The sequence below is a fragment of the Lissotriton helveticus genome, chromosome 1_1, assembly GCF_964261635.1.
Source record: "Lissotriton helveticus chromosome 1_1, aLisHel1.1, whole genome shotgun sequence".
Classification (NCBI taxonomy): Eukaryota; Metazoa; Chordata; class Amphibia; order Caudata; family Salamandridae; genus Lissotriton; species Lissotriton helveticus.
In genome coordinates, this window is record NC_136057.1 from 188,469,744 (window position 1) to 189,046,459 (window position 576,716).

At 47.7% G+C, this 576,716-nt stretch overlaps 2 protein-coding genes and 1 pseudogene across 5 annotated transcripts; all 3 read left to right on the forward strand.

Annotated features, from left to right (window-relative positions):
• Window positions 1–18,102: 18,102 nt before the first annotated feature.
• On the forward strand, window positions 18,103–263,015 carry LOC144783388 (uncharacterized). Of its 4 annotated transcripts, XM_078662407.1 has the most exons (5): window positions 18,103–18,762; window positions 163,086–163,316; window positions 176,720–176,780; window positions 191,123–191,228; window positions 258,712–263,015. In XM_078662407.1, the coding sequence occupies exon 5, from the start codon at window positions 259,357–259,359 to the stop codon at window positions 260,662–260,664; it is 1,308 nt and encodes a 435-aa protein (XP_078518533.1). In that variant the 5' UTR covers window positions 18,103–18,762; window positions 163,086–163,316; window positions 176,720–176,780; window positions 191,123–191,228; window positions 258,712–259,356; the 3' UTR covers window positions 260,665–263,015. The 4 variants fall into 4 exon arrangements, with proteins under 4 accessions (XP_078518533.1, XP_078518568.1, XP_078518569.1 ...); XM_078662442.1 differs by lacking the exon at window positions 191,123–191,228 and having other exon boundaries at window positions 18,121–18,762; XM_078662443.1 differs by lacking the exons at window positions 176,720–176,780; window positions 191,123–191,228 and having other exon boundaries at window positions 18,121–18,762.
• An 89,166-nt stretch (window positions 263,016–352,181) lies between these two features.
• Window positions 352,182–502,093, forward strand: LOC144783793 (uncharacterized). The gene is made up of 3 exons (XM_078662546.1): window positions 352,182–352,351; window positions 441,789–441,862; window positions 495,641–502,093. The coding sequence occupies exon 3, from the start codon at window positions 496,295–496,297 to the stop codon at window positions 498,272–498,274; it is 1,980 nt and encodes a 659-aa protein (XP_078518672.1). The 5' UTR covers window positions 352,182–352,351; window positions 441,789–441,862; window positions 495,641–496,294; the 3' UTR covers window positions 498,275–502,093.
• Window positions 502,094–528,561: 26,468 nt separating this feature from the next.
• On the forward strand, window positions 528,562–530,866 carry LOC144760092 (uncharacterized; annotated as a pseudogene).
• Window positions 530,867–576,716: the final 45,850 nt, after the last annotated feature.

The following is a 576,716-nucleotide window of genomic DNA, read 5'->3' on the forward strand; positions in this document are numbered from 1 at the left end:
CATAACCACTGCAGAACCTGCCCGACCTGTCAAGCCAGCGGGAAGAGCGGGGGGAAAGTCAAAGCCCCGCTCCAGCCGTTCCCCGTGGTGACCACCCCCTTCGAGCGAGTAGGAATAGACATCGTAGGGCCCCTGGACCCTCGCACCTCGCAGGGACACCACTTCATCCTAGTCCTGGTGGACCATGCCACCCGCTATCCTGAGGCCATCCCCCTCCGAACCATCACGGCCCCCGTGGTGGGCCGAGCCCTCATGAGCATCTTCTCCCGAGTCGGCTTCCCCCGTGAGTGATCGGGGCTCCAACTTTATCTCGAAGCATATGCGGTCCCTATGGCAACAGTGCGGGGTCGCCTATAAGTTCACCACCCCGTATCATCCCCAAGGAAATGGACTAGTGGAACGATTTAACAGAACACTGAAGGGGATGATCAAGGGCCTAGAAGAGCCACTCCGGCGCAAATGGGATGTCCTGCGGCCCTGCCTCCTGTTCGCCTACCGAGAGGTACCCCAGAAATCCCTGGGGTTCAGCCCTTTTGAACTCTTGTACGGACACCCGGTTCGAGGCCCCCTCAGCCTGGTCAAGGAAGGCTGGGAGACAGCAGTTCGAGATGCCCCACCGGATGTCTACCGGTACCTCCTGACACTCCGCAATCAGACTCGGAAGTTCCAGGAACTTGCCGAGGCCAACCTGGAGGCTAGTCAAGAGGAGATGAAACGCTGGTATGACTAGAACGCCTCATCCATCGAGTTCGAGCCGGGCCAGCAGGTCTGGGTCATGTCCCCGGTTGAACCGTGTGCCCTCCAGGACAAATGGACGGGGCCCTTCAAAGTGGTGGAGCGCAAGAGCCCTGTCACCTACCTGGTAGACATGGAGTCCCCCAGGAACCCCCTCCGGGTTTTACACGCTAACCGGCTCAAGCCGCACTTTGCACGCACTGAACTGAGTCTGCTGCTGGCGACCGATGACGGAGCTGAAGACGACTCCGAGCCACTACCAGATCTCCTCAGCACCACCGAGAAAGACGGCTCCTTCGAAGGGGTCAGGCTCTCCTCTACCCTTGTGGAAAAGTACATTTTGCCATGTTCTGTTTCCCTACGTGTTCCCCATGTTATGTCATATGTGCATGATCGATATGCATATATTCCCCCATGATCAATTAAAGACGCAATTACAGTTGTGTCCATCTCTAGTATGTCAGTTTCCAGTTTTCGTGAATACAACGAATATCAGGCCTATGTAAAAGCTACGTTGCCACGTTTCACAGTGTGCACGTTAATTCATTGAAATATCCCCGTTTCTAGGCCTCAAAAGGGCCCGGACTCAGATTCAGCTCCTGTTTCCTGAACCCTCTCCGAGGAGCGATACAGCCCCCACCTGTATCCCTGACCCTTAGCTTACTTTCATGCCTCACAGTGCCCGGCTCGGCCTGGCTCTGCCTCCAGTCTGCCAAGAGTATGTTATGTTTCTAGTTATCAGTCCAGCCCTCCTTCTCTGCATTCCTAAGCTACTGAATCGCATCAATAGTTTCCGTCATGGTCTAGCCTTTATGTCTCCATGTAAGAGAAATATTGTATTAATATTCATGGAATATTCCCCGCACACGCACTACATATAGGATTATGTATGCACCAGTCTTAAGGTCTGTTAGCCTTTGCTCTGCTAACTTTTGGATTCTATCAACATGTTCTCTAAACACTAGATACTAGATATGCTTAGGTACGTGTCGCTCTGACACTCCAGACTTTAGTCTCCTCTTCTAGCGCAGAAGTCATAGCCCCCCAGTTCTCCCTGGTAACACGTCATTGTCAGTTTGCGCGCACCATTAGGTTAGAGGTCCCAGCTGCTTAGGTAGCCCCCTCCATGTTTCCGCCCCTTTTATGACATATTCTGTTACGTTTACATCACATGTCTATGTATACGCCCTGAACACGCCTTTTTGTTGCATCAGTCATGCCTTATCTTTCGCGACTGCTACGAGAAACGCCTACTGAAACGCCTACTGTATTGAACTCCATGTATTTTGTTTAACTATATATACTAATGTTCTGTTAATTAAAAGTTGTCCTTGGTCCGTCCTTATCCTTGTTCCTGCCCCCGATGCGCATCATTCCTATTCCCGTACAGGCTGTCCTGTTCTTGTCCTTTATGCTTAATTAAAGCCTGTCAAACTCTAGCTACCTCGTATCTTGACTCTTATTTATTGAGCTAACCGTTTATTGTTTATAGTCAAAAATAGCACAGGTAATTAATTATTTATTTACCACATAATGGCGCCCGAATAGGGACTTGCCCTTTCCCCACGCGCCGGAGAAGCCACGCAGGCCCCCTGATCCTCTGCAGCCGTGACGGAACCATACCGTGCACGTGCAGATATTTCTGCTTCAAGTATCCCTCAGGCCCACGGAGGAGACGGAGGTTGCGGTCCAGCGTCCAGACGAGGCGGTGGAGGAACGCGGCGAGTCCCGACCAGAGCCCAAGCCGAGAGTCCAAGGTCCGAGGTATCCGGAGGCCCACCCGTAACAGAAGTCCGAAGTTCGTCTGTCCGTCGTCGTAGCAGTCCAGTCCAGTCCGAGGCCTTCCGTTCTTGCTGCCCGGTGAGTACCGTTGCTGGGGTAGTATCTAGACAGGGTCAATTGCATTGTCTCTGGTCCGTGGGTTTGGGTACGCAGATCCAACACGAAGTGTCCACTTAGGTGGATGCGGGTCCTGACGTGTCTCTTTAGGAGACCGGTAAGTTTCGTACTGTTTTAGCAGTGCATCTAGTCATTCTAGTTTCTGTTCTAGTCAGTTCTGTTCTCGAGAAATTCATGTATTCTGTTTTCAGTATTCCAGGTAGTATTTTGTCCGAACTGTTATTTTAAATGTTCTTCAATGTGTTTTCAATGTCGTGGTATGAATGTGTTGTTCCTCAGTAATTATCGTGTTCATTGTGTATTGTATTGTGTCTAGACTCCAGTTCAGCCATGCCTCTGTTCTCCAAGTTACGTCAGTTAAAAACTAGAAAAGGTCTGCTCGAAGAAGCAGTTCCTGTCCCGCCTAGGGACAGTCCAGGTCATTTTATGTATCAAAAGCATGGCATAAGTGCCATATTATATCTAGATTTATGGGTGGAGTACACCAAACAGTTAGAAGAAAAGTATAGATGGCCCGTATCAGGTACGTGGGATGCCGAGTGCATCATGCGAGTAGAAGAAGCATTATGGAAAAAGAAAGCCAGACAGTCCCAGAAAGACGCCATCGAGTTATGGCGCAAAGAATCTCACAGGAGAACAGAAAAAGAAATCAGAAAGTCAGAATTAAGTAGAGAATCGTCCGAAAGAGCCCAAGAAAGGGAATTAATCGAAGTAGGTGAACGAGTTAAAGCCGAACAGTCAGACAGACAGAGAAATGCCCTTATTAAGGGTATGTATCCTCTTCTTGCCGGGGGCTTGCCAAAAGCAACCCCGGAAGCACCATGTAATTTTCCGCCGCCATTAGTTCCGATTAAGTTACGTCACAAACCGACCGCAGCTGATATTTTCCTCTCGTCCTATTTGGACGACACAGTCCCAGAATATGCAAATCCTGTTCCGCCAGCTCCTGTAAATAATGTAATCCATGGTCCTCCAGCCACCGGGGCACCTGTTACAGTACCTGTTACGGTACCCCCGGTCTAGCCCATAGTACAGCCCATAGTCCAGGTTCCAACTACATCGGTCACTCTGCCGACACGAAGAGTATCAGTCGACGATTCCAGTTCCGGGGCCGCGGGAGGAGGTCCTCCTGGTACCCCGCCGCCAAATAAACGTTTAGCGTTAGTCGAGTTACATGAACGTGCGTTACAGCGTACGCCCAAACACCAGTCCGTCGCAGAAATCAGGCGATCTCTTACTGAATGCTGTTATGATCCAGTTCCAGGCGAGGATAATATGGTTATATATTCATTGCGTGTAAGACGGGTGACCGAGTATTTGGCCACCCTACCGAATATGAAAGAAGATCTAGACAGAATGTATCGCTTCATCCGTACAGGAGAAGATCCAGAAAGTATCGGTGAAGTCATGTCTCTCAGGAAATCTGAAACCCAGCTTATGTTATTAAAGTTTCTGATCAATTGTTTAATTAGGGAACAAGATTGTCCGACTAAAGATCCGAACGAAATGAAAATTCTGACAAGGTGGAGTGATAATATAGCCGAGGGTAAACACAGGACCATCAGTAGTATAGAGAGTATGTACAAGAAAATTCGCAAAGAAATAATAAGGTTACACGAACAACGGAAAGAAGCACTAGTAAGCGAGAAAGAAAGTAACTCCGATACTGAAGAAGTAGAAGACGAGAATACCGCCAGAATAGCGTATGTAGGAAAATCTAGATATCCAGACCGACATTTATGTCCAGAACACAAGAAAGTCTTTCATCTTCCAGCACCAGAACAAGGTTCTCTAGAACAAGTATTTCAAGCTACCGATCACATTCTGAAATCACGAATCGGTTAAGTACCATGCATGAACAAGAACTAGCCCGATCAGCAGTCCGATGGATTACTGATTCTACCACTTTTCCAGACGAAATAGTGGCACAAATGTTTCTGAAACTGCCCCCAGCCGAGCAGCGACTGGGGGGTATGTATATGATCCAGCACCTCATTACATTGTATGAGGGTCAACATTCTGATCCAGGCCCGTTACATGATATCCTGAACGAGTTACTCCAGTATAAATGGAAAGGTTTAGGTACCGATTTAATTAGTGTCATTCTAGAACAGCGCCACAAATATAGAACGTTTCTGAACCCGCATTTTGTTCACGTCTCACCTCCAGAGAGTAAACCATTTTACATAGATAGACAGCATCCGTTACGAGAAGTGCATCCAGTTAGGACAGCGGGTGGTGAGATGCAACGAGTATTTGTTTACACCCCAGTTACCAAGATGGAACTCTTAGAGATGAAGAAATTAATTCCCTGTCACGACAAAGATCCAGCAGGGTTCCATCGAGAATTAAAAGACATGCTCCGTATGGGAGAATACACGTATCCAGATATTATTAAAATGTTAAAGGTCCTGTTGCCCGCAGGGGTATATGAGAAACTCAAGGAAAAAGAATGGGAGGTGGGAGAGAAAAAGATCGATTGGGCAGTTCTAGAAGCTGAAGATAAGATACGAGTACCAGGTACCGGTCTTGGAGATAAATGTAAAGAATTACCAGAGTTATTGATTCAGGTTTTGCCTAGGTTATTAGCCACGAAAAAGGAAGACTGGGATGCAATCTCAGCATGCAAACAGAAACAGGATGAAGACACTAGTGATTTTTATTCTAGATTCGAGAAATGCTTTACCATCAACAGTGGTTTGAAGACAGGTAGCGAGTCATACCCTCATCTTTTTGTTACTAAACTAGTCGAGAATTCAAGCCCACAAGTTAAGAATCGAGTTTTGAAAGTCGAAAGTACATGGCAAGCTAGTACCCCGTCCCAGATGTTACAGATGCTCCAGTATCACCAGAATAGAATCAGAGAAGAACAAGAACACGAAAGAAGACGTATGAAAGACACGAAAATGAAAGTACTAGTTGCAAAATCTGTTCCACAAGACAGTCAGAAGAGGGGTCCGAATCAAGCCAGTCATCCTGCAACTCCCGTTAAAGGGACATGCAATTATTGTAAACAGCCAGGTCATTTTATAAACGAGTGTGCAGTTCTGAAACACAATATAGCTACTGGTAAGACTAAAGAAAGACCACGTCCGCCTAGACAAGAGCAAGTTTCACAGACTTCTCAGTCACCACAGAATGCACAACAGACAGTTCCAGCACCGCAGCCTATTGCTGCAACACAGCATGTTACACAGCAGATGTATCAGTATGCCCAGTCAGAGTATCCAGAGTATCAAGCATATTCATGAAACAGCCTAGAGAGGGAGGTAGGCTTGCCTCTCATCGAGATACCTGTAGATCAAGAGGGTCCCTATGTACACAGTCAAGTATTAGGGAAAGACAGAAAGTTTCTGATTGATACAGGGGCAAGTAGGACTACTATCAGTCATGACGAGGTTCCAGGGGCTCCGCTCTCAGGCTCTAGAAATGTTTCCATTGGATTTTCAGGAAAGCCTATTGTAAACGAGATATCAAAGCCAGTTACTCTAGAAGTTGGTCCATTGTCTCGAACTACTGATTTATTACTTACGAAATCATGTCCAGAAAATTTGTTAGGTATTAAAACATTGAAAGAATTAGGTGCAGTTATTTGCTGCTCTCCAGAAGGAATACGCTTGTTTTTGAGGGATTTTAAGGGTCACTATGTTTTACGAGATTTTGATCCGAGATTGTCCAATGTACCACAGCATTTATGGGCGCAAGGTCCAACTGATGTAGGTTTCATGCGAATCACACCCCATCGTGTGACCCTTAAGCCAGGTATAGTCCTGCCACGTATCAGACAGTACAGATTGCCACCTGAGGCTGTAGCAGCCTTATCCAAAATTATTGACGAGCTCATAGCTCAAGGAGTGGTTGTAGAAACTGAATCCAATGTATGTAATTCTCCTATCATTCCAGTCATGAAACGTACTGATCCAAATGCACCCCCAGTATATCGATTAGTGATTGACCTTCGAGAACTTAATAAATGTATCATACCTCAGTATCCAGTAGTCCCAGATATTTCATCTCTGTTGACAGCTATTGATTCTGAAGCTGTATTTTTTACAGTAATAGACCTCAAGAATGCATTTTTCAGTGTTCCGATTCATCCAGATAGCCAGTACCTTTTCGGTTTTTGTATAAATGGAAGGAGCTATAAATTTACACGAGCTCCTCAAGGTTTCACAGAAAGTCCTAGCATTTACAGTCAAGCACTTAAAAGACAACTAGACAATATTCACATGCCAGCTGACACTGCCCTGCTCCAGTATGTAGATGATCTACTGATCACAGCCCGTTCTGAACGTGCTTGCGAGCGAGCGTCACTTACAGTTCTGTATTTCCTAGCCGAGATGGGGCACAAGGTGTCCCCTTCGAAGCTCCAGTTCTGTGTCCAGCAAGTGATCTACTTAGGCCACTTACTGTCCAAGTGGGGTAGGCAGTTGACACCAGACCGTATCCAGTTGATAGCGAGTCTTCCACAGCCCAAGACACAGAAGGAGGTACGTGCTTTTATCGGCCTTACTTCTTACTGCAGACAATGGATTCCTCAGTACGCATTTCTAGCAAAGCCACTGATACAGTTAACGACACAGGAGGCAGCCGTATCGACTGTTCTCCCTTGGACATCTGAACATACACTTAGTTTTAATGAATTAAAGAAAGCCTTATGCCAAGCACCTGTTCTAGCTACACCGAACTACAGTAAGCCTTTTACACTTTTTGTCACAGAACGTGATGGTACTGCATTATCTGTTCTTACACAAGATCAAGCCGGACAATACAAGCCTTGTGCTTATTTTTCGAGCACATTAGATCCAGTAGCCCAGGCTTTGCCTGCGTGCCTCAAGTCAGTTGCAGCCACAGCTCTAGCAATCAGACAAAGTGATTCTATAGTATTAGGACACTCCCTGACAGTACAAGTTCCACACTCCGTGGAAGTTCTTTTGAACCGAACACAGACTCAGCACTTGACAATTGCACGTTTAACAGGTTATGAACTGACACTGTTCCAGCCACACATAGAAATCAGACGCTGCAACGTTCTAAATCCCGCTACACTGTTACCGTCAGTTACTTCAAATCTTGTCACACATGATTGTGTGGAAGTTGTTAACACTATGACTAAGCCAAGACAAGATCTGACCGACATTGCCTTACCTGATCCCGACCTGACACTTTATGTGGATGGTTCATGTATGAGAACCAGTACAGGAGAACTAGTTGCCGCGTATGCAGTGACTACTGACACTGAGGTTATTGAAACACACCGTATTGACACCCTGTCTGCTCAAGCAGCAGAGCTAGTTGCTCTGACCCAAGCCTGCATACGTGCCAAGAACCTGAAAGTAAACATATATACAGATTCCCGTTACGCATTCGGAGTTGTACACGACTTCGGAGTGCTCTGGCAGGAGAGAGGTTTCATGACTTCTCATGGAACCAAGATCCAGCATGGTCTCCTTATTCAAGCTCTGTTAGATGCAATACATTTACCAACATCTATCGCTATCATGAAGTGCAAAGCACATACGAAAGTTACTGACATTATTACTCAAGGTAATGATCTAGCAGATCAAACAGCCAAGCTTACAGCTCAGACACCAGACATTCCAGTTAGCAAGACCCAGACATCCACTCCAGATCCGACTACTTGTATGACAGTTAAGGACCCTACACAAGATGTTATAGACATACAGTTACATGCTACTCCTGAAGAAATCAAGAAATGGTCCGAACAAGGAGGGGTCCAGACAGATCAGGGATGGTTGACGAAGGGAAGAGCCACATGGTTTCTCCCCGACTCTATGGTTCAAGTCATTATTAATACCGCACATAGTCCAGCACACCTAGGAGAAAAAGCTATGTTAGACAGTATCCAGAACCTTTGGTTCAACAAGCACTTACGAGCTGCAGCCAAGCAGAAAGTCCGTACTTGTATGATATGTTGTCAATTCAATCCAGGTAAAAGTGTCCCGGTGGAACAAGGTGGATTCCAGCCCCCTGACCACCCTTTTGAAGTCCTCCAGATGGATTATATTCAGATGGAGCGATGTCGAGGTTTCAAGTATGTCCTTGTAGTTGTATGCGCTTTGTCCAGGTGGACAGAAGCATATCCAGTTCCAGATTACACAGCAGCGACCACTGCCAAACAGTTGGTTCGTGAATTCTTCCCCCGTTATGGACTCCCTAGGGTCGTGTATTCTGATAACGGCCAGCCATTCTCATCTGAGTTAATGAAGCATGTTTCCCTTTTGTTAGGGTACCAGTGGAAGTTCCATTGTGTACGCCATCCAGAAGCAGCCGGTCTCGTAGAGAGACATAATCAAACCTTGAAAATCCGTATTGCCAAGATCTGCCAAGAAAAAGGTGTAGACTGGTTAGTTGCCCTGCCAGTTGCTTTGTTTTTTATGCGCATGGTCGCACACTCCAGATCAGGTCTGTCCCCTTATGAGGTCGTATTCGGCCGCCCCCCGAACATGTGGGGTACACCTAGACCCCGCAGCATTACAGATGTTTCAAGTAATATGTTGACAGATTACCTAGCTTCCTTGATGTCTGCCCTACACTCTTGTCGTTCACAGGTTGCCGCTGCATTTCCAGACAATACTGAAGTCAAACCGCATGAGGTCCTTCCCGGAGATTTGGTCTTAATCAGGAATTTTGATCGTTCAAGTCCGCTGGAGCCTCGCTGGAAGGAACCGAAACTCGTCCTTCTGACCACCCGTACGGCCGTGAAGTTGGAGGGCCGTAAGGGTTGGGTCCACCTGTCTCACGTCAAGAAATTTCACGGACTCAGAAACAAGACTTTCAATGACATTTCTACAGACATTTCCAATTCTAAAAACTGCCTGAAACCAGACTCTAAATTAGACATTCATTCAATTCCAGAACTGAAAGTTCCTCTGTTGGAGAAAACTCCGCAGCAGGAATATAGATTGAAACTCCGGTCTAGTAAAATAAGTCAGCCAGTTTAATTGTCTAAGTCCCCCTCGGGTGAAACGGTTAGACAGGTATCTGACATGTATGAGATAGACCCCCATAGTGAGAGAGTTAGTCAAAACTCTATCCGATGTATCGTTTTTCTAAGTTTTCTATTGTTTCTAAGTTTGATGGTTACTTGCACAAGTTATGCATTTCATTTATGTTTTCCAATTTCTCATGTACATAAGTTTTCTAATGCTACAGTAGAGCACACGTTTAGTGATCTGCCTCCTCACGAGTTATCCTATCGTCTTGCTATGCGCAATAACACGTTCATTAGAATGTTGCATTATTCTCACCAGACCAGCAATGCCACCAATTGTTGGGTGTGTGGTCGACTCCCCCCTTTCCAGACACCGAAGGGAGTTCTGCCACTGTTTCCTTATCCGTTTTCACATAATGGTTCGTGTGGAGCATGGTCCATGTTAACGTCATCTTCAAATGATATGTCCCTTCTGAATAGAACATGTTTTCCAGACAAGCAAGGTCTTCCCCACAGAACAGGGTTAGATCTAGAAAATTAAGTTTATAATTTGGGTAATTATTCTTCGAATTTTATGGTCCTGAATGTTCAGTCTGATACTACTCCAGACTTACCTGCTATTTCAGTACTACCAGTCAAAGGTGAATTATGTGTCAGAAATAATGGTTCCGCACATATAGGACATAGTGATTGTACTACTACTGTCGAGTATAGTGACAGTGGGAAATCTATTTTCAAAGCTTCACGTCATTCTTATTTTGTTTGTGGTCAGACCGCATATGTTCGTCTGCCCCTCAATTGGGATGGTACATGTTACATTGCCTTCCTACTGCCACCAGTTTTTCTAGCCCCATCTGATTATCACAGAAACACACATCTAGTACACATCAGACATAGAAGGGAGATCGAGTCCCCAATTGTCGATCAAACTGAAACTGCTCTAGAACAGTATACAGACTTCAATAGAGGTTTCTTTTTCTTTATAGGCCCTGTCCAGAATAGTAAGTCAATCCGTAGATTAACCAGAACCCTTGAAGCGGTAGTGAATGAGACTGCCTCTGCTTTAGGTAACTTAACCGAAGAGCAATCTGCTATGAGGTTTGTCGTGCTCCAGAATCGTCTCGTTCTTGACGTCATACTGGCCGATAGAGGAGGAGCATGTAGAGTCATCGGATCTAGTTGCTGCATTTTCATTCCTAATAACGCGCCGTCTGTTTATTCAGCTATAACCAGACTACATAAAATTGCCCATCAGTTACACCAGAATCCAGGCACCTGGACATGGTCCGGTTGGCTCTGGAGTATCATATCTGCATGGGGATGGAAAGTATTGTCATTTCTAGGTATTGCAGTAGCGATCATATTCAGTTGCTGCCTCTGTATACAATGTGGCCCTGCGATTTGCGGCATTTGTGCTACCTCTTGTATTCCTAGCTCTAAATCCCGTTCCAAGACAATTCGAGACGAGCAAATGATGCTGTATGAAATGATAGATGGTATCATGAATATAGATGTTTCCTGATGGAAACGTAGTGACAAGGAGGGAATGTGGAAAAGTAAATTTTGCCATGTTCTATGTCCCTACGTGTTCCCCATGTTATGTCATATGTGCATGATCGATATGCATATATTCCCCCATGATCAATTAAAGACGCAATTACAGTTGTGTCCATCTCTAGTATGTCAGTTTCCAGTTTTCGTGAATACAACGAATATCAGGCCTATGTAAAAGCTACGTTGCCACGTTTCACAGTGTGCACGTTAATTCATTGAAATATCCCCGTTTCTAGGCCTCAAAAGGGCCCGGACTCAGATTCAGCTCCTGTTTCCTGAACCCTCTCCGAGGAGCGATACAGCCCCCACCTGTATCCCTGACCCTTAGCTTACTTTCATGCCTCACAGTGCCCGGCTCGGCCTGGCTCTGCCTCCAGTCTGCCAAGAGTATGTTATGTTTCTAGTTATCAGTCCAGCCCTCCTTCTCTGCATTCCTAAGCTACTGAATCGCATCAATAGTTTCCGTCATGGTCTAGCCTTTATGTCTCCATGTAAGAGAAATATTGTATTAATATTCATGGAATATTCCCCGCACACGCACTACATATAGGATTATGTATGCACCAGTCTTAAGGTCTGTTAGCCTTTGCTCTGCTAACTTTTGGATTCTATCAACATGTTCTCTAAACACTAGATACTAGATATGCTTAGGTACGTGTCGCTCTGACACTCCAGACTTTAGTCTCCTCTTCTAGCGCAGAAGTCATAGCCCCCCAGTTCTCCCTGGTAACACGTCATTGTCAGTTTGCGCGCACCATTAGGTTAGAGGTCCCAGCTGCTTAGGTAGCCCCCTCCATGTTTCCGCCCCTTTTATGACATATTCTGTTACGTTTACATCACATGTCTATGTATACGCCCTGAACACGCCTTTTTGTTGCATCAGTCATGCCTTATCTTTCGCGACTGCTACGAGAAACGCCTACTGAAACGCCTACTGTATTGAACTCCATGTATTTTGTTTAACTATATATACTAATGTTCTGTTAATTAAAAGTTGTCCTTGGTCCGTCCTTATCCTTGTTCCTGCCCCCGATGCGCATCATTCCTATTCCCGTACAGGCTGTCCTGTTCTTGTCCTTTATGCTTAATTAAAGCCTGTCAAACTCTAGCTACCTCGTATCTTGACTCTTATTTATTGAGCTAACCGTTTATTGTTTATAGTCAAAAATAGCACAGGTAATTAATTATTTATTTACCACACCCTGACCCCAGAGCAGCAACAAGACTGCCGGAAGCTGCTGGGGCAGTTTGCGGATCTGTTTTCCCTCACTCCGGGGGTTACCCGGTGGTGTGTCCACGATGTGGACACCGGAGACAGCCCACCTGTAAAACACCGAGCTTTTCGAGTGCCCGACCGGATTCGGGCCTGCATCCAATCGGAAGTGGCCAAGATGTTGGCCCTGGGGGTAGTCGAACCCTCCAACAGTCCCTGGGCCAGTCCCGTTGTCCTGGTCCCTAAAGCCGCCACCCCCGGAACAGCTCCAGAGCTCGGGTTCTGTGTTGACTACAGGGGACTGAATGCAGTCACCAGGACCGACGCCCATCCCATCCCCAGGGCGGATGAACTGATCGATCGCCTAGGGGCCGCCAAATACCTCAGCACCTTCGATCTCACGGCGGGGTATTGGCAGATCGGCCTTACCCCTGGTGCACAAGAGCGATCGGCCTTCTCGACCCCTAATGGCCACTATCACTTCAAAGTGATGCCCTTCGGCATGAAAAATGTGCCGGCCACCTTCCAGAGACTAGTGAACCAGGTGCTGGCCGGACTAGAGAAATAAAGCGATGTCTATCTAGATGACATTGCGGTGTACATCCTTCATTGGGATGAGCACCTGACCCACCTCTGGAAGGTCCTGACGGCCCTCCGGCGGGCCGGACTAACCATCGAAGCCAGCAAATGCCAGATAGGCCAAGGGTCCGTGACCTATCTGGGACACCAAGTGGGGAGCGGCCAAGTAGCTCCCCTCCAACCAAAGATAGACGCCATCCGGGCCTGGGAGCCCCCGGTCACCCAGACCGCCGTCCGAGCCTTCCTGGGGCTCACCGGATATTATCGGCGATTTATAAAAGACTACGGGAGCATTGTGGGGCCCCTCACAGAGCTGACCTCAAAGAAATTACCTCAGAAGGTGCACTGGACCCCTGCGTGCCAAACAGCCTTTGAGACGTTAAAGACTGCCATGTGCACCGCCCCTGTGCTCCAGGCCCCCGACTACAGCAGAGAGTTTGTAGTCCAAACCGACGCCTCGGAGCACGGCATCGGGGCGGTCCTGTCCCAAGTTAACCCCGAGGGAATCGACCGGCCTGTGGCCTTCATCAGCCGACGCCTCCTGGCAAGAGAACAGCGGTGGAGCACCATCGAGAGGGAAGCCTTTGCCGTGGTGTGAGCACTCGAGAAGCTCTGGCCCTACCTCTTCGGCACCCACTTCCGAGTCCAGACCGACCACCAGCCCCTGCGTTGGTTGATGCAGATGCGGGGAGAAAACCCGAAACTGCTGCGCTGGTCCATTTCCCTGCAGGGGATGGACTTCACTGTGGAGCATCGCCCCGGCAACGACCACGGCAATGCTGACGGCCTGTCCAGATTCTTCCGCCTCGGCGAGGAGAACCCCCAAGAAGATGGGTGACTCTCCCCTGCCTTCAGCTGGGGGGAACGCTTGTTGGACCCGGCCTCGTGGCGTGGTCCTACCCCTCCCGCATGGCGGGCCCAGGACGACATCAGCCCTCCTCCGGACCTCGGGCGGCCCCTTCGGCCCGACCCTGCACGCCCCAACACCACAGGTCCGGCTACCATCCCGGATCCCCATCACCGGCCTGGCTCCAGCCTAGGCCCATCACGACCTAAGCACGAGGCCGTGCCCGACTCCATCTTGGGTCCCCCCACGCCACGACCACGTGGCCTCGGCCCCGGCCCAGGCTTCAGTGAAGCCCTGACATCGAGGCACCAAGATCCACCCAGGTGGCGAGTGGCCACTCGACAGATCCCGGAGGAAGAGAAGTTTCGATGGCCCTCCAGCCGTCCCCGGACGCCTGGTATCGATCACCCTCCGGCCTCCCTGGGCGCTGGCTCCACCCCCCTGCTGGGTGTCTGGACACCATCATCCCGGCCCCTCTGACCCCCAGGCGAGAGGGTCCGGACATCAAAGGACCTCCGTCCTATATCTGGGCCAGCCCCGGAGTAGGACGCCAGTTGTATCCTGGACTGGAAGCCCTGCTGACGCTGTCACGGCCGACACCAGCCGAACTCATCCTTCCTGTAACCCGAAGCCATCTTGAGAGCCTGCTGGCGCTGCCGCGGCCTACCTTGCTGAACCATCTGAGAGCCTGCTGGCGCTGCCGTGGCCTATCCTCGCTGAACCATCTGAGAGCCTGCTGGCGCTGCCGCGGCCTACCTTGCTGAACCATCTGAGAGCCTGCTGGCGCTGCCGCGGCCTACCTTGCTGAACCATCTGAGAGCCTGCTGGCGCTGCCGCGGCCTACCTCACTGAACCCATCTGAGAGCCTGCTGGCGCTGCCGCGGCCTACCTTGCTGAACCATCTGAGAGCCTGCTGGCGCTGCCGCGGCTCGAACCTTTCGGAACCCCCAGCTCGAGGATTGAGAGCTGTGCGTAGGGTATCCCTTCCCCGCCAGAGTGAGACTGTCCCGCTACCTTACCCCCCTTTTCGAGACTCTACAGATCCCTCGATCCGCCTGCATATACTGCCAAGAACCCGCAACCTTTATTACTTATAAAAGCCTGAGAACTTGACCTCCTGTGTGGTGTCCGTTTGTAGTGTTGTGATTACTCTGCTGTACGATCCTAGGAGAGGGCCCTCATTCAGGAGGCCTCTCGGTAACGCTCGGCTACTTCTCGACGGAGAGGTGGACCTAGGGGTGGTCAGTCAGACATCTTCTGCCTCCCCCGGGGACGCCGTTCTAACAGTGAGCAACGGGGTGAGGTGTAAGTGAGAGGAGGCCCACGTGTGAGTAGGCACAGTCATGAGCCAGAGGATGCTGTAAGCAGGTGAGTAGGGATATTGATTGACTGAGTACTGTGATGAGTGATGTGGAGCCCATTACAACTGAGAGGGGGCCACGTGCGTGCAAACTGTGTCAGAAGCAAGAGAGTGACGTGTGATCTAGAGCAGGCCCATTTGTCAAAGTGATTCCTTTCACAAAAGAGTCAGAGTGCTGATTGCACCCTTCAGTAGCTTAGCATAGTGCTGTACGTGAGTGAGTAGAGACCATGTACAGGTGTGTTGCCATAAGGAACTAGATTAGAACTCTGTGCGAGAATCCATGTGCAAGGGTGAACTGGCGGTCCCAGGGCAGCGGCGGCCAGGGGCTCCTCCCTGCACAGCCCGATGCTGTGACTGCTGCTCTCCCCGGGGCAGGGAGTGCGGAGGAGGATCAGGAGGCAGCGAGAGGAGAGGAGCATCCTGGAGCAAGTGCAGGCGAGGGGCTGCGAGGAGGGACAGCACGGAGGTAAGGAGGGACAGCACAGAGGTAAGGAGGGACAGCAGGGAGGTAAGGAGATACAGCACGGAGGTAAGGAGGGGCAGCAGGGAGGTAAGGAGGGACAGCAGGGAGGTAAGGAGGGACGGTAAGGAGGGACAGCAGGGAGGTAAGGAGGGACAGCAAGGAGGTAAGGAGGTACAGCAGGGAGGTAAGGAGGGACAGCAGTGGCTGTGTTTGCTCCCCTGGCTGTGCTTGCTCCCCTGCCCCCTGGCTGTGCTTGCTCCCCTGCTCCCTGGCTGTGCTTGCTCCCCTGCTCCCTGGCTGTGCTTGCTCCCCTGCCCCCTGGCTGTGCTTGCTTCCCTGCACCCTGGCTGTGCTTGCTCCCCTGCCCCCTGGCTGTGCTTGCTCCCCTGCCCCCTGGCTGTGCTTGCTCCCCTGCCCCCTGGCTGTGTTTGCTCCCCTGCCCCCTGGTTCCCCTGCCCCCTGGCTGTGCTTGCTCCCCTGCCCCCTGGCTGTGCTTGCTCCCCTGCCCCCTGGCTGTGCTTGCTCCCCTGCCCCCTTGCTGTGCTTGCTCCCCTGCCCCCTTGCTGTGCTTGCTCCCCTGCCCCCTGGCTGTGCTTGCTCCCCTGCCCCCTGGCTGTGCTTGCTCCCCGGCCCCCTGGCTGTGCTTGCTTCCCTGCGCTCTCGCTGTGCTTGGTCTCCTGTGTGTGTGTGTGGCTCTGGGTGTGTGTGTGGCCCTGGGTGTGTGTGTGTGGCTCTGGGTGTGTGTGTGTGTGGCTCTGGGTGTGTGTGTGTGGCTCTGGGTGTGTGTGTGTGTGTGTGGGGCTCTGTGTGTGTGCGTGTGGGGCTCTGTGTGTGTGCGTGTGGGGCTCTGTGTGTGTGTGTGGGGGGCTCTGTGTGTGTGGCTCTGTGTGTGTGTGTGGGTGGCTTTGTGTGTGTGGCTCTGTGTGCGTGTAAATGCAATCGGTCATGCATTTGCGAGCGATTAAGCTATTGGCATTGTAAATGACAATGCCGTTTATTTAACGATTAAGCTATTGGCAATGGAAATGACTATGCCATTTATTTATGATTTTAAAAAAACAACAAAAAAAAGTCATGAGCAATGCCAATAGCTCTACCTTTAATAATGCCGAGACCATTGCATTGTAAATGCTTGTTTAAAAGGCTCCTCGAAACGGGTCTCTAGCGGGCTCTGTTTTGTGCCCTGGCACAGGTGGTCCGTTTTTTTCCCGGACTGCAGTGACAGCAGGCACATCGATGTGTGCGGCTCACACTGCTCACTTCTCACTAGTGGAGAAGTTACGGCATGACGTCATGCTAGAGGAGCGTGGTAGGGGAAGGGAAATCCTTTAAAGAGTCATTTTCTCTCTGGATTTCACTTCTCTTTTTGAAACTCACCAGGAGCAACATTGTCGTGGTCACATGCAGCTGCCTAACGGCTAAGGCGCTCGACCTCGGACCTGGGGAACTTGGTTCGAGTCTCGGTAACGACGCCAAAAACCCCCTGTGATTCTGGGCAAATCACTTAATCTCCCCGTGCCTAAAATGAAAGTGTGTCCTCATATAACGTAACTGGTGCTATGTAAAGCGCTCTGATAACTGATTCGGTTCGGTTCTAGTTTGCGCTATATAAAACTCTGAAAAAAAAATAAAAAAAAAAAAACAACTATTGACAAAGCCAATAGTCCTGACTTGTTGCAGGTATGATGTTACTCGTTGCATCATATATCTAGATGCAATGACAGAAACTGCAAAATACAAGTCAGGCAGCGCACTATGCTAAGCACAGATCTTTAGCTTACGTGTTTTTAAGTCACCCGTAATTACATTGGCCACGCCCCTTTCAGAGATCCTCAAGTTTTTTCATCCTACTTAAAGCCCTGGGTTTCGGAGCAAAAACTTTGGGCCCCGGCACTTATTGTATTACAAATTAAGCACTGCCTACTATCAGTAAACACAACCCCTGCCCTGCCCTGCCCCTGCTTCACTTATTGGCGCTTTCTCAAAAGAGGAGCAGCATCCCCCCGGAGACGCCGTGTGTCGCGAGGGCGATGTTGCTGGGGGGCTTATTGTGTCTCGGGTAGACTGCCCCTGCTCCCCCCCCCCCCCCCCCATTCCCCCCCCGCTATTCTCCGAGCAGTGGGATACAGAGTAAAGTTGCTCTTTAGTCCCGCTCGTCATCGGCTGGTCTCTGGTCAGAGGTGTTCCATGGTCAGCGTCTGAGTTGGACACTGGGGGTGGCCGGGAAGGGAAAGGAAAGTTCCTCTCCGTGCCCGGGCTCTGTAGCAGCACACTGCCCCTAAACCTCCCTTTGCTGATGTGGGGGGGGGGGGGGGCTCTAAGGAAGGGGGTGTCGTGGACTCGTGAGGGGTCAGATTATTGCTCAGAACCCCCAATCCTTTCCGGGGGTGCATTCGCTCGGACACGGGCTGGTGGGAGGAGCGGGGCGCGAGGCGGAGGCGCGCTGTAGGAGGCCGCGGGAGCGCGCGGGGCGTCGGGGGCGCGCGGCAGAAGCAGAGCCGGAGAGGGAACGAGGACTGGAAGGAGCCGCGGGAGGGACGGCTCCAGAGACTCCCGGGGCAGCCTGATCGTCTAAGGAGAGACCCCAACAGGCAGGGAGAGGCCTCCAGGGAGTAGAGAGACGTCCGGGACGAGAGGGAGACCCCGAAAATCCAAAGTGACCCCCGCTGGAGCACCTGCAAGGAGCGGGGAGAGAGTCCGGATCTGGGAGCGAGAGGCACCGGGCAGGAGAGAGACCGCCCGGGAGTGGGCACAGGGCACTGCCCGCGAGTGGGCACCAGAGATCGAGTTACTGCCGGGAGTGGGCACCAGGGTACTGCCTGGGAGTGGGCACCAGAGACCGAATTTCTGCCCGGGAGTGGGCACCAGAGACCAAGTTACTGCCCCGGAGTGGGCACCAGGGTACTGCCCGGGAGTGGGCACCAGGGTACTGCCCGGGAGTGGGCAAAGACACGCTGCCCGGGAGTGGGCAGTGACGCTCTGGAGAGCGAGTAGAGATTGCCCGGGAGTGGGCACGGAGTGGCTGCCTGGGATTTGGCACGGGAACCAGGGAGAGGCCGCCCGGTAGTGGTGGGCACGGAGCTTTGGGAAGGATCGGAGCTGTGGAGCCGGCGAGAGGGTCGCCGTGAGCCGGAGAGAGGCCGGTGGGCAGCAGGTGAGTGCTGGGGACTGGGAAACAGGAGGGGTGCACTGGTGGGAGACCCCCCGAGATCAGATCATCCGCACCGGGGTACCGCGGGAGGGCTCTAGCTCTGCCAGCCTCGGGCATTGTCAGACAAACACCCGAAACCAAGACCCTTCAGAGCGGTCCAAGAACCGAGCCCACAGCCCCGAAACCAGTTGCACAAACATCCGATGTCCAGTCAAAGCCCTGACTCCCCCCCCCCCCCACACGACATGTTCCGAGACCAAGCCCCCCCTAAACCTCCTGCATCTAACCCGAACGTTCCCAATCGAAGCCCGAACCCCCAAACCAAAGGTTCTCCGTCCAAGGCCCCCCAAGCCGAGTTCAAGACCTCCTCGAACCACGTAGACCCCAAGCCTAATGCTCGGGGTCCAGCACCCCCAAAATCAATGCCACGGGCACCGCAAAGGGAATGTTCACCCAGCCCCCTCTCTTCCAGACCACAGGTTATATGCCTGACAGCAAGCCCCCCTCCCCAGTTACAGCCCCTGACAGACACTGGAGACGAGGCTCTTCAACTTACCACCCCCAGATCAGGAGCACCCCGGAGACCAAGCCCCCTCCCCGCATACACCCCCCCCGGGCGCCCCTGAAGACATCCTGAGACGAAGACCTCTGAAGCCAGAGGCGCCTTACCACATCCAGGAGGAATGCAGCAGGGGGCACCCTCAAACAGCTGGTGTCCCCGAAAAGACTAGACCCATGCTGCGTGAAAAAGACCCACCTCCCCCTAACTAAATTACTTCTGGAACCAAGAGCCCCCACCACACAAACCATGCCAGGCCCCCCTTGCCCACAGACCACCGGGGCTTTTCTGGCCAAAGGGCGAAGAACCCCCAATTACACCATTTTGGGGTCCCGAACCCTCGGGAGCCCAAGAACGATCGCTCCACGGGGACCCCCACACTGAGGCCTCAATGTGTAGGAGCGCCACAGGTAGTCCACGCGCACCAGGCCGACCCCCCAAACTGGGATGTCACACATCATTCACCCCAGCCACCCACCGGGCAGGCGCTTCCTCCGCTGTGTGTCACACTGATGTCTCTAGGGTGGGACGGACGGACCCAAGGGCATCACTGGCGCAGCGGCGTCCCAGAACCATGGCCGACACCGACCCAAACCCACCCGAACCGCCAGTGGCACCTCCGATACCACATGTGCCTCCCACAGACTACCAGAGCCCCCAGATCCCGGCGCCTCCGAAGGCTGGTCAACCAGAGGACAAAGTAGCTGCCAACTTTAAAACAACCATTGGCAATGCAATAGGTCTCTGATTTTTTTGAGTTAGAGGTAATGGCATTGTAAATGGCAATGTGTTTTATCCATGTGTTCACCCTGCACACTCATACACTGCAGTCACTGTCACTCAACAGTCACTATCACTCTGCAGTCACTCTGCATCTGCACTCTGAATCTGCACCCTGCACTCACAATCTGCACTCTGCACTCACAAATGCACTCTTTACTCACACTCTGCACTCACTCTGCACTCACTCTGCACTCACTCTGCACTCACAATCTGCACTCACAATCTGCACTCAAAATCTGCACTCACAATCTGTACTCACAATCTGCACTCTGCAGTCACAATCTGCAGTCACAATCTGCACTCGCAATCTGCACTCTGCACTCACAATCTGCACTCTGCACTCACAATCTGCACTCACAATCTGCACTCACAATCTGCACTCACAATCTGTACTCACAATCTGCACTCACAATCTGCACTCTGCACTCACAAACTGCAGTCACAATCTGCACTCTGCAGTCACAATCTGCACTCTGCAGTCACAATCTGCACTCGCACTCTGCACTCACAATCTGCACTCACAATCTGCACTCTGCACTCACAATCTGCCCTCTGCATCTGCACTCACACTCTGCACTCACACTCTGCACTCACACTCTGCACTCACACTCTGCACTCACTCTGCACTCACAATCTGCACTCTGCACTCACAATCTGCACTCTGCACTCACACTCTACACTCTGAATCTGCACTCACAGTCTGCACTCTGCACTCACACTCTTCCCTCTGAACTCTGAACTCTGCACTCTGAACTCTGCACTCTGAACTCTGCACTCTGAACTCTGCACTCTGAACTCTGCACTCTGAACTCTGAACTCTGCACTCTGCACTCACACTCCACTCTGAATCTGCACTCTGAATCTGCACTCTGAATCTGCACTCTGCACTCTGCACTCTGCACTCGCACTCTGCACTCACACTCCACTCTGAATCTGCACTCTGAATCTGCACTCTGAATCTGCACTCTGAATCTGCACTCTGAATCTGCACTCTGAATCTGCACTCTGAATCTGCACTCTGAATCTGCACTCTGAATCTGCACTCTGCACTCTGCACTCTGCACTCTGCACTCTGCACTCTGCACTCTGCACTCTACACTCTGCACTCTACACTCACACTCACACTCACACTCCACTCTGAATCTGCACTCTGCACTCTGCACTCTGCACTCTGCACTCACACTCTGCACTCACACTCTGCACTCACACTCTGCACTCACACTCTGCACTCACACTCTGCACTCACACTCTGCACTCACACTCTGCACTCACACTCTGCACTCGCACTCTGCACTCGCACTCTGCACTCACACTCTGCACTCACACTCTGCACTCACAATCTGCACTCTGCACTCATAATCTGCACTCACAATCTGCACTCTGCACTCACACTCTACACTCTGAATCTGCACTCTGCAATCTGCACTCTGCAATCTGCACTCTGCAATCTGCACTCTGCAATCTGAACTCTGAACTCTGCACTCTGAACTCTGCACTCTGAACTCTGCACTCTGCACTCTGCACTCTGCACTCTGCACTCTGCACTCTGCACTCACACTCCACTCTGAATCTGCACTCTGCACTCTGAATCTGCACTCTGCACTCACACTCTGCACTCACACTCCACTCTGAATCTGCACTCTGCTCTCTGCACTCACACTCTGCACTCACACTCCACTCTGAATCTGCACTCTGCACTCTGCACTCTGCACTCTGCACTCTGCACTCTGCACTCACACTCTGCACTCTGCACTCACACTCTGCACTCTGCACTCACACTCTGCACTCTGCACTCACACTCTGCACTCACACTCTGCACTCACACTCTGCACTCACACTCTGCACTCACACTCTGCACTCACACTCTGCACTCTGCACTCACACTCTGCACTCTGCACTCACACTCTGCACTCACACTCTGCACTCACACTCTGCACTCTGCACTCTGCACTCACACTCTGCACTCTGCACTCACACTCTGCACTCTGCACTCTGCACTCACACTCTGCACTCTGCACTCTGCACTCACACTCTGCACTCTGCACTCTGCACTCACACTCTGCACTCTGCACTCACACTCTGCACTCTGCACTCTGCACTCTGCACTCTGCACTCTGCACTCTGCACTCTGCACTCACACTCTGCACTCTGCACTCACACTCTGCACTCTGCACTCACACTCTGCACTCTGCACTCACACTCTGCACTCTGCACTCACACTCTGCACTCTGCACTCTGCACTCTGCACTCTGCACTCACACTCTGCACTCTGCACTCACACTCTGCACTCTGCACTCACACTCTGCACTCTGCACTCACACTCTGCACTCTGCACTCACACTCTGCACTCTGCACTCACACTCTGCACTCTGCACTCACACTCTGCACTCTGCACTCACACTCTGCACTCTGCACTCACACTCTGCACTCTGCACTCACACTCTGCACTCTGCACTCACACTCTGCACTCTGCACTCTGCACTCACACTCTGCACTCACACTCTGCACTCACACTCTGCACTCACACTCTGCACTCACACTCTGCACTCACTCACACTCTGCACTCACAATCTGCACTCACAATCTGCACTCTGCACTCACAATCTGCACTCTGCACTCACAATCTGCACTCTGCACTCACAATCTGCACTCTGCACTCTACACTCTGAATCTGCACTCACAGTCTGCACTCACACTCTGCACTCTGAATCTGCACTCTGCACTCACACTCTGCACTCTGAATCTGCACTCTGCACTCTGAATCTGCACTCTGCACTCACAATCTGCACTCTGTACTCACACTCTGCACTCTGAATCTGCACTCTGCACTCACAATCTACACTCTCAATCTACACTCTGCACTCACACTCTGCACTCACACTCTGCACTCACACTCTGCACTCTGCACTCACACTCTGCACTCACACTCTGCACTCTGCACTCACACTCTGCACTCTACACTCTACACTCTACACTCTACACTCTGCACTCTGCACTCTGCACTCACACTCAACACTCTGCACTCTGCACTCTGCACTCTGCACTCACACTCTACACTCACACTCTGCACTCTACACTCTACACTCTACACTCTACACTCTGCACTCTGCACTCTGCACTCTGCACTCTGCACTCACACTCACACTCAACACTCTGCACTCTGCACTCACACTCTGCACTCTGCACTCACACTCTGCACTCACACTCTGCACTCTGCACTCACACTCTGCACTCTACACTCTACACTCTACACTCTACACTCTGCACTCTGCACTCTGCACTCACACTCACACTCAACACTCTGCACTCTGCACTCACACTCTACACTCACACTCTACACTCACACTCTACACTCTGAATCTGCACTCTGAATCTGAATCTGCACTCACACTCTGCACTCTGAATCTGCACTCATCCCTCTGAATCTGCACTCTGCACTCACACTCTGCACTATGAATCTGCACTCTGCACTCACACTCTGCACTCAGAATCTGCACTCTGTACTCACACTCTGAATCTGCACTCTGCACTCTGAATCTGAACTCTGCACTCTGAATCTGAACTCTGCACTCACAATCTGCACTCTGCACTCACAATCTGCACTCTGCACTCTGCACTCACAATCTGCACTCTGCACTCTGCACTCAGAATCTGCACTCTGAACTCTGCACTCACACTCTGCACTCAGAATCTGCACTCTGTACTCACACTCTGCACTCACAATCTGCAATCTGCACTCACACTCTGCACTCTAAATCTGCACTCACACTCTAAATCTGCACTCACACTCTGCACTCAGAATCTGCACTCTGTACTCACACTCTGCACTCACAATCTGCACTCTGTACTCACACTGCACTCTGAATCTGCACTCTGCACTCTGAATCTGCACTCTGCACTCTTTCTTTCAAAACTTTTATTCGTTTATCACATAGAAGAACCATAAAAAGTACAGAAATAAAATATTGCAATACCTGTTAAAATCTCGATATTTTGATACCATTAAAACTGATTAAACATTTAAAAACCTTTACTAAAAATAATTCATTAAGATGCTGTACAAGAGAACAGGAAATCAAGTAAACAGAAGCTCAATCTTTACAGCGAATTTTTAAACATGATTTTAAAAAGCAAGCTACACACTTAGCAGCGTATTGAGAATCTAATGACTGCAGGGCCAGATAAGCGGGCCGGCAGGTTCTCAGGCCCATTTTACGAAGAAGGGGAATGATCCAACGCTTGCGGGGGAGCTCGTAATATCTGCAGAACAAAGTTACATGCATTGTAGACTGGGATGATATTCCGTCACATGGGCATTTCATTAAATCATGCGACCAGTCATGTTCGTTTGGAAAAGTAACAAGGCGAAAAAAAGAATTCAATCGAAACCTAGTCAAAACATATTTTTCATGATTAGTTAGGAAAAATGTTAGGTATGGTTGAATACCAGGAGCTGACTGGACCGATAGGATCTGTACATTTGATGGTTAAATTACTTCTTGGGAAAGACGCAAATCTCTGAGATGGATTAGACAAACAATTTTCAGGTCTTTCCTAGTGATATCTGACATTGTCATGGGCTCAGAGAAGTAAATTATACATTTCAAATCCGTGAGGAAATTGGAGACGCATAGAAGCCAAGGGATTTTGCTCCAATTTGTCAGGGCTAAGCAGTCGGTTATCAATGAACGGGGTAAATGGCATTGCGTTTTGGTCCAAATACGGTGCCACAACAGGATCGGCTGGCATCTGATGTTATCTGTCAGGTAATCGATACCCAGCTCGATGTGGCAGCCGTATGTTGGGGCACTTTGGGGAAGTGCCAATATGTATTTTAAAAACCCGTTTTGAACCTTTTGTAAGTTATCTACAGGAGCATAACCCCAAACCCCTGCGCTGTAAGTTGCTACGCTATGGCATTTAGCGTGGTAGATTTTAAGCAACTCAGTTGGGGCAGGTTTACCCAGTTTCCTCGAAAAGGAAATAAGAGCTGATGTTGCTCTCTGAAAAAGTAAGTTTTTACTTATCATGGCTTGTTTCCAGGATAATCCGTTGTCCATTAAGATTCCTAAATAAGGATATTCCCTGGTGCGTTCCAACCTAACTTGTTCGATGAAGGATGGTTTAGGGTTCTTCGCCTTGGGGCCGATGTGCATAACAAAGGTTTTATTTTTATTCACTTTCAACCCTAAGGAGAGCATAAACTGATAGTATTTATCTAACTGTCTTTGTAACTGGATTAGTGTTCTTGCTAAAATTACAGAGTCGTCCGCATAAAGCAGCGCGGGAATTGGGCGGTGATTAATAGATGGAAGGTCCTGACTCCATTCTAGCATGGCCACTTCCAGCCCGTTGGTGTAAAGATTAAATAAGAAGGGGGCCAGGACACAACCCTGTCTAACTCCTTTATTTACTGGAAAAGATGGAGATAGTTCGCCGCCAATCCCATATCTCACACAAGCAGTAGCATCGGAGTAGAGTTCGCGGAGAAATTGGATAAGAGGAGGGTCTACCCCCAATTCACACAGAATGGACCACAGCCTTGAGTGTATCACGCAATCAAATGCTGCGCTGAGATCAACGTAGACTAGGTACAGGTTACCTCTTTTAGCCCCTACATATTTACCAATCAGAAGGGTTAGGTTCAATGCCTGCTCAACAGTACCAAGTCCCTCCTGAAAGCCGTACTGGAGATCTGTCAGGATGTTGTTCATAGACGCCCAATCCTGGAGACGTTCCAAGATCAGCCGGCCAGCGACTTTCCCCAGGGAGTCCAGGAGAGAGATGGGCCTGTAACAAGCTGGATTATTGCGTTCGCCCTTCTTAAAAATTGGGAGCAGGATAGAAGAAGACCAAGAATCTATTAGGCCTATTTTTGTAACTGCTGCCATTACCTGGGTGACCAGAGGTGACCAGAGTTCCATGTTATTTACAAAGATATCTAGTGGAACCCCATCCGGGCCGGGGGCCTTACCAGTTTTAGAGGATGATAGCGCATTAATGACCTCATTGTGATCAAATTGAAGGTCAATAGGAAATATTTGGTCCCCGGTACGTTCACTTGCCATCTGAACCTCAGTTATAGTATCTGCGGAGGGACCCCCAAATATCTTTGGAAAGTGAGCCACCCACTCGTCAGCCGTCACTGCCACATCTAGGTGTTGGGAAGATGTGGCATCTACCAAAAAGGGTGATTTGACCGTGCGCCAAAACAGAGAGCTGTCTTTGCGTAGGCAGCTCTCATGTAATTGGGCCCATAGATTTTTCTTTATTTCCTTTTTGCAGTTGTGCTGTGCAAATTTCTAAACCTTTCTAAGTTTAACTATCTCGGCAGGATCTCTGTCTTGGTTGTGGAGGGCTCTGTTTAGGTCAGTTAAAGCTTTACGGCAGGTTGAGTTAAACCAACCTTTGGTTTCCGTTTTTCTGGATTTATGATTGCGAAACAATTCTGCCCGTATAATTTTGATAATTTCCAGAAAACTAGATATAATCAACTGGGGTGAGGAATCTATTGCCAAACAATTATTCATCCATGGAAGGGCTCTAGATATCACTTTGCCAGTAATTACTTCTGGGTCGACTTTGGACCATTTTACAGAAAAGCCGTTTACTTTATCCATGGACAATGTTTGTTGGTTTAATAAGCTGACCCTAGTTAGCTGAGGTAAAGCATTGTTAATTGACAGGGTGACACTATTAGGAAAATGATCGCTACTAATATCTGAACCTGTTTTAAAAGTTTTCAGTTGACCCTTTAATATCTGGGAGCATAGAATATAGTCAATGAGACTTGACAGACCACTTCCATGAAATGTTGGAAGGAATTCAGCGGGTGGATCCACCAGGTCATTCGCATATTCCAACTGCAATGAGAAAAGACACTCATTCAGGCAGTTACCTAAGTTCGTATGTGTGAAATGGGTCAGGGAGCAACTGTTTTCGTCTTGGAGGCCACAGATACCATTCTTATGGTTTTTGCACAGAGAAACATTAAACCCCCCCCCAAATCACATAGCAAGTAAGAGAGGTGTACTTGTTCCGTTGTTCTTTTAGAAAGGATGTAATTTCAATTAGAGATTTGACCCATTCGGCGGACTAAAGGTTATTATAGAAGTTAACCAAAAAGTACAGCGTACACTTATTAAATGAGACCATTAGGATTTGAAAGTTCTCGCTGGAAAGAAGAACAGTTAAGTTCATGGGTGGTAAGTTATTTGAGGTGTATACTACTAGACCTCCCTTAGGTCTACCGTAAGTTTTAAGGCTAGCTGGAACATAGTATGTTTTGTAACCCTGAATGTGTATAGGCTCAATGGCCCAGGTTTCCTGTAAGCATACTATTTGATGTGCACTTACTGTGTCTAGCCATGGTTTGTGGTTTATCTTGGAGCGGAGGCCAGCAACGTTCCAAAATAGGACAGAAAGGGTCTGAGTAGAGTTTACCGGGTCATTTATGTTAGGGAGGGCGTTGGGAGCTAAAGTACCTGACTGTGAATATGAATGTGATATTGAAAGAATGGGATGTAATTCAGAGGGGTCGTCAGGGATGATAGAGTTCTCTAGCAATAAATCTGGGTCTGTTGATCTTGGGGGAACTACCTTCCCAGTGTTACCGGATAACTCGATAAATGTTATTGCGACTAAAGACATTGATGAATCAGAGGTTGTTTCTACGGGGGGGGGGGCTATTATTAATTTTAGTTCTGTCGTCATATCAAGGATACAGTTTGTGGAACTTGATCTCGGGTAGCGTGAAGATGATTTTAAGGGTTTAAACTCCGAGAGCGGGGGACCTGTGCCTTCCTGACTATTATACGATGATGGTCAATCTACCATTTCTAGGCAGTCACATCTGTTTGCTAGTGGGATGCCTCTCCAGCCCAAGGGGGGAGCAGCATCTCTACCTCCATATCCGGGCCAGTCAACCCAGTCTATTCTCCTGTCCCAGTTTCCTACTTGGGTCCAGTTCCATTCTGGGCCTTCGTTATAGCGAGGTGTTGGCGGGTAGAAGTAGGAGAGTCTTTTTGTATCTATCCCGTTGTTTGTTGCTGGCATACCCCAGGAGCAAATGTGCTCAACTGTGAGTGGGTCATCAAAGTTGACAATCACGCAGTCTCCCGGGATTCTTTTCGACTCTTTGCCTATCCATGGGACCCTGCGGACCATTGAGACTCTACTAGCAGAGTACGGTGGTAGTGGTCTGTTAATAGACAACCAGTGCAATACTTTGTTTTTTAAAGACCAGCCTGGTTCTTCAGTATTTGTACTCAGCTCAGGAACCCCAGTCATAATCACCACATAGGGACTTGCTTCTGGTGGTAGGTGTATCGGGTGTCCACCCCTCCCCCTGGACCTGGTGTTGGTATTTTGTACCCCTGGAGGCTTAGCTTGGTCGGGCGACTGGGTCGTAGGGGGAGCTGGAATTTTTGTTGTAACAGGGCTCTTCTTCACCACTGTGGCAGGGGGCTTTTGTTGTACAGATGACGCTTCAGTGGCGGGTTTTGTGGCTTGCGCCCCTGCCTTAGTGGTTTTGTTATTTGCTTTTTGCACCACTGTTTGTCCAGGACCCGTCCCCTTTTGGGTTTTTGAAGTTGCAGTCAGGGCTGCTATCTGTTTTTCTAGCTTTAGTAGGGTCTGTTCAATGGGTTGCATATAGGTTTTAAATAATTCCCCTAATCTAGTTAACAGTTGGTTGTTTATACCGCAGATTTTACACCCTCCACCCGTATTACTGTTTACACTGAGGTTTGCTATATTCGTGGAAAGATTAATTATTTCTGTTGGTGGAGAGATTAACTCTCTCTGTATTGGACGAGCTTGTCCTGAAGGCTGAATAATAGGTAAGGCTTTATAATTAGGTTGTTTCTTGGGATGGTTCGCTGTATGCGATTTCTTTGATTTCTTCTGTTTAGGCATCGCTTCCTCCCTTAATCCCCTATTTGGTGCAGTGATGGAATCCTCCCGGTTCGGGCTCGCAAAAAGAACAGGGGTTTTCTCTAACAGCATAGATGACTGCGAGTCTGAAAACTCTAAAGATGCTGACAGGTCGACCATACATGGCACAGTGTGTGTTTCTACGTGCACTTCCAGTAGTGACCCGGGTTCCAATAGGCGTGAAGGTGTCTTAGCAACAGAAAGGGAGCCCAACGAGGACCGTTTGGCCATGGACAAATCCTGCGATACCCTTCGTTCTAGCAGGATTATGCCCTGGTCAATTGCCTCAGTAGCCCTAGTGATAAACTGGTCAATTGGGCAAGTTATCTGTGTAGCACCTTGTGCTGTTTTCCTTCTGCTACCTCTAGTTGTCATGGTGTGATTGGGGGATTATCAAGATTAATACAAAATATATGAAGATTTAGGATAATATTAGTCCGATGAGGATAGGTAGATAGATTTCACGGTGCAAATGTAAATAAGGTGGCCCAGTCCAGTCTTACCCGGTCTTTTACGGGCATAAACGGGCCCGCCCTTGGCCCGGGCTTCGCCCGGCGTCCCGCTCGCGTCCCACGAGGCGGGGCTTACACCATTCTTATGCGCCTCCTGGCGCTTTCGGCTGATGCAACAGCCGCAGAGGATGCCGGTAATGGTAGTCCCCGGCCCGCACTCCGCTCGGCGGTCGCGCTGGTGAGTTGTTCAGACCAGCGGGACGGCGGGAGGCAGGCAGGGGGGTCCAATAACTTTAAGGGAGGAGGAAGAGGCACTGACGACCAGCGTCCGAAGATTGTGTCCGCAACTCAAAAAAAGATGTCCCACTCGTCAGGGGCTTATACCATTCTTATGCGCCTCCTGGCGCTGTCGGCTGATGCAACTGCCGCAGAGGATGCCGGTAATGGTAGTCCCCGGCCCGCACTCCGCTCGGTGGTCGCGCTGGTGAGTTGTTGAGACCAGCGGGACGGCGGGAGGCAGGCAGGGGGGTCCAATAACTTTAAGGGAGGAGGAAGAGGCACTGACGACCAGCGTCCGAAGATTGTGTCCGCAACTCAAAAAAAGATGTCCCACTCGTCAGGGGCTTACACCATTTTTATGCGCCTCCTGGCGCTGTCGGCTGATGCAACTGCCGCAGAGGATGCCGGTAATGGTAGTCCCCGGCCCGCACTCCGCTCGGCGGTCGCGCTGGTGAGTTGTTGAGACCAGCGGGACGGCGGGAGGCAGGCAGGGGGGTCAAATAACTTTAAGGGAGGAGGAAAAGGCACTGACGACAAGCGCTCCAAGATTGTGTCCGCAACTCAAAAAAAGATGTCCTCTCAGCACTCACACTCTGCACTCAGAATCTGCACTCTGAACTCTGCACTCACAATCTGCACTCTGCACTCACACTCTGCACTCTGAATCTGCACTCACACTCTGCACTCACAATCGGCACTCTGCACTCTACACTCTGAATCTGCACTCACACTCTGAATCTGCACTATGCACTCACACTCTGCACTCTGAATCTGCACTCTGCACTCACAATCTGCACTCAGAATCTGCACTCTGCACTCTGAATCTGCACTCTGAATCTGCACTCTGAATCTGCACTCTGAATCTGCACTCTGAATCTGCACTCTGAATCTGCACTCTGAATCTGCACTCTGAATCTGCACTCTGAATCTGCACTGTGAACCTGCACTCCGCACTCACACTCTGCACTCACACTCTGCACTCACACTCTGCACTCACACTCTGCACTCACACTCTGCACTCACACTCTGCACTCACACTCTGCACTCACACTCTGCACTCACACTCTGCACTCACACTCTGCACTCTGAACTCTGCACTCTGAACTCTGCACTCTGAACTCTGAACTCTGCACTCTGCACTCTGAACTCTGCACTCTGAACTCTGCACTCTGAATCTGCACTCTGCACTCACAATCTGCACTCTGAACTCTGCACTCTGAACTCTGCACTCTGCACTCTGCACTCTGCACTCTGCACTCTGCACTCTGCACTCTGCACTCTGCACTCTGCACTCTGCACTCTGCACTCTGAACTCTGCACTCTGAACTCTGCACTCACACTCTGAACTCTGCACTCACACTCTGAACTCTGCACTCACACTCTGCACTCTGCACTCACACTCTGCACTCTGCACTCACACTCTGCACTCACACTCTGCACTCACACTCTGCACTCACACTCTGCACTCTACACTCTGAATCTGCACTCACACTCTGAATCTGCACTATGCACTTACACTCTGCACTCTGAATCTGCACTCTGCACTCTGAATCTGCACTCTGCACTCACAATCTGCACCCTGAATCTGCACTCTGAATCTGCACTCTGTACTCACACTCTGCACTCTGAATCTGCACTCTGCACTCACAATCTGCACTCTGAATCTGCACTCTGAATCTGCACTCTGAATCTGCACTCTGAATCTGCACTCTGAATCTGCACTCTGAACTCTGCACTCTTCACTCTGAACTCTTCACTCTTCACTCTACACTCTACACTCTTCACTCTTCACTCTGTACTCTGCACTCTGCACTCTGCACTCTACACTCTGCACTCTGCACTCTGCACTCTGCACTCTGCACTCTGCACTCTGCACTCTGCACTCTGCACTCTACACTCTGCACTCTACACTCTGCACTCTACACTCTGCACTCTACACTCTGTACTCACAATCTGCACTCTGAATCTGCACTCTGAATCTGCACTCTGAATCTGCACTCTGAATCTGCACTCTGAATCTGCACTCTGAATCTGCACTCTGAATCTGCCCTCTGACTCTGCCGTCTGAATCTGCCCTCTGACTCTGCCATCTGACTCTGCCCTCTGACTCTGCAGTCTGAATCTGCCCTCTGACCTCTGACTCTGCCCTCTGACTCTGCCCTCTGACTCTGCCCTCTGACTCTGCCCTCTGACTCAGCCCTCTGAATCTGCCCTCTGACTCTGCCCTCTGACTCTGCCCTCTGAATCTGCACTCTGACTCTGCACTCTGACTCTGCCCTCTGACTCTGCCCTCTGACTCTGCCCTCTGACTCTGCCCTCTGACTCTGCACTCTGACTCTGCACTCTGACTCTGCACTCTGACTCTGCACTCTGACTCTGCACTCTGACTCTGCACTCTGACTCTGCACTCTGACTCTGCACTCTGACTCTGCACTCTGACTCTGCACTCTGACTCTGCACTCTGACTCTGCACTCTGACTCTGCACTCTGACTCTGCACTCTGACTCTGCACTCTGACTCTGCACTCTGAATCTGCACTCTGAATCTGCACTCTGAATCTGCACTCTGAATCTGCACTCTGAATCTGCACTCTGAATCTGCACTCTGAATCTGCACTCTGAATCTGCACTCTGAATCTGCACTCCGAATCTGCACTCCGAATCTGCACTCTGCACTCTCATTCTCCGGATGATGCCATCATTGTTATCATCAAGGATGTCACTTGATATGTCATTAGTGATGTCATTAAGGATGTCATTGGGGGGGGGGGGGTGCATCTTGTCACTAGGTGCAAGATGGCCACCACCTAGTGAGGCTCTGCTGGCTGGACGGATCATCCACCATAAATCAAACCAATTCCTATACAGTGTTATGATGTATTTGGTATCTACAGTGCAGTATTGCTCGTGATTATATAAGCACTATGGGCACCAATGGCCCAAATATACTGTCGTCTCCAATCGAGGAGTGAAATGGGTCTATTAAGTAAACCTCTTCACAATAATGGTCATTGATGTGTGAGCATATCTATGTATATCAAAGCATGCCTTTAATATGAATTCCAGCGGTGGGGGCTGAAAGGACGAACAGGCTGGGAGAGGCGATGTCAGAGGCTTCTGTGAGCTCCCAGCCTGTCGTTTACAGAGGTGGGGGCTGCAGTGAGGAGCAGGCTGGGAGAGGGATGTCAGAGGCCTCTGCGAGCCGGCATCTGGCTTCAATTACCACGGGCCCACAAGCTTTGGCAGGGAGCCAGCATGCCCCTGACAGCTGGTAATTGATGAATTATAGCCTTCTGCTGGCAAGAATATGCAGGAAGTGGAGCAACTCTACAGACTATGGCCTATTGCGTGCTGCCTTGTAAAAACACAGCCATGCGAGGGCCATAAATAACGAATACAATTCATGTGCTTCTCTGGAATCTGTAGGTTAGATTGTCGAAGTCCCTCTCTACAGGACTCTGGCTACACCCACTTTGTGGGATGTAGGCCGAGCCCTAAACATACATCCGACATACAGACAGCCGGGCAAAGTCCTGGAGTACTGGGGAGGTGGGGGGGGGTTACCTTTCTGGGCTGCGGCACCACAAAACAGTCTTCAAGGACTGGGCCAAGCCTACCCTACCAGCACATCGAAACCACGCAGACTCCAGCAATGGTGCGTCCCAAATCAACTCTACTACACACTACACCAAGACAGCACCGCCCCCCCCCCCAGCAGCACCATGAAAGCAAGGGGAGTCTCCAGCCCGCCAATCCCTCAAACTGCGGCCCACACTAGACCGAGCACAGGAAGCTTGTAGGTGCGCAGACCCCGATTACACCCCAGGCCAATAACCCCCCCTTTACACCGAAGTACTGCCAGGCCAATCAGAAGGCCTCTGGAACCTGCGCCTCCTTCCAGGAACGTCCACCCCTCCCCTCCCCTGTATGGAAGTGCCCCCATGTCAATCCTAAGGCCTCCAGCATCTGCAGGTACCTTGTCCCTCCTTCCAGGAACGTGCACCTCCCTCTCTTAGAGGGGTCTCTTGCCAATCCGCGGGCATCTCGCGCTCTACCCCCTTACCAGCGCTGCCTCTTCTGTGCTTCATCACTCCTGCGATCACCCTGACGTGTCACACCCCCCCCCCTACATGCAGATTGCCCCCAACACACTGTACCGCAACATCTTTACTGCTCCCCTTAACGCCTCTCGCATTACTTTACTCCTGCCTTACTCCTTCACTTGTCCACCACCCGTTCTTACTCCTTTGGTCTTGCCCTCCCCCCGCTCCCCTCAAATGCAGAGATCCAATGAGTTTATTTATAATTGTTTACTTGAGTTTAGTAATCAGGTTTTGATTCCATCCACCACCTTCTTTTCGTGACGTATTTCCAATTGGGTCCCCCGAATTGAGGTTCGCGCAATAAACAGACCACGCAGTGTATCAGCGTAAAAGGCCATTTTATTAGACCAGGCTACGTAATCTATACATAACAATAAACATCAACAGGTAAATAACATCAAACCCCCACTCACACTCTCCTCTCATTCGTTTCACCCGTTCCACCTCATCACAAACCCCTACAAGCCCCATACCATACCTTATTCATGCCCAGCAATCACTTGTCATCCAGCCCGCTCCTTGCGTCCTTCCAGTCTTGCCTCTATCCGCCATTCGAACTCCCCCCCCCCCCCCCCCAAGTGATGGGTGTGCCCGCTCTTGACCCCCCTGTCCCTTCAAAGTACCGCCTAAAGCAGCTCTGGCCTAAACTGGCAACGCCATAGACCGACCCAAAACCACACCGCCAACTGCCGGGTGGGTGGCTTTTCTTTCTACCCTCCCGATGGTGCCAGGCGCAGGAAGAGGAAGTTCCCTTCCTCCCCTCCGCCTATATACCCACCCCCTAAACTCCTCCCCTTCTCCTGCCTGTCCTTTCCTGCACCAAAGACCCCGGGGGAAGACTAGTCTGTGATTGTGCTTCCCCCGGGGCCCGACATTTAAGATAATAGAGGAGTGAATCGCCTTTCAGGGCGCCTGACATGCAGACCATGCCACATTCAGGAGTACCGGGGGGGGAAGAGGAGGGGCTCAAATGGACATTTCCACTTCTAACTTTCAGTCTTTGAGGGTCACCACATCCTGGTTTTGTGTCCAGTGAGATATAAAGTTCTGGATCAAGCATGTGCTGTGGGCTATGGTTTTCTGGATCACACACCTACGGATGTCCTGGCCCTTTTAGATTTCGATGTTCCGTCTTCAGCACCAGCACCTGCTTGCTCACCATCAATGGGAATCTCTTCTAGTTCGAGGTTTTGTTGTTCCAGACTCGATCAGCACTGGTGTTTTCTGGATAGCAGTTCCTTCCTTTTTTTCTTTTTATTTTTTTTATTGACAAATTCATAGTTAATACATAACATTCAAAAAGAAGCAGGAGTAAGTATAGCAGTTGATCGCGTAGCTTAGTTAACAAAACAATTTATACAGTATCAGGTGGCATAATAACACCAAGCTAAAAAAAAAAAAAAAAAGAAATATAATAAATAAATATAGGCAGATTAAGCGATCAAGAATCTGAGAAACAAAAGAAGTGTACATTAATCATTGGCAGAATCTAATTGGCGCACCTCATTTGTGTACCATCTTGTAATCGGATCCCAAATCTGTGCTCCTATTACTTTCATTTTTCTACCCCTAGTAGCATACATTGCAATTTCTTGTTTATAGATTGCAAGAAAACGACTAAGCCACATATGAAAAGTAGGGGGGTCTGGGTCTTTCCAGCGAGCTGCCAAAATGATACGAAGTACGGCATACCCCAGGAAGACTACCGCTTGTTCCTCTTTATTATGACCCAGTGAGTCATCATGGCCTAGTATACAGAGAGTTAGTGAATCTCTTATCTGACGTCCAAAGACCTGGGCCCAAAACTCCAAAATCATGGTCTTTAACCTCATCAGTTCCGAGCATTCTGAGAACATATGTAGTAGATTGGCCAGTGGTTGTTTGCATCTTGGGCAGTTGTCGTCGGCCCGAAGACCCCAAGCAAATAATTTTGCGGGTGTATAGTATAGATTGTATACTATTCTATAATATTGTGCTCGTAAATTGGAGGCTATAAAGTATTTTGCAGATAGCGCAAGTGAAAGATCAATATCGACATTAGGATTTGCCAATTTTACAGCCCAAGATTGTTCTGTTTGTTCGATATCATCAGGAAGATTACCCATTAAAATCTGATACAAAGCCCCTATTCTTGTCGTTTTCTTACCAATAGCTTCCAGAAGTGGGAGTTTGTCTCGTATTATTATTGGTAAAGCATTGCGGATACACGACAGTATTTGAAAATATTTAAGAAAATCCTGCGTAGGGACACGATATTTTTCTTGAAAATATTCAAAAGATATAGGGATATTATGTCCTAGTATGTCACCAACTGTATTGATACCTAGATGTTCCCACCTCTGCGAGGTAGAATCATTAAGGGATGAGGGGATGATCTTACTATGCCAAAGAGGAGTATATCTTGTAAAAGTGGGAATAGATAGGTATTTAGAGATTGCTTTCCAACCCACCCATGCGTCTAAGACTGTCTTCAATTTGATTTTTTTATAATACGAAGGCTCTACCTGTCTTAAAAAAAGCCCTTTACACTTATCACCAAGACTAAGTTCGTAGATCGAAGGAATATATAGATCTGGGGGCGTATAGGTATTAGTTTTTTTATCCGTAAGCAGGGGATCCATAGATTGCATCAGTGTTGCCCAGAGATATAATTTTAGATTAGGGATAGCTAGTCCCCCTCTATCCTGTGGAAGCGACATTAAGCGGAAGGATCTTCTTATCTTTCCGTAGCTCCATATAAATTTAGATATGGCAGACTCAATGGTCTTAATGAAGTTATCTCCCGCTAACAACGGGATCGCTCTAAAAAGGTAGAGAACCCTAGGAAAAATATTCATTTTAATATAGTTAGCCCTCCCAATTATAGATAGATGTAAGTTGTCTATTCTTTTAAGGTCTATTTTGATTTTATCAATGAGGGGAGTGTAGTTCAAATGGATAATTTTCTCCACTTTGGTAGTAAGACGTATGCCTAAGTATGTAGCTTCTTTAACTTTGAGAGCACTTTCATAATGGATATTATCAGTAGCTAACACCATGGTTTTCTCCCTATTTAAAGAGTATCCTGAATATGTACCAAAGGCCTGGGTAATTGATTCGATTTCCAGGATTGCCACCGTAGGATTGTTAGTTACAACGGCAATGTCATCCGCATATGCCATGACTTTGGTGAAATATGGCCCTATTTTAATAGGCTGTATTAAAGGGGTCAAAAGTAGTTTCTGAATAAGGGGATCTATGTATAATGCGAATAGGATCGGGGAGCATGGGCATCCCTGTCTTGTACCTCTGTGCACCTCGATAGGCTCTGACTCATTGCCACATATAGAGATTTTTGCACTAGGATCGATATATAGGGCTTTAATGGCTCTGATGAATTTGTTTCCAAAATTCTTTCGTTCCAAAATATTCCAGAGAAACTGCCATGCTACTCGGTCAAAAGCCTTTTCGGCATCAAGGAGAATCATCGCCATCTCGCCCCCCGTGGTGCCCATGATATCAAAAAGGGTAGTGGCTCTCCGGGTATGATCTGTAGTGCCCTTTCCGGGTATAAAGCCATGTTGCCAGGGGGATACGAGATGTTTGATAACCCCACTCAATCGGTTGGCTAGTATTTTTGAGTAGAGCTTTGAGTCAGAGTTTATCAGGGATATCGGTCTGTAAGATGAGGGAAGCTGAGGTGGTTTACCTTTCTTGTGGAAAATTATAATATTCGTTTGTTTCCAGGAGTCCGGTGGGGCCGAGTGGTACTGCACTCCGAGAAACAAATCTAACAATAGCGGGATTATTTGTTTACCTAGGATTTTATACAGATCTAGGGGGATTTTGTCGGGGCCTGCCGCCTTACCGCTGGAGAGTTCGGATAAGGCAATCTCTACCTCAGTATAGGAGATTTCTCTATCCAGAATTATTTTAATCCTGTCATCTATCCTAGTATTTATGTCTTGATCTGGGAACCAGTTGTTCAAAAATGATGTGATGTCCACATCAGAATTTGTCAAATCGCTGTGATACAGTTTCTTATAATATTTTTGAAATATGTTTAGGATATCCTGCTTGGATGTATATTCCTTGGCTTCATATTCAATCATCTTTATACTACCTTGTGATTGTTTTTGGCGTGTTCGTAATGCTAGGTGCTTACCAACATTCTCCCCTGATTCGTATAGCTTAGTTTTGTTAGCTTGATAGGTCTCGGCTGCTTTTTGGATCAAGATGTTATTAATTTCATTTTTTAATATCAGTATTTTTTTAGGGGTTTCAGATGTTGCAACACCCTGGCCTATCTGAGTGGCATGGAGTGTCTCAAGATCAGAAAGTTCTTGCATGAGCTGTGTATTAATATTGTCCTCCCTCTTCTTTTTATTGGCTACAAATGAGATAGTTTCTCCCCTTATTGCAGCTTTAAAACAGTCCCAAACCATTACTCGTGACGCACTAAAACGATTACAATCGAAAAAGCCCTGTGCCCAATTTTTCATATGTGTTATGAATTCCTGATTGATCAAGAGTCTTCTGTCAAAGGTCCAGTTAAACTTTGGTTTAACCAATTCGGGGAAATCGAAGACAAAGGTAAGCGCATTGTGGTCCGAAATTGTTTTAGGGGACTTAATCATATCAATCATTACCAAGCCCTCTAAGGATGACATGATATAGTCGATTCGAGAATATTTATTGTGAGGGTGAGAAAAGAATGTATAACCGTCTGTCTTTTTGCCTGACAGAACCCACATATCCAGTAAGTTATGGCTTTCCATTAATTGCCTAAGTGCGCTAAATACTTTTGGTTTGCGTCCTTTATAAATCAGAGAAAAACTGTTGTTGATAAGTACTCCTATATCAATGTTGAAATCTCCACAAAAAATTAATGAGCCTGTCCAGGAGGCCAGTTCTATCTCTAACTCTTGGAAAATAGTAGGATCATCCATGTTTGAGCCATAGATTGCACATATTGTAAGACCGCATTTTAGTTGAACTATCGCCCATCTGCCATTTTTATCCGCTGATCTACGAGTCGGGGGACCTATAATAGGTTTAGCTAAAATAGCTATCCCTCTAGTTTTAGAAGATTGGGTTGTGGCTACCAGCAGGTTATATCCCGGTAATTTAAGTAGTTCTCTATCAGCAGTTACAATATGAGTTTCTTGCAGGCAAAGTATGTCTACTGGATTCTGACGTGTTAGTTGGAATAGTTGGGCCCTTTTACTTTTATCGTTTAAGCCTGCCACATTCCATGTACATAGACTCACTCTCCCCATTTCACAAAGAATACGTTCAACCTGGTTTTAATATATCGATCAAATGAGTAGTAACTAGCATCATAATTTATAATGTCTCTTGTTTCTCTGCCATATTTGTTGTAATCCACAAATAATATTTGCATATGCTTTACTTTACGAATTAATTTGTACATTTTTTTGCATTTTTCCCAGCCCCCTTTCCCCCCTCCCTCCCACCCCTTTGCTGCCCTCCCCCATCCCCCCCGCCACCCACCCAATGAGGCATTTAGACTCTAGCTAGAGTCTGTTGTGATGGAGAGACATCCCTACCCAGTGCCACACATATAACCTTATGTCTTATAATGTCCTTTTGAAGGGCTTAAGATAGGAGAAAATACAGGGTGAGAATAGAAGAGAAGAAAAAACAACAGTGAGGAAAATAGAGCCAAAAGAACTAAGAGAGCTAAGAGTGTGACCCATTATAGAACTTTATAAAGAGAACTAAGAGACCCTGTCTGGGAAGAGCAATATACATCAATTCTATATATATATTGGTTATCTTTGGGTTAGGAGAGCTATATAGCCCTAAAGCTGGTACCCTAGGAATATCAAATTGTTAGAGTTTTTTAAGGATATTTAGTAGCTATTTAGTAGCTATCTCCCAAAATCGTTATCTAATTCAGAACCTTAACTAGGTGTGCTGTTTCCCTCTAGTTCCCCCTCTTTTAAAGCAATAGGACCTAACGTCATAGTGAAAAAATACATCTCTAGTTCATGCTGTCAAGGAAGTCTTTTGCTTTAATTTCTGATGTGAAAAACTTAGCGTGGCCCTTATAGATGACTTTCAGGGTTGCCGGGTTATTCAGGTACACCTGGGCCTTTTTCTCCAGGAAAGGCTTAATCAGTTGTCGGAGACGCCACCTCCGCTCCACCGTGGTGTGGCAAAAGTCAGGTCTTACAAAGTAGGAAATTTCACCTCTTGTCCGATGAGCATCTGGTCTTGCTTACTCGGCAATAGCTTGACGGAGGAGGAAATTTCCAAAGTATACTAAGATAGCCCTTGGATATTTAGTCTGCTCCTTTGTGGCCCTTAAAGTAAATGGGGTTCTGTGGGCGCGTTGCACCTCTAGCTCCCAGTTCCAGGTGGAAAGTTCGGGGAGCGTATCCTTGAGGAGCTGGATTACAAACATACGCACATTTTCACCCTCAATTTTTTCCGGAACACCAAGTATTCGGAGGTTGTTGCGTCGCATGCGGTTTTCCATTTCCTCCAGTTTCCACCTGACGTCTTTTAGTTCAGCATCATGAGCATCTACTTGTTCTTTTACGGCAGTGGCTTCAGCTTCATTTACCACTATGCGGTCCTCCATATCGGTCATTCTTGCATTTGATGCAGCTACTGATTTAGAAAGTTTGCGTACTACACCCTGGACTTTGTGAAGTGCTTGTTGAGCCCTGCGCCCATCTTTTGAAGTCTGTTCCCTATGGGAGGCTATTGCCTGAAGCACTGTGTCCATGACAGATGTCAAGGTGGCATTTTGCTGTTCAAAAAAAGGGGAACTATCGCTCTGGGCTCTGGAGGGAGGGTCCTGCGTGCTAGTAGGAGGAGATTGGACCCTAGAGTGACCACTAGCACCATGGTGGCCTTTTTTCTTTTTTAGCACTGTGTGCCTCCTGTGTCTGCCCATAACTGCGTCAGGATCACTTTCTTGTGAGCTCGCATCAGTGTTTGTACGAATATCTGAGTCAGATTGGGGATCAGAAAGAGAGTAGGAGTCTGAATCAATGTCTTGGTCTTGAAGCAATATAGACTCCTCAGCACCTTCAGAGATGGTAAAAAACTCTGATGGTTCCTTGTCTGTGTCTGACGCTAAGCCCGTCCCCAATTTGAAATCTGTTGAACCCTGCTCATCGTTTAGATGCTGCCGAGCGATGGCAATCTCCTTAACCAAGCTGGAAGTAACAGTCTCGAGGGGGGTTATGTATGCCTGGGGATGCACTGGAGCTGATTCAAGAGTGTTGGGTTTGACAGAAGAAACATCACTATGGAGGGTGTGCGTAGCCTGTACTGGTTGAGGTACTGGTGTGGGTGCAGACGCAGGCCTTACCTCCTTTTGGATCGGTGCCAAACCTTGCTGTGGTGATCCCAGCCCCGCCGATGTAGGTGCTGATTGTATTGTAGATTTTGAGGCTATTACCTCTGTGCCAGGTGCCCCAGGTGGCCCCCCATCCATTTGGGCCTGTGTAGCACACTGTTGCTGTGTGGGGGAATCAGCTGCTTCTCTAGCTTCAATCGCTTCAGTAGAGGTCGGATCAGCCGTTTTTCTAGCTTCTGTTGCCTCAGTCGTTTTTGCACATTGTGGAGCCTCAGGGACTTCTATGGGAACCACTGCTCCGGGCTCCAAAGCTGACTCTGCCAAAGGAGAGAGCAGCGAATCAGGGCCGGCGGGGGCTGCGGGAGCGGCAGCAATCACCGCTCCGCTTGTTGCGTGGTGAACGGGGGAGGAAGAGACAGCCGCTCCGACGGGTATTTTCCGCAGTAGATCTACCACAGATGGCCCCGGACCGGGCCCCGGTGTAACAGGAGTCTTTACCAGCTCAGAGTGACCTCACTCTCTCTTGTGTGGTTGCTGGTCAGGGCAGGCTCCTTCCTCCGACACAGATCCGCCAGCGCGCCTTGCCGCAAGCTTTTGTTCTCGAATAGCCTGTTTGGCCGCTCGGGCTTTGGAAGCGGCAGTAACCGATGCAGCATTTTTTGGTGCCATCTTTGCAGGAAGACAGGCGCCGTCCGTCCCCAGTCCGGTGGGAAAGTTCTTCTGTACCCCGCTGCCTTCGCTCAGGGCGCTCGGAGCATTTGGAAGGCGGCGCCAGGAAAGAAGTCTCAGCACTGCATAGCCGAGCACCGAGGCCACCAGGTGCAGAGGTGGACGGGGCCGTTCTGTTATTGATGGAAGACCAGCTGCCGGGTAAGCACCACGCATATTACTTCATATTACTTCATTCCACCCGCGTGTAGGGGTTCTTGATTATAGCTTCCTACCGCCAACACGGATAAATATCATTCTCCCAAAAAGAGATAGCCCTTTGATTTTTCAAGGCACTGGACAGAGGGTGTCTCACAGCGGTCTAGGGAGCCGCCGCCATCTTCCCAAAGCGCATTGTGTGCGCCCGGATAGCAGTTCCTTCCAATGACGATGTTTTGTACCTGGAGCATACTGGATCCAGACTCTATTACACAACTTCACCTCTACATTTTGAGGTTCCTGAATCTTCAGCTGCTAGTTCTGTATCCTTCGAAAAATTGTCCTGGTTTTATCTGGATTCTGCATCTGCTGGTTCTGTTTTCTGATGCATCCTTTTTGGGTCTCGCTGGCAATGCATCCGCAAGGATGCATTTGTCCAGCTGGAGACGTATAGTGATCAGTCTGGGGGGAAGGAGGACAAGAGGGTGTACGAGCTTTTCTTGCTGGATTCGTGTGCGCGAACGCGCACGTTCCGTCCTGCGCCGCCCTCCCATACTCCCAGTGCATGCATGCACACAGACAGACACACACACACGCGCGCACACGCACTTACACTTACACAGACACGCAGGCACCCAGACAGGCAACCCCCGCCTCCTCCCCCACAGTCACACACGCATACACACAGACTCCAAGACACCCGCATGCACGCTCACACACACATACACAGCCCGCTGCCGCGCGTGCGCACACACATGCCCCCCCCCCCCCGCCCTCGCAGGCCAGCCACAAAGCGAAGCCCCACTCACCGGCAGCAGGACTCTTCCTCCCTTCTTCGGCACCGGGGCGCAGGGTAGGCTCCTGCCTGCTCCGGTGCTCCAAACAATCGCGGCTCTTCCGTGGGAGGCGGGGTAGGCTCCCGCCCTCCTACTTCCTGTTTCCGGTTGTCCCGCCCGGCCTGCCTGACTTCCTGGTCGCAGGCCGGCGGCGTTGCGCGGTAACTTGTCTGATCTCACCTCACTCCCTGAACTGCGTCCAATCTCTTCCACATTTTAGTTTCGCTGTAACTTTGACAGTTAATGTTGCCTTGATTCCTAGCAACAGAACTACTAGCAAATGTGTAAAATAAGTTAGTGGCACGTCGATGGAATGTTAACACATTCGCTTTCAAAAAGAATTACAATGAAGTTCGTGAGGATTCCAGATACCGAAACTGCATATTCATTCTTAACCAATTAATTTTCAGAAGAACTACAGATCAATTTGCTTTGCTTTATGATGCTGGAACCAGACAATTGACTGTAGTAGCTGGGGCAGTGTTACAGGGGTGTGCATGCGACATTTTATATAGGTGGGATTTGTGGGACTATATGAGATGGGACTTGTAGGTATAAGGTGTTGGCTGGTTTGCTGATGTACTCGAGGATCCAGGGGGGTGCCACTATAGCTATGCCCAGTATATACAAATAGTTTATTTTTGATGTTTTGGAAACCAATTCTTTTTTTTAAAAAACTGATATACTTTCCAGGGAAAAAATATTAGATAATGGAATTCAATGAGGTTCAGGTGGAATGAAGCAGTTTCTGGAAGGCCCAGTAGTGGTGCACAGGAGATACAGCGTATACTTTCCTGCTCCGTCAAGTGACTCCACTTATAGAATGTGAGTATGTGACCCTAGGATGGTGAGAGAGTGTGTATATTTGAGAGAGGTTAACAATTTGTCTCCCTCCAGTAAAAGTAAAGTGACAAAGGCCGTGGGCTTATCGCTGCACACCACAAAATGAGTTCTGTTTTTGACTATATTCTTTTTTCTATTTTAAAATGTTGTTTAAGTCACTTCACTCCTTCCACATACTCTGTTTTAGCCCACCAATCATTCAATGAACTAGTCCTTTCAACATATGGGCAGTTAAACTGGTGTTTGTAGGAAGAAGGTGATGGCATCCCTGTTTCCATGAGGACAAACGAGAATCAGGAAACATATTGCATTACAAATGCTATAGGTATCACATTTGCGAAAGTTAAAACTATTGGCATTGTAAATGACAAAGCTATTAATTTAGCTATTTAAAAAAAAAACATAAATAAAAACTTTGCCATTTACAATACCAATAGCTCAAACTTTCCTAATGCGAGACCCATTGCATTGCAAATGCTTGTTGCTTCCCCTGTTCAGTATACTGTATTCACCATCTGGATTTGGCACATGCTAGCCGTGTCTCTTAACGCATCTACTTTGACTTACCTGCTACCTGCCACATTCTTGGCCTATACTTTTGCTCCTCTAGTTCACCATTCTGGATGTGGCACTGGTTGCTCTTCGCCCCTAGAATTGGCCGTTTTGGATATGCCCATGGACGGCTTGCATGGAATTTGGAGTTTTTTGATTCAGCGCCTGCTGGTTCCTGGAGTAGGGATTTCACGGCTGCAGTTGACCATTCTGGACTTGGCGTACCTTGGGTGTGCGCTCCGGGATAGTTTTGATAGCTAGATAAGTAATTGTAGATTTAAAACCTTTTGTTACATGCACAGCAATTTTCTTCCACTCACTCACAGTTTTTACTGCTCTGGAGCCAACATATTGTGGTTGTATGCTGGTACCTCTCCGTTTCTTATATTAAAACATTCTGGATTCCAAATGTTCTAGTTCTTCATTGTGGTTTATCATTTTACGGCTATATTTTATATTCCAGAATTGGTAAAGCTCGCTTCGCCTTTTGGATAATGTTTTGACTACATACCGCAACGTTCTAGATACTGGTGCTGCACATTGTGTTCTGGAAATACTATCCTCTGCATTCAACATATGTCTGCTCTGCAAGCCTTGACGTCATTTCAGTCTTAAATGTTGTTGTGGATATTAACATTTGCTGGTCCCATGAACTAGGACTTAGTTATACTACTTTACAACATTATTCATAATCTAAGCGCTAGTTAGTTCCAGACTCTGGTATAATATTTGTCCAAATTTTCTACTTTCCATATTCTACATCCCTTGTACGTACTTCATGGATGTCCTTTCAGTCATGCGGTTTGATTTGATTTTTTTAATGTTTGGTCACTGCCAAAAGTTGATGTTCTGGTTTTTCTCTAGTTTAGGCCTAAAAACTGCCTCTCACTTCTAGATTTCACAGGCTATGTGGTACTATTTACTTTCTGGATTACATGTGTGCTTGTTTGTCCTCCAGAACATCAGGTCATTTCTAGATTTCAGTGTTCCAGATTCAAATGTACAAGTTTAATGCTCTGGCACATGTGTCCCCTCCTAACATTTGATGTTCAAGATATGTATGTGTAGTTCAGTGTTCAGACGTACCGTTGCTACAAGTCCTAGATGCTGTAGATTCACAGTAGGTTCTGTGCGATTCAATATTCCAGATTCAGGATGTGCCAGTTCTGTATTTTTGATTCATCGTGTGCTGTTTCTGTCTTCTCAAACAGCCTTGTATTTCACGACCCTGGTCAGATTAAGCATGTACTAGTTCTTTTTCTCTAGATACGATTTTCTTTCTAGATTTTGATGTATTCATTCAGCATATCTGGAATCCTTTAGTGAGATACCTTTGTTTTTCTAAATGTAATTTTCTGCATTCTGCATGTACTTGTCCCATGGCTAGGTGTCATTTTGTGGTTAGATCTCGTTGGTCCATTCCATCATGTTGCTTTCATATCCAGTATTAGCCTTTGGAGTCTAGATAACAATGTTTCTGATTTACATAGGCTGCTTCTGTGGTCTGTGATTTTTCCTTCATGAGATATCCCTATTCAGTATGTGTTTGTTCTGGATTTTCTTTTGTTTCCAAACTTTTATATTCTTTTTATGCCGGTGCTGGTTTCACCCCCTGGCTTATCTTTTATAGGTTTCAGTATTTGTTCTGGTGATTTTCTCTGCTACAAGATTTTGTTGTTCCATGTTTGGCATGTGGTGATTTAGAGATGCGATCCCTGTTTGCTCCTAGTCAAGTCAAGTCAACATTTGTATAGCGCACTACTCACCCAGAGGGTCTCAAGGCGCTTGAGGGAGGGGGGATCGCTACTTATCAAATAGCCAAGTTTTGAGTTGTTTTCTGAAGGAAAGGTGGTTCTGTGTAAGGCGGAGGTGGGTAGGGAGAGAATTCCAGGTTTTGGCTGCTAAGTAGGAGAATGATCTTCCTCCCATGGTGGTTCTTCGGATGCGTGGAATAGCGGCGAGGGCTTGATTGGACGAACGTAGTTGGCGGGTGGGGGTGTAAAAGGTCAGGCGCGTGTTGAGGTATCTGGGTCCTAGGTCATAGAGGGCCTTGTGTGCGTGGGTGGGAAGGCGGAACGTTATTCTCTTGTTGACGGGGAGCCAGTGAAGGTCTCTCAGGTGACCGGATATGTGATTGTGGCGGGGTATGTCTAGGATGAGTCGGGCGGAGGCGTTCTGAATGCGTTGGAGTTTTTTCTGTAATTTGGCTGTGGTTCCGGCGTAGAGGGTGTTTCCGTAGTCCAGTCGGCTTGTGACAAGTCATGGGTGACCGACTTTCTTGTTTCGGTGGGGATCCATCGGAAGATCTTTCGGAGCATGCGTAAGGTGTTAAAGCATGATGATGAGACGGCGTTGACATGTCTGGTCATCGAGAGGGAGGAGTCTAGAATGAATCCCAGGTTGCGAGCATGGTCCATTGGTTTTGGTGCGCTGCCTAGGGCCGGTGGCCACCATGAGTCGTCCCATACAGAGGGGGATGATCCTAGGATGAGGACTTCCGTCTTGTCAGAATTCAGTTTTAAGCGGCTGTTCTTCATCCACTCGGCTACGTCTTTCATTCCTTCATGTAGGTTGGTTTTGGCGGTGTTTGAATCCCAGGTTGCGAGCATGGTCCATTGGTTTTGGTGCGTTGCCTAGGGCCGGTGGCCACCATGAGTCGTCCCATACAGAGGGGGATGATCCTAGGATGAGGACTTCCGTCTTGTCAGAATTCAGTTTTAAGCGGCTGTTCTTCATCCACTCGGCTACGTCTTTCATTCCTTCATGTAGGTTGGTTTTGGCGGTGTTTGGGTCTTTGGTGAGGGAGAGGATCAGCTGTGTGTCGTCAGCGTAGGAGATGATGTTGAGGTTGTGCTGGCGTGCGATGGATGCGAGGGGGCTCATGTAGACGTTGAAGAGGGTGGGGCTGAGCGATGATCCTTGTGGTACGCCGCAGATGACTTCGGTGGCCTCTGATCTGAAGGGGGGGAGGCGGACTCTCTGGGTTCTTCCGGCAAGGAACGAGATGATCCAATCCAATGCTTTTTCTTGTATCCCGACGTTGCTAAGGCGTTGTACAAGGGTGCTATGACAGACTGTGTCAAACGCTGAGGAGAGGCCCAGGAGGATGAGGGCAGCTGTTTCCCCGTTGTCGAGTAGTGTTCGGATGTCGTCTGTAGCTGCGATGAGGGCGGTCTCGGTGCTGTGTTTGGCTCGGAAGCCGGGCTGTGAGGGGTCGAGGGAGCCGTTAGACTCGAGGAAGGCAGCGAGTTGACTATTGACGGTCTTCTCTATGACTTTGGCAGGGAATGGGAGGAGCGAGATGGGGCGGTAGTTCTTAAGTTTAGTGGGGTCTGCTGTAGGTTTCTTCAGGAGGGCACTGAGTTCGGCATGTTTCCAGCTTTCTGGGAAGGTAGCGGTGTTGAAGGAGCAGTTGATGATATCCCGGAGTTGGGGTGCGATGATGGAGTCGGCCTTCTTGAAGATGTGGTGAGGGCATGGGTCGGTTGGTGATCCGGAGTGGATGGAGTTCATCAAGCGGATGGTGTCTTCAGTGCTGATCGGGTTCCATGCGCAAAGGGTGGTGGTGGGTGTTGGACCCGGCCTCATGGCGTGGTCCTACCCCTCCCGCATGGCGGGCCCAGGACGACATCAGCTCTCCACCGTACCTTGGGCGGCCCCCTCGGCCCAACCCTGCACGCCCCAACACCGTAGGTCCGGCTACCAGCCCGGACCCCCACCACCGGCCTGACCCCAGTGTAGGCCCATCACGTCCTAAGCACGAGGCCGTGCCCGACTCCATCTTGGGCCCACCACGTCACAACCACGTGGCCTCGGCCCCGGCCCAGGCCCCGGCGAAGCCCCGACATCGAGACACCAAGATCCACCCAGGTGGTCGAGTGGCCACTCGACAGATCCCGGAGGAAGGGGAGTTTCGATGGCCCTCCAGCCGTCCCCGGACGCCTGGTATCGATCGCCCTCCGGCCTCCCTGGGCGCTGGCTCCACCCCCTGCTGGGTGTCTGGACACCATCATCCCGGCCCCTCTGACCCCCAGGCGAGAGGGTCCGGACATCAAAGGACCTCCGTCCTATATCTGGGCCAGCCCCGGAGTAGGACGCCAGTTGTATCCTGGACTGGAAGCCCTGCTGACGCTGTCACGGCCGACACCAGACGAACTCATCCTCCCCGTAACCCGACGACCTTCTGAGAGCCTGCTGGCGCTGCCGCGGCCTACCTTGCTGAACCATCTGAGAGCCTGCTGGCGCTGCCGCGGCCTACCTTGCTGAACCATCTGAGAGCCTGCTGGCGCTGCCGCGGCCTACCTTGCTGAACCATCTGAGAGCCTGCTGGCGCTGCCGCGGCCTACCTTGCTGAAACATCTGAGAGCCTGCTGGCGCTGCCGCGGCCTACCTTGCTGAACCATCTGAGAGCCTGCTGGCGCTGCCGCGGCCTGCCTTGCTGAAACATCTGAGAGCCTGCTGGCGCTGCCGACCTTGCTGAACCTTCTGAGAGCCTGCTGGCGCTGCCGCGGCCTACCTCGCTGAACCATCCTGCAAGCCTGCTGGCGCTGCCGCGGCTCGACCTCTCGGAACCCCCCAGCTCGAGGATTGAGAGCTGTGCGTAGGGTATCCCTTTCTCTGACCTGAGTAAGACTGTCCCGCTACCGTACCCCCCTTTACGAGACTTTACAGATCCCTCGATCTGCCTGTACATACTACCAAGAACCAGCAACCTTTTATTATCTATAAAAGCTTAAGAACTTGACCTCTTGTGTGGTGTCCATCTGTAGTGTTGTGATTACTCTGCTGTACGATCCTAGGAGAGGACCCTCATTCAGGAGGCCTCTCGGTAAACGCTCAGCTACTTCTGGACGGAGAGGTGGACCTAGGGGTGGTCAGTCAGACATCTTCTGCCTCCCCCGGGGTCGCCTTTCTAACATTGGTGGCAAGCGCCGGGATCCGAGCCCACGCAGATCATACAGAGAGTAATTCACTCACTACCAAGAAAAACCCACTGCAACCATGAGCACAGAATTCCACAAAGAGAAAATGGAAGACTACAGTCACATGGAGCTAAAGCAATTCTGCAAAGACCTAGGCATCGCTACCACTGGCTTAAGCACCAAAGAAGACTTTAAATCGGCCCTGCAGGCCTGGGTGGACGCCGGCGAGGCGCCACCCCCGAGGGAAGATAACCCGGGCCCGAACGGGGGCCCGGAGGCCGCGACGAACCCAGCGGGAGGGAGACCCGCGAACCAAGTCACGGGCCTCTCCCACGAAGATGCCCGAGAACGAGAGAAGAACCGGCTCCACGAGTTGGAGCTCGCTCGACTCAGACAAGAAGGAGAGATCCAACTGGCAGAAATGAAGTTAGCCCTCGAGCAGCTACGGCTAGAAGGAGACCTGGAAGAAAAACGAAGACAGAGAGACCTCGAGGAGAAAAAACTCATGCTCGAGCACGAGCGCGTCCTCAAAGAAATGGAATTTAAAGCCAAGGCCAACGAGACTAACCTCTCCGGGGGGAAGACCTCACCTCCCCCGGTGGACACAAAGGTACATATACCCAAGGATGTCGTCAAAGAGTACTATAAGAACGACGACATCCAACAGTGGTTCAAAGCCTACGAGGTCGCCATGACCGCCCATCGAGTACCCCTCAAGGACTGGGGCGCTGGCCTGTGGGGGAAGTTTATCAACGAAGGGAGAGACGCCCTGCTGGAGCTCCCTGATACCGAGATGACCTCGTACGAGCACATGAAGACCGCCCTCCTCACTCGCTACGGACTCACCCCCGAGATGTACCGGCAGCGAGTCCGAGACTGCAAAAAAATCCCCGGTACCACGTGGGTGGAGTACGTGAACTATTACAGCAGAGCCTTCGAGGGGTGGACTCGGGGCTGTCAGGTCACCACCTACCAGCAGTTGGTCGACCTCATTCTGTGGGAACATCTGTCCAATAACTGCTTCGTCGAACTCCGGCAACACCTCCTCGACAGCAAACTGACTGAGCCACGAAAACTCGCCGTCGAGGCGGATAGATGGGCGAGCACCCGAGTTCCCCGGGGTCCGATGGAAGACTCCGGCCGGGGATCCCCGGGAAACCACCGACCCCGAGGCGGCAGAGTAGGCCAGAGCCGGGGACAGGACGCCCCCCAGGGGTCATCCCCTGCCTCCACGTCGCCACCCTTGGGCCAGAGAGGGGGCCCCCCAGCCAGACCAGGGCCCCGCCCGAATGTTACGTGCCACAGATGCCAGCGACAGGGTCATTACGCGAATGACCCCCTCTGCCCGATGAACCAGCGACCCGGCACCACCGGTCCCCCAGCCCGCCAGATAATGGCCGTGGCCCTGGGTGAAGAAGGAAGTGAGGAAGAGGACAACGGCCCGAGCAGGCCGAGTGGGAGCCTGCCGCCATGACCTTAGCCTGCCTGGGGACTCACGACCTGATCCCCCGAGACCCGATCCCCGGCAACACCCAGAAATACCGCCAGTGGGTCACCATCAATGGTCGCCGAACCGAAGCCCTCCGTGACACTGGAGCCAGCGTGACAGCAGTCCGCTGCCATTTGGTGACCCCCGAACAGATCCTTCCTAACGTCCTGTGCCCAGTCTGGTCCGCAGATAACTCAGAGACTTTGTGCCAGATGGCCCGCATCTCCTTCGAGTGGGGGGGAGTGTCGGGCGTGCTAAAAGTGACTGTCCGCGATGATGCCCCCGTGGACTGTCTCCTCGGGAACGACCTGGAAAGTTCCCCATGGGCGGTCGTCGAAAGGAGAGAGCACCTGGGGATGCTAGGCCTTCCCGAGTGGGTCTGCGCGACCACCCGTTCCATGTCCGCCCGAGCCTCCACCCCAGCGGGGGAAGCTCCGACCGGAGAGCCGGAGTGGCCCGCACCGCTGCCACCCGTCATCCCCGAGGACCCTGGCCTCGAACACGGCTCCCAAGAGCCCGACCAAGAAGATCTCCCCGAGCTCCAACACCTCCCCGAACTCGCTCAATGGCACCAAGAAGGGGGTCCCACTCGCGAACAGTTCCGGCAGGAACAGAAAACCTGTCCCTCCCTTGAGGGGATTCGACAGCAAGCCGCTACTCAGGCCGCGGGAGACCCCGCGGGGTCCCACTGGGTCTATTGGGACAACGACCTTCTCTACAGTGAGCAGAAGATTGCCGAACTAGGGGCCAGCCGGGTGCTGGTCGTGCCCCTCCGATTCAGAGACTTCCTCCTAAACTTTGCACATGATGTGCCCCTCGCCGGGCACCTGGGGCAGGACAAAACTTACAGCCGCCTGGTGACCCATTTCTACTGGCCGAAAATGCGCAACGATGTGCATAACCACTGTAGGACCTGCCCGACCTGTCAAGCCAGCGGAAAGAGCGTGGGGAAGGTGAAGGCCCCGCTCCAACCTTTTCCCGTGGTCACCACCCCCTTCGAGCGAGTGGGGATCGACATCGTAGGGCCCCTGGATCCTCGCACCTCGCAGGGGCACCGCTTCATCCTCGTCCTGGTGGATCATGCTACCCGCTATCCCGAGGCCATCCCCCAGGCGAGAGGGTCCGGACATCAAAGGACCTCCGTCCTATATCTGGGCCAGCCCCGGAGTAGGACGCCAGTTGTATCCTGGACTGGAAGCCCTGCTGACGCTGTGACGGCCGACACCAGACGAACTCATCCTCCCCGTAACCCGACGACCTTCTGAGAGCCTGCTGGCGCTGCCGCGGCCTACCTTGCTGAACCATCTGAGAGCCTGCTGGCCCTGCCGCGGCCTACCTTGCTGAACCATCTAAGAGCCTGCTGGCGCTGCTGCGGCCTACCTTGCTGAACCATCTGAGAGCCTGCTGGCGCTGTCGCGGCCTACCTTGCTGAAACATCTGAGAGCCTGCTGGCGCTGCCGCGGCCTACCTTGCTGAACCATCTGAGAGCCTGCTGGCGCTGCCGCGGCCTGCCTTGCTGAAATATCTGAGCGCCTGCTGGCGCTGCCGCGGCCTACCTTGCTGAACCTTCTGAGAGCCTGCTGGCGCTGCCGCGGCCTACCTCGCTGAACCATCCTGCAAGCCTGCTGGCGCTGCCGCGGCTCGACCTCTCGGAACCCCCAGCTCGAGGATTGAGAGCTGTGCGTAGGGTATCCCTTTCTCTGACCTGAGTAAGACTGTCCCGCTACCGTACCCCCCTTTACGAGACTTTACAGATCCCTCGATCTGCCTGTACATACTACCAAGAACCAGCAACCTTTTATTATCTATAAAAGCTTAAGAACTTGACCTCTTGTGTGGTGTCCATCTGTAGTGTTGTGATTACTCTGCTGTACGATCCTAGGAGAGGACCCTCATTCAGGAGGCCTCTCGGTAAACGCTCGGCTACTTCTCGACGGAGAGGTGGACCTAGTGGTGGTCAGTCAGACATCTTCTGCCTCCCCCGGGGTCGCCTTTCTAACAGTGGGCTTCAGTTCGATGGTAAAGGGAGTGGGCTGGTCGGCGAAGCTGTTATGTATGTCAGCGATCTTGCTGTGGAAGAACGAGGCTAGAGAGTCGCAGAGGTCTTGAGAGGGAGTGATGTCGTTGGTGTCGGCGCTGGGATTGGTAAGCTCTTTAACGATGCTGAAGATTTCCTTGCTGTTGTGGGCATTGTTGTCGAGTCGATCCTTGAATGCTGATTTCTTGGTGGATCGGATCAGCTGGTGGTGTTTGCGAGTGGCGTTCTTGAGGGTGGTCATGTTGTCTGTGGTTGGGTTTCTTCGCCAGGCTTTCTCCAGGGTGCGGCAGTTCTTTTTGGAGTTCTTGAGGTCGTCATTGAACCAGGAGGCTTTTTTGCTTCCTGGCCTGTTGTGATGTTTTTTCAAGGGTGCCAATTCGTCAACGCAGTGGGTGATCCATTGTGCGACATTGATGGCTGCTTCATTTGGGTCCGATGATCTGGCGGGAGGGTTTTGGTTTAGCGATGTGGGGAGCTGGTCGGTTGTAATTTTGTTCCAGTTTCTGCAGGGGACTTGTTGTGTGTGGTGGTGGGTCGTGGTCTTTCTGAAGTTGAAGTGGACGCAGCTGTGGTCCGTCCAGTGGAGTCCTGATACGTGATTGAAGGAGATGTGCTTGCTGGAGGAGAAGATTGGGTCAAGCGTGTGTCCGGCGTAGTGGGTGGGGTGTTTACCAGTTGTTTGAGTCCGAGATTGGCGAGGTTGTCCAGAAGGGTGGTGGTGTTGCTATCGTTGTTCTTTTCCAAGTGGAAGTTGAGGTCCCCTAGGAGAATGTAGTCCTCGGAGGGGAGGGCGTGTGGGCTGATAAAGTCAGTGATGTCTTCGCAGAATTGTGTGCGGGGACCTGGTGGTCTGTAGATGAGGGTGCCTCCAAGTGTGGTCTTGGGGTTGGTGTGTATCTGGAAGTGAAGGTGTTCGGCAGCTGTGAGGGGGTCGTCGGAGCTGGTTTCTGTAAGAAAGGCGACGTCCGGTGTTGTGGTGTCGAGTAGGTTCCATAGTTCGATGGCGTGTCTGTGGACCGAGCGAGTGTTGAGCAGGATGCACTTCAGGTGGTTGTTGTTTGAGCTCTGTTTGGCGTTTGTGGTTGTAGATTGGTTCTTGATGCAGCAGAACTTGCAAGATTGGCAGGTGAAGGGTCCATGGGTGCGTCCTGGGGCGGCTTGTTGGCAGTTGGGGAGTCGGCCGGTGTTGAGTGCAGAGAGGGTGGCGGCGGCGTATGTTAGGCGGGTGGAGTGGTTTTTGCGGGGGCCGGGGGGTCTGGCGCTGGGCGCAGTCCAGGCGCGGACGGGCGTAGACGGGCTTACCTTTGGCGTGCCTTCGGCGCGCCCGCTGCGCGTATGCGACTCTGTCATAAGTGGAGAGTGAAGGGGGCAGAGCGAGAGAAGAGCAGCTGGGAGGCGGGAGCGGGGTGGCGAGTAGGGAGGGGATCGGCTGTGGATACTGTAGGGAGCGGGGGTGGGGCCGCGGGGGTGCAGCGGCAGGGAGCGGGGAGGAGAGCTGGGCTGGGGCACAAAATGGCACCAAACAACAACAACAACAATGCAGGGCGAGATCGGGGCGCAGTCTAGCACAGTCTAGCACAGATACTGAACAAAGCGACAAATGCGATACCACAGTAATCAAAGCAGAGCGAGGGGCACAGTCTGGCACAGGTACTACTACAATCTGCAAATACGATACCACACGAAGCAAGCAGGGCGAGGGCACAGTCTGGCACAGGTAGAGGATGGCCAGGAGCGGGTGGAGCGACCGGTTCTGACTGGGTCAGGACGGTCACAGCTCTTCACCGCTTCGGACAGTCCTTAAGTTCCAGTGGGAGGGAGGAGCAGCTGGGAGGAGGGAGCGGGGTGGCGAGTGGGGAGGGGATCGGCTGTGGATACTGTAGGGAGCGGGGGTGGGGCCGCGGGGGAGCAGCGGCAGCTAACAACAACAACAACAATGCAGGGCGAGATCGGGTAAAAGTAATTATTTCTAATGCAGGTATACCTGTTGTGTGATTTCAGTTATTTTCTAGATGTGCGTGTTCTGGATTAAACATGAATTGGTTCAGTTTTCTGAGAAATGTTTTCACTAATATCTGTTTGGGATTCATATAACTCTTTCTAGCATTTCTTGTCCTCGTTTTTCTGCATCGGCTGGTCCTATTTTCTCATACTTTTTTTTGCTTCTACTGTTCAGTGTTCTGGATTCACACCCGCGCGCGGGCTCTGTGGTCTTCTGGACTCAGCCACAACTGGTTCTGTTTTGTGGTATATTTCTGCTTCTAAATGTCAATATTTTGGGCTCGCGTCTGCTGGTTCTGGGGACGGGGTCCTTCCTTTTCTCGATTCGGGGAGGGGGGTGGTGGCTCTAGGTTCGGTGTCACCCTTTCTCTCTAGATGTCATTGTCTCAGGGGCAGCGGCCTCTTCCTCTGTTCCAGTTCCGGGGACTGGCCCCCGCGCAGCTGTCCTCTGGACGAGTCTGTAAAATTAGCCGGATGTGCGACAGCCCGTTCTTAATCCCATTTTCTCGCCCGCTCGGCGTTTCATCATCCTTGTGGGAAAACCCTCGGGTAGAGAGGGAGGGGGGCTGGGATGCGCAGAGCATTTATCGTCGGTGCTCGGCTCCTCTGGGCGCTTGTGTCCTGGAATATGCACACTCCCCGCACCTTGAAGCCACGCTCCCCCTGGTTGTCAAATGCTATCGAAGATCGTGGTTTCCGTATAGCGCCTATTGCTACGGCATTTTGGTTTCGAGGGCCTGCCTGTCAATGCGCATGCACATTCAGCTTGCGAGACTATAGGAGCTTAAACAGAGTTTAACTAAACTGGCGATTTGATGCAGTGCATGTGCGCTTTTAGCTCAAAGCGCAATGAGTTAAAATTCGCGTGCACAGCATCAAATCGCCAGCCATCTGTTGCCCAGCTTGGTGCCGCCAGCAGCTCTTCCCGCTCCACCCCCTGCTGCATCAAAGGCTTTTCAAAAAAATACCCTGAAAACCTAGACCTGTTCCGCCGAGTGTGTATCAACATTTGCCGTACGTGCTTAAAGTGAACACCTAGTGTATTTAGTAGCACAGCTTATACCTATAGCATCACCGTGGCATCTTGGAAGGTTAACGTGCCTGCTGTAGCTGAGCTTCATGTCCTTCCAAGGACATGCCTGACTGACTCAACCTTTCATTTGTCAGGGGTCGACGGAAAGAGTGCGATTTAATTCGAAGTGTGTTCTCATTGACGTTCACGGGTATGATGGCACAGAGATTTTCACGTACAGCTCTTTTAAGTGTTTTTGTTGCGTCCATGACCGTTGTCCTCATTTAATATCCACAGACATTTCGCTTCATACAATTAGACTTGCCCTACACAGTAATTCTCAGTCCCTTAAAGTGCACCCAAAGGGGGCCTGGCGTGCTAATGCACTTTTACACATTCCTCCCAAAACGGGCACTTTGGCCAGAAACCCTTGTTGCGCCTAAATCAGTATCATAGGTCATGCACAGAATTTCCAATGGCGAGTCTTTCTCGGCATACCATATGACAGGTAAATCAATCGCAAGTTTATACCTGCACCATATATGCGAATGAGAACCTGCTTGCTTCTGAGGTTTGAAGCTCGGAACTGAGGCAACCATCCAGTATTACCACTCTGCCCCCCTTTTGACCTGCAGAACTCGCGTAATTGAGGGTACACTGGGATAAATAACACCGCTTCCCCAGCGCGCGCTCACTTCTCCTCACACCCCATATGCTCATTCCCTCCACCGACTTCAAAGGAACGCCGCTCCCCTGTTCCCCGCCCCCCTAATTCACCCCTGCCGTCGCGTGGAAGTGCATTTAAATAATGTGTTTACCGGATTGTCATTTTCTTTCGTTTCTTATGTATAGGTTATGTTTTTGTGTTGCAAATTGGTGCCGATAACATCATGGCGCAGTTAAGGGTACGTTGAGGTTGTGCTTTTTTGTTGCAAATATGCGCTTATGTTTCTAGGCTTTTTGAGCGGCCCAGAACGCTAGCACAGCACTGGAGGTATGAGAACGAAAGGTAGGCTTTCTTTTGGCGAATTAGCTTTATTTATTAGGGTATTATAGGTAGCTGGGTGTTGGGCATATTTCCTTATATGTTTGTGGGGGCGTACACGTGTTTCTTTGTTGACAATAGGCGCCTTTGTTACACGTAGAGGTTGCGCTTTTCTGTAGTGAATCTGGGCTTGCTGTTGTGGACTTTTTTTAGACGGCCAAAACGCTAGCAACGCACCAGAGGTATGGGAATAAAAGGTAGGCTTTTTTTGTATCGGTTAATTTGCTGTATTCATTATGGTATTACATGTGGCTGTGCGTTGGGCGTATTTTGTTATATGTTTGTGTGGACATATATGTTGTGTTTGGCCATGGAAAGATAGCTACACACTGAAGCTCAAAACACATACAGGTAAGCATTTATATGTTTGTGGGGATGTACATGTTGGGTTTCTTTGTTACTAATAGGTGCCTTTGTTGCGGTCAGCCACGACATTATAGGTTCGTCTTAAAACTGGCAGTGTGTATTTTAATGTAAAACAATCCACTACAGTAACACCGGCCACAACGTTCAAAAGGAAACCTCTACACTCAGGACGATACAGTGGGCCTTTGACTGAGTTAAAGAAGGAGCAGGTGACATTATTAATGTAATCTGGCCGTGTGTTTAAAATGTGGCTGGAGTCCCGTGTGCATCCTTTCTGGCCGGCTACAAGATAGCCCGCATCAGTTTGAAAGATATATCCGTCAATGTTAGAAAGGCGACCCCGGGGAAGGCAGAAGATGTCTGACTGACCACCCCTAGGTCCACCTCTCCGTCGAGAAGTAGCCGAGCGTTTACCGAGAGGCCTCCTGAATGAGGGTCCTCTCCTAGGATCGTACAGCAGAGTAATCACAACACTACAGATGGACACCACACAAGAGGTCAAGTTCTTAAGCTTTTATAGATAATAAAAGGTTGCTGGTTCTTGGTAGTATGTACAGGCAGATCGAGGGATCTGTAAAGTCTCGTAAATGGGGGTACGGTAGCGGGACAGTCTTACTCAGGTCAGAGAAAGGGATACCCTACGCACAGCTCTCAATCCTCGAGCTGGGGGGTTCCGAGAGGTCGAGCCGCGGCAGCGCCAGCAGGCTTGCAGGATGGTTCAGCGAGGTAGGCCGCGGCAGCGCCAGCAGGCTCTCAGAAGGTTCAGCAAGGTAGGCCGCGGCAGCGCCAGCAGGCTCTCAGATGTTTCAGCAAGGCAGGCCGCGGCAGCGCCAGCAGGCTCTCAGATGGTTCAGCAAGGTAGGCCGCGGCAGCACCAGCAGGCTCTCAGATGTTTCAGCAAGGTAGGCCGCGGCAGCGCCAGCAGGCTCTCAGATGGTTCAGCAAGGTAGGCCGCGGCAGCGCCAGCAGGCTCTCAGATGGTTCAGCAAGGTAGGCCGCGGCAGCGCCAGCAGGCTCTCAGATGGTTCAGCAAGGTAGGCCGCGGAAGCGCCAGCAGGCTCTCAGAAGGTCGTCGGGTTACAGGGAGGATGAGTTTGTCTGGTGTCGGCCGTGACAGCGTCAGCAGGGCTTCCAGTCCAGGATACAACTGGCGTCCTACTCCGGGGCTGGCCCAGATATAGGACGGAGGTCCTTTGATGTCCGGACCCTCTCGCCTGGGGGTCAGAGGGGCCGGGATGATGGTGTCCAGACACCCAGCAGGGGGGTGGAGCCAGCGCCCAGGCGGCTGGAGGGCCATCGAAACTCCCCTTCCTCAGGGATCTGTCGAGTGGCCACTCGACCACCTGGGGGGATCTTGGTGCCTCGATGTCGGGGCTTCGCCGGGGCCTGGGCCCGGGCCGAGGCCACGTGGTTGTGACGTGGTGGGCCCAAGATGGAGTCGGGCACGGCCTCGTGCTTAGGACGTGATGGGCCTGCACTGGGGTCAGGCCGGTGGTGGGGGTCCGGGCTGGTAGCCGGACCTACAGTGTTGGGGCGTGCAGGGTTGGGCCGAGCGGGCCGCCTGAGGTACGGTGGAGAGCTGATGTCGTCCTGGGCCCGCCATGCGGGAGGGGTAGGACCACGCCATGAGGCCGGGTCCAACACGCGTCCCCCCCAGCTGAAGGCAGGGGAGAGTCACCCATCTTCTTGGGGGTTCTCCTCGCCGAGGCGGAAGAAACTGGACAGGCCGTCAGCGTTGGCGTGGTCGTTGCCGGGGCGATGCTCCACAGTGAAGTCCATACCTTGCAGTGAAATGGACCAGCGCAGCAGTTTCGGGTTCTCTCCCCGCATCTGCATCAACCAACGCAGGGGCTGGTGGTCGGTCTGGACTCGGAAGTGGGTGCCGAAGAGGTAGGGCCGGAGTTTCTTGAGGGCCCACACCACGGCGAAGGCCTCCCTCTCGATGGTGCTCCATCGTTGTTCTCTCGCCAGCAGCCGCCGGCTGATGATGGCCACGGGAAGGTCGACCCCGTCGGAGTTAACTTGTGACAGGACCGCCCCAATGCCATGCTCCGAGGCGTCCGTTTGGACCACAAACTCCCTGTTGTAGTCGGGGGCCTGGAACACAGGGGCGGTGCACATGGCAGTTTTGAGAGTCTCAAAGGCTGTTTGGCACGCAGGGGTCCAGTGCACCTTCTTTGGTAGCTTCTTGGAGGTCAGTTCTGTAAGGGGCCCCACAATGCTCCCGTAGTTCTTTATAAATCGCCGATAATATCCAGTGAGCCCCAGGAAGGCTCGGACGGCGGTCTGGGGGACCGGGGGCTCCCAGGCTTGGATGGCGTCTATCTTTGGTTGGAGGGGAGCCACTTGGCCGCTCCCCACTTGGTGTCCCAGATAGGTCATGGACCCTTGGCCTATCTGGCATTTGCTGGCTTTAATGGTGAGTCCGGCCCGCCGAAGGGCAGTCAGGACCGTCCGGAGGTGGGTCAGATGCTCATCCCAGTGGAGGCTGTACACGGCAATGTCATCGAGGTAGGCGGTGCTGTACTCCTCCAGTCCGGCCAGCACCTGGTTTACGAGTCTCTGGAAGGTTGAGGGTGCGTTCTTCATGCCGAAGGGCATCACTTTGAAGTGATAGTGGCCGTCTGGGGTCGAGAAGGCTGATCGCTCTTGTGCCCCGGGAGTAAGGCCGATCTGCCAATACCCCGCCGTGAGGTCGAATGTGCTGAGATACTTTGCGGCCCCCAGGCGATCGATCAGTTCATCCGCCCTGGGGATGGGATGGGCGTCGGTCCTGGTGACTGCATTCAATCCCCTGTAGTCGACACAGAACCGGAGTTCCGGAGCTGCCCCGGGAGTGGCGGCCTTAGGGACCAGGACAACGGGACTGGCCCAGGGACTGTTGGAGGGTTCCACTACCCCCAGAGCTAACATCTTGGTCACTTCTGATTGGATGCAGGCCCGAACCCGGTCGGGCACTCGAAAAGCTTGGTGTTTTATAGGCGGGCTGTCTCCGGTGTCCACATCGTGGACACACCACCGGGTGACCCCCGGCGTGAGGGAAAACAGATCCGCAAACGTCCCCAGCAGCGTCCGGCAGTTTTGTTGCTGCTCTGGGGTCAGGGTGGAGGAGAGCCGGACCCCTTCGAAGGAGCCGTCTTTCTCGGTGGTGCGGAGGAGAGTCGTCTTCAGCTCCGTCATCGGTCGCTAGCAGCAGGCTCAGTTCAGTGCGTGCGAAGTGTGGTTTGAGCCGGTTAGCGTGTAGAACCCGGAGGGGGTTCCTGGGGGACTCCATGTCCACCAGATAGGTGACGGGGCTCTTGCGCTCCACCACCTTGAAGGGCCCCGTCCATTTGTCCTGGAGGGCACAAGGTTCGACCGGGGACATGACCCAGACCTGCTGGCCCGGCTCGAATTCGATGGACGAGGCGTTCTGGTCATACCAGCGTTTCATCTCCTCCTGATTAGCCTCCAGGTTGGCCTCGGCAAGTTCCCGGAACTTCCGAGTCTGATTGCGTAGGGTCAGGAGGTACCGGTAGACATCAGATGGGGCATCTCGGACTGCCGTCTCCCAGCCTTCCTTGACCAGGCTGAGGGGGCCTCGGACCGGGTGCCCGTACAAGAGTTCGAAAGGGCTGAACCCCAGGGACTTCTGGGGTACCTCTCGGTAGGCGAACAGGAGGCAAGGCAGCAGGACATCCCATTTGCGACGGAGGGGCTCTTCTAGGCCCTTGATCATCCCCTTCAGTGTTCTGTTAAATCGTTCTACTAGTCCATTTCCTTGGGGATGATACGGGGTGGTGAACTTATAGGCGACCCCGCACTGCTGCCAGAGGGACCGCATATGCTTCGAGATAAAGTTGGAGCCCCGATCACTCACGACTTCCCGGGGGAAGCCGACTCGGGAGAAGATACTCATGAGGGCTCGGCCCACCACGGGGGCCGTGATGGTTCGGAGGGGGATGGCCTCGTGATAGCGGGTAGCATGATCCACCAGGACGAGGATGAAGCGGTGCCCCTGCGAGGTGCGAGGATCCAGGGGCCCTACGATGTCGATCCCCACTCGCTCGAAGGGGGTGGTGACCACGGGAAAATGTTGGAGCGGGGCCTTCACCTTCCCCCCGCTCTTTCCGCTGGCTTGACAGGTCGGGCAGGTCCTGCAATGGTTATGCACATCGTTGCGCATTTTCGGCCAGTAGAAATGGGTCACCAGGCGGCTGTAAGTTTTGTCCTGCCCCAGGTGCCCGGCGAGGGGCACACAATGTGCTAAGTTTAGGAGGAAGTCTCTGAATCGGAGGGGCACGACCAACACCCGGCTGGCCCCTAGTTCGGCAATCTTCTGCTCACTGTAGAGAAGGTCGTTGTCCCAATAGACCCAGTGGGACCCCGCGGGGTCTCCCGCGGCCTGAGTAGCGGCTTGCTGTCGAATCCCCTCAAGGGAGGGGCAGGTTTTCTGTTCCTGCCGGAACTGTTCGCAAGTGGGACCCCCTTCTTGGCGCCATTGAGCGAGTTCGGGGAGGTGTTGGAGCTCGGGGAGATCTTCTTGGTCGGGCTCTTGGGAGCCGTGTTCGAGGCCAGGGTCCTCGGGGATGACGGGTGGCGGCGGTGCGGGCCACTCCGGCTCTTCGGTCGGAGCTTCCCCCGCTGGGGTGGAGGCTCGGGCGGACATGGAACGGGTGGTCGCGCAGACCCACTCGGGAAGGCCTAGCATCCCCAGGTGCTCTCTCCTTTCGACGCCCGCCCATGGGGAACTTTCCAGGTCGTTCCCGAGGAGACAGTCCACGGGGGCATCGTCGCGGACAGTCACTTTTAGCACGCCCGACACTCCCCCCCCCCCACTCGAAGGGGATGCGGGCCATCTGGCACAATGTCTCTGAGTTATCTGCGGACCGGACTGGACACAGGACGTTAGGAAGGATCTGTTCGGGGGTCACCAAATGGCAGTGGACTGCTGTCACGCTGGCTCCAGTGTCACGGAGGGCTTCGGTTCGGCGACCATTGATGGTGACCCACTGGCGGTATTTCTGGGTGTTGCCGGGGATCGGGCCTCGGGGGATCAGGTCGTGAGTCCCCAGGCAGGCTAAGGTCATGGCGGCGGGCTCCGACTCGGCCTGCTCGGGGCCGTTGTCCTCTTCCTCACTTCCTTCTTCACCCAGGGCCGCGGCCATTATCTGGCGGGCTGGGGGACCGGTGGTGCCGGGTCGCTGGTTCATCGGGCAGAGGGGGTCATTCGCGTAATGACCCTGTCGCTGGCATCTGTGGCACGTAACATTCGGGCGGGGCCCTGGTCTGGCTGGGGGGCCCCCTCTCTGGCCCAAGGGTGGCGACGTGGAGGCAGGGGATGACCCCTGGGGGGCGTCCCGTCCCCGGCTCTGGCCTACTCTGCCGCCTCGGGGTCGGTGGTTTCCCGGGGATCCCCGGCCGGAGTCTTCCATCGGACCCCGGGGAACTCGCGTGCTCGCCCATCTATCCGCCTCGACAGCGAGTTTTCGTGGCTCAGTCAGTTTGCTGTCGAGGAGGTGTTGCCAGAGTTCGACGAAGCAGTTATTGGACAGATGTTCCCACAGAATGAGGTCGACCAACTGCTGGTAGGTGGTGACCTGACAGCCCCGAGTCCACCCCTCGAAGGCTCTGCTGTAATAGTTCACGTACTCCACCCACGTGGTACCGGGGATTTTTTTGCAGTCTCGGAATCGCTGCCGGTACATCTCGGGGGTGAGTCCGTAGCGAGTGAGGAGGGCGGTCTTCATGTGCTCGTACGAGGTCATCTCGGTATCAGGGAGCTCCAGCAGGGCGTCTCTCCCTTCGTTGATAAACTTCCCCCACAGGCCAGCGCCCCAGTCCTTGAGGGGTACTCGATCGGCGGTCATGGCGACCTCGTAGGCTTTGAACCACTGTTGGATGTCGTCGTTCTTATAGTACTCTTTGACGACATCCTTGGGTATATGTACCTTTGTGTCCACCGGGGGAGGTGAGTTCTTCCCCCCGGAGAGGTTAGTCTCGTTGGCCTTGGCTTTAAATTCCATTTCTTTGAGGACGCGCTCGTGCTCGAGCATGAGTTTTTTCTCCTCGAGGTCTCTCTGTCTTCGTTTTTCTTCCAGGTCTCCTTCTAGCCGTAGCTGCTCGAGGGCTAACTTCCTTTCTGCCAGTTGGATCTCTCCTTCTTGTCTGAGTCGAGCGAGCTCCAACTCGTGGAGCCGGTTCTTCTCTCGTTCTCGGGCATCTTCGTGGGAGAGGCCCGTGACTGGGTTCGCGGGTCTCCCTCCCACTGGGTTCGTCTCGGCCTCCGGGCCCCTGTTCGGGCCCGGGTTATCTTCCCTCGGGGGTGGCGCCTCGCCGGCGTCCACCCAGGCCTGCAGGGCCGATTTAAAGTCTTCCTTGGTGCTTAAGCCAGTGGTAGCGATGCCTAGGTCTTTGCAGAATTGCTTTAGCTCCTTGTGACTGTAGTCTTCCATTTTCTCTTTCTGGAATTCTGTGCTCATGGTTGCAGTGGGTTTTTCTTGGTAGTGAGTGAATTACTCTCTGTATGATCTGTGTGGGCTCGGATCCCGGCGCTTGCCACCAATGTTAGAAAGGCGACCCCGGGGGAGGCAGAAGATGTCTGACTGACCACCCCTAGGTCCACCTCTCCGTCGAGAAGTAGCCGAGCGTTTACCGAGAGGCCTCCTGAATGAGTGTCCTCTCCTAGGATCGTACAGCAGAGTAATCACAACACTACAGATGGACACCACACAAGAGGTCAAGTTCTTAAGCTTTTATAGATAATTGCTGGTTCTTGGTAGTATGTACAGGCAGATCGAGGGATCTGTAAAGTCTCGTAAAGGGGGGTACGGTAGCGGGACAGTCTTACTCAGGTCAGAGAAAGGGATACCCTACGCACAGCTCTCAATCCTCGAGCTGGGGGTTCCGAGAGGTCGAGCCGCGGCAGCGCCAGCAGGCTTGCAAGATGGTTCAGCGAGGTAGGCCGCGGCAGCGCCAGCAGGCTCTCAGATGTTTCAGCAAGGAAGCCGCGGCAGCGCCAGCAGGCTCTCAGATGGTTCAGCAAGGTAGGCCGCGGCAGCGCCAGCAGGCTCTCAGATGGTTCAGCAAGGTAGGCCGCGGCAGCGCCAGCAGGCTCTCAGATGGTTCAGCAAGGTAGGCCACGGCAGCGCCAGCAGGCTCTCAGAAGGTCGTCGGGTTACGGGGAGGATGAGTTCGTCTGGTGTCGGCCGTGACAGCGTCAGCAGGGCTTCCAGTCCAGGATACAACTGGCGTCCTACTCCGGGGCTGGCCCAGATATAGGACGGAGGTCCTTTGATGTCCGGACCCTCTCGCCTGGGGGTCAGAGGGGCCGGGATGATGGTGTCCAGACACCCAGCAGGGGGGTGGAGCCAGCGCCCAGGGAGGCCGGAGGGCGATCGATACCAGGCGTCCGGGGACGGCTGGAGGGCCATCGAAACTCCCCTTCCTCCGGGATCTGTTGAGTGGCCACTCGACCACCTGGGTGGATCTTGGTGCCTCGATGCCGGGGCTTCGCCGGGGCCTGGGCCGGGGCGAGGCCACGTGGTTGTGACGTGGTGGGCCCAAGATGGAGTCGGGCACGGCCTCGTGCTTAGGACGTGATGGGCCTACACTGGGGTCAGGCCGGTGGTGGGGGTCCGGGCTGGTAGCCGGACCTATGGTATTGGGGCGTGCAGGGTTGGGCCGAGGGGGCCGCCCGAGGTACGGTGGAGAGCTGATGTCGTCCTGGGCCCGCCATGCGGGAGGGGTAGGACCACGCCATGAGGCCGGGTCCAACAGTCAATTACATAAGCTGCACTTTCCGCAGAAGACGATGTGGTTTCCAGACCAGTTGCAGTTGAGGTCCGCTGTCACTGGGATTAAACGTGTCAAGCCAAAAAATGTACCTGTGTTCCAGTATACACACAGGTCTGCGTCGTTCTAAAGGGATGCTATGCAAAACCACATAGAAGCTTTATATTTATATCACAGTCCACCTTCCTCTCATCCACTTTGTAATGAATTCTTCAAATGCAAGTGTGCCTTGCAGTCTGGTGCCAGAAACTTCTCTTTAATTTTACCACTGCTTAATTTGCCCCGGTGTCCGTTGCCGGTAGTCGGTGTTTCTTTTAGTGAGATCACAGCTTCTCCCCAGCCCCCACTACCCAAGTCTACAAAACTCCTAACTGCGCACACTAACCTACTAGCGTGACACCAAATTCTCCCACGAGTTTACTACAGTTCTATCAACTTATTTTTTTCTTCCAGCTAATGAAACCAGACAGGCAGTTACGTCACTGCCTTAGGTTTCATCAGAAAGTGTACCAGTTACCTAGACACCGAATTGTTTTATGTTTTTTTTCCAACATATCTGTGTATAAATCTATGCCAACACGCAGTTTCCTTTAACAGTATATGTTGTTACAGACATTTGCATAACACTGTATTGCCATTAGTATGGCCTCGCAGCAATCCCATAGTTCTAGACTAACAACTGCTTGGTAAGATGCACTTTATATCTGGATTGTGCTGACCAAAACATAATTCTGCACGACTTCACATGTCTCTGCCAATATCCACTACATGGTGAGTGAATTGTTAATGTCTGTTGAGTGGCTCATTCCTTCCCCCATGCAAGCCTGATTTCTTTGCCCCTCCCACCCCCCCACCTGCGCGCCCTGATTTACAAAACCACAGGAACGATAGCTACACACTGAAGCTCAAAACACATACAGGAAAACATTTATATGTTTGTGGGGACGTGTTTCGCTTTCTTTTAAATATTTTTCATTTCACCATCGAAGCTCCTCTGTTACTGCCACCAACTGATCCCGTTGTTCATTACATCCATTCCACTGTTGCTCTTTCGCTGTCTCATTTTTTGAAAACTTTTTTTGGACCCAGCAGTTTTTGGGTGGGCTGCACCGTTCTAGCAAAATGCTTTTTTCATGTTTCACACTGCCCCAAACCAATGTCCTTCACTGCCCCGTGCCTTCTCCTCTCAGTGCTCCGTGCTTGTGTCCAATGCCTCTCCCTCACACCTTCACCCTCACACCTCCTCACCCTCACCCCTCCTCACCCTCACACACCCCCTCACCCTCACACACCCCCTCACCCTCACACACCCCCTCACCCTCACACACCCCCTCACCCTCACACACCCCCTCACCCACCCCCTCACCCTCACACACCCTCTCACCAACCCTCACACACCCTCACACACCCTCACACACCCCCTCACCCTCACACCCTCTCACCAACCCTCACACCCCCTCGCCCACCCCCTCACCCTCACACACCCTCTCACCTTCACACACACCCTCACAACCCTTTCTATCTCATTCACCCTCACACCCCCTCACCCTCACACCCCCTCACCCTCACACACCCTCACCCTCACACACCCTCACTCGCCCTCACTCGCCCTCACTCGCCCTCACTCGCCCTCGCTCGCTCGCCCTCACTCGCCCTCCCTCACTCACCCACCCTCACTCACCCACCCTCACTCACCCACCCTCACTCACCCACCCTCACTCACCCACTCTCACTCACCCTCACTCACTCTCCCTCACACACTCTCCCTCACACACTCTCACGCACTCTCTCACCCACCCTCACCAGCATAGAATAACAAAACATAGCATAACATAACAAAACCTAGCATATCATTACAAAACATAGCATAGAATCACAAAGCATAGCATAGTATAACAAAACATAGCATAGTATAACAAAACATAACATAGCATAACAAAACACAGTATAGCATACCAAATCAAAGTATAGGATAGCAAAACATAGCATAGCATAACAAAACAAAACATAGGATAGCAAAACAAAACTTAGCATAGCATACAGCATCACCACCACAGCATCACTCAGGGGCACCACAACATCACAATGCGCTACCACAGCATAACTGAATGCCACAGCATCACTCGTTCCCCCTAACAGCATCACTAAGCGCCACCACAGCATCATTCTGTGCAACCATTCAACAACAACTGGTTCAAATATGTTCTCTCAATGTGTCTAGCTTTATTACAAATGTAACAAAAAGATGTTAATATTTCACTTCTGTTCTTGAATTTTCGTCACAATAAAATACACTGAACATAATCTTCACAAAAGTTATTTACAAAAGTTTAAGCTATTGCCATTATAAATTACAAAAACTTTTATTTAGGTATTCATTATTAGAAAATATTAAAAGTCATTGTTATTTGTAATATCAATACATGCAAGTCACGTAAATACAACACAAATTGGATTACAAATGCTATAGGTGTCACATTTGTGAAAGTTATAACTATTGGCATTGTAAATGATGAAGCTATTCATTTCGCAATTTTCAAAAACAAAACATAAATACAAAATTTGTCATTTACAATACCAATAGCTCAAACTTTCCTAATGCGAGACCTATTGCATTGCAAATGCTTGTTTTAGATGAATGGCTGAGTCGTCCCCAACAGGACTCTCGCATCTGCCGTGCAGGTGCATTAACCCACTCGGCTATCTTCTGATCAGAGATGAGCCCGCTCACCTACTTTACCCACTCGGCACTCATGCATGAGCATTAACCCACCAGCCTATTGCCCCCGTTCATTACCTCCGCTTAGCAACTGTGCAAGTGGGTACATTAACTAGCTCCTTGTTAGAAAGGCGATCCCGGGGGAGGCAGAAGATGTCTGACTGACCACCCCTAGGTCCACCCCTCCTTCTGGAAGTGGCTGAGCGTTGTCGAGAGGCCTCCTGGGTGAGGGTCCTCTCCTATAATCGTACAGTAGAGCAATCACACCACTACAATGGACACCACACAAGGATAAGTTCTTAGGCTTTATCAATAATAAACGTTGGTTATATTCGGCAATATGTACAAGCGGATCGAGGGATCCGTAAAGTCTCGTAAACAGGGAACAGGGTAGCGGGACAGTCTCAGTACTGGTTGGGCGTAGGGATACCCTTCGCACAGCTTTCAATCCTCGAGCCGGGGGGTTCCGAGAGGTCGAGCCGCGGCAGCGCCAGCAGGGCTCGGAAGGTGGTCGTAACGAAGAGGGGCCACGGCAGCGCCAGCAGGCTGTGGTAAATAAATAAATAATACCTCTCTTTTTGACTAGACATATATCATAACAGATAGCTCAATAAATAAGAGTCAAGATTCGAGGTAGTAGGAGTTTTGCAGGTTTAATACAGCATAAGGACAGGAACAGGACAACCTGCATAGGAATAGGATGACAGGGCCCAGCAGCTGCTGGGGCTGGGTCTGGGATGAGCGCGCTGACTTTTAATAACAATACATGAGCATATATACATAACGCAAACACATAGCATTACATTGCAGTAGGCGTAGCAGTGGGTGGAGCAGAAGGCGTGACGCGTAGCAGTCGCGAAAGATAAGGAAGAAAAGAGGTGTAACTGGGCGTATACATGGACATGTGATGCAAACATAACAGAATATGTCATGAATGGGGCGGAAACCATGGAGGGGGCTACCTAAGGAGCCGGGACCTCTAACCTGATGGTGCGCGCAAACTAGCAGTGACGTGTTACTAGGAGAAGCTGGGGGCTATGAACTCTGTGCTAGGAGCAGAGACTGAAGTCTGGAGAGTCAGGGCGACATGTACCTAAACAGTATCTAGTATCTGATGTTTAGAGAACATGTTGATATAAACTAGAAGTTAGGAGGGGAAAGGCTAACTTGATTCTAAGACTGGACCATGCATTATTCTACATGTAGTGCGTGATGAAGAATATTAAATGACCATTAAATGCAGTATTTCTCTAACGTGGAGACGTGAAGGCTAGACAATGACGGAAACTATTGATGCAGTTCAGTAGCTTAGGAATGCAGAGAAGGAGGACTGAACTGATAACTGGAACTATAACATACTTTTGGCAGACTCAGAGACTGAGCCAGGCTGGGCCGGGCAGGAAGTAAGTGAAGGGTCGAGGATACAGGTGGGGGCTGTATCGCTCCTCAGCGAAGTGTCAGGAGACAGGAGCTGAATCTGGTGTCCAGGCCCTTTTGAGGCCTAGAAACGGGGACTTTATAATAGAATAACGTGCACACTGAGAAACGTGGCAACGTAGCTTTACATAGGCCTGATATTCGTAGTATTCACGAGGACTGGAAACTGGCATACTAGAGGTGGACACAACTGTAATTGCGTCATTAATCGAACATGGGGAATGCATATGCATATTTAATCATGTATACATAACATATGATGGATGACACGTAGGGACACAGAACATGGCAAAATTTACTTTTCCACATTCCCTCCTTGTCACTACGTTTTCATCAGGAAACATCAATATTCATGATACCATCTATCATTTCATACAGTATCATTTGCTCGTCTCGAATTATCCTGGAACGGGATTTAGAACGGGGCTTGGGACTAGGAATACAAGAGGTAGCACAAATGCCGCAAATCGCAGGGCCACATTGTATACAGAGGCAGCAGCTGAATATGATCGCTACTGAAATACCTAGAAAGGACAATATTTTCCATCCCCATGCGGAAATTATATTCCAGAACCAACCGGACCATGTCCAGGTGCCTGGATCTTGGTGTATCAGATGGGCAATTTTATGGAGTCTGGTTATAGCTGAATAAACAGACGGCGCGTTATTTGGAATGAAAATGCAGCAACTAGATCCGATGACTCTACAGGCCCCGCCCCTATCGGCCAGTATGACGTCAAGGACGAGACGATTCTGTAAAACGACAAATCTCATAGCAGATTGCTCTTCGGTTAGGTTACCTAGAGCAGAGGCAGTCTCATTTACTACAGCTTCGAGGGTTCTGGTTAACCTACGGATCAGTTTACTATTCTGGATAGGTCCTATAAAGAAAAAGAAACCTCTGTTGAAATCTGTATACTGTTCTAGAGCAGTTTCAGTATAATCGACAATTGGGGACTCCCTTTTATGTCTAATGTGTACTAGATGTGTATTTCTATGATAATCAGGTGGGGCTAGGAAAACAGGTGGCAGTAGGAAGGCAATGTAACAGGTTCCCTCCCAATCGAGGGGCAGACGAACATATGCGGTTTGACCACAAATAAAATAAGAATGACGTGAAGCTTTGAAGATAGATTTCCCACTGTCACTATACTTGACAATAGTAGTACAATCACTATGTCCTACATGTACGGAACCCTTATTTCGGACACATAATTCGCCTTTGACTGGTAGTACTGAAATAGCAGGTAAGTCTGGAGTAGTATCAGACTGAACATTCAGGACCATGAAATTCGAAGAATAGTTTCCTAGATTATATACTTCATTTTCTAGATCTAAACCTGTTCTGTGGGGAAGACCTTGCTTGTCTGGAAAACATGTACTGTTAAGAAAAGATATATCTGTTGAGGATGACGTTAACGTGGACCATGCTCCACACGAACCATTATGTGAAAATGGATAAGGAAAAAGTGGCAGGACTCCCTTCGGTGTCTGGAAAGGGGGGAGTCGACCACACACCCAGCAATTAGTGGTATTGCTGGACTGGTGTGAGTAATGTAACATGCGGATAAATGAGTTATTTCGCATAGCGAGGCGGTAAGAGAGTTCATGAGGAGGCAGGTCACTAAACGTGTGCTCTACTGTAGCATTAGCAGACTTATTTACATGTGAAACTGGGAAACATAGGTAAAATGCATAACTGGTGCAGGAAATCATAAGGCTGGAAAACAATATGAAACATAGAAAAACGATACATCGGATTGAGTTTTGACTAACTCTCTCACTATGGGGGTCTATTTTATACATGTCAGAAACAGTCTAACCGTTTCACCTAGGGGAGGACTTAGACAATCAAACTGACTGACTTATTTTACTAGACCGGAGTTTTAGCTTGTACTCCTGTTGCGGAGTTTTCTCTAACAGGGGAGGGGTTGTAGCAATGTCTTTTGCGGGACAGTCCTTGAGAACAATATTTTGGCAATCCTTCAAATCCTGGGAAATGTTCTTTAAGACGGGTTTCAGTCCATTAAAAAGTTTGACATGAGAAAGGTGTACCCAGCCTTTGCGTCCTTCCAACTTCACGGCTGTACGGGTGGTGAGGAGGACCTGTCGGGGCTCTTTCCAACGAGGCTCCAGCGGACTTGATCTGTCAAAGTTGCGGACCATCACCATGGATCCTGGAACGATTTCATGCGGTGCCACCTCGGTATTGTCTGGAAATGCGGCGGCAACCTGTGAACGACATGAGTTGAGGGCAGACATCAAGGAAGCTAGGTAATCTGTCAGCATATTACTTGAAACATCGGTAATACTTCGGGGTCTAGGAGTACCCCACATGTTAGGGGGGCGGCCGAAAACGACCTCATACGGGGACAGACCTGATCTGGAATGTGCGACCATGCGCATATAAAATAAAGCGACTGGCAGAGCTACTAGCCAGTCCACACCTTTTTCTTTACACACTTTTGCAATACGGATTTTCAGGGTCTGGTTATGTCTCTCTACAAGACCGGCTGCTTCAGGATGGCGTACACAATGGAACTTCCACTGGTACCCTAATAACAGGGAAACATGCTTCATGAGTTCAGATGAGAATGGCTGGCCGTTGTCAGAATATACGACTCTAGGGAGTCCATAACGAGGGAAGAACTCACGAACCAACTGCTTGGCAGTGGTCGCGGCTGTGTAATCTGGGACTGGATATGCTTCTGTCCACCTGGACAAAGCGCATACAACTACAAGGACATACTTGAAACCTCGACATCGCTCCATCTGAATATAATCCATCTGGAGGACTTCAAAAGGGTGGTCAGGGGGCTGGAATCCACCTTGTTCCACCGGGACACTTTTACCTGGATTAAACTGACAACATATCATACAGGTACGGACTTTCTGCTTGGCTGCAGCTCGTAAATGCTTGTTAAACCAAATGTTCTGGATACTGTCTAACATAGCTTTTTCTCCTAAATGTGCTGGACTATGTGCGGTATTAATAATGACTTGAACCATAGAGTCGGGGAGAAACCATGTGGCTCTACCCTTCGTTAACCATCCTTGATCTGTCTGGACCCCTCCTTGTTCGGACCATTTCTTGATTTCTTCGGGAGTAGCATGTAACTGTATGTCTATGACATCTTGTGTAGGGTCCTTAACTGTCATACATGTGGTCGGATCTGGAGTATGTGTCTGTGTCGGATTAACTTGAATGTCTGGAGTCTGTGCTGTAAGCTTGGCTGTGCGATCTGCTAGATCATTACCTTGGGAAATAATGTCAGTAACTTTCGTATGTGCTTTGCACTTCATGATAGCGATAGATGTCGGTAAGTGTATGGCATCTAACAGAGCTTGAATAAGGAGACCATGCTGAATCTTGGTTCCATGAGAAGTCATGAAACCTCTCTCCTGCCAGAGCACTCCGAAGTCGTGTACAACTCCAAATGCGTAACGTGAATCTGTGTAAACATTAACTTTCAAGTTCTTGGCGTGTATGCAGGCTTGTGTCAGAGCAACTAGCTCTGCTGCTTGAGCGGACAGGGTGTCAATACGGTGTGTTTCAATAACTTCGGTGTCAGTAGTCACTGCATACGCAGCGACTAGTTCTCCTGTACTTGTTCTCATACATGAACCATCCACATAAAGTGTCAGGTCGGGATCTGGTAACGGAATATCTGTCAGATCTTGTCTTGGCTTTGTCGTAATGTTAACTACTTCCACGCAGTCATGTGGGTCAGGATTCGAAGTAACTGATGGTAACAGTGTAGCAGGATTTAAAATGTTGCAGCGTCTGATTTCTATGTGAGGCTGGAACAGTGTCAATTCATAACCTGTTAAACGTGCAATTGTCAAGTGCTGAGTTTGTGTTCGGTTTAAAAGAACTTCCACAGAATGTGGAACTTGTACTGTCAAGGAGTGTCCTAAGACTATGGAATCACTTTGTCTGATAGCTAGGGCTGTGGCTGCAACTGACTTGAGGCACGCAGGCAGAGCCTGGGCTACAGGATCTAATGTGCTCGAAAAATAAGCACAGGGCTTGTATTGTCCTGCTTGATCTTGTGTGAGAACAGATAATGCTGTACCTTCACGTTCAGTAACGAAAAGTGTAAAAGGCTTACTGTAGTTCGGTGTTGCTAGAACTGGAGCTTGGCATAGGGCTTTCTTTAACTCATTGAAACTAAGTGTATGTTCAGATGTCCAAGGGAGGACAGTCGATACGGCTGCCTCCTGTGTCGTTAACTGTATCAGTGGTTTGGCTAGAAATGCATACTGGGGAATCCATTGTCTGCAGTAAGAAGTAAGGCCGATAAAAGCACGTACCTCCTTCTGGGTCTTGGGCTGAGGAAGACTCGCTATTAACTGGATACGGTCTGGTGTCAACTGCCTACCCCTCTTGGACAGTAAGTGTCCTAAGTAGACCACTTGCTGGACACAGAATTGAAGCTTAGAAGGGGATACCTTGTGCCCCATCTCGGCTAGGAAATACAAGACTGTAAGTGATGCTCGCTCGCAAGCACGTTCAGAACGGGCTGTGATCAATAGATCATCGACATACTGGAGCAGGGCAGTGTCAGTTGGCATGTGAATGTTGTCTAGTTGTCTCTTGAGTGCTTGACTGTAAATACTAGGACTTTCTGTGAAACCTTGAGGAGCGCGTGTGAACATATAGCTCCTTCCATTTAAACAAAATCCGAAAAGGAACTGGCTGTCTGGATGAATAGGAACACTGAAAAATGCGTTCTTGAGGTCTATGACAGTGAAGAACGTGGCTTCGGAATCAATGGCCGTTAATAGGGAAGAGATATCTGGGACAACTGGGTACTGCGGAATAATACATTTATTAAGCTCTCGTAGGTCAATCACTAATCGATATACTGGGGGTGCATTTGGATCAGTACGTTTCATGACTGGAATGATCGGAGAATTACATACATTGGAGTCAGTTTCTACAACCACTCCTTGAGCAATAAGCTCGTCAATAATTTTGGATAAGGCTGCTACAGCCTCAGGTGGCAATCTGTACTGTCTGATTCGTGGTAACACTACACCTGGCTTGAGAGTCACACGATAGGGTGTGATTTGCATGTACCCTACATCAGTTGGACCTTGCGCCCATAAGTGCTGCGGAACATTAGACAGTCTTGAATCAAAATCTCGTAATACATAGTGACCCTTAAAGTCACGTAGGAACAATCGTATTCCCTCTGGGGAACAGCATATAACTGCACCTAACTCTTTCAGTGTCTTAATGCCTAATAGGTTTTCTGGACATGACTTAGTAAGTAACAGATCAGTAGTGCGGGACAATGGACCTACTTCTAGAGAAACTGGTTTTGAAATCTCATTTACGATAGGTTTTCCTGAAAATCCAAGGGAAACATTTCTTGAGCCTGAGAGCGGAGCCCCTGGAACTTCGGCATGACTAATTGTGGTCCTACTTGCCCCTGTATCAATCAAAAACTTTCTGTCTTTCCCTAATACTTGACTGTGAACATAGGGACCTTCTTGATCTACAGGTATCTCGATGAGAGGCAAGCCTACCTCCCTCTCTAGGCTGTTTCATGAATACTGCTGGTACTCTGGATACTCAGACTGTGCATACTGGTACATCTGCGATGTAACATGCTGTGTTGCAGCAATAGGCTGCGGTGCGGTAACTGTCTGTGGTGCATTCTGTGACTGAGGAATCTGGGAAACTTGTTCTTGTCTAGGCGGACGTGGTCTTTCTTTAGTCTTACCAGTAGCTATGTTGTGTTTCAGAACTGCACACTCATTTATAAAATGACCTGGCTGTTTACAATAATTGCAGTTCCCTTTAACGGGAGCTGCAGGATGACTGGCTTGATTCGGACCCCTCTTCTGACTGTCTTGAGGAACAGATTGTGCAACTAGTACTTTCATTTTCGTGTCTTTCATACGTTTTCTTTCGTGTTCTTGCTCTTCTCTGATTCTATTCTGGTGGTATTGAAGCATCTGCAACATCTGGGACGGGGTATTAGCTTGCCAGGTACTTTCGACTTTCAGAACTCGATTTTTAATTTGTGGGCTTGAATTCTCGACTAATTTAGTAACAAAAAGGTGAGGGTATGACTCACTACTTGTCTTGAGGCCACTGTTGATGCTGAAACATTTTTCAAATCTAGAATAAAAATCACTAATATCCTCATCTTGCTTTTGTTTACAGGCTGAGATTGCATCCCAGTCTTCTTTTCTAGTTGTCAATAATCGGGGTAAAACTTGTATTAATAATTCTGGTAATTATTTACATTTATCTCCAAGACCGGTACCTGGTACTCGTGCCTTATCTTCAGCTTCTAGGACTGCCCAATCGATCTTTTTCTCTCCCACCTCCCATTCTTTTTCCTTGAGCTTTTCATACACCCCTGCGGGCAGCAGAACCTTTAACATTTTAATTATATCTGGGTATGTGTATTCTCCCATACGGAGCATGTCTTTTAATTCTCTATGGAACCCTGCTGGATCTTTGTCATGACAGGGAATTAATTTCTTCATCTCGAGGAGTTCCATCTTTGTAATTGGAGTGTAAACAAACACTCGCTGCATTTCGCCACCCGTTCCTTTAACTGGGTGGACTTCTCGTAACGGATTCTGTCTTTCTATGTAAAAGGGTTTACTTTCTGGGGGTGAGACATGAACAAAATGCGGGTTCAAAAACGTCCTATATTTGTGGCGCTGTTCTAGAATGACACTAATTAAATCGGTACCTAGACCTTTCCATCTATACTGGAGTAACTCGTTCAGGACATCATGTAACGGACCTGGATCAGAGTGTTGACCCTCATACAAAGTAATGAGGTGCTGAATCATATACATACCCGCCAGTCGTTGCTCGGCTGGGGACATTTTCAGAAACATTTGTGCCACTATTTCGTCTGGAAAAGTGGTAGAATCAGTAATCCATCGGACTGCTGATCGGGCTAGTTCTTGTTCATGCATGGTACTTAACTCACTGTAACCGATTCGTGATTTCAGAATGTGATCGGTAGCTTGAAACACTTGTTCTAGAGAACCTTGTTCTGGTGCTGGATGATGGAAAGTAGACTTGTGTTCTAGGCGTAAATGGCGATCTGGAAATCTAGATTTTCCTACATACGCTATTCTGGCGGGATTCTCGTCCTCTACCTCTTCAGTATCAGAGTTACTTTCTTTCTCGCTTACTTGTGCTGCTTTACGTTGTTCGTGTATCTTTATTATTTCTCTATGGATTTTCTTGTACATACTCTCCATAGCACCGACGGTCTTGTGCTTACCCTCGGCTATATTATCACTCCACCTTGTCAGGGTTTTCATTTCGGCTGGATCTTTAGACGGGTAATCTTGTTCTCTTATTAGACAATTGATCAGAAACTTTAATATCATGAGCTGGATCTCGGCTTTCCTTTGAGACATGGCCTCACTAATACTTTCTGGATCATCCCCTGTACGGATGAAACGATACATTCTGTCTAGATCTTCTTTCATATTCGGTAAGGTGACTAGATACTCGGCCACCTTTCTTACGCGGAATGAATATAAAACCATATTATCCTCGCCTGGGACTGGATCATAGCCGCATTCGGCAAGGGATTTTCTTATTTCTGCTACAGTCTGATGTCTAGGCGTACGCTGTGACGCTTGTGCATGTAATTCGGATAACGTTAAACGCTTGTGTGGCGGCGGGGTTTGAGGAGTACCTCCCCCTGCGGCCCCTAAACTGGAGTCGTCTACTGAGGCTCTTCGTCCCGGCAGAGTGGGAAATGGAAATGCAGGCTGGACTTGTATGGCAGGCTGGACCGGGGGTACCGTGACAGGTACTCCGGTGTCTGGAGGAGCGGGAAGTGCCTGATTTACAGGGACTGGCGGGGCGCGAACAGGATTTGCATATTCTGGGACTGTGTCGTCCAAATAGGACGAAATAAAAATATCAGCTGCGGTCTGTTTGTGACGTAGCTTGATCGGAACTAATGGTGGCGGGAAATTACTGGATGCCTCTGGGGTCGCTTTTGGCAAGCCCTCGGCAAGGAGAGGATACATACCCCTAATAAGGGCATGCCTCTGTCTGTCTGACTGTTCGGCTTTGACTTGTTCACCAATCTCGATTAGTTCTTTTTCTTGTGCTCGTTCTAAGGATTCTCTGCTTAATTCTGACTTTCTGATTTCTTTTTCAGTTCTTTTATGAGCTTCTTTACGCCATAACTCGATGGCATCTTTCTGTGACTGTCTGGCTTTCTTTTTCCATAATGCTTCTTCTACTCGCATGATGCACTCGGCATCCCATGTACCCGATACGGGCCATCTATACTTTTCTTCTAACTGTTTGGTATACTCTACCCATAAATCTAGATACAATATGGCGCTTATGCCATGCTTCTGATACATAAAATGACCTGGACTGTCCCTCGGCGGAACAGGAACTGCTTCTTCTAACAAACCCTTTCTAGTTTTTAGCTGACGTAATCTCGAAAAGAGAGACATTGTAAACTTGAATCGGAACACAATACAATACACGAGAAACAATAACAACTGGGAAAACAATTCAGGCATACCACGACATTGGAAATACATTGAACAACATCATAACATAACAGTTCGGACAGAATATTACCTGGAATACTGAGAACAGAAACACAAGAATTTCTCGAGAACGGAACAGACTAGAGTTACTGGATGCACTGCTGAAACAGTACGGAACATACCGGTCCCATAAAGGGACGCATCAAGACCCGTATCCACCTAGGTGAACACTTCGTTTGTGAGTCTGTGTACCACCAACCCACGGACCAGAGTCAATTTAGATTGACCCTGTCTAGATACTACCCCAGTAATGGTACTCACCGGGCAGCAAGAACGGAAAGCCTCGGACTGGACTGGACTGCTACGACGACGGACGACGAACTTCGGACTTCAGTTACGGGTGGGCCTCCGGATACCTCGGACCTTGGACTCTTGGCTTGGGCTCTGGTCGGGACTCGCCGCGTTCCTCCACCGTCTCGTTTGGATGCTGGACCGCCTCCTCCGTCTCCTCCGCGGGCCTGAGGGATACTTGAAGCAGAAATATCTGCCGGTGCGCAGAAGAGTTCCGTCACGACTGCAGAGGGTCAGGGGGTCGGCGTGGCTTCACCGACGCGTGGGGAAAGGGCAAGTCCCTGTTCGGGCGCCATTATGTGGTAAATAAATAAATAATACCTCTCTTTTTGACTAGACATATATCATAACAGATAGCTCAATAAATAAGAGTCAAGATTCGAGGTAGTAGGAGTTTTGCAGGTTTAATACAGCATAAGGACAGGAACAGGACAACCTGCATAGGAATAGGATGACAGGGCCCAGCAGCTGCTGGGGCTGGGTCTGGGATGAGCGCGCTGACTTTTAATAACAATACATGAGCATATATACATAACGCAAACACATAGCATTACATTGCAGTAGGCGTAGCAGTGGGTGGAGCAGAAGGCGTGACGCGTAGCAGTCGCGAAAGATAAGGAAGAAAAGAGGTGTAACTGGGCGTATACATGGACATGTGATGCAAACATAACAGAATATGTCATGAATGGGGCGGAAACCATGGAGGGGGCTACCTAAGGAGCCGGGACCTCTAACCTGATGGTGCGCGCAAACTAGCAGTGACGTGTTACTAGGAGAAGCTGGGGGCTATGAACTCTGTGCTAGGAGCAGAGACTGAAGTCTGGAGAGTCAGGGCGACATGTACCTAAACAGTATCTAGTATCTGATGTTTAGAGAACATGTTGATATAAACTAGAAGTTAGGAGGGGAAAGGCTAACTTGATTCTAAGACTGGACCATGCATTATTCTACATGTAGTGCGTGATGAAGAATATTAAATGACCATTAAATGCAGTATTTCTCTAACGTGGAGACGTGAAGGCTAGACAATGACGGAAACTATTGATGCAGTTCAGTAGCTTAGGAATGCAGAGAAGGAGGACTGAACTGATAACTGGAACTATAACATACTTTTGGCAGACTCAGAGACTGAGCCAGGCTGGGCCGGGCAGGAAGTAAGTGAAGGGTCGAGGATACAGGTGGGGGCTGTATCGCTCCTCAGCGAAGTGTCAGGAGACAGGAGCTGAATCTGGTGTCCAGGCCCTTTTGAGGCCTAGAAACGGGGACTTTATAATAGAATAACGTGCACACTGAGAAACGTGGCAACGTAGCTTTACATAGGCCTGATATTCGTAGTATTCACGAGGACTGGAAACTGGCATACTAGAGGTGGACACAACTGTAATTGCGTCATTAATCGAACATGGGGAATGCATATGCATATTTAATCATGTATACATAACATATGATGGATGACACGTAGGGACACAGAACATGGCAAAATTTACTTTTCCACAAGGCTTCGAGGTGGTTTCGGCGAGGATGGGCCGCGGCAGCGCCAGCAGGCTCCAGAGATGGTTCATTGAAGATGGACCGCTCCAGCAGGCTCCAGAGATGGTTCAGGGAAGATGGACCGCGGCAGCGCCAGCAGGCTCCAAAGATGGTTCAGCGAATATGGACTGCGGCAGCGCCAGCAGGCTCCAAACATGGTTCAGCGAATATGGACCGCGGCAGCGCCAGCAGGCTCCAAAGGATGGTTTCAGGATTCAGGGTAACGAGTTCTTCTGAGGGTCAGCCGCGTCAGCGTCAGCAGGGCTCTCGACTCCAGGATACAACTGGCGTCCTACTCCAGGGCTAGCCCAGATATAGGACTGGAGTCCTTTGATGTCCGGGCCCTCTCGCCTGGGGGTCAGAGGGGCCGGGATGATGGTGTCCAGACACCCAGCAGGGGGGTGGAGCCAGCACCCAGGGAGGCCGGAGGGCGATCGATACCAGGCGTCCTCCTCTTGGATCCGCTGAGTGGCCACTCTACCACCTGGGGGGATCTTGGTGCTTCGATGTCGGGGCTTCGCTGGGGCCTTGGTCGGGGTCAGGCCGAGGCCACGTGCTTGGGACGTGATGGGCCCAAGATGGAGTCGGGCCTGAAATGGTGGTCCGGAGCAGTAGCCGGACCTGCAGCGTTGGGGCGTGCAGGGTTCGCCGTGTTCCAGGGGGGGGGGGAGCCGTGGTTTGCTAGGGTGGCGGCTCTCGTCGGGAGTTCGTGTAGGGTAGCTCCAAGGGGGCGACCGCGGATCGATGGAGGGCCGATGTCGTCCTGGGCCCGCCATGCGGGAGGGTAGGACCACGCCATGAGGCCGGGTCCAACACTCCTTATTGACGTGTAACCCACGGAACAGTCTAACCGGATCTCAGCCCAGGATACAGGGCCACCTGCTCAAACACCCTGAGGGTGTACCCGGGGAGGGGGCTGCATCCCCGGGCGCATTCCACCGGTGTTTGCACAGAATACAATGCATTCTCCGCACTTGTTGACTCTGAACACCTGGGAGCCGAGAAAGCCGTCTGTGTGTTTATTTCACCGCCTTTTCTCCGCTACATGATTTCCACGAATGACGCAGTGTGAACCCCCGCACGAGCCTCGCTATACTGCCTGCTGCTGCAACGCCCGGGATGGGGTGAACGCAGTCTTAGCGCCTCTCTTTTGACGCAGTGAGCAGTCACTAGGAGGACAGGTTATTCTGACATAGAGCCCAATACTGCGCTTCAGGCGTTTCTAGGCACTGCCATTTCATTCACTGACCTTGGGGGAGGGGGATGCAGAACACTAGGGGGTCCAAGGTAGAAAGTTTTAATGGGGCGGATTTGAGTTTGTAATTTGGCTGGGTGAGAGAGGTGAGATGGGTGAAGTAAGTGTACGAGTGGGGAGTTGCGTATTGCAATGGAGTGTTTAATGGAGGTGGGGGAATGGGGGGGTGCGGTTGGCAGTAGATATGAGATGGGGGGATGGTGTACAGAAAAAGGGGGGGGTGTTTGCTGCTTAAGCAATACGAATGTAGGCAACTTGGAATATTAGGAACATTTTCAGAACTAAGTATTTGACCAGAATGGACAATCTGTTATGCGTCTGATAAATAATGGTCCTAATGTCCTATAACAATAGTTACATTATTTGGTTGCAGTCTAGTTTTTAGGTCGAGCTGGTGTAGCAATGCGAAGCATTGCGTCCAGCGAAGCATCTATTGTCACCTACTTCTGGGAATGTGAGACAGTGGATGTGCACGCGCGGCGATTGGGGTCTGTGAACGTGCAAGTCCAGGCCGGCACCGTGCACATCTCCTGTCTCACATTCCCAGAAGTGCGCACACACACACACACACACACGCACACACACATGCACACACACGCATGCACACGCGCGCACACACACACACACACTGCATACACACGCGTACACGCACGCACACATACACACACACACACCCCTACAACTAAGCACCACCCCCCAAACTCACCAGGCTACAGGATCCGTCACGCGGGGCTTCCCTGACTTACATCGGCTGCCTCTGCTCCTCCTACGTGCTGGGTAACATGCCTACAGCATTTCACAGCCTCCCCTAGGGCGGAACTTCTGCCTTCTGCCCTTCTCCTCCAGTCAGTCACTTTGTGGGCTCGGGCTTCTCGCAGAAGGCGGAAGTCCCGCCCCATAAGAGGCTGAGATGCTGGTAGGCGTGTGAGGCGAGGCGGAAGCAGTACAATCCATTTAAGCATGGTTACTGGTGCCATGCGACACTCACACAACTCTCCCTTGAAGGAATATGTTAAAAAATGTTGTGCACAGAAGATCGAGTCCGCGCTATCGTAACAAGTCTTACAGACATGAGACTGTCGAGCAGTGCTCATGCATACATTAAAAATACACTCAACCTCAAAAGCATCTGACTGGAATAATTTTAATTAATATTTTACAGTAACGGACGCTAGCGCAGATCTCATGAGGGATCCATTTGAAGTCTTTTCACGTACGGTACTTTTCAATGTTGGTTGACAACTAAAGGGGGCAAAACTGGCTTACGAAGGGAGCAATCGTGCGTCATTGATATATCATGGCACGTCACGTGCATGTATCTGCAGGGCTGCAGCAGGCTATCAGATAATCACATGTTTGTTGTGCACGAGTCCCATCACGGACCTGAGTGATCCAGGTAGACGGAGACCGTGTGGTGTTGAGAGATTACAGAACATTCTTTGCACTGACACGATAAGACTGGCAGCGAGTTGTCCTGACATGCTTTAATGTACACTTTAATGTATGTGATCAATCCATGTCATTGAAAAAGGTTTCTCGTCTACATGTGACCTGAATATATTATTACAAGTTTCGTAAAGCAATATTTCAGTTGTCAAAGTGCCTTTGTGCATCAATACTCCCTCACACAGGCCCCGGGGACTCCTTTTCTTTGCCCCAGGCCTGCAGATGCCTTTAACAGGATTAAGTCAGGATTTTAAGAGCAGCGGAGAAGCCTGCTGCTAAAGCTTTAAAATAAATCACCCTGACAGCCAGGCTCCCCAACACAAACTTTCCAAAACAACTGGAGAGAGGTTAAACGCAGTTCACAGACATATTTTTACAGACAACGCCACAAACACTTACAATGCTCTCTTCGTTCACACGAGGTGACAATTTAAGCTTCTTCAGCACTATTTACAGTGTTGTCACGTGCGCAGATGAGTGTTTTTGCCCCATTTCTGGTGGTAGTTATGTCTTCGCTATACCTAGTAGCTGCATTACCGATTCATATTTGTTGGGGGCAGTCGTCACAAAAAACGATGACGATGTTGCGCAGTATGTTACAGACTTAAGACAGAGTTAAGACAGACTTAAGACAAAATCCTAACTTAAGTCTGTCTTAAGTTCGTCTTGAGACAAACTTAAGACAAAATCCTAACTTCTGTGAATACCAAAAGTAGTAAGTGCATTCTGTAAAAACCAAAAGTAGTAAGTGCATTCGGTGAATACCAAAATAGTAGTAAGTTTAGGATTGAGTCTTAAGTTCATTCTGTGAATCGAGCCCTTACATTTTAGCGAACGCTGTAATAAGGTGTTTGTTACTTTTTTCTTACTCCTCTGGTAACAGAATAACAAACAATCAAAAACCTTTACATTTAAATATATATCCTTGTGTGCCACAACAGAGCTCTGTGACTTTACTCCCTGACACCTCAACAATGCAGTACGTGTCTTAAATAAATTGTCTTTATATCGTACTTACCACAAGTATGATGTCGTCGATAATATGATACTTGTAAACAGGAGACTCGCTGTAGTATTGTGTGCTGCAAAATCTTCACACCTGCATTTTACGGAGACAAAGTATTAGTTAAGTAATACAGATATAAGCAAAGTTAGCAATGCTTTTATTAATGCATTGTTATAAAACTTGTACTTTGAATTTGTTTGATTGTTTAAAAAGGTGAAAAAAGTACATTGTTCAATATATTGCATTTATAGCGTAAGGATATTTGTAGATCCATTTAATAAATCGTTAAAAGTGTGCTATAAAATAAAAATGTACTTACCAAAAATGCACGCCGATGAGCAAGCCAACTGCAAGGAGATGTCTGTAGGATGAACTGAAAGTAGCGTTTACGGCATTTGTGTTGGAAGAAGGTTAAATATGCTGAAAAGCAATACATTTCTAGTAATTCGAAATGATTAGTGTCAAGAGGTCAAGCTGAGCCACAAATGGAAGTGAAAGAGAAGGTTTAGGACAGAACGTGAATTGCACTACTTTTGGTTTCGTTTCTCCATTTTAGTAGGTCCAGTAACGAAAGTTAAGAGAATGTATGTAGGTTTGCATATACGTTTTAGTACATTTGTTTCTATTGTATTAGTATGTGTAGGAAGGTAGATCCCTGACTATGGTTGCCCCCAACTTTTTGCCTGGTGTTTTGCTGGTTTTCTGACTTAGTTGACCTGGGGCCCTGCTAATCAGGACCCCAGGCCCACTGCTCTCGCTGTAAAATGGACTCCATGTACCCTAGGTACATATTCAATTGGATACTGAGTCACCTTATCAGCCCCTGTACAGTGTACCTTAGGTACCCAGGGCATAGGTGCACACAGGGCCTACCAGGGGCTGCAGCATGTATTATGCCACCCCTGGATGGCCATCCAAATCTGACACAACTGGCTGCACGACAGCTGGGGCAAGGTGGTGTAATCACCCTTTGCTTTAGATATAGTATACCTATATCTAACCCTAAAATGGACACACAGATCTCCTATCAGTCACTCCTATGGCAGGCCTTAACAATCCTGAAGGCAGAGTGCTTGGAATCGTGTGAGATGGTGCTCTGGCATGAGCTGAGCCTGTCTGCGGCTTTCGGGATCTATCCCTTAGCCGTTTCCATGATATCGCATACCATATACTCTTAAGTGCATTATAATCCTCGCGGTTATATGCCAACTCTGGTATCGCTTTATCAAAACATGTCGAATAAGGTGTCATACGAATTGGAATACTAACCCCTCGCCAATTCTGGCGACGGGGTTAGCATTCCACCCTTCTAGAGGGACACGACATGTATGTAACCCCGGTTAAAGTCAGACAGAGCCTTAGCATCCACAAAATGGATGCTGCCACCGAGACACAAGTCTGCCCTCCTGCTGCTGGGAGTCCTCCCAGAGCAGGAGGCAAGGACAAAGGGTTTCCTGCCAGGGGCGGTGCCACCACCGTCCCAGACAGGGTTTTGTGTATTCTAGGTAGGCAGGGCTACAGAGGAAGGTGACTGCAAGTGGCACCCCGGTGCTCACTGTGCATAGGCCGGCCTGAACCAGTTCCAGGGGCACACCAGCCCCTGAGCTGGGGAAAGCCCGCCAAAGGAGAGGGGTGTAACCACCCCCCTCCTGGTCCCACCCATAGGGCAGGACTTAGTCGCGTGCCAGCCCCCTTTTGCAGAATAAAGGTAGGAGCAGGCCCCCTTCCAAATCAGATCATCTTTGGAATCAAGACACGACTTTCTGCGAAAGGACTTCAAGATTTCTTCATCAAGATTCTCCCTTGTGACTTAGGAGTAGTCACCCTGCATCCGCAGGCACCATCTTAAGAACACTGCGGTCTGCTGCAAGTCCTTCCTCCGGAATCCGACTGCCCAGCTCGACAAGACCCGGCTTCCCTGGCACCTCCGACCTCTACTCACCTCTACAGCCAAGCTGAGAACCGTGAGTGCGACGAGACCTCAAGGGACCGGCTATTGCCAAGACTGCACGACTTCTTCCCAGCACGCCCGCCGAGTAATCTACTGGTGAGTGCTTTGGGGTCCGAGAAGCCCCAACCCTGAGCAGCTCCAGCACCGAAGATCAGCCCCCCAGCATCTCCACGATCGGCGTGGGGCCCTTCTGCTTTTTGCTGCTCACCGCGTTGTTTGGCTACTAGCCCGCTGGCTTGTGGTCTTCTGAACGACGCCCGACGACATCACTGTTGCTGGTCTGGTTGCTCCAGACTGGCCCTTGCTTCCCTTCTTCAGAGAAGCACCCCGGACCCTCCTGGTCCACTCCAGACGCCATTTTGAGTCCACCGCGTGGGCTTGAATTAGCCAAGGCTTTGTTGCCCAATCCTGGGTTCTTCGACCCCGACAGCTTCATCCATCGTGGGACAGCTCGCTCCTCCATCCTGGTCGCCGACAACGCCTCCTGGTCCGTGAGATCTGCAGAGCCCAGCGTCGCCCACTCACCTAGTCGAGGTGACTACCATCCGGTGCCCTCCTGGTGCCACCTGACTACTGGCTAGTAGTCACGAACTTGGTCCCCTCTGCTTTCAGGTGTCATCCATCTTCAAGATCCAGGCTTGGATCACTTCGAACTCTCTTCACTGGTCGCCTGCCAGCATCTTTTCTTCCAGGCTCCTGGTTCGTCAACGAGGATTCCCGACGTCTTTTGAGACCTATGCAGCTGCAGCCCCTGGGCTAGGTAACTTTGGCATTACGGTGCCCCAGCATAGCCTCACTATCCAAGGGTCAGGATCCACTTTCGTTTTCTCCCTACCAGGTCGGGTTCGCCCGTGAACACTAACTTTGCCTTTACTAGCTATCATAGACTTTGTCCCGCATCCCGCGTGAGAGTGCACACTCTGCACCCGAGTCCCCTGGGCCTCCTAGAAGTAATCTAACGATTCTATAGTCAAGTCCTAGCGATTCCAAAGCCTATTAGTACTGTACTTACCTGCTAGTAATTTCGCATTCCACTTTCAGAGTATATGGTTTTCCGTGCCCCTCGGGCATTTGTATATACTGTGCTAACTTAAGTATTTTCGTGAGAGTTTTGTTGTGTGCTTAGTACCCTGTCCTCATAAAGAGTACAGGGCTGTTGTGATTCTAATAAATACATTGTTTATTTTCATAACACTTGTGTGGTGTCCTTTCACTGGGTGTTCAAGGGGTAATGTGATGGTAAAACAGCTGGCTTAACACGCCCTCTAGAGTCTTAGCCTTAGACTGCTCGTATCCATGCTACTAGGATAGCTGGTCTATAAGGTTGACTTACAACCAATCATCAATAAGGGTTGTTTGGACTGATATATAGTGATCACTAGAATAGTGAGCACTGCACATCAGGCCAACTTCTCACATTGGTGAGCAGCGGTTGGGATTTGAGCTTGCTGTTGTTTTACCACACATATCCTAAGAATATCTTGTGAAAGATCACATAAGTACTAAAGGTACATATAACTTAGCTTAGAATACTCTGAGTTCTACTGAACCAGCTGTTGTAGCTCCTAGGGCATAGCACACCCTAAACTACAACTCTAGCAAGGGATGAGTAGGCAAACATATAGTGTAGGTAAGTGCACCACTTACACCTCACTAGAAAAGCATGTCTATCCATGGAGAGTCCACTGTGACTCCCCTGGTAAGCATTGACCCTCCACAGGTCACTTCAAGATATGCAGCTCTCAGTTTCCAGGAGATGAGACAAGTGTGTACCTCCAGGAAACTGAAACAGGGGTCTAACCCCACCATTCCCTTTCTGATAGGTCTCTTAGAGACATATGATGCCAGAAAGATTTCTCAGTTACATGAGAATATGCCAGCCTTAGAGGGTACCTCTGGGGATCCAGACCTCCCCAACACTCCCAATGCAGTTGAGGAGGAGGATCAAGAGGAACTCTCTGGGGATGAGGCAGACAAAGGTCTTGAGGTAGTCAGAAGGCTAACTAGGGCCAACTTAGACTTACTTGGGCTAGGATCTGGGGAACCCCCAGTACTGACCCGAAGTGGGCCTAACCTTGGAGTTAGGAGAGATAGATCTCTTTCTAGGGACTCCAATAGATCTCTGCACTCTAATGCCTCTTCCCAGAGGAGAAGGAACTCTCCCCAGTGGAGATGGACTTCCCCTCAGAGAAGAGAGCATGAAGCTAAGATGAAACAGGCTACTCTGAGGATTGAAAGGGAAGAACTTGCCCTGGCCAAAGAGAAGCTTGCCTTTGCTAGAGAGCAGCAGATGAGTGGGATAGTTCCCACTGGTGGCAGCAATCTCCCAAGAGATAGAGAGAAGGGTTTAGATACTAAACACCTGACAAAAATAGTGCCCCCCTTTAAGCAAGGGGATGACATCCAGAAATGGATGGCTGCTCTGGAGAGGGCCTGCACTGTGCAGGGCATTCCCCAGAGTCAGTGGGCAGCTATACTGTGGCTCTCCTTTGATGGCAAAGGTAGAGATAAGCTCCTCACTACAAGAGTGGAGGATTCTAACAATTACCAGGTCCTGAAAAATGCACTGGTTGATGGGTTTGGCTTAACCACTGAGCAGTACAGGTTGCTGTTCAGAGACACCCAGAAAACTCAGTCTCAGGACTGGTCTGACTTTGTTGATTGTGCCACTAAGGCTTTGGAAGGCTGGCTACTGGGTAGCAAGGTTACTGACTTCACAGGATTGTATAATCTTATTATGAGAGAGCAAGTCTTAAATAATTGTCAGAACCAGTTATTACACCAGCACCTGGTTGACTCTGATCTGACCTCTCCACAAGAATTGGGTAAGAGGGCAGACAAATGGGTCAGAACCAGGATTCGGCCCAAGAACCAAGGTGGTGACCAGAAAAAGGAATCAACCAAGCCTCAAGAGAAGGGTGGGAATAAATCTACAGATCAAACCACATCAGGGCCCCAAAAATCCTCTGAGGGGGGTGGGTCCCAGAATCCTTCCAACAACCAGAAGAAACCTTATTGTTATCCCTGTAAACAGGTGGGTCATTTAAAAACTGACAGCAATTGCCCAAAGAATAACAATAAGGAGAACATACCCCCAGGTAACATTCCCAAACCTCCTGTTACTACTAGTAGTAATCCCCCAGGTGGTAGGAGTGCCCCCAAGAATTTGGGTGCATTTACTTTGGGAGCTCCTGGAGACTCTGGCCTAACCAGGTCCCCAAACTTAGATACTCTTGTCTGTGAGACTGGCATGGGGTTTGCCAACTTCACAACTTGTCCCAACACTTTGGGCAAGTACAGACAGGAGCCCCTCATCAATGGAATGAAAGTTGAGGCCTACAGAGACACAGGGGCTAGCATCACCATGGTGACTGAGAGTCTAGTCCCCTCAAGGCAACTTTTACCTGGTGCCACATACCAGGTGGTAAACATTGATGGAGTGAAGAAAACTCATCCCATGGCAGTAGTAAATCTCAGCTGGGGAAGTGTCACTGGCCCCAAGAGAGTGGCAGTGTCATCCAACTTGCCTGTAGATTGCCTACTGGGGAATGATTTAGAGACCTCAGCCTGGGCTGAGATAGAGCAAGAAACCCATTCTAGAATGGTAAACCCCCATGGTAAGGTTAGTGGGGCAGTGTTAGCCACAGCCCCAGTCCAAGATGTCCTCCCTGAACAGGTCAGGAGGGTTGTGCCAGTCACAACCCAATCTCAGACAACTTCCTTCCCAGAACAGGTTGTCAAGGCTGTAATGGTAACAGCCCACACCCAAACTGAGACCCCTCCTGAAAAGGTTGGGAGAGTTGTGATGGCCACAGCTCAAACTCAGACAGATGATAGTGTTGTGAAGCCTGAAACTATGGATCACTCCACTCAGACAGAGAGTATTGAGGAGGAAGAGAAATCTCCCTCCCACCAGACTTTAGGAAAGGATCAGCCTCCTCAGGGAACTGACCTGACCCCTTGTGAAGAGACTGCCACAGAGGTAGTCAGGCCTAGCCTGGCAGAACCCCTGATGTCAGTGGACCCTTCCAAGGTGGGACCCAGTCTGGAGCAGGTAACCTGCCCCTCTCTACCCTGCCTCAGTCAGCCCAGGGCTGTAGAGGTCAGGGAGGCCAGTGTTGGACCCCAAAGGGCCCCCTGTCCAAAAGAATTCCCCAATCAGCAGATTCAGGGCACTGAAGCTAGTAGTCCTAGCCAAGTGAAAATAAAACACACTCCTGAGGGATCCCCCTTAAAATTAGTTAGGGACCTCCCACAGAGGGACACTGTTGGGCACAGCCAAACTTGGGACCTGAGGGCCCCAGACCTGACCTGTCCCTCCAGTAAGCCAAACAGAGGGACCCAACCTCCAGCTGTAGGTAGCCAGAGGTTGACCCTGAGAGCTCAAAGCAACTCAGTCTTGGAAAGAAAGGCCTCTATGGTGGATAATGATTGGAGGAAGTTGAGCCCAAAATTAGTGGAGCCTCACTTCAGTACTCCATCACAGCACCAGCCTTTTACCTTGACAAAACACACCACAGGTAGAGATTCCCTATGGTGGAGACCCTCAGATACCCTTAGGGCGAGGGATTGCTTAGTGGACCATGAGATAGGGGGTAACCATGCCAGTGCTGGTACTTCCTTAAATGGCCACTTAGGCAATATAGGCTTACCTGGTCAAGGATAGCCTTATCTCCTTTCGTTTGGGGGGGGGTTATGTAGGAAGGTAGATCCCTGACTATGGTTGCCCCCAACTTTTTGCCTGGTGTTTTGCTGGTTTTCTGACTTAGTTGACCTGGGGCCCTGCTAATCAGGACCCCAGGCCCACTGCTCTCTCTGTAAAATGGACTCCATGTACCCTAGGTACATACTCAATTGGATACCGAGTCACCTTATCAGCCCATGTACAGTGTACCTTAGGTACCCAGGGCATAGGTGCACACAGGGCCTACCAGGGGCTGCAGCATGTATTATGCCACCCCTGGATGGCCATCCAAATCTGACACAACTGGCTGCACGACAGCTGGGGCAAGGTGGTGTAATCACCCTTTGCTTTAGATATAGTATACCTATATCTAACCCTAAAATGGACACACAGATCTCCTATCAGTCACTCCTATGGCAGGCCTTAACAATCCTGAAGGCAGAGTGCTTGGAATCGTGTGAGATGGTGCTCTGGCATGAGCTGAGCCTGTCTGCGGCTTTCGGGATCTATCCCTTAGCCGTTTCCATGATATCGCATACCATATACTCTTAAGTGCATTATAATCCTCGCGGTTATATGCCAACTCTGGTATCGCTTTATCAAAACATGTTGAGTAAGGTGTCATACGAATTGGAATACTAACCCCTGGCAAATTCTGGTGACGGGGTTAGCATTCCACCCTTCTAGAGGGACACAACATGTATGTAACCCCTAAGCCCGCCAAAGGAGAGGGGTGTAACCACCCCCCTCCTGGTCCCACCCATAGGGCAGGACTTAGTCGCGTGCCAGCCCCCTTTTGCAGAATAAAGGTAGGAGCAGGCCCCCTTCCAAATCAGATCATCTTTGGAATCAATACACGACTTTCTGCGAAAGGACTTCAAGATTTCTTCATCAAGATTCTCCCTTGTGACTAAGGAGTAGTCACCCTGCATCTGCAGGCACCATCTTAAGAACACTGCGGTCTGCTGCAAGTCCTTCCTCCGGAATCCGACTGCCCAGCTCGACAAGACCCGGCTTCCCTGGCACCTCCGACCTCTACTCACCTCTACAGCCAAGCTGAGAACCGTGAGTGCGACGAGACCTCAAGGGACCGGCTATTGCCAAGACTGCACGACTTCTTCCCAGCACGCCCGCCGAGTAATCTACTGGTGAGTGCTTTGGGGTCCGAGAAGCCCCAACCCTGAGCAGCTCCAGCACCGAAGATCAGCCCCCCAGCATCTCCACGATCGGCGTGGGGCCCTTCTGCTTTTTGCTGCTCACCGCGTTGTTTGGCTACTAGCCTGCTGGCTTGTGGCCTTCTGAACGACGCCCGACGACATCACTGTTGCTGGTCTGGTTGCTCCAGACTGGCCCTTGCTTCCCTTCTTCAGAGAAGCACCCCGGACCCTCCTGGTCCACTCCAGACGCCATTTTGAGTCCACCGCGTGGGCTTGAATTAGCCAAGGCTTTGTTGCCCAATCCTGGGTTCTTCGACGCCGACAGCTTCATCCATCGTGGGACAGCTCGCTCCTCCATCCTGGTCGCCGACAACGCCTCCTGGTCCGTGAGATCTGCAGAGCCCAGCGTCGCCCACTCATCTAGTCGAGGTGACTACCATCCGGTGCCCTCCTGGTGCCACCTGACTACTGGCTAGTAGTCACGAACTTGGTCCCCTCTGCTTTCAGGTGTCATCCATCTTCAAGATCCAGGCTTGGATCACTTCGAACTCTCTTCACTGGTCGCCTGCCAGCATCTTTTCTTCCAGGCTCCTGGTTCGTCAACGAGGATTCCCGACGTCTTTTGAGACCTATGCAGCTGCAGCCCCTGGGCTAGGTAACTTCGGCATTACGGTGCCCCAGCATAGCCTCACTATCCAAGGGTCAGGATCCACTTTCGTTTTCTCCCTACCAGGTCGGGTTCGCCCGTGAACACTAACTTTGCCTTTACTAGCTATCATAGACTTTGTCCCGCATCCCGCGTGAGAGTGCACACTCTGCACCCGAGTCCCCTGGGCCTCCTAGAAGTAATCTAACGATTCTATAGTCAAGTCCTAGCGATTCCAAAGCCTATTAGTACTGTACTTACCTGCTAGTAATTTCGCATTCCACTTTCAGAGTATATGGTTTTCCGTGCCCCTCTGGCATTTGTATATACTGTGCTAACTCAAGTATTTTCGTAAGAGTTTTGTTGTGTGCTTAGTACCCTGTCCTCATAAAGAGCACAGGGCTGTTGTGATTCTAATAAATACATTGTTTATTTTCATAACACTTGTGTGGTGTCCTTTCACTGGGTGTTCAAGGGGTAATGTGATGGTAAAACAGCTGGCTTAACACGCCCTCTAGAGTCTTAGCCTTAGACTGCTCGTATCCATGCTACTAGGATAGCTGGTCTATAAGGTTGACTTACTACCAATCATCAATAAGGGTTGTTTGGACTGATATATAGTGATCACTAGAATAGTGAGCACTGCACATCAGGCCAACTTCTCACAGTATGTACCTATTTGTTGTGTTATGTATTAATATTTATGTGTTGCCGTGTGCATGTGTCACATATTTGTAATTGAAAATAGTATCATATGTTTGCAAATGTATGTAGTACTTTATATATCTGTTAGTTTTTCGTTGTCTGATGCTTGATAATTGATTGCCCTTGTTTGATGTTTAATGTCAGATACTTATGAATATCTGATGTCTAGTATTTGTAGATATCTGATCCCTAATGTGTGAGGCATCATATGTGTGGAGAGTGATATTTGATTATGGTAGTGGGTGTTTGATGTCTTGTGTTTGTAGATGTCTGAGTTTTATACTTGTAAATAAGTTTTTTGATACATGATGCTTATTTGGTAGTTGTGTAATATTGTTTTCTATTTTGCTGTATGTATTCGTTTATGGCCTATTAATATAATAATCATTTCACAGTATGTGTGTTTCTCTCTCTATTTCCACCTGTATCTATCTGTATGGATAACTCATACCTAGTACTGCTCATCCTGCATACTCACACTCTGCTCACCCTACTGGTTCTAGACACCCACATAGTAATTACCCTGCATACTCGCACTCTGCTTACCCTGCATGCCTAAAAGCAGACTGACCTTGCCCCAGCCAGACGCCCCTCTGTGGCACAAGAACCATGCCCTGCACTCTAAATGTCCACTCTGCACTCTGATTCTGCAGTGTGTGCCCTGACTCTGCGCCCTGACTCTGCACCCTGGCTCTGCGCCCTGGCTCTGCGCCCTGGCTCTGCGCCCTGACTCTGCGCCCTGGCTCTGCGCCCTGGCTCTGCACTCTGGCTCTGCACTCTGGCTCTGCACCCAATCGATCTGCACTCGCTTTTCATTCACTGTCATTCTGCACTGCAGTGTGTGGCCTGCAGCAGTGTGTCATGTGGTAGTCTGTAGCATGCACCTTTGTGAGTAATGCATCAGTGTGTAGCGTGCAGCAGTGTGTGACGTGCAGCAGTGTGTGACGTGCAGCAGTGTGTGACGTGCAGCAGTGTGTGGCGTGCAGCAGTGTGTGGCGTGCAGCAGTGTGTGGTGTGCAGCAGTGTGTGGCATGCAGCAGTGTGTGGCATGCAGGAGTGTGTGTCTGGTAAAAGCGTACACAGACAGCTGGAAGTGTGTGTGCCTGGTGAAAGCGTGCACTGATGTGTGGTATTGTGTGGCTGGTAAAAGAGTGCACAGACAGCTGGAAATGTGTGTGCCTGGTGAAAGCGTTCACTGATGTGTGGTATTGTGTGGCTGGTAAAAGCGTGCACAGACTGCTGGAAATGTGTGTGCCTGGTGAAAGCGTGCACTGATGTGTAGTATTGTGTGCCTAGTGGAAGCCAGCACTAGTGGCTGATAGTATTTGTGCCCGTTAAAGGGTGCACTGACAGCTTGTGGTTTTTGTGCCTAGTGAAATTGTGCAATGACGGCTGGTGGTGGTGGTGTGTGTGTGTGTGTAAATCTATCTTCACAGGGCATTAATTCTATTGCTGTGTATTTGAAATGATGCTAGTTTTTTATTACTATCGTGCTTGTTGTCTAAGCAGCATCCTCGTTGTTAACAGCATAACTTGTAGAGTTACAATTACAAAACAGAAGCAAGGTATTCAGGCATCAGTGATATGACGTTGCAATGCACCAAATAGCTCCAGTCTATTTGCACTCAATACTAAACGTAGTAAAGTCAGATAATCCGTGGATGGAGAAGTGACAGGTGCCCACACAATGCCACCCAGTCCGCTGGCCGCCGGAGGCAGGGGGTGGGGAGAGTACCAGCCTGCGTCGCACTTCCTGTAGTGCAGCCTTGCAGACACACAACCCTGAACCTTGGCACCTCAGTTCGCCCGGCCAGCTGAGAAAACTGATTGAGCCACGTTTAAAAACATTTACTTATAAATACAATGCCATCAGAAATGCTGAACGCCGACCAGGTGGGGGGCCTGGGGCGAGTGCAACGGGTGTGGCAGAGCAGTCATCGTGCACACCGTTCCACTACACACACAAGCTTTGGCAGGGAGCCAGCATTCGGGCACACACAGCTGAAAAAAAACTAACTGGAAAGAGGTGAATGCACGCCGAGCATCTGGCTTTAATTACCACGGACCCTGACAGCTGGTAACTGATGAAATATAGCCTTCTGCTGCGCGTCTCCGCACGGAATATGCAGGAAGCAGAGCAACTCTGGCCTATTGCGTGCTGGCTTGTAAAAACGCAGCCATGCGAGGGCCAATTGCCATGCAGCTGCCATAAATAACGAGCAAAAATCACGCGCTTCTCTGGACTCTGTAGGTTAGATTGTCGAAGTCCTCTCTACAGGACTCTGGCCACACCCACTTCGTGGGATGTAGGCTGAGCCCTAAAAATGTGTTTGGAAGCTAATGTACTTGTAGTGTGTATAGTTACTTTTGTAGGACACAGTATTGAAAGTGAGGGTAGGAGATGATGTGTTAGAGTGTTGAAGTCTAGAAAGACACCTCTGCCACAGTAATCTCCTCTAGGTACTGACTAATCTTGGCCGCCGTGCAAATGTCTGCGCTATCTGAGCGTCCGTTCTACTAGGCCGGCCATCTGCACCCATCACCTGGTCTACCGATCTCGCCTCTTGCTCCCTAGGACTCAGCCAGGCCAACAGTTTCCCCGATTTATCTCCTACGTCGTATACTCTATGCAGGGTCGCCTGTGCCTGCGTCTCAGCCTCGTTGCTCGTCAGGGCTTTGAACTGTTGTTGGGCGTCTAGCACCTGTCGGAGCGCCGGTACTCCCCCGCCCATAACATGTTTCTGCTCCAGTTCCAGAATACGTGCTTCAAGGTCCCTAATGTCCCCCTGCCGTCTCCTCCTGTCCTCAGCTATCCTGTTTTGTATTCTATCACAGAGGACCGTCTTCATAGCCTCCCAGATCGTCACCCTCGAGTCCACGGAGCCCAAGTTGTCTGCCAGATAGACCTTCACGTCCGCCCTGAATCCCCGTAAGATGTCCTTGTTCTGCAGATCCCATGCCGCCAATCTCCACCTCCCGGCCTTCGCCCCTAATCTCAGTCCCAACGTCACCAGCATTGGCGAGTGGTCTGAGATGCCACGAGCTAGAAATTCTGCTCGGCTCCTCACATCCAACACTTGGCGGGGTAGGAAGACGTAATCTAATCTGGAGTACACCTGGTGCACTCCTGAAACATAAGAGTACATCCTAGTCTCTGGATGGAGCCATCTCCAGGCGTCCGTCAGCCCCGCCACGTCGGCAAATCGTGCAAAGGGTGAGTGCACCGAGGGGGCCATTCGTTCCCCAGACTTGTCTAGTGAGGCGTTCCTCACGTCGTTAAAATCTCCACCCACCACGTGCTGCGAGTCCGGCGTACTCAGAATGATATCAGTCACCCGTGCAAGGGTTCTAGCTTGTAACCTAGGGGGCGCATACACTGACACCACCGTCATTTTCTGGCGTCTCCATGTCCCCGTCACTCCTACATATGTACCTTGTGGGTCCGACCAGGTGTTTGTAACTATGTAAGGGGGGGGATTTCCTCACAAGAATGACCACCCCTCTGGAACCCGTCGTGTATCCTGCATGAGCTAGTACCTTGTACGCCCCTCTAGCCAGGAATCTGCACCGTGTCCCCTGTAGATGTGTTTCCTGCAATAGTACTATATCAGGGGCCCTCTTTTTAACTAAGGCCATGACCAGTCCCCTCTTTATCTTTGTACCCAATCCATTTACATTCCAGGTGAGGATTTTGATCGATCTATCATCTCGTTCCCCTGTCCCAGGGTCACCCCCCTTTCAGAAGACATCAAACTGGGTCAGGACATGTCCCTGCGGGTCCCCTGTGTAGGGCCTATAGTTGAGGTGAACCTTCCCATCTGCGACATGCTTGAACTCAAAAACCAGAACCTCAAACCCCCCCACCTGCCACCCTCTGAGCCCTCCCGCCCTTCCCCAACTCCCCAACCAATGCACCCCAAGAATAACCCCCACGCCCCTCTCCGGTCCAGACCCATCGCCATCCTAACGACAGAGATACAGCTGTTCAGGTGAAGGGGGTCTGTCGTCCACCCTCCAGTAACCTCGCAACAAACTTTCCCCTTTCACCCCTCTGCAGGAATGTTATACCCCAGGATAAACCTCAAACTTGAAAATTGAAAAGAAAACAGTAGAACAATATGAATTAACCCAAATACCTTTAAAATAAACAGTGAGAAAAAGAGGAACAAAGAAAAACAAGCATTGGAAATGCAATAGGGCTCGCATTAGGAAAGTTTGAGCTATTGGTCTTATAAATGATTTTTTTTTTATTTATGTGTTATTTTTTTAAATAGTTAAATTAATAGCTTTGTCATTTACAATGCAAATAGTTATAACTTTCGCAAATGTGACACCTATAGCATTTGTAATGCAACATGTTTTGTATTTACGTGACTTATATATTTATATTACAAATAACTGCTTTTAATTTTTTTAAATAATTAATACTTAAATAATGTATTTAATTTGTAATGGCAATACCTTCAATTTTTGTAAATAACTTTTGTGAAGATTATGTTCAGTGTTTTTTTATTGTGACGAAAATCCAAGAACAGAAGTGAAATATTAACATCTTTTTGTGATTTGTAATAAAGCGTGAAAGCTTGAAAACAGCTTGAAACATTGAAGGAACATATTTGAACCAGTGATGCTGTGGTGGTGCTGAGTGATGCTGTTGTTGCGCTGAGTGATGCTGTTGTTGCGCTAAGTGATGCTGTTGTTGCGCTGAGTGATGCTGTTGTTGCGCTGAGTGATGCTGTTGTTGCGCTGAGTGATGCTGTTGTTGCGCTGAGTGATGCTGTGGTTGCGCTGAGTGATGCTGTGGTTGCGCTGAGTGATGCTGTGGTTGCGCTGAGTGATGCTGTGGTTGCGCTTAGTGATGCTGTGGTTGCGCTGAGTGATGCTGTGGTTGCGCTGAGTGATGCTGTGGTTGCGCTGAGTGATGCTGTGGTTGCGCTGAGTGATGCTGTGGTTGCGCTGAGTGTTGCTGTGGTTGCGCTGAGTGTTGCTGTGGTTGCGCTGAGTGTTGCTGTGGTTGCGCTGAGTGTTGCTGTGGTTGCGCTGAGTGTTGCTGTGGTTGCGCTGAGTGTTGCTGTGGTTGCGCTGAGTGATGCTGTGGTTGCGCTGAGTGATGCTGTGGTTGCGCTGAGTGATGCTGTGGTTGCGCTGAGTGATGCTGTGGTTGCGCTGAGTGATGCTGTGGTTGCGCTGAGTGATGCTGTGGTGGTGCTGAGTGATGCGGCGCTGAGTGATGCTGGGGTGGCGCTGAGTGATGCTGTGGTGGCGCTGAGGGATGCTGTGGTGGCGCTGAGTGATGCTGTGGTGGTGCTGAGTGATGCTGGGGTGGTGCTGAGTGATGCTGGGGTAGCGCTGAGTGATGCTGGGGTAGCGCTGAGTGATGCTGGGGTAGCGCTGAGTGATGCTGGGGTAGCGCTGAGTGATGCTGGGGTAGCGCTGAGTGATGCTGGGGTAGCGCTGAGTGATGCTGGGGTGGCGCTGAGTGATGCTGGGGTGGCGCTGAGTGATGCTGGGGTGGCGCTGAGTGATGCTGGGGTGGCGCTGAGTGATGCTGGGGTGGCGCTGAGTGATGCTGGGGTGGCGCTGAGTGATGCTGGGGTGGCGCTGAGTGATGCTGGGGTGGCGCTGAGTGATGCTGGGGTGGCGCTGAGTGATGCTGGGGTGGCGCTGAGTGATGCTGGGGTGGCGCTGAGTGATGCTGGGGTGGCGCTGAGTGATGCTGGGGTGGCGCTGAGTGATGCTGGGGTGGCGCTGAGTGATGCTGGGGTGGCGCTGAGTGATGCTGGGGTGGCGCTGAGTGATGCTGTGGTGGCGCTGAGTGGTGCTGTGGTGCTGCTGAGTGATGTGGTGGTTCCCCTGGGTGGTGCCCCTGAGTGATGTGGTGGTTCCCCTGGGTGGTGCCCCTGAGTGATGTGGTGGTGTCCCTGAGTTATGTGGTGGTGTCCCTGAGTGATGTGGTGGTGTCCCTGAGTCCCTGAGTGATGTGGTGGTGTCCCTGAGTGATGTGGTGGTGCCCCTGAGTGATGTGGTGGTGCCCCTGAGTGATGTGGTGGTGCCCCTGATTGATGTGGTGGTGTTCCTGAGTGATGTGGTGGTGTCCCTGAGTGATGTGGTGGTGTCCCTGAGTGATGTGGTGGTGTCCCTGAGTGATGTGGTGGTGTCCCTGAGTGATGTGGTGGTGTCCCTGAGTGATGTGGTGGTGTTCCTGAGTGATGTGCTAGTGTCCCTGAGTGATGTGGCGGTGTTCCTGAGTGATGTGGTGGTGTCACATATTTCCAATATTTGCACACACGAAACAACTCTGAAGCAATGTGTAGGAAGTATACTAAAGATGTATGCTATAGCCATGACTCCAAATTAAAACAAGCATTGGAAATGCAATAGGTCTCGCATTAGGAAAGTTTGAGCGATTGGTATTGTAAATGACACTTTATTTATGTGTTGGTTTTGAAAGTAGCAAAATTAATAGCTTTGTCAGTTACAATGTCAATAGTTTTAACTTTCGCAAATGTGACACCTATAGCATTTGTAATGCAATGTGTGTTGTATTTACGTGACTTAGATGTATTGATATTACAAATAACAATGGCTTTTAATTTTGTAAATAATGTGGTGGTGGATGCGGTGGTGGTGGATGTGGTGGTGGATGTGGCGGTGGATGTCATGGTGGATGTAGAGGTGATGGTGGATGTGGTGGTGGATGTAGAGGTGATGGTGGATGTGGTGGTGATGGTGGATGCGGTGGAGGTGGTGGATGCGGTGGATGTGGTGATGGTGGATGCAGTGGTGGTGGTGGATGGGGTGGTGGTGGATGTGGCGGTGGATGTGGCGGTGGATGTGGCGGTGGATGTGGCGGTGGATGTGGCGGTGGATGTGGCGGTGGATGTGGCGGTGGATGTGGCGGTGGATGTGGCGGTGGATGTGGCGGTGGATGTGGCAGTGGATGTGGATGTGGCGGTGGTGGATGTGGCAGTGGCGGTGGTGGATGTGGCGGTGGTGGATGTGGCGGTGGATGTGGATGTGGCGGTGGATGTGGCGGTGGATGTGGCAGTGGATGTGGCAGTGGATGTGGCAGTGGATGTGGCAGTGGATGTGGCGGTGGATGTGGCGGTGGATGTGGCGGTGGATGTGGCGGTGGATGTGGCGGTGGCAGTGGATGTGGCGGTGGATGTGGCGGTGGATGTGGCGGTGGATGTGGCGGTGGATGTGGCGGTGGATGTGGCGGTGGATGTGGCGGTGGTGGGTGTGGTGGATGTGGTGGTGGTGGATGTGGCGGTGGTGGATGTGGCGGTGGTGGATGTGGCGGTGGATGTGGCGGTGGATGTGGCGGTGGATGTGGCGGTGGATGTGGCAGTGGATGTGGCAGTGGATGTGGCGGTGGGTGTGGTGGATGTGGTGGTGGTGGATGTGGTGGTGGATGTGGTGGTGGTGGATGTGGCGGTGGATGTGGCGGTGGATGTGGTGGTGGTGGATGTGGTGGTGGTGGATGTGGTGATGGTGGATGCGGTGATGGTGGATGCGGTGATGGTGGTGGATGGGGTGGTGGTGGTGGATGGGGTGGTGGTGGTGGATGGGGTGGTGGTGGTGGATGGGGTGGTGGATGTGGTGGCGGTGGGTGTGGTGGATGTGGTGGCGGTGGATGTGGCGGTGGATGTGGCGGCGGTGGATGTGGCGGTGGATGTGGCGGTGGATGTGGCGGTGGATGTGGCAGTGGATGCGGCGGTGGATGCGGCGGTGGATGCGGCGGTGGATGTGGCGGTGGATGCGGCGGTGGATGCGGTGGTGGATGTGGAGGTGATGGTGTATTTGGTGGTGGATGTGGTGGTGGATGTGGTGGTGATGGTAGATGTGGTGGTGGATGTGGTGGATGTGGTGGTGGTGGATGCGGTGGTGGTAGTGGATGCGGTGGTTGTGGTGGATGGGATTGTGGTGGATGTAGTGGTGGTGGGTGTGGTGGATGTGGTGGTGGATGTGGCAGTGGATGTGGCAGTGGATGTGGCAGTGGATGTGATGGTGGATGTGGTGGTGATGGTGGATGTGGTGGTGGATGTGGTGGTGGTGGATGCGGTGGTGGATGGGGTGGAGGTGGTGGTGGTGGATGGGGTGGTGGATGTAGTGGCGGTGGATGTGGCGGTGGATGTGGCGGTGGATGTGGCGGTGGATGTGGCAGTGGATGTGGCGGTGGATGTGGCTGTGGATGTGGCGGTGGCGGTGGATGTGGCGGTGGTGGATGTGGCGGTGGATGTGGCGGTGGTGGATGTGGCGGTGGTGGATGCGGCGGTGGTGGATGCGGCGGTGGATGTGGCGGTGGATGTGGCGGTGGATGTGGCGGTGGATGTGGCGGTGGATGTGGCAGTGGATGTGGCAGTGGGTGTGGCAGTGGATGTGGCAGTGGATGTGGCGGTGGATGTGGCGGTGGATGTGGCGGTGGTGGGTGTGGTGGATGTGGCGGTGGTGGATGTGGCGGTGGTGGATGTGGCGGTGGTGGATGTGGCGGTGGTGGATGTGGCGGTGGTGGATGTGGCGGTGGATGTGGTGGTGGATGTGGTGGTGGATGTGGCGGTGGATGTGGCGGTGGATGTGGCGGTGGATGTGGCGGTGGATGTGGCGGTGGATGTGGCAGTGGATGTGGTGGTGGTGGATGTGGCGGTGGATGTGGCGGTGGATGTGGCGGTGGATGTGGTGGTGGTGGATGTGGTGGTGGTGGATGTGGTGGTGGATGTGGTGGTGGTGGATGTGGTGATGGTGGATGCGGTGATGGTGGATGCGGTGGTGGTGGTGGATGGGGTGGTGGTGGTGGATGGGGTGGTGGTGGTGGATGTGGATGTGGTGGCGGTGGGTGGCGGTGGATGTGGCGGTGGATGTGGCGGTGGATGTGGCGGTGGATGTGGCGGTGGATGTGGTGGTGGATGTGGAGGTGATGGTGGATTTGGTGGTGGATGTGGTGGTGATGGTAGATATGGTGGTGGATGTGGTGGTGGTGGATGCGGTGGTGGTAGTGGATGCGGTGGTTGTGGTGGATGGGATTGTGGTGGATGTAGTGGTGGTGGGTGTGGTGGATGTGGTGGTGGATGTGGTGGTGGATGTGGCGGTGGATGTGGCAGTGGATGTGGCGGTGGATGTGATGGTGGATGTGGTGGTGATGGTGGATGTGGTGGTGGATGTGGTGGTGGTGGATGCGGTGGTGGATGGGGTGGAGGTGGTGGTGGTGGATGGGGTGGTGGATGTAGTGGTGGTGGATGTGGCGGTGGATGTGGCGGTGGATGTGGCGGTGGATGTGGCGGTGGATGTGGCGGTGGATGTGGCGGTGGATGTGATGGTGGATGTGGCGGTGGATGTGATGGTGGATGTGGTGATGGATGCTGTGGTGGTGGATGTGGATGCGGTGGATGTGGCGGTGGATGTGGAGGTGATGGTGGATGTGGTGGTGGTGGATGCGGTGGATGTGGTGGTGGAAGTGGTGGTGGATGTGGTGGTGGATGTGGTGGTGGATGCGGTGGTGGATGCGGTGGTGGATGCGGTGGTGGTGGATGTGGATGCGGTGGATGTGGTGGTGGATGTGGTGGTGGTGGGTGTGGTGGATGTGGTGGTGGTGCATGTGGTGGATGCGGTGGTGGTGCATGTGGTGGATGCGGTGGTGGTTGATGTGGTGGTGGATGTGGCGGTGGATGTCATGGTGGATGTGGGGGTGATGGATACGGTGGTGGTGGATGTGGTGGATGTGGATGTGGTGGTGGATGTGGTGGTGGATGCGGTGGTGGTGCATGTGGTGGATGCGGTGGTGCATGTGGTGGATGTGGTGGTGGATGTGGCGTGGATGTCATGGTGGATGTGGGGGTGATGGATGTGGTGGTGGATGCGGTGGATGTGGTGGTGGATGCGGTGGATGTGGTGGTGGTGGTGGATGTGGTGGTGGTGGATGCGGTGGATGTGGTGGTGGATGTGGTGGTGGTGGATGTGGTGGTGGATGCGGTGGTGGTGCATGCGGTGGTGGTGCATGCGGTGGTGGTGCATGTGGTGGTGGTGGATGTGGTGGATGTGGATGTCATGGTGGATGCGGAGGTGATGGTGGATGTGGTGGTGGATGTGGTGGTGATGGTGGATGTGGTGGTGGATGCGGTGGATGTGGTGGTGGTGGATGCGGTGGTGGTGGTGGATGGGGGGGTGGTGGTGGTGGATGGGGGGGTGGTGGTGGTGGATGGGGGGGGTGGTGGTGGTGGTGGATGGGGGGTGGATGTAGTGGTGGTGGATGGGGGGTGGATGTAGTGGTGGTGGGTGTGGTGGATGTAGTGGTGGTGGGTGTGGTGGATGTAGTGGTGGTGGGTGTGGTGGATGTGGTGATGGTGGTGGATGCGGTGGATGTGGTGATGGTGGTGGAAGTGGCGGTGGATGTGGATGTGGTGGTGGATGTGGATATAGCGCATACTTATGGCATGACTAAAAAAACAAGGGGGAACCCAACACTACCAAATACTAGTGAAACAATTTAGTTTCGAGGAAAAACATACCCTCTAATCATTCACTGCATGGTGTACCTCTCAGGTCATAGGGCAGGTCTTCAACCTTGCATTGTCAGACCGGAATAGGCTTCTGCGCACATGCTAGATTAGTGAGACACCAGGGCCAAAACAAAAGTCACGATACCACATACACGTCAGGCAGGCATGCAAGCCCGAAAATCATGCAGAGGACGTATTGTCAGAACAAATCAATCCTAGGGGTGGACAGACTATGATTCTAGTGGCTATTAAAATACCTATAGTTGCTTCACAGTTTTACATTCTCGAATTACATGCTACACCAAAAGGTTTCCTAAAATCACACCTGTAATTCTGACCGTAATTAAAACTCGATTATTCCCTCTTATCCTTTTGAATTACCCTGCCTCTCCATACAAATGTCAACCAAATTCCTTCCCTCGAAGTACAGACTATTACAAGTTCCATGCCTCATTCCTTTATTATGCTTTTTCTGAAAATCGTCTTCAACTCATTTCATACACAACCACCCCTTCTTTCACGCCATATCCATGCAACCCAACAACAACGAACCTCATTTTACCAAAATATATTGGGCATCTATTTGTCTCACCAACAGTTTGCAATTGGTATGCTGAGATTACGGTAAATGTTGTTCTGGTGTCAACACTGATCAGCAGCAGACAAAGCACGATAATGTTGGCTCGGTGCCAACGGCAACACCTGAATTAGGGCTACTTTTAGAAGCCTAATAGCATGCCTAGAAAGATATAACTTCTAAGTGAACTACACAAACATTGATACTTATAAAAGTGCTGTTTATTTAGTACACTTACTCGAGCATACAACTTTGTAGTAAATAACTACAAAGAGTAGGCAGTGTTACTTCCCGAATACATTGCTAATATGTGTGTTGCCACGTTAACCACCAAGTGCATTTTCACCCACAACTGGAAGCAAAAACATTCCTAGTTTAAGACAAGTAAGCAACGTTCCCTACAAACCAGTGTTCTTAGTCCATGATGATTCCAAAGGGACTCTCTGTGAAGGCGACTGACAGCCGTAACTTAAGAGCAGATGCCAGAGAAAACTTACATCTAGCAGAGAACAAGTATATAACCCACAACTCATATCCATTTTAATACTTAAAAAGCTAGTGTTTTACAACATAATTGTGAGAAGTTGGCCTGATACATGATGTTTCCAATTCTGGAACCACCTTGTATCAGTCCAAACAATCCCTTATGGTGTCTGGTTGTAAGTCAACCTTATTAGACAAGCTATCCTAGGGGTAGCATGGACTAAGCAGCCTAAAGGCTTAACTTAAGAGGTCGTGTTAAGCGAGCTGTTTTACCACATACAATCCTGTAATATCAAATGAAAGGACACCACACAAGTATATATTATAAAAATATATGTGTGTATTACTAAAAACAATCCCCAGTACTCTTTATGAATAAAGGGGCACAAGCGTTAAATCAAAAGCACAGTTTAAACATACGAAGTTGCACAATTATGGATGAGGGCGGGGGGCCACTCAAACCATATACTAAACAAGTGGTATAAGAGATACCAATCGAACAGTGGTTAGGCCTAGGGCCTAGAGAATCGCTGGGAGCAGTCAGGACAAGCAGTGCTGAAGTCGGGAAAAGCCCGCGGGATTCGGGTGCAGTGCGGGAAGCGCACGCATGCACCAATGTTAACCAATGGTGCGTAAAAGTTGTAAAGTTAGAGTTTAAGGACACTTCCGCTGAACCTAGAGGAACGAAACTTAAGACACAGACCCTAGAGATGTGCACCAGTGTGGGAACACCGGCGGAGCAAAGTTACCTCACCCACAGGAAGCGGGTGCATAGGGTCGAAGTCGAGTCGGGTTTCGTCACGCAGGCTCTTGGTGCTTGAAGCTGAAAGGGCTGCAGGCGGTGTGAAGGAGAAGTGTCCGGTGGAGTCCAAGGGTGGACTCAAGTCGAAAAGTACCTGAAAGCAGAGGGGACAGAGTCTGGGTCACTCAGCAGTGACCAGGGTGGAACCAGGACGGAACCAGGCAATGTCGGGCGCAATCAGGTGGTCGTCGAGTAGCTTCTCTCCGCTGTCACGTGGGCTCTGGGACATCTGCGACGTCCAGGAGCAGGTCACGATCTGTCCCACGCAGGCTCTCGCCGTCGGCGCTGTCGGCTTCAAGATTGGAGCAAACACCACTTGGCAAAAGCAATCCACGCGGAACCGGGAGATTGCTTCTCACTCGAACCAGGAGGGTCAGAGTGGGGGCTCCTTTTCAGGGGAGCTGGTGCAAATCTGGGGCAACCAGAATTGCAGGTCGAATTTCAAGTTTCGTCGGCACAGGGGCCACAAGCCAGCTGGCAAGTGACCGGGCCAACGCGTTGAGCCAAATGGAGCAGAAGGGCCCCACGCAGCACTCGTCGAGTGTGGAGGGCTGGTCTTCGGTGCAAGAGTGGCTCAGGGTTGGGGCTTCTCAAACCCCGGTGTACAGCTTCGAGGGTCACTCGTGGGCTGCACGGTCAGTGTCTCGTGGTCTTTCCAAGATGGCGTGCCCCACGCGTCCGGTCGCCTCCATGGGTCTCAGCTCTGCAGGGACTGTGGATCGGGCTGTTGAAAGGCGGGCAAGCTTGATCTCGTCGATCTCTGTCGCTCGAGTTCCGGCGGGAACTGCAACAAAGCAGACGTCGAGGGCTGGATGGTGCCTGTTTACACAGGGTGGTCACTCCTTGACCACAAGGGAGATTCTTCGGGCTTCTACGTCGAGTAGGATGTCGAAGGGTCCAGAGTTTCGTTTCTTAAGTTTCATCAGGATAATCTAAAGTGTCTTGGCACTGCTCCCGCTCTTATTCTAATCTGTGGGGCTGGATTACCTGCTAGGTCCCCTCCTATGGGTGGGACCCAGGAAGGGGGTGGATACACCCCTTTCCTTTGATCCAGGCCGCCCTGGCACGAGGGCTGGAGTGCCCCAGAACCGGTTTGGCCGGATTCTGCAAGGGGCAGCCTTGTGCGCCCCCAGCAGTGTCTGGTTTCTTTCAGACCTCCCTGCTACAATCCACTATCTCCGGTCTGGAGGGTGATAACACCCCTTTACGACAGGAAACCCTTTGTCCCGGCCCCGTTTGGCTGAGTTTCGGTCAGCTGCAGGGGGTCAGACTCTTGTCTGTGGCAGAGGCATCCATTTTGTGGATCTAAGGTCCTTTTAGAAATTAACCGCATTTAAGTAAAGTAACATGTCTTACCCCTCTAGAGGGGTGGAATGCTATCCCCGTCGCCAGAACTGGCGAGGGGATAGTATTCCAAATCGTATGACACCTTACACGACATGTTTTGATAAAGCCAAACCAAAGTTGCTATATAACCGCGAGGATTATAAGGCGCTTAAGAGTATATGGTATGGCATTATCCTGAAACAGCTTAGGGAGTTGTTCCCGACGGCTGCAGACAGGCTCAGCTCATGCTAGAGCCCCATCTCACATAAAACCACGCACTCTGCCTCCAGGATTGATGAGGCCTTCCATAGGAGTGGCTGACAGGTTTATATGTGTCCAGATATAGGTTTAGATATAGGTATACTATATCTAAGCAAGGGGTGATTACACCACCTTACCCCAGCTGAGTGATCAGCCAGTTGTGTCAATTTAAGAACCAGCCAGGGGTGGCAAAAGATATGCTGCAGCCCCTGGTAGGCCTTGGTGGCCCCTATGCCCTGGGCACCTATAGTGCATTATACAGGGGCTGACAAGGAGTCCATTTCCAATTGTGGTATGTGCCTATAGCACATGTATTATTAATTTAGTGAGAGAACAGCAGGCTGGGGGTCTGATCAGCAGGCCCACAGCCTCAGTAGTCGAAAACCAGTGAAGCAAAAAGCAAAAATTTGGGGTGACCATAGGATAGCAGACCCTACTCTCCTACAATAATGAAAATATATTTTTACTCTAAAAGGGGGTACTGAGCAAACTTGGCACCAAGTATCAAGAGAGTACCATCTGATGTCATCCACTAATTTATGGGTTGTTGAAGTCACTTCTGACACTGCCATTTTGGTGAACTGACAATTTCTTAATTATTCTTTTATACCACTAAAGCATTAGGCCTGGTCACATGACAGCACAGTTACCACTGAATCATAATCTATTTGAAATACGAACCGCTTTCTGGAAGCGTTCACAGCGGACTTAAATTGTACAGACTGTCCAGAGCAGATTGCCGGAGCATACATACCTTTCAACTACGAATGGGTTTGATTCTTGTCAAATTAACGAGGACAAACTTTATCAAATCGAGAAAGCAAGAATTGTAGTTTGTTCCCACCCCCAGTACTTCACTGGCTGCTGTAAATGAAAATCGTTATGTCCCACCATCTACTTCAATACGCCAAGAGCCATGTAAAAAGAATAGCACCGCTACTGTGCCACAAGTAATGTGTACTTATTCTAGGGTGACCAGATTCTCAAAACAAAAAACGGGGACAGGTCATAGACATAGAAGTAGGACTACGGTGGCGCTGTGCTGATGACGGAGCGGTTCCGTCATGGCCCGGCCGCCGCGCCTGCGCGGCGCGGATTCCGCGCCTGCGCTGGGCATTCTATTGAGCGGGCGGGGCCATGACGGAACCGCTCCGTCATGAGCACAGCCCAACCGCGGCTGATGACGGAGCGGTTCCGTCACCAGCATGCGGCCGCCGCGCAGCCGCCCCGCCCCCTTAGCGCTGCGGCGGAATAGCCGCCGCAGCGATGGTGTTAAGTAACTAGAACTGAACACTTGTCTTTGCACAATAATCTAATGTTTTCACACAAGTGCAGTCCTGTGTGAAAAACGGCTGCCTGTTGTGCTAAAAGCTGCCAGGAAGCCTAGGAGGGTGCACATTTATCAATAAAGAAGCATGGAAATATTCTAGTTGAAACGGCTCTCTGCCACACATCACACATCATGTCAGTGGGGAGCTGTCATTAGAGGCCACGCCTGCCCGCCGTTTCCCCATCTCTAAGCAGCGCCTATTTGGTGGGGGTTACTGCCTTGCCATGCAGCTTTTTGAACCGGGCCAGGAGTAATGAAGAGTACCGCTAAGTAATTGGACATGTGTTGTCCACCGTCACTTTATAGCCCTGCACAGATAGCTACTGATTTCCTGAATCCTTGTGTAGCCACAATAGTCATACATTTTGAAACCATATCAAGTTTTATACTTCTCATGTCTGTACCTATGCATTTATTGATCCGCCCATCCTTGCGTTTATTTACCTCGCCAATCTATACCTCCACTCAATGACATTCACACATTTGTGTAACTACAGATGTCACACCCAGCAGCCACCTCATTCTGCTCACTTTTAATTGCTTTTTTTATCTGTGCAGCGTCTGCGTTCATGCTGTACAGTGTGAAGACACCGGCAGACTCAATAGGCCTTGAAGACGAGATCTTTTATATCTTTGCCCATGCTTGTTACACAGGTTAACACAGTTCAACATCCAACATAAAGCAATAAATAACTGAAAGGTGACCAGTTAACCCTTGCGAAGGACCTTCCACTGTGGAGAAACATATGTTGCTGTGGTTTAGTAACTTTTGATCATTTTTTTTAAACTGCAGATTATGCGGCAGGTGGAGAATTATGTGGCAAATGCAGTAAATCTATAAATATACAGAAAACGCTGGGACCCAGAATCAAATAATTCCAGTTGCTCTTGCAATAATGTTTCTTTTATCGATGCACATGGTCCAATGAGGCAGATTTGTCAGGACACAGGAGGCGGGAAAAGTGCCGGATTAAAAGTTATTACTTTTTACAGATGCCAGGCAGTGACGTAGATTAATGTGCTAAGGTGAAATATGTGCCGTCAAGAAATAATGTTTTTAATCAGAAACGGTCTTTGTCAGGTGTTTACAGGACGTTTATTGGACGATTCACATGGCAATCTTTCCCTATCTGGCCTCTGGCTTCATCTCTTTAAACAAAGTCGGGCAAGGTAGTTTGCTGCGGGGAAGGGGATTACAATACTCATGTTGCAGGCTGGCAGGGCAAGTCTCGTTGTGTGGTTTAAGATGATCCTGGCTCCAGGCTGAGGCAGGTCTGATGTGGAGGTAGCGGGTCCCGACGACGGTGCAGGTTCGACTGGGCTGGGGGAAGAGTCACAAAGCTGCTGCTGGATTAGAATGTCTGACCCTCGCTCGCTTTAAGGCACAGCAGGGCCACACTGACTGAAGGTAAAATCAGGGTCATGCTGTGCGATGGTGCAACGCAACAATGACGTAGGTGGCGCTGCGACGTGGACAAAGAAGGGAAATCCCGAGAGAAAATGTCTCTTCAAAGGATTTCCCCTGCTACGGTGCTCACCTCAGTGACGTCACAGTCACACGCAGTGCGAACAGAGCATGCGTGCAACCAGAACAGTAAAAAACCGGGACATTTCTCTGTTTGCCCCGGACACTGTTCTAAAACGGGGACATTTGACTAACTTTGGTAAAAGGGTCGGGACACGGGGACACTTTGCCAAAAACGGGGACCGTCCGGGGAAAACCGGGACGTCTGGTCCCCTAACTTATTCAGATGCAAAAGAAAACTAAACCACTTGAAAAAGAAGCAAAACAGCACTACTCTGATACAACGAAATGCTCAGACCGTTATGCACGCGTACATAAAGTTTGGGAATCTCTCATTATACACACACACTAAAGAAACATCACCGCTACATACAAAGAAAATTATATTTTAGTACAGAAGACGTGACAGACGCGTAGGCCACGTACAGTGCAGTTTGGAAATCTTGGTTCTAGCCGATAAAAATAAAAAACCTTCGCGTACAGAAATGGATGTTTACGTTCTGCAGTTCAAACATCGTTTTCAGCAGATAAACTTTGTAAGATGTTCCAGCACTACTCCCCCATTCCCCCCCCCCCCACCACACAAAAAAACACAAACGGGCGTAATGTTTCGACGGTTCTGGGCTCTTACCTTCCTTAGTCTGCGCGTTGGTGATCTGGAGGTCACAGTCAGCAGCCTTCAGCTTCTCCCGGCCCATGATCTGCTTCTTCAGGTCGCACAGGGAGATGTGCATCCCGTCGAAGGTCACCGTGTCATAGTTCAGTTTGGAGGGAAACTTATAATGCACACACGACATGTTAAAGGCTTTTTGATCCCCCCCACCCCAAAGATACGGGACCCCAACTCCTCCCCTTCAACAATCACACTCCACCTCCCACCAACCACACACATACAGGGACCCGGGCCCGCCTAGCGGGGCGCAGACTCCCCCCGAAGGACACTACGGAATACCAACATACTGACTGCACAGAGTGTATTAGAGGAGGAGCCCGGCACAAGGCAATGAGAGAAGAACAGAGACACAAGCCGAGCACCAGAGGGGCTGAGAAGTCCGCGGTCAGAGTCCGGTGTCAGCCGCCCTTACGGCAGCCGGTTAGCCACTTGGGGGCCTCGCTCCCTAGCGAAGCACCTCAGTCCTTACTGGAAACGGAACCTGGGTGTCGCTCGGTATATTAGTTCTTGCGGAATGCGATGATCCCTTCCTGGTCTCAACCCCCCTTCCGGGTCGTGCCGGTACCGAGTCTTTACGAGAGGCCGGGCTCAGACCCTCAGTCCTTCTGGGGAGCCGGACGTCCGTATTATGCGGGTCGAGTGCTGTCAGTCCTACAGGGGTTGCGGGAACAAACAAGTGAGTCCTTCCGGTATCCGAGTAATGGGGTCAGTACTTTCCCCCTGCGGAGTTCCGCGAATATCCAAGCACGGTTCCTCTTCTTCCCTCTCGTACTCCTGCGGGCAATGGCTGCGGCTCCTTCCTGAACGTCACCTTGGGCGGCTGCTCCTAAACAAGCAAACAAATCCCCCCCGCCCTCACTTACCTAACGCTGGAACAGCACACCGCAAGTCGGCCTCGAGCGCGCCTCAGAAGAGACGCGGGAGGACAGGAGCGTGACGCGCGTGAACGTGCACGTTGACGTTCCCGCACGTTCACGGACCTGAGTCGGCTCGTTCACAGGTCTAGAGCTGCTCGTTCACAGCTATCACTCCCTTGGCAGGGAGCAAGGTGACTATAGTCGAGCTGGCGGGAGCGCTTCGCACTCCAACGCCAGCTCGACCTAAAAATACACAAAGGGATTAATTTTCTCTTGCTGGAGGAGGAAACGCCACAACCCGTTCTTTGCTACACAGAAAATGATCTTGAGAAGTTTTGTGTGCCTTGCAATATATGGGGGTAAAACATAATAAAATTACAAAGATATTGCAGATTTACTCAGGCTTGTACTTAACATCCAGCAGTAATCTTATTTCCTCACATACGTTCACAGCGGGAAAGCAAAACTAAATGAATGTATTTAATAACCGGGCAGAACTATGACGTTATTGGATAGAAACTAAATAATGTAACCAGCTGCAGCGCCTGAAGGATCATTTCCCAAACACTTACAAATAACGAATGCAATCTTTTGAGTGAAAATGTGCTCATCCGGCCACCGAAGTCAGTTTAGCCTGGCCGGCTTGGCTGCCCTGCACTACTTCCGGGTCTGGAATTAGGTAGTGCTGACCTGGTCAGGCCAATCAATATCTGTACTGCCAAAAAGATTGCAAACGCAGCAGCACAGAAAACAAAGGTCAGTCATCTTAGGTCAAGATGCTCCTGAGATCTCAGTCAGCCAGCATCGTCGGAGAAAGTGAACTTTGGTAGGGTGAGAAATTGTAGTTGCATTTATATAGCGCTTACTACCGCTGACGAGGCGTCAAAGCGTTTTACCACAAGCGGCACCGGAACCCAGCTCCGGAACCCAATGCAGAAATCACAACATTCCGGGAAACCCTGTTTGTCTCTGAATTCGGACAATAAAATGCTGGAAAGGTGACCATAAAATGCTGGAGCGGTGACAGCAGGGGGTGGGGGTGGGGGGGGGGGGGGCTTTTCTATTCTCACTAGAACTTCAAGTGAGTTGGGTCCCACAACCTGCCCTACAACAGATGTGCCTAATCAGGGTGCTGAGTTGCTCCGTGATCCGAGGGCTCAGATGTCAGAAAGCCGAGCTGATCGCACCCTTGTTACACATCTAGCGTCTCTGAGAAGCGCTGCGCCGTTTGCCGTAAAAACGTCCTCTCGGGACACACATCACGATATGCCCAAGGAGGGGTGAGGGGGGCACCTCAAGCAGGCACTGTAAAACACGAGAGGGCTGCTGGAGGTGCATGGAGCAAAGAGGAGGGTGGGAAGGGAGGCGGGGAGGGAAGAAGGAAGGCGCGAGGCAAGAATGGAAATACCACGAAACCAGGCGCCCTATGTGAGTGACAAAATTCTTTCAAATGGAGCGCCATAATTAGCAGAGGACTGCTAATGCACGTTTAATCTAAGCCAGCAATTTCATTTGGAGCTGAAGGCAAATGCAGGCTTACGTTGAAATAGTGGCGCGTGGTATGGTAAGGACCTTCAAGTTACTTAAAGTTTGCGGAGCGCAAACCGTGATTAATGGAGTAACATGAATAGTGAGGAATGAGGCAATGCGCTCACGGATAACGTGAAGACTGGCTTGAATAATTCAAGTGCAAGCCAAATGCAGGCTTACATAACAAGCATTTGCAATGCAATAGGTCTCGTATTAGGAAAGTTTGAGCTATTGGTATTGTAAATGCCAAATCTTTTATTTATGTGTTGGTTTTGAAAATAGCGAAATTAATAGCTTTGTCATTTACAATGCCAATGGTTTTAACTTTCGCAAATGTGACACCTATAGTATTTATAATGCAATATGTGTTGTATTTACGTGACTTAGATGTATTGATATTACAAATAATAATGGCCTTTAATTTAAAAAAAAGAATTAATACTTACATAAAAGTTATTGTAATTCATAATGGCAATAGCTTTAACTTTTGTAAATAACTTTTGTGAAGATTATGTTCAGTGTATTTTATTGTAACGAAAATCCAAGAACAGAAGTGAAATATTAACATCTTTTTGTGACATTTGTAATAAAGCTTGAAACATTGAGAGAACATATTTAAATCAGTTGTTGTTGAATGGTTGCACAGATTGATGCTGTGGTGGCGCTTAGTGATGTTGTGGTGGTGACGAGTGATGCTGTGGCGTTCAGTGATGCTGTGGTAGCGCATAGTGATGTTGTGGTGCCCCTGAGTGATGTTGTGGTGCCCCTGAGTGATTCTGTGGTGATGCGATAGAGTGAGGGCGATAGATAGAGTGAGGGCAATAAATAGATAGAGTGAGGGCGATAGATAGAGTGAGGGCGATAGATAGAGGGAGGGCGATAGATAGAGTGAGGGCGATAGATAGAGTGAGGGCGATAGATAGAGGGAGGGCGATAGATAGAGGGAGGGCGATAGATAGAGGGAGGGCGATAGATAGAGGGAGGGCGATAGATAGAGGGAGGGCGATAGATAGAGGGAGGGCGATAGATAGAGTGAGGGCGATAGATAGATAGAGTGAGGGCGATAGATAGATAGAGTGAGGGCGATAGATAGATAGAGTGAGGGCGATAGATAGTGTGAGGGCAAAAGATAGATAGATAGATAGAGTGAGGGCGATAGATAGATAGATAGATAGAGTGAGGGCGATAGATAGAGTGAGGGCGATAGATAGATAGATAGATAGATAGATAGATAGATAGAGTGAGAGTGATGGAGTGATAGAGTGATAGAGTGAGGGCGATAGACAGAGTGAGGGCGATAGACAGAGTGAGGGCGATAGACAGAGTGAGGGCGATAGATAGAGGGAGGGCGATAGATAGAGTGAGGGCGACAGAGTGAGGGCGACAGAGTGAGGGCGACAGAGTGAGGGCGACAGAGTGAGGGCGACAGAGTGAGGGCAAAAGATGGATAGGGTGAGGGCAAAAGATGGATAGGGTGATAGAGTGAGGGCAAAAGATGGATAGGGTGAGGGCAAAAGATGGATAGGGTGAGGGCAAAAGATGGATAGGGTGAGGGCAAAAGATGGATAGACAGATAGATAGAGTGAGGGCGATAGATGGAGTGAGGGCGATAGATGGAGTGAGGGTGATAGATAGATAGATATACAGGAGGGCGATAGATAGGTAGATAGAGGGCGATAGATAGAGTGAGGGCGATAGATAGATAGATAGATAGAGGGTGATAGATAGATAGATATACAGGAGGGCGATAGATAGGTAGATAGAGGGCGATAGATAGAGTGAGGGCGATAGATAGATAGATAGATAGAGGGTGATAGATAGATAGATAGATAGATAGATAGATAGATAGATAGAGGGTGATAGCTAGATAGATAGATAGATAGAGGGTGATAGATAGATAGATAGATAGATAGATAGATAGATAGATAGAGGGTGATAGATAGATAGATAGAGGGTGATAGATAGATAGATAGATAGATAGATAGATAGATAGATAGATAGATAGATAGATAGATAGATAGATGGATAGAGGGCGATAGATAGATAGATGGATAGAGGGCGATAGATAGATAGATGGATAGAGGGCGATAGATAGATAGATGGATAGAGGGCGATAGATAGATAGATAGAGGGCGATAGATAGATAGATGGATAGAGGGCGATAGATAGATAGATGGATAGAGGGCAATAGATAGATAGATGGATAGAGGGCAATAGATAGATAGATGGATAGAGGGCGATAGATAGATAGAGGGCAATAGATAGATAGATAGATAGCGATAGATAGATAATGGATAGAGGGCGATAGATAGATAGATGGATAGAGGGCGATAGATAGATAGATGGATAGAGGGCGATAGATAGATAGATGGATAGAGGGCGATAGATAGATAGATGGATAGAGGGCGATAGATAGATAGATGGATAGAGGGCGATAGATAGATAGATAGATAGAGGGCGATAGGTAGATAGAGGGCGATAGGTAGATAGAGGGCGATAGATAGAGTGAGGGCGATAGATAGATAGATAGATAGATAGATAGATAGATAGAGGGCGATAGATAGAGGGTGATAGATAGATAGATAGATAGATAGATAGATAGATAGATAGATAGATAGATAGATAGAGGGTGATAGATAGATAGATAGGTAGATAGATAGATAGATAGATAGAGGGTGATAGATAGATAGATAGATAGATAGATAGATAGATAGATAGATAGATAGATGGATAGAGGGCGATAGATAGATAGATGGATAGAGGGCGATAGATAGATAGATGGATAGAGGGCGATAGATAGATAGATGGATAGAGGGCGATAGATAGATAGATAGAGGGCGATAGATAGATAGATAGAGGGCGATAGATAAATAGATAGATAGATAGATAGATAGATAGATAGAGGGCGATAGATAGATAGATAGAGGGCGATAGATAGATAGATAGATATTTGGCGATAGATAGATAGATAGATATTTGGCGATAGATAGATAGAGGGCGATAGATGGATAGATAGATAGATAGATAGATAGATAGATAGATAGATAGATAGATAGAGGCGATAGATAGATAGATAGAGGGCGATAGATAGATAGATAGATAGAGGGCAATAGATAGAGGGCGATAGATAGATAGATAGAGGGCGATAGATAGATAGATAGAGGGCGATAGATAGATAGATAGAGGGCGATAGATAGATAGAGGGCGATAGATAGACAGAGGGCGATAGATAGATAGATAGAGGATAGATAGATAGAGGGCGATAGATAGATAGATAGATAGATAGATAGATAGATAGAGGGCGATAGATAGATAGAGGGCGATAGATAGATAGATAGAGGGCGATAGATAGATAGATAGAGGGCGATAGATAGATAGATAGATATTTGGCGATAGATAGATAGAGGGCGATAGATGGATAGATAGATAGATAGATAGATAGATAGATAGATAGAGGGCGATAGATAGATAGATAGAGGGCGATAGATAGATAGATAGAGGGCAATAGATAGAGGGCGATAGATAGATAGATAGAGGGCGATAGATAGATAGATAGAGGGCGATAGATAGATAGATAGATAGAGGGCGATAGATAGATAGATAGATAGAGGGCAATAGATAGAGGGCGATAGATAGATAGATAGAGGGCGATAGATAGATAGATAGAGGGCGATAGATAGACAGAGGGCGATAGATAGATAGATAGAGGGCGATAGATAGATAGATAGAGGGCGATAGATAGATAGATAGAGGGCGATAGATAGACAGAGGGCGATAGATAGATAGATAGAGGGCGATAGATAGATAGAGGGCGATAGATAGACAGAGGGCGATAGATAGATAGATAGAGGGCGATAGATAGATAGATAGAGGGCGATAGATAGATAGATAGAGGGCGATAGATAGACAGAGGGCGATAGATAGATAGATAGATAGAGGATAGATAGATAGATAGATAGAGTGAGGGCGATAGATAGATAGATAGATAGATAGATAGAGGGCGATAGATAGATAGATAGAGGGCGATAGATAGATAGATAGATAGATTTCTTTTACTCGCTAATATTAAGATGCCACACTGATGTAATATTGCTGGAGATTAAATCCCACTAAGGGGGGCGGGGGAGGGGGGGCGAGACAAGGTTCAACTAGAAAGTTTAAGAACAAAGTGGAGAGTTATAGGGTATTTTTTCTAAATCCTCTCACCACTTCTCTCTCTTGAAATACTAGTTTACTCTTGTCAGTGGCAGCATAAATCCCTTTCGCGATGGGATTACCTGCGACTGGCGTATTTTGCACGGTACATCTGTGTCATAGCACTTATGTATGTATTTCATTGCAGTTGAAAACTGAGGACACCTAACATGCACCCATCGAGTAGATCTATATCTGGGGAGAGCTTGCGCAGAAACCCTCTCTCTCTGTCATGGCAGGAGCGTTTGCAGCGGGAAGGTTCGGCATGAAGTGTTTTCGGCGCAGATGTGCTCCCTTTATGGCGCCGAAACTTCACTTAATGGCGCGAGAGGCAGGGGGAGGCCAAAGCTATTAAGCTGTTCTTCGGCAGTTTTACAAAGGCAGGAAGCGCCCCAGTTAATTGGAAAGCTGACTGGGGGGGTTAAGAAGACTCATGAACATATCAAGAAGACGTGACCCTCCTTTCTGATTTATTTTTAAAGACGTTTCATGTGAAGGTGATAATTCTACCAAAAGGCGTGCATTTTCAACCTGTCCACGATTAGTGTTTCCATATGCACATCAGTCAGGTTCTAAGGAACGTTTGAATGTGTTGACAACAGGAGGTTACGTTTCAATTTTGCAAGAAGTGAGAACTCTCCGGAGAGTTCGACATCGTACTCATTCGGAGCCCCGCCCCTCCCAAAAAACTTCAAAGATCTTTCATTTTCTGCAGATATTACTTCAGATGTGAAAAGGTGAGTGAAGGTATGGCGTAACAGCCAGAAGAGTTGAATTTTGAACTGTGAAAACAGATCAGAGTATCGGCATGGGGTCCAACATCCTGTGATTCTGTGCAAATCACTTAATCTCCCCTTATCTACCAAAATGAAGGTGTCCTTGCATAATGTGACTGGCGCTTATGTAAAGCGCTACAGTACCTTCGGGATGAGTTCCTGCCATATAACAAGGAAAACGCAATTGCTTAAAGCGACGCAATATGAATTATGCTTTAGACTAGATCCGCCGTACCTTAATGTTTGTACTCGTAGCATTTGTGTCTGGTCTTTTTTAGGTCTCGTCCTTTACCATTCCGAAGGAATGGGAAATGGGGAGAATTCAAGTGCTCGAACTGATTGTCAAACCACCGCTTTTTTCGTGGCGTTTTCTTCGAGTGCACGTACAGGCACGCGCTTCTGGCCCATACACTTTCATGGCCATCTGTTCCTGTTCCTCAATGTCCCTCCCACCCTTCGTTTGATCTTGCCGCTAGTTCAGGCTAATGGCCCTCAGCCAGCACAGAGCGTGCATCGCGGCCGCACAGCACATCAAAGGGCTTCTCCCAGCGTGTGCTGTGCGGCTTCTCCTCCCCTAATTATGTGGCCGGCCGTACTTGTGTTTCCTGGCCGCTTCCCGGCCGCTCTTGTATTTAATTAGCAGCAGCAGCATTTCTCCTGCGCCAGGCCACATCAAAGGCTCTGTGCCACTTTCACCCACACAGCAACACTTACAGACACGCAACGCCACTCACACCCACGCAAGCCCACTATCATCCACGCAACACCACTCATCTAAGCAACCCCACTCATCCACGCAACGCCACTCATCCACGCAACGCCACTCATCCACGCAACGCCACTCATCCATGCAACGCCACTCACACATGCAACGCCACTCACCCACGCAACACCACTCACCCACGCAACACCACTCACCCACGCAACCCCACTCATCCACGCAACCCCACTCATCCACGCAACGCCACTCACACACGCAACGCCACTCACACACACAACGCCACTCACACATGCAACGCCACTCACCCACGCAACACCACTCACCCACGCAACCCCACTCATCCACGCAACGCCACTCACGCACACAACGCCACTCACGCACGCAACGCCACTCACGCACGCAACGCCTCTCACACTTCCAACGCGACTCACACGCGCAACGCCACTCACACGCACAACGCCACTCACACGCGCAACGCCACTCACACGCGCAACGCCACTCACACGCGCAACACCACTCACACGCGCAACGCCACTCACACGTGCAACGCCACTCACACACGCAACGCCACTCACGCACGCAACGCCACTCACGCGCGCAACGCCACTCACGCGCGCAACGCCACTCACGCGCGCAACGCCACTCACGCGCGCAACGCCACTCACACGCGCAACGCCACTCACACGCGCAACGCCACTCACACGCGCAACGCCACTCACACGCGCAACGCGACTCACACGCGCAACGCGACTCACACGCGCAACGCGACTCACACGCGCAACTCGACTCACACGCGCAACGCGACTCACACGCGCAACGCGACTCACACGCGCAACGCGACTCACACGCGCAACGCCACTCACACGCGCAACGCCACTCACACGCGCAACGCACACGCGCAACGGCACTCACACGCGCAACGGCACTCACACGCGCAACGGCACTCACACGCGTAACGCCACTCACACGCGCAACGCCACTCACACGCGCAACGCCACTCACACGCGCAACGCGACTCACACGCGCAACGCGACTCACACGCGCAACGCCACTCACACGCGCAACGCCACTCACACGCGCAACGCCACTCACACGCGCAACGCCACTCACACGCGCAACGCCACTCACACACGCAACTCACACGCGAAACGGCACTCACACGCGCAACGGCACTCACACGCGCAACGGCACTCACACGCGCAACGCCACTCACACGCGCAACGCCACTCACACGCGCAACGCCACTCACACGCGCAACGCCACTCACACGCGCAACGCCACTCACGCGCGCAACGCCACTCACGCGCGCAACGCCACTCACGCGCGCTACGCCACTCACGCGTGCAACGCCACTCACACGCGCAACGCCACTCACACGCGCAACGCCACTCACACGCGCAACGCCACTCACACGCGCATCGCCACTCACACGCGCATCGCCACTCACACGCGCATCGCCACTCACAGGCGCAACGCCACTCACACGCGCAACGCCACTCACACGCGCAACGCGACTCACACGCGCAACGCGACTCACACGCGCAACGCCACTCACACGCGCAACGCCACTCACGCGCGCAACGCCACTCACGCGCGCAACGCCACTCACGCGCGCAACGCCACTCACGCGCGCAACGCCACTCACGCGCGCAACGCCACTCACGCGCGCAACGCCACTCACACGCGCAACGCCACTCACACGCGCAACGCCACTCACACGCGCATCGACACTCACACGCGCAACGCCACTCACAACGCCACACACACACGCAACGCCACTCGCACACGCAACGCCACTCGCACACGCAACGCCACTCGCACACGCAACGCCACTCGCACACGCAACGCCACTCGCACACGCAACGCCACTCGCACTCGCAACGCCACTCGCACACGCAACGCCACTCGCACAGGCAACGCCACTCACACACGCAACGCCACTCGCACACGCAACGCCACTCGCACACGCAACGCCACTCGCACACGCAACGCCACTCGCACACGCAACGCCACTCGCACACGCAACGCCACTCGCACTCGCAACGCCACTCGCACTCGCAACGCCACTCGCACAGGCAACGCCACTCACACAGGCAACGCCACTCACACAGGCAACGCCACTCACACACGCAACGCCACTCACACATTGTGGATGCAGATTGTGGGTGCAGATTGTGGGTGCAGATTGTGGGTGCAGATTCAGAGAAAACTCAGCAGCAGCACCACCATTGCAATGCAATAGGTCTCGTTTTAACGCAAATTTAAGCTATAGGCCTTGTAAATGGCAAAGCCTTTTATTTATGTTCCAAAAACCAGAACGCAAAAATAAAGGGCATAATCATTTACAATGCTAATAGTTCAGACTCGCGTTATTGCGAGACCTATTGCATTTTCAATGCTTGTTTTAAGTTTATACTGCAGCCACCTACATTAAACACTCGCTGCTCACCTGTAATATGTTTCTGCTTAGGCTGCCTTTGTGCCGGAGGGTGGTGGGTGCGTGGAAGCAACAACGGGAGCAAAGCAACACATTTATTTTAAACAAGTTTTCCCAAACGTGTTGCTCTTTGATAAGTGCGTGTGGGGATGATTAGTTGTTAAGGATAATGTTTTGTGGGTCTGTCCCTCCGTACGAGCTGGTGTTGTGTGTTTGTATCAGACCAATTTAAGAGAGCACGAAGCCCTGGGAAATAACAGACGTGGCATGTAGCGCTGACTGAACTGGTACCACTTAAGGCGCTGGCATGTCCCCCACCCACGCGAATGACCCGGTGTCTGGCAGTTGGGGGGTTCCTTGGCGGGGGAGTGGGAGGGTCATGTTCATCAACTTAGTCCAGTGGGGGCAAGGGGCACAATGTTCGTGACAGCTGCAACAAGAGACTGCCCGCTGGTAAAACAAGTCTAGCAGCTGAAAGATTCAGTAATGTGAGACCTATTGCAATTGCATTCGCGGTTGCACTGGTAATGCCATTAGTAGTAGCGATCTGTAATGTCTGTAACTAAAGCACTGAAAGTTATAACTGAAATCATGACTCACCTGCCCTTTCATTGATGGTGATTTGAAGTAATGACACAGTGACGTGCGCCACAGCAGCATGCTTTCCATTCCCTGCGCTGCGGCCATAGTCAATCCCAATAACGCTTCATTAAAGTGATTATGTGAGGAGTCCCCAAGCTTAAGTTTTAAGTGCAAGTTTTACTACGTGCGTGGTGCCCAATTCTTAAATACATCCCGAGTTGCACTGATGTGATCAAATATAATTTACACGCATTATCACTTTACTGAATCAGAGGCCATACATTTACAAATTGATTTAATCTCGATGACAGACTTTTTAGTGTGAACAGATCTGTGCACTGGGACAGACCAGAGGTGTACCTCTTTAAAACAAGCAGCAATATCGAGAGGTGGTGGGGGCAGGGTGAAGGGTTAAGGGTAGGGAGAGAAGGCACAGGCTGGACAGGCTGTGATCTGGACGCTTTGATGTGGTGTGCGAGGCGGGCAGAAAGGACGGCCGTGGTAGGAGAAGTATGGAGAGTGGTGCAGGCTGGGGGCGTGGAGCAAACCCTTTGAAGAGCGTTTGGCTGCAGGGGGGCAGAGAAGCAGATTGCCTTCAAGGCAGGAGGCAGGCAGAAGGCTCGGGCAAGCTCGTGCACGAGAGCACATGCACTCGTCAAAATCCGGATCGTAAAAAGTCAGCTTTATGGATGGACTCCATTAGGTCTCTCTACGAGATCTAAAAATAGTGGCGCGTGGTATGCTAAGAACATCCTAGTTACTTAGTGCGATTAATGGAGTACCACGTATCAGCGCAGTTGAGGATTACGTGGTGAAAACAGCTAATGTGAAACCTACACTTATAATAGAAAGGGGCGCAAGGTCCGATAGAAAACTAACAAGAAGGGAAGAATAGAGGAGAGTAAGGGTGTAAAACATGAGAGGGCTGCTGGAGGTGCATGGAGCGAAGAGGAGGGTGGGAAGGAAGGCGGGGAGGGAAGAAGGAAGGCGCGAGGCAAGAATGGAAATACTGCGAAACCAGGCGCCCTAAGTGAGTGACAAAATTCTTTCAAACGGAGCGCCATGATTAGCAGCGGACTGCTAATGCACATTTAATCTAAGCCAGCAATTACATTTGGAGCTGAATGTAAATGCAGGCTTATATTGAAATAGTGGCGAGTGGTATGGTAAGGACCTTCAAGTTACTTAATGTTTGCGGAGCGCAAACCGTGATTAATGGAGTAACATGAATAGTGAGGAATGAGGCAATGCGCTCACGGATAACGTGAAGACTGGCTTGAATAATTCAAGTGCAAGCCCAAATGCAGGCTTACATAAAAAAAAATGGCGCATGGTGTGCTAAGAACATCCTAGTTAATTAGTGTTTGAAGGAGCGCTAACTGCGATAAATGGAGTACCACGTATCAGCGCCGTCGATGATTACGTGGTGAAAACAGCTAATGTGAAACCTACACTTATAATAGAAAGGGGCGCAAGGTCCGATAGAAAACTAACAAGAAGGGAAGAATAGAGGAGAGTAAGGGTGACGAGACGCACGGGGAGGAGAGACGCGAGACACAGAGACAAAGTGAAAGCACGCCGGCCGGCCGTGAATAATTAGGGGAGGAGCGGATACCTTTCAAGAGCTGCTGGAGGCACCACGCTGGGGAGCAGATGGCTGGCTTTCATGTGCACGCGCTTTTAAGGTGATTGCTCTTGCGCATTGACATTGGTTTTCACGGGCACAGCATCAAATCGCCCGTTTGGTAAACTCTGGTTAAGCCCCTCTATGTCTCGACCTCTGAATGCGCAAGCGCATTACAGAGGTCAAGCCCTAAAAAAGGGGGGGGGTCAACAACTTGCGTGCTCTCAGCTACAGTGTCCGCGGCTGGCTGACCAGTTATGTCCCTTCATCACGAGTTAGAGTGCTACGGTTCCCTCTGCAAGGTCTCTGTGTCTTGCGTTTGTCCCTGCTCCATGTCTTTTATGGCGGCCACCAGGGGATGCATCGATCGCCCTTCCAGGTCCTCCCCTTCCGAGGCGGTATCACCAGGTTCGTCTTCCCCCTCTGAACGTGTCTTCTCTGCCAGGCAGCGAAAGCGTGATCCCTTCAGCCGGACCGAGCCGTCTCCTTCTCCGAGTTCCAGAGGCCCCATACGGGGCCGCCGCCAAGTCCCGACCGACCCGCTGCTGTCTCACTCACTGCAGCTTCGGTGATCCTAGAGAGAGACACCCCCCCGGCGTTCCCTCTCCGGCGGCCCCGGGGCTCTCGTTGGCGGCCGTCCCACAGGTGGGCGTTCCTCCAGCCACTGCCAGGCCTCCTCTGGGGATTGAAAGAAATAGGCCTTTTCCTTGTAGAGCACCTTCAGTTTTGCAGGGAATAACAGCATTTATTTTATGGGAAGTGTTCTCAGCTTTGCCTTAACTGAATCAAAGGAACGTCGCTGCTTTTGTACCTCCTTGCTGTAGTCTGGGAAAATCATGATGTGCGCATTCTCATGTCGGATTACCCCAAGTTTCCGTGCCTCTCGTAGGATCATGTCCCGATCCAGAAAGTTTAAGAATCGAGCAATGACTGGTCGCGGTCGCGCCTCAACCGGAGGTCTCGCCATCCGTGCTCTATGTGCCCTCTCAATTACGAAGCAAGTGGAAAATGTATCTTTCGGGAAGGTGCGCAATAACCATGAGTGAAGAAACTCCGCCATATTTGATCCCTCAAGTCCTTCCCTAAAGCCTACAAAGCGGAGGTTGTTACGTCTTGCCCTATTTTCGGCATCGTCCACCTTCCAGAGGAGTTGCTTATGAGAGGCTTTGAGCTCCACTAGGTCTTTCTTCTAGTCCTGCACGGTGTCTTCCACCTCCCCTATCCTGGTCTCTGTGATCATGACTCTTTCAGTCAAATTGAGGAGGTCTTGTCGGACGAGCGTCACCTCCGTCCCCACTTCCCCGATTTTGTTTTCAAGGGCCTCCGGGAACGCTTGTATGGCATTCATTAAGAGGGCCGTGTCCGATGTTGTCCCAGTCGGCTCCGACTCCGCCACCTGAGGGGGGACGGTATACCTGTCCAGTGTGCCCTGTTTGGGGGGCCTGGGGTCCAGAGTTCTCCTGCCCATTTTGGGCTGCGTTGCTGTTATTCTCCCACTGAACTTTCTGTATTCTGGGCCGCCGTTGCGCAGAGTTCTCAGTACCCTCGCCGTCAGTCACCTCCCGCCTCGTCACCAGGCTCCGTCCGAGTCTCACGTCTGCTCACACCCCGCAAGCGGGACCGCAGCGCACCTCACCTGCACGCCCCCCAGGTCGCAGACTCCAGGCCAGAGGTCGTTGTGGTTCGCCCCCGCCCCCGTCAAGTGCAGGCGGTCAGGTGTCCTTCTACAATACTTCGCTACCCACCTATATGCAGGGTGGGAGGGAGAGGGGGGGGGGTTTGGCCCGTGCTGTCGTCCGTTAGTCCAGCCTCCACACACGCCAGCCCTCACCGATTTTCCACTGCCCTCCACTGGGCACTCCAGCCGCCCTTCCAAGAGTCTGGGTGTCGGAGTTCCCTATGGGGAGGAGGGGGGGGGGGGATCCTTGTCAGCCCTCAGCCCCAGTAGATAGCCCTCTGTGATGCTGCCACACATTCTCCGTCCCGGGATAGTTCCTATGGTGACCCCTGCCTCCCGGCCCTCAGGCCTCCTGTCTCATGCCACTGCTGGACTGTTCTGGTGGCGGGTCTCCGCCCGTAGCAGTCTGCGGAGGGGGTTGGGGGGCTCTCCCCAAAGGCCACAACCAAATCGCCCCAAGTCCAACGGGCAGGTGGTGGGGCAGTCCCTTGGGCTCACCTTGAATCAGGCAGGTGAACAGTGCCCTGGGTTCCAGCGTCTGGCCTCCGCCGTCAGTGCTCTCAGGAGGCGCTATCTTCCCCAAGGCCACAATCCATGCGGGCCGCACCACACAGCACCCGGGCCTGACCTTCCCGGCACTCCTCTCAGGCCGTGCCACACAGCGGGAGCAGCCCGACCTCCTCCAGGGCGCCCGCGTGTGTCAGGGGCCCGCTCGATCCCTTGGGACCTCGGTGCTGACGTTGCCCCTTCCGACTTCTCCTTCGTCTGCTCTCCGGAGCCCAGGGGGAGGGACCGCTACCTCCGTCGGGCCCCGCTGAGGCCGCAGTCCGCCCCAGACACCCGCACCGGTCAGCACGTACAGAGCGGGCCGCCGCGTCCCTGGCGCCGCGGCAGGACGGCCAGCCGAGCTCGGCCAGACAGCGCCGATTTCAGGGACGAGGAGCCGGCGACATCTTGGGTCGCGCGCCCGGCCTCCGTCTCTGCCGCACTTCTCCCCAGATAGCGGGACTTCTGCGACCCGGGTGGGCACCGGACCGCTACTAGGGGGTGCCGGAGCTTTCAAAAGGCAGCAAAGTGCTGCCGTCGGGACTCAGGGTTGTCGGTAAGTAAGTCGGATCATTGCCGGTAGCCGGAGCAGAAAGGCTCACGTCCTACACTGCCATGCTGCTAGCCACGCCCCTCTTCTAAGTCTAATTTATTAATTTTCTGCTACAATGGGATCTTAGTAGCAGACAACCTGTTGTTAGAGGACATTTTTCTCCTGAAGAAGGAGTTTGAAGAAGATAGCCCTGTGATCGGTCCAGGTTAACAGCAGTACTTTTTCCATAACGATGTTGGAGTTATTAGTGAAAAGCCCATCTAATGTGTGAAAGGCCTTGTGGTTGGGCTCTGTAATGATCTGAGTCAGTCCAAAACAGGCTATGCTATCTACCAGAGGGGATGTGTCCACATTGTTTATGCATTCGAGATGAAAATTTAAATCTAGTTGCATAAAAGTTGGGAAATCAAGGCATGAGTTTATAAAAGTTTGGAGGGTTTCCGTAAAAGGTATTACTGAATTTGAAGTTGAACATCAGCACTTCTACTCCTAAGTGCACCATGGGGTCAAATGTGGCCTTAAAATTGATGTGGTAGGTAATCGCTATACCGCCTCCCTTTTTCCCTTCCCTATCTACGCTTGCTAATTCGTATCTGGCTGGTAACGCTGCAATCCAGTCAGGCTCAGATGGATGGACAGGAAGAAATCAAGGAATGTATCATTGCCAAAGATGAAGATTTGGTCATTTGTTCTGATATGATGGTATCGTGTGATCAGTTGAGGGAAGATACTGTATTGAACAAGGTCGTGAATTTTGAGAAATTTGGGTGGCCAATAGAAAAAAAACTTTGGATACGTCTTTGTAATCTTATGGCAAGGTGGTAGATGAGTTATATTTGGAAGGAGGATTGTTGGTAAGAGGCGTTAAGTAGATTCCACAAGGATGTTTCCGCCAAATAATTTTGGGGACAGCTCATGTAGGCCATCTGGGTATGAGTGGCACTAAGTGTATGGGAAGAAATGATTTCTGAAGACCTGGAGTGGATGTGGAAGTAGAAGGATTAGTGAGAAATTGTGCACAATGCTGTTTGAGTGATAAATATTTGATTACCACTGTGCCTAATGATGTGCCTGCTTTATGTCCTAGTAGCGTGTGGCAGATACTTGTTGTTGATGTGTTTCTTATTTTTGGGACCTTTTCATGTATTACCTTCCAATACGAGACACTTTAATGTTATGTTGGATCATCTTTCCAGGTGGGTAGAAGTATGTGGTACAGCCGAACCCAACACAAACTCTGTGTTTCGTTTTTGTGTGTTTTTGCTAGAGAAGGGACTTCTGATGAGTTGCATTCAATTCACTTCTTCCATCATGACAGAGTTTTTAGACAAGTGTGGGGTGAAACATTTACACACGCCATTGTATCTCCCTAAGACCAACGGAAAAGTGGAGACATTCAACAGGCTTCTAGTGGAGTGTAACCAGAACATGGTGAAATCCAGAGTAGACTGTAAAGTAGCTATCTGAGATTTGGTGTGGGCTCAAAAATCGACACCTCATTCGGTCACAGGTAAAACACCTTTTAAACTCACGAGAGGGTGAAAAGTGGTGTCTTCATTGTGTCCTTTTTAGGTCGAAGCCTGCATTGCAGGGCATGCCCTGCTGCAGGCAAAGAGTTATTGTGAGCAGGGGATTTCAGTATGGCGTGAAGCCACGCCCCTTTTTTTCCATTGGCTGGCCTCTGGAAACGGAGGCCTGCCATTGGAAAAAGCTCCTGTTTAGCAGATTTGTCTGCTCTGGATCCCGCCTCTCGAGGACTCCTTGACCTGCCTAACGGTAGCACGACAATATTTTTAGAAATATTGCCTTGGCAACCATGAGGCAGGTCAGGGAGTCCTGGATTCAGTATCCTGTTTCCTCGGCGGTGGACAGGTAGGGGAGAGGCGGTGCTTGTTTATGAAAGCAAGCTGTCTGGTTCTTGAATTTTTTTACCGCACCATTTATGTCTGAAGACTCCGCTTTATTAGGTTTTGCCTAGCAAATGCGTACGAAGTGCGCATGCGCTAGGAAAAATCTTATGTTTTTCTCTGTGGGGTCGGGTATCCGCCCCCTCCTCCCATTGGCTAGCTCCATAAATGGAGGCTAGCCATTGGGAGACGGCTCTGTCCGTCAATCCCGGACCAGATTCGGGGGCGTTCCCGCGATTTTTTTCCCTCTCCACCCACTTCGGATCGTCATCGCGGCGGTGGGTGTGTGTTATTTTTTTTTTTTTAGTCGGCCTGTTTTCGTCTTTTTACAAGTGTTTGTTGTTGGAGTTGGCTGCAAGATTCGAGTTCCCACGAGGCGATCAGGTAAGGAGCATTTTGTTCATAAATATGTTTTCACTTTGTATATTTCCCGTCTTATGTTGCCTGCCCGACCCCCCCACCCCCCCTTGTCCGTGAGCCCTCACACACCTGCGGCCGGCGGGGCGGCTTCTCTTTCCGGCCAGGCCTGCCGTGGGATCGCCTATTGCCGAGAGCTGCTCTGGGTGCACGAATGGGGACTTGTCATGCGAGCGCCATATTTAATGAAGACGGGGACCCGATTAGAACGTATGCAGCCTTCGAAAAGGCACCATTCCTTGACTGTTAGAAAGGCGACCCGGGGGAGGCAGAAGAAGTCTGACTGACCACCCCTAGGTCCACCCCTCCGTCGAGAAGTAGCCGAGCGTTACCGAGAGGCCTCCTGAATGAGGGTCCTCTCCTAGGATCGTACAGCAGAGTAATCACAACACTACAGACGGACACCACACAGGAGGTCAAGTTCTCAAGCTTTTATAAGAAATAACGGTTGCAGGTTCTTGGCAATATATACAGCTGGATCGAGGGATCCGTAAAGTCTCGGATAAGGGGGGTAAGGTAGCGGGACAGTCTTACTCTGGGCGGAGGAAGGGACACCCTACGCACAGCTCTCAATCCTCGAGCTGGGGGGTTCCGAGAGGTTCGAGCCGCGGCGGCGCCAGCAGGCTAGCAAGATGGTTCAGCAAGGTAGGCCGCGGCAGCGCCAGCAGGCTCTCAGATGGTTCAGCAAGGTAGGCCGCGGCAGCGCCAGCAGGCTCTCAGATGGTTCAGCAAGGTAGGCCGCGGCAGCGCCAGCAGGCTCTCAGATGGTTCAGCAAGGTAGGCCGCGGCAGCGCCAGCAGGCTCTCAGATGGTTCAGCAAGGTAGGCCGCGGCAGCGCCAGCAGGCTCTCAGATGGTTCAGCAAGGTAGGCCGCGGCAGCGCCAGCAGGCTCTCAGATGGTTTCCGCAAGGTAGGCCGCGGCAGCGCCAGCAGGCTCTCCGATGGTCGTCAGGTTACAGGAAGGATGAGTTCGTCTGGTGTCGGCCGTGACAGCGTCAGCAGGGCTTCCAGTCCAGGATACAACTGAAGACCTGATCCAGGGCTGGCCCAGATATAGGTCTGTCGGTCTTTGAAGTCCGGACCCGCGCGCCTGGGGGTCAGAGGGGCCGGGATGAAGGTGTCCAGACACCCAGCAGGGGGGTGGAGCCAGCGCGCAGGGTGGCCGGAGGGCGATCGATACCAGGCGTCCGGGGACGGCTGGAGGGCCATCGAAACTCCTCTCCCTCCGGGATCTGTCGAGTGGCCACTCGACCACCTGGGTGGATCTTGGTGCCTCGATGTCTGGGCTTCGCTGGGGCCGAGGCTGGGGCCGAGGCCACGCGGTCGTGACGTGGTGGGCCCAAGATGGAGTCGGGCACGGCCTCGTGCTTAGGTCATGATGGGCCTACGCTGGGGCCAGGCCGATGATGGGGATCCGGGATGGTAGCCGGATCTGTGGTGTTGGGGTGTGCAGGGTCGGGCGGAAGGGGCCGCCTGAGGTCCGGAGGCGGGCTGATGTCGTCCTGGGCCCGCCAGGCGGGAGGGGTAGGACCACGCCATGAGGCCGGGTCCAACACGCGTCCCCCCCAGCTGAAGGCAGGGGAGAGTCACCCACTTTCTTGGGGATTCTCCTCGCCGAGGCGGAAGAATCTGGACAGGCCGTCGGCATTGGCGTGGTCGTTGCCAGGGCGATGCTCCACAGTGAAATCCATCCCCTGTAGAGAAATGGACCAGCGCAGCAGTTTCGGGTTTTCTCCCCGCATCTGCATCAACCAACGCAGGGGCTGGTGGTCGGTCTGGACCCGGAAGTGGGTGCCGAAGAGGTAGGGCCGGAGCTTCTTGAGGGCCCATACCACGGCGAAGGCTTCCCTCTCGATGGTGCTCCACCGTTGTTCTCTTGCCAGGAGGCGGCGGCTGATGAAGGCCACCGGCCGGTCGATTCCTTCGGGGTTAACTTGTGACAGGACCGCCCCGATGCCGTGCTCCGAGGCGTCTGTTTGGACTACAAATTCTCTGCTGTAGTCGGGGGCCTGGAGCACAGGGGCGGTGCACATGGCAGTCTTTAAAGTCTCAAAGGCTGTTTGGCATGCAGGGGTCCAGTGCACCTTCTGGGGTAATTTCTTTGAGGTCAGTTCGGTGAGGGGCCCCACAATGCTCCCGTAGTCTTTTATAAACCGCCGATAGTATCCGGTGAGCCCCAGGAAGGCTCGGACGGCGGTCTGGGTGACCGGGGGCTCCCAGGCCCCGATGGCGTCTACCTTTGGTTGGAGGGGAGCTACTCGACCGCTCCCTACTTGGTGTCCTAGATAGGTCACGGACCCTTGGCCTATCTGGCATTTGCTGGCTTTGATTGTTAGTCCGGCCCGCCGGAGGGCCGTCGGGACCTCCCAGAGGTGGGACAGGTGCGCCTTCCAGTGAAGGCTGTAAACCGCAATGTCATCGAGATAGGCGGCGCTGTATTCTTCTAGTCCGGCCAGCACCTGATTTACTAGCCTCTGGAAGGTGGCCGGCGCATTTTTCATGCCGAAGGGCATCACTTTGAAGTGGTAGTGGCCATCTGGCGTCGAGAAGGCCGATCGCTCTTGTGCGCCAGGGGTGAGGCCGATCTGCCAATACCCCGCCGTGAGATCAAAGGTGCTGAGGTATCTGGCGGCCCCTAGGCGATCGATCAGTTCATCCGCCCTGGGGAGGGGATGTGCGTCGGTCTTGGTGACGGCATTCAGTCCCCGGTAATCAACACAGAACCGGAGCTCGGGCGCTGTTCCGGGGGCGGCGGCTTTCGGGACCAGGACAACGGGACTGGCCCAGGGACTGTTGGAGGGCTCGACTACCCCCAGGGCCAACATCTTGGCCACCTCGGATTGGATGCAGGCCCGAACCCGGTCGGGCACTCGAAAAGCTCGTTGTTTCACAGGGGGGCTGTCTCCGGTGTCGACATCGTGGACACACCACCGGGTGACCCCCGGCGTGAGGGAGAACAGATCCGCAAACTGCCCCAGCAGCTTCCGGCAGTCTTGTTGCTGCTCTGGGGTCAGGGTAGAGGAGAGCCGGACCCCTTCGAAGGAGCCGTCTTTCTCGGTGGTGCTGAGGAGATCGGGTAGGGGCTCGGAGTCGTCTTCCGCTCCGTCATCGGTCGCCAGCAGCAGACTCAGTTCAGTGCGTGCAAAGTGCGGCTTGAGCCGGTTAGCGTGTAGAACCCGGAGGGGGTTCCTGGGGGTTTCCATGTCTACCAGGTAGGTGACGGGGCTCTTGCGCTCCACCACCTTGAAGGGCCCCGTCCATTTGTCCTGGAGGGCACACGGCTCAACCGGGGACATGACCCAGACTTGCTGGCCCGGCTCGAACTCGATGGACGAGGCGTTCTGGTCATACCAGCGTTTCATGTCCTCTTGGCTGGCCTCCAGGTTGGCCTCGGCAAGTTCCCTGAACTTCCGGGTCTGATTGCGGAGTGTCAGGAGGTACCGGTAGACATCCGTTGGGGCATCTCGAGCTGCTGTCTCCCAGCCTTCCTTGACCAGGCTAAGAGGGCCTCGAACCGGGTGTCCGTACAAGAGTTCGAACGGGTTGAACCCCAGGGATTTCTGGGGTACCTCGCGGTAGGCGAACAGGAGGCAGGGCAGCAGGACATCCCATTTGCGCCGGAGTGGCTCTTCTAGGCCCTTGATCATCCCCTTCAGGGTTCTGTTAAATCGTTCCACTAGTCCATTTCTTTGGGGATGATACGGGTGGTGAACTTATATGCGACCCGCACTGTTGCCACAGGGACCGCATATGCTTCGAGATGAAGTTGGACCCCCGATCACTCACGACTTCTCGGGGGAAGCCGACTCGGGAGAAGATGCTCATGAGGGCTCGGCCCACCACGGGGGCCGTGATGGTTCGGAGAGGGATGGCCTCAGGATAGCGGGTGGCGTGGTCCACCAGGACGAGGATGAAGCGGTGCCCCTGCGAGGTGCGAGGGTCCAGGGGCCCTACGATGTCTATTCCCACTCGCTCGAAGGGGGTGGTTACCACAGGGAACGGCTGGAGCGGGGCTTTGACTTTCCCCCCGCTCTTCCCGCTGGCTTGGCAGGTCGGGCAGGTCCTGCAGTGGTTCTGGATATCAGTGCGCATTCTTGGCCAGTAGAAATGGGTCACCAGGCGGCTGTAAGTTTTGTCCTGCCCCAGGTGCCCGGCGAGGGGCACATCATGTGCTAAGTTCAGGAGGAAGTCTCTGAACCGGAGGGGTACAACCAGCACCCGGCCGGCCCCCAGCTCGGCAATCTTCTGTTCACTGTAAAGGAGGTCGTTGTCCCAGTAGACCCAGTGGGACCCCGCGGGGTCTCCAGCGGCTTGCGTAGCGGCTTGCTGTTGCATCCCCTCGAGGGAGGGGCAGGCTTTCTGTTCCTGCCGGAACTGTTCGCGGGTGGGGCCACCTTCTTGGCTCCATTGAGCGAGTTCTGGGAGGTGGTTGAGCTCGGTGAGATCTTCTTGGTCGGGCCCTTGGGGGCCGGGCTCGGTGTCGGCGTCCTCGGGGACGACGGATGGCGGAGGTGCGGGCCATTCTGGCTCCTCCGTTCGAGCTTCCCCTGCTGGGGCGGAGGCTCGGGCGGACATGGAGCGGGTGGTCGCACAGACCCACTCGGGAAGGCCTAGCATCCCCAGATGCTCTCTCCTCTCGATGCCAGCCCATGGGGAACTTTCCAGGTCGTTCCCAAGGAGGCAGTCCACGGGGGCATCGTCGCGGACAGTCACTTTCAGCACGCCCGACACCCCCCCCCCACTCGAAGGGGATGCGGGCCATCCGACACAAAGTTTCGGAGTTATCTGCGGATCGGACTGGGCACAGGACGCTGGGAAGGATCTGCTCCGGGGTCACCAGATGGCAGCGGACCGCTGTCACGCTGGCCCCAGTGTCACGGAGGGCTTCGGTCCGGCGACCATTGATGGTGACCCACTGGCGGTACTTCTGGGTGTTGCCGGGGATCGGCCCTCGGGGGATCATGTCTTGAGCACCCAGGCAGGCTAAGGTCATGGCGGCGGGCTCCCACTCGGCCTGCTCGTGGTCGTCATCTTCTTCCTCACTTCTTTCTTCACCTAGGGCAGCTGCCGCTATCTGGCGGGCTGGGGGCCCGGTGGTGCCGGGTCGCTGGTTCATCGGGCAGAGGGGGTCATTCGCGTAATGCCCCTGTCGCTGGCATCTGTGGCACGTAACGTTTGGGCGGGGCCCCGGCCTGGCTGGGGGGCCCCCTCTCCGGCCCAGGGGTGGCGACGTGGAGGTAGGGGATGACCCCTGGGGGGTGTCTCGACCCCGGCTCTGGCCTGCTCCGCCACCTCGGGGTCGGTGGTTTCCCGGGGACCCCCGGCCGTAATCTCCCATCGTGCTCCGGGGAACTCGGGTGCTGGCCCATCGGTCTGCCTCGACAGCGAGTTTTCGTGGCTCAGTCAATTTGCTGTCGAGGAGGTGCTGCCGGAGTTCGACGAAACAGTTATTGGACAGATGCTCCCATAGAATGAGGTCGACCAACTGCTGGTAGGTGGTGACCTGGCAGCCCCGAGTCCACCCCTCGAAGGCTCTACTGTAATAGTTCACGTATTCCACCCACGTGGTACCGGGGATTTTTTTACAGTCTCGGAATCGCTGCCGGTACATCTCGGGGGTGAGTCCATAGCGAGTGAGGAGGGCGGTCTTCATGTGCTCGTACGAGGTCCTCTCGGTATCAGGGAGCTCCAGCAGGGCGTCTCTCCCTTCGTTGATAAACTTCCCCCACAGGCCGGCGCCCCAGTCCTTGAGGGGTACTCGATGGGCGGCCATGGCGACCTCGTAAGCTTTGAACCACTGCTGGATGTCGTCGTTCTTGTAGTACTCTTTGACGACATTCTTGGTTATGTGCACCTTGGTGTCCCCCGGGGGGGTTGAGGTCTTCCCCCCGGAGCGGTCATTCTCGTTTGTCTTAGCTTTAAATTCCATTTCTTTGAGGACGCGCTCGTGCTCGAGCAGGAGTTTCTTCTCCTCGAGGTCTCTTTGTCTTCGCTTTTCTTCTAGGTCTCCTTCTAGCTGTAGCTGCTCGAGGGCTAGCTTCCTTTCTGCCAGTTGGATCTCTCCTTCTTGTCTGAGTCGAGCAAGCTCCAACTCGTGGAGCCGGTTTCTTTCCCGTTCCCGGGCGTCTTCATGGGAGAGGCCCGTGTTTGGGTTTGCGGGCCTTTCTCCCGCTGGGTGCGGCTGGGCCTCCGGGCCTCCGTTCGGGCTCGGGTTATCTTCCCTCGGAGGTGGCGCCTCACCGGCGTCCACCCAGGCCTGCAGGGCCGATTTGAAGTCTTCTTTGGTGCTTAAGCCAGTGGTGGCGATGCCTAAATCTTTGCAGAATTGCTTTAGCTCCTTGTGACTGTAGTCTTCCATTTTCTCCTTCTGGAATTCTGTGCTCATGGTCGCAGTGGGTTTTTCTGGGTAGCGAGTGAATCACTCTCTGTACGATCTGCGTGGCTCGGATCCCAGCGCTTGCCACCAATGTTAGAAAGGCGACCCGGGGGAGGCAGAAGATGTCTGACTGACCACCCCTAGGTTCACCCCTCCGTCGAGAAGTAGCCGAGCGTTACCGAGAGGCCTCCTGAATGAGGGTCCTCTCCTAGGATCGTACAGCAGAGTAATCACAACACTACAGACGGACACCACACAGGAGGTCAAGTTCTCAAGCTTTTATAAGAAATAACGGTTGCAGGTTCTTGGCCATATATACAGCTGGATCGAGGGATCCGTAAAGTCTCGGATAAGGGGGGTAAGGTAGCGGGACAGTCTTACTCTGGGCGGAGGAAGGGACACCCTACGCACAGCTCTCAATCCTCGAGCTGGGGGGTTCCGAGAGGTTCGAGCCGCGGCGGCGCCAGCAGGCTAGCAAGATGGTTCAGCAAGGTAGGCTGCGGCAGCGCCAGCAGGCTCTCAGATGGTTCAGCAAGGTAGGCCGCGGCAGCGCCAGCAGGCTCTCAGATGGTTCAGCAAGGTAGGCCGCGGCAGCGCCAGCAGGCTCTCAGATGGTTCAGCAAGGTAGGCCGCGGCAGCGCCAGCAGGCTCTCAGATGGTTCAGCAAGGTAGGCCGCGGCAGCGCCAGCAGGCTCTCAGATGGTTTCCGCAAGGTAGGCCGCGGCAGCGCCAGCAGGCTCTCAGATGGTTTCCGCAAGGTAGGCCGCGGCAGCGCCAGCAGGCTCTCCGATGGTCGTCAGGTTACAGGAAGGATGAGTTCGTCTGGTGTCGGCCGTGACAGCGTCAGCAGGGCTTCCAGTCCAGGATACAACTGAAGACCTGATCCAGGGCTGGCCCAGATATAGGTCTGGCGGTCTTTGAAGTCCGGACCCGCGCGCCTGGGGGTCAGAGGGGCCGGGATGAAGGTGTCCAGACACCCAGCAGGGGGGTGGAGCCAGCGCCCAGGGCGGCCGGAGGGCGATCGATACCAGGCGTCCGGGGACGGCTGGAGGGCCATCGAAACTCCTCTCCCTCCGGGATCTGTCGAGTGGCCACTGGACCACCTGGGTGGATCTTGGTGCCTCGATGTCTGGGCTTCGCTGGGGCCGAGGCTGGGGCCGAGGCCACGCGGTCGTGACGTGGTGGGCCCAAGATGGAGTCGGGCACGGCCTCGTGCTTAGGTCATGATGGGCCTACGCTGGGGCCAGGCCGATGATGGGGATCCGGGATGGTAGCCGGATCTGTGGTGTTGGGGTGTGCAGGGTCGGGCGGAAGGGGCCGCCCGAGGTCCGGAGGCGGGCTGATGTCGTCCTGGGCCCGCCAGGCGGGAGGGGTAGGACCACGCCATGAGGCCGGGTCCAACATTGACAAAGAGGGCAATTTTCACCAGGGATTTGCATACGAAGCCCCAATTACGTCTGCAAATTCGAGTGTACAAAGTGCCTGCACGTGACCTTTGAAAGATTTTTATGCACCGCTGTCTAATCTAGCGCCGAAAGGATCTTCCTCTCAACGTGTCACACACAGTATGCCTGCTACACTGTGCAGTTTGCACTCCTGGCATTCATTTTCTACACATCTGCAAAACTGACTGCGCATTTGGCTTCAATTTGTACAGAGCTTTTAGTGAAACAAAACGCAGGCGAAGCAGCGATCCGAGGCGTACCTAGGAGATTGGCGTGATTCACTTTTAGAGACTAGAACGCGACCAGGGCGGGTTTCCATTTAGCGTCATTTCCTAAGCTTTCTCCGTGCAGCGCGGGGAAGAGACCTAACACCGCGATACCGGGGCCCTGCCAGAGATGCGATGACCTGACATGGTCTCTCGCAAGCATTACAAACTGCACGTGGTGTTAATGGGCTGGCAACGCGGACACACTGGCGAGCATGTGCCTACCTCTCTCCTGTCTGAGATACTTTCACGAGGCCAGGCTGAAACTGTAATCCTATTAGCGCCCGAAGTATGTGCCTAATGGGAATTCAGTCTCATTTAACAAACGTGCTGATCCCACGCAGGCACCTTCAACAAGCTGTCAATCATCAGCAGGCTTGCCTGCAGGCGTTTGAGTCCTGGGGGGACGCTTGTTCACGTGAGCATCTCTTACTTACAAGATCGGAGAAGTATGCTGGTGGCCAGAGGAGAATGCAGGCTTTGGGACCCCCCTCAGCATTTTATGTCGTACTACATGTTTGACATTTTAAATTAATGTCAGGATGGTTATGCATCGCTGGGCAAGAGGTTTGTTAAAAACGTGGGTATTCATTCGGTCCTTACAACAACTTTACATCTTCTGGATTTTATGAAGATTAGGTAGATTGCACTTTTAAAAAGCGTTAAGATGTGCAGTCTGCCTACATTTCAAAACAATGTTTCTTCTTGCTACATACGTCTACCACGGCTAAGGCAGACTCTGTACATACCAGTCAATCAAAAAAGAATTAAACAGGCTAAACGAAACTCAGAAACGACGCCACTGCGCATTTACCTGCTAGAACTTCCAGTCTCTAAATGTGTATTTTATGCACCATGTCAATACATTTTTTGTCACAGTCAAGGTCATTTATTGCGGATATTCCCTCGTCAATATCTACTTGCACACTGAGGATTTAAAGGGAAAATTAGGATTAGTTACAATTGTAAAATACATTGCTGGTCTCTCAAAGACCAAACAAACTTGGAACGCTAATGAGAGAAATTGAAAAATGTCCTGAGGGCAGTACATCGATCAATGCAGAGGGTTGTCTTTCCCAGTGCTGAAGTAATATTTGGCAAGAGCAGAATAATAGGCAATTATAGATCTCAATAGTGCTCGGGTGGCAATGTGTGTCAAATAGCTCCAGGACCATTCATAAATCTCAATATAGTTCTTACACAACTTTTGGACCATCTTAGTGCATTACAACATTCCTCTCCCCCAACTCACCTTCCTAATACAGCTCGAAATAAAAATTAATTTTTATATATTTTTTGTATGTATGTCTGCATGTCGTATATGTATCTCATGCAGCTAACACCCCTTGACAAAGCCAGTAGGCCCGGCTTGTTGTAGCTGTCATGTGACTTGTATTATACATCTGGAGGCGATGACTGAAGCATCGACATACCAGCCGGCGGCACAATATGCTGAGCACAGATCTTTGTTTTGCATAAATGTTTTAAGCCACGTCCTCGACCAAGTCCCTTTCAGAGACCCCCAGTTTTTCATCCCACTAAAAGCCTGGTTGAAATCATCTAAAAAGGTGCGCCTAACCTTCAGCACAGTGTGTCTCCCCAGCCAGCGCTCACTGATGCCCTCTGCCCTCCCACCCACCAGCCCTGCACCACCAGCCGCTGCCATGTACCACCTGTCACAGGTGATGAAGGGGGAGATAGTCTACACCTTATAGGGAATTACGTGTGCCACTTGAACTGAGAGAATCCAGTGCCCTCGGTTATTGCTCATTCAGCAGGCTCAACAAAGCATACATAACAAAGGAGCAGGGAGGGGGCTCATTGCGCTCTGGCAGGATGGGTGAGTTAACATTACATTTTGAATCAACAAGTATTTGTATGTTTTTGATATGTGTGTTTGGACATCGGCATGTTTTGAAGCAACGCCGTGTTGCACTCTGGGATTTAGAGTCCAGTAGCAATATGACAAAACTACAAACCTTATTTGTGGTGAATGACTGTATGGAGTAAATACAGAACATTTGTGGAATAATTGTGAAAAACTCGGACCACTCTTTGCTGCACTTACTTAGTGACCCAGGTCCACGAGTTTTCAGGGCCCACCCCGTTAAAACTCAATACTCTGGAAGAAACTAAGCACAGAGTTTTTTTATTTAGTGCATTTTTATATAGCGCTGACATTACCCACTCTGTGTGGGTGTGTGTGGGGGGCTCTGTGTGGGTGTGTGTGTGTGGCATTTGCGAGAGATTAAGCTATTGACATTGTAAATGACAATGCCATTTATTTATCTGTTTTCAAAACCAACACATAAATAAAAAATTTGTCATTTACAATGCCAATAGCTCTAACTTTTGCAAAGGCGAAACCGTTGCATTGTAAATGCTTGTTATGATTGGAAGGCCGCTAATGAGATGTGCACAGCTGGGATCAATTTTGTACGCAATGCACAAGGCCTGCTTCCCCCCCCTTCCAGGACCCCCAACAGGCGGCTGCCAGCCACAACTGAACTCATCTCTGCGACGGGAACTTACAGAGGGCCGCGCGGAACAACAATACAAATTGCAGCGCTCAGGACGTCACGTCCATAACACTCCAGCAGCAACAATTAATCTCGCGCTGAGTGTGCCTGCTGCAGTGCGCATGAACAGTAAAAGAAGGCCGAATTGCATTTCAAGAAGGCGCGGGGACGGCATTAAATCACCACAGAAGGCCCCGCTCCGCCCGGAGGCTTCCTCATTGGTGGGTTCGGAATCCCCACGCGTAATCTCAGCTCTGATGTTATTTAAAGATTCCCCCAGGGATTTTGAGAGGCGGCTGAATTAAGTTGCCAGCTGGTTGCGATTTATGTTTTGTTTATATTCCTGTCAGTCGGCTAGACTGGGCCCCATGCACGCACTCCTACAGTATGGTATTGTGTTTGGTGCCCTTTTGTTACATGCACACACCACTTTGCCCTGGTAACACACGGTTTGCTACCTCTCACATGTTCCTGTGTTTGTTACCTGCACAAGTGCCACCTTTGCCTACGTAACGCTTTTTGTGCATGAGTGTCTAGCACCTTTTGCAGTATTATACCTCAAATGATACTTTGTTTTCTCTTGTAACCGCACACTTGTCACTTTTTCCTCTTGTGCACTTTTTACTACCTCATGTATTTTTGGTTGCTCACAATTTTTACTACCTCATGTATTTTGTTTGCTCACAATTGTCACTATTACCTTATGTAACGTAACGTATGCTTTTGTAATCTGTTAATGTGTAATGTTTCTCATTATGTTTCATTTCTGTTCCTAATGTGAAGCGCTCTGACGCCTTCGGGTAAAGTCCGCGCTATATAAAAATGCATAAATAAATAAATAAATAAATAAAATATGGTAAAAGATTTCGGAAGAACAGTGACCGAGTGTGGGGGTTTAGGAAGCAGGGAAGCTCCGCCTGCTAAGGGGAGGAATTAGTGCCGCAAATGAACTTCTGACGCGCACTGAGAGGCCCAGGATCCGCTGGGAAACGTGATGCGTTTGTGGGGCTGAGACAGGAAGAGACATGGCGACATGCAGGCAGAAAATACAAACCCGAATGTTTTGAAGAGCCACGTCTCACGTATGTGCTCTTTCATTGACAATTGTGTCTCTTGAACCACTGACTGACTGCTCTGTTTGCCTTTGATGTATCAAAAACATGTACCGAGTATATAAACAAAAAAAAAATCAAGACAATTTAAAAAAGAGCTGGCAAGCAGGTTTGACGTCAGTATCGGTATAAATCCAAGAGGTCATACATTTTCCCCTTTGCATACCGTTCTTAAACATGTGTTTCTGGAGTACAGCCCCCCCTCCCCCAGCCCCCCCCCCCGCTCTCCCACAAATATAAAATAAATTGATTATTTTTAATATCTCCGTGTGGCTTTACAGAAAAATGTGTCCCTGGCCTGTGATACTGTGCCGAGTTAAGTATATTTTGTTTTAATTTAGAGACGCTTAGTTTTGTTGTGTCTGTCAATAAAGACACCGTGACCCGGGCGACAATCAAGACTACAGACTTTGCTTTACTGCCTCTGTTTCATTTTACCATACAAAATGAATCAAGTCACAGTGAAGAACTTCAAAATGATATACTTTTGAAAAAATAATTGATGCTATACTCTCCTAAACACATACTTTAATTTAAAGGTGCATGACACTGGGAAATAGCACGTATATAATTTTAAGCAATAACAAGTTTACTTAGCAAATTATAACCTCTGTAGGAAGAGGGAGCCACTCGCTGGATCAGAAATCTATAGCAAAACAAAATATAGGTTCATAGGTCCAGCAATCAAAAAAGTCAGCCACCCTGAAACTGTTGTTTGCGGCGCATGTTTTTTAGGTCGAGCCTGTCCCATTCCGCAGGAATGGATAGGATCGAATTCAAGTCCTTGATCCGACTCGTGAAACCACTGGCGTTTCTTCACAGTGCATGTGAGGTCACGTGGCCACAAAAGCGGGTCACGTGACCACACAAGCACGCGCATCTCCCTAATCCGCCTCCCACGGCCGTCCTTTCTGCCCACCAGCACTTCAGTTCCGTCCCTCCTCCCCCGAGCAGAGGCACCATCTGGCTTTCCTCTCTCGTCATGGTGCACGCACATCGCTCGCGATCACTTTCACTTTTGCCGCGGGCACCACTCGCAGACTCACTTCCTGCTCCCCCTCTCAGTTAACAGCCCCTCCCCCGCCACAGAGCACGTCTCCCCGCACATCGCTCGCGATCACTTTCACTTTTGCTGCGCGCACCACTCGCAGACTCACTTCCTGCTCCCCCTCTCAGTTAACAGCCCCTCCCCCGCCCGCCCCTCCTACAGACGCTTCCATCGCATCCTCCTGTTTGCACCCTCCAGAGTGCATTTGCAGAGCGCGCTGCCATGCCGTATCGTGTTCACGCGCTCACTTACAGGCATTGTATTACCTCTCTCACCCGACTCGGGGCTTGTTATTAAACCTTCTGGCTGCCAAAGATTGGAACATACTCTCTTCACCCATGTGCTCTGAAAATGTTACCTCGATATCTGCAAAAAAACTCAAGATATGGCTGATAGTCCTATGTGAGCTCCCTCTAAGCTATCCCCCCCCGAATGTCTCAACACCAGGCCACCCTATTTAGTATAATTTATCTCCTTATAAACTCCCATTCACTCATTCCCTCCAGTGCCGGCGGTCATTCCCTCCAGTGCCGGCGGTCGTTCCCTCCAGTGCCGGCGGTCGTTCCCTCCAGTGCCGGCGGTCGCGCCCTCCAGTGCAGGCGCTCGTGCCCTCCAGTGCCAGCGCTCGCGCCCTCCAGCGCCTGCTGTCCCTCCTGTCCGTGGTGTTCACATTTACATAGCGTGCATTCAGAGGGCTGCAAGGCTTCCAGTTATGGAGACTTTTTATGTAAAGTGAAGGAACGAAAGGCTCTCAAAACAAAATGCTCGTGGGCCAAGTTTATACTGCTGAATATCTACATACGTGGCCTCGTGGCTCCGCCCCCACACCCTTACATTACCTATTAGCACCTCTACCAGGAGTCCCATCCCACATCAGTCACCGGACAGCCGCAATTTCACAGCCCTGGCAGGATGGGGCTGCACTGTATCTGTTGCTCTGCTGAACATCTTTGCTCCAGTGTCGGAGCTCTTCTTTATAACCTTGCCTGTGAACAAGACTCTGCACCCCATGTCTGCTTCCTCCCACCTCTCCCCAACCCATGGGAACACACGACTCCATCCTGCACCCCATGTCTGCTTCCTCCCACCCCATGTGAACACAAGACCCACACGGCACCCCATGTCTGCTTCCTCCCACCTCTTCTCGCCCCATTTGAACACAAGACTCCACCCTGCAACACATGTCTGCTTCCTCCCACCTCTCCCCAACCCATGGGAACACAAGACTCCACCCTGCACCCCATGTCGACTTCCTCCCACCTCTCCCCACCCCATGGGAACACAAGACTCCACCTTGCACCCTATGTCTGCTTCCTCCCACCTCTCCCCAACCCATGGGAACACAAGACTCCACCCTGCAACACATGTCTGCTTCCTCCCACCTCTCCCCAACCCATGGGAACACAAGACTCCACCCTGCAACACATGTCGACTTCCTCCCACCTCTCCCCACCCCATGGGAACACAAGACTCAACCTTGCACCCTATGTCTGCTTCCTCCCACCTCATGTGGACACAAAACCAGGGCATTGGCATAGCCATTAGGGACCTTATAACTGTTTAGCCATGCAACAGTTAATGCATAACTAAATATTTATAAGGTCCCAAAAGCGAGACCTATTGGCTATGCCAATGCTTGTTGCCCTTTTTTTTGGTTTAGCATAAAATACGTCAAGGGTACATTTCACTCTAAATTATAGCACCAAATACCAGTTTTGTATTTCACATAATTACGAGTAATTTTCAGAAATTTCACATATTTTCATAATTCTTCTTTTGAGTTATGCAAAAGCAAATTTCACATATTACGCACACTCCTGCTTTCAGCCAATAAAGCACTGAAACAGGACGTTGCACTTTTAACCTCGTTTGCAATTGGCCAACTAGTCTATGATGCATTCGGCTGTTGACTACTGGCAGGCGTTACATAATACACGAGGCCTAGTAAACTATGTTTATGAAAGGATAAACATGCACTTGATTCATTTGTTGCCATGTTTATCATTTTGTTGATTTAAAAACGTGTTAATACGTTTTTTAAAGCTCATGCAGCTTCCTTCTATGATTTGTCCTCTCTATGTGAAGAAACCCACGAACATACTAAGATTACAAACTACTCCTGCATAGGCCACTTGTGCGGTTTGCTACAAAGGAGATAAGCCGAAATACGTCAATCGTTACAGCATTCTATAGAGGACAGAACCGATTGACTCACCATAGTTCACATCAACTTAAAATACCCAGCTACAGAAACAACAGGATGCATTTGATTTTTCAACACAATGAAGCATCGATTTAACATTTAGTACTCCGTGTATCTTATTGCAATGTGTCACTAGGGACCAAATACTGCTTTTCATGATGTCAACTGCAGCAGGGGACACACAATCAGAAAAGAGGGTGGCCCTATAATCGACTGTCAAGGAGGACATAAAAAAAAATATTATCACTCGTCTTCCCTCAACGTTAACACCTAATTCACTGCAGTGAATGCATGGAATGGTTTACTCATGTATAGCGCTCTGCTGCTTATTGACCTGCTTCACGCTATGGAAATACAATATGCATGCATACATGGTTTGATTGAGAGGACAAGGCTAATCTAAAAAACAAACAATCATTGGATAACCTTCGGTTGCCTCTTCAGGTGTAGTACGCAACATGTAAACACAATTTCAATATAATACAAATGTAATATACAAAGGCATATTTTGGGCCAAAACGGATCTGAAACCGCACTTGCGATTAGGTTACTTTGAATAAGAACTGCTACTGAAGGTACGTAATACCATGATGAAATATTTTTAACAATCATGGTGTTATGTTATTATAGTCACAAGGCCATACGGCCTCCTGATTAGCCTCGTGGCCCAGGAACTGCAGGTTAAGTACAATTGGCATGTGCAATAATGTATCCCGAAATCGAAGGATTCAGGTATTGGTACACAGAGACAAAAAGGTAAATGTGTGCCCATTTAAGATAGCACACTGTTCTACAGAATGAAGAAGGCATAACTGATTACCAAACCGAAAACTTTACTAGACCTGTCCCCCCAAAAAATACAAAGAGTAGCGGGACATAGGCCATCTAAAAACAGAACATATGAGAGAAATTGTGAAGAGAGTATCCCCCTCCTAAAGGGAAGCCTTGCAAAAATGCACTCAGACTCTGCCCTTGGAGCCCACCATAACAACATTTCGAGCCAAATTGAACCTTGCCGGTGATGTGAAAGAGTGGTTGCTTTGGTGATGGAAGGGCACAAAACTTGTCAATGTTCATCTTCCATTTCCATGGCTTAGTGTGATCTACATGGGGATGCCGGTGGAAAGGGGTCTGTGAGACAAGTCACTTCTAAATTTTTTTATTTTTAATTGAGTAAACTGAGGGGTCATTACTTAAAGCTCTATTTTGTCAACATGGGCATTGCTTGACACCTACTATTATTTTAATTGAGTAAACTGAGGGGTCATTACTTAAAGCTCTATTTTGACAATGTGGGCATTGCTTGACACCTACTATTAACAACGGCACATTTCCCACCTACTCAACGGTTCGTTTTTTTTCCAACTCCATCCCACTCCTAAGGGGAGGGAATGTGGCCTAACGACTAGAGCGTCGACATCGGAGCGACGGAACCGGGTTCGAGCCTCGGCAGTGCTGCTCATGGGCAAATCACTTTATCCCCCCCTGCCTAACACAATCGATAAATGTGTGTCCTCATGTAGCGCAACTGGTGCTCATGTAAAGCGCTTTGATCCTTCGGGTCTAGTACGCGCTATATAAAACGTAAAAAAAAATAAAAGCTAGGGTGGAATAGGAGCTGAAACAAATTTATTTTTTATTTTTCCGCAAAGGATGATGGACGTTTCCCCGACAACCACAATGCCACTTCTCCCATGCAACTTCTATTAAGACGGGTGTCTTGGGGAGGCTGCCGTAAAACTGTCTCGACTCTCTCCGCCTGTGGCCTGCTGAGCCCAGCCCAACCCAGAGCTGCCGCTTCCACTAGTGCAGCAAGTACTGTGGCACAGGGCTCTTGCACGAGCAGGGCTCGAGTCGGGGTACCATGCGGGTGGACGGCGTCCCCCTACTTATTTTACTGGGAGCTCGATAACTGGAACAAATGGAGCCACACACTCACTCTTTGGCCTTTCTGGGGCGAGATCTCGCCCCAGAGAGGCCAAAGAGTGAATGTGTGGCTCCATTTGCTAAGGGGTGAGCAAGGGGAGGCAATGAGTCTGATGGTGCAAGCCACCTTTCGTGACGTAACTTCCTGTCATGACGTCAGCGTCCCCCCACTGCTTTTTTTAGGACTTGTGCCCTGTGCACGAGGCTACGCTGCTGCCTGTCATTCGTCCTGAGTGGCAGGGAGAAATAAATGTAAGACCAAGCCATGCTCAAATCGCCGGAAGTCCAGCTCTGAGAAGCAGCAGAACATCGGGGCGCAGGGAACCAGACTGTGCATCTTCAGTGAGAACAGTAGTGCGCTTACTCGTGCAATGGAGATGGGTGGGGACAAACTACCCTTACAAACTGTGCGGCCCCCTCGCCCCCCCACAAAGGCAAACACTCAGTCCAGCTCCCGCAGCACATCAGGGGACATAGTGGGGGTCATTGGGGTGGGGGGGGTCGCCCACTTTTAAAGGGCTCTACTCTGCTCTACCACACTGCTTTCAAGAACAGCATACTCTTGCACACACTCACTGCTCACCAATTCAAAGTTTGCTAAAAATTTAATGCAACGCATTATTATACACAATGCCAATAACTCAAACTTTAATGCTGCGAGACCTATTGCATTGTAAATGCTTGTTGGAAGATGGAGGCGATGGGTCATGAGGTGCAAGGAAAAATATGTTCAGTGGTCATATCAAGATGGGTGATTTGGTATGTGTCAAAAACGCTATTTTGTTAATGTGGAGTAGGGGTGCGGGCGGACCGGAATAACAGGCGGGAAGGCCGGATATAGTGAGCTATGATCAGCAAATAATTTGTAACTCCAGGACAAATGTCTTTCCGGATCGGAGTATGATGATGAATAGCAGTTGGGTGTGCAGGGCTGGGTAACAGGGATGATGCCCTGGCGCGGCGGGGTCGTCTGATGGGGCTCTTCTGCTGGGCTGATGTCGTCTTTCAGTAGTAAGGCACTGGTACACCACGGAGGTAGAGAAGGGAGCGAAGAGTACAGGGCAGTTATTCCTGGGCAAACGGACCTCAGAGTACTTCCACCCACACCGGGAAGTGAGGGAATCGAAAACTGACGGTGAGGAGGGGGGAGGTTGGAAAAAGGCTAGCAAGAGGGAATGGGAAGAGGGTGCTGCGTGAGTAGGGGTAACGGTGCTCGGGTTCTATCTACAGTGCAGGTGATAGACTACAATATACAGTGGTGTTCGTGCTCGTGAGGCTATCTTTACAATAATTACAGTGAACTACAGGGGAACATGGAGAAAGGATAAAGTGTACTCACGTGCCCCGCCGCAACTCTCATCCGAGCTGCGGCCGCTCTCCAGCCACCTCCAGAGGACGCCACCAGTCTTCAGTCCAGACGTCCTCCTCGTCTCGGTTCTTCTGCTCCGCTCCGCTCTCCGTCAAAGGTTCCTCGCTTGCCGCTACCTCCTGCCACGAGTCCGCTGCTTGGAACGCCTTTCCTTCCTCACTGACTGCTTTTCTGTGATCCGGGCAGGTTTCCAGGAGAGCACTTCCGGGGTCATGGGAGTTCGCTTCCGGTCTTCCGTGTTTGGCCGATGCTGCCGGGTCCTGGAGGGGACGAGAGAGAGGAGGAGCCCTGGGTGTTAGGGACGCTGCATGACCGGTCCCGGAGGTCAGGGGCCCCATGCTCTGACGCCGCCCCGGGGAGGTAAGGGCTGCTTCGTCTTCACAGTTAAGAATGAGATCTTCGAAATTTAGAGATCCCATTAGAGCCATTGAAGTTAGAGGCAATGCTGTTGATCTTTTATATGGGCGATGGTGGAATATGGCAAGAGTTGCTAGAATTGGTAAAAGGTGATAATGAAAGGGAAAAAAATGCCTAAGTGATAAGCAAGTGCCTGTTTCAGGGAATGGTCCGAGTTCTGGTTTAAGGAGTACCTGTGATATCAAAGTACCTAAAGTATACACTCCTCTTATATATTGAGTGGCATCTAGTTAGTTGTTCATATTTACTTTAGGTATTGTTTTTCTCTGGTTATGTGTTGATCTCTTGTCCTGTTTTGTATGCTTTTGTGTGTGGTAGTGTCTCTGTGGTTCTGTATGTGTGTGTGGTGTTAAAAAAAAGAAAAAAGGGGGGGAAGATATTCAGCATCTTAAGATAGGATGTCTTTACTGTTTATTGTTCTATGATATAATAAGACATTGGTTAGGTTAGTCTTCTGTTATGGAATTTCTTATGTGATGGTTTGAATAGTATTACAGTTGCAAGGATCTGTCGGGCTCTTCTACACCCATGTTACTGGCACAGCAATTAAACTTCTCAAAAGTCTACCCCACCTTGTGGATTGATGTTATTTCCACATGGTTTCTAGGCCTCTGTGTTCCAGGGCTTCTTGCCTTTCCTCCCACAGGCCGTCCGCATGTTTGCTGCCACCGCCCCATACAGTAAAAACGTGTTTGCAGTAGAGCATATTCGTTTATGAGATCTACAAAGTCCCTTATTTTTCCACCTGCATACCAGTTCCCTAGCACTTTCATACCCCTTCTCTCTCACAACCCATACCAATATCCCTCATGCTGGACTAGTAATGATGCCGACAGGGGTAGGTCCTTTGCATCCGGAACCCTCGTGTGTTCTCTACAAGGACTAGGCCCATACCAATTCAAGGGTATTCAACAGGAGACCAGAATATTCAGCACCTGTACGAGCATTCCGGCTAATCAGTGTGGCCAATATCATGGTACAGGTGGAGAGAAAGCATACACCAGTCGCTGTTCCCCCCTCACCTCACCCCCTCACAGTGTCTCCAGTAAGCTACCCATTTCAGTTTTTCTTCCAGGAAATAAAGCCCTAGGTCAGGCACCACCAACCCACCTCCATTAGTGGGGAGCTGCATTTTGGTTAATGTCAGTCTACGACCTCCCATGCCTTATGTGAGGTATATCAATAGGCTTTTCACCGCCTGAAAGATGGATTTTGAGAGTCAGATTGGGCATGCTGAAAAGTAATACTAGAGATTGGGAAGGAAAACCATCTTTGTAGGCATGACCCTGCCCGCGACTTATAGAGGAAGTGTTAGCCTGAAATGTATGGACATCTCAGGGAACTCCACGCTAGTTGGAAATTGCTCTCAAGGAAATTGGCTAAGTTGTGGTAAATACGAACACCCAGGTAGCAAAATGTAACTGGATTCCAGCAAAGGTTCTGCCCTATTTCTGGCAGAATTTCACCCATTGTCTGCGCATGTATTGGGAATGCATTTGATTAGTGGTTCAACAACCATGGCAAAGAGCACTGGTGACAGCGGACAATCCTGTCTGGTCTGGTCCGGTCTCGGTCTTACAGTGTGCTAATAAGACACCCTGGTTCAGACCCTGAGACATCAGGGACGGGGACGAATATAGCAGAAGTGTCCAGGTGAGGAAGCTATTCCCTAGTTCCATGCTGGCCAGTGTAGTGTAAAGAAAGTCCCAGCGCAGAGAGTCAAAAGCTTTCTCTGTCAGTGCTGATCGCTACTGCTTTAGGATAGTCCACTAATTGGGTATGGAGTATTTGGTGAAAGTTAGGATCATACTACATTTAGGTAAAAAACCTGGATGATCAGTGTGAATAAGATCACCTAGATGGGGGCCCAGTAACCAAAGTTTTACTAAGTATTTTAGAATCCACATTTAAAATGGAGAGGGGCCTGTAGGATGTTATTATATAACTCTTCCCTATTTGTGGAGGGGGACAGACGGGTACTCTCCATCATTGAAGGGAGCTCTCCCAATGTTCTTGCTGCCTTATACAATGTAGTCCAGATTGGAATAAGCGTGTCTACATAACATGCATAAAATTCAAGGAGCAAGCCTTCTGAGCCTGGTACGTTGCCCAGGGCTTTAATCTCCCCCTCACTTCCTGTACTGTGATATCACCTCCTTGGGATGCAGACACTGCCAATGGCATTTGCGTCATACTTGCTGGCAGAACATAATCCTGCATGACACCTCATCAGAGCACCCATAGATGTTAGACTAATAGACACCAAAGGCCATATTAATTTCGGCCTACCTGTAAACCAGGTTCAGTTCAGTTCATAAACTTTATTCGATTCGCATAAGAATCATAAAAGTCAAATGGTACATTTCAGAACATACATTAAAATTCATTTAGAAGCAGTTTTTTAAATTTGTACAGTAAATTAATAACATACATTGATTAATAGAAAAAGTTATGGCCCATTGCTTATTCAATCAGGTTCAAATAAACCCGAAAGATAAAACATCAATATACCTGAGCAACAAAACTGGTTCTAGGAGCCATAATTAGCTATACCGTTTTCTGATCATAAGTGACACACGTATAAAATTTAACATTGCACAACAGACATCAGGTGTTGACAAAGCTAACAAATGGTCATAGCCCTCTTTATAATGACAAAGTTGTTTTTCCTTAAGGATCGGCTTAATGAACCTCATTCTCGGATCCTTATATAAAGAACAGAAAAGAACAACATGCAACGTGCTTTGGGAATCTTTGTTGTTACAGGAACAGGGGGGCAGTCTCTCACACCAGCTCCCCTGTTTAGGGAACGCAAAAAGAAAATGCAAAATGTGTAACCTAAACCTTGTCAAATAGAATCGCCATTGCACATGATTTATAAAGGTTAAATAAAACTGATGATATAAAGTAACCTTAAATTCTTGAGGGCTAGCCGAAGGGTGCACAAGTGAGGATTTCAAATAACTTTTTTTGATAACAGATTTGATATCCCCCTGGATGTTTTCAGGACTATCAAAAATATCACCCAGACCTATTTTATGAAATGTTTCATTTACATAAGACAACCATGGGATCTTATTCATGTGTGTCAATTTTAGACAATCCAAAAGGATGTCTCTTGACAATTGTAGGTCCTCTGACAGCCATATTTTGCCCCATAATAGAAGAGGGGAGAGACGGATTGTGTCACTCACATAACTCAAACCTACCTCATCATGGGCAAATCTATTTGAGGAACTTAGTGGAATAGCCAATACACGTTTTAAAAATTTATTCTCCATAATTTGAATTGCATCAGGACTTTCGGTTCCCCAGACCCCTGCCCCATAAGTAGCTACTGACAAGCATTTTGCTTTATACAGGGTTTTTAAATGCTTGACGGGTTTTTGGCCTAACTTCCCACAGAAACGAAACAGTCCTTCAATAGAGCGACTAGCACTCTGGACTCGAGTCTTAATTACCGGGGCCCAACTTAGTTTGTTGTTAAAAAGGTTTCCCAGATAGTTAAAGTTTTCCACTTTTTCAATGGTGCAGTTGTTTACTACAAACTTTCTGGTTTTGGTGCCCTTTGGGCCACAGACCATTACAAAGGATTTGGTGAAATTTACCTTCAGGTCTAGGTCCAACATAAAAGTATGAAAGGCATCAAGACAATGCTGCAAACTATTCCCTGTGAGAGTCATTAATACCGTATCATCGGCGTAAGAGAGCATCGGTACACTCCTGCCATTAACCCTTGGAAAATCATGGCAGTGGTCCAACAGGTATTTTTCCAGCCCATTAGTGTAAACTAAGAACAGGAAGGGGGCTAAAATACATCCTTGACGGACGCCCTCTGTCGAGGGGATAGACTTTGTTTTCTCTCCCCCTGGCCCGAACCTTATGGCTACGGTGGTTGCTTCATGGAGTCTACGGAGCAGAAGAACCAAAGGTTCCTCGAAACCCATATCCTCCATCATCTTCCACAGCTTGTTTCGGCAGACAGTGTCGAATGCACTTGAGAGATCCATGAAGGCAAGATGAATGGAGGAATTCTTTGCCTTCATGTATTTCCCTATAATCAATGCCAGGTTTAGGCACTGTTCGACAGTGCCTTTGCCTTTCCTGAACCCATATTGTGAATTTACAATAAGGCCCACCGAATCTGCCCATGTTTCCAATCTGGCCAAAATAACCCTACCCAATATCTTACATGATGCATCAATTAGTGAGATTGGGCGATAGCATCGGGGGTCAGATCTATCGCCTTTCTTAAAAATTGGCACCACTACTGCCTCCTTCCATGACGATGGAATACGACTAATAACAACTGCTCTAAATACATTTAATAAAAGAGGGGCCCAAATCTTAACATTGTGTTTGAAAAAATCCAATGGCACTAGATCAGGGCCGGGAGCTTTTAATGACATACCTTTCAACAGAGCATCTTCTGCTTCCTGCACGGTAAGTGATAAGCTCAAAGACAAAGTTGATTGCGAAGCCACCACTTCACTAGCATCTCCCAATAACAATTCATTAGGTGGAATTCCATGTGGATTAAAAATAGCCCCAAAATGTGATTCCCATATTTCGCAAGGAATCTGCATCACAATATTATCCTTACCATTACTTATAAAAAGAGGGCGATTAATTACTTCCCAAAATAGCCTACTGTCCTTCAAATCAGAGGCTTTTTCTAAATCTTCCCAAGCCAGATTTTTTAGGTCCAGCTTCCTTGTTCCCATTGCTTCTTTATAGGCCTTTCTAGATGCCCTAACTAATTCTATATCCCTAGGTTTCTGATTTAGTGCCACTTTCAGGGATCTATGTGTGGCCGAGCATGCAGCATCAAACCATCTGGGCCCTGAACTTTTGTTTTTCCCAATTGGTTTTGTAAGGCGTTTAGCTACATGCCCACATAATAGTTCAAAATTCTCTATAACCTTTTCGGGATTAGATGTCGGTGATAGGCATACATCATATTCTGAGCTATGTTCAGTTATGATCTCTGCCTCAAGACCTACTGCATCTATTTTACCCCATTTAAGAGTAATGCCTTGATTCCTGTTACATTTTATGGGCTGATCCCAAACAGAATGTTTGAGTTTAACAGGACAAAAAAGGGATAGGATTAAGGGATTGTGGTCACTGGCAGCATTAGCAACTACTTCCAATTTATCAACATAATGGAAATACCCATTGGAAATAATTACAAAATCAATAAAACTCATCGTGCCTCTACTTCCCTGAAATGTCGGTATCGGGGCCAAGTCTGGACCAACCCAGGGTTCCACTATAGCCAGGTCATTCAAAATGATGATATTATTTAAAGCGTCCCCCTGGGGTGTATGTTTGAAATGTGTCAAAGGAAGGTCGTGGGAATCTCTCAATCCACACGCCTTCGAGTCCCCATGGGTACACAAAGAGCAGTTAAAATCCCCCACCCAGATGACAAAAAGTAGGGGATGCTCGTGGCGTGCCCTGGTCATGGCCTCCTCCAACTTCAACATTACAGTTGTCTCGTTAATATCAAAGATGTTATAGTACCAATTAATCAATAACAACGGTTCGGGAAACAGGTTAACCAACATAAGCACTTGGAACCATGCTGTGTCAACTATCTTGGTAATTACAAGTTTACACAGTTTTAATGAGGTTGCTGTCATTAGACCACCTTTTGCCCTACCAGCCTGCGAGGCTACCGCAAGGGTATTAAGGGCTTGAAAGCCATCAATATCCCTTGTACAACAGCTCCATGTTTCCTGGAGGCACAAAATATCACAAACACCCACAAAATCTAACCATGCCTCATCCTCCAGTCTTAGAGCAAGCCCAGCAATATTCCATGAGATTAAGCAGATCCTTTGTTCACTTTCGGTTTTTGTAACTGGCTTAAGTGATACTTCCGGAACGTGCCATTCAGTAATTGCACTTGACACACTTTCTGTATTGATACCGGCCACAGGAACTCGGGGTTTAGAAGCACAACCGTCACCGATGGTAACTTTCACCCATGGGTTGTTGTTGCAACTTTCACCCTTCGCCCTCTGGCTGGCATCTTCTATTATCAGAGCATTACCAAGAGAATATTGTGGTGGTCAATCTTGCTCATCCATACCCATAAGTGGATCAAAACGATTTCTTAACGGGATATTATTTGGGAACCATCCCGCCACCTCCTGCAAAGGACCAAAAGTGTTGGTGGTTGGTGCCCCTTGCCACCAATTTTGCTGGCTATGTCCATTGAACCTATTTGGTGGCCGTCCAGCATTCTGGACAATAGTCCAGGAACCTTCTTTCGCATAGTGAGTTCTTGGAGGATAAAAGAAGGTAAGGGGTCTCAAAACTATTGTAGGGTTAACTTCATACGATGGCCGCACACAAATATTCTGTGCTGTGTAAGGATCAGCAAAAGAAACAATAATACAGTCGCCTACCAAAGACTTAGGTGTGGGGCCTATCCATGGCACTCTACGGACCATTAATATGCTGGTTCTATGATGAGCAGGGAGCTGCGTGTTAGAATTAAGCCAATAAATGACTTTATTTTTCAGGGATTGAGGATTCTCCTGAGAATTCTGATCCAGCTCTGGAACTCCGGCAAGTATGGTCACATAGGGCCCCGCTTCTGGTGGAAGATCAATAAAACCACCACGAAAATTGGGGCGACTGATCGGCCGCTGGAAATTATTCAGAGAATTTTGCATTTTCCTATGCTGTGGGGCCACTCGTGGATTAGAATTCTGCCTGTGGGGTGGATTGGGCAAGGGACGTAAATTTGGTGCAACAACGATTGGAGTTGATGCAGTCTGGTTTGCAGCAATGGTGCGTGGCTTCGGTATAGGTTTTATTAACGGTAAGGGCATAGGGATACTTTGAGGTAATTGTATGGGTAATGGTACGGATACTGGTTGTTTTACTTTGGGAGCTAAATCAATCTCACTAGCACGTTTAGCTTCCATTTCCTTTAGACTCAGGCTGGCCAAGGTAACTATGGTCTTATCCATTTCCAACAGATTATTCTCTATGCGAGACAGCCTTAATTCTAAGGGAGTAAGTAGCTGTTTTAACGTACCCCAAACTAAATTAAGAAATTCTTCATCACCCCCTCTATCATTTGGTGATCCACCCACTTGAACCATCGAATCATCAGTTCTAGTTATCTCTGGGGAGGCAACCGGGATGCTATCATCCGCGGAGCTGTTTAAATCCGAAACGGCTACCACACCCAGAGTTCCCGGATTAATTTTTAAACTACCATCCTTTATCCCAAGGGATCCTAGTGCCCTTCTGCTATCGAAAAATTTTGATCTGGCGATTTTTGCCTTTTTTCGAGCATGGATGGCCCTGGCAATACATTTCTTTTTACGTATTGCCGCTTTCCTAGCCCTAGCTGTATTCATAAGTGAATTAGTTTTAGGGGGAAGCATGGTACCTAACATGGAGGTTAATGGGACGGGATCCTTAGTTATTACCAGTGGAGTAGGTGAGTGGATCGAAGGGGATATTGGGGAGGAAACAAAAGGTACTGGATGGATGACAGCCGCTGTCAATAATGGCTGCGGACCTACTGTATGCTCGGGTGTACGGGCAGAGGCGATATTCCCCATTGAAGACTTTCTAGTAGTGGCTAAGTGCTCGGATAATCTCCGTGCAGCTTCAAGATCTAAAGAGACCCTGTGCTGCATTTTACTGATTTCCTCGTCAATAGCCAAGTTGGTTTTGACTAGGAAATCATCCAGTGTCCGATTAGAGTTTGATTTACTTGCAGCCATAAGGGTTTTACTCCTACTACCCCGCGAGCACATTATACAGATTTAAGAAATAAATAACAATAAATAAGTGTTAAAATTTTGCACCAATAAAACTGTATAATGCACCAACCAACCAATGGGCATGGCCCAGCCCAGTCCTCTTTAGTCCTCGAACGGCCTCAAACGGCCCAGTCTTTGCCCTGTCTTCGCCCGGGCTGCGTCCCGCGCTGCGGGAGGCGGAAGCTATAATATAGGGGGAGTGGGGGGCGGGCCAGCAGGGAGAGCGGACCGGAAGCTCTCCGTCGGTCTAGCAGGGACTTCTGGGAAATGAAGTCCCTGCACGCTCGCAGCCCCGCTGACTCCTCGCGCCCTCAGCCGCCTTACCGCCACAGAAAGATGCCCAGTTAATCCGGAGTCCGCAGCCTGTGAAGCGGCACCCGCGAAGCGGGTGCGGCGAAGAGTAGGCTGAAAACGCTGGTCAGGAGATGAGGTGAGCTAAACTCCGCTGTGCTCTGCCTTGGAAAATAAACGCTGCTGCCGCAGGTTCAGGAATAATGTCCCATCTGTTGCCGGGTGGAGATTCCTCTTAAGCACCTCAAGGGCGGGGGGCGGGGGGCGGGCCAGCAGGGAGAGCGGACCGGAAGCTCTCCGTCGGTCTAGCAGGGACTTCTGGGAAATGAAGTCCCTGGACGCTCGCAGCCCCGCTGACTCCTCGCGCCCTCAGCCGCCTTACCGCCACAGAAAGATGCCCAGTTAATCCGGAGTCCGCAGCCTGTGAAGCGGCACCCGCGAAGCGGGTGCGGCGAAGAGTAGGCTGAAAACGCTGGTCAGGAGATGAGGTGAGCTAAACTCCGCTGTGCTCTGCCTTGGAAAATAAACGCTGCTGCCGCAGGTTCAGGAATAATGTCCCATCTGTTGCCGGGTGGAGATTCCTCTTAAGCACCTCAAGGGCGGGGGGCGGGGGGCGGGCCAGCAGGGAGAGCGGACCGGAAGCTCTCCGTCGGTCTAGCAGGGACTTCTGGGAAATGAAGTCCCTGCACGCTCGCAGCCCCGCTGACTCCTCGCGCCCTCAGCCGCCTTACCGCCACAGAAAGATGCCCAGTTAATCCGGAGTCCGCAGCCTGTGAAGCGGCACCCGCGAAGCGGGTGCGGCGAAGAGTAGGCTGAAAACGCTGGTCAGGAGATGAGGTGAGCTAAACTCCGCTGTGCTCTGCCTTGGAAAATAAACGCTGCTGCCGCAGGTTCAGGAATAATGTCACCTACCCTTTCTTCACATCTGCAGTATTTGGAAACCCTGCCTGTCAAGATTGTCCAGCTCCCCTAGTAATCTGCTGATTTTATCACAATCTGTGTGTGCCCTAATAATATATGCTCAATCATCGTAATCCTCGAGTCGCTCCACTAGTTTGAGGAGGTTCTTTTCCTTTCTACTCTGTCTGTCATGAGGCCCTGTTCACTCTCAGTTGCTAGTTCCTGTTTCATTAGGAGGTACTTGTAATATAGTTGACAGTCTAGTAGCTGGGGTGGGAGGAGCTAGGTGGGCTGAGGGGAAGAGGAGGGGTCAGTACTGGATGAGGGCAGTTAGAGTAGGGACAGGGTAGGAGCAAGATGTGTGTAATAAAGCTCCAGTTAAGTTAACCCCACGTGTCTGTAGTTCTTGTAGCTGGATGCTACAGCTGGCGACGAGGGTGGGATCGGCATAATCAGAGCCTGCAGAACCCACCCGGAGTGCCCTGTCCCCTGCAGCATTGAGCAAAGAATCTGCTGCCTGGTGGTGCTGCTGCCGGAAGAAAAGGTCAGCAGCAGGTGACCCTGCTTTCCCCCAGCGTCTGTGGAAGCCCAGAGGGAACCAGTCGATCGAGCGCTGAAACGCTCGGGAAGTGAGAACTGTTTCGCGCTGGAAACGCGCGTCACGCTGGATGCGTGCAACTTAGAGCCCAGACATACAGGAGTCGGGAGCCCACTCCGACCCTGTCTGGCACCTCGGAGTGAGCCCAGGATCCCCCGACGTCGTGGACGCCGTCCTCGAGAGCCCAGTAACGAGCGCAGCTGAAGGCGCTGAAAACGGAGCCCCGGACGTCGGAAAACCTCACGCCCGATGCGTGAGGTTTGGCATGCTGTCGGAATAAGAGAGCGGGAATTCAGGAATCGAGTCGGGAGCTCACCCCAACCCGATCTGGTGACTGTGGTGGCCAAGAGACGAGTAAACTCTGGGGTAGATCGCCCCACGAAGGCCTGCTGTCGCGCGCTGCTGAGCGCGCCATAATTGGAGCCTGGACTCCGGTGTCGGAGAATCTCACGCTGGATGCGTGAGCAGTGGCCTGTCGCCGCCGAGGACTCTGCAAGGGACGGCGGGAGCCCACCCCAACCTCACCTGACTGCAGTGGCGACCTGGGGGAGCCGAATTAGGAAGATACTGCTCCTAGAGACAATGGCCGGTGAGTCCCGAGTGAAGAAAGGAGCTGAATGCTGAGAGAGAAAGTAGTGCCTGTAGACATCCACGGCGGCCATCTTTGGGTCAGGCGACTTCTGGGACATCCTCCCTGTGCAAACTATAGGCGGCCATTTTGAAGTCAGGCATTAAGCAAAGTGAATCAGCACTGGCAGCAGAAGGAAACAAGCATTGGTAACAAAACAAGCATTGGCGATAGAAATAAAACAAGCATTGGCGATAGAAATAAAACAAGCATTGGCGATAGAAGTGCAGCAGAAGGAAACGAGCATTGGTAACAAACAAGCATTGGCGATAGAAATAAAACAAGCACTGGCAAACAAACAAGCATTGACACCGGAAGACCAAACGAGCATTGGCGAAGAACAATCAAGCCTTGATAAGAACCAACAAACAAGCAGTGGCGAGTAGAAACCAACAAGCACTGGAGAAGCGAATAAACACACATTAGCGAGAAACAGCGAACCGGCACGAGCATCTCCAAAGGTGATGGTGCACACATACCGAAGAGCGTAAAGGGGAGGAGCTGCTGGACAGAACCGCACGAGGTTCAGAGGAAGGCAAGACTGCGAAGGAAGGTCCCGGAAACAAGCACAGCATACACGGAGGTGACCAAAGGACTTGCACTAGCCTCACCGCGGAGAAGGAGCCCTGCGACCGGCACAGCGCGGCTGGGTAGTGGACATCTCGGAACGCAGGAAATCCAAGTTCTAGTCACTGGCGCATACGGTGGTGGTTGCAAGGATTAGTAACGCCCCAGCAGATGACCAGACCCGAGGCCTTGACCAAAGAGGATTAACTCAAAAACAACCACGAGAAGCCGAGTGAGCAACCCGCCTGGATACAACCAATCAGAACCCTCTTCTCATGGCGAAGGAAGAAGTAGCACACCGACGCAACCCTTGCTTCAGAGCACCACCCCCAGGAATGCAGTATGATACCTGGAGTCTGTGTCTTGAACAGAACCGATGGCTGGCGACATTGGGTGACTTCCTGGATGCCAATGGTGAACAAAGAGAGAGGAAATGTCTAATGTTGCTCCTCCATTTGGTGGGTCCAGAGGGCCGATGCCCAATCGAAACATTTTCCAAAGAGGACACAGAAATCTATAAAAGACTCCAAGAAAAGCTATGTGCCCGTCTCTCCGCACAAGCGGAAGTGGATCAAGAGCGCATCGCTTTCAACACAGCTCGGCAGGAACCAAGTGAACCATTGCCAACCTTCATCTCTCGATTGCAAAACCTGGTGCAAGGCTGCCACTTCAACACCTTTACGAACGAGGACGCAGTTCGACTCCGGATAATTGAAGGCTGCGCAAACCCCGACACAAAGCTCAAGATCTTGCAAGGAAAGTGGTCGCTAGAAGAAATCATCAGGAAGGCTGAAATTGGAATGCACGTCAAGGCAAGAGACAGATCAAAGGACCCGAATCTGAAGGCAAATTATCAAGCTACCTGGACAGATGACACTCGGAAAACAGACAAAACAAAAAAGAGAGAAAGGGAAGGCAGACCAATGAAAAGACAACGGGAGAGACACAGTGACAAGGAGTACTCTGAGTCAATCAGTCAAAGGACAACCTCAAGGAGTTCTTCACCTTCAAGATGTCATCCAAAGTCTGACCAACGGGAGAGACATAGTGACAAGGAATACTCCGAGTCAATCAGTCAAAGGACAACCTCAAGGAGTTCGTCACCCTCAAGATGTCATTCAAAGTCTGACAAGGAGGGAGCGTCAAGTGGGACAGGTAGCACCCCTGGACAAGATGGCAACTTACACAACAAGAGAGTAAGAAAGACAAACTATAGAAGGAGAGCTCAAAATGGTCACAACTGGAAGTTGGCGCAGGAACACTCTTCGTCAAGTTGTGAAGATGAGTCTGAAGGAACATCATCCAGCAGAAGAACACATCACACCCACATCATGGGTATCCGAGCACCAAACAAGTGGGAAGAAGAAATAGGCCGCATAAGACGAACTGACCCTCCCCAACAACGAACAGGAAAAGACCAATGTATCAATGACACCAGGGACAACGAAGAAACTGAGAAGACATCGTTGACATGTGAGAAAGGCAAAGATGGGAAATCTCAAGAGCAAACACAAAGAACAAGCACGTGGTTGTTGAGCAACTTCTCAGATGAAACAATGCCAAAGACAAGTCGACGAAGGCGCCCGGAGAATCGTTTTAAAGACAACCCTGAGTCAACGAACAACGTGTCACGGCCCACTTATGTCAGACATCCAGTACCTGATACACCATCAAAGGAACGTTTCAAAAGGAGCATGGCCAGAAACTCCTCTGATTCAGAGAGCGCGTCCGTTCGATCCTGGAAGTCGACAAAAGACTTCTCTGACCTAGAAGGCACGTTTATGGCCAGGAACTCCTCTGATTCAGAGAGCACGTCTGTCCGATCCTGGAAGTCGACCAAAGACTTCTCTGACCCAGAGGGCTCGTCTGTTCAATCCCGTGAGTTGACCGAGTCATGGTCCCGACAACAGTCATGGCGTCAACCACCCAAACGCACCATGGAACTAAAGGACATCCTTCACGTCAAGAGCAACACGCCACGCACTAAGGACTCTGAATATCCAGTCATGTCACAAGACAACCTGTCAGGTCAGCCACAAGCATATCTGGACATAGATCAGACACCGTCACCCCTGAAGGGGTCCGCGAGGTTGACCCAAAGGACCTACAAAAAGAAAACAGAGACACTGGACCTTAATCACCTGATGGGAAGGGACCAGCCATCCACTCCGCAAGGAAACCCGGACATGTCAGCAGAGAGAGATCATCAGAGGAGAGAGACACCTGCCTATGCACAGATAGCCCACGAGCTCGCCAGACAACCCGAGACCGTGAACGAGTTATCAAGCCACACCGTACTGTCTGGTATGCATGACCCTGAATTGGAGAGCAGTGTTGCCCTCGACTGGACAAGACTAAAGGAAGTAAAAGTAGATGCTGGTACTCAGAAGAGGACCCAAACATTATTCACTCATGAAAGGGATCGAGCATCTGAACCAACCGTTACACCGCAGGAAGGAAACATGATGACTGCGGAGTGTGAGAGTAAACAGGTCAAACGCAACGTGGTCAGGAATACCCTGATCCAGACAACAGAAAGACTGACCAAAGCCAAGCCCACCACTGATTCGACACTACTGAGGTTTGAAGAACAGACTGTCCGCCGACCAGCGTGGTGGATTGAAGAATTGCGAACACTGAAGACATTAAGCTCATTTTGTTAAGAAAGGGGGAGATGTAATATAGTTGACAGTCTAGTAGCTGGGGTGGGAGGAGCTAGGTGGGCTGAGGGGAAGAGGAGGGGTCAGTACTGGATGAGGGCAGTTAGAGTAGGGACAGGGTAGGAGCAAGATGTGTGTAATAAAGCTCCAGTTAAGTTAACCCCACGTGTCTGTAGTTCTTGTAGCTGGATGCTACAGTACTCTTCGTGTTTGATCTCAGGATGAATCGGGCCTGGGCCCCTACTACTGCTGAGATGCTATGACCGCATACGACTAGTTAGAAAGCCTCACACTCCACTTATTGGGAGGAAGTCATACCTGTATTCTCCATAAAGTATTTACTGATCGTGTTCCTGAGGGTAGATCTGAAGACTTGGTCATCCAGCATCGCAGTATTGAACTTCCATATCGGAATGCAGGGTCTGGACAATGGCCAGTCCGGGAATCAGTAAAAACAGCTTGTGGTCGCAGTATTATTTTTTGCCAGCTCTCGCATGTACGCTAGCAGAGCATCAGAAAGTATGTAAGCAAACTGATAGCTTGTGCATACCTGAGTAATACAAAAAGAATCTGCATCCGGAATTAAGGTTCTCCGGGTATCGACAAATCATCAATTGTTGATCCAATATCAAAACGCGTGTGCAGTTTTATGTAGTGGTGATGTGCACTATGTTGTTTAACTGCGTGGCTGATGTGACTTTAGTTAGATCAACTAAAGTCACATCAGACACGCAGTTAAAATCTCCTCCAAGTAACTCAGTGTAATGATGTATTCCGGTGAGGAGAGGCGTTTGGGAGGATAGGAATGATCGATTGGTCCACATTGGGTACATAAATGTTAACAAAGGCTATATCCTTGCCATCCAATTTGCCTACTAATATCACAGTGACCTTCTTGTTCTATGATCTCTATCAGCTAGAGAAACGGGGTCTCACGAAGAATCCAAACCAGCACCCCCTGCCCATAGCAAATGCTGAGTACGTGTTGGCGTAGATTTTCACCCTGCATTGCTTCTGCAGTGCTAGGCCCTCTTCTTTTGTTAAGTGAGTCTCACAAAGCAGTTCTATTTAAGGTATCTGTGCGGGATGATACAGATATATCATTTGCGGTTCTCGTGGCCCACCCATAGTTGTTGTACCAGGAGTACCCATTTGGTGCATTCCAGATCTGTGGCAAAACGATATGCTTGCTGGAAGTGCCATGATATAGTTCCATCTTTGGGAGTCTGAGTCTGCCAGAAGTAGGGGCTTGAAGTTTGGACATGGCCAGTCCTCATGTCTCACCTTGTCAAAAGTATGTTTAAATGGCTGTGTCTATTAGGCATAGTTCTGATGCTGGTCGGGACCAGTACAGGCAGCTTGCCGAAAATGGAGTAAACCGGTGACTCTACCCCATGTTCTTAGTTTGGACTTCTTCATAGTGACAATTGTGACATGCTCCATTTAGTGAGCTCCCTGTGCATTTGATTAGTCAGTACAGTCATATGCGATAGTCGTTAGTAATCCATCATCTGTGATATTTCAACATGGCGGGTATTTACTGAAACAGATGTTCATGGAGGGCTTCCCTCGTGGTATAGATCATATTGTGTAAGACGTCACTTTTGGTTCAGTTCATTTTGTACCTGGAAAACGCTGTAAAAACTGATATGTAGAACATCATTGCTGGCATTGAAAAATCTGGAGAGACTAAAGTAAGGAGGTAGTAGTCCGCTTACAGCATAATTTGCAGGTTTCCAGCTATGGTTTCAGTACCCCAAATGTCTTCTGAGGAGAATATGGTAAATGTAAGGGACTCTAGGGCAATCGGGGAGAGTATGGGTGAAAGAGGACATCCCTGCCTCATGCCATGTCCAATGGGTTTCTTTCCCTCCCTTTCTGCTTCTTTTCTGGCATCTGTTTGTTCTCATTATCTGTTGTATAAATGTTCAGAATTTTGATTTTCCTAAGTTAAACCTAGTTTAAAAAAGACTGCACTTCCCAGAACCGATTGGAATGCATGACTACAGAAATCTGAACCGGATGCACACTAGGTCTCATAGTTATTTTAAAATATATATATTTTTTTGTTATGGGTCCTTCGCAGATTTAGTCTGGTCGCCCGTCCAGGCAGAAAACCGGTCTGGTCCTGATGCACCAGAGCAGTTATTACCTGCGAGAGCCTCAAGGCAAGGATGATTGCCAGTATTTTCACCTCTATATTTAAGAGGGATATAGGGTGGTATGAAGCGCAGTCAGTGGGGGGTTTCCCCTGTTTATGGATGGAAATAATCGTGGCTGTGCGCAAGTCTAGGAGCAGAATTCCTTCCTGGGACGCTTCTTGGAAGAGCTTCAGCAAATGGGGCCTAAAAGATCTGTGTATTTCTTATAAAATTCTGCAGGGAGGCCGTTGGGGCCCAGGGCCTTCCAGGGCCTAATCTAGATATAGCCAGCACTAGGTCTCATAGTTAACCCGTTCGGTGTAGAGGACGGAACGGTTCTTTCCTCTGCACACGACCACCAAATCCCTCCGCTGTAAACAGCAGAGGTATTTCCTTTGTAGCTCGAGCTAGACAGTGTAGCTGTCTCTTCGAAACCTGCTGTAATCAGTTTGTGCGCTTGAAGTCCATTCCCTTTCGTGCCATTGCTTTTCATTTATCTCTCTGTGTCCTTTAAAAATCCTTGCTTGCTAGTAGTCAGTCCTGCCTCTTTATCCCTCCTTTCTCTCTTCTGTTCTTCCCACAGAGCAAGGACTTAGTACTGTCTCATTCCTCTATGGTTCTTTAGCTGTTGCTCTGGGGACTACTTTCCTCTGTCTTTGCCTGCTGTGTTTAGCACCATTCAGTTACTCTCCCTGTGCTGCCCCACCCACCCCCTCAGTATCCCACAAAACGTCTTAGTGTGTTTAGCAGCTGATTTGAACATTAAACCAACAACTTTGGCTGTACCATCTCTAAAGATCAGCCTGGCACTGGACCGCAGCCCTCATTATGGTCCGTAAGTGCCCCATAGTCCTCTTTCTATTTCTTTGCCTGTGCTGGCCACAAACACAATCATGGCTGCCTTTGGACGTTTCTTCTCCTGTGTATAATGCCGCCAGTCCCTTGCTGTTTTCCGTATTACTATCTGCAGTGATAACATTCACACAGCTCACCTACGTTTGGGACTTATCGTCAGTTTGTAAAATAATGTGTAGATCGAATATGTAATTAAGGTGCATGTACTTGGGGGTGAGTTCCTGTCTGGCAGAGCGTTTATCACAGTACATTTTATAAACACTACTGTCAAGTTTGTAGCATGGTACTAGCATTGTTCTGGCCACGCCTCCCTCAGTGGACTCCTCATGATATTGTTTTTTATTTTTGTTTCAGTTTCCTGAACTCCATCCAGTAACTTCCGGTGAAAGTCCCACCCTGAAACACTGCTAATACGTGACTGACAAGTTCTGTATTCGCCTGCATGGCTGCGATTCTCTATTATTTGGATGTCCGCTAGGTGCACCTGAGTAGGGTGTGTGTGTGTCACTGGTTGAAGGAGCCGACGCTCAAGCCCGCCGATAACTGGTGCTTCCAAGTTGAAGCAAGGATTCTGCAGTTAAGCTGGTAAGTCGGATGATGTGTGTTGTGCCTGCTTCACATTCTTTTATATTTCTCACAGCAGTCAGGACTATATGTGTACTCAACACATTGTTTCTCCTCCAGCCAGGGTCATCCATGTTTAAATGACATGCAAGTCCATGCTATATGCAACATGATCAGACAGTGCTGGCTTTTTAAAAACAATACACTGCGTTCTGGGACTTGTAGGATTGCTTTTAATATTGTTATAAAAAGACTAAAATCACAACAATGTTTTTTAGCTCTGGTTGGTTAGATTTCCTACTTTGGGTTCATTTATTTATTTATTTGGAATGTTTTAAAAACTGCCAACAAGACTCTTACGGGTATCAGAGCGCTGTACAGATGTGGTGAAACCATGAATAAAACCAAAACACAATGGTATAAAAGGTGTAGCTAAGTCATACACTGTCAAACAAAGGGGGGGAACAAACCCGGTCAGAGGTTGGGGAGTAGGCCCAACCCGAACTGTATCAGAAGGGCCCTAGAGCGAGATAACAATTTAACAGACAAGCATACAATAATTCCCAACACCATTGTACAATAAAAATAAAATTTGTAGACAAAGCATGAGAACAAGTTGATGCTGTTAATGTTCACTCCTGAATAGCCGTTTGACATGTTTCTTGAAAGTTGCAGTGGAAGTATTGAATCTGAACTCGGGAGGCAGGGCCTCCCAAATTCATGGAGCAAGACCGGTGAAAGCACGATTGTAGAATCTTTTCTTTTTAGGTCTCCCCTACGCAGCGCGCATGCGCTGCATAGGAAATAGACCTTTTGGAATGGATTCCCTTTTCGCCCTAAAAACGTGCACGTGTTGCATTCCTTTCAATGGCAACACATGCACCTTTAGCAATTCCCTTCCGGGAGTGAGCTTTTACACCATATGTTTGTAATTAATTTGTGAACATATGGTGCCCCTGCTCGCACCCGCAAGGGAAATGCTCTGCGAGTCTTTTTTAAAAATCTTTTTTTTTTTTTACTTATCCAACCCTCGGACTCCCTGAAGAAACCAAGAGACTATGTGCCTGTGTAACGTGTCTGAGTTGTGAACGTTTAAGTTACATGCACCTATTCTACAATATTTAGATCAAAGTGTTTTGGGAAGGGGCGTGGTTTATGTTTGTTAATTTGTTTCTTACGGTTTTCTTATTTCAATTGTTAAGGCAATGTGAGGTCTCCGCACCTTGGCCACGCGGTGCCCACGGGCAGGCACAGGCGTTACTGCGCGCACCCCTCGGCCACCCCAAGGCGTGCGCCGGTTCACGGAAGCAAGCGCCGCGAGACTGAGCGCACGAGAGAGGAGTGAACGAGCATTGAACCGATGGGAGGGGCAGTCTGGGCAGCTGATGTGAGGTCTGGAAGTCAGGCACTCCTGGTCGGCCAGGGAAGGACCAGGGAGCCCTCGGTGGACAGCGTAGCAGCAGGCTGGGGGCGGATGCAGCAGGAAGGAGTAGCCGGAGTGTCCGCTTCTCACCTGTGCCACGGTGACAGCTGGGATCTGCCTCCCCTGGACGGCCCACCCTGTGGCGCTGGCCGAGCTCTACACACGGGTAAAAAACTTGCGAACAAAGTGGTGCATGCATGGGGTACTAGACAGAGGGTCTTTACAGTAACATTCCTAAAGGCCGGGGGTGCACTGTCTCCCAGCTGCTTTCTTAGTAATGTTTACATTACCCGTAGCGCCCCCTCCTTCCAAACTGCACCTACCGCCTCTCGCAAAGCGTGAGCCCAACTATTGTTTCTACCCTATGTTTCTGCTTTTTCTCTCACAAACAACGCAATATTTGCTGCACGAAGTAGCAAGTGGGCAGTGCAGTTGAAACTTTGTGATGTTTCCATCTGTGCATTGGAACGTGACTTTGCCAACTACAGAGGCTGTGTGCACCGAGTGTGTTGTGGTAATGCTGAACTCCTCTCCATGGAGACAGGCACAACCCAGCCTGAAGGGACAATTTTATCCGATGCATCGGATCACAGCTCCCTCCCGCATTCCGTGGGTTTTTTCAAATGTCTCTTGCGCGTGATCGCTAGACCGTGTATTTTACAGGAGATTGGACTGACGTGTTGGTCATGAGATGCAGGCACTGGCAGCCTTTGCGGGGCCGCTCTTGCAGCAAGGGCAGCACTTGTTTTTATAGGGCCCTGTTTAGAGGCTGGTTCAACTAGTAGTAGGACAGGCACAAATGCACAAGCTCACTTCAACCTTCCATAAGCAAACACAAGTGGTCATACTCGCACCTATCATTCACAAGTATACGTGTGCAAATAAACCCATTTCTTCACAAGCGTGCCCTTACATCCACCCAATCATTCACAGGCTTTAACACGTGCACATACAGCTACCCATTCAGAAGCACATGCATGTCCACACTTGCACCTATTCATTCACAAGCATGTGTGCCCACATATACACGCCCATTCACATGCACGTCTTCAAATGCACACACATTCATACATTGCTCATCCCACGACATTCTATGGCGAATTGGGTTCGGGTGTGTGAGACGTCTTTGATAAACAGTCAGTCCTAGGCTCTTCATGGGTTTAACCTATAGCGCCTAAAGCTGATGCTCTCTGTGATGCTCCTTTTTGTCATCAGGGTGAGTTTTCTTTTACAGTGCTCAAAGGGCTTTCCTGGGCTGCTGATATCACTGCCTTCAGGGCTGTAAAACCTTTGGCAGGAGAAACCTTGGCTCAGGCTGCCAGCCACCTGAGCATTAGTTCATTTAATGCGCCTTGCTGCCTGACCCTGACAGAAGTTCTGTCAGGATGACCTTTCCTCAGCTTGACAGACAAGCACCATGAGTTGGAAAAGACAGTAGAGTGTCTGACTCCTGCACTGACAAGTCACCTTTGACCCTATTCGTGACGTTGAACCATCCATCCTGTTGCTGGCATAGCTATAGACGTTTGATAGCAAGGATTAGAACCATTTTAAGTGGTATTTGAAGCTTTCTGTCCGAAGTTGCGAGTTTCAGAGATTCCAGGGAAAAGAGGAAACAAGTGTCTGAAAGAGGGATGGGCAGGGCTTTAAGTGGGACGGTCTTGCCAGTGCTCAGCACCAGTAGTTATAAGAAGCATTTTCATAGCCAATAGGTCTCGCCTTTGGAACCTTATAAGTGTTTAGCCATGCAACAGTTGATGTTGTTGCACCAAAGATATTGTGCTGGATAACTAACCACTTATAAGGTCCCAAAGGCGAGACCTATTAGCTATGCCAATGCTTGTTGAATTTGGGAGCTTTCAGAAGTAGGGTGGAGGTACTTCTTAAGTTCTGGCCTGAGCCTGAAAGTTCAAGCTTATTTGCCAAGTAAACCGGGGTGTTGTAATGTTTGGCTTTATGCGTCAAGCAGGCTATCTTGAAATGTATCCTATCTTCGATAGATAGCCAATTTAGTTGCAAAAAGTCAGGGGAGATGTGGTCATGCTTTCTAGAGCCAGTGGTGAGCCTGGCCGATGCGTTTGGAGTAGCTCTGAACTTGGCCATGCTAGCTTTGGTAAGCCCAGCTAGGGTCACCAAACCATATTCCAGTATAGAGATAACCAGTGATTGTACAGCCGGCCTGATAACTTGAGGGGGGGGGGCTGATTTTCTTAAGGGTGTTGAGTTGAAAGTTGGCTCCCCTAATAGTTGCACTGATGTGCGCTTGCATATTTAGGTGTTTGTCCTAGATGATGCCTAACTATTTAGCATTTAGCAGTCTACCACAGGAGGGATGCAGTTAAGAGCAGTGAGTTGTTGGGGGGGGGGAGGGGGCAATCAGAAAGAATTCAGTTCTGAGAGTATTTAACAAAAGATGGTTCTGGGATAAACATTTTGAGTTTGTGAAAGTGCAACATTTAGTGTTTTTATATCCTCTTGAGAGGAGATCTTCAAGTACAGTTGCATGTCATCCGCATACATGTGGTACTGAATGTTAGAATGGTTCACAATGACAGTAAGAGGTTCCCTAAAGAGGTTTAAAAGAGTGGGCGAGAGTGCGGATCCTTGCGGAACTCTGATCGTAACCGGGGTACTGGTTGCAAAGGAGTGGTTAACTTTGATTCTTTGTGTGCAGTTATGTAAGAAAGAGGCAAACCAATTTAGGGCCGGTCCAGTGAGACCCATAATTTGTTGAAGAAGAGCAATCAGGTTTTTATGTTTGATGGTATCAAATGCTGAGAACAGGTCAAGAAGGATCAGGAGACCAGGGACATTTTGATCAAGGGATCTCAAGGAATCATCCACAATGTCCGGGAGTCAAGGAGTTGATCTTTCTCTATGTGGTTGCATAGCTGTGAGTGGACACATTTTTCAAGCAATTTAGCTACAGTCATGATGCTGGTGATAGGTCGGAAGTTGTTGGGATCAGATAAATCCGATTTGGGCTTCTTAGGAATGCGAGTAACTTGCCCTGCCTTGAGGCAATAAGGGATCCTTCCCTTTATGAGAGATTCTTGAATGATCTGGGACCACAGAGGGATAATGGCCGAATGGAGATCTTTAAAAAACCTAGCAGGTAGAGAGGATCGCTGAAATGGTTGGAAGGTTTAAGGGACATCATGTTGTGTAGAAGCTCCTGAGTGATGATGTGGTGGTGCTGAGTGATGATGTGGTGGTGCTGAGTGATGCTGTGGTGGTGCTGAGTGATGCTGTGGTGGTGCTGACTGATGCTGTGGTGGTGCTGACTGATGCTGTGGTGGTGCTGGCTGATGCTGTGGTGGTTCTGACTGATGCTGATGCTGTGGTGGTGCTGACTGATGCTAATGCTGTGGTGGTGCTGACTGATGCTGTGGTGGTGCTGACTGATGCTGTGGTGGAGCTGACTGATGCTGTGGTGGAGCTGACTGATGCTGTGGTGGAGCTGACTGATGCTGTGGTGGAGCTGACTGATGCTGTGGTGGTGCTGAGTGATCATGTGGTGGTGCTGAGTGATGATGTGGTGCTGAGTGATGATGTGGTGGTGCTGAGTGATGATGTGGTGGTGCTGAGTGATGATGTGGTGGTGCTGAGTGATGTGGTGGTGCTGAGTGATGTGGTGGTGCTGAGTGATGCTGTTGTGGTGCTGAGTGATGCTGTGGTGGTGCTGACTGATGCTGTGGTGGTGCTGACTGATGCTGTGGTGGTGCTGACTGATGCTGTGGTGGTGCTGACTGATGCTGTGGTGGTGCTGACTGATGCTGATGCTGTGGTGGTGCTGACTGATGCTGTGGTGGTGCTGACTGATGCTGTGGTGGTGCTGACTGATGCTGTGGTGGTGCTGACTGATGCTGTGGTGGTGCTGACTGATGCTGTGGTGAAGCTGACTGATGCTGTGGTGAAGCTGACTGATGCTGTGGTGAAGCTGACTGATGCTGTGGTGGTGCTGACTGATGCTGTGTTGGTGCTGGGTGATGCTGTGTTGGTGCTGAGTGATTCTGTGGTGGTGCTGAGTGATGCTGTGGTGATGCTGAGTGATGCAGTGGTGGTGCTGAGTGATGCTGTGGTGGTGCTGAGTGATGCATTCTTGGCCCTGATGATGATGTGGTGATGCTGTGGTGGTGGTGAGTGTTGTTGTGGTTGCGTAGAGTGATACTGTGATGGCGCTGAGTGATGCTGTGCTGGCTCAGAATGATGCTTCAGCATCACATAAAAAATAAAATAAATGATAATTACGTATTTGTATAGCGCACGACTACCCGGAGGCATTTCGGCGATTTGTACGAATACTGCTAAGGAACCCTTCCTGGCCGTTCCCTGTGAAGTGCCCACTCCTGGGCACCCCCAAGGTGAGGCCAGGCATCCTAGCGTTGTTGGGGCCGTTGTGGAGATTAAGCAAGCTATTGCCCAGAGTTGCAGAGTGAGGCTCATGATTAGAATAGGCACAGAGGCGAGAATTATCAGGTCCGAGGAAATTGAACCAAGACCCACCGAGGCAGGAATTGAACCCTGGTCCCGGGCCAGACTTCTGCATCAGGGTCTTCCCCTCTAACCGTTGAGCCACACTTCTCCACCAGGACACAACTGGTGCACATTCACATGCAGAATGTTCTACTCTGTAAAGAAGCTGTGCTGAAGGCACCTTTGGGATGCTTTAAAGCTGTATTAAAAGTACTATCATAATCATGGACTGTAAATAAAAGCAGGTTACTAAAATGAAGTTCACTTGGTGGCTTCCATCAAGAAAGATGTGCCATTCTGTTAGCCAAAACTTTTGAGTAAATAATTGCACAACGTTTACTACAGTGGTCCGTAGATCAAACCCTCCTCTTGCCCTTCCTGAGTTTATGTATTAGAATGAGCTCAGCTTCTCTCATTGTGGGGAGAGAACCTGTCTGCAGCTCCAATGAGTAATAGATGGTCGGCCTAGGTTTCCCTGTGGCAAAAAACTTGCTTTAAAAACCTAGTATGCCCTAATTTTACTGACAATGGACTACCGGCCCAGTCATGGATTTAGTATGAATTTTCTTGTCATTTCTCTTCATTAGTTTCTTATCTCATTCTTGTCTGTTGTTCTCCTGCTGCTTTTCATGCCAAAATAAACTTTGCGAAATACCCCCCACAAAATTTTTTTTATAGGGTGTCAGCAAACCTATACAGGGCCTTATAATAAATATTCGGATATCAAAATAGCTCTGGTGGTGCGTACTAATGGTTGCCCAACTGCAGGCGTGGAGCACCATATCGTAATTTACACAAATGCAAAAGTTCAATGCGCGATGAGAAGGTAGCAGCAAGCAAGCAAGGCAGTCAGCCCCCAGGCTGTCCACCTATTGCTCTTCTGAACAATAATGGTGTTGAGGACTGGTCGAGTGGGCAGCGCCAAGACACAAAGTAACTGACCCTTTCAGACCCGGTCTCCCTAGAGGACTACTTTGACTATCATGATGACAATTTCTGCCAATCCCTCTCCTAAATTGTCCTTACCCTCTTCCTTCTGCCCACCTCCCCACACCCCCCCCCCCCAAGAACAGGGGGTGGATACAAGTAACCTTTTCTGTGAGTAGGAGGAGTTCCTGAGGAGGAAGCTGCCTCTGAGGTAGGGATCACACTTTTTATTGAGTCTCAGTGTTTTGAGTAGTGCTTCATCAGGACAAAGATACCCTAATGAATTCATAATGTTCTGTTGAGATCATTACAATTCAAGCCAGTTTGGCAAAGGTGCGGAGGAAAGATAAAAATCCAACTCCATATGAGGAACGGTCCACAGCCCTCTCGTCCGCCTCGCACTAGTCAAACAGTTTCACCGCAGATGAGGCTTGTACCAGACCCTTTTGCTTGAGTTTTTTTTTGCCCAATGAAGTGACAACATTGAATCATGAAATACGTTTTGGCAAATTCTTATGAATGCCAAAAAATATCAATTTTGCCAACTACCTGGTTAATTGGAAGGAAACAAAAATGGTTTAAAAGTAAACTACATTGTTAAATTATAGAATAGTCAGGGTATCACTCGTACACTTGAGCGCTGTCCTTATGACTTAGCAAAACATAGGGCGACTGAGTCTTGTTTCTACTTGAGTGAGACTTGCTAAGCAAAGAGGGGAGAGGCTCTTAGAAGCACGAAGCTTTAGGCACCAGGATGCTGCTGCAAAGGCATTTGCCATTTTTAATATCCATTTATAACCCTCTTTTTGTATTTGCTCTTTTAGGTAACGTTTCAATGTTTTGCTCATCTGTCTCATTTTCCATTGATCTCTTTCAAACAGTCATGTGCTGGATAGAGGTATATTTGCATCTTATTAATATTTAATTGCAGCAGGCGAAATGTTACCCCCTTCCCTGCTGCAGTTGGCCGTCGCGAGCACTCCCTCTCCACTGCTGCGCACGACCAACGCAGCCGACGCAGCCCCACCCACCCTTTAGAACGCCCGCACCGCGGCGGAAAAACCGCCGCGGTTAAGGCGTTTTATGGTTGGCATTTAACACCCCATCCTGTTCCACTATTCTTCAGACAAACAGTAAAGATTGGCTGAAATGGGGTGCTCAGTGTGTGTTATTGTAAGTCCGCTTCATATTACCCAGTTCTGTACCTCACAACACTGCTGGGCTGTAAATGTATTATTCCTGCGTGATCTTGGCTTGCACCAGCTCCGCCTGGTCATAGAAGAGAAGCTGCTCAGAAATTAACACACATACAGCCTGATTCATCATCGGCGTGTTTTGCGAGTCTTTAATAGCGATTCACAAGGAATCGCCATACAGACTCGCAAAACGGTATTCATGTAGGAATCGCTAAATAATTTGCGATTCCTACACATTCCTAATCGCAAATAAGGAATAACTAAAGGCCCATAGGAATGAATGGGGAGTATTCCTTATTTGCGATTACCAATTTGCTAATCGCAAATAAGATAGCGATTTCAAGGGTGCTAGGGGTGTCCAAAGGACACCCTGTATCACCCCTGAAATGTAATTTACAGTGGTGTTGCGCACAAACACATTTACCACGAGGTTTGACCTCGCGGTAAATAGCGGGCCGAAATTGCGAATTCGCAATTTAAAAATGCTTAATGAATTGCATTTAAGGAATCTCAAATAGAGATTCCTTAAATGTAATTCCTCGCAATTTAGCGAATTAGCAATTACCGATTTTTGCATTTGGGATGATGAATCCCAAATGCAAAAATTGCGCTCGCAAAGGGTCAGATTCTCAGAATCTGGCCCTTTGCAAGCGCAATTCGGCTTCATGAATCAGGCTGATAGTGTTAGTTACAGGCTCTTCAGTCACAATGCAGTAACAAACCTTTATCCTGCTGCCTCACCTATCTCTCGTTGACTCTGTGCCTGCCTTTGACCTGATAGGGAGCAGCGCTGTTTTTCTGGCTAGGTTTGTGCTGTTCAAATACCACATGCATAGCACCTTTGTAAAAGAAGAACACTTTAGTGGCAGCAAACTGTGTTGCTGTATGACGCAGTAGAGATAGTAGAGAAACTTGGTGGCCTGCAGCAAGCTTTGGATAATTTTCCGGTGCTTTTCACACTGTGAATCAATCCTATTTGACATTGTTGAGGTGTGCCTATGGATTTTTTTTGTGTATTATAAAAGCAGTGCTAAGCATGTGGGCATTTGTTTATTCAAAAGCTGTATAGGGACTGTGAACTTGCCTAACGTGTTAGAGTCGCAGAAGGCACTTTATCTCTGTATTATGTGCAGGGAGCACTGTTGTGGTGCATTTTCCATCTTGTGGAAAGAATGAGCACACCTCTGTATCTTTCCATTAAATGTAGCCACATTGGTTTGGACAGGTGATATTGCAAAGCGTTAGAAGGAGAGTCCTATGAAAGTCATGGGAATTACGTGTTTGGAAAATCTTGTTCACAGGCTTGGTCTGGAAAAAAGATGTTGACTACAGGACATTGCAAGTGAGGTGCAAGTGAAGTAATATAAGAACCGGTCCTACCTTGATGGTTGAAAGCTTGGAGAGCCGTAAAGGTGTAGGAAATATGGACACAGCCATTTGACTTAACAGATGTTTTTAAGAGAGGGTTTCAGGTGCTGAGCATGGTTCAGGATTGAAAGGGTCCTAACAGGCTTGGGTTTGGTGCACCATTGGTGCACTCGCTAATCAGGTGCACCACAGCTTTCAATTATTAGGCCACAAGGCTAGTGTGCTATCTCAACAAGCACTAAAACTAGTGGTGGGACCCAAACAGTCTGTAACCCAACTCAGACTCTTGGTCTAGCCGGGAAGCTTTCATCCGGGTGTATAATACTGGCAAACTAAAAATAGGTAAAACATAGTTGAGAAAAGTATAACGACAAAGAAGGTATAATCCATAAACCTCTGCTCTGCAGAATATGTTGGGAGTAGTCCATGAAGCCAGGCATCTCGGTGAACAATAATATTTAATGTATGGCACAACATTCTAATGTACACCCTGTTGTCTTAAGTCATCCTGATTCATCTCTTTCTCCAAGACTAATTGTTGTTTTGTCAAAATCTTGACCATATGCTTCTACCTAAAGCTGTAACTAGTATAAGAGCGCCATTTTTTTACCAAGTTGCTGTATGAACACTAGTAAATTACCACCTTCGCTGAAATAAATAAGATATGACGTGTTCAACAGAACTGTTATTTAAATATCTGTGTATGGATTTATGAACAAGAAATGAATTTCTCCAGACCCACCTCTAGCAAGAGAAAAACATGATAAACCTCATAATCTCTACGCTGTCAACCAACCTTGATTGTTGTTTGTAGTCTCTACTTCGCATACAATATAGATTAGTATACCTTGCAATCGTTGTTTATATCCTGATTGAAATCCACCATTCATAGCAGCTATTCCGTTCAAGGTGGTAACCAACACCCCATTAAGGTTGATACCAATGTCCATGTACGTGGTTTACTCATTACTTTACTGCCACTGTACTCACTGCTCTATTATCAACATAACAGTCTCATTGAGACACCTAGACTTTTCTTGCTGACGCGTGTCACCATGGTTCCGATGTATTTACAGTACGTCGCCACATGGCGATAAGATCTGCTCGTGACGGTGAAAAGTGAGTCTAACACTAGCGTCAACGCGATAAAAATGTTGCCACTAGTGAGAGAAAAGTGATGAAAGGCCAATTTAGAAGCAAAAAACCTCACATTAGTCAGCCCAATGTCACTTTTTGCCTCTAGAGGAAAAAATAGCCTATAATTCCACCACCAATGATAAAAAGAGTATAAAAACATGGAATGCATATCGAGCAGCTAGGGCAAATTCGGTACACGTAAACAAACCCCCCACGCCCCCCAACAGCCAGAATGACCAACCAGTGTCCGAGGGGAAGACGAAATGCAGAATCAGGGCTCCATATATGTAAAGAGGCGCACATCTGGGGGAAACCAGTGATGCATCACTTTTCATAGTGCTTCTCTTGTGATCCAGCAGAAGGGTGCAAACATTTGGTTATCAATATAACACATAAGAAATCACTTACCAAAACCAAGAGTTTGGGCCCATATTAAACTCTCTAACCTCTCAGATTTCCATGAGGTCGTCCGATAGAGCTTTATGTTGAGCTAATAAGGACGGAAAACATTTCCCCAGGAGGACCTATAGTGAAAGTAATGTCTGTCTAACATAAAATGTCAAACAAATGTCATGTCAATAATTCCTTCATATAAAGAAAAATAAACTCAGTATATTTATATGGGCACTTTTATCTAAACTTCATATGAATGATCAATGCACAAAAATAAAATACATTAGAACTTTCAAACTTATTTCTTCTAGTACAGGTAAATCACAATACAAGACACAAATCAAGGCAGTAATGCATCTTAATCAATAACTGGTGTGAGGGGAAAGTGAGAAAGATACACATTGAAGTATCAAATTTTAATACGAACCTAGATTGCAATGACTGAAGTACAGCGTGCAATAGTCAGGTGATTAGCTAACCCCCCCCCCCTTCGCCCCCCCCCCCCCCAAAGGGTAAATCAGGAAAGTTGTTTCATGGAAAGTCAGAATTTTGGACGGACAGCATGCACACCCAAAGGAAATAGCCAGTCGCCTGCTTTTCTGCATGCACACACACGCTCTTCAGAACTCGTACAAAACCACATCAGCGTGCGCTCTGTCATTTTCCCACGTAGTTATATCTCAAAATGTTCATTACGGCAACCCACAAAAGTAATTTCTTCAAAATGTGTACACTTTCATTGGTTAGAGTCCATGGAGTGATTTTTGTATGATCATTCTCCAGTCCAAAAACTGTCGGGAAAACTTTTGTTCTCCGTCTAAAATTCTCTTGATGAATACAGTATCTCATTTGCCTCGGAAATAGGAAATCTTTCAGTTTTTTTATACATCCAAGCACTCACTTCCAAGTTAGTTTGCAACAAAGTCAGTACAAACTTTAATTGAAAGAAACACGTTAGGCGTGGAAGGGTAATTTCTAGTGATAACATAAAGCAAATAGATCAGCCTTTTGGAAATAATGATGGACAAAATACATTCTTTTAGGCCTACAATAGGAAAATTCACTAACAGGTTTTGGGCCTACATGAAGAAACCATAGTGTCATTTCTTCTAAAGAATAAACTCAGAATTATTCATTTAATTTTGAAAATAGAAAGTACATAAGAAACGATATAAAGAAAACATTATTTTCATTGTTTCATAAGCCTAGTGTGGATATGTTTTCATAAAATATATGCAATAATTTTTCATTTAACTTTTCTTATTGCATATACTACAAGCAAAAATCCTTTTACTTTAATCAAGTTCATAATCATGTTCCTTGTTTTTCATTCACGTATATTTTTGGAAAGACAATACCCACATAACAACAACCATACCAATATTGAGGTAATTTATAATAAGTATTTTTACCACACACATAATATACTCCCGGATAAATTGGATCAGTACAACCTCTTAATTCCCAACCCCCCCATAATGAGGAAGGTGGGTTCCCATTCACTGGAAACAATGAACTAATTATTATCTTCTACAATATTTGTAAACTCTATTTCTACAATATGTAGACAACAGGTTCAGTTATTTTTATGTGCATGTACAGTATCCATAGACTTAGTAGTCTGAAAGAAATCTCCCATATACTCTACATTCATTGTACTGCTCACTCTTTTCATATTCTTCTTAATAGGAACTTCTGAAAAGACTAAATCATAATTGGAGTAAATATATTGAAACTGCTCCCTGCCATAGAACAAACTTGTTAGTACATTACATACATGTAATTCCATATGTTAAAGGAATCTGGTGATTAGTCACCCCTTCTGACACATACAAGGGAATTGCATGCACACATAATCTCTTGCATACTCAGTATCCACGTACTCCTAAAGAAATTTAGTGAAAACATTTAACGAAAAAGTCATTAATAGATTTATCTTGGTGGAAATCATTCCCTGTTCTTTAATTTTTATTTCTGCATCCTGTTTAAGGACTCTTGATGATTCTGATAGTGTTTTCACATAATCATTAGTAGGACTGATAGGAAACATAAAATAAAGCACAATTAGTATTAACACCAACCAAACAAACAGTATTCTAATAATACACGCAAAGCAAGCGTTTAAACATTTCCGCCTTTATGAGCTTCGACTTTGATTACCAGTCTCAGTTTCATCCATTTTAAAGGGAAAACATCTATTCTATTCTTAGATTAGCAAGGTTTGTGTATCCCACACTTTACAAGCTTCAGATGAAGGAACTTTAGATCACTGCATCACAGCCTTACTTTTCAATTCTCCTCTCTTTTTTTCCCTCACCCCTTCGTCTCATGCACAGTTTATTTAGGATTGCTCATATATAGAAGATTTCTTTGGAACAGAACTCAATGAATTATTTTTCCCAATCGTTTGTAGCAGCCACGTACGTCCGTTCAGGTAATTTGTATTTTCTATTTGGTATTCATGCTCTTTTTGTTCTGTTTACTGTGTTTTCTTCTTCATCTAGGTCGCTTTGCTCAGATTGACTAGAGACTTCATTCACAGTCGCTGGAACCTTTTTATTCAAGGTATATTTCAATTGCTTAGCTCCTCTTGGCCATTCATCACCTAGGTTATGATTTGCAATTTACCACTTTTCACCAATGTTTCTTAGTACATCAATAAGTATCTTTCTCTCCAAAAGTATATCTTTTTATTTCACGTCGTGTCACTCCTACATGCTTTTACAATGCAGCTTTAATATCTTTCATGTTTCGTGTCATGTAGTCTCATATGTACCACAAGATCACACTGTTAGTATTGCTTGTTAAACATGTATTAGTTCACACTAGATGAGCTGAATTGATCAAGCAGATTTGTTTCTGAATAATCATGCTCCATCTCTTGCGACACCATGGCTGCCGAAGGCTAGAAGCGTGGACAGTAACGGGGGCCTGGGGGCCTCGCTGGGCCTGCGTCTGAGACCCTGAGTGGGAGGCGGAGGTGCTGTGGAGTTGCTGCGGCCTGAAGCTGGATGCGGGCCACGTCAGGACCAAGCCTTTGGGTTGTGGCGGTAGACATTGAGGCATCAGCGATTGCCCCATACCTGATGGTGAAGTCCGGCAGGTCGCATGGAGACAGGTTGCAGACCTGTGTGAGAAGACCTTGTAGTGCCCCTTGGAGCTGTAATCGGTAAAGGCCCTCCTGCGCACCAACGTAGGGAGGTCTGCATCGCAGAACACGTGCCACCACTACACCGGGGTGCACAGAGGAGATTGCCAATGGTGGGGTGCGCCTCTCTGCACCACAGACCAGAGGATGTGATGCTGCCCGGACGCTTTGGAGGGTGAGGCCCCTGAGCTGCGCCAAACTTGTGTGGCGAGAGCGCTGTGACCTCACGATTAAGGGGGCCGTGTTGCATTACCTGCATTGGGAGGTTCCCCAGCGGACTTGGTGGAAACTGCTGTACCCAGGCTTGTGAAATTCCACCTGGCTGAGACTCCTGCTGATGGAGTCACAGATATGAAGAGAGCGCAGCAGATTGAGCTCTAGTGTCGTTGTCCAGGTGAGGAGAAGGTGTGACGGGAAGCGTAGGAGGCTTGGGGGTCGTGTCGGGCCCAGGCCTAGCACAGGTGGGTGGCGCACACTGTGCCCTGAGCAATCCGAATGCTGCGAAGGACACAGCACAAGACTGGTGGGGGACACAACTAACTGGCTCAAGTCACTGAGCTCGGCATTAGTGGCAGCGTGTGCCCGGGGACCAGTTTGGGCCCAGGCCCTTGGGTATGCAGCTTGATCCACTGTTACTCGCAAGGAAACTGGGGACCACGGAATCTGGTAGCCACTGATCGGTAGAGGCAAATGGGTGGTGCTGCCTTTCCTCGCCCCCTGGTAGTGAGCTCTTGGGTGTACAGGGGACTATCCCTTAATGGACTTGCTCAGATGGCGCTGCTTTGTGGGACGGTAGCTGCTGCTGCTGTCCATATCTGCTGCTACTGATTCCTCTGACCCGAGGGTCATGTGTTCGAGGCCCTCCTCCCCCGCAGGCTTCGGCCTGTGCCTCATCGTTATTGGTCCAGTGGTAGAGCATCACTGCTCTGCTGCTTGACTGCCCTTCTGTCCCTCTTAACTGCTGCTCCTGTCCCTCGTTCTGCTCTTCTCCGTTGCTTTCTACCAGTGGCTCTGTATTTTTTTTTCTTTGCTTTGTTTGGCTTTTTTTTCTTGTGCTTCTGTATGGTTCCTTTTCCTGGTCCATTACCTCATTAGCTCTGCGATCGACCGTAGCCCTGCCCTCTCCAGTGGCCTTTCCTTCGTTTCCCGCTTCTCAGGTGTCCAACCCCCATAGCACTACTTAATGGCAGTTGCAGTGCAGTCATGCACAGCGGTTGTGCCACTGGTGCGCCAAAGGCAAGCCTGTCTCCGCTGTCCGCGCATAGACCGTTTCCAGTGCAAGGGACCCTGCTTCCCGAACACCGCTATGACGCCAGCACCATCTTCGCCCACAACCCTGGACGCCACTCCGCCTGCCATTTAGCATCACTGAAGAATACCCTTGCATCCTTCGCCTGCTGAAACTGTAAACGCGCACCTTCTGCACATCAACAAACCAACGCCTCTCACCGTCCAGCCGACCAACAGTGCACCCGACCGTCTCAACTGCATCGTCCTCAATGTGTGGTCCCTCCACAAACACGCCACAGAAATCTGGGTCCTCCTCGTTTCCAACTCTTCAGACATCGCCTCCTTCACTTAAACCTTGACCGACCTTTGCTCCGGACATCGCCATCACCATCTCCGACGGGTACAACATCACCCGCAAGGCCCACCCCGACCGCCCAGGAGGTGGCATTACCTTTGTCTACGAAAGCACACTCCGACTGACCACACACACTCTAATGACCCAATGTAGACCATAGAACACCTCCACCTCAAGATCCGGACCAAGCCCAACACCACCCTCGACAGGCACTGTCTACAGGCCCCCCGGGGCATGACCCCCCATTCACCGATGCCATGGTACACTTCATCGCACTCCAGGTTCTCCCATACACCGAGTACATCCCACTCGGAGACCTCAACTTCCACCTGGACAACCCCAGTGATCAGAACACCCCCACCCTCCTGGAGAAACTCACCAACATTGTCTCAAGCAGCTTGTCACCGCACCAACCCACATAGCCAGACACGCACTCCTCCCCGTCTTCTCCGCCCGCGGAAACATTCAACTGCAGCCACGGGAAACAGCTTTTACAACGCTGTCATTACATCGCAATAATATTACAACGCGGTCGTTATTGATAGGGCGCATCCCTGACCTTTTGTTTTGGCTCAGGGCGGTGCAGCAATGTTCCTTGCAGCGCTGTCCGGTATCTAAACATCATATATGTGGACACAACTGTTTTCACCAATTTTAAGACCAGCTATTTTCTGGTCTTAAAACTGTCTCTAAGTGGGCTCAGCAGTAGTTTTGGGGGTTATCACTGTACACAAATGTCATTGTAAATATCACGAAGTGGGGTTAGCAGCCGTTTTGGCATAGAAACTCCAACATGCATCTCATTTTCGTTAAGTCCCGCTAACAGAACCGCTAGGGCCACCAGAAACCGCCCAAGGTAGTGACACAGGGGACCCACGGGGGACGCGTGCAGTGTCTAAACACAGCCGCGAATCACCATTAACTTCTATGGGGAAAGTCACGGTTGGAAAATTACAGATTAAGAACACTTAGAAGAGGACTTGGAGCAAACCCCTTTAGAACTAGGAGGTTTTTAGAGGCAACACCCACGGGAGCACCGGAGTACTCTAGTTACCTCACCCAGGGAAGCCGGGTGCAAAGGTGTCTTTTCGTATCGTGTTTCGTCGTCTATTTCAGTGGCGAGCTGCTGAAAAGTGTTGCAGGCAACCAAGTGGAAAGTGTCCGGGTGGATCGGAGATCTGAAGAACCTGAAAGCAGAGGGGACAGAGTCTGGGTCACTAGCCAGTGACCAGGAAGGCGAGGAGAAGATGTGAACCGATGTCGGGTGATTTCAGGTGAAGAAGGCGAAGCTTGACTCTTCAGCCACGAGGCCCGAGGATGACCAGGAGCTTGATTCGAGCTGTCCCACGAAGGATGTCGAGTGCTGCGGTGTTGGTTTCCGGATTGGACCCAACACGCCTTGGCAACAGCAACCCACGCAGAAAGCAAAGATTGGCTTCGGAGGGTAGTCAGGGCACCTCTGGAGCATCCAGGAAAGCCCAAGAACCAGAAGAGTTACCTTTGTGCGGACCCACCAGTCGACGGACCAGGGATCAGGAAGGGGCCTCGAGCGGAAATGCTAGAAGCGGGCCCACGGAACACTCGTAGAGTGTAGGCCCACAAACTTCGGTGCAAATGGTGCTCTGGGCTTGGACTTCAAGTAGCCCAATGCACAACTTCGGGAAAGCTTGATGCACTTGCAAATGTGCACAGTGTCCAGGAGTTCCGGTCCCACGTCACTCGTGTGAGCAACGGGTCTCAGCTTTGCTGGGATCTCGTGTTGGCCTCTGAAAAGTCTGGAAGTCCGTGTCCTGATTTGCAAATCCGTCGGGATCCGGCAGGAGCCTTGGAAATGCAGTCAGGCAAGATGCTTCTTTGGTGCCTGTTTCAACAGGGGAGTCACTCCTTGGCACCAAGGGAGATTCTTCCGTCTTCTAGTTGATGTAGAAAGTCCAAGTTCCAGGATATATGTTGCATAGTTTCGTCCACGTGTAATCTGAAATCCTAAGGATTGGGTTCCTATACTTATACTAAGATATGGGGTTGGACATACTCTGGGGACCCACCTATGAGAGGATCCAGGGAGGGGGTGGCTACACCCCTTTCCCTTTGTCCAGTTTCACGCCAGAGCAGAGGCTGAGTGCCCCTGCAACCGGTTTGAACCTAGATATACACAGTGACACCAAGCGTTCCCCCAGCACTGTCTGAAAAGCATTCTCTGAATGTACTCACCCAGCCCCAATACACTAAAGCCTGTCTGGGAGGTGGTTACACCTCCCTGTGACAGGAAACCTATTGTCCAGGCCTCCCCTGCCGGAGTTTCGTCCAGCAGCAGGAGGTCAGACTCCTGTCTGTGGCTGCAGAATCCATTTTGTGATGCTGAGGCTCTTATAAACTATTAACGGTTAGGTCAGTGTGTACATATCTCTCCCTCTAGAAGGGTGAAATTCTACCCCCGCTGCCAGTACTGGCTGGGGGGTCGGATTCCAAAGTGTTTGACACCAAACACAACATGTTTCCATGTAGCCATTCCAAAGTTAGCATTAACTGCGAGGTTATAATGGATTTAAGAGTATATGGTCTGGCTGCATCACAGAACAGCTACAGAGAATAGATTCCAAAAGCTGCAGCAAGCACTCTGCCTTCAGGATTGATGAGGCCTGCCATAGGAGTGACTTATAGGTTTATTTGTGTCAGTGATTAAAGGTAAATATAGGTAACCTATACCTTAGTAAGGGGTGCATGCACCACCTTACCCATTTTGCAAGGCTTCCCAGGGGTGGCATAATACATGCCGAAACCCCTGGTAGGCCTCTGGGTTACACATGCCCTTAGTACCTAAGGTACCACATACTAGGGACTCGCAAGGGTAACCCAGTAACCAATCTGGAGTGTACCTAATGTACATGCAATCAATTTAGGGAGGAAGCAGCTAGGCTGGGGTCCTGGTTAGCAGGGCCCCAGCCAGACTAAAGTCGGAAAACAGTGAAACACCAGCATAAAGTGGGGGTAACCCTAGTAAGCAGATCCTACTCTCCTACACAAGTATCTTCTAGTGTACTGGGAAACGCAGTTATCCATGCTCAAACATACACCCCATTGAATCTAGCTAGAGGGTGGCATTTAATAATGTATTTGGATATATGAATACTATTATAATACAACCCACCTAACTACATATCTAAAAGCACTAGAGACCAACGCACTCCTGCAAATAGTCTATGAACAGTAAGATACACAATTTTTTTTATGTAGTCGTTATGAACCGAAGAAATGTTCCACACTGCAGACTCCAATGTTGATCAGATGATGTTTATATATTTTTTCAGATGATACAAGCAACAGCCGACACGTGTTTTGGCACAAAGGTGACTTTTTCAGGGCTGCAATGTATATATGTCAACTTATCAGAGAACAATTCATGATATTATCAGATAAGTGATTAATTCCGTTTTTAGGTTGAGCCTAGAGCAGCGCATGCGCTGCTTGCTCGACTTTAGTAAGGGGCTTTTCAAAGTGCTACCCGTAGGCCACCAGCGTGCACAAACACTTGCACCGCCTCTCCAATTATTGCTGCACGCGCATCCCTCGCGTGCTTAGCACGTCTTCGCAATCGCTATCACTTTTCTTTTCATCACGATGACATGCTGAGCACGTGAGGGATGAGCACAGCAATGTCCCCTGAAAAGTACCGTCCCTCGTAGCTTATTTCCAGTGTCATTGTTCTGTGTTACTGCAGGGGAAGCAGCTCATAAACTTGCGGAGCATTAGAGTGAGGTCATGGGACACAAACCTCCCCGATCATTATGTAAACTGTGTGTTTGTCTCTCTGGCTGGCGATCTGGCTGAAACAGGTCGTTGTCACTCAAGTTATGATGTAGAGACTGGGGCAGTGTTTAATTTATTAAAATAAAAAATAAATGAAAAAAAGGCCTGTGGCTTCAGGTACTGTTGAGAAGCCAGTTTTCACGTTATGGAAGGCCAGGGTGCCGAAAATAAACGCTGTGTGTGTAGTCTTGCTTCTACCTCATGCCTCTTTAATACACTGGCTGCCTCTTTATCCCATTCTTAGGGACACAACCGGTGTTTAAGGTAGCGGGGGCATTTACCATGTATTGTCCGAAATGCCAGAGTTAAAGTCTTAAACTCAATCCTTCTTGCTACTGGCAGGCAGTGGAACTGTTTGATATGCGGAGAGATATGATGACGAAACGGAAAACTTCTAATCAATCTCGCAGCCGCATTCTGAACCATCTGCAGTCTTCTGATTAGGTATGCAGGTAGAGGCAATTGGCATAGTCCAGCCTAGATGTCAATGTGGCATGGACAATGACTCTGAGACAGTCCTCCGGCAGTAGATGTACACATTATCTAAGGTTTCTTAATTTATTGAAGCATTAGGCAGTCACCTGCCGAATTGGGGCTGTGAAAGAGAGATCTACATCCCCTTTCACTCCCAAGTTTTTACCGTAGTTGCAGGAGTAGGTGACCGGCCCATTTCAGCCCGCCACCAAATACCCGCTGCAGGTGACCGAGTCTTGCTGAAGAACAACACTTCAGTTTTCTCTGCATTAAGTTTCAGTTTTTTGTTGTTCATCCACTGGGCGATGTCTCTCAGGCATCCCTTAAATCTCTTAAAGGAGTCCACCAACTGGTCTATAAAGGAAAACACCAGCTGGGTGTCGTCGGCGTATGATATTGCCTTCACTTCCCAATTAGCTATGAGTAAGAACAGAATGGCCAGATATATATTAAAAAGAAGCGGGCTCAGAGCGACCCCTGTGGTACCCCACACCATAAATCTTTGGGTTCCAACTGGTTGGGTGGCAGAGCCACCTTCTGCGTTAGATTTTTAAAAAAAGACTTCAGCCAGGTGAGTACCTCTCTCCCAATACCAGTTGCTTGGAGCCGGTGAACTAAAATGTGATGGTCCACCGTGTCAAACGCTGCGGATAGGTCCAGGAGCACCAGCAAAGCTGAAGAACCGATGTCTACAGCCATTCTAGTCGACTCTACGACCTCCAGCAATGCCGTCTCTGTACTGAAACCCGTCCGAAAACCAGACTGAGTATCATGCAAAATATCATGGCTCTCAATAACGATGGATTTAACCCAGATCTCTCGACTGGGGGAGAATGTTTACATTGTCAGCATTCTGTCCATCATTTGTTTGCTGTAACACTTTTCTCCCTAAGTGGGATGGGTATGCCCAGACATGGATCCCTTGCTCACTGTACCACTGTATTCAAGCTAGCCTGGCTGAAGAAGGGTGACATACCCTGAAACGGGTTCCATGATACTTGTTTCCGGTCCAGGGAGGACCTGGCCTGGCAGTTTCGGTCTGGACTGTTCCCATGGGGCACAGGTTCAAGACTGATTTGCATATGGCTGGGTCCAAACTGGGGTGGCGTAGTGGGCAAAAGAACGATGGATTTAACCCAGATCTTTTGACTGGGGGAGAATGTTTGCATTGTCAGTATTCTGTCCATCATTTGTTTGCTGTAACACTTTTCGCCCTAAGTGGGATGGGTATGCCCAGACATGGGTCCCTTGCTCACTGTGTGTTGTGAATCTGCTTTTCACTAAAAGGACAGATCCTAACCACAATCCTCCCCTGGACCAAGGCAAAACACAGCACTTCCCCAAAGCGAGGTAAGGTAATAATACCAATCCAAACGTAGGTAATATAACTCATATACGTTTATTAATACACTACTTCAACAATGGCAGGCCGAATGCATTAGTCACGGCAGACTCCCAAGTAACAAATGGATAATTGGAATAAACTATCAAAAATAGGATGCAATATAAATACATGTAGCAATGAATGGAAAAGGAATAAGAAATTAGTGGCAAGAATAGAAAGAAATAAGAAAAGGTTTGGCTTAGGAACACCTCACCGACTGTTTCAGCACCATCCTGCCAGCCCAAGCTGAGGGAAGTCCGGTTCTGCAGCCTCAACAGGGGTTCAGTCAGGACACAAATTCCTTCGCCTTCTGAGGTTACGGTGTTGGGGTCGGTGGGTCGGAGGTGGGCTCTGGGTGAGGGTGGTAGTTAGCTGGTCTACGGTGACTTTGCTCCAGCAGCGGCGGGGGATCTGTTGGGTGCGGTGGTGCATGGTGGGTTTCCTGAAGGTGAAGTGGATGCAGCGATGGTCGGTCCAGTGGAGCTCGGTGGTGTGGGTAAAGGAGACGTGGGAGCTTGCGGAGAAGATGAGGTCAAGCGTGTGGCCGGCGAAGTGGGTGGGTGTTGTGACGAGTTGGCTGAGTCTGTGGTTGGCGATCAGAGTGGTGGAGTTGGTGTCGTCATTGTTCTCGAGGTGGAAGTTCAGGTTCCCGAGGAGGATGTAGTCTGTGGAGGCAGGGCATGTGTGCTGACTAAGTCGGCGATGGAGTCGCTGAACTGTGGTCTGGATCCGGGGGGGTCTGTAGACAAGGGTTCCTCTGAGGGTGGTGTTGGGATCGGTGTTGATCTGGAAGTGCAGATGTTCGACGGTGCTGAGGGTGTCGTCGGTGTAGGTCGAGACTTTGAGAGTGTTCCTGTGGACGATGGCGATTCCTACTCTGTTGGTGTAGTCCATGCGTCTGATTTTGTAGCCGTCCGTGATGGCTATGGCGATGTCGGGTACTATGGTGGGGTTCAGCCAGGTCTCAATCAGGAAGGCGCCGTCTGGGGAGGTTGTGTCGAGTAGGTCCCAGAGTTCTACAGCGTGTTTGCTGGCGGAGCGGGTGTTAAGAAGAATGCAGCTGAGGTGGTTGAGTTCTTTCACAGTGGGTGGGTTTGTGGGCCGGATGCTGGTGAAGCTGCAGTACTGGCAAGTGAAGGGTCCTTGGGTTCCCATCGGGCGGCCCGAAAGTAGGTGTGCGATCATCCGGTGTTGAGTGCGTGGAGTCGTTGGCATCGTAGTCGAGACGGTCGTTATCGCGTTCGCGGGGGCCAGGGTTTCTCGCGCTGCGCACGGTCCGGGTGCGGACAGGCGCAGACAGGCTTGTCTTAGGCTCGCCTTCGGCATGCCCGCTGCACACGGCCGCCATAAGAAGGGGAGGTGGGAGGGAGGAGCCGCTGGGACCACAGATGTTACTTTTCGAAGTGTACCATGTACAGATACGCATATGAAGGTGAAAATGTAGATCCCTTTAGACTTCTTGTGCTTGTTTGTACCAGTTTTTACCATGTAGGATTTTTTTTCTCCAGAATCAGACTAGTCAGTTCCAGGATCACCATGGTATGTTCAAAGAGTGTAGTGTCTCTTGTTGAGAGTGTCCGTCAATAAACCTTTATCTAGTGGGATGCTAGTATATAAAGAGTTTACATCAAGCGTTTCAAAATGAAAGGTTTCTGACCATTCAATATCCTCCAATTGGTTCAGTAAATCACCTGTGAGCCAATCCCAGAAATTATAGGCCTACCTGGAGGGTTCTTTATCGTCTTTGTGGATTTTGGGTAAAGTATAAATACTTCAAGGCGCACATGGTTGTAAATTGTGCATGTATTTATACTCACAATCGTTGATTAGACACCGGTCCCGCCAATAGTTCAGTTTTAGCTCAATCTTTCCCATGGTGTCCTTTCTTGGATTACTAGTCAATTTTATGTAGGTCGTGGTGTCAGCGAGCTACCTGTCTATTTTTGCCCAGTAATCGATGTTATTCATAACTACCACATTGTCCCCTTTGTCCGCCTCCCTTACCACAATTGTGGATGTGTTCTTGACCCTGTTAAGTGTGTGACGTTCCGTTGTCCAGATTCCCTTAACCGGTCTGAAATTAGTGTGTATCCTGTCCTCTAATTTATGCAGGTCATGGATAACTGCCTTATGAAATGTATCTATGAGATTTTCTGGAGATCTTGTTGATAGAAGGGTCGGTTTTGGTTTGAGCCCACTATCCACATTGAGAGTAGAGGATATCTCCAGATCAGACAGAATATCCAACTTTGTGGTAGGACTATGATCCGTGTCATCCAGTGGGATGATCCGATGGGCATCTTGAATATCCCTAATAGTCATGTTACATTCCGATAAACTAGTAATCATTGGAGGAACATAGTCCAACTGCTCTTCAAAATGCTTCTTTAATTTCAAACGTTTCACAAATGTATACAGATACACATGTACTCCTTCAAAATTGATATGTGATGTGGGGCAAAAATTCAGAACTTTACTTAGTATGTTCGTTTGTTCCTGTGTCAGTTCATAATCTGATAGTGCAACTGTTCTCTCACCCTCGCGGCTCCGTCATGAAGTGAAACTCCCTCGAGCCCCTGCACTCTCGAGTGTTGGTGTTCGAGGCCCTCCTCCACCCGCTGGTTTACTTGCGCCTCATCCCTGGTGGTCAGGTGGACCTCTGTCTCCTTTCTCTCGCTCCGCTTTCCTCTACGTTTTCACTAGTTTTTACCCTCACTTTGATCTATTTTCTGCACTCCTGCTTTTCTGCGCTTTTATGCCTTTCTGCTTTATTCCACTTTCATTTCCTTTTATTCATCCTTATTCCTCCTTCCCTCCCGTTTTCCCAGCCGCTGCTGCCCCCGCGGCCTCTCCCCCCAGCACGACCGGCCCAATCCAGCTCCCCTCCCAGGTCCCGCCTCCCAGATGTGCATCCCTCCTGGACTCTGCTGGTGCGCCGAAGGCAAGCCCGTCTGCGCCTGACCGCGACCAGCGCCAGGAACCCTGGACCTCCGCCCCGCCAACGCTACGACCCAGCAGCACTCCACGCACTCAACCCAGGCCACAAAAACAACTGCAAACTAACATCACCAGCCAACACCCACGGACACTTCAGCTGTCACCGCTACCGGCACACCTACAGCACCTCCAAGAACACGGACCCAGCACAACACGACCACAAGAACACACCCAAACCGAAGACCCTGCAGTGCATCCTCCTCAACATCAGATCACTCTACGAACACACCACCGAAATCTGGGACCTCCTCGACAGCACCACCCCGGACATAGCATTCGTCACAGAAACCTGGACCAACACCACCTCTGGACCGAACATCGCCATCGCCATTCCACAAGGATACAAGAACTCCAGGAAAGACCGCCCCAACCGCCCTGGAGGAGGAATCTCCATAATCCACAAATCCACCCACCACCTGAGCACACTCCCCGACGAGCCCACAGACCTGATGGATCACCTGCACTTCAAGATATAGGCCAGCCCTACCTCCACCCTCCGGGGAACCCTCATCTATCGACCCCCGGACCACGCGATCCTTTCACCTACTCTATCACGGACAACATCACCCCTCATGCCATTGCATCCACCAACTACACCCTGCTGGGAGACCTCAACTTCCACCTCGTCAACCAACTAAACCCCAATACAGCATCCATCCTAGACAACCTCCACAACATTGGACTTCGCCAGATCATGACCGAACCTGCGCACTCAGCGGACACCCCCTAGACCCTCTTCACAACAGGAACCTCCATCACGATCAGCCACACCACCGAACTCCCATGGACAGACCATTGATGCATCCACTTGACGTTCAGAACACCCACCCTCCACAGACACCAGCTCCCACAAAGAAACTGGGCCAAAATCACTGATGCCCAGCTCACCTCCTCACTCAGCAACTCCACCTCAACCACCGCGGAATACGACGCCCCCAACAACGCCGTCCGAACTCTAAACAGATGGTTCACTGTTAGCGTCAACACCATAGCCCCTCTCAAGAAGAACAACAACGCACAAGCCAAGAAGGCCAGATGGTTCACCCCCGAACTCCGAGAGTCCAGGCGTACCTGTCGCCACCTCGAAGACCTGGAGGAACTCCAAATCCACAGAAACCCACAGCAACTTCAAAGCCGCCACCACCGCTCACCACCAGCTCATCAGAAACACGAGGAAAGCTGCAATTGTTAATTTGTGAATTTGGATTTGTAACCCGCCCAATCACCTACAGATCTCTAAGCGCTCGGAAATCGATGTTATTACAATAACTTGGCACAACACGTCAGAGAGACACAGCTACCAGTTTACATTACAATTGAAGACAGAATCTCCACACACTCACTCAACAGCAAAGAACTCTTCAACATCATCAAGGAATTTGCCCAACCCGCCAGCGAGTCCACTGACATTCCCCCGTCATAAGACCTATGCACCTTCTTCCACCGCAAAATTAAGAACATCTACGACAACTCCGACAAAGTCAACCAACACACAAAACCCCATGCCAACGATTGACAGCTGGACAACCCTCACCTGCGAAAAAACACTGAAGACTATCAATTCAATCCCCTCCGGGGCCCCCACGGACCACTGCCCCACCACATCTTCAACAGAGCCGCCTACACCGTCACACCCATGCTTTGCCACACCATCAACCGCTCAGTGGCGAACACCTCCTTCCCCGACAACGGGAAACACGCCGAGATCAACCCCCTCCTAAAGAAGCCCTTGGTGGACTTCACCGACCTCAAAAACTACAGACCCATCTCCCTGCACCCGTTCCCAGCAAAAGTAATTGAGAAAGCCATCACCAGCCAACTTTCCACCTTCTTCAAAGAACACAACATCCTCCACCCATCACAATCTGGCTTCAGAAAAAAACTACAGCACAGAAACCGGCCTCCTTGGTGCAACAGACGGCATCCTCTCCGTACTGGACAAAGGAGAAACAGTAGCCCTCATCCTCCTCGACGTCTCAACGGCCTTCGACACGGTATCCCACCGCACCCTAACACGCAGACTCCATGACGCAGGTGTCTGGGACAAGGTCCTTGACTGGATCTACTACTTCCTCTCTGGCAGAAAGCAGCTGGTCAGACTCCCCCCTTTCCTCTCGGACCCTACACCAACCACCTGCAGAGTCCCCCAGGGGTCCTCCCTCAGCCCTACGCTCTTTAACGTCTACATGGCTCCCCTCGCTACCATCGGTAGAACCTATGGACTCAACATTGTTTCATACGCAGACGACACCCAACTCATCCTCCTCCTGTCCAACAAAGCCAATGCAACCAAACACAACTTCCAAGAAGGCATGGAAGCTGTCGCCAAATGGATGAAAAGCAGCTGCTTACAACTCAACACTGACAAAACAGAAGTACTCATAATGGAGCCACACCCCGACACCTGGAATGATACCTGGTGGCCTACTGCCCTCGGCAGCCGACCCGCCCCACAGACCACGCACCTAACCTTGGAATCATCCTAGACTCTGAGCTTAAAATGGATCCTCAGATCAACCCCATCATATCCTCCGGCCTCCACATCCTCAGCCTCCTACGTAATACCTTCAAATGGATCCTCGAGCACAGAAAAACCGTCACCCAAACAGTTGTCACCAGCAGACTCGACTACGGCAACGCACTCTATGCCGGAATAAACAAAAAACTCTCCCGCAAGCTACAAAACAGCCAGAACGCTGCCGCTAGACTGCTATTCAACTTACCGCTACACTACCACATCTCCCAACACCTATGCACACTCCACTGGCTCCCAATCGAGGCAAGAATCGCCTTCAAGATCCTCACCCACACACACACACAGCCCTCCACAACAACGGACCAACATACCTCAACAGCCGAATCAACTTCCACGTACCCCAAAGAACCCTACGATCAGTACAGCTCTCCTACACCATGGTTCCCCGCGCCAGAAAGACCAGATTAGGAAGCCGCTCCTTCTCCTTCCTCGTGGCCAGTGCATGGAACTCCCTACCGCTCCACCTCAGGCAGACCACATCACTCCTCATCTTCACAAGAAACCTCAAAACCTGGCTTTTTGACAGACCCCCCTCCTTGATGGACTGGAACGTGCAACACCCCAGTGCCATGAGACCCTCACTGGTGAGTAGTCGCACTTAACAAACCCATGATTGATTGATAGATCAGTTAATAAGTGGTACACTGTTATCACCTGTTATTTGTTGTAACCGAGCAAGTGGGGCATTCTGTAATGGTGTCAGTTCTTTTGTTTGTGGGACACAGACCTTGCTGTTATCCTTTCTCTTATGTTTGCTGCGCCCCCCTCTTCTTGTTTTTTGTACCAGTTTGTTTCGTGAAATTTAGCCTTGTCCCCTCTCTGAACCTCTCCAGTTCTGCTAAAAAAGTTGAGGTAGATGCACATAACCAGCGGGTCTAAAATTTGGCATGTGAGAGAGTTCACCGGTTTCACTTGTTATGCTTGAGATGTCTGACTCACTTGCTGACACTTTTCCACAAGTCCTTTTTCTATTTAGATTTTTTGACATCACACAAGTATTCAGAACGCGATCCCCATGGCCACCGGGGATCGACTCTTCTGACTTGTTGGACGGGTGAAGGACGCCTTTACAACTAACAGAGGTAAATGTTTTGACCCTTCATGTCTGCTTTTTCTGAGCATTTGGATATGGCGGGCTTTGGCGTTATCATGCCACTTACGAATATTATCCGGCTTCTTGTACATCGGCTGCCTAAAGGACTGTTTTCTCTTCTTTTACATTTGTGTTGCTGATTGAGATACGTATCCCGAGTAACGTAGGGTTTTTATCTACTTACAATCGGACCCCCTATGTGATAATAAATACTGTATGATATTCTATTTATGTATAGAGATTGATTTATTTGCACCCTGACTGCAATCTGAGGAGCACATTTTTGATTCAAGTTGTTTATTATGATATAATATCAGACCGGAGCGGCTATGAGTTCTGGCATTAATCCCCGCCAGCCACATTATTTTTTAAAACGCTCTACCGGTTTTTAACTTTTAACATTTCTGTGTTGTGAAATTAACTGAGAATTTTGCACACTTTTATCTTATTTGTTGTATGTGTTGTTAAATTGACTGCTAATTTGCACACCCTCATTTCACTCTACCTCAAACTTCCTGCCGTGTCTTGCCGCCTGCACCTTGGTCCACCACGGGTTTACCCGATTGCTGTGGAGGGTGCAGGCTCACACAGGCAGCAGTAACTCTTCCGTCGTAGTTGGGGGCGGAGTCCCGCGACTAGGGCGGGCTCGCTACCTATAACTGCAGAATCATTCCCCCTCCTCGCACTAGGACGCATAATATCAGACCGGAGCGCTGTGAGTTCTGGCATTAATCCCCGCCAGCCACATTATTTTTAAAAACGCTCTAACTGTTTTTAACTTTTAACATTTCTGTGTTGTGAAATTGACTGCGAATTTTGCACACTTTTATCTTATTTGTTGTATGTGTTGTTGAATTGACTGCTAATTTGCACACCCTCATTTCACTCTACCTCAAACTTCCTGCCGTGTCTTGCCGCCTGCACCTCGGTCCACCACGGGTTTACCTGATTGCTGTGGAGGGTGCAGGCTCACACAGGCAGCAGTAACTCTTCCGTCGTAGTTGGGGGCGGAGTCCCGCGACTAGGGCGGGCTCGCTGCCTATAACTCTCTATGTGCTACCCGTCGCGCAGCGGGCGCGCCGCAGGCGCGCCAAATGCAAGCCCGTCTGCGCCCGTCCGCGGCTGACCGGGACCAGGGGCCATGCATTCTGTTCAATCCCCCCGGCACTATTCCCGAGTTAAAATGCTAGCCTTACAGACACACCAGGCTATTTCTCCACTCACCAGTAACATCCTTAAGGAAAAAGGACTATTAGTTTCTAAAGACACGACTAGACCAGCTCTTACCCCCTTATCTGATCCCTCCTACGAACTAATCCCCACAGGGATCCTTCCCCAATGTCCTCCCTTCCTCAGTCGAGTCAGCCACATAACAAATTGGATATCTGGGGCCCGATGTAGGTAGCCCTTTACCGATCGGAATCGGCCGAAAATACCGATTTTCGGCCGTTTCCGATCGGTAAAGGGCTATCGAGATGTAGGGGCACATTTTCGGTAATTTTACCGATTCGTTATCATTACCGAATCGGTAAATTTACCGATTCGGTAATATTTACCGATTCGGTAATGATAACGATTCGGTAAAATTACCGAAAATGCAATGTAGGTAGCCTATGTTCTATCAGCACATGGCTTACAGAATCGGTATTTTACCATGGAATACAAATCCATGGTAAAAAACCGATTCCTGTGTACATGCACATCTGTGCATGTACACATGTGCCATGTGACAGACAGACGTGCCCTTAGGGCATGTCTGTGTGCCACATTGCACACATGCCCGTTTTGGGGGTGCTAGAGGGTGTCAAAGTGACACCCCCTGCACCCTTGTGAATTCTTTAATTACCGATTCGGTAAATACCGAATCGGTAATGCCTAATCATTCCTATGGGCTTCAAAGGCCATAGGAATGAATGGGCATTACCGATTCGGTATTTACCGAATCGGTAATTAAAGAATTGTAAAGGATTCGGTAACGAATCCAGATGTTGGGACCTACATCCCATTTACCGATTTTGAAATACCGAATCGGTATGATTCGGTATTTCAAAATCGGTAAATGGGATTTACCTACATCGGGCCTCTGGTATCTTAACACTCGATCCATGGTTAAACACCAACTTGAAATCTTCATTTTATTAGACTCCCATAAACCAGATATATTATTTCTCACCTAAACGTGGCTACACGACGAATCCTCCCCAGATTTGTTGGCGGCCATCCCCAATGACTACTATGCGCTCTACGCCAACAGAGCAGAGGCAAAAGTGGGGGGCGGAGTGGCAGCCATAATCCGGAAAAACCATAAATTTAGCTCCCTCTCCTCACCTGGTATTCCCTTGGTGGACTTCCTTGTGTTCAAACTCCACTCCCTAACCTCTCCTATTGTTTGTGCGGTAATTTATAGACCCCCCAGCTATATGCCCCCCTTTCCTCAAGCTTTAGGAAACATTGTTGCCGAACTTGCCATCAACCACGCTAGACTTCTTGTTATTGCGATTTTAATTTCTGGCCTGGTGACCCGCGTAAGTGTCCAACGTCGGTAGCTCTTACAGAGCTACTAAGCGGGATGAATCTCACACAACATATGAAGCTTCCCACTCATATAAAAGGTCACATACTTGACCAGGTCTGGTCTTACAACGCAGAGATCTCTGATCTACAGATCAGTCCATGTTCCTGGTCAGATCATTACCTTATTTCCTTTTCCCTTCCTGTTCCCCCTTATGTTAAATCCCCTCACCCAGGGCCCAGTAAAGTTAGAAACTGGAGCCGGGTCGACATTGCTGAACTTTGCTCCTTTCTAGCCACTTCTAAACCCTCTAGTTCCCCCCTCCCCGATTCCCATCTATCTCTTCATGCCCAAGCCGAGAACCTTAATACCTGGCTGACCTCTGGCAGAGATAACATTGCCCCACTTAGGAATGTGATTCAGAAAAGACCTCATGACGCACAACGCTGGTTCACTCCCCACCTGAAACAAATTAAACTGTCCCTGCGTCAAGCAGAGCAAAAGTGGAGACAGAACTACTGTCCTATATTGAAATCCTTATTCGTAACGGTTCTATACCAATATAAGGCCGCCATCCTGAAAGCAAAATCGGAATATTTCTCGCTAAAGGTTCTCAGTTCTGATAACAAAGCGAAAGAAATATTCTCTATTGTGGATGAGTTGGCTAAACCTGATAGGATTACCCCCAAACTAGCCCCGTCCCAACAGCTCTGCGACTCCCTTAACACTTATTTCTTTGATAAAATCGTCACGATTAAAGCTAGTATTCCCAAGGCTACAACTCCCCCGATACCTGCTGAGATATATCATAACCCATCTTCATTTGACTCATTCCCCCCTATTACACAAGACATTTTCTTCTCCCTCCTTAATAAAGTTCGTTCTGGCTCCCACACTGATAGCTGCCCTCCTCACATTGCTCGTGATATCTTTCATCAATTTCCTGAAATCCCCTTGTCTCTCCTTAATAACTCGCTGTCGTCAGGCATTGTTCCCGACTGCTTCAAGATGGCAGAAGTACGACCCATTCTGAAAAAACCAGGAGCAGATCCCTCCGTGCCCAGTAATTTTCGTCCGATTTCACTTTTACCGTTCCTTGCTAAGATCCTGGAGGCTTATGTCACAAGCTGCCTTAGCTCCTTCGTGGAAAACTCACACTACCTGGATCCTCACCAGGCAGGTTTTAGATCTGAGCATTCCACAGAATCCATCTTATTAGCCGTCCATGACGAGCTAAGATTAGGCGCGGACCATAACATCTCGCAGGCTCTTGTCCTCCTGGATCTGTCGGCTGCTTTCGACACTGTCGACCACGATCTTTTGGTCGAACGTGTCGAAAGCACCGGCATTCAGGGTACCCCCCTCAAATGGATATCCTCTTTTCTTTATAATCGTCACCAAGCTGTTCGCCTATCTGACTTCACGTCCAAAGGGAAAGAACTCACCTGTGGGGTCCCTCAGGGCTCCTCCCTCTCTCCGCTTTTATTCAATCTTTACATCCGTCCACTAATATCAGACCTGCGGAACTACGCTGATGACATCCAGCTTGTTTTTACCATCGACACCTCTCCCCCCCCGCAATCGAATCTTTTCAGTCCACTCTAACCTTCATTCAATCATGGATGAATACAAATCAACTAAAATTAAACCCAGACAAGACGGAGCTAGTTCTCACCAGGCCCACATCTAATCCCTGGAACCCCAACTTTTGGCCACTCACCCTTGGTCCTTCACCTACTCCTGCCGGAGCAGTCAAAAGACTTGGTGTTTACATCAGTAGCGACCTTACCCTTAAGACTCAAATTAACTCCGTGGTCTCCTCCTGCTTCTTTCACTTGCGCAGGATTCGAGGAGCGCGGAGAGTTTGGAGGCTGCTAGCCGAAGCGCCAGGCGGCCACGAAGACCGCATCAAAGAGATGGAGCAGCGCATATCCGATAACGACGACACCACTGCTATCCACACAACACAAATCACATGAATGGATAAACTCTTAAAGATATTTGCAGCCAAGAATGAAGACTTGGAAGCCCACAGTAGGCGCAACAACATCCGCATGATGGGGATTCCAGAATTGTCCAACACTGGCAGGATGGAAGAATATATTGAAAAAATGCTGTTGGCAGCTATCGGTATGGAGGCATTCTCTGCGCAGTTCATAGTCGAGCGAGCTCACATAACCCTTGAACCGAGACAGACGCCTGGGAACCCCCCGCGGCCCATCATCGCGAGACTGCTGAATTATAGGGATCGGGACGTGGCTCTTCGTGCTGCACGAAATAAGCAGACACTGACATATGATGGCAACACTTTCTCGATATACCCAGACTTTACCCCTATAGTACAGGAGGAGAGGCGAAAGTTTATAGACGTCAAGAAGAAACTGCGAGCAGCACAAATAGGTTATGCTCTATTGTACCCTGCGAGACTCGGGGTTACGCATCAGGGGAAACAACGTTTCTTTACTAACCCGCAACAAGCAAAGGACTTTCTTTGGTCGGTGAAGCGTGCGCATCGGAGCGGAGGAAGCCAGGGCTCCTCACAACAATCCAACTTTGCTGGAGATGATGATGACTCGCAATGAATCTTTCCTAAAAGCGTTATTCCACACTATATGGTGATGGTAATTGGACTGAAGCGTGATAGCGAACATTATGGCTGAACAGAGGTGAGACATTGCCAGTCGACTCATTTGAACTAGTAATACTGCGTTCCAGGCTCCACCCCCTTCCCCCCCTCGCAAAGCTCAGGCATACCAACAAAGGAGGGCTCGAGGGGAGCAGAGTATTTGCGTTACCGTCTAGACATGTTCACTCCACAACTGAAGACCTTAAAACTCGAAGTCCGTCAAAAAGAGAGGAAGTGGAGGACCAGGTATCTACCACAAGATAAAGTAAATTACTGTACTGCTCGTAAATTGTACCAAAAGTCTATTCTGAAACAGAAAACTGATTATTTCTCTGAGAAAATCTTAAACTCGCAGAATAAGACAAAAGGTCTGTTTAATATTGTTAATGATCTTAGTAACAGTGACAGAACTAGCCTTCAGGTTACTCCCACTCAAGAGCTCTGTAATTCTTTGAACACTTTTTTTCTAAATAAAATCACCACTATAAAGCAGAGTATGTTAAATTCACTGCCTCCTCCCCCTTTGGATGATGTTTACTATAATTCTTCTAATTTAGAAACCTTTCCTCCCATTGATGCGAAAACTCTGTCTGACCTCCTTACACGTGTTAAATCTGGCTCGCCTGATGACACTTGTCCCCCACATATTTTTAGGGAGGTAGGATTGGCAATCCCACAGGGCGTCCTTCCGTTGCTAAACGGATCATTGTCGCTGGGCAAAGTGCCTTGCCGCCTCAAGAAAGCTTTGCTTATTCCACTGATTAAAAAAGCAGAAGCAAACCCACATGACCCGATAAATTACAGGCCAATATCTTTATTACCATATGCATCGAAAATCTTGGAAGCCCATATCTCTACTTGTGTGTCCAAATTCATAGAAAATTCTGAATACCTTGAATCTAATCAGGCCGGCTTCCGTCCTTGTCACTCGACAGAAGCCGTGATCCTTGCTGTCCAAAACACTCTAAGACGCAACGCAGACAGAGGCATCCACCAGGCCCTTGTGCTTTTAGATCTGTCGGCAGCGTTCGACACGGTTGATTACACCATTCTTATCAACCGTGTCGAACAAGCCGGCCTCAGGGGTCCTGCTTTAAGTTGGATTACCTCTTTTATCACAGGAATCACGCAATCAGTTAGACTGGGCGCTTTCACAGCTCCTCCAACTCCCACTACATGTGGGGTGCCGCAAGGATCATCACTGTCACCCTTATTATTTAATTTGTATCTCCGTCCATTACTTTACTCCCTAAAGAATGCTAAAGTTACCATTTACAACTACGCGGATGATCTCCAACTTGTTTTCCCCCTTAACACTCCAGACTCTGTGTTGGAATTTCAGAACACCATGATTCACATACAGAGGTGGATGAGTCTTAACCATCTAAAGCTTGACCCAGGCAAGACTGAACTCGTCTTGCCTGGGAAAAGCAAACTAAGCTGGAGTCCATGTTTCTGGCCATCCAGCATGGGGATTCCACCTTCGAGATCTTCCTCGGTTAAAAGTCTGGGAGTCACACTTAGTGCGGATCTCTCCCTGAAAGGACAAGTTAGCGCAGTAGTTTCTGCCAGCTTCTTCCAACTTAAGAAAATAAAAAATATAGCCCAGTTTCTTACTCAAGCCGCACTCATTCAGGTTGGCATCGCCCTTGTCTTGTCCCGACTGGATTTATTTGGGAATCCCAGCGGGCCTGCAAAAAAGACTCAAATTTGTCCAGAATCAAGCCGCTAGGCTTATTCTCAAACAGGCAAAATGGCAGTCTATCAGACCTGGCTTGAAATAATTACATTGGCTGCCTGTTGCACAGCGAATTGCGTTCAAAACGGGATGTCTTATTTTCAAAACTTTACAGGACACAGGTCCAAAATTTATAAAAAAACCTTGTTTCCAGATATAATCCCTCATTAAATCTTCGTTCTGCTTCTAAAGCTTTACTGGCTGTCCCACCTTTTAAGAACAAACGCCTTGGCGGTTGCTGTTTTGACTACCTTGCAGCCACTTTTTGGAATTCGCTACAGATCTCTTTAAAAATCAGCCCAGATCTTCTCACTTTCAGACATTCCTTAAAAACCTGGCTTTTTAATCAGGCTTACTGCTGAGACTTACAATTGTTATGTTTGCTGAGTTTTGCAATATGTTTTGTTCTTTACGATAGCGCCATGAAGCCCTTGGGCGTACGAGCGCTTAATAAATACATTTTTAACATAACATAACATGTCCCACACTGGGCATTCCCCTATGGATGAACATGGCACACTATGTGCAGGGGGTATGGACAAGTGTTTGATTCAGTTGGGAGGTGGGGGGTGGGGTACGGATTCTGGCAAAGTTGGGTTGCTTCAGTGGGCGGGGGAGGAAGAGTTGGGATGTTTGTTATGGAAGACCGGTTGTACACAAGTTTTCCCCTGTAGGGAGGTACACTAAACATTATCACTTGGAACGTAAGAGGACTAGGAGATCCCAGGAAGAGGAGGCATATACTGTCATACCTAGATAGGCATAACATGCATATCGCTATGCTGCAGGAGACTCATTTTGCTAGTGATAGAGGGAGATTTATTACAGGGCAGAAGGGCAAGGGGCTGGGCGTATGGCTCAGAAAGCCTGCGCTGGGAAGATCGTGAGAGTGAGCTAGGGACAAAAGGGGCACCTTAATTTGTACCGGGTTGTCCTGGAACGCTTGCTCTAAAAATAGAAAAAAACAATATGTGAGCCGTGGAAACCGAGGCCGAAAGTTTAACAGTTTTATTAAGAAGATGCAACTTCAAGAAACTTCAATATAAAGGCATACAAATCACATTAGTTCTGGATCCAGTGCTCCACATTCTCAGATAGCCACTTGGATCAGATTTCATTACTGCATGACAGTTTTAAACAGTTAGAGAAAGTCTAAAACTTAAAGACACATTTATAAATTGAGGCAAAATGTAGTCAAAAAGCAAAAAGCATTTTATCTGGGAATACTCACATCTGCCTATAAGTGAGAAATCCTGTAATTACAATTTGAACACTTTTAGATGTAATAAAGGGATAAAGCTGGGTTAAAAGAGAACATGGCAAATGCAATATTTCATATGGCAGAATATAAAATAGAGAAGCACATTTAAAGTACATGTAGCAAGGGCTCGCAAGTAACCCTTGGGAAAGACTCACGAGGAGTAATTCAAAGATGTCTCTGTGAATCTCCTTTTCATATGCTTTAAGGCGGTGAGAAGTATATGGTAACGTCATCTCATGGCACCCCATGCCACTTTTCCTACCTATGTCACTTACGGCCTGGTCTGTACTTTTCCCATCCATACATTCAAATGCAGCCCTTCTTGTAACTGCTAGACTAGACTAAAGGTCATGCCTCGTAGACTGTAAGTTTGTCATAAATTTGCTTTTGGCAGCAGAAAAATGTTTTATTGTGCAAACGGATTTTATTTATATGTGTATGTACCAGTCTGTACGTCCTGTTGCCACATCCATCACTCAAGCTTGGCGTAGCTGCGGTGGGAAGTTCCCTTTTTATCATGTACAGCCTTAGGATGTGGTCCATTATGTTGAAATAACAGGGGGGGATGTTCAACTTTATCGTTTGTGAACTTAGCACACAAGTAGGGTAGGGGGCTCAAACTGGAGCGGGAAGCCTCGCAGTCGGTGGAGCTGAATAAAATTGATCAGACGTGCCTTCTGTGCTTGCTTAACAGAAAATGGCAGCACTCTGGCCAATCTAACCAAGGCCTATAATTTTGAACAGAAGGGCCTACGCAGGGGTTCATGCTGGCTAAGTGATAAGAATGACCCAGGATATTTATTCGGTAAAATCAGTCCCTCTCTTATTTCCCCCTTTTTGTTCATTTATTGAACACCATTCGAACCGCAAATTTAGCTGGCGGCGGGGGTAGTGGCCATGGTGAGTCATGAAGAACCGGCTCTTCGGGGCTTTTGTTCAGGGCAGCTCCTAAGTCCTCATGTGGCCCCCCTAACTTGTCAGACATTGACTCATAATGATGTACCAAATCTCTCCTCGGCAGAAGTGGTGGGCTACTATGCACATGGGCCTGGTAGTTACTATCCAGAGGAACCTGTAATGTGCGAGAGTCAGGGATGGTAAGCTCTACTATATTTAACATTGCTACTTCTTCCTCGTTCCCTTGTTCCCTGTCTGCATAATTCATCCCAACTACTTTAGAGCTGAATCTCTTAACACAGTGCATCAATATCTGTGTCCCGAAACATAACAGCAACAACACACAAAAAATAGGCATTACAAATGTTAGTACTGCAGACAGCCATGAAGGCATCCAGTCCAAATTAAACCAATTAGGTAAAAGGTCTGATTGTGCACCTCCCTCCTCATACATCTGTCTTCCCAAATTGTCCAAGTCCTTAATGGCCTTTGTAAGTGTTCCATTGTCTGCATCATTGGCCAATATGAAAGTACAGCAGGACCTCCTCCCCACTTTGGGGCATACACCACCATTCATCGCTGTTAACTGGTCTAGAACGTATCTGTGCTCCAGAACCATAAGTCGCAGAGGTCGTAGTTCTTCTTTCACGGCGTTGAACCCATCACGGGTGTTGTTGACTAGCTGCATTAGTTCATATCTTGTGACTTGCAGCCAGCGGGCATTGGCTTTGGTCTGGAACAGGGGAATAACGCCCCCAAAGAAAAGTTCAGCATCGTTGAAAAGGCGGAAATCTTGTGGAATCTCGTGAAATGGGCCATCTGAGAAATTCTTCTTGACTTCCCTTTTTCGATGGTGGAGCAGGGTGACATCACCTGTCATCGGGTGGGTATGAATGTGGGAAATGTTCGCTGCTGGAACAACCAGATGCAGTTAATTGCTTGTGACGATAGAACATAGTCCTTGTCAGTGGGGAGGCAGCTGCAGGTAGATGTGCTCTCCGCAGGCCCAATAGATGTCCATGAGGCTGGAGGTGCCGTACTGAAGGTCCGAATTAAAAAGTGTGTTGCTGCAATTAGTATTTCGACCCACAGGAACTGTTCCGTTACCTAGGAAGCAAAGGAGAGGAGACTAGCTTGTATGCTCTTTTTTTGTTTGTATGTTGTACCCTCATTGAAAGTGTATCTTCTAGTTTCCTGTGCCGATATCTCAGCACACTCCCTCCCAATATCCTGATTGATATAGTGTTTGTGCTCTTGTCCTACAATTGGGCTACCTAAGGAGGCTGCCTTACATATCAAGTCATGTGGGCCATTCCACTTGCTGTTGAAATAAATATTGGCCTTCAGGCGTAGAGTTGGTCTCCACTGACAAGGGCATGTGTCACTGGTATGGTTGGCTTGTTGATGTTTGGGTGAGTGGCATTTTGATGGTGAAGTATCCTAGTACCTTAAAGTGATATTCCCAAACCTGCATTATGTTGGCGGGCACTTTCATATCACGGTAAACCTCCATTCTTCAAACTCCAATGGGCTAGTGACAACTGTAAATGTAACATACTGGTCATCCCACTCTGTAGAGTTAACAAATGCATCATCTATTTTGGCTGACTGGAGCTGTATCTGACCATGTATGCGGAAAAGAAACAGGTGTAGGAGACATTTGGCGGTGGGCGGTGGGACTTCTTTGGGAAAGAGCCATTTATCTGCGCCTACAGCGTGAGGAATGTGTGAACACACAAAGCAGGACTCATTTGTGACCTTTCTTCCAACCTCCCTCATGTCTCGGTACCACATGTTGTCTAATAGTGCATTGTGAATCCCATTATCCTCTGATGGCTTACTAGGGTGCTGGGAGTGGAAATCATGACACAACAAAATCACTGCCTGTACTGCTACGCTATTCTCAAAATCTTTTTTTAGGGAAACCTATTGATGTGAAACAATAAGTACCATGGATTTTTTTTTCAATCTGAAATCAATCTATTTCTTTTATTTAATTTTTCATATCAAATTTTTTTTTTCATTTTCATATATTTAACACATATTTTGACTTTTGCACCTTATTATACCTAGAAAACAAGCTAAATAAATTGCATTTACTCTCTTTCTCACGTTTCTGTTACATACATACATCCATGCACACAACAACCTGTCTCAAGAAAATAACGATAATTTTTCAAAAATACTATATACATTTGACATCTATTTTATCACAACAAAGCCATGGACAATTTTTTGCAAGTCTATATAGATTATAACATTATGAGTGTGGTTCCTATGGCTAAAAGAAAAGATGGTCTACGCGTTTCGAACTCCCTCAGTTGAGGGGAGTTCTCTTCAGGACCACGTAGCTTGAACTTAATTAGCTGTTCCTGTTTTGCAGTTTGATCGAACTGCAAACGAGGAAGTAGACCGTGAGGAGCGGACGTAACGGAACTGGCAGCTGAAAAGCGGCTACGTCCAAGATTTAAATATAAACAATAGAACCACCGCGACAGCACCTTTAAAAGCTATCAAGCTTTACCATCTGAACCCAAAAAGGATAAGAAGAGAAAACGAAATATCAAACCTAGAAGACACCTCATTTCTCATAAGTGAGAACAGCTAATTAAGTTCAAGCTACGTGGTCCTGAAGAGAACTCCCCTCAACTGAGGGAGTTCGAAACGCATAGACCATCTTTTCTTTTAGCCATAGGAACACGCTCATAATGTTATAATCTATATCGACTTGCAAAAAATTGTCCATGGCTTTGTTATGATAAAATAGATGTCAAATGTATATAGTATTTTTGTAAAATTATCGTTTTTTTCTTGAGACAGGTTGTTGTGTGTATGGATGGATATATGTAACAGAAACGTGAGAAAGAGAGAGAGTAAATGCAATTTATCTTGTTTTCTAGGTATATTAAGGTGCAAATGTCAAAATATGTGTTAAATATATGAAAATGAAAAAATGTTTTTGATATGAAAAATTAAATAAAAGAAATAGATTGATTTCAGATTGAAAAAGAAATCCATGGTACTTATTGTTTCAGGGCGGCGGACAGAAGTAGGTTAACGGCTTCATACCTCTCATCGAAACTAATACGTTTCATAGTGAGGATAACCTTTCCCTGCCCTATGATGTCTATCAATACCCCACTGAGAGTATTTTGATCATTTTTTACGCGTACCCATTGTGGTATAAGCTGACACCACAGGCACAGTTTTGCCCTTTTGTGGTTCCAGAGAGTAGGATCGGGTGCGTCTTTTAGGGGACGCAGACTATCCACTCCCTTGGTTGTTTTGGTCCTGAAGAAAACCTGGTTAAATTATACCTTTACGGTTGAAACATGTAGACCAGACACACATAGAGATACACGGGCTCATAATCACCCTCACCTTATCTCGCCATTGTTTTTAACATTGTCCAGTTGCTTGAAAATAAAGTTTTATTTTTCCCAAGTTAAACCAGGACAATTTTTAACACACTTATTATTTTTGTTCATGCACCTTCACTCACAACCTGCTCCACTGTAAACAGGTGTTGTAGCACACCCTGATGGCGCTAGGTCATTAGGGTGGACCCCGATGATGAAGCATGTCACCACTAGGTGGTGAGTGAGGGGTTTTTTAACAAAAGGAGAATTTCTCACTTTTGTACAACCACACACCCCATTAGGAATCTGTGATTCCACGTTGGTGGTACTCCTTTTTCTGTTTCTACTTATTGTTTCACATCAATAGGTTTCCCTAAAAAAAGATTTTGAGAATAGCTTAGCAGTACTGGCAGTGATTTTGTTGTGTCATGATATGAGGCTTGGCCTTACTGCTCTGAGTCCGAACCCAGTTTTGGTTTCAGGGAGTGGAAATCAGGCATAGAGTGCTGGTCGAAGGTGTAAACAACTGTGTTTTGGAGATTACTGACCCAGTCTGAAATTTGCATAGCCTGTTCTTCCTTACGTTGGGTACGCAAAGTATATCTGACTGGCACTTTCTTGTGACCCATTTTATACCTGATACTTCGTTTATTTTGGCGGGAACGTTTAGGGGTACCTAGCACAGGGGGATTCAAGGTGATATCAAGTACCAAGTTCCATTCTGTGGAGTCTACAGGGGGAGTAGGAGGTGTCAAGGGTGGCACAGGGGTGTCATAAAGTAAAAAAGTAAAAAGTCCGCATTTGTAAAGCGCACAATCACCCGTAAGGGTCTCTAGGCGCTGGGGGCCGTCGGGAAGATTAAGCAAGCTATTGCCCAGAGTCACATGGTGCTGGGCTAACCTGCCGCCGGAGCCGGGGATCGAACCGTGGTCCCCAGATTCCAGCGTCAGTCGCCCTGGCCGCGGCGCCACACCTCTTCCCCAAGCTACTGCTGGCACTTATCCCAGTTTTCTTGTTACCAGGAAGTGTCTTGGACATGGGGTCTCCTGTGGTGGTGCCAATAGGTCTAATATTGCTAGTAGCACCTCTCTCTGAACGCACTGTAAACCAGTGGAGTACAGCTATTAAAGCAACTGTCATATAGATATACTTTGCCTATATGCTGTGATAAGTTAGCATGAGCTTGTTAGGAGTTTAAACGCCATTTTACCTTTCTGCTGATTCTGCACACGACACATAGCTGTTGCTTTAGCTTTGAGCCTAGTAGAATGTTTTGATTCATGCAAGAATACTATGTTGTTACTCTGATATCAGCCTTGCTTGGTGGGCTGTGTCTGTATAGTGAGTGCAGAAACCTTCAAGGATATCTCAACACAGTGGTTGTTATGAGGTCTGATCTTAGGACGTTCCTAGACATAACATACATGCAGCTGCGGCCAAATTCTGGCTTTAGGCGCGTTTTATATTGCTTTGCACAAGAGCATACAAACACACTTGATGGTGCTTCGCATGCGGAGAGCTGGTGGAAGATGATGTGATCCCTTACCACTAAGATCTTGAGGTATGGGGCCGCCCTGCTAAAAACCCAAAGAGACCTTCTTAGATATAATATAATATACTAGATAGGGAGGGTGAGAATTAGGTGTTACTGAACCCTATTTGTTTTAGCATTTTTACCATGCTTTCACCTTTTGTGTTCTATGGACTAGTGACTATGCTGATTACTTTGTTTCTTCTAATATGTTTGCTTGTATTAGCTAAGATACTGCGTTTGAGAACACTACATTAGTAAATAAGCATTTCAAATATGCACGCGTCCTCATTTACTCCTTGTTCTGGATTGAAATGATTGTATAACGAAAGAGTGTTCATGTGTTCCACGTTACCTGAGGTGTACTAAGTCCATGTTCTGGTTTGTCTAAGCAATGGGGGTTTGTGATCACAAATGAGACTGTTAGGTCTTCTAGAAGGGGATCGCAGGCTGCACCACAAGTACCATAATGCTTTACACTGGGAGGAGTGGTGTGTTGTCCCATACTGCCCTGAGACTGGTCAGCTGACTGAGAAGGGAGGATCTTAAGCACCTAGCGCGGTTATGGCGGCGCTTGGCTTTCCTTCCGAGTCCCGCACTCCTAGAGGATTCCTCGTCGTGTCAAGCTTCCCCTTTGGTGATCCCGGCAACCCCCCTTGGATTCAGAAGAGCCCCTCTCTCCACACCCGCCTTTATTGATTCCTCGTTGGATTTCCTTGTTCGTGTTTCTTCTGGACTGCCCGCAGAAGCGCCCTGCAAGTCGGGGTCGGATTTCCGCTTACCTTTGGATCCGCTTGGCTTGACTGGTCGGGTGTTATTGAAGTGTCGTTTACGCATCAAATCTCTGGTGGTTCAGAGGTGTGTCCCCGTGAAGGCAACGGGACGACGCATTCCTATTTTGGTTTCCATTATTTTTGCACCGCGTTTGGAAGAACTTTATTGACTCAGCTGTGCCATACACGAACAGCGTGTGAGAGACGCTGCTCTTCTTCTCCCCTTGCCAGACGCTTGCTCGGAAAACATAGGACATTGTGCTCTATGCCGTAATATCCAGTCCTCGTGGTATTTTTGGTATTGGCCACAATAATTGGACATCCTATTTTGTTATTTCGCCCAAAACCACAGGATATTGAGTGGTATCTGTTTCATTCTTTGTTGGAACTATTTTTGAACCTGTTTTCTTTTAAGAGACCAAGTCACTACAATTGGGTCACCGTTACTAAAGACTTGCTGCATTTATATTACGGGTAAGTGTGGGACATCACACACACCTTCTTGTTACAAGTGAGAACAGTTCTGGGTACATGTACATTAATAGATTAACATTGTGCTGTTCTTTTTCCACTGCAATTATAGCCGCCCTTCCTACCTGACAATCCCTTTAGCGGATAGACCACTGACTTGGTCTCTTCCTTTTCTGGGGTTGCCTGTTCTCCCTGCATAGTCCTTCGGACACAGTGGTGGAGGTAATCCTAGAGAAGGTTGAGGCCTCAGCTTCGCTCCGGAGGTATTGGACTTCTGTCTGGATACATCCTGAACCCGACAGAAAGCCAAGCCCACGATATAAAGCCTCCTGAGCGAAGTATAGAATGGATGAAATAATGCAGGGGGAATCGGCTGATAGCACCATGAGAGAGCTAGCAGCCGCAGTAGTAAACCTTCAGACAGAATTAAAACTAGTAAAAGTGGAAAATCAACGCCTAGTGTCAGAAAATGCAGTACTAAAAACACAGCGAGATATTTCTAGTAAGATATCTGACGCTACACCTAAATTTAAACGTAGTTATATACAACCTGCACACTTCCAGGTCCCTCCAGTAAACACTACGTCTACTGTCCCCGAGGCAGGGTCCTCTCCTGTTAATGTCACAGTGGAGAAGTGTGGCTCAATGATTAGAGCGTCAGACCCTGATGCAGAGGTCTAGCCCGGGACCAGGGTTCAATTCCCCGCCTCGGCCGGTCTTGGGCTCAAAATTCCACGGACCTGATAATTCTCGCCTCGGTGCCTATTCCAATCATGGAGTCCCACTCTGCTACTCTGGGCAATAGCTTGCTTTATCTCCACAACGGCCCCCACAACGCTAAGGATGCCTGGCCTCCACCTTGGGGGTGCCCAGAAGTGGACGCCTCACAGGGAAAGCCAGGATGGGTTCCACAGCGGTATTCGTACAAGCGCCTTGAGACCCTTGCGGGTGAGCAGTGCGCTATACAAGTATCAATTTACATTTACAGTGGTTACACCCCCACAAACCCCTTTAGCTATGCCTGAACGATTCTGTGGAGATAGTTCTAAATACGGAGTATTTATGAACCAATGCCATTTGCAATTTCTTTGTAGAGCCACTTCTTTTCCGGATGATGCTGCTAAAGTTGCATTCATTATTTCGTATTTAAGTGGGAACGCTGCCTTATGGGCAGTAACATTGGTTGAAAAAGACGACCCTATCTTGTACAATCTTGCTTTATTTAAGGATAGAATGAGAAGTCTGTTCGCACAGCATTCATATATGCAGGCCAGTGACAATGAGCTACTCAACCTTAAGCAAGGATCAAAAGACTTATTGACTTATATCACAACCTTTAATAGGCTTGTGACCGAAACCCAATGGCCAGAGGAAAAAAGAACATCCCTGTTCTATAGAGGCCTCAGAGACGAGCTTATAGATATACTATCCCAAATAGTAGATCCACCTGAAGAATGCTCTGCCTTCATGGATTTAGTGATAAAACTAGAACACCGTTTAGCTGAGCGAAAAGGTGAAAAAACCAAGGGAGAATATACCTGCATCTTTCTGAATCGAAATGAAAAGAAACAGCCCAAAGACACTTCTGAACCTATGCAAATAGGAAACATTAGAGGACCGCTGTCTTCTGAAGAAAAGGAGAAGCGGAAGAAGCTGAACCTCTGTTTATATTGTGGAAAAGGGGTACATTTTGCGAGAGAGTGCCCTGCAAAACCAAAGACCAATACAAGAGACACTACTGTTAAAAATGGTCGAGTCTCTGTCGGAAACTGATTGACTTGGAGTGAAGTGAGGTCGCTCCTCCAAGTCCTGTGTTACTCAAGACCTCCCAACATTTAGGCCACACATGGACCTCAGTCCCAAAACCCTTTTCTATAAATGTGATCTTTGTACTACCTTCGCAGAAAAGACATACGATGGCGATACTATTGGATTCGGGAGCTACAGGAAATTTCTTAGATATAGCAGTGGCAAAAAACTTGGGATTGGAATTCATCCCCCAAAAACATCCTGAGAAGGTCAGAGCTGTGGACGGAACTGAACTGTCCTCTGGTTTGATATCTTTTCACATGGCAGAAATCGTCCTTTTGTGTGATAACGGACACTACTGTATCTTTTGATCTTATCGACACCCCAACCTTTGGAGCCATACTAGGGGTTCCTTGGCTACAACTACATAACCCTCTTATTGATTGGGTAGCCAGAACAGTAACACTAAGATAATCATATTGCCTCACCCATTGTTACCAGGACAGGACTCATTGGCACACTCCTGTATATTGTGCGCTTTCTACAATAGATGGTGCCTCCCTTCCTGAAGTATAGCAACCATATGCAGAAGTGTTCGATGAAGTAAAAGCAACAGTTTTGCCCCCTCATAGATCCTATGATTGTAGGATAGATTTGGTCCCAGGGGCTGACCTACCTGTTAGTCGTGTATATGCCCTTACAGAACCTGAGACAAGCTATCTTTATGAATATCTCCAAGACATGTTGAAGAAGGGATTCATACGTCATTCAACCTCCCCAGTTTCTTCCCCTTTTTTTATTCCAAAAAGAGAGGGGGGCCTTAGAGCCTGCCTAGACTATCGTGCTTTAAACAAGGTGACAGTAAAGAATAAGTACCCTCTTCCGCTCATCTCCAATCTGTTGGATCAGGTGCGTAAGGCCACAGTGTTCACGAAACTCGATTTAAGAGGGGCTTACCACCTGATCCGCATAAAGGAAGGAGATGAGTGGAAGACGTTTTTTCGTACCAAGTTTGGGCTGTACGAATATTGTGTAATGCCTTTTGGCTTATGCAATGCACCTGCAGCGTTTCAATTTTTTATTAATGAAATCCTAAGGGATTACTTGGATATGTTTGTGATCGTCTATATACATGATATTCTTACATACTCACAGAACATGGATGAACACGTGAAGCATGTACAGCTGATATTACAAAGACTGCAAGAAAATCATCTTTTTGCCAAATTAGACAATAGTATTTTTCATACACAGAAAGTGGCATTCCTGGGATTTATCATATCTCCTGAGGGAATACACATGGACCCAGCAAAAATCTCTGCCATAGTCGAGTGGTCTAGTCCCACCTCTGTCAAAGAAGTACAATCCTTCCTAGGGTTCTCTAATTTCTATAGGAGGTTCATTTGTCATTTTTCAGACCTCATCACGCCCATCACAAGACTTCTAAAGAAGGGTGTGGAATTCAAATGGGATGCAGAAGCAGAGAAGGCTTTTCAGGCTCTAAAAAACCAGTTTATCACAGCTCCCATAGTCTAACATGCTGATGAAACACAACCCTACTTTGTGGAAACTGATGCTTCACAATATGCGGTTGGGGGGGTTTTATCTCCGCGAAATCAAAATACAGGCGTCTTACACCCTGTGGCTTATTTCTCCAAGACCTTATCCCAAGCAGAACAGAATTACACCATAGGGGAAAGAGAATTGTTAGCCATTAAGCTTGCTTTCCAAGAGTGGCGTCATTACTTGTTAGGATCCCCTCATGTTATCACAATCTACTCTGACCATCGCAATCTGCAATACTTCCGAACGGCTAAGGCCCTAACTCCGCGACAAATGAGATGGGTTTCCTTTTTTGGAGAATATGACTTTCAGATACACTTTAGGCCTGGAGTAAAACAGGGCAAGGCTGAAGCCCTATCTCGTTTGGGCAAAGAACATAAGTGGTCGAGCGAATTCCCTGTTCCCATTATTCCAGAAGATCGAATAGTGGCTATTGGGGAAAAGGACATTGATTCCTATACCTTTATGACACATCTTGAACAGGTATACTCCTCCATTGATCGAGAAGAATGGGTAGGAAACCCTTCCAACACCATTGCAGATGATCTCTTCTTTCATAAAGGCAAGCTATTTCTACCTAATAAAGAAGTGCAAAACTTGATCATTCAATGGTGTCATGCCCTTCCTCTGGCAGGACATTCTGGTGAAGAAAAGAGAAGGTTAATATGTCAGAGGTGGTTTTGGTGGAAGGGTATGACAAAAGACATTGCCTGTCCCACATGTGCCCGACAAAAATCCTTACATTGTGCCCCTGCAGGTCTTCTACAACCCCTACCAGTGCCCAATAGTCCTTGGTCTTCCATTAGCATGGACTTTATCACTGATCTCCCCTTGACTCGAGGCTTCACTACTGTATTGGTAGTGGTGGATTTATTGTCCAAGGTGGCACATTTTATCCCTTTGAAGAAAATCCCCACAACTTTAGAACTCACTGAAGTTTTCATACAGAATGTAATAAGGTTACATGGGTTGCCATCCATGATCATATCAGATAGGGGACCTCAATTCATTTCCAAATTTTGGCAACATTTGTGTCTTGCCCTTCACATAGACCATCGATTATCATCCTCCTATCCTCCCCAAACAGACGGGCAAACAGAGAGAACCAATCAAACCCTGGAACAATTTTTGAGATGTCTGATTACTACCATCACTGGAGATTGGGTTCAAGCCTTACCACTAGCGGAGTTCAGATATAATAACTCCACACACTCTGCATCCAAAACCTCCCCTTTTTATTTCACCACAGGATATCCTCCTAGATTTCTTCCACTAGACCTTCCCACTTCATTGTCACACACACCAGCAGTAGTAGACCACCATAAACATCTAGTGAAGATTTGGGAACAAGCGAGAGAAAACTTAATTGAAGCCAAAGAAAACATGAAAATACAAGCTAAACACACATCGTCGTGCTGCCCCTGAATATGCTATAGGGGATCTGGTTTGGTTAGCTTCAAAGAATCTCAGGTTAGACGGGCCACGCAAACTTCAACCCAGGTATTTAGGTCCTTTTCCTATGTCTAAAGTCATAAATCCTGTAGCCTTTAGACTTGAGCTCCCTCCAGAAATGCAAATGCACCCTGTTTTTCATACATCCTTGTTGAAACCTTATCTACCTCCTTCTTGTCCAGAACCCTCTCCACCGCCCATAACTGTGAATAACGAACTGGAATATGAAGTAAGACGAGTGATTGATTCCAGGAGGGTAAGAGGCAGACTCCAGTATCTAATAGATTGGGTCGGGTACTCCCCAGAAGATAGAACGTGGGAACCTGCTGAACATGTACATGCTCCCTTACTGGTTAGAAGATTCCACGCCTTACATCCGACAAAACACCGACCCATAAGGAGGCCTTTAGGGGGGAGAACTGTTAGGTCTTCTAGAAGGGGATCGCAGGCTGCACCACAAGTACCATAATGCTTTACACTGGGAGGAGTGGTGTGTTGTCCCATACTGCCCTGAGACTGGTCAGCTGACCGAGAAGGGAGGATCTTAAGCACCTAGCGCGATGATGGCGCCGCTTGTCTTTCCTTCCGAGTCCCGCACTCCTAGAGGATTCCTCGTCATGTCAAGCTTCCCCTTTGGTTATCCCGGCAACCCCCCTTGGATTCAGAAGAGCCCCTCTCTCCACACCTGCCTTTATTGATTCCTCGTTGGATTTCCTTGTTGTTCGTGTTTCTTCCGGACTGCCTGCAGAAGCGCCCTGCGAGTCGGGGTCGGATTTCCGCTTACCTTTGGATCCGCTCGGCTTGACTGGTCGGGTGTTATTGAAGTGTCGTTTACGCATCAAATCTCTGGTGGTTCAGAGGTGTGTCTCCGTGAAGGCAACGGGACGACGCATTCCTATTTTGGTTTCCATTATTTTTGCACCGCGTTTGGAAGAACTTTATTGACTCAGCCGTGCCATACACGAACAGCGTATGAGCGACGCTGCTCTTTTTCTCCCCTTGCCAGACGCTTGCTCGGAAAACATAGGACATGCCGTAATATCCAGTCCTCGTGGTATTTTTGGTATTGGCCTCAATAATTGGACATCCTATTTTGTTATTTCGCCCAAAACCACACGATATTGAGTGGTATCTGTTTCATTCGTTGTTGGAACTATTTTTGAACCTGTTTTCTTTTAAGAGACCAAGTCACTACAATTGGGTCACCGTTACTAAAGGCTTGCTGCATTTATATTACGGGTAAGTGTGGGACATCGTTCACACCTTCTTGTTACTAGTGAGAACAGTTCTGGGTACATGTACATTAATAGATTAACATTGTGCTGTTCTTTTTCTCTTGTTTTCCACTGCAGTTATAGCTGCCCTTCCTACCTGACAATCCCTTCAGCGGATAGACCACTGACTTGGTCTCTTCTTTTTCTGGGGTTGCCTGTTCTCCCTGTATAGTCCTTCGGACACAGTGGTGGAGGTAATCCTAGAGAAGGTTGAGGCCTCAGCTTCGCTCCTGAGGTATTAGACTTCTATCTAGATACATCCTGAACCCGACCGAGACACTGTAGATAGTCTGGTAGGGGATTTTGGGTACTAAGGTGAGTTTTGGCACACCCTAATTCACTGAGGTTCCAAGTCTGTATGCACAGTTCTGTATGAGAACGGAATCCCTGCGACACAACAAACATAACAAAGAAAATAATGGCGACTGTACATATCTTTTTCAGTGAAAACTTGACATGGGGGGTGGGTCTGTTGCGGCGTCTCAGTCCATAGACCACCATATGATCTCCATACTCTTGTTCTTGGATAGTGAGTGGAAACACAATGCCCTCCTCTCGGTCAATGTTCATATTTCGGATGGTGCCGGGTGGATCCTCACATGGCTTCGATGAATCCATTTCTTTTAGGCTATTCAGACAGCTTGTAGTGTAGTTCCTATCTTCCCAATAGGCTCTGCGCATTGGAATAGTACCTACAGCAGTAAAGGCCTAGACCAGACGTTAACTAGGTCTACTACTGTCGATACTAGACTTAATTTTTGGGTTTGCCAGCTAAGCTCAGAGTTCGCTAGAAACTTTCTCGAATGTTCAAGGAAGGATTAACTCCCCTGATTAGACAAGAAGGGATTTAGTTTCTGACAACCATAGAACATGACAACTTTGCTCTCCCCTAATCAAGAGTCAATCTCAAGAGTCGTGTGAGCACAAGGCAATTATTTTACTCAGTCAGTACGTGCATTCTTAGTCTCATCAGAATGTAGAGAAAAGGAAGAGACGGGCGTGTTCAATAAAAGGTGTTATTTATTGATCAGTCTCTTTTCTCGTACAAGAGAAATGGATCGATATTATTGCGATACTTATAGTTAAGTAAAGTGCATACATTAAAAGCAATAGTATAAAATAATACTGTAAAAACATTGATATGGTTTCTGAGCCATATGATGTTTAAAATGATTAAAATATATTTACATACACATATACATTTGACTAAACGTGCTCAACTGGTGTTTCTAAATACGCCTACCCCGTGTACCTGACCTAAGTCTAATGCGTGGGCGGGAATAGAAAGTTACAGTTTAAGTTAAGTTTGTTTTTGCCAAGTGAATAACTAAAGAATTCTCTGTGAGGGGTTATTCAGTTCTGTACCTGGAATTTAGGATGGATGAGGAATGGTATCTCTTTCTCTGCTCTCGATATTCCAGGCTGCCTGCGAGGGCTACCCGGAAACGCCGGTGCTGGGTCTCTCGGCTTGAGATAGCAGCGCGTCTCTCAGCGTGTCAGGAAGGCGGGGCTGCTGCCTGCGGGGTCTGCTTCTGCTCTCGGCTTCGGCAAGTATGGCTGCTCCGTCTTGTCACCACGCGTGTGTTTTGCATAGGGCAAGATCGGCAATATTTATACCTTAAAGGTGCCGGGATTGACGTAAGGATGGACATAGGTACGTCAATAAAGATGTCATACGACTTGCTCGTTAGCACATTCTTTACTAAAGTTCTCTGTGAAATCAAAACAATGGCCGCACGGATTATCCAGGTTGTCATAGGTTTGATTTGTTATGAGAACGTCGTATGCCTTATCAGGGGCTGGAGGAATATCGCTTGTCTAATTAGATCTCAAGCGTTATGACCTAATCAGATAACACGTTCCTGTGCCGTAGTGTGACTGCGTCAGATAACGGTATCTGCATCATGGGGAATTTCTTGCCTCATGGGCTGACTGTTAGTTAACTAGCTAGGTAGTTTAACCAGAATAGGGTCAGGAATAGGGGGATCGATTCAGAACCTATAGAAATACACGACACCCACTCCACGCTAACTATGGTCATATCTACTAATCTATGCATAGTATAACATAGTACAACATACTATAGAGTATAGTGTATACCTTACCACCCCAAAATACATAAATGCATTTTGAAATTTTCAAATATACTGAAAAATTGCAGTCATATATATTGTATGCACTTAAGCTATGAATTAAATGCAAAAGTAAACACGCATTGTTATGCATTATTGCTTGTTGGTATCTGAGAAATACACATGAAATGGCTCTTAATATGGCTATACAGAAAAAAAGTCGAAACCATTTCATCACATAAAATATATTGTGAACATACCAGCGGGCAGCTAAAGTCTATATAAAGTCTATAAAGTATCTAAAAAAATAGAAATCTTAGTTCTCTAGGAATAGTTTCTTACTTTAAGCAGAAGATCAGTGTCCCGGGAAAAAATATATAGAAAAATATTTTAGGGGCTTGCTGAAAAAAGTTGCTGTCCGTGAACTGGATCGTAATTGTTCATGTGACTTTACTTTTAAAGTTGAAGGCCGAATTCAGGGAACGCCGTGTGCGAGTTTACTCAAAAGTCTCTATTTCTGTTCCGGAGAGAACATCATATCATTCAGGCTTTCGAAAAAACTGTCAACAGCTTCATGGGAAAGTTCCTCTAAGTCGGAAATAGGGGTAACCATGCATTCGTGTGCATGATTGTCTCCATTGACATTCTGATTTGCATTGCTGACAGAAGGTCGTACCTGTTCGATGCTGCTTTCATCTTGAACTTCACTACTCTTCAATCGCAGTGGTGAAGATTCCAGGAATGCCGTCATCAGAATTGGCAGCCTTTGAGGGCAGCACAGTGCGTGAACCTTGGTAGGAACCAACAGTGTATCTGCATCCACTGGCGCATCCGATTGTAGCGTCAGACAGGTGTCTAACACGCATTCTTCTCCGCATAGCAGACACCTTAGTACAGGTAAAACACACCTTTGCCACATTGGTCGAAATGATAGAAACCAAGTCATGTTTAGGTCTCTAAGCCGGGAGAGTCCCAGGATTTTTGATATCCGGTCCCGGTATCCAATGGCTAGGATCGTATCTTCCATTGTCGCGAGATTTTGTTCTGTGACATGGGTTGCCATAACGAAAAATAAGGACTAGGAATAGGATTCCTGCAATTAGTCCTAGGATCAGGGGAAGTCCGCCAAAAATCGAATGGACGAAGTCTGGAAAAATACCCAGTATGGCTTTGAATGGTGTTAATGCCATCGAAAATACTGTCTTAAATACCTTTGAGACCCCTGTGGTATCAGAAATATTTAAGATTTCGCTCAGGATTTCCGCGAAATGTACGGGGGAATTAGTTGATAATAATGTATGTATCTCTGCAGTCGTCCTTGCGACTTGTAGATCATACGTTTCTTTAGATGACGTGAGCCTTGTAGGCGTCTGAAGAAGCACTGTTTTCATTCTGCTTAAAGTGTCTATTCGAATAGAAGTAATTTTCAGACCGGGCCATGCCCTTGCCTCCCTGTCTGGAAAGGAGCTGGGGAACAAAGAACGTCCACAGCACTTGACCTTCGCCGTCGTAGTGACGAGATAAGGAGTCCCGGGCATAAGACTACAGCATCTGCGGTCTACAATAAGAATATAACTCCCATTATAGAGTCTTTGAAAGAATGGTTCTATTTCAGTTGCAGGTGCGCCTTGCTGGTGACATGAAAGGTTGTATGAATTCCCTTCACAGGCTCCGTGCAAACTAATACCGTTACACAGAAGCGTGCCGCTCAGTGACATAGCACAATTGTTGCCACTAAGAAACACTTTCTGTCCTTTGTTACTGACACATGCATGTGAATAGGGCAGGTTCCAAGTTGTTTTAAGGTACCCTTTTCCCAATTTCTCGTACATGCCAGCCTGTATATATTTTTGGCAGTATTGAAACCTGAAGGTTGAGATTGGAATATTTATGATTCCGTGGATTATCCATTCACTGACAGGTCGTTCTGACATTGTCATTGGTAATCTTTCTAGTTTTTCAATGCTCAAGATTGTATAATCAGCACCCTTCTGCGCCATACCGATTTGTCTATCAGTAAGGTTAAGGATTTGGAATAGTGACGTAGTGTTGATTAAACGCCAAGGCACATAGCCTGAACGCAGATTTTGTAACGTCCAGCCAAGCTGTACGATAGAACGCAATTGTGACTGACCATGTTGTAATAACAGTAAGTCTTGCGACAATATATCGATTGCTGAAGACACAATGCTGTCCAATGAAAATATTCTGGAGGACAGAGTCATTAACCCATTGTCCACTACAGAAAGTGATTTTTCCAAATTAATACGATCAATTTCACGTATTCTCTCTGCTGTTTCAATTTGAGTAACCTTCCAGGCCTCATTGTATGCTGCATATACAGAGGCTGCTATGAAACGCTTATGACGCTGTTTGCGTGGTCCCAGTATGAAATCACGCAAGTCAGCACCATCAGTAAGTAAAGTTAGGTGTTGCTTAATTTCAGGCAGTGTGGAAGTTTGTAGCCATTGAAGGCATAATTTGCCCACACTGTAGGTTGTTATTATCCCTCGGTGATGTCTTTGGGGATATCTAGGGTCTGGCCTGGTCATTTTGAAACCCTGTGTTTTATTCAGGAATCTATCTTGACAGTTATTTGTATCTGTGGGCCAGATCAACCATTGTTTCCAATCAGGATGTGTTCTGTTTTGGTTAAGTATATGGTTTATGTCTATTCCTTCATCTGTATCAGAGTTATTGCTAAACATTGTTGGCTTTGGAATAGATAGGTTATTTAAATCTTTGATTTTTGCTAGGCCAAGACAGGTGGTTTGTTGAACAGTGTCATTTAAAAATATCATTTGTTCTGGGATCATGCAGGCTCTAAACAAAGCTTCTATACCCTGTACTTGCCATTCTTTTGTACCCCAAACACTTTTCAAATCAACATTTTTGTCCCAATAATCAAATCCAAAAGTATTCATTTTTTCAAAGAAAGAATCTGAATATATCAATTTCGTGTTGGTTATCATGGTTTTCATCCCTGTCTTGTTTGACAATTTGTAATAAAATGTTTCAGCATTAGTTATGTTAAAACCTGAAAAATATGAATATTTGTCATATACGGTTCTAGAGCTCCCTTTTGGAGGTGTAGCACAATGTTCCCATTGATTATAATTTAAAACATTTCTAGGTTGTGCAGATTTATGCAAGAAATGGTTACCATAATGGTTATAGCAATACATACTATCATAATTTGTAGAACCCTGCAAATAATCATGTTTTGTAAATTTAGCAGACATTACTAAGTCAGACATCATATTGTTAATACTTTCAAAGTCCCAATCATCAGCAAATGAGTTTGGTTTTGCAAAGTCACTCAAAGAGATCTTGATTTGGTGTGGATATTTCAGGATCTCGACCGGACCATAAATTTCATAGTCAGTGTTGTCCCAGGCTACCCCACCAGGTATTGGAATTGCTGTGAAGTTGGCTGAAGAAAGTTCTGAAGAAAGTTCTCTTTTCTCGACGTGTGAAGATGTGTGTGGTTTGAGGACCAAGTTGATGTTCTGACTTGCTGTGTCCATTTTAGCATATTTTCCCTCAATGAAGCGTCCCAAGGTAAATACCATGATGAGCCAAAGTATGAGGATAAATGCACCAAAACCCACCCAAAATTCAATCCATGGAGAAATCAGATATGTTTCTTTTAGTTGTTTCAAAAGTTCCTTCGCTTTGTCTTTAAAGGATTTTGATGATGTCTGTGTCTTTTGTTCGCTGAAACCGTCAGAGGAATCATCGAAGTTGATGAAGTAACCGGATGCAGTTCTGTCAATTGTTCCAATTGGTTCAGGATTTTTGTTTCTTGCATTTTCACTTGGTACTTCTGTATAGATTGGTGTGTCTCTACTAAATGTCTTTATTTGGGTTTTCAGAGGTCTAAGTTCTATTGCCTTGTTGCATAGTCCTTGTTGTTCTTCTGTAGGCGTTTCGAATGTGATGAGCCTCTTTGATAGGACCTCTGTACTGGTAGCAAACCTTGGTGTTCTGCTACTTATTGGGAGTCCACTTGGCCTACTGTTTGTTATCGGCCACATGTTGTGGTTTTACCAGGTCGATGGATACAACTCGGTTCTCCTTTTTTCCAGCAAGTGGCGGTAGTACAACTGATCTTGTCCCGTTGACAGACAAGACAGGAACTGCTTTTCTGTAAGAAGGCCCAAATTCCTTCTTTACCGCGATCTTTTCCCTGACTAGATCCCCGACTTTTGGAATCCAGACAGGTCTTGCTGGGACAGGTGGTGATTCTTCAGTGGTTGTTGGCTGTTGTTTCAACTGTATGTTGCTCAGGTCTTTTCTTGTTTTGTTTAAGTCCTGCAAAATAGCCAAATGGTCTTTGACATCAAAGGTTTTTTCTATTACCACTGAAGTCTGACTATCAAGGTCAGAGATCAACATCCTAGTTCCGAATAATAATTCGTACGGACTGAATCCCTTCAGAGAATTTCTTGGCAAGTTATTTAGACTACGTTGGACACTTATTAGATGTTTGACCCACCCAGCTCCCGAACCTAATATCCTTTCTATTATAGATTGCTTTCTGTCTTGGTTTTTTCTTTACACCATCCCATACCCTCAGGAAGGAAGTGAGAAGATTCCCGCTGGGCTGTGCTCATTTGGCCATTCTTTCCCCCCCCAGGCTGGATTGCCTGAGAAAAAGAAAAAAATGGTCGAACGTAGCATGCTCTTAGCGTATATGCCATTTAGACTCGCAAATCTTGTATAACAGTCCGGACGTCAGCCGAGTGCTGTGGATCTACATTATAAGTGGGAACTAGCCTGTATATGTTAATCGCAAGCCATTCTTTTTAGTGGAGATGTTATCTGCTTTGATACGACGAGGTATTAAACTGCTTCTCTCCCCACTGCGATCTCTGTTGCAGTTTGGGCAGTTTTTTACAAACATGGTGTAGTGCAGGCTCATGCCTGGCCACCAGTACCGTGATTGTAATTCTTCCAGAGAATCTTTTAATTTAAGGTGTCTGTGACCCTCGCCCATGTGTGCGTCTGCGATTAACAAGTTTCTCCTATCCATGTTTGGAATCACTCTATCCCCCACTCCAGGGATTCGAGCAAAAGGGACGGAGTTTGCATCGATTATGTATGTATAATTGAGTGGATAGTTGATCGGTAACGCTGAGCAGTCGCCTTTTGATGACGTTTTCACCGCCAGCAATGTTTCACCGTCAATGTATTTTAATGTACGCTTTTTTCGATCTACGGGAGCCGATTTAGTGGCTGCCGCTGCGGCTGTCTCAGCCAATGAATTCCCCACAACGTGAACGCCATCACGTTGATGACTCAGTGAGTGAGTCACGTGAGTCTTTGGTAGTTCTTTTTTCAAAAGAGCTATTTGTTCCCAGAGGAGTCTCTGCTTTATTGGTGCATCTGTGTCATCTTTGTAACCGTTCTGAATCCATGTCTGCAAATCCTTGTTATATGCTTTGACGCAGAAATATGAATCTGACACTATAAGCGTCGGGAATTCGCGATCCGCATTATCTAGCGCCATTTTCAAAGCTAATATTTCAGTTTGCAGTTCTGAATTAGTTTCTACTGAGTGTGATTTTGTTAATAGAGGTCTTAGTTTACCTCCGTGCCACACTTCTTTTGTAATCTCACATGTGGGATTGTATGCATGTTCTCCCCAAACGGAGGGTTGAGCATGTCCGTCTGTATAGATTACACAGGCGTAATGTCTTAGAGGCAGAATGTCGATTGGCAGAGGATACGTTTTTTCATATTTAAGATTTTTCAATTCTTCTAGTTCTTAAAAGACCGTCAACCAGGCAATACTTGATAATTCATATCCTCCGTACTGGATTTTCAGATGGGCAATTCTGGATTTTTTGAAGTTGAATTTGTAACCCTCTGCAGCGAAACCAAGTATTATGGTGTTCACTCTTTTCAAGTGGGTTTCCAAGTCATCATCTGTTAAGTAAATGTCATCGACATAAGATAATGCTTCATCATCATATTGTTGTAGTAGTTCTGTTACTCTCGCTGAGAATACCCCCGGGCTATTCTTGTACCCCTGGGCTAACCGACAGAATTGTTTTTGAGTGCCATTTACTGAGAATGCAGTTAAATATCTGCTCTCTGGTGCTATGTTTTGACAAAAGAATCCGTTGGAGATGTCCAAGGTTGTTTTGTATTTTTTGCGCACTATGTTATTCATTAGTGCAGCACTGTGTGAGTTTTGCACTGCAAAAGTTTTGCAACATGTGTTAAGGTGTCGGTAATCCAAAACTAGACGGTACGAATTGTCTGGTTTGGAGACCGGAAACAAAGGATTGTTCATTTGTGAGGTGCAAGTTTCAATCACCCCTTGGTATTCTAGCTGATCTAGTATTTCATTTACTTGTTTTTTAGCTTCTTGCTTAATTGGGTACTGCCTTTGTGCAGTTGGTTGTGATTTTAACTGGATTTTGTGAGGAGGAGAATCCTCATCCCATCCTACATGATTTTTATATAAAGCAGGTGCTAAGGCCACTGCCCACTTTCTAGCAAGTGTGTATTTTTTATGAATCGGGATTTGATTCGAGAAGGCAGGCATAATTACTTCTTCGCCATGAGGGCATTCCCTGACAAACTCTGGTGGCCAGTCTTTTTCAGCTAGAAGGATGTCATAGCCCTTGGATAGGTTATCCCAAAATAGTCCCCTTATTTTCCTAGTCTTATCTCCCTCTATACGTAATGTTATCTCGTATATTTTGTGGGGCTTGCTAACTCTGGTATCTGCAGTTTCCACTTGAAGGTATTCATTCGTGTCCACTGTCTCCAGATGATTCATAAGGACTTTGCGAGCTATGCTCACCTCTGCTGCGCTGTCTAGCATTGTCTGAGCCCACTCTCCGTTTTTCAATTGTGTCCTCAGTATTCTCGGCATTGTTAACTACCTTGATACTGGCTACCTTCTTTTTTGGAAATTGTGATTTCTTTTTCAGTTGAGCAGGTTCCTTGTCTTTGGACTTGGCGTGCTCTTCTGATCGTCCTCTTCTTTCCGATTTCTGCAAGGAATTCTGAAAAGATTGAGAGGGACGTGTATCAATGTCTTGATATCTATCAGGTTTTTTAATATTATCCCTATTTCTAAGGTTATATCTATTCCCAGAGGGTTCACTCTGAGGTGACCTTTGTCTCGGGTTTGGAGATTTCTCTCTTCGCCTAGGAGACCTTCCTCTGGACTGGAATTTCTTTTCTTTAGGATTGGATTGTTTGTTTCCATCCCAGTTCTTTTTTGGTGAACTATTATTATTGTTAAAAAACATTTTTTCTGGACTTGTAGTCAGTTGCGGTTTTACTGGTATTCCACCTAGACTATCTCTGCCTAGTTCTTCATAGGATTTTTCTATGATTCTGGCAATTTCAGCTGGTTGGTCTGCTATATCTGTCTCTTTTAACCTCTGGCGGATCGCCACGTTTGCTGCTTCACCCTTTATGTTGGCTAGTAATATAGCCGAGACCTGCTTGAAGTCTTTCAGTAATTTCATACCAAGAGTTAAAGCAGGTTCTGGACCATATTCATCTTGAATTTGTTTTAGTACATCTGGTATCACCGAAATGGATGGGACACCGTGCGTTTTTGTGTAGATGGAAGCAAAGACTGTACCCCAAGTGTCACAGTCCTCAATGTGTGGTGCGATTCCCATTGGGAGACATATAGTCAGAATCCTGTGCTTTTCTAGCGGGGTGGTGTCAGGAAACACCGCCTCTATTTGGGTAATTTTCTGTGCCAACCAGAATGGTATTTGTTCCCGTTTAGCTGGAACTTTACCTAGGCAGGATTGGATGTTCTGTGGTGTAATTTTATTTGTGTTCCCCTGGTGAGGGGTCAGCTGTGGAAGTTTAATCGCTGGCTGAATTGTTGAAGTCCGCATTACATACTGAACTAATTGTCTGTGAATTTTTAGTAGTTGTTTTAGCTGTATTAATAGCTCTGGTGCAGTCATCTCGTCGATGTCTGGATGTGGTGTGTATCCGGCTAAGACCGGCCACGTTGCTCCTGGTCTTCCTAAAGGACCGAGCCTTGTAATGTGATTATTATGTTTTAGGGCGCCATCAAATAAGAGCAAATGCTCTTGGAATTTGAGTGGTACTTCCACCTCCTCGAAAGGAGTGTACGTTTCAGGAGGTTCCTCTACTTTGTAATAGTGGAAGTACTTTGTTACAGCATTTGCTGCTGGAAAATGTATCCATGTATAGTATACCTCTGTCTGCCGATATTCGTGTGCCTCAATTACGAATATGACTGTGCCACCTCTAGGTGTCAGTCCATTTTCTATAAGTTTTAAGGTTATAGATCTCCTTTTGGCGACCTGGATGAGTATTATATCCGGGTCTGCTGTTTGCATGGTAGCATCAGCATCTGCTATTTCAGTAGCTAATCTAATTGCCTCTCTTTCTCCATCACTGTCTCCCATTTTACTGACAGGATGGTATTATTTTTATTTGCAGATCAGGTTTCTTTATGGAAACAGAGATTAGATGCACAATATTCTGGAACTGTTTTATCCTTCAACGTTGACTAGACCAAGAACCATACATAGGAGTTCCCTCCTGCGAGGTTTTGGAGGATATAATAACCTTTCACCCACTCCAGACGTCTTTGGAGTATTTTGGAAAAAGGGGTCTGAGTGAGAAAGCACGACTGAGTTACTCTAAATGTCTTACGTTAGTTTTATCGCCCTTTCCAAACGCGTTGGGCGCCATGTAGTGTAGTTCCTATCTTCCCAATAGGCTCTGCGCATTGGAATAGTACCTACAGCAGTAAAGGCCTAGACCAGACGTTAACTAGGTCTACTACTGTCGATACTAGACTTAATTTTTGGGTTTGCCAGCTAAGCTCAGAGTTCGCTAGAAACTTTCTCGAATGTTCAAGGAAGGATTAACTCCCCTGATTAGACAAGAAGGGATTTAGTTTCTGACAACCATAGAACATGACAACTTTGCTCTCCCCTAATCAAGAGTCAATCTCAAGAGTCGTGTGAGCACAAGGCAATTATTTTACTCAGTCAGTACGTGCATTCTTAGTCTCATCAGAATGTAGAGAAAAGGAAGAGACGGGCGTGTTCAATAAAAGGTGTTATTTATTGATCAGTCTCTTTTCTCGTACAAGAGAAATGGATCGATATTATTGCGATACTTATAGTTAAGTAAAGTGCATACATTAAAAGCAATAGTATAAAATAATACTGTAAAAACATTGATATGGTTTCTGAGCCATATGATGTTTAAAATGATTAAAATATATTTACATACACATATACATTTGACTAAACGTGCTCAACTGGTGTTTCTAAATACGCCTACCCCGTGTACCTGACCTAAGTCTAATGCGTGGGCGGGAATAGAAAGTTACAGTTTAAGTTAAGTTTGTTTTTGCCAAGTGAATAACTAAAGAATTCTCTGTGAGGGGTTATTCAGTTCTGTACCTGGAATTTAGGATGGATGAGGAATGGTATCTCTTTCTCTGCTCTCGATATTCCAGGCTGCCTGCGAGGGCTACCCGGAAACGCCGGTGCTCGGTCTCTCGGCTTGAGATAGCAGCGCGTCTCTCAGCGCGTCAGGAAGGCGGGGCTGCTGCCTGCGGGGTCTGCTTCTGCTCTCGGCTTCGGCAAGTATGGCTGCTCCGTCTTGTCACCACGCGTGTGTTTTGCATAGGGCAAGATCGGCAATATTTATACCTTAAAGGTGCCGGGATTGACGTAAGGATGGACATAGGTACGTCAATAAAGATGTCATACGACTTGCTCGTTAGCACATTCTTTACTAAAGTTCTCTGTGAAATCAAAACAATGGCCGCACGGATTATCCAGGTTGTCATAGGTTTGATTTGTTATGAGAACGTCGTATGCCTTATCAGGGGCTGGAGGAATATCGCTTGTCTAATTAGATCTCAAGCGTTATGACCTAATCAGATAACACGTTCCTGTGCCGTAGTGTGACTGCGTCAGATAACGGTATCTGCATCATGGGGAATTTCTTGCCTCATGGGCTGACTGTTAGTTAACTAGCTAGGTAGTTTAACCAGAATAGGGTCAGGAATAGGGGGATCGATTCAGAACCTATAGAAATACACGACAAGCTGTGGGTGAAGAGTCCATTTGCAAGTGTCCGTTGAATTTGAGGTCTCTCCACTTCCGCACTGCTTCCTTTACAAAGATGTGCGTCCCAAAGCAGATAGGCAGATAGGCGGAAGTTCATCAGAAGTAGGACCCTTGTTCTTTGTCTTTGATATCTGAATGGAAAGGAACTTTGAAGCACGCATTAGGGCACATAAATGAACAAACAATTCAGCTTTTACAACCTCAGAAGAAAGTTCAGCGTCTTGTTTAGGTCTGGTGGAGAGAACAACCACATTCATTGATCTGTCAGTGACAAGCTGGTGAGGTGTGAGATGATCAGAACTGGGAGTGTTTCTAATTGTAAACAGAGCAATGGTAAGGTAATATCACCATTTCTTTCCAATTGGGCACTTATCTTACTGATCTTGGCTTTGAGCTGGCCGTTGAGGCGCACACAAATACCATTTCCTTGGGGGTGATAGGTTGAAGTCAACTTATGTTTTACTCCTAACATTGTGGCAATGATGTCAAGAATGGCGTTTGAAAAATGGCTGCCACTGCGAGTCACTGCGACTGGCATCCAGTAATCCCCAGCGACATATGACCTCACGAAGCAGGAAGGTAGCTGCAGCCTTTGCGTCACAGTGGACACATGGTCCAGCTTCAATCCACCGTGAGAAGAGGCACACTACTACAATGAGGTATCGGTAGTTTTGGCACCTGTCAATCACGTCTACATAGTCAATGTGGAGCTCTCTAAAAGGAGCCTTGGGCCTTGGTATTGTTGAGGCAACTGTTTTCATAGCTGGATTAGGAGAATACTGTTGACAAATGAGGCATTGATGAACAAAGAGTTGTATATGCTCATATGCATTGGGGATGAACCACTCTGTCTGTTGTGGACATGATATCACGAGGGACATGTGTAGGAAGGTGCAACTGAGTGAGTGCTATTTGCAAAAGAGCCTGGCATGACAGGCTTTCCTGTCATTGCCTGTCTGTAAATAAAATCTGAAACATCCTGTTGTACTCCCCTCTTCTTCCACAACTCTTTTTCTTCAGGTGGGGCACTTTCCTGTATCTCTCGGAGGTGCAGATGTGCAATGAGATCATACTGCTGTGTATCATCGATGGTGTATGGAAGAGTTGGGTCAAGGGTATCTGAGAGTTGTGACTCACTTGTGTTGGCAGTGTCAATGAATCTATTAGTTCTTCGAATAACTGTTTGTGCATCACAGGCGTGCCATCTGTTTTGAGAAATCCACGCCTTTTCCATCTCAAAATGCTGGAATGAGTTGTTGAGGTGACATATGCAGAATCAGAGTATACAGTAATTCTTTCATCAGCTCCATGTTTGAGGGCTGCAATCAGTGCCACTTATTCTGCTGCTTGTGCTGAGTAATGTGATGGTAATGCTATCTGCTGTACAATGTCTAGAGAGTCTGAGGAGTTATTCTGTTGTGCTCTGACTACTGCAGCTCCTGTATATCTTATCCCTGTCTCTTGATCAATGGTAGAAGAACCATCAACAAAGTAGACTGTACTGTCTGGTAATGGGTCCTCTTTTGCTGTTCCTGACTCATCTGGACAGTATTTGGCACAATCATGAGTGTCATCATCAGTGGTGGCAACGGGATGGGCAAAGAATGTGGCTGGATTCAGTGTGACATTTAACAACCTTCAAGGATGGCAGTGACAGTATGACTTCGTATCCTGACACTCTTTGTGTGGTAAGGGTCGTTTTAGCTTTTTGTATTATTGCAAAGACAGCATGCTCAGTGTCAGAGGGGAGCCCATAACTATGGGGGTGCTTTTTTCAACAGCAAATGCTACGGTTGATAAAAGCCTGTTCACAGGGATAATGGCCCCTCATTACTGAGTCTAGCATGCCACTGAAGTATGCAATTGGTTTGCGGCCCATGGGGTACTTTTGGGTGAGGACTGCTGTCATGACCTGTCCATTGCAGTGAGTGAACAGATAGAATTCCTTTGTGTAGTCAGGAGAGCCTAACACTGGGGCATTTGTAATCTCATCTTTCAATTTTACAAAGGCTGATGTCATTTCAGGTGTCCAGTCAACCTTGTTATGCCTATCTTTAGCCATTTTGACAGCTTTCAGGAGTGGTGCAGTGACAGTAGAATAGTCAAAGACCCACTGTCTGACGTAGTTCACTAGTCCTGGGAACTTCTGCATTTCTTTGACTGTCTGAGGTTCTGGAGTGTTCCTTATTACTTCTACTCTTCCTGGTGTAACTCTTCTTCCTGATGCTGAAATCATCTGACCCAGATACTGCACTTCTTCCTGACAGTATTGCAGTTTTTGTTTGTCTACTTTGTATCCTCTCTGCGCTAGTGTTGTAAGCAGAGCAATTGTATCCTGTCGGCACTCTTGCTCTGTGGTGCTACAGAGAAGTATGTCCTCGACATATTGTAGCAGAGTGCTGTCACATTGGAAGTTTGACAACTCATTTTTATTAGACAGAGAAGGCACGGTATTCTTGTGTGCTCGAGTGCGAGAGTTGAACTGCTGATGTGCTCGGACCGGCAAAGCAAGCAAATACATTGTAAAAATCGCGCTGTGAATAGCACAGGGCTGCGATTATAGAATTTTAATTAAGCTTGTTGGTAGGGAATTGTTTTTAAACTTGAAAACGCCACTTACTTGCACCTAAAATTGGAAAAGCACACGCTGTTTAGCGGACCCTCACCTTGACCTCGGGGATATAGAGTGGACATTTGGGGGCAGCCATCTTGGTCGACAGTCTAGTTGCTGACCAGCTGCACTAGACTGCCTATTTAACACAGCAAATGCAGACGCGCAGCGGACACGCGCATCGGGCGCGCCGATGGCGCGCCAGAGGCAAGCCCGTCTGCGCCCGTCCGTGCGTGGTCCGGTGCGTGGTCCGGTCGTGGTCCGGTCGTGCCTAGGGCCGGTCATGCTGTCCAAAATGCACAAAACTGTAATATCCAAGGCGCCTCATCTCCCCAACAGCGGCTCTTCTACTCTCGGGAGGAGTTGCCGGCTGTAGAGAATCGGAAGTTCACACCGATGAACACGACTATAGGTAAAGGCAGGCATCTAAACTGCGGATTAATTAATTGTAGATCACTCATTAAACATCACTTCGAGATTTCTTGTGTGGTTGAAGACTCGGATCTCGATATGTTGTTTTTAACAGAGACCTGGACTAACAATAACTCGGCAGTTGAATTAGGTTTAGCATGCCCACTTGGTTATAAGTCCTGGCATAACCCAAGATTGACGGGCAGAGGGGGAGGCGTGGGGGTAATTTACAAGGAGGAATGGAATTGTGTTCCCCTAGCGCTGGATGAAATTAGTGGAATTGAGTAGTTGGGATTCACTTTACAAGGAACTAAGGGGAACTTACTCTCAGGCATAGTATGTTATAGGCCCCCGGGACAATGCACAAATTAGCAGTGCCTATATGAGAGCATTACGAACTTTGCTCTGTCTCATACAAGAGTAATTATATTGGGGGATTTTAATCTCTGGGAAACTGGAAATCTGGAGAAGCATCTGAGAGATTTACAACTGACGTGTGCGAACTTGAATTTGCAACAGTTAATACATCAGAGCACTCATCAAGGGGGGGAACATTAGATTTAGTATTTGCTAGTGAGGATGAAACACTGGTAAAAGATATCCTACCCCAAACGTGGACTGATCACCATCTGGTCCTTTTTACAACTAAGGTAGGGGCTCAACAGGAAGGAGTAAGGACCGTAAGCACATACAGACTGGATAGGAGGTGGGCTAAATTGGACAGTGATATGGCGTTAGCCCTGATCGAAGAAAATTATTATCCGACCCCCACTGATTCGGTGGAGAAGAGCTACCAAGAGTACTGCAGCATCATGGTTAGGAATTTAGATCGCCTACTTCCAAGGTGCAAAATTAAAAATAAGGATAATAATTCAGCTCCCTGGTATAATGCGGAGTTAAAAGAACTCCGCCGTTTGAACAGAAAGGCAGAAAGGAGCTGGCGGAGACAGTACAAAGATACAGATAGAAATCTTTTTAAGCTAGCCCAACTCCAATATAAAACAGCAATTGCTAAAACAAAAGCCAATTTCTATGCCACCACAATCCTGAACTCCACGAATAGCACTAAAACTCTTTTTAAAATCTATAAGGACATCACCCTGCCCCCCAGCCAATGCAACAAGACAGTTGCCTCACAACAGCTCGGTGATGACATCTCAGGCTATTTTCAGGAGAAAATGTTTAATATTGTCGGGAACTTAGTCCCCCATAATATCCAGCCTCTAGACACTGAACAGAAGGAGCCAAGTATGGAGTTGAATGCTAACTCCTTATTAACCTCGTTCCAACTATTTACAGAGGATTCCTTTGCTAATATAGCTCTTAGTGTTACTTCAGGATCCCCGGCTGATCCTATTCCCCACAGATACTGGAAACAATTTGGTAAAATATTATTTCCTCACCTTCTTAATGTTTGCAATCAGTCCCTGGAAGAAGGTACAGTGCCAGGGGCATGGAAGCTAGCGATGGTCTCTCCGTTGCTAAAGAAGCCGTCGCTGGATCCTGCACTACCCGCCAGCTTTAGGCCGATTTCCCTCCTCCCGTTCCCAATAAAGATCCTGGAAAAGACAGTCAGTAGAACCCTTTCTAAGCATCTAGAGGATAATTGTCTGCTGGACGCTTTCCAATTTGGGTTCCAACCTGCACACTGGACGGAAACGGCATTGACCACAGTGATGGACAATCTTCGACTGCGCGCCGACAGAGGGGACGCGTCGATTCTTGTCCTTCTAGATATGTCGGCGGCTTTCGACACTGTGAGTCATGCAGTACTGCTGCAAAGATTGTGGAACAATGGAGTGAGAGGAAGAGCCTTTGAGTGGCTACAGTCGTACCTCCAAGACCGCCAACAGACGGTGACCCTAGGCCAGTTTGCATCAGAAGCTTCTCCCGTCCCGCATGGGGTCCCACAGGGGTCTTCAGTTAGTCCCATTCTATTTAATGTGTACCTGAAACCCCTTTTGTCCGTCATTAAATCCTTTGGTATCAGCGTTATAAATTACGCGGACGATACTCAATTGATTTTTTCCCTGGAGGGCAAGCAAGAGACCTCAGTAGAGACCTTCCAGGAGTGTATGCGGAAAACGGCGGGCTGGCTCAAGGCCAATTCGCTCCAACTAAATGGAGGGAAAACGGAGGTGATGTACTGTTCAGTTGGAAAAATCTTAAAGCACCCCATGCCCAGAATTTAGGCTCACCCCGGAAGAAGACTCTCTGAATCTGACCAACACCGTGCGTAATTTAGGAGTGCAAATGGATGCCAACCTTCAAATGGTGTCACAGGCCAACAAAACCATCCAAGTTGGCTTTAAACTTATTCAAATGCTGAGAAAGATCCTCCCGCTATTACCAATCGCCTCACGAGCCTTGGTAGTGAGGAGCTTAGTGCTGAGCAGGCTGGATTATTGCAACGCCCTGTACCTGGGTGCCCCCAAGTACATCTTTCAGGAGCTCCAAAGGGTGCTGTCGGCGGCAGCCAAGGTGGCTCTTAATAGACCATGGAGCTCCTCAACATCCTTGGCACTGAGAGACCTTCCCTGGTTACCAATCAAAGAACCGGTCAGTTTTAAATCGCTATGCATCGTCTTTAGGGCGGTTCATGGACAGGGTCCTCTAACATTGCAGGATAAATTTAATTGGTACGAGCCCCCTAGACAATTACGGTCTGCTAATACTGGCCTAATCCTATTCCCTAGATTTAAACGGTCTAGAATGGGAGGCAGGGCTTTCAGTGTGGCAGCTGCACAATTATGGAATGGGCTGCCACAGGGCCTCAGGGTGGCGAGCTGTCTGCTGGAATTTAGGAAGGAACTGAAGACCTTACTATTCCCCAGGGGCTAGTTCATTTTCTCTAATCTGGAACTATAGGATAACTATAGGATAACCGTTGATTCTTGTCTGAGCGCCAAGATACCCGTAGGGTGATAGTAGCGCTATATAAGAACACAATACAATACAATACAATTTTTGACAACTCTGTTGAACACACTGGGGGACTCACAGTAGTCTTGATGTAACCTTTGATATGTGAACTGCCTATTTCTGAATGCAAATAAAAACTGACTGTCAGCATGCAATGGGACACTGAAGAGGGCATTTTTTCAGGTCAATGACGGAGAAGTACTTGGTATTGGGCGGGATGTTAGTAAGGATCACTGAAGAGTCAGGGACAATGGGAAATTCTGGGACCACTATACTGTTAATCGAGCGAAGATCATGAACTAGCCTCCATTGGTTTGTTTTTTGCTTGCGTACAGGAAAAAGACACGTGTTACAAGGTGAGATACAGGGGTATATCACACCTTGATCTAGTAATGCTTGTATGGTAGGGACAATTCCTTCTTCTGCTTCTTTAGACAAGGGGTACTGGTATTGAATGAGCCCCACATCATTGGGACCTGTGGTCCAATGGATGCTGGGTACCTGAGCTAAGGCTGAGTCACGTACAGTATCAATTACTATGGGTGGAGTTGGTGATCTAATTTCAACTGTCACCGACAGGGGGACTGGATTTTGATACAGAATTTCTGCTTTCAAATGTTCCTCAGAATCACCGAATAGTTCATGATCTGAAATGTTCCATACCAGATGTCCAGGTTCAATGAAAATGACACAGGCCCATGTGTGGGCAAAGTCATCTATGGCTAAAAAGGCTCCATATGTGGGTGTTATTTCAAGACAGTGTATTCCTAGGATCATATTTTTGTCAGGTACTGGGATATTCTGTGATTGAGGGCGGAAGAGAAATTCTTTGGGAAGCAGGACAGTGCGCCCATTCATCTCTGGTGTGTTGGCAATGACAATGTGCACTGCTGTGGAAAATGCTTGCTCATCCACTGGGCGAGCTCTTATCTGATCCCTCAGGGAAGAATCCACAGTGACAGCCATCATTCTGGTCAGTGGTGTACCAGGGATGGAGCAAGTCATTGTGCCGTTTTCATTGAAGTGTATTGTCATATTTAACTTGGCCATGAGATCACGTCCCAAGAGATTTACTGGGGACTGCGTTTAGTAAAGTAGACGCTGCTGAATACTTTTACCTCCTATTTCTATTGGTACTGGTTTGGTGAAAGGGACCCTTGTTATTGCCCCAGAGAAACCCAGTGTGTTTGTGCTCTCATTGGAGATGGGCAGTGCTCCCTCCCTGATACAGGAAAATGTAGCACCTGTGTCAATCAAGAAACTATACGTGTTGTTGTTAATTATGACATGCACAACTGGGTCCTCTCTAATGTTTGTGAGACATGACAACACGGGAAATACTAGAGTTATATGTGGGCTGTCCTAACTTGAATATCCTCCAGCCTGGTACTGCTGGATGGTGCCCTGTGAAACCGAATTGATGGGGGCAGTGCAGTAGCTCCCTGTGGTCCAAGGGCTTGAGTCTGGGGCACCATTTGGTACACAGGCATGTGCTGCTGAGGTAGCTGTGGTTGTATGTGTTGTGCTGTTACCTGTGTGGTACCGCCTAGTACATTCAAGGCACTTTGTGGAAAATTAGTGACAGCAGTCATTTGACTCACTGGTGTGGCTACCATAACTGCGTCAAGAGCCTCTCTTTCCTTTCATTTTTGCTGTACTAATTTAGCACCTGTGTTTTCAATTGCTAATTACCTTGTTTGTGACATTAGAGATCCGATGTCTGGGACATTGGGATAACTTCCGGCGCAGTTCATTCCATAGCACTGATCTTATTTTATTGAAAGGATCACCATCTAATTTTGTATTAGTGGTGGAAAGTCTTGTGTCGATGCGTGTAAACATATCCTCCGCATCCTCTCCAATCAGGGAGGTGACCAGACTTTTCACATCCCAAATAGCCAATGACACACCTGCAGTGTGCTTTTCAAAGGCTTGTATCCACTTTCCTGCACCCTCTGTGAGGGGTGGTAATTCATTTTTCAGATTTCTTTGTCCATTAGGGACCAAGAGACAGAGATGGGGGGGTCATTGACATTTTTAAACAGCAGGGGCAGCTGGTGTGTTACCCCTGTAGGTCATGTGTGACCGTACCTGCATGCGTATTTCTGCCAAACCCTTAGGCCTTGGCGCATGTACTCATAGTCCCAATCCTTGTCTCCTGCCCCCTGCAAGATAATCTTCAGCAGTGGCCATTTCCTCTGTTTTAAAAGATCCTTCTCGGGGCCACACCTTCATTTGAGGTGCATTAGCTTCTGTCCAGCCTGCCAAGTTATCTGAGAATGGATTGACATAGTAGTCAGACCCTTCTCCAAGTACTACTATCTCACTTGGCATTAGACCATTGGTCAGTGGTGGTCTTGGCCTTTTAAGGGTCATGCGGTGCAGTGCTCTAGATCTGGTGGTGCGCAGACGTGCTGTACCTGATACATCATATTCCTGTGAAATGTCCTCAGGTCGCCCATCGTTACCCAACACTGCAATATTTTCCATCTCTGTTCTTCTCTGTCTTCTCCTGTTTTCTACCCGTTGGAGCACATTTGACAGATCCAAATTATCTTGGTCTAGCTGTGGCGTTACTGGCCTACGTGGTGTAACTACTGGAGGTGATGCCTGGGGTTGTAGTTAATGACTGATGGTGGAGCCTGGGGTATAGTTAAGAAGTGGGCTGTAAGAGAAGCTGCTGTGTTGCTCTGTGATGGGGCTGCACTTTGGGTTTCCTGATGTAAGTCTATCCATGGCATGATAGTTGGGACCCCACCACTGTGTGACCCTGCTAGGTTTGCAGCACCCACTAATTCATTGAGTGTTCGTTGTTGCTTCTTACTAAATTGGCCCAAGCCACCCATCAGTTCAGTCATTCTATCCTCTACACTGCCTACGTGTAATGGCATTCGCTGGATTATTTCTGTATCGCCAGGAGGACTTCTTGAGTACTGTTCATGTGACATGTCCCCTGCTTCTATACCCGTTCTTTGGCATAGGTCGTTTTCTGTCCTCCACCTGCCACTACCTCAGAGGGATACTGTTTGCGGTCTCTGTTTTCTTCATTGAACTGTAGCAGGTGTTCTTCCTTTCACTTGGGACCAGTGTTAAGGGTGTGCCACCCATTATAGTGTGTCTGTGTATTGTAATGCTGCTGGCTAGGGGATCGGAATGGGCCATAATGTCTCGTTCATGTCCCTGATGTATTGTGATCCCTAGTGATGTGCTGGGCTGTTAGGTCTGGGGAGGGGCATCTCGGAGCTGTGCTGTGAACTGCCAGAGGCCCCATCGCTCTCTTGGTCCTCTTCCAGCTGGTGGCCTGCAGAGTTAGATGCAGCAGTCATCTTTATTGTAAATAGCACGCCAATCTGACCTGGCATTCCTGATGTGGCACCCTGCATCACCGGGCTTTGGGATCTTAGGGATAGCTGGCCTTGTGTACTCTCTGGTCTATTGTCTCGTGAACCATCTGAGATGTCTGGGGCAGAGATATCGTCATGGCCTATGGCTGCCCGGTCATTCAATGAGGGTTCTAGGTCAGTTTTGATGACCCGTCCTGGATACATGCCACCTTCGTCATAGGCTGGTGGAGGTGCGGTGGGTGTTGGGGCAGGTGTGTCATTGTCCTTAAAGACGCTCCACATAGCCTGGGTGTCTTTACATTTTTTGAGCTTGCTACCAGAGTATTTACCCTCCAGGAATGTTCTAGCATGATCTAGTATCGTCCTATCGAATGTACCTTCTCTGGGCCATGGGTGTAGCATATTTTGTGTGAGTTTGTGCAGCTTGCTACAATGTTTCATGATACGCTTTTCCTGAGCTGTAAAGTTTTTTATCACGTGTTGCAGAGGGGTTGTCATTATTCCTCAGCGTTGTGTGCAGAAAGGGATAAAGGTGTAACTTCACTGGGTGCTATAGTCAGTCTCACCTGCTCCAAGTTTGTTGTGTCGATTCCCAGGACTGAGATTAGTGTAAAAATGACTGTACCCGTCAGTGGTGAAACCTGAACAAAGGATGACGTTAGATCCTCAGAAAGGGTAGTAACACAGCAGTTTTCCAAGTGTACCGTGATCTGTAGTCTTGGGTTTTGCGTGGGCTGCCTGCTCATCTCCTAGAGTTATCTTGGGGATGGGCAATTGGTGGCAGCGAATTTTGACAATCTTACTCTCCTTTTACCTGGCGGTTTTGTAAATATGCCCACAATAATGGTAATGCGTTGTGGAAGGATGTCTTTGTAATTGCTCTATGATACTTGAGGAGGGCTGTTGCTCCAGCTGCTCATGCAGCTCCTGGGCCTTATGCTCACAAACCAGGGGCAAGTTGGGGTCGTGCAGTGCCTGCAGAAATAAGGCGTGATGTTCACAGCCTAGTGGTGCGTGAGTATCTTGTGAATCTCCCTGCTTTTCCAGGCAGTTGTTGCTTGGAGGGGATGATGTCAATGAGTGCTGGTGGGTGAGATCAGTGTTCTCGCTGCTGACTATGCTTCCTACTGACTGAATTGATTCTGTGGAGGACTCTTCAGTAGTATATGATGTTGATGAGGACACCAGTGGTAGTTACAAAGGTATGTCTTGAGGGTCCCCCACAGAGGGGGAGCTCTGTGAGTACTGTGGTCCCTCAAGTGTAAGGTGTGGGCTATGGGTAGGGGATCTATAGGTTTGTGCTGGGAGGCACAGTTTCACTTGATGAAGTGTAGATACTCTTATATCAGTACCCTGTGTGAGTGGGAATCCCAACACGTTCCACACTTTAGATATCAAGGCAATTTGGCGTCTGTCAAATTTTGTCAGTGTTCTGTACTGCTATTTTGTTATCTAGTATGTGCAGAACTACCTCAACTGGTTGCTGCCCACTATAGCTCATCTGTATCTTCTAGTGAAATGTGTGTGTGTGTGTGTATATATATATATATATTCACTGAAAAAACCATAGGTTATAGACCATATATAGTTAGGAATTAGCATTTAAAAAACCTTATTTTACTCACACAAAACCATTGAAATTCCATATATAGTTAGTTGCACTAACTATATATCGCGCACCCGCAATCCACTGCTGATCATGTCACATATTACATCATTCATGACATGGTCAGTGACATCACTGATGACATCACTGATGACATCTCAAATGACATCACTGATGACATCACTGATGACAACATCCAGTGACTGTATGTTTCTGTAAAGTTAAAATATGTCTTACATATTGAAGAATGAGTGGATGTATAAGTGTCTGGATGAAGGATTTAGTAGGTGCGTGACTGACTGTATAAGTGAGTGATTAAATGTGTCTCACTGAATGCATGGGTTAGTGACTAAACTGTCTTAATTTGTGCATCATTATGTCTGTTGTGATGTAAACTGCTGCATGTGTTGATCATTAGCTATACGAGAGGCTATATGTGTTATTAATTGGTTGCCCAAGTATTTCTATGGGAGATTGAGTTTGTGTGGGGGTGGCTGGAAGGTGTGTGACTCTGTGCATAGATGTGTGAGCAGTTTATTCACTAGGTGTATGAGTTCAAGAGTGCATGTGGAAACAGCTACATGGGCAGTTGACTGTGTGCATGAGTGTATTGATGAGTGAATGGATATCTCAATGCTACATGTCATAGTAAGTACATATGTAAAACACAGTACATGTGAGAGTTGGCATATATAAATAACTGTGCATGAGAGCCACTGAATGAGTGAGTGGTTGTATCGATCATTGTGAACTTGTATCAGGGATTGTATAAGAGAGTAAATATGTGTTAGTATATGTTTCAATAAGTAAGGTGTGTTTAACTGTATAGTTGAAGAAATGGAGGTGAGATTGTTTCTTTGCATGACTGACTGGGTGTGTGAGTAACTCCATGGATGAGTGGCAGTGTGTGAGTGTCTGTATACACTGAGTGTATCTAAGGTTATATTAGAGTCTGAAGAGATTTATCGTATTAGCACAAGAATGATGTCAAATGAGATGTCATCAGTGATGTCATCAGTGATGTCATTTGAGATGTCATCAGTGATGTCATCAGTGATGTCACTGACCATGTCATGAATGATGTAATATGTGACATGATCAGCAGTGGATTGCGGGTGCGCGATATATAGTTAGTGCAACTAACTATATATGGAATTTCAATGGTTTTGTGTGAGTAAAATAAGGTTTTTTAAATGCTAATTCCTAACTATATATGGTCTATAACCTATGGTTTTTTCAGTGAATTTCAATGATTTTTAATAGCAAATATCATAAGCTGTCGAATGTCAAGTACGTGGTAAGTAAAAACATTTTCGTGTTTATGCACACTGATCTGCTTTGAATGCTGCCCCCCACCCCTCATTTCTATTAGGAGTACTCTCTCTTTGCAGATAGTGAAGGGTAGTTAACGCAGGCCTTTGCCCCCGTTGCCCCCGTTGTAATCCGTCGTGCCTGCTTCTCTCTCCATTTGATTGATTGTTCTCTTTGGTTCATTCTCTATTTACAAACAAGCACAGAGTCGCAATACTCTGTTTAGTCTTTGCAGATAGCGAAAAATCGTGTAAAAAAACAAAAGGAATCGAGCAAAATCAGTAGGCCACTAATGGGATCTCTTTTTGACCTCCCTAAAATAGAAACATTAGGAACAACCTGTTGATAATACCAATGTGTATGTACATAAGCGGCGTTCATTTGTGTTCACAGTACCCCTTGTTGATTGTTTGAATCGAGCATTGAATTGTTCGAAGTTGATTCTCTTAAGAATCTTCTCTGCCTGCAAACGAGGAAGAATAGGAATATTCTCTCTCCCTTTGCAGATAGTGAAGGGTAGGTAACGCAAACCTTTAACACGTCGTGCCTATTTCGTTCCTCATTGATTGATTGTTTCCCCAAACATTGACTGTTTGGGAATTGGTTCTTTTTGGAGGTATTCCCTGTTTGCAAATATACGTAGGAAAATCTTTGCAAATAGTGAAAGGGTACGTAATGCGGACCTTTCTCCCCCGTTGTAATCTGTCATGCCTATCTACTCCCCACTGATTGATGCACCCGTTTCACCCGGACCATTTACTAGAGATACGTCATCTGGCCCGACCAGAGAGCACCCCTAGTGAAAAGGACATATGCAATAATAACGAAGTGATCACTGTATCCTGTTAACAGAAACTTTAGCATGAAACAACCTGGAAAGAAAAGAATAGGAAAACGAAAATCAGTAGGCCACTGATGAACATGAACTTTTATTAAACAACGAACAAAGAAACGATAACATAACGTAATGATAAAACCTATTAATGTCCTAGAAACAAGAAAACGTTAAAATATGCCAGTGGTGAGAGACCAGAAAAACAGTAAGAGAAACCAAATCACCCCTCGCTGTCCCACCGCCTGCCACGCCAAAAAAATCGATAGACTAGGGAAAATGCAAGTCAGTAGAACATCCGCCCCCACTCTGGAAACTTCCAAGGTGGGGCAGGGTTGCGGCTACGCCCAGCCGGGAGCAGCCCATATAAGGCGGGTCCTGCTGCCACGCCTCGGCCAGGAGATCCTAACATAGGGTGTAGCCGGAGGAGAGGCCGAGGCCAGCGGGACCCGGCCAGGGGATTGCCTTTACAACGCTGATCAGTTGCAGGGGGGGGGAATGTCTCCTCGACCCTCCCCTCTCTCTCCCAGTCCGGCCGCGGTGGCCCTTGAGAGTTGCAGGTAGTCCCGCCACATGCTTTTCCGGTCCGGCCACCAACGGTCGGGGGGCCGAGGCCGACGGGATCCGGCTGCAGCCGATAAACCAAGAAACCCGTTCATGGGGCCAGAGCCAGGGGCGTCCGGCCGACATCTACCGGAAGCCCGGCCCGAAGACGGACGGGACACTTCTTCTTTCATGAATAATGGCTGCGACAACACTGGGGGGGGATGTCTTGCACATGCCTCCGACCCCCCCCCCCTCGTCCTCATCGCCTGGTCCGGCCATAACAAATCTCAAGCGAGACGCCGTGGGGTGCACTGGGAGGGAGAGACGGTGCGAACAGGCCTCTCCCGCCTCCCCAGGTGGAGGCTTCCCAGCTGCACCCTCAGCGCTCCAGGCGCCCGGAAAAGGGTTCTTCCACTGTGGCCATGCTGCAACGTCTCGCCCGGCAGGGTGGAGCCCGTCCGCTCATTTGACCCCGCGATCGCCAGTAGCTACCGAACTCTCAAAATGGCGGTCGACCTGGCAAGAGCGGGCCCAGCATAAAGAAATGGCCCGGTCACTGGTTGACTCCACCACCGTAGTCCTCCACGACCTTGAAGATTCTAGAGGAGCCGCGGGAGTCTCCGACCCCCGATGGGGAATGACTGCCATGATCGCCCGTGGAGTGACGAAACTGTATCCGCGGGACGTCTGCGCTCCCATGCTGGCGCCAGCCTCACTTTGAATTACTAGAATCCTGCAGACCTCAGTTCCGGTGAAAGCACAGTGTGACCCGGTAGGAAAAATTGTTGCACCCCCTCCCCTTTTTGACTGATAGTTCAAACCACCGATCCTTTCCTTTGCCCTTTTAACGGAACTTTGGACTGCCTCCCCCTCTTTTACATTTTCTAGAGAAAACAAAACATTAACCACTACATTAGCATAGCAATTGACACCAGAACTGTTTTCAAATTGAAAACCAACAACATCTTCAACAGAATCCTTTTTGTTTCTGCTGTGACCCTGCTACAGCACAGGCATTGTCCCCAGCAGTAATTCTGCAATGCCGGTAAGAATAGCTGTGGTGCCTACTGGACTCACTCACCCCCGCGGCGCCCCACGCCGTTATTTGCTGGGCGGCAACTTACTAGACATCACTTTCGTGCCATCTAGATTTCAGCGCGTTCTGCTGCCTTGGAACTATTCGCACAACAGACTGCTACTGACGACCCACCCCCAGGCAACATCTTCTGAATTTTCATAATTTGAAAGAACTAGTAACATGTCCTCATCAGGAATTCAAAAGAAATTGCCACGGTCTCTTCGTTGTTTAAATGTTTTTACTGTTTTTGTTTTGTTGTATATATTTATATGTTATTAAAGTTTTATATTCCTACTACTTTGTTGGAGTGCTATATATTTTTAATGTGACACATAATTGTAAAAACTTTGATGTACAAAGAGTCATTCCTGGAATCTTCCGCTTCAGGCTCGGTCCCCTCCCCAATCACAATACAGGATGGTTTTCAGATAGTAGGAACACGTGTGGTGTGACGGATCTCATCGGGTGTGGGCCTTGATCTACTATAACTCCTTTGAAGAGGGGTGATTCTTTACAGCTGGGGCCATAAACTACATCTGCAGGGCTAGGTGATAGCCTGGACAATCGGACACAGAGGAAGAGGAGTGTCAGAGGGTGCGGTAGTGAATAGGGCGAAAGGGAGGTGTCGGGCGGGCACAGAGTGTGATTTTCAGGGAAGAGCAGCGCAGATGGGGGGAGGTTTATTGCCGATGCATAAGACAGAGAGCGGGGGTGACCAGTGCCTGGGGAAGATGCTTGCGAGGGTGAGGAGCCATGCTACGAATCGACAGCGTGCAGAGAGTGGGTCTGGTCAAGGCATCTAAAATGGCTGCCGTGCACGACAAAAGTGTGGCATTTCAAAAAAGGCAAGATGGCGCAGACAATGTTTTTCAACACTTCCTCATTTCCTTCGAATCGAACGTTAACAGACGTTGGTGCATATTACCAAAGTTAAGCGATATTTATCGCTAACGATGCTTACCAACCAATTTTTTACCGCTAAGCATCGTCAGAAATTATCGAAGATAAACCTTGCTATTATCAAGGTTTATCGCAAATGCGATAATAAACGGCCGCAATGCATGAATATCGCTAAAAACTCAGCGATATTCATGCATTACCGAGCTAATGCTCTTAGCCATGTTATCCACCTCCCATTGGATAACATGGCTAAGAACTGCTCAGGGCAGGTGTCTTTTTGGAGATATTCGCGCTTAGCGCGAATATCTCCAAAAGTTGGTAATAGGAGATAGATATCTTGCATGTTGTAATGCAAATTATTGTGGTATATGGAACTCATACCATAATCTCTCAGGAAAGCAGAAACTGATCCTTTTGGGACCGCCTAAAAAGGCCTAGGGGGTGAGGAGTACTCTACTTTGCCCCCTTTTCACGTTCCGAACAATTTTATTTTACTCTCTTCTGTAATTACACAAAATAGCAGCGATAAGATGCATCGGAGACACACAGTGAGAGAAAGGAGGCCGGAGATGAAGAAGAGATGTCAAATACACATTGGAGATAATATAGTGGCAGAAGGGAAGTAAATATGAGTAAACTTACCATGTAACATAAAAATGTTGCACTCTATACTATAAGTCTCATTTTATACTACAATCACTTCGCTACAACCTCATAAATTAAAAATAAAAATGAATAACGTCTCAAACAATTTTTGATTTCTAAATATAAATTTATTCTTCAGAATTTTCTAAATTTGAAAGAACTAGTAACATGTCCTCATCAGCAATTTCCTCATGAAAAGTCTGCAATGATGATTCTTGTAACTCTATGGTCTCCAAACATTCGATAAATTCGCCATCAACAGATTGATCAAAAAAATCATTCAAGTCATCTCCTCCTTGTGACAATATTTCATTATTGGTGCTGTCCATTTCAATCAATCTAATGGAATCATACAAGTCATCTCCTCCTTGTGACAATATTTCATTATTGGTGCTCTCAATTTCAATCAATGTAGTGGAATCATTCAAGTCATCTCCTCCTTGTGACAATATTTCATTATTGGTGCTGTCCATTTCAATCAATCTAATGGAATCATACAAGTCATCTCCTCCATGTGACGATATTTCATTATTGGTGCTCTCAATTTCAATCAATGTAGTGGACAATTCAAAAGAAATTGCCACGGTCTCTTCATTGTGAGCCATTTTATTTTGAAATTGCTTGCTGTAAATTGCAGAAAAAAATAATCACTTTCATTTATCGTTTTTAGTAATACATAATATAAAACTAACTTTATCAAGTATTTAGTATAACAGAAGGACTGCAAATAAATAACAGAAAACATTTTTCAAATTATCTTCAAGTGTACAACATAGTTCCCCTTACAAATTAACAACTCACCTTTTTAAAAGTAGGAGAAGTGTTAGTACTGTGTAAATCAAACACCAGAAATTCACCACCAAAAATTCCTCACAAATGTACCTCAGACAGTAGTATCACAAAATGGCTGTGGTTTCCTCTCATTTGACATATATACATAACCAATTAACTTTCATCACACACAAATACAAAACCAAAGTAACATTTTAATTGGTTCTAAATTTCAACACTTTCAAATGTGTTTTCCCCATGCAATTTTCCATAGGACATTTACATACGTCTACAGCCTGAATGGCTGAACGGAATTACACCAAACTTGGCAAAATGGTACATCAAACCTAAGAGGTCAGGAAGGATCTACTATGCCCCCTTATGGTCATTTCCCCCTTCGCTTTGGCCTCCTCTTGTCTCTCAATCCTACCGAGAGACAAGATGGCGGCCGCTACGGACTGTTTGGAATGTTGACAGACGCCGGAGAACCAATCAGCTTTGCAAAGCTCCGTAACGCGAAAAGTACGCGAAGCGGAGCGCTGTTACAGATATATATCTTTTTTTGAACGTTAATTTCTCAAAATCCACTGGAGCACATATATTGAGACCTAGCAAAGGCACATCGGGCTACCAGTCCCTAATATTTTGCCAAGTTTCGTGCAAATCCATTCAGCCGTTCGATTATTATTATTATTTATTTTTTTTGCCCCGCGGGGCCCTTTTAAAACCTCCACATCAAACCTAGGGGGTCAGCGAGGATCTACTATGCCCCCTTATGGTCATTTGCCCCTTCGCTTTGGCCTCCTCTTGTCTCTCGATCCTACCGAGAGACAAGATGGCGGCCGCTACGGACTGTTTGGAATGTTTACAGACGCCGGAGAACCAATCAGCTTCGCTTCACAAAGCTCCGTTGCGCGAAAAGTACGCGTACTGGAGCGCTGCCCGGTCCGCTGTTACAGATATATATCTTTTTTTAAACGTTAATTTCTCAAAATCCACTGTAGCACATATATTGAGACCTACAAAAGGCACATCGGGCTACCAGTCCCTACAATTTTGCCAAGTTTCGTGCAAATCCATTCAGCCGTTCGGGCTAAAAGTGAGGCCAACCGCCCTATGGAAAACTCAAAGTTAAAAACACGTTTTGGGACCCCCCTTTTTTCTCGGCCCCCCCTTGACGAACCCCCCCCAAATTTTCAAGGGCTGCTCAGAAACAAAATGTGCCATTTTCCTGAAAATTTCAGCCAATTCCGTCCACAAACGCCAAAGTTATTAGACATAGAATTTTCAAAAATCCCATAGAGAAAAAATCCTAACTATATATACCTACTGGCGACCGCCAGTAGGTAATATATATATATATATATATATATATATATATATATATATATATATATATATATATATATATATATATATATATATATATATATACTATCGCTGTCCTATGTGTCAGTGTTTAAGACTGTGGGGTAGTCTAGTACAAGTTTGTCCCCTAAGGCCTCTTTAATGACTAAATAAAATGCCTTTTTAATCTCTTCTTTATCTGGGCCGTTATAAATACCTTCTGGAGAGAGGTCAGGGAATTGTAGGGCACTAGGGTGTTCGCCCAAGCAAGCAACGAGGACCTTCCTTCGCAAGGGGTTGCGGGGCCACGAGGTGATCACTACAGTGGGTATCTATAATCCTGGCGTTATCATAGAAACATCTACGTGTATTGTGTGTGCAGTCTTGTATGTTCTGTAACCATATATCCTATTCATTGGTGTGAAAATGTAGTTTAAAAGAAAAACATTTTCTGCAGACCTAAGTGACACCCAGTTATTTTAAAAGGCATAGGGAATTTCTCTAGCTTTTTCCTAGCGAGGTCTGTTGTGCTGATGAGGGGGGCAATCCTGAATGACAATTATGCACACAGGAAAGTAGCAGCATTAAAATAGTATATCTGTGACAATTGTGGCGCTCAAGATGCTTTGGCTTACAGAATCTCTTCAGTTAATCAGTGGCAGATCAACACACATGGGGATAATGCATTTACAATCTCACTAGTTATTGAATCTCACTAACGAACCAGTCTTCTGCATTTGGCAGTGCCCTTCAATAATGTTCACAAAATATTTTTCAGCAGCATCCTACAAGCGGGCCCTTACCCTTAAATGATAGTATTGGTATGGGGCCAGTCACAAAAATATTCTTCTACAATCAATATACATGTGCGGATAATCGAACAAAGAATCATAAAAAAAAATCCATGTGTACCTAGATATTATGGTCTCACTAAAATCAGCCTCTGTAGCAGCCAGTGACTTCCAATACAATGATCATGAAAAACAATAATTGCAAAAAAGTTACGCTTTTGAACCTAATAAAAACTTCTATATATACCACTAGACACTAAGCAATAACATACAGTCTTAAAAGTACCTAATAATTAGCAAGCATTTTGTACATGTGTTTCAAAAAAGAAAGCAATGCAAACGGCGCACACAAAAAGAAGTGAAACTGGAGAAGGTACTTTTAACTGGCGAAAATACAATATTTACTCTAAAAAAAAAAACACTTAATCATCCCGGGGAACCACTTAAATTGTCTACACATGCGCCATCCAAAATACTGTTAGCTACTCGGATCTCAGATTTAGCCTCTTCTCTATTGACTATTTAAAAAGAGGGTTACCTTCCCTGTCACTCTATTCTGAACAGGGGATCCCTTTTTGATAAATATTGAAAAGAGGCCAGGCGCAGCCTTTTCTTTCCTGTCTCTCTAGGTCTATGTTGGACAGAGGATCCCTTTAAAAAAAAAAAGGAAAAAATGAGCGCTGAAAGATGCCAGACGCAGTACTTCCCTCCCTGTATCTACAAGAGGCACAGTAATAACATGTGTCTATTCCTAGAAAGATAAACGGGTAAATCACATTAATGTCCTAACTTCATTCTCAGGCTCAGAATTCCACTTCGCACACAACTTTCCCTCAGTTTGAAAAAATGTATAGCGAGACCAACAGATATTAACAACCCGATAACCTGGCAGGGATACAGCTGCGTCACAAACATACACACCTCTCCACCGTAACCAAGAAAAGACAATCGCACCAGGCAGTCCAGTTATAAGCTTACCCGTGCGTTGTGTTCCTCTTATGGCTCAGTCAGAAAGGGGGGCACGATCATTTAGCAGCCTGCATTTCCTCCCGGTCCAGATGTTTCCTGCCTGTTGGTGCTGCCACCTGAGTCCTCGGCACCAAATGTTAGAGGGAGATTTATTACAGGGCAGAAGGGCAAGGGGCTGGGCGCATGGCTCAGAAAGCCTGCGCTGGGAAGATCGTGAGAGTGAGCTAGGGACAAAAGGGGCACCTTAATTTGTACCGGGGACGTCCTGAAACGCTTGCTCTAAAAATAGAAACAAGCATTTGCAATGCAATAGGTCTCGGATTTACGCGAGTTTAAGCTATTGGCATTGTAAACTGCAATGCCTTTTATTTATGTTTTAAAATGCAAAACAAAAATAAAAGGCATTGTGTTTTGCAATGTCAATAGCTCAAACTGGCGTATGAGAAGAATGGTCCTGTGCTAAGTTATCCAGGATGGTATGGGGAAATGATTGAGAAGAAGTTTGTGAGTCCCAAGGAGACTAGATGCCAATCTAGTATTAGATATTACGTGGCCTGAAAGACTATGATGCTATTAAAATAAAACAAGAACAGAGAAGCAGCACAACTTTAATTGTCCTCCGTAATAATATGCAACTAACAGCCATTGACAAAGCCAATAGTCCTGGCTTGTTGTAGGTGTAATGTTACTTGTTGTATCATATATGTGGATGCTATAACAGAAGCAACAAAATAGCAGTAGTGTGGCACACTATGCTAAGTAAAGATGTTTAGCCCTTTATTAGATTGGCTATGGCCATTTGAGAGACCTCCCCCCAGTTTCTTCATCTTACTAGTTAGAAGTGGGCAGAACATCCGAGTAGGAGGGAACAGTGCCGAACACAAAAACGCAGCACAGAAGTGGCCAGAACAGGGCAGCGCAAAACTGGATAGAACAGAACAGCGCCCAAAAGAAAAAGCCAGCAGAGATGTGGGCAGAACAGGGCAGCACAGAACAATGCAAAATAGAGCAGGGCAGCACAGAACAGTGCATAATAGAACAGGGCAGCATATAACTAAACAGAACATTGGAAAATAGAACAGGGCAGAACAGAATAGTGCACAACAGAGCACGGCAGAAGGGAGCAGAGCAGAACAGGAAAGCACAGTGAAGACCAGCAGAGAGCAGAGCGGAATAGAACAACGAACAAACGGGAGAGCTAGCATTGGGAACAGAAAGGAGGAGACACGGTTTGTGAAGAAAGAAATGAAAAGCGAAATGGGGAAAGTGAAGGACAGAGACGGGACAATAAAGAAGTGAGAGGAAGTGAGTCAGTGCGTTGAACTGCGAAAACAAAAGAAAATAGTGAATAAAAGAACCTCGTTAGACGGCAAATCTATTTTGGAAAGACAATGCGCATATTATGGACAGGGGATGCGATTATAAACAGAAGCTGCTGCATCTTTGACGAACCAAAACACAGTAATTCTTGGTAATAAACAGTGAAAGAACAGAGCCAAGTCAGAGTGAAGGCCTCTTATGAAGCCGATACCACAAAGTGCTCCGAGATTGTGCACATAATAACAGATGTTATTATACACGAATCAACGGATTCACCTGAACAAACGCAAACACACTCAGGAGGCCCCAGCAGACTCAACGTGTGACCTGAGGGTACACTGAAATCTCTGCAGCAGGATCATTAATCCGATGAGTTTTTTTTTTTTTGCAGAGTTTTATATAGTGCGAACTAGACCCGAACCGAATCAGGTATCAGAGCGCTTTACATGGTCTCCTTTTTAGGTGTTTTAAGAACCTGATGTGTAACCCTTAAATGTCCCGCACTCTGAGGGGAGGTATAGCGCGGGTTACAGTGGGGAGGCATTTTGTGGGATTACCGAGAGAAAGAGCCCTTCATCCGTTCCTAGAGTTCCTTCTTCTTCACCGGTAAAATGAAAGGAGGAGCCTGAGGTAAATGAAGCTAGACCGGAATATGTAAGATTGTTTATGTAGAGCCGAGGAGGGCTGCTCTGTAGCATACCGAGAGTCTTTGGAGAGAGGATGTGTTCACACGAGGAGATCGCTCTTGCTGCTGACTATTGAAATATGTTATTAATCCCCAAAATCAGACACTTATTTCATCAACATTTAAAGGATGAAAGGCAGAGCGACCCTGTCAGTATTTGAATCCATTGTGAACAGGGGTTATCAGATGTGTATGGTCTGCAAGACCATTGGGAGACTATTACACAAAGTGCCTCAAAAAGGCAGCAGAGTCTAAGACAAGTCAGTCACGTGTCAAGCACAATATTAGCTAACATTTGAGCCCATCATTAGCAACCAAAAGTCCTCACACACGCATTTTGGGGCAAATTGTAAGTTTTTCCTTTCTTGAATTCTTGCCCCTTCACTTTAATGCCCTTTTTTCACAGTGAAATCTATCGTTCATCTAAAGTTCTCTCCCTCCAGACCCACAAGCTTTCTGTTACATTCTGCTGGTCTATTTTAGGGACTCAGATTATCATTTAAAGTTCACACTAAGGTGCGAGTTGACCAAATGCAAATAAATATTGAAAAAATATATAAATTGACTACACTCGAGCAGCAAGGTACAGTGCTGCGCGAAAGTGAAAGGATTGCTCACAAAGTGTGCTCAGTCCACAGAAGAGGCATCCCACTGTGGCATTTCTTTGCTCGGATGCGTTGCTGACGGGAGCTTCCTCCCAAGCAGTGTAAAAATCCTGGAGGCTAGCGGTCACTAGTGTGCAGGTTCCCACAACACCATGTGAAAGGAAGGCCAGCACAAAAGTAAGGTCCATTACATTAGTAACATTTAAAATACACACTGCACACAGGGCAAAGTAGGCTTGCATCCGGGTTCTTTCATTACAGGGCCAAATGGTACTTACGTCATTAGCATAAAAGGACGCTGCGACCAGGCGGATGTCTAAGCACCCAGGACCCTTACCGGTGGTAAACTCCAAGCTTCTTTTGCAGATCACAGATATATGCAAATTTCTCACGAGCTTATGTCGAATATCTGCAAGAGATAGGCTCTCCTGGATCTATGTTGGGCACCCTCTACCACAGCTTCAGTGTTTGCTCGTACAGATAGTACCAGGCTTTGAAGCGCCCTAATGATGGGTTCCTGCTCCTTACAATAAAAGATATTGAACGCAGCCCTGGGCATTAAATGTGTCCGTGGACATAGTGAAATAACAGCAGTGACTGGGCCACTATAAAAAAAATTATATAATAAGACACAAAGGGCAGCAAGGTTTGCCGTTTAACCCCTCGTGGGCAATGTTTGATCCAGACGATCTCGACGCCAGGCCATCTGGCAAAGTTTACAAGACATTACAGGTGCCTCTCCCAATTCTTGGTACATGTTTGCAATACTTTCACAGTTAGAATAAATACTAACAAATCCATAATGTAGGTTTCAAGATTGCAGCCTTGTTATCGCCAGAGACTGAGGCATAGCATATATAGACAGCTGTTTGTATGTCACAGTTGCATGCTGCATGGAATGGTTTGTTTCCATCTGTGCTCATGGCATGTTTATTCTAATTGAGGTGACGCTGAAAATGTCTGGAGCTCGTGAAACAGCACTGCCAATGTGAGCGACTAATATTTGTGATGGTGGGGTAATGGAGGGTTCATTTCCAGTGCATGGAAAACACGTGTGGTGAGACTCAGTGTTACTACTAGGCATGGGCGCCGGTAAACTCCACTCCACTGCAGTTGGCAGAGTTCTTGCTGAATTGCGGAGTGGAAAAACTCTGCGCCTGTTCTCCGGGTTATGAAACCTTCTAAAGTTTGCAGAAAGTTTCCCCCAGAGTCTGGCGCGGGGGGGGCAGCACTCCGGGGGATGGTGATTCTCATGTCCCAGGACTGACTGCTGTTCTGTCCCGGGGACTCGGCTCTGCTGTGAGATTCCGGGACGGTGCTGCTCTGCCCTCCCCGCGGCTCTTTCTCTTTCCATTAAGGAAGGCCGTCACTTCCTCCAGCCCTGTCAGCCAGCTCCCAGCTGTTACAGCCCCACCCCTCGCTGTTAATCTGCTGTAACTGCTGCTGACTGATCGCTGGACAATAAATCAGGCACTTTGTACATGAAAAACAAATAAATTACCCTACAAATCCAATAGACTCTGGGAAATGTGGCACAAATCTGTGTCGGATTTATGAAATGCTAGAAAAGGGAGTTAAATGCTGGGAGCTGAGCACTGAATCCAGCAGGCCACTCAACTCCTTGTCCGTCCCGATAACAGCCATCCGCTGCTGCTGGGAATTCATGTCAGCCGCTCCGAGAGGACCCTGCACACAGCAAGACGGGGGACACTTAGGGTGCTCTCGGGCACCGCCTACACACTGTAGCTAAACACAGCCAGAGCCGAGGGATGGACTGAGGCACCGACGCCCTCGTTCCCGTCCCCAGCCCCAGAGGCCTCTGCACGCAGTGACAGAGTGGGGCATTTACAGGTACTGCCATCCTGCGCCTCTCGTTCCGTCGTCCTAAGGCCACACCAGACACTTCAAGGCACCCGCGGACCCCAGGTGCAACCGAACGCACGAGTGGGGGTGCGGGGAGGGGGTTCAGCAGGGTCGCAAGCACGCAATGCACCCCTCATTCCTGCCACTCACTACATAGCCACAGGCAGAGGGGGGGTCGGCTTTTCCTGTATTGTTATGCACCCACGAACGGCACCAAACAATAGGGGTGCAGGGAGAGGCAGTCGCAGACCACAGGAGAGACCTGGAGAGCGCCGGGGGGGGGGAAGGAGAGAGAAAGAGAGGGGGGGGAACAATACACCGCGGCTCGGACTCCGCAGAATGAGAGAGGAATAAGGGAGCGTAACTGGCAGTCTCCGCGCACAGGCCCCCACTCAAACCTGAACGTATATTGTTCTTCGAGCATTTGCTCACACACAGCTTGGAAAGCGCTGGGAAGGCTGCCCGGCGCCATCTCTCCATGCGCGGGCGAGTGAGGCCTCTCTGAGGTCATTACAGTCCCCATACATGGAAAGAAAATAAACACAGACAACGGGAGGGGGGGGGAATTAAACAACAAGGGTCAGGGGCCTGGCAGGGTTCAACAGTCAAAGAGCCGAGTCACAAAAACATAACATGTAAAGGAGAGGCTTTAGAGTGGACCAGGACCGGGACCGAGCTGGCACAGACTGACGAAAAAACATCCGTGTAAAAAAAAAAAAAAAGGAAACACCCACAATGGCCCAGCTTTGAATGACGAAACAAAGGGGCGGGGCTTTAAAAAAAACACAGAAACGCCCACGAATCGCTCCCAGAATGATTGCCACATCTCTCTTCCAATGGCTAGCCTCCATTTACGGAGCTAGCCAATGAAAGAGAGAAGTGGGTTAAAGCCCCACTGTAGAAGACATAAAATCTCGGACTCCGCCCACTTTGTGGGACGCTAGTCCGAGACCTAAAAACAGATATGTGAGCCGTGGAAACCAAGGCCGACAGTTTTATTAAGAAGATGCAACTTCAAGAATCTTCAATATAAAGGCATAAAAATCACATTAGTTCTGGATCCAGTGCTCCGCATCCTCAGATAGCCACTTGGATCCGATTTCATTACTGGATGACCGTTTTAAACAGTTAGAGAGAGTCTAAACCTTAAAGACACGTTTATAATTTGAGGCAAAATGTAGTCAAAAAGCAAAGCACATTTTATCTGGGAATACTCACATCTGCCTATACGTTAGAAATCCTGTAATTACAATTTGAACACTTTTAGAAGTAATAAAGTGAAAAAGCAGGGTTAAAAGAGAACATGGCAAATGCAATATTTCAAATGGCAGAATATAAAATAGAGCAGCACATTTAAAGTGCATGTAGCAAGGGCTCTCAAGTAACCCTTGGGAAAGACATCCATGTATCCCTTCCTGTAACTGCGGCACGTATGGTAGACTAGACTAAAGGTCATGCCTCGTAGACTGGAAGTTTGTCATAAATTTGCTTTGGCAGCAGAAAAATGTTTTATTGCGCCAAGGGATTTCATTTATATGTGTATGTACCAGTTGTACGTCCTGTTACCACATCATCACTCTAGCTTGGTGTAGCTGCAGTGGGAAGTTCCCTTTTTCTCATGCACAGCCTTAGGATGTGGTCCATTATGTTGAAATAACAGGGGGGGGGGATGTTCAACTTTAACGTTCGTGAACTTAGCACACAAGTAGGGTGGGGGCTCAAACTAGAGCGAGAAGCCTCGCAGTCGGTGGAGCTGAATAAAATCTTGATCAGACATGCCTTCTGTTCTTGCGTAACAGAAAATGGCAGCACTCTGGCCAATCTAACCAAGGCCTATAATTTTGAACAGAAGGGCCTACACAGGGGTTCATGCTGGCTAAGTGATAAGAATGACCCAGGATATTTATACGGTAAAATTAGTCCGTCTCTCAAAAAACCATGGCTGAGGCAACCGGGGGTACACTAAACATTATCACATGGAGCGTAAGAAGACTAGGAGATCCCAGGAAGAGGAGGCATATACTGTCATACCTAGATAGGCATCATGTGCATATCGCTATGCTGCAGGAGACTCATTTTGCTAGTCATAAGCTGCACACGTTCGCCACTAGATGGGCAGAGCACAGAATCTTTTCCTCTTATTCCACATATGCACGGGGCACAGCGATACTGATAAAGAAACCAGTGCCCTTCCGGCTGGAGGGAACCTTGTGGGACTCCGAGGGCAGGTACTGTCTCGCATGGGTACTAAATCTGTCACACTGACATGCTGTTATGGGCCGAACACAGATGAACCGGGGTTTTTGATACGCTGTGGGCTAAGTTCTTTGAGGTGGACTCTACCCATGTTATTTAGGGGGCGACTTTAACCTTACTTATTGTCCCAGTTTGGACAGATCGCACACCACACCACAACACTAGAGCGCAAGCAGTGCTGAGGGGCATCATCTCTGCCTACCAGTTGACTGATGCCTGGCGACATATAAATCTGAATGCACAGGAGGGCACACACTTTACGGCGCAGGCAAAGACATGGGCTAGACTAGACTACTACTTAATATCAAGAGGGATGACCCCCACGATAGCGGCAGCGAAGCATTTAGCTAGAACCTACTCGGACCACGCACCAGTGGTATTGGTGCTCTCGTCTGCAGACTTCGATACACCGCGCAGCCCCGGCGACTCCATGCCCCTATCTTACTTGACATAGTATTTCAGGCAGAGTTACGGGAGGAGATAAGTGACTTCTTTAAGCGAAATAAAGACTCTGTAAATAGTGTTGAAATTATTTGGGAGGCATTTAAAGTGACAATAAGGGTCCGGAGTTCTTAGGGATATACAAAACACCCTGCGGTCGTTAGAAACAGGTCTTAAAGCACTGTAAGCGGAACTTGCGAGAGACCCGAAGGGATCCACACAAGTAACATTTAGAGATAAGCTCACAGAGTACATGGAGGAAGCACGCAGAGAGGCGAAATTTTGGGGTAAATATTGGATAGCCCGGCAATATGGAGAAGGAGATAGGCCTGGGAAGGCATTGGCGCAAAAAGTGAAGCAGCCTCACGGCAACAACTATGTGATGAAAGTGGTAGATCTGGAAGGGGGGGCATGTTGTGATACAACTAACATACTTAACGCCTTCTTGAGTCATTACAAAAAACTCTATTCAACTACTGGACCTAGTAACCTCGATCTAGATGGCTTTCTGGGAGATGTCGCTGGGCTGGCTCAGTGACGTACAGAGGACCTTTTTATGTGCGCCATTTGAACTGGAAGAAGTGCGGGAAGCTATAATGGGCCTGCAGTCTGGGAAAGCCACAGGGACAGATGGCATCCCAGCGGAATTCTGCAAAACATATGTGGATCTGATGGCCCCTATACTTAAAGAAGGGTATGAGGATGCGCTGGAGGTGGGCTGTCTGCCGGCCTCTTTGCGGGAAGCGCTTATATTGTCGCTGTTGAAGCCGGGGAAGGCGCCGGAGCAATGCGACTCATATAGACCGCTATCGCTCCTGAAATGTGATGCCAAAATTCTGGCCAAAATAATTGCGACGCGCCTGAGCTTGCTAATGGAAAACTTGATTTTGCCCGACCAATCAGGCTTTGTGCCCGGCAGGGCTACCTCCCATAATTTGAGGACGCGTTTTGCTGTCCTCAATAACATCTCCCCTGATCTCCCGATGGTGGCTATTTTTTTTAGATGCTACCAAAGCTTTCGACTCCATAGAATGGGACTATATCTTTGGGGTAATGCTACGCATGGGCTTCCCCCCGCTGTTCTTATCGTGGATTAAGCTGTTATACTGCTTACCAGTAGCCAAGGTCCTTGTAAATGTACATATATCAGTCATTTAGCATTACAAGGCGGACCCGGCAGGGGTGTCCCCTCTCCCCATTGCTTTTTGCAATAGCGATAGTCGCTTGTGGCGATACTACACCAACGCCACAATAAGGCCTTCCGCTGTAACCTACGCCAAATACTTGTGTCGTTCTATGCAGATGACATCGCCCTTTAAGTTCGCGACCCGCAGCAAAACCTAAATCCGATACTTAGGGAATTCATAGTTTTTGGGCAGCTTTTGGGAATCCAGATCAACTGGGGAAAGTAAAGTATCTTTCCGTTGACAGCAGCCACGACATGCTTCTCGCTGGATTGTCCACTGGAGTGGTGTGAGGAGGAACTGAAGTATTTAGGGATAAGAGTCACCAGAGATAAGAAGGAACTTATGAGAATGAATTATTGAACGGCCATAACTCAAATAGCAGACTGTGTCAAGCGTTGGGTGGCACTACCCCTCTCCATGGCGGGTCGAGCATCCTTAATTAAAATGGTGGTACTCCCCCAATTGTTATATCTTTTCTTAAACATCCCGTTTTATCCGGGAGAGCAATTTTTTTAAATTGCTTAAGTCATAGCTGATACGACTTGTCTGGGGAGGTTAAGCAACCCAGATTGCAGTGGGATGTGATGAGAAGGTCCTACTCGCATGGAGGTTTTGGTATACCGAACTTTGAGCTCTATTTTACATATGCGCAAGCTCACTACGCCTGGTTCTGGGTGAAGCAGCCGAGGTATAAGCCCCAAATCGCAGCGGAACATTGGCTGTCCCATCCCACGCCAATAGAAGGAGCACTATATGTATCTGTAACAAACTGGGACACAACACCCAATGCCCTCACGTTTACGATAGCAGCATGGCAGCGCCTTTCATATGCTGGATGTCCCCATGTTATATGTGCCCTTGATGCCTCTTGCGTTCCATTTTGCTATGCCTTTGCTGTAAAAGGGGGTCTTTAGAAACTTTCAACAGCGGACCCTCGTCCGCACTTGGGGAGACCTATATCATGAAGGCCAAATCTGCGATAGTGACCATATGTTCCAAACTACTCAGAAGACGCCATTAGATATCTTTGTGTATATTAGGCTGTGACATGGGATAAGATCACTTACCCTCGAGTACCCAGCGGAATCGCAAGCGCTAGCCCTATTACAACTCATGTTAGAGAAGGATACGGCTAAAAGGCTGGTTTCACTACTATATAAAATGGTACACACACAAAAGGCATCATCACCCACAGTGTCGCGAAGGAAATGGGATGTGGAACTAGGACAAGCCCTGACAGACGAGCAATGGGAGGGGTGCTGTCTGCAGACTGAGCAAGTCTCGGCCAGCAGCAGATTTCAGGCAATTCATTATAAATTCTTTCACAGGATGTATTATACACCGGCCAAGATGTACAGATTCAAGTTGAGAGATGATGATAGGTGTGATAATGTTGCACAGTGGGGGCGGATTTTCTACACCTATCATGGGGATGCCCTGAGGTAAAAGAATACTGGGATCAAGTGTTTCATGCATTGTGGGAAATTATAGATACACCTGTAGAAGCTACGCCACTGATGGTATTATTGGGATATGTCAAGCCGCTACGAGCTGAACACTGTAAATTTACTGCACTGGTGCTCCTAATGGCCAAAAGGAGGGTGGCCTGCAGATGGGGTAGGGGGGCGGGCACCCAAGTTCAAGGAATGGATTGCTGACCTGATAATGTGCCAGGAGCGACTCACGACCTATGCAGAATTACTACCCATAGTCTCCAGGCCCAGGGATGTATGGGCACCATTGAAGTGCTACTTGATTGCTCATCCGAGAGGCGAGGACTAATAGGATAAAGACAATTGTGGTGAGGAGTGAGATGGGATTGTGCTCCTAGAAATAGAGTGGGATGATGGAGGAAGATAGTCTTAATAAGAATGTATATTAATGACAAATGTGATGAAAAATGACATCTGCTTCAGATAAATAGGTAAATAAAAATTCAGATATATATTGTTGTATGAGAAATACTAAGAGAAAATATTAAATAGATGCAATGGCGGGATGTCCAGGTACCTCGATATGTGTGCAGCTATCCCTATAATGATGCACCACCGATGTAATTTGACAGAGAAAACGAGTAATGTATGTCTTATTGCAATGAACCTGACCTGTATATCAAATGGATGAACGATGCTGATATAGGAACTGTTAACTTGAAAACCAATAAACAGATGTTATAACAAGATTAGTCATGTACCCTCCAATGAAATTGTGGGTGGTGACTTCAGTCTCCCACTAGACACGACTCTTGATCGCCAATCCACCTGTAATTACCATCCACCTAAATCCCACAAAATCCTAAAAGAAATGTGCTCCAAATATGATTTTGAAAGATACCTGGCGGTTACAACATTCTGACTCCAGATATTAGACTTTCTTTTCTGCTCCGCACAACTCTTAAACTAGAATTAAATACATTTGCATTTCCGGGTCGCACACCCATCTGGTAAACCAAACAAATATATTATCAAGACTAATCTCTGACCATTCTTGCATTAATACACTTTTAGCCGGAATGAACCCTAAAACCCCAACTAGGATATGGCATGTCAATAACGATAATATAGCAAATCCAGACAACATTAAGAAATTTGAAGCAACTGTATCAAATTTCATTGTTAATAACACCTCAACCTATATAAACATACAAACTTTATTGCATGCTCTCAAAGCTACACTAAGAACCTGCCTCATCGATCGATAGGAAAGCAAAAATCAACAAAACAAAGAACCCCGCACAACAAATCAAGCAGCTTGAATTAACTAACATTAAAAATCTAAGTAAAACTACTCTCTCCCTACTCACACACGAAAAATACGATTATAACAAAGCTCTTGCTGTGGATTAATAAATGTAAAGCCCTCCAACTTTGTGAAGCCAATAAAGCAGGCAAAATGTTGGCCTCATACATTAAACACAAACAGAACCATAGGAAGACAATGGTATCAAACAGAGATCTGAAGAAAATCTTAGACACCTTTTAGAAAACTTAATGAAAAGTTATATTCTAAAGAACAAGTAACTACACAGGAGTAATGTAGGAGATTCCTAAAGAAGCGACATATACCTCTTTTATCTGAATAAAATAACATGACCCTATCAAAACCAATCTCTCTGACTGAAATCGCTAAAGTAATTGGTGTACTAAAAGAAAACCAGGCTCCTGGCCTTGAAGACCCAGTCACTTCAAACTACTAGGTTATATCTATTTAACCACTTTGCAAACTCTGGAACTGTGTCGGGTACCACGGGGGAAGCCAACATAATAATGATACCCAAAGAAGTTAAGGCACTTACACTTCCCGAAAATTACAGATCCATTTTCCTGATAAACCCAGATTGCAAAATATAAGCAAAAATAGTAGCCAGACACCTAAACCTTTATCTACTACAGTTAATAAGTAATAGCAAAGTTGAAATATATATATATTTTAAATGTCCAACGATAACACCACCCTCCTATGCTATGTTCTAGACTTGGCAAAATCATCCACATCGCCCTCTATAGACATTGCAGTTGGTGCTGAAAAATCGTTTGATAGAGTATCCTGAATCTTTCCTGAGGAAATCCCTTTAAGCCTTCAACTTAGGAGAAGGATTTATAACAATGATTATGGCTTTATATAGCAACCCAAGTGCCCGTATCTGCGCTAACAGTTCCTGTCACACCCACTTAAATTAGAAAAAGGTACCAGACAAGGCAGTCTATTTTTACCTTCTTTATTCCTGTTGGCACTTGAACTTCTCCTCTTTGACGTACAAGGCAACCTGAATATAACATGAATCAAATTCCACAGAAAAGTTGTGAAACACTATAAAACATAATGAAAAACTCACTCTTCAGAAAAAAAACAAAAGACTTACTTGATAGTTGGTCACCTGCATTCATCACTGGGTGGGGCCAAATAAAAACAATAAAAATGATAACGCAAATAATTAATTATTTAATCAACATGCTTGCTTTACTACTCTCAGATGATTTCCATAAATAAGAGAAATTAATTACACAATTTATTTGGCAAGGTAAAAAAAGCTAGAATATCCCTGAAAAAACTAAGCCTTCCCAAAATTCTGGGTGATGTCAACTTAGACAATTTTAGAGATTGCCAGACAGCTGCTAAACTAGGTGCCTCCTGCTTCCAAGTACCTGATAACTACACCCCGATGTGGCTAGAGGTTGAAAGAAACCAATTGCATAAACTAGACCCTGTTATTCTACTTACAAACAACTGCAAGCATATCTCCAGTTATACATTCTAAAAAAATACTAGAAATGCTCTATTCACCTTTGATTAAAAAAAACTACCTTCCCTTAGGAAATTCTCCTCTTTAGCCTCTCTCTGGCACAACCTGAACATTACATATGATGTCTGGACTTTACACTTGGAATCATGGATCACCAGAGGCATCTTCTTGCCTCAACAACTAGGTTCCAGAAACTCTTCTCTAACTAACAAACCCAATATCAGATAGATCAAGAATTCTATAATTTTGTGAAACTAAAGACGGCTTATACCAAATCTACACATCATTATAGAGAACCGTACCTGCCAACACTCCTTCATAAATTTAACATACTAGGCCATCAGGTGTCCAAATTATATCACTTAATGCAACCCAAGGAGTTGAGAATGAATACGAGAAAAACAGAATACTGGGATACTCATTTTTCCACACCCTCATCTGAGACCGACTAGTCAACATATGGAAATCTGTCACCTCACATAGGATCTCATCAGTACTATCTCAAACTAAATTTTGGCTAATTGCCAAAGTTTTTGGGACACCTTCTCCCCTGCACACACTAAACCTTTTGAGAACCCTGTCTGTTGGAACTGCAATAAAAGAAGAGAGATCTTGCTCACCTCATTTTCAGCTGCAAATCAGTAGGCCCCTTTTTGGGATTAGGGTTTCTCCTTTATCTCAAACCTATTTAATATAGCTCCTAAGAAAAACATTCATATCTCATTAAAGGCTTCCTCGACCCGAACATCAGATGCCCTGCCGACCGCCTTCTACTGACATCGGCAGTTAAGACGATCACCTCTAACTGGAAGACTACATAGAAGGCTTCCTTTCAAGCCAGGCTTAGTTGGGTATCACATATCTTGGTAGATGATAGCATTGCTTTGCGACACTCCCCGTGGAAACCACAACACAGAGCTATATGGGAATCCTTTTTTAACTACTTCACCACCAACAAACCCCCATAAACTGAACTTCCTATTTCTATACCTTTTCATTTGCTACTTCAATATATACCCATCAATATAGACAAATGATGTAGGCTGATGTAGTGTATCAATGACATGATATTGCTGTTGTCATATGTTATTTGTAACACTTAAATGTGATACATTATACATTTAAGTCTATGACATTATCAACATGTTCGATGTAAGTGTATAATGTTGACATTATCAATGATAGCTGTGATGTTTACATTAAATGATGTTGTGAATTAGCCATGATCCTTATACTTTTAGTTCCTTTCCACCCATTTATTTCCTCCGTCTACTCAGTTTGATTCTGCTTTTGCTGTGTATTAAAATTAAATAATAATTATTTTTAATTAAAAAAAAATGTTGTATGCATATTCCATAATGTTTCCATGTAAGTAATTTTTAATCTCTTTATATCCGACAGAAAACAATCCTTGAATGTACAAAATGTTTAAGAATAATGAAGATGATCCTGTAATTCTGCAAAAACGCTGTGTGAAATATTGAGCTCCAGTATTCAGGAAAACATAAGCGCAGTCGGAGACAGACAAACCAGAACATAAACTGACAGATCCTGTAAAAAGCATCAAGGGCAAATCAATGATTCTACGAGTCTAAAGCTCTGCACCTCCACGCCACAAAACTAAGAAATGACCTTTAAAAAATGACAACAACATTGATAATCCACTTCCTTGGTAAACATGTCCAATTCCAGATTTAATCACGCGATTGGTATTCCTTTCAAAAGTGATATCAGACCACCATTCAGTGCTAGATGTGTATTGTAAACTCTTTCAGGCCATTCCACAGCAACCAGAGAAAAGCACAATGTAGTGAAGCCAAACAACTGAAGGGTAAAGGAAAGAGGCATTCTGCTATCTGAAATTCAGAGTACTGTCCCACTTTGCACCGACCAGAAGGAGGATGGATCTTTACCCACAAGCATGCCATATCTTTATCCACTTTAGAGACATATTCATCCACAAAGAAGTCTTACACACATTATGAGTGTGGCAAGTATTTAGTGACCTTTTCACTTTATTGTTAAATCGGAAAGCAAATATCCAAAATGCCACACACATACATGGAATGTGAGAATAATACAAGTGCTTTATCAGTGATTTTGGCTCATCAAGAAACACAGTCATGGGATGTAGACAAATGCATACCTGACTCAGAGACACTAATCAAGAAAGAAGTATCAGACACATGCAGCAAGACCTTTATTTTGTCTTCAATATTAAAACGCCATCAGCAGATACACATAGGAGAAAAACTGTTCAAATGCACAGAGTGTGAAAAGAGCTTTAGTCAATCTGCACTCCTTAAAGAGCATCAGCGAAAACACACACAGGAAAAGCCATTCAAATGCAGTGAAGCTGTGAAGAGTGTTTGTCAGTTATCAGACATAAAACACCATCAGAGAACACATACTGAGGAAAAACGATTTTATTGTAGTGAATGTGTGAAGAGCTTTAGTCGATCATCAGACCTACTATTACATCAGCGAACACACACAGGGGAATACCTATATCATTGCAGTGAATGTATGAAGAGCTTTACTCGATCAGGAGACCTACAAAAACATCAGCGAATACACACAGGGGAAAGGCCATATCATTGCAGTGAATGTGTGAAGAGGTTTAAAATTTTATCACACCTAAAAGACCATCAGCGAACACACACAGGGGAAAAGCCACATCACTGCAGTAAATGTGTGAAGAGCTTTAGTCGATTATCAGATCTACGAAGACATCAGCGAACACACAGGGGAAAGCTATATAATTATAGTGAATGTGTGAATAGTTTCAGTCAATCATCAGACCTACAAGGACATCAGCGAACACACACAGGGGATAGGCCATATCATTGCAGTGAATGTATGAAGAGGTTTAGTCATTTATCACAACTAAAAGTCCATCAAAGTACACATACAGGGGAAAAGCCATATGACTGTAGTGAATGTGTGAAGAGCTTTCGTCTATTATCCAGCCTAAAACAGCATCAGCGAACACACACAGGGGAAAAGCCATATCACTGCAGTCAATGTGTGATGAGGTTTAGTCAATCAGCCGGCCTAAAAATGCATCAGCGAACACACACAGGGGAAAAGCCATATCACTGCTGTGAATGTGTGAAAAGCTTTAGTCACTCAGGACATCTACAAAGACATCAACGAACACACACAGGGGAAAAGCCATATCATTGCAGTGAATGTGTGAAGAGCTTTAGTTACTTATCAAACCTAAAAAAACATCAGCACACACACACAGGGGAATACCCATATCACTGCAGTGAATGTGTGAAGGGCTTTAGTCGATTATCAAACCTACAAAGACATCAACGAACACACACGGGAAAAGCCATATCATTGTAGTGAATGTGTGAAGAGCTTTTGTCAATTTTTAACCTTAAACAAACACACACCATCACTGAACACACATAGAAATAAACCTAGGCATGCATTCTTTGGTAAGAATTTAAGTACATCAACAATAATACTGACCCATCTGGACATATGTGGCTCACTGGTTAGAGGCGGCAGACCCGGAAGCAGGAGTCGGCCCGGGACCAGGGTTCAATTCCTGATGCGGCAGGGTTGTGGACCAGGGTTAGCGGACTTGATAATTCTCGCCTCAGTGCCTACTCTAACCAGGGGTTCCACTCGGCAACTCTGGGCATTAGCTTGTCTAATCTCCACAACGGCCCCATCAACGTCGGGGATGCCTGGCTTCACCTTGGGGACTCCCAGTAGGGACCATCCCACAGGGAAAGCCAGGACGGGTTCCCCAGCGGTATACCATGCCAGGATACTCCGGTAGTAATTGAGCGCGTTACAAAACAGTTTATAACATATCATACCATACACCCAAGCAAAAAAGTGCAGTTATTGTTGGATTAAGGAATTATAAAACATGATAACATTGAAATTATGTAGTACGTTCAAATACCAGCTGTTAGTGCAGTGTTTTACCATCTGCTTTCTAATAGGAGGTAATTATAAAAGTGTCTATTCCCTACATCTATGAAAAAATATGAAATACCAGGAAACTTGGAGACTAGCACAATGGTTTTTATTCAGTGAGAGAGTTCTAATGAAGAAAATCCAAGGACACCCGCTCATGCTACCTGGAAAAGCAACACTATTGACAATGCTTGGACTAACACAGGAATTTTCAGCCAATTTGTGAGATTAGTGATAAAGCAACCGATTCAAACCGATTGAACAAGCTCTCACTGGAGAACATTCGTAGCTGGTTGTGGTGGTTGGTCATTTTATGCAAGCTCGATGATTCTGTGACAGCAGCCAGAAGTACATGTAGAATAGCTAGAGAAGTGAAAGTAGAAAAATGTGGGCTATAGCACTCTGCGTTAATCCTTGCAGTGCGTGCATGACATTTACCTCTGGAGCCTTGATGTGGAAGAAATGATGATCATTGCCATCATCATTCAATCAAATCCTAGGAGAGACAGGAGTTGAATCATCTAGCGCAATATATACGTATTCCAGGATTTGCAATTACCTAATAGCGAAATATAGTGATTCGCTATTGGGTAATTGCAGACAGAGATGTACAAATGTGAGTTCAACACATTTAACAATTCCCAGTAGGTCGCGAATAGACGAACCTCAATAATATTAATGAGGTAAGTTTCGGGTTGCGACCCATTGTGAATGACAAAAATCACAGGAAGAGTGGTCTGCTGGGGGCAACAGACCACCATGTCTGTGATTGCTTTTAAATAAAGTAATTTTTTTAAATGCAGCCCATTTTCCTTAAGGGAAAATGGGATATGCTTCAAAATGTAAAATGAAGAGTTTTCTTTTCATTATTTAGGAGTCCCACAGACCAGTGCCTGTTCTTAAAAGATATTTTCCCCAACATTCACAAAGGGGCAATGGTCCTTTGGGGCCCCGTTGCAATCATGTAAATGGGTAACCACCATACTGGAGTTGGCAGTAAAATGCAAGTGTTTTGCAACCGTTATTCGGTCACAAACATTCACACATGCCACTTGCTATTAAGCAGGGATGCCTTAAACACGCCGCTTTCTAATACCGATTCGCAAATCCAATTTGCTATTTGGTAATGAATGACCGAATTGCAAATTGGGCATTTGTACTTCAAAAAAGACCTTGAGCCAACTATGTTATTTGTAACACTGCTGTACACCACTCTACTCTACAACACTCTTCTCTACTCAACGCAATGCCTTCTATCTCCCTCCACCCTGCACCACTCCACAATACTCTATACCTCTCTACTCTTCGCCACTCTATTCTACTCTGACATTGTACTCCACTCTACGCCGCTAAACTCTACACCGTTCAACTCTGACACCCTACTCCACCCACAATACTGAACACTACTCCATGACACTCCTCTTCAATTCTCTCCATGCCACTCGACTCTGTTAGGTTATGTTATGCTAAAAGATTATGATGGGCTTGAATACCCATGGGTGTCTTGGCGCTGGGTGATTGGCAGTCAGGTCAGGGTACTGGGTATCTAGAGGTTAAAAAGCCAGCTTTTTGGTAGCTTCCTTAAACTCAGCAGTGTGGGAGCTGCTTTAATGCTCATTGGTAGACTATTCATTAAGGCCAGGGCTGCAGTGGCAAAACATCTGCCTCCCCATTTAACACCTTGATTGCTACAGCAATTCCCGCTTCGTGCTGAACTTTTCAGATTTCCATGGTTCATGACGAGCTCAGCTCGTCATAAGCCCACGACCAGTGTACTGCATGACGAGCTGAGCTCGTCATGAGCATGGAAGGGGTTAAGTCTAATAAACCTGGGACAGGACGCTGTCAGGGTGTTTTTAGATCGAAGATCTCTATTTGGTATGTACCATGAGCAATTTTTCAAGATAGCTGAGACCTAGATCATGCAAGGCTTTTTAGGTAAGGCATAATGCCTTGAATGTATTGCGGTTATTTACCGTCAGCCAATGCAGTTCCTTAATGGAGGATGAAACTGAATGGAATTTAGGCAGGTCGAAGACGAGCCTGGCTGCCGCATTCTGTACACTCTGAAGTTTCCTCATATGTTGTTTTTGAAGCTTGGTGAAAAGACCAATACAGTAATCCAGTTTTGCTAGGATTAATAAAGAAACAGCAGGTTTTTTTGGTGGTCAACAGGATAAAAGGAAGGATCTTTCTAATCATTCTCAGTGTTAAAACTGTCAGAGACAACTGAGCTAATGTGTTTATTAAAGCTCAGCTTTTCGTCTATCATTATACCTAAGTTGTTTACTTTTTGAGCAGGTATAGGGAGGGCTTCCATCTCTGCTGGCCAGTATGCCCGGCTCCAGAATAATGGATTATTACCAAAGAATATCACCACAGTTTTTTCTGCATTTAATTTGAGACAATGCTTTCCCATCCAGCCACTAACTGCTCTCATGCAGTTGTGAAATTGAGAGATGGTTACTTCAATGTTGTTAGCGGCGGACACCATTATTTAGGTGTCGTCTTCATAAGGAGTAGGGGAAAATCCAAAAGATCTGATCAAAGAGGACAACTCTGAAACATAAACATTAAAGAGCAAAGGTACTCTACTGTACCCTACTACACACCGCTCCATTACACTCCACTATACACCACTTTATGACACTCCACACTACTCTCCTTTACCTTACTGACTTTTTCCCATGCTAAAAAGCAGCCACTCTAGTGTACAACATTGCTGAAACATTTTGGCAAAACCAATAGCTCCTGTACAGGTGAGGCCTACTGGGTTTTCCAATTCTTGTTTAAGGTTCATATTTATTGCTACTTTATTTACTGGGTGTTAGATCGCGTCTCATCTACACCAACGGTGTCTCTGATGTATGTGGAATGAAGGAGACGAGTACAATGAGTTTCTCAGAAAGCTATGAGTACCATGTAAGGGGGAGCAGTTATTAAGCTAAGGTTATCAAAGGGCTGGATTTTTGTCGAAGTGTTTATGGAAAGATCATTTTCAGAATTGCATAGAATCGAAGGCATTTCCTAAAAAGCCTCTGTAAGAAGATACAGTCTATGGAACCACTCCACTGGTGTACGGGGTAGGACAATATTGCGCTATAAAAGAGAATTCCTTGAGTTCTTTTGGGGAATAATAATTCTATAGTTCTATGAGAGCTTAACTTTAAATGTATAATTGACTGTAATGGAACTTAAAGCACTCCTATACTAGGTCAGGATATGAGTAAGTAAGTAGTCTGTGCTGATGTATGTGTTTGTTACATGATCAACTCAGCTGAGATTCTGAGTATAATGTTCACTGAATTATTTTAAGAATGTTTGTTGTCATTGAGTGTACATGATTGGCACAAGGATCGTGATGATCCCTCAGTTTATTCTGCTCAAATAGGTGTATGTAATTGTGTTAAAATGCCCTCATTTTGGGTGCATATTCATTCCAATATGTCTACATTCAGGGCACCATATCTAAAAGTTGGCCTGCAGTAACACATTTGTTTGTGTACAGAACACAAATCTTACTGCACGCAGGTATGTTTACAGAATTGTGAGGGTAAGGGAATTGCAAACGCGTGCCCACAGATACACAGACACACTTGACCAAGCGCCTAGTGGTGATTCATTTCGCAGCATGTGCGCTAAGTAGACTTCCTCACGCAGGAGCCCGGGGTTCTTCCCTAGGGGTTTGTTTTGGTGCATATTCCGTCTCTACCTGCCTCTCGTGCCTTCGACCAGGTAAAGAGTTCAGTGCTATGTTTTGGTACCTGGACAGCGCAAACACAAAGCCAGCCATTACCTGGCAATTCTGCCCACCTGACGCCTGGCCTCGCTTTCGTGTCTGTGCGCCAGCTGCCCTACGTGACAGAGCGTGTCTACCGTCCAGACCAATCCATTCGGGAACCACCAGGCCCATTCAGGCTCATCCCAGATCCACAGAGCTGTAACTGGAACCAGCCGCGGTGTGTGGGATCTGCCTTTTCCCACCTCGATCTGCTGAGCCCTCCTGGAGCTTACAGCTCCGTCCAGGACCCGGGGCCTGCACTGTTCATCCTGGATTCATTCATCTCATCCTCAATCCATGAGGCACGTGTTGGAGCCCCCACTGGGTCCACATTGGAGCCACTTAGCCAATCACGGACATGTCGGGCTGCTCCTGGACCTCTAGGTCCGTTCTGGAACCACCCGGCACACCCTGCATAACGAGACCCATCCTGGGCTCGTCATAGGACCCATCCTGGGCTCACCTGTGCAAAGCTAGGACGGCTCCCCAACAAGACATGGGGGCAACCGTGCGGGAGAGAGGGGCGAGTCCATTGAGGCGCTAGAGCGACTCTTTAACAATACCCTGCTCTGCACCCACAAGGTCACCCACTTGGACATACTGGGTGAGTTTACTCTTTTGTACCATATTACCACCACGCAGTGCTTAATTTGTAAAATAAAATATATATATACATTGTGTTAAAATCAACAGAAATTAATTGTACCCGGTGTAACTGTCCATTGTTGTGGTAGATTCAGGAATTCCCAACTAACACAATACAGTGCAATGTTTATTAGTTTTGGGAATGTTCTTCAATGAAAGTAAAAACCATAAAATATATACACATTTATTTACCATCTATTTTAAGAAAGACCCATTAAACATTTTACTAATGGATTAACATGTATTTAAAAATAAAAAAAAGGCAGAGACCTCATTGATGCTCCGCTCACAGTGGACGAAGTCGCTGTGGCTATTCGTTCCCTCCGTTCCGGTAAGGCGATGGGCCCCAATGGTTTGCCGATTGAATTGTACAAGCTGCGACCCGACAAAATGGCGCCCTTTCTAAGGGACATGTTCCTTCAGGCTTTGGAGTCTGGTTCCCTCCCCTCGGACCAACGACTCGCTACTATCGTAGTCATTTATAAGGAGGGTAAGCCGCGGGATTGTTGTACTTCGTACAGACCCGTTTCTCTGCTCAATGCCGAACCCAAACTTTTGGCTAAATTGTTGGCTAATCGCTTAATAACTGTGATCGGGGACTTGATCCATCCAGATCAATCCGGTTTTATCCCGCACCGCAATACTGCTCTGAATCTTCGCAGACTCCATGGAGTTCTTGCGAGGGCCGGGACGCTCACTGAACCGGCCATTTTGGCTTCCCTTGACGCTACCATGGCCTTCGACACTATCGAGTGGCCCTATCTTTGGGCGGCCCTCTCGAAGTTTGGGTTTGGGCCTGGATTCATCGCCTGGGTGAAACTTCTTTATGAGATGCCCCTGGCTCAGGTGGTAGTTAATGGGAAAGTGTCTTGCGTTTTTACGCTTGGGCGTGGTACCCGGCAGGGCTGTCCGCTGTCTCCATTGCTTTTCGCCCTCGCTCTGGAACCTCTGGCGGAGTGGCTCCGTTGGGAGCCTTCTATGCGGGGTATCCGATGGACTCCCGAATTTGAGGATCGAGTCTCGCTATATGCGGATGACATCCTCCTCTATCTGACCTCCCCTCGGAAGTCCCTGAATGTACTTTTTGATGTTCTGACCTCCTTTGGAAAGAACTCGGGTCTCATTATTAATTGGGCTAAATCCTGCGTCTACGTTTTGGCGGGAGATCTCCCTCCACTGCCTCGTAGATTTCCGATTCAAGTAACTGAGACCGGTTTTAAGTACCTGGGGATTTACGTTTCTTTGGACCCCTCTAGGCGATATGAGCGTAATCTGTTACCCCCCCCTTCAGCAGCTCAAACTGGATGTTGCTCGCTGGCGTAGGTTGCCGCTATTGCCCCTCGGTAGAGCGGCGCTTTTTAAAATGATGTCTCTGCCTCGATTTTTATACGCACTTCAGAATTCCTTTGATCCGATTGCCTCTGGCTATTTTCGTGAAGTGGAGAGCCTGCAGAGACAACTGGTCTGGGATGGGCGTGCCCGTATCGCTCTTTTTAAACTCACGCTTCCGTGGTATGATGGTGGTATTGCCTTCCCGGACATCAGTCGTTATTACTGGGCATCTCAGCAGAGTGCGATTAACCATGCGACCTACGCACCGGGCCTTACCCCGGCTTTCTCCATGGATAAATTTATTTTGCCAGGGGGGACCTTTAACAGAGCGTTGTACTCCAGAGGACTCCATGGAACACTGACTGGTCCCACTAAAATTGCTGTGAGGGTGTGGCGGGATGCGAATGCGGCCTAGGGTTGGTGTGGCAGATTTACTCGGGCCACCCCTTTGTATGATTCTGAATGTTTGGGACATCTGTGGAGAACGAAAGGCTTCGATAAATGGGATATGATTGGTATAAGTAAGGTGGGTGATCTGTGGTCGAAAGGTACCGTCAAGTCCTTCGACGTGTTGAAAGTGGAGTACGAGCTTGGTGACATGGAATTCTTCAGGTATGCTCAGGTCCGTCATGCTCCATTATCTGTGTTTGCTGCGGGTGATGATATTCCTGAATCCTCCCCCCTGGAGGACCGTATTTTGGATGGCCATGTGCCCGACAGCACGATTTCATTGATTTACAAAAAACGTATCAATAATAGGGCTGACTTACTGTTGCACCTCAGGGCCTCGTGGAGCGCTGACGGACTAGAACTAGATGACGAGGACTGGCAATCCGCTTTGTCCTCGCCCAAGGAAGTTGCTATTCCTGCTCTCCTGAGGTTCGTCCACCTTAAGATACTTCATCGAGTGTATGCTACCGGGCCGTGTCTGGTTCGAATGGGCTATTCCTTGGATGGGTTGTGTAAGCGTGGCTGTGGAATGTCTGACACCTTCTTTCACATATTGTGGGAATGCTCGGAGGTGGTTGAGTTTTGGTCCCGAATACATGTTGTGATGGAGAATGTTACAGGTGTGCCGCCCGAGGCCAGGCGCTGTCTGTTGAATGTTTGGGAGCCCAATGACTACAGCTCCGCACAGATTGTGTGGGCGACCCTTGGAAATATGGTCGCAAAAAGAGACATTGCTCAGCTCTGGGGTTCTCACAGACCGCCCACCATATCCAGGTGGAAGGAGAACATGGACTGGTGCATGTTCCGGGAGAAGACTGTGTACCTTTCCCGGGGCCGACCCAAGAAATGGGGTAGGATCTGGTCCCAATGGAATGCTTATCGTGGTAATATATGTACTCCCCCACAGGAGGTAAACCCTGATGTTTCTGCATCCCCCTAATTGGCATCCAGTTTTCATTTATCGACAATATTTTTGTTTGTTTCCTTGTCCGCCCCTACTACCCCACGCTAACTGATTGCAATGCGTTTATCGAACTCTGGAGCTCTGCCCGCATGGACTCATGATTATGTAACATTGTACTTTTGCCTTGTGAGTTTTGTTTTATTTCTTTTGTATGTTTGTTTGTTTTAATAAAAAAAAATGTTAAAAAAAAAAGGCTGTGAAACATTAAAACATTTAAAAACCTCTACAGCAGTGTGGCAGTGTGACCTGGACAAAACTCAATGATTATTTTGCTGTGGTCAGTTTCTTATCAATTAATATCCTTATAAAAATGTTCATCTTCTATGTTCGGAACCCCATCATTACACAGGGGGCACAAACTGTCTTGATAAAACATCCTTGTCCAACGATCAGTGTTTGTTCTTTGGGTGGTCAATTAACTATAGAAGATAGTGCCAAGCTTTTCAGGTCTAGTCTGGGCTGCGCATGCACTGCTCTGCAAGGCAGGCTGTATTCAGGTAGGGACTTGAATCTCCGCCTATATTTGTTTATTGGCTTGTGTCATTGTCCACTGTAAACTGTGACTGTTCATTGGTGAATAGGCATAGTAGTCCCTCCTTAGTATGGCCTTGTCTTATTTTGTAACCTCCCATGGCAACACCCCCTGTTATGTGTGTTGTTACTCGGTAGACTTTAATTACAGCCTCCAAGCACTATTTGCTCAAATAGCTTTGTCCTGCCTGCTGTTGCGGGCAGGTCACACTCTTTCCTAGCACTCTTTTAAACAATTGTTATAGCACGGGCGCCGAGCGCATTTGCAATGCAATAGATCTCACATTTGCGAGGGTTTCAACTATTGGCATTGTAAATGACAATGCCTTATATTTATCTGTTTTAAAAACAACACATAAATTAAAGACATTCTCATTTACATTGCCAATAGCTCAAACTCTCATAAATGCGAGACCTATTGCATTGCAAATGCTTGTGCCTATTGTCGCCTCGTCGGGAGAGAGTCTGAGTGGAGATAAATCCCTCCCTAGTTTGCACTATGCGCCCCCATGTAACTCTGCCTCCTTATCTATAGGACACTTTACGCACACTCCCTGGCCCCATATCTATTCTGGGAGACTTTAAGTTGATATTTCTGAATGTGCAGGGTCTGACCTCCCCAAACAAAAGTAAACGTGGCTTTATGTACTACAACACAACCCAGATGTCACCCTGCTGGGAAACAGCCTGAACAAAGATTTTTTAACAACGACTGACCTGAACAACGACTCATAAACAACGACCTGAGACTAAACAACGGCCACCTCAACAACTACTACATTAAACAACGACTTTTAAACACGAGCAAAAATGTAATAAGTTTTAATTTACCTTGTGCAGCCATTAGATGGCACTGGCGGATTGTTGTCAGATGTTTTTATGCTGAAGTGTTTTTTAAAAATCACTTTAAATAGTGCATTTGGTTTAAATTTTACGTTTCATATGCCGCAAATTAAGTTAGCATTCTAGTTGTGATCACTTTGAAATCCCAGATTCACAGTGTCAATCTACGTGAACTCTGTCATTTTGCACTTTTTTATTCAGATTCTATTGCTCAGTGATCAAAAATAAAGTAGGCTGGGCTGGCTTGCTGAATCAAGCAAAAACTGGAATATATATAATCATGTGAAGAACAGACCACCCTGCACTTCCACTTTCTTTACCCGATTCTAGCAGATTTTTTTCTCATCACTACGATCCCCTTTTCTTGAGGTTTAATTAATTTCTTTCCCTCCATTCTTCTCAGTTTTCTGCAATTATTTGTGTAGCTCTAGGAATGGCTCCGCTACGAGTATTTTCATGTTTGATGAAAACATCCTTAAACAGCGTGAGCCAGTTCGAAAAACAAAAATAGAATTTTCCTTAATCAGACGTCAATACCAGAAATATTTTTATTTAATTCAAGGCTGGAGATAAACAGTTAGTAGCAAAGTAGAAAATGTCACTAAAAAATAGGTAAGCGTCTACGTCTAAAAATTAGTATTGTTAAAAAAGAAAAACACTGTAAGAATGGCATTTTTCAAACATAGCAGATTTTCATTTGCACCATTTTAAAAATATGGGTAGATTTGGTTTGTATGTCAAAAGAATTTTTTTCGTGCTTCAGTTAAGTCGTGGTTCAATACTTAGTGGTTAGCATTTGATCGTTCTTTAGCCTTCGTGGTTTAGGCAATCCTGATTGCAGGCGGAGTTGTTTAATAATACAACCCATCCAGCTACAGGAGACCCACCTGATAGGGGCTGGTGGCCACTGTATGGCACATCCGAAATACTCTTGGCATCACTGGGCATACACGAATCTCAAAACGCTTGGGGTGGGTATCCTTTGCAAGGTGAGTTTCTGCACATCCGTTACTAGCGAGGTCCAAAAAAGAGGGACGTTTTTTGGCGTTACACTTTCTTCAGTGGTAGCGTAAACTCACGATACTCAACCCCTATGCTCGGAACACTTCAGAAGATGTTTATATCAGACGTATCCTGCAGGAACAATTAGAGGGGGTAGACCTCGACATTATAGTGTGTGGGGATTTTAATCTGGTATGGGACCCCACTCTAGACCGAAGCGGGGCTACTTTCCAGAATACGGGGGCCATGTCCTCATGCCACTCCACCCTCCTACACTCTACTGTACGGTATTCCAAAGTGTGTTACTCCACGGTACCCACTCCTTGCTACTGCACTCTACGCCACTCCACTGTACAACAATCCACTCTGTTATTCCACTTTACGTCACTATAATCTACGCCACTGCAATGTACACTATTGTACTTTAGGCTGCTATGGTGTACTTCACTCCACTGTACACTGCTCCACTCAACACCACTGCACCCTACGCTACTTCACTGTACGCTATTCCACTCTACGGCACTCCACTCCTCGCCATTCTACTGTACGCTATTCTACTGTATGCCATTCCACCCTACGCCAATCCACTCTACAGCACCCCACTCTATGCTATGCCAATCTACACCACTCCACTGTAATTTACTCTACGGTACACCATGCCACAGTACCATATTCCACTCTGCGCCAATTCCACTATACGCTATTTCCCTGTACACAACTACACTCTACAGCACTGAACTCTGTGCTAATCGTCTCTATGTCACTCCACTATACGCTACTCCACTCTATGCTAGTCCAATTTACGCCACTCAACTCTACAGCACTCCAGTGTATGTCCCTCCTCTCTAGGCTACACCACTACGCTATTTCAGTGAATGCTTCTTTACCGTATGCAATTTCAGTGTATGCTACTCCACAGTAGGGTAATCCACTCTTTGCCACTCCACTTTATGCTGCGCCACTGCACAACACTCCTCCACTCTATATGGCTCCACTATAAAAAAAGACTATCACATTTTATGACACTCTACTACACGCTATCCCCATACACTCCCATGTCCAACTCTTTGCTCCAGTCTATGCCTTTATTCTCCATTGTACAACACTCTGTTTCACTATACAACCCTTTTCTATACTCCATGACGCAGCACTCCACTTTACTGTACGAGGGCCCAATCCAATTTATAACACTTTACTACCTACGATATTCCACTCCACAGCAATCTGCTCTACAACACACCAATACACTCTTTACTCCACACTGTTACGCCACTACACTTGACTCTACTGTATAAGTCTTTACCTCACTCGACGCTACTGTTCAGCAATCCACTCTTCACTGTCTGACACGCTACTGTAGTCTATGCAAATCCAATCAACAACATTCTACTACACGGTTTGTCACTCTTCGACACTTTACTCTAATCTATAACCCTAGACTCCACTGTACTATACTGTATGTCACTGTACAATACTCTACTCCACTTTATGCCGCTCTATGATACTCTAGTCCACAATGTGACACTGTATGCATCTCTTTGTATGCCTCCTCCCCCACTTTACTCCACTCTACGACACAGTACTCCACTCCAACTCTCCACTGTATGCCACTCTACTCTTTGCCATTCTGTGCCATTGTACTCTACAACACTGAATAATATAAAGTCCACATTTGTAAAGCGCACAATCACCCGTAACGGTCTCTAGGCGCTGGGGGCCGTCGGGGAGATTAAGCGAGCTATTGCCCAGAGTCACATGGTGCTGGGCTAACCTGCCGCCGGAGCCGGGGATCGAACCGTGGTCCCCAGATTCCAGCGTCAGTCGCCCTGGCCGCGGCGCCACACCTCTCCCTCCAACACTGCCAATCCACTCTACCCGCACTCTACAACACACCACTGTACGCCACTCCACAAAATTCTATTAGACTGTATGTCACTCTACTCTACTGTTGTCTACAACAGTTTCCTTTTTTGTAATACATTTATTTTATTGGGGTGTCAGAACACAAAAGAAGACAAGCATAGTTCATAAATAACAGACAAAAAAGCAACAACTGTGACTGATACCCCAAATGTTTTTCCCAGTATTTTTCTCCTCCCCCCCCCCCCACCCCAGGTGGATATATCCTCAAGCTAAGCCCAAAAAAACACAAGTACACGAGAGAAAGAAATTAAAAAACACAACAAAATATTTCATACCAAGCTATTGAGCCAATTGGTCAGAGGCAGCCAGAGCTTCTCTCCTCTCTCTCTGGCCCGTCTCCCCTTCCTCCTCACCACCGCAATCCACCACCGCAATCTCCCAATTATATATAGATAAAAATGTATTAAACAAAATATGCTGTAGCCAAGCATAAACTAAAAACAGCCATAGCGATAAACGCTGATTTCCTATGATTTTCATCCATCGGTTGGTTAGAAATTCCCAACATTATTGTCTGCGGGGTAAGTGTCAGTATGTGACCTAGCATAGCCCCGAGCCTTTGTTCAATTTTGTGTAGTATTAGGGAGAGTCCCGGACAGGTAGCGAACATGTGTGTGCTGTTGGCGGCCACCACCCCACAGCGAGGGCAGTGTATCCCAGTAGTACCCCCCCCCATCTGTATATACGAGCTGGAGTGACATACAGAATACGCCAGGTCTTGAAGCACTGCACTTGCAAATTTGCAGATATACAAGATGTTTGACTGAGGAGCAGAGAATCCTCACATTTTCCCTGTCCAGCCTGTAACACTGTTTGCCATCTATCGAAATGCTTAATAAGATCATCCCCCATCTTTTCCGTAATGGCTTTGTAGATGGCAGCGGTTTGCGGAGGATTACTTTTAAGCAGATCAAAAAATGGGATTCGATTCCGGTTCCAGCAATTTTTCTCAAGGAAATCCCGTATTTGTAAGTATTTAAAAAAATCCTTGTTCCCTATACCAAATCTATCTTTAAGAGCCTCAAAAGAAAGTAAATTATTACCAGAAAGAAGATCCCAGATCCTGTAAATCCCTCTATCCTCCCATCTACTAAAATAAGCATCATTAAAGATTTCTGTGCATATCGCATTATTATCAGCAGGAGGGGAATACCTATGCAGGCGGCCAATTCCAAACTTTTTCCTTACAGCAGTCCAAACTTTATAAACTATCAGAACCTTAAACTTAACCCTCTTATAATAAACAAAACCAATTTGTCGTAATAAAAGATCCCTGGCTTCTCCCCCGCAAATAAGTTGAAAAATAGAAATTTACGAGTTGTCCGGGTTGTTCCCATTTATCAGCTCGCCGCAATACTTCAAGGTAGTGGTCTAGTAATAAGTCTGGAAGTTAGGAACGAACCCGCCCCCCCCCGATCTCTGTGTAGTGTCATATACCGTAATGCCTGTCTTGGGCGTGGCCCCACCCATAGAAACCATGAGAGAATCTGATCAAATTTTCGAAACCATACTTTAATAAATTCAAGGGGGATGTCTCTAAAATAATAAAGTATCTTGGGTAAAAAAATCATTTTGATAACGTTGCTTCGACCCATGAGCGTCAGATATAGATTGCTCATCCTTTTGGTATCAGATTTCATTTTGACTACTAAGGGTGCAAGATTTAGCTCTACTATAGCAGTAGGGGTAGCACTTATCTCGACCCCTAAATACCTTGCATTTGCTACAATCCGTTGATCAGCTAAATTGACTTTTTCATTGATGACTATTTGGGTTTTACTTTCGTTCATATGATAGCCGGAGACCTTACCAAAGTGAGATGTTAATACATCTAACTCCTCCAGAGTCTGCTGTGGAGCCGACGTGACTATCACTAAATCATCCGCATAGCCTAGAATTTTTACCTCTCCTCCACAAGCAGCAACTGGTGATATAACCTGGCACTCTTGTATTAGTATAATTAGCGGGTCAATATAAATTGCAAATAACAAGGGGGAGCAGGGGCACCCTTGTCTAGTCCCCCCCCTACATTAATCTCCCCCGAGTGTGTTCTTATCAGTGCTAACTTGGCAATTGGATCTTGGTGCATACTTTTAATGGCCGAATAAAGCCTTCCCCGATTCCATAATGCTTCATAACCGCACATAAAAAGGGCCAGGAGACCCTATTGAAATCCTTTTCGGCGTCCAATAAGATTAAAGCCATAGGGTCTCCTGTCACCTTGGTGTAATCAAATAAATGTATTACTCTGTGAATATGGTCTATGGGTTCCCGCCCCTGGACAAAGCCGTGTTGGCTGTGGGACACCATTTTTTTTAATTACAGACGCCAATCTATTCGCCAAGATTTTTTAATAAATGTTGCCGTTGTTGTTGATCAAGGTGATTGGCCGATAAGCTCCTAAGTCCGTTGCTCACCTTCATTTTAAAAAAAATATATATAACAATTTTAGCAAATCTCCACAAGTCCGGCGGGGGCTCCCCCCTGAATCGAGCTGAAAAAAAAAAAATCTCCTGGAAGAAAATCATGCCCTGCCGCTTTACCGGATGGGATCGCACTGCTGTGTGTACAACAGTTTCCAATACTGTATGGGACGTCACTACACTCTACTGTACAACATGGTACTGCGCATTTTGAGGCTTTACTTAATTGTATGCTACACAACTCCGCTCCACACTATAATCTTCAACACGCCACTCCACTCAGACACTTCACTCTTCGCTTTCCCACTCCAGTGTACTCTTATCCACTATACTCCACTCTGACACACTTTATCCCTCTCCACGTAACTGTACCATACTCCACTCTACGTCACTACACTATTCCACTGTATGCAACTCCACTATATGCTATCCTACTCTATGCCGCTCCACTGTACAATACTCCACTCTGTGCTATTTTACTGTATGCCATTACAGTTTACCTCACTTCCATGTACACTGCTCCACTCTACGCATTGCACACTGTGCTACACCACTGTACACTATTACACTCTACCACACTACATTGTGCTTCACTGTTCGCCACTCTACTGTATGTCACTCAACTCTACGCCAATCCACTCCAACACTCCACGCTATTCCACTCTACACCACTGCACTGAATGACACTTCACTGTACCTTATTCCACTATACGCTATTCCCCTGTACGCAGCTACATTCTACACGTCTGAACTATACACTATTCGACCCTATGCCACACCACTCTACCACATACCACTGTACGCCACTCCACTGTACACTACTCCACTATATCCCACTTAACTCTACGGCACTCCACTATATGCCACTCCACTCTATGCTATTCAAATTTACGCGTCTCATCGCTACAGCACCCCAGTTTACACCACTCCACTGTAAGCCCCTTCACTCTAGGCCTCTCCACTGTATGCTATTTTAGTGAATACTCTATACTGTACGTAATTTCATTGTATACTACTCCAGGCTACTCCACTTTACTCTACACCACTCTCCTCTACTCAACTACAGTCTATGCTATTCCTCTGTATGCCACTCTACTTTTCCCCACTTCACCCCTCTCCACTCTATGTAACTCCAATCTACTCCACTCCCTTTTTCGCCACTTTACAAAACTACATTCTACACCCCCTCAACTCTACCCTATTCAACTTTATCCCACTCCATCACATTTCACTGTACGTCACTCTACTGAATACATCCAGTATATGATACTCCATTATACGGCACTCCACTTCACTCTGTGGCACTCCTCTCTATGCCAGTCCACTATACGCCACTCCACTATACGCAACTCCACTATATGCCACTCCACAATACACCTCCCCACTATACACCACTCCACTATACCCCACTTCACTCTATGCCACTCCATTCTACAGCACTCTATTATATGATGTTCCACTGTATGCAACTTAACTCTACGCCACTACAGTCAAAGTCACTCCACTGTGTGCCTCTCCACTGTACTCCACTTTACACAACTCCTCTGTATGCTATTCCACTGCGCAATACAAGAAATATACCCCATCTTACCTTAAAGTATATTGGTAGCAATCGGTCTTCAAAAATTATATATATGCATACTTTATCTCGAAATAAGAAAGGCACAGTAAAAAAATAGTCAAAAAGGAGGGGGCATCGCGCTTATGGACACAGACCATTATGTGCAGAAGATGAAGTTAATGCTGAGCAACAGAGAATGCTACATGAGTATCACCACTGACCCCTGAAGCAGAGAACCAGAGAAGATACATTTAACCACAAGCCCTTAATGAGGGAGTCATGTTTACAAAAGAATATGAATCTCTTAATGCTGACAACTCCTGCAAGGCAAGCATCTATTGGATGCCTAAATTCCTAAACATCAACAGGATCTCCCTTTAAGGCACATTGTCACCACAATAGGGTCTCTGACTGAACCCTTTTCGAAATATGTGGACCAATTTCTACAGCCCATAGTACCTTGTGTTCAATTCTACATCAAAGACACCAGATATATGATCTCATTTGTTGAGGGCTTGGCTTACAACTGTCACCCTAGATATTGAGGAATTATATTGTAACATTCCCCTAGAGGCGGCCATCATTGCAGTAGACAAATTCTTACAGCGTCACCAGAGAGAAGCTCCTAGAATATTCCTAGTGGAATGTGTGAAGATTGTCTTACAAGAAATCACCTTTGAATTTGGTGAAGATTTATTTCTTCAGGAAAAAAGAGTCAGTATGAGAGCATCCTGTATCACCCAGCGTAGCCAACTTCTTCATGAGTGATTTTGAGGCCGATATATTCACAAGGTAGCCCCGGTTTTTGAGTCAGTGAAATTTTGGTCACTTAATTGATGACATTTCTTTTTCATTTGGGAGGGAGTACAAGAAACCCTTTATGAGTTTATATAATGGATTAATTTATGGAAACAAAATTAAAGGTTCACTGCAAATATAAGACGGCAGAAAGTAGAATGTTTGGATATATGGATCCAACAGAGATGGCAAACTGGAAGTAGATCAGTGTGGGAATTCTACAGCAAATAAAACACTTTAACATTTCAACAGTTACCACCCGTGGAACAAGAAACAAGGAATACATTGTAGCCAGCTCCTCAGACTGAGACGCATTTGCATTAATTTAGTAGACTATGATGACAAGGCAACAATCATGAGAGAGTAGTTCTGTGCACAAGGTTACCGTAGAAGACAAGTTTCTTGACCGAGACCATCATTTGTGGCAAGAGAAGGAAAAAAAGGATCCTAAACTAGTATGCATCACAAGACATTAATAGAAAGTAACATCGCCGCAAGGTAACTTGGTGAGATCCAAGCATAAGACTATAAGGCAAGAGCTTTTTCAGGACCACTGCAGTGCTCTGGAACAGCTTACCAATGTCACTAAAAGGAGCTCCCTCCCTACTCGCTTTGAGAAAGGCTTTAAAGACGTGGCTTTTCTCGCAAGGCTAGCAGACAGCAAGGCCCAGCAAATAGCCTTTTCCAACTGATCTGCACCCTTACCGGCCTCTGATACCACCAAAACGCCCTTTGGACATGAGTTTGCGCTTTACAGATCTCATTTACATTCTTTTCCCTCCTTCCTAAATTGTGTTATGACGCTGAGCTCGTGCTTTTGCTTATCTCATGGTCCTATAGAACCCTTATACCATTACTGGTTCCAAAGTATGTTGCTTACTTACTTATTTTCCATATAACTGGCTACTCCAGCTTCTTGATGTCGCCTCTTTTTGGTCTTATAATGTAACATATCTCAACAAATTCTTGGAATTTAAAAAAATAACTGACATTATCATCTAACCATAACTTTAACCTTTGGTTTTTGGCACAGTGATCATTCGAGCACTCAAAGTCTACATTAGTTTGATGTACAAAACTCCGGTCACTGGTTTTTTTTTTGTTTTTTTTTTAAAAACCTTTATTTGAGCAAGCATAGAAAAGTACAGGAATGGGCCTACAACCTCACGGGCTGGCCGCTAATAATAAGGCACAAAGCATGGATCAGAAGTGTACACCCGTGGTCAGGCACAAATCAGCACCCAGCAGTACTCCCAACATGTCACAGAGCATAGTGAATTTTTTATTTTATACAAAAAGAAAAACAAACACTAGAAGGCGAATGTACGGTAATCAAGGTCAGCCCAAAGAACGGAGGTGATGGTCTACAAGCAGGAGAACCTACCAAGAGCCCTGAGGCTCCAACAAGGTCGGGGGGGGGTGGGGGGGGGGAGCAGCGGGGAGAATCGGAAATTCAAAAAACAGTATGAAAGGGTTCCGGGAACGCTCGCCTAGGGAGATAGGACAACATCAGTAGAGCCTACAAGGGGAGGTGTACAGATATCCCCACGATAGTCATTCCACTGGCCCCAAATCTTCGTCCACGCCCTGGGTCTGCCCCTGGCCACATAAACATGGACCAGTCCATGTTGTCCTCCCATTTCGAGACCTCAGGGGGCCTGGACGCGCCCCAGAGTTGCGCAATATCCCGTTTCGCAATCATGTAACCCAAGGTAGCCCATCTGGTCTGGGCCACAGAATAGTCAGTGGGCTCCCACACATTCAACAAACATCGCCGAGGCTCCGGCCGCAGGGCAACACCAGTCACCGCAGTCATCACCTCAAGCACAGCAGTCCAGTAAGCAACCACAACCGGGCATTCCCAAAGAATGTGTAAAAAAGTGGCACTCGACCCACAACCACGCTTACATAACCCATCCAAGGAAAAGCCCATCGTTACCAGACGCGGACCAGTGACATATACTCGATGAAGAATTTTGAGTTGAACCAAACGGAGACGGGCAGGAATGGCAACCTCCTTGGGAGAAGAGAGCGCTGATTGCCAATCCTCGTCGTCCAGCTCCAACCCATCGCCGACCCAAGCCTCCCGAAGTCGGACCAATAAGTCCGCCCGATTATTGATCAGCTTCTTATAGATCAGGGAAATGGTACTATCAGGCAGGTGCCCATCAAGGACACGATCTTCGAGGGGGGAAGACTCGGGCAGGGCCTCATCAGGAGTCAAGACTGAGGCGAGGGTGTGACGGACCTGCAGATAGCGAAAAAATTCCCTACCATTCAAACCATACTCCTCTTGAAGGGCCTGGAACGACTTCACTCTACCGTTCGAACATACATCACCCACCTTACATATACCAATCATATCCCAGCGGTCGAAGCCCTTAGTGGACCAGAGACACCCCAAACGCTCCGAGGCATAAAGCGGCGTAGCCAGCGTCATACGATCCTCCCATCCCAAACTCACATTCGCGGCTCGCCACACAGTGACTGCAATCCTGGACGGGCCCACAAGATGGCGCCCAGCTGTTCGAGAATAAAGCGCTCTATTAAAGTCCCCACCCGGCAGCTGAAGTCTATCCATCTCGAATGCAGGATTTCGTCCCGGTGAAAACATCACGTGATTAATAGCAGACAGCTGGGAAGCCCAATAATATCGCTTAATATCGGGGAGCGCCATGCCCCCGTCGTACCAAGGGATGGTGAGTTTAGCCAGGGCAATACGTGGACGCCCGTCCCAAATCAATTGCCTTTGAAGACTCTCGATCTCTCGGAAATAGGTCTTGGGGATAGCGTCATAGGAGTTCTGGAGCGCGTAAAGGAACCGCGGCAGGGACATCATTTTAAACAGGGCCGCCCTGCCCAGAGGAGACAAAGGAAGCTTACGCCAACGGGCCACGTCCAGTCGCAATCGAAGCAACGGGGGGAGGAGATTACGCTCAAATCGGAGCGAGGAGTCCAACGTAATAAAAATCCCCAAATATTTAAAGCCAGACTGGACCACCTGGATAGGAAGTCTGCTCGGCAACGGGGGTAAATTACCCGAAAGAACATAGACGCAGGACTTGGCCCAGTTAATAACGAGGCCCGAGTTGGCACCAAATGAAGTGAGAACATCAAACAAAACTGTCAGAGATTTACGCGGGGAGGTGAGATATAAAAGAATGTCGTCCGCGTAAAGCGAAACGCGGTCCTCAAATTCCGGAGACCAGCGAATCCCCTTAAGCGAAGGCTCCCACCGAAGCCAAGCAGCCAAAGGTTCCAAGGCGAGTGCAAAAAGCAATGGAGACAAGGGGCATCCCTGACGGGTACCCCTACCGAGGGTGAAAGGGGCCGAAACTCTACCATTTACCACTACTTGTGCCAGAGGTTCCGCATATAATAACTTGATCCACCCAATAAACTCGGGCCCGAAACCAAATTTCTCAAGAGTCGCCCAAAGATAAGGCCACTCCACCGTATCAAAAGCCATTGAGGCATCCAATGACGCCAAAATGGCCGGCTCCGTCAGAAGCCCCGCCCTCGCAATCGCGCCATGGAGACGACGTAGGTTCAGAGCCGTGTTGCGATGCGGGATAAATCCGGATTGATCTGGATGGACCAAGCCACTAATGACCGTCAGGAGGCGGGACGCCAGGAGTTTCGCCAATACCTTGGGTTCAACATTTAGGAGGGATATGGGCCTATAGGATGAACAAAGGTCCCGCGGTTTACCATCCTTGGGGATGACAACTATCGTGGCCAGTCGCTGATCATAAGGGAGAATACCCCGTTCCCGAGACTCCAGAAACATTGCGCGAAGATATGGCGCCACTCTGTCGGGACGCAACTTGTACAGTTCAATCGGCAACCCGTTCGGGCCCAATGCCTTGCCCGAACGGAGTGAACGGATGGCAGTAGCTATCTCATCAACAGTAAAGGGGGAATCCAACGCTACACGATCCAAATCAGAGACACTGGGCAGAGCAATATCACGCAATAGAAGGCGAGAGTCAGCCACATCTCTCACAGACACAGGGGTATACACCACACGGAAGTACTCAGCAAAACGGTCAACTATTCCAATCGGGTCAGTCACACTCTCACCACTCGAAGACTGAATCACGGGTACCACACGATTGGCCCTCTCCTTTTTATCCAGCCATGCCAGCAATTTACCCGCTTTGTCACCCACGTCATACAAACGACCCTGTTGCTCCCGAAACATCACTTTAGCAGCATCCGTGACCATGGATTTATAGGCATATTGTTTCAGACCCAGGGCGTGGAGTTTCGCAGACGTGACACCAGAATCCAAAGTACCCTCCAATGCAGAAATCTCTCCCTCAAGGTCCACCACCTCCCTATTCCTCGCCCTCTTAGCTTCAACAATAAGGGAGAGGTCCTGCCCCCGAATCACCGTTTTAAAGGCCTCCCATAAGGACACAGCTGAGGAAACCGACCCCTCATTATCCAGGAAATACGCGTCCAAAGACTTAAGCAAACGGCTGCGGGTCTCGGGGGAGGTAAGGTACCACGGATTGATGGGAGCTACCCGGCCCACTGCCTCCACCCCAACCTCAAAACGAAGCCAGAGCGGAGAGTGGTCTGAAATACCCCTGGGCAGATGCACAATCTCACGCACCGCTGGTGACTGAGCCGCAGGCATCAGGAAATAATCCAGCCTAGACAGACTCCCATGGGCCCCAGAATGAAAGGTGTATTGAAGCTGAGTAGGATGCAAAAGCCTCCAGCAATCCACCAAGCCAAAGGTATCCAAAAATCCACCCAACCACTGTTGGGCCACAGGAGTGTCTCTAGGGGGGTGGCGATCGTGGAGACCGGAGAACACCGAATTAAAATCACCAGCCAAAAAGAGAGTACTATCAGGGAGGTCCAACAAGACACGGCCCAAATCTGAAAAGGTAGAAGTCTGCAAGCCGGGGGGCACATAAACAGTAAATTAGGAGAGGGCACGACCCTCATAGCGACCCACAAGGACAGCATATCGCCCCCGATCATCCTGAATCACATCATCAATAGCCAGGGGGAGGGAAGCCCGAACAAGGATACCCACACCCCGAGAACCAGAGGTAAACCCCGAATGTGCTACGAGGCGATAGCCCCACCTATTCATTGCATGACAAACATTGCCTACCAAATGAGTCTCCTGCAGAAAAACAATATCAGGAGATAAACGTCGTATACATTTCAACACCACACTTCATTTGATACGATCTCCCAGACCGTTAACGTTCCACGAAACAAATCTCAACCCGCTACCCCCCATCCCACCCCACAAAGCCAAAACCCCCCACCAATGAGCATGACACCGGAAACATCTTCAAATACAGGATAAAGTCGCCTTGAAAACAGAACACACAAACAACGAACTTCCCAACCACCCATCCCCCAAAGAACAAAAAAACACCCCCCACCCTGCACCCCTGCAAAAAGCTAAAAAGCCACCCCAACCTGCAGTGTGCCTGTCGCCCAAGAACCCCTATTCTACACAAAGACCCCGGAGGAGGAAAGGCCCCGTCCCACCCGCCACCCCGATCAAAACCAGTGACGAGAAAGGAACATACATCACATCACATAAGCGGTAGAGGAACAAAGGCACATACTCCTGGAAGAGTTATACAAAACAAGGCACCAGGCATAGACGAAATGTTCAGCTCTCCACACCACCTTCAGCACCGCCCGGGTGGGCATCGAACTCGGTCTCAGGAGGTCGGTTAGGCAAGGAGTCCAGCCAGTCATTCACAGCATCCGGCCGATCAAAAAAGAAAGTTCGGTCATTATACTCAACCCGCAGCCTGGTCGGAAAGAGCATAGCGTAGCGCATCCCCAAGTCCCTAAGACGCTTCTTGGCACCACGAAATCCCATCCGCTGCTTCTGGACCTGTTGGGAAAAGTCCGGATAAAAGTTCACCGTGGCATTCTCAAAGGCCACCGGGCCCTTCACCCGCGATGCCTGCAGGATAGCGTCCCGATCTCTATAGTGGAAAAGCTTGGCAACAATAGGTCTCGGCGGGACGCCCGGCTTACCCTGGCCCCCCGGAACACGATGTGCACGTTCCACTGTGAATAATTTACTAAGGCCAGACGGAGAAAGGTGGTTCTGGATCAGATCTTCAACCAGGAGATCAACCGAGTGGGGTTCTGGGTTCTCCGGTACTCCAACCACGCGAACATTACAACGACGTGCCCTGTTCTCAAAGTCATCCAAGCGTCGGGTCATGAAATCGTTCACCCTACGGAGATTGCCCATCTCCGTCTGTATCTCAGAGACGTCCGCCGTGAGGCTGGATGATTTGATATCCAACGATTTCACCTTTTCGTTCGTTTTGGAGAGATCGGCTCGAATCAGAGTCACATCGATCGCCACGGTGTCAATTTTGTGGGTCAAGGTTTCGTATTGTTGGCCTATTGACTCCCTCATGCCGGAAATGGCGCCCATGATGTCCTGCAAGGAAGGCTCCGTCGACGCATCCACGACGTGGTCAGATGCACTGGGACCGGGCAGGGCAGCTCCGGGGGACCCCTTAGAATGGGTATAACGGTCCATAACGTTGGATTGGACCGGACCCCCGCGCAGAGGTGTCTTCGTCTTGCGCGTCTCCCGGTCCCCTCTGCCCGCCATTTTGGAGATGCGGCACAAGGAGATTCACCAGGGTCAACGGACCGGGCACCAGAAATGGAGGCCTCGGGACCAAAGGACCGTAACAAGGGTATAACCAGGATAGGGCCAGCCAAATAGGAGAATAGTCCGGCCAAAGGCCCGACAGCCGACGCGTGTCTTGAAGCAAGCTCTGGCCCGACCATCTCGCCAATGTCCCAGGCAGGGGCAGAATCGAAACCGAAACTTAAGAAGGGGACCCACAAGTCCAATCCCCCTGCCGTTGTTGTTCAACTCCAAGACGGCCACCGAACCTCACCCAGTCCCGAGCGCACCTCAAGGGCGGAGCCCAAAAGTTCAATACACCATAACTCGGGTACCCGGTGTCAAAATAAATTCCTGAAAGGTCCAGGTAGATCAGCCCGGCGTCCTCTATACAAATCCTCGCGAAAAATCAGGATTCATGCAGGATATTATGCCGGAAGCGGCGGGGGTCCGGGGAGCGCTGTGCTCACGCGGCCATCTCGGATGCCCGCTAAGCTCCTCCTCAACTCCGGTCACTGTTGATGTTCAAATTCCACTTATTTACACCTCCACTCTCGCCAACATGTGTTTTTTTCTTTTCTTCATTGGGGCTAGAAAACCATGCAACATGTACAAAAGTTACTAACAAAATCTACCAAAAAATAGCAGGGTAACCTTAACCAAAGTCAGTCACCGGTATATCCTTGCCACAAGACCATCTCCAGGAGTATTTATCAGTTAATTCATGGTAATTAAGTTCTAAAGCTCCTACTAAGTGTAGCTATGTGTTCACTAGTCGGGTAACAGAAACATAAGTATAAATTAAGAAGACCAGAAATATGTCGCAAAAAACAGGCTCTTTCTCATCAAGAACTCTGTTGCATCAAGAACAAAAAAGACCCCCCCAAACGTGGACAACACTTAGAGCCCAAGAGTATGGAGAACACCACAAGACATCCAGCATACCTGTGGAAAATGACCTCCTTATAAAACATCCACGTGGCTCAATCCTAATCCATTCTATCTAAACTCCATCCTAAAAATCTGTTTACCATTCAGAAATCTTCAATCTTATAAAACAAATATTTTATGCTGTGAAACACCAATCACACTTAAAACTCCACTCCAGAATGAATGTAAGCACTCTTGAAATCTCTCTCTCTCTCTCTATATTGATAGAGCGCAGGTTCACCTACCCGTTTTACCATACTCACCTGGGCCCAGAAAACTTATATACGCAAAATGAACAGGTAAAACCTACACTCATATCAAATTGTTTATTAACCATTCAGACCCTATACCATTTGACTTACCAAACCTAGTCACCGGTACCTGAAATTCTAAAGGATCAAGGAATTAGCATAATAGGTAGAAAATATGTAATTTACACTTTTTGAATAACCACATACTCTGGAACGGTTTAAACTCTTTATCTATGTAAATCTCCTAAAAATCAATGTCCATACTACATTAATTGAAACTTGATCAATCAACATGAATATGATTAAGATAAGATGAAATGAGAAACTTTCATTAAGCATTGAAACATAGGAAGGGTAGAAAAGGGAAAACAATACAATGTTCGAACCCACATCAATTATATTTACCTAGAATGGTGTGAAGGCCAACCCTGGCCACGGGCTGGGACAAAGGACAGAACCCCAAAGTGCAGGTGCCCGCAGGAAAGAACAAATGCAGACCAGAATTGTACATACCAAATTGGATCAGGACAGGACCACCTCAGGCTAAGACCGGCACCCACAGCTAGCGTGCTACGCCTGCGTTGCACCTTTTCTGCAGCCAAAAGCCAAACCCCGATTGGGTCTTCAATTTTCCCTTCTCAGTAACCGCAATTGGGTTATCGATTCTTCTGACAGAGTGCTCCGCCAGCACCTCGCTCTCGATCACCTATTGAGTGCGTTGGGTCAATGACAGGTCAGCTATTCGGACAAGTCGGACAAATTATCTAACTAAGCCTACTCTAGTTATACTATTTTCCAGGGCAGTGTACCACCGGCCAATGTTGCAAGTGTAAGGGTTCCCAATTTTGAATGGACAAAAAGACGGGGAGAGGTCATCACACCATACCGAAACGAAACTTTTTTTCTGAATATTAAAATTAGCGTTCCCGCCCTTCAATTTATTTTTCCCATGCATTTTTATTCTACCCAACAGTGAATGTTCTTATAGAAATACAATGTTAACAGTTTGTCTTCCGCTTGGGGTCATCAAGTCAGGTTCCCAGGCGCATCTTCTAGTGTGATGAAAGCTTGGCTTCAATTCAATGACAAATGACTTGTGCTCTTTCTTGGAGTTTGACACGCACAGTGTGGGTTCTCAAAATGGAGTCACAGTATATCCCAGGCCCAAAAATTACGATACATGAAAAGTAGAAAAGAAACAGTTTTAGAACACAGAATAAATAAATGCACTGTATACCTCTACTCTAATCCCATCAATTTAATTTAACTTTTGCTTTTAGTGTTTAGGCAAGACAAACAGCTTAGCAAAAGCAGAGGTGCAAGCTTCATTCATGCTGTAACACAAAGCAGCCATCTTAGTTCTAGTGCGCAGAAGCAAAAGTTTCCCTCCAAGCAAGATAATATGTCATGTCACGTGAGTATGACAGACGCATGCGCAGTAGAATATCCCGCGTAGCAGCAGCCATTTTAATGCAAGCGGATTACAGTTAATAAAAGCACATGGACAAGCTTCCCATAATGTTGTGTGGTGCAATTATTAGTACACAAAACATGTTTATTATTACTATAATAGTTATTTCAAGAGGGCTGAGTACAAGCAAGTTGCTCTAAGTGCGAATCTTTGCTCCATCAATATATATATATATATATATATATATATATATATATATATATATATATATATATATATATATATATATATATATATATATATATTCACTGAAAAAACCATAGGTTATAGACCATATATAGTTAGGAATTAGCATTTACAAAACCTTGAAAATTCACTGAAAAAACCATAGGTTATAGACCATATATAGTTAGGAATTAGCATTTAAAAAACCTTATTTTACTCACACAAAACCATTGAAATTCCATATATAGTTAGTTGCACTAACTATATATCGCGCACCCGCAATCCACTGCTGATCATGTCACATATTACATCATTCATGACATGGTCAGTGACATCACTGATGACATCACTGATGACATCTCAAATGACATCACTGATGACATCACTGATGACAACATCCAGTGATTGTATGTTTCTGTAAAGTTAAAATATGTCTTACATATTGAAGAATGAGTGGATGTATAAGTGTCTGGATGAAGGATTTAGTAGGTGCGTGACTGACTGTATGAGTGAGTGATTAAATGTGTCTCACTGAATGCATGGGTTAGTGACTAAACTGTCTTAATTTGTGCATCATTATGTCTGTTGTTCTGTAAACTGCTGCATGTGTTGATCATTAGCTATACGAGAGGCTATATGTGTTATTAATTGGTTGCCCAAGTATTTCTATGGGAGATTGAGTTTGTGTGGGGGTGGCTGGAAGGTGTGTGACTCTATGCATAGATGTGTGAGCAGTTTATTCACTAGGTGTATGAGTTCAAGAGTGCATGTGGAAACAGCTACATGGGCAGTTGACTGTGTGCATGAGTGTATTGATGAGTGAATGGATATCTCAATGCTACATGTCATAGTAAGTACATATGTAAAACACAGTACATGTGAGAGTTGGCATATATAAATAACTGTGCATGAGAGCCACTGAATGAGTGAGTGGTTGTATCGATCATTGTGAACTTGTATCAGGGATTGTATAAGAGAGTAAATATGTGTTAGTATATGTTTCAATAAGTAAGGTGTGTTTAACTGTATAGTTGAAGAAATGGAGGTGAGATTGTTTCTTTGCATGACTGACTGGGTGTGTGAGTAACTCCATGGATGAGTGGCAGTGTGTGAGTGTCTGTATACACTGAGTGTATCTAAGGTTATATTAGAGTCTGAAGAGGTTTATCGTATTAGCACAAGAATGATGTCAAATGAGATGTCATCAGTGTCATCAGTGATGTCATTTGAGATGTCATCAGTGATGTCATCAGTGATGTCACTGACCATGTCATGAATGATGTAATATGTGACATGATCAGCAGTGGATTGCGGGTGCGCGATATATAGTTAGTGCAACTAACTATATATGGAATTTCAATGGTTTTGTGTGAGTAAAATAAGGTTTTTTAAATGCTAATTCCTAACTATATATGGTCTATAACCTATGGTTTTTTCAGTGAATTTTCAAGGTTTTGTAAATGCTAATTCCTAACTATATATGGTCTATAACCTATGGTTTTTTCAGTGAATTTCAATGGTTTTTTAATAGCAAATATCATAAGCTGTCGAATGTCAAGTACGTGGTAAGTGAAAACATTTTCGTGTTTATGCACACTGATCTGCTTTGAATGGTGCCCCCCCCCCTCATTTCTATTAGGAGTACTCTCTCTTTGCAGATAGTGAAAGGTAGTTAACGCAGGCCTTTGCCCCCGTTGTAATCCGTCGTGCCTGCTTCTCTCTCCATTTGATTGATTGTTATCCAAGTATTTACTGTTTTAGAATTAGTTCTCTTTGGTTCATTCTCTATTTACAAACAAACACAGAGTCGCAATACTCTGTTTAGTCTTTGCAGAGAACGAAAAATCGTGTAAAAAAAAAGAAAAGGAATCGAGCAAAATCAGTAGGCCACTAATGGGATCTCTTTTTGACCTCGCTAAAATAGAAACATTAGGAACAACCCCTCATGACAAATACAAAACTAGTGAGATGAACTGAACTCCACACAATGATGGCTGCAAAACAGCTCGGCTCCGCCACCCACCCCGCCCAAAATAACGATAAAGAACGGCTGCCATGATTGGTTGCGGAATGACCACGACGGAGCTACGAAATGGTGCTGCTCTCATGCTAACCCCAGCTTCAGTCTGAAACAACCAGAAACACTGTAGACTACCAATTCGATCAGTTCCGGTAGCGCCCCAATGTAACCCGGTAGAGAAGAACTAGCCCTCCCCTCTTTGACTGATGGTTCTTGTTGCCTGTCCCTTCTGTTGTCATTTAACAGAACTATTTAGCCTGCTGAAAGGGGTTGTGTTCCGACCGCTGGTTGGTGGAGACATTTTGACTATATTCTGTACCTGCGTTGTCGCGTAATGCGTCATATGACGCGCCGCGTTAGCGCATCCGGAAGTCATCCGGGGCGCGCAGCGCGTAACGTACGCATAACAAGTCATGTGACTTGTTAATAAAACTTTTCATTGGTTCATTTTACTTTTCTTATTGTAATGATGAAAGGCTTGGTCATATGACCTAAAAATTACGCTTTTCATTACTTCCGAACATTATTTTTTCTTAAATATATGTTATAATGTTCCAGGCTAATGTACTTTCCCGGAAATTTTACAACTGTCCTGCAAGTAAAATATATTTTTTTTTCGAGAAAAAGAGCGTTTCTTCGTCCCATGACGGAGCCGTTGAGCAAAAGAGGGTCGACCTGCTGTCTTAGTCGCCGATACGCCTGAATATGAGATTCTTATCGATCACTTTATGTTGCAGGAATAGAAAACACAACAGCCCTTGACCATTTATCTTTACTGCGTTCCTTCGTATTATACCTTTTACCCTTCATGTAATTGGTCTGCTTTATTTCACTTGCCTTTTAATGATTCTAAAACAGTCACTATTATTAAAAACTTTACCAATGTATATACTACTACCATGTTTTCTTTTAAAAACCTTTATTGTGAAAATTTCATTATACAAATACGAGCCTATAACCACGTGGGCCTGCCACAGAGCAAACTGTAATCGTATATGATGAATAGACATTTACACTGTAGAGGAACGTAACGGGCGGGCCATTAGGTTGCAAGAACTAAGGTGTCTAACAGTTACGGAATCGGTGGACGTACATTTTATAATTAAAACACGACAGGGCCAGTTACAATAAAATTATCTAGATATACATTTGCGGGCAAGTACCATGGGTGACGTTAATTCGAACTTTCAACAGTACAGTAATCAATAACACATCAGAACTTAATATCAATAGGGATGTCGAAATATTCAATCAATTCTCGTCCCCGCCCGCCATGTGCTTCAAAACTGCATACGTATCTCGTGATTTCAAGGTTCTGCAACCAGTACACAACAAGGAGTTACGAGTCCCATTTATTCCGGCGCCATTTTGGGCGAGGACGGGCAGGTCCAGGATATAGTCAAAATGTCTCTACCAACCATCGACTATGATGATGTTCATATGCTGTATTTATTAGAGTAACACTCATCTGTCCACATGAAATTAATTTGCCACAATCTAAACATGTCATTTTAATCTTTCCAAAGTTCTTCTAAATATTTGGGACCGTTTCCCTTGCCTCTGAAGCTCTCAGTGCCACTTCTTTGATGAATGTACTAGCAGGTCAGGGGTTCTCCTCCAAATCTCTCTTTTATGCAGCACTATAATTAATTGGTGCCACCTCTCCATATGACGATGCATGGTATAGTTACCACAACTATATATTTTTTCGGTTCCTCTGGAGAGTTCATCGTGACAGATGAAGCGTGTAACGTACCGGGCATTTACCTTTTTTTGCATGTACAGGAAAGGAAAAAAAAATCGAGCGTCCGAGTTCTAAGGTGTCCCAGGGCCATTTTAGTGGACGAGGCCCAAATCCAAAGAACAGCCATCTCACAGGCTAATGGGGCGACCCACGCCGAGTTTCAGCATTGTAGGATGACCACACCAGTACAGCAACTTGCTAGACATCACCTCGGTGCCATCCGGATCTCGGCGCCCCACTGCAGATGAAGTGCCTCTCAACTATGAAACCACCACGGTGACATCCGGATCTTGGCGCGTTGTGCTGCCTTCGGCCTATTCGCACATCGGTCCGCTACTGACGCCATCTCACAGGCTAATGGGGCGACCCACGCCGAGTTTCAGCATTGTAGGATGACCACACCAGTACAGCAACCTGCTAGACATCACCTCGGTGCCATCCGAATCTTGGCATCTCAACGCCTACTGGTATCTTCCATACAGAAAATATTGTTACGCTGCCTTTGGCCCCATTCGCACATCAGTCCGCAACTTAGACATCACCTCGGTGCCATCCGGATCTTGGCATCTCAGCGCCTTGTGGTGTCAGTCAGAAAATATTGTTGCGCTGCCTTTGGCCCCATTCGCACATCGGTTCGCTACTGACGCCATCTCACAGGCCAACGGGACGCCCCACGCCGACTTTCAACATTGTAGGATGGCCACAGAAGTGCGACAACTTACTAGACACCACCTCGGTGCCATCCGGATCTTGGCGCGTTGTGCTGCCTTCGGCCTATTCGCACATCGGTCCGCTACTGACGCCATCTCACAGGCCAACGGGGCGCCCCACGCCGACTTTCAGCATTGTTGGATGGCCACACCAGTGCGGCAACTTACTAGACACCACCTCGGTGCCATCCGGATCTTGGCGCGTTGTGCTGCCTTCGGCCTATTCGCACATCGGTCCGCTACTGACGCCATCTCACAGGCCAACGGGGCGCCCCACGCCGACTTTCAGCATTGTTGGATGGCCACACCAGTGCGGCAACTTACTAGACACCACCTCGGTGCCATCCGGATCTTGGCGCGTTGTGCTGCCTTCGGCCTATTCGCACATCGGTCCGCTACTGACGCAAACTCACAGGCCAACGGGGCGCCCCACGCCGACTTTCAGCATTGTAGGATGGCCACACCAGTGCGGCAACTTGCTACACACCACCTCGGTGCCATCCGGATCTTGGCATCTCAGCGCCTAGTGGTGTCTTCTATTCCGAAAATATTGTTGCGCTGCCTTCGGCCACATTCACACATCGGTCCGCTACTGACGCCATCTCACAGGCCAACGGGGCGCCCCACGCCGACTTTCAGCATTGTAGGATGGCCACACCAGTGCGGCAACTTACTAGACACCACCTCGGTGCCATCCGGATCTTGGCGCGTTGTGCTGCCTTCGGCCTATTCGCACATCGGTCCGCTACTGACGCAAACTCACAGGCCAACGGGGCGCCCCACGCCGACTTTCAGCATTGTAGGATGGCCACACCAGTGCTGCAACTTGCTGGACACCACCTCGGTGCCATCCGGATCTTGGCGCGTTGTATTGCCTTCGGCCTATTCGCACATCGGTCCGCTACTGACGCCGCCTCACGTGCCAACGTATTTTCTCCGCATTTTATACCCTATGCCGCATAACAGGTCATGTGACTTGTTTATAAAACTTTTCATTGGTTCATTTTACTTTTGGTTTCCTAATGATGGAAGGCTTGATCATATGACCTAAAAACAACACTTTTCATTGGATGAAAACTTTTTTTTTTCCCAAACGATGAAAGCCCCACCTTGTTTCTGGATGTTTCAGACTAAACTGGCGTCAGCATGAGAGCACCACCATCTCGTAGCTCCGTCGTGGTCATTCCGCGAGCAATCATGGCAGCCGCTCCCTACCAGAAGCCTGCAGGAGTCGGGGCCCCCAAATCTTTTGATGAATTCTCAAGGCGGAGGGGACGCTTTCGAGAATGGGGTCCAAGACCTAGCAGACAAGCGTCCGATTTCCAAGGTGTCCCAGGGCCATTTCAGTGGACCAGGCCCAAAAAGGAAAGAGCCTGCCGCCATTTTGAGAGTCCTGTGACAGCCGCCTATCGCTGCACCGCAAGAGTGGGCGCAACTCAGCTGAATTGCGGCTTTTGACACAGTGGACCAAAAACGGACGGAATGGCAACTGAAACGGTAAAGGGGCGCCCCACTACAACAGATGACACTCCACCTGGAGAGGCCCGTTCACGCCGCCTCCCCCGGGGCGCCCCATGCCGTTATTCGGAGCAGCATTGTAGGATACCAAAACCAGTGCGGCAACTTACTGGACATCACCTTGGTGCCATCGTTCTGCTGCCTTGGAACTATTCGCACAACAGTTTGCTACTGATGACCCACCCCCCCGCGACGCCCCACGCCGTTATTTGCTGGGTGGCAACTTACTAGACATCACTTTTGTGTCATCTAGATTTCGGCGCGTTCTGCTGCCTTGGAACTATTCGCACAACAGTTTGCTACTGATGACCCACCCCCCGCGACGCCCCACGCCGTTATTTGCTGGGTGGCAACTTACTAGACATCACTTTCGTGTCATCTAGATTTCGGCGCGTTCTGCTGCCTTGGAACTATTCGCACAACAGTTTGCTACTGATGACCCACCCCCCGCGACGCCCCACGCCGGAAATCTGGACGTTGTGCTGCGTTGGGACTATTCGCACAGCCGACCGCTACTTCGTTGTTTTTCCCTAAAAATGTTTATATGTTATTACTATTTTTGTTTTCTTGTATATATTTATAAATTATTAAAGTTTTATAATCTTACTACTTTGTCGGAGTGCTATATATTTGTAATGTGACACATAATTGTAAAAACTTTGATGTACAAAGAGTCATCCCTGGAATCTTCCGCTTCACGCTCGGTCCCCTCCCCAATCACAATACAGGATGGTTTTCAGATAATAGCAACGCTTCTGCTGTGACGGATCTCATCGAGTGTGGGCCTTGATCTACTATAACTCCTTTGAAGAGGGGTGATTCTTTACAGCTGTGGCCATAAACTACATCTGCAGGGCTAGCTGATAGCCTAGGACCGGCCTGGACAATCGGACACAGAGGAAAAGGAGTGTCAGAGGGTTCGGTAGTGAATAGGGCGAAAGGGAGGTGTCGGGCGGGCACAGGGTGTGATTCTTAGGGAAGAGCAGCGCAGATGGGGGTAGGTTTATTACCCATGCATAAGACAGAGAGCGGGGGTGACCACTGCCTGGGTGAGATGCTTGCGAGGGTGGGGAGCCATGCTAAGGATCGACAGCGTGCACAGAGTGGGTCTGGTCAAGGCATCTAAAATGGCTGCCGTGCACGACAAAAGTGTGGCATTTGAAAAAAGACAAGATGGCGCAGACAATGTTTTTCAACACTTCCTGATTTCCTTCGAATCGAACGTTAACAGACGTTGGGGCATATTACCAAAGTTAAGCGATATTTATCCCTAACGATGCATTGCAAAGATTTTTTTACCGTCAGAAATTATCGCAGATAAACCTTGCTATTATCAAGGTTTATCGCAAATACGATAAAAAACGACCGCAATGCATTAATATCGCTGAAAACTCAGCGATATTCATGCATTACCGAGCTAATGCTCTTAGCCATGTTATCCACCTCCCATTATTGGATAACATGGCTAAGAACTGCTCAGGGCAGCTGTTACTTTTTGGAGATATTCGCGCTTATCTCGAATATTTCCAAAAGTTGATAATAGGAGATAGCGATGTTAGCGACTGTTTCCAGTCGCTAACATCTTGGCATGCCCACTTTGCATGTCATTAGTGATAAATATCACTCACATGCAAAGTGGGGCCCAAGATGGTCGCTATCTCCTACTAGCCGTCGCTAACTGGTGTTAGCAACAGCTAGGTAATACAGATATAATTTTATCTCCGCGAAGTGGAGCGCTGTTACAGATATATATCTTGTTTTTGAACGTTAATTTCTCAAAATGCACTGAAGCACATATATTGAGACCTAGCAAAGGCACATCGGGCTACCAGTCCCTAATATTTTACCAAGTTTCGTGCAAATCCATTCAGCCGTTCGATTATTATTATTATTTTTTTTTTTTTTGCCCCGCGGGGCCCTTTTAAAACCTCCACATCAAACCTAGGGGGTCAGCGAGGATCTACTATGCCCCCTTATGGTCATTTGCCCCTTCGCTTTCGCCTCCTCTTGTCTCTCGATCCTACCGAGAGACAAGATGGCGGCCGCTACGTACTGTTTGGAATGTTTACAGACACCGGAGAGCCAATCAGCTTCGCTTCGCAAAGCTTCGTAACGCGAAAAGTACGCGAAGCGGTGCGCTGTTACAGATATATATCTTTTTTTGAACGTTAATTTCTCAAAATCCACTGAAGCACATATATTGAGACCTAGCAAAGGCACATCGGGCTACCAGTCCCTACAATTTTGCCAAGTTTCGTGCAAATCCATTCAGCCGTTCGATTATTATTATTATTTTTTTTTTTTGCCCCGCGGGGCCCTTTTAAAACCTCCACATCAAACCTAGGGGGTCAGCGAGGATCTACTATTCCCCCTTATGGTCATTTGCCCCTTCACTTTGGCCTCCTCTTGTCTCTCGATCCTACCAAGAGACAAGATGGCGGCCGCTACGGACTGTTTGGAATGTTGACAGACGCCGGAGAACCAATCAGCTTCGCTTCACAAAGCTCCGTTGCGCGAAAAGTACGCGTCCTGGAGCGCTGCCCGGTCCGCTGTTACAGATATATATCTTTTTTTAAACGTTAATTTCTCAAAATCGACTGTAGCACATATATTGAGACCTACAAAAGGCACATCGGGCTACCAGTCCCTACAATTTTGCCAAGTTTCGTGCAAATCCATTCAGCCGTTCGGGCTAAAAGTGAGGCCAACCGCCCTATGGAAAACTCAATGTTAAAAACACGTTTTGGGACCCCCCTTTTTTCTCGACCCCCCCTGGACGAACCCCCCCCCCCCAATTTTCAGGGGCTGCTCAGAAACAAAATGTGCCATTTTCCTGAAAATTTCAGCCAATTCCGTCCACAAACGCCAAAGTTATTAGACATAGAATTTTCAAAAAACCCATAGAGAAAAAATCCTAACTATATATACCTACTGGCGACCGCCAGTAGGTAATATATATATATATATATATATATATATATATATATATATATAATAAATACAATCTAGGCTCCTCAACCAAATCAAATATTATGTAACCCCGTGTTTAAATATTAGCTTGTATATGTGTAACGCTACCCCTCAAAACCGGTCTGAAACAGAACAAACCAACCCAATTATAAAAATACATTATCACAACTGAGATTCCTTAATATGAATAAGTCTGTAAAATAAAACAAACTGCATTTCCATCATACTGATGAACCACCTTCCTAGTAATACCGCATTTGTGAGGCGTCCTTGATTAGATATGCCATTTTTAGGGTCAAGCTTCGATCGACCTGTGGTGTCTCTTCTGTGGGGTTTTGCAAAGCCACTATTGCCATTGGTTACTATCTGTGGCACTCAGAAATGCTGGCTTCTTATTGGTGCATTTTTTGTAAAAGTCCCTCTTTCCTGTGATTTCACTCGGAGACCATTTTGGTCGGCCATCAGACAGTACAGTGTGTGATGGCCTCTCTTCCCTCCTCCCAGCTAGGTATTTGAGGTTAGGCGCTTTTATTTATTTTTTGTACTTTATATAGCGCTAACCGGACCCGAAGGTCACCAGTTACGTTACACAAGGACACATTCATTATCTGGTAGGTATGGTGAGATCAAGTGTTTTACCCGGAATCATCAGACAATCACTTGTGTTGTGGGGCTCGGTCAACACGGCTCTACAGTGCAGTGCTGTTTGCACACAAGGCTGGTTTCTCATGTTCGTTCTGTGCTAAAAACATATCTGTAATACGGATCAGACCAAGATCTTGCTTTTAATTGCTGCTGTTAGCAAGGCTGTTCGGAACGTATTCATGTTTGCCCTCTTCAGAAGTGGATGCACTGTACAACTCAGCACAGCCCACCAGAGCTTTTGTAAAGCCGGTTTGACTTCTGTTCTGTTTACAGTTTGCAAATTCTTTGCGTATTCAGAACCACTCCCACTGTAGGTATTAATGCACCAAATATGTCACCTACTATTTCTGCGAAATTAGCTTTTTTACTACGTATTAATCCCTTAGTTTCTTTATTGCTTCCAGTGATTTTATTTACATGATATATCTTTGGCAATACTATTCCAACATAACCGCTCCCATACCAGTGGTCTGGCAATTTGTAATAGGCCCTGTTTCCACATATTAAATAAATTCCTGGAAATACAGGTTCAGTTCCATCTTTGAAACCCCAACCCCCAATTATCTTATAATTGTGTTCACACTCACTGGAACCAATGAATATATTGTTATAATAACTTGTTCTTTCTCTATAGAGACAGAGTTTCCCTTTCTTTTAAAAATCCAGCAACATAGCAGCGTGAGTCTTGCCATTTGGTGTGAACCCTATATTTTCAGCCCATTTAGGGATTTTATGGTTCTTGTCTTTTGCTTTTCTTTGGAAATTCTCTCTCCTTTTCTCAACCATATTTAAAAATATTTTCTCTTTTTCACGTAATGTTAGATTATTCTTGTGTGCTTCAGCTATATCTATTGTACCCATGGTTAGAAAATATTCACCCATATAACGTGTTACATCACTTAGTATGTACAGGGTTCAGATTACTACGTATAGGAAGTTCCTAAAATAGAACGTCTGAGTTAGAATAGTAATACTGTAAGGGTCCTTTCTTATAAAATAAACTAGCTAATATACCACATGAAATGCCATACGTCAGGGGTAAATGGTGGTAAGTGACACCTTCAGCTACTGATGTAGGTAATTTCATACACACATAACAGCCATTAATCTCCATAGCTTCTACATAATGTACTAATAGGTTAGCAAACACATTTAAATGAGTTCCATTCTTAATTCTATTATAATGTAATTTCGTCTTCATCTGATGCTTCTAAATCTACCTTCTGTTGTTTAATGGTAAGTGCCTTTTCTTGTGTATCTATTTTTCTAGGAGCATCTATTGTTTCAGGTACTGAGGAAAATTGAATTTTGCCTTGTCATGTGTCCCTACGTGTTCCCCACCATAGGTTATATGTGCATGATCGATATGCATATTTACCCCCTTGCCCGAATAAAGACGCAATTATGGTTGTGTCCAACGTTAGTATGCCAAGTTATCCAGTCCTCCTGAAAGCAACAAGTATTAGGCCTATGTTGCCAACGTTTTTACATTGTACACGTTAATTTGTCGAGTTGTCCCCGTTTTCTAGGCCTCAAAGGGCCCGGACACCAAATTCAAGCTCCAGTCTCCTGAAACTGCTCCGAGGAGTGATGCAGCCCCTCCCGCATCCCTGACCCTTCGCTTACTTTCTGCCAAGCAGCGCGGTGCCCGGCCTGGCCTGCCTGCCTGTCTGCCAAGAATATGTTATGCCTCTAGTTATCAGTTCGGCTCCCCGGCTTCACATTCCTAGCTAACGAACTGCATAAACATCTTCAGCTACAAGTCTAGTCTTCCTGTCTCCATGCAAGAGAATTACTGAATTAATGTCCATAGAAGATTCATAGCACACGTAATACATCAAGAAATATCTGCATGCACCAGCCTTAGTGTCAAGTAGCCTTTCCCCTGATGACTTTTAGATTCTATCAACATGTTCTCCAAACACGAGATATCAGATATGCTATAGGTACATGTCGTCCTGACATCCCAGACTTTAGTCTCCTCTTCTAGTGCAAGAGTCAGAGCCCCCAGCTCTCCCTGGTTACACGTCATGGCCCGTTTGCGCGCACCACTAGGTTAAAGGTTCCAGCTGCCCAGGTAGCCCCCTCCATGTCTCCACCCATTTATGACACTTCTGTGACGTCTACATCACATGTCTTCGTGCACGCCCTGTGCACGCCTTCTTTTCACGCCCATATGTTCTTATCTTTCGTTTGTCACTTGTTACGCCTACTGTATTCAATGCAATTGTACTGTTTTACTATATATATTGTACAATGTTAATGAGATATTAGCTGTCCCGTTCCTGTTGCTGCAGCTGCCATTCCATTCTATTCCAGTCCATGTCATTCTTTCCTTGAGGCTCGAGCCATCTGATTAAATCCCGTTTGACTCAGACTCCTCGGATTTTGCCTCTTATTTATTGAGCTATCCTTTTTATTTAATGTATAGAAAAATAGTACCGGTAATTATTTATTTATTTACCACAAAAATGGCGCCCGAATAGGGACGAGCCCCTTCCCCACGCGCCGGCGATGTAACGCAGGCCCCCTGACCCTTCTACAGCCGTGACGGAACCCCTATGTGCACGTGCAGATATTTCTGCTTCAAGTCTCCCTCAGGCCCACGGAGGAGACGGAGACTGCAGTCCGGCATCCAGACGAGGCGGTGAGGAAGGCGGGTCGTCCCGACCAGAGCCCAAGCCGAGAGTGCAAGGTCCGAGGTATCCGGAGGCCCACCTGTAACCGAAGCCCGAAGCCCGAAGCGCATGCGTAGTGTGTAGCAGTAACCAGACGTCGTAGCAGTCCAGTAGCAGTCCAGTCCGAGGCCTTCAGTTTGCTTCCCGGTGAGTACCGTTGCTGGGGGAGTATCTAGACGGGGTCATTAGTTTGTCTCCGGTCCGATGGGTTTGGGTACGCAGATCCAGTCCGACGTGTCCATCTAGGTGGATACGGTATGACGTGTCTCTTTAAGAGACCGGTATGTTCCGTACTGTTTTAGCAGTGCATCCAGTATTTCTAGTAAGTCTGTTCTCGAGAAATTCAAGTATTATGTTTTCAATGTATCAGGTAGTATCTGTTCGAACTGTTATTAATGTGTTTTTTATGTCGTGGTATGAGTGATTGTTTTGCTATTCATTACTGTGTTCATTGTGTATTGTGTTCAAGTTCAAGTACAAGTTCAAGATGCCGCTGTTTTCGAAGTTACGTCAGATAAAAACCAGAAAAGGGTTACTCGAAGAATCAGTTCCTGTCCCTCCCAGGGACAGTCCTGGACATTTTATGTATCACAAGCATGGCTTAGATGCCATACTGTATCTAGATTTATGGGTGGATTACACCAAGCATCTCGAAGAGAAATATAGATGGCCTGTTTCAGGAACGTGGGATGCCGAGTGCATCATGAGAGTAGAAGAAGCATTATGGAAAAAGAAAGCCAGACAGTCCCAGAAAGATGCCATAGAATTATGGCGTAAAGAATCCCATAAGAGAACTGAAAAAGAATTCAGAAAAGCAGAATTAAGTAGAGAATCCTCAGAAAAAGCCCAAGAAAGGGATTTACTAGAAGAAGGTGAACGAGTTAGAGCAGAACAATCAGACAGACAGAGAAATGCCCTTATTAAAGGTATGTATCCTCTTCTCGCCGAGGGATTGCCTAAAGCGACCCCGGAAGCACCCTGTAATTTACCGCCACCATTGGTCCCGACTAAGCTGCGTCATAAACCGACCGCAGCTGAAATTTTTCTTTCTTCCTATTTAGACGACACTGTCCCAGAATATGCTAACACGAATCCTGTTCCGCCTGTTTAACCTCAGCATCCTGGAAATAATGTAGTTACTGTTCCTCCAGCCGTGGGTCCCGGGAATCCTGTCCATGTGCCAGTACCCCCGGACCAACCCACATTACGTACACCTACTTTGCCAGTTCCGTTACCAGCAACAGCACACTCAGTATTAATTGACGATTCTAGTCCCGAAGGAGCAGGGGGAGGTATTACTCCTATCACCCCGCCTCAAACAAAGCGCCTGACACTGAGAGACGCAGCATTACAGCGTACGCCAAAAGTGGCTACGTACGAATCCCTCAAGAAGTTCCTTAATGATTGTAGATATGATCCGGTGCCAGGCGAAGATCACATGATATTGTATTCCGTACGTTTACGACGAGTTGCAAACTTCTTGGTCACCACATCAGATATGAAAGAACATTTAGACAGAATGTATCATTTTATCCGAACAGGGGAGAAACCAGAAAGTATTCACGAAGCTATGGCACACAGGAAAGTCGAGATTCAAGGCATGATTTTGCAATTTCTAATAAATTGTCTAATAAGAGAACAGGATAGTCCTGATAAAAATCCAGAAGAGATGAAAGTCTTGACAAGATGGAGTGACAATATAGCAGATGGAAAACACAAGACACAGAATAGTATAGAAACCATGTAAAGAAAGATCCGGAAAGAAATTATAAGCATACACGGGAGGGAGAAAGCAAGAGTAGTATCAGAGAAAGAGAATGACTCTTCAGACGAAGATATAGACGACGAGAATCCCACCAGAATAGCGTATGTAGGTAGGACAAGACCTTCCGATAGACATACACGCCTAGATTACAAGAAAGTTTTTCCTCCTCCCGTGCCAGAACAGTGTTCTCTCGAACAAGTATTCCAGGCTACAGATAAAGTTCTGAAATTACGAATAGGTTACAGTGAACTTAGTACCATGCATGAACAGGAACTAGCCCGATCAGCAGTCCGATGGACTAGCGATTCCGCCACATTTCCAGACGAAGTAGTGGCTCAAATGTTTCTGAAACTGCCCCCAGTCGAGCAACGACTGGTGGGTATGTACATGATCCAGCACCTCATTACACAGTACGAGAGTCAGCATTCTGATCCAGGTCCGTTATATAATGTATTGAACGAGTTACTCCTAAACCGATGGAAAGGTCTAGGTACCGATTTAATTAGTGTCATTTTAGAACAACGCCACAAATACAGAACATTCCTGACTCCGCATTTTGTTCCTGTCTCACCCCCATTCTACATAGACAGACAGAATCCGTTGCGAGAAGTGCATCCTGTTAAGGGAGCGGGGGGGTGATCTCGAGCGAGTATTTGTTTACACTCCTATCACGAAAATAGAATTACTAGAAATGAAAAAGTTAGTACCCTGTCACGATAAAGATCCAGCAGGGTTCCACCGTGAATTAAAAGACATGCTCCGTATGGGAGAATACACGTATCCTGATATCATTAAAATGTTAAAGGTCCTGTTGCCTGTGGGCATATATGAAAAACTTAAAGAAAAAGAATGGGAGGTGGGAGAGAAAAAGATTGATTGGACCGCATTAGAGAACGAAGATAATGCACGAGTCCCAGGTACTGGTCTTGGGGCTAAAGCCAAAGAATTGCCCAAACTGTTAATACAAGTCTTGCCAAGATTACTAGCCACGAAAAAGGAAGATTGGGATGCCATCTCAGCCTGTAAACAGAAACAAGACGAAGATACTAGTGATTTTTATTCCAGATTTGAGAAATGTTTCATTATTAATAGTGGTCTGAAAACAAGTAGTGAGTCGTATCCACATCTTTTTGTTACCAAACTAGTTGAGAATTCTTTGCCACAAGTTAAAAATCGAGTATTAAAAGTCGAGAGTACATGGCAAGCCAATACCCCGTCACAGATGCTCCAGATGCTACAGTACCACCAGAACCGAATCAGGGAAGAGCAAGAACACGAAAGGAGACGTATGAAAGATACGAAAATGAAAGTTCTAGTTGCACAGTCTGTTCCAGTAGATAGTCAGAAGAGGGGTACGAATCAAACTAGTCATTCTGCAGCTCCCGTTAAAGGGACATGCAATTACTGTAAACAGCCAGGTCATTACATAAACGAATGTGCAGTTCTGAAACACAACATAGCTACAGGTAAGACGAAAGAGAGACCGCGTCCTCCTAGACAAGAACATGTTCCGCAGAATTCCCAACCACCGCAGAACGCACAACAGACAGTTACAGTACCGCAGCCTATAGCTGCCACACAACACGTTACACAACAGATGTACCAGTACGCACAGTCAGATTATCCAGAATATCAGCAGTATTCATGAAACAGCCTAGAGAGGGAGGTTGGCTTGCCTCTCATCGAGGTTCCTGTAGATCAAGAAGGTCCCTATGTACACAGTCAAGTATTAGGGAAAGACAGAAAGTTTCTGATTGATACAGGGGCAAGTAGGACTACCATCAGTCATGACGAGGTTCCAGGGGCTCCGCTCTCAGGCTCTAGAAATGTTTCCCTGGGATTTTCAGGCAAGCCTATTGTTAATGAAATATCGAAACCAGTTTCCCTAGAAGTTGGTCCATTGTCCCGAACTACAGACTTGTTACTTACGAAATCATGTCCAGAAAACTTATTAGGTATTAAGACATTGAAAGAATTAGGTGCAATTATTTGCTACTCTCCGGAAGGAGTGAGATTGTTTTTACGTGATTTTAAAGGTCATTATGTGTTACGTGATTTTGATCCGAGATTACTGAATGTACCACAGCATTTATGGGCGCAAGGTCCAACTGATGTAGGTTGTATGCATATTACACCATATCGTGTTACTCTGAAACAAGGTGTTGTATTGCCACGAATCCGACAGTATAAATTGCCACCTGAGGCTGTAGCAGCCTTATCGAAAATTATTGACGAGCTTATTGCTCAAGGAGTAGTTGTAGAAACTGACTCCAATGTATGTAATTCTCCTATCATTCCGATTCTTAAACGTACTGATCCAAATGCACCTCCAGTTTATCGATTAGTGATTGACCTTCGAGAACTTAATAAATGTATCATACCCCAGTACCCAGTGGTTCCAGATATCTCTTCCCTATTGACTGCCATTGATTCCGAAGCAGAGTTCTTTACTGTTATTGATCTCAAGAACGCATTCTTCAGTGTCCCCATTCATCCAGACAGCCAGTTCCTTTTCGGATTCTGTTTAAATGGAAGAAGCTATAAATTCACACGAGCACCTCAAGGTTTCACAGAAAGTCCTAGTATTTACAGTCAAGCACTTAAGAGACAACTAGACAGTATTCACATGCCAACTGACACTGCCCTGCTCCAGTATGTCGATGATCTATTGATCACAGCCCGTACAGAACGTGACTGCGAACGTGCGTCACTGACAGTCCTGTATTTTCTGGCAGACATGGGGCACAAGGTGTCCCCTTCGAAACTGCAATTCTGTGTCCAACAAGTGGTATACCTTGGACACTTGTTGTCCAAGAGGGGTAGACAGTTGACACCTGACCGTATCCAGTTAATAGCACATCTTCCACAGCCCAAGACACAGAAGGAGGTACGAGCTTTCATCTGCCTCACTTCTTACTGCAGACAATGGATTCCTCAGTACGCATATCTAGCCAAACCACTGATACAGTTAACGACACAGGAGGCAGCGACATCGACTGTCCTCCCTTGGACCCAGGAACATACACTTGTTTTTAATGAGTTAAAGAAAGCTTTATGCCAAGCACCTGTGCTCGCGACACCGAACTACAGTAAGCCTTTTACACTTTTTGTTCCTGAACGTGATGGTACAGCATTATCTGTTCTCACACAAGATCAAGCAGGACAACACAAGCCTTGTGCTTACTTTTCTAGCACATTAGATCCAGTAGCCCAGGCTCTGCCTGCGTGCCTCAAGTCAGTTGCAGCCACAGCTCTAGCTATCAGACAAAGTGATTCCATAGTGTTAGGACATTCCCTGACAGTACAAGTTCCACACTCCGTGGAAGTTCTTTTAAACCGAACACAGACTCAACACTTGACAATTGCACGTTTAACAGGTTATGAACTGACACTGTTTCAACCACACATAGAAATCAGACGCTGCAACATTTTAAATCCTGCTACACTGTTACCCTCGACTGTTCCAAATCCTGCCACACATGACTGTGTGGAAGTTATTAACACCATGACGAAGCCTAGACAAGACTTGACTGACATTGCATTACCTGATCCAGACCTGACACTTTACGTGGATGGTTCATGTATGAGAACGAGTACAGGAGAACTAGTAGCCGCGTATGCAGTGACTACTGAAACTGAGGTTATAGAAACACATCGTATTGACACCCTGTCTGCTCAAGCAGCAGAGCTCATCGCTCTGACCCAAGCCTGCATACGAGCCAAGAACCTGAAAGTAAACATATATACAGATTCACGTTATGCATTCGGAGTCGTACACGACTTCGGAGTACTCTGGCAAGAAAGAGGTTTCATGACCTCTCATGGAGCCAAGATTCAGCATGGCCCCCTCATTCAAGCTCTGTTAGAAGCAATACATTTACCGACAGCCATTGCCATTATGAAGTGCAAAGCACATACGAAAGCCACTGATGTTATTTCCCAAGGTAACGATCTAGCAGATCGAACAGCCAAGCTTACAGCTCAGACTCCAGACATTCCAGTTAACACGACAAAGACAGACGTTCCAGTCCCGACAACTTGTATGACAGTTAAGGACCCTACACAAGATGTACTAGACATCCAGTCACATGCTACCCCAGATGAAATCAAGAAATGGTCTGAACAAGGAGGGGTCCAGACAGATCAAGGATGGTTGACGAAGGGAAAAGCCACATGGTTTCTCCCCGACTCTATGGTTCAAGTTAATATTAACACCGCACATAGTCGTGCACATTTAGGAGAAAAAGCCATGTTAGACAGTATCCAGAACCTCTGGTTTAACAAGCATTTACGAGCTGCAGCCAAGCAGAAAGTACGTACCTGCATGATCTGTTGTCCGTTTAATCCAGGTAAAGGTGTTCCGGTGGAACAAGGCGGATTCCATCCTCCTGACCACCCTTTTGAAGTCCTCCAGATGGATTATATTCAGATGGAGAGATGTCGAGGTTGCAAGTATGTCCTCGTAGTTGTATGCGCTTTGTCCAGATGGACAGAAGCATATCCAGTCCCAGATTACACTGCCGCGACCACTGCCAGGCAGTTGGTTCGTGAGTATTTCCCCCGCTATGGATTGCCCAGGGTCGTGTATTCAGACAACGGCCAGCCATTCTCATCCGAACTCATGAAACAAGTATCCCTTCTGTTAGGGTACCAGTGGAAGTTCCACTGCGTACGACACCCCGAGGCAGCTGGCCTCGTAGAGAGACATAATCAGACTCTGAAAATCCGCATAGCCAAAGTCTGTGCCGAGAAAGGCGTAGATTGGATAGTAGCACTGCCAGTCGCCCTTTTTTACATGAGAATGGTCGCTCACTCCCGTTCAGGTCTGTCACCCTTCGAAGTCATTTTCGGTCGTCCCCCAAACATGTGGGGTACACCTATGCCCCGTAAACTTACAGATGTTGACAGTAATATGCTGACAGATTACCTAGCTTCCTTGATGTCTGCACTACTCTCTTGTCGTTCACAGGTCGCGGCTGCCTTTCCAGACAACACCCAGGTGAAACTGCACGAGGTCATTCCAGGCGACCTCGTTTTGATCAGGAACTTTGATCGTTCAAGTCCGCTGGAGCCCCGCTGGAAGGAGCCAAAGCTTGTTCTGATGACCACAAGGACCGCCGTCAAAGTCGAGGGCCGCAAGGGGTGGTTACATTCCAGCCATGTGAAACGTTTTCATGGACTCCGTCCAAAGACTTTTTTCAAAGACTGCCCCGTTCTCAAGGACTGCCCCGATACTGACTCTAAACTCCCCCTGTTAGAGAAAACTCCGCAGCAGGAGTATAAATCAAAGTTGAGGTCTAGCAAGTCAGACAGTTTAATTGTTTAAGTCCCTCTCGGGTGAAGCGGTTAGACAGGTTCCTGACATGTATAAGATAGACCCACATAGTGAGAGAGTTAGTCGAAACTCTAAGAGAATACGTTATTGTAAAAATATGCGAAGCCGATGTGTTATTACCCTATTGTTTATGTTATTTCTGAGTCTTACGATCACCTGCATAAGTTATGTTTTACATGTATTTTTTCCTCCTCTTGATTCACATGTACATCTTTCTTCTAATGATACAGTAGAGCACACGTTTAGTGAACTACCTCCTCACGAGTTATCCTACCGACTTGCCATGCGCAACAATTCTTTCATCCGTATGTTACACTATTCACACCAGACCAGCAATGCCACTAATTGTTGGGTGTGTGGTCGACTCCCCCCTTCCCAGACACCGAAGGGAGTTCTGCCACTCTTTCCCTATCCGTTTTCACACAATGGTTCGTGTGGAGCATGGTTTACGTTAACGTCATCCTCGAACGATAAGTCCCTTTTGAATAGAACATGTTTCCCAGACAAGGAGGGTCTTTCCCATAGAACAGGGTTAGATCTAGAAAATGAAGTATATGATCTAGGTAATTACTCCTCGAATTTCATGGTTTTGAATGTTCAGTCCGAGACTACTCCAGATTTGCCTGCTATTACAGTTCTACCAGTGAAAGGTGAATTATGTGTCAGAAAGAATGGTTCAGTACACCTAGGACACAGTGATTGTACTACTGTGGTCAAGTATAGTGACAGTGGGAAATCTAATTTCTGCTTCCGGACGGTCGCTCCACCACGCTCCTCCTGTGCCTCAGCTGCTATCGTTTTCTGTGCTTCCCTGGTATCGTTTTCAGCGCGCTGATCACTGAACTGCCGCTGCCTATTATTCTAGCGCCTCACTCGCATAGCGCTTCTTTTAATTACCTGCCTTTCGCAGCGCGACCTCGCTCAGGCTATTGGGCTCACTATTGGCTTGTCTGCGCATGTATTATCCAGACTACTGCTCAATTTATCATCAGCAATTGTGTTTATTTCACCAGCGCTTGTGCTCAGATTGCGCTTACTGTTAACTCGCTGCATTTGTATTGTTTGTGATACCCCTGCCTGCCTTCCCTCGGACCCTCCATTTTGTTGTTGTTGTTCTCCCCTGACCCGCCCCTCAGCCACACTACCGCCTCCCTGCTGCCCCTCCCACCCACGGTCATCGAGCCTTCCTCTCTCCCAGCCTAACTGTGACCACCTGGACCTGCTTCCGGACGGGCGCTCCACCACGCTCCTCCTGTGCCTCAGCTGCTATCGTTTTCTGTGCTTCCCTGGTATCGTTTTCAGCGCGCTGATCACTGAACTGCCGCTGCCTATTATTCCAGCGCCTCACTCGCATAGCGCTTCTTTTAATTACCTGCCTTTCGCAGCGCGACCTCGCTCAGGCTATTGGGCTCACTATTGGCTTGTCTGCGCATGTATTATCCAGACTACTGCTCAATTTATCATCAGCAATTGTGTTTATTTCACCAGCGCTTGTGCTCAGATTGCACTTACTGTTAACTCGCTGCATTTGTATTGTTTGTGATACCCCTGCCTGCCTTCCCTCGGACCCTCCATTTTGTTGTTGTTGTTCTCCCCTGACCCGCCCCTCAGCCACACTACCGCCTCCCTGCTGCCCCTCCCACCCACGGTCATCGAGCCTTCCTCTCTCCCAGCCTAACTGTGACCACCTGGACCTGCTTCCGGACGGGCGCTCCACCACGCTCCTCCTGTGCCTCAGCTGCTATCGTTTTCTGTGCTTCCCTGGTATCGTTTTCAGCACGCTGATCACTGAACTGCCGCTGCCTATTATTCTAGCGCCTCACTCGCATAGCGCTTCTTTTAATTACCTGCCTTTCGCAGCGCGACCTCGCTCAGGCTATTGGGCTCACTATTGGCTTGTCTGCGCATGTATTATCCAGACTACTGCTCAATTTATCATCAGCAATTGTGTTTTTTCACCAGCGCTTGTGCTCAGATTGCGCTTACTGTTAACTCGCTGCATTTGTATTGTTTGTGATACCCCTGCCTGCCTTCCCTCGGACCCTCCATTTTGTTGTTGTTGTTCTCCCCTGACCCGCCCCTCAGCCACACTACCGCCTCCCTGCTGCCCCTCCCACGCTCCACCCCCTCCACTGTCCATTAATGTCAGATGGTCCCACGCGCAGCGTCCACGCGCTACGTACACGCCGAAGGTGCGCCAAAGGTAAGCCCGTCTACGCCCGTCCGCGCCTGGACCGCGCCCAGCGCCAGTCCCCCTGATCCTCGCATTGCCCAGCCCTCCCGCATTACCTACGATGCCACCGACCTCCTTGCCCTTAACCCCGCCGCTCCTGGACACACCCATGGTCCTTTCTCATGCTACTCCTGCAAATTCATCGGCACCGACAACAACTCCGCTACGTTCACACCACAGATTCCCGACCCTAACCACCTACAATGCATCTTGCTCAACACCCGATCGGTCCACAGGCACGCCACTGACCTATGGATTCTACTAGACACCATCTCTCCGGACGTCGCCTTCCTAACAGAAACATGGATGAACGCCTCTTCCGCCCCAGACATCACCATTGCCATCCCAAAAGATTATAAGATCATACGCAAGGACCGTACCGGCCACACAGGAGGAGGAATCGCTATCGTCCATAAAAAATCCATCCACATCTCAACCAGCTCTGACGTCAATCTCACCAACTCTGAACACCTTCACTTCCAGATCCACATCGACCCCAAGACCACACTCAGAGGCACACTCCTTTACAGACCTCCAGGACCCCGCGCACAATTTAGTGAGGACATCACGGACTTCATCACTCCACACGCGCTCCCCTCCAAAGATTACATCCTTCTGGGAGACCTCAATTTTCACCTTGAAAAGAACAACGACCACAACTCCACCACCCTTTTGGACAACCTCGCCAACCTCGGACTTAAACAACTGGTCACTTCCCCCACCCACATCGCAGGTCACACTCTCGACCCTATCTTCACCTCCAGCAATCATGTCTCCTTCAGCCACACTACGGCTCTCCTCTGGACTGACCACAGCTGTGTTCACTTTACCTACAACAAGCCCAAACCCAACAACCACCCCCAACCAACTCTGCGAAGAAACTGGAACAAAATCACCATCGACCAGATCTCCTCATCGCTTCTTCTAAACCCCCCAGCCCACTCCTCAAACCCCGACCAAGCCGCCACCAACCTCACCCTATGGTTATCCAACAGCGCCGACATCCTAGCACCACTGAAAAAACGACAAAGCAAACTTGGCAGCAAGAAGGCCTCCTGGTTCAACGATGATCTTAAGAAATCCAAGAAACTCTGCCGCTCCCTTGAGAAGGCCTGGAAAAAAGACCCAACCACCAGCACCAAGGACGCCTTCAAAAACGCCACCCGCATACACCACCAACTGATCCGAAAGGCCAAGAAAACTGCCTTCAAGGACCGACTAGATAACAACGCCCACAACAGCAAGGAACTTTTCAACATCGTCAAGGAATTTACCAATCCCTCGGCCAACTCTAACGACATCACCCCCTCTCAAGCCCTCTGTGACTCCCTAGCCTCATTCTTCCACAACAAAATTGCAGACATCCACAACAGCTTCGACAACCAACCCGGAGACCAACCCACCCAACCATCTGCTGGACCTTCACCCCCCTCGAACATCCTTAATGACTGGAACCCAATCTCCATTGAGGACACCATCCGCCTGATGAACTCCATCCACTCAGGATCCCCCACAGACCCATGCCCTCACCACATCTTCAACAAAGCAGACTCCATCATAGCACCGCACCTCCGAGACGTCATCAACTGCTCCTTCAACTCCGCCACCTTCCCGGAAAGCTGGAAACACGCTGAACTCAGCGCCCTTCTGAAAAAACCCACAGCGGACCCCACCGAACTCAAAAACTACAGCCCCATCTCGCTCCTTCCCTTCCCGGCCAAAGTCATCGAGAAAGCTGTCAACAACCAGCTCGCCGCCTTCCTCGAAGCCAACAAATCCCTCGACTCCTCACAGTCCGGCTTCCGAGCAAAACACAGCACTGAGACCGCCCTCATCGCAGCAACAGACGACATTCGAACTCTACTGGACAATGGAGACACAGTCGCCCTCATCCTCCTCGACCTCTCCGCAGCCTTCGACACAGTCTGCCATAGCACCCTTCTACAGCGCCTCAGAAACATCGTAATCCAAGGAAAAGCACTAGAATGGATCACCTCGTTCCTCACCGGAAGAACCCAGAGAGTCCGCCTTCCACCATTCAAGTCAGAGGCCACTGAAGTCATCTGCGGCGTACCACAAGGATCTTCACTCAGCCCCACCCTTTTCAACGTATACATGAGCCCCCTCGCGGCCATCGCCCGCCAACACAACCTCAACATCATCTCCTACGCGGATGACACTCAACTGATCCTATCACTCACCAATGACCCTAGCACCGCCAAAACTAACCTACACGAAGGAATGAAAGAAGTAGCCGAATGGATGAAACACAGCCGTCTGAAACTGAACTCAGATAAAACAGAAGTCCTCATTTTAGGTACCTCCCCCTCTGCATGGGACGACTCTTGGTGGCCAGAAGCCCTTGGAAAAGCACCCATCCCGACAGACCACGCACGGAACCTGGGCGTCATCCTGGATTCCTCCCTTTCGATGAACAGACAAGTCAACGCCGTTTCTTCTTCTTGCTTCAACATTCTTCGCATGCTCAAAAAAACATTTCGTTGGATCCCCACCGAAACTAGGAAAACGGTCACCCACGCTCTGGTCACGAGCCGACTGGACTATGGAAACACCCTCTACGCCGGTACTACCGCTAATCTCCAGAAAAAACTCCAACGAATCCAAAACGCCTCAGCCAGGCTCATATTAGACATCCCGCGTAAAGAACATATCTCTGGTCACCTGAAAAACCTCCACTGGCTTCCCGTCAATAAGAGGATCACTTTCCGGCTCCTAACCCACGCACACAAAGCACGCTACGAAATCGGACCAGAATGCCTCAACACACGACTGTCCTTCTACACCCCCTCCCGCCAGCTACGATCATCCAACCAAGCCCTTGCCACTGTACCTCGCATCAACAAAACCACCATGGGAGGTAGATCCTTCTCCTACCTGGCAGCTAAAACCTGGAACTCACTTCCCACTTACCTTCGCCTTACCCAGAACCACCTAGCATTCAGAAAGCAACTTAAAACGTGGATATTTGACAAGTAATTCCCCACCCCTCCTCAAGCGCCTTGAGACCCTCTGGGTATGTAGCGCGCTATATAAATTCTCTGACTTGACTTGACTTGACTAATTTCAAAGCCTCACGTCATTCATATTTTGTATGTGGTCAGACCGCATATGTACGTCTGCCCCTAGATTGGGATGGAACCTGTTACATTGCCTTCCTACTGCCACCAGTTTTCCTAGCCCCATCCGATTATCACAGAAATACACATCTAGTACACATCAGACATAGAAGGGAGATTGAGTCCCCAATTGTCGATCAGACTGAAACTGCCTTAGAACAGTACACAGATTTCAATAAAGGTTTCTTTTTCTTCATAGGTCCTGTCCAGAATAGTAAGCTAATACGTAGGTTAATTAGAACCCTTGAAGCAGTAGTGAATGAGACTACTTCCGCTCTAGGTAACTTAACCGAAGAGCAATCTGCTATGAGATTTGTCGTGCTTCAGAACCGCCTTGTTCTTGACGTCATACTGGCCGATAGGGGCGGAGCTTGTAGAGTCATCGGATCTAGTTGTTGCATTTTCATTCCTAATAACGCACCGTCTGTATATTCAGCTATAACCAGACTTCATAAAATTGCCCATCAGTTACACCAGAATCCAGGCACCTGGACATGGTCCAGTTGGCTCTGGAGTATAATATCTGCCTGGGGATGGAAAGTACTGTCATTCCTAGGAATAGTAGTAATGATCATATTCAGTTGTTGTCTCTGTTTACAATGTGGCCCAGCGATTTGTGGTTTGTGCGCTACCTCTTGTATTCCGAGTCCAAAGTCCCGTTCCCAGAAGATAAGAGACGAGCAAATGATGCTATATGAACAGATAGATGGTATCATGAATATTGATGTTTCCTGATGGAAACGTAGGGCACAAGGAGGGAATGAGGAAAATTGAATTTTGCCTTGTCATGTGTTCCTACGTGTTCCCCACCATAGGTTATATGTGCATGATCGATATGCATATTTACGCCCTTGCCCGAATAAAGACGCAATTATGGTTGTGTCCAACGTTAGTATGCCAAGTTATCCAGTCCTCCTGAAAGCAACAAGTATTAGGCCTATGTTGCCAACGTTTTTACATTGTACACGTTAATTTGTCGAGTTGTCCCCGTTTTCTAGGCCTCAAAGGGCCCGGACACCAGATTCAAGCTCCAGTCTCCTGAAACTGCTCCGAGGAGCGATGCAGCCCCTCCCGCATCCCTGACCCTTCGCTTACTTTCTGCCAAGCAGCGCGGTGCCCGGCCTGGCCTGCCTGCCTGTCTGCCAAGAATATGTTATGCCTCTAGTTATCAGTTCAGCTCCCCGGCTTCACATTCCTAGCTAACGAACTGCATACACATCTTCAGCTACAAGTCTAGTCTTCCTGTCTCCATGCAAGAGAATTACTGAATTAATGTCCATAGAAGATTCATAGCACACGTAATACATCAAGAAATATCTGCATGCACCAGCCTTAGTGTCAAGTAGCCTTTCCCCTGATGACTTTTAGATTCTATCAACATGTTCTCCAAACACGAGATATCAGATATGCTATAGGTACATGTCGTCCTGACATCCCAGACTTTAGTCTCCTCTTCTAGTGCAAGAGTCAGAGCCCCCAGCTCTCCCTGGTTACACGTCATGGCCCGTTTGCGTGCACCACTAGGTTAAAGGTTCCAGCTGCCCAGGTAGCCCCCTCCATGTCTCCACCCATTTATGACACTTCTGTGACGTCTACATCACATGTCTTCGTGCACGCCCTGTGCACGCCTTCTTTTCACGCCCATATGTTCTTATCTTTCGTTTGTCACTTGTTACGCCTACTGTATTCAATGCAATTGTACTGTTTTACTATATATATTGTACAATGTTAATGAGATATTAGCTGTCCCGTTCCTGTTGCTGCAGCTGCCATTCCATTCTATTCCAGTCCATGTCATTCTTTCCTTGAGGCTCGAGCCATCTGATTAAATCCCGTTTGACTCAGACTCCTCGGATTTTGCCTCTTATTTATTGAGCTATCCTTTTTATTTAATGTATAGAAAAATAGTACCGGTAATTATTTATTTATTTACCACAGTACACTAATGTTATTCTTTACGTCTCTACTCATTATATAAGGAATAGCTACTGTCAGTACTAACCATACTATGAGTACTACCACTCTGCTACATGTGCATATTCTATAGCATGTTTTTAAATGGTTTCTTTTCGGTTTACCGTTAACTTTATGATCAGCCATTTTCTGACTAAGGAGACTTAGCCCCTCTTTGAGACTTTTCACAGAATTTTAGCTTGTGAATTTTTCAAGTAGGTCTCACTTCTTCATCTGTTAGATCATTAATCAATACGTCATCACTTTCATCACTTATTTCTAAGTTTTCAAAATCTTCAAGGAAGACGTAAGTCCATTCAGGGCCTCTGAACTTTTTATTCAATCCTTTCAGACGTGGACTCTTCCTTCTTGGTTGCTCTGTAGAATGCCCAGCTTGACTTGATATTTCATTTAATTGTTCTGGCTCTTCATTTATTGTTTTAAGGCGAAATTTCAAAAGTTTGACAAAACTATGCCACTTATCTCCCTTTCTGAGGCTTTTATCTGGCACTGTGCTCTGTCCTTCTTCGAGTGTTCTCTTATTTCCATTCAGTTGTGGCACATCTATTTCAATGTTGTCCTCTGTATTCCTCTCTATCTGTCTTGGTCCAGGACTTGTTTCTGTTTCTTCTGCCTGGATGCTAATCTGACCTTGTTCAGGAGTGTGCTGAATTTTATTTTGACTTTGTTCGCCTTCTTCTTCCTGAACACGTTTTTCTACACCTATCTGGTCCTGCTCCGGTAACTCGATCTCTTGTTCTTCTTCTCCCTGAGCCTCCGCCCTAGTACCTATCTGTCCCTCCTCAGACTCTGGAGCTGTAACAGGTATCTGGAATGTCTGAGTATATTGATCTTTCCTTATCTGGTCCACCTCAAATTTACCATTGGCTTGGATTTCTGTAATCTGATAATATTCTTCTAGACCTATCTCATCCTCAATATCACTCTGTCTGTCTAGATAAGTTTGACTTCTGGTTCTTATGATCTTTGCAGGTATGTCGACTACTGGAATCCAATCATCCTGACTGGTGCTCGGTCGTTCGACAGCTACTTCAGGATCGATTTCTTGATACCCTTCAGCTGTACAACCTTCGGCTTCAGTTTCATCAGGTTCAGTTACCCTTTTTGTGTGACTGGCATGGATCCAATTCGGAATTCCTTAACATTATACAGCTGTGGTGGTGACCAGTATAATTTGACGTGGCTTCCCCACCTTGGTGCTAGGCAAGATACTCGAGTATGTTATTTTATCACTACCCAGTCACCTAGAATCAGATCATGTACTGGAGTTGATTGTCTGGCGGCAGCGTCTTCTCCAACCTGGTGAGAGATAGAACGCACTTGGTCAGCCAGTTCTCTAGCACTAAGTCATCAGATATATTTATCAATTTGTGTCCTGGCACCCATGCCTGCCTCATTGCTCTTCCCATGAGGATTTCATGAGGACCCAAGCCTGTTTTCTTATCTGGAATACTTCTGAGTCCCATCAGAATAAGAGGCAAAGCATCAGGCCATTCTAATTTTGTGGATACATATATCTTTCCCAATCTTTTTTTTTAAAACAGATTTTATTAGTCTGCACACATAGAAATGCAAAGCCCCGAGCTCCGGAGTCTAATGCACCCATCAACAAAACAAATATAGCATAGCCAGACAGTTTTTAAGAAAATAAACAAAACACCCCCCACCCCAACCCTCCCCCCAGGTTGCGCTGCTGCCATGCTCTAGACCACTTTTATACAGTAATATATACATTGAATACACACCAGTTCCATCAGGGTGCTATCGACATACTCCAACCACCCCCTACAGTGAAAGTGCCAGAGGGAGATCGCTCTCCGGAGTAGGGTCCAAGTCCAGCCCCCTATAGTCAGCCCACCTTTTCCAAATTCGAAAGGGCTTACGAGGGCACCCCCTGGCCAGGAATATGGGCTGTTCCAACCTCATACAAAAGTCCATGCCATTCTTCCAAGCAGCCAGGGGCAGAGCCAAAGGTGCCTTCCAGGCTCGAGCAATATCACGTTTAGCCAGGGTGAGACCAAGCAAGAGCAAGTGACGTTTGTAGCAATTTCCCCCCCCCAACCCCCTCCATAACATGCAGTAGTGCCAATTTCTGATTCCTAGGCAGCTCCCATGCCAATACCTCTGAGTGTCCCAAGTGCAGAACATATGCAACCCCGAACATCCCCATGTGGTGTGTAAAAGTGTGCCAACCTCTGACCCGCAGCGCAGGCAGTCCGGAGAACTTATCATACCTGCCTTCCATAGGCGCTCCCTAGTGAAGTATGTGCGGTGGAGATATTTGAATTGTATGAGTGTCAGGCGTGTGGAAATTGCCTCCCCCCTAGGACTCACCAGGGCCTTCATCCAGTCTTCCTCCTCCAACTCTCCTACATCCCCCACCCACGCCGCCGGCGGCTTCTGTAGGTCAGGGAAGCAATGTCCCACCAAGGACTGGTATATACGTGACAGTTTTTTGTCGGCCCCCATGAACAGTTGGGCCTCGAGTGGGCTAAAGTCTGGGAGCGTGTCAATGCCCGTCAGATAAGGTGTCAAAGCATGTTGGATTTGGAGGAATCGAAAGAATTGAGAACAGGGCATCCCGAACTCAGTCTGCAGGTCCAGGAAAGACTTCAATGTAGCACCCGACATGACATCTCCCAGAGAGGAGATACCTATGGCATCCCACCCACCAAAACCCCTAAGGGTCTCCAAGTGGGGAAGGCGGCCGTTGCTCCAAAGAGGGGTCTCCCGAGTGAGGACATTCCACCATTTCATCCTGCGTAGCGCCTGGCACCAGATAGAGAAGACCACTTGCGTGGCGGAAGGAAGACCCCGCCGGAGGGGCGCAGAGTACAGTAGCGTATGGACAGAGGACGATCCCATCAGGTGACGCTCCACCGCATATGCTGGATCGCCCCTGTCACCGTACCACCAGTCATTAAGGACCAGGAGATGCACTGCCTGGTAGTATGAGAGGATATCGGATGTGGCAAGGCCACCTGCATAAGTGGACAGGAAGCATGTCTCGAGTGCCACCCTTACGGTCCCCCCTTCCCACAGGAAACCACCCAGCGCCGAGTTGACCTGCTGAAATCAGCGGGGTGGAATAGGATATGGATGGTTCTGCAGTTGGTATACCAGCCGTGGGAGTGCCACCATTTTGAATATGGCCGACCTCCCATAGATAGACAATGGCATACGAGACCACACCTTCAGATCTGCCCGTGTGCGATCCCAGACCGGAGTGAGGTTGCGAGCTCGGGAGACTCCCGCACTTTCGGACAAATAGACTCCCAGGTACTTCATCCCCCCAGCAGCCAACTGTAAGTCTGCCGCCCATTCACCCACCATCTGTCCGTCGCCCAGCACCCACAAGGTGGACTTACCCGGGTTCACATACAGGCCAGAAGATTCCCCAAAAATCTGCAGGATGCGCAACAGCCGTGGCCCAGACCGATCCAGGTCCCTGAGGAAGAACAGCACATCATCTGCGTATATCGCTATCTTGTCAATAAGGCCAGGGGACCACCGAAAACCTTTGAGCTGTGCGTCAATACGCACCCACGTGGCTAAGGGCTCCATAGCCAGCGCACGAACAGATACGGGGAGAGGGGACACCCCTGTCGCGTACCCCTCTGAACCGGAAAGGGCCAGGAAACCGCCCCCCCCCAACACACACAGACGCAGTAAGATCAGTGTATTTATTTTAAGTGTATTTTCTATAGCGCGCAGCTACCCCAACGGGGTGTCCCGGCGCTTCAGCCTCTGTGCATGATCATACTCAGATGAGGGGAAATTAACAGAAGAGGAGAGTTTTTAGAGCTCTGCGAAAGGGTAGTTCTTCATTAATTATACGAATAGAAACAGGCAGTTTGTTCCATAGTTTAGTTATGGTGAGTTGTGGCTCACCTAATCATGCACTGTTCACTTAGTGCTCCGCACTTTAAATAATTTCAAATGTTTCACCACTTAATACTTTGTTTGCTCATGTATTTTCACATTTATTCAACTTTTTTCAATACTATTTATCAACTTTTTAGGTATTTGTTATTGCATTCTTCTTAACAATTCCCATATATACACAAATAAATCAATGGTACATTGACATTATACATATAATTTGCTTCTTTTCATTTTTCAAGCGTTTGGCGATTGGCCCAATGCATTTCGGCACGCAAACGGTGCCTTCATCAGGGGCAATTCTAAAAGAAATGAGAAAGTATTGTGTATGAGTATCAGATGTTAAGTGGGTCATGGGGGTGTTTATATGTTAAATCAATGGCATACCTGAGGTTCACTGTAGATGTTCTGATGTGAAAGATAAATCAATTCTATAAACAGAAAAATATTTAATTGGTGGCTGTTTGGTGATATACAGATTGTGGTTCAAGGTACCTGTATTATTTAGGGAACATACCTGCTTGTCGTGTTCGTTTTAGCTGTAATGACAAGCATATCTCAATGTCAGGTTGCCGGTATAAAAAAGATTCAAGGTTGCAATGTATTGAAAATAGAATGGGATACCCTACCTTGTCTTCGTGGTGTTACTTGATCTAAGGGTTTAGAAAAATGGAAACGCTGTGTCATTAACGCGTGTTAAAATAGTCTTTCCCAATGTGAGAGAAACTGTCCGTAGTGAATTTTACCTCTTTTGTTGAAAATTTCATCCGTCACGAAAAATCGCAGCTGCCCTGTGGGAACTCGTTCAATGAACTGAGGCAGTGAACTCCATTAAATTGTGGCGTTACCCGCGCTATTGCTTAACGATCGACATTAAAAACGGACTATCTGAGCAAAACGCTGAGGAAGTTGATCGCTATAGGCGCCATGTTGGAATGGGGTAGTTTTCAATAATACTACTCGTGTAAGGTGTAACACATCGAAATAGATGTAAATATTATAGAGTGGTTAATGACCTATGCCAAAGGCAAATAGTCAAAGAATATGACCGTCCGTATAGCTGTGTAAACGCGATGTTTATTAGGTGTTGGGTTGAGAAAAAAGCGTAATAGTTAGTGACCTTGCCGGAGGCGGATAGTCAATGAAAATGACCATCTGTATCGCTGTGTAAACGCGATGTTTATAGGATGTTGGGTTAAGAATAGAGCATGATGGCATCAGTGTTTGCATTTTCCCGACTATTCAATGTATTTAGAGTATATGTAATGTGTTGCTGTTTGACATGAAGATAAATGTTCATATGATTCACTAAACAAGAATGTGAAGGTACCACAGGATATCAAGCTCTATATACATTCGTAAGCAACACAATGATATGTTTACAATCATCTAAGTTGTACACAAAGTTATAAGTTGTTACTCTAGTAGCCAATCCATATCACTTTTTAAGGATTTAAAAACATGACGATGAATCATAAAGTAAACATTGTTTATCCCTCAAGAACCAATGTTAGCAAAGCCTATAAATACATATGTTATCTGTGATAAGTAAACATTAGAAGCTTGTAATTAGTTCTACTGATTTACTCATTAATTTCACATGCTAATTTCAGGTTACGATGAATTCAGATTGTTCGTAGCTCAGAATATTAACCTACAGGTAGCATGCTAGATCATATTTATCATTGAGGCCCGCTGGGCCTCAATTGCAATAACGTGATCACAGGGAATACGTGTACACATCCCACCTCTGGGAAACTTATACACCTGAAACATTCAAGCGACTGCAACACAAAGAATGTCGTGTATGCGATAAAATGTCCATGCGGAAAAATGTATATAGGCAAAACGGAGCGTAAAGCTAGAGTCCGTATAACAGAACATAAAAGTCGCATCCGCAACGAGAACTTAACCTCACCATAGTGCTACACTGGAAGGAACAAAGACATACCATCTCACAACTAAGGTTTCTTATTCTTGAACAAGTACAAGTCAAACAAGGCCTGGATAACCACCAGAGATTACTCCAAAGAGAACTGTTTTGGATTAAGTTTTTAGGGACCTTGGTCCCAGCGGGCCTCAATGATAAATATGATCTAGCATGCTACCTGTAGGTTAATATTCTGAGCTACGAACAATCTGAATTCATCGTAACCTGAAATTAGCATGTGAAATTAATGAGTAAATCAGTAGAACTAATTACAAGCTTCTAATGTTTACTTATCACAGATAGCAACCATAGAGTTCAATGTGAAAGTCGAAGTCTTCACTTCACTCCACTCTGCAGCCCCTGTTCCGGACCGGGCTTCGGAGGCACGGATCCCGCACGAGAGACATGGCCACATTCGGATCTTCTACGACGCCTCCGTTGACTTCTCAATCCTTCACGGACCACTCCACTCGACAAGGAGTCATAGTCGCCTCCCAAGGGCACGTTGACCCTGATCTTGACTGTCTCCTCTGTCCATTGGAACACATCCTCCGGGGAATCAAAAAACAGCATGTGGGACTTGTAGATGACACGCAGCCTCGCAGGATAGAGCAAAGCATATTGAAGTTTGAGGCCGCGAAGACGGGCCTTGGCTGCTAGAAACGATTGCCTCTGCTGCTGAACCATCCTCGTATAGTCCTGGAAGATGGGGATAGTAGCGTTGCCAAGCATGAGCGGGGCCTTTACTCTCGCCTGTTTCAGGATAGCGTCCCGGTCAGAGTAATTTAAGAACTTGGCGATGATTGGCCTCGGACGCGAAACCATAGGGGGCTTCTGCATGAGGGCTCGATGAGCCTGCTCCATAACGGGAAAGATTGTCCAGGAGGAGCCATCCCTCCAGCCATTGGGCCAAGAGGCGTTCCACGTTGTCCCCCTCGCATCCCTCGGGAAATCCAACAAAGCGCAGGTTGTTCCGCCGTTTCTGCCCTTCTGCGTCCTCCACCTGCATGGCCAGGCCCTTCTGGAGCTTCTCCATCGCCACCATCTTTTTCTTTAGAACAGAGGCGTCGTCCACCACTTCAGAGATGCGGGTCTCCGCATTGGTGATTCTCTCAACCGTGTTCCGTAAGTCTTGGCGGAGCAGCATGACATCCGCCCCAACCGCCCCAATCTTAGCATCCAACATGTCTCTGGACTGCGTGATTGCAGCCAGTAGCATCGCATTATCCGGGGCCGGAGCCTGCGACCCGGCAGCGCCGGACGGCGAGCCGGCTTCAGTGAACTTGTCCAGCGTCCCCTGTTTAGAGTGGCCACCACGCGCGTGGCTCCGCGTCATGGCGGAAGCAGCTGCTAGCCCAGGAACCGGCCCCCCCAGTACTAATGTCGGTCACTGTCCGGGGTCCGCAGAAGTCCAAGTGGGCCGACCGATCCACCACAACTGCCCACTGGCCCACGCGGCGCGGCTCTTCAGAGAACAGAGGCGGGAGAGGAGCTGCTGGGCGATGCGCCAAGTCGCCCCCGCGCCAGTCCAGGAGAGTTAGTCCCCGGGCCCCCCTTGAGCCAATGCACGGGACACCACTAACCACCGACCACCTCCAAGCCCCGACCTGACCCCCGCATCCACAGTCCAATAGCACACGAATAGCCGAGGTGGTGGGTCACAGGCAGGTCTGCCAGCGAGCGGCGCCCACACGATCAAGCCACAGGGCCCCCCAGTCCAAGCCACAGGCCGGTAACGCTGCCGCCGGCCACGATGTATCTCCACGAGGGTGAGGGGGCCCCCCCAACACAGACACCTCACCACTGGCCTCAGGAACCAGCCCACGCCTCACACCGGGGCCCGATCTAGCCCCTGAGCTCCCAAACCCCAGGGGGTCTCAGTCCAGCAGGACCTCACCAACCACAGCGGACACGGGGGCCACCCAGGTGCCTGCAACCTCCTCCAAGCGGGTTCCACTCACCGCAGTGCACACAGTGCCCGCAACCTCCTCCAGGCAGGCCCCATTCACCGCAGTGCACACGGCGCAGGCAGGCTCTCCAGACCGCCCGCCCTGCTGGGCCACACGCAATGGGGCCCCCGACACCCTCCTCGTCCACAGGGCAATCCAGCAGGGCCCCCAATCTGTCACCGCAGCAATCTTCTCCGGGGAGTGTGGATGTTGCAAAATGGCGGCTGCTCCCGCCGACCGCCTCGGAGCCGGCCACTCCGCTGCCCCACCGGGTGCCTCGGCACCGTTCCCCGCTCCTCAGGGGGCGATCACAGGCCCACCGGCCGCAGGACATGAGCGTGCTCAGCTCCACTGGTCCCGGAGCGAGCCACGTCCCGGTCACCACCGCTACTCCAGCTACCAGCCGCCTCAGACAAAGGGCGCCTGGCCCAGGGAGCGCCAAAATCGAGGCCCCGGCCTCAGGCCCAGCCGGACCCGACAGGCCCCTCTGCCTCGCCGGGCTGCCGCTCGCCCTACGGGGCCGCCACAGGACCGCAAACACCACCGGATGATGCCCCGGGAATGGGGCAGTGCGCCACAGCGCCGGGTGCCCTCAGGAGTGCTCAGGGCCAGGATGTGTAGGCAGGATAATAGCCGGCTGGTCGGAGCTCGCGCTCTACACAACCGCCATGCTCGCTGGCTAAGCCACGCCCCCCCATATCTTTCCCAATCTTGATTTGATTGTGCCATTCAGTTGTTCAACTACTCCAGAAGCCTCTGGACGGTATGCACAGTGCAGCTTTTGCTCAGTTTTGAATGCTTCACAGATTAAACCAATTATTTCATTATTAAAATGAGAGCCTCAGTCTGATTCTATCGTTACTGGAAAACCGAAACGTGGTATCAACTCTCTAAGTAGGAGTCTAGCTACTGTGATGCTATCATTTCGTTTTGTGGGGTATGCTTCTACCCATTTTGATAATATGCAGACAATAACAAGGATATATTTCATTCCTCGACAGGGTGGTAACTGGATAAAATCAATTTGTAGTCTTACGAATGGGCCTTCTGCTGTCCCTATTTTCCCAGGGCAAACTACAGTTCTTTTACCAGGATTCATTTGCTGACAGATCAAACATCTTTGGCAAAGACCCTCTGCTATGTTCCTGAATTTTGCATTAAACCAAGATTGTCTGAACAATCGTATCATAGCATCTCGCCCTAGGTGGGAATCTCCATGGTACATCCTAGCCATAGGAGCAAGCACACAGTCTGGTAACACAGGTCTGCCATCAAGGTAAACAATAACACCATCTTCAGCCCTTCTCTGACATCCTATCTTTCTCCATTCTTCCTTTTCCTCAATATCTGCCTCATTCTGCAAATCTCTCACTTCTTCCCAAGTTTTCACACCGTGCAGAAAAAAAGAAGTTGGCAGCTGTTTTCACATGTATCTATTTTATTGTTTATTGCCATTTTATGTTTGGCACAATGTTGGGCTAATCGGGCAGCATATCGGTTATCACTTTGTCATTTCCAGATTGGTGAGCAGCACACATGACCACAGCCACTGTTTCTGGTAATTGGATTGCCTTTAGCAAATCTTTTACAAAATTTCCATTTTTAATAGGAGTACCTGATGAAGTCAGAAACTCTCTTTGCATCCAGAGTTGGCCAAAATCATGCGCAACCCCGTAGCCATATTGGCTGTCAGTGTAAATGGTTACTTTCTAATTTTTTCCAATTTTGCAAGCCTTTGTCAATGCAATTAATTCAGCTACTTGTGCAGACGACTCCAGGTAAACAGGATGCTTTAACTGGACCCCATAATGTACATACTGCATATTCAGCACTCAAGCCTCCTTCCTCCTGTCGCATACATGAGCCATCTATAAATAACTCATGTTCTGAATCTATTTATGGTTCTTCTCTTATCTCTGGTCGAGGTTTGGTACAATATTCTGTCAGGTCGATACAATCATGTTCGACTTAATTTCTAACTTCTGCAAAATGTGATTCAGGCAACAGCGTTGCTGGATTCAAAATGTTACACCTAGCGATGGTCACATTTGCTGCACCTACAAGAATTCTTTCACACTTAGTCAGCCGACTTGGAGTTAGGTATTGAGTTTTACGTCTGGCCAACAAAATCACAACTGCATGTGGGACATACACGGTTACTGGATGCCCCATAATAATGGACTCACTTTGTTCAAGACTCATGCAAGTTGCAGCTACTGCTTTCAGACATCCTGGCAATGCAGATGCTACTGGATCCATTGTGGAAGAAAAGTATGCCACAGGACGTCTCATTTGGCCATGGGTCTGGGCCAGAACTGAGAGTGCACAATTGTCTTGTTTATCACAAAACAATGCAAAATCTTTGGAATAGTCAGGCATTCCTAGTGCTGGAGCAGTGCACAGACAATCGCGTAATTTTAAGAACGCTGTCATGCTTTCATCATCCCATTCTACTGGGTCTTTTGCTCTTTTCTTCGTCATTTGTATCAATGGTTTTGCTAAGACTGCAAATCCCACAATCCACTGTCTGAAATATCCTACAACTCCCAGAAACATTCTGATCTCTTTCTGTGTTTGAGGTAAATTCATGTTTCAAGAGGGCTGAGTACAAGCAAGTCGCTCTACGTGCGGATCCTTGCTCCATCAATATATATATATATATATATATATATATATATATATATATATATATATATATATGCATATTGCTTCGATTCCTCTGGTTTCCACATGTGTCAACAGAAGTCACGGCACCACAGCAGCAGTTGAGTTCAAATTATTTATTATTTAAAACACCATGTGCAATTGCAACAGGACGGCTTACGCGTTTTGACTATACTTAGTCTTCAACTGGACCATAGAGTCCTCCATGTCTAGACAATTTATATTGTGCTCTGTGCTAGTACCCTCATCAGTTTCCATACCAATTAAAAACAGCTAGACTACCAACCTTGAGCCTTATTACACAACACATTGTAGTCGCCATTAACACCTCATTCTTGATTACAATATCATTTCTCGTAAAGTACTGCTTTTAAAATGTACTGAAAAAGTGCAAGGTGCATAGTGCAAGGAATTCATTCATGGATTTGTAATTAGTCACATTAAAGTGCAAAGTGCCTAGTGCAAAAATTATTTCAATGTTTGTAAACTTTTTACAATAAAATTCATGTAAAGTACTTTTTTTAATGTAATACTAAAACAGCAAGAATTAAGATAAATTGATTCATTCAATACTATGGTCTAGAATAGCTGAAGTCTATTTGATCATACTGTGCAAACACGCTAGTTTAAAGTTCTTTTTTCTTTTTTCTAAAGTAGAAATTATTGTCCAGAATAATTTTTATTATTGGGTGTTCTCCATTAAGGTTCATTTCCTCATTTGAAGAATAGTCCTTTCTCTTTTGGTTACTTCCACAGAGATGAACTCATTTTCACTTCCTTCTTTCTTAGTCTGAACAATAATTTGAAACATCTATCATGTTGCAGTACGACTTCTTTTTTTCTTTTTTTCTCTTCATTGCCAACTCTTATCCATTTTTCTACAATATTCTTGTTGTTTTCTGCAGGTCATACATTATCTCCATTTTCTATGCACTTTTATAGGTCTTTATTGCTGTTGAGATCTTTGTGTTATTCTTTTCTGTTTTCGAGCGGGGATGAGTCCATTTGTATATATTGCTTTCTGGGGAGTTGGACTTCCAGTGCTGAGGGTAAGTTTATGCGAGTTGTTCATTTCTCCAGGTGTACATGTAATTCTGCATCTAAGTTGTGTCCATGTGGGAATTCGGTTCCCATCCCAAGAATCATTCTGCTTTCCATCTTTCTTAATTTCAGAGTGTGATCTCCTCCTCTTTCAGATATTTTGGCGAGTTTCAACCCTGAGTATATTAATTTGGTACAATCTCCTTGATGTTGTTCGTTGAAGTGCTTCGCCATAGGGTAATTCGGATCGTTGTTTTTATCGCACGCAGATGCTGGAGGATCCGCAGTTTCAGTTTGTTGATGATGCTCCCGATAAAGTATTTTCCGCATGGGCATTTGAGTCTATAAATCACATACTTTGATTCACAGGTAATGTGATCTAGGATCTTCTCAGTTTTCCCATTTTGCAGTACGTACTCGTTGATGTTCTCACCATGCTCGCAGGCTTTGCACTTTGCACACTTCCAAAAGCCTGGTGTATTCAGCCAGGAGGTTTTTTCCTGTGGTTTGATCTCCAAATGACTCTGCGTCAGAATGTCTCTTAGGGACGATGTCTCCCTCTAGGTTATGCTCGGATAAGGTGTTAGGTGTTCCTTGATGGTTTCATCTAATAGGAGGATTTCCCAATTCCTTTTTTTAACCTTTTTGAGATTTTGACTCTGATTGTTAAAGTCCATAATGAGACGTGTTTTATTTACTGACTCTTCCATCTTTCTTTCTTCAAAGGCCTCTTGGACTCCCATTGTTTGATCTTGCTCTTTCCGGGAGACCAAGAGGTCCGATCTTTTCTTCAGGTGCATCCGGGATTTTGCTGTTGTGAGGTCTTCCAGTGGGTATCCTCTTTATAGGAACCGGCCAAACATTCTCTCGATTTCCACATCCAGATCCGCTTGTTCTGAGCAATTTCTTTTCACTCTTAGCATCTCTCCGTACGGTATGCTCCACTTTAGGTTTGAGGGATGACCGCTGTTGGCATGGAGGATGCTATTACAAGATGTTGGTTTGCGGTACATTTTGGTACATAGTTTGTTATTACGTATGTTTACTTCTACATCCAAATAGATCACACTGGTGTTACTGATAGTTGATGTGAAGTGTAAGTTGTACCGGTTGTTTTCCAGAGAGTCTATGAAGGCCTGTAGTTCTATTTGGTTCCCGTCCCATGCTAAAAAGAGGTCGTCGATATACCAACACCAACTTCTTATTTTATGATGTTTCTTATTCTCTTCCAACAGGACCTCTTTTTCCCAGATGGCCATCAGTAGGTTTGCGTACGTAGGGGCAAAAGATGTCCCCATCGCCGTCCCTTGTGGTTGTCGGTACAGTTTACCTTGAAAGAGGAAGATGTTGTGTGTCAAGCAGTAGGTTAACATCTTGATTAACATGGCAGAATGTTCCAGAAAATTCACTGATCTTTCTTTTAAGAACGTCTGAACCGCTTCTATACCGTCCTGATGTCATATGGACGTATAGAGCGAAGAGACGTCTATTGTTGCCATTAGGTAACCAGTGTCCTATTTCATGTCATTCAGTTTGTTCACGAAATCCATGGTGCCTCGTAGATACGAGGGTAGTTTCATCACATAATTCATCAGGAATATATCTATGAGCCTTGAAGTTGTTTCTAATAGGGAACCAATTGAGCTGTCTATAGGTCTACCGGGTGGTTTGTTAACTGATTTATAGACTTTCGGCAGAAAGTAAATTGTCGCCGTGATGGGATTATCTGTTTTCAAGTACATATATTCATCGAAGTCAATTAGTTCCATATCTTTCCATTCTAATAGGAGGGTATGGTATTCTTCCATCCATTTTTCACTTGGATTCTCTTCCAGGAGTTCATAATGCTCTCCAATTCCCAATTGTCGATTGGCTTCTTCCACATAATCTGCAATATTTTGAATCACAATATTACCCCCTTGTCCGAGGCTTTGATTATTATTGTGGAATCATTTTTGAGTTCTGTCATAGCTTTGTATTCATTAGGTGTGAGGTTCCAGTCCTTTTTTTCTCTGGTTTTGCTCTTATTTTGATATTGACTATTGGCTGATCTCACCGCCATTTGTGTAATTTCCTCCACCATAATCTCTTGAAACAAATCAATTTTATTGCCAGTTTGCAGATGTGGACAGTATCTGGACTGTTTTTTAAGTCCACTCTCCCCTCCTCTGTTGGTGGCTATTCCTATTCTGCTGCAAAATTCTATGTCTGAGGCCATTGAATCTTGAGTGTCTTCAATGTTGGATGACCCTCCTGTACTCAGCAGAGTTAGTAAATGTATGTGTCTTAGTGTTTTAAGGACTGGAAGTTCCTTTTGCAAGATTGGCGATGGTTCTATTTTTTCTTTTTGACGGTTCCCGGGTGAGGTTTTTTTTCCAGAAAGTATTTTTTAAGTTTGACTTTTCTGCAGAATTTGTATAGGTCTATCCGTGCGTTCGGGTAGTCCATTTCCTTATTCGGGCAATAGGATATTCCCCTATTCAGTAATCTAAGTTGGGGCTCTGTTAGGATTTTATTTGAAATGTTAATAATCAAGTTGTTGTTCAAATTTGCCTCCATCTTCTGGAGAGCTACTTTTGTTTTCCTATTCCTCTCTTTGGTTTTGCTTCTTCTCCTGCCCCTTCTGGTATTTTTGGCTGTCCTCTCCCCCACGTGTTGATTCTGCCTCTTCCTCTTTGCCGCATTATCATTTGGGCTAGTTGCATCCCCCCCGAAAATCCAATGGCATCGTGCCTGAGCCTTCATCCGCAGAGCTCACCTCTGAGCTATCCACATTATCTATGGTTGTTGCAGAGGTTCCTGCGCATTTGTCCATCACCACTCTGCTTCTCAGTGTATCGTATTTTCGGGCAAAAGTATAGATACGCCCGTTAGCATAATCCAGTCTGTCTCTCGTGAATTTATGCGCCTTCCTTTTTTCAACTTCTGTTTCGTGTTTGTTTATTTTCTTCTCCATGTTTTCAATTAATTCTTTGTTTTCCTTTAGATGTTGGAAATTTCGCGAATTCTGAATCCAATGCTTGGATAATGGCAGTTATCTTGTCCAATTTCCTCTCTGCATGTATGATTAATGTTCTCATCAATTTGAAAGATCATTCATTTGTGTCCTGTTGCCACTGTTTGATCAGGTCTGGATCCAAGTTGTTTAATGTGGGCATGGTCAATATCCGGAGCCCCCTTAGGATTCTCTTAAATTCGATATATTTCTCCAAGGTTGTCTTTTCCCACCATTTATTCACTTCCAGGATCCTGTTCTGTTGGAGTTCTCTTAGGACATTTAGAATAGTTCTTTTTTCTTTTTCCCCTGCAGTGCCTCTCATATTTGATCCCGTGTTCGTACTTGTCGAGGGGACTGCCTCATCATTCAGCAACTCACTTGCCCTTTGTTGGCAATTTCTAAATTTGTCAGCCATGTTATTATGCTCAGGTGGTATGTTTCAACAATTTAGCTTTTTTGCACTTGGTGTTATTTATTTTTTTTTTTTTGTGTTTTTACTCATCAAAGGAATATCTGCCTACTGCTCCCAGGCAGGATCCGATAGCTGCTGCTGCTGCTGTCCTTGCTGTTTGCAAGGATACAGATTCGCGATATACTCGTCAGTGTCAGTATCTCGATTGTTCTCCGTTATTAGTGCTTCCTATGTCATATCGAGAAAACACCGCTTATTGCATTGGGCCATAGAAGGACGCTGTGTATTTAGTGTGGTCAAGTGTTATCTCTTTGGCTGTTAGCTCTTGATTTGATGCTCAGAGCTCCGTTCGCCGTATATATATATATATATATATATATATATATATATATATTAGGAAAACGCCATTCTTTTCTCCACAGTTTAGTCCAAAGAATAACGAGAGTGAGCCCAGATTTTGTGCCAATTTTCTCGGTGATTTATTTGTTAATCACACCAGCCATCCGCCATAACGCGTTTCACCTCCCAAACGAGGCTTGATCATATGACAAAAGTGAAATTAGCTTCCAGCAAGCAGTGAGAGAGGTGATGATTTTGAGATCAAGCCTCTGCAAAGCATTATGGGATGAGATTAGCAGTTTGAAGTGAATATTATAGTATCCAAATAATTCTACAAAGAGCTGCAGTTCACCTCGGCGTCCCCAGTTGTCCCCATGAGGCAAATGCAATAGCATTTATAATATTACACATCAAGCTGCAGTTCACCTCGTCGTCCCTAGATGTCCCTGATGAGGCAAATGCAATAGCATTTAAAATATTATACATCAAGCTGCAGTTCACCTCGCCGTCCCTAGATGTCCCTGATGAGTTAAATTTAAAAACATTGAAACCCTTTCATGAATGCTAATAATGATGCTAATCTTATCCCATAATGCTTTGCAGGGCCTTTTAGTTGTATTATTGCCCATAACTATGCTTGGGGTGGTTCTAAGAGAATGGGACCTCCACTGAATTACTATTTAAAGGGAGCAGGAATGTATAGAACCTGGGAAGAAAAAACAACACTCGTGACGGAATGCCCCCAGAGATTGTCACACCCCCAGCACACACCCACAGCACAATGCAGACACGCCCACAAGGGACTACTTTGCTGGCACGGTTCTTTTACCTTTTAAATGTATATGGTGGGCGTCTGCATAGCCCATGTCCTTCTGCTGCAACTGCCCTTTCCAACGCTGTATTGGGTGTTGTGATTGGTGCTGTGGTTCCTGAGATTACCCGCCTCAAAGGTTTGGGCTCTCTCTTTATTATATTAGTATAGATATAGAATCCCTGAATCTGATTAGTCTTAGCCTTATCTTTAATTAAGGCAGTACTTATTGTATCCTTCAGTGACCTTGCTTTTCTGAAGGTCACCGAGGGATTTTCACAGACTGCTTCAGTTAGATCTTTATCCAGTGTCAAAATGTTCCAGTATTTCTTTAAACTCCTCCTGACCTTCCAAGATTGACAGCTGTAGTCTGTGATAAACCTGATCTGTTCTTTGTGTTCCCTTTGTTTGGGGATTAAGAGGTCATTCCTAATCAACTGATCTACTTTCAACTCTGCTTTTTTAATCACCTTTTGATTGTATCCCCTCTCAATAAAACTTTGTGTCATTACTCTTTTTCTGCTTCATAACCTGATTGTGAACTACAGTTTAGTTTGGCTCTAATAAATTCACCCAGAGGGATACTGCGGATTAAATTAGGAGGATGGCAACTCCCTGCATGTAGCAGGCTATTGCCTGCTGTTTCCTTGCGGAACAATGCACTTGTCAACTTGTTCTCTACTATAGTCAATTTGAGATCAAGGAAGTCCAGACTTGTCTTGTCCATGTGACTAGTAAACTGTAAGTTCAATGAAATATTATTTAAGATCATTTCAAATTCCCTCGTCTGCTCTTCTGCACCGCTCCAGATGCAGAATATGTCGTCAATGTAGCGGACCCAGAGGAAGACATGGTCACAAAAATGGGAGATGTTATTCACCACCTGCTTCTCCCACCAGCCCATTGGGGGCAAAGCATGTTCCCATCGCCGTCCCCTGGGTCTGCCTGTACAGTTGTTTATTAAAGATGAAAAAACTATTTCTAAGACAGATTAAGATCATGTCAAGGATCATGTTTGTGTGTCTTTTCTGATGTGTGCATCAGAAAAGAAAGAGATCTGCCATTGTATTCGACAGAAGATGTTTGCCCATTTGGGCAGAATCCTGTATAATGTGCATTGTGTGTAGCAGGAAAGAGCACTTTATTGCTAATTTATGACATGTTGGAGTTAAAACGCCCACTGGGGCTATATCCATATTTAAGTTGGCAGTGAGAAAGCTGTAGTATGATATTGTTTTTTGCCCACTTGGGCACTATGGGCCCGATTCACAGAATGAATTTAAGACTCAATCTTAAACTTACTACTATTTTGGTATTCACAGAATGAACTTACAACTTTTGGTATTCACAGAAGTTAGGATTTTGTCTTAAGTTTGTCTTAAGACAGACTTAAGACAGACTTAAGACAAAATCCTAACTTCTGTGAATACCAAAAGTAGTAAGTGCATTCTGTGAATACCAAAATAGTAGTAAGTTTAGGATTAAGTCTTAAATTCATTCTGTGAATCGGGCCCAATAACTATATTTTAAAACTATGCAGATGCATATTTAATTATATTTTCTTCTCAAATTAAATACAATGTTTTTTTCATTGGCGATTTTTAAATGTATAATTTGCACAACATGTCGTTTAATAATCTGACTGTGACTGCACCTTTATAAATATGCACTATTTCAAATCTTTATTGACAAAACAAACACGAACGGAGTTTGCAACATTGTAACTTTTTTATGCTTATGTATCACGTGCACTTGATGAAGTCTGTATACATTTAAAAAGAATGGCCGCAAAACAAACCTCACCCGTGACAAAGAAGTGAGGTAACTTCGAAACGAGTTGGGTGTTTCCTTTTTGTGCCAATAAATCACACTGAGCACTTTGAGGCCTCGGCTCTGGTTTGTTCCTGGATGCAAGGATCGTTTACCAGGATTTGTTTGTATATATATATATATATATATGTATATAATACATAAATACAATCAAGTTCAAGTTCAAAAAGCTTTATTCGACAGCATGTCATAAAAGCATTAAAACACCCTATCTTCACAGAAATAAATACTAAACTTAAAATCATTCAATTATTAAAACTCACATTAAACTAGTTATGCTGTCATTTCATGATTCACAGTAAAAACATTACTACAAAAAAGAAGAACTGTACATCCATTGTTCATGATTAATTAATATGGCACACTGGAATCATTTCACATTGTCTACATCTCCACCAACTAATGTGCGAATGCGTATGATCCACGCCCATCCTAAGAATTTTGCTACTGCAATTGCTAAGTGAGGAGTGCAGTCTGTTTCCAATATTCTAAGTGCCTTAAGGCACCTGCGTGTCCCTAAGTTCTGGCACGCTGGTTTTAACCATCTTTTTCTTGGGCGGGCATAAAGAGGGCAAACAAACAAAAAATGCGAAACATCCTCTACTATGTCTTTACAATGGTTGCATTTATTGTCCTTATTCGGCAACCATTTTTTTGCAAAGGTATTAAGGGGCAGAGTTCCAATTCTAAGTTGGAAATACAGTTTTCTGTCCATAGGTCTAGTGATGAGGTCCCAGTATGTTTCACATAATGGAGCAGTTTTAAAATCCAAAAAACGGCTGGTTAACTTAGTAGTTAGTTTAAAACAAAAAACAGAATGCCAAATCATATCCCAATACAGTTTTTTTAAAGTCTCCTTAGATGGAAAAGCAGTTGTATCCGTGTTGATCCAAAGGTGATCAAGGTGGAGTTTTGCCAACATGCTCCGAATTTCTTTGAGCCATATGATAGTATGAAATCGGTCCGACTTGATGATATCCATAAGTGCGGCAGCATAGTGGCCTAACTCCGGTGTAGACATAATCCGTCTCCAAAATAGTAATGGGCGCAGCCGAGCCAGGTCCTTAATCTTTTTCCTTCCCAGTTCGAACAATAGGGGAACAATTGGTGTACTCTGTGGGGCACCTACCAATCGCCGTAGAAACTTATTCTCGGCTAAGGTCAGATCCCTCAGATTGGCAAAACCCCACAATTCTGAGCCATATAGACAAGCACTCAGCACCTTCATACTGTAAATCTCTAGAGCTGGAGATACAGGTTTGGTTAATGAAGTTTTATATTTGAGTACTACAACACCTGCTAGTTGATGATACTTTAAGACTGCGGTGTCAATGTGGGTCTTCCATTTCATGTCGCTTAGAAATACGTCGGCCGGAATTCCGTCCATACCTGGCGCTCTCCCCCTGGTCACCCCTTCTAATGCAATATTCACATCACCCAGGGTAAACAATTCACCTTTTGAGAAGATCATAGGGGGTGGTGCATAATGGCCAAGATCTAATTTACATGCATACTGTGGCTTAAAAAAGTCTACCCATAAGTACTTCGCAACGTTATTTTGGGGACGCTCTGCTATCCCCCCTCTGTCCCATTTAACGATTGCCCGAAATTCTTTTTGGTTCTTGGCAGCACATGCAAGTTTTAGGTCAAGCCAATGATTTTCGTCCCATTCTCTTTTCGCTTTAATTTGGGCCTTTCTATATGCATCCCTTGCCTTCCTCACCCCTTCAATGTTTCTATTCCTGAGTTCACAAGTAAGTTTCAAACGTGCACTCCTGCAAGATTGGTCATACCACCCCTATCTAGGAGGTGATTTTACCACCTTCCTTTGGCCTGCTGGTTTTAAGAAGAACCCTTGCAGTTTGGCAAAGAACTCGGCATGAGCTTCTTCCATAAATGTAGTGAAATTAGGTTTGGAACAATGTTCTTTTATCGTGGCTACCTCAGTGACTACTACTTTCTTTAGGTCCTCTAATATCTCTGGCCTTTCTACCAATCTGCTCCACCTTACGTGCCGCTGATCATTAGTCGAAACTATATCCAGGGACACTAAGCCCCTCCCCAGGCTTGGAGCTCGCGGACCTTTGTTAGGTAGTAAATCCATACAAAGTGGATTGTGATCACTTTCCAATCTAGGTTTAATGCTCATGTCTAGGAGCCTATGCCAATCCCTCACATCCACCAGGATATAATCTATGCGGCTCTTAGCCCTTCCATTATCAAAAGTACAGGGTTCAATGCCCAAGATTCCTGGAACAAAATTATATCGTAGTGTTCGATAAAGTCACACCACTCTGGGGAGGCCTGTTTATTTGCTATTCCAGCAAAGTTCCATGAAAGGAGGGTTAAACTTCCATTATCTAAGTCTGGATTAGGTAGATCCTGGATTGACATTAAGTCAGAGCTAGAAAGCTCCAACCCTGTATTTAGTGGTAACCTATATGTCCTACTACCACTAGATTTGCAAGGATAGGCCTTGGATATCCCTCCCGAATCCCCAGCCAAAATGTTCGCAGTCCTATTTGCCAAGGCATCCTGTTCAATCCCTTGCTCATTTGCATAGCGTTCTACTCTGCTGCCGAACAAGACTGCATTATCTGGCCTTCTCTCGTGGCTACTTGAGATATTGCTACCAATACTTATTTTTGGACTTTCGGCAACTTCAGCCCCATAAAGTCAGTCGCATTCATTTAGATTTGATAGAGCCGAGAACCTATTTTCAAGAGTCACACCCCAGCTACTATTCAAACAACTCCTGTTCCCCTTGTTAGCCACCGTATTCCATTTAGTTCTTAGAATGGTTGGATTGAAGATATTACCTCGTCTAGTGTAGAAGAAGTCCAAGGTTAATGGAATGATCTCAGCTGTTCTACATTGGGGGGTATATATTAGCCAAGATGTTAGAAGGGGCGATCTCAGAGGGCCAGGTTGTACTCACCCAACCACCCCGGGACCCACCTCTCCCACAGATCTTGCCGAGTCTTATCGTGAGGTCCTCACCGGGGAGGACTTCGAGTCTAGGATCGTACACACTGAGCTCACACCACACTTACGACAGACACCACAACGTTGAATTTCAATGACAAGTTCTTTATATGCAGTAAAAAGAAGGAAGCCCTTTTATGTACAGAAAGGATCGAGGGATCACAGAGTCTCTGAGGATTCGGGGAGAGGGAAGCGGAACAGTCTTTAGCCTTTGGGCCAGTACGAGGCGTACCCAACGCACAGCTCTCATTCCTCGAGCCGGGGGATACGGGATGACGGTGGTACTGGCTGCTTCACTCACGTCGAGTCGGCACCCGCTCCACCGGAAGAGCGCGCAATTTAAAGTGCCTCCGGTGTCGGGCGTTTACGTGGGGCACCGCTATGCCCCCTGGGAAATGAAGTTTTCCTCCACTCGGCGGCCAGGTGTTTTTACCGGCGGCGGGAGTCTCAATCAGGGCAGAAAAGCAATGACGCTGAGGTAAGGCACTCTGCTCCCCACACAGGCGCTAGCAAGAATCCGGTTACAGCAGCAAGACACCCGCTCCACCGGAAGAGCGCGCAATTTAAAGTGACTCCGGTGTCAGGCGATCACGTGGGGCACCGCTATGCCCCCTGGGAAATGAAGTTTTCCTCCACTCGGCGGCCAGGTGTTTTTACCGGCGGCGGGAGTCTCAATCAGGGCAGAAAAGCAATGACGCTGAGGTAAGGCACTCTGCTCCCCACACAGGCGCTGGCAAGAATCCGGTTACAGCAGCAAGACACCCGCTCCACCGGAAGAGCGCGCAATTTAAAGTGCCTCCGGTGTCGGGCGTTTACGTGGGGCACCGCTATGCCCCCTGGGAAATGAAGTTTTCCTCCACTCGGCGGCCAGGTGTTTTTACCGGCGGCGGGAGTCTCAATCAGGGCAGAAAAGCAATGACGCTGAGGTAAGGCACTCTGCTCCCCACACAGGCGCTAGCAAGAATCCGGTTACAGCAGCAAGACACCCGCTCCACCGGAAGAGCGCGCAATTTAAAGTGACTCCGGTGTCAGGCGATCACGTGGGGCACCGCTATGCCCCCTGGGAAATGAAGTTTTCCTCCACTCGGCGGCCAGGTGTTTTTACCGGCGGCGGGAGTCTCAATCAGGGCAGAAAAGCAATGACGCTGAGGTAAGGCACTCTGCTCCCCACACAGGCGCTGGCAAGAATCCGGTTACAGCAGCAAGACACCCGCTCCACCGGAAGAGCGCGCAATTTAAAGTGCCTCCGGTGTCGGGCGATCACGTGGGGCACCGCTATGCCCCCTGGGAAATGAAGTTTTCCTCCACTCGGCGGCCAGGTGTTTTTACCGGCGGCGGGAGTCTCAATCAGGGCAGAAAAGCAATGACGCTGAGGTAAGGCACTCTGCTCCCCACACAGGCGCTGGAAAGAATCTGGTTACAGCAGCAAGACACCCGCTCCACCGGAAGAGCGCGCAATTTAAAGTGCCTCCGGTGTCGGGCGTTTACGTGGGGCACCGCTATGCCCCCTGGGAAATGAAGTTTTCCTCCACTCGGCGGCCAGGTGTTTTTACCGGCGGCGGGAGTCTCAATCAGGGCAGAAAAGCAATGACGCTGAGGTAAGGCACTCTGCTCCCCACACAGGCGCTAGCAAGAATCCGGTTACAGCAGCAAGACACCCGCTCCACCGGAAGAGCGCGCAATTTAAAGTGACTCCGGTGTCAGGCGATCACGTGGGGCACCGCTATGCCCCCTGGGAAATGAAGTTTTCCTCCACTCGGCGGCCAGGTGTTTTTACCGGCGGCGGGAGTCTCAATCAGGGCAGAAAAGCAATGACGCTGAGGTAAGGCACTCTGCTCCCCACACAGGCGCTGGCAAGAATCCGGTTACAGCAGCAAGACACCCGCTCCACCGGAAGAGCGCGCAATTTAAAGTGCCTCCGGTGTCGGGCGATCACGTGGGGCACCGCTATGCCCCCTGGGAAATGAAGTTTTCCTCCACTCGGCGGCCAGGTGTTTTTACCGGCGGCGGGAGTCTCAATCAGGGCAGAAAAGCAATGACGCTGAGGTAAGGCACTCTGCTCCCCACACAGGCGCTGGCAAGAATCCGGTTACAGCAGCAAGACACCCGCTCCACCGGAAGAGCGCGCAATTTAAAGTGCCTCCGGTGTCGGGCGATCCCGTGGGGCACCACTATGCCCCCTGGGAAATGAAGTTTTCCTCCACTCGGCGGCCAGGTGTTTTTACCGGCGGCGGGAGTCTCAATCAGGGCAGAAAAGCAATGACGCTGAGGTAAGGCACTCTGCTCCCCACACAGGCGCTGGCAAGAATCCGGTTACAGCAGCAAGACACCCGCTCCACCGGAAGAGCGCCCAATTTAAAGTGCCTCCAGTGTCGGGCGATCACGTGGGGCACCGCTATGCCCCCTGGGAATTGAAGTTTTCCTCCACTTGGCGGCCAGGTGTTTTTACCGGCGGCGGGAGTCTCAATCAGGGCAGAAAAGCAATGACGCTGAGGTAAGGCACTCTGCTCCCCACACAGGCGCTGGCAAGAATCCGGTTACAGCAGCAAGACACATAAATACAATCTAGGCTCCCCAACCAAATCAAATATTATGTAACCCCGTGTTTAAATATTAGCTTGCATATGTGTAAGGCTACCCCTCAAAACCTTTCTGAAACAGAACAAACCAACCCAATAATAAAAATACATTAACACAACTGAGATTCCTTAAAATGAATAAGTTTGTAAATTAAAACAAACTGCATATCCATCATACTTATGAACCACCCTCCTAGTAATACCGCATTTGTGAGGCGTCCTTGATTAGATATGCCATTTTTAGGGTCAAGCTTTGATCGACCTGTGGTGTCTCTTCTGTGGGGTTTTGCAAAGCTACAGATTGCCATTGGTTACTATCTGTGGCACTCAGAAATGCTGGCTTCTTATTGGTGCATTTTTTGTAAAAATCCCTCTTTTGTGTATGTAGCTCTCTTTCCTGTGATTTCACTCAGAGACCATTTTGGTTGGCCATCACACAGTACAGCGTGTGATGGCCTCTCTTCCCTCCTCCCAGCTAGGTATTTGAGGTCAGGCGCTTTTATTTATTTTTTGTACTTTTAATATAGCGCGAACTGACCCGAAGGTCACCAGTTACGTTACACAAGGACAGATTCATTACCTCCTCGTCAGCCCTCCCCGTCCCAGTCCTAACTACATGAGCATACCTCCTCCCACCAGAAACTCCCAAGCAACTTGAAACCCATCCCTTCCCTCCAGGCCACACCCATACCCTGAGGCATATAATCCAGTGACCTGCCAATCTACAACCTGTTTGTTTTTTCTGCGGAATCACTTCCGAGCAGACTTCGTCGAGGGGGGCACTGGAATTGGCCTCCTATCTGGTAAGTGTGAAACGGGATGTTAAGCGCCCGTTTTTAACCCCTATTGTGCCTGTTTTTGTTTTACCTTGTGGGCATTTACTTTGAGTCCCTGCTGTAGCGGGACCATGGGGTTGGGGGTCCGGACTGCCTGGTGGTGGTGTCTCCCTGCTGCAGCCTCCCCTCTTCCGGGTTCGTTCCCTGCTCTAGCGGGTGCTCCCGGGGAGGGAGGGGGGGTGTGTGGCTGGCTTTTTCAGCACGCCGAGGGCGTGCCGGTTTGGCTTCTCTGTCTCTATCCATACTCTTGGTGCTCGTTTCTTTCGTGCCCGTGTTTTCCCCCTTTTTATTGCTTCCTGCAATCCTTGGTGGTGTCTGGGGTTGCGGGGAGGGGGGGGGGGACTGCCTTTGTTTGGTCCATGGGGGCCCGATGTTAGGGTTCAGTCCGACTTTGATCTTACCTAGCTTAGGTTCTCTTCCCCGCGTTTTTGTAGTTGGAGCTCCCTCTACTGGCGGTCCTGATTGCCGTTTTTGTGTTGCTGGAGGGATTTGCATGGGGCTTGATTTCGAGTCTTGGCCTCTTCCTGCTCTGCTGTGGTGGGGCCCCATGGTGTTTTTCCCCTGTCCTTGGCCTGTCTCTGCTGTCTGTGGGGGTCATGTGGGGTTTGGAGGCTCTGCTCTCCTGCAGTTCTGCTGGGGCGGTGGGGAGTTCTTACCTCTGGTTTCACTGGTTCCTGGGGCGGGGTCTTCTGGGTTTCTTCGTGTCCTTACAGTTGGGCCCTGTTCAATCATTTCCTTTTGTAGGTTGGTGGTCTTCACTGATAGGGCGGTTTGAAGCCCAGCCTTCGGTCCTGTGTAGGGATTGGCTCCCGGTCCAGGTGGCATTCCCTGGTTGGCCCTTGGGGATTTTTGCTTGATTGGTCTGGGTATATCTTGGGGTCTGGGTTTCTGTTCTCCTGTTTACAACATGGAGGGTAGAGGTGCAGACGTGCGTGAGCTCGGCTGTGAGGATGGAGAGGTGGTCGCTGGTTCTTCCTCTGCTCCTTCCATGGCGGATATTCAGAAAATGATTGAGGCTGCTGTGGCGGCGGCCTTTGTGGCTCATGTTCCCAAGGGGCCTAAGAGACAGAAATTGGATGCCTCGGCTGAGGTAGATCCGGATGTTGACTCTGATGAGGAGGTGAAGGGTCGTTTTGTCCAAGGGGCTGACCTTCGCTGTGTTTTGCAGCATGTTCGGGACAATCTGGGATTCCCTGATCCTGTGGTGGGTGGAGAGTCTGAAGACTTCTTCGCCAATTACCTGAAGAAAGATCCGGAAAGCCTCCCCATTCATACGTCTGTGAGGAAGGTGCTGGAGGGGGAGTGGAAGGATGTTGACAGGCATGCCTTTCCCCGGTTTCTGGCTATGAGGTATCCTTTGCAGGGATTCACGGAGGAGTTTCCGGCTGTGGTGAAAGTGGATTCTCTGCTGGCTGGTATGGCGTCTCAGAGCCTGGTGGTGTCTGAGGATGCGGTACCTTCTGATCCTGGGGACAAGCGGGTTGAGGGGGCCTTGAAGCGGTCCTTTGCGGCCTCCAATCTGGCTGTTCGGTCTGCTGCTTACACCAGCTATCTTGTTCAGTCGCTTCTTAAGGACTGTCAGGGTATTTCTGCGCAGCTCATGCAGGATGAGGATCCCTCTGAGTCTTTGTCCATGTTGGAACAACAATTGCGTTTCATGGCTGACTTGTCCTTCGACTCCCTTAGTGCTGCGGCGGCGGCTGCTGGTGCATCGGTTGCTGCTAGGAGGCAGTTGTGGCTTAAGTCTTGGAAGGCGGAAGCTGCTCAGAAGGCAGCCGTGATGAAGATTCCCTTCACGGGCTCTAAGCTGTTTGGGGAGCCGTTGGAAGCTTTGATTAAAAAGACAGCTGAGGACAAGAAGTTGTTGGCTCCGGTCCGCTCTTCTCAGAAAGGGAAGTTTGCGGGTTATAAGCGGGCTTTTGGGCAAGCGTTTCAATCTAAGATGGCTGCTCAGCCCTTTCGTGGTAGGGGACGTGGCCGGGGTGTCCCTTCCTTCCACAAGTCCCGGGGTCAACAAGGTGCTTCCTCTTCTGCAGGTCCCTCCAAGTCGTGACTATGTGTGTGATGGATTCCTTGAAGGTGCCGGTTGGGGGTCGCCTCACCTCTTTTTTGCCAGTCTGGGAGGAGTTCGTTCGGGATCTGTGGGTTCTGCAGGTGGTAAGACTGGGCTACAGAATAGAATTTGGGACTCCTCCGGTGGATGTGTTCAAAGCTACCCCTGTTCCCAGGTCTCTGGCAAGATGTCGTGCTCTATTGGACGGAGTTCGGGACTTGGTGTCGAAGGGTGCTGTGGTGAGGGTGCCTGTGAGTCAACAGGGTCGGGGGGTGTACTCAATCCTGTTTTTGATCCAAAAGCCAAATGGGGACTTCCGTCCGGTCCTGGATCTAAAGGCGGTGAACTTGTGTGTCCCTCATCGGTCCTTCAAAATGGTGACTCTACAGTTGATTCTTCCCTTCCTGTCGGTGGGGGATTTCCTGACTTCTCTCGATCTACGGGATGCCTATTTTCATGTGCCAGTGCACGCGGATTCGCAGAGGTTCCTGCGTTTCTGTGTGGGGGTGGATCACTACCAGTTCCAGGTATTGCCGTTTGGCCTGTCTGCCTCTCCGAGGGTGTTTACTAAGGTGTTGGCGCCCTTGGTGGGTTTGTTGCATGCTAAGGGTATACAGGTTTTCCCTTACTTGGACGATTGGTTGATTTCTTCCTCTTCTTTCCTTCAGGCTCAGTCACAATCCCGGGATGTTTGCTGTCTCCTTCAACGGTTCGGGTGGATTCTGAAGTTGGAGAAATCCCATCTTCACCCCACTCAGGAACTGTTGTTCATTGGGGGGGTGTTCAACACCAGGTTGGGGAAGGTCTTCCTGTCGGAGCCCCGCAGTCTGACTCTTGTGCACGAACTGAAGAAGGTGTTGGGGGCTCGGTCTTCCACGGCTCGCCAGTGGTTGCGTGTTCAGGGGCTGATGTCAGCAACTGTGATGATTGTTCCTTGGGCCCGTTTACACTTATACCCCCTTGTGAATCATCTTCTGGAGCATTGGGATCCGGCCTCTCTGGATTACGTGCTGTTGGTTCCGGGGGGTGTGTCCATCGCCCGGGAGTTGTCCTGGTGGCTGGTGGATCTGAACCTCTTGCAGGGCTCGCCCTTTGTGTCCCAGGTGAGGTTGGTCCTGACGACTGACGCCAGCGCACTGGGTTGGGGTGCGGTCTTGGGTCAGGAGTCTGTGCAGGGTCTTTGGTCTGTGCCGGAGGCGGAAATGTCCTCGAATTGGCGAGAATTGAAGGCGGTTCAGTTGGCGTTGTCTCATTTTCTGCCTTGGGTCCTCCAGAGGGATGTGATGGTGCGGTCCGACAACACGGTGGTGGTGTGTTATATCAACCGCCAGGGGAGCGCGAGGGTGGCTTCCCTCAATTTGTTGGCTCAAAGTATAGGCCTGTGGCCGGAGTCTCACTTGTTGTCTCTGAGGGCTTTACATCTGCCTGGGATTTTGAACTCGGAGGTGGATCGCCTGAGCAGGGTGTTTCTTTCCCTGTCGGACATGTGCCTGTCTCAGGATGTGTTTCGCTGCCTGATGGCCCGGTTCGGGGTCCCAGTGGTGGACCTGTTTGCGGCCCCGGGGAACGCCTTGAGGGAGACGTTTTGTTCTCTGGTTCGCTCTGCCGAGGTTTGGAGGGTGGATGCCCTGTCCTTCCGGTGGGAGGGGGGCCTGATGTATGCCTTTCCCCCTATTGCCCTGCTGCCGCGTGTTCTGCTGAAGGTCAAGTTGGATCGGGCTTCGGTGATCCTGGTGGCTCCGGATTGGTCCAGGCGGCCTTGGTTCCCTCTGTTATTGAAGTTGGCAGTGGGGCCTTGCTGGAGGTTGCCAGTGGTCCCTTGTCCCTTGTCGTTTCCCCCTCTGTCTCTGGAGTGTCTGGTCCGCCTGAGGCTGGCGGGTTGGCTGTTGAGAGGATGAACCTTGTGGCGTTGGGGTGTTCTCCTTCTGTGGCGGAATTTATTCAGAGGTCCAGGCGCCCTTCGACTCTCAAATCCTATGCCCGGCATTGGGTTTCTTTTCAGTCTTGGTGTACGGCGCGTGGGTGGTCTGCGTTGGCAGTGGATCCGGTATTGGTCTTGGACTTTTTGAAGGACGGCTTTGACTTGGGTCTGGCTGTGTCCTCCCTGAGGGCTCAGTGGGCTGCTGTTCGGGCCTTTCGGGGTTCGGTCTGTGACCCGGTGGTTCCCCTGGTGTCCCGTTTGTTGCGGAGTTGCTTCCTTCAGAAGCCTGTCATTCGGTCCTTTGCTCCTAGTTGGGATCTGCCTCTGGTTTTGGGGGCTTTGCAGGGGGCTCCCTTTGAACCTCTGCTGGAGGTGTCTTTGAGGTTTCTGACGATCAAGGTGCTGTTCCTGGTGGCTATTACGTCGGCTAGGCGGATTGGGGAATTGGGCTCCTTGCTTTGTTCGGCCCCTTTTTTACGTTTCTTTCCTGATCGGGTGGTACTGCGGCCTGATCCTTCCTTTGTTCCCAAGGTCCCTTCCTCTTTTCACTGCTCTGCGGATCTGGTTTTGCCTGTTTTTTGTCCTGATCCTCTTTCGGAGGTTGAGGTGCGGCTGCACTGTTTGGACGTTCGGAGGGCTCTGGAGATCTATTTGTTGCGTACTGGGCCGTTTCGTAAGGTGGAATCCCTTTTTGTGACCTTTGGCCTGGCTGGTCAGGGTCTTAAGCCTTCTGGGGCTACCCTCAGTCGTTGGCTGCGTTGGGCTGTGGGTGCTGCATATGAGGCCTGTGGTGTGTTGGCTCCTGGGTCTGTTCAGGGGAGGTCGACTCGGGGGGTGGCGGCTTCCTGGGCTTGTTTTCAGGGGGCTTCCATGGCTGAAATCTGCAGGGCCGCTACCTGGAGTTCTCCGCACACCTTTATGTCCCATTATCGTTTGGTGGTTGGGGGGACTGATTCTGCTGGGTTTGGGGACGCTGTGTTGCGTTCTACTCCGGTGGTGTGACTTTCTGTGCTTTAATAAAGTCTGGGGTTTTTTTTGCTACTGAGTGAAGCCGATTATTGCTTTGGTATCTGCTCATGTAGTTAGGACTGGGACGGGGAGGGCTGACGAGGAGGTAATGACCGGTTACTCACCGGTAATATTCATTACTCCGAGTCGTAGCCCTCCCCGTCCCAGTCCAGGTTCCCATCCCTCCCTCCCTGTTTCGGCTTCTTGTGCTTGTTGGGTACAGGTTGTTGATTGGCAGGTCACTGGATTATATGCCTCAGGGTATGGGTGTGGCCTGGAGGGAAGGGATGGGTTTCAAGTTGCTTGGGAGTTTCTGGTGGGAGGAGCTATGCTCATGTAGTTAGGACTGGGACGGGGAGGGCTACGACTCGGAGTAATGAATATTACCGGTGAGTAACCGGTCATTATCTGGTAGGCACAGTGAGATTACGTGTTTTGCCCGGAATCACCAGACAATCACTTGTGTTATGGGGATCGGTCACTGCAGCCCTGCTGTGCAGTGCTGCTCCCATGCACGGCTGATTTCTCATGTTCGTACTGTGCTAAAAACATATCTGTATTACGGCTCAGAGCAAGATATTGCTTTTAATTGCTGCTGTTAGCACGGCTGTTCGGAACCGTATTCATGATCTCCCTCTTAAGAAGTGTGTTCACTGTACAACTCATCACAGCCCACCAGAGCTTTTGTAATGCCGGTTTGACTTCTGTTCTGGCTGGAGACAGTCCTGCGGAGTCGGTTGTTCCCAGGACCCTGGCAGCACTCTTTATAGCACACACCTACTTTGACACTGGTATGGACGGCTTTTCAGAAAGGGTCCAAGAAGCTGCGCAAGCCAGGCACACTGAGGGGAAGGTCGAACCCCGCCCCCTACCTATCCCCAACCTGCGAGGCACTGGGACTGCAGAAATGAACAGTGTGCAATAAAATACAACAACATGCACATATTCTAGGCTTTTGGGGAATCCAGGAGCTGTCTTTGGGGACTGTTCTTCAGGCTGCAACCAGGAAAAGCTGAACTGTTGTTCAAACAACTCAGCCGGATGGACACGCGGCAGTCTGAACACTGAGCTGGTCACAGTTCTCCAGATACCAGAATAATTCTGCATGTAGAGGGATGCGAGCTCGACGCACTTTCATCACATGCACCTGCTGCTGGCTTTCGTGGTCGTCAGCAATTCAAATGGAATTTCCGCTGTGGAGTGACGGCAGGCACCAACAAGCATCATTTCTCCTTCGGAACAGTAAGGAGTGTTGCTAACAGAGCATGTGTGGGGGTGACTTATGGGTGTTAACATCAGAGAAATTGTACGAGCTCTTAGTGAATGCTAACAGTGTGTGTATTGTTATTGTCTTTCCCTGAACACGGGCTGTGTTCTTAGGGGTCCTCCTTGCCCCCCGCCAGTTCGGTCTTACCATTGTGTTAAACTCGGTGAGTGCTGGACGTGTTTTCTTTGTGCCTTTTGTTTGGGGGGTGGGACTTACAGGTACGCCCGTAGAGGAGGGGAATGCCTGTTCTGAATTACGGTTACGGCTGAGAGTGGATAGACCTGTTTTTATTTTCTGACAGCAAACATGAAAGTATTTGGGAATCCCAGGGTCTCATTATGAGTTGATTCCTGAGGAGGGTTGAAGAGAATTTCAAACCGAAATGGGCAGCAAGAATTATACCGCCTATTACACATGATGAACAAGACATTTTACTCTGCATGACAAGCCTTTGTGTGTTTTGTTTTGTCATTCTAGTCCTTGTATCCAGTGTTGGTGGGAATTACCTCCACATGTGTTGGATCAATTTTGGTCCCGTTGCCCCCTTAAATTACCCAGAGTAAGGTAAGGTGGGGATTAGACTGGGACGGATAGAATTCCTGAGGAAGACCGATGTGACCAGTTTTGGGGCACAATTAAACGGTCGAAACATGTTGACACGAACAGTTTAGGGAGGGGTGTTTTTGGGAACCTTAAATTCTCTATAAACTCTCCCATCCTGAACCACTTTTTAATCCTGGCCTTGGGGCCCATGAAATAAAAGGGTATGGATAGGGCACCCATGAGTCCGTTTTAACCCCTTCGGCGCTCATGACGAGTTCAGCTCGTCATGGGCGTAACCTGCGCTACGCGGATGACGAACTGAGCTCGTCACGTAACGCGGGTTTTTTTAAATCGCAGCGCGCAGCGGGAAAACCGATCTATCACAGCACCCAGTCACCAGGGGATAGACACCCTGACATTGTTTGTTTTTTTATGTTATTTTGCCTCCCCCCTCCCTACGCTCCATCTTGTGCGTGGCTACGCCAGGATGTTTTGTAAGCAGACCTGATGATGAAGCATGTCACACACATTTGTGTGTGAGTGAGGGCAGTTTTCTAATACACAATTTGTGCCATTATATGTCTGTCACTCTATCATTTTCTTTCCCTTCTCTCTACCCCTCTTGGTGTTCTCATGGTGTATTAGGGGGTTCGGGCTAGGGGAGCTTTAATGACCCTCTCCCCTTTTTTCTGATTAATAGTTTTCACAGCCACGCCTTCTTTGCATCTCATTAGCGATGCAAGGCGAGGCTGTGAAAAAGTGGGCTCTACATCAGGGAAACTTGAGCTAGCATGTCCTTGATGATATTGCGATATAATTATCGCCGCTTTTCACCCAAAATCGGACACTAAAGCGGCGATAATTATATCGCCAGCCCTTGCTAATATGCCCCATTCTTTCTCGGTCCGGCGAAAGAAGTACATATGCCCAGCAACACTGCTCAGGCACCAGTAAATAATTACAATCAGGGCAGGCTTTTTTAATGGGCATGCTGGGGAAGGGCCCAGGGCGCCAACCTTTAGAGTGGCCCAGAGATCTGTCTGCACGAATGGTGTCCATGCAGCAGTCTTCTTCTGACTGGGCTCCAATTATTCTTCATTTACTGCTTTTCTCTTTATTTTTTTTTCATTTCAATATGCTACAGGCACCATGTTTAGCACCTAATAACTCCAGCAATAACCTGTGCAGTCGGCCACCCAGTCAACCTTTACCTCCCTCCCAACATGAAGTACTCGAGCCGCTTGTTTGGAGTATTAAGAGTAACGAGCTGTAGAGCACAGCACAGAGGGCACACCACTTTTATACCTCAATGAACTTTTTTGCATTTTTTATTTAGCACAATCTAACTCAGGTACATTATGTGATTTGCCCAGAATCAGAAGGCTTTGAGCTGAAGCCGGGCCTTGTTTTTAAATGTCCTGTTAACTAACACTCAGCCTCCCTTCCGCCCACCCTGTTTTCACTGCCTGTGATTGTTTGTAACAGCCTATGTGGAGGTCTGTGATGTAAACATTTGTTTACCACAAACTTAAATGTCTTTAATGGCTAATGTAATGATAATGTGCTGCATGGCTAAACAATTTTAAGGTCCCAAAAGCGAGACCTATTAGTTATGCCAATTCCAGTCCTGCCAAGTATCATGCATTAGGCGTGATACTAACACATTTTTGTGCAGTGGTCCACATCACTGCACTGAAATGTAGGGTCACACATTTGTAGCACCTCCTTGAACCACTGCCGGTGCAAGGAAGTCGACGCCCTGGCCAAACATGCATCGTGGATTGCATGCTTCTCTGCTAGCAGACTTTGCGATTGAAGTAGTATGCAAAGTCTATTGCTGAATGGCAGGTCAGGAGTATGCGCCGACCTTGTGGCTCATTGCTGCAGCATTCATTATTAGCACAACTGCTGCGTGCCAGCTGGGGGTACTGCAGTCACGTGACCTGGTGAGGCCACGTGATTGCAACAAGCAGTGTATCTTTAACTGTCTCTGGGCGTACAGCAGGGCAAGCAGTAGTTAGGTTTTATTAGTGTGCCGCTGCCCGCCACGCCACAATAATTCTTTTAGTGCCTCCTCGATCATGCATGCAAACACCGCCTTTCACTGGATGGGACGTGCAGTCATGGCAGAGGCAGAACTTGAAGCAGTATTGGGAGAATATTATAAAAGATCCGGCTCAGCTGAGGTGAGGAGTACCCCGCTGCTCGGAGCACCGCAGGCATGGCTCGGCCTCTGTGAAGCTCACCCGGCCCTACCGGCGTTAGTGTCTGCTGACTCGCCGTCCTGACCCTGCTGCTCGCCACTTTCGGCCCGCTAGGTGCTCTGTGCATAGAGGTATAATCGTGGTCCCGCAGCCTAGGGGTTAACCGACTCAGGTCGGGCTGCTGCCTGTAGCCGTGACAGTGTGTACCAGCCCCGGGCGAAGGCACCTGTTGCCGCCGGACCGTCTCCGCTCGTCGCCTGCCTCAAATAGAAGTAAGTGTAAAATTAAACATCACTTGTAACCTCTGATATCATTAAACAATAGGTGCTCTTAATAAAAGTGATGTCCCTTTGCTCTTTAGATTTATAGCAGCAGAGTATCAAGAAATGTAATGCTTTATTTTACATTTGTCAGAGCGGGAGAAATTAAAGCAGAACACCTGCTCAAAATGTCTGTAGTAGGGTCTACATTCAGTGCTCCAGCGAACGATGATGGGTGCTTTCAAGTGGGGACATCAAATCTTTAAAACAGTTCTTATCCGCCTCCTTCTCTCCCCACTTCACTATAACAGTCATTATGTTATTTCCTTTGCTGGAGGTGAGAAAGTGGCAGGCACACTGCGCCGGTTTTGCAACAGATAATCTGACCCTGCTACAATAACTGAATTTGCTGAAATCTACTGAAACGTTCTTTTGTTTGCAGTGGCGCGGTGCACACTCTCAATGAGAGTGGTGCAGATCCAAGTCCTCGTTTTGTTTAACAATCAGCTTAGAAGGGCACTTGGTGCTTCAGTTTCTGGTGCTTTCAGCAGGTGTAACATCTTCTTAGAGTGCCTTGTTGCTCAAATGGGTGCAATTATTTATTTATATATATATATATATATATATATATATATTGTTACAGCAAATGCGCACCTGCGCTTTTCAACAGGCACACGCAGCGCTACCTTAGCTGTCCAGCCTGCATGCCTCTCACACCTCGCAGCTCACCTCCTCTCCTTAATTGTACACATGTGCCCGACGCGTTTCGAGGCTGGCCGCCTCTTCTTCATGGGGCATAATTCAAAAAGACAGGCAAGGCTCTCATGCTCGTTTGGCACTAGCTTTATTTCACTAGTAGGGGAACGCCCTGAGTGGGCGTGGCTACATCGTCTTGTCACCACCAGGAGTGATGGTAGTTGTAGTCCAGAATGAGAGTCCATGTAAAAAACCTTAGTTCGGTGGCCTGAAGTGTTGAATAATGATTAGCCAATGTTTATAAACCCTTGAGTAGGGGGAGAAATGGCGAACTGCAAGGCAATTTTTGTCCATGGGAACGCTGCACCAGGAACCTTGCTTCGTGCGAGGACCGGCCTCTCCGTGCTGTGTGGCAGTAGGAAACTGCAGCCGGTGATGGTGCTCTGTTGCACGGCCAGGGGCAGCCGTGAGGAAATTTTGTTACAGCAAATGCGCACCTGCGCTTTTCAACAGGCACACGCAGCGCTACTTAGCTGTCCAGCCTGCATGCCTCTCACACCTCGCAGCTCACCTCCTCTCCTTAATTGTACACATGTGCCCGACGCGTTTCGAGGCTGGCCGCCTCTTCTTCATGGGGCATAATTCAAAAAGACAGGCAAGGCTCTCATGCTCGTTTGGCACTAGCTTTATTTCACTAGTAGGGGAACGCCCTGAGTGGGCGTGGCTACATCGTCTTGTCACCACCAGGAGTGATGGTAGTTGTAGTCCAGAATGAGAGTCCATGTAAAAAACCTTAGTTCGGTGGCCTGAAGTGTTGAATAATGATTAGCCAATGTTTATAAACCCTTGAGTAGGGGGAGAAATGGCGAACTGCAAGGCAATTTTTGTCCATGGGAACGCTGCACCAGGAACCTTGCTTCGTGCGAGGACCGGCCTCTCCGTGCTGTGTGGCAGTAGGAAACTGCAGCCGGTGATGGTGCTCTGTTGCACGGCCAGGGGCAGCCGTGAGGAAATTTTGTTACAGCAAATGCGCACCTGCGCTTTTCAACAGGCACACGCAGCGCTCCTTAGCTGTCCAGCCTGCATGCCTCTCACACCTCGCAGCTCACCTCCTCTCCTTAATTGTACACATGTGCCCGACGCGTTTCGAGGCTGGCCGCCTCTTCTTCATGGGGCATAATTCAAAAAGACAGGCAAGGCTCTCATGCTCGTTTGGCACTAGCTTTATTTCACTAGTAGGGGAACGCCCTGAGTGGGCGTGGCTACATCGTCTTGTCACCACCAGGAGTGATGGTAGTTGTAGTCCAGAATGAGAGTCCATGTAAAAAACCTTAGTTCGGTGGCCTGAAGTGTTGAATAATGATTAGCCAATGTTTATAAACCCTTGAGTAGGGGGAGAAATGGCGAACTGCAAGGCAATTTTTGTCCATGGGAACGCTGCACCAGGAACCTTGCTTCGTGCGAGGACCGGCCTCTCCGTGCTGTGTGGCAGTAGGAAACTGCAGCCGGTGATGGTGCTCTGTTGCACGGCCAGGGGCAGCCGTGAGGAAATTTTGTTACAGCAAATGCGCACCTGCGCTTTTCAACAGGCACACGCAGCGCTGCTTAGCTGTCCAGCCTGCATGCCTCTCACACCTCGCAGCTCACCTCCTCTCCTTAATTGTACACATGTGCCCGACGCGTTTCGAGGCTGGCCGCCTCTTCTTCATGGGGCATAATTCAAAAAGACAGGCAAGGCTCTCATGCTCGTTTGGCACTAGCTTTATTTCACTAGTAGGGGAACGCCCTGAGTGGGCGTGGCTACATCGTCTTGTCACCACCAGGAGTGATGGTAGTTGTAGTCCAGAATGAGAGTCCATGTAAAAAACCTTAGTTCGGTGGCCTGAAGTGTTGAATAATGATTAGCCAATGTTTATAAACCCTTGAGTAGTGAAATAAAGCTAGTGCCAAACGAGCATGAGAGCCTTGCCTGTCTTTTTGAATTATGCCCCATGAAGAAGAGGCGGCCAGCCTCGAAACGCGTCGGGCACATGTGTACAATTAAGGAGAGGAGGTGAGCTGCGAGGTGTGAGAGGCATGCAGGCTGGACAGCTAAGGAGCGCTGCGTGTGCCTGTTGAAAAGCGCAGGTGCGCATTTGCTGTAACAAAATTTCCTCACGGCTGCCCCTGGCCGTGCAACAGAGCACCATCACCGGCTGCAGTTTCCTACTGCCACACAGCACGGAGAGGCCGGTCCTCGCACGAAGCAAGGTTCCTGGTGCAGCGTTCCCATGGACAAAAATTGCCTTGCAGTTCGCCATTTCTCCCCCTACTCAAGGGTTTATAAACATTGGCTAATCATTATTCAACACTTCAGGCCACCGAACTAAGGTTTTTTACATGGACTCTCATTCTGGACTACAACTACCATCACTCCTGGTGGTGACAAGACGATGTAGCCACGCCCACTCAGGGCGTTCCCCTACTAGTGAAATAAAGCTAGTGCCAAACGAGCATGAGAGCCTTGCCTGTCTTTTTGAATTATGCCCCATGAAGAAGAGGCGGCCAGCCTCGAAACGCGTCGGGCACATGTGTACAATTAAGGAGAGGAGGTGAGCTGCGAGGTGTGAGAGGCATGCAGGCTGGACAGCTAAGGAGCGCTGCGTGTGCCTGTTGAAAAGCGCAGGTGCGCATTTGCTGTAACAAAATTTCCTCACGGCTGCCCCTGGCCGTGCAACAGAGCACCATCACCGGCTGCAGTTTCCTACTGCCACACAGCACGGAGAGGCCGGTCCTCGCACGAAGCAAGGTTCCTGGTGCAGCGTTCCCATGGACAAAAATTGCCTTGCAGTTCGCCATTTCTCCCCCTACTCAAGGGTTTATAAACATTGGCTAATCATTATTCAACACTTCAGGCCACCGAACTAAGGTTTTTTACATGGACTCTCATTCTGGACTACAACTACCATCACTCCTGGTGGTGACAAGACGATGTAGCCACGCCCACTCAGGGCGTTCCCCTACTAGTGAAATAAAGCTAGTGCCAAACGAGCATGAGAGCCTTGCCTGTCTTTTTGAATTATGCCCCATGAAGAAGAGGCGGCCAGCCTCGAAACGCGTCGGGCACATGTGTACAATTAAGGAGAGGAGGTGAGCTGCGAGGTGTGAGAGGCATGCAGGCTGGACAGCTAAGGAGCGCTGCGTGTGCCTGTTGAAAAGCGCAGGTGCGCATTTGCTGTAACAAAATTTCCTCACGGCTGCCCCTGGCCGTGCAACAGAGCACCATCACCGGCTGCAGTTTCCTACTGCCACACAGCACGGAGAGGCCGGTCCTCGCACGAAGCAAGGTTCCTGGTGCAGCGTTCCCATGGACAAAAATTGCCTTGCAGTTCGCCATTTCTCCCCCTACTCAAGGGTTTATAAACATTGGCTAATCATTATTCAACACTTCAGGCCACCGAACTAAGGTTTTTTACATGGACTCTCATTCTGGACTACAACTACCATCACTCCTGGTGGTGACAAGACGATGTAGCCACGCCCACTCAGGGCGTTCCCCTACTAGTGAAATAAAGCTAGTGCCAAACGAGCATGAGAGCCTTGCCTGTCTTTTTGAATTATGCCCCATGAAGAAGAGGCGGCCAGCCTCGAAACGCGTCGGGCACATGTGTACAATTAAGGAGAGGAGGTGAGCTGCGAGGTGTGAGAGGCATGCAGGCTGGACAGCTAAGGAGCGCTGCGTGTGCCTGTTGAAAAGCGCAGGTGCGCATTTGCTGTAACAAAAAATATATATATATATATATATATATATATATATATATATATATTTATTTATATTTATATGTATTTTCCTCGTCTACATTGCTTGATCTGGCTTGCGAGAAATTGTCACTCATAGTCATTGAAATGTCACATATAATTAAACTGAAATTATGAAAATGTCACACATTGCATTCCGAAACCTTGGCAGCTATGCAATGCTTGTTGTAATATGCGTTTGAAGACCATCCAAGTCTGCGACTAGTGCTCTGTTGCCATCTCAGCTGGTTTTAGATGGCAACCCCATCTGTCGCATCTTTAAACCCAGGCCTTTCCTGCACACATGCGTGTTTGAGTGAAATCAATGTATTCACTCCTGGAGACTTGAGGGAGATGTTCTGTTAGTGGCCAGCAGAGGGCGCTCCTCGCCTACTAATGAAATCTGCTGAGCACATGGTATCAAATGGAGTAGGGCTTCCTCTTCCTGGTCAGCAGCGGCAGAGACAGCACCAGTGGTATTGTTGTTGACATCATTTCCGTCCTCTCTTTCTGTGTCCAGCCTCCTTTAAAGGAAGAACCCCTGCCTGTCTGTGCCGTTATCTTCAATTTCAGTCCCTCACAGGTGCCCCTGAGGCCCAGATCTTCACCTGCCTCACTCCAGCCCCAGTAGGAGGAGAGAGCCTATGAATATCTGCACAGGTTTCTGCTCAGGTAGGAGTTTGTCAGCACCTTCTGCTTTGTTTGCACAAATAGACTGAATAATCCTGGAGGAAATCTCTGCCAGGAGCCGGCTGAGCTGGGCTCTTTTATCCGGAGACCTCTGTGGGGGCAGTCCAACCGGCCCTAGGGGTGTTTGTGTTCATCATTTGTGTTAAAAATGGCATCTCTACACACTGCAATGCATCTTTTTTGCACTGTGAGAAATATATACACATGGCACTGCATCTTACTGCACTCTTTCTGATCTGTGCACACAGCACTGCGTTATACAGCACTGTGAGGAATCTATGCATGCTGCTCTGCATATTACTGCACTGTAAAAAATCTGCACACCACTGATTTTTACGGCACTAGCCACGCACACTTCTCTGCATCGTACTGCACTATGAGAAATCTTTGCACACTGCACTGCTTTTTTCTGCACTATTAGCAATCTGTGCACACTGCACTGCATCATTACCATATGAGGGTTTTGTGCACACTGCACTGCTTTATACAGCACTTTGAGGAATCTGTGCATGCTGCTCTGCATATTACTACACTGTGAAGAATCTGTGCACGCTGCACTGATTTTTACTGAACTGTGAGGAATCGGTGCACACTGCTTCTTTCTGCAAAATGAGGGGTCTTTGCACACTGCACTGCTGTTTATTACACTGTAAGAAATCTGTGCATACTGTACTGCATCATATTACAATATGAGGGCCTTGTGCACACTGCACTGAATCTTACTGTACAGAGAAATCTGTAGACTCTGCACTGCTTTATACGACACTATGGAAACTCTGTACACACTGCATCTTATTACACTTGGTAATCCGTTCACACTAAGCTTTGTTTCTGTGTGATGGCAATATATGGGCTGCACTGCTTTTTGCTTGACTGACAAATCTGTGCACACTTCACTGCTTTTTACTGCGCTCTGTTTACACACTCCATTACGTTTACTAGACTATGATAAAGCATTGCATACTGCTGTTTGGTGCCCTATGAGAAACATGTGCATACTGCTCTACTGGTTACCACAGATTGAGAAAGAAGGGCACGCTGCACTGTAATTTACGACACTAGGAGAAATCAATGTACACTTCAGTGCTGTTTACTGCACTCTGAGGAATCTATACACACTACGCTGCTGTTTAGTATGAGAAATATGTGCACAATTGATTGTGCATTCTTAATTGCTGTTTAATACACTCTGATAAATCTTTTAACACCACTGTGTTTTTTTCTGCGCAATAAAAAATGTATGCATACCTCATTGCCTTTCTGCTACAGTTAGAACACTATTAGTGCCCTGCACTGCTTTTTACTGTACTACGAGAAATCATCACACACTGTACTTTTCACTATAAATTGAGAAATATGTGCACTGCAGTGCTTTTTACTGCACTGAGAGGTATTTACAGCGTAACCAGTAAATCTGTACACACTGCACTGCTTTTTACCACACTAAGAAATCTGTGCGCTCTGTGCTGCTTTTTAATACAATACAAGGGACCTACACAAAGTAAACTTGTTGACTGCACTGCTTTTTACCATATTATGATGAATCTGTGCACATTGCACTGCTTTATACTGCACTGTGAGACATCTGTTGATGCTGACTGCTTTTACCTGTACCATAAGGGTATTTACAGTGCACTGATTTCTTATAATCCAATAAGGGAGGACTTTCAAAAGACGAAATGTTTACATGCTGCATTCATTTGTACTACACTATGAGAGATTTTTAAAGAAAAGGGAATCTGTACCCAGTGCACTGCTTTATACTCACTTTATGTGTAGCTTGCAAAAGAGGAAGTTTGTGCTGTAGGTCAGTCCAAATGAATCTTAAAGCGGCGTGTCAACAGGTGCACTCATCACTCCAGTTTGGGCTGGCCTCAGCTGCATCTGTATTTTAGAAGGTCATGACGAAAATGTTCAAGAACATCTCAAATGTAGCAATATTTCAGGATGACATGTTGATATTTGTGGATCCGAAAGACGCGCATGACAAATATGTTGAAAGAGGGCTGTCCACCTTGGAATCCAGTGCAGTAAATTAAGTTGGATACCTAGGCCATGTGTTGACATCTGATGGGGTTAAACCCAAACTCAGCTTTCTTGATGTCAATCTAAATGCACCACATCTGGCTGATAAGGATAAATCTTTGTGAATTCTATTCAAAGTTTATTTTTAAAAAATTGGCGACCTGACTGAAAGCTTTAAGGCAACAGTTAAAAACAAATCTAGAAATGTAATGGTCTGCAATATATCAATAAAGTATTGCTCTCATCAAACAACGTATTATCTCTGCTCCCACACTACAGTTGTGTGTGGAAGGATGCAAAAATGTTGTGACTGTGGATGTTTGTGCATATGGCATGGGCCCCTGTTTTGCCACAAATGGAGAATGACAAGAAAGTCACTATAGTGTTTGCTGCCAGAAGGACGAAGGAATTTAAATCAAGATTCTGTAATAGAAAAAGAAATGTTGATATGTTTGGGTTGTTGACAAGTTTAAATATGGCTGGGAAGAAAATTTTGTTTAAGGGCAGATCACAGACCACTTTGTCTGGAACAAAATTAAGATCGTCATGGCCAGATTATCTATCAAATTATCGGAGTTATGTGTAAGTGTGATACACATTGCAGGAAGAAAGGACGTTAGAGCAGACTTTCTGTCTCAGTTAGCATTTGATAGAAATTTGTGTGAAGTGGATGTACAGGAAGAAATTGAGGAATGTATCATTGCCAAAGCTCAAAATTTTGTCATTTGCTCCGATATGATGGGATGGTGTGATTTGTTGAGGTAAGGTGCTGAATTGATCAAGGTCCTGAATTTTGTGAAATTTGGGTGGCCAAGGGAAAAAACTTTGGATACATCTTTGCAATCTTATTGGAAAGTGGCAGATGAGTTCACTTTGGAAGGAGGATTGTTGGTTAGAGGCGATAAATTGATTCTACAAGGAAGTTTCCCCCAAAGGATTTTGGAGACAGCTCATGTAGGCCATCTGTGTATAAGTGCCACAAAGCAGAGGATAAGAAATGATTTCTGGTGGCCCGGAGTGGATGTAGCGGTAGAAGGATTAGATGGGAAATTTTGCACAGTGCTACTTGTTTATTTGTTTAGAGTTTTATTTAGCGCTACCTAGACCTATAGGTAACAGAGCGCTTTACAAGTAGTGCGTATAGGATAATTCGAGATGCATTTGAGGTTACTTGTAGGTCAAATGCAATCAACTGGAGGTATATACAAAACATTGTTAAAATAGTGAGAACCCACAAGTACATAACAATACAGCAAAAAAAGGTAATGATAAACAGTACAGCAAAAAGGTAATGATTTTAATACCAAAGTAGAGACTGACTTGGTCAGGAGACTACAAACAGAGAGAGTCTATAGAGTTGGGCAAGGTCTGTAAGAAATGTAGATTACTTGAATGCAAGTTGAAGCAATTGTTAAGTAGTAAAGAATTAAGGTCTCATTTAAAGAAAGAAAAGGAGGGTTGCATCAGAGATCTTTGGGGACTCAGTTCCATATCCTGGGGGCACGCACCTGGGTGGATTTCTTATTCAGCTTAGGGGGTATGAGAAGAAGTGAGTTGGAACTTCTCAGTGCCTGTCGTCTACCTGCTCTGGAAAGTTTGGTTTCATTGGTTGAAGAGCTTTGTGGGTGATGCAGGCGGTCTTGAAGATGCATCTTCCTTCATTGGGAAGCTAGTTGAGACTCTTAAGGGCAGGTGAGATATGATCAGACTGCTTTATTCCTCTGTGGAGTCTGGCCACCTCATTGAGAGTGGCTTTCAGGGGTGCAAGGTAGAGTTGTATGTCATCAGCATATAGGTGATATTTGACCTATGCTTGTTTCAGAAGAATTATGAGAGATAAAATAGAGCAGGAGAAAGGTTTGAACCTTGAGTAACCCCTTGTGGTGCTGGAACAGGCTTTGAGTAACAACTGTTGATTTTTATTGGTAGAGAACAATGTTGCAGGTAGGATGGGTACCAGTGCAACTCTTGAGGGCCTTGAGTAAAGCTGGATGGTTTACCATATCAAAAACAGCTGATAGGTCGATTAGGATAAGGAGGCATGAGTCACTTTCATCTAAGGATTTGTGAATGTCATTAGAAATATTGAGCATAGCAGTTTCAGTGCTGCAGCCTCTCCTGAAGCACGATAGAATGTGTCATGAAGGTTGAATTCATCTATATGCTGGTTGAGTTATATCAGGATACATTTATGTTCGTTTTTGCTAGGAATGGAAGGATGGTGATCAGACTATGGTTATTGAATTCTGTTTTTTTAAGGATGGGTGTGACTTTTCCAATTGGAGGGAATCGGGAACACTACCAGAAGAGAGGCATTGATGATTTTGGTCAAAAAAGGAGAGATGATATTGTTGAGGTTCTGTACTAAGGTGGAAGGGAGAGGGTCAGTAGAGTGGGATATGGGCTTCCAGTTTGCGTTTTTTTTAATCTTCTGTCATCAGTTTGAAATCTGTCCTTTTAGCATTGTTTTTTAGTTGGAGGAGATCGATGTAGGATGAGTGATAGTCTTGAGTCTGGGATAAGCAATTGTTTGACTATTTCTACACAGTGTTTATTGTTTATTGTTTCGTGTTGGGGGTAAGGATGATTTATTGTTTAATTATATTGATTGATTGATTGATAGATTGAAAGGCTTTATTTCGGTATACAAATACCATAAAAGCAATACAAAAATACAATTTGTAAAAATGTCATATACAATTTTATACACAATTAATAAAAGCAGGTAAAAAATGTACTGGACATATTAAAACAAAGATTAAATTGACACGGAAAGCCCTCTATTGCGTATCAACCAAGCCCATTTCAGGAATTTTGACACAGCACATACAATCACGGGGGATGTGTCAGTCATTAAAATGCCCATTGCCACTATACACTGACGAATGCCCAGCAATCTACAGAGTGGTTTGAGCCAGCGAATCCGCGGGACGCGGTAGTCCGGGCATTCAAAAAAGATGTGGACAACTGACTCTACACGAGTGGGACAGGATGCACAAAAAGGAGAAAGTTGATTAGGGCCCTTCCAGCGGGCGACTACCTCCCCTACTGGTAAAGTCCCCACACGAAACTTGAAATACAGAGTGCGGTCAAGCGGGATGGTGATAATGTCTAGATAGGGTTCATATGCCACCACCTCCTTAATTCTCACAAAAGCTACTGTTGTGTTGCAATGGCGTGAGTCTAGATGTAATTTCGCAGAGACCCAGTTCCAGTACAACTTTTTAATAGTAGCCTTAGGTGGGGCAGATTTTGTGGACCAAGCATCAGGTAACCCTATCTCCATTAGTAGTCTTTTGATGTCCCTCAACCATTTGATCCTAGACCACCCTGCCATATCCATGACCTCAGACAGAGCCTCCGCATAAGAGGCCAGTTCGGGCACACGCCACAACCTTGCCCAAAGAAGCAGTGGGCGAAGTTGCGCTTGGTCCCCAATAGGTCTACAGCCTAAGTCCAATAGCACTGGCACAGTTGGAGTGCTTTGTGGCAAAGCCATCAGGTCTTTCAGGAACTTATTCTCTGATTTGACTATTGGGTCCAGATTGCAGGTACCCCACAGCTCTGCCCCATATAAAGCAGCACTGACCCCTCTCTCTTTGTATATATCCACTACTGGGGCAATGGGTTTGCAAGATGAGGAGCGTTGTTTCTTGAGTAGCGCTCCTCCTACCCTTTTGTGGCCCAGTAGCATTTTATAGATGTGTGGATTCCAGGAAAGGGAGTCGTTGAGGCGGATGCCCAAATAGTCAAATTCAGAAACTCTCTTTAATGGCTCAGAGTTCAAGGTCGGAAGTCTGCCAAGTTTCCTGGGGGGGTTCATGACCAGAAACTTGTTTTTTTTTGTCAGTGTTAATTACTAGGCCTCTCGATAGACAAAACTCTTGAAAACTATTTAAAAGACTCTGCAGGCCCATGGCGGACTTTGAAATGAGCAAAAAGCAGTGTAGGGATCCGTTTGACCGCCAAGGAGGGAGCATCCGAGGGAGTGCCAAGCAGATGTTCGACCACTCCGTTTACATAAAGCGAAAACAGAGTGGGCACTAGGACGCATCCTTGTCGGACGCCCCTTCCCACGGGAATTCTTTCTGTTTTTTCACCCTTCGTGCCCCAGCGCACCTGTGCAAAGTTGCCATCGTGAAGTTTTAACAGTAGGGAGAGAATGTAAGGCGGCAACCCTAAGTCTAACAGGACCTTCCATAATTTCTCCCTAGGAACCAGGTCGAAGGCGGTTTTTAAGTCTATAAAAGCCAGGTATAGACTGCCCCCTCCCAACACCACCACCTTCCAGTGGAGAAGAGTTAATCTGAAGGCTTGCTCGATGGTCCCGGTCCCAGAACGGAACCCAGCTTGGAGGTCCGACAGAATGTTGTTGTCGTCCATCCATTCGAGCATCCTTCGCAAGATCACCTTCCCCGCCAGTTTTTGGGTGGAGTCAATAAGACTTATTGGCCTGTAGTTGGCAGGGCTGTCCCGACACCCCTTCTTAAATATCTGGACAACCTCTGCCCCCTTCCAGGATTCAGGAATGGGCGCACCCTCATTGATGGCATTTAGCAGTGAGAATACGAGAATCCCCCACTCCTTGGGGCTTGCCCGTAATATGTCACCAGGTAACCCATCGGGCCCTGCTGCTTTCAACTATACCAGGGTTTTAATTGCGTCCATCACCTCTCTAACGGTAAAAGGAACAATCTGTAGGCCTGTTATGCAAAATCCTGCAGGGGGAGCGTTATTGGTAGATGGATTGCTTGCAACATAGAGGGATGAGAAGTGATTGAACCAGCTCTGGGGGGGGATATTGCATGTCATTAATGTACTGTCTGGCCTGTCCCTAGATCTTATAAGGGTCCAGAAACCTCTAGCATCCATATCCAAACTTGCTTTCTTCAGATCCTCCCAGAAGCAGTCCTCCCATTCCCTCTTTGCTGCAATCACAGTCAGTGTGTAGTTTTTCCTTGCCAAACGTATGTCGGTTAAGGACTTGCTCTTCACAGCGCAAATCAAGGAACTTTTCATCTCCCTGCATTTTTTTGTATACCAAGCATAGGGATTCTGCCTAGGCTTGGGCTTTCCAACACGAGAAGCCATGTTGGGAAGATAAAAAAGTTCACTCAGAGCCTTAGTGGTAGCACAAAAGAGTGATGTTACTTCCTCTGGATGTAGCGAGGATTTAGCTATCCTGGCCTGGGTAGAAGTCAAGTGTTGAGATGGATAGGACTTTCTCTTTGTCCATAATATTATTACCCCATTTTAAACGCCTGCCACAATTAGAAGGGTGGAGCTCCTGGTGAGCTAGCGCTAAGGAGGACGCATCTACTCCCGAATGCTCCGTCCAGAAGGGGCGAAGAGCAAGGGAGAGCAGATTATGGTCGCTCTCTACTGAAGGAAATACCTCCATGTCCAGCAAGTGGTCCCAGGAGTTAGCATCAAGAAGGATATAATCTATTCTAGACGTGTGATCCACCCTATTGTAGGTATGCGCTCCGGAAGGATCCAGAGACGTCCTACCATTCACTGCCCTAAGATCGAATTCCAAGGTTAAGGAGTAGATTTGGACTGCCACTTGGGACCACCTTCTGATAGGAGGTAAGGTCAGAGCTGGTATACCTCTTCTGTTATCGTCCTCAACAGTCCCCAGAGAGTCCTCCAGCCCAAGAGGCTCGAACGTGCAGTTGAAGTCACCTGCAACTAGGACGTGGGAACTATCGGGGCCCCCTCTTAACCGGGCCTCTAACTCAGCAACAATGAGTGACAGTAGACCTCCCTTTGTTCCCCTAACATAGATGTTAAAAATGTCTAGGGCTGGCCCTCTCTTGGGTCCTGAGAGCGATATTTTTACCAGATCAAGAGAGTCAGTCACGCGCTGGGTAACCTCACAACCAAGCGAAATAGCAACCCATATAAGAAGACCTCCAGAGGGGCGGCCCTTCCCAGAAGGGGAAGGGACTGCTGGCAGGAAGAAGGATGAATATCCTACCTTGTGGCATGGTTCCATACTCCAAGTTTCTTGGAAAATACAGATGGAGAATCCCTCCACTAAGGAGTTTCAGTCCGGAACAGCCAACTTCCTCGCTATCCCAGCAACATTCCAGCTAAGAATCTTTATGACAGAATCGGCTGTAGTTGGCTCAACATAGGGGGCACAATTAGTATCCTGCCCTTCCTCAGGAAGTGAACAAAGGGCTCTGCTTCCCCCCTCAGACCCACTACCAGGACTGTCGCCCTGAGGCTGGGGACCACTCTCAGTGGAGATGGATATCCTACTGATGATGGTAGTCTCCGAGGAGCATGGATCCAACCGTGGGCTCATGCCCGGGGGAGCGAGAGCTGACCCAGGGAGAATGTCGTTTCAATAGCCTGCGGTTCTTCCATAGGTCCCCAGCCATGGGATTTGATGATAAGGCACATAGAAGGGGTCGAGTCCGGGAATGGGAAGATTGTGGTAACAACTTGCTTCTAGGGAGATACCAAAATGAATGCCAGCTGGTTTCGGGTAGAAGAAAGTCAAATCGACTACTCCAATACCAGCACTGCTAGTTCGTACATTCTGGTTAGAAATTAGCTGAGCTACCCTGGGATCCTTGAAGTTAACTACCACACAGTCCCCCTCAAAGCGCTTATGGCTACTACCTACCAATCCTACCCTTCTGACACCAAGAATCAGCCCATCAACTTCCCTGGGCAGTGGTCTTTTAATCCTTAACCAGTGCGTGGTTTTATTTTTTAGCGTCTGGAAGGATTCTTGCTGCCCAACCAACAATGGTGGTACGTTGGTAAGGATGGCACAAAGGGATGGCAGTCTGGGGGCAGATTTCATAGGAGGTATTCTGCGGGGCACCTTGGGAGGAATTGTGTCGGGTAGGCTAGAGGGGAGAGGAACGGGGCAATTCAGTGAAGTTTGGACTAAGGCATTGGAACTATTGGGTTCAGGGTTCCCAGTTTTGGATCTATCCATAGTGCCCATGGCCTCAATGGCTAAGCGCTTCTTGGGTTGGGATGTGTTTGCCCGTGAAAGGTCTGGAGGGTGGGGAGTGATCTTATGGATTTGACCTGAAAGACGAGGCCCCCCTTTAGAAGTACCAACAACAGGAGGAGGGGGCTCTGGAACAGGTACCCCACTTGCCAACCCACTTATGTTAGAGGAATCATGTGGAGTGTTAGATGTTATCGTAGCCACTTGGGCCCCCCTTTATTATTGACCCCGGTCCTAAAGTGTGTTTTAATTAAGGATTTAGTTAAGAAAAAGTTGTCTAAGGTAGCTTGTTCAAACCTGTCCAAACGGTCCGCTAACCTTTTGACTCGTTCTACAATAGGGGTCAGTAGAGACTTCATCAATTTCTCTATCTGCGTGAGTAAGGGTAAATCTGGGGATAAAATCGACGGGAGCTTTCGCCAGAGAGTCACTCCGGATACATGATGAATCACCCGAGGACACCCCAACCTTGACAGCTTGAGCCCTACCTGAACCAGCCCCTTTAGACTTACTGGAAGCTCCCGCTCCTATACCAAGTTTCCTGATTTTCTTAGGGTGTTTAGGGTGATGACCTTTCCGGGGACTAGTGTTGCTTTTTCTTTTCATATGAGGCTCTTTGGGGGCTACGTGGGGTAACACACCTAATAAGGCAGGATTTTCCTCGTCTGTAGAAGTAATATTTGGAGTAATAAACATGGCAGGAGTCAGGTTGGAAGAAACAGCGACCGATGGCTCGTTTCCGGTCTGGGAGTCGAAACCTGACGTACCTTTCACCCTGACCAGACTGGGCGGCAGTGAAGAAGCATGGGGCATTTCCACTAGGTCTGGCATGGTTAGAGGTGGTGAAGAAGGGACCGATGTCAGAGAACCCAGGAGTGCCCGCTTCTCTAGAGGAAGTTTAAGCAGTTCGATAGATTGCGAGTGCTCAGCGCGTCTCTCAGCTAGGGCAATCTATCTATCAATATCACGAGTGGCCCTAGTGAAATACTTGTCTAAGGGACCCAAGATTGCAACCCCTACCGTAGGCGGGAGGGAATTCAATAGGGGAGTAGTTGGAGGTGAAGACATGCTTAGTGGTCTTTACAGCACGAGGGGTAAGCAGGAACGCTGTAAACCGCAACAGGACCACTCAAAAGACAGAAGGAAACTTAAACTACGGTCGGTCTACGAAGCTACACAAAATAACCGTTCGCGTCACCTTACGCAGTAAATTCCAATAGATGGCACTGGATGTCAAAGGGAGGGCCCAGCCCAGCCTCCTGCAGCCCCTGACGGCCACAGACGGCCCGCCCTTGTCCCGGGCTTCTCCCGGCGCGCTCCCGCGCAGCGGGGGTAGGTCCACTTCTTATTGGGTATGGACCGCACAGGGGGCGGGGCTGTCAGGGAGAGCGGGCCAGGTGTTTCAGGTTGGCCAAGCAGGGACTCCTGGGAGATGTAGTCCCCGCACTCACGCTCGCAGCCCTGTCCTGCCCCTAGGCTCCCCGGTGACAGCAGCAATTACTTCCCTCGCAGACCTCCTCCACGAAGCGGGACTCGCGAAGCGGGTTCCACGAGCAGTTGGCAGGAAACACAGAAGGCAGCAACAGCAGGATCGACCAAGTGGCACAGCAACCTTCCAAGGACACAAACACGGTGCAAGAGTTGAAGAGCTCCTTTGGTCTGTTCTCCGCACAGTCATGTTAGTTGTAAAAGAAATGTGGCTTTTTCCTTAAAGATTTGTTTTTTGTAGGAGAGACGTTCAGGCCCTGAGGAGTGCGAGGTGTGCCAGAGGGGTTCTGTTTCCATAATCTATCAATCAGTCTTGGGTGTCTTCACTCATTGTTAAGATCTGAGTTAAATCAGGATCTGGATTTGACTTCTCTAGAACTATTTAGTTTGAGAGGGGCCACCTGGTCAAGAACATCAGTCGTCCCTGAGCTATAGAGGGTGGTGAGGTCATTATCTTGAGTGATGGTGAGGTTGAGAGTGTAGATGAGCCCTGATCCTGAATTCTAGATCTGTTAGTGGGATTTGCTTGAAGTTCCTTGTTCAGTGCATGAGTTTATTGGCTGATGCTCGGCCTGGACATGGGTTTGCCTTGAGATAGAACATTATTAGGTGGTCGTTTGACCAGTCGATGAGTATGATACGGTTAAGGGAGACAAGATCGTATCTGGTAATTATTGCATCTAGCATAGGCCTTTTATTGTGGGTCTGTTCATTGCAGAGTTGTTTCAGGCCGTTTCATTCAAGAAGGTTTATGAGATTACAGACAGTGATGTCTTCTGTGTCATCCCAGTGCCGATTGAACTCACCTAGGAGCACATCTTTGATGTTAATAAGGAAGAGCTTTGTAATTATGCCAGTTAGTTCTTCAGTGAGGAATAAGCGATCACCATGGGGGTGATAGATAGATAGTGTGAAGTATGATATGGGTTGTGCCTTTTATCGCGAGTTCAACTCCAAGATATTAGAAGGTTTAGCAGTCCATGAAGTCTAGTGTGTTTAGTCTAATCTCATTTTGTTGTTGATCGCTGGCCCACCCCCTATTCATTTAGGTCTGTCTCGCCTAATGATAGATTAGCCAGCGAGAGAAAGCAAGTCCAGCATGGGGTTGAGTGTTCGTTAAGCCAGGTTTCCGGAAAGAAAGCGTGCCATCGGCGGCAATAGTTTCAGATATTTCTGTAGCATGTTTAACTGCGGATCTACATTTGAGAAGCATGCAGGAAAGCGAGTTTCGGTTGTTAAGTGTAGTGTGCAGTGTCTGAATCGTGGTCTGTTGAGCAGGTGGTCTAGGCGGTATATTAACTCGAGGAATTCTGTTTGTGCTCATGCTTACTGAGATTGAGGATGGAGATTTGTGATCCACTTGTTGAGTGTTTGTGTTGTATGATTTGCAGAGAGATTCCACTTCAAGTGGGGATCGGGGATTGAGAGTTTGGTAGGGACTGTGAGACAGGCGGTTCAGGGGCATGGAGGTCATGCAGAAGTGGCGGCTGACATAAGAAGATATTTTAAGTGGAGTTCATTTCTCTATCTTCGGATTGGGGTTGCATATTAATTTGGCCTGGTTCGCAAGATCGCTTTTTACCTGAGAGAGGTCTGTAGCTAATCAAATGTTTTTTCTATTTGGTTGACAAATTGGGTAAGTATGTCGGGAAGGGATCCTGTTCTGTATGGGGGAGGACACTCAGTAGGTCTCATGTCTAGAGAGGGCAGGTGGAGTTTAGTTGAGGGGAAGCCAGTGTCATTGAAGCAGGAACTGGAGAGGAAAGGTTTGGGTTGGGAGGGTTCCATATTGGGAGTAGGGGCTCTGACTATGGTGGGGTCAGTGGTGAGAGAGCTAGGCTTGGGATTGGTGCTATTGTGATCAGTTAGTGCATAAAAGAGCTCTGTGTTGTTGTGGCTGTGTCTTAGTGTTGGCATAGCGAATGGCATACAGGTGCTGTCTTGCATAGGGAGTGTGACCGGTGGTGCATCATTGGAGTTCTGGGGATCAAACAATTTTGATATAGTGAAATATATAGATGATGATCGGTTACTTGAAATAAAGTGTTAACAGTCCTGAAGATGGATATGTAGATCTCCCCTCTGAAACTCTGGGATGGAACAGTGGTGAGTTTAGTGCCAAAGGGAATTTTTACTGTTTTTGTAACTTGTAGGTGGAGGAGGAAGATGTTTTTCCATTTTGCAGCGGGGTTTGAGTAAAAAATGAAGTCTGTCTTTTTATGGCTGTTGATTGTGCTATAGTAGGTATCACCAATTCGTTGTTCTGGATGTTGTTAAGGAGGTTGTGTTTTAACATTTTTCCAGCAGTACTTGAGAGTTTTATCGGATATTTTATGCTCCAGAAGGTGGGGCCGTATCTCTGAAGTGTGGTGACGTGGGATCTAGGGTGTGGGTTAGTCATCACTGCTGTAACCGGACCTCTGGGGAGATTCTGTAGAAAAGTCTGATTGGGCAGCATAAGAGCAGTCAGAGGTTGGTTCACTAGACAGTATATTCTGACCAGGAATTCATACACGCTTCCATTAACCTGTTGGATTAATTATGGAAGGGATCAGCAGTCTCTATATGAATGCTTTCCACATAGGTGTAATCCGTTTAGGGAAAGGGGTGGATAGTAGGTTGTAATGAGTTAGATATTATCTTTGGGAATTATACTGATTGCCCCTTGATTTGCCCTAATTTGGTAATACCCCTCTTCGTGTAGAGGAGAATGTTGGATGGTTGGAGGGAAAATGCCTTCGGGGCATTTTTGGTTCCCATGACAGGATGTGGCACTTTCCATGATGGAGAGGGGATCCCCGAGTCAGCAGGCTTTTTCAAGATTTAGAGCTCTGCTCACTGGTAGGAGAAGGGGTGGTGCAGCTTCGGTGGACTCCAACATCAATCAAGTATCAGCATGCAGCCCATGGAAAATAACTGATTGTGGAAGAGGGGTAGAAGTGTCAAAAGTGTAGTTCAGTACTGAGAACTGATGTGAGGCACATTCCTGATTGGTAGTAGAAGAAGCTGCAATGTTAGTGTAGGCGTAATTAGATTTTTTTTAGAGAATGGATTAGAGCGATACCATTCAAAGATTGCCTCTCCTCTGTGGAGTCTTATGGTTAAGGATAGAGTCCTATTATTTTTTTAGATTTGTAAAGCGCATTATACCCAAGGGTGTCAAAGTGCTAGCTGAAGAAAAGCCACTACCGGTGAGAGGACCTTCACTAGCATAATGGAAGGGAGAAAAGCCAGGTCTTCTGTTACTTGCGGAAGGTGGTGTGGAAGGAAAGACTAGTAATATGGGTGGGAAGAGTAGTCCATAGCTTGGCAGCAGCTACCCAAAAGAATCGCCCACCCCACCTGGCTTTACAAAATCCAATCTTATTGCAAAATACCCACGAATACCAATTTTAGTCTTTACCAAATATTCACAAAAAGGGAAATCTTCCGCCAGGAAGACTGATAGTCTCTGGTATCGGTTCCATTTTGGAAGCGTTATCACAATTCACAGATTGGTTCAAACCACAGATAGTCAATAATTGAGAAACTGACCCGGGCCACAACACTGCCAAACGACTCATGATCTTGGCAGACGTAATGCACTACCAATGTTACAATACTTGTTTTAAAAAAAAAAAAAGTATCCTCCATAAAACAGATGAAATGGGGGCTAAAATTAGGCTGGCAGCGCACATATATGGTGTATATTTTCCTGCTTTATTATAAATGATCTAGCATGCCTCTTGTGACAAATACATTTGAAACTACTTCCAAAACGTCCTCCCATTACATTACACCAAGTTTAAAACCTACCTCTGAAACGTCTATGTATCATATGGCGCTAAAAACAGAGAGTTAGGAGTGTTTCTCCAATCTAGTGCATAGTGTAGGACTCCATATCCCATAATGCTCGGCCATGACTGATTGACAACACATTTATTTATTTATTTAGTTATTTTATTTAACACGTTTTCTATAGCGCTGACCAGACCCGAAGATATTGAAGCGCTTTACAGCAGGATGGAGAGAAGTCAAATACAGGATAATAGAACAAAACAGATGTATTCTTAAGTGTTCAAAAAGTTACAATTGTGCTGAGCGTCTGAGGTGCGTCGATGAGGTGGAGAGGTCTAGGGGTCTGAGGTGCGCCATTGAGGTTGAGAGGTCTAGAGGTAATATTGCTGCATAGACAAAGTTTTAGGCTGAAATTTTCGCCGAGCTGCGATGAACCAAGGCGATGGGTTGGGGAGAGGGGATGAGGTAGGCAGTGTGTGCGCAATGTCAGGTGACTGCCAGATGGAGGTATGTGAGTCAAGGAATTGAGTCCGGGAAGGCACAGTTGAGGTAAAGGACTTTTAGGAGGCTTTTGAATTTTGGAAAGGAGGGGGTAGTTCTAATGTCAACAGGGATGAAGTTCCAGATTTTAGGAGCGTTACCTGCCAAGGAGCGGACTAGGTTTATTGTTTGCGCCTTTTCAGGGGGATAAGTAGGAGGGAGTTGGAACTTCTGAGACTTCTAGACTGGCCGGCTTTCTTAAGTTTAGAAGCTACGTATTCCGGTTTCCCTGTGTGCAGGGCTTTGTTTGTGAGGCAGGAAGTTCTGAAGCTGGCACGCATTTCCACTGGGAGCCATTTTAGATCTCTGAGTGCAGGAGATATATGGTAAAAAATGTTGACTCTGGTGACCATTCTGGCAGCTGCATTGAGGGTAGTTTTGAGTGGCGCTAGGTGGGAGAGAGCTGTACTGGAGAGGACTGCGTTCCCATAGTCCAGTCTAGACAACACCAGTGATTGGGTGGCTTGTTTGAGGTCCATAGGTGGAATGTGGGGTTTGATTTTATTAGGAAACTTCAGATTGAGGAAGGCGCTCTTAGCGGAGTTCTTGATGTGGTTGGTCATGGATAGTTTGTGGTCAAGGGTGATTCCAAGTGATTTTACCGAGTTTTCCAGGGTGTGATTCCCGTTGAGGGCTTCGATTACTTTCAGCCATTCAGCGATTTGCGGGTTTTCTTCCTTGTTAGAGATGAGGAGAATTTCGTTTTTTTCCTGATTGAGTTTAAGGTGGTTAGTTGATAGCCATTCTCGGACTTCTCTGAGAGTATTGTTGAGTCTTAGAATGTCATTAAAGGAGGTGGTTTCCAAGTAGACCTGGGTGTCATCTGCATATAGATGGAAAGGGATGTTGACTTTTTTCAGAATGGTGGTGAGGGGATCCATATATATGTTGAACAATTGAGGGGAGAGAACGGATCCTTGGGGGACACCTATGTTCACGGAGAGAAGGTCAGATGTAAAGGATTTGATTTTTACTCTTTGGGAGTGATTTTGAAAGAAGGAGGAGAACCATGGAAGGACCACTTCATCTGCACCTACCCGGTCTTTGAGAGCCTTGATGAGAAGACTGTGATCCACGGTGTCAAAGGCTCCTGACAAGTCTAGGAGGATGAGTAGGCAGCAATGATCTGAGTCACGGGAGTTGAGGATGTCATCCACGATGTTGAGGATTGCAGTTTCGGTTCTACAGCCTTTTCTAAAGCCTGATTGGTGATGGTCTAGCAAATTAATATTGTTGATATGTTTGTTCAGTTGACAGAGAACACATTTTTCGAGGATTTTGGCTAGGAAGGGGAGATTGGAGACAGGTTTGAAATTATTCAGGTCGTTAGTATCTAGGCCTGGTTTCTTCAGAAGAGGTGTGACTTGTCCGACTTTGAGGCAATCTGGTATGATCCCAGTTTTTATGGAGCTGTTTATGATTTCGCACCAAAGTGGTGCGAGGGAGAGTTTCAGCTCTTTGTCCATTTGGGAGGGTATAGGGTCAAGGTTGTGGGATGAAGGCTTGGAGGAAGAGATTAAATTGAGGATCTCAGCTTCAGGGATGGGGTCAAAGGAATTCCAGGTACTTGTGGGTCGCCCTCTAGGGGTAGTTTTGATTGCTGGGGTGCTGTTTATGCCGGCAGGATGGAGAATGATGTCAAGTGATAGTTCGATCTTGGGGATTTGTTCGTTAAAGAAGTTGGCTTGTGCGTTTGTTTTTTGATGATGTCAAAGAGTTCTTTTGGTCTGTTTTTAGCCTTGTCCAGAGCGGTACAGAAAAAGTTGGTTTTCCATTCTTTTTTTTTGTTGTAACTCTTTTTATTGCAATGAAAACATAGAAAAACAAACAAACAAGGCAATAAAACAATAATACAGTGATCAGGCGTGCGTTCAGAGAGGACGGGAGATGTACAGTAATACAATGCAGGAGTTGTGTTACACAGATGGGGGGGGGGGGCCGGAAGCAAGGAACACAGAGTCAAAAGTAAAAACATTACAATACGCCAGGAATGTCGGGTCAGGGGGACTGGGGAGGATGGGAAATCTCCGTGAGGGGGGTGTACATATGTCTCCTCGGTACGAGTTCCACTGGCCCCAAATGTTCCCCCATTTTCTGGGTCTGCCTCGCGCCACATACACAGTCTTCTCCCTAAACATGCACCAGTCCATGTTCTCCTTCCAGACCGCAAGCATGGGGGGCCTCTGGGAACCCCACAGCTGTGCAATGTCTCTCTTTGCGATCATATTACCAAGGGTCGCCCATCGTACCTGCGACACATTATAGTCATTCGGCTCCCACACATTCAGCAGACAACGCCGAGCCTCCGGCAAGATCACAACCCCCGTCACTTCATTCATCACTCCATGTACGCGGTTCCAGAAAAGCACCATCTCAGGACATTCCCAAATTATATGGAGAAAGGTACTAAGTTGACCACAACCGCGCTTACATAAGCCATCTATCGAATAACCCATACGAATTAAGCGGGGGCCAGTAACATAGATCCGATGCAAGATCTTAAGCTGGACCTTGGGTGAGGATATCGCTGATTGCCAGTCCTCGTCATCGAAATTCTATACCATCTGCAATTCAGATCGCCCTGAGGTGCTCGAGCAAGCTCGAGCGATCATTGATTATTTTCTTGTAGATCAGAGAAATGGTGCTATCCGGCACATGACCATCTAATATACGGTCTGCAAGGGGGGAAGATTCCGGAATGTTGCTACCCACGGGAAAGACCGAGCTCAGCGCGTGGTGGACTTGGGCGTAGCGGAAGAATTCCCTATCACTTAAGTTATATTCCGTCTGCAGTTCTGCGAAAGTCTTTATCCACCCCTTAACCCAGAGATCACCCACTTTACTGATACCAATCATATCCCATTTCTCAAAGCCTTTCGTACTCCACAGGCAACCCAGCCTCTCAGACGCATAAAGCGGAGTCGCGCGAGTCCGTCGATCTTTCTAGCCCATGGTCGCAGTTGCACAATGCCACACTCGTACTGCTATCTTGGTGGGTCCCGAAAGCTGTGAGCGAGAAGATCTGGAATAGAGCGCACTATTATAATCGCCCCCCGGAAGCAGCCATCTATCCATTACGAAAGCTGGATTCAACGCCGGACTATACATCCCATGGTTAATTCCTGCAAGTTGGGAAGCCCAATAATATCGCCTGATATCCGGAAGTGCTATACCGCCGTCATACCAGGGAAGCGTTAACTTTGGAAGAGCGATACGAGAGCGCCCGTCCCATATCAATCGCCTCTGTAAGGTCTCCACCTCTCGAAAGTATCCTGCCGGGATTGCGTCAAACGTATTCTGGAGTGCGTATAAAAACCGCGGCAAGGACATCCTTTTAAAAAGAGCTGCTCGCCCTAAAGGAGATAACGGCAATCTACGCCAACTCACCACGTCTGAGCGTAGACGTTGAAGCGGAGGAAGCAGATTGCGTTCGTAGCGGACCGGGGGGTCTAGCTTTTTAAAGACACCCAGATACTTGAAACCCGTCTGTGTCACCTGGATAGGACATCCACGTGGTAGGAGGGGGACGCCACCGGAGAGCATGTAGATGTGAGATTTGGTCCAATTGATAACGAGGCCGGAGTTTTTCCCGAACGACTGAAGCACATCAAATAATACATTCAACGATTTTTGAGGCGACGTGAAGTACAACAAAATATCATCCGCATAGAGCGATATGCGGTCCTCAAAGTCCGGGGTCCAATATATGCCCCTCATCGAGGGCTCCCACCGTATCCAAGCAGCGAGAGGTTCCAATGCGAGGGCAAAGAGAAGTGGAGACAGAGGGCAACCCTGCCGCGTACCCCTCCCAAGAACAAAGGGCCCAGAGACACAGCCGTTTACCACAACCTGTGCCAATGGTGTCTCATACAGAAGTTTTACCCAACTAATGAATCCAGAGCCAAAACCAAATTTTGCGAGAGCAGCCCCGAGATACGGCCATTTGATTGTATCAAAGGCCATCGAGGCATCCAAGGACGCCAAGATGACCGGCTAAAGCAGCGTCGTCGCCCTCGCGAGAACACCATGCAAGCGCCGCAAATTCAATGCTGTGTTGCGATTCGGAATGAAACCAAACTGATCCGGATGGATCAGGTCACTGACCACCGTTATCAGGCGGTTTGCAAGCAGCTTAGCTAGGATCTTAGGTTCGGCGTTAAGGAGCGAGATAGGCCTGTAAGACGCACAGCGGTCCCGTGGCTTCCCTTCCTTATGGATCACCACAATGGTCGCAAGACGCTGATCACGGGGAAGGGAGCCAGTCTCTCGCGACGCTAAAAACATATCCCGGAGATATGGCGCTAGTGTGTCAGGACGCAACTTATAAAGTTCGATTGGAAGACCATTAGGGCCCATAGCCTTCCCGGAGCGAAGAGAGCGTATAGCGAGAGCCACTTTGTCAACCGTGGGCGCAGCGTCCAATAAGTCCCTGTCCGACTCCGATAAACGAGGCAATGCAATGTCCCGTAATAACAAATGAGAGTCCTCCTCGGGCCTGTTAGAGATTGGGGAATATACATCTCGAAAATATTCGGCAAAACATTCAACGATGTCAACAGGGTCAGTCAACCGCGTACCATCAGGCCTCTCCATCACTGGAATCACACGACTCGCCCTCTCCTTTCTATCCAGCCAAGCAATCAGTTCCCCAGCCTTATCGCCCACATCATACAGTCGTCCCTGTTGCTCCCTACTCATCATCCTAGCTGCATCGGTAACTAAAGTCTTATATTCAAGCTGCTTGAGACTGAGAACATGGAGCGCATCCCGGGTAACATTCCGCTCCAAAGCACTTTCCAATTCAGCAATTTCAGTCTCAAGGCGGACCACTGCCTCATTTCTGCTCTTTTTAGCGTACCCAATCAACAACAGCGCCTGTCCCCGAATGACCGTCTTAAATGCTTCCCACAGTGAGACAGGAGAGGACACAGATCCCACATTCTCAGCAAAGTACAGATCCAAAGATTTAATCAATTCAGTACGGGTTTTGGGGTTATAGAGATCCCATGGATTAATCGGAGCCACCCTCCCCTCAGCACCCGCATTCATATTAATCTGAAACCACAAAGGGGAGTGGTCCGATATACCTCTAGCCAGATTTCTAACCTCTCCAATTGAAGAGGACTGAGCAGCCGGTATCAGAACATAGTCCAATCGAGAAAGACTACAGTGCGCACCAGAGTGAAAGGTGTACTGTGATTTTCCTGGGTGCATCAATCTCCAACAGTCCACGAGTCCCAGCGCTTCCAAAAACCCACCCAACCAAGACTGTGCTCTCGTGAGGTCCCTGGGGGGATAACGATCCTCCCTCTCGGAGACAACGGAATTGAAATCACCACCCAGTATTAGGATACCATTCGGGAGTCCCAAAACTACTCGTCCCAAATCCGCAAAAGTAGTGGTCTGTAAAGCAGGGGGGACGTACACCGAGAGCAATGAAATAGTCTTGCCCTCCCACCTACCAGTGAGTGCAACATAACGACCCCTAGCATCCAGAATTATGTCATCAATTTCAAGGGGAAGGGAGTACCTGACCAAGATGCCCACCCCTCTAGAACCACTGGTGAACCCGGAATGTGCAGCGAGACGATATCCCCGCCTGTTCAGAGCATAGCAAGCGTTTTCAATCAAATGCGTCTCTTGTAGCAATACTACATCAGGGGCAGGCGTCGCAACATTTGCAAGACTACTCCCCGCTTTATCCGGTCTCCCAACCCATTTACATTCCAGCTTAATATCCTCAGCCCCCTACCCCCCATCCGGACCCACAATGGTCTCCCACCTCATGACGAACACAGCACCCAAGTCCGAAGTTTAAACAGTCAGTTGCCTTGAAAAAAGGGAAAAAAGAAATAAAACACTCCCAACACACTTCCCCCGTCCCCCCAACAATACCCCAGTATAACTCCCCCCACCCTGCACCCCTGCGTAGACTCAAAAGCCACCCCAACTTGCAGTGTGCCTGTCGCCCTATCAAAAACAAATCTACACAAAGAAACCCAGAGGAGGAAAGAGTCCCTTTCTCCCTAGCCACCTCCGGGTATGTACCATAACGCAAACGAACACAAAAGTCAGCAAGCCAAAGTCCATTGTATTCATTGTTCGGAGCCCGGGTTCCATCGCTCATTCTTGTTCCAGCAGGCCCCCTTCAGCTCCACCTGAATGTTCCGTACAGTTGCTCTGGGAATGCAACGTATCCAGCCAGTCACTCACCCCCTCGGGGCGATCAAAAAAGAGTGTCCGTTCTTCATATTCCACCCGCAAACGGGCCGGGAAAAGCATCGCATACTTCAAGTCCATGTCTCTAAGTCGCCTCTTCACCCCCTGAAATCCCATCCTTTGCTTCTGAACAGACTGGGAAAAGTCCGGGTAGAAGTTCACCGCGGTATTTTCAAACTGCGTAGGGCCGTCCAGCCGCAAAATGGGTCTCGGTCCCTAAAATGAAAAATCCTGGCGATGATCGGTCGCGGGGGGAACCCCGGCTTCGCCTTGCCTCCCGGCACTCTGTGCGCTCAGTCCACAGCGAAGAATTTACTCAGTCCCTTGGGGTTAAGGTGATTGAGGATGAGGTCTTCGACAAGGAGATCAGTGGTCAGCGTTCCAGAGTTTGCAGGGACCCCAATAATGCACACGTTATTTCGTCTTGCACAGCCCTCAAAATCCTCCAGCCGACGAGCAAAGAAATCGTTGGCAGTTCTCAGATTGCGAATTTCTGTCGTGAGGCTTGAGGTCTTCAGGTCCAGAGATTTGACCTTCTCATTGGTTTTTGCCAAATCTGTCCTAATTAAATTAACATCAATGGCCACTGTGTCAAGTTTCAGAGCCAGGGCCTCGTACTACTGGCCGATGGATGTCTTGATGCCAGCAATGGCGCCCATGATGTCTTGCAGTGTTAAATCCACCGACACAGTAGGTTCAGCAGCTGCCTCCTCCCGGACTCTGGGTGTATCACCGGGGGACCCTTTGGGCTGAGTGTAACGGTCCATAACGTTTGTTTGAGTTGCCCCCCCCGGAAGATGGTTTTGACTTTCCGCTTCTCACTCTCGGGCCTGTATGTCATGGTGGGCTGCGTGTCCCCGGGGGGCGCCTAAGATCTGGTCCAAATGGCTCCTCAGAATTCACCCACAGAGTCACCAAAGACTAAATCAAGCCAATATATTGGTCCGCAGCCACGCTCCCGTTGTTCCCTGGTCTCTGTGAGAGTCACGGGATCCAGTGCGCCCAGAGTTGGTTCGGGCGAGGGACAGCGCCAGTGAGCAAAAACGAAACCAAAAGCCAACTCCGGGTATAGCCCGGACCCCAGTAGCCGATGTTGTTGAATTACTACCTGGGCACAGCAGCAACTCAAGGCCCGGATGTCTCCACGGGGTAGGCCGCAAAATTGTAGGAGGTCGTAGCTTAGGAACCCGAAGTCCGAATCAATTTCGGAAAAGCAACTATAATATCAGCTGGGCCGCGTCATCAATAACCCGTCGTCGTATTCAGGATATAATTCAGGATAGATGCGGGAGGCGGCGAAGGGCTCGGGAGCCCTGTGCTCACGTGGCCATCTCGGATGCGCGCCAAGCTCCTTCTCCGGTTTTTCCATTATTGATATGCTTTTTGTACTTTCTTCTTGCTGATTGGAGTTCTTCGCAGCGGCTGGAGGAGGAATTCTTTTTCCAGAGACGTTCTGTGGCTCTGAGTTGCCTCCTTTCTTCGTTGATGTCCTTGTTGAACCAGGATCTGGAGGGGATGTTCCTGGGTTTTTTCAGTTTCATGGGAGCTAGTTGGTCTAAGTTGGAGGACATGGTTATGTTGTAGTGGGATGTGAGTTCTGTAGTTGAGAGGCCGTCCGGGGAGATGGGCAGGAGGGAGGATATTTTTTCTTCTAAGTCAGCTGTGTTGATCTGCGTTAGGTTTCTAGACCATCTCGGGGGGTCTGTGATGGAGGGTTGACACATGATCGGTTGGGAGATGTGGCATAGGATTAGGTGGTCGTCTGACCAGTCGACCGGAAGGATGTGGTCTATAGTAATTGCGTTGTGTTGAGCGATGATGGCATCCAGGATTGCCCCTTTGTTATGAGTTTCTTTTGAGCAGTGCTAGATAAGGTTGTTGGAATGTAATAGCTCATTCAGGTTTGGTACTGGAGCGCTGTTCTTATCATTCCAGTGGAGGTTGAGGTCTCCTAGAATGTGGTTGTTGCTATCTCGGAGGGAGCAGTGGGCGATCAGGTCTGACAGGTATTCCGAGAACGTGACTGTGTTGCCTGGGGATGGTACAGAAGGTGGCAGTGTAGTAGATAGTTGTTGGTGGTTTTGATGTTGGCGGTTAGGCATTCGAAGGAGTTGTAATTGAAGGTATCAATTTCGGACACTGAGAGGTTGTTGTTGTGAATGATTGCCAAGCCTCCGCCTTTTTAATCTTTTCTATCTTTGTTGATGATAGAAAAGCCTAGGGGTACGAGCATATCGAAGATAGGAGGAGAGGAGGCATTGAGCCAGGTATCGGTGATGAAGGCTATATTTATGTCATGGTTAAGAATGGATTCTGCAAGCTCTGTAGCATGTGGCACGCCCAAGAATGCTAGGTACACAGTCATGACACTAACTACAGGGTGAAGCACAGCAACATTAACTAATCCAAGCTGTGCTCAATATCCTTAAAATGGGTCACTCCCACATACTCTTTCATTGATTCAGTAAGTCATAAATGCAAGCGTTATAATGCCACGTGGGTCACATGACTGGAAATTGAGCGTGAGTATGCGAGCACCGGGCAGATATAATGAGTCCCGCACACAAAGCACACAACCAGCCAAGGGGAGTGGTCAGGTCAGACAGGTTTGCCGTGGGTGGGAACCCTTGATGCAGTAAGTCTACCGGCTATCGACTGAAATGAAGACTGAAACGAACGCTGTCTCAAATGACAGATTATCCGTTCTGGTGCTCTTATCTTTATGCGCTTTGTCTCTTCTTCCCCTCGTTTTTACCTTCACCACATAGTTTGGCCACAGGGCCTAACCCCACCGCCTCCTGATAAGTATATTTTATTTAGAGCTGGGGTAAGTCAACAATTGAATACATTTATATGTGTGTGATAAAGTCTCCACATATGTGTTTGTCATTTTGCATGTCACGGCTATTCAGCCTCCAACGGTTGCTGTCCCTCTGTGTTTCTGTGTCTTTTTAGCGGTTACATTGAAAATCTCATGTTATTTCTCGCTGCTTTTTATTGCATCTACTGAGGCCTATTTATGAGATTAATCTGAAGCGTGGACACACAAAAAGTACAATATAAAATATGAAATGCTTAGCCTGTAGAGAAATTGTCAATCAGGCAGAACATATGACAAAAATATAGATGACTTTTGTCTGCCACTGTGTCATGATTAAGGAGTCTCGAGCAACCTGAAAATGTAATCATGCTTCTGTTCTTTTTGTGCTTTCTGTTCACAGGTAAATCCTTTACACAGCAAGTAAATTTTTCTTGTTTGCATACTGAAGTTGACCTTTAGCATAACACTCATCCACCTGTATAATTTACAAGGTGACGTTACTGGGAGATCTCTTCTCTAGTATTGCCCCGAAGTATGCCCAGGACCAATATAGGCCAATAGAGTAGGGTAGAAACATGTCAGCGCTTTTACCTTAAGGTCATAGGACCACAATATCCTGGTTGCCCCTTCCTATAGCTTTTAATCTTCCTCACTCCCCCACTATTAAAGGGATACCTTGGGGTGAGTTAGGGATTTTTATTAAATGTAAAACTCCCATACGAAAAAATCAAGACTTGTCCAAAGGAAAATGGTTGAACCCACCCTCACCTTTAGGATTCAGGGTGAATGCGATGATGAAGCATGCCACTACTAGAGTGGGTGAGGGTTATATATAAAAAGAGGTTTTCTCCTCTTCCCACCTCTAAGTGCAGTGGAGTAGAGGTTTTCTTTCTTTCTCTCCTTAATCATAGCTACTTGGAAGTGAGGATACCTTTTTGAGTTGAGACTGTGCAGTAGACATCCGAGATTTGGTGTGGGCTTATAGATCTGCACCTCGGGGGCGCTAGGTGGCGCCAGACTGGAATGGCTGCCCTGGTGTAGAGCTCCCGCCGGGCTGGGCGAATTTTAATCCATAACCCCCATCCTGCCATCCAATATCCTCACGAGTCAGCACCAAAAACTCCGGGAGGGCCTCCGTCTGAAAATCCGGAGCCAGGGGCGGCAGCGCGCTGGTAAAAGCTGCCGCAGGAGAAGCGAGTGGAGCGCATTGAAGTACGGCGGCGGTTGAGGAGGGCATGCAAGGCCGAGGCTGCGGAGGCCTCTGTGCGGCCCTGCTGACGTTGCCGCGCTGGGTCTGCAGTTAGCGTGCTTTGCCCCAGGGGCGGCCTCATCTCGGGAGCGGGCGCGGAGGCATCGCTGGGGACTCCCTCCGAGGCTGGAATGACGCATCTGCGAGGGGGCAGGAGCCTGTGCCGGGCGAGGAGTGGTGGAACGGAGGAGGTGAGAGTGGCTGGAAGCGGGATACAAGGGAGACGGCCGCCATTTTACGTCTGCCCGCAAACCCGCGCTGAGGATCCTGAAGCTGGCGCACTGGTGCTGAGCGCTGGCAGACTCAACACGACTATGCCCTGGGGGTGCCCATATATAACGACTTTGACCCTGCGGGGGGCACATCACCCCCAATTCAGTGTACCGGGGCCGGGACATAGCATAGGGTCTCTGTAGGAACCAAAGACAGCCGCCATTTGAGCAACGGAAGGCCTGCGAACTCTAACAGTGTGAGAGGTCGGTGCCCAGGGGCAGAGAAGGAGGGCAAATACTGCGATTAAAAGCTGGAGGAACCCTGGGGCCAGGAATTATTACCAATAATCTGTTGTCACCTGCGAGTGGGCTCAACAGGGGATATTGGAGCTGGTGACATGCAGTTAACGAGGGTAGGTCTTGGGCTTGTGGGACAGTAGATTGGGCGCCTACCCCTCCGACTTACAGTCGAGATCAGACTGTGGACACTTTGCTGGCATGGGTAGAACGGAGCCACGACAATCCAAGCTGGCGTTCGACGCTCCACATCTAAGGATCAGCTTGACGATGACCCTCCGGAGACGAGAGAGGAGGGGTGGAAGGCCTTGCTGGTGGGTATGGAGCAGAGTCTCACCTCCATAGACTCGAAAATTGACTCGATGAGCCACAGGCTGGATAACGTCGTTGCTAAGCTGGACAAGCACGAAGAGCGGCTGAACGAAGCGGAACATAGGGTGTCGGACCTGGAGGATGGAGCGGGGGCGAGTAAACCGCATATGTCGCAAACGGATAAGCTTTTGAAAGTTATAGCTGATAAGAACGAGGAGTTGGAAGCTCGCTCCATGAGAAACAACGTCCGCATGCTAGGCCTGGCCGAAACCACCAATACAGGCAGGCTGGAAGACTTCATGGAGCCCTTCATCACGGACCTATTCGGGAAAGATGCATTCTCTGCCCAGCTGGTCATTGAAAGGGCCCACAGATCATTTGCGACGAAGCCTCCCCTGGGCGTTTTTTAAATTATCGCGATAGAGACACATTGCTGCGGCTAGCGAGAGAAAAAGGGGAAGTGAAGTATGAGAACACAACTTTATCCTTCTACCCCAACTTCACCAAACAGCGCAGGAGGCCCGACGCAAATTTCTTGCTGTGAAGAAAAAGCTGCAGTCCCAAGGCATTCAGTATGTGATGTTATACCCTGCTAGGCTGGGGATACACCACCGAGGACGCCAACACATCTTTAATAATCCACAGTAGGCGGAAGACTACCTCAAGCACGACAGGCGATCGGCTTACAGGGACAAGGCTGCAAAACGCCGATCGAGATCCCCCTCGCCGCTGGCGGAATCCTCCTGAAGACTGCTGAACACGGAGGGCTGACATCTCTATGGCTGGACATGGAATCGCTAAAAGGACGCTCTGCTGACTGGTGATGTATATTGATGACAGGACTCAGATAGCCCTCCAGCTGCTCGCCTCAGACCCGTCAGAACGATCCCTGAATTCGGGAGGTCATAGATGGGTGAGATAGTGAGGCTGAGTGGTAATGGCAGGAGCCCCTAGCGGCCCCCATGTTGAGGGTATTCCCCTTGAGGGTGTTGGGGTTCCTTAAATGGTTCATGGGCTAATAGCTCAGCAGCTATGTTTACGGGAAGGTAATGTTTTTTCCTGGTGAGTTGGGGTAGCCGGTGTGGAAGATGGGGGGGCGAAATATTGGGAGGGGATTCTACCGTGAGTATGCGAGTGGAGTAAGCGACCAAGATCTTACACAGCAGGTACATCCTGACAGTCATGACTGATGTGAGTAGGGTCAGTACAGATCTCAACATCATTTCCTGGAACGTGAGGGAGCTGAATGACCCCAGGAAGCGGCGACAGATACTAGGGTACCTTGATAGGCACCATGTCCACATTGCCCTCCTACAGGAGACGCATCTGGCAAAGGGGAGCGCACCCCTATTCGCAGCCCGATGGGCAGCACATAGCTGCTTTGCATCATACTCCTCATACTCCAGGGGGGTAGCTATACTAATTAAACGTGGAGTCAGATTTGTGGAGGGAGGGACAGACTTAGACCCCGATGGGAGGTATTGTCTGATGTGGGTTAGGCTTCACACACATGACATAGTGCTTGCGAGTTACTATGCACCGAACATCGACGACACGCACCATATGCTTACATTAAAGGGCAAGCTGCATACACTTAACTATAGGTACACTGTATGGGGGGACTTAAACACCGTAGTTAACCCCAGCCTGGATAGGTCCCTGGCCACTTCTGCGCACCATACCACAGCGCAATGTACCCTGCATGACATAGTAGCCACTGACGGATTTGTTGATACTTGGCACCACATTTACCCGTCCAGTAAGGAGGGGACACACCATTTAGCCATGCACGGCACCTGGGCCACATTGGATTATGTATTTGTCATGAAGGGCATGGTGCACTGGGTGGTAAAGGCTAATCACTTGGCACAAACGTTCTGAGACCACTCCCCTGTGATAGTAAGCGTGAAACCTCCTGTGGAAGTGGCACCACATGGCAATTGGACACTTAATCCTTTACATTTGCAGGATGCTGTGTTCAAGGCAGAAATAGAGCAGGAGATACTGGAATTGCCAAGGGGGAGGCATTCTGAAAGACCTGCGTCGGACCTTGTGCACAATGGAGAAAGAGAGGAAAGAGCTTGAGAGGGAGATCCACAGCCGGGCGAGTCAGGGATCCTTAAGGCTAAATTGAGGGAGAAAATGACGGAGTATAAAGAGACAGCATAAAGAGACAGCCGAGAGGAAATGTAAGCTCCGAGGGAAACAATGCGCTGCTATGGTATATGGAAAATGCCCACCCCTCTAGACCCTGAAGTAAAACCGGCATGTGCCGCTAATGTGTACCCCCACCTGTTTAGTGCCTGACATGTGTTTCCTCGCCGGTGTGTTTCCTGCAATAAGACTACGTCTGGTAAATGTTTCTTCACAAACTGTAGCACGATACACCGTTTAAGTTTATCCCCCAGTCCGTTGACGTTCCAGCTAATTAGTTTAAGACTTTTATCCCACTTTGTAGCCATGGACTCTGTAGCAAGCCTGTTCCTTCCTGTGATTGCTGTTGCGCTGCTCCAGTATATGTGCTCTGCCGTGGTGTACTCCTAACAACCCCGCCCTTTGCCCTCCTCTGTGTAAACTCCCCAGTCTCCTCCCCCTCCCTTCCTGTCCCTCCCCCCCTCCCTGCTTCCCTGCTCCGTAGGCTTCGAACTACCCACATCCCCAAATAGCAGAGCACCTTTCACCCGATACCCAACCTGGAATTGAGAGAAAACAAAACAGAAAAAATATCCCTCTTTTCCCTTCCAAAGAAAACCTTTTTCAAGAGGGGCGTGCGCCGGCTCTAGCTCCAGCCGCCACCCATGGCCACCCCATAAACAGTAACATTATACCATGAAAACCTACACTCCGTATAACTTGAAGAGTCTTCCATTTGTAGTCTGCGTCACACCCAATCAGGCAATAAAGCAGCCCCTCGCGGGACTATATAAGTCACGGAGTCAAAGAAGGGAGGGGGGACCATCAGCAAGGCCGCAAGTGATAACATAACCCTCTTCCCCACAGCAAACAACCTGCCCCCTCCCCCCCATCCAACAGTCCTTAGATAAACCATGGCCCACACCCAAACAATACATCCCAGTTTACATTACAGTTAGTAGATGTCCGCAGTGATCTGTCCAGCGCCCTCAATGTTCAGCCGCCTCTCCGGGCGTCCCCCAACCAGGACTCGCAGACCTTGACCTCCACGAGCATTGACTCTGTCCATCAACATCTGACCCTTCGGCCGTACATGCCGGTGACGCAGCCTGATTAGCTCTCCAGTTCCCACCGCCGGCCTGGTCCCGAGCTGTTGACAACTTCCGGTCCCGAGTCAATCCACTCCTGCACGTCCGAAGGTGAAGTAAAGAACAATGATTTGCCCCCGGCAAGAACTTTGAGCTTGGCAAGAAAAAACGTCATATATTTGATGCCTCTCTCCCTCAGCGCTGCCTTCACGCCCACAAAGGAACGCCTCTCTCGCTGCACCTGAAGGGTAAAGTCTGGAAAAAAACGATTGTGGCGTTGTCGTAGGGTAAATCCCCTGCTTGCCTGGCTGCCTGCAAAATGGCGTCCCTATCCCTGTAGTTCAGGATTTTTGCAATGATGGTCCTGGGCGGCGCTCCTGGTTTGGGTTTGGGGATAGGTGCACGTTGCGCCCTTTCTACGGTGGATATGTTGGCCAGGCGTTTAGGCTTTAAGTGGTTGAGGATCAAGTCTTCCAGGAAGAGTTCCACACTAGACCCTGCAAATCCTCCGGTACGCCCACTACGCGGATATTGCTTCTGCAGGCCCTTCCTTCTGGGTCCTCCAGCCGCAACGCCACCTGGCGATGCTGGTGTACAAGGTCGTTGACACGTTGTTCCAGAGCCTTTGTTTGACGTCTGTAGCACCTTGATGTCGGCCTCGTGGCTTTAGTTTTCTCCGAAGTTTTCCCGAGGTCGGCTCGGAGGAGATTGATCTCGATGGAGACCTTGTCAATTTTCGTCTCCAAGTTGGCGCCAAGTGATTGTATGGCCGCCATGATGGAGGCCAGTGATGGTTATTTTGCGCTGGTTTGGTCACCTGAGGTGCTCTCCGCTTGCGGCGTCCCCACCTGGACCGTGTACTTGTCCAATTTGTTCGATTGCGTCGTAGTATTTTGCTTGGGCCTCATGGTGGCTATAGTCCCACGCAGTCAGCCTATGGCACGTAACTCGCACCAGTCCGTTCAGGAGTGTCGTCTATGGCCACTGTTAGAACCTGGCACCCCACCAAGGTCTCAACAGCCCCTTCGCATTCTTATTAATGCCCGCTGAACGGTCCTCTACTCCACAGGTCCGGGCCCACGGCTGTGGGGTTTCCCTCTGCTATATTTTCCGTCGCGTCCCAGCAAGTGGTGTGTTCCGCTGTCTCACCTGGCACCGCTTCACAGGCCGCAACTCCATCGAGTATATGCACTCCGCTAGCGTCCCTTCTTTCAAGCCAGCTTCCTACTTTGCTGGGGGGGTTTCTCAAGATGTCTGCCCCTCCGTGCTTGACAGCCACCACTATTTCCAGGAGGAGAGTCACTCACGTGTCCAGAGCCGGCGTCGCGGTCTCTCTGACCAGCCTTCCCTGCTCTCACATTCAAGCCCCTCAGTCCCTCCACCTTTCTGCCGAAAGGGCCCCAGCGTTGATATGGACCCCTCGCTGTGCTTGTATTTGCCGTCCCCAACTGAGCCCGACCAGCCGCCCTCTGCTTCGACCCGGCCTGGGGTCGGCGCCTTGCTTACTGTCTCTCAGGCAGGGCACACTCCGTCTGGGCCACACTCCTTAGGTGTCCTCAGGCCAGCCTCCACTCTGGGTTCCACCGTTGGTGTTGATGGCCCGCCGTGATACAGGGCACCACGGAGAAGTCCCACACTGGTGGCGCTTCACGGTGGGGCCCTCCTGATAACTGCCGGATGCAGCACCTCGGGCCGAGTCGGGCTCTGCCCCGTACCGACTAGGCCGCGAAGCCGGGTACTCGCCTGCAACACCAAGCCGCCCGTACTGCCTCAGCACCTCCTGCCGGCAGCCGGTCCCGGATGACAGGGACGCAGCGCGGCCCCCGCGGCAGGCAGCTGGCCGGAGCTGGATCGATCAGTTCCTCTTCCTCGCGCCAAGTCAGCGTCGCTCAGAGAGTGTAGGAATCTCCGGATTCTGGACGGATTTTTGTAGGGTGAAGGCTCGGCTCCGCGGAGCTCCCGAGTCAGGCGGCCATCTTCGCCGGCGCCTGGCCACGACCCCCCCCCAATCGCTTTTTAAAATGTAATCTTGAGTGATTTCCAACTTGTATATTTGTAACTCTAACCACTAGTATCCGTAGTAGACATATGTACTTACTACCATTCTTATTTTAATTTAGTTTTTCTGTTTATCCATGTCTCTAAGTCGCCTCTTCACCCCCTGAAATCCCATCCTTTGCTTCTGAACAGACTGGGAAAAGTCCGGGTAGAAGTTCACCGCGGTATTTTCAAACTGCGTAGGGCCGTCCAGCCGCAAAATGGGTCTCGGTCCCTAAAATGAAAAATCCTGGCGATGATCGGTCGCGGGGGGAACCCCGGCTTCGCCTTGCCTCCCGGCACTCTGTGCGCTCAGTCCACAGCGAAGAATTTACTCAGTCCCTTGGGGTTAAGGTGATTGAGGATGAGGTCTTCGACAAGGAGATCAGTGGTCAGCGTTCCAGAGTTTGCAGGGACCCCAATAATGCGCACGTTATTTCGTCTTGCACAGCCCTCAAAATCCTCCAGCCGACGAGCAAAGAAATCGTTGGCAGTTCTCAGATTGCGAATTTCTGTCGTGAGGCTTGAGGTCTTCAGGTCCAGAGATTTGACCTTCTCATTGGTTTTTGCCAAATCTGTCCTAATTAAATTAACATCAATGGCCACTGTGTCAAGTTTCAGAGCCAGGGCCTCGTACTACTGGCCGATGGATGTCTTGATGCCAGCAATGGCGCCCATGATGTCTTGCAGTGTTAAATCCACCGACACAGTAGGGTCAGCAGCTGCCTCCTCCCGGACTCTGGGTGTATCACCGGGGGACCCTTTGGGCTGAGTGTAACGGTCCATAACGTTTGTTTGAGTTGCCCCCCCCGGAAGATGGTTTTGACTTTCCGCTTCTCACTCTCGGGCCTGTATGTCATGGTGGGCTGCGTGTCCCCGGGGGGCGCCTAAGATCTGGTCCAAATGGCTCCTCAGAATTCACCCACAGAGTCACCAAAGACTAAATCAAGCCAATATATTGGTCCGCAGCCACGCTCCCGTTGTTCCCTGGTCTCTGTGAGAGTCACGGGATCCAGTGCGCCCAGAGTTGGTTCGGGCGAGGGACAGCGCCAGTGAGCAAAAACGAAACCAAAAGCCAACTCCGGGTATAGCCCGGACCCCAGTAGCCGATGTTGTTGAATTACTACCTGGGCACAGCAGCAACTCAAGGCCCGGGTGTCTCCACGGGGTAGGCCGCAAAATTGTAGGAGGTCGTAGCTTAGGAACCCGAAGTCCGAATCAATTTCGGAAAAGCAGCTATAATATCAGCTGGGCCGCGTCATCAATAACCCGTCGTCGTATTCAGGATATAATTCAGGATAGATGCGGGAGGCGGCGAAGGGCTCGGGAGCCCTGTGCTCACGTGGCCATCTCGGATGCGCGCCAAGCTCCTTCTCCGGTTTTTCCATTATTGATATGCTTTTTGTACTTTCTTCTTGCTGATTGGAGTTCTTCGCAGCGGCTGGAGGAGGAATTCTTTTTCCAGAGACGTTCTGTGGCTCTGAGTTGCCTCCTTTCTTCGTTGATGTCCTTGTTGAACCAGGATCTGGAGGGGATGTTCCTGGGTTTTTTCAGTTTCATGGGAGCTAGTTGGTCTAAGTTGGAGGACATGGTTATGTTGTAGTGGGATGTGAGTTCTGTAGTTGAGAGGCCCTCCGGGGAGATGGGCAGGAGGGAGGATATTTTTTCTTCTAAGTCAGCTGTGTTGATCTGCGTTAGGTTTCTAGACCATCTCGGGGGGTCTGTGATGGAGGGTTGACACATGATCGGTTGGGAGATGTGGCATAGGATTAGGTGGTCGTCTGACCAGTCGACAGGAAGGATGTGGTCTATAGTAATTGCGTTGTGTTGAGCGATGATGGCATCCAGGATTGCCCCTTTGTTATGAGTTTCTTTTGAGCAGTGCTAGATAAGGTTGTTGGAATGTAATAGCTCATTCAGGTTTGGTACTGGAGCGCTGTTCTTATCATTCCAGTGGAGGTTGAGGTCTCCTAGAATGTGGTTGTTGCTATCTCGGAGGGAGCAGTGGGCGATCAGGTCTGACAGGTATTCCGAGAACGTGACTGTGTTGCCTGGGGATGGTACAGAAGGTGGCAGTGTAGTAGATAGTTGTTGGTGGTTTTGATGTTGGCGGTTAGGCATTCGAAGGAGTTGTAATTGAAGGTAACAATTTCGTACACTGAGAGGTTGTTGTTGTGAATGATTGCCAAGCCTCCGCCTTTTTAATCTTTTCTATCTTTGTTGATGATAGAAAAGCCTAGGGGTACGAGCATATCGAAGATAGGAGGCATTGAGCCAGGTATCGGTGATGAAGGCTATATTTATGTCATGGTTAAGAATGGATTCTGCAAGCTCTGTATGTGCCACGCCCAAGAATGCTAGGTACACAGTCATGACACTAACTACAGGGTGAAGCACAGCAACATTAACTAATCCAAGCTGTGCTCAATATCCTTAAAATGGGTCACTCCCACATACTCTTTCATTGATTCAGTAAGTCATAAATGCAAGCGTTATCATGCCACGTGGGTCACATGACTGGAAATTGAGCGTGAGTATGCGAGCACCGGGCAGATATAATGAGTCCCGCACACAAAGCACACAACCAGCCAAGGGGAGTGGTCAGGTCAGACAGGTTTGCCGTGGGTGGGAACCCTTGATGCAGTAAGTCTACCGGCTATCGACTGAAATGAAGACTGAAACGAACGCTGTCACAAATGACAGATTATCCGTTCTGGTGCTCTTATCTTTATGCGCTTTGTCTCTTCTTCCCCTCGTTTTTACCTTCACCACATAGTTTGGCCACAGGGCCTAACCCCACCGCCTCCTGATAAGTATATTTTATTTAGAGCTGGGGTAAGTCAACAATTGAATACATTTATACGTGTGTGATAAAGTCTCCACATATGTGTTTGTCATTTTGCATGTCACGGCTATTCAGCCTCCAACGGTTGCTGTCCCTCTGTGTTTCTGTGTCTTTTTAGCGGTTACATTGAAAATCTCATGTTATTTCTCGCTGCTTTTTATTGCATCTACTGAGGCCTATTTATGAGATTAATCCGAAGCGTGGACACACAAAAAGTACAATATAAAATATGAAATGCTTAGCCTGTAGAGAAATTGTCAATCAGGCAGAACATATGACAAAAATATAGATGACTTTTGTCTGCCACTGTGTCAAGATTAAGGAGTCTCGAGCAACCTGAAAATGTAATCATGATTCTGTTCTTTTTGTGCTTTCTGTTCACAGGTAAATCCTTTACACAGCAAGTAAATTTTTCTTGTTTGCATACTGAAGTTGACCTTTAGCATAACACTCATCCACCTGTATAATTTACAAGGTGACGTTACTGGGAGATCTCTTCTCTAGTATTGCCCCGAAGTATGCCCAGGACCAATATAGGCCAATAGAGTAGGGTAGAAACATGTCAGCGCTTTTACCTTAAGGTCATAGGACCACAATATCCTGGTTGCCCCTTCCTATAGCTTTTAATCTTCCTCACTCCCCCACTATTAAAGGGATACCTTGGGGTGAGTTAGGGATTGTTATTAAATGTAAAACTCCCATACGAAATCAAGACTTGTCCAAAGGAACATGGTTGAACCCACCCTGACCTTTAGGATTCAGGGTGAATGCGATGATGAAGCATGCCACTACTAGAGTGGGTGAGGGTTATATATAAAAAGAGGTTTTCTCCTCTTCCCACCTCTAAGTGCAGTTGAGTAGAGGTTTTCTTTCTTTCTCTCCTTAATCATAGCTACTTTGAAGTGAGGATACCTTTTTGAGTTGAGACTGTGCAGTAGACATCCGAGATTTGGTGTGGGCTTATAGATCTGCACCTCGGGGGCGCTAGGTGGCGCCAGACTGGAATCGCTGCCCTGGTGTAGAGCTCCCGCCGGGCTGGGCGAATTTTAATCCATAACCCCCATCCTGCCATCCAATATCCTCACGAGTCAGCACCAAAAACTCTGGGAGGGCCTCCGTCTGAAAATCCGGAGCCAGGGGCGGCAGCGCGCTGGTAAAAGCTGCCGCAGGAGAAGCGAGTGGAGCGCATTGAAGTACGGCGGCGGCTGAGGAGGGCATGCAAGGCCGAGGCTGCGGAGGCCTCTGTGCGGCCCTGCTGACGTTGCCGCGCTGGGTCTGCAGTTAGCGTGCTTTGCCCCAGGGGCGGCCTCATCTCGGGAGCGGGCGCGGAGGCATCGCTGGGGACTCCCTCCGAGGCTGGAATGACGCATCTGCGAGGGGGCGGGAGCCTGTGCCGGGCGAGGAGTGGCGGAACGGAGGAGGTGAGAGTGGCTGGAAGCGGGATACAAGGGAGACGGCCGCCATTTTACGTCTGCCCGCAAACCCGCGCTGAGTATCCTGAAGCTGGCGCACTGGTGCTGGGCGCTGGAGACTCAACACGACTATGCCCTGGGGGTGCCCATATATAACGACTTTGACCCTGCGGGGGGCACATCACCCCCAATTCAGTGTACCGGGGCCGGGACATAGCATAGGGTCTCTGTAGGAACCAAAGACAGCCGCCATTTGAGCAACGGAAGGCCTGCGAACGCTAACAGTGTGAGAGGTCGGTGCCCAGGGGCAGAGAAGGAGGGCAATATACTGCGATTAAAAGCTGCAGGAACCCTGGGGCCAGGAATTATTACCAATAAGCTGTTGTCACCTGCGAGTGGGCTCAACAGGGGATATTGGAGCTGGTGACATGCAGTTAACGAGGGTAGGTCTTGGGCTTGTGGGACAGTAGATTGGGCGCCTACCCCTCCGACTTACAGTCGAGATCAGACTGTGGACACTTTGCTGGCATGGGTAGAACGGAGCCACGACAATCCAAGCTGGCGTTCGACGCTCCACATCTAAGGATCAGCTTGACGATGACCCTCCGGAGACGAGAGAGGAGGGTGGAAGGCCTTGCTGGTGGGTATGGAGCAGAGTCTCACCTCCATAGACTCGAAAATTGACTCGATGAGCCACAGGCTGGATAACGTCGTTGCTAAGCTGGACAAGCACGAAGAGCGGCTGAACGAACATAGGGTGTCGGACCTGGAGGATGGAGCGGGGCGAGTAAACCGCATATGTCGCAAACGGATAAGCTTTTGAAAGTTATAGCTGATAAGAACGAGGAGTTGGAAGCTCGCTCCAGGAGAAACAACGTCCGCATGCTAGGCCTGGCCGAAACCACCAATACAGGCAGGCTGGAAGACTCCATGGAGCCCTTCATCACGGACCTATTCGGGAAAGACGCATTCTCTGCCCAGCTGGTCATTGAAAGGGCCCACAGATCATTTGCGACGAAGCCTCCCCTGGGCGTTTTTTAAATTATCGCGATAGAGACACATTGCTGCGGCTAGCGAGAGAAAAAGGGGAAGTGAAGTATGAGAACACAACTTTATCCTTCTACCCCAACTTCACCAAACAGCGCAGGAGGCCCGACGCAAATTTCTTGCTGTGAAGAAAAAGCTGCAGTCCCAAGGCATTCAGTATGTGATGTTATACCCTGCTAGGCTGGGGATACACCACCGAGGACGCCAACACATCTTTAATAATCCACAGTAGGCGGAAGACTACCTCAAGCACGACAGGCGATCGGCTTACAGGGACAAGGCTGCAAAATGCCGATCGAGATCCCCCTCGCCGCTGGCGGAATCCTCCTGAAGACTGCTGAACACGGAGGGCTGACATCTCTATGGCTGGACATGGAATCGCTAAAAGGACGCTCTGCTGACTGGTGATGTATATTGATGACAGGACTCAGATAGCCCTCCAGCTGCTCGCCTCAGACCCGTCAGAACGATCCCTGAATTCGGGAGGTCATAGATGGGTGAGATAGTGAGGCTGAGTGGTAATGGCAGGAGCCCCTAGCTGCCCCCATGTTGAGGGTATTCCCCTTGAGGGTGTTGGGGTTCCTTAAATGGTTCATGGGCTAATAGCTCAGCAGCTATGTTTACGGGAAGGTAATGTTTTTTCCTGGCGAGTTGGGGTAGCCGGTGTGGAAGATGGGGGGGGGGGGCGAAATATTGGGAGGGGATTCTACCGTGAGTATGCGAGTGGAGTAAGCGACCAAGATCTTACACAGCAGGTACATCCTGACAGTCATGACTGATGTGAGTAGGGTCAGTACAGATCTCAACATCATTTCCTGGAACGTGAAGGGGCTGAATGCCCCCAGGAAGCGGCGACAGATACTAGGGTACCTTGATAGGCACCATGTCCACATTGCCCTCCTACAGGAGACGCATCTGGCAAAGGGGAGCGCACCCCTATTCGCAGCCCGATGGGCAGCACATAGCTGCTTTGCATCATACTCCTCATACTACAGGGGGGTAGCTATACTAATTAAACTTGGAGTCAGATTTGTGGAGGGAGGGACAGACTTAGACCCCGATGGGAGGTATAGTCTGATGTGGGGTAGGCTTCACACACATGACATAGTGCTTGCGAGTTACTATGCACCAAACATCGACGACACGCACCATATGCTTACATTAAAGGGCAAGCTGCATACACTTAACTATAGGTACACTGTATGGGGGGGGACTTAAACACCGTAGTTAACCCCAGCCTGGATAGGTCCCTGGCCACTTCTGCGCACCATACCACAGCGCAATGTACCCTGCATGACATAGTAGCCACTGACGGATTTGTTGATACTTGGCACCACATTTACCCGTCCAGTAAGGAGGGGACACACCATTTAGCCATGCACGGCACCTGGGCCACATTGGATTATGTATTTGTCATGAAGGGCATGGTGCACTGGGTGGTAAAGGCTAATCACTTGGCACAAACGTTCTGAGACCACTCCCCTGTGATAGTAAGCGTGAAACCTCCTGTGGAAGTGGCACCACATGGCAATTGGACACTTAATCCTTTACATTTGCAGGATGCTGTGTTCAAGGCAGAAATAGAGCAGGAGATACTGGAATTGCCAAGGGGGAGGCATTCTGAAAGACCTGCGTCGGACCTTGTGCACAATGGAGAAAGAGATGAAAGAGCTTGAGAGGGAGATCCACAGCCGGGCGAGTCAGGGATCCTTAAGGCTAAATTGAGGGAGAAAATGACGGAGTATAAAGAGACAGCATAAAGAGACAGCCGAGAGGAAATGTAAGCTCCGAGGGAAACAATGCGCTGCTATGGTATATGGAAAATGCCCACCCCTCTAGACCCTGAAGTAAAACCGGCATGTGCCGCTAATGTGTACCCCCACCTGTTTAGTGCCTGACATGTGTTTCCTCGCAGGTGTGTTTCCTGCAATAAGACTACGTCTGGTAAATGTTTCTTCACAAACTGTAGCACGATACACGTTTAAGTTTATCCCCCAGTCCGTTGACGTTCCAGCTAATTAGTTTAAGACTTTTATCCCACTTTGTAGCCATGGACTCTGTAGCAAGCCTGTTCCTTCCTGTGATTGCTGTTGCGCTGCTCCAGTATATGTGCTCTGCCGTGGTGTACTCCTAACAACCCCGCCCTTTGCCCTCCTCTGTGTAAACTCCCCAGTCTCCTCCCCCTCCCTTCCTGTCCCTCCCCCCCTCCCTGCTTCCCTGCTCCGTAGGCTTCGAACTACCCACATCCCCAAATAGCAGAGCACCTTTCACCCGATACCCAACCTGGAATTGAGAGAAAACAAAACAGAAAAAATATCCCTCTTTTCCCTTCCAAAGAAAACCTTTTTCAAGAGGGGCGTGCGCCGGCTCTAGCTCCAGCCGCCACCCATGGCCACCCCATAAACAGTAACATTATACCATGAAAACCTACACTCCGTATAACTTGAAGAGTCTTCCATTTGTAGTCTGCGTCACACCCAATCAGGCAATAAAGCAGCCCCTCGCGGGACTAAATAAGTCACGGAGTCAAAGAAGGGAGGGGGGACCATCAGCAAGGCCGCAAGTGATAACATAACCCTCTTCCCCACAGCAAACAACCTGCCCCCTCACCCCCATCCAACAGTCCTTAGATAAACCATGGCCCACACCCAAACAATAAATCCCAGTTTACATTACAGTTAGTAGATGTCCGCAGTGATCTGTCCAGCGCCCTCAATGTTCAGCCGCCTCTCCGGGCGTCCCCCAACCAGGACTCGAGATCCTTGACCTCCACGAGCATTGACTCTGTCCATCAACATCTGACCCTTCGGCCGTACATGCCGGTGACGCAGCCTGATTAGCTCTCCAGCTCCCACCGCCGGCCTGGTCCCAAGCTGTTGACAACTTCCGGTCCCGAGTCAATCCACTCCTGCACGTCCGAAGGTGAAGTAAAGAACAATGATTTGCCCCCGGCAAGAACTTTGAGCTTGGCAAGAAAAAACGTCATATATTTGATGCCTCTCTCCCTCAGCGCTGCCTTGACGCCCACAAAGGAACGCCTCTCTCGCTGCACCTGAAGGGTAAAGTCTGGGAAAAAACGATTGTGGCGTTGTCGTAGGGTAAATCCCCTGCTTGCCTGGCTGCCTGCAAAATGGCGTCCCTATCCCTGTGGTTCAGGATTTTTGCAATGATGGTCCTGGGCGGCGCTCCTGGTTTGGGTTTGGGGATAGGTGCACGTTGCGCCCTTTCTACGGTGGATATGTTGGCCAGGCGTTTAGGCTTCAAGTGGTTGAGGATCAAGTCTTCCAGGAAGAGTTCCACACTAGACCCTGCAAATCCTCCGGTACGCCCACTACGCGGATATTGCTTCTGCAGGCCCTTCCTTCTGGGTCCTCCAGCCGCAACGCCACCTGGCGATGCTGGTGTACAAGGTCGTTGACACGTTGTTCCAGAGCCTTTGTTTGACGTCTGTAGCACCTTGATGTCGGCCTCGTGGCTTTAGTTTTCTCCGAAGTTTTCCCGAGGTCGGCTCGGAGGAGATTGATCTCGATGGAGACCTTGTCAATTTTCGTCTCCAAGTTGGCGCCAAGTGATTGTATGGCCGCCATGATGGAGGCCAGTGATGGTTATTTTGCGCTGGTTTGGTCACCTGAGGTGCTCTCCGCTTGCGGCGTCCCCACCTGGACCGTGTACTTGTCCAATTTGTTCGATTGCGTCGTAGTATTTTGCTTGGGCCTCATGGTGGCTATAGTCCCACGCAGTCAGCCTATGGCACGTAACTCGCACCAGTCCGTTCAGGAGTGTCGTCTATGGCCACTGTTAGAACCTGGCACCCCACCAAGGTCTCAACAGCCCCTTCGCGTTCTCATTAATGCCCTAAGGCCGCTGAACGGTCCTCTACTCCACAAGTCCGGGCCCACGGCTGGGGGGTTTTCTTCTGCTATATTTTCCGTCGCGTCCCAGCAAGTGGTGTGTTCCGCTGTCTCACCTGGCACCGCTTCACAGGCCGCAACTCCATCGAGTATATGCACTCCACTAGCGTCCCTTCTTTCAAGCCAGCTTCCTACTTTGCTGGGGGGGTTTCTCAAGATGTCTGCCCCTCCGTGCTTGACAGCCACCACTATTTCCAGGAGGAGAGTCACTCACGTGGCCAGAGCCGGCGTCGCGGTCTCTCTGACCAGCCTTCCCTGCTCTCACATTCGAGCCCCTCAGTCCGTCCACCTTTCTGCCGAAAGGGCCCCAGCGTTGATATGGACCCCTCGCTGTGCTTGTATTTGCCGTCCCCAACTGAGCCCGACCAGCCGCCCTCTGCTTCGCCCCGGCCTGGGGTCGGCGCCTTGCTTACTGTCTCTCAGGCAGGGCACACTCCGTCTGGGCCACACTCCTTAGGTGTCCTCAGGCCAGCCTCCACTCTGGGTTCCACCGTTGGTGTTGATGGCCCGCCGTGATACAGGGCAGCACGGAAAAGTCCCACACTAGTGGCGCTTCACGGTGGGGCCCTCCTGATAACTGCCGGATGCAGCACCTCGGGCCGAGTCGGGCTCTGCCCCGTCCCGACTAGGCCGCGAAGCCAGGTACTCGCCTGCGACACCAAGCCGCCCGTACTGCCTCAGCACCTCCTGCCGGCAGCCGGTCCCGGATGACAGGGACGCAGCGCGGCCCCCACGGCAGGCAGCTGGCCGGAGCTGGATCGATCAGTTCCTCTTCCTCGCGCCAAGTCAGCGTCGCTCAGAGAGTGTAGGAATCTCCGGATTCTGGACGGATTTTTGTAGGGTGAAGGCTCGGCTCCGCGGAGCTCCCGAGTCAGGCGGCCATCTTCGCCGGCGCCTGGCCAACGACCCCCCCCAATCGCTTTTTAAAATGTAATCTTGAGTGATTTCCAACTTGTATATTTGTAACTCTAACCACTAGTATCCGTAGTAGACATATGTACTCACTACCATTCTTATTTTAATTTAGTTTTTCTGTTTATCTTTTCCTTGAGTGGATTTTTAACTTTTATATATGCAACTGTAACCAATATTATCTGTAGCAGACATATGTACTTACTTCCATTCTTAAGTGAATTTAGAGTTTTTCTGTTTAAATATTTTCCATGAGTGAATTTTCAACTTGTATATATGCAACTCTAACCACTAGTATCTGTAGTAGACTTATGTACTTTACTATCATTTAGAGTTTTTGTGTTTGTATCTTTTTTGTAGCTCATGTACGCCGAAGTCCTTATGTAATGTAACTGGTCTTTTTGTAAAGCGTTTTGACTCCTTTGGGTAAAGTTTGTGCTTTATAAAATCGCATTAAATATATATATAAATTAATAAAAAAACTTCAAGTTAGTTTTTAGGTCTCGCCTAGGCAGCGCTTACTCTGTCTCTTTGAGACATGCTGTATTGAGGTATGAACTAGAAGCTCTGCCCATGCTCCGCCCATATTTTTCATTAGCCTGTATCATTGTCCTTTGTAAATGTTGGCTCCTGATCTGCTAATAAGCTTGTTAGTATCTCCTTAGTACCTCCCTGTCTTCTGTTGTTACCTACCATGAGGACTGGCCCTTTTACATGTGTCTTAACTCTGGATCTTTCATTAGCAGTTCTGAGAACTATTTAGTTAATTAATGCACACAGCATGCACCGGACACCAGCTTCAGTAATGGCGGCTGCTTCTTCGCAATTGTATTTCTTTTAAATACGCTCCCTGCGCGTAAATCTGCTTGAATGTTTCCTCCTTTGTTCCCCCTCCCTCCCCCATCGTGTGCCTTTTTTTTGTTTTTTTAACCGGAGCGCCGCGCTATAAATTTTAAATACACTCTGTGGCCTCCCTCCACCGCTGCACCAATGCGGGCACTGTCTTAATTAAAAAAAATCTGGTCTTATATTTACATACATAAATGGTGGACCCGGGAATGGCTGCGGTTGTCTAATCGAACTCTTATTTTCTCACTTACCTGCTGCCGCTCTCTTTTTAGATATCTATGATTTGCTCCGAGAGCTACCAGCTGTCCATGTTGCCTTTGCTCCCACCTCCTCCCATTGTCCTTGTACCCTTTGTGGTAGTGCACTTTTTTTGCACTGGTTTTCTTTGCTCAGTACATTCCGCTCTTCTACCTGTGCACTGTGTTAATTAAAACAAAAGCTTTGCTGCTACTTACCCACACGCATCATTGTTTACCTCTCCCCCACATCCATACCCTTCGTGTTGCGTGCCCACATTATTTTGCTTATTTATTTTCATTAAGTGCCTTCCCACGTTCGCTCTCCTCTCCGTGTGCAAGAAATAAAGCCATGCGCCGCTTACTCGTGCATGCCCACTGTTCTACACTGAATAACCTTTGTGCTGCTTGACCACGTTAATTTATTAATTTACTTTTTTTAAAAATAATTTATTGAAATATTAACAGTAAAAAGAACAAACTACACAAGGCATAAATACGGAAGATACACGGTCATGGGTCCATGCAGTCAGTGCTCCAGCACTGCGATATATACAATACATTCGATATCCGTAGTGGGGGGTGGGGGGTAGCGAGGAAATCATCAGCAATACAGTAAAAGTAATACTTGGAATGTCAATTAGGGGGACAGGGTAACATCGGGAAGCAAATCATGTGGGGGGGTGAATATATTTCCACGATATGAGTTCCATTGTGACCAAATTCTACTCCATTTCTTGGGCCTGCCCCGTGACAGATACACAGTTTTCTCCCTAAACATGCACCAGTCCATGTTCTCCTTCCATAATGATACAGTGGGCGGCCTATGCGAACCCCAGAGCTGTGCAATATCCCTTTTTGCGATCATATTACCAAGGGTCGCCCAGTTGATCTGCGCCGTATTATAATCATTGGGTTCCCAGACATTCAGGAGACAGCGCCTGGCTTCGGGCAATAGTGCCACACCAGTGACCCTTTCCATTACGACATGCACACGGGACCAAAACTCAACCACATCCGGGCATTCCCATAGAAGGTGCCAGTCACGCCGCAGCCACGCTTACACAAATCATCCAAAGAGTAACCCATGCGAACCAGACTCGGACCAGTGACATACACACGATGGAGGATCTTAAGTTGAACAAATCTAAGGCGAGCGGGTATGGCAACCTCCTTGGGTGAGGACAGGGCAGATTGCCAGTCCTCATCATCCAATTCTAGGCCGTCGGCGGTCCACGAAGCCCTTAGGCATACAAGCAGATCAGCCCAATTGTTTATCAGCTTCTTGTAAATCAATGAAATTGTGCTATCGGGTACATGTCCATCCAGGATACGATCCTCAAGAGGTGAGGACTCAGGAATATCTGTACCCACAGCAAAAACCGACAATAGGGCATGACAGACCTGGGCGTACCTGAAGAATTCTCTGCCCCCGAGTTCGTATTCCGCCTTCAGCACCTCAAAGGTCTTAACGTCGCCTTTAGACCAGAGATCCCCCACCTTGCTGATACCAATCCTATCCCATTCATCAAAACCTTTCATTCGCCACAAATTACCCAAACCTTCAGATTCATACAAAGGGGTCGCGCGGGTAAGTCTATCACTCCATCCAAGAGCCGCATTCGCGTCATGCCACACACGCACAGCAATTTTGGTGGGTCCAGCCAGTGTTTTACAGAGCCTCTTGGAATACAGCGCCCTGTTGAAGGTTCCCCCCCCCGGCAGAAGGTGTTTATCCATTGCAAAGGCCGAGGCAGGACCGGGAGCATATGTTGCGTGATTAGTCATCAATGGTTCGCCCACCGCTAGCCCCTCCTCCGGATCGCCCCTCGGGACTCTGGTACTTGTAGTGCTTTAGTAGATCACCAGGTGGGTGCAAGTCGGTACTTGTTGGACTGATGAATCTCTAGACCCGATAAATGTCCCGGGTTTTAGGATATCGCCCGAGACATGTCTCGGGTTTCGGGATAACTTCCCTCATCAGTAGAGAAAGATCGTTAGGGGTGGAAGAGAAGGCCGCCACACAACCGTCAAAGGCCTCGATGCCAGAACCGGCACGCGGGTGCGTCGTCCAAGAGCCCGTCGGCCTTAAGCTCAAGGGAGCCGTATTGTGTTTAGTCATCAATGGTTCGCACACCGCTAGCCCCTCCTCTGGATCGCCCCTCGGGACTCTGGTACTTGTAGTACTTTAGTAGATCACCCAGGTGGGTGCAAGTCGGTACTTGTTGGACTGATGAATCTCTAGACCCGATACATGTCCCGGGTTTAAGGATATCGCCCGAGACATGTCTCGGGTTTCGGGATAACTTCCCTCATCAGTAGAGAAAGATCGTTAGGGGTGGAAGAGAAGGCCGCCACACAACCGTCAAAGGCCTCGATGCCAGAACCGGCACGCAGGTGCGTCGTCCAAGAGCCCGTCGGCCCAAAGTTCAAGGCAGCCGTATTGTGTTTAGTCATCAATGGTTCGCACACCGCTAGCCCCTCCTCCGGATCGCCCCTCGGGACTCTGGTACTTGTAGTGCTTTAGTAGATCACCCAGGTGGGTGCAAGTCGGTACTTGTTGGACTGATGAATCTCTAGACCCGATACATGTCCCGGGTTTTAGGATATCGCCCGAGACATGTCTCGGGTTTCGGGATAACTTCCCTCATCAGTAGAGAAAGATCGTTAGGGGTGGAAGAGAAGGCCGCCACACAACCGTCAAAGGCCTCGATGCCAGAACCGGCACGCAGGTGCGTCGTCCAAGAGCCCGTCGGCCCAAAGCTCAAGGGAGCCGTATTGTGTGTAGTCATCAATGGTTCGCACACCGCTAGCCCCTCCTCCGGATCGCCCCTCGGGACTCTGGTACTTGTAGTGCTTTAGTAGATCACCCAGGTGGGTGCAAGTCGGTACTTGTTGGACTGATGAATCTCTAGACCCGATACATGTCCCGGGTTTTAGGATATCGCCCGAGACATGTCTCGGGTTTCGGGATAACTTCCCGCATCAGTAGAGAAAGATCGTTAGGGGTGGAAGAGAAGGCCGCCACACAACCGTCAAAGGCCTCGATGCCAGAACCGGCACGCAGGTGCGTCGTTCAAGAGCCCGTCGGCCCAAAGCTCAAGGGAGCCGTATTGTGTTTAGTCATCAATGGTTCGCACACCGCTAGCCCCTCCTCCGGATCGCCCCTCGGGACTCTGGTACTTGTAGTGCTTTAGTAGATCACCCAGGTGGGTGCAAGTCGGTACTTGTTGGACTGATGAATCTCTAGACCCGATACATGTCCCGGGTTTTAGGATATCGCCCGAGACATGTCTCGGGTTTCGGGATAACTTCCCTCATCAGTAGAGAAAGATCATTAGGGGTGGAAGAGAAGGCCGCCACACAACCGTCAAAGGCCTCGATGCCAGAAACGGCACGCAGGTGCGTCGTCCAAGAGTCCGTCGGCCCAAAGCTCAAGTGTTAGAAAGGCGTCCCCGGGGGCGGCAGAAGATGTCTGACTGACCACCCCTAGGTCCACCTCTCCGTCGAGAAGTAGCCGAGCGGTTACTGAGAGGCCTCCTGAATGAGGGTCCTCTCCTAGGATCGTATAGCAGAGTAATCACAACACTACAGATGGACACCACACAAGAAGTTAAGTTCTCAAGCTTTTATAGGTAATTAACGGTTGCGAGTTCTTTGGCAGTATGTACAAGCAGATCGAGGGATCTGGAAAGTCTCGTAAAGGGGGGTAAGGTAGCGGGACAGTCTTACTCTGGGCGGAGGAAGGGATACCCTGCGCACAGCTCTCAATCCTTGAGCTGGGGGGTTCCGAGGTGTTCGAGCCGCGGCAGCGCCAGCAGGCTTGCAAGGTGGTTCAGCGAAGTAGGCCGCGGCAGCGCCAGCAGGCTCTCAGATGTTTCAGCGAAGTAGGCCGCGGCAGCGCCAGCAGGCTCTCAGATGGTTCAGCAAGATAGGCCGCGGCAGCGCCAGCAGGCTCTCAGATGTTTCAGCAAGGTAGGCCGTGGCAGCGCCAGCAGGCTCTCGGAAGGTTCAGCAAGGTAGGCCGCGGCAGCGCCAGCAGGCTCTCGGAAGGTTCAGCAAGGTAGGCCGCGGCAGCACCAGCAGGCTCTCAGATGGTTCAGCAAGGTAGGCCGCGGCAGCGCCAGCAGGCTCTCGGATGGTTGTCGGGTTACGGATGAGTTCGTCTGGTGTCGGCCGTGACAGCGTCAGCAGGGCTTCCAGTCCAGGATACAACTGAAGTCTTAATCCGGGGCTGGCCCAGATATAGGTCTGGAGGTCTTTGAAGTCCGGACCCTCGCGCCTGGGGGTCAGAGGGGCCGGGATGATGGTGTCCAGACACCCAGCAGGCGGGTGGAGCCAGCGCCGAGGGAGGCCGGAGGGCGATCGATACCAGGCGTCCGGGGACGGCTGGAGGCCCATCGAAACTCCCCTTCCTCCGGGATCTGTCGAGTGGCCACTCGACCACCTGGGTGGATCTTGGTGCCTCGATGTCGGGGCTTCGCTGGGGCCGGGGCTGGAGCCGAGGCCACGTGGTTATGACGTGGCGGGTCCAAGATGGAGTCGGGCACGGCCTCGTGCTGAGGTCGTCATGGGCCTACGCTGGGGTCAGGCCTGCGCTGGTGGACCGGGATGGTAGCCGGCCCTGTGGGGTTGGGGCGTGCAGGATCGGGCCGAAGGGGCCGCCCGAGGTCTGGTGGAGGGCGGATATCGTCCTGGGCCCGCCATGCGGGAGGGGTAGGACCACGCCATGAGGCCGGGTCCAACACGCGTCCCCCCCAGCTGAAGGCAGGGGAGAGTCACCCATCTTCTTGGGGATTCTCCTCGCCAAGGCGGAAGAATCTGGACAGGCCGTCAGCATTGGCGTGGTCGTTGCCGGGGCGGTGCTCCACGGTGAAAACCATTCCCTGCAGCGAGATGGACCAGCGCAGCAGCTTCGGGTTTTCTCCCCGCATCTGCATCAACCAACGCAGGGGCTGGTGGTCGGTCTGGACCCGGAAGTGGGTGCCGAAGAGGTAGGGCCGGAGCTTCTTGAGGGCCCACACCACGGCGAAGGCTTCCCTCTCGATGGTGCTCCAGCGTTGCTCTCTCGCCAGCAGGCGTCGGCTGTTGAAGGCCACAGGCTGGTCGATTCCTTCGGGGTTGACTTGGGACAGGACCGCCCCGATGCCGTGCTCCGAGGCGTCGGTCTGGACTACAAACTCTCTGCTGTAGTCGGGGGCCTGGAGCACAGGGGCGGTGCACATGGCAGTCTTTAGAGTCTCAAAGGCCGTTTGGCACGCAGGGGTCCGGTGCACCCTCTTTGGTAGCTTCTTGGAGGTCAGTTCGGTCAGGGTCCCCACAATGCTCCCGTAGTCTTTTATAAACCGCCGATAATATCCCGTGAGCCCCAGGAAGGCTCGGACGGCGGTCTGGGTGACTGGAGGCTCCCAGTCCCGGATGGCGTCTATCTTTGGTTGGAGGGGAGCTACGTGGCCGCTCCCCACTTGGTGTCCCAGATAGGTCACGGTCCCTTGGCCTATCTGGCACTTACTGGCTTTGATGGTGAGTCCGGCCCGCCGAAGGGCCGTCAGGACCGTCCAGAGGTGGGTCAGGTGCTCACCCCAGTGACGGCTGTACACAGCAATGTCATCGAGATAGGCGGCGCTGTACCCCCCCCGAGTCCGGCCAGCACCTGGTTCACGAGTCTCTGGAAGGTTGCTGGTGCGTTCTTCATGCCGAAGGGCATCACCTTGAAGTGATAGTGGCCATCGGGGGTCGAGAAGGCTGACCGTTCTTGTGCACCCGGGGTGAGGCCGATCTGCCAATACCCCGCCGTGAGATCGAAGGTGCTGAGGAATTTGGCAGCCCCTAAGCGATCGATTAGTTCATCTGCCCTGGGGATAGGATGGGCGTCGGTTCTGGTGACTGCATTCAGTTCCCGGTAATCAACACAAAACCGGAGCTCCGGAGCTGTCCCGGGGGCGCCGGCTTTAGGGACTAGGACAACGGGACTGGCCCAGGGACTGTTGGAGGGTTCGACTACCCCCAGAGCTAACATCTTGGCCACTTCTGATTGGATGCAGGCCCGAACCCGGTCGGGTACTCGAAAAGCTCGGTGTTTTACAGGCGGGCTGTCTCCGGTGTCCACATCGTGGACACACCACTGGGTGACCCCCGGAGTGAGGTAAAACAGATCCGCAAACTGCCCCAGCAGCTTCCGGCAGTCTTGTTGCTGCTCTGGGGTCAGGGTAGAGGAGAGCCGGACCCCTTCGAAGGAGCCGTCTTTCTCGGAGGTGCTGAGGAGGTCTGGTAGTGGGTCGGAGTCGTCTTCCGCTCCGTCATCGGTCGCCAGCAGCAGACTTAGTTCAGTGCGTGCAAAGTGCGGCTTGAGTCGGTTAGCGTGGAGAACCCGGAGGGGGTTCCTGGGGGATTCCATGTCCACTAAGTAGGTGACGGGGCTCTTGCGCTCCACCACCTTGAAGGGCCCCGTCCACTTGTCCTGAAGGGCACAAGGTTCGACCGGGGACATGACCCAGACCTGCTGGCCCGGCTCGAATTCGATGGACGAGGTGTTCTGGTCATACCAGCGTTTCATCTCCTCCTGACTAGCTTCCAGGTTGGCCTTGGCAAGTTCCCGGAACTTTCGAGTCTGATTGCTTAGGGTTAGGAGGTACCGGTAGACATCAGGTGGGGCATCTCGAACTGCCGTCTCCCAGCCTTCCTTGACCAGGCTGAGGGGGCCTCGGACCGGGTGGCCGTACAAGAGTTCGAAAGGTCTGAACCCCAGGGACTTCTGGGGTACCTCTCGGTAGGCGAACAGGAGGCAAGGCAGTAGGACATCCCATTTGCGCCGGAGGGGCTCCTCTAGGCCCTTGATCATCCCCTTCAGTGTCCTGTTGAATCGTTCGACTAGTCCATTTCCTTGGGGATGATACGGAGTGGTGAACTTATAGGCGACCCCGCACTGCTGCCAGAGGGACCGCATATGCTTCGAGATAAAGTTGGAGCCCCGATCACTCACGACTTCCCGGGGGAAGCCGACTCGGGAGAAGATGCTCATGAGGGCTCGGCCCACCACGGGGCCGTGATGGTTCGGAGGGGGATGGCCTCGGGATAGCGGGTAGCATGATCCACCAGGACGAGGATGAAACGGTGCCCCTGCGAGGTGCGAGGATCCAGGGGCCCTACGATGTCGATCCCCACTCGCTCGAAGGGGGTGGTGACCACGGGAAAAGGTTAGAGCGGGGCCTTCACCTTCCCCCCGCTCTTTCCGCTGGCTTGACAGGTCGGGCAGGTCCTGCAGTGGTTATGCACATCGTTCCGCATTTTCGGCCAGTAGAAATGGGTCACCAGGCGGCTGTAAGTTTTGTCCGGCCCCAGGTGCCCGGCGAGGGGCACATCATGTGCTAAGTTCAGGAGGAAGTCTCTGAATCGGAGGGGCACGACCAGCACCCGGCTGGCCCCTAGTTCGGCAATCTTCTGCTCACTGTAGAGAAGGTCGTTGTCCCAATAGACCCAGTGGGACCCCGCGGGGTCTCCCGCGGCTTGAGTAGCGGCTTGCTGTCGGACCCCCTCAAGGGAGGGGCAGGTTTTCTGCTCCTGCCGGAACTGGTCCCGAGTGGGGCCCCCTTCTTGGCGCCATTGAGCGAGTTCGGGGAGGTGTTGGAGCTCGGGGAGATTTTCTTGGTCGGGCTCTTGGGAGCCGTGTTCCAGGCCAGGGTCCTCGGGGATGACGGGTGGCGGCGGTGCGGGCCACTCCGGCTCTTCCGTCGAAGCTTCCCCCGCTGGGGTGGAGGTTCGGGCGGACATGGACCGGGTGGTCGCGCAGACCCACTCGGGAAGGCCTAGCATCCCTAGGTGCTCTCTTCTTTCGACGCGTGCCCAGGGGGAACTTTCTAGGTCGTTCCCAAGGAGGCAGTCCACGGGGGCATCGTCGCGGACAGTCACTTTTAGCATGCCCGACACTCCCCCCCACTCGAAGGGGATGCGGGCCATCTGGCACAAAGTCTCTGAGTTATCTGCGGACCGGACTGGGCACAGGACGTTAGGAAGGATCTGTTCGGGGGTCACCAAATGGCAGTGGACTGCTGTTACGCTGGCTCCAGTGTCACGGAGGGCTTCGGTTCGGCGACCATTAATGGTGACCCACTGGCGGTACTTCTGGGTGTTGCCGGGGATCGGGCCTCGGGGGATTAGGTCGTGAGTCCCCAGGCAGGCTAAGGTCATGGCGGCGGGCTCCCACTCGGCCTGCTCGGGGCCGTTGTCCTCTTCCTCACTACCTTCTTCACTCAGGGCCGCGGCCATCATCTGGCGGGCCGGGGGACCGGTGGTGCCGGGTCGCTGGTTCATCGGGCAGAGGGGGTCATTCGCGTAATGACCCTGTCGCTGGCATCTGTGGCACGTAACATTCGGGAGGGGCCCTGGTCTGGCTGGGGGGCCCCCCCTCTGGCCCAAGGGTGGCGACGTGGAGGCAGGGGACGACCCCTGGGGGGCGTCCCGTCCCCGGTTCTGGCCTACTCTTCCACCTCGGGGTCGGTGGTTTCCCGGGGATCCCCGGCCGGAGTCTTCCGTCGGGCCCCGGGCGACTCGGGTGCTCGCCTATCTATCCGCCGCGACAGCGAGTTTTCGTGGCTCAGTCAGTTTGCTGTCGAGGAGGTGTTGCCGGTGTTCGATGAAGCAGTTATTGGATAGATGTTCCCACAGAATGAGGTCGACCAACTGCTGGTAGGTGGCGACCTGACAGCCCCGAGTCCACCCCTCGAAGGCTCTGCTGTAATAGTTCACGTACTCCACCCACAAGGTACCGGTGATTTTTTTGCAGTCTCGGAATCGCTGCCGGTACATCTCGGGGGTGAGTCCGTAGCGAGTGAGGAGGGCGGTCTTCATGTGCTCGTACGAGGTCATCTCGGTATCAGGGAGCTCCAGCAGGGTGTCTCTCCCTTCGTTGATAAACTTCCCCCACAGGCCGGCGCCCCAGTCCTTGAGGGGTACTCGATGGGCGGTCATGGCGACCTCGTTGGCTTTGAACCACTGTTGGATGTTGTCGTTCTTATAGTACTCTTTGACGACATCCTTGGGTATGTGCACCTTTGTGTCCCCCGGGGGAGGTGAGGCCTTCCCCCCGGAGCGGTCAGTCTCATTTGCCTCGGCTTTAAATTCCATTTCTTTGAGGACGCGCTCGTGCTCGAGCAGGAGTTTCTTCTCCTCGAGGTCTCTTTGTCTTCGCCTTTCTTCTAGGTCTCCTTCTAACTTCCTTTCTGCCAGTTGGATCTCTCCTTCTTGTCTGAGTCGAACGAGCTCCAATTTGTGGAGCCGGTTCTTCTCTCGTTCTCTGGCATCTTCGTGGGAGAGGCCCGTGTCTGGGTTCGCGGGTCTCTCTCCCGCTGGGTTCGTCGCAGTCTCCGGGCCTCCGTTCGGGCCTGGGTTATCTTCCCTCTGGGGTGGCGCCTCGCCGGCGTCCACCCAGGCCTGCAGGGCCGATTTAAAGTCTTCTTTAGTACTTAAGCCAGTGGTAGCGATGCCTAAGTCCTTGCAAAATTGCTTTAGCTCCTTGTGACTGTAGTCTTCCATTTTCTCTTTCTGGAATTTTGTGCTCATGGTTGCAGTGTTTTTTTTTCTTGGTAGTGAGCGAAGTACTCTCTGTACGATCTGCGTGGGCTCGGATCCCAGCGCTTACCACCAATGTTAGAAAGGCGTCCCGGGGGCGGCAGAAGATGTCTGACTGACCACCCCTAGGTCCACCTCTCCGTCGAGAAGTAGCCGAGCGGTTACTGAGAGGCCTCCTGAATGAGGGTCCTCTCCTAGGATCGTACAGCAGAGTAATCACAACACTACAGATGGACACCACACAAGAAGTTAAGTTCTCAAGCTTTTATAGGTAATTAACGGTTGCGAGTTCTTTGGCAGTATGTACAAGCAGATCGAGGGATCTGGAAAGTCTCGTAAAGGGGGGTAAGGTAGCGGGACAGTCTTACTCTGGGCGGAGGAAGGGATACCCTGCGCACAGCTCTCAATCCTTGAGCTGGGGGGTTCCGAGGTGTTCGAGCCGCGGCAGCGCCAGCAGGCTTGCAAGGTGGTTCAGTGAAGTAGGCCGCGGCAGCGCCAGCAGGCTCTCAGATGTTTCAGCAAGGTAGGCCGCGGCAGCGCCAGCAGGCTCTCAGATGGTTCAGCAAGATAGGCCGCGGCAGCGCCAGCAGGCTCTCAGATGTTTCAGCAAGGTAGGCCGCGGCAGCGCCAGCAGGCTCTCGGAAGGTTCAGCAAGGTAGGCCGCGGCAGCGCCAGCAGGCTCTCGGAAGGTTCAGCAAGGTAGGCCGCGGCACCGCCAGCAGGCTCTCAGATGGTTCAGCAAGGTAGGCCGTGGCAGCGCCAGCAGGCTCTCGGATGGTCGTTGGGTTACGGATGAGTTCGTCTGGTGTCGGCAGTGACAGCGTCAGCAGGGCTTCCAGTCCAGGATACAACTGAAGTCTTAATCCGGGGCTGTCCCAGATATAGGTCTGGAGGTCTTTGAAGTCCGGACCCTCGCGCCTGGGGGTCAGAGGGGCCGGGATGATGGTGTCCAGACACCCAGCAGGGGGGTGGAGCCAGCACCCAGGGAGGCCGGAGGGCAATCGATACCAGGCGTCCGGGGACGGCTGGAGGCCCATCGAAACTCCCCTTCCTCCGGGATCTGTCGAGTGGCCACTCGACCACCTGGGTGGATCTTGGTGCCTCGATGTCGGGGCTTCGCTGGGGCCGGGGCTGGAGCCGAGGCCACGTGGTTGTGACGTGGCGGGTCCAAGATGGAGTCGGGCACGGCCTCGTGCTGAGGTCGTGATGGGCCTACGCTGGGGTCAGGCCTGCGCTGGTGGACCGGGATGGTAGCCGGCCCTGTGGGGTTGGGGCGTGCAGGATCGGGCCGAAGGGGCCGCCCGAGGTCTGGTGGAGGGCGGATATCGTCCTGGGCCCGCCATGCGGGAGGGGTAGGACCACGCCATGAGGCCGGGTCCAACATCAATGGAGCCGTATTGTGTTTAGTCATCAATGGTTCGCACACCGCTAGCCCCTCCTCCGGATCGCCCCTCGGGACTCTGGTACTTGTAGTGCTTTAGTAGATCACCCAGGTGGGTGCAAGTCGGTACTTGTCGGTACTTGTTGGACTGATGAATCTCTAGACCCGATACATGTCCCGGGTTTTAGGATATCGCCCGAGACACCCCTAACGATCTTTCTCTACTGATGAGGGAAGTTATCCAGAAACCTGAGACATGTCTCGGGCGATATCATAAAACCCGGGACATGTATCGGGTCTAGAGATTCATCAGTCCAACAAGTACCGACTTGTGATCCACTAAAGAACTACAAGTACCAGAATCCCGAGGGGCGATCCGGAGGACGGGCTAGCGGTGTGCGCTCCATTGATGACTAAACACAATATGGCTCCCTTGAGCTTTGGGCCGACGGGCTCTTGGACGACGCACCTGCGTGCCGGGTCTGGCATCGAGGCCTTTGACTGTTGTGTGGCGGCCTTCTCTTCCACCCCTAACGATCTTTCTCTACTGATGAGGGAAGTTATCCCGAACCCCGAGACATGTCTCGGGCGATATCCTAAAACCCGGGACATGTATCGGGTCTAGAGATTCATCAGTCCAACAAGTACCGTCTTGCACCCACCTGGGTGATCCACTAAAGAACTACAAGTACCAGAATCCCGAGGGGCGATCCGGAGGAGGGGCTAGCGGTGTGCGCTCCATTGATGACTAAACACAATATGGCTCCCTTGAGCTTTGGGCCGACGGGCTCTTGGACGACGCACCTGCGTGCCGGTTCTGGCATCGAGGCCTTTGACTGTTGTGTGGCGGCCTTCTCTTCCACCCCTAACGATCTTTCTCTACTGATGAGGGAAGTTATCCCGAAACCCGAGACATGTCTCGGGCGATATCCTAAAACCTGGGACATGTATCGGGTCTAGAGATTCATCAGTCCAACAAGTACCGACTTACACCCACCTGGGTGATCCACTAAAGAACTACAAGTACCAGAATCCCGAGGGGCGATCCGGAGGAGGGGCTAGCGGTGTGCGCTCCATTGATGACTAAACACAATATGGCTCCCTTGAGCTTTGGGCCGACGGGCTCTTGGAAGACGCACCTGCGTGCCGGTTCTGGCATCGAGGCCTTTGACTGTTGTGTGGCGGCCTTCTCTTCCACCCCTAACGATCTTTCTCTACTGATGAGGGAAGTTATCCCGAAACCCGAGACATGTCTCGGGCGATATCCTAAAACCCAGGACATGTATCGGGTCTAGAGATTCATCAGTCCAACAAGTACCGACTTGCACCCACCTGGGTGATCCACTAAAGAACTACAAGTACCAGAATCCCGAGGGGCGATCCGGAGGAGGGGCTAGCGGTGTGCGCTCCATTGATGACTAAACACAATATGGCTCCCTTGAGCTTTGGGCCGACGGGCTCTTGGACGACGCACCTGCGTGCCGGTTCTGGCATCGAGGCCTTTGACTGTTGTGTGGCGGCCTTCTCTTCCACCCCTAACGATCTTTCTCTACTGATGAGGGAAGTTATCCCGAAACCCGAGACATGTCTCGGGCGATATCCTAAAACCCGGGACATATATCGGGTCTAGAGATTCATCAGTCCAACAAGTACCGACTTGCACCCACCTGGGTGATCCACTAAAGAACTACAAGTACCAGAATCCCGAGGGGCGATCCGGAGGAGGGTCTAGCGGTGTGCGCTCCATTGATGACTAAACACAATATGGCTCCCTTGAGATTTGGGCCGACGGGCTCTTGGACGACGCACCTGCGTGCCGGTTCTGGCATCGAGGCCTTTGACTGTTGTGTGGCGGCCTTCTCTTCCACCCCTAACGATCTTTCTCTACTGATGAGGGAAGTTATCCCGAAACCCGAGACATGTCTCGGGCGATATCCTAAAACCCAGGACATGTATCGGGTCTAGAGATTCATCAGTCCAACAAGTACCGACTTGCACCCACCTGGGTGATCCACTAAAGAACTACAAGTACCAGAATCCCGAGGGGCGATCCGGAGGAGGGGCTAGCGGTGTGCGCTCCATTGATGACTAAACACAATATGTTGCGTGATTATCCGCACTTAATTGAGAAGCCCAGTAGTAGCGCCTGATGTCAGGGAGGGCAATGCCTCCATCATACCACGGAAGCGTGAGTTTAGACAGGGCGATGCGCGCACGTCCATCCCAGACTAGTTCCCTTTGTAGACTCTCCACCTCTCGAAAGTAACCCGAAGGAACGGGGTCAAATGAGTCCTGGAGAGCGTACAAAAATCTAGGCAGCGACATCATTTTAAAAAGAGCCGCACGACCGAGCGGTGACAGTGGCAACTGACGCCAGCGTGTAACATCAAGCTTCAGCCTTTGGAGAGGGGGTAGCAAATTACGCTCGTACCGAACGGTGGAATCCAAGGAGACATAGATCCCCAGGTATTTAAAACCAGTCTCAGTTACTTGAATTGGAAATCTACGGGGCAATGGGGGGAGAGCTCCAGCCAAAACGTAGACACAGAATTTAGTCCAATTAATAATGAGACCCGAGTTCTTTCCGAAGGAAATCAGAACATCGAAGAGCACATTAAGGGATTTCTGAGAGGAGGTGAGATATAGAAGGATGTCATCTGCGTATAGCGAGATACGATCCTCGAAATCGGAAGCCCACCGAATGCCCTTCATAGAAGGCTCCCAACGGAGCCATTCAGCCAACGGTTCTAAAGCGAGGGCAAAGAGCATTGGAGACAGCGGGCAGCCCTGTTGAGTGCCTCACCCGAGTGTAAAAACACCGGACACCTTCCCGTTAACCACCACCTGAGCCAGGGGCTTCTCATAAAGAAGTTTCACCCAAGCGATGAACACCGGGCCGAATCCACACTTTGAGAGGGCCGCCCAAAGGTAAGGCCATTCAATGGTGTCGAAAGCCATGGTAGCGTCAAGGGAAGCTAAAATGGCCGACTCAGTGAGAGTCTCAGCCCTCACGAGAACTCCGTGGAGTCTCCGAAGATTAAGGGCGGTGTTTCGATGTGGGATGAAACCTGACTGATCCGGATGGACCAAGTCCCCGATCACCTTAATCAAGCGATTAGCTAACAATTTAGCCAGAATTTTGGGTGAAATAGGTCTGTACGAGGCACAGCGGTCACGTGGCTTACTCTCCTTATGGATGACCACAATGGTGGCGAGTCGCTGATCAGCGGGAAGGGAACCAGAGTCCAAAGCCTCCAGGAACATCCCCTTTAAGTAGGGCGCGATTTTGTCGGGTCGCAGTTTATACAGTTCAATGGGTAAGCCATTGGGGCCCATTGCTTTGCCAGAGCGGAGGGAACGTATGGCCACCGCGACTTTGTCCACCGAAAGGGGTGCCTCCATGAGGTCTCTGTCATCGTCGGAAAGGCAGGGTAACGCAATGTCCCGGAGCAACAACCGGGAGTCATCCTCGTCTCTATCACAGACCGAGGCATACACGGTTTTAAAGTGGGCAACAAAGCACTCAACAATCCCGACTGGGTCAGTAACACACTCACCATCAGGCCTCTCAATCACAGGGACAACACGATTAACTCTTTCTCTCTTATCCAGCCACGCAATCAGTTTACCGGCCTTGTCCCCCACGTCATACAACCTGCCCTGTTGCTCTCTGTTCATCACCATCGCCGCGTCAGTGACGAGGGCTCTGTAATCGGCCTGTTTCAAACTGTGGGAATGCAATTTTAAACGTGTTACTCCAGAATCAAGATCATTCTCAAGTGCAGTTATGTCGGTTTCAAGGCGCACAAGTTCCTCATTTTTAGCCTTCTTGGCAGCAGCAATCATTGACAGAGAATGCCCACGAATAACCGTCTTGAAAGCTTCCCACAGTGAAACAGAAGAAGAAAAAGACCCCACATTGTCATTGAAGTAGTGGTCCATAGCTTTCACAAGTTCAGAACGGGTTTTAGGATTACGGAAATACCAGGGGTTAATGGGAGCCACTCTACCCGCATTGCCAACCCCCAACCTCAAACCGAAGCCACAAGGGGGAATGATCAGAAATACCCCTGTGCCCCAGAATGGAAGGTGTATTGAAGCTGTGTAGGGTGCATCAACCTCCAGCTATCTTATCAGCCCAAAAGTTTCCAGTAAGTCGCTCAGCCACATATGAGATCTAGCCAGATCTCTGGGGGGAAAACGGTCAGCAGTGCCAGAAACAACGGAGTTAAAGTCCCCACCAAGGATAAGGAGACCCTCAGGCAGCCCTAGTATAACCCTACCCAGATCAGCATAAGTGGAGGCCTGTAGGCCCGGAGGGATATATATCGTGAGTATGGACAGTGTCTTCCCCTCCCATCTACCCGTGAGCGCAGCATAGCGCCCTCTGTCGTCAAGTATTACTTCATCAATTTCAAAGGGGAGAGAAGACCGGATGAGAATGCCCACCCGCCTGCAACCAGAAGTGAAACCAGAGTGAGCGACTAATCGGTATCCACGCCTGTTCATGGCTTGACATGTGTTACCTATTAGATGCGTCTCCTGCAGAAGAACAATATCGGGGGAATGCCGTCTGAGGAACTGCAACACTACCCCTCGCTTTATCCTGTCTCCCAACCCATTAACATTCCAGGATAGCAGTCTCAACTCCCCACCCCACATCCCCGAGAAGGAAGCAGAGCACCCCACACACGAAACCCAGTGACCTGAGCAGTTAGAAAGAACAATACGATGCCTTGTGAAAAGAAACAGTCTCACACACACACACACCCCCACCACCCCCCAACTTAAACCCGTTACAACGCCCCCCACCCTGCACCCCTGCGTATGACTCAGAAGCCACCCCAACTTGCAGTGTGCCTGTCGCCCCGTCATAAAACTACTCTACACAAAGAACCCAGGAGGAGGAAGAGTCCCCATTCACCCCCGCCACCCTCAGGCCAATCTAAAATAAGAACAAGAGAACCATTGTCCAGACTCAGCTGAAATAGTTGGAAAGTTCAGACGTCAGGATCCACAATGTCACTCCTGCTCCGGCGAGCCGCCGTCGGCGCCGCCAGGGTGCTCAGTTCGATCATCCCTTTTTGGCAAAGAATCAAGCCAGTCACTGACACTGTCCGGGCGATCAAAGAAAAACGTTTGTTCCTCATACGAAGTCTGGTCGGAAACAACATGGCGTACTTGAGGCCAAGGTCCCGCGGCTGTCTCTTGACTCCCTGAAACCCCATTCTCTGCCTTTGAACAAGCGGGGTAAAGTCAGGGTAAAAGTTCACGGTGGTATTTTCAAACTTCACAGGGCCCTTGTCCCGAGAGGCTTGCAGGATAGCGTCCCTATCCCTAAAGTGGAATAGTCTAGCAATAATGGGTCTCGGGGGGGGGGGCACCCGTCTTAACCTTCCCACCTGGAACTCGATGTGCCCGCTCAACCGCGAAGAATTTAGTAAGTCCGGCAGGAGCAAGATAGTTTGAGACCAGATCTTCCACAAGGAGGTTGGTTGCAGAGGTCTCGGGGTTTTCAGGGACCCCGATAATGCGCACGTTGTTACGACGGGCCCTATTTTCATAATCCTCCAGACGACGGGCCATCATGTCATAAGAAGAACGCAAGTTCCCGATCTCGATCTGGACGTCCGTAACATCTGTAGTCAGGCTGGAAGTCTTCAGATCTAACGCCTTGACCCTCTCGTTGGTCTTTGCCAGGTCCGCTCTAATCAGCGTAACATCAACGGTCACCGTGTCGATCTTGGAGGCAAGTGCCTCATATTGCTGTCCCATGGAGGCCTTCATACGTGTGATGGCACTCATGACATCTTGCAACGATACTTCCGAGGTCGCAGTAGAAGCAGCCTTAGGGTCGTCAGGCGTACGGCCAGCACCGCTGGGGGATCCCTTTAATTGGGAGTAGTGATCCATAATATTCGTCTGGGTTTGTCCCCCACGGAGAGGTGTCTTAGTCTTGCGTCTCTCCGTATCGGGTTTGGTGGCCATATTGGAAAAAGGACCCCGGAGGGGCCCGCGCGACCTGGTGAAAATGGCCAAGAACAACGAAACTGGACCAAATTAGTGCAAATGCCAATAATGCTGAGAACAAGGCGATCCGCTGGGATGGCACACAGCAGTGTGGTAACACCAAGCAGGATCAAGGGTAGATCCGAGCAGCGTTTCAGTCGATCCGAGCCAGGAGTAGGAAAGCGAAACTGAAAGTTAGGCAGAGGCCGTCTGGGGAGAAACCCCTCCAGCCGTTGTTGTTCAACTACTCCTCGGCCTGCAGAGCAACCGAGCCCCCGGTCTCGTCCCGGGGCGGGCCGCAAAAGTTTAAGACGATGTAAAAGTGGATCCCGACGTCCGAATTCGATTTTTCAAAGAATGTTGGGATCAGGCAGAGTTTGTCTTCAAAAGCCCATCTTCAAAATCAGGATGTAGTAAGGATATGTGCGAAGGGCGGCGCGGGTCCTGGGAGCTCCTTGCTCACGCGAACATCTTGGATGCCCGCGAAGCTCCTCCCTCAATTTACTTTATTTAAAGTGGTTTTTATCTGCTGTTATCAGTATGGCACGAACGCTTCATTCTTCCTTTTATATTGCTCTTAACACACATTTCTTGCTGTTTCAATTTTTTAGGGTGGCACCACTTCACAGACGCCACGCTCCACCTATAAGCAAGCTTCAGGAGTGTAGCGTCCTGCCAGGACAAAGTCTAGTTGTTCTCCAGTGTAACCATACACTGTGCACCCACCCACCACAGACTTCACTGGGTCAGGTGACGCTGCTAATAAAAGAACCCGAGCGCACGTGCTCATGGCCAGAATTACCATCCCCAACTGGTGTCCCGTGACGCAGTTATTTACATCATGCGGGCCTAGGGCCCCATCTTTACAAGGAGTACACGCTCTTTAATAATTTATGCAGGGCATGGCCACCGTAGCTCAGGCACCAACTATGCACCGCTTTGTACAGCACCCTTTCCAAATGGCAACTAGTTCTGTATAGCAGATATAACGCCCACATTCTTCATTAAATCACCCTCTGCAGGCTTCCTTCCTGCCCAAAACGGCTGGGGAACACAACACTACCCCTTTTGCCCCCACCAAACTAATAATTGTCCTTCGATATTGATGAATACCCAGTGGGCAGTGCCGGTTTTAGAGTGGTGCGACCGGTGCCATTGCACCTGGTGCCAAGGGGAGGGGGCGCCAAAACCTCGCCTCTTTGATTTCCACAACGTTGGTCCTCGAGGAAATAGAAGGACACAAATGTGCACGCCATCTCGGATGATGTAGCCTCAGTGTCGGCCCACGGGCCACAATTGCTGTGCTCCTACAAGATCACAGAGCACCTGCTTATTTCAAGCAGTGTCCCTTTCCATGATAATATTAGCAGTGGCACGCAAAGGTAGCTCTGCTCACGAAACTGCATAAAGGTCAGTTTGGTCCCATGAATTATCCCTACTTCCATCAGAATGTTTATGTGACATCCAACACCTTCTTGTTTGAATTTCATTGCAATAATTCGCAAATGGAAGTTCCATAAAGGTTTTCTTGAAAGTTAAGGTTTTGTTGGTGCAGTGTTCAGATGTTATGCAAGCTGTGCCATAAAGCTACACAAAAGTCAAATTGCAATTACATAACTGTACAAAAAGTATTTTGTATTAATGACGTGTATCAGTGACATCAAGTTTTGGCCTCCCTTGCTTTAGAAAGTATTTAATAAAATGTGACCTCCCAGAGTGCCTATAAAGTAGGCTTCCTGGGGATTATTTTTCTTCTCCCTTCAAGGTCTCCCTTGCACAGAACATGGATAAACTACTGGAGAAGTAGATGGACCACTGGATGAATTCTCCTCAACACATTTCAAAGGACACTTAACAATTCTGTTGAGGGTCCATACCCTGTGATCTTGGGTTCTTACAGCACTCCCAAGAAGTTTGATGACATTTATAGGTTGTCCAAACTTTGACTTACCAACCCGTCTTTCAGGGAGTCTCATCCCAGGGGTGTGGAATTTATTAAATAAAATATCTACTTGTCCATGGGGCAAGTTGCTTCATAAATCTACTTGTCCTTCAACAAAATCCACTTGTCCCTTTGGTGACATGTGGTTCGGCGACAAATTATGGCAGCAATCTCATTATATAGTAGCTTATATAGCCTCTCTGATTATGCCAGTGCTTATACCATAGTGGTTCTTGAATGCTGGCAATCCCTTTATGTAGCCACGTTTCTGCAGATCTACATACTGGGACTGAAGGTAGTGGTAAGCAATGGTTCGAGGGTTAGAATGCCCTTGAAGCCTGTGCAAATCTACTAACTTGCATGTTTTAAGGGTTTTCAACAACTCTTCTCTAATCTTTTCCAATACTGAGAAATGTTGGAAATTTACTCCTGACAATGGCAACCGTAAACCTTCTTCCAGAGTCGGGAAAAAAGTGGTTGATGGGAAAACGAACTTGCAAACACTCGGGTTTTCGCATGAGCAAATCTACTTTACCCTCTATTAGGAGCTTTCTGGCGGATCTTGAGGCTCTACAGCTCTCGCAGATGATTACTTTCCCCTCACATAGAGGTGGTCATACTCTTGTCCCATTCTTCACAAATCTAGAAGGATTCAGAGTTCTTGGTTCCTCCCAGTTGGTCTGGACAGACCACATGCTGGTGAAAACGGCATGCTCTTTGTCTGACTCTCCTTTTCTATCTCAGGACAGACTTGTTCTTAAACGACACTGGAACAAATTAAGACTGGAGGATTTTTACCATCTGCTCGAGGAGGTTCCTTTAGGTCCGCTCACCGAGGTTGATTGTGGATACGACTCCTTCTGTGAGTGGATATCTGGTGCCCTCGATTCTCTGATTCCTATGTGTTGGTCCAAGTGTCATCGGAAGGAGCCGAGTCCTTGGTATGACACTTCCTTGGCATCTCTTAAGAGAGCCTGTAGACAGGCCGAAAGATTATGGAGGAAGTCGTACGACCCAGATCTGAAGATATGTTATCTGGCCAAGGTCAAGATCTACCACAGGGCACTGTGTCAAACTCGCGCTTCCTTTTATGCTCAACAGTTTCAGAATTCTGCCAATCCATCGAAACTTATTTTCAAAGTATTAAAGGACCTGATGGCGAAGAGAGCAACTGCAGTGGAAATATGCTCGGACTCACATTGTGAGGGTTTGGCCTCTTTCTTCCATGAAAAAGTGCAAGCCATCTATCGCACTTTTCCAACGGGTTCCCTGATACTAGAGCAGGTTGGTCGCACCTTAGGTGAGGGGGAATGTCTTTCTATCTTACCCCCCTTATCTCTGGAGGTGTTTGACTCTCTCAGCGCCAAAATTAAGTCTGGATCTCCGGCAGACCCACTGAAACTTGCCCAACTCAAGACCCTGGCGCCGGTTTGCCGTACCCCGGTTCTGTCCTTGATCAACCTGTCCCTCTCTTCTGGAGTGGTTCCCGTCAGATGGAAGCAGGCAGTAGTCACGCCAATTCTGAAGAAGCGACCCTTGACCCCCTTAAACCTGAAAGCTACCGCCCTATCTCCCTTCTCCCTTGGGCCACGAAACTAGCGGAGGCCCATGTGAATGCCACTCTTACAGACCATCTTGATAGGCTTAACATTCTCGACCCTACCCAGAACGGGTTCCGTGCGGGTCACAGCACGGAGACGGCCCTTCTCTCGATGGTCGAGCATCTGCGTTCCGTGCTGGATTCCGGTCGGACGGCGGCACTATTGTTATTAGATCTCAGTGCCGCCTTCGACACGGTCTCGCACGGGATTCTGATTCGGCGTCTTGAGGAGGTGGGCGTTTCTGGCTCCGCCTTGCACTGGTTTCGATCCTTCCTTACGGATAGGTCATTCCAGGTGGCGATCCCGCCCGGTAAGTCGTCATCCTACCCGTTAGACCAGTGAGTCCCACAGGGGTCATCACTGAGTCCCACCCTTTTCAATCTGTATGTGAGACCGTTGGCTGCGGTCGTCAAGCGGTGGGGCCTGACCATGGTCTCTTACGCAGATGACACGCAGCTGGCGGTCACACTGAGTGGGGACTCAGACCTGGAGGCTCCCAGGTTCTGTGATGGTCTGCGGGAAGTGGCTAACTGGATGAATTCCAACTGTCTCCAGTTAAACACCAAGAAGACGGAGATTATGGTGGTTGGTAAACAGGTGGCTTTGTGGGGTGACAAATGGTGGTCTTCGGAGTTGGGTGTGACTCCCCTCCCAGCGGCAGAGAAAAAAAAACCTGGGGGTGTGGCTTGATCCTTCTCTGAGTTTCATCTGTCATACCAAGAAGGTGGCGGCTTCTTGCTATGGCATCATCAGAGGACTTCGACCCATCCTCAAATTCTTTGATGCACCCACAAGACAGCTGGTGGTCCAAGCATCAGTGCTGTCCAGGCTGGACTATGCCAGCTCCCTACTGGCGGGGGTTAACCAGTCAGAATTTCTGCGGCTCCAGCGGGTTCAAAACGCTGCGGCCCGACTGGTGACAGGTCTGCCTAGGCGGTGCTCGGTGTCCAATGCCCTGCGCTCTCTCCACTGGCTCCCTGTGCAGCAGAGGATTAGATTCAAGGTTCTCTGCCTTGCATTTAAAATACTCAAGGGTACTTCCCCACAAATCTTGGAGAAACTGCTGATCCCTTATGTCCCCTCTCGCACTCTTAGATCGCTAGGCCAGAACTTAGCAGTGGTCCCGTGTTTTAAGTTGAGCAGAATTGGTGGCCGCTCCTTTCGAGTCCTGGCAGCGAGCTGGTGGAATTCTCTTCCTCCACAAATCCGGGCCATCGATGAGCTCCTTCAGTTTAGACGGGCTATCAAGACCTTTTTATTTGTTTAGCTCATCTGTTGTGTCTCTTCTCCTTTCTGCCCGCTTTTAATGCTGTGTTGTGTTTACCTTCTCAAAGCGCCAGGACGCCCCTTTGTTGGGGCAGCTGTGCGCGGTACAAATAAAAATAACCTAACATAACATAACATAACATGTATATTTGCTCATGATAAACTGCAGTTCACAAATATTTTCCAGGAGTACATTTCTTGCCCTACTTTTATAAATTCTTGTACATTCACGAAAGCCATATAGCTGCACTTAATGCAAGGACATATACCAAGGGTGCACTTTGAGACTTTCTTTAATAATAGGGCCCCTAATTTGGTCTGGCGTTAACCCCAACATTTTGTGTTTATTAAAATTCTCTCTCCCTCTCTCTGTATCGGCTGGCTTCACTGTGAGTGACGGCATTAAGCTCTTTCACACGGAGGATATTGGCACACAAAGTAGTTTTGTTCAGTGGCAATAACTAATGTGGCAGTGTGTGCTTTTTTAGACCAATTTTTTTTTGCTTTTGCCAATGTTTGTTATAATGGTGAGGGCCCGGCAGCTCTCACATCAAGAAGGCTTTACAAAAACCATTCCAAAACAAGTCACGTATTGGCAAAATTAAAAGGCTGACACTAATTTCAGACCTACTGGCTTTGCCAATGCTTGTTTATTTTTATGTTTCTCATAATCCTATTGAAACTGGTTACACTGATTTTCCAATATGAATATAAAGGCAAAGGGCAAAGGGAGCATTTCATTTCCGGGATTCCCGCACCATCGAGAAGGTCAGCGGACTAGTTCTCTGCCCAATTGGTATTTAGGCAGGCATCCATGCGCATGTGCCGTGGACGCATGCAGTGGGCGCGCCAGCGGCGCACCAAAGGCAAGCACGTCTGCGACCGTCCGCGCCTGGCTCGGGCCGAGGGCCAGAACCCCATGTCTATTAAACTCAGCAAGCATCACATATTCCAGAGAGGATTTAATTAACTTGAGTCTTATATCAGCTCCCTACTGCCACTCCAAACTTGACCTTATGCTGGAACCAAAACAATAAAAACTTTTAACCAGGATGGTTATTTTGTTTATGACACCCCTGCGCAGGAAGCCAAACGGGGACACGCAAAGGGAGGGATAGCTATCCTATTAAGGGATGAGTATCTCTGGGCCCAAGAGATTCTTGACACCAATTCTAAGCAATTCCAGTGTATAAAGATCAGGACGGAGACTCATTCCTCAGACCCTCAAAAAGGTCTATTACTTTTCAATGTATATGTCCCCCCCGGATCAAAGAACGAAACCCAATTTGAGGAAACCCTTGATGCCATTCAGCAAATAATCGAAGCTCAATCTTATCTGCCATACCTGATCATGGGTGATCTCAACGGCAAAATATCAAACATCGAAATTTCCAACTGGGCGAACTGGTATAAAGATGAAGCTCTAGAAATACCGGTGCCGACATTCCCGATCAGAAGCAGGGCTGATAAAAGGGGGAAAATGCTATTAGCGTCACTTCCAATATTAAATGGAATTATATTGATCGGGAACGTGGAAGGAGACATCCCTGCATCCCACACAAGACGGGGAAATGGCACCCTTTCAATCCTAGATTATATGATCTGCAGCATGGAGTTGTTTGAGTCCGCTTCACATCTTCGCACCTACTTCTCTGAAGAGAGTGACCACGCAATCCTGCTATTACACACGCAATGGAAAATAAGCACCTGCTCACCCAGTCAAATCATGTATAAACATAGCACAGTAGAGACAAAAATAAACCAAAGGCGGATCTACTGGAACTCAACTATGTTAGACAAAATAACAACCTTAATTGACACAAACCATCTTCTATCCATGGAATACTCCACTGACCTAATAACGAACTTTGAATCCATTATCGAGAATCTAAAGCAAGTCTTCCAAAACAAATTGCAACAAGCTGCACCAGTAAAGAATAAAAACAAAAATAAAACCTTGAATTCTGCAACTGCAAAAAGACTAAACAAACTAATTAGAGCTCAATACGTTGACCGCTCAATCCCAAGGCAGGTAGAAATTAATAAACTGAAAAATCAACTCAAGCGAGAAAGGCGTCGTCTAAAAAGAACACGCAGGACAAAAACTGGGTCGACTTACAAATTGCGGCAAAAAAGCGCAACCAACGATCATCCTGGTCATTAATTGCAAAGGAAACCGGAACAAAAAAGGCCCTGCACTCCATCCCAGTCCCACCCCAAGAATGGGAAATCTACCTGACAGCTTTGTACAAAGAAAACACGAGTAACGAAGCAGCCGAAAACACAGGGAACGATAGTGAAGGAAACAACGTTCCGATTGGACATGCCTCTCCGTTCTCAATAGAAATGCATATTCGAAAGGCGAGATCCACAGGAGCCTCCGGCCCAGACCAAATACCAATCAAGGTCCTACAGGCAGACCCTAAGGGTTGGAGTAAGATGCTCTCTCCCCTTTTTAACTACATCTTCAAAACAGGAATAGTGCCAAAATCCTGGAAGGGGAGTATTATAATACCGATCTTTAAAAAAGGATCAAGACATCAGGCTGGAAACTATCGCCAAATAGCATTACTAGATGCCACGGGGAAAATCTTCGCCGCTGAAGTGTTGGACCAACTCAAAAACTGGGCATTTTCACAGGTTTTAATTCCCTTATATCAGGCCGGTTTCAGGCCAAAGCACTCGGTTATTGATAACATCGCGATATTACAAACAATCCTCGACAAATACGTTGTAGAAAAATCCCAACCGGTATACGCAGCATTTATCGATTTTTCTACCGCATTTGATCGAGTAGACAGACCATTTCTCTGGAAAAAACTGAGGAAGCTAAAAATCCCAGAACAATTATTACAAATCATAATTACGCTACATTCGCACATGTGTTGCCAAGTGCAAATGGGGTGTGACAAGGGCCTGACCAACATAATTCCAACAGCAAATGGACTAAAGCAAGGGTGTCTCCTAGCCCCCTTGTTATTCTCACTATACCTTAGTGTTTTGCCTCAGCATCTGCAACAAGTGCCTAGTCTGCCTCCAAAGATCGCTGCCCAAAACGTTCACGTCCTCTTATACGCAGACGATATTGTAGTGTTAGATCTTACGCCCTTTGGTCTGCAAAGACTTTTAGACACTTTGAACAAATACACTCAGGAAAACTTCTTAATTCCAAATCAAACAAAAACAAAAATAGTTTCCTTCTCAGGAAGAAAAAGAAGTACCAAATACCGTTGGAGACTCGGCGCTGGAATAATAGAAGAGACTGACGAATACACCTACTTGGGCAGGATTTTTACTAAGACATTAAAAAACAATTCACATGTTAACAACCTGACTAAGAAATCTGAGGTGCATGCTGGAGCCCTTCAAAGACTATATACGGCTTCAGGTAACAGACATTTTTCATCCCTTCTCAAAGTATATAGTACAAAATTACCTCCAGTTCTATCATTTGCTTTGGAATACATTTGGTACTTGGTAAGAGTATTCTGCATCATTCAGAAACTCTGTCCATCACCACCCCCTGTTTCCAAAATCGCTTTTATCCACACTATGTGTGGGAGGGTATGCTCAGACGTGAGTCCCTTGCTCATTGCACCATCAGGATTCAAGCAAGCCGGGCCGACGAAGGCTGTGATGCCAGAAACCCGTCCCCGGAAGCTTGTTTCCTTCCCAGTATAAGAATTGGCTTGGTAGTTTGGTTTGCCCTGTTCCCATCATGCACTGGGACAGGAGCGGACTAATTTGCATATAGCCAGGTTCTGAGTTGGGATGGTGCATTGAGCTAAAAAACGGTGATGGATTAAAACCATGATCTCTTGACTTGGTAAGAGTATTCTGCATCATTCAGAAACTCTGTCCATCACCACCCCCTGTTTCCAAAATCGCTTTTATCCACACTATGTGTGGGCGGGTATGCTCAGACGTGAGTCCCTTGCTCATTGCACCATCAGGATTCAAGCAAGCCGGGCCGACGAAGGCTGTGATGCCAGAAACCGGTCCCCGGAAGCTTGTTTCCTTCCCAGTATAAGAATTGGCTTGGTAGTTTGGTTTGCCCTGTTCCCATCATGCACTGGGACAGGAGCGGACTAATTTGCGTATAGCCAGGTTCTGAGTTGGGATGGTGCATTGAGCTAAAAAACGGTGATGGATTAAAACCATGATCTCTTGACTTGGTAAGAGTATTCTGCATCATTCAGAAACTCTGTCCATCACCACCCCCTGTTTCCAAAATCCCAAATACCGTTGGAGACTCGGCGCTGGAATAATAGAAGAGACTGACGAATACACCTACTTGGGCAGGATTTTTACTAAGACATTAAAAAACAATTCACATGTTAACAATCTGACTAAGAAATCTGAGGTGCATGCTGGAGCCCTTCAAAGACTATATACGGCTTCAGGTAACAGACATTTTTCATCCCTTCTCAAAGTATATAGTACAAAAATACCTCCAGTTCTATCATCTGCTTTGGAATACATTCCAATAAAACAGTGGTCATTCCTGGACCAAAAAGAAGAGAAGATATTGAGGTAAATGCTGAAGGTATCCCAATCCATTCCGGTGCAAGCTCTCCGCCTCGAATTCTCAATCACAAGTTCATTTTCAAGAGCTATTGCAAACGTCATCAGGTGGGCATATAACCTGCTGCACGCAAAGGATGGAACCCTCCGTTCACTACTCAAAGCCGAGACCTTCGACTGTGATGCTTCGAAACAAGTATTCTTCAGCAACATGTCCACTGCATTTAAACTAGCTGAGATCAACGTTAACCTGTTGCTTACGTGGACACCATCACAACTGAAACTTTTAAAAAAATGTTTAACCCCCAGACTCAGTTATGATCTTGACTTTTCACACTGTGCCAAATTGACTCTGTATAAAAACTTTGCGGAAACAATTGCACCTAAGCAAGTGCAACAATACATAGACTTTAATCTTTCGCACGGCGCTAGGAGAACAATCATCCTGTTACGGCTTGGCATTCTACCAGTGCTAACAATAACATCAAGATGGCACCTAAATGGATCCTCACTATGTAACCTCTGCTGCGGAGGGGAGCAGGATGTAGAACATCTTTTATTTACATGCCCTAATCCAAAACTAGTGGCAGCGAGGACAAAACATCTGAATCCTATATACATTAACTGTCGTATCACTACTGTAAAGGACTTGATCACAGTATGTAAATTTCCCCCCAATGAATTATTTTGTTATAACTTTTATAAATTGTTAAAACCTTTTTTAGCTTTGTATTAATATGAAATTCTAAAAGTATTTGTAATTGAATTTTATCGTACAAAATTTGTGGTCCTCAGTAGAGTACCAAAACAAATAAAATAAAACTTGAACTTGAACTTGTAAACAATGCGAATCGCAGTTCAGCTTTACCCAGATTTTCCCTTTGACGAAAATGACACAGTCAAGATCTATTATAGAACTAAAAGTCGTGCTAATTATTGCTCGCTCTTTAATTAAACATAATTTAGAAATGGCTGAGATGATAGATAATTATTGCCTGGACGTAGTCTTTGTAACAGAGACCTGGGCCAATGATGCATCTGACCCAGACCTACTACATGCACTCCCCACTGGCTATCAAATCCACAGAGCAGACAGAAAGAATAAAAGAGGAGGAGGATTAGCCATCATTGTTAAAGATGGCTTATCTATAACAACTTCCTCCCTTGGCTCCACACAGCACTGTGAACTGCTGTTCTTTCAGATACAACTTAGCCCCAATGACTCTTGGAATGGCATATTAGTCTACTATCCACCCAGAGCCCAAGCATCCCTGGTGGATATACTCTCTCCCTATCTGGAAAAAAGCATTAATTACCCAAATTTTACAATTCTAGGTGATTTTAACCATCATTTAGAGAATATACATGACTCAAAGAATGCTTATTAACACCTTGTCCAGCCTAGGGTTGGAACAAATAATCAAAAAGAGAGTACTCACGCCGCTGGACACATACTGGATGGCCTATTTACCTCCAATCCTTACATTAAAATCAAGGAAGTTCTACCAGTAGTATGGTCAGATCATAAAGCCATCATATTTACTATCAAGGCCACACGTCAACCGAAAATAAATGGCTATCCAGCTGCGACACATACCTATCGTGTATGGGCAAATATTGACGCGGAGTACCTGCAGGCATTATTATCAACAAATAAACCAATTCTGAAAAGCTAAAACTGACCTGGCAGTACAAAATTTAACAACCTGGATTACTAACGCAGCTAATATCACAGCCCTCCCAAAAGACCCTTGTCTCTTTTTTTGTTTTTTTCTTTTTTTTGTCCTCATATCCACCATGGTAGAAGAAAGCCATCTAGAAACAAGCCCAAGAACTGCTGTCTCAGTATACTACTGGATGGGATCATACCAAGAAGGGGAATGGCCGAAATCCCACAGCTGTTGATGGCTGAGTCTCGTGTTTGGCTGCCACTAGGGAAACCCTCAGCTCGTCCTATACCGGACTTGACCAGTTATCTACAGGATCAAAGGCTGAATCATGGGCACCATAGTAGTGTAATCATTGGACCCGGGAAAAAAAAAAAAAAAACCCGGATCTTTATTGTGCCCAAACCAGCATATGCCAGAAAGCTCTTTTATTCTTATTTCCCAATCTAGCTAGATCCATTCTGGCCGTCTGTAGAAAAGATGTCAGCCAGTCCCCATGTGAAGGGGGTAGAGGGTCCTTCCACCTTCTGCAAATCTCTCTCCTTGCCAAGAGAATAGTGTAGAAGGCAAGGCTTCTTGCTGCTCCCTGTGCACCTGTCAGGATTCCAAAAATTACTGAAGACAAATCGATGGTAACTGGGAAACCCAATGATGTTGTACCGGTCTTCCCTATTGCTTCCCAAAATGTAGCGAGACGAGGGCATTCAAAAAACATGTGAGTGTCCGGTGCTGCCTGAAAACCACACCTAGGGCATGCCACTGGGTTGCCTAAAGAAAACTTAGATAATCTCTGGGGAGAGAAATATGCTCTATGCAGGGTAAATAAGTGATTCCTACGGAGCCATGAGGGTTTTACTAAATTTTTTAGGAGGTCAAAAGAGGATGACCAAAGGTTTAGTGGATCCTGTCCCACAATCAAGGTTCCCCACAGATGAACTGGTAATTTAAATTCGCCGTCTGATTCCTCAAGCAGGAAATTAAACCATTTTGAGACCTCCTTTTTTATGGGACCATTATTCACCAAATTCGTTATTATTTGACTGTACCCTCCAAGAGAGAATCTATTTCTTTTTAAGGGTTTAGAGTTGTAGGCCTGTGTCCAACTAGTCATTTGTAGATATTTGAACCTCGATATTGTTGATCCTGTCGTGTTCTGGAGATACTCCCACGAGAGTAGATCTCCCTCATGGAAGAGATCTCCCCAAACTTTAAGGCCAGCCTCTTTCAAAGGTATGGCTAGCGTGTCTTCTAACCAGGCCGGACTTTCAGGTAGCCCCCAGAGCGGTGTCTTTTCACAAAAATACCCTTGTTATATGAAGTTAGTTAACTCATTCCACATCTTCGCTAATCCAAATAAGATCTTCAGTTTAATCTTTTTGAAAAATTTTTGATTTCCAAATTTAAATAGGTACCCCGACTGACTAAGGCCTTCCCCCTCCAACATAGCTGAAAACATCAGGCCCACCCCAAGGTCTATTGGTTCTCTTAATAGCATTCGGGTGTGCGACAGCTGAAATGCCCAAGCATATAGTTTTAAGTCTGGGGCAGCCAATCCCCCCTTATCCCATCGCCTTCTAAGTTTTTTCCATGCAATTCTTAGAAGTTTTTTGTTCCAGATAAAAGAGATAATTTCTGATTGTAATTTAGATATGTGTGTCTGTTCGAAATAAAGAGGAATGGTTTTAAACAGAAATTATATTTTGGGCAAGATGGACATTTTAATCAAATTAACTCTGCCAATTAGGGATAATTGCAGATGGGACCACGATTGCATCAATTTTTTACAATCTTTGGCAACTGCTGTAAAGTTTACCATAGTGAGTTTATTAAGGTCTTTTACAATGTTTAAACCCAGATAGCGCATTGACTGGCCCGGTTGCACTTCCAAAGCCCTGACATCATCGTTCCAAACCAACATCTCAGTCTTGGCAGTGTTGATCTGGTACCCCGATATCTGACCAAAATGGTGAGCAATTTCGAATATTACCGGGAGGGCTGTAGTGACATCTGGTGTAAAGATAAGCAAGTCATCGGCATATAGAGCCACCTTTCTCTCCCACCCATTATAACAAAAGGATCTGATGGTATTCTCTCTCCTAAGTTGTTGTGCGAGAGGCTCAATATAAAAGTCAAACAAGAGTGGGGAGAGCAGGCAGCCCTGCCGTGTCCCTCTAGTTATATCAAAGGGATCCGACAGCTCTCCATTGATCAAAAGGCTTGCCCTCGGACTTCGATACAGCAGACCAACTGTCCGACAAAAAGCCTCACCCACGCCGAATTTAGTCAAGGCCCCCGACAGGTAAACCCAATTAACCCTGTCAAAGGCCTTGGTCGCGTCCAGCGCGAGGACAGACAGGGGCAGGTTCTGTGAAACCGCTGTATCAATTACCCCTATTAGCTCGTACGTCAGTTCATACAGATGACGGCCTTTTACAAATCCCTTTTGATCTGAGTGTAATACTGATGGAGCTACCTTGGCCAGTCTAGAGGCCAATACTGTGGTAAAGATCTTGTAGTCCACGTTTAAAATTGATATTGGCCTGTGTGATTCGCAAGCGTCTTTAGGTTTTCCGGGTTTCAAGATAAGCGTGATTGATGCATTGTCCCATGATGCCGGCGGGGAGTAACCTTCCAGGAGGATTTGATTAAACATCTTGGTAAGAAAGGGAACTGTCTCACCTTCTAAGAATTTATATATTTCGGCAGGAAGGCCGTCAGGCCCTGCGGCTTTACCTTTCTTACTTCTGTTTATAGCGATCCTTACTTCTCCTTCAGTTATAGCGCTATCCAGAAAAAGAGATTGTTCGTTCGTTAATCTAGGTAGATCTATTTGCGATAACCAATCCGTGACCTCCTCGGGGCGAGTTGCAATTTCTTCCCTATAGATGGTTTCAAAGAAATCTTTAAAGGCCTTCCTTATTTCTACATCTGATGTTAGAGATTTGTTCCCCACATTAATGTTAGCTACATTGTTCCGGGTCTGATCAGTTTTGGTTTTCCAGGCAAGCATTTTGCCTGCCCCTTCACTGTATTCAAAATGAGCCAGTTTACTTGCCTGCCATCTCTTCTGCAGTCTAAGATCTAATACTGTTCTAAGATTAGTCTTCAGAGATGCCATTTCCTTTCTTTGTGTATCAATGATGGATTCATCTGCCCCTCTACTAGTATCCAGGAGATTTTGAAGGGTAACTATGCTTTCTTCAATTGAAGTGATTTGTTCTCTGTACTGCTTCCTTTTATATGAGACCGTTTTTGTTATAACCCCCCTCAAAAAAGCTTTAAATGAGTCCCAGATGATCCTAGTGGATGCAGAGGTATTGTTATCCCCCAAAAAATTATGTGCTTCAAAATTGAGATGTACAGACCCTTGTCTCGAAAAGGAATAAACCATCGGAACCATGGTTCTCTGACAAACTACGGAAGCAAAAACAGCTCTGTAGGAGAACAGAAAAACAATGGAGACAAAATAATAGTAAAGAGTCGAAGGGGGCGGGGCTTGGCGGCGAAGAAAATGCCCGCATAAGCCCCAAGCTCCGCTCGGTGATATCTATAATCCTGCACTAATCCTACATTAGCAGTAAATATAGCGTGCAAATTCTGACCTCCTGTCCGGCGGAGAGCTGTGCTGTGCCGAGTGGGAATCCCGACTCTGCGCCGACCCTGGATCCCTGCGAACGAGAAGGAGGCGGGGCTGAGCTGCGGTGGGCTGAGAAGCAGCGGCCTTGAGTGCTGAGGCGATCCGCACGCTGTAGCAGTGCATGCGGCCGAGGAGTGACGTCCACCCGGGAGCGTTGTGGACCCTAACCAACTCTCCGAAACGGGTGCTGAGGGACAACGGCTGAGACTGCCTTGTGACGGCGAAGCCAGAGGACTTGAATTGAGCTTTCTCACCCCCCCCCCCTCCTCCCACCGTGAGATAGACCGCGTGTGGCGGCTGTGGCGATTCAAGAACAAAGGAGGCCTGGGGAAAGGGGGAGCGTAGCACGGCGCTTGCTGCTGTCTGGTTTGGGTGCCACATTGAGGGGTTTGACTGCGGGGCCCCGAGTCAACTAAGGCGGTCGGCGCTGGCAGTGTGCACCCTCGAAAGTGCCCAGGGGTAGTAACCCATAACTTGGAGGTTGCTGGGCACCTACTAAGACAGGACGGCGGATGCCAGCGGGTGAGCCCAAATTGACAGCCTTACTGTGCTTCGGGACCGAACTCCTGGAGCTTCTACATAATAAATTGGGCATAATTTGGCTGGAGGTGAAAGTCGGCACTAAGGACGGATCTAGCGGGTGCGTGCTCTGGAATGCGCATGGGGTGCCTGACCCGAGCCTTCCACTCCACGATAGCCGAAACAACCGAGGTGTGGGGCCCTGCTGGACAGTTGCCAAGCTCTAGGGCAGCAGTTGCGACCTAATCCCACTGATAGCCCGATACTAGGCTGTAACGAACCCGGACCGCTATCCGGAAGACGGAGCCGCCCGGCGGCGACAGAGTTGGGGCCAACATTAAGGCGAGGGCACGACAGCACCAGATAAACACTGCCCTAGCCCAGAGTGCTGCACGGCTGTTGTGCGCTCATCCCAGGTACACATTTTGCATCGCGGGGAGGGCTACCCCTGCAGGTGCCATACATGATGGGTCGAGGAGACAAGTCTCAGACTAAACTTTCCTTTGATCAACGGCGGTCTAAGTCACAGTACGCGGTTCACGCGAAGAATGGCGCTTCACAGGAGGGCGAAGGCGCAGACGGAGATGCTGACATAAAATCTATGCTGCTAGCGATGGACAAGGGCCTTCAAAATAGCATGGCGGCATTGGGGTCTAAAATTGACGCCCTTACATACCGAATGGACCAGATGGCTGAAAGAATAGACAAGCATGCAGAAAGACTTGATATGTCGGAGCGGAGGCTAATTGAAGTGGAGGAAGCGCACATGGAGCTGAACACCGGGCATAAAAAAATTGAATCATTGATGAAGGCGCCCTGCAGGACAAGACCGAGGACTTGGAGGCGCGGTCTCGACGCTGTAACCTACGGATCACGGGTCTTCCGGAAACAAAACAGACGGGAAACATGGAGAGATTTGTGGAAAAACTACTCATCACTCTGCTTGGAGAGGAAACTTTTTCTCCGCTGTTTGTGATCGAGCGCGCCCACCGTTCCTTGAGACCGTGTCCGAAGCCGGGGGCCCCCCCACGTCCGATCATTGCTAAAGTGCTGAATTACAGGGACAGGGACGCGGCTCTACGACAAACCAGAGACAAGAAAACGCTCCAATATGAGAGATCGGAGATCTCGTTGTACCCGGATTACACCGCCAGAGTACAGGAAGCTCGCAAACATTTTGCTCCGTATAAGAAACAGCTGCGAGACTTAGGCTTGAACTACGCGATGTTGTACCCGGCGAAGCTAAGGGTAAATAGACAAGGGCACTCTCACCTGTTTACGGACCCACGCGCCCTGCAGCAGGCTCTAAAAGGTTGGTCGAGGGAAAATCGCAAGGCTGCTGACATACCTAGCAGCGAGGCTGGAGGGAACTGTCAACTGGACGAGCAGGAGTGATTCGCCGCCTACAACTGTTCCTGTGTTACGGTGAGGTATAGGGGTAGTGCCTCATGGAGGAGCAATTCCAGACTGCCGGGGATTGAGGGGAGGGGGGATTTCGCCTGAAGGACTGCGCAGACTTCAAAGCTGCTGTGGAGAGACTAACGTTACAAGTGAATTTACAGCAGCAGTCACAAGAGATTAAGGGCCCGGGAAGTGCTCTATGCGCACAGGCGACGCACTGTTGATATGGGGTCTGAAATGCAATATTATGGTGTAGTTTTGCTATGATTACTCACAAGGATGGGGGTTGTTGCACTATGCTTGCAGATTTTCCTTTGCACTCACCTACTCTGAGTGTGCGTGACCAGTTCCCCCCTAGAACTGCTGATGTGTGATTAACACTGTTGCGGGCAGTGGGTTTCATGTCTCCGGCGTAGTGCGACTTAGCACTGTTTGCTGACAACATGGCAACCTCGGCCCCAGCGCTTAATGCTCTTATTTGACTCTCAGGAGTTGCAACCGGTTGGGGAGGGAAAGAGAGGGAGGGGGAATGGTATAGGGTTCGGCAAGATCAGGTTTTGGGAGGTCTGCTGTGGGAGGGGGGAGGTTACTGTTGGTTATTGTTATTTTGAGGGGAGAATTTATTGTTTGCGCACACTGCCTGCCCTGGGCTTAAGCATCTCTCTGCCACCTATGTTACACGCGCTCCTGACAGATAGCGAATTCATTGTTGGGGTCTCACGACACTGTCTGCCACTCAACTCACATCTCAAACGACCTGATGTTGGGTGCACCTAACTCAAACACACACACTCCCCTACTAAGCTTCGGGCTCTTACGTGGAACGTACGTGGCCTCAATGAACATCGGAAGATTAGGAGGGTAGTGAGCTACTTGCAGCGACAGAGGATAGACTTAGCACTCTTGCAAGAGACACACCTACCACTCACAAGCAAGATGTTACAGAGCAGAGGTCTGGTGGGCTGTATAGCGGCGGCAGGATTCACGTCGCACTCCAGGGGAGTGTTAACCTGGGTCGAAGCTGACACTGAAGCCACTACAAGCAGACAGGCAGGGCTGGTATGCGATCACACGGTGTACAGGGATGGGACTGGATTTACTAATCATTCATGTATATGGCCCTAACTACGACTCCCCGGAGTGCTATCGTAGCTTGGCCGGTGTGGCTCGCACCTTTCCCACGTCGCAGTCGCTGTGGGGGGGAGATTTAAACTTAATACCAGACCCGGCTCTGGATAGATCAGCTGGCCCATCACGTAGACCTTCCGCTGCAGTGCGGGCGCTGCAAGCTGAAATGATTAGCCATGACGTGGAAGATGTATGGAGGTATAAACACAAAGCACAGGGTGGATTTACACACTACTCTGCCTACCATGACATTCACACGCGAATAGACTACTGGCTGGCAAGTTCCTGTTTGCTGCGGCGCGTCAGTGCTTGCACTGTTCTGGCGCGCACTCTCTCAGATCACTCTCCGCTTCTACTGGAGTTGGAGTCCCCTAAAAAGGCGATTCCCCGTTCACATGGCGCTTCCCCCCATTTTCGCTTCTAGACCCACAGTTCTGAGGTGAGCTTGCGGAAGAGATCGATGTCTTTTTTTAAGCTAACATAGGGTCTGTAGACAATTTCCAATCTGGGAGCCCTTTAAACCATACATTAGGGGCATAGCTATGTCCAGCACTCGAGTGTCCTTAAATCCATCCGGCAAAGACTGTCATTGTTAGAAAAGAAACTAGCTATATTGGAGGAACGACAAAGGAACACCACGGACTTAGCGATAGTTGAGGAAATTAAAGCACTTAGGTACAACACATGGGCAAATATGCCACTGCACGAACATATGGAGAGGGAGACTGACCTAGCTCACTCCTAGCCAGAATACTGAAGGGCAACAGGGGGAGGTCTCAGATTTCGGAGTTGAAGACGACAGATGGTAAAGTAATTACAGACGAGAGATAGATAGCTACTGAGTTTAGGAACTATTATACAGACCTGTACTCCTCCAGAGGCGGAGACCTATCGGATGAAATCTTAGACTATCTTGAACACATATTGTTGCCCATGCTTACTAACGAGCACCGGGAGTTCCTCATGCAGCCCATAGAGAAAGATGAAATAGTTGAGGCCCTGTCGGGTATGCCCTCTGGCAGTGCTCCCGGAGCGGATGGACTCCCAGTGGGATTTTATAAAGCATTCCAGGAGAAACTAATCCTGCACTTGTCCACACTGTTTGACGACATCTGCGTGGAGGAGAGCATGCCACGATCAATGAGAGAAGCACTAATAGTCACAATTCTTAAACCCGGAAAAGCTCTCAGTGAGTGCAGCTCCTATAGGCCACTTTCGTTATTAAATGTTGACGCTAAGCTATATGCGAAGGTACAGGCGGGGTCCATTCCGGAGAGAAATTTGACCTATAATATTCTAACGGTGCTAGGTACTATGCAACACATCAGGCAGGACACTAAGGCCATCGCGGTCTTTCTCGACATGGAGAAGGCCTTCGACTCCGTCGAGTGGCCATTCTTAAGTAGAATACTGCGACGAATGGGACTGGGCGAGCCGTTTCTCCAATATCTAGGCGCTCTATATCACAAACCAATGGCCAGGCTCCGACTGGGGGATCTGGTGACAGACTCGCTCCCTATTAGCAGGGGTACTAGGCAGGGCCGCCCATTGTCTCCCCTGTTATACGCGCTGTTGGCAGAGCCTCTTGCCTGTGCGCTCAGGGAATACCATGGGAATGAAGGAGTCAGCTTTCCAACATATCAGATAGTTGTGTCGACATACGCAGACGACACACTGCTGTATGTTCGTGTCCCAGGAAATAATTTGTCATCAATGTTGAGAGAAGTGGTACGTTTTGGAGCTCTATTGGGTCTTAGAGTCAATTGGACGAAATCAGTAGCATTTCCCCTCACCCCAGTGACCTATAGGTTTGACATGGAATATCCATTGCAGTGGTCCACAGACCCGGTTCGATACTTAGGAGTCAAGCTGCACACGGATTTGGAAATATTACTACGAGAAAACTACGGGGTGGCATATGGTAGGCTGGAGGACGATGTGGAAGCGTGGTGCAAGCTCCCGCTCTCCCTCCTAGGACGTATAGCCATCATGAAAATGGTGGTCCTCCCCAGATTCCTCTTCTTGTTTAGCGCCATTCCAATGGTACTCTCTAAAACCTTCTTCCAGACCATGACACAACTCATGATTAAGCTAGCGTGGGGAGGCAAACAACCCAGAGCGAAGTGGACTCTGCTTTCGCTGCCGTGCGACATGGGCGGACTGGGTGCCCCTGATCTAGAGCTATATTACAGAGTGGCACAGGCATCCCACCTTCACATGTGGATCCATGGAGATGCAAGGATCCCCCACCTCCGCATGGAAAGGCTCTTTGCGGACCCTCTGCCACTCCCAGCCACGGTCTTCAGACCAGTAGATCGAAGAACGGGTGTCTTGGACTCCATTGCAGCTACCAATCATGCATGGTACTCTCTTTTGCAGGTTCGGAGGGGCGCGCTTTTATATTCTCCTAGTATGCCCATTGAATGGGCCTTGTGGATAGAGCCGGTGAGAGAAAAAGGCGTGGTGCAAGCGTTAAGCAAACTGCACATCAAGACGGCGGGAGACTTATTCGCGGATGGGACAGTGAAAACAAGCGAGCAAATAACAATGGAGGGAGGTGAAGTACCCCTGCTATACCGCTTCCAATACAATAGGGTGCGTAGTGCATTAACGGACCTGTTAGGCCCTGACATGGAGTAACCGCCTGAGGTCCCGGAACTGACATGTGTGATCAGAGCGGAGACCCCCAGGAAGTTGATCACTAAGCTGTACAAACTTGCTCTGGAGCACAAAGGGTCTCAATTCACGAAAGCGAGAACGGCATGGCAGACTGACCTGCAAGTCGAAATCAATGATGACATGTGTAGGTACTGCTGTGCGAACACTAAGAAGGTGTCGCTGAATGGTAGGCATAGGTTGGTGCATTTCAAGTTTCTCCAGAGGGTTTATTACACCCCGGAGCGTCTACACAGATATGGCCTGAGACAATCTGCTGAATGTGAAAGATGCCATGAGTCGGTTGCAGATTTTATGCACCTAGCGTGATATTGCCCAGGAGTACTGCAATATTGGGACAATATATTCACAGCCATAAACACGATCCTGGACCTTCAGCTGACCCCAGACTTGGCACTTGCGCTGCTAGGATATTCCAAAGGCTTGCCAGTAGCAGTCAGACGACTCACAGATATGGGTATGTTAATAGCCAGGAGAGTTGTGGCGATGTGCTGGATGTGGGGGCCACTACCAACAGCCAAATGAGGGGCTAATGACATGCTGTATTGCTGTACACAATCTTAGCTTTATAGCGACCTACTCCCCCCCACGTCCCGACCCAAGAACTTCTGGGGCCTGTATCTGACGCACTTTAAGGCTGGGCATACGAGCGATGATGCGGGTATAGCCCAGAACGGGAAGGGACAGAGTCCTGATGCACTTACACACACAGGGGATGCACAACACACCAACGCTACGGGGTAACATACTTGAGGCGACACATGGGAGCAATTCGCAGATAGGGGGTGGCGGTTTTCAGCAACTCGGAGAGGCAGACGGAGACCAACAGGTCATGATCACATTTAAGAGAAATGAATTGGCTCGTGCTACACTGTGCGGCACTGTCGGGATGCAGACATAAGTGAGAATGCTACTTGATTACCCAGCCAACACAGGGATGTCTGGGGCACTTGGACTCCAATCCTAGATGGAAAGTCCACAGGGAGGGGGTAGGTTAGCGCAGGGCAGTTGGGGGGGGGGGCTAGTTAATACATGCTACATGGTTTGCTCTAGACGGAAACATGACATGAATGCAATGGCACCTAGTGGGGATAGATACATACGCACTGGGGGATAAGTTCAGTGTGACACAAGATTAACAGAGGGGTAGGGATGCCCCATTACTTTTGCAATGGCAGCAGAGACTTGATTTCTGAATGAACAGTTTGCCACCGGACCCCAGGGTTGTCGGCTAAATGGCTGTGTCATGCTACTGTAAAGTTTCTTGTTTCGGATCCGAGATACTCTGCCGCCGGCCCCCCTGGGTTGTAGGCTACAGGCTGTGTACATCCATTTAAAGAAAGCAATAAAGGTTGTTTGAAAATAAAAAATCCAAAAAAAATAGTAAAGAGTCGAAAACGCTCTATGCACAGACACTGGCCACCTATAAAAAACTGATTATTGAGGAAAAAAGTATCTACTTTACCTCAAAGACTCTAGCCTCAAAGAACTCTAGCAAAGAGCTATTTGCCACCTTCAGAAATCTAGCAAAACTCCCGCTCAAACCCAAAATGGATAATACGCCAGAGTTCTGCAACATCCTTGGCCAAAATTTTGTGGACAAAGTGGAGCTGGTTTACAGAACGTTTTCCAATCTTGCCAACGACTCATCTCTTGATAGGAGTAATCCTGCCCCTAAGCTAACTGGCTTTTCTTTCACGCCCCCAACTAGAGACCAGATCACGGAAACTTTATTAGGCATTACATCCGGGGCACCATCCGATCCTTGTCCCCCCAAAAATCTTTCATCTCTTCTCTGATATTCTCAGCGAGCAGTTAACTCTACTGTTCTCTGAGATTATACTCCAGGAGCAATTTCCTGCAGCATGGAAAATAGCGTTGGTGCTCCCATTACTGAAAAAGCCTCATCTGGATTCTGCCGAATCTAGCAATTATCGACCAATTTCCAGAATTCCTTTTTGCTCTAAGGTCCTGGAAAAATTGATGAATACCCAGCTTTCAGCGTATATCTCCACTAACAACATACTTGACCACTCACAATTTGGTTTTAGAGAAGCCATGGAACTGAGACTGCCCTAATTACAGCTAGCGAGGAGCTTAGGAAGTCACTGGATGAAGGCGGGAAGGCCGCCTTGATACTATTAGATCAATCGGCGGCCTTCGATACCGTCAATCATAACATCTTAATTTCCAGACTGTCTGAAGTTGGTATTCAAGACTCTGCTACGACTCTACTAAAATCCTATCTCACTGAGAGATCTTTTAGGGTCGAACTTAATGAATCCAGTTCCCAAAGCTACAATCTGAAATGTGGAGTGCCCCTGGGCTCTTCACTTAGCCCTACTCTATTTAACATTTTTGTAACTCCATTGGCAGCACTAATAAGGCAATATGGGTTCTCTGTAATATCCTATGTGGACGACACTCAGGTAGTCGTCGCCGCAACTAATATTTTGGACGAAACTGCAGATCTTTTTAATAACTGTATGCGCCACGTTAATGCCTGGATGCAATCCAACTGTCTTAAGCTGAATGGCAATAAGACAGAGATACTGCTGTTGGGCACCGACCCCTTGGCTTGGTCACCGAAGTGGTGGCCGTCAGAGCTGGGTGAATGACCCACACCCATCTTCAAGGCAAAAAATTTGGGGTTTATTTTCGACCAGTAGCTGACTTTTGATAGCCAAATTACCTGCCTTTCTTCTAGCTTCTGGGCCATCCTTAAAATGATTAGGAAGATCCGTGCCTTTATTCCGCCCGAGGCTCTAAAAACAGTTGTAACGGCACTTGCCATCTCCAGGCGGGATTATGGCAACGCTCTGTACTTGGGGATTCAAGCTCAATTTATGAACAAGTTTTAAGAGGAGACGCGGCCGTGAAACTGAAAGTACGGCCGACCGGCCGTGAATAATTAGGGGGTGAGAAATGCGCTGGGAGGGCTGCCTTTGATGTGGTAATGCGAGGCAGGCAGGCAGGCGGCTGGTGGCATTGTGCACACGCTTTTTAGGGCTTGCGCAATGACCGAAAAAGCACATGCACTGCAAGAAATCGCCAGTGGAATCGCCAGTTAGGTAAACTCTCGATAAGCACCTTTATATCTCGCTCCCGCTCAATGCGCATGCGCATTGAGATAGGTCGCTCGACCTAAAAAGCTGCAGCGACTGCAGAACGCTGCAGCTAGATTGATTTTGTATATACCTAAATAAGAGTCTGTGTCCCGGGCAACTGGATACATTGCCCTGGCTTTCAGTCAGGAAAAGAATAGTATTCAAAGCCTTGTGTATCATCTTTAAGGCACTTCAGGGGAATGGCCCCTCATACCTGAGAGCGCATATACAATTTTGCGCTCCATCCAGGAATCTCAGATCTGCACAACAAAAATTGCTGCAAATCCCCAGGTTCAAACAAGTACGCTGGGGAGGCAGTGCAGATCTAAAACCTTTAGGAAGGCGGTAAAAACGTGGTTGTTTCAGTCTGACCTCTAGGCTCACACACACGCCAGTTCTATATATGTCTAGTCCTCAGCGCCAAGACGCCTCAGGGCATTTGCTGCGCTATATAAATTTAATTCAAATCAAATTCAAATCAATATTTTTGCGAAATACTAGCATGCATCAACACATTTTACTAAATGATGGTGCAAAGAAACGGTACCTCAAATTTCACAGTAGTTTAGCAAAATGTATTTTTTTACTACTTTCATTTTTTTAGGAACATTTTATATTGAAAGCAAAGAGTACAGATTGCTGGACCAAGCCCCCGGGAGACAATCCAATAGTCTAACCGTGCCCAGGTGGCTGCATATGCCGTAAAATGTGTCCCCTCTCGTTGTAAGGGATGTATGTGCCTCCATGCATCTAGCAGGTGATTATTCGAAATAATATCTTTGAATAAACTGCTCGCTTTAGTGTAATGGTGCGGAGCGGGATGTGATCTGTCCAGGGCCGGGGCATAAGTAACGTTAAAATCTCCACCCCAGATAATGTGATTTGATCCAATGTTCCTCACTGCTTCCCATAAGGAGAAGAAAAAAATCTGGGGTATCTACATTGGGCCCATAACAACACACTTATGTGACCGATTCCAAACCCAAACGCCCCCGGCCATGCAGTACCTTCCCTGATAAACACTGGACGACCCTACCAAATGGAAGGGCACCTGTTTCTTGATTAATATGGCTGTACCCCTAGCATAGCTGGAGTAAGAGGAGAAAATACTGTGCATGGCCCATCTTGATGCAAAAGTGTTGACATTCTGAGGTGAGAAGTGAGTTTCCTGTAACTTTGCTATATGCGTGTGGTGCCTGTCTAAATACGCTAACACCTGCCGCTTCTATCCAGGGTCTCCCAGCCCCCGGACGTTCGACGTGATAGTATTCAATTGTGTTCCCATGTCTGTAGCCATAAAAGTATAATACAAAAAATTGTCAAGCTATGTTTGTAATGCCGTATCCTCTCGTACAATGCGCAGCACAACTTCAAGCGTGGCATGCTCATTTCTCCAATGATTCTCAAATGAAATATGCATTCTCTTATTGTTACGTCATTTGTTCCAATAGTGCACAAAACATCAAACTTCCATTCGTCCTCCCAGCCCACCCCCCTCCCACTGTAGCAACCCCAACATGCCAGCATTACATTCCCACCCCACCCACCCTGAACTTGTACCCAAACAAGAAAAAGATGCAGCTCCCACCACAAGTATGTGGCCAGATAGCCTTGGGTGATTCCCTCCGGGGGTCATATTAAGGTGGCTACACAACAACCCCTTGCCATTAAGGCACTCATAACCAAGGCTTATCTTATCTTATCAAGAATTTATAGAGCGCACGTTCACCCTAGGGGTTCATGGCGCTTACTGATATACTCTGGGAAATTACTGCTCAGAGACTGAGAGAGATTAAGCCGATGCATGGGCAAACAGCCACGTCTTGAGGAGTCGCCTGAACTGGAGAATAGTGACACAGGAACGGATTTCACAGGTGAGAGAGTTCCACAATTTAGTGGCAAGAGTTGCGAACCTGCGTCCTCCTTTGCGTTGAAATTTATAACGGGGGACAATCAAAAGAGTTTGTGATGAAGATCGTAAGTTGCGCGAAGGAGTATACTTGGGCAGGAGTTCTTGAATGAATTTAGGGCTGCGTGCATGGAGGGACTTAAATGTCATACAAGCAGCTTTAAAAAGTACGCGCTGAGTGATAGGAAGCCAATGAAGTTGCTTCAACAATGGTCTTGCAGATTGCCAGCGCGGGAGACGGTAGATAAGTCTGGCTGCCTGATTTTGAGCTATTTGGAGGCGTTTGCTGAGACCCAGGTAGATGGCATTGGCGTAGTCTAAATGCGACAGCACCAGGGTCATCACCACCTGGGTCAAAGCAGATTGAGTGAGCATCCGGCTAATCTTCCTTATTTTCCGAAGTTGGAAGAAACACGAAGATACCACTGAGTTAACTTGAGGTCTCAGTGATAGTTCTTCATCAATAAGGACCCCCAAGCTTTTGACAGAGCTGGAAGGGGTGGGGGGAAGGCCCAGATTTGAAGGCCAATAATGTGGACCCCAAAAGATCTTACTTTTGCCAAAAAGAACCAGCTCTGTCTTCTCAGGGTTCAACTTCAGTTGGTTACCGTCCATCCACTGGCGTATAAAGAGCATAGTGGACTGAAATTGGTGGACAGAGTCTGGGGAGTCATCGATAGTAAAAATGAGTTGCAGATCATCTGCATAATTAAATGTAGTGACTTTAAAAGTTTTTAGGGAGTGAAGCAAGGGAAGCATATAAATGTTGAACAAGATGGGTGATGGGGGGGAGCCCTGAGGCACCCCACAGGTGGTAAGAAGTTTGGAGGATGAAAAAGGCGGTAGGGCAACGGCTTGAGAGTGGTCACAAAGAAAGGATCTGATACAGTCATGTGCGAGGCTGCATATGCCGGCTAGTCTGACACGGTCGAGCAGAATATCATGGTCGACCGTGTCAAACGCAGCCGACAGATCAAGCAGGACCAGGGCCTGAGAGTGCCCAAGTCTGCATTGTGGCGTAGAGAATCTAGGACTGCAGTAATGACCGCCTCGGTTGAATGCGCCAGGCGGAAACCGGCTTGTGCAGGGTCCAAAATGTCAGACTGTTCAATGAAGCTAGACAAATGAGATGTAACGTGGGCTTCAAGTACTTTAGCTAAATATGGCAACAAAGATATTGGCCTGTAGTTAGATAGGGTAGTCTGTTCCATGCCTGATTTTTTTGCAAAGGCATTACCACTGCCTCCTTAAAAGAAATGGGTGCTACACCTTGATTTATCGAAGAGTTGAGGAGAGCCAGTATAGGAAGAGGAAAGTCAGTAATTACATTTTTTAGGACATGAGGGGGGCAGCAGTCTCGTGGGGATCCCGACTTAATCCTTGCCGTAAGAGAGCACAAGGACGGGACGTCCAACAAAGGAAAACGATCAAGGGAGAATTTATTGGGGGTATGAGTAAAGTCAGGGGATACCTGGCAGGTGGGTAGGATACTGGACTTTATAAGTGTAATTTTATCCAGAAAATACTGATTGAGGGTGTTACAAAAATCTTGAGTGATTATAGGTTTAGGCTGAGTTCTGGCAGGATTCGATAGTTTATCAACGATCGAGAAAATGTCTTTGGATTTATTATTGGACATTTCAATTGCATTGGAAAAGAATTCTGTTTTTGCTAGGAAGATGGCTTTCATATAGGCGGAGCGGGCAACTGCATAATCAGTCTTTCTGAGCGGGTCATAATTCCTTCTCCACTCACGTTCTTTTTGGCGAACGATTAGTTTTTTTGCCCTAAGATCTGGAGAGAACCATTTGTGCGCGTCAGATTGACGCAGAGTCCTCGGTTTTTTCAAAGGGGCGTGTGTATCACTATCTTTAGTGAGCCATTCAGAAATGTTGGCTACGGAATGGTTAAGATCAGTATTACAGGCCGGAACTGAGCTCTTCAGGCTCTTCAGAAAGGCTGGCAAGTCAAGAAAACCCCACTTCCTAATGAAACCTTCTCTGGAGTCTTGATTTACCAGGGGATTAGGAACAGAGATGTGAAATTTGACCAGAAAATGATCAGACCATATGCATGGAGAGATAGTGGGAGGCGAAATACTAAGATTGACACTCCAGATCTGATCTAACGTGTGCCCCTTGATGTGGGTCGCAGAATTAATATGGTGGCAGAAATTTAGCCCTGCAAGAAGATCCATAAGCTTACTTGCCTGCAGTGCCATCAAGCATAAAGGGGGGCCCAGCGAGCCAGCATTTAGCACCCCGGGCTACATCAATTAGTGGCAACATATACTCTACTGGTTTGGCTCCCCAACATGCATGTTACTACTCACGGTTACCACAACCAGTGTCAAGACACCAACAGGCTGATAAACATTTAATGATCTTCTGCGTCCACTTCTGCCAGCGGCGATCGCTGAGAGTCTTCTTCGTCATTGCCAGTTCTGTTTGAGTGGCGAAGGTGTTACAGGAGGGCATAGTCAATTTGTGCCTTAGGTAGCTTCGCATTGACATCAAGAAACTTTCGTTGCTCCTCCTAGACTATAGGTGTAAAGTCAGGAGATATAGAAAAGGAGTTACCATCATACGATAGGGATTGTTTGCTACGTGCCGCTTTCAGTGCTAGATCTCGGTCCCTGTGGTTTAGGAGTCTAGCAATGATAGGTCTCGGAGTGGCTCCTGGTTTGGGCCTAGGGCCCAGCGATCTGTGCGCCCGTTCGACAATAAATTGGTTAGAAAAGGCGTCCGACCCAATCACCTCTAGTAACATCTTCTCAATATAGTCCTCCATTCGGCCTGTATTGGTCGTCTCCGGAATGCCTAAAATGCGTACATTGTTGAGCCTACTTCTCGCTTCCAAATCCTCATTTTTGGTTGCGATAATTCTCAGCAAGTTATCCATTTGAGAGAGCTGTGAGGTGTGTCTGGCAGTCACATCTTCCGAATCCGAGATACGTTGTTCGGTTTCTTTAATCCTCTCCTCATGCACATCCATTTTGTGGACCATGGCATCCATCCGCGATGACATCCTGTCCACTTTGTCCGCTATCGTGGCAAATCCCTGATGAACTTCAGTATGTCCTGTATGTCTGTGGGTTGTTCGGATGTTTCTCCTTGTGGCCCATTGCTGCCCGCTTGGTCTTGTGGATCTTGTCCTGTGCAAGTCTGCCTCCTATTGGCTTCGAAGTTGAGTTTCGGCTGCCTCGTGTCTGTCTTGCCCATGCTTGCTCTGGGATTATCGGCGCAACCGCACCCTGGGTCGTTAACTGAACACGGAGGCCGGAATGTCTCCTCCCGCAGGATTAAGGGGACAACGGTGCGTTTGACAATGGAGGTAAGTGGGCGGATTTCAGTTATTCCGTGAGGCTGCCTCTCTCCAATAATCCAATGGAGCCACTGCTTGCCGCGCCTCTGTGTGCGTGTCTGTGAGGTATTGTGGCCTCTCACTCGCAAGGCGCCGACCACACTACCCTCTTGGGCTGCTGAGCCTTGCACAAGTCTCAAGGTTGATGTTGGGGTTTCAGGGTCTAGGCCATGCCGGGTAATGATGCCCCTCTCTATTGCTCCCTAGGTTGAATGAAACCTGCAGTGGCACCTGTAATGGAACGTGCCCTCCCGCTGACCAGGCAAGCGGGCCAGTTCTCAGCAGTTACGCCGACCCGCAAGGTGTTTTTCAGGCCAGCTGTTAAGGTAGGTTTTAGTCCAGGGCGGGGCCCACAGTGTCCCACTGCCAGCCAGACAGAGTATTTATTGCTGCTGTTTGATGCTGTCCACCCCCAGGGCCGGGCAGCGCTGCAGACCACAGTGAGGAGAGGTTGGGAAAAGGGCGGGGGGGAGAGATGCGCAAGAGCCCGGGGCCCGCCTAGGCCCCGCGCATACCACTCAAGCAAGGCTCTGTTGCGGCGCAGTTGGGCCCCCCGCTTACCGCCAGCCCGATGTCCTCTGTCAGTCGTCTCGCCCCCCGCACACGGGGGGCGCTGGTGCTGTGTCGGACGTCGCAGCCGTCCAGGCAAAGCTCTCGCGGTCAGTGATGGTTCCGGGCCTAGATTCACTCCTCCACCGTGGCCTGCAGCCTCGCGGGAAGCCGCGGACCGGCGTAGGTCACACAGCCGGCGTCCGCGCAATGCAGCCTCTGCAGGTCTCTCCCGGCAATAGTTCCCGGCATCGTGTAGGCTCAGTATCCAGCCGATCGAGCGGATATTCGGCCAGCAGTTGTCGGAGGGGCATACCAATCCCCCAGGGGTGCCAATATTGAGGATAATTTGAGGATTAAAGCCGCCGGGCGGCGAGAGCCTCACACAGGCGGCCATCCGCAAGTGCGCCACCTAGCTCCCCCGCCTGCTGCTATAATTTGTTGCCGCATTACATGGCACAAAAGATACAAGTGGCTATTGTTACAGGCCAAGTAGATTTATAAACCAACCTGCCCCGTGGACAAGTAGATATTTTATTAAATTTCACACCCCTGACATAGGCTTTTCTGTTTTCAGTTTCTATGGGTTCTAAATAGTTTTTTTCTTTCATTGTGATACAAAAAATGTAAAAACATTTTTGACTTTTTTTTTATCTCTGTAAACAATCCAGAGGCTGGTGTTTATCTAAAGAATGTTTTGTTTATTTCCTTCTCTTGTTTGTCTCCATTGCCATTTCGGATTTCCATTTATCTTCTCCTAACTCTCTTTTTGAATTTGTTCTTTCAGGTAACGTTTCATTGTTTTGCTCACCTGTCTCATTGCCCATCGATCTCTTTGCAACAGTCACATGGAGAATTGAGGTATGTTTGCATCTCTTTATCTCATTAATATTTAATTGCTGCAGGTGAAGGGTTAATGGTTGGCTTTTAACACCCCTTCCTGTTCCTCTATTTTTCAGACAAACAGTAAAGATTGCCTGAAATGGGGTGCTCTGTGTGTGTTATTGTAGTCAGCTTCATATTACCCAGTTCTGTACCTCACAATACTGCTGGGCTGTAGATGTATTATTCCTGTCTGATCTTGGCTTGCACCAGCTCCACCTGGTCATAACAGAGAAGCTGCTAAGGAATTAACACACATACTGTTAGTTACAGACTCTTCAGTCACAATGCAGTAACAAACCTTTATCCTGCTGCCTCACCTATCTCTCGTTGGCTCTGTGCCTGCGTTTGACCTGATAGTTCGAAAAAGAAAACAAGGGTACCTCCTCACGACTGAACTAGGGTGATTTAAGTATTATAAGAAAAACAGTGGTTCCTGTGGGAAAGATACTTTTTTTTTTTTTTTACTTTATTTGTCATTTTCGGAAGCATCGCACATAAACCATCAACAATGGAAAAAATACACCCCATCTTACAGTACAAGACACCCAGATTGACAGCCCCTGGCTTAAGAACAAATGTGAAGTCCAAAGGGAATGGGGGCATCCTCAGCAGTTGATCACAGCCATTGAAGAGCCCCGGAGTAAATAACATTCCCACCCGGCAAATGCAAACAGTGTTCAGTAGCAGCACATAAGATGTAACATCAGCACAAGCTAGCCCACTCCTTCTGGGTACAGTTGAGTGTCCAATTGCGCCTGGTGTTCTGCTGCGAGTTTAGCAATGTACGTGTGGTACGGCCCCCATATGTCTAAGGGTCTAGATGATGTAGGGATGGTGGAGGAGTATTCAACACAGTTAACATTGCAGGAGGCCAAGCTCTTTAACCAGGATTTCACCGTCGGGCTTCTCGCGGAGCACCAAAGTAAGGCCACCTCTCGCTTAGCTAACAAGAAGCCCAGCGTTGCAAGTCTGCGAACTGCTAGTGGGAAGTTCGTCACAAAGCCTAACAAAGCAATTTCGGGGGTCGGAGTCAGGGGGACGCCTAGTATTTTACCAAATGTGTTGTGTACCTGTAGCCAGTAGTCTTGCAGTCGGGGCAGGTCCAAGATAGATGAGCAAAATCAGCCTCTGTAGTTTTACACTTTGGGCAATTAGGGGAGCGGGAGGGGTCTATTCTGTGGGCCAGAGCAGGGGTGTGGTACAAACGCCTCAGGAATTTAAAATGAATGAGCTTGTGCCGGGTGTTTAATGACACTTTTTTGGTTACAGCGCAGCACTGTGCCCATTCTACATCTGAGATCTGCTTCCCCAGATCCTTTTCCCATGCCAGGCGGACCTTCGCATCTGCTGCAGGAGTGGCTGCGACGCTAAGTCTGTAAATTTTAGTAACCATGTGTGCCCCTGATGGATGTTGAATGACAGTAGTCAGAGGTTGCGCCTCCTCTGGAGCCAGTGGGAAGGTGGGAAATGTGGCTCGCAACAAGGATCGCAGTCGGGACAGTACAAAGGAGTCCATAAAATTGCGGTCCCGGAAACGGGGGTCCTCCGTCAGACTAAAGGCATGTCCGTCTGGGAATAGGTCACCCACTGTGTTTAAGCCGAACTTGGAGAGTGTAGTGCGCACCACCTTTTCGCCAGTGATCGGAAGCCAGTGCGCATTAGGGAGGGGGAGGAGTGGGGAGTAGAGTATATCAAGTTTAAGTAGCCTCCGGATTTTCTCCCACGCCCAGCATGTGGACGATACCGTTTGAATATCCTGGGGGTCGCGTGGGATTCCCCTCGGGAGCAGTGTAGCCTAGGAGTGGGGTAACACCAGGTCCGCCTCTGGTTTCAAGAATAGTATGCGCGCATCTGGGTGGAACCATGGATATGCGAAGGAACATTGTGCTGCCAAAAAATACAGATAAAAATCGGGTACTCCCAGGCCACCCCTCTCGTAGGGCAGGGTCAAAACATGCCACGCAACTCGAGGGGTTTTGTTGCCCCATATCAACCGTAGCAGTAATGTTCGCAGCTGCGTGAAAAAGATTTTAGTCAGAGGTATTGGAATGTTATTAAATAAATACAAAAACCGGGGCAGTACCACCATTTTCACTATGGCAATGCGTCCCATCATAGAAAGCGGCAGCCGGAGCCATTTGTCAATGTTATCCTCCAAAAAATCTAGTGCCCTGCCATAGTTGAGTCGAATAATGTCCACCGTGTTAAGATGGACGTGTATACCCAAGTATTTCACCGATTCATCACACCACTCCAATGGGTACTCGCAGTCCCAGGGCGTAGTGGTGGCGGTCAGCGGGAAAATGAGGGATTTGCGCCAGTTCATGCGCAGCCCGGAGTAGGTGCCAAATCGCGTGATTTCCGCTAAAAGCGGTGCCAAGTTTTCGGCTGGTGCACGGACATAGAGTATTAGATCATCCGCATACAACGATGCCAACAGAGGACCAGTGCGAAATTGTAGGCCCCGGAAGCTGTGGTTTTCCTGGAAGTGACGAACCAAGGGGTCCATCGCCAATATGAATAACAAGGGGGACAATGGACACCCCTGTCTCGTGCCTCTGGACAGGGAGGACAAAATATTTAACAACAAGGGGTGGTGATGGACAGAGTTTCTGAATTAAGCAGAATACTCTCACCCAGTCAAGAGTTCAGGGCTAGATCCAACACCGTTTTTTAGCTCACTGCACCATCCCAGTTCAGAACCTGGCTATATGCAAATTAGTCTGTTCCTGTCCCAGTGCATGATGGGAACAGGGCAAACCAAACTACCAAGCCAATTCTTACACTGGGAAGGAAACAAGCTTCCGGGGACCGGTTTCTGGCATTTCAGCCGTCGTCGGCCCGGCTTGCTTGAATCTGGATGGTGCAATGAGCAAGGGACTCACATCTGAGTATACCCTTCCACGCTTAGGGTGGACAAAATATTTAACAACAAGGGGTGGTGATGGACAGAGTTTCTGAATTAAGCAGAATACTCTCACCCAGTCAAGAGATCAGGGCTGGATCCAACACCGTTTTTTAGCTCACTGCACCATCCCAGTTCAGAACCTGGCTATATGCAAATTAGTCTGTTCCTGTCCCAGTGCATGATGGGAACAGGGCAAACCAAACTACCAAGCCAATTCTTACACTGGGAAGGAAACAAGCTTCCGGGGACCGGTTTCTGGCATTTCAGCCGTCGTCGGCCCGGCTTGCTTGAATCCTGATGGTGCAATGAGCAAGGGACTCACATCTGAGTATACCCTTCCACGCTTAGGGTGGACAAAATATTTAACAACAAGGGGTGGTGATGGACAGAGTTTCTGAATTAAGCAGAATACTCTCACCCAGTCAAGAGATCAGAGCTAAATAACGGTGATGGATCAAGCCCTGATCTTTGGACTGGGTAAGAGTGGTCTGCTTAATTCAGACACTCTGTTCATCCCCACCCCCTTTTCTGAATCGTTTTTGGCCACTATAGGTGTGGCAGGGTATACTCAGACATGAGTCCCTTGCTCACTGCTCCATCAGGATTCAAGCAAGCCGGGCCGACGAGGCTGAAATGCCAGAAACCGGTCCCCGGTAGCTTGTCTCCTTTCTGGTGAAGAATTGGCTTGGTAGTTTGGTCTGCCCTGTTCCCATGATGCACTGGGCCAGGGACAGACTAATTTGCATATAGCCAGGTTCTGAGCTGGGATGGGGCAGTGAGCTAAATAACGGTGATGGATCAAGCCCTGATCTTTGGACTGGGTAAGAGTGGTCTGCTTAATTCAGACACTCTGTTCATCACCACCCCCTTTTCTGAATCGTTTTTGGCCACTATAGGTGTGGCAGGGTATACTCAGACATGAGTCCCTTGCTCACTGCTCCATCAGGATTCAAGCAAGCCGGGCCGACGAGGCTGAAATGCCAGAAACCGGTCCCCGGTAGCTTGTCTCCTTTCTGGTGAAGAATTGGCTTGGCAGTTTGGTCTGCCATGTTCCCATGATGCACTGGGCCAGGGACAGACTAATTTGCATATAGCCAGGTTCTGAGCTGGGATGGGGCAGTGAGCTAAAAAACGGTGATGGATCAAGCCCTGATCTTTGGACTTGGTAAGAGTGGTCTGCTTAATTCAGACACTCTGCTCATCACCACCCCCTTTTCTGAATCTGGACAGGGAGAACGCCTCTGTGATGGTGCCATTCAGGCGTATACGAGCCGTAGGCTTAGTATATAGCAACGCCACTGTGGAGACAAAACACTCCGGCATGCCCATTCGTCTCATAATTGATAGGAAAAAGGGCCATTATAGGGAGTCGAACGCCTTCTCAGCGTCCAAAAGCACTGCGGCTGCCGGGGTGTTGGGGTCTACCCGGTGAATCACTGCGAATAAGGTACGCAGATTTAACGAGGTGGACCGATGTGGCACGAACACCGATTGGGCGGGGGATATGATGAATTCCATTAAGAGGGGCAGCCGCGTGGCCACTATTTTCGCCAAGATTTTATAGTCAGTGTTCAATAGTGAAAGGGGCCTATAGGAGCCACAGAGGGCCGGGTCTTTTCCGGGTTTCGGGAGCAATACGATTACCGCTTCCCTAAACGTGGGGGGTAAGACACCCATCTCCAGAGCCTCAGCATAGACCTCTATTAACTCCGGCACCAGTTCCTCCTTGTAGGCCTTGTAAAAATCGGCCGAGGAGCCATCGAGCCCTGGAGCAGCTGAGCCTCGTAGGGCGTCTATGGCTTCCACTACCGAGTCGGTTGTTATCGGGTGTGCAAGGAACTCTTGCATGTGCCTTTCCAGAAAGACCAGTGCAATTTCGTCAAGGTAAGAGCCTTGGGCACGTAGGTCGGTGGCAATGGACGAGGAGTAGAGGGTAGTGTAGTAGGCTAAGAAGGCGTGAGATATTTCGGGGGTGGTGCGTAGTAGTGTTCCGTCTGGGGTCGTTATTTCTGTTATGTAGTGCGCCTGTCTCGGCGGGCGGAGTAGGTGCGCCAGCAGCCTCCCGGGTCTGTCTCCCTCCCCATACTGCCGTGCCGAGTGTTGTGTGGCTAGGAAATGTAGCTCTCTATCGGCCGCTTCCCGAAACTCCAGCAGCAGGGAAAGGCGGCACGTTTCAAGTGTCTCAGAGGGGTTTCGGAGCTGGTCATCTTCCACAGGTCGGATGTCGTTCTCAAGGCGTGTAAGTGTGGATCTAATAGAGCGCAGAACTCCCACATGTGTAGCAATGCAAACCCCCCTGATGGTGGCCTTAAACCCCTCCCACAAGGTTGCATGCGTTTCCACTGACCCCGTGTTTAGTTCAAAATAGTCAACGATAGCAGTTCGGATTGTTTCGGTGAACACCGTGTCAGCAAGGGCCTTACCGGGGAAGCGCCATTGCCGTTCAAAGCCGCCAGGTCGTGGGATACCTAGTTGTACCGCCACTGGGGAGTGGTCCGACAATGTACGCGGCAGCGTAGTGTGTGATGTCACCCATTCAGCCACCCCGGGGGAGAGCAGCCAATAATCTAGTCTCGTCCAAGTGTTATGGAAGCTGGAATGGTGTGTATACTCCGGGGAATTCCCATGTAGTCTAGCTTCGATGTCTATGAGGGAGTAGTCATCACATATGTCAACTAGGACTGGTCTGGAGTGTTTCCTAGTGTCTGCCGCAGCCGAAGTCCCGTCACGTGTGGGGTTAAGGAGTAAATTAAAGTCCCCCCGACAAGTATTTGACCAGTGGCTATCATGTTTAGTTTCGTCTGTAGGTCTTGAAAGAAGGCAGGGGTGTCGGTATTGGGGCCATATACATTTACCAGGGTAACTGTCTGATGAAACAGTGCGCCCGTCACCAACAAGTAACGGCCCTCCGGGTCTCCTAACGTGGAGTGCAGTATGAAGGGTATTCGTTTATGTACCAAGATGGCCACCCCCCTGGAGTATCTGCTAAAGTCCGAGAAAAAGCGGTGCAAACCCCAGCTCCTAGCCAGGAGCCGGGACCCTGTAGGACTCAGGTGTGTTTCCTGAAGAAACGCAATGTCGACTGTATGCCTGCCTAGATAGTTGAAGACTTGCCTGCACTTCCTCGTGTCATTCAGACCCCTGACATTCCATGACATCAGGGTAATTCGGGACGAGTCATCCCGCCTGGGCTGTCTAGCCATGACGGTTGTGTCTATATGTCTAATCCAGGGTGTGACAGGGTCTACTGAGACGTGCGATGGAATGTGGTGTGTGCTTGCGATCTGAGTGCAGAATGATTTCAAACTAACCAATAAACTTTCCCCACCCCCTCCCCCCACCCAGCCTCCAAACAACCCAGGGAGGCATACCTCCATGAACCATGCAGCGAGCCAAACAAAACACAGGGTTGCAAAGTACATCGGCAAAGTATAGCTCAGCTGCATTAAGAAAAAGAGTAGTGAGACAACAGTGGCATCCGCCATGGGGTGTGGCAACGCCACGCCGGTCGGGGAGTGAACAATATTGGAGAGTCTGAGCATGTGTAACCAAACCAGTCTGTGCGCCCGAAAGGCAACAAGAGTAGAATTTCAGCCCGAAATGTCTAGATATAATGTTCAGCCATTGCCCGTCTCGGCAAATAAATCATCGCTGGCCTGGGAGGCATTTCTGATCGGGGAGGCAGGCGGGTGCGACCCAGACCGAGATGGGCCCTCGTCTCGTCGCTTGTAATGTTGGCAAAATTCCTGGGCCTCCGTCGGTGTTTCAAAGATGCGGGGCCTGCCATCAATGTCCACTTTAAGTCTAGCTGGGTAGAGCATTCCGTAGCGCAGGCCAAGATTCCGTAGTGTGGCTTTAACTCCATTAAACTTTTTGCGCGCCTCCTGGACCGTGAAGGTGAAATCAGGAAAGAAGGAAAGCGTGTTGCCCTGCCATGTCACCACACCACGATCTCGTGCCGCCCGGAGGACCGTGTCGCGGTCTCTGAAGTTCATGAGGCGAGCTATGATTGGGCGCGGCGGGAGACCTGTTCTGGGCCGGGGCCCTAGTGATCTGTGGGCAAGTTCTACCACAAATCCCTGAGTGAAGGAGTCACGGCCAAAGAGATCAATAAGCAACTGTTCGACAAACGTGTCCATTTGGCCAGTTTGCGTCGTCTCCGCCATGCCAGTGATGCGCACGTTGTTTCTTCGTCCCCGGGCCTCGAGATCCTCATTTTTGATGGCCACTTTCTTGAGGATCCTCTCCACCCTCTCCAATCTTTTCAGGGATTTCGTCGCGCCATCTTCCACATCGGAAATCCTGGATTCTGCCAGGTCCAGTCGTCGATCGTGTGCCTAGATCTTGGAGCCCATGTCTGCCATGCGGCGCTCCAGATTGTCAAATCGCCCGTCCAGTGCTTTGAAACCAGCCCTCATCTCCGTCATCATAGCTGGCATGAGGGAAGTGGCATCCTCTCGTTCTGCACCCCCCCTTTGCTTCATTTCGGGCCTCTGGTGGGGGGTCAGCGATGGGAAGGGAGGCCCCAGCAAAGTTCAGTTTACGCTGATTTAGGTCGCGTTTTCCCATTGCGGCCGTGCTGCAGGGCCACCCGGCCAAGGCCTTCGTGCATTCACTCGTTCCCTCGTACCAGCGCTTTCCAAAATGGCCGTGTGACTGTGCAGGGCAATGGATCGGTCACCCTCAATGGAGGCTGGTTAGGGCTCAGCCTGGTCCGAGTCCCAGGTAGCAATGCGTGGCGTACTGTGTGCTGCGGGTCAGGCGAACAAGGAGCAGTTCTCTCAGGCGCCCTCGCGGTCCGTCAGGCTAGGCGGCGTGTCGTTTGTCCCCTCACAAGCGTTCCGGGGGGGTGGAGGGGGGCCAGCAGCGCCGCAGATACGAGGCCGGGCAGCGCTGGCGCCAGCAGCACCCAGAGCGGCCCCACAGGCCAACCGCCAAGCAATCCGCCCCCAGCGCCGGGCCTACGTCCCCGCCGCGGGCCCTAATGGAGCACCCGGCTTAAGCCCGCCCCCAAGGCCGCAAAGGCCCGAATGCGGAACCGGGGCACAGCGCCGCCCAAGGGGAGCCGGGTAGCACCAGGCCCGCCGCGGAGTCGAGCCCCCAGCCCTCAGAGCGCGGACACCACCGCGGTCGGACCCCCGCCGGCCACCTAGGCGCCCCTCGCGCAGCCCGCCCTACCTCCGCTCCGCGCCGCCGCTGCCTCCCGCGTTCCGCCCGGCCGTTGGTCGGGTCGCCGTATCTTCGGATCCGCTGCCGCCACCTTAACAAAATTTGCATCCGTCGCGCTGTAGAGTATGTTGTGCAGGATCGTGGGTTTGGATGCACTTCAGGATCGGGGGTTACCGCATTTTTCGAGCGTTAAATCCCCGGACCGGCGGAGCTTCAGCAAGAGGCGGCCATCTTGGTCTCCTCCTCGGCCACGCCCCTGTGGGAAAGATACTTAATATTGATTGATAAGACAAAGGCCGAAATTGCACTTATAGACCGGGATTAGGTGGGATGTTAGATAGAAAGAGACTCAAACGCACTGATTAGGTTGTACAATAATTGTATTGAAAAACAGACTTGTTTGTGAAAAGTTCTACAACATACATTTACAGTCGTGTATTGTGTCCCAAGTGAAATTATGAACCAAAGCATAAAAATAACATTTGTGAAATAATATGTGCAAGGTTTCAAATAAACTTGGTATATAAAAAAGCGACCAATTTCTTTTTTTCAAATACATAAATCAATAAGATAATAGAGTGCTAGTTATATTTGGTTCGCTTTTCTCAATTGTCAACGGCGTTTCGACCCTGACATGGATGTAGGGTCTCTTCAGGACCTATGATGTGGGGGACATCTGGGAAAACCGAGATATGTGTTTAGAATCTAAGACCAATTTGTAGTTTAAGACGTTGTCTTAGAAAAAACAAGGGCTGGAAAATTACCTGGTATTGCAATTGTTCAATGTTAGTGAAGTACGTCCACCTTAGATAAGTCTACTGTAGCCTTCCTGGACTTGAACATCAGACACAAGGAGGGCCAAATTTACACTACTTTACATAGGAAACCAACTGAAGGTAACACGTTGTTATCCTACAAAAGCCAGAACCCCAGAGCGCTCAGAGATGGATTACCTTTCGTAGAAACTGTTCACTAAAGGAGGACTATATGCATGAAGCAGAAATCCTGAACACCAAGCTACTGTCTAGAGAGTATTCAAATAGAGTAGTTTTTTTCCAGTTTTTTTCTCCAAACAATCTTTATTTCATGGATCTCAGTTGACACAGCTTTTCTTATGCCTACAACCCTGAGGCCGGCAGCATCAAAATACATGGCCATCCATTGCAACCTGTACACAGCTCTTACGCCTACAACCCATTGGGCTGGCAGCGTGGAATAGCTTGATTGCCATCTAGACCATTATGTCAATCATCAATCCAATTAAAACTGTTACTTAAGCAGTTATACTCTATATATCATAACGGAAAAACTCACCCCCCTGCCATTCTTACATTACTTTGAGTCCGTTTAACATGTTGCTCAGTTCTTGCTATTTCCGTGGTCTTATCACCAACCAAATCCTCCCCTTCCCACAACCAAGAGGGTTTTTTTTTTTTTAAATATCTGATCCCACCAGGAATCAATAGAAGCCACTATTCTACATATCCATCAAACCTGTCACGTGTCTTGGTCCCCTTGAAGGTCGTAGCCGCCAGATCCCAACCAGCTCACAAATGGTTCCCAAATGTCCACAGGTCTAGACCTACTGGGCATTAGTTTCCAATAATTAGATAGCTGGTCTGTGCAATACACAACAGTAGTCAACCACGCTGCCACCATAGGAGGCTGTCGCTTTTTCCAGTGCATTGCCACTTGTCGCTTAGCCAGTAGTAACAACATGGCTGTCAATTTCCCAGATCCCTTTGGCACTTCCAATACAAAACCCAAGAGCGCAATTTGTGGGGTGGTCTGTAACTGATTATTAGTGATTTGTCCAATAGTGTTAAGCACCTTCTTCCAAAATTCCCCTATCGGTCCACAGTTCCATGACAGGTGTATGAACGAGGCGTTCTGCGCCCCGCATCTCCAACATTTAATGTCTGGATGTATGCCCATTTGGAGTGTAGTAGCGAGCCTCAGCCAGGCCTACCAATGCAAGGGATTCACCCTTCTCTGCACAGAGTCCTTAGATCAATAGAAAGAAGTTGGCACAGAAACTGGAATAGAAAAGACAGAGTTTATTAAACCTCATGAGGTGGAACTACATTCGCACAACACCCTTCGGTAGAGTATGAGGTAGCATCCTGACTGGAAGGAGCTTGGTCCTTTTATACCCACACAGGGGCTCAAATGAAGGCGGTACAAGGTACAGAATGCTGGTTTCAAATACATATAAGGTCATGCAGAGAGTGTGCTAGCAACAAGTGGGAGAGACTGACAGTTAGCTAATTCTGGTGCACACAACTTGACAGTTACAAGTTGGGGACAGCCGTAAGCTCAACTGGGCATGTGCAAAGAAGAAGAGGATAAATATATCTTGTCTCTAGGCAGATTTCAAGAGCAGTTAACAGGAAAGTAGGACAGAGCACATGGCAAAAAAAATTGGCTACAGAAATACAAAAGGGATTCCGTAAAACGAACAAGATAGTCTCTAAATACAAGATGTATTCTGCTAATGCTTAACATAATCATTGCTAAATTACAACAGATGTAACTGAGCAGGTGTGCGGTATGTTCTGTGTAAAAAGTTAAAATGAATCAACCTTAATCTATAATTTGGTGAGAGATTTTCTAGTTGTGTGCAACAGTACTGCCATTGCTTGTCCGTTATGTTGATGGCAATATCCCTCTCCCCCTCGTCCTTAGCAGTGGGAACGATGACCGGCGAGTCAGCTTGCGTTATACTATAAATGCGCATTATTAATTTGCTGGGGGAAGGGTTGGACTGGACGTTCTCTAACGCTATCAGCACGGGAGGTTCCAGAGGAAAAGTCTCGTACCTAGCTCGGCATGTGGCTCTAATCTGATAGTATAAAAGCAGGTCTGACGCTGTAGGCAACTGTGTGCTGCACATCTGCTGCAGTGTAATACATTTTCCATCCGGGTATAGGTCTTTGCCTTTCTCTAATGCATACACCTTAGCTCGCTTCGCAGCCACTTTGTCTGTTAACCGAATTACCTCCATTAAGCATGGAAGGAGCGTATAGTTCTGTCTGCTGAGCCCTCCTTGCAATCCCCTTCCATGCCAACCGTGTGGCTTCTACCATGTCAATTTCTAATTGCGGACGTTTATAAGGCTGGTATACCGCCGTGTTAAGCGGAATGGGGGCTACTCTATCAAGTTCTATCGCTACATGTGGTTGATAGGGTGTCGGGTGGTGCCAAAAATGAATATATTTTGCCTGAGCGCTGTATGCATATAGCTCGAAATCAGGCTCTCCCAAACCTCCCTGGGTGGAGGGCAGTGTTAACAGTTTCCATGACACTCTGGGTTGTTTGCCCGCCCATACCAAGTCTAGAATATGCGAATGAAGTTTCCTGAAAAAATGAGCATTCAATGGCATTGGAATATTTACGAATAGGTATAACAGTTTGGGCAGAATCACCATTTTTAGGTCTCGCCCGAGCCAATGCGCTTGTGCATTGCTCCGGCGAGATTATAGTAAGCAGAAAAGAACAGTCTACCAAAACGGCTGCGGATCGCACACAGCTCATGTGATCTATGCGCATGCACACATAATGCCAGCCACATAACACACCACCATTTGTCTGTGCTTCGGCATCAGACTTCAAAGGCTGCCGCTCCCTCACCCCCCGCGTGCACATCGGTCACCACCATTTGTCTGTGCCTCAGCATCAGACTTCAAAGGCTGCCACTCCCCCGCCCACCCCCCGCCACAGCAATGCCGAGAGCTTGTTCCAGGACAAAAGTGAAAGCCTTCCATGCTTGTTTACAGTAGCCTTGCTCCTCAAATGCTGTTGCTGTGTTGCCATCTCTCTAGGGACACTCAGCTTGAAAACACTCGACTTGCTAGCTGCAATGCTGCATCCGCTATGCTTTGCCTCTAGACACGTTGATCCCTCACAGACTGTGCTGATTCTGAAACTGACCAACGCAGTCACCATGCAGTCTCTTCTCTCTGTCTTATGATGTCTGCCCTGCCACCATTTACTTCGGACTCTCACCCTCACACCTCCTCACCCTCACCCTCACACTCCCTCACCCTCACACACCCTCACACTCACCCCATCACCCTCACCCCTGTCACCCTCACCCTCGCACCCCCTCAGCCTCACACACCCTCACTCACCCTCACACCCTCACACCCTCACCCCCTCACACACCCTCACCCTCACACACCACATCACTCAGGAACACCACCACATCACTCAGGGACACCACCACATCACTCAGGGGCACCACTCAGGGGCACCACCACATCACTCAGGAACACCACCACATCACTCAGGAACACCACCACCTCACTCGGGGACACCACCACATCACTCGGGGACACCACCACATCACTCAGTAACACCACCACATCACTCGGGGACACGACCTCATCACTTGGGGACACCACCACATCACTCAGGGACACCACCACATCACTCAGGGGCACCACTCAGGAACACCACCACATCACTCAGGGACACCACCACATCACTCAGGGACACCACCACATCACTCAGGGACACCACCACATTACTCAGGGACACCACCACATTACTCAGGGACACCACCACATCACTCAGGAACACCACCACATCACTCAGGAACACCACCACATCACTCAGGAACACCACCACATCACTCGGGGACACCACCACATCACTCGGGGACACCACCTCATCACTTGGGGACACCACCACATCACTCAGGGACACCACCACATCACTCAGGGGCACCACTCAGGAACACCACCACATCACTCAGGGACACCACCACATCACTCAGGGACACCACCACATCACTCAGGGACAACACCACATTACTCAGGGACACCACCACATTACTCAGGGACACCACCACATTACTCAGGGACACCACCACATCACTCAGGGACACCACCACATCACTTAGGGGCACCACCACATCACTTTGGGGCACCCCCACATCACTCAGGGGCACCACTACATCACTCAGGGGCACCACTACATCCCTCAGGGGCACCACCACATCACTCTGGGACACAACCACATCACTCTGGGACACCACCACATCACTCTGGGACACCACCACATCACTCAGGAACACCACCACATCACTCAGGAACACCACCACATCACTCAGGGACACCACCACATCACTCAGGAACACCACCACATCACTCGGGGACACCACCACATCACTCGGGGACACCACCACATCACTCGGGGACACCACCACATCACTCGGGGACACCACCACATCAGTCGGGGACACCACCACATCACTCAGGGACACCACAACATCACTCAGGGACACCACCACATCACTCAGGAACACCACCACATCACTCGGGAACACCACCACATCACTCGGGGACACCACCACATCACTCGGGGACACCACCACATCACTCGGGGACACCACCACATCAGTCGGGGACACCACCACATCACTCAGGGACACCACAACATCACTCAGGGACACCACCACATTACTCAGGGACACCACCACATTACTCAGGGACACCACCACATCACTCTGGGACACCACCACATCACTCTGGGACACCACCACATCACTCAGGGGCACCACCACATCACTCAGGGGCACCACCACATCACTCAGGGGCACCACCACATCACTCTGGGACACCACCACATCACTGTGGAACACCACCACATCATTCTGGGACACCACCACATCACTCTGGGACACCACCACATCACTCAGGAACACCACCACATCACTCTGGGACACCACCACATCACTCGGGGACACCACCACATCACTCTGGGACACCACCACATCACTCTGGGACACCACCACATCACTCTGGGACACCACCACATCACTCAGGGGCACCACCACATCACTCAGGGGCACCACCACATCACTCAGGGGCACCACCACATCACTCTGGGACACCACCACCTCACTCTGGGACACCACCACCTCACTCTGGGACACCACCACATCACTGTGGAACACCACCCCATCACTCTGGGACACCACCACATCACTCTGGGACACCACCACATCACTCAGGAACACCACCACATCACTCTGGGACACCACCACATCACTCGGGGACACCACCACATCACTCGGGGACATCACCACATCACTCGGGGACACCACCACATCACTCGGGGACACCACCACATCACTCGGGGACACCACCACATCACTCGGGAACACCACCACATCACTCTGGGGCACCACCACATCACTCAGGGATACCACCACATCACTCAGGGGCACCACCACATCACTCGGGGACACCACCACATCACTCAGGGACACTACCACATCACTCAGGGACACCACCACATCACTCGGGGACACCACCACATCACTCAGGGACACCACCACATCACTCTGGTGTTGGGGATACCACCACATCACTCTGGGACACCACCACATCACTCTGGGACACCACCACATTACTCTGGGACACCACCAAATCACTCGGGGACACCACCACATCACTCGGGGACACCACCACATCAATCTGGAACACCACCACATCACTCTGGAACACCACCACATCACTCTGGAACACCACCACATCACTCTGGAACACCACCACATCACTCGGGGACACCACCACATCACTCGGGGACACCACCACATCACTCGGGAACACCACCACATCACTCGGGAACACCACCACATCACTCGGGAACACCACCACATCACTCTGAGACACCACAACATCACTCGGGGACACCACCACATCACTCGGTGACACCACCACATCACTCAGGGGCACAACTCAGGTGCACCACCACATCACTTAGGGACACCACCACATCACTCAGGGACACCACTGTTGAAACCTGAGTCGGGTCGGGGACAATCGATATTTGCCCGGCGGTATTGCCTCTGTGACCCTCTAGTTATTTAATCAATGAAGAGGCAGGCGCTGGAGACTGGAAAGCAGGAAACAAGGTTTTTATTCTCTCCGGAGGAGAACACAACGAAACGGACAGAAGGTATCGTTCTGAGGTGCTCTAGATACATTTCTGAGGCCTGGCCTCTTATACACTGTTTTATGACTTTATTGTAGATTACACATTCATGTTAAAGCTTTGATGTATGGAAAAGACATTCCCGGAAATCCCCTTTGGGCCCGTTCCCACACACATTTACAGTTGAAGTCCCCACCCTAGTCACAACAGGTGATGAGTATCACGCAGCTGGATATTCCGCCGATTCACGGAATGTGGGGGGTTTGATCGGATCTCATGGAGTGGGGGCTTTGATCAACCCGGGGATCCTTTGATGGGGGAAGCTTTCTATTGTACGGGGAGGGGCAAGGAATGGTATCGGCAGAGCTGGGTGTCGGCCTGGGAACGGGGAAGACAAAACGGGCACACGGGGAAAAAGGGGGGTTTGCATCTAAGGGCCGGAGATCATGAAAGGGAAGCAGGGAGGTGTCGCGCTGGGAACAGGATGAGGGCCTGGGGCAGAGCAGCGCCGAAGAGGGGTTTATGACTCAAGGCAGGTGCAAGCAGGGGGTGGTCAGCGTGCAGGCTTAGTGAAGGCGAAGGGCTATGCCAGGGGCCAGCGGCATGCAAAAGGGTTCGTTCTGATCGGGGCATCTTAAAAAAAATGGCGGGCGCGCACGACAAAAGTGTGGCATCAGGGGAAGAGGCAAGATGGCGCAGATAATGTTCACCAAAACGTACTAATTTTCAACAGTCCTCCCTTTAACATATTCAAGACATCTTGCTGGTTCATTTTCTACTCGGTTCTATTGTGGTGGGCATGAGAAAGAAAACGGTAGGAACCCTAGATGAAAAGAGTTGTAAACAATACATTTTAACATTTCTAGTTTTTAGGAGGTGGACCTATTTGATAAACTTTGATCAATTTGTTTAGCAGGAAAGTCATAGGAATGCAATACAAAAACGATTCTGTAGCGAGAGCAGCAAGTACATTTCATACTGGCAGGTGATTACATATATATCAGGTTCGGATTGGAGCATGATCAATACAATGGCGGCTGGGAGAGAAATGAGGTCTAGCAGAAACGGCGATTGGGGATGTCAAATGTTCGAAGTTTAACGAGTTCTCATCATTCTTTGTTGCCTTTCGTTGGCGCTGTTGAGCACCGGCGGTGGAGCTACAAGTCCAGCTCTGTTCTAAGTTCTGTGTTGCAGGGCACGACCCTTTCCTCGCGTTTCTGGTCGGAAAGGTCCTTTTCGCCCTGTGTCCTTTGAGGTGATTGTCAGAAAGTTCAGATGGAAGAAGAGCGTACAAAACAGTCCATAGGGTAGGTCAGAGGAAAAGGGGGATGGAGCAAGGCCAAATTAGGAACAAACTAGGGGAACGAGAGACTTCAAATAGGCGGGCGTGTGACCGAATTCAGAGAGCGGGGACTTGTCGACAAACACTGGACATCGAGCAGGGGCATCAGGTCGACCCTTTCTTCTCATGTTGTCGAAAACAGTGCCTCGTCCTGCAGCTCTTTTCTGTCGTGGTCTCGCCTTGGCTAATGTCGCAGGTGTTCCTTAGTCTGTAGTCAGGCCTCGTGCTCCCACATCTGGTCCTTCTCTCCTCCAACAGCAGTACCCTTAAACAAGTTTGAAAAGACAGTCTTTAGAGAATTTGCAGATGAAGATAATCAAAAAGTCTATTTCTCTCCCAGCTCCAGGCAAAGAATGAAAAATGCCCGTTATATTAGTGTTCACAACTGGCATATGAATGACCGGTGACGGGCCTGTTGGATTTACTACGATTTTCCTTTACAATTATTTATTACAGTCACGACAGTTCATCTGATAGTGACCCACCTTCGTGAGACGAACCTGGCAAAGATTTGCCGTTCTCTAGAGTTTTACATTTACAAAGGGTACTGTGAGTCGTCAACATGGTACTACACAGGTATTTTGCTGAGAGACGAACATGGCTAAACATTGTCTTTCTATCGATGCATCCTGCTTTTCAACTACTACGGGGTTCATTTCGATGATTTCTTTACCTTGGACTAGTCTGTTAACCTTGTAAAACATCATTCTGGATCCTACGTAACCTTTTACAGCCCGATTACTTAATTAGGAAGGACAGGGGTTTTATGGGGAACAACCAGGGACATAGGAAACTTGTGGTAAGGGCATAAATCGACCCATCTCTCACAACCGGAAATGAGGGGTAGTTTCATAATTCCAGTTTTTGGGCGGCTGATACAGGGGAGGTAACAGGGGTGATCATTTTTCCGGTTTGGGTATTGTGACAATTCGAGGCGGGGAGGGTCGCGTATTCTGAGGTCCTTGTTTTATACCATAGGAGCCGTTGACAGGTAGTTCCCTTATTTCGGGTCAGATTAGGGAACCTCTGTCGTCTTACCTGTCCTTTCCCTTACGGCCCAACCTCGGTTCATTGACTTCTAGCGGAAAAGGAGAGGTAATGACGCGGCCTCAGGGTGATTGTATTAAAGACAAGTTTTTGTGCAAATACTGACGGTATTTGAAGCCAATTAGGTGGTGTGCTAGGGGTGGCAATCTGCCAATTTCGGGGCTAATCACTCGGAAGAGTGGGAGTGCAAAAATAGAGGGAGTGAGAGAGAGAGAGAGAGAGAGAGAGAGAGAGAGAGAGAGAGAGAGAGAGAGAGAGAGAGAGAGAGAGAGAGAGAGAGAGAGAGAGAGAGAGAGAGAGAGAGAGAGAGAGAGAGAGAGAGAGAGAGTGCAACGGCAGGCTAAATAGTACACGTGCAACAGAGAGGGTGGCGGTGTATTCAAGAAAGGCTATTTAGTGCATTACACAGTAAAGGGCATTCACGGGTCTGCGTTAGAATCTTGTAATCATGCAGTTTGAGCATTAGACAGGGTAGAGGGGACGTGCCTTGAGAAAAAGGAAAGAAGAAAGGAGGTACCATTTTGTCGCACTTCTCGCATTCTCGGTCCTTCGACCAGTTGGGTCGACGCCTCAGTCACACACACACATTCTCTCATAGTTTCGCATCATACGTGACATGGGTTCATTCGTCCGGTCTGGTTTAAGGGTGATCACTTTTTATCAGGTTGTGCTAATTTTTCGGGTTTGTTCGATACGTGAGTAGTTTGCAGGCGTGCTTAGACACCACCTTGCGGCGCTAGTCCGCTTCGTGTATTAGACATGGCAAGACTTCAGATCTTCGCCACACCTCGGCTGTAATCTCTGATGTAACCTGCAGAGGGAGGAAAAAAAGGGGGGTGGGGGAGACAGCATTCGCGCATATTCAAATACATGGTTTCATAAGTCCTTTACTTACCTCTTACTCGTCTTTCCTCCTCGGGGCAGGGTCCCCGGGGATATGGTTTCTGGAGTCGAGGGGGGTAGTGTGTCCATATAGGTCGTGTGCGGGGAAACGTAAAAAGGAAACCAGAGGTGCTTAGTGCGAGGTATCTAGTCAAAGGATGTATCTCACTATCGGGATCCTTAAACCTCTTTCAACGCTGTGGCGTTCTAAGGTTCTTCGGTTCTTGGGTCAGCTCCGTTCCCTGATACTTTGGAACGTTGTATTTTATAACATTTACATTATTTCATTTCACCCTCCTTTTACATTCCCTCATTTACACCGTTCGTTTTACCCATCCTTGGAAGTCAAGGTCTTCCTCTACGCGAGAGTTCATGGGTCAGTCGCGTACGTTGAAGGCGGGGTGTCGTGTTGTCGATCCGATCCGTCCTCCAGGGCTGGGCAACCATCTTCTTTTAACCTTAAAGAGAGAGCAGAGTAGGGTGCACAGAAAAGAACTTTCCCACCGATCCCACATTCTTAAAATAAAGCATGCAATACCCGTCCATAGTTTCAAAAAACTTTATTTTGCAAAATCATTTCAGCATGTGGATTATGAGGGTGCGGTCGTATTTGGCCGGTCGTGGTAATGGCTAAAGTGCGTACAGTGGGGGGTGTCGTTTGCAGCAATAAAAACATCGAAAAGTTTTACTCATTCATTTGTAAGAAACTAAAACGTCTATTAATTGGCTGGGGGGTTCGGGGGCATTTTTAGAAGCATAATCATAATAGTTGTAATCAGATTTCCTATATGCATACCGTACGTGTGCGTCGTAAATGAGGTTTACATCAGTTATAAAAATATAATACATTGTACATTTGTAATCAACATTTGTAACGGGGATCCTTTCATACTGTTCGTCGAGTGAGTTCTCCTTGTCTTTTCTAGCCAAGTGTACAAAGGATCATATAAAATCTCAGAACATCAAGTTTATATTAGTGCGAAGGAACACCACGAGGTGTTCGTAAGTTCCGATTGATACCAGCGCCATTTTGGGCGGGGCCGGCTCAGTCCGGAAGCAGCATCAGGGGGAAATGTTTCCCATTACTGGCAGTTTGGACCAGAGTCCTTTTCGGCAGTTCTAGAATTCATGCTAACAGAAGGAGTGGCAATGTCATGTTTGTTTCGTTGGCGATCAAGGCAGCCGTCCCTTACCGGAAGCCTGCAAAGGCCGAAGGTTCCGCCGGGGACCTTTGTAGGATCTTCAAGGCTGCGGAGATGCTGTCGGAGATGGGGGCTCGTGCTTCAGGGGGCAAATGTTCGAGTTATATTGCTGGTCAAAGTTACTCTAGTGGCCGGGGCCCGCCTTCCAGCGGACCCAGACGCCATTTTGAGGCCCTACAGGGGCCACTCTCGTCGAGTTTGCAAGAGTGGGAGAGATCCTTCGGAGTGAACGGAAGAGGTCCCTGTTGTGTGAAAGCGGGACGTTCAGCTGGGGTGCAGCTGTGATGCCCCCACCTGGGGGGGGGGGGGCGAGGGAGACTTGTTCGCATCGTCTCCTTCTCCCGGTGCACTCCATGCCGCTCCTTTTCATCGCCCCGCATGAAGGTCTCTCCACATCCGGTGTTTCCCAAGTCCTGTGCTCAGTGCTGTGGGAGTATGGCCACCTGTGGCGCACATTCGGCGCGGCACGAGTATCAGTGCAGTCATTGCAGGTTCGGTGTTCCGAAAATATGGCCACCATTGCACGTTCGGTGCTGCGCAAGTACTGGGGTGCCACCATGGTGTGTTCGGTGCTGTGGAAGTATTGGCACCATCGCCTGACTGGGGGTGTTCGGCGTCGGGCCGGGGGCTGGGAGACCTCCTATCGGTGGAGGTGGGAGAGGCTCGTCCGCGTCGCCTCTCCCTCCCAGCCCAACTTGGACAAATTGTTGTGGAGGTACGTGCAGGACATCCCGCCGTCCAGAGCTGCTGCGGCTGTTACGGAAGGGAAAAGAAAGAGGTGCCTCGTTCTTCTCTGGACATGTGGCGGGACTACTTAAGTCTATCCAGGCCCGTTGCGGCTGGCTGAGGAGACATGTGGCGGGACTACCTACAACTGCCCAGGCTGCTGGCTCCTGCCTCTCCTCCGGCTCCCCCATACGTTAAGATTTCCTGACCAAGAGTTGGCGGCCGGGCCCGCCTTATATGGGTTGCCGTTGGTTGGGCGTAGCCGTAACCCTGCCCTACTTTGGAAGGTTCCAGAATGGGGGGGGGCGAATGTTCTGTTTGACTTTCATTTTCTACAGTTTACCGTTATTATTCCTTGTTTGTTGTGCTAAATTAAAAGTTCAAGTTCATTAATGGTCTACGGATTTTGTTTTACCATTTCTTTCTTTCCAGGTTGCTTTTATGCTAAGTTTCTGCTAACAGAGGTTGAGTAACACGGAAACACGTGTAGAGGGATGACGCAGATCTGTACATTACATACACACAAACTCAGACGGGGGACAGTACAAGTACGACATACAAAGACCCAAGACGAATATAAAACAGTTATTGGTCATAATTATCTCTTTCCGTCTGTGAATTTGAAACGAGGTTGGGTTCCCGTCTTGACGTTGCCCGACCTAGGAGAACTTGAGCATGCCGCTGAAATTGTCCTGGCGAAATCTGTGCCATCGGGCATAATCAAACGTGGTGGTTCTGTCTGGTCTGTCTATGTAAGTCGGGTTCTTCTTTGTCTCGCGCTTTTTCTCGTACTGCCGGTCTGTCGTTCCTGTCGGCCCTTTGCCTTTACTCACGCTCAGTAGAGTCGGGCATTGGGCTTTCCAGTGTCCGACATACCTACAAAAAGCGCATTGGTCTGGCCCTAAGTCTGGTCGTCTTTTGCATAGTGTCGGGGGATAAGTTGTGGGTAGCGATGTCCTGGGGTTGTCCTGTCGGTATATTTCTCTACTTGGTTTGTCCTCGTCTTTTCTCTGTCGTTGCATAGCCTCTCTGCGCCACATACCGAGACTGTCGAGCATAATTGGCGTTGTCTTATTATTTCGAAGGGCTATTTCTAACGTTTCTATTTTATCAAGGTCAAAGGATCCTGCCAGTGGCCACTGTTTGTCTTGACTCTCTTCGGTATACCTGTGCCACAATTTATTATAGGCTATGGTGACTAATCCATAGTTTATGAACATGTCCTTATTAGGGGTGCCTTCTAGTGGAGCTATATGGTCCACCTCTAATACACGGTCCAGGCTAAACAGGCTATTAATCAGTGGGGAGAAGACAGACATGACGGCTCGTAACGAGGGACTAAAAAGTCAGCACTGCCTATCTTATCACTAGGTGCAAAGACTGTACAGAATATTTCTATTCAACGTTGTTTGCAGGCAGTGAATACCTCATGGATCAAAAAAATAACAAAAAGACCAATAAATAACAATGGGGAGAATGAGTAGGTCCGCATAATCTGCGTTACCTACCCTTTTCACTATCTGCAAAAAGGGTGGTCTCTTCCCTGTTTGCAGACAGGGAATCTCCAGGAAACAATAGTTTTGCGAACAACAGTTCAGTTTCAAGTAATTATTGAGTGGGGGAGAAAAAATAAGCACGGCTGCTGCCCTACCTATCCTCCACTGCTTGCAAAGAGAGAGCCCGTTGTTTCTCCGTTTGTAGACAGTGAATCTCCAAATAAATAAAGAGCAATACTAGTATTTTTAAACAATCAAACAATCAAGCAATCGTTTCGCAACTTGTCGTGATTACACGACCTTACCCGGACCATGTGGACAGTTTCTTGTCTTCCGAATCCAGCGCCCGATCGTCCTCTTTTTCTCGTATTTCTCACGGCACTCCTGATGGTCCCCAGTCAGGACCGTAGATCACTCGAGAGAGGTCTGTTCGGAACTAGTGAAGTTCGGATGATCGGCTGCCAGACGAGGGTCTATTGGGCAAGAGCTCTCCCGATCGTTGCAGTCGTTCACTCTGTCGTCAGGACCTCTCCCACTGGATCCACGAGTCGCTGATGGGCCCCACGCTTGGGACGCCAATTGTTGAAACCTGAGTCGGGTCGGGGACAATCGATATTTGCCCGGCGGTATTGCCTCTGTGACCCTCTAGTTATTTAATCAATGAAGAGGCAGGCGCTGGAGACTGGAAAGCAGGAAACAAGGTTTTTATTCTCTCCGGAGGAGAACACAACGAAACGGACAGAAGGTATCGTTCTGAGGTGCTCTAGATACATTTCTGAGGCCTGGCCTCTTATACACTGTTTTAGGACTTTATTGTAGATTACACATTCATGTTAAAGCTTTGATGTATGGAAAAGACATTCCCGGAAATCCCCTTTGGGCCCGTTCCCACACACATTTACAGTTGAAGTCCCCACCCTAGTCACAACAGGTGATGAGTATCACGCAGCTGGATATTCCGCCGATTCACGGAATGTGGGGGGTTTGATCGGATCTCATGGAGTGGGGGCTTTGATCAACCCGGGGATCCTTTGATGGGGGAAGCTTTCTATTGTACGGGGAGGGGCAAGGAATGGTATCGGCAGAGCTGGGTGTCGGCCTGGGAACGGGGAAGACAAAACGGGCACACGGGGAAAAAGGGGGGTTTGCATCTAAGGGCCGGAGATCATGAAAGGGAAGCAGGGAGGTGTCGCGCTGGGAACAGGATGAGGGCCTGGGGCAGAGCAGCGCCGAAGAGGGGTTTATGACTCAAGGCAGGTGCAAGCAGGGGGTGGTCAGCGTGCAGGCTTAGTGAAGGCGAAGGGCTATGCCAGGGGCCAGCGGCATGCAAAAGGGTTCGTTCTGATCGGGGCATCTTAAAAAAAATGGCGGGCGCGCACGACAAAAGTGTGGCATCAGGGGAAGAGGCAAGATGGCGCAGATAATGTTCACCAAAACGTACTAATTTTCAACACCACCACATCACTCAGGGACACCACCACATCACTCTGGGACACCACCATATCACTCTGGGACACCACCATATTACTTAGGGACACCACCATATCACTTAGGGACACCACCACATCACTCAGGAACACCACCACATCACTCGGGGACACCACCACATGACTCGGGGACACCACCACATCACTCTGGTGTCGGGGACACCACGGACACCACCACATCACTCGGGGACACCACCACATCACTCGGGGACACCACCACATCACTCGGGGACACCACCACATCACTCTGGAACACCACCACATCACTCTGGAACACCACCACATCACTCTGGAACTCCACCACATCACTCGGGGACACCACCACATCACTCGGGGACACCACCACATCACTCTGGGACACCACCACATCACTCTGGGACACCACCACATCACTCTGGGACACCACCACATCACTCGGGGACACCACCACATCACTCGGGGACACCACCACATCACTCTGGGACACCACCACATCACTCTGGGACACCACCACATCACTCTGGGACACCACCACATCACTCGGGGACACCACCACATCACTCGGGGACACCACCACATCACTCGGGAACACCACCACATCACTCGGGAACACCACCACATCACTCGGGGACACCACCACATCACTCTGGGACACCACCACATCACTCTGGGACACCACCATATCACTTAGGGACACCACCATATCACTTAGGGACACCACCACATCACTCTGGGACACCACCACATCACTCTGGGACACCACCACATCACTCTAATACACCACCACATCACTCTAATACACCACCACATCACTCAGCCCAACCACATCATCACTCAGCACCAGGACAGCACTGTCCTTGCCTGCTACCAACAAGCATTGCCATAGCCAATAGTACTCGCATTAGGAAAGTGTAAGCTATTGGCATTGTGAATAACAATGCTATTAATTTATATATTTTCAAAGCCAACACATACCAATAGCTCACACTTTCCTAAAGCGAGACCTATTGCATTGCAAATGCTTGTTAATATTGCTATGCGACCGATCACCGAGAGCGGAAGCGATTTCCATTTCTGAACTTTGCACTCAATCCATTCCACCACCCTACCATAATTAGCTAGCCATATAACTTGCACAGATCTACTTATCCAAATTCCCAAATATTTCACCTCTCCACTGGCCCTCTGAATAGGGAATTCTGTAGCAAATGGAGTAGTGGTATCTGTAAGCGGTAATATTATGTACTTGTTCAAGTTTATTTGAATGCCTGTTAATCCAACATAGCGTTTCAATTCCCTCATAACGACCACAAAATTATCCTTGGGATTAGTTAAATACACTATCATGTCATCAGCATACATTGATATTAATAATCCTCTGGATGTAAACCCTATGCGTCTTTGTGTGTGGTGCTGTCTTAGCCTAGCCGACAACGGTTCTGTCGCAATTGCAAATAGCAGCGGTGATAGAGGGCATCCCTGCCGCGTCCCTCTTTTAATGGGAAAAGGCTCAGATATTTGTCCATTTATTCTGACTCTCGCCAGCGGACTCGTGTAGAGCAGCTGTATTTGTTGAATAAATAGACGGCTAAGAACCATGCGAGTCAGTAACGTAAACAAGAACTTCCATTCTAAGGAATCAAAAGCCTTTGTGGCGTCTAACAATGCAGCAGTTGCCTGCACATGGGGGGCCAAATAATGTAGAAGTCCAAAGACTTCTACATTAAATTTTGAGCGGTCGAGCGCCCCGGTATGAAACCGGACTGGTCCAGTATGGCTATTTGCGGGACCATTGGTTGCAACCTGTTAGCAATAAGTTTGGTATAAATTTTAGCATCCAAACTGATGAGGGAAAGTAAGCGATATGAGTCAGGCATAGTGGGATCTTTGTCTGGTTTCAGCAGCGTGATTATGATGGCTTCACGAAGTGTGGGAGGAAGGTTGCCTGTCTCTATGGCCTCTAAGTACACTTGTAATAGGCGGGGAGCGAGTATGTCTGCATATTCCTTGTAGAAGGCTGCTGTAAGCCCGTCTGCACCTGGCGTCTTTCCGGCTGGCGTGCTGCTTATGACTTGCCTGATATCTTCCACAGTTATAGGAAGTTCCATATATTGTCGTGCCCCATCGTTAAACCAGGCTGCAGGCAATGTATCCAGGTATTCGACTATAGCCTCCTGCGAAGGATTGGATTTGGAAGTATAAAGTAGTTCATAGAAGCGGGACATTGTACTTAAGATTTCTGGAGGCGTTCTGACTCTCTCACCATCCTCAATCTGTATTTCTGCACCTCTGGGTGGTCTAAGTAAACCTGCCAGTGTTTTCCCTGCTCTCTCTCCCTCACCATATCGCCGTGCCTGAGCATGTTTGTGGAGATATTTCGTCTCTCTCTCTGCTTCCTCCTGAAATTCGGTCAATTTGGCCCTGATCTGTGCCGTCGTGGCAGGGGAAGGGGATTGAATCTGCGCCCTCTCCAGTGCACTAAGTTCGCACTCAAGTCTCTGTAATGTATTACGGATATCTCCGAGGACTCCTGTTTTAAGTGCCATACAATTACCCCTTATGACTACCTTAAATGCTTATGTGGTATGGGTCACGCACTCCTCTTTGTATCAACCTGTTGGGTTGTGGTGTGCTTCGAGGATATCACCCCCTGACAAGAAGGTGTAGTAATCAAGTTCGGTCTGTGGTACCTAAGGTAAGTACCAACTCCTTGAGCACAACCTTAAAATAAAAAATTCACTCTTTCAGCCAGAGTTGTATAGAAGCGCTGTCCATGTTTAATTCACATGTACTGAATTACATCGATTGTCCAATCTTATTCAAATGAATTATGTATCCAATCCAATTGTTGCATTTAAACATTTTCACAATTTCCCTCCCGATGCATTTCGGACCTCAGTCCTTCGTCAGGGGAATCCTACAAAGACAATGACATCGTCTAAGAATTGTACCCCGAGGTACATTCAACCAATTTACATAAAAATTATAACAATAAACTAAGGTGCTCAACCCATGATGAAGAGTTGCATAATTATCATTGTGCTGAATCATTCTATTAAAATAATCAACGTGCTTATTTGAATGAAGTCAAAAATTAATAATCATGGAGTTCGTGATAAATCAACCAGTTCCAAAACGCCCAGTGCTCAGTGAACGGTACTAATGTCCAATTGCGTACCATGCAATCGCGTGCTCTGTGCCTGATATATTCATTATAGTGCCCTTAATCGAGAAGTTACAAAGCGCCCAGTGCTCGGTGATCAGTGCTCATGTCCAATTGCGTAACGTGCCATCGCGTGCTCTGTGCCTAATATATTCGTTATAGTGCCCTTAATCGAGAATACAAACAAACAGTAAAATACCGATTTGCAACTTACAGAAAGAGGTGCAGTGAGAGCCCGCGTCCCACTCGTGTGCTCGCCGGCAACTACAAGCCGAATTCAAACGTGAACGCCGACATAAATAAGGGATAACCCAATGCATGCAAACCCAAGGGTCTGTGGCGGCCATCTTGTAGTGGTGTAAAAAGGTCTCCAAAAGTGTTAAAAAGTCAATTCAGAAACAAATTGTGTGGTACAAGTGAGTTACAAAGTAAACCTCATTACTTAACCAAATAAACTTGATCAAAGCTAAAACGGCAATTTATAATTAAACTGAGGTATATCCATAACATCACAGTGACATTGAAAGTAAAGTAAATTGATGCATTAGCATGAATATGAAGGCAAGTATCAGTGTCTATTGTGATGTTCTACAAGTAACATATAAATTCCATCCGATCATTGAGACCGGATGGTTTCATTGATTGAAGAAACTTAATCCAGTGATTCTCACGCTGTAATAGAAAATCATTATTATCTCTGCCATCCCGTTTATTCACCACTTCCACAGCAGCAAATCGCAGTTGACTAATGTTGTGCCGGTTGTCTTTAAAGTGTAAGGCAAGATTAGATTTCAGATTCATTGTCCTTATGTTGCTCTTGTGCTCGTTTATTCTCAGTTTCAATTTTCTTGAAGTTTTACCAGTGTAAACCAATCCACAAGGGCATTTGATAATTTATATCACATTCTCAGTGTCACATGTTGCGTTCAATTTGAGTCTGATGTTCGTGCCCTTCAAAGGATGTTTTAGTATCGGACCTTTTATCATGTTGTTGCAGTTCTTACAATTCAAGCAAGGCTGATTTCCTTTGAAAACATGAGCAAACCATTTTCAAAGGAAATCAGCCTTGCTTGAATTGTAAGAACTGCAACAACATGATAAAAGGTCCGATACTAAAACATCCTTTGAAGGGCACGAACATCAGACTCAAATTGAACGCAACATGTGACACTGAGAATGTGATATACATTATCAAATGCCCTTGTGGATTGGTTTACACTGGTAAAACTTCAAGAAAATTGAAACTGAGAATAAACGAGCACAAGAGCAACATAAGGACAATGAATCTGAAATCTAATCTTGCCTTACACTTTAAAGACAACCGGCACAACATTAGTCAACTGCGATTTGCTGCTGTGGAAGTGGTGAATAAACGGGATGGCAGAGATAATAATGATTTTCTATTACAGCGTGAGAATCACTGGATTAAGTTTCTTCAATCAATGAAACCATCCGGTCTCAATGATCGGATGGAATTTATATGTTACTTGTAGAACATCACCATAGACACTGATACTTGCCTTCATATTCATGCTAATGCATCAATTTACTTTACTTTCAATGTCACTGTGATGTTATGGATATATCTCAGTTTAATTATAAATTGCCGTTTTAGCTTTGATCAAGTTTATTTGGTTAAGTAATGAGGTTTACTTTGTAACTCACTTGTACCACACAATTTGTTTCTGAATTGACTTTTTAACACTTTTGGAGACCTTTTTACACCACTACAAGATGGCCGCCACAGACCCTTGGGTTTGCATGCATTGGGTTATCCCTTATTTATGTCGGCGTTCACGTTTGAATTCGGCTTGTAGTTGCCGGCGAGCACACGAGTGGGACGCGGGCTCTCACTGCACCTCTTTCTGTAAGTTGCAAATCGGTATTTTACTGTTTGTTTGTATTCTCGATTAAGGGCACTATAACGAATATATTAGGCACAGAGCACGCGATGGCACGTTACGCAATTGGACATGAGCACTGATCACCGAGCACTGGGCGCTTTGTAACTTCTCGATTAAGGGCACTATAATGAATATATCAGGCACAGAGCACGCGATTGCATGGTACGCAATTGGACATTAGTACCGTTCACTGAGCACTGGGCGTTTTGGAACTGGTTGATTTATCACGAACTCCATGATTATTAATTTTTGACTTCATTCAAATAAGCACGTTGATTATTTTAATAGAATGATTCAGCACAATGATAATTATGCAACTCTCCATCATGGGTTGAGCACCTTAGTTTATTGTTATAATTTTTATGTAAATTGGTTGAATGTACCTCGGGGTACAATTCTTAGACGATGTCATTGTCTTTGTAGGATTCCCCTGACGAAGGACTGAGGTCCGAAATGCATCGGGAGGGAAATTGTGAAAATGTTTAAATGCAACAATTGGATTGGATACATAATTCATTTGAATAAGATTGGACAATCGATGTAATTCAGTACATGTGAATTAAACATGGACAGCGCTTCTATACAACTCTGGCTGAAAGAGTGAATTTTTTATTTTAAGGTTGTGCTCAAGGAGTTGGTACTTACCTTAGGTACCACAGACCGAACTACCTTAAATGCTTCCCACAGTGTGCCATGTGACTTCACCCTCCCTTCATTTAGCGAAAAGTATTCACTCTCAGTTCTTCTCGAAATACCTGGTCTAATAGCGCCTCTGAGTGAAACCTCCAGCAAAATCGTGTGATGTATGGGCCCGACACCTTAAACGTCAGTTGCGTCGGCGCATGATCAGAAAGGGTACATGGGTGGTGAGTGGCTTGTGTCACCCAAGTGTGCGCATCCTTCGTAACCAACCAGAAATCAAGCCTCGACCATGAATTACGATGATGAGTTACACACGTGCCTTCTCTTAGTGTCGGATATAGTGCTCTTCAGGAGTCCACCAAATGGAGGTCAGCAATTATATCATGTAACATTGCTGCTGCCTTCGGTTGATGTTCACGCTGTGTCCCTTGCCTGTCAGCTGTATCCGAAAGGACCACATTAAAATCACCGACCCAAATGACCGTTATGTCATTCATGGCTTGTATCTTCTGCCAGATATGTTGAAAGAAATCTGGGGAGTCTGTATTCGGGCCATATGTGTTTATTATCACCGTGGGTGTGTTGTATAGCGTACCTTGTAGCAGGATGTACCTTCCTTCTCTATCCGCTATTGTATTATATGAACGTCATTGTTTACCCTTATGTATCAATACTGGGACTCCCCCAGAGTAAGTAGAGTACCCCACCTCCACCACCTCTCCCCATCTGTGATTTCTAAGCAGGCCTGCAGATGACCTCTTCAAATGCGTCTCTTGCAAGAGGCAAATGTCAACCCCATGTCTTGAGAGATAAGAGTGGACCAGCCTTGACTTTCTACGGTCATTCAGACCCCTAACATTCCATGTGAGACATGTCAAGTGTGTCATAGCAGCCCTTGGTGGTACAGATTTTTGAGGCCTATGGGTGACTCGAAACTAAGTAGGATGAAAGCATAGTATGATGCAAGTTTATTACTAGCTCGTAATAATGCCCTGATGCTGACAAGCATTTTCGCTTAATCCAGTCTGCGGCAACCACATTTGTCCCCACGTATGCATTCCGTACATGTTGTGGCAGGTCCCTTGAATTGAACTTTCCCTCCCCCACTTCCCTCCCACACCAACCCCCCAATCAGGTTGTGAAAGATCCATCCCACCACCCCACAAATGTAAACATAAACTCCACAGCAGTAAACTTAAGGGATTCATCCCATGGGGGACGTGGGTCGGCAGGGTGGCCGAGCAACTTCCTCACTACCACAAATCACATTGCCTGTAAACCTACTACAGAATTAGCGGTCTTATAAGAGGTAATCAGTATACATTATCCTCAGTCATAGATTTCCCAGAAACATAAATTAAAAGACGTTGCAGAGCATTAGAACCTGATATCTCAATATCGCAAACTTAACAACTTATCTGCATAACTGGCGAGAAGTGACTTAGTCCTCAGTCATTATCACTCATATTATTTGTAGCTTGGGAGTCACATGTTGCCGCACTCTGCTTTTGGTCCTTCACCATTTGCTTCGCATAAGCTAAAGCTGCTTTGGCATCCGTAAAGAAAGTGGGTTTTCCATGACCCTGGATTCGCAACTTAGCGGGATATATCAATGAGTACTTTGTGCCAAGTTGTTGGAATATCTTCTTAGCCGGCAAGAACTCCCTACGGGCTGCCTGGACTTGCAACGTGAAGTCCTGATACATTGCCATTGCATTTCCTTTGTACTGTATATCACCTTTCTCACGTGCCAGTCTGAGGATCATATCACGGTCCCTATAGTTAAGTACTCTTGCTATTATGGGTCTCGGTGGCGCCCCCGGATGAGGTATAGGTCCCAACGATCTATGCGCCCTTTCTAATAAAAACATGGTGGACAAGTCTGCACCAAAAAGATCAGTCATCATTGTTTCAATGTATTTCTCCATGTTTGGTATATCTGATGTTTCAGAAACGCCCGTGATTCTTATGTTATTTCTCCTCGATCTGGCGTCCAAATCCTCGTTCTTTTGCTGTATGGCATGCAATACTCCATCTAGGCCACGCAGTTTTTTGTCCATGTCCGTTTGCCCTTCTTCGGTCTCAGTTACCCTAGTCTCCAACACAGTCAGACGTCCTTCTTGCTTTTCAACCCTGTATGTAATCCTGTCCATTCTTTCCCCTAGGGAATCCATCTTAGAGGTTATGCCCCGAAGACTTGACTTCAATTCCCTAAACATTAATCGGATGTCTTCTTCCGGTGGCGGAGAAGCTGCATTTTCCTCAGCTATACTCTGTTGCTAGGTTCGCCCTCCGGAGGTTTGTTAGATTTCTTATCGAATGTGATCCGGGGCTGTCTTGTGTCTGGTTTGCCCATGTTGACTCGCCTAGGGTACTGTGTGGTGGCCAACGCTAATATATGTTGCGCACTCTATATAGAGTTCCTATTCCAGGTACACAGCACAAGCCAGATATTATCCACGCAGCATTCGGACACTTTTTGTCACTTACACAGCCTCCCCTGATCACTTTATACTATGCTTTTGGTAAATGAGTGCGTTGGGGGAAGGGCACTCGGCTACGCTCCAGCTCCAGCTGTTCTCTCTCGCTTTGCCCCTTCCAGTGTACGCCTCTCCAATCTGTGCCTCTGCAGTTCCCGCTAAGCAACAATTCTCAGCCACCGGTACAACTGCATTCACAACCAGTCTGCTCGAATCAATAGTGTATGTTTTCCGCACGCTTAGGTGAACATATGCTGTGCCTCCTGTGTCCCTGTCTTCCGATCGTTCGGTGGCAGCACTTTTTGATAGTTTAGTTGTTCCACAAGCGATGGCACCAGCACCTCCTCATTGTCGTCTCCATGCACCCTGCAGCACCTCAGCAGCCCAACGCACCCCGCAGCATGCAGTTTCAGTTGCTCTACCCGGCACAGTCATACGCAGTATTCTGCTTTCCGATCGTAGCTCCTGCTCGCATCTACACTACTGAATGCTCAGGACCCTAGCCCACCAACACATTGAGCAGCTACGCTCCGTTCACTCTTCAGCACTGCTCACAACCAGCTCTCTGGCACTCATGCGATGGTATGAAATTAATCGACTTTCCCCACTAGCACTCCGAGCTTGCAGGCACTCAATAATTAGCAGCCCCGGGTGTTTTCCAGCGTGCGATTGATGTCACGCTCAGCACGGGCACTGCCGGACTCGCGGTTCCAATAAATTACTGCACTCGCAAAATGGCGGCCCCGCCCGCTGGCTTCTCCTCTGTAAATCGCTAGCACGGCGCTGTAACGGTTTTCCACTTCACCAGCACTCCAGCGTTCCGAATGTCCTGCATCCCTTCCTGTGCAACAGTGGGGGCACGCTACCTGTCGCGCATTTGCGACCCTCTGTCTTCTCAGTACTCGGGGCACTGCGCTCTCGAACCTCCGCCTATTCCCCACTGCTCCGCACAAGCAAATGCACTTACATTTATTGCACCAGGTACCTCAGTCGTCTGCAGCTTACTTTTGCAGAGGTGGGGACAGGTTCCTCTCCGTAGCTCGTGCTCCACCGATAGCCCTTCTACTTCTGCCCGCGAGCACACCAGCGCCCCGGTAAGGCAGTCATCAGAGTCCCCGGCTCCACCTGGCAGCGGTATCCGAAGGCCGCAAGCAGCTCTCGCCTCGCCGTGCTTCGTTCTGCTTAGCTGATCGGTCCCTCTGGTCACCGCTACTTAGGCAGGAGGTATCCGTCTATCAGGCATGTAATTTGGGCATCCTTAACGGAAATGTGTCGGATTAATAAGGCTCGGCCGGCAGAGACGCACTAGCAGGCAGCCATTTCGCAGCGAAGCCACGCCCCATCCAAATAGAGTAGTTAAGAAATCATTGAAACGGGCCTGGTACTGTCCCAGGGTGGAACTTTTAAAACCCAAACAAAAGAAACCTCTAGAGAAAATGGTATGTGTGACCACCTTTGGCGTTCACACAAACAATGTAAGAAAATGAATCACAAAAAACTGGGGCAAAATTGAGAGCGTGAGAATGAGGAGAGTCCTATGAAAGCCATGGGAATTACGTGTTTGGGAAACTTGCTCACAGGCTTGGGCTGGAAAAGGAATGTTGACTGCAGGACATTTCAAGTGAGGTGCAGGGAAATTAATATATGAACTGGTCCTACCTTGATGCTTGAAAGCGAGGAGAGCAGTCAAGGTGTAGAAATATGGACAGAGCCATTTGACTTAAGAGATGTTTTTAAGAGAGGGTTTCAGGTGCTGAGCATGGTTCAGGAGTGAAAGGGTGCTAACAGGCTTGGCTTTGGTGCGCCATTGGTGCACTCGCTAATCAGATGCACCACAGCTTTCAATTATTAGGCCACATGACTAGTGTGCTATCTCAACAGCACTAAAGTTAGAGGTGGGACAACTATACAACAGCCTGTAACCCAACTCAGACTCTAGGTCCAGCCGGGGAGCTCCTATCCTGGTGGATAATACTGTCAAACTATAAATAGCTCAAACATATTTGAGAAAAGTGAAAACAACAAAGAAGGTATAATCAATAAACCTCTGCTCTGCATAATATTGTGGGAGTAGTCAATTAAGCCAGGTATCTCAGTGAATAATAATATTTAATCTATGGCACAACATTCTAATGTGCACCCTGTTCTCTTAAGTCATCATGATTCAGCTCTTTTTCCAAGACCAATTGTTGTTTTAACAAAACATTGACCATATGCCTCAACCTAAATCTGTAACTAGTATATGAGTGGTGTGTGAGCGCCCATTTTTAGTTCGAGCCTAGCTCAGTGCGCATGCACTGCTCTAGGAGAAGACCTTTTGGAAACAGTCTGCACTTTTCTAACACTTGTGCGTGTGGCGGCATCCACCATGCAGGAGCGAGCAGCGGCGCACAGGGGCCATCTGTTTCTAATTTGCGTGGCCGCGTGCTCTTGTTTACCTTTGCTGTCTTGCGGTCGCTTTCACTTTCGTGCTGTTCCGTCCCTTTGCACTGCGTTTGATCATGGGAGTGTAATGTCATTGAGAAACTGGACAGAACCTTGTCAGATCATAGGTCTTGATTTTTATACAATAAGTAGTAATAATTATAAAAGGCATGGTTTAAGTCTATCTGGGATGGGAGGATTACTCATGGTATCTCCCAAATGTAAGTAAATGGTGGGCATGTGTTCTCGGCTCTAAGCAGTCTAGGAAGCAGCATGCTGGGGGTGTGCGCTTCAGCCTGTGTGTAATGCATATTTAGTGTAATGTTGTCTTTTCTATATTGTGTCAAGTTAGGCAATTTATAATGAGAAGTGTCTGCAAATCTCAGATTCTGCGGGGAAAAAACAGCAGCAGCAGTAATACATAATTACAGTGACCCTGAATATAGGTCAAACTACTACCCACAGCCAATCATCCACGCTTCAGAAAGGGCACTCACAATCCTGATCAAAGCGCTTCCCAGCCTCCTGGGGGTTATGAAGCACTGCATAAATTTTACAATACATTTCAATATAATACAAAGAATCACAGGCCCATACATAACATGAGAAAAATACAAAAGCTATCATACTTAAAGGTCTTATCTTGGAAAATGGGACCTGCTGAAGGCATCCTTGTGCACTAGAACTACCTGTCAGGGAACAGATTTCAATGGCTATATTTTCATCTTTTTGCACTTTTTGGTCTTTCTCATCACCTAACTGGATTTGGTTTTGGAGTGGCTCAATGTGACCAGCCCTACCACAAAGCATGCAACAAAACAGTGCTTAATGGTGAGAGAGTATGGGGAAAGTTCAACTTTTGAGGGGTGCGTTTATCGCATGTAAGACCCAATAGGCCAATAGGTCTTGCCTTTGGGACCATATAAGTGTTTAACCATGCAACAGTTGATGTTGTTCCACCAAGGATATTGTGCTGGATAACTAAACACTTATAAGGTCCCAAAGGCGAGACTTATTAGCTATGCCAATGCTGGTTTTACTAAGTTGCTGTATGAGCACTAGTAAATTACCACCTTTGCTGAAATAAATAGGATATGACATGTTCAACAGAACTTTTATTTAAATATTTGTGTATGGATGCATGAACAAATAATGGATTTCTCCAGACCCCCCTCTAGCAAGAGAAAAACATGATAAACCTCATAATCTCTACGCTGTACAACCAACCCTGATTGTTTTTTGTAGTCTCTACTTCGCACACAATATAGATAAGTATACCTTACAATTGTTGTTTATATCCTGGTTGAAATTCATCATGCATAGAAACTATTCCGTTCAAGGTGGTAACCAACACCCCATTAAGTTTGATAGCAATGTCCATGTACGTGGTTTATTCATTACTTTACTACCACTGTACTCACTGCTCTATTATCACCATAATAGTCCCATTGAGACACCTTGACTTACTTTCTTTTACTACTACGAATCAAAATTGGAGAAATGTTACCTTTAGAAACTGACTTCAATAGGCACATCCTGCAATATAACCCTCTTTGTACTACCCAAAAGGACACATTTAATGAAGCATTTCATTCAGGCAGTCATTCGATCCTCTAAGACACTTAGGGGTATATTTACAAGAATTGCCGCTAACTAGCATTAGCGTTAGTTAGCTGTAATTTTCTTGCCGTCATATATCGCCGAGAACTGTCACCATGGTTCCGATATATTTACAGTACATCGCCACATGGCAATAAGATCTGCTCGCCACGGTGAAAACTGCCGCTAGTACTAGCGTCAAGGCGATAAAATGTTTGCCACTAGTGATAAAAGGCCAATTAGAGTAAAAAACCTCACGTTAGTCAGCCCAACGTCACTTTTCTGCCTCAAGAGGCATAAATAGCCTATAAGTCCACCACCAATGATAAAAATAAAATAAAAACAATGGAATGCAGAATGGAGCAGCCAGAGAAAGTTCGGTACACGTAAACAACCCCCCCAAGTTCCCCAACAGCCAGGATGACCAGCCAGAGTCCGAGGCGAAGAGGAAGTGCAGATCCAGGGCTCCATATATGTATACAAACCTAGATTTCAATGAACTAAAGCACAGCGTGCAATAGTCCGGAGATTAGCTGCCCCAATGCTGTAGGGTATTAGCATATGCAACTTCACCAGCCAACGAAATGCAAAGGTAAATCAGGAAAGTCAGAATTTCGGACTGACCCCATGTCACGCCCAAAGGACCAGTCGCCTGCTTTCAGCATGCACACACACGCTCTTCAGAACTCGTACAGAACCACAGCAGCACGCGGTCTCTGTCATTTTCCCATAGGGTAGTTAAAATCAAAATGTTCATAACTCCAACCCCCAAAAGTAATTTCTTCAAAATGTACACTCTTTTGTTGGTTAGAGTCCATGATGTGATTGTTGTATGATCATTCTCCAGTCCAAAAACCGTCCAGAAAACTTTTGTTCTCCGTCTAAAATTCTCTCGATGAATACATTATCTCATTTGCCTCGGAAATAGGAAATCTTCCTGTTTCTTTACACATGCTCACGCTCGCTTCCTAGTTAGCTTGCAACAAAGTCAGTACAAACTTTCAGTGAAAGAAACGCTTTAGCCGTAGAAGGGGAAATCATAGTGATAACCTAACGCAAATAGATCAGCATTTTGGGAATAATAATGGACAAAATACATTCTTTTAGGCCTACAATAGGAAATTTCACTAACAGGTTTTGAGCCTACATGAAGAAACCATAGTGTCATTTTTTCTAAAGAATAAACTCAGAATTATTCATTTAATTTTGAAAATGTACATAAAAAACGATCTTAAAAAAACATTATTTTCATTGGTTTTCATAAGCCTAGTGTGAATATGTTTTCACAAAACATTTGCAATCATTTTTCATTTAACTTTTCGTATTGCATATACTACAAGCAAAATCATTTTACTTTAATCACGTTCATAATCATTTTCTCTAGGTTATGATTTGCGATTTACTACTTTTCACCAATATTTCTTATTACATCAATAAGAACTTTTCTCTCCAAAGGTATATCTTTTTATTTCACATTTGGTGTCACTCCTGCATGCTTTTACGATGCAGCTTTAAAATCTTTCACGTTCCGTGTCATTTCAGCAAGCTTTTATGATGCAGTGTTTTGTTCTTGTATGTACCACAAGATCACACTGTTAGTATTGCTTGTTAAACATGTATTAGTTCACACTGGAAGAGCTGAATTGATCAAGCAGTGTGGTAAATAAATAATTAATTACCGGTACTATTTTTCTATGCATTAACTGAAAAGGATAGCTCAATAAATAAGAGGCAGGATCCGTGATATCTGAGTCAGAATGGGCTTTAATCAGATGGCTCGAGCCAATGGACCATCGGGTTCCATCACCTGCAAAGGCTCAGGAAGGGACAAGAATGATAGCCTAATATCATATTAACATCATACAGTATATATAGTAAAACAGTATAATTGCATTGCATACAGTAGGCGTAACAAGTGACAAACGAAAGATAAGAACATATGAGCGTACAAAGAAGGCGTGCACAGGGCGTGCACGGGGACATGTGATGTAAACGTCACAGAAGTGTCATAAATGGGTGGATACATGGAGGGGGCTACCTGGGCAGCTGGAACCTTTAACCTACTGGTGCGCGCAAACGGGCCATGACGTGTAACTAGGGAGAGCTGGGGGCTCTGACTTCTGGCACTAGAAGAGGAGACTAAAGTCTGGGATGTCAGGACGACATGTACCTATAGCATATCTGATATCTTGTGTTTGGAGTACATGTTGATTGAATCTAAAAGTCATCAGGGCAAAGGCTACTTGACACTAAGGCTGGTGCATGCATATATTCTACATGTATTGCGTGTGCTATGAATCTTCTATGGATACTAATTCAGTAATTCTCTTGCATGGAGACAGGAAGACTAGACTATAGCTGAAGATGTTTATGCGGTTCGTTAGCTTAGGAATGTGAAGCCGGGGAGCTGAACTGATAACTAGAGGCATAACATATTCTTGGCAGACAGGCAGGCAGGCCAGGCCGGGCACCGCGCTGCTTGGCAGGAAGTAAGTGAAGGGTCAGGGATGCGGGAGGGGCTGCATCGCTCCTCGGAGTGGTTTCAGGAGACTGGAGCTCGAATCTGGTGTCCGGGCCCTATGAGGCCTAGAAACAGGGACAACTCGATGAATTAACGTGCACAATGTAAAACGTTGGCAACATAGGCCTAATACTCGTTGCTTTCACGAGGACTGGATAACTGGCATACTAACGTTGGACACAACTATAATTGCGTCTTTATTCGGTCAAGGGGGTAAATATGCATATCGATCATGCACATATAACATATAATGGGGAACACGTAGGGACACATGACAAGGCAAAATTCCATTTTCCTCAGCAGATTGTTTTCTGAATAATCATGCTCCATCAATCCCCCCTCTCATTGCAAATCAAGCCATCACACAAACCCCATAATCTGATTACACTCTGATTATTTCAGAATGCAGTTGTTCTCATTTGTTTTAGTCCAACACCCTCTACATCTCTTAGCATCTCATAATAAGCAGCCTTTTTATTTTCCTTCTGAATTGTATCCCTTTTTCTCTTTCTAGCTCTTCGTTTTGTCTCTGTTACTTTGTTCACACAACATCCACTTGTGGGACACCCCCGCGCCGCACGGCCACCAGCTGCTGCGTGTGCCCCTCTGCCCCGTTGTGCCTGACTGCCGAGCCGCCGGCCGCCTTGCGTCTCCCTGTGCGCTCGGCTCCAGCTGCTCTGCCGTAATCTGTGCTTGTTTTCTTTTCCCCCGTAAGTTTTGCCTGTTTTTGCCGTAATTTGTGCTTGTTTTCTTTTTCCCCGTAAGTTTTGCCTGTTTTGCCGGAATTTGTGCTTGTTTTCTTTTTCCCCGTAATTTGTGCCTGTTTTCTGTGACATTGTATTTTCTGTGCTAACGTCTACCCTTTTTCCGCCGCCCTCGCCGCTCTCCCTCCCCGCTTCCCGCCACCGCCAGTTACCCCGCCCCTTTCTCTTTTGTTCCCTCCCCGCTCCCGCCTCCCAGCTGCTCCGCCCACCCGCGCACTTCGCCTTATATGGCGACCGTGCGAACGCGCAGCGGTCACGCGCAGCGGGTGCGCCGATTGTGCGCCGAAGGCGCACCAAAGGTAAGCCCGTCTGCGCCCGTCCGCGACCGGATCGCGGCCAGCGCCAGGACCCCTGGTCCCCACCGACGGAAGCCGACCCGACGAACCTACAACGCCGCGGACCTCCTCGCACTCAACGCCGGCCGCACCCCAGGATGTCACCAAGCCGCCCCGAGGCACACCCACGGACCCTTCAGCTGCCACGCCTGCAGGTTCACCTGCATCCGGACCTGCCCTGCACCAGCACTCGCCAAGCCGAACATCAGCAGCAACCACCTCAAGTGCTTCCTGCTCAACACCCGCTCCGTCCACAGACACGCCGTAGAACTCTGGAACCTCCTCGACACCACCGCCCCTGACGTTGCCTTCCTCACCGAGACCTGGATGAACGCCTCCTCAGCCCCAGACATCGCCATCGCCATCCCGGAGGGCTACAAGATCATCCGGAGGGACCGCACCGCCAACCTGACGGGAGGAGGCATTGCCATCATCCACAGAGACACCATCCGCATCACGACCAACACCGACGACACCCTAACCACCGCTGAACACCTGCATTTCCAGATCCACACCGACCCGAAGACCACCCTCAGAGGCACCCTGATCTACCGACCCCCGGGACCACGCACACGATTCAGCGAGGACATCACCGACTTCGTCAGCCCGCATGCCCTCCCCTCCGCCGACTACATCCTCCTGGGGGACCTCAACTTCCACCTGGAGAACAACAGCGACCGCAACACCATCAGCCTGCTCGACAACCTCGCCAACCTCGGACTCAAGCAACTGGTGACCTCCCCCACCCACCTCGCCGGACACACACTCGACGCAGTCTTCTCATCCAGCAAAGACGTCACCTTCAGCCACGCAACAAGACTCCACTGGACGGACCACAGCTGCGTCCACTTCACCTTCAAAAGAACGACGATCCACCACCACCAGCAACAGGCTGCCCGAAGAAGCTGGAACAAGATCACAGCCGACCAGCTCACCGCTTCCCTGAGCCAGCACCCTCCCGCCAGCTCAGCGAACCCCAGCCAGGCCGCTGACAACCTCACGATGTGGATCAACAACTGCGCAGACGAACTCGCCCCTCTGAGAACCCCACCCAGCGGACCCTGCAGCAGAAAAACACCATGGTTCACCGACGAACTCAAGAGCTCCAAGAAGAACTGTCGAGCCCTCGAGAAAGTCTGGAGAAGGGAACCAACCACGGACAACATGACCACCCTCAAGCACGCCACCCGGAAACACCACCAACTGATCCGCGCCACCAAGAAAAATACTTACAAGGACCGGCTGGACAACAACGCACACAACTGCAAGGAACTCTTCAACATCGTGAAAGAGCTCTCCAACCCTAACGCCGCAAACAACGACATCACCCCGTCGCAAGACCTCTGCAACTCCCTCGCGTCCTACTTCCACAACAAGATCGCGGACATACACAACAGCTTCAGCAACCAACCAACGGAAGCCACAACCGCAACAACGCCACCCACCACCACCCTCCGCACCTGGACTCCGATCAGCACCGAAGACACCATCCGCACAATGAACTCCATCCACTCCGGATCTCCGACCGACCCCTGCCCTCACCACGTCTTCAACAAGGCCGACGCTGTCATCGCACCCCACCTGCGGGACATCATCAACACCTCCTTCAGCACCGCCACCTTCCCGGAGAGCTGGAAGCACGCCGAACTCAGCGCCCTTCTCAAGAAACCCACAGCAGACCCCACCGACCTCAAGAACTACCGTCCCATCTCGCTCCTCCCGTTCCCAGCCAAAGTCATCGAGAAGACCGTCAACAAACAACTGGCCGCCTTCCTCGAGACAAATGGATCCCTCGACCCCTCACAGTCTGGCTTCCGAGCGAACCACAGCACCGAGACCGCCCTCATCGCCGCCACCGATGACCTTCGAACTCTGATGGACAACGGGGAAACAGCGGCCCTCATCCTCCTGGACCTCTCCGCGGCTTTCGACACTGTCTGCCACCGCACCCTAGTACAGCGCCTCGGCAACATCGGAATCCAGGACAAGGCACTGGAATGGATCACCTCCTTCCTCGACGGAAGAACGCAGAGAGTCCGCCTACCACCGTACAAGTCAGAGGCCACCGAAGTCATCTGCGGCGTACCCCAGGGATCCTCGCTGAGCCCAACCCTCTTCAACGTCTACATGAGCCCCCTCGCGACCATCGCACGCCAACACAACCTGAACATCATCTCCTACGCCGATGACACCCAGCTGATCCTCTCCCTGACCAACGACCCCGACGCCGCCAGAGCCAACCTGCACGAAGGGATGAGAGAGGTAGCCGAATGGATGACGACCAGCCGCCTGAAACTGAACGCAGACAAGACGGAGGTCCTCATCCTGGGCTCCTCGCCCTCCGCCTGGGACGACTCCTGGTGGCCCCCCGCCCTGGGCACCGCACCCATACCGACGGACCACGCACGCAACCTGGGCTTCATCCTGGACTCCTCCCTCTCCATGACCAGACAAGTCAACGCCGTCTCCTCGTCATGCTTCAACATCCTGCGCATGCTACGGAAGATCTTCCGGTGGATCCCCACCGAGACCAGGAAGACTGTCACCCAGGCCCTCGTCACTAGCCGACTGGACTACGGCAACGCCCTCTACGCCGGAACCACCGCCAAGCTCCAGAAGAGACTCCAGCGGATCCAGAACGCCTCAGCCAGACTCATCCTCGACATCCCACGAAACAGCCACATCTCCGGACACCTGAGAGACCTGCACTGGCTCCCGGTCAACAAGAGGATCACCTTCCGCCTCCTCACCCACGCGCACAAAGCCCTACACGACCAAGGCCCGAGCTACCTCAACAACAGGATCAACTTCTACACTCCCACGCGCCTCCTCAGATCAACCAGCCACGCCCTCGCCGCCGTCCCCCGCATCCGAAGAGCGACAACAGGAGGAAGGTCCTTCTCCCACCTGGCTGCCAAGACCTGGAACTCACTCCCGTCCGACCTGCGCCTGACCCAAGACCACCTCTCCTTCAGGAAGAAGCTCAAGACCTGGCTGTTCGAGCAGTAACGGCACCCCCCCCCTCCCAGCGCCTTGAGACCCTACGGGTGAGTAGTGCGCTATACAAATGACTTGATTGATTGATTGATCTATATAACTACATTATGATTAGTTTACCAATAGCAATTATGGGTATTAGTAACTTTGTGCTGCTAACCAATTTCCCACCGAGGAGAAACTCTCACTAAGTTTCTCCCATGCACCATCAACTTTCAATTCTGTTAAATCACTCCGTAAATCAGTTATGTTACTAATATATCCATCCAAATCTCTGATTTTGTCAAGGATATAGGTGCAACATTTTTGAATTTTCAGCATACTACAGACTACACCCTCTTTTACCAATAATACATCTAGCGCAAGTCTATTTTGTAAAACCATCCATCTAATAGCGACCATTTCAGTATCAATAATTAGGAACCCAGCAGGAGTGCTCCAAAGATATCCACCACAATTTCCGCAGCTTTTATTCCCCTTTTACTCCGTGTTAGATTCTTTTCATTGGTTCCATGTTTTTCATTCACGTGGAATATTTTTGGAAAGACAATATCCTCATAACAACGACCATACCAATGTTGAGGCAATTTATAATAAGCATTTTTACCACACACATAATATACTCCAGGATAAACTGGATCCGTACCACCTCTTAATTCCCAACCCCCCATAATCAGGAAGGTGGGTTCCCATTCACTGAACCAATGAAATAATTATTACAATCAGTCTTTAGTTTATAAGCAAAGCTTCCCTGTGTGATGCCAACCCAGAGTCATTGTATCATAAGTCTCCCGATGAGCCTATAGAGGTATGGTCGTTTAATGCTCTAGTGCCTTTCTCTTAAATTATTTTCTTCTATCTTCTACAGTATTTGTAAACTCTATTTCTACACTATGTAGACAACAGGTTCAGTTATTTTTATGTGCATGTACAATATCTATAGACATAGTAGTCTGAAACAAATTTCCCATATACTCTGCATTAATTGCAATGCTCACTCTGTTCATATTCTTCTTAATAGGAACTTCTGAAAAGACTAAATCATAATTGGAGTAGATATATTGAAACTGCTCCCTGCCATTGAACTAACTTGTTGGTACATTACATACATGTAATTCCATATGTTAAAGGAATGTGGTGATCAGTCACCCCTTCTGACACAGACAAGGGTAATTGCATGCACACATAATCTCTTGCATACACAGTATCCACGTACTCCTAAAGAAATGTTGTGAAAACATTTAACGAAAAGTTGTTAATAGATTTATCTTGGTGGAAGTCATTCCCTGTTCTTTAATTTTTTATTTCTGCATCCTCTTTAAGGACTCTTGATGATTCTGATAGCGTTTTCACATAATCATTAGAAGGACTGATAGGAAACATAAAATAAGGCACAATTAGTATTAACACCAACCAAACAATCAGTATTATAAGAATACATGCAAAGCAAGTGTTTACACATTTCCGCCTATATGATCTTCGAATATGATTTCCAGTCTCAGTTTCATCCATTTTAAAGGGAAAAACAATCTATTATAGTCTATTAGGTTAGCAAGGTTTGTGTATCCCACACTTTCCAAGCTTCAGATCACAGAACTTCAGATCACAGCATCACAGCCTTAATTTTCAATTCTCCTCTCTTTTTTCCCCGCACCCCTTCATCTCATGCACAGTTCATTTAAGGTGGCTCATTGAACGAAGATTTCTTTGGAACAGAACACAATGATTTATTTTTCCCAATCGTTTGTAGCAGCCAAGTACGTCCATTCAGGTCATTTGTATTTTCTATTTGAATTTGTGCTCTTTTTGTTCTGTTTACTGTGTTTTCTTCTTCATCTATGTTGCTTTGTTCAGATTCACTATAGTCTTCATTCACAGTCGCTGGAACCTTTTTGTTCAAGGTATATTTGAATTGCTTAGCTTCTCCAGGCCATTTATCACCTAGGTTATGATTTGCAATTTACTACTTTTCACCAGTGTTTCTTAGTACATCAATAAGTATCTTTCTCTCCAAAAGTATATCTTTTTATTTCACATGTCGTGTCACTCCTGCATGCTTTTACAATGCAGCTTTAAATCTTTCATGTTTCGTGTCATGCAGTCCTTTGTTCTCGTATGTATCACAAGTTCACACTGTTAGTATTGCTTGTTAAACTCGCTGGGCCTGCGTTTGAGACCCTGGGTGGGAGGCAGAGGTGCTGTGGAGGTGCTGCAGCCTGAAGGTGGAGGCCGGCCACATCTCTTGATGCTGAAAAAACATTTGATAGAGTATCCTGAATCTTTCTCGAGGAAATCCCTTAAAGTATTCAACTTAGGAGAAGGATTTATGACAATGATTATAGCTTTATATAGCAACCCAAGTGCCGGTATCTGCGCTAACAGTTCCCTGTCGCACCCACTTAAATTAGAAAAAGGTACCAAACAAGGCAATCCAGTTTTCCCTTCTTTATTCCTGTTGACGCTTGAACCGCTCCTTCTTGACGTACAATTCAACCCAAATATAACACGAATCAACTTCCACAGGAAAGTTGTGAAACACTATAAACATAATGAAAAACTCACTCTTCAGAAATGAAAACAAAAGACTTACTTGATAGTTGGTCACCTAAATTAATCACCGGGTGGAGCCAGATAGAAACAATAAAAATTATGGTCACGCCAATAAATAATTATTTAATCAACATGCTTCCTCTACTACTCTCAGATGATTTCCATCATAAATTAGAGAAGTTAATAACACAATTTATTTTGCTAGATAAAAAAGCTAGAATATCCCTGAAAAAAGTCTGCCTGCCTAGGTGGTGTCAACTTAGCCAATTTTAGAGATTGCCAGACAGCTGCTAAACAAGGTACCTCCTGGTTCCAAGTACCTGAAAACTACACCTCCACGTGGCTAGAGGTTGAAAGAAACCTTTTGCATAAACGAGACCCTGTTACTCTACTTAACAACCAACTACAAGCATATCACCACTTCTAAATACATTCTAGAAAATAATAGTAATGCCCTATTAACCTTTGATTAAAAAAAAAAAACCTTCCCAGATGAAATTCTCCTCTTTAGCCTCTCTCTGGCACAACCTGAACATCACGTATGATGGCCGGACTTTACAATTGGAATCATGGATCACCAGAGGCATCTTCTTTCCTCAACAACTAGGATCCAGAAACTCTACTCTAACCTTCTCGAACTAACAAACCGAATACCAGATAGATCAAGAATTCTATAATTTTCCGAAACTAAAGACGACTATTACCAAATCTAAACATCATTATAGAGAACCGTCCTTGCCAACACTCCTTCATAAATTTAACATACTAGGCCATCAGGTGTCCAAATTATATCACTGAATGCAACCCAAGGAGTTGAGAATGAATACGAGAACAACAAAATACTAGGATACTCATTTATTTATTTATTATTTATTTATTTTTTACACTTGTACTGCGCACAGATACCCACAAAGGGTTTCCCGGCGCCAAGGCTAAGAGAAAGAAATACAGAAAAGCAAATGCCGTCAAAAGATCAACAACCATTAATTTAACCAATTATTTATTAAACAGCCAGGTTTTAACTTTTTTCTTGAAACTGGCGAAATTTTCCTCTTTACGCAGGGCTAAAGGGAGGGAGTTCCAAAGAACTGGTCCCAAGTGGGAAAAAGATTTACCTCCCATTCGGGCCAGTTTGAATCTGGGAACCACGAAAGTTGCTCCATTTAGGGAACGGAGATTCCGTACAGGAACATGGGGCCTAACCAAGTTCTGCAGGTACCGTGGTGCGGTTCCTGCCCTGATCTTGAACATATAGGTCAAGGCCTTAAACCGGACCCGGTTTTCAACTTTCAACCAGTGTAGGTCTTTAAGGTGCTTCGAGATCCTTGCTGTCCTAGGGATCTTACACAACAGCCTGGCTGCGGAGTTCTGGACCAATTGTAGTCGTCTGACTACGGCTAAATTGGAGCCCAGATAGAGAATGTTACCGTAGTCAAGCCTAGATGTTATTAGCGCATTGACTACGGTCTTCTGGGTATCCACAGGTAGCATCCAGATAATCTTCCGCAGCCATTTAATGATAGTGAAACAAGTACCAGCCACTTTATTGGCCTGCTGCTTCATCGACAAAGAATCATCGATACACACCCCAAGGTTTCTAACCTGGGTAGCCGGACTGGGGAAAACACCCATAGATGGCGGCCAATGCCTGTCCTGCCACAGATCACGATTTTTTCCCAAGAGAAGAATCTCTGTCTTCTCCCCATTAAGCTTCAGCTGGTTAGTTGACATCCAGCTGAAGACCTCCTGAAGACCAAGTTTCAGGACTGAAGGGGATGAAGACTCTGAGTTGCTGAGGGAAAAAATAATCATTCTTCTACACCCACATCTGAGACCGACTAGATAACATATGGAAATCTGTCACCTCACATAGAATCTCATCAGTACTATCTCAAACAAAATTCCGGCTAATTCACAAAGTTTTTGGGACACCTTCACCCCTGCACACACTAAACTTTTTAGAAAACCCTGTCTGTTGGCACTGCAATGAAGAAAACCGAGATCTTGCTCACCTCATTTTCAGCTGCAAATCAGTAGGCCCCTTTTGGGCTAAGGTTCTCTCCTTTATCTCAAACCAATGTAATATAGCTCCTAAGAAAGAAAATTCATATGTCATAAGGCTTCCTCGACCTGAACATCAGAGGCCCTGCCGACCGCCTTCTACTTGATCTTCTAAATGGAAGACTACACACAAGGCTTCTTTTCAAGCAAGGCTTAGTTGGGTATCACATATCTTGGGAGCGGATAGCATTTCTTTGCGGCACGCCCTATGGAAATCACAAAATGTATATGTAAATGTAACGGTAGATTTATATAGCGCGGCTATCACTCCGAGGAGCATCTTGGCGCTGAGGAAGGGAACCCCGCTGGAAGAGGAGGTGGTTTATTGCAAGATGGTAGGGAAGGGAGATCAGATCAATGTTTTGCATAGAGTGTCCGGATCAGTGAAGATCCCGGTTTTAGTGCCTTCCTAAACAGAGACTCTGATGTAATTTGGCGGAGTTTTGGGGGGAGATGTTTCAGGCCTTGGAACCTAAAACTGTGAGTGATTTTCCTCCCTTTGATATTAATCTGAAGGCAGGTATTTTTAGTAGATTGGCATTAGCTGCTCTCATGCTTCGGGAGGGAACATAATACTTTAATCCAGTTTGGAGGAATTGGGGGCCACGAGAATGGAAGGCCCTGAAAGGAATAATAAGGACCTTAAACAGAATGCGTTTGTGAATTAGTAACCAGTATAGGATATCTAGTGCTGCTGTTGCGGACGATCGCCTGGGCCATTTCAGTACCAGCCGTGCAGCTGCATGCTGGACCATCTGGAACTTGTGCAGTACTGCTCTATTAGTTCCTGCATGTAGACTATTGCAGTAATCTAGCCTGGAGGTGATAAGGGCAACGGCGACCATTTGTCCTGCCGAGATGGGAATTAGATCAAAGAATTTGTTGAGGCTTTTTATGCTGTGAAAACAGGTCCCGACAACTGTCAGGGATTGCTGTTTAAACAATAGGGTAGTATTACATTTTATTCCAAGGTTTCTAACCACGTTTACTGTGTTTGGAGGGGGAGTAGTATCTTCTGGCCACCAGAGTTTGGGCGAGAAAATATTTTATTGACCTAATGGTAATATTTCAGTTTTTTCCGAGTTACACCTCAAGTGGTTAAGGTTCATCCAACTGAAAGTTGCTGTGAGACAGTTGTGGAGGTTTTCTTCCATCTGGGTAGTATTGTTATCTAAGACAAGGATTAGCTGCATATCATCCGCTTATGAGATGGTGTTTATATTGAAGGACGATATTAATTTTATTAGTGGAGACTTATAGGCATTGAAGAGGGTCGGGCTAAGACTCGAGCCCTAGGGGACCCCTGACAGGATTGCCTTCTCCTGAAAGTTATATTGACCTAATGTGATCACTTGACGGCGATCTTGCAGGAAGTTCTTAATCCATTCTAGTACAGTGCCAGATATGCCATATGATACGAGATGGTCTAAAAGAATGACATGTGAGACCGTGTCGAAAGCAGCTGACAGGTCTAATAACACTAAGACTGCTCTCTTTCCCTGCGTAAGACGAGTTATTGCATTCTTCGTAGAATGCACAATGTGTTTGTGGTACGATAAATCAACCATCTGAGCGGGACAAACTCCTGTCGTTTGTTGGAGATTGCCAAGGATTTCTGGCTTTACGGTCTCCAGCATGAAATCTTGGTGACAGCGGAATATATTCCGGGTCAGTCCAATGTGTTCACGGACTTGAGCTCTCGATTCCTACCCGATTCTAGCGATTGGAGACTCTATCCCAGGTTTTTCACAAGCTGAAATGGCTTTGGGGTCCATGCACGATCGATCTATTTGCATCTTGCCTGAATGCCCATCTCACGATCTTCTATAGTTGGAGGCCAGATCACCTGGCAGCCAACTCTGGTGCCTTTCAACAGCCCTAGTCAAAGGATCTTCTGTATGCATTTCGCCCATTCTCGATGATACAGGGAGTACTCTGGCAGGTGAGTCGGCAGAGTTGGTCCTAGCGACTCCTTGGTGGAAGGCCCAGTCTTGGTTTCATGTAGCAAACTCGCTGTCTTGCGCATCACCAGTGTGGATTCTCTCCTTGCCAGATCTTGTCTCTGACCCGTTGGGTATTCTGCATCCGTTGGTGTCTCAGGCGTGCTTGACTCTCATTGCATGGTGACTTTCAGGTGATTTTCAGTATGGTTGCACATCCCTAACTGGTCTCCCCAAGATTTCCACAGCCCCACTGAAAGCCTGTCTCTATGCGGCCACAAGACATATAACAGGCTCCAGGAAATTTGACTACATTACCCCTCATCTGAAAACGCTTAACTGGTTGCTTTACGAAGCGAGAATACAACTGAAAATGGCAAGTATTACCCATAAAGCGATCAATTGCAAAACACCAGCCTATCTAGCCTAGAAAATAACACTATCAAGAGGATGCAGCGTAGTCCGTAGTCAGGGAGATCTACTACTGAAACCGGACTGATTCCGTAAGAAAAGAACCTATGACCGAGCTTTCGCTGGTGCAGCGCCTATAATTTGGAACACTCTCCCCCCTAACATTAGAAGAATTGTGCCAATCTCTGCTTTCAAAAAGGAAGCCAAATCTATTTACATGAGTAAATACCTACCATAATCGCAACAGACTCGTCATTATCATAGATCCACATTGATCATAGGCATGCTACCTCTCACCTAACATTAACCTTTTTGGGGTACTGTATATATGTGTTTTTTTGCAAGCATCATTGTTTTCGCAAATAGTGTACAACTACTGATGACTTGGTAACAAAATTATTGATAGAAATACTAATGTAAAGTGCTCTGATACCCCACTCCGGGTCATGTCCGTGCTATATAAAACACCAAATAAATAAATAAATAACTGGCAAGTGCCAGGAGTTTAATAGGATGCTATGTTCTTTTTGTCGCAGTCTTGGGCTCACGCTACACACAAACGATATGTAGCAGCTTGGCGCCAAAGGGTATGTTGGTGTAGTGAACGGAATGTGGATTCACTGGGGCAGGTGTCCATGATTGTGAATTTCTTATCTGAACTGGTTACTGGAGGCCTCCCGTATAGGACAGTTTACAACTTCTGTTCACCTTTTTCTGCTGGACATCCTCATTTGGATGAAAAACCTGCAGGTGTCCATCCAAGTGCCAGGAGTTTAATAGGATGCTATGTTCTTTTTGTCGCAGTCTTGGGCTCACGCTACACACAAACGATATGTAGCAGCTTGGCGCCAAAGGGTATGTTGGTGTAGTGAACGGAATGTGGATTCACTGGGGCAGGTGTCCATGATTGTGAATTTCTTATCTGTACTGGTTACTGGAGGCCTCCCGTATAGGACAGTTTACAACTTCTGTTCACCTTTTTCTGCTGGACATCCTCATTTGGATGAAAAACCTGCAGGTGTCCATCCATTAGTATGAAACTTACTTTGGGGTATTCGGGTGGTCCATCCCCCACAACCAAAATGTTCTGTTAGGGGATGTTGTTGTGGTTTTGCGTTTTCTCAGAGCATGGCTGGCTAACGAGGATCTCTGTCATAACCAGTTGTCTCATTTCATGTCAACATATTTCGGATGTGAGGGCCCTGGACCTAGCGGGGGGTATATACTCCCTCTGGGGTGACTAACGATTTCAAGATGTACAAAAACTTCATTGAGATGTATCCGTTATCCTGCTTTTCCTCCTGATCAACAGTTATGTGTGGTTAAATGCCTCATATCATATGAGGAGTGTACCTGCAAATTGTGGGGAGATTCTGTGGGACAATTGCTCATTGATCTTTTCCACCAGGTCTCTTCAGCAGCCTTAGGCAGATTGGTTAAATGGTTGTTGGCTGAGGCTGGTATTGATGTATCCATTCTTGGAGCTTAATTCTGTTAGAAGGGCCATGGCCTCTAAAGTCTTTTGAACTTGTTCTTGTTTGGAGGACATTATGGCTGCAGCAGATTTGTCTTCTGATTCCACTTTTAAAGTATTTTTTCATAAACCTATTGTGGCTGTTGCATCAATGATGGTTGCTCAACTTGAAACTAGCATAATCCAAAGACCCCGGTCCTGCCATATCATGAAAAATTGTCTAGCCAATACACTAAGGGGCAGATTTACAAGCCCCGTGCGCCACTTTTGCGCCTCTGTTGGGTCACTTCTGTGACGCAGCGGCAGCATAAAGCTAGTGTCATGCTGCGATGGATATACAATGTGATGCATCTAGGGAGATGCATCATGTTGTAAAGCCCTGCGCCACATAAAACGGGCGTTCAGGCGCAGGGTGGGCATTCCGGCGCTGAGACGCCTCAGAAAAGTGCCAGAGTGAAATCTACAAGATTTCACTCAGTCACTTTTCATATACAGTAGTGCGGATTGTGTGGAATGTTGTGGTCTGAAACCTGATTGATTAGTGTGCAGTGCATTGGTTTCCTCCAGGAAAGTTGCAAGTTGCCTATTTACACATTTTTCACAGACTAGGAAGGAGCAAGATGGGGCGTAGGTTAGAGAGAATAGTCAGATCTGCCAATTGCTTCTTTTGGAGTGGTTTAACTGCACCCAGTTTCCACTCTACTGGTTTCTTTGCTGTGGAGAGGGAAGAGTTGATTATGTTATTTATGTTGGGATTCACAATGTCTATGAGAGCGTGTAATAGGGTAGGGGGCAAGGATCGAAGGGAGATCCTGATTTAATGGACATGATCGCCAAACGCGATTCTTCCAGTGTAATAGGCTTAAAGGTCAGCATACTTGTTCTGCCTGTCTCTTTGGAAATATCCTTGTACGTGGAGGTGAGGGTGGGAGAGGGGAAGTCTTTAAGTAGTTTCTGAACCTTCTCTTCAATACAATCCGCTATCTTAATGCAGAGACTGAGAGGGGGAATTTCTTGTAGACTTTTAGGATTTGTGAATAGATTGACTATTTTAAAGATCTCTTTTTGATTATTATTGGTAGTTTTAATTGCCTCCGTATAATATGCTTTTTTGTAGGTTTTGATCAGGGTGTGATATTTTCTGAGGGCTGTTTTAAGATTTTTAAGCTCATTTTCATCGTCGTTTCGCCGCCACATGCGTTCTAACGATCTAACATGTACTTGTAGTTCTTTTAAGGATTGTGAGTACCATGGGGACGATGGTTTCTTTTTTGAAGACCTATGACATGAGGCCTGGGGTATCAGCTGATCTTTCAGGGCATGTATCCACTGCCCAAAAAGCTGGCTATCTGCTCTAGGGTCTCCTAGCATGCTGGGTCTGTCCATGAGGGCTTTGGGAAGGAGATCTGGGTGTCCTATTAATTCCTTCCAACTAGCCTTGTTTTGTTGTGAGGCCTTGTTATAATCCCTACTAAGAGGCCTATTCTTAGTCAAGATATCAAAGAGAATTAGTTTATAGTCTGTCCATGTTAGATAAACGGGAGGTTTGACTTTGAGGGTTTCCAAGTTAGAGCATATACAGTCCAACGTATTGCCCGCCCTGTGAGTGGGGGATATGGAACGTTGTTCTAAGCCAAGCACGTCCATTATCTCCTTAAAACAAATAGTTCCAGGGTCATTGTGAGAGTCGATGTGTAAATTAACATCGCCTAGTAACGTAAATTTAGAGAACCTGAGAGCTAGCGTACTAATCAGTTCGCCGATATTTTCTAGTAATTCTTTATGCGGACCCGGGGGGCGATAAAGTAGTGCTCCTACGAAGGAGAAGTAGTCATGTCACTAAATACAGAATCTAAAACCCTCTGCTCCTTTCAGGTCATTGAGTTGGTTTATGGTGCACCTGAGAGTATCACGGTAGATAATCCCGAGGCCGCCCCCTCGTTGTAGCGCTCTATTTACCCTCTGAATGAGATATCCAGGGGGGAGGGCATTCGAAATGTCCAGGTTACACCAAGCCTTTAGCCAGGTTTCGGTCACAAAAAGGCAATCGAGGTTATCATTGATTATTAACCTCTTCCATGCATATGACGAGCTCAGCTCGTCATCAGCCACTGTGCTCCGGTGCTCATGATGAGCTCAGCTCGTCATGGCCCGTGGAACGCTCAGGTGCGTGGAGTATTCCCCCGCTGTGCTGAACGTTCCATTGAGCCAATGCACCTGTGACGAGCTGAGCTCGTCATGAGCACAGGAGCACTGTAGCTCATGAGCATGCGGGCGCTGTGCGCGCCCCCCTCCCCCAGCAGCGAAGGGGTTAAATCATAGATATGCAGCGCGTGTTTGCACATTGACCTTTCATTTTTTAAGGCCACCGCGTAGGTCTTTATTTCTGGCCTTCTCTTTGACTGCAGGTCTCTGTGTAGGATTAAAGGTTTTTTTGCAATTCTTGCAGCTAATAGGTCCCTCCCATTTGGCAGAATTTAAATACTGGTGGCAGGTCGGTGACTCATTTTTTAAAGATAATATAAATTCCCTAGTAAGGGGCGAATATGGTGGTGGAGAGACAGCATTTCTGGCCCTAGGCCCGGTCCGGGCGCAGACGGGCTTGCCTTTAGCGCGCCACCGGCGCGTCCGCTGCACGTCGGTGTCATCCTCGGCTAAATAGTGGAGTGTCAGCAAGCCTGTCAGGAGACTAGACCGTCTCCGTGTCCAAGATGGCCTCTCCTAATGTGCCACCGGAAGTGAAGGTTTCCTGTGAGAAGGTCGCGTTTAGAGCCTCCCTCCACTCAATCAGCACAAGCTGTGGTGGATCGGAGAGAAATACAACACAGAGCTATATGGGAATCCTTTGATAACTACTTCACCACCAACAAACCCCCAGAAACTGAAGACCCTATTTCTATACATTTTCATTTGCTACTTCAATCTATACCCATTAATCTAGATAAATGATATAGGCTGATGGTGTGTATCAATGATACTTACGATACTACCGTTGGCATATGTTATTTGTAACACTTACATGTGATACATTATGCATTTAAGGCTATGACATCAAGATGTAAGTGTATAATGTTATGACATTATCAATGACAGCTGTGATGTTTACATTGTGATGGTGTGAATTAGCTATGATCCTTATACCTTATTAGTTCCTTTCCACCCATTTATTTCCTCCGTCTACTCAGTTTGAATCTGTTTTTGTTGTGTATTAAAATGAAATTAAAATTATTTTTAATTTAAAATCAATTGTGTATGCACATTCTATAATGTTTCCATGTAAGTAATTTTAAATCTCTTTACATCCGACAGAAAACAATCCTTTAATGTACAAAATGTTTAAGAATAATGAAGATAATCCTGCAAAAACACAGTCCGAAATATTGAGCTCCAGTATTCAGGAAAATATAAGCTCAGTCAGAGACAGACAAACCAGAACATAAACTGACAGATCGTGTAAGAAGCATCAAGGGAAATTCAATGATTCTATGAGTCTGAGCTCTGCACCTCCACACCACAAAACTATGAAATGACATTTAAAAAATGACAACACTGATAATCCAGTTCCTGGATAAACATGTTCAATTCCAGCTTTAATCGCGCGATTGGTATGATGTGATTTCAGCACTGCTTTTCTTTCAAAAGTGTTATCTGACCACCATTCAGTGCTAGATGTGTATTGCAAACCCTTTCAGGCCATTCCACAGCAACCAGAGAAAAGCACAATGGATTGAAGCCAAACAACTGAAGGGTAAAGGAAAGAGGCATTCTGCTATCTAAAAAACAGAGTACTGTCCCTATTTGCACCGACCAGAAGGAGGATGGATCTTTACCCGCAAGCGTGCCATATCTGTATCCATTTTAAAGACATATTCATCCACCAAGAAGTCTTACACACATTATGAGTGTGGCAAGTATTTATTGACCTTTTCACTTTGTTGTGTAATCGGAAAGCAAACAAGCAAAATGCCACACACAGACAAGGAAGGTGAGAATGATACAAGTGCTTTATCAGTGATTTTGGCTCATCAAGAAACACAGTCATGGGATGTAGACAAATACATACCCGACTCAGAGACACTAATCAAGAAAGAAGTATCCGACACATGCAACAAGACCTTTATTTTGTCATCAATCTTAAAACGCCATCAGCAAATACACAGAGAAGAAAAACTGTTCAAATGCACTGAATGTGAAAAGAGTTTTAGTCAATCTGCACTCCTTACAGAGCATCAGCGAAAACACACAGGGGAAAAGCCATTCAAATGCAGTGAACCTGTGAAGAGTTTTGGTCAGGTATCAGACCTGAAACACCATCAGAGAACACACACTGGGGATAAACCATATAATTGCAGTGAATGTGTGAAGAGCTTTAGTCGATCATCAGACCTACAAAGACATCAGCGAACACACACAGGGGAAAACCTATATCATTGCAGTGAATGTGTGAAGAGCTTTAGTCGATCATCAGACCTACAAAGACATCAGCGAACACACACAGGGGAAAGGCCATATCATTGCAGTGAATGTGTGAAGAGGTTTAGTCGATTATCCTGCCTAAATCAGCATCAGCGAACACACACAGGGGAAAAGCCATATCACTGCAGTGAATGTGTGAAGAGCTTTCGTCGAATAACAGAACTACAAAAACATCAGCGAACACACACAGGGGAAAAGCCATATCACTGCAGTGAATGTGTTAAGAGGTTTAGTCAATTATCCGGCCTAAAACAGCATCAGCGAACACACACAGGGGAAAAGCCATATCACTGCAGTGAATGTGTGAAGAGCTTTAGTCACTTATCAAACCTAAAAAAACATCAGCAAACACACACAGGAAAAAACCTATATCACTGCAGTGAGTGTGTGAAGAGCTTTAGTCAACCATCAGACCTACAAACACATCAGCAAACACACACAAGAGAAAACCTATATCACTGCAGTGAGTGTGTGAAGACCTTTAGTCAACCATCAGCCCTACAAACACATCAGCAAACACACACAAGAGAATTCCTATATCACTGCAGTGAGTGTGTGAAGAGCTTTAGTCAACCATCAGACCTACAAACACATCAGCAAACACACACAAGAGAAAACCTATATCACTGCAGTGAGTGTGTGCAGAGCTTTAGTCGATCATCAGACCTACAAACACATCAGCAAACACACACAAGAGAAAACCTATATCACTGCAGTGAGTGTGTGAAGAGCTTTAGTCAATCATCAGACCTACAAACACATCAGCAAACACACACAAGAGAAAACCTATATCACTGCAGTGAGTGTCTGAAGAACTTTAATCAATCAGACCCACAAACACATCAGCAAACACACACAAGAGAAAACCTATATCACTGCAGTGAGTGTGTAAAGAGATTTAGTCAATTTTCAAACCTACAAAGACATCCGCGAACATACAGGGGAAAATTATATAATTATAGTGGAAGTGTGAAGAAGTTTAGTCGACTATCAGACCAAAAACTAAATAAGAGAACACACACAGGGGAAAACCCATTCAAGTGCAGTGAATGTGAGAAGATCTTTATACATTTATCAAGCCTAAAACACCATCAGAGAACGCACACCAGGGAAACACCATATCATTGCAGTGAATGTGTGAAGAGCTTCAGTCAATCAACAGACCTACAAAAACATCAGCGAACACACACAGGGGAAAAGCCTTATCATTGCAGTGAATGTGTGAAGAGCTTTAGTCAATCATCAGACCTATATAGACATCAGCGAACACACACAGGGGAAAAGCCATATCATTGCAGTGAATGTGTGAAGAGGTTTAGTCGATTAATACACCTAAAAAACCATCAGAACACACATACAGGGGAAAAGCCATACCACTGCAGTGAATGTGTGAAGAGCTTTAGTAGATTATCAAACCTACAAACACATCAGAAAACACACAGGAGAAATCTTATATCATTGCAGTGAATGAGTAAAGAGCTTTAGTCGATTGTCAAAACTACAAACACATCAACGAACACATACGGGCAAAGCCATATCGTTGCAATGAATGTGTGAAGAGCTTTTGTCAATTTTTAACCCTACAAAGACATCAGCAAACACACACCATCACTGAACACACATAGAAATAAACATAGATATGCAGTAAATTTGGTAAGAATTTAAGTACATCAACAATAATATTGACCCATCTGTGGACATACACCCAAGCAAAAAAAGTGCAGTTATTGTTGGGTGAAGTGATTATAAAAAATGATAAAATTGCAATTATGTAGGACATTCAAATACCAGCTGTTAGAAAGCAGATGGTAAAATACTGCACTAATATGAGGGAATTATAAAAGTGTCTATTCCCTGCTCTTGATAGTTTCCCAATATCTAGGAAAAAATATGAAATACCAGGAAACTTCTGGGAGACAAGCACAATGGTTTTTATTCTGTGGGAGAGTTCTAATGAAGAAAACCCAAGGACACTTGCTCATGCTACCTGGAAAAGCAACACTTTTAATAATGCTTGGACTAACACAGGAATTTTCAGCTAATGTGTGGGATTAGTGGTAAAGCAACAGTTTCAAATGGATTTAACAAGCTCTCACTGGAGAATATTCATAGCCGGTTGTGGTGTTTGGTCATTTTATGCAAGCTTGATGATTCTGTGACAGCAGCCAGAAGTAAATGTAGAAAAGCTAGCGAAGTGAAAGTAGGTAAATGTGGGCTATAGCACTGTGGGTTAATCCTTGCAGTGCGTGCATGACATTTACCTCTGGATCCTTGATGATGTGGAAGAAATTATGCTCATTGCTATCATCATTCAATCAAATCCTAGGAGACACAGGAGTTGAATAATCTAGCGCAATATGTACGTACTCTAGGATTTGCTATTAACTAATAGCAAAATCAAGCGATTCGCTATTGGTTCATTGCAGACAGCAATGTACAAATGTGAGTTCAACACATTTAACAATTCCCAGTGGGTCGCGAATAGACTTACCTCAATAATATTAATGAGGTAAATTTCGGATTTCGACCCATTGTGAATGGCAAAAATCACAGGAAGAGTGGTCTGCTCGGGGCACAGACCACCATGTCTGTGATTGCTTTTAAATAAAGTTATGTTTTGTAAATTCAGCACGTTTTCCTTAAAGGAAAACAGGATATGCTTCAAAATGTAAAATTAACAGTTTTCTTTAAATTTTTTAGGAGTCCCACAGACCACTGCCTGTTCTTAAAAGATATTTTCCCCTACATTCACAAAGGAGTAAGGGTCCATTGGGGCCCTGTTCCGATCATGTAAATGGATAACCACCATCCTGGAGTAGGCAGTAAAAGGCGAATGTTTTGCAACCGCATTTCGGTCACAAACATTCACACACACCACTGCGAGTTGCTATTAATCAGGGACACCCTCAACACGCTGGGCCCGATTCACAGAATAAACTTAAGACTCAATCCTAAACGTACTACTATTTTGGTATTCACAGAATGCACTTACTACTTTGGGCATTCACAGAATGAACTTACTACTTTTGGTATTCACAGAAGTTAGGATTTTGTCTTAAGTTTGTCTTAAGACAGACTTAAGACAGACTTAAGTTAGGATTTTGTCTTAAGTCTGTTTTAAGACAAAATCCTAACTTCTGTGAATACCAAAAGTAGTAAGTTAATTCTATGAATCCCAAAAGTAGTAAGTGCATTCTGTGAATACCAAAATAGTATTAAGTTTAGGATTGAGTCTTAAGTTCATTCTGTGAATCGGGCCCGTTGCTTTCTAATACCGATTCAAAAAACCCAATTTGCGATTCAGTCATGAATGACAGAATTGCAAATTGGGCATTTGTACTTCAAAAGAGACCTTGAGCCAACCATGTTATCGGTACCACTGCTGTACACCACCCTACTTTACTCTATGCTGCTCAACTCTTCACCCTTCCACTCTTACACCCTAATCCACCCACAATACTGTACACTTCTCCATGACACTCCTCTTCAATTCTTTCCATGCCACTCGACTCTGTTAGGTTATGCTGTGCTAAAAAGTTTATAAAGGGCTTGAATACCCATGGGCGTCTTGGCGCTGGTTGATTGGCAGTAAGGTGAGGGTACTGGGTACCTAGAGGTTAAAAAGCCAAGTTTTTCTTAGCTTCCTGAAACTCAGCAGTGTGGGAGCTGCTTTAATGCTCATTGGTAGACTATTCCATTCGCCTAGGCGCAGTGGTAAAACAACTGTCTCCCCATTTAACTCTCTTAAACCTGGGACAGGACACTGTCAGGGATTTTTTAGATTGAGGATCTTTATTTGGTACGTACCATGTTGAATTTTTTAAGGTAGCTGAGACCTAGATCATGCAAGGCTTTATAGGTAAGGCATAATGCCTTGAATGTAATGCGGTTATTTACCGTCAGCCAATGCAGTTCCTTAATGGAGGATGAAACTGAATGGAATTTAGGCAGGTCGAAGACGAGTCTGGCTGCTGCATTATGTACACTCTGAAGTTTCTTCATATGTTGTTTTTGAAGCTTGGTGAAAAGACCAATACAGTAATCCAGTTTTACTAGGATTAATAAAGACGGGATGAAAGGAAGGATATTTCTAATGATTCTCAGAGTGTTAAAACTGGCCGTGACAACTGAGCTAATGTGTTTATTAAAGCTCAGTTTGTCGTCTATCATTATACCTAAGTTTTTTACTTTTTGAGCAAGGGTAGGGAGGGTTCCCATCTCTGTTGGCCAGCATGCCAGACTCCAGAATATCACCTCAGTTGTTTCTGCATTTAATTTGAGACAATGCTTTCCCATCCAGCCCCTAACTGCTCTCATGCAATTGTGAAATTGAGAGATGGTTACTTCAGTGTTGTTAGCGGCCTTCACCACTATTTGGGTGTCGTCTACATAAAAATTAGGGGAAAAGCCAAAAGATCGGATCGACGAGGCCAACTCTGAAACATAAACATTAAAGAGCAAAGGTACTCTACTGTAACCCCACTTTACACCGCTCGGTTACACTCCACTATACGCCACTTTATGACACTCCAGGCCACGACCCTTTACCCTACTGACTTTTAGCCATGCTAAAAATCAGCCACTCCAGTGTACAACATTGCTGAAACATTTTGTCAAAACCAATAGCTCCTGTACAGGTGAGGCCTACTGGGTTTGCCAATTTTTGCTTAAGATTATTTTCATTGCTACTTTATTTACTGGGTGTTAGATCATGTTTCATTTAGAACCACAGGGTCTCTGATGGATGTGGAATGAAGGAGACGAGTACAATCAGCTACGAATACCATGTAAGGGTGAGCAGTTATAAAGCTAAGGTTATTTAAGGGCTGGATTTCTGTCGAAGTGTTTATGCAACAATCATTTCGAGAATTTCATAGTATCGAAGGCTGTTCCTAAAAAGCCCCTGTGTGCCTAACCGCCCTCTCAGATCCTCCAATTTGAACTTGCTGGTGACTCCTAAATTTGGGCTGGCTACGAAAGGAGGAAAATCCCTTGGAGTACTGGGTGCTAGGGTCTGGAATAAATTACCACTCCAACTGCGCCAGATCCCGTCAGAGACCCTTTTCCGAAAGGCTCTAAAGACATGGATTTTTAAATTCACAGACACAGCTTGTTTAGCATTAGTCTAATACTAATCCCCAGAAGACACCGGATATTTTCTCACCGGTGCCTCACTAGTTCCCTGACTAAACACCCTTTAGACACGAGTGGTCAGCGCCAAGATGCTCCGTGGAGTGTAAGGTGCGCTTTACAAAAATAAAATTACATTACATTACAGTGCTAAAATTCGAGCAAATGCAGTCTATGGAGCCACTCCACTGGTGTACGGAGTAGGATAGTATTGTGCTGTAAAAGAGAATTCCGTGGGTTCTTTTGGGGAATAACAATTTTATAGTGCTATGGGAGCTTAACTTTAAATGTATAATTGAGTGTAATGGAACTTAAAGCACTCCTGTGTTAGGTCAAGATATGAGTAAGTAAGTAGTCTGTGCTGATGTATGTGTTTTTACATGACAAACACTGCTGAGATTCTGAGAATAATGTTCACTGAATTATTTTGAGAAATTTTGTTGTCATTGAGTGTAAATGATTGGCACAAGGATCGTGATGATCTCTCAGTTTATTCTGCTCAAATAGGTATATGTAGTTGTGTTAAAATGTCCTCATTTTGGGTGCATATGCATTCCAATATGTCTACAGTCAGGGCACCATATCTAAAAGCAAGCATTGGCATGGCCAGTAGTTCTCTGCAACGTGAGAGTTTTTTTGAGGAACACATTTTTATTGAATTTTTCAGTTTGGAACAACAACAACAGTGTTAAAACAGTTGAATAAGACACGTACAATAGAGTGATGTAAAATATAAAAAAGTCAGTGTAGGGCAATTTATTTGGCACACAGTGAAAATTACATGAATTGTGTGGATGTTACTAATGAGATGGTGCATCAGGTTAGACAGTCTGCCCAAGCCATTTCCCCCATACCTTGGCATTTTTTCGGGGACACCCACACGCTTCGTAGACTGCCCGCTCCTGCTGTGTACACCAGTTCACAACAGCCCTCCATTTGGCCAGGGTAGGTGGTCTACAAGCCAACCATTATGAGGCATTACCCACCAAGAGGACCGTTCCCAAGAAGGACCTCTCAGCCCTTGTTCCCCCTGTCCCCTCAAATACCCCAAGTAAAATCAGTGTGGTAACATGGGAATCCCCCAGCCCAGAACCCCGGACAGTTCCCCGAGCGCATCTGTCCAGGAGGTAAGTATGATATCACAGACCCAGACCATGTTGCAAAAATCTGCCAGTTCTATGTCACATTGTAGGGAGGTGGGGGTGGGTGGTAGGCCAGCCCTATGCAGGCAGTGCAGGGAGAGATAAACAGAGTAGAGATAGTTTGAATGAGGAGTAGCCTGCCAAGGTTGTATGTTCCCATGGGTCCATTAATGCATCCCGCCAGTCTCCGTCCTCCCTAGGTCCCACCCGTTCCTTGCACCGGTTCCTGAGGTGGTCCAGTGTCCTGGGTGAATTAATAATGAGTGTGTTGTAGATGTGTGAGATCCCCCTCTACCCATGTGTCCCATCAGCCATTTGTCTTCCAGCGGACTGAACTGTGACAGGGCGTCTGGTGGAAGAGAGTGGGCGGCAAGTGTGTGTCTGAACTGGAGATATTTGTGAAACTGGGAGTTTGTGAGATTGTATGTCTGCTGCAGTTCGTGAAAGGACTGTATATGAGTCCCTGACTAGACATCCCCCAACCTTCTGATACCAATACAGTCCCAGGGGCGAAAGCCACTAAGGGACGCTGTTTCACTTAACCAGGTGCCAAGCCACAGTGGAGTATGCTGCCTAAGTGTATTCCCCCATCGCACGTGTCGCATGACCGATCTCCATGCAAGAAATACCATCTGGGTCACTGTAGGCAATGAGAGGGGGTTCGGAGCTCCATCGAGCATGTTCTGAATCTGTGAGAAGTCCAGCTGTGTGAGCGCCACTCTGTACGCAGGGTCTGACCCCGCCCTAGTGAACAAGTCATGGATGACAAGCTGATGTGCAGAGAGATAGTAAAGATAGAGGTTGGATATACCCATGCACCCGGTCCTCGCTGGCAATGTACGTGAACGATGCGCTTTGTCAATGTTAATGTTGCTTAGCAGTCTGTGAGTGTAAGGGGGAGGGGTGGCATTGCCTGCTGCATCGAGGAAAGTGGTGATGTAGCAGGGACAGATGGAACTGGGAGCATGAATCACAGCCATTGAGGTGGGAAGTATAGTGACTGAAAGAAGGAAAAGGGAAGCATATAGGAAAGCAAAAGAGAGGGAAGAGCAGGAGTAGACCGAAGGGGAATGAAGAATACAAGAAATCGTGAAAAATAAGGGTACACGGGGTACTGGGCAGAGCGGCTTCCATCCACGAACCAACTGTAATAGTCTCTCTAGACGCCACTATGGCCTTTGATACCATTGGATGACCATATCTCTGGGCAGTGCTGGAAAAGTTCGGGTTCGGCCCGAACTTTATTCAATGGGTACAGCTCCTATATGCTAACCCGCTGGCCCAAGTAGTGGTCAACAACAAAAAATCCGCCGCCTTTGGACTGGGCCGTGGGACCCGGCAGGGGTGCCCATTGTCCCCCCTATCCTTGGAACCATTGGCAGCATGTATACGCAAAGATCCGATGATCCGGGGCATGCGCTGGTCCCCGGATTGGGAAGACAGCATCTCGCTCTATGTGGACGATATCCTGCTTTACTTGACTTCTCTGAGACGGTCCTTCATTGTGGTTCTAGATATTCTTGCCAGATTTGGCAGGTTCTCTGGGTACTCTATCAATGGGGGTAAATCCTTGTGGTGTGTTTTGGCGGGGGAGCCACCAGTCCCGCAGAGGGGATGCTCAATAGAGCTGTGTTCTGATGGCTTTAAATATCTGGGGATTTTTCTCTCCTTAAACTTATCACTCCGTTACTCCCAAAATCTACGGATAACACTACATCCTTAACCCCTTCGATGCTCATGACGAGCTCAGCTCAACTCAGCCTGAACGCTCGCAGGTGTTTATTGAATATCTGGGAATCGAATGATTTGAATGGCTGCTTGCTACAATGGGCCACTCTGGGGCTCATGCTTGCCAAAAGAAACATTGCTCAGAGGTGGGGAGCATCTCAACCTCCGGAAGTGGGTGACTGGGAGAAAGGCCTAGACTGGTCAATGTCTAGAAAAAAACTGTGTATGTTGTCCGTGGCTGCCCTAAGAAGTGGGAGTGGGTGTGGGGCTTGTGAAATTCATATTGTGAAGATATATTTCAGTTACCTCTCTCCCCCAGTGCAGAAGACCCCCCCCCCCTCGCCCTAGACCTTTCAAATGACTTTTTTGCGCTAATTGATTCCCCTTATCACTCCTCTTTAATGTGATTGATTTGCTGGTGCTGATTAATAAAACGTTTTAAAAAAATTAAAAACCTTGAAAAATAAAAGTGGTGGGGACAGGGAAAGGGGCGAGGCAGGAAGGAGGCTATGGAAAGAGCTGATTCAAGAGGAGAAACATCAGGGCTATGTGGAATATTAGGATGCGGAAGGGCACAAGGTTGGAAAAGAAAGAGAGAAAATATATGGTTTGAAAGGGATCAGGAGCAGACAGAGGTAGGCCGAGGGAGATGGCAAGACTGAACAGAAGGACGAAGAAGGAGCAGAAAGGAAGGTGACATGGGTAAGGAGCCGGGGTATGAAACAGATGGGAAGAAGGCAAGAGAGGGAGAGGCAACCGGGCAGAAGGGGGCATCAGACCTCTTAGAAGCAGTAACAGCAATAAAAGCAGCAGCAACACTCAGAAACCACAGACTATACCATTAAACCCAGAAACCACGGTCGAAAAATTCACAGGAGTGAGATTAGAGGAAGTTAATCTGGAAGTCAATGTTTTGTCAAATAACGTAGCGATTCGTTGATGCTAGACTAAACCAAAGTGAATGTTGTCACAGACCAGTCAACTAGAAACCACTCCACACAGATATTAATTCAACAAAACTTCGAAGAAGCCAAGGTGACATCACATACTCCAGTCTGTGTGGCATGTGAACCATGGTCACAACTTTACCCCAAAACAACCTATTTACAGAAGGGTGAAGGGAATGGAATGTAGTGGAAAGTACAAAATTAAACTGATTCTAGGGCTGTGTTGCCTTCTGAATACCTGAAACTAGGGGTTGCAAGGGCAGTGTCAGTGGTACTAAAGATGAAACCATGGGAAACAGCTGCTTCCCTGGCTCCACATAACCAACATCCAGGCTGAGAGCCTGGGTGAGACCACAGCCATTAAGCTCCGATATGCTCGAGGTAAGGAAAGCATGTATCTGAGAGCTCAAACTATTTTATCACGGCAACAGAAACAGACCACGCAATTTACAGGGTTGCCAATCTCTAATCTATCTGTGGCCTCCATGGACTCGGGGCAATGTCTTGTGTAGGGTTCAGGGCTGTGTCGGACATGCGAGAGCCGGCCAAGGCAGCCACGGCATCCTCGGTGTGCCCCAGAGCAAGTGGCCACAAACATCTCAAACTGACAGGAGAAGCGGCAGCTCCTGCCAGGCTACTAGCAGTTCATCTTCTCCTGACATGCACTCTAATGGTTTACCATGTAGCAGGATCGTCACCCATTTTAAAAAATAAGAAAGAAGTCCCAAAACAATAGATTAAAAAAACAGCTGCATATGTTTAGAAGCATTTGGTCGCTGCTTTTCGGAGGGCTAAATAAGGGAAGAGGCATGACTTACGCATTTCATGGACAAATGAGAAGAACGAATAATGGAGAGACAGTAGAGCCAGGAAATGGAAAGCCTATGGGCGAGCTGTAAGCCCACAAATTAGATACATGCAAAAAGAACAATTGATTGACAAAAGGCAGAACAATGTCATACATTCAATCCAAGTTCAGAAATCTGGGCCTAAATCCATAGTTTTTTTGCTCCCCATGCCATTCCAGTTTGAACCTAGCCATACACAAATCAGTCTTGACCCTGCGCCCAATGGTAACAGTACAACCCTAACTGCCAGGCCAGGTGTCCCTGGACTGGAAACAAGCATCCTAGGACCAGTTTCGGGTTTCACCCCTCATCAGCCAGGATAACTTGACTCCAGTGGCATTGAGAGCACATGACCGACGTCTGGGAATACTGGTCCCTGGACTTGTTTCCGGTCCAGGGAGGACCTGGCTTGGCAGTTCTGGCTGGACTGTTCCCATAACGAACAGGGTCAAGACTGATTTGCATATGGCTGGGTCCAAACTGGGGTGGTGTGCTGAGCAAAAGAATGATGGGTTTAACCCAGATCCTTGTGACTGGTGTTGAACGATTGCACTGACCAGCATTCCGTCCATCAATTGTTTCTTTTGCATATGTCGCCCTAAGTTGGAAGGGTATGTCCAGACATGGGTCCTGTGCTCATTGCACCACTGGATTCAAGCTAGCCTGGCTGATGAATGGTGATGCCCTGAAACCGGTCCAAAGGTGCTTGTTTCCGGTCCAGGGAGGACCTGACTTTTCAGTTTGGCCTGGACTGTTCCCACAAGGAACAGGGTCAAGACTGATTTTCATATGGCTGGGTCCAAACTAGGGTGATGTGCTGAGCAAAAGAATGATGGATTTAACTCAGGTATTATGACTGGGGGTGAATGTTTGAATTGTCCAGCATTCCGTCCATCAATTGTTTCTTTTGCATATGTCTCCCTAAGTGCGAAGAGTATCCCCAGATGTGGGTCCCGTGCTCACTACACCGCTGGATTCAAGATAGCCTGGCTGATGAAGGGTGAATCCTGAAACCGATCCCAGGATGCTTGTTTCAGGTGCAGAGAGGACGTGGCTTGGCAGTTCTGGCTGGACTGTTCCCACAAGGAACAGGGTCAAGACTGATTTGCATATGGCTGAATCCAAACTGGGGTGGTGTGCTGAGCAAAAGAATGATGGATTTAACCCAGAGCCTTGTGACTGGGGGGCAATGATTGTATTGACCAGCGTTCCGTCCATCAAATGTTTCTTATGCATATATTATCCCTAAGTGGTAAGGGTATGCCCAGGCGTGGGTCCCACTGGATTAAAGTTAGACTGGCTGATGAAGGGTGATACCCTGAAACTGGTCCCCGGATGCTTGTTTCCATTCCAAGGAGGACCTGGCTTGGCAGTTCGGGCTGGACTGTTCCCACTAGGAACAGGGTCAAGACTGATTTGTATATGGCTGGATCTAAACTGGGGTGGTGTGCTGAGCAAAAGAATGATGGATTTAACCCAGATCCTTGTTACTTTGGGGTGAATGTTTGCATTGTCCAGCATTCCGTCCATCAATTGTTTCATTTGCACAAAGTAGATACAGCATGTCTCTCTTCGAGGGAGTGCATGTTCGCGGTTTAGAGCCAAGACCTAATTAATACAGTGGAATACAATTACTAGAGTGAGGCTGACTCATATGGTAATTTTAGAGAACCAACATATTTGACACAAAGAAATGAGATATAATAATGATTGTATTTGGTTTTTGAATGGTTAAACCTTTTATATGCCCCTGGATCTCTTTAAAACAGATGATTTTCAAAATGCTTATAAAGCAGGTGTATGATAAAGGCTAGTGCAATAGGCCTATGTTTGTTCGACTGGGAAGAGATCGCTTTCAGAACTTGGCAATTACACCTTTAGTTGCTGTTAAATGCTAGAAAGAACGTAGCTCATCCATGGAGCCAGAGTTCGGTCCACCTTGCCACATTTGCTGTGGAAGGTTTTGTGAACCGAAGACATTCAAGTAAAGAAAGACGGATTCTAATCGACTTCGCTACCTGCCCTATATGACATGGTGGATATTCACCAAGAACTGACTTCTCAACCTAAGCTGAGGGCACTGGGGATGTTCCAACTAATTTAAATCTAGTTTGGTTGAACAACAAGGCAACAGTCCCTATCTTTCACTGCAATGTACATAATAGTTGCTGACACCGAGGCAACAGATGAAAGGATAACCTGGCTGCAATTTGCCAACAGTTATGTGCTGAGCTACATTTTCAATGTACTAAAGCCCTTAAAATTAAAAGACATTTTTAGGTCGAGCCTAGAGCAGCGCATGCGTTGCTTGTGCTCGACTTTTAGTAACTGGCTTTTCAAAGTGCTATCAAAGGCTTTTCCCAGCCACCAGCATGCGGTTACACGCAGCGTGAACGTGCACATGAGCTATCACAGGAGCCATCTGGCTTTTGTAATGGCTCATTAAGCCTTACAGCACTTGAAAATGTAAATGTAAATGTTTTTGTACTTGTATAGCGCACAGCTACCCGCAGTGGGTTTCCCTGCGCTTGTACGAATACCGCAAGGGAACCCTTCCTGGCTTTCCCTGTGAAGTGTCCACTCCTGGGCACCCCCATGGTGCAGACCAGGCATCCTTCGCGTTGTGGGGGCCGTTGTGGAGACTAAGCAAGCTATTGCCCAGAGTTGCAGCGCGGGACCCATGATCAGAATAGGCATTGAGGCGAGAATATCCGGTCAGGGGAATTAATGAGCCCGAGACCCGCTGAGGCGGGAATCGAACCATGGTCCCTGGCCAGAGCTCTGCATCGAGGTCTGCCTGCTCTAACCATTGAGCCACACTTCTCCATTTGAACCATGCCCCTCCACCCCCACTCTCTCTGCTCTCACTCCCCCCTCCATTCTCCCCCTCCCTCTTAGTCAGCTTCATTTTCCTTCATGCTTTTGTGCTCAAAGTGTTATGTTTTCTTATTGTTAAATAATTAGACTACATGCATTATGCATTTTAAAATCATGTGCTCATTGCAGTGCCATGACGTCCTCGTCTTATAATTAATAATGCTTTTGTGATTAAAGTGTTCCGTTTTCATATCTGTAAAGAAATAGTGCGCTCATTTAGCATGTCAAACCTGTACTTGCATACATAAATTTTTTTACATGTGAGCAACGTTACTAAAACAACGCAAACCTTACCCATTAAATGCAAAGCATTGGATCATAGCTAGTAGTCATAAATGATTAGAAGTCAGTGTACGCTTTCACCAGGCACACACACCACCAGCCGTCAGTGCACGCTTCTACCAGGCACCTACACCACCAGCCGTCACTGCACGCTACCACCAGGCACACACACCACCAGCCATCAGTGCATGCTTCTACCAGGCACACACACCACCAGCCGTCAGTGCACGCTTCCACCAGGCGCTTCCACCAGGCATACACACCACCAGCCGTCACTGCACGCTTCCACCAGGCACACACACCACCTGCCGTCAGTGCACGATTCCACCAGGCACACTTCCACCAGGCACACACACCACCAACCGTCAATGCACGCTTCCACCAGGCATACACACCACCAGCCGTCAGTGCACGCTTCCATCAGGCATACACACCACCAGCCGTCAGTGCACGCTTCCACCAGGCATACACACCACCAGACGTCAGTGCACGCTTCCACCAAGCATACACACCACCAGCCGTCAGTGCACGCTTCCACCAGGCATACACACCACCACCAGCCATCAGTGCACGCTTCCACCAGGCACACACACCACCAGCCATCAGTGCACGCTTCCACCAGGCACACACCACCAGCCGTCAGTGCACGCTTCCACCAGGCACACACACCACCAGCCGTCAGTGCACGCTTTCACCAGGCACACACACCATCAGCCGTCAGTGCAGCAGGCAGGTTCTACTCAGAGTTTCTTGGTAAATATGTGCTCGATGCCTGGGAGGGAGTGGGTCGAGTTTCCATAAACCATGCTTAGTATACAGGTGCAGCGCATGAAATTCTGTGTGAGTGAGTCACGCTGCCTGGGGCTCACTCACTCCACACTTGTAAATTGTGCCTGCACTAGGCATTTTCTCATTTGCAAATTTCGGCGCATGCGCACAGCTAGGCAGCCCCCACACCCCTGGGATTAACTGCTTCCTACAACCAGACTGGAAACAATATTCAGAGCTATGAAAACAAGTTCATTTGATTCAAAGAACTGTTAACAAAAACCATGTCCAGCAATTGTAGATCTGGCAACTTAAACAAAACAGCAACAAAAAACAAACAAGCATTGGCATAGTGAATAGGTCTCGCTTTTTGGACCGTATAAGTAGTTATTCAGCAGGATATTCTTGGTGCAACAACACCAACTGTTGCATGGCTAAACACTTATAAGGTCCCAAATGCAAGACTTATTGGCTATGCCAATGCTTGTTTTAAGAAAGCTAGTCTGAGAATCAAACTTTCCTCCTAAACTCGCATGATCCGGTTGGAGGATGCTGCTGGTTGTCAGGGACTGTCCGGGACTATGTGGGGAACACAGTCAGGGACTTGGGCAAGGACTGAGAACTGGGTAGAAAACTTACTCAGGAAGAGGAGTACAGCGCTGCCCAGATCATACAGGGAGTCAGAGGAGAAAAAGGGATCCAAAGGGGAAGCCTGTACAAGTGAACAAGATGGGTAAGACTCAGAAAGGCAATTTAGCATTCAGAAAAACTACACTCAGGATGAATGTGCAAGACACATATGAAACAACATTAACAATAAAGGGGGGTGTGGGGTAAAGCACTCAGGAGCTCCACACGTTAAGACTGAAGCTCAGTAAGTTTCTTACCCACAATTGCTGTTACAGATACTGACTGCAAATACCCACATGTAGGATATGCATTCAAAGGCAGGGTCTGTGGAGCTTATACCTATGGTGATGTTATAAATGTAACTCAAAGATAATACTCACAGTAAACAAGAAACACCACCTAGGTAGTCAGCTGTGCCCACGAATCCTGGCGATCAAACAGGAATACGCAAGGCAGTAACAGCAAGTGGTAGAACTAAACACAAGCACAATAGACGAGGAGCTAGCAAGTGTGCTTAACAGGAAAGAAAGGAAATCACAGGGCACACTTGGCAGGAAGCAGGTAACAAACATACAAGGCAACAGAAGCAAGATGGCAGAATGGAAAGACAGCACACTAGGACCTGGAACCAAGGAATTAGGAAGAAAGGCAGGGACTGGAAAGGGATACACAGAAGGGGAGGCTACAAGGGTATACTAGAACAGTGCAGGTTAAGGAATCAAGAAAACAAAGTAGCATAGAAGGCAGTGCTGAGGCAGGAACAAGAATTGAGCTAAAGCTCAGGAGTCTAGGTAGCACTGCCGGCAGTGCTAGTACAGGAACAGAGAATTACTAAAGCTTTAGGAGTCAAGGTAGCACTGCAGGCAGTGCTAGTTCAGGAACAGGGAATTAGCTACAGCTCAGGAAACAAGGAGTCAAGAGAGCACTGCAAGCAATGCAAATCAGGAACAAATAATAACTATAGCTCAGGAAACAAGAGCACTGCAGGCAGTGCTAATTCAGGTACAAGGAATAGCTACAGCTCAGGAACTCATGAAATAAGGTGGGACTGCAAGCAGTGCTAATTCAGGAGAAGGGAAACTGCTGCAGTTCAGGAACAAGGAATACTAAGGCAAAGGGGTCAAGGTAGCACTACAGGCAGTACTAATTCAGGAACAAGGAAAACAGCAGCAGGTCAGGAACAAGGCATAACTAAAGCTCAGGAAACACTGAAAACAAGAATAGCAAAAGCTCAGGGAGCACTGGAAACAAGGATCAGTCTCACCGGTAAACAGCTAGAATGACCAACCTTGGCCTGAAGGGAGCTGATAAGAGCTCATAGTAATCACATGCAGGAGGTGTGAGCAGGCTAGCAGCAGCCAGCCACAGGTGAGCTGAATTTCTTTACCCATCCTTGACCTGCAGGGGTGGATACAAAGCAGTAAGCAGGGAATTCTGGGTAATGGAGTTTCAGGCATGAGTAGGTTGGCTTCAAGTATAAGCAGGCTGGCTTTCACAAAACCCGACATGGATTGGGAATGGATGTCAGTTCCCAATAAGTGTCCAAATGGCTGGAAGTCAGGATATGCATGCATGGGAGGGTCTGGAAGCTTATTAGAAGACTGTAAGGTCCCACTATGTGACCCCCTGGTGGTGGGTACGAGAGCACAGGGAGCGAATTGTGACACTGGTAACATATTTCTGCAGTTTTCCTGTAACTATTGGTGTGGTTAACTATGGAATCTTTTTAGCCAGTTTGTGCATCTTTGAATGTTGATCAAAAGTATAATCATTTTTAGATGTAGAATGTAACCTTTTACAAGTAGTGGCTGAGTTTGACTATCTTTGTATGAAACTTACAAGAAACGTATGCTGGGCTCCACAGGTGTAAAGAGCACAATTGTCCTTGGTACAACAAATGGTAAACATAGCAAAAATGCATAGAAAAACCATATCAAGAAGGGTGGCTCCTGGACTAGAGATCTACAATGTTAAAGCTCTAGAAGCGGTGATATGGGGCCCCATTAACTCCACTTTCTTTAGATTTAGCCCCCAAAAATTACCGACAAAATTGAGCTCAGATTGCTTATGTTCTGGCATCGACTATGGTCTACTACAGCACTAGTCTTATAGGGTGGGCCTTCATGACCGAATGTCACCAAAATATTCAAGCAAGATCTCATGGGTCCACACTGTTACGACTCTTTTATAGAGATTAAGCCTTGACACATATTGAGACTTTCCAGAGTCTTTGTGCCAAATCCAAAAGTCCAGTCTTAAAGCTATTTATTGGGGTAATGTTTTAATGGACAATATACAAAATTGCAAAGGGTCACTCTCTGTTGGCTTATTGATTGTAAACCGACCCCAATATTGGGGAGGCGCTATTGGTGAAACTTTTCCTCCACTAGGAACTTTCAAGGATGCTGTATTTACAGTTCAGGTATGGATGTCTACCTTTTAAAAGAAAGTGGCACAAAGAAATGGACATGATGGATGAGAACTGTATTTGTTGCCAAGGAGGACCTGAGACACTTAAGCATGTTTTTTTTTTTCTCTCTGTATAGTTTCAAGCTAAGTGGATAGTTCCACTTTGCAGAAACCTGGGAGTCAGGAAGCATCATGAGGCGTTCAGAATACTGCAGACAGACACATCTCGTATTATTGTATTCTGCATGGCCAAGTTCCTAATGGCAGTGTGGATCAGACATGCCAAGTGTTCTCTTGGTAGTCCCTAAGTTGCACCCTCGCCAGGGCCCCTTCATACTGTATTGTCTCATTTGGACAAACTCTAACTGACTTAAGTTTTTTTGCATTTATAGAAGATATTTTTTTGTATTTTACACCATGTTTTTAAAACAAAAGTATTTATGTTGAATCTCTGCGGTCTTTTGAAATGAAAAATTCCTTTCTCTGCTGCTGGGCCAACAAAAGAGTATTCAAAAGCTTTATGTTGTATCATTTGTGTTTGCACAGTAATTGTAATAATGTTTTTCTTATTGAATACTTTTGATGTACCAGGTCCTTGTTTCCTAGCAGTGTGCATGAATTGATTAGTTAATGTTAAAATGCATTTTTGTCATTGACTTATTCTTCTGTATTAATACTGTATCAATTCTGTGAAATGTTCATTAATTCCAAAGAAAATCTTGATTGATTCTTTCACTCACAATCCTAATTTTTTACTAACATACACCCACTGCGTATTTCCCAGGAGCGCCATTACCCTATATAATCCACCGTCCATAAAGTCCCATGGTGTCCAAGCATGGATGCATTGCAGACTCTTGTTTGATGAGAGTACCCCATAAACTTAGGATAAAGGGTGTAATGAAGTCTGCTTTTGTGCTGGCAAAGTTGGTGCATTGTTCAGGTGGGGAGTAGATGAGGGTGTCGCTCAGGCTGAAGTTGGCGGTGATGTGGAGCTTGAAGGTCAGGTGTTCCATGCTGCCAGAGGTCGCATCTGAGGTGGTGGTCCAAAGGATAGAATCATTGAAGATGTTAGCAATTTCCCTCTGGGCATGTGTCGTCTCTCCTGTCTGGCAATCCTGTAGCCAGGGGGAATAGTCAAAGCAATGTCTGGGGTATGCAGGTCTCCATGAAGAAGAGCATGTCTGATGAGTGGTTGTGAAGCAGGACACAGATTTCAGTTGCACGTTTGGTGAGAGAGGGGGTGTTGAGGTATATGCATGATGGGGTGGAGTGCTGTGTGCTAGGTGTGCTTGTGAGTGAGTCGGGGGCTGGGTGCTTTCAGTGCAGGGTTGGGGAGGTGGGTGGGGAAAGTACAGGAAAACTAGCCAGTGGCACAGGAGAATGCCTCTTTGATGTTCTGCTGCACAGCAGCAATGCAGCGAGCGGCTTTGAGTGTTGAACACATGTTGGGTGGCGATGGGGAAGTGGAGAAAAGTGGAGGACCAGGGGTCCAGGCACAGCTGCAGCCATTAGGTAGGGCCGCTAGGGGGAGGATAGCAGGAGGTGAAGCTGGGAGAGTGTGCAAGAAAGGAGGCTGAAGGTGGGAAAAAGGTAAAGAGTGTGTGAGAGGCTGAAACGGGAAAAGATATCAAAAGGGCAAGAAAAAAAGAGAAGAAAGTGACATAAAGGGACAGAAAAGAGTGGAAAGAGCGAGAATGGAATAAATAAGGCACAGTTAAATGAGTGAAAGAAGAGCAAAAAGTGCACAGCTGTAAACCAAGCACAAAAGATAAAGGCAAAGCAGCAATATAAACAAATCATTGAGGTAGAAGCGCAAAAACATTAACCCTGGGCAATGGGAGCTTTGGTAACAACGCATTTAATTGAAAACACGGATTTCATGCAAGAATCCCAACTCCGCTACGCAATGGAGTTACTTGCCGTACCCACAACTCTTTGGTAAATCAACTTTACCTTTACATGCTAAAAAACATATAACCAATTCACAAACGTGAACTTTGAAAAACAACAGGCAATGAGAGAGGGGATGAATTTGGGGTCACCCCTTACCTAGGGGGAGAGCAAGCCGATTCCTTGAACACAAAGAGCATATCATGCTGAACAATTCGGTGGTGGTCCAATACTCTTAGGGCCACCCCGAGCAAAGTTATGGGCAAAAATACAATGCCAACCAAAGGCCCAGCAAAGCAGTATGGGTGAGATTCTAGAGTTTAATGAATATTATAGTATTAGCTCTCAGCTGAGCCCCCAGGCCTGCCCCTTGAGGAGTGTTTTAATATTGGATACTATAATATTCACTGCACTCTAGAATATCGTCCCATAATGCTTTGCAGGGCCTTTGGTTGGGATTGTATTTTTGCCCATACCTGTGCTTGGGGTGGTCCTAGGAGGATGGGACCACCACCAAATCATGTCAGCATGATATGCTCTTTGTGTTCAAGGCATCTGCTTGGTCCTCTCCCTAGGCTAGGAAGGACCCCAAAATCATCACATCTCTCACTGCTTGCTATTTTTCATTTTCACTTCTGTGAGATGACTATGTGCATTTTAGCATGTAAAGATAGAATTATTTATTGTTTAACTAAGGGCACTTCTTGCTATATTTTCTTTTTTGTGAGATGGCTATGTATTTTAGCGTGCAAAAATATACATTTTTTTTACTAAAAGTTTGTGGGATTTTTGTTAAAAAAATTATTTATACACAACAACGGAGTTCATACACAAACTCTGGAATAGGCTACTGCAACCATATTCCATTGATAAAACAATTTTACCTTTACATGCTACAAAGCATGTAACCAATTCACAAAAATTAGCGATGAAAAATATCAGTCAATGAGAGGTGATGATTTTGGCGACCCCTAATCTAGGGGGAGGACCAAGCAGGTGACTTGAACACAAAGAGCATATCATGCTCAATGATTGTGGTGGTCCCATCCTCCTCGGACCACCCCAAGCAAAATTATGGGCAAAAATACAATGCCAACCAAAAGCCCAGCAAAGCATTATGGGGCGAGATTCTACAGTTAAGTGAATATTATAGTATTATTTCTCAGCTGAGTCCAAGAGCCTGCCCCTTGAGGAATGTTTTGATATTGGATACTATAATATTCACTGCACCCTAGAATATTGTCCCATAATGCTTTGCAGGGCCTTTGGTTGGGGTTGTATTTTTCCCCATAACTGTGCTTGGAGTGGTCCTAAGAGGATGGGACCACCACCAATTGTTCAGCATGATGTGCTCCTTGTGTTCAAGGCATCTGCTTGGTTCTCTCCCTAGGTTAGTGAGGACATCAAAATCATCACCTCTCTCACTGCTTGCTGTATTTTCATTTTCACTTTTGTGATATGATTATATGCATTTTAGCACGTCATTTTACCAAGGGTATGTGAGGTTTCTGGTTTATTAATTGTGGTGAGACAGAATGGAGTTGTGGAGCGGAATTCACTGAGTTTTGGATCAATTCTGCAGAATTCCATGTAGTGGTACTCCGCCAACTACTCCCACCCTTTAAAACAGGCAGACATAAAAGTGTCAAAGAAAAAGCAAAGAAAAAACACAAGCAAGATACTAACAATGATACAGCAGCTAGAAACAAGCACCAGAAAATAGAGTGTGTGGAGCAAGATTGAAAGAAGTGAGAGAGCGACAGTGGACAGAAGCAGCAGGAGAACAGAGAGCGAACCTTAGAGCACACAGGCGCGAGGTCTGCAAGGGTCAGGCATGGTCGGATGACCAGACACAGGCATGTGCCAAAGGTATGGGCTATGAATCTCCTAGTTAATGTCCTTGGAGCTGCCTAAAAAGGACAACTGATGGAGCGCTTCGTGGAATCTCTGAGGATCGCTGTTCCACTATACGCAACTCGACTGTATGCCATTCCACTCTACGTTATTCCACTATATAGCATTCCACCATATGCTACTCAACTCTGCACCACTGCACTCTATGCCACTGCATTCAACACAAGTCTATTGAACCCCACTCCACTCCACTGTATGAAATTCCACTCTATCCCATTCTGCTCTACAGTACTCTATTCTACACTATTCCATTGGATGTCATTCCATTGTATACCATTCAACTGTATGCTATACCCTCTACCCCACTTGAATGTATGCCACTTCAGTCTACACCACTCCACTGTACGGATGTATGTCATGACAACGCAGGCTTTACCCCGCGCTGCCATTACGACGCATCCATTACAATGCAAGTCGTTAGAACGACTTGCGCTGTAGGCGCTGGATTGTGGAATAGTTTAATTTTCTATTCCAACTCCAGCCCACGTTACAGTAGGGAAGGTGTTGGAATAGAAAATTAAACTATTCCTTTACCAACATCGCCCTCCAGCACAAGTCGTTCTAACGACTTGCTTTGTAATAGCAGCGTTGTAATGGCAGCGCGGGGTAAAGCCCGCGTTGTCATGGCTGCTTACCCACTGTACTCTACAACACTATGCACTATTACACTTTACGCTACTTCACTGTACAGCACTCCGGTCTATGCTACTGCATTATTTATATGCCACTCTCCTATACTCTACAAAAAACAGAAGGGGGAGGTAGAATAAATAATGAAGGATTCTTACTCCACAGACTTACTTACATAAACAAAAAGAATCCAACTAAGGTCAGAGGGGAGTGTTCACCACAGTTGTGTGGGAGCACTTAATGTTTTGTAAAATACCCCTCACACACCAAAAGGCTCCTTGATGTCATGCTTCATCATCGGGGTCTTTGCACCCCTCTATCGGGATGCGGCGTGCTACGACCTACGACTACGCGGGAGCACTTTTTAGTTTGACTATATGTGGTGCATGTGTGTGGGGATGTTATTATGTGAGTGGTGGGACGTGGTGGAAGGTTAAAAAGTACCTGGCTCGTGAGTATAATGAATTTTTTTTTATTTTTTAACTCCGGCTGGTACTGTTAAAAGAAGTGCAGTGCGAGGTCAGGTCTGTCGTGTTAATGGACAGGACCTCAGGTGTGCGTCGACATGTTTCGGAGACAGGGCTCCTTCTTCAGGACGGGGGCACAACTTCCCCACCTTACTCACGTTTCATTAATATTACCAAAATGTATTAATGTTGATAAAAAGTGAAAAAATAGTAAAAATTATGTGTAGTACTTAAGGCTATGGTGTGCCTACAGCGGTCTGTTACAAGTTCAATGCGATTTGCATGACTTGTAAGACTTGATTGCATGCTTCATGAGCATCATGACGTCTGGGGGGTGTATGCTAATATGCAAGGAACTCGGGATGAGTTATCCTCCGTCTTACCCCACACGCTGCTCCGCTGAAGCAAGCAAGCAAGTTTTACAAGTCATGCAAATGGCATTGAACTTGTAACGGACCACTGTAGGCACACCATAGCCTTAAGTACTACACATAATTTTTACTATTTTTTCGCTTTTTATCAACATTTATACATTTTGGTAATATTAATGAAACGTGAGTAAGGTGGGGAAGTTGTGCCCCCGTCCTGAAGAAGGAGCCCTGAGGTCCTGTCCAATAACACGACAGACCTGACCTCGCACTGCACTTCTTTTAACAGTACCAGCCGGAGTTAGAAATAAAAAAAATTTCATTATACTCACGAGCCAGGTACTTTTTAACCTTCCACCACGTCCCACCACTCGCAGAATAACATCCCCACACACATGCACCACATATAGTCAAACTAAAAAGTGCTACAGCGTAGTCGTAGGTCGTAGCATGCCGCATCCTGATAGAGGGGTGCGAAGACCCCGATGATGAAGCATGACACCAAGGGGCCTTTTGGTGTGTGAGGGGTATTTTACAAAACACTAAGTGCTCCCACACTACTGTGGTGAACACTCCCCTCTGACCTTAGTTGGATTCTTTTTGTTTATGTAAGTAACTCTCCTATACTCTACTACACTATACGCTACTCCAGTGTATACTATCCCACTGTATGGGACTCCACTCTACGCCACTCCAGTTTACTCTCTTTCACTCTATACAACTCCACTCTACAAAACCCTACTACACTTTATGCCACTCTAGTATACCTGATGCTTATACACTCTATTGTATAGCACTCTACTACAGTTTACTACACTATACAACATGGCACTCCACTACTGTATGAGACACTACTCAAATTTATAACCACTTTCTCACCTCTATGCTATGCCACCTCAATGTATGCTAATTCACTATACCCAACACCACTCTATAACACTCCACTGTACACCACTACGCTCAATGCCACTCACCCTTCTACACTTCACTGTACGGTATTCCACTATGTGTTACTCCTCCGTACCCACTCCATGCCACTGCACTCTGCACCACTCCACTGTACACCAATCCACTCTATGCTATTCCACTTTATGCCACTGCAATGTACGCTATTGTACTGTATGCCACTAATATGTACCTCACTCCACTGTACACCGCTCAACTGTACGTGACTGCGCTCTACGATACTCCACTGTACGCTATTCCACTCTACCACAGTACACTCTATGCCACTCGTGCTCTTTGCGATTCAAATGTACGCTATTCTACTGTATGCCATTCCGCTCTAAGCCAATCCACTCTAGAACAGCCCACTTTATGCTATGCTAATCTACACCACTCTACTGTACGTTATTCCACTGTACACCATGCCACTGTACCCTATTCCACTCTGCGCCATTCCACTATATGCTATTCCCCTGTACGCAACTACACTACATGAATGAACTCTGCGCTATTCCACCCTTTGCCACTCCACTCTACCACACTCCACTGTATGCTATTCCACTATAAGCTGCTCCACTATACCCCACTTCACAATATGTTACTCCACTCTACGCAATTCCAATTTACGCCACTCAACTCTACAGCACTCCAGGGTATGACCCTTATCTCTAGGATACACCACTTTATTTTGGTGCTATTTCAGTGAATGCTACTATACTGTTCGCAATATTAGTGTATGCTACTTCACTGTACGGTAATCCACTCTTTGCCACCCCACTCCACGCAGCTCCACTGCACGACACTCCTCCACTCTATATAGCTCCACTATAAAAGAAGACTACTACACTTTGACACTCTACTCCACTCTATCCCATAAACTCCCCGTCCAACTCTATGCTCCACTCTACGCTTCTATACTCTTTGCACAACACTCTATTCCAGTATACAACCCTTTTCTATACTTCACGATACAACATTCCATCTACTGTACGAGGCCCAACTCCAATTTATAACAGTTTACTACCTACGGTACTCCACTACACTCCATATCACTCTGCTCTACGACACACCAATACACCCTATTATACTTTACTCCACACTACGTTACACGACTACACTAAACTCCACTGTGCAAGACTTTACCTCACTCTACGCTATTGTACAACAATCTACTCTACGCAACTTCACTGTTTGACTCACTGCTGTACTTTATGCAACAACATTCTACTACATTGTATGCCACTTTCCGAAACTTTACTCCAGTCTATACCCTACACTCCACTGTACTATACTGTATGCCATTGTACACCACTATACTCCTGTTTATCCCTGTATGCATCTCTTTGTATGCCACTGCATCCCATTTTTCTCCACTCTGACACAGTACTCCACTCTACTCCACTGTATGCCACTTTACTCTACGTCACTCTATGCCATTGTACTCTATTCAACTGTATGCCACTTTACCCTGTTGTCTACATCAATTTCCAATCCTGTTTGAGACATCACTACACTACTGTACAACACAATGCTCCAAATTATGAGACTTTACTCCGTTATATGCTACACCACTCCATTCCATTCTACTGCACTCCACACCACTATAGTCGAGAACACGACACTCCACTCTGTTACTTTTCTCCACTATATGCTATCCCACTCCAGTGTACTCCTCTCCATTATACTCCACTCTAATACACTTTATCCCACTCTACGCCACTGTACCATACTCCGCTCTACGCTGCTACACTAACCGACACTCTACTTGACTCTATGCTAATCCACTCTACAATATTCCATTGTATGCAACTCCACTTTATGCTATTCCACTCCACACCACTCTGCTGTACATCACTCCTCTTTGTTATTGTACTGTATGCCACTACAGTGTACCTCACTCCACTGTACACAGCTCCACTCTATGCCATTGCACTCTATGCTACTGTACCGTACGCTATTTCACTCTACCACACTACACTCTATGCCGCTCCACTGTTCGTCACTCCACTGTACCCTATTCCACACTACGCCATTCCACTATATGTACCCAACTACAGTCTACATGACTGAACTTTACGGTATTCAACCCTATTCCACACCACTCTACCCCACTCCACTGTATGCCACTCCATTGTACGCTACTCCACTATATACACACTTAAATCTACGCCACTGCACTATATGCCACTCCACTCTATGCAATTCGAATTTGCTCCACTCAACTCAATGGCACTCCAGTGTACAGTATGCTACTGTACAACCCTCCACTCTATGCTACTCCACTGTACGCTATTTTAGTGAATGCTTTATACTATATGCAATTTCATTGTACGCTACTCCACTCTCCACTCTACGCCACTCCTCTATATGCCACTCCACTCTACGCCACTTGACTCTACATAACTCCACTCTACGCCATTTTACTCTACGCTACTGCACTCTACAGCACTCCATTGTATGCTGTTCTACTGTATTCCACTTAACTCTACACCACTGCAGTCAATGCCACTCCACTGTATGTCTCTCTACTGTACTCCACTCTACACCACTCTTCTTGTCTGGATGCTATTCCACTGTACAATACAAGAAATATGCCCCTTCTAACCTTACAGTATATTGTTAGCATTCCGTCTTCAAAAATTATATATATGTGTACTTTGTTTCAAAATAAGAAAGTCACAGTAAAAAATAGGGACAAAGGAAAGGGCATCACACTCATGGACACCGACTGTTATGTGCAGTAGATGAAATTAATGCTGAGCAACATGGAGCACCACATGAGTATCACCACTCACCCCACAAGCTGAATGCCATTGAATATACATTGAACCTGAAGCCCTTGATGAGGGATTCATATGTTCAAAAGCATACATATCTCTTCATGCTAACAACCCCTACATATCAAGCATCTATTGGGTGCCTAAATTCTTAAAAATCAACAGGATCCACCTTTAATGAACATTGTCGGCACAATAGGGTCTGTGACTGAACCCTTATCGAAGTATGAGGACTCATTTTTACGGCCCATGGTACCTTGTTTAAAATCCTACATTAAAGACCCTAGACGTATGATAACATCTGCTGCTGGCTTCACTTACAATAAAAATAATGAGATTCCTGTCACCCTAGATATTGAAGCATTATATAGTAACATCCCCCAAGATGCAGCCATCTTTGTAGTAGACTAATTCAGACAGTGTCACCTGAAAGAAGCCCCTCGCATATTCATAGTGGACTGTGTAAAGAGTGTCTTACAAGAAAACACCTTTTAATTTGGTGAAGATTTATTTCTTCAGGATAACAGAGTCAGTATGGGAGCATCCTGTGCACCCGCCGTAGCCAACATCTTCATGAGTGATTTTGAGGCAGAAATATTCACAATGAGGTAGTCCCATTTTTTGAGTCAGAGAAATTTTGGTCACGTTATTGATGACATTTTTTTCATTTGGGAAGGGGAACAAGAAACTTTTTATGAGTTTATTGAATGGATCAATTTATGCAACCAAGATGTAAGGTTCACAGCAAATATAAGCCTGCATGAGGTAGAATTTGGGGATATATGGATATAACAAAGATGGTAAACTGGATGTAGATCAGTTTGTGAATCCTACCGTACGTAACACACATCTACATTTCAACAGTTGCCAGCCTTTTAGCCAGCTCCTCAGACTGAGATGCAATTGCACTAATTTAGTAGACTATAATGACAAGGCAACAATTATGAGAGCGTAGTTCTGTGCACAAGGTTACCATAGAAGACTAGTAAGAAGGGCCTACACAAAAGCAAGATTTTATGACAGAGACCTTATTTTGCGGCAAGAGAAGGAAACAAGGGATCCTAAATGAGTATGCATCATAAGACATTAATGAGAAAGCAACATCGCTGCAACAAAAACCTGTATGATAACTTAGTGAGATCCTGGGTTACGACGAGTACCAATTTCATTTAAAAAAACATAGATGGTGTTAATCCCATTGTTAGAAATCGGGTCTCTAGTTGACAGTGGTTTGATGCATGTCCAATTAGGGACCCTCACTCTTATCAGGGTAAGGGTGTTACCTTGGTAGCTTGCCATGAACAGTCAGGCTTATCTTAGAGGCAATGTGTAAAGCATTTGTACATACACACACAGTAACAAAGTGAAAATCCTACAAAATGAGTCCCCACCAGTTTAGACAACTAGCCAATATTTATCTGAAAAAATAAGACCAAAATGATAAAGAGCCAACATACACAAGTAAATATATGATTTTTACAAGAATAAATTCCAAATAATGTTGCTTGAAGTCAATGTCTCCAACTGGGGCTATGACAGTGTTGTGACCATCAAATCCAACAGTTCAGTCCGACCGCAAGGGAGGTCAGACTGGATACGGCCTCAGGAAGACCCGCAAAACAGTACCTAGGAAATAAAGAGGCCTCGTGGACCTTGCGATGTAGTCCGAAGGTGAGGCATTGTTGGCATCGGTTCGAAAGTCGGTGCAGAAGTCGATGTATACTTCAAGTCACACGCGTTGCAGATCGAACTCCGTGAAATCGAGGTTAGTACGACTGGTCTCGCGGTCGATGCGTTGTACTCCTCACGAGCGGTGACCATGGCTTAGGTACAGGCGGCGGTATCGGTAACGATGTTGGGATTGCTTTTCTTGCTGTTCCAGCACAACCGCACAGTTCCACAGTCCCAGGACTGGTTTTAGCGCCTCCTGTTAACCCAGGACTCACAGCACTAGAGTCCAAGTGCTGGCAACAAGACGTGAATGAAGTCTTTGATATCCGTGAGACTTTTAACAGGAGTCAAGGTCTATTCAAGCCCTTGGGGAAAAAGGAAAGCAGGATGCAGAAACCAGTCCGGGCCTTTCACTGCCCAAGACAGAAGCGGCAGCAGCAGGCCAAACTACAAAGCAACAGATCCAAGTGGCAGTCCCTCCTGACAGCAATTCAGCTCTTCTTCTTGTCAAAGTCCTCATTCCAGAAGTGTTCCAAAGTTATGGTGTCAGGGGTCCAATACTATACCCCTTTCTTCCTTTGAAGTAGGCAAATGTCAAAGGAAAGTCTTTGCAGTGCACAAGACCCTGCCTTTCCCTGACCTGGCTCCAGACACACTACAGGGGAGTGAGTACAGGCACAGCCCTATTCATGTGTCAGTGACAACTTCTCCCACCCTTTTAGCTTGGGAAGACCCATCAGCCTGGTGATAGGCCATCAGGACATGCAGGGCTCATCTCAGCCCCTTTGTGTGATTGTTTGGAGTGCATGCACAAGAGCCAAACTGTCAGTCAACCCAGACGTGGATTGTTCAAACAGGCAGAGGCACAGAATAGTTAAACAAGAAAATGTCTGCTTTTAAAAGAGCATTTTCAAACACGCAATTTAAAAATCAACTTCATCGAAAGATGCATTTTTAAATTGTCAGTTCAGACACCCCAAACTCCGAGGGCCTGATTCACAAAAGTAATCTGAGACAAAATCCTAACTTCACAACTTTTAGGAGTAGTAAAGTTAGGATTCCTAACTTTACTACTCCTAAACTGAGACAAAATCCTAACTTTACTACTTTCCGTATTCACAAAAAGGAATTAAGGAGTAGTGAAGTTAGGAATCCTAAGTGTCTTTTGTGAATACCGAAAGTCGTAAAGTTAGGATTTTGTCTCTGATTACTTTTGGGAATTCTGCCCCAAATCTCTTTCTGTTCCCAATGGGAAATTACACTTAAAAGATATTTTAAGGCAATCCCCATGTTACCCTGTGGGAAAGACAGGCCTTGTATTATTGAAAAATACAATTAGCAGTATGTCAATATTAGGACATGTAAAACCCCCCAGTACACTGCCCCTGCCCATGGGGCTGCCTTAGGCCTACCTTATGGGTGAATTACATTTAATTTAAGGGAAGGTTTGGGCCTGGCAAGTGGATGCACTTGTCAAGTCGACATGGCAGTTCAAAACTGCACACACAGGCACTGCAATGGCAGGTCTGAGATATGTTTGCAAGGCTACTGGTGGGTGGCACAAACAGTGCTGTAGGCCTGCTAGTAATATTTGATTTACAGACCATGGGCACAGCTGCTACACATTACTAGGGACTTATTAGTAAATGAAATATGCCAATCTTAGATAAACCAATCACCAATACAATTTACTCAGGGGGCATTTGCAATTTGGCACTGGTTAGCAGTAGTAAAGTGCCCAGAGTCCTAAAACCAGCAATAAAGAAGTCAAAAACAGGAGGCCAAACCGCGAAAGGTTGGGGAATAAACCTGCCAGAATGGCCAGGTCCAACACCATCAAGGGTGATTTTAAATGTGGACAATTCCTGGTCTCTGAGAGTGTCATAGAAACAGACACCCACACCAATAATGGATATACTGTAAATATGCGTACTATGACAAACTGCAAAAGACAGAATGTTATATATCATCTGATATGCTCTTGTGGCCAAGCAATATGTAGGTTAGATGGACCGGAGATTTTACATCCATTTGACAGAAAGCAGATCTGCTACCAAAAGAAGGAATCTAACTGCCCCTATGGTGAAACACTTTCTAGAACAGGAACATCCACCAGAGAATATAAAATGGCTAATTATAAAAACAATTGTTGGCAAGGGGGGGGGCAAAGATTAAGCTGATGGAAGCAAATTGTGAGACGTGTTCTGGATCTTCACGTTACAAACTTTAGGTCTTAACAGTGAAATCCCGTGGGAAAATGCAATTGGATATGGCTGAGGATGCCCTGGCATCACGATGGGCCCGATGATTGTACTCTTACTATTATTTTCTAGTTGATAGCAATGGATACAGACAGTAACATTTTTAACCCTTTTTACCCATTTTTATTTTTATAATTATTTTTATTAAGTCATTGATATATACGTACAGTACATAGGATTAAGTAAAGGTCGTGACTGCGGAGATATTCAACAATCATCAATAACAGTTGTCTCAATAGGAAGTCATGGGAAAGAGGCAACATCAAAATCATTGTCATTGGGAGGGTTACAAATATTTCCCCTGTAGGAATTGCATGGGTTCCAGATCTTGGGCCATTTCTGGGAGCAACCCCGAGCAGTGTATACCATTATCTCCCTGAACATGCACAAGTCAAGGTCTTTTTTCCAGTCTGACAGGGTAGGTGTGTGAGTAGCTCCCAGAGCCGTGCTATCTTCCTTTTTGCTGTTGTAAGCCCTAGAGTGACCCATAGTGTATGATATGTGTTCAAGTCAGTGGGCTCCCAGATGTTGAGAAGGCATCTATGTGCTTCTGGGCGGAGAGAAATTTCAAGCACCTCACTAATTGCCTCGTGTATCTTAATCCAGTAGGATTGGATGTGAGCACAATCCCAGATGATGTGGAAAAAGGTGCCTAACTGAGCGCACCCTCTCCTGCAGTCCCCCACTCCAGTCACTCCCATGCGAATCAGTTGGGGTCCCGTTATGTAGACCCTGTGAAGAACCTTAAGCTGTATGAGTCGCAGGCGCGCCGAGATGGCAACTACTCTTGGGGATGTCACTGTTTCCTGCCACCCCTCATCATGTATCATACCCATTTCTTATATCCCAGGCAAGGCGTCTGACATCCTGGTTCCCATTTTCAGTTTATAGCAATTGTTCCTGCTAGATTTTGTGACCATCATGCCTGAGTTAGGAAGTCTTGTTGTGGAAAGCATATAGATAGGCTCACATATATATTTTAAGCCATGGAATGTGCTTACATGAGCTGTCTAATTATTGGTAAGTGGTTTAATGAGTATGTTGAGATTCCGTTGTGATAAGATGCCCACCACTTTCTAACATTCGGTTTTGGCCCCCTCACACCCTGCGTTATAGCCCTGATCCAGGGGTACCTTCTCTGGAAGTCAGCGGATTTCTGGTACTTTAGGAGCAGGTTAAATAGCCTTCTCTCTGCATGCTGTTTTATTGATGGGATTATGGACCACATGGATTTGGATGCAAGAAGGTAAAAGAAGCCGCTACTTGAACATGTTCGTCAGCTACTTAACGAGATAGAGATATGAGAGTCCATTAGCAGTTGTTTACATCGTGGGATCTTCTGGCACATGCTTACTGTACTGCTTAATTTTATTACAAGACTGGAGGCTCATATTATGCTTTCTTCATTGCTTTAATAGACACAGCAACCAAAAGAAAAAATATAATTACCCTGAAAACCCTTGGAAAGAACTACTACATTACATCACAATAGTGTAGCTAATAAGAGTATCAATAATTATCTTGACTGAGAGAAACAAGCCCTCTTTTCTTGCTGCATAACCCCAATGAGGTTCCTTCTAAAATAGGAAAGAAATGTGCTGCACGTCAGAGTTTCTTTTTAAAAAGCGTTTCTATCAAGATTGGTCCTCCCACCCGAAAGGTTACTTTTTCGAGACTCCCTTCCTTCCCCCTTAATGTCACTAGCTAACAGGACACTGATATTGATGATGACGGCAAATTGGATTATAACAGGGCTAATTTCAATGTCATTGATGACCTCTCTGATAATGGGCCTCTGGAGAAAAAGGGATAGAGTTTCTCCTTCAGATGGTATGTCCCACCCAGTGTCCAATGATCTTGTAGATCATTTAGGAGAACCTAAGTTTCACCCTGTTTTAATCCATCACCCAAATGCCACAGAGTGGTCCCTTCTGACCATGTGTCGCAATATGTTTCTTTTTTTTAAGACACTCCTTGGATATGTCCTCCATAAATAAATTCAAGTCAGAATGACTTTGTCCCTCCCTTCCCAATAAATTGGCTGATACTCCTATTATTGAACCAAATATGTTATTATTTTTTACTAAATTTGGAAAAGACCATAAGAAAGGAGCCGATAGAGCCTGGTCTAATTGCCAGGACAGGATTTTGGATCTAGTGGGCCCATTGACCAGGATTCTGGCTTTAGCTGGGGAGGCAAAGCTGGAAGGGGAACAGGTAGACCCTGACACCCTGTTTAATTGAGCTCAGCATGCCATATGCATGTTTGGCAATACAAATGCTTACATTTCACAAGAAGACGTAAAACCCTTTTTCTAAAAATAAATCCAAAGCTGAGGAGCCTAGCCACTAAATAAGAGGGACCTCAGGCTAATGGTCTTTTGTTTTGAGATTCCTTCATAAAGGAAATGGGCAAATATGTTTCCACTTTTGCTACCATTAACAAAGCCCAGTTTTCTTTGAAGAAGAACTTCTTTTCTCTGGTTTTTGGCAGGGCCAGCAAAGGTAGGAGTCGCATTGTTGGATGTTATTCTTCCAGGGATCAATTCCTCCACATATGCTCCTATAATCAAGGCTCCCAACAAGAATATTATCAGGAGTACAAACCCCATTTCTTCCCCCGCCATTGGAACAGAGGATACAGAGCCAAAGGAGATCAGTTCTCACTTAAGAACTTCCAATTGTTGCCTTCCTCCTGTACGAGGTAAGTTAGCATATTGTCTAGATGTTTGGTTGTCTCTAACGTCAGATGCTTTGGTGATTCAGACTATTCAGGGTTATTGCACAGATCTAAATCAGATTCAGCGCACTGTCATCTTACCCATCCTCTTTGTTTCTCACAGGATCAGTTTCTCCTTGTGCAGGAGGAAGTGCAATCCCTTCTCTCAAAACAGGCTACAGAAAAGACTACTTTTCGATCCATCAGGTTTCCTCAGCTCCATTTTCCTAATTCTAAAAAAGTATTGTCCAGTCATCAATCTAAAGGTGTTCAACAACTTTGTGGTATACCATAATTTCAAGATGCAGACCATTCTTCTTCTCAGAGATCTACTTCTTCAAGATGATTGGTTAGTGCATATAAATCTTCAAGACACTTACTTGACAGTTACTGTTCATCCAACTTACAGGAAGTTTCTTCAATTTCAGTGGGGAAAGTCCTTTTTCCATTCAAACCTCAACCTTTTGATCACTCTTCAGTCACTTGGTGTTTCACCAAGATTCTCAAATCAGTAGTAGCCTTCCTCAGAAGTCAGGGTGTAAGACTCATTGTCTATCTCGATGATTTCTTAATCATGGCTCAGGACAAGTCTTGTCTCCTGGCTCACCTAAATCTCTTTTTAAACAAATAACGTCTGGAGCACCCCATGAGGCTGTTGAGTCCCGGCAACCGGCTGTGTGACAAAGACTAGTGGTTACCAATAGAAGCCTTGTGACAGGTACTGGAGATCATGTTTAATATAATTTTTATCTTGAGCCAGAGTCATCAGTGGCTGTACACCTATTGATTTTATCAAAGGATAGAAGTGAGAGTTCTTCCTCGTTTCCAGTCCAGTTATGACTGAGGAATCCATGAGAGTGAAGATACACTGTTTGGGAGGAAACAGATCCCCTTTTATAATTCTTCATCATCAATTTTGATGAAAGTGTTGCGAGACACCGTATTGTATCTTTAAGCCTGAAGAAAGTGGTTGGACCACACTATACCACCGAAACGCATCGCTACTTGTGTTTAACACCAAGCCAAATGGGTTCCCATTGATAAAATAACAACATAATATCAATAAGTGTTGAACCCTTTATGATTTTTGATTCATGTACTTGGTGTGCTTCATATGTTCAGAATCTTGTGATGAATTATATTCTCCCAGTTTCTTTTAATTTTATGAGGATTATTGTAATATGTTGTATTGACATTTGATGTATTATCTATGTTGTATTTTGAACTTTTAAACACTAATTAAGGATCCATTTAATAAAACATTTTTATATTAGCTTTTGGCTCCTGCTATGATTGCTGGTAGTGTTAGTAGAAGCATATGTAAGTGGTGTGTATTCATGAGAGTATGCTTTAAATAACCCAAAGGGAAATTGTTTCTGACTTAGTCACCAACATCTCTGTCAAGATCTTTTATCAAGGCTAGGGTTCCTAATAAATGTTCAAATGTCTTCTCTGGTTCCATCATAATGTCTGTAATTTCTAGGTTTTGTCATAGACACTTCTCGGTCAATTCTGCAACTCCCTCATCAAAATTTGGATCTAATAAAAAAGGAGATACTTCACGCTTTGTCTCTTCCTCTGTGTTTCCTCAGATTGCCAGCTCGTCTGGTGGGTCTTCTGGCTTCTTCCATTGTCATCTGTGCAAAGCGTTAGGTTACCCAGATCCGGTAACACTGGATTCAGAATCCAAGGAAGAACTCCTCTGGTGGCTAAGTTACTTAGATGCTTGGAACGGGAGAATGATTTTCTCTGCTGCCCCAGATCTTGCCTTAGAGTCAGATGTGGATTCTTCCATTCACCAATTTGCTTCCCAACCCTCGGGGCCTTCATCACAATCTCATTCTAGAGGGCTCCCTAACCCTCATAGCATGGAGGATTTCAGAGGAGCCTGTCCGGTTTGTCCAACAATCCTGAGCTTCGGCACAGCAAGAGTGCACAAGCCAGCTGGGTAAGTCTGGTGTAGGCGGTGTTTGTACAGGGATTCAGATCCCCTTTCAGCAAATGTAACCTTGTTAGTTAGTTTCCTAGCCTCTTGGCTTCACAAGGGAAAGCCTATTACACAATTAATACCTACAGTTCGACAATCTCTGCAGAACTCGTCAGAGCGGATGGAAGACCATTCGTATTGTGTTTTTTATTTCATGGCCAGAAGAGGCTGATTTATCCCTCAAACATATATTTGTAAAGTTCACTATTTTTTCGTTTGGTATCTATCAACCGTGTCTCTGATGTTAGAGCACGAGATGTATCCTCTTTCCATTATTCTTCCTTAGGAGATTATTTTCAAGGTCAGTCAGTCAAGTTTACTTTATTCGGTTTATGTGCAAACCATAAAAGCATGCTAAAACCATACAATTTCAATAGAAATTAAAAAAAACATGATTTACATATAAATATGCTTAAAAAGTATCCGAATATTTACATTCGTAAGACAATAAAAAATAGTTTGGGTGAATTACATCAGGACACACCAATTAATAACAGTAAACACAATTTGGCCTTAATTAATCCTTGATTCTTACATCTGCAGACAAAAAATTAGCAATATTAAAAATGTCAAATACATTTGACAATAACTGGAGGTAAAGTAGGGCTGGCCTAACTTGTACAAAACCCTGTTTTGCTAAAATTGGGAATATAAATCGTTTCCGAATAACCATAAGGTGCTCACAAAAAAACATAAAGTGCATAATATCCTGCCCAGAGAAATTGTCACATGTGCAAGCCCCAAGATCTTCAACCCTCTTCCACCCTGGTACATCACCAAGGAGAAAATGAAATTGATCTAGTCTAAATCTAGTCAACAGGAATCGGTGATTGGGGTTTGTGACAATATGCAGATATGGTTCCAAGGACAGGGTGGTCTTTCGCAGTTGATGAGCCCTTACTGTTGGTTTGGCTAATTCCATCTCCTCTCTTGCCACGGTTGTTATTTGCCGATACATTTAGTTGGTCCATTTTGTGTCCCCCCTCGTCAACCTATCTGGTGAGTTATATAGTTCTGGTCTCCCCAGCTTCACTGATAGATTATGGACATAGTTAAGCCAGGGAATGCTGCGTCCATGATCAAGTGCCATACTGGCTTTCATAATTTCGTGATTTAGCACCAGCTCTGGGTTTAATCAGGTTGCTATCCATTTTAACAATGGTGCCGCAGCAACAGTCTCTTCTACAAAATCTATGCCACATTCTTGATGGGCAATGTAACTGGCTGTTGATTGCGGGACAGATAGAACTTTCTTAAGAAACTTGTCTTCGACCATCTGAATGGACTTCACATTCCTGATGCCCCACAAGTCAGCCCCGTACATTGCAAGAGATACACATTTGGCTCTGTATATCTGGAGAAGGGCCTTTATTGGTCTGGCGCCAAGTTTGCGAGCGAAGCCTAGAACTCCCGCTGTGGCTCTTATCAGGACATTCTTTTTTGCTAAAATTTGAGCTCCCCAGGAGCCTTGATCATCAAATAGGACCCCCAAATATGGGAAGGTGGATACCCTGGTTAATGTGTTACCCTCACAATGAAGCGTTTTTATCCTAGTAGTTCCATGTCCAATTGCCATTACATGAGATTTAGAAAAATTTACAGTAAGGTCCAATGATCTCATGAAGGCCGTAAAGGAATTTAAGAGTAGTTGCAGTCCCGCCGCAGTTCTGGCTAGCAAAGCGGCATCGTCCGCATAGAGGAGTGCCGGAATCATTCATTCACCATCACGGGGACTGTCTTTACATGAGGCACACACAGTGGAATCCAAATTGTTGATATATAAGGTAAAAAGCAGAGGTGCCAGAATGCACCCCTGCCTAACTCCATTAACAACAGGAATTCCTTCAGTACAGTTGCCCCCCTGATCGTACCTCACGGTGGCAGATAAGTCTCTATGTAAATCAGCTAGGAAATAGACAATATTTTTGTCAATTCCTAGGATAAGGAGCATGGGCCACATTTTGGACCTGTTCACACGGTCAAAGGCCGAGGACAGGTCCATAAAAGCCAAGTAGAGTGCACCCTTCTTGGCAACTGTCTATTTCCCAATTAATAATTGCAAATTTAAACATTGATCTATTGTGCCCATCCCCTTTCTAAAACCGTACTGCAGGGCTGAGAGTGTACCCGTCTCCTCCAACCAGTCAGTTAATTTACTTAACACCACCCTTCCCAAAACCTTGACTGAGGATTCAATCAATCAATCAATCAATCAATCATGCCATTTGTATAGCGCACTACTCACCCGGGAGGGTCTCAAGGCGCTTGGGGGAGGGGTATGCTCTGCTCGAACAGCCAGGTCTTGAGTTGTTTCCTGAAGGCGAGATGGTCCTGGGTCAGCCGAAGGTGGATGGGGAGGGAGTTCCAAGTCTTGGCAGCCAGGTAAGAGAAGGATCTTCCTCCGGCGGTGGCTCTTCGGATGCGTGGTACGGCTGCGAGGGCGAGGCTGGTGGACCGTAGCTGGCGGGTGGGCGTGTAGAAGGTCAAGCGGTCGTTGAGGTACTTGGGGCCCAGGTCATGGAGAGACTTGTGTGCGTGGGTGAGGAGCCGGAACGTGATCCTCTTGTCGACGGGGAGCCAGTGCAGGTTCCTCAGGTGGCTGGAGATGTGGCTGCGTCGGTGGCATGTCCAGGATGAGTCGGGCGGAGGCGTTCTGGATGCGCTGGAGTCTTTTCTGTAGCTTGGCTGTGGTTCCGGCGTAGAGGGCGTTTCCGTAGTCCAGTCGGCTGGTGACAAGTGCCTGGGTGACAGTCTTCCTGGTCTCGGTCGGGATCCAGCGGAAGATCTTGCGAAGCATACGCAGGGTGTTGAAGCACGATGAGGAGACGGCGTGGACTTGTCTGGTCATCGAGAGGGAGGGGTCCAGGATGAAGCCCAGGTTGCGTGCGTGGTCGGTTGGCTTGGGTGCGGTGCCCAGGGCTGGGGGCCACCAGGAGTCGTCCCAGGCGGAGGGCGAAGATCCCAGGATGAGGACTTTCGTCTTGTCCGAGTGCAGTTTCAGGCGGCTGTCCTTCATCCACTCGGCGACGTCTTTCATCCCTTCATGTAGGCAGGTTGTGGCGGTGTCGGGGTCTCTGGTGAGGGAGAGGATCAGCTGGGTGTCGTCGGCGTAAGAGATGATGTTGAGGTTGTGCTGTCGTGCGATGGCTGCGAGAGGTTTCATGTAGATGTTGAAGAGGGTGGGGCTGAGTGAAGATCCTTGCGGGACGCCGCAGATGACTTTGGTGGCCTCGGAGCAAAACGGGGGGAGGCGGACTCTTTGTGTTCTTCCGGCGAGGAACGAAATAATCCACTCCAGTGCATTCTCTTGGATACAGATGTTGCTGAGGCGCTGGACTAGGGTGCGGTGGCAGACCGTGTCGAACGCAGCGGAGAGGTCCAGGAGGATGAGGGCCACTGTTTCCCCCTTGTCGAGCAGGGTCCGGATGTCGTCGGTGGCTGCGATGATGGCGGTCTCGGTGCTGTGGTTGGCTCTGAAGCCGGACTGCGAGGGGTCGAGGGACCCGTTCGTCTCGAGGAAGGCGGTCAGCTGTCTGTTGACGATCTTCTTGATGACTTTAGCAGGAAAAGGGAGGAGCGAGATGGGGCGGAGGTTTTTGAGATCGGTGGGGTCCGCTGTAGGTTTCTTCAGGAGGGCGCTGATCTCGGCGTGCTTCCAGCTCTCCGGGAAGGTGGCGGTGTTGAAGGAGGCGTTGATGATGTTCTGGAGTTGGGGTGCGATGGTGGAGTCGGCCTTGTTGAAGACGTGGTGTGGGCAGGGGTCGGTCGGTGATCCGGAGTGGATGGTGTTCATCGTGCGGGCTGTGTCTTCGGTGGTCACCGTGGTCCAGGTGCTAAGGGTGGCGGTGGGGGGCGTTGGTTCGACGGTTGGGTGCGTGGGTGGGGCACCGAAGCTGTTGTGGATGTCGGCGATCTTGCGGTGGAAGAACGAGGCGAGGGAGTCGCAGAGGTCTTGTGACGGAGTGATGTCGTTGGTGCCGGTGCTGCGGTTGGAGAACTCCTTGACGATAGTGAAGAGCTCTTTGCTGTCGTGGGCGTTGTTGTCCAGTCGTTCCTTCAGGGATTTCTTCTTGGTGGTGCGGATGAGCTGGTGGTGCTTGCGGGTAGCGTGTTTGAGGGCGGTCATGTTGTCGGTGGTCCGGTCGAGGAGCCAGGCTTTCTCGAGGGTGCAGCAGGTTTTCTTGGAGTCCTTGAGGTCATCGGTGAACCAGGATGCCTTCTTGCTTCTGGGTCTGCTGGGAGGGTTCTTTAGTGGCGCGAGGTCGTCGGCGCAGGCGGTCAGCCACTGTGTGAAGTTGCGGGCTGCTTCGTTGGGGTCCGTTGTGTTGGCGGGTGAGCGCTGGCTGAGGGAGGTGGTGAGCTGGTCTGCGGTGATCTTGCTCCAATTCCTTTGAGGTACCTGTTGCGGGTGGTGGTGAGTCGTGGATCTTTTGAAGCTGAAGTGGACGCAGCTGTGGTCGGTCCAGTGGAGTCCGGTGGCGTGGCTGAAGGTGATGTACTTGCTGGAAGAGAAGACGGGATCAAGCGTGTGGCCGGTGTAGTGGGTGGGGGTGTTGACCAGTTGCTTGAGTCCGAGGATGGCGAGGTTTTCCAGCAGGGCGGTGGTGTTGCGGTCCTTGTTGTTCTCCAGGTGGAAGTTGAGGTCCCCGAAGAGGATGTAGTCAGTGGAGGGGAGGGCGTGCGGGCTGATGAAGTCTGTGATGCATTCGCTGAATTGTGTGCGTGGTCCCGGGGGTCTGTAGACGAGGGTGCCTCTGAGGGTTGTCTTAGGGTCGGTGTGAATCTGGAAGTGGAGATGTTCGGCTGCGGCGAAGGAGTCGTTGGCGTCGGTCATGATGCGGATGGTGTTCCTGTGGACGATGGCGATGCCACCTCCGGTCTGGTTGATGCGGTCCCTCCTGATGATCTTGTACCCGTCCGGGATGGCGATGGCGAAGTCGGGTGCAGAGGAGGCGTTCATCCAGGTTTCCGTGAGGAAGGCGACGTCTGGTGATGTAGCGTCGAGGAGGTTCCAGAGTTCCACGGCGTGTCTGTGGATGGAGCGGGTGTTGATCAGGATGCACTTGAGGTGGTTGCTGCTGGTGTTTGTCTTGGCGGGTGCGGGGCAGGTTCGGAGGCAGGTGAACTTGCAGGTGCAGCAGGTAAAGGGTCCGTGGGTGCGTCTCTGGGTGGCTCGGCAGCAGGCGTGGGTCCGGCCGGCATTGAGTGCGTTGAGAGTGGCGGCATCGTAGGTCAGTCGGGTCGTCTTGCCTCGGCGGGGAGGGCCAGGGGTCCTGGCGCTGGGCGCGGTCCAGGCGCGGACGGGCGCAGACGGGCTTACCTTTGGCGCACCTTCGGCGCTTAATCGGTGCTCCCGCTGCACGCGTCCGCTGCGCGGTCGCTCTTGGTGCGTCATAAGTAAGGAGCCGGGAGGGAGGAGCAGCTGGGTGGCGGGAGCGGGGCGGCGAATGGAATCACAGGGGGGGCGGGGCCGCAGGGAGGCAGCGGCGGGAAATTCCAAGAAGCAGCGGGCAGCGGAAAATTCCCAGGAGCAGCGGGAAATTCCCAGGAGCAGCGGGCAGCGAGCGAAGGAATCTGCAGGCAGGAGGCGGCAAAGGCAGGCAGGAGCGGCAGCAGTGAGTGGGGCGACCAAGCCCTGTGGAGGGCTGAGCGGTAAGGGATATAGGGCGGTAACAGCTAGGGTCCCCTCTATTACCTTTTTTAAAGATAGGTACTATGACCGATTTTGCCCAAGTGTTAGGCAGGCCCAGATGACAGCCATTGACAAAGACATTATACAAAATCCATGACCATGTCTTAATCTCGGATTTGAAAAGGTCAGCCGGCACGACGTCCGGCCCCGGTGCCTTATTGCTCGTCATTAACAGTATAGCCTTAGTTACCTCAGCCTCCATGAAGAATGGTGATGGATTAAACCCAGATCAGTTGACTGGGGGTGAGTGTTTGATTTGTTCAAACGCTCCGTCCATCATCCCCTTTTGTATCGCTTTGTTCACCCTAAGTGTGGCAGGGTATGCTCAGACGTGAGTCCCTTGTTCACTTGGCCACTGGATTCAAGATAGCCTGGCTGATGAGGCATATGAATCTGAAACCAGTCCCAGGATGCTTGTTTCCGGTCCAGGGAAGACATGGCTTGGCAGTTCGGGCTGGACTGTTCCCACAAGGCACAGGGTCAGACTGATTTGCATATAGCCATGTCTGAACTGGGGTGGCTGAGTGAACTAAAGAATGGTGATGGATTAAACCCAGATCAGTTGACTGGGGGTGAGTGTTTGATTTGTTCAAACGCTCCGTCCATCATCCCCTTTTGTATCGCTTTGTTCGCCCTAAGTGTGGCAGGGTATGCTCAGACGTGAGTCCCTTGTTCACTTGGCCACTGGATTCAAGATAGCCTGGCTGATGAGGATTATGAATCCGAAACCGGTCCCAGGATACTTGTTTCCGGTCCAGGGAAGACATGGCTTGGCAGTTCGGGCTGGGCTGTTCCCACAAGGCACAGGGTCAGACTGATTTGCATATAGCCATGTCTGAACTGGGGTGGCTGAGTGAACTAAAGAATGGTGATGGATTAAACCCAGATCAGTTGACCGGGGGTGAGTGTTTGATTTGTTCAAACGCTCCGTCCATCATCCCCTTTTGTATCGCTTTGTTCGCCCTAAGTGTGGCAGGGTATGCTCAGACGTGAGTCCCTTGTTCACTTGGCCACTGGATTCAAGATAGCCTGGCTGATGAGGATTATGAATCCGAAACCGGTCCCAGGATGCTTGTTTCCGGTCCAGGGAAGACATGGCTTGGCAGTTCGGGCTGGACTGTTCCCACAAGGCACAGGGTCAGACTGATTTGCATATAGCCATGTCTGAACTGGGGCGGCTGAGTGAACTAAAGAATGGTGATGGATTAAACCCAGATCAGTTGACTGGGGGTGAGTGTTTGATTTGTTCAAACGCTCCGTCCATCATCCCCTTTTGTATCGCTTTGTTCGCCCTAAGTGTGGCAGGGTATGCTCAGACGTGAGTCCCTTGTTCACTTGGCCACTGGATTCAAGATAGCCTGGCTGATGAGGATTATGAATCCGAAACCGGTCCCAGGATGCTTGTTTCCGGTCCAGGGAAGACATGGCTTGGCAGTTCGGGCTGGACTGTTCCCACAAGCCACAGGGTCAGACTGATTTGCATATAGCCATGTCTGAACTGGGGTGGCTGAGTGAACTAAAGAATGGTGATAGATTAAACCCAGATCAGTTGACTGGGGGTGAGTGTTTGATTTGTTCAAACGCTCCGTCCATCATCCCCTTTTGTATCGCTTTGTTCGCTCTAAGTGTGGCAGGGTATGCTCAGACGTGAGTCCCTTGTTCACTTGGCTACTGGATTCAAGATAGCCTGGCTGATGAGGATTATGAATCCGAAACCGGTCCCAGGATGCTTGTTTCCGGTCCAGGGAAGCCATGGCTTGGCAGTTCGGGCTGGACTGTTCCCACAAGGCACAGGGTCAGAATGATTTGCATATAGCCATGTCTGAACTGGGGTGGCTGAGTGAACTAAAGAATGGTGATGGATTAAACCCAGATCAGTTGACTGGGGGTGAGTGTTTGATTTGTTCAAATGCTCCGTCCATCATCCCCTTTTGTATCGCTTTGTTCACCCTAAGTGTGGCAGGGTATGCTCAGACATGTGTCCCTTGTTCACTTGGCCACTGGATTCAAGATAGCCTGGCTGATGAGGATTATGAATCCGAAACCGGTCCCAGGATGCTTGTTTCCGGTCCAGGGAAGACATGGCTTGGCAGTTCGGGCTGGACTGTTCCCACAAGGCACAGGGTCAGACTGATTTGCATATAGCCATGTCTGAACTGGGGTGGCTGAGTGAACTAAAGAATGGTGATGGATTAAACCCAGATCAGTTGACTGGGGGTGAGTGTTTGATTTGTTCAAACGCTCCGTCCATCATCCCCTTTTGTATCGCTCCGTGAAGGATAGGGCATATTCATCAATGTGGAAGTCCAGGTTAGTACAGGAATCTTCCCCATCATAAACTTGTTTGAAATGGTTGTACCAGACCTGTTCCTGGATGCCACAGTCCAGTTCACTATTGTGAGAATCCTGGAAAAGGGGCCTATTTACCACAGCCCAAAATTTGGCGCTATTTTTAATCACATCAATAGATAGCAGCTCATTCCAGGCCTCCTCCCTAATTTCCTTCTTCCGGGTATTTAAGGCCACTTTATATGTTTACCTTAAACTGGCTATAACTGATTTATCCGATGGGATGGATTTCAATTCGACCAATAACTTCCGGTGGGCTACGGAACAATTATGGTCGAACCATCTCTCCCCAACCTTTTCTCTCCCCAACCTTTTCACTTTTTACCTGGGGATTTAAGATCCTTATCAATTTGGGTACAAACTTTAGTAAAAGCCATCAGGACCTCCTTGTCACTAATTCCCTCTGTCATACAGCTAGACATTTCGGGACCAACATGGGCTACCAAGTTGTCATGGAACTCATGAGCAACCACCCGACACCATTTAAGTCGGCGGGCTTGATCAGTGGACCGTATGTCTAAGTTACCCATTGCCTTGTTTTTTTTTCTTTTTTCTTTAAATCGTCTGCCAGGGACAGGGTAACAGGGTTATGGTCACTAAAATTTGACCGGTAAACACTGTACCCGCTTACCCTATCAGACAGTACAATACTCGCAAAAATATAATCTATGGTGGACCCAGGTCCTCTGCCCTTAAAAGTGGGAATATCCCCTTCATCAAACTTTGGGTATATCAGATTATTTTCAACCAGTAATTCCTCCAGATAAGATCCCTGTGGTGAATGCTCAAAGTGTGAGTTCTCTTGGTCGGTTGGCCCTAAGGTATCCCAAACAAAACAATTACCTTTACAACATTGAACATTAAAATCACCCTGCACAAAAACCAAATAGGAATTTACAGTTTTTTTACTATATAGTTCCAAACATTTTTGTAGACTGACTAAGTGTTCATTATAAAAAACTCTGTCAAAAGAATTATAAAAGTTAACAATGAGCCAACTGCCAGCATCCTTGGTTTGAATTTGGACCACCAGACAGTAAGGCGAGCCAGTTTCCACTTTCGTGTAAGTGCCCTTGATTGTAAGGGAAATTAAAGTCAGCAGCCCACCCTTGGCCCTCCCCATTGAGGATGCAACCGCTGGTGACCAGAATGCCGTGTAACCGTCCAAACAAAAGATATTTTTTGAGTCCCAGGTCTCCTGTAGCCCAATAATGTCATACCCTATAAGGCAGTCTCTCCAGATGATATTTTCTGCCTTATTACTTAGCCCAGCAATGTTCCAACTTAGTAGCCTTGTTCCTACTTCGATCGTTGTCATTGGGACACTGATTACAGGGGGCTCTATTTTTGCATCTATCCTACTGGGTATGGTGATACCTACTGGAGCTAGGGGGCTCAGTCAATCTATCTCCTCAAGGCTGGTAAATGGCTCGAATCTATTTTGTGTTGGTATTAAGAAATCATTTTGGCACTGGGTTTGTGCCCTACTAATCTGTCCTATCCTGCTTCTTTCCAATGGGGCTGTGTTACGATAAAAGAACCCTAAGGGTACAATGTTGATACCTACACCCCTTATGTTCCTTGTCCCTACCCTCTCAAAAATTAATTTGACAAGTTGCGAGGAGCCAAAATTAAGCACCACGCAGTCCCCTCTACTTGATTTCGTAGAATCCCCAATCCATGGAATTCTTCGAGTCATTTTAAAGTCTCTAAAGAGACCACTGCCCAACCCAGTTGATTTATCAAGGAAATGGAGGGCCTTATTTCTAAGGGAGGACCAATGTTCCTCCATGCCTTGCTGCAGAGGGGGGACATTCATTAAAATGACAGTGAGCGGAGTAGCCTCAGGTGGTAGGTTGAACTGGTTAACTCTCTTTGGTCGATGCTTTACTTTTTGAAAAGGGCCATCCGGAGCACCCATGTTTGGATCTAGGGGGCAGCTTTTATTTACCTGAGCAGTATCCGTGGTACGTTTCTCAACATTAGGGGTTTGGCTAGTTCCATTTTGCACTATAGAGGACCCCCAACATGGTGTATTCTGTCCCCTAGCTTTATCCCTAGTCCTCTGAACTAACCCTTTTAGCCCTTCTCCCGCTGGGGTTCCCTGCCTTGACACTAAATGGGTCTCAATCTTACACAACTTACAGTCTATGTCCTCAAGTTTTATGAGGATAGGTTTAAGCATAGACTGTAGTTTCTCTTCTAGTTTCAGTATAATGCGATTTTCTGTATCAAGCTGAGCCTGCATAGAGGAATTCTCTGGACCAACATTACATTGCTTATTTCCACCAGGAGTGACAGTGTTTTGTGGGCGACCCTTCCTCCCTTGGGTATTTTTTTTTTTTAATACCTTGCTTGCCTGCTGTATGGTGAATGGAATACTACCTGCCTTCCTTTTTTTTGATGATATGCTGGTACCAGTGACAGCCCCTCCATTCACTACTTGGGCTAAACATTGTTGACGAGTGGGCGCTTTTATGGGGGTTGGCTGATTTGGGATTAAGTTTGCCTCAGTAGGGGGCGAATCCTCCACAGCTCCGGATACTTGGGCAAGGGAATGAACTTGTGCCTCATGAGTGATTTGAGTCCCTCTTATTTCCGTAGTGTTTACTACAGTGTTCACCCCCTGCTGTGAAGATTCCATGTGGGGCTGATTAAAATCTAAAGACAGCCTTTTTTGAGTTTTCTCAATCTCCTGGCGTAATTCAGTTCCAGCCCTGATTAAAAAAAGCGTCAAGGGTCCCCACGAGCCCTAGACCCCCTTTGGTTTGACCCTTATTCATTATTGATGGCTAAACCCAAAACAGGGAAAATTCATAACAACAGCCCTTAAGACAGATCCCACCCAGAAACAAAATAAATGTCTTGCTTACTGATCCCAGTGTCTTTAATTTTTAGAGTACCTTTTTTCTTATCATGAGAAGGCCCAGATGAAAGAGGAACGGCTTAGCCCAGCCTCTTACAGTCGCTGACGGGCGCGGATGGGCCCGCCCTTGGCCCGGGCACGCCCGCGCACGTCCCGCGCTGCGGTGGCGCTTTGGCTGTTTTATGCACCTCCAGGTGCGTGTGACCAGGCTGATTGGTACTAGGGATGATGGGAGATGTAGTCTCCTAGCGCTGTGTCCCGTGAATGGGGGTTCTCTGCGGCACTCGGGACGACTTCTTGAGTGCGGCGGCCTCCCAAGGAAACCAGGACCCTCCCCAGTAGCAGCGACAGGTAAGAGGAACTTAACAACAGGTAAGAGGAACTTAACTGAGTTCCAAACAGGTATCAAGTAACAGGGGCTCCCGCGCTGCGGTGGCGCTTTGGTTGTTTTATGCACCTCCAGGTGCGTGTGACCAGGCTGATTGGTGCTAGGGATGATGGGAGATGTAGTCTCCTAGCGCTGTGTCCCGTGAATGGGGGCTCTCTGCGGCACTCAGGACGACTAACTGAGTGCGGCGGCCTCCCAAAGAAACCAGGACTCTCCCCAGTAGCAGCGACAGGTAAGAGAACTTAACAGAGTTCCAAACAGGTATCAAGTAACAGATGTACCAAATCTAATTTATCGTCAGTTCATTATTCTTTCTTTTTCCCCTCCTAACCTAAATGATGTGTTGGTAATTGTTTAAAAATGTATGTAACAAGCCCTTGCTTTAGAACCCCTGGTGGCTTGGCTGCGGTGGGAACCATCGATGAAAGGTATTCAGTGGACCCCCGACTTTGAGGATCGCATATCACTTTATGCAGATGACATTCTGTTGTATCTAACGTCGCCTCAAAAGTCGTTGAATGTACTGTTTGATGTACTGATCTCGTTTGGGAAGAACTCCGGCCTAGTGATTAATTGGGCTAAGTCCTGTATTTATGTACTCTCTGGTGATGCTCCCTCTTTGCCGCGCGGCTGCCCCATACAAGTTACGCAGACGGGATTTAAATATTTGGGGGTCTTTATTACACTAGACCCCATTGTCCGTTATAATCGTAACCTACTTCCTCCGCTCCTGCGGTTAAAATCCGACGTCTCAGCCTGGAGTTGGCTGCCACTGTCCCTCCTTGAACAATTATGAATTTACCTGATCCTCCGATTGATGGGTTGAATTAATCATACAAACAAATAAACGAAATTTAATACGTTTACCTGGGCATTCAATTTTGCCTTTTTAGTTTAATTTTTACTCGTTTAAATTTCATACAAAGAAGAACACATCATCTCCTAAACAGACAATCTCTTTTTTACAAAAACATCAAACATAATACATCAAAGACTCCACAAAAGTGTGTCACAAGTGCAACCATATAAATACAAAGGGAAGTGCAACAATAGAAAGACAATTAATCTGTCAAAAAACAGTTGATATATACAAAAAGAAACAAGCATTGAAAATGCAATAGGTCTCGCAATAGAAGAGTTTGACCTTTTTCGTTTTGCAAATGGATGAGTGGCGTTGCGTGGATGAGTGGCGTTGCGTGGATGAGTGGCGTTGCGTGGATGAGTGGCGTTGCGCGGATGAGTGGCGTTGCGTGGATGAGTGGGGTTGCGTGGATGAGTGGGGTTGCGTGGATGAGTGGGGTTGCGTGGATGCGTTGCGTGTGTGAGTGGCGTTGCGTGTGTGAGTGGCGTTGCGTGTGTGAGTGGTGTTGCGTGTGTGAGTGGTGTTGCGTGGGGGGATGGATGGATGGATGGAGTGGGGGATGGATGGATGGATGTAGTGGGGGATGGATGGATGGAGTGGGGGGATGGATGGATGGAGTGGGATGGATGGATGGAGTGGGATGGATGGATGGAGTGGGGGGATGGATGGATGGAGTGGGGGATGGATGGATGGATGGATGGATGGATGGATGGAGTGGGGGATGGATGGATGGAGTGGGGGATGGATGGATGGAGTGGGATGGATGGATGGATGGATGGATGGAGTGGGATGGATGGATGGATGGAGTGGGATGGATGGATGGATGAAGTGGGATGGATGGATGGATGGAGTGGGGAATGGATGGATGGATGGAGTGGGGGGATGTATGGATGGAGTGGGGGATGGATGGAGTGGGGGATTGATGGATGGAGTGGGATGGATGGATGGATGGATGGATGGATGGAGTGGGATGGAGTGGGATGGATGGATGGATGGAGTGGGATGGATGGATGGATAGATGGATGGAGTGGGATGGATGGATGGAGTGGGGGGATGGATGGATGGAGTGGGGGGGATGATGGAGTGGGGGAGGGATGGATGGAGTGGAAACCGGGCGGCAAGGGCTGTGATTTATAATGTGTTATGTTTAGGAGTAAACGGGCGAACGACATAGCAGGTATGTCCATCTTTAATGAATATGTAGGGCACAAATGACGTGATAAACAGAAGAGGCGCAGATTGGTGGTTGAAGAGCCCAGAGAGTAGTAAAAACAATAACAAAAGATGCAGCAAAGGCTTCAAAGTTAAGAAAAGATGCAGGCACTGCTTTGGTATTGTGAGGAGGAGGACATGTAACCGGAAATACAATGTTTATAATGTAAAAGTTTAAATCAACAGGAAACATGAGAAATTACCTGGCTGCAGTGGAAATTAAAGAGAAACATGCAGACAAAGGTTTTATGCCGGAGGACACAAATGAACCAGGACGGGAAAGCAAATATTTATGATGTAAAACTATATTAACAGCAAACCTGCGAAACCATGTGGGGAAGGAGGATATTTAATAAACAGAGAGGTAGGTGAAAACATAAAAGAAACAGGCAGGCAAATCTTTCTGATTCAATAGAGGTTAAAACGCACGGGGAAGCTTTAATTTGTAATTTAAAACGTTAATGTAGCAGGAGTTTAGAAGTGTAGATAGTTTAAAAGATTAAATAAACAGGAGTAAGCAGGCAATGAAACATAACAAGTGAGACGGAAAGCCAGAGGCCAGCATCAAACGGACAATACAGAGGGTCTGTTGCTTGTGTGCTCAGCCGTGACCTGCGCCAAGGAGCTGAGAGCGTTGGGAGAAGGGGGTGTAGTGCACGCGCTGGGAAGAGCAGCAGCAGGGAGGGGGTGGCAAATGGTTCTTTGCTTTGGGCGCTCTGTAGTGGGGAAGGGGGATGGGGCACGTATAGGAGGTGGCAGGAAAAACAGGGACAGGGTAGAAGAAACAGTAAGGGGATGGGATAAGTTAAACAAGTGAAAAATGAGTGAGCCCCTTCATGGTTGTGTGTGACAGACACCTCCTTTATGCTGCACTAATATCGGGGAATTCAGAAGTAACAAGGAGTGGGGGAACGGAGCGGTGGGAGCGAGAGGAGACGAGATGCCAGCAGAGCCGAGGATGGGAACCCAGAGGCGGCCCCAAGGCTGGCAGCAGAGAGGGGAAGTCGGAGAGGCTGTGTGCGGGGAGAGAGGAACAGATGGCTGTGAAGCAGGGGGTGTGAAGGATGGGGGTGGGTGGGGAGCGTAGGGACGGCTCAGATGCCTGAGGCAGAGCGCACGCTTTAATTTGTAATTTAAAACGTTAATGTAGCAGGAGTTTAGAAGTGTAGATAGTTTAAAAGATTAAATAAACAGGAGTAAGCAGGCAATGAAACATAACAAGTGAGACGGAAAGCCAGAGGCCAGCATCAAACGGACAATACAGAGGGTCTGTTGCTTGTGTGCTCAGCCGTGACCTGCGCCAAGGAGCTGAGAGCGTTGGGAGAAGGGGGTGTAGTGCACGCGCTGGGAAGAGCAGCAGCAGGGAGGGGGTGGCAAATGGTTCTTTGCTTTGGGCGCTCTGTAGTGGGGAAGGGGGATGGGGCACGTATAGGAGGTGGCAGGAAAAACAGGGACAGGGTAGAAGAAACAGTAAGGGGATGGGATAAGTTAAACAAGAGGCTGGGAAACAAAGAACGTGTAGCTGGAGGGGGCGGGATGGATTACAGAGAAGGAAGACGGGTGGGAGAAATGTTCGAAAAACAAGTAAACAAGTAAAACAAGAGCACTTACAGGGGGCGGAGCAGGGAGAGCGGCCTTTGAAGTGCACTTTACACGGCCGGCCGGCAGTGAAACTGAAAGCAGGGCAGGATAAATCCTTTCTAAATGATCGACTGTTTGTGACAAAAACATAAAACAAGAATACATTTTAGTGTGCTTCCCACTATTTCTTAAAAACTCTTTTTGCTCTATTAAGCTAAGGGTCTGCCCACATACCTGCATTGTGCCAAACTTGGTTTGTAGGCTTTGCTTCAAAATCTTTTGTGCTCAGTCAGTAGATGCCACTCTGCAACAGAATATCAAGTTCTAAGAACTAGTCTATATGAGATATAATTCTCCCATGGCATATAAACATTGCGTGGAAAAAAGAGATACCTTTGTTTCTGTTATTATGTGGCACAGTCCACTGGTGCTTGCTACTTGTCTGGTCAGAGCGCTAGGGTCTTTACAATCTGAAAAACGCAATGGATTCGGCGATTTTTAACCATGTGTCTATATATTACAAACGGACTTGTTATACGTCCACCTCATGCTCAAACTACTTACTCGTGATTGAATCCTGATTTTTAGCTGGACCCCCGCACAGATGAATAGCTGCTGAGTCCATTGGTGTGGTCCTGAGACTTTTATCGCCCAGATGTGTGGAGTTGTGTCGTGTTGAAGTTTCCGGCCTACCCCACCCCATGAGCCGGGGTCTCGAGTGCTGACCCGGCCGGGCCGCAACTGACCAACATCGGCCGTGGGACCCAGACCGGGTCCGGTCCCTTGCTGCGGCAGAAAATACTGGCCTGGATTGTGTGGTGTGCTGTCGGTCTGCTACATACAAAGGAGGGGTGATATCATCGACTGGCTGCCTTTGGGGGGGTTTCTGCTCTGGCGGCTGCCGCCCCCGCTGGGGTGGAGCCCTCGATCGTATTTGTGACCCGACTGTGCACCCCCCCTCGCCGGACGCCCCCACCCCAGTTTGCACGCCCGGAGACACCGGGTATTCCCTGATGTTGAGAAGAGAGCGAGTGGCGGAGGTCCGGGGAGGATCTATGATGTTACAACGCATACTTTTACAACGCATACCGTTACAACGCATTTTTTACAACGCAAAAACTTTTACAACGCATACCATTACAACGCATGTTTTTACAACGCAAGTACTTTTACAACGCATGCCATTACAACGTAAGTATTGGTAAGTATATAATATATTTTTTTTAAATTAATTGTAATTAATATAATTTAATTTAATTTAATTTATTTAATTTAATTTTTTTACCCTGTACCCCTGTACCCCCAAAACCCAAATTAACCCAGAAACCTAAAAATATCCCTGTACCCCAAAAACCCAAAACTGTCCCTGAACCCAAAAAAAACCCTGTATCTCATAAACCCAAAACTGTCCCTGAACCCTAAAAATACCCCTGTACCCAAAAACTGAAAACTAACCCTGAACCCTAAAAATACCCCTGTACCCAAAAACTGAAAACTGACCCTGAACCCTAAAAATACCCCTTTACCCAAAAACTGAAAACTGACCCTGAACCCTAAAAATACCCTTTTACCCAAAAACTGAAAACTGACCCTGAACCCTAAAAATACCCCTTTACCCAAAAACTGAAAACTGACCCTGAACCCTAAAAATACCCTTTTACCCAAAAACTGAAAACTGACCCTGAACCCTAAAAATACCCCTTTACCCAAAAACTGAAAACTGACCCTGAACCCTAAAAATACCCCTTTACCCAAAAACTGAAAACTGACCCTGAACCCTAAAAATACCCCTTTACCCAAAAACTGAAAACTGACCCTAAACCCTAAAAATACCCCTTTACCCAAAAACTGAAAACTGACCCTAAACCCTAAAAATACCCCTTTACCCAAAAGCTGAAAACGTAAAAAAAAACCAAACATATAAAATATTAAATATAATTGTATACTTACCAATACTTACGTTGTAATGGCATGCGTTGTAAAAGTACTTGCGTTGTAAAAACATGCGTTGTAATGGTATGCGTTGTAAAAGTTTTTGCGTTGTAAAAAATGCGTTGTAATGGTAGTGCGTTGTAAAAGTTGCGTTGTAAATGTTGTTTACCGTCCGGGGACAATGTGAGCCGTCCTTGCAGACCGTGTTGCCCGCCATTGGGGAGCTCTACTCTTTTATGAAGGCCAGGCTTCACGAACTGATCGCTGGCAACACCGAAACTGTGCGATCGTGCCTGGCGCCTGTCTCATCTGAGCACCTGCAATTAGCGGACTATCACACGGAAGACCGAGACCCCGGTCATGAAACTGATCTGGCGCCATTGTTCTGGTCACGGAGTGCTAGCGACCTTCAGACTCTGGAGAGATCATTGCCTCCACCACCGCAGCCCCTTGCAGTTGGAAGCACAGTCTTGTTCCTCCCTACCCCGGGGTTTGACGACGTTCGATTGATGCCGGGAACCCCTCCCGTCCCTGCAGAACTTATGGAACTGTGGTCTATTGAATACTTGGACGTTGGGTCGGTGACGGGGAACATACCAGCTATGGAGGTCTACGAAGAATCGTGGAGTTCGAGTGGACACGTACTACCTATCTTTGACTTATTTATGCCTTTTGACTCTTCTGGGGCCATGGTGGTACTATCGGACAGAGTTCGCACGAGAAATCGGAGGGGTCAAGGATGATATGGTTGGTCGGGATCTGACTTTGGGGCTTTAGAAGAAGAGGGGACCACTAATTCACTGTTTAGCGGGAGGCCGGGCGATGTTTGACGTCTTCCCTTTGTTGACTTGCTTGATATGTCGCTACTCATTGTTGATTGTCCTTTAGGGTTGTACGCTTCGGACGGGGGACGGAGGATACCGGGGGCATATAATACATTTTCCTCCTCCATCTTTTTCTTTTTGTTTCGCTTCATCCTTTTCTTTCATAATTCTTTACTCTTTCTATATTTCGGGTTCTGTTACTAGGCGACAGGCACGCTGCTAGGGTGGTAGGCCGTAGCCATCTGCAGGGGTGCAGGGTGGGGGGTTGGGGGAGGGGTTTTCTTGTTTTTCCTTTCTTTGTTTCTATGGCCTTTTTTCTCTTTGCTTTTTTGGCTTTACTATCACTTTCTCTTTTCTCTGGGTCTGGGATCAGCATAATGGGCTAATCTTTGAGTTCTCATTGATTTTCGTAACTTCTGCCTCAATTTTTGCTGCATTGTGGGTATCAATGGACGGGCGCTTGACTGGTGCACACAGTGATTGTATGCAGATATATCCCGATTCATTCGATGCAGCCCCGATGTTTTAACTGTGATCGTTTTAACTGTGTAGGATTTGCTTAATTGGCCCGCCCATTGTACGACTATATTTTATAGTACGGCACCTGATCCCCCCCTATTTCTTTATTTTATATTGGAGTCTTTTACGTTTTTCGATTTCATCCTGATTTAAAAGTAAAATTAAACCTCATTTATCCGAGATATGATCTGTGTGTGCCGTGATACTGTGTTTCTATCGTGCTGCCGTGCCTTCGGGATGTTCGGTTAAATAGCTGTGTACACTTTTACATAAATAAAGGTTTTAAAAAAAAAATAAAAAAAACTACTTACTCGTGAGTCAATCACGAATCAGCTGCCGGTCATACGAAGCGCCATTGCCGGTCTGTTCTATTTTCAATCTGTAAAAAACCGGGAGCGAAATTTTACTTATTGCGCGGGCGGAATTTTGCTTAATGCGAACACCGAGAGGCCTCGTGTGTCACTCACTTTAAGAGTGCATTCAGCAAACGGCTCACCTTTTAGAAGATGTAGTGGTTTACGATTTTAACCAGTTCCGCGAGGGAAGACAAACCCTCCACGACATCTCCCTGCTGGGTTACCGGGTTATATGAACACGTGACCCCACAGGGGGCGGAGCGTTAAGGAACGACCTGGCTAGATTCGAACATGGTGCATTATGGAGGTTGTGTTTTCATCCGGAGTGAAACCGAACGAGTAATGGAAAATAAATTTGCCTGAACTCAAAGACAATTTGTAGGAATTTCAAAATATTTTAAAGTATCAGCATGGGAAGTTTATTGTAAAGATGCAGGTGGATTAATTAGACCAAGACTTTGAACAATTTTAGCAGAGTTATACTCTATTCAGTTCACTCATACAGTTAAGTCCTCTATTGATGCTGTCAAATTTCATGATCAGATATGCCTCTTTGCGTAGCAAAGCACTTTCAATACAGGGAGAGCGATGCCTAGGGTCAATCGCAGACAGGACGGTCCATTTGAGGTCATTCTCGCTATGGTTAACAGACAGAAAGTGTTCAACCATAGGAGCGGATAGGACCTTTCTCCTTATCCTGGATCTGTGTTGTGCTATACTCATATTGACTTGTTGGCATGTTTTGCCAATATTTATTCTGTTGCATGGGCATACAACTGCGTAAACAACATTTTTTGTTTTACAATTAGTGAAGTTGTTGTGTCTCCATGTGACTCCATTATGGTTAAAAACATCCCCCTCCAACGTAGAGGGACAGGTAACACAGTTCCCACATTTGTGGTGCCCGTCCTGTCTGCGATTGACCCTAGGCATCGCTCTCCCTGTATTGAAAGTGCTTTGCTACGCAAAGAGGCATATCTGATCATGAAATTTGACAGCATCAATAGAGGACTTAACTGTATGAGTGAACTGAATAGAGTATAACTCTGTTAAAATTGTTCAAACCAGGACTCGAAACGCGTCTGCTTTGATACAGGCTTTTGATATAAGTGGCAGTTTAAAAAAACTCTGGGACATTTATAGTACCAAAATTCATCTGTTCTCTAAATTTAGGAGACCCTTGAGTTGTGTTAAGTTTTTTACAACCAAAAGTGTTTTTTTTCTTTTTGTATATATCAACTGTTTTTTGACAGATTAATTGTCCTTCTATTGTTGCACTTCCCTTTGTATTTATATCGTTGCACTTGTGACACACTTATGTGGAGTCTTTGATGTATTATGTTTGATGTTTTTGTAAAAAAGAGATTGTCTGTTTAGGAGATGATGTGTTCTTCTTTGTATGAAATTTAAACGAGTAAAAATTAAATTAAAAAGGCAAAATTGAATGCCAAGGTAAACGTATTAAATTTCGTTTATTTGTTTGTATGATTTATTCAACCCATCAATCGGAGGATCAGGTAAATTCATAATTGTTCTAGTATAGTAGGCCCTACCTATCCTCCTTCCCTATGGGCCAAACCCCTCCTTTTTCAAACTGTCCCTCCTTGGGCGTGCTGCCCTATTCAAAATGATGTCACTGCCGTGGTTTTTATATGCCCTTCAAAACACGTTTGATGTCATTCCTGCGAGTTATTTCCGTGAGGTGGAGCATTTGCGGAGGCGGCTGATATGGAATGGGCGCTCACGTATCGCCCTCGCTAAGCTGACGCTTCCCTGGTATGACGGGGGTATAGCACTTCCGGATATCAGGCGTTACTATTGGGCCTCCCAGCTTGGAGCAATCAATCATGGGATGTACGGACCTGCGTTAAACCCGGCGTTCGAGATGGATAAGTGGCAGCTACCAGGTGGAGATTATAACAGGGCGCTTTATTCTAGGCTTTCTGGCAGGGAACTTCTGGGGCCCACTAAGATATCGGTGCGAGTGTGGCATTGTGCTAATGCGGCAATGGGGTGGACGGGTCGTTTGACCCGGGCGACTCCGCTCTACGCATCTGAGAGGGCAGCTTGTGGAGGACGAAAGGCTTTGAGAAATGTGAGATGATCGGCATTTGCAAGGTGGGTGACCTTTAAGACAAGGGCAGGATTAAGACCTTCGAGGAATTGAAGGTAGAATATGAACTGAGTGACAAGGAGTTTTTCCGTTACGTACAGATCCGCCACGCGTTGAGTTCTGTTTTTCCTGCAGATGTTGTTATCCCGGAATCGTCCCCTCTCGAGGATCGGGTGCTTGACGGGTATGTTTCGGACAGCACCATTTCTCTGATATATAAGAAATTGATAAACGACCGTGTTGACCTACTGGTACACCTTAGAGAGCTCTGGACCAGTGATGGTCTGGAGTTGGATGATGAAGGATTCCGGCCCGTTTCCGACTCGTGCAGCTTAAGATCCTGCATCGGAGCTACATGACTGGCACTCGTCTGATTTGGATGGGTTATTCTGTGGATGGGTTGTGTAAGCGTGGATGTGGCCTGCTTGGTACTTTCCTCCACATAATTTGGGAGTGCCCGGAAGTGGTGGTGTTTTGGAAACGTGTGCATGCAGTGATGGATGAGGTCACGGGTGTTACGTTGCTGCCCGAAGCTAGGCGTTGTTTGCTGAATGTGTGGGAACCTACAGATTATAACGTGGTGCAGACTCGATGGGTGACCCTCGGAAATATGGTCGCCAAGAGAGATGTTGCACAATTATGGGACTCCATGAGACCACCCACTGTTTCGGCATGGAAGGAGAACATGGATTGGTGTATGTTTCGAGAGAAAACGGTGTATGTGGCAAGCGGTAGACCGAGGAAATGGGTCATGATCTGGGGCCAGTGGAACTCGTACCGAGGTGATATCTGTACGCCTCCCCTCACTGATATTCCGGATGTCCCTCTAAACCCCTGACCCGACATTCCTAGTGTTGTCTAAGTTTCAATGCACTGTGACTCTGTTTTCCCGCCTGCCCCCCTTCCCCCCTTTTTTGCACTAATGATTTTTATTACATGGTGATTCACTTTCCTCCCTCCTTGAACACGTATCCAGCTGTATTGTCCTTTATTGCCTTGTGTTGTTTATGTTTTATGTTTAATAAAAAGAGTTATAAAAAAAATGTATGTAACAGATCTCAGAAGTTTCTCCTCTTCCCAACTCCTTGTTTCCTTTCAAAAACTCCATAAGTCCGTCTCTGCTCCTACTTTGTCCCGTTAGGTTAGATGTGTCATATCCTTGGTTGGCATATCCACTGATTTCTTTGGTGCCCACTCAGCCAGAGGGTATATGGTCTCTAGGGCTTTCTGGGTGTGGGTAAGTTTACATGATATTCTCGGATCTGCAGATTGGTGAAACGTTAATACGTCAGAAACCTTTTATTGTAAACCAATTACTCATCCGTCGAACTCCTTATATCATTGCTTCGAACAAGCAAAATATGAGCTTGTCTTGCAATAAAATTGAGATTTTCCTAGCATTGGTGTCTGAAGGGTTAGATTTTATTAAAGACACAGAGGCGAGTATTTTCCCACCACCGTTTCATTAACCCTCCCTGGTTTTTTCATCTGCAGTCATAGTGCCTTCAATAAGTTCGGCTACATCCAGTTAACTCGACTGGCGTATCGCCTCCTCTGGATTCCTCCTTACGGATTTCTCAACCTTCTTCTGCATTTCAGGGCAAGGCTCTTTTTTCTTTATTGACATCTCTAAGGATTTGATGACTGTGATATTAACTTTATGTTAAGCTATAATTTTGTTTTCTGAATTTCATCTTGATTGACTCTCTCAAGAAAAGAGGGCGGCTTGTTGCGCTCAGCCAAGATAGTTATTGTTATTTTCAGCGTCTTATTGGCATACTATTGTGATGTAATGTAGTAGTTCTTTCCCAGGGTGTTCTGGGTAACTTTTTTCTTTTGGCTTCTGTGTTTATTAAATCAAGAAAAGAAAGCATAATACTCGTCTCATTGTCTTTAATATAATCTAGACACAGAGGCTAGGAAAATCTAAATTTTCATGATCTGAGTAGGCCATCTGAGTCACACCTTTTACATCACTAGTCACGCAAACCAATGACTAGAGAAGAGCATCAGTGCACTGTCTAACTGTGCTACTTCTGTGACTTATAGTTTGTATTTTTGAGAAGCATATATATTTTTTAATATATATTTTTAATAATAGAAGAAAACAAGAGGAAATAGTACACATATCGGGTATCATACAGTAGGATACTTTACAATGGTGAGCAGGCGAATAAAGCAATGTGAGAAAATCAAGCACGGAGGATGAAATGTCAGCGTTAATAGGTATGCGAATGAAGTAAAACAGTACGATCAACAACCCCGTAAGCTGATGCCCTCAAGGCCTGTCCACCCATGAATCAGGATAATTAAGACTAGAGCAGACACCCAGAAATGTGATAAAGATCTAATCAGGATAAGCAACCACCTCTCGTATAAAAGGGGAAAGGAAAGAAAAAGGCCATAGAACTAAACAAAGACAAAACAAACCCCCCGCCCCCATTCCTCCCACCCTGCACCCCTGCAATGGCTACGGCCTGACCCCACTAGCAGCGTGCCTGTCGCCCTAAAACAAAGTCCTAAAAGAAGGAAAGAGTGGAGGAGGAGATGTCATACAGGCTCCTGGTTTCCCTTATTCCCCGCCAGAAGCAACCACCCCTAAGTATAATCAAAACATTATATAAGCAGCGATTACGAGCCAAACAAACCGGAGAAGTTTACAAAAACCGCCCGACTCCCGCATCATTATAAGCTGCAAGTCCCGTATCAGATGCAGCCTTTATATCACACCCATACAATCAAAATCATCCCTGGCCCTTCCGATCTTTCATGCGAGCTCTCCTCGATCGAACCGCCATCTTGACAGGAGAAGCAAAACGTTCAAGAAAGTCAAAGCCAATACAGTAGGATTGAACCCAAAGTTTTAGTTCTCGGAGTCCCCAAACCAAACGAAGGTATCCGTCCATCAACAGTAAGTCACAAAAACGTAGTGAAGCCAACTGGGAGGAGCAGAACGACAAATCAATCCGATAAGCACTGAGGACGTTATCCGGGAGTATAAGCTCGGCTGAGTCCCTCTTGGGCGGCAACGCCATTGAGAAGGATGGGTTTTTAGTAGTTCCAAGTTCGTAAGCTGTTGTTCGGGAGCTGACAAAAAACACCAGATCTGGTTTCCGTACGGGGCCTTCTGCCTCAGGCGAGATCTGCTTCGCGGGTAACACAGCGTGTTTCAAATCTGGCAAAGGGTCGTAGTCCGGTCTCAAGCACATATTCTCAGCTGTTATGATAATTTTATGGATAACGGCAGTGACTTGTGAGTGAAGCGCTTCGATGGCGGCCATTACGGTCTGCAGCGACGGCGTAGATTCCGCCCGTTCTATATCTTCTCGCGAAGCGACATATCAGATCTTTAACCCGGAGGTCGACTGCTCCGGGGTAACAGGCACAGGCGGGGTAGACGGTAACGGTTGCACCCGTTACTTAGTAGTCTCAGCACCATCGCCGCCCACGGGGATCCAAACCCGTCGACCCCGAGGGATCAGCAGGGTCGTTGGGCAATGGACCCCCGTCCACAGCTACCGGCGCCTCTTGCCGCCGTACCCTTGGTATAAATACGACCACAGTACCACCATCTAAACCGGTCAGGATATTCTCCACTCCGGGAGACCGGACGTCGCCCAGGTCCCGCGGCCGATGTTGTTCAACTCCAACTCGATGGGTCAGAAATCAAGGCCACGGCTTCCACGCTGGTTTAGGCCGAGAATGAAAACATGGCGTATCTTCACCATTCGTGACACAAAAAAGCTTGGGATTGCAGCTTCAGCCACACGGGAGTCCGGTGCGAATTTAGGATCAATATCAGGATTTATAGGCAACTGGCAAAGGTCGGCGGAGCCGGGAGCTTACGCGGCCATCTTGGTTACTAGCGTAGATCCTCCCCCGAGAAGCATATTTTGGTGATGTGGGTGGTATTCTTGAAGTTTGGTTGCCTTACCCAGAGCTAAACTTATTTGTTTAGTTGCATTCATTTGTAGTATCCGACTTTGGGGATTTTGGGGAGGAGGCTTTATAAAGCAACAAGAGTGTCAGTCCTTCCTCCAACAAAGGGCTCTTCACAGTTCAACAGGTAGAGTTTCCCGGGTAGGGGCCTTTTCCAGAAATGACTTGCAGGAGTTCCCTGTTGAGTCAGCCATGTTTGAGGGCTTCTGTTCCCTTTGCTCTGCATTGACTGCTTCTTTGGTTCTGATTTTAGGACCTCTTTTGAAAATCAGACTATTGACCAGATAATTATTTATATCATGAAGATCTTGCTTGATTACATTTCTTAGCTGTTTGTAGGCCTATGTTTGAGACTTTTATTCTCTTCCATTGTGGGGGTCATATGTTAGCAGTCATATGTTAGCAGTTTTCACTAGTCACTACACGTGATATGCCCACTGATATAGGCGCACTATGATAGCGTTCTGTTTATTTTCTGGCTATCAATGGATGGATAAGGGTTCCAAATTCAGTTTTTGTTTTTTGATTGGTGGAAGCTCAGATGGTTCATGCCTTTTTATTCTTTTAGGGAAGTAATACATTCAATTATATGAGAACGGCTCATCAGGACTACGGGCCTGATTCACAGAATGAACTTAAGACTCAGTCCTAAACTTACTACTATTTTGGTATTCACAGAATGCACTTACTACTTTTGGCATTCACAGAATGAACTTAAGACTCAGTCCTAAACTTACTACTATTTTGGTATTCACAGAATGCACTTACTACTTTTGGTATTCACAGAAGTTAGGATTTTGTCTTAAGTATGTCTTAAGTCTGTCTTAAGTCTGTCTTAAGTCTGTCTTAAGTCTGTCTTAAGTTTGTCTTAAGTCTGTCTAAAGTCTCTCTTAAGTCTGTCTTAAGACAAACTTAAGACAAAATCCTAACTTCTGTGAATACCAAAAGTAGTAAACTCATTCTGTGAATAGCAAAATAGTAGTAAGTTTAGGATTGACTCTTAAGTTCATTCTGTGAATCTGGCCCTTTGTTTTGTGTTTTGCAGGTAACCTGGACTTCATGTGGGGTCTAAGAATGTGGTGGTCCTGCTCAAGGCATGTCACGCCAAAAAGGGCGTTAATAGCAACATACAAAGCCACAAAATATAGAAATAAGTGGTAGACACAGAAAAACAGCATTGTCTTTGAGGGGAAATAGAGGGAAAAAGGGTTAAAAAAAGAGCATAGTAAATGGGTAGAACCATCTAAAGGAAAAGTTTGTTTTCGGGCACTATTGAATTGATGAGACAGATACTATGAAAATAATGAAATTAAAGATTTATATGTGTAGGAAGTTGGCACTGTATATCCTATACCAAAGTAAGGTATAGTGTGCACAGAGTCTGCTGGATCTCCAGAGGCTTTACAGAGACTAAAGTGGACAATACTAAAAGCTCTCTTTGTGGAAGTGTTATCGAGCAGTTAGGCTTACCAGAGGGCTGTGTTAAGCATTTCTTATCCACACTCAGACAAGAAATAATTACACACACTCAAAGACTGAATCCAGACCAATTATTTTTATTCAGTTTCAAGTAAGTATCAATTTTTAAGAATAGCAATACTTTTCAAATACAATATGTATAGTGATAACGAAGGAATAGAATTATTTTACCGAAGTATAGAAATACTTTTAGGATATCAATCAACAATAGAAAAACTTAGCATAGGTAAGAGGTAGACATTTAGTGCATTACAATGTGAATGCAATGCAATCCTATAGAAGGAAAACAGTTATGCACAATTACAGGTAAGTGCACGACTTAGCCTTCCAGTCTTCAGGGTTTAGACTTTAGACTAACACTGGGGAAGGGTTAGTTTAAGGTAGGTACTGCATGACCAGTGGCGTGAGGGCGGATGGATGCAGAGGTCACTGAGCCCAATGTTGGTCAATGGAGACTGGTACCTCGAAGAGGTGCAAGCTGCAGGTAGGTACCTGCGGTTTCAGGGCACAGGCCCCAGGGGTTAAAGCAAGCATGGGGTGGCACAAGGCAGCATCAACCATACACAACCAGCAGCACAGGGGCGGCCGGGTGCAGGTTGCAAATTCGTGTCAGGCGCCCAATGTTTCTCAATGGGGAATCTCAGTCACACAAAGAGGCTGCAGGCTCGGACGAGGAGGCTGGATGGAGGTGACCAACAGCTGGGCAGATATGTAGAGATGCTGATTGACACCTGAGTACCATCTGCAAAGTTGGAGGGCGGAGGATGCAGGGGTGCCTTTAGGTGTCATATTTTCTTTACCAGAGCCGGTCGCCATCAGATGGACCCTTCATTTTGAGGCTGCAGGCTTCTTCGTGGGGTTCAGGAGAGGTCAGCCACCGAAGGTTTCGAGGTCAGGATCACTGGGGAGACTTCACTGGACAGGTGAGTCTCTCAGACACAGGCCGGGGCCGTCGGGTGCAGAGTGGACAGGTCTCACAATGCAAAAAGGTAAGGGAGTCCTTGATGTTGGTTTCCTGTAGATAAGGCCACTGTTCTTGGGAGGTCTGGTCTTTGCTGAAGAGCAGGCAGCCCACCACAGGTAAGGTCACTGGCTGCGGACAGGCATTGTCTTCTTTGCAGGGTCTTTACAGCTGGAGACAGTCTGGTAGGGCTGAGGTCATGCCCGTGGGCGTTTTCAGGCTGTGCTGCACAGCATTTTCTTTGTCCTTCTTCTTCTTGTCACAGGAATCTGAAGATCAAGGTTCAGGGGTGCCCCTAAATACTGAATTTAGGGGTGTTACAGGTACTGGCAGGTAGTACATGGGCGTAACACAGGCCCCAACAGCCCCGATGTGTGGGGGGCCCCAAGCTCCAGGGGGCCCCCTAAGCACAGCACTCTGGCTGCAGAGCTCCTGATTGAGCCCGGAGGGGGCCCCTCCACGTGCCTTGCAGGGTAGCCCCCTCAAGTTTCGTTACACCAGTGAGGTAGTAGCAAATGACCAACTTGCCTTTGAGGTGACTACACCTTTAATATGTCCCCTCCCTTTGGGGAAGGGATATCCTCTAACCTAATTGGCTAAAATCCTTCCATCAATGATGGAGGATTTCCTTAGGAGGGGGGTCGCTTCAGTTCTAGACACCGTAGGGGTGGTCCTGGCTGTGAGGGTACACACCTCTCCTGACTATGAATTTTCCCACTGACCTAGCTGCCAAAAGAAGGGACTTGGTCGGGGGGAGTCATCCACACTACCTGGAGAGGCCCTGGCTAGCATTACAAACGTCCAGAAGCCTTTGAGGCTCACCACCCTAAATGCTGTTCCTCCTAGGGAGTAGGTTTGAAGAACCTCCACCCAAGCAAACTTTGTTCCTGACCTCAGGGGATCAGACGTGTGTTCGTGGCAGGCTGGTGCAGACCAGTCAGCTGTACACTGGTAATTTTGCAGGGGGCATCTCTAAGATGTCCTCTCAGTGCATGTTACCATAAATCCACCACTGGCATCAATGTGGGTTAATTGTGCTGAGGATTCTTAGCTTTTAGTGAATCCATCATGAAGCTGTTACATTCATAATGACAGACTCCCAGCCCACGTACTCAATATGGCTTCACTGCACTTACTGTGTCTAAGAATGGGCTTAGACACTGTAGGGGCATACTGCTCATGTGACTATGCCCTCACCTGTGGCATAGTGCACCCTGCCTTAGGGATGTGAGGGCTGCTAGAGGGGCAGTGTTTGTGGGCATGGCACACAGGGATGTGTCCATGTCAGCTTTTCAATTTTGTCTGCATAAAAACATGTAGTCTGCAATTGCTGTGTGTGTGTGTGTGTGTGTGTGTGTGAGTGTGTGTGTGTGTGTGTGTGTGTGTTAGGTGAGGGGTCTCTGAGGGAGGCACAATACATGCTGCAGCTCTTGCAGACCCTTTCTGGCCATGAGGCCCATAGTCCCGGTGGTAACTTTTGCAAGAGATTTATATGTGTGCCAGAGGCGTACCAATTGTGGAAAGAAAGGTACAGTTTTGGGAAAGAACACAGGCCCTGTCAACCTGACTGGCAGGGACCCAGGGCACATTCAGTCAAAGTGCATCAGATATCAACCAAAAAGTGGGGGGTACATTTAAAAAAGGGACACTTTCCTACAATATGCAGTTGCCAAAGTAAATGATTGTATTAAGTTTGAGGGATACCTATGCAGTATAAAGACCCTATAAATACAGATACAAAGCTTTTTGTATGTATGAGAAGGAGTGGCTGATGTTTATAATGATTGAGTATGAGGGATGTGTGAGAACAAATGAGTAGATGTGTGCTTTTTTAAGAGATTCTTTGATGCATTCAAAGTTATTTTGGCTTGTTTAATGAACTGTAGAAATGTATGGTTTGCTATTTAAATGTTGATGTATCAATCATGTATTGAATAAATAAAAGACCTAAATTAAGACGGACTCCTTCTGAGCCTTGGTTGTAGGAAGCTGGCTCTCTTTATAGTGTACCAAAAAGAGGTGCTCTGTGCAGAGTCCAGGTATCCCTTATTAGTGTACAGGAGCTTGCTTTAACAATCCTAAAGTTCTCTATTTTGTGGCAGGGTGGTCGAGCAGCCTTAGGCTTATCAGTGGGTAGTGTTAGGTTCTTGTTGCACCCAGTCAATAAATGACGCAACACCACTCAACTCTATGCTATTCAACTTGATCCCACTCCATATCACCACATTCCACTGTGCGCTATTGCGCTGTAGGCTATCCACTATACCCCACTCCTCTGTACACTTCTTCTCTCTACACTACTCCACTGTATGCCACGCCATTGTACAACACTCCACTGTACGCGACTCCATTGTACACTATTTCAATGCATTCTACTATATTGTATGATATTCCTCTGTATGCCAGTCCACTCTAGAAAACTCCTCTGTTCCCTGTTCCACTGTACCCCACCCCACTTCACACCACTGCAGTTATGGCCACTCCACTGTATGCCTCTACACTCTACAACACTGCACTCTACGCTATTCCGCTATTCCCCCTCCACTCTATGCCCCTCCACTCTATGCCCGTCCAGTCTATGCTATTGCACTGTATGCCACTCCATATCACTCCGATGTATGCCGCTCAACTCTATGGCACTCCAGTGTACACTGCACCACTGTACGCTACTCCAGTGTACAATATTCAATGTATGCTACTATACTGTACGCTATTCCTCTACAGCACATGATGCAATTCCACTTTACTCCGCTCCAAGCCACTCCTTTCCATTCCATGTAACTCAACTCTACTCCCCTGTACAACAATCTAATGTATGCTACTGCACTCCACTGTACACTATTCTACTGTATGCAATTCCATTCTATGACCCTAGACACACAAAGAAATGTGTTAAACAAAGGACTAGGTTTTGTGCCTACACAAAAACCCGACATATTCAAATTGAATATGGAACTACAGGACTTTACACGAAAGTTGAAATTACAAGCCTTCTTTCAAGATAAACCATCAACTGCAGGAACCACGGACACAGGCTTAAAACTTAAGTCGACGTTTACCCCTCCAGACTCCGCAATGCCAATCGAACTCTTAACTTTTGAGAAGGCCATAATTACTGAAGTCAACAAATTGAACTTGAGGGACAACAACGTTTTCCACAATACCAGTGGCAACGAACAAAAAGCAATCAGAGAGCTGTCTAACAACAAAGAGTTAATCAGAAAACCGGCAGACAAAGGCGGAGCCATCGTCTTACAAACCTTGGAGGCATACGATACTGAATGTATGAGGTTACTGTCAGACAAACGAAATTACAAAGTCCTATTGGAGGGCCCTACTGAGAAGTTACGCATCTGAATTGGAGGCATGATTGAGGAGGGTCTAGCTCACGATTGGCTAAGGAAAAAGGAAGCAGATTTTTTACAACAACCCTCACCACGAGTTCCATACTTTTACTGCATTCCAAAAATCCATAAAAACATTAACAACCCACCTGGAAGACCCATTGTATCAGGGATTGGCTCCATTCTCGAGCCACTTTCAAACTTTGCTGATGCCTTTCTACGCCCCCTGGTACAATCCACCAACACTTACTTGAAGGACACGAAGTCAGTCCTACAACTGCTGCAGGATAAATCTTTTGACCCAACGAAGCAACTGCTGATGGGCCTAGACGTGGAGAGTTTATACACGAGTCTACCACATGATGAGACACTCCAAATCATTGAGGAAGTACTGTTTACCACCCCATGGAAATACCAAACACCGCGTGGCTTAGTCCTCGAGTGCATTTCCCTGGCACTACAACACAATTTTTTCCAATACAACCAGACAATTTACCTACAGAGTCATGGTACCAGTATGGGCAGTACTTTTGCTCCAAGTCTGGCTGGATTGTACGTCCACCATCTAGAGCAAAACAGGATATTACATACGGACAACCCATACAGAAACCACATCAATACCTGGAAAAGGTATATTGATGACGTCTTCATCATCTGGGACGGTGAATTAGAAACTGCCACCAATTTCGTGAGCTGGCTAAACAACCAAAATGCTTATCTGAAATTTACAAGCACGATCTCAAACCAATCTATGGTGTTCCTAGATCTTAATATCTATGCGGAAGGGGACAGACTCAAGAGCACCACGCATTTCAAACCAACGGCTAGGAATTGCCTTCTGAGGTATGATAGTTTTCATCCCAGACATCTGAGGGAAAATTTGCCGTACGGAGAGTTCTTGCGGTTGAGACGCAACTGCACAGAACTTACTGAATTCAAGTCACAAGCTGGCGACCTGAAAAAGAAATTGATACGAGGATCATCGACAAGGCTATGAAAAGGGCCAAAAACAATCATAGGGAGGCACTCCTGGAAGATAAACCACCGAATAAAGATGAAATCAAAAGACCAATATGTGTCACGACTTACTCCACTATGTCCAATGAGGTGTCCAGAATTATAAACAAACACTGGAGGATACTCAATTGTGGCAGTCTCAATCTTGAGAAACCAATGCATGCACACCGCCGAGGCAGGAACCTCAAAGACATACTGGTCCACACCAGACCCAAACCAAACACCACGACTAGGCAAAAAACAATTGGGATACAAGGACATTTTCCCTGTGGCAATTGCAGCAGTTGTCATCTCACACAGAAAAGTAACACCTTGACATTCAGAAATGGCACCACCTGGGAGCAACGACAATTCACAAATTGCAATACTAAGAATGTTGTATACATGATCACATGCCCATGTGGTTTGGAATATGTGGGCAAGACCACGAGGCCTGTAAAAACGAAAGTGGGTGAACACAAAAGCAACGTTCGCTGCAAGAAGACCACAACTAAAATGGTGACACATTACTTGGAAAAGCAACACTGTGTGAACGATTTAAAATGGACTGTAATCGAACACATGTCATCAGAACTAGGTTTATTCCAAAAAGAACAACGATGGGTGTTCCGCCTGGGCACACATATCCAGGGTCTGAACGATGATGTCCCTTGGGGTCAACTGTCCAGCTAACCATAATGCCCCCTACAGTCAATTGGGTCAATGACCTTAATGGCAGTTCTCACACCCACAATTAATCTACTGGACCACAATACATAGGATAAAGTGCAGATCTTTTGGCCCGATACCCCTGTTCTAGTGTTTTGCAGTTCTCACACCCATGAGGTCTACTGTGAAATTGTGGATATAAGTCAAGGTCCCACAACCAAATTGCTGCAACAAGGCACGCAGTGCTCACTATCCACCAATTTAGAACCATAACTAGGGTACACTCGCTTTGCATTGTGAATAGCGTAGTTATAATGATGCTCGCGCCATAATAAACTTTTCCCCAAACGCATGCGCAATAACGAGAACAATCGCGCATGCGCATCCGAGAGATCCACACGCTGGCATAGACGCTTTCCAATCGCGCATGCGCTCTCGAGAGATCCACACGCTGGAACATACGCTTTCCTTACGCGTGCGCACAACATAGACTATTCGCGCATGCACGTCTCACCGCCCCGCCGCTGAGTATTCACGCTAGATTGCTTAACTGGGCATACCGTACAAGGTGCGTCAACTATTCACTAAGTGGATGGATTATCCTTTTTTGGGCATCAGGCGCTTCCGACAATTATCCTATCACAGCCAAAACCAATTAGGAAATCATAGCATAAATACCACACGGTGTGCATCCACAGCCACTACCAGCGGAGCAGCGTGTGGGATAGCACGGAGGAAAACTCGTCCCGAATCTGTGAGTATAGGATAAAACAACACACCTTTTCCCTTCCAAAAAGTGAGTACATAGTACTAAAACCGATTCTTTATCCATCTAGATTGCACAATTAGCAATCAACCCCAGACGTTCTTGAATGCTCATGAAGCAAGACAACATTTAACAATGAGTATGACCAAAGTGTTTCAAACAACTTTATGTGTGTTATCTATGTTGTATGTCTTGTCTGTCATTTTCCTTTACAGGGCTAATGCGCCAATGGTGTTCCAGGTGACTGCACCTGTATGAGCCACCCTAATCAGGGTAACCATATTCATTTTTCTTTTTTTGTTCTTTTCAGGTCATGCAAATGCATGGTCCTGAGTCAAAATCCGCTGTAGGCACATTATAGCCTTAATCTAGCATTAAAACGCTGTAAATAGTCTTGCACTTTTGGTTATTTACACAAACTATAGAGATACGTGAGTAAGGTGGGGAAGTTGTGCCCCCGTCCTGAAGAAAGAGCATATGCTCCGAAACATGTCGACGCACACCTGAGGTACTGTCCATAGTCACGACAGAATATTACCTCGCACTGCACTTCTTTTAACAGTACCAGCCCGGGGTTGTGAATATAGCTTTTTCCTATACACCCACGAGCCAGGTACTTTTTAAACCTTCACTATATCCCACCACTCACATTAAATTACCCCAACCACTTCCACCACACACACCACACATAGTCCACTCTATCAGTGCACCCGCGTAGCCGTAGGTCGCAGCACGCCGCATCCCGTTAGAGGGGTGCGAAGACCCCTATGACGAAGCATGACACCAAGGGGCCTGTTGGTGTGTGAGGGGTATTTTACAAAACACTGAGTGTCCCCACATCTGTGGAAGACACTTTCTCTTTCCACTGTGAGTAGGATTCCTTTTGTTTATGTAACTGTGCCCGTGGAGTAAGAATCCTATCTCTATACTCTACCTCCCTCCTGATGTTTTTTTGGAGTGAATTCCATAGTCTGGCTGTGGAGATGACAAAGCATCTGTCACCCCAGTTTGCTTTCCTTGTGCGTTGGACGGTGAGCAACTTCGCCGATGATGAGCGAAGAGTACTTGCGTTTTCGAGAGGACGAAGGGCATCTTTGAGAAACTGTGGGCCTGAGTTGTTGATGCCTTTGTATGCAATGCACAGTGCCTTAAATTTTATACGGCTCTTGACAGGAAGCCAATGAAGCTGTCGAATGTAAGGGGTGATGGAAGTGAACTTAGGAATGCCCAGTAAAATTCTGGCTGAGGCGTTTTGCACTAATTGAAGCTTTTTTAGATCTTTTTCCTGTGCATTAAGAAGAAGGGCATTGCAATAGTCCGTTCTGGCAAAAACGAGGGTGCTGATCAGAGTTTTACCAGCTGAAGAAGGAAGGTAGGGAAGGAGCTTCTTGATCTTCTTCAAAGTGAAGAAGGAGGTGGAGACTACCGCGTTGACGTGGTGATGAAAAAGCAGTCTGTCATCAAACGTGACTCAGAGGTTGCAGACTTTAGTGACCGGTTCTGGTGGTGGTCCCATCTCGATGGGCCACCATAGGGGGGACCAGGCAGGTTCCAGTTTCCCGAATGTCATAACCTCTGTCTTTTCAGAGTTCAATTTTAGACAGTTTATCGGCATCCAGGAACTGATGGCGAGCATTCCCTCTTGGAGGTTTGCTGCAACTGTAGGTCCATCATTGTGTACGGATAAGACCAGTTGGGTGTCGTCGGCGTAAGTAGTGAGACTAATGCCGTAGGACTTAATCACCCTCGCTAAGTCCGAAACATAGATATTAAACAGGGTCGGACTTAGCGAGAAGCCCTGTGGAACTCCACATGGAAGGGAGAACGTGTGGGAGAAGAAAGGGCCCAGTTTTACGGCCTGTGATCGGTTTTCCAGAAAGGAGGCGAGAAGTTTTTTGGCATTGTTCTGGATGCCGATTGCTGAGACACGGTCAATCAGAGTAACATGATCAACCGTGTCGAAAGCTGCAGATAGATCGAGCAGTATTAATACTGCTGCGCCGCCTTTGTCTAACGTCCCTCTTATTTCATCGGCTGCTTTTATTAAGGCTGTCTCGGTTCCGTGTCCCTGCCTAAATCCAAATTGAGTGTCATCCAGTAAGTTGTTTTCATCAATAAATTTGGAAAGCTGAATATTCATTAATTTTTCAAATATATTTGCAGGGAAAGGTAGACAAGCGATGGGTCTGTTACTGGATGGGGAGGCGGGGTCAAGGGTGGGTTTTTTCAGGAGTGATTTGATGATGGCCTTTTTCTAAACAGTGGAATATGAGCCAGTAGTGAACATAGTATTACAAATATTGGTCAGAGCAGGGGAGATGGTATCAGGGATAAGATTGAGAATGGAAGGTGTACATGGGTCCAGGGGTGATCCTGATTTGGTACTGGAAATTAGATGAGAGACTTGTTCCTCAGTGACTGTTTTGAAGTTACAGAAAGTGGGAACGTTGATGGCAGGAGATAGTTTGACTATGCTGTTTGAGTAGGGTTTGTGAAGAAAGGCTGAAAAGATAGAAGTGACTTTGTCCAAAAAAAAGTCTGCAAGAGAATTGCAGAGGGACTGGGACGTGTCAGAAGGGGAAACAGGGGGGTTTGAAAGATGGTTGACAACTTGAAACACTTTTCTTGCGGAATTTTGAGCCTGATTGATTTGGGAGGTATAGTAGATCGTCTTTTCTGAAACTATGAGGTCTTTGTACTTGGATAGGGGGCTTTCATATGAAATTTTGTCAGTAGGGTTGTAGTGTCTGCGCCAGTGTCTTTCCAGATTTCTACAATGTTGTCTTTGTAGACGTAGGGATTCAGAGAACCATGGGGCAGAAGGAGTTTTTTTATTACGATGAGAGGTATTGGGAGGTGCCAGTTTGGAACAGGCCATATCCAAGATGTTAAGGTAGTTACATGAAGCTAGTGACGGATCCGGTTCCGTTATATTAATGCCATCGGTCAGCATAGATGCAAGCAGAGGGACATCGATGTTTTTCCAGTCTCGTGATGAGATAGGGGAAGATGGTACGATTTGAGATGGCAGGGACTTGGTTGTAATGGAAAAACAGACTGCTAGATGGTCTGTCCAAATGAGAGGAATAGGAGGGGAAGTCAGAATGTCAGGATTGTTAGTAAATATCCCATCAAGGGTGTGGCCTGCTTTGTGGGTAGGCTGGGTGACAATTTGGTGAAGTCCAACTGCTTAGAGATCACTGATAAGGGCAATGGTGTCGTTGTCGCTTAGAGATTCTAGATGAAAATTGAAGTCTCCTAATATGGTGTATTGAGGAGCTCCGGCTGTAACTTCGACTAAGTTATTGAGGCTGTTAAGAAAATTCGGTCTAGGACCAGGAGGACGGTAGAGCAAGGTGCCTGTAAATGACTGGTTGCCGGAAAGTCTAATAGAGAAGGAAAAAGCTTCGCAGTCTCTGTAGTTAAGAGCAGTGATTTTGGCTTTGTAGCAGTTTCTATAAAGGATGGCTATGCCGCCACCCTTTTTTTTGGTTCTATCCTGTCTGAGAACGCAGTAGTTTTCAGGGAGGGCTGCTTTGAAGTCAGGGCCAGAGGAATTGTCACCCCACGTCTCGGTAATAAATAATAAGTCGAGATTTTGTGACACAATAAACTCTAGGATGTTGAGTTTGTGTTTTGGGAGGGAACGTACGTTAATTAGTGCAGCTAAAACCTGTTTAGGGGTATTAGCAGGGGGAGTGTGGTTAGTGCAAACAGGGCATTTAAATGGACCTATCGATGGGTCTGTGTATAACAGTTGTGGTATAGGGTGCGATAAGTTGGCCGAAGGATTAAGCGCTAATAGTTGGGAGGAGGTATATTTGATTAAGTTAGGGGGCAATGGGCCAGGGGGGGGCCCTAGGCCCGGTCTCGGCACGGACGAGCGCAGACAGGCTTGCCTTCGGCGCGCCCGCTGCGCTCGTCCTCTGCGCGTCCGGGAGGTATACATGATTTATAGGCGAGAGCAGACGTGGGGGGGGCGTGGCCACCAATAGTGGGCGTGGCCTGGGGAGTCCCAGGGAATGGCGTCAAGAAGTTTGTTTGTAGCCCGCGGCAGCGTTAAATCCGCTGCGCGAGGGGATGCCGGTGAGTGAAAAACAAATGATAAGTGCCCAGGGAGAGCGAATCAGGAAGTTAAAAACACAATATTACAGCACAAGTTAAGATCTGTAAGCGATCGTTCTCCCGGCTTCCGCCTCAGGAGATGACTGTCATGGGCTGGCGCTTGTATTCAGCGCATTTAAGTAGTATTGGTGGGGGGGCGTGGCCACCAATAGTGGGCGTGGCCTGGGGAGTCCCAGGGAATGGCGTCAAGAAGTTTGTTTGTAGCCCGCGGCAGCGATAAATCCGTTGCGCGGGGGGATGCCGGTGAGTGAAAAACAAATGATAAGTGCCCAGGGAGAGCGAATCAGGAAGTTAAAAACACAATATTACAACACAAGTTAAGATCTGTAAGCAATTGTTCTCCCGGCTTCAGCCTCAGGAGATGACTGTCATGGGCTGGCGCTTGTATTCAGCGCATTTAAGTAGTATTGGCGGGGGGGGGGGGGCGTGGCCACCAATATTTGGCGTGGCCTGGGGAGTCCCAGGGAATGGCGTCAAGAAGTTTGTTTGTAGCCCGCGGCAGCGATAAATCCGCTGCGCGGGGGGGATGCCGGTTAGTGAAAAACAAATGATAAATGCCCAGGGAGAGCGAATCAGGAAGTTAAAAACACAATATTACAACACAAGTTAAGATCTGTAAGCGATCGTTCTCCCGGCTTCCGCCTCAGGAGATGACTGTCATGGGCTGGCGCTTGTATTCAGCGCATTTAAGTAGTAATTATGCTATTACTCTGTATGCCTCTATAGTATATCCCACTCCACTGTAAAACACTCCACTCTATGGTATTCCACTCAACACCACTTGACTTTATGCCACACCACTCTCCCACTCAAGTCTACATTATTCCACTCTACATCACTATACTGTACCTCGCTCCACTCTACTGTACTCTAGTGTACACTTTTCCACCATGTGCCACTCTACGCTACTCCACTCCATGGTATTCCACTCTACCACAGTCCACCCTACCCCACTCCCCTCTACTGTAGACTATTCCACTGTATGCTACTCCACTCTACTCTACTGTATGCTTTTTCAGTGTAGGCTACTATACTGTTCTCTATTCCACTGTATTCCGATCCCCTCTATACCACTCTACAATACGCTATTGCACTGTACCCAATTCCACTGTACCCCACTCTATTCCATTCTTTTGTATGCCACTCCCTAGTACGCCACTCTAGTTTATGCTAATCCACTGTAGGCCACTGCACTCCACTCTACCCACCTCCACTCTATACTACTCCACTGTACGCACCCCACTCTACCCCATTGCTTTTAACGCCACTCTACTGTACGCCACTACATTCTACAACACTGCACTCTACGCTGTTCCACTGTACTTAACTCCACTCTACCCCACTCCATACATGCTATTCCACTGTATGTCACTGCACGCTGCTCCACTGTATGCTATTGCACTGTATGCCAGACTATACTCCAATGTATAACACTACACTATAGCACTTTAGAACACTCTACGCAACTCCCTCTACTCTGTTCCACCCCAAATAATAGACTTTATTCTGATACACTATTGCACTACTCTCCACTCTACGTCACTCTAATGTACGCTACTGTATGCCACTCAATTTTAATACACTGTATCCCAATCCATTCGACCACACTGAACCGCAGTCTACTCCACGCCACTCCACTGTACAACATGTTGATCCGCTCTGTGACACTTTACTACAGTATAGGACACTCTACAACAGACCAGTCTACTCCACTGTACCAAACACCTCTCCACTCTAAAACACTTTACTCCACCTTATACTATACCACTAACTGTATGCAACTCAATGCCACTATGATGCTACTGTGTCCTAGAATACGCTACTCCACTCTATGCTGCGCCACTCCACTGGACCCAATTACTCTGAACTCCACTGAACTCTATTACAGTCTACTCCACTGTATTCTATTAAACTCAACTCCATTGCATAACATTTTCCTTTCTCTATAGCACTGTACAACAGTCCACTCTACACCAGTCCACTGTAGCACACACTTTTCTAATCTATGAATGACTCACCTACACTCTTTGCCACTGTACCACACTGCCTTCATACCGTACAACTCTCTATTCCCCTGTATGCCCCTACACCCCAGTTTACAACCCTCTAACAGGCACATGCATCAAGAAATGAGTTTGCAATTCCTTATCTGCGATTTTTAAGGAATCGCAAATAAGGAATCGCAAAATGCGATGCATCATGAATTCTGCGTATAAATAAGGATTCGGTAAAAATAGCAGAAAATATTGTGATTTCTTGTGTTCGCACATTGATGCATGTTGATGACATCACAAGCAGGAAGTCTGCACTCCAAGCCTCATTTTCAGTGCTGAGGCTCAGGGAGAGGAGGGAGCTGGCTCTGGGAGCAGAAGAGGAGTTGGAGAGAGAGATTGAGAACACCTGCAAACAACAGAAAATGGAACCTGCACAAACAGCAGAGGACATCCAAAGTGGCAGAAAAGAAAAGTGAAATTTTCTGAACAAGAAATTGAAACACTGATTGAGGGAGTAGTACACAGCCACGATAAGCTGTTTGGAAAAGCTTCTCTGAAAGTACCAGAGCAGGAAAAAAGGAAGATATGGATCCGGATCCAGAACAGAGTCAATGCAATTGGGGTGACTCACCGCACCAATGAAGAACTAAAAAAGAGATGGTACGATCTGCGCAGTCGGGCCAAGGTGCGCATTGCAGACCGGTTGACAGAGGCACATAAAACAGGAGGGGGTTCACCAACAGACACTGGAAACACTCCCATGGAGGTCTTGGTGGAGTCAACAATCCAGCCTGAAGCTGTTGTTGGTGTGACGCAGCTGGACATCTCAGGAGCTGCACACACGTCTGAAGGTTAGAGGAATGCATGTTGCCATTGTCCCAATTACTGAAGTCAGAATGTGAGCTCAGCACAGCGTAAGCGCACACTGTTAAGCATTTAGTACAATTTCATTACTAAGGTAAGTGCAACATGGGAGATCTAGGTAGGGCAAGCAGTCACAATGACAAACACACACATATGTAAAAAACGATTTCAAATAGTGTAGCAGATGTTCCAATGAAATGAAAATTTAATATTTGTCAACTGTGACATGACCTCAGAAGCATACATTAATGCTGTTTTGCAATATTTAACCTCACAGATGCAGAACGTGGTGAGGCTGGGGATAGTGAGGTCCTGGAAATGCAGCACAGCAGCGCGTCAGAACATGTGGACACACCAGCTCTGCCAACTACACAGCCACGTGTACCACATTCCGGTAGGTCACCTGTCGCAACACTGGTTCCTATGGCGTCAGATGATGAGGACAATGTAGTGAGGTACTGGGTTTTTAGGAACCGGTACCGAACCGGTAACCCAGCGGTGCCAGGGGATCAACACACCAAAGACCTCGGGTTCTCCTGAGTCAGACCCACAGAAACTTCAGAGTCTTCTAGGTGAAGTCAAAGATTCGTTTATTGGCTGCAACCAAGGTGACAGGGTCCTAGAAGTACAATGCCAGTATATTCAGGAGACTGCACACTTTCACAAAGTTAGGCTTCTCTTCTTATACATAACATTTGCCCTTTGGCGAAACATTCCTTGGGTGCGCGGTATTTCATTTATGGTTACTGATTACAAAAAGAAAGCAGAGTCATGATGACATGTACATATTTCACGTTGTGATGCCCATAACAAATCATCCGGCAAGGCCCAACATTTCATCAGATATCGCTGGACCCCTAATAAAGATGGTCACCTCCCCACCATAAAATAAGTGAGGAAAAGGAGTGAAGAAAGATGTGAGCGAGATATGGCAGGTGTGCGTGCTGAAATGGCTTTATGGCCGGTTGGGCCTAGATACTATCTTGCTTGGCCACTGGGAGGGAACTGACCTAACGAGCTCGGCCTGGGGCAATGGTTCTAACTTGTACGGGGGTCAGGAAGAAGTCGATTAAGGAGTACGTGTCCTTGTGGAATCAAATTCGACTGGATTAAGGCCTATGTAGAGGGCAACATGCAACTAAGGGTTCAGACGGTAAATGACGATTTCGAGGTGAAATTGTCACTCGAATATACTGAAAATACATGTGCTTGATGTACTCGTCATTTCCGGTCTTTTGATACCAAATTCGTCCTATTTCGACGAAGTTTTTATTCTCGAGTCCGGTACCATTACGGATCCATATTTTTCAGAACCACAGACCCTCCTTTTGCCCTTATATAGGCAATTAATCTATCCTCATGTTAATCTGAGTCCAGATCTATATTCCTAAAGTCATTGAGGTGTTGCTGCAACATCATTCTAGTGCTGAGTTCGTGTCTTGACACAGGCTTCCTTACACATGATGTAGCACAGAGGCCACATATTGCAGGAGCACACTGTATGCATAGACAGAACAGGAAAAGAATGGCTAAGACCATCCCAATGACCATCAGAATTTTCCATCCCCAGGCAGATATCAGTTCCCAGAACCATCCCATTAATGACCAATCTCCTTTATCCACATGAATAGATTCGGAAATCTTATGTAGTTTGGAGATGGCCCCGTACACTGTTGGAGCATTATCTGGAATAAAAATGCAACAACTGGACTGGATCAATTTGCATACTCCACCCCGGTCCGCAAGTATTACATCAAAAGCGACCCGGTTCTGAAGGGTCATTAGTCGATCCGACTGGAGCTCAGCAGTCAGGTTACTAAGGGCACCGGCAGTCTCAATCACGGTGGATTCAACTACCCTTGTCAATTGCCTTATGTTTCTGCTGTTAACCATGGCTCCCCAGAACGGCAGAATACCCATTGCAAAGTCACCAAATTCTTGACCCGCAGTGTCTTCTTTACTCAAAACACCTCGGACTATCCTTGTCCGATGGTAATCCGCCACTGCTGTGTAGGTGGGAGGTAACAGGAATGAAACAAAACATGAGCCCGAGAAGTCAGGGGGCAACCATGTATAGGCTCTATCGTGGCAGATGAAATAAGTACCCTTTGCGGCTAAAAAGGCAGGGGAAGTCTGAGATCCAAAAACATACGTTTCTGTGCAGACACTCTTCCCTAGCTGAGCTCTGGGATTCCTACCAATACCTTGCAGACACAGGTGACCTTGATGGGGCACGATCCAGATAGGGGACGATCTCTTGGCTTGCTGTTTCTCACTTAGTGTAGTGCCATATCCGGTCACATTCCAACCTACATATGCAAGTATCTCATCGTCTGGGGTATCTTCGTAAGAAGCCACTTCCTTGATCATGTCAACTATACCCTTCACTAGGGCGCTAGTCTTGAGGTTGTCTTTTACAGAACGTAGGGGTTGGATTTCTCGTGCATATATGAACATTGTCCTATATGCCCATACTGACCCATTGTGACTAAATGGCAGGACCAAATAGGGGATACCTCTATCCGTGGTGTGGGGCATGAGACCACACACCCAACAGTTGGTTGTGTTCATCACAAGTTGGTGTTGGTGTAATAGCTGAACGAAGGAGTTATTAATGAACTCTAATCTCCTATTTGATTCGTGGTCAGGCAAAGAGTGGAAAGAATGAGAGGAAACAGTAGGGGGAGGTATGGGTGATGTAGTAGGCGTGAATGTCACATGAAAAGAGAATAAAGCATAGCTTATCAAAAACACCATTACGCTAAATATCATAAAAATACACATCATTATAAAAATTTTCTTTCTCATTGTTTTCAAAAGTCTCTGCTTAAAGTTCATTTGTCTGGCAGTTCTCTCCACATCAGGAAACTCCGTCCTCTCTAAGGTGCTGCCCGCGGCGGTAGGTTGTTTCTGCTAAAGGATGCTTCCGTCAGTCTAGGGTGGCTCCCTTCGACCAACTGGAACCAGCAACCTATTGTTGTCAGCTGCACCCAAAAGTCTTTAGTCAACCGCGACCCTAGCAGCGGAACCCGGATGGCGGTTCGAAAAAACAAAAATAAGCAAGTTACCTAGATGTGAGAATCTGCATTTTCAAAATAGCATTTTGGAAGGAAAAAACTCATTATTTTATTAGTCCACAGGTTTTTCTCTCGGATCAAAAAATGAATCACTTTTACTTTAGTCTGTTTTTCTCGGTCGGAAATTATAGCGTCTTTTCCCGGGTGCTGTCTGGTCCGGAAATAGTAGCTCAGGTTCCACAGAGTTCAATTGTTCTGATGGCGGCGTAGTTTCTTGAAAAATGTTCTTACTGTCACAATCGCGTTTAGCTTCTTTTACGCGTTCATCAGTTGTGCGCTTTGAGTCAGTGCCTCCTGTCCGGACCCATTGGTCATGTGGCAGAGGGAAGGGTATTTTCTTACAATGGATCCCGTGGACCCAATTGGCCTTCCCCTCCACTTTAACAGTTGACCTTGTAGACAGGAGGACGAGGTGAGGTCCGGTCCATCTGGGCTGGTCGTTTCTTGTTCTCTGGAAATTCTTGACCAGAACCCAGGAGCCAGGGTCAATGGAGTGACCCGGTGTCTCGGAAACCGGAGGCAAGGTGTTGTGGACCTGTTGATATAAAACACGCAATTTAGCCGTCAATTCATACAGATAGTCGAGCAAAATGGGGTGTTGCAGCTCGCTAAACTTCGTGGGCCTAGGCACTCCCCATATGTTGGCTGGCCGACCAAAGACTATTTCATAGGGGCTGAGTTTCATTCGCGAATGCACAGTTATTCTGGTGGATAGGAGTGCTAAGGGTAGAGCGTCGGGCCATTTAAGACCCGTGCTCGCTTGGATTTTGGCCAATTTAAGTTTAAGCGTGCCATTGTAACATTCCACTAATCCAGCTGATTGGGGGTGATTTGCAGCGTGGAACTTCTGACTAATGCCTAGCCCTTCACACACTCGTTTCATCACACTACCCACAAATTCACTTCCGTTGTCCGACCAGACCATTCTAGGCATTCCGAACCTGGGGAAGAACTCTTTCACAAGGGCTTTCGCTGTGGACAAGGCAGTATTGTCCCTTAGGGGATAGGCTTCTACCCACCTTGAGAAGGCGCAAACAACCACGAGCACATATTTTAAGTTGTTGCACCTCTCCATGTGTATGAAATCTAGCTGCAAAACCTCGAACGGATACGTAGGAGGTGCGAAATGACCAGCTGGAGTTGGGGTTCCCCTACCAGGATTGTGTTTCAGACATACCATGCAATTCTTGACAACATTCTCTGCACACTTGGGAATCCCTGAATTCTTCCACACTGGGGCCAATAACTCGCAAATCCCATTCGCGCTGATATGGGCCATCCCATGAGCCATTGTAACCACTGCAGGCACATACGCATCGGGTAACAACCATCTTTGTTGCTCTGTCGATTCAATCCAACAACCATTTACATCCATTCTCCCTGTACTTTCTTTCCACATGCTTAACTCTTTCTCCGTGGCCTCAGCTTGGATGGACTTCACACTTTCTATCGTGTCTTCACATATTCCAACATCACCAGTCCATCTTTCTGGGCTCGCAACATACATTCGGCTCATCACATTCTTTGCCGTTTCTTTAGCAGTTTCGTCAGCAAATGCATTTCCACGACCAACATCATCGATCACTTTCTTGTGTGCACTACATTTTACAACTGCTACTTTCAGGGGCAACGTCAGTGATTCAAGAAGCTCATTCACCAACTGACCATGCTGAATCTTAGCTCCATGCGAAGTCAGGAACCCACGTTCTCTCAACAATCGACCAAAACTGTGAGCCACTCCAAAAGCATACTGACTGTCGGTATAGACAGTCACTTTCATTCCTTTTGATAACACACATGCTCTCGTAAGTGCCACGAGTTCGGCGGCTTGAGCCGAACCATGTGGTATTCGCGCAGTTTCAACGATTGTGTGCAAAGTTGTGACAGCATACGCTGTAGTCACGTTACCATTTGGGAGTTTAAAGCATGAACCATCCACCCATAATGTACCATCACATTCGGCGAGAGGAGTATCGGATAGATCAACTCTCCCTTTGGTCTCCTCCTCCGTCCTGAGGAAACAATCGTGCTTTTCTGAAGCATCCGATTCCTCAGCAATTGGTAACAATGTGGCTATGTTCAGAGTACTGCACCTTTTGATGTGCACATGGCTGGCTAGTAGCGTCAATTCATAACTGGACAGTCGAGCACTAGTCAAGTGCTGTGTCTTAGTCCTATTTAACAATGTATCTACTGCATGCGGGACCATCACAATTAGGGTATTATTCATTACTAGACCTGCAGACTGTCGAATAGAAACAGCTGCTGCTGCTGTGGCCCTTAGACAACTTGGCAATGCTCGTGCTACCGGATCCAAAGTTGCCGAAAAATAGGCGCATGGCCGTTGTCTATCTCCGTATAACTGAGTCAGCACAGACAATGCACAACCCTCCTTCTCGTGGACGTATAATGTGAAAGGTTTACTGTAGTTGGGGTTACCTAACACAGGGGCCGAACATAATGCTGTGCGTAATTCGAGAAAACTTTTCTGACACTCATCGGACCAAGGAATGGGATTGGGTGTATTTGTACACGTTAGTGCCAATAAGGGTTTGGCTAATAACGAAAAATTTGGAATCCACTGTCTACAGTACGATGTAATGCCCAA

Bases quoted from the DNA above. Each gene is read 5' to 3' on its own strand.
- LOC144783388 (XM_078662407.1), top strand. From the start codon at position 259,357: ATGCCACACACATACATGGAATGTGAGAATAATACAAGTGCTTTATCA.
- LOC144783793 (XM_078662546.1), top strand. From the start codon at position 496,295: ATGCCACACACAGACAAGGAAGGTGAGAATGATACAAGTGCTTTATCA.